General features: G+C 41.1%; 4 protein-coding genes, 4 long non-coding RNA genes and 2 other non-coding genes across 17 annotated transcripts in view; 4 read left to right on the top strand and 6 right to left on the bottom strand.

The window, feature by feature from the left end:
- LOC129151606 (uncharacterized) overlaps nucleotides 1-32,947 on the bottom strand; it is a 183,810-nt gene extending 150,863 nt beyond the window's left edge. For both annotated transcript variants that reach the window (XR_008558246.1, XR_008558247.1), the window contains exons 1-2: nucleotides 32,694-32,947; nucleotides 30,107-30,241 (exon numbers count right to left, since the gene is read on the bottom strand). This is a non-coding gene — a long non-coding RNA (uncharacterized LOC129151606). The remainder of the gene's footprint in view (nucleotides 1-30,106; nucleotides 30,242-32,693) is intronic.
- Nucleotides 21,369-26,189, top strand: LOC129151607 (uncharacterized). The gene is made up of 2 exons (XR_008558248.1): nucleotides 21,369-21,418; nucleotides 25,354-26,189. It is a non-coding gene; the product is annotated as an uncharacterized LOC129151607 (long non-coding RNA).
- Nucleotides 32,948-33,695: 748 nt separating the features above from the next.
- On the top strand, nucleotides 33,696-112,267 carry UHRF2 (ubiquitin like with PHD and ring finger domains 2). Of its 3 annotated transcripts, XM_054727036.1 has the most exons (17): nucleotides 33,696-34,141; nucleotides 40,591-40,824; nucleotides 50,185-50,444; nucleotides 63,212-63,430; nucleotides 74,251-74,360; nucleotides 77,185-77,368; nucleotides 80,486-80,609; nucleotides 81,124-81,231; nucleotides 83,715-83,819; nucleotides 86,151-86,257; nucleotides 89,920-90,082; nucleotides 90,759-90,899; nucleotides 93,253-93,349; nucleotides 93,669-93,823; nucleotides 100,800-100,898; nucleotides 102,427-102,601; nucleotides 112,119-112,267. In XM_054727036.1, exons 1-16 carry the CDS (start codon nucleotides 33,989-33,991, stop codon nucleotides 102,571-102,573), a joined length of 2,406 nt encoding a protein of 801 aa, XP_054583011.1. In that variant the 5' UTR covers nucleotides 33,696-33,988; the 3' UTR covers nucleotides 102,574-102,601; nucleotides 112,119-112,267. The 3 variants fall into 3 exon arrangements, with proteins under 3 accessions (XP_054583011.1, XP_008143226.1, XP_028006420.1); XM_008145004.3 differs by lacking the exon at nucleotides 112,119-112,267 and having other exon boundaries at nucleotides 102,427-103,512; XM_028150619.2 differs by lacking the exons at nucleotides 81,124-81,231; nucleotides 112,119-112,267 and having other exon boundaries at nucleotides 102,427-103,512.
- Nucleotides 112,268-113,043: 776 nt separating this feature from the next.
- Nucleotides 113,044-186,977, bottom strand: GLDC (glycine decarboxylase). Its single transcript, XM_008145005.3, has 25 exons — nucleotides 186,723-186,977; nucleotides 186,100-186,178; nucleotides 171,635-171,770; nucleotides 162,975-163,139; nucleotides 161,722-161,799; nucleotides 160,539-160,686; nucleotides 160,022-160,218; nucleotides 157,256-157,352; nucleotides 154,433-154,538; nucleotides 152,511-152,650; nucleotides 151,509-151,589; nucleotides 149,448-149,545; nucleotides 148,881-148,965; nucleotides 148,671-148,712; nucleotides 147,321-147,463; nucleotides 138,373-138,448; nucleotides 131,864-131,989; nucleotides 130,298-130,447; nucleotides 128,962-129,074; nucleotides 127,698-127,839; nucleotides 125,136-125,247; nucleotides 117,399-117,494; nucleotides 115,858-116,030; nucleotides 114,428-114,508; nucleotides 113,044-113,187 (listed from the first exon to the last, which is right to left on the bottom strand). Exons 1-25 carry the CDS (start codon nucleotides 186,975-186,977, stop codon nucleotides 113,044-113,046), a joined length of 3,063 nt encoding a protein of 1,020 aa, XP_008143227.2.
- Nucleotides 186,978-195,456: 8,479 nt separating this feature from the next.
- On the bottom strand, nucleotides 195,457-195,560 carry LOC114232780 (U6 spliceosomal RNA). The gene has a single exon (XR_003618879.2). It is a non-coding gene; the product is annotated as a U6 spliceosomal RNA (small nuclear RNA).
- A 6,263-nt stretch (nucleotides 195,561-201,823) lies between these two features.
- On the top strand, nucleotides 201,824-209,155 carry LOC129151774 (uncharacterized). Its single transcript, XR_008558412.1, has 3 exons — nucleotides 201,824-202,004; nucleotides 202,734-202,839; nucleotides 209,093-209,155. It is a non-coding gene; the product is annotated as an uncharacterized LOC129151774 (long non-coding RNA).
- Nucleotides 209,156-209,199: 44 nt separating this feature from the next.
- On the bottom strand, nucleotides 209,200-219,527 carry LOC114232755 (uncharacterized). Of its 3 annotated transcripts, XR_008558409.1 has the most exons (5): nucleotides 219,396-219,449; nucleotides 214,367-214,523; nucleotides 213,522-213,588; nucleotides 211,887-211,995; nucleotides 209,200-209,263 (listed from the first exon to the last, which is right to left on the bottom strand). It is a non-coding gene; the product is annotated as an uncharacterized LOC114232755 (long non-coding RNA). The 3 variants fall into 3 exon arrangements; XR_008558411.1 differs by lacking the exon at nucleotides 213,522-213,588; XR_008558410.1 differs by lacking the exons at nucleotides 213,522-213,588; nucleotides 214,367-214,523 and having other exon boundaries at nucleotides 219,396-219,527.
- Nucleotides 219,528-219,653: 126 nt separating this feature from the next.
- On the top strand, nucleotides 219,654-548,318 carry KDM4C (lysine demethylase 4C). Of its 3 annotated transcripts, XM_028150623.2 has the most exons (22): nucleotides 219,654-219,711; nucleotides 229,535-229,695; nucleotides 238,401-238,576; nucleotides 239,656-239,770; nucleotides 284,155-284,348; nucleotides 304,914-304,963; nucleotides 315,247-315,350; nucleotides 322,835-322,972; nucleotides 402,946-403,136; nucleotides 406,294-406,532; nucleotides 409,376-409,617; nucleotides 412,955-413,063; nucleotides 424,004-424,185; nucleotides 425,805-426,018; nucleotides 427,291-427,367; nucleotides 446,023-446,078; nucleotides 448,236-448,344; nucleotides 497,641-497,826; nucleotides 515,281-515,451; nucleotides 539,507-539,626; nucleotides 543,643-543,735; nucleotides 547,259-548,318. In XM_028150623.2, exons 2-22 carry the CDS (start codon nucleotides 229,552-229,554, stop codon nucleotides 547,433-547,435), a joined length of 3,087 nt encoding a protein of 1,028 aa, XP_028006424.2. In that variant the 5' UTR covers nucleotides 219,654-219,711; nucleotides 229,535-229,551; the 3' UTR covers nucleotides 547,436-548,318. The 3 variants fall into 3 exon arrangements, with proteins under 3 accessions (XP_028006424.2, XP_054583690.1, XP_054583689.1); XM_054727715.1 differs by lacking the exons at nucleotides 284,155-284,348; nucleotides 304,914-304,963; nucleotides 315,247-315,350; ... (13 more) ...; nucleotides 543,643-543,735; nucleotides 547,259-548,318 and adding an exon at nucleotides 272,049-272,294; XM_054727714.1 differs by lacking the exons at nucleotides 284,155-284,348; nucleotides 304,914-304,963; nucleotides 315,247-315,350; ... (13 more) ...; nucleotides 543,643-543,735; nucleotides 547,259-548,318 and adding an exon at nucleotides 270,664-270,923.
- LOC129151773 (40S ribosomal protein S29-like) lies at nucleotides 339,740-339,901 on the bottom strand. The gene has a single exon (XM_054727716.1). It carries the CDS (start codon nucleotides 339,899-339,901, stop codon nucleotides 339,740-339,742), a length of 162 nt encoding a protein of 53 aa, XP_054583691.1.
- Nucleotides 548,319-568,734: 20,416 nt separating the features above from the next.
- Nucleotides 568,735-568,841, bottom strand: LOC114232775 (U6 spliceosomal RNA). The gene has a single exon (XR_003618874.2). It is a non-coding gene; the product is annotated as a U6 spliceosomal RNA (small nuclear RNA).
- Nucleotides 568,842-576,716: the final 7,875 nt, after the last annotated feature.

Here is a 576,716-nt window from a genome sequence, read left to right as displayed (position 1 = left end):
ATATGTGTGTTTATTCATGTTATATATATAACATTTTTGTCCTGACTATATGGCTCAGCTGGTTGGAGCATCTTCCCATATACCAAAAAGGTGGTGGGTTTGATTCCTGGTTGGGGCATGTGCAGGAGGTAATGGATTGATGTTCTTCTCTCACATTGATGTGTGTGTATCTCTCCCTTTCTCTCTCTAAAATCAATTATATACATACACACACGCGCGCGTGCGCGCGCGTGCACAGTGAGTGGTGAGATTATTATGATCTCTAAATGCATAATTATCTGGCCACTCAGTGTATATCCTATATAATAAAAGGCTAATATACAAATTGTTCCCTCGACCAGGAGTTTGACCAGCAGGCAGGCCAGCCAACTGCCCATGTCCCCTCCCTTTGGCCAGGCTGGCCGGACCCCACCCATGCACGAATTCATGCACTGGGCCTCTAATATATATATATATATGTATATGTATATATATATATATATATATATATATATATATATATATATGTATGTATATATATATATATATATATATATAAATACACACACACACACACATACACACACACATACACACACACACACACACACACACTGAGTGGCCAGATTATTATGGGTTCAGAGATCATAATAATCTGACCACTCAGTGTGTGTGTGTGTGTGTGTATGTATGTATGTACATATATATGTATATGTGTGTATATATATGTGTGTGTATGCACACACACACACACACACACACACACACACACATACTAGAGGCCCGGTGCATGAAATTCGTGCACTGGGGGGGGCGTGTCCCTCAGCCTAGCCTGAGCCCTCTAGCAGTCTGGGACCCCTCAGAGGATGTCCACCTGCCAGCTTCAGACATCCCTCTCGCAGTCCGGGGCTCTTGCAGTCCGGAACCCCTCAATCATTACTGCCTGCCTACAGCGGAAGAGGGAGAGGCTCCAGCCACCACCACTGTACTCGCCAGCCATAAGCCCAGCTTCTGGCTGAGCATCGCTCCCACTGTGGGAATGCACTGACCACCAGGGAGCAGCTCCTGCATTAAGCATCTGCCCCCTGGTCGTCAGTACACATCATAGCGACCAGTCGTTGCAACTGGTCATTCTGCCATTCGGTCAATTTGCATATTAGGGTTTTATTATAATATATATATAATACTGTATATTATTCCCTCTTTAATCAGCTATTTTGATTAATAAGCTATTTACCAGTTTTTGTCTATTTGGTTAAGAGGGCTCCTATGTGTGAAAATATGCATGTTCATTAAACCAATAATTATACAACCAGAACTTATTCTAAGGAAATAATAATTTATGTGCATAAAGATAGACAGGTACAGATATATAGGTATATAAACATGTAGATATATAGATATAGATGTATGTGTGTGTTCATGTCGGAATTCATTAGAGTAGCAAAACTTGAAGCTTCCCAAATGTCCATCAATGGGAGTTTATTTTTATTTTATTTTTTTAATATATTTTTTATTGATTTTTTACAGAGAGGAAGGGAGACAGAGAGAGAGAGAGAGAGTTAGAAACATCGATGAGAGAGAAACATCGATCAGCTGCCTCCCACACCCCCCCCACTGGGGATGTGCCCGCACTCATGGTACATGCCCTTGACCAGAATCGAACCCGGGACCCCTCAGTCCGCAGGCCGATGCTCCATCCCCTGAGCCAAACCGATCAGGACAATCAATGAGAGTTTATTAATTATGTTATTCATTCAATTAAATATTATGCAGAACCATCAAAACTATGAAAATAGGTCTATATAGTGACAAGGGAACATTGTTCAGGTTATTCTATTGACTGCAAAGTAAAAGTAATAGACATAGAGAAATGTCTAAAGGTTTTGTTTTTGTTTGTTTTCTTGGTTTTCCTCACCCGAGGATATTTTTCCATTGATTTTTAGAAAGAATGGAAGGGAAAGGGGAGAGAGAGAGAGAGAGAGAGAGAAACATCAATGTGAGAGAGACACCAGTGCTGGGGATCGAGCCTGCAACCAAGGTAGATGTCCTTGACCAGAATAGACCTGGGACCCTTCAGTCCACAGGCCAACGCTCTATCCACTGAGCCAAATGGCTAGGGCTCTAAAGGTATTAATATTTTAAAATTCACAGTGGTTTTCTCTTGAATAAGGTAGAAATTCAATTGATTTTTTTCTATTGTGTTTATCTCTATTTTCTAAAACAAATATGTATTTCCTAGGTATTAAAGATAAAAAAAATGAAACAAGTTTTGGGCTCAGAAAGACAGTCATTTTTATTGTTTTAAAATTTATTAATTCTGATTTTTGGACTACTTTAAACCATATTTACCTTTGTGGAACTCAATGTGAATTACCACATTGTTCTCTAAACTTTACCCTATAAAGCAAGGTACTAAAAGCTTTTGAAGGCAACTTCTCATTATAACGGAATTTTTGTGGATATTGTAATAGATTTTTATCATTGCTTTATAGGCTTTCGGAGTGCATTTATTTACCAGTGTTGGGGGGCGGCAGGGAGAAAGGGGTGAGACTTCCTCTTAATGTTCATAAGACATTCTAGAAACTATTAAAGTGAAACATACAGGTATATAAAAATTTCTTTTCTCTCGGAAAATGTCATTGAGCAGCAACAACAAAAGTAAAATTAAGATATTTACAGTGGATGAAATCTGTGGTTATGGTTATTGGAGAAAAAGAACAGATTGCAAACTTTTTCTAACTCAAATATTGAAAACTAAATTTTAAACGTCTTTTATATTTATACTGTGGGGCTGTAATGTCTTATTTTAAGCCCCAATGAAGGTTTGGACTTTCAAAATGGGGATAATTTCTGTGAGAACAAGCACACTGAACCTTGCCAGCACTCAAGAGACACTCCAGACTTGCAGACAAACCAATCAAGCAACCACAGGCTGCTTCTCTTGCATCCATCCCATGATTATTTAAAAAGTAGGCGAGCCAAATCAGAATAATCATCTTTTAAAATTATTTACCTCAGTACACTCTTTCCTCTTTTTCTAAAATGAATAGCTATTATTTTTTATTTTTCAATTATGGTTTACATTGAATATTATTTTATATTAGTTTCAGGTATACAACATAGTGATTAGACAATCATATACTTTACAAAGTGGTCTCCTCCAGAGCCTGGCCGACATGGCTCAGTGGTTGAGTATTGACCTATGAACCAGCAGGTCTTGGTTTGATTCCCGATTTGGGCACATACCTGGGTGGTATGCAGGAGGCAGCCAATCAATGATCCTCTCTCTCTCTCCCTCTTCCTTCCTCTCTGAAATCAATAAAAATATATATATTTTAAAACGTGGTCCCCCCGATATTTTAAGTACCCACCTGGCACTGCCTAAAGTTTGAATAGCTATTAAGATAAAATGTACATAGAGCTTCTATCACTTGGGTTATATATGCAAAGCTCTTTCTTTTCTAACTACATATTTGTAGAACTTACTAATTGGAATTATTGGGTTCTTTGTTTTTTTAAGGAAAACATTTCACTTTAACTATCTAGGTTTAGAAAACAAAATTATTTGCTTTGGCTATTTTAGAACTAATATGATCGTTAAAAGGAAAAAAGGGTTTTGAGATTGTTTTAATTTGCGAAGTAAAAAAGACAGATCACTAGTTCTTAAAAAAAAAGATCAGATCATTTTATTCTTTCTCACAGAGTCATTTTTCTATGCAGTTTTTTTCGTTGTTGTTGTTTACTTGCCAGTGACTAACATTTTATATATATATTTTTATTGATTTCTTACAGAGAAGAAGGGAGAGAGATAGAGAGTTAGAAACATCGAGAGAGAAACATCGATCAGCTGCCTCCTGCACACCCCCTACTGGGGATGTGCCCGCAACCAAGGTACGTGCCCTTGACCAGAATCAAACCTGGGACCTTTCAGTCTGCAGGCTGACGCTCTATCCACTGAGCCAAACCGGTTTCGGCAGTGACAACATTTTAGATAACTGAATTTTTAAGATTAATATTTGATATATAGTAAAGCTGTCCTTATTTGCAGATGACATGATATTGTACATAAAAAACCTGAAAGATTCCATCAAAAAACTAATAGACTTAATAAATGAATTCGGCAATGTAGCAGGATACAAAATTAATGCCAAGAAATCTATGGCATTTCTATATACCAATAGTGAATTTACAGAAAGAGAGACTAAAAAAGCAATCCCATTTACCACCGCACCAAAAAAATTAAGATACCTAGGAATAAACTTAACTAAAGAGGTAAAAGACCTATATGTGGAAAACTACAGGACACTGAAAAAGGAGACAGAGGAAGACGTAAACAGATGGAAGAACATACCATGTTCATGGATTGGTAGAGTCAACATCATTAAAATGTCCATACTACCCAAAGCAATCTATAGATTCAATGCACTCCCCATTAAAATACAAACAGCCTATTTCACAGACCTAGAAAGAACTCTCCAAAAATTCATCTGAAATTAAAAAAAGACCCCGAATAGTCACAGCAATCCTGAGAAAGAAAAACAAAGTAGGTGGGATCTCAATACCAGATTTCAAGCTGTATTACAAAGCCACTGTTCTCAAAACAGCCTGGTACTGGCACAAGAACAGACATATAGACCAATGGAATAGAATAGAGAATCCAGATATCGACCCAAACCACTATGCTCAATTAATATTTGACAAAGGAGGCATGAACATACAATGGAGTCAAGACAGTCTCTTCAACTAGTGGTATTGGGAAAATTGGACAGATACATGCAAAAAAAATGAAACTAGACCACCAACTTACACCATACACAAAAATAAACTCAAAATGGATACAGGACTTAAACATAAGATGGGAAACCATAAAAATACTAGAGGAATCCACAGGCAGCAAAATCTCAAACATATGCCGAAAGAACTTCTTCACCGATACTGCTCCTAGGGCAATGGAAGCTAAAGAGAAAATAAACAAATGGGACTACATCAAAATACAAAGCTTTTTCACAGCAAAAGAAACCATCAACAAAACAACAAGAAATCCCACTGTATGGGAAAACATATTTACAAATGTTATCACTGATAAAGGTTTAATCTCCAACATCTACAGGCAACTTATACAACTTAATAAAAGGAAGATAAATGATTCAATAAAAAAATGGGCAACGGACCTAAATAGAATCTTTTCGAAAGAAGACAGAAGGAAGGCCAAGAGACACATGAAAACATGCTCAAGTCACTAATTATCCAAGAGATGCAAATCAAAACGACAATCTGGTACCATCTCACACCTGTCAAAATGGCAATCATCAACAAATCAACAAATGATAAGTGCTGGCGAGGATGTGGAGAAAAAGGAACCCTCATGCACTGCTGGTGGGAATGCAGACTGGTGCAGCCACTGTGGAAAACAGTATGGAGTTTCCTCAAAAAACTAAAAATGGGGCTCCCATTTGCCCCAGTAATCCCACTTCTAGGACTATATCCCAAGAAACTAGAAACACCAATCAGAAAGGATATATACACCCCTATGTTCATAGCAGCACAATTCACCATAGCTAAGATTTGGAAACAGCCTAAATGCCCATCAGCAGATGAGTGGATTAAAAAACTGTGGTACATCTACACAATGGAATACTATGCTGCTATAAAAAAGAAGGAATTCTTACCATTTGCAGCAGCATGGATGGACCTGGAGAGCATTATGTTAAGTGAAATAAGCCAGGCAATGAAAGAAAAATACCACATGATCTCACTCATTGATGGAGAATAAAGAACATTATAACCTGATGAATAAAAAGATAGATACAGAGGCAGTAAAGCACTTAACAGACTGTCAAATTACAGCGGGAAGGCTGTGGAGTGTTGGGGAGGGAGGGAAATAGATCAACCAAAGGACTTGTATGCATGCATATAAGCACACCAATGGACACAAGACACTGGGGGGGTGGGATGAGGTCATGCGACAGGGGGGAGGGGAAGATGGGGGAAGATCAATGTGGGGGGGGAAAAAGGAGATATATGTACTACTATATGTAATACTTTAAACAATAAAAAAAGATATGTAATACACTTAAATAAAAATAAAGTAATAAAATTATTGATAAATACTATAACCATTTTCATTGTTAACACAAAAGTCACAAAATTATTTTTGCATAATTAAGTGAATTAAAAAGAAAAAAAATTTGATATGTAGTTATAATTTATTCAGCTCCTAGCAATCTGAGTTTATACGTGGCTGAAGTAAATTTTAAATTTCTAAATTATTTCCAAGAGATTTTCTAATAGTAATTTATCTGTTACCTAAGGTATTTTGCTGTTTATAATTAGTAATAAGTTGTCATCTTGAAAGAAAAAGGGGTAAAGAGAGAATTTCAAGCTCATGAGTGCATCAATATCCCATGGACTGAATTGTGTCTCCCTCTCCCCTAAATTTGTATGTTGAAGTCTGGGAAAATTAATAAAAGAGAACTCAACCAATTTTGGAGTTGTGATAGCCAGAAGGGGAAGGTCCCATGCCCTACCACTCTTTGTGGGCTGACCCAAACATAAAGAGAAGTTCCTTGCATTTCCAACAGGAAGATTGTTTTCTACTCTGCTACCCCAGCAGTAGGAAGATTATTTTCCTCCCCTGCAACCATGGCCCAGCCAGTGAAAAGCCACTACACTTCAAACTCCCAGTTTTATCTAATGAACTCTTTGTTTATAACAGCTCCTCCCTTTCCTCTATAAAAGAATGTACCTCTCTTTGCCATAGCTTACATGTCCCAAATTGCAGTTCTCTGCCATTCCTGAATAAAGTGTTTAGTTTTTCAGATCAACAAGTCCTAACCTGCAATGGGACTGTATTAGGGACTTTTAAACAGGTAATTAAGGTTAAAAAAGGGCATATGGTTGAGACCCTAATCCAATATGACTAATAGCCTTATAAGAAGAGAGAGAGAGACACCAGAGATGCACACATATAGACAGAAAAAAAATCATGTGAGGGCAGAGCGAGAAGGTAGACATCTGCAAGTCAAGGAGACAGGCATCAGGAGGAACCAAACTTGCCAACACATTTTTTTAATCCTCACCCACTGATTTTTGAAGACAGTGAAAGGGAGAGAGAAAGAGAAAGTAACATCCATGTGAGAGAGACACATCAACTCATTGCTTCCCATACACACTCCGATTAGGCTGGAGATCAAACCTACAACCCAGGTACATGCTTTTGACCAGGAATTGAATCTGAGACCCTTTGGTGCAAGGGCCAGTGCTCTAACCACTGATCCATGCCATCCAGGACTAATACCTTAATCTTAGATTTCCAGCCTCCAAACAATGAGAAAATAAATTTCTCTTGTTTAAGCCACCCAGTTTGTGGTATATTTTTAAAAAATATATTTTATTGATTTTTTACAGAGAGGAAGGGAGAGGGATAGAGAGAAACATTGATGAGAGAGAAACATTGATCAGCTGCCTCCTGCACACACCCCCACTGGGAATGTGCCCACAACCAAGGTACGTGCCCTTGACCGGAATCGAACCTGGGACCCTTCAGTCTGTAGGCCGACACTCTTATCCACTGAGCCAAACCGGTTTCGGCCCAGTTTGTGGTATTTTTTTAATTTAATAAATCTTTATTATTCAGAGGCCGGTTTGGCTCAGTGGATAGAGTGTCGGTCTGCGGACTGGGGGGTCCCGGGTTCAATTCCGGTCAGGGGCATGTGCATTGGTTGCGGGCACATCCCCGGTGGGGGATGTGCAGGAGGCAGCTGGTCGATGTTTCTCTCTCATCGACGTTTCTGGCTCTCTGTCCCTCTCCCTTCCTCTCTGTAAAAAATCAATAAAATATATTTAAAAAAAAAAAAAAAAAAGAAAATTCAATTTAAAAAAAAAATCTTTATTATTCAGATTATTACAATTGTTTCTCCTTTTTTCCCCCCATATCTCCCCTCCACCCGGTTCCCACCCCCTCTTCTGCCCTTACCTCGCCCCCCCCCCCCGTCCTTATCCATAGGTGTATGATTTTTGTCCAGTCTCTTCTCGTACCCCCCACACAGACACCCCTTTCCCCCTGAGAATTATCAATCCACTCTGATTCTATGCCCCTGATTCTATTATGTTCACCAGTTTATTCTGTTCCTCAGATTTTTAATTCACTTGACTTTTAGATTCACTTGTTGATAAATATGTATTTGTTGTTCATAATTTTTATCTTTACTTTTTTCTTCTTTTTCCTCTTTTTAAAGAATACCTTTCAGCATTTCATATAATACTGGTTTGGCAGTTATGAACTCCTTTAGCTTTTTCTTATCTGTGCAGCTTTTTATCTGACCTTCAATTCTGAATGATAGCTTTGCTGGGTAGAGTGATCTTGGTTGTAGGTTCTGGCTATTCATCACTTTGAATATTTCTTGCCACTCCCATCTGGCCTGCATAGTTTCTGTTGAGAAATCAGCTGACAATCGTATGGGTGCTCCCTTGTAGGTAACGAACTGTTTTTCTCTTGCTGCTTGTAAGATTCTCTCTTTGTCTTTTGCTCTTGGCATTTTAATTATGATGTGTCTTGGTGTGGTCCTCTTTGGATTCCTTTTGTTTGGGGTTGTGTGTGCTTCTTGGACTTGTAAGTCTATTTCTTTCACCAGGTGGGGGAAGTTTTCGGTCATTATTTCTTCAAATAGGTTTTCAGCGTCTTGCTCTCTCTCTTCTTCTGGCACCCCCATAATTCTTATGTTGGTACGATTGAAGTTGTCCCAGAGGCTTCTTACACTATCTTCAACTTTCTGAATTCTCTTCTCTTCTTGCTTCTCTGGAGGAATGTCCTTTGCCTCTTTGTATTTCAAATCTTTGACTTGATTCTTGTGATCCTCTAGTCTGCTGTTGGGTCTCTGTATAATATTTTTTATTTCAGTCAGTGTATGTTTAATTTCTAGTTGGTCCTTTTTCATATCCTCGATGGTCTCATTAAATTTATCGGACTTTTCTATGAAATTCTTGAAAAACCTTATAACCGTGGTTTTGAACTCTATGTCCATTTGTTTGTTCTCCTCCATTTCTTTCATTTGTGATCTGTTTTCTTGCCTCCTCATTTTCGCTGCTTCCCTGAGTTGGTAGGGTAGCTTTGTGTACTAGGTGTCCTATTGGTTCAATGGGTCAGCCTCCCAGTTACCTGAGGTGGACACTCTTGGTGCACCCCTTTGTAGACTGTGTGTACAGCCTTGTTGTAGTTAAGCCTTGATTATTGGTGTCACTGGCAGGAATTGACCTCCAGGCCAATTGGCTGTGAGGACCCGCTATGTCTATAATGGAAGAATTGCAGTGCTGGAGACACGTTTATGGGACAGGACTTGTTCCAGTAGGGCTTTGGTGCTCACTGAGTCTGCCTCTTGAATGTGTCCCTTATGAGAGTGGTTGAAATCTGGTGTCATCTCACACCGACCACTAGATACACTAGTTACTGGATCTCCAATGGGGTGCAGGTCAGCTACTGTCTGAGGCCACCCAGCAGGAGCTACAGCAAGAACTACAGTTTTCTCCTCTTTGCTTGGGGTTTGGCGATTTTGGAGCAGTCTGACTGGAGCTGCAGTTTATTTGGTTAAGCTTCCACAGAGCAGGCCATTTATATGCAAAAGCCGCTGTGTGGAGCCTGGGTGGGTTTGTAGAATGTGTGGGGCGGGGCCTCAGGGTGGGGCGGGGTCTCAGGGCGTCACTAGGCTGGGGTGTGGCAAACGGCGATGGCTGCCATCAGCAGTCTCTGCCTTTCCATGTTTCCAAGTCCCTGCGTCCCACGCTCCAGCGCAGTAAACAATGATTGCTGGGCGCACCTCTGCAAAAAAGTCACTCTCACTTTCCGACTCGATGCCCAAGAGCCCAGCTTCTCCCCGTAGGCATCTGGGTCCCCCGCGTGTCCCCAGAAACTGGATTTCAGAGTGATCAGGAGCTTGTCTCCCTTCAGGTTGAAAAAAAGCCGCGCGCCCAGTCGCCCACCACCAGCCCGATTCGCACGCTTCCGTACCTCAGCTTTTCAGCGTTTGTGCTCCTTTCTCTTTCCTTCTTAGTTGTAAATCATTCACTCAGCCAGCTTTCCCGTGGTTCTGGGTGGTAGACGTTTTGTCTTTTATTTTTATATTTATTTATTTTAAATATATTTTATTGATTTTTCTACAGAGAGGAAGAGAGAGGGATAGAGAGCCAGAAACATCGATGAGAGAGAAACATCGATCAGCTGCCTCCTGCACACCCCGCACGGGGGCTGTGCCCGCAACCAAGGTACATGCCCTTGACCGGAATCGAACCTGGGACCCTTCAGTCCGCAGGCCGACACTCTATCCACTGAGCCAAACCGGTTTTGGCACGTTTTGTCTTTTAGTTGCAGTTTTGAAATTGTTGTGCGAGGCGGCAGTTTAGTTGTTTACCTTTGCCACCATCTTGGTTCCTCCCAGTTTGTGGTATTTTTAATGGCAACCCTAGCACACTAATAATACATCATCGAGTATTTAAATGACTAAGTATTTTTAACCCACAGATAAATGCCTACCAACAAGAATAGAAAATAATCACTTTAGGAATCTTGAAAATAATTTACCAGAAAATGATAAACTGATTCTATACATAGTAGCAAATAGAATGACCATGTAGGTCTAGATACTTTAATGACTACGCCATGGTTGAATTGACTGCTCCCAAACTGGGCCACATTCAAAGTTATAATGCTAGTTACTATATATGGATTGGGATTAAGCCCAGAAGAGATACAGGGAAATCATACTTCCTCTGTATACCATACTACCTCTACTATTGGCCCGATTGGGCTTTCTGCTTCAAAAGAGACATTCAGGGGCATCTATTCTATTTCTACTTAAACTCAAAGACTATCTATAATAATAAAAGCATAATATGCTAATTAGACTGGACATCCTTCCAGATGACCTTTCAGACGAAGCTGGGGCTGCCAGGGAATCCCAGGTCCCAGATGCCAGAGGGAAGCTGGTGCCGGCAGCCGGGGAAAGGAAGGCCTACTCTTGCATGAATTTTGTGCATCAGGCCTCTAGTGGGACATATAAAAATCTTCTAGCAATATTGTGAGAGTTGCTTTACTGAAGTTACTGAATACAAAATCTGACAAGTGCATGCCCCTGACTCAATTACATTTACTCTCCTTGAGTTCCTTTTGACCTTTTGACAATTAAAATTCATTGAGCATATTTGCTGACTTTGGATAAAGTAGCTGAAGATATGCACCAATTCTAATCACATTCATTTCTAATCCATGATCCCCCCCCCACACACACACACACACACTGATCTATGAATAATTCAAAATAGCTGAAATCCTCAAGGAATATCTTTTTTTCCTCTATGTCATCATTTCATTCATATATATATATATTATTGTTAAAAGTATTACATAGGTCCTCCTTTCCCCCCATTAACCTCTTCTAGCCTGCTCCCATCCTCCCCCCCACCCCAGGCCCTCACCACCCCATGTGTCCATGGGTAATATCTTTTGAGTATAACCTCACTTTTAAAATTTGTATCTTGCTTCAATTTGTCCCCATAATTTCATTATATCAGGAAGCTAAATGCAAATGCATTTTAGCTCTTTATTTTGACTGTTTAAAATATACACAAGGTATATTTCAACAAATGAAAAAAAAAATCCAATAGGTCTCATTCTTTCCTATCATCTCATTCACATGTCATTCCAGTCTTTTTATCAAAGATATTAAAATACTGTGAGCCAATTGTGGGCTCACTCCTCCCTCCCCCCACCTTTCCAATCCCTGCCTCACCTCAGGGATTGGTATCCCATCCCCTCCTGCATTTGTCCATGCTACGGCAGCTTCTCTGTTGTCACATAACTCCACAACCACCCCTACAATAGTGGGGTTTGGTTCACTTCACTCTTGATGGCCTTGAGGATTCTAGGATCACCATCCTCCCCCTCACTAAAACCCTGTGGTTCTAGTTACATTGGCCTCAGGAAGAAGCGAGGTGATAAAGCTGCTCTTCCATTTACTGCCTTTTCTCTTAATTCCCTGCCCACGGATCCCACAACACCACTAATATAAGGCTACAGAATGGCTACTAGGCTTTTGTGGAGAATTGTGAGAGACATAAAGTGAATTACAATGTAGAAAAAGACATAGAAATGGATGTTAAAGGTCCAAAGGAACAGAAATAAGTGCTCCCTTGGGTGAGCACCACAGTTCCTAGACTTGTTTCTACCACCCTCCTTCAAAGTTTACTTTGCCCCAGAGAGCCCTTCCTTTTTTATTCACAGTGAGATGCTAATCCTACTTTAGAAATATCTTACTCCCTAACATAGGAGTAATATACTAGTCCTAGGCTCTGTGCTCCACCCAGAGCAATTAATCTGAAACTGAACATTTCCCCATATCTGCATTTATATCTACAATAATAGCACTCAGGATCTTCAGCAAAATTTTGAGACTCAAAGCAATACATCCTTTCATGAAACCTTTGCAATTTTAGAGGAAAGCTATGCCTCCTCACTCCTCCTATGGAAATCTAGCAGAAAATGCACATGTACATACATACACATTCACCACATGCACTCACAGAGCATATGTACACACATGGTCACACATATACATACATATTCACACACATGCATACACACACTACCATACCTTTCCACAAAAACAAAACAACCAACCTCTCATCAATATCTTTAATGACAGAACCTGCAGCAGCTTTTAAATTTAGCTTTTCCTTACTTTTGACCAGATCAAATTGTTATTGGGCTTTATCCTAATTAATCTCTGAAAGAGGAGGAGGAAGAACAAAAAGCTTTTTATTTCTCTATACAGATCAACCCTGAGGCCAGGGGTAGGATTTATATTTTCATTAATATAATTAATAGATAGATATTAAAAATTACTTTTTCTAAGAAGGGCATCTATATAATTATGTGAGTATAGACATATACTAGTACACACATTTATTATACACACATTTATTATATCTACGTAAGTGTATAGTTTACTATTTTTACATATATAAACTCTCCTGTGGCCACTATCCAGATCATAATATAGAACATTAGAGTCCCAGTGCACGAAATTCGTGCACTGGGGGAGGGGGAGAGGTAGTCCCTCAGCCCAGCCTACGCCCTCTCACAGTCCGGGACCCCTCGCTCCTTACCTCCCGCCTGCAGCAGAGTTGGGAGAGGCTCCCGCCACTGCCACTGCACTCACCAGCCGTGAGCTCAGCTTCTGGATGAGCAGTGCTCCCCCTGTGAGAGCGCACTGACCACCAGGGAGCAGCTCCTGTGTTGAGCATCTGCCCCCTGGTGGTCAGTGCACATCATAGAAACTGGTCATTCTGCCGTTAGGTTGATTTGCATATTAGGGTTTTATTATATACGATCACTATCACCCAAAAGTTTCTTTTTTGCTTTCCCTAGTCAGCACCACCAATTTCCCCAAAGTTTTGACTTCTAACACTAAATTTGCATCTTCTTGAACTTTACATAAAGGGAATCATACTGAATGCAGTTTTTGTGCCTGGTTTCATTTACTCAGCATAATTTTTTGAGATTCACTCATATTGTGGCATATATTAGTAATTCATTCTTTTTTTATCACAGTCTAGTATTCCATTGTATGAATATACTGCAAACTGTTCATCCATTTTCCTATTTATAGACATCTTGGTGATTTCCAATTTAGAGCTATTATAACTAAAGCCAATATGAACATTCTTGTACATACTTTGTTGGATATATGCACTAATTTATATTGCATATACACTGAGTGGCCAGATTATTATGACCACCCCATCAGTACTTTGCTGGGCCACCTTTTGCCTTCAATACTGCAGCGATTCTTCTTGGCATTGACTCCACAAGATGTTGAAAGGTGATGCGAGGAATCTGACACCATGCCTGATGAAGAGCACTGTCCAGTTCTGTGAGATTTGATGGTTGTGGAACCAGCTGCCTGATGGCTCTTTTAACTTCGTCCCACAAATGCTCAATTGGATTGAGATCTGGTGATTGTGGGGGCCACCTAAGCAAGGTAAAGTCTCCCTCATGTTCTTGAAACCACTCCTGCACAATATGAGCACTGTGGCATGGAGCATTGTCTTGTTGGAAGAAGCCATCTCCATTGGGATACGCCATCAACATGATAGGATGAACTTGATCAGCAACAATCAAGGTATGTTGTGCTATTCAGATGTTGTTCCACATGAATTAAAAGGCCCAAATCATGCCAGAAAAACATGCCCCAAACCATAACACTGCCCCCACCAGCTTGAAGGGTTGTACTCATGCATGTGGGGTGCATGCTTTCATGCTATTTCCGCGAAATTCTCACTCTGCCATCTGCATGATGCAACTGGAAACGTGATTCATCGGACCACATGACTTTTTTCCAATGCTCCACTGTCCAATCCTTGTGTTCCTGTGCGAATTGGAGACGTTTTATCTTGGTAACTGCATACAGCAAAGGTGTTCGAACAGCACTTCAGCTTCTATATCCCATACGATTCAGTGTACGGCTAATTTGCCTACAAACGTCAGGTGGTCATAATAATCTGGCCACTCAGTGTATATAAGTGGAATTGCTCCTAGGGTAGTAGGTATGTAAAAACTGCCCAGGTTTCCAATTTGATTGAATCAATTTGCACTCCCACCAGCGATATATGAAAGTCCAACTTGCTCTATATTCTTGCTAACAGGATATTGTCAGTCTTTTTATCTTTATTAATTCTACTGTAACTTGTGATAAGTTTTAAGAAACTAAATATTTATTCCTAAAAGTAATTTTTATTGCTATGGATTTAAAACAAACAAAACAATAATTCCTACTGTCTTTCAGATAGTACCATGATATATATTCTGAGGGGGTCACTCAAGAAAGTATCTAGTTTTGACTTAGCTTGGATTAGATAAAATGATTCTGGGTCACAAATTTTAGGTAAATCAAAGTTTACTAGCATCAACTGGTCATGTGACAAACAAATCCAGCCTGAACCAGCAAATATATGAAGCACACTTACAGAAGTAACATGTGATAGGACCAAAGATTAGAAGATCAAGATAAATACAATAACAAGATTACTAATGCCTTAAAAATTTGCCATTGGGCAACCTATTACAACTAGGGATAGTAGGAGATTGTGTTTTAATTACAAAAATGGCCATAATTATTTCCCTGCCTACCTCTTTGCAATGAGTCTTTGCAGCTCCTCCTGTTAAGAAGGGGAGCTGATTTTCTCTCCTTAAATTTGGGCTAGCCTTGAAACTTCCTTTGGTCAATAAAATCTGGTGCCAATTCCGAGCCTAGGCCACTGGCTCTCTTAGAACCCTGCTCATCCACCATGTGAACAAGTCCAGGCTAGAACCATATGAAACAGAGACAAATCATCTAAGGTGAGACTATTCTAGACCATCCAGTCATCACTTGAGACCTGCAGAACTGCTCAGTGGAGCCCAGCCCAAATTGTTGATATCCTATCTAATAAAGAGGGAATATGCTAATTAACTGCCCTGCCCTCAAAGATGGCGGCACCCACAGCCAATAAGGAGGGAATATGCTAATTATCTGCCATGCCCTCAAAGATGGTGGTGCCCAGAGCCACAAGATGGCAGCGCCCAGTCCCCTCAGTCCCACCAGAGTGGCAGGTGCATGGCAAGGCCGGGCCCCCAGGCGGACCCACGCACCTGCCTCTGGAGTCCCCCAGTCCTCTCAGCCCCCCAGCCGCCCAGAGCCAGCCTGAGGTGCAGGCAAGCCTCAGATGGCGGCTGCCCAGCCGCCCAGGGCTGCCCAAGGCTCAGGTAACCAGGGCCAGCCAAGGCTTACACTGCTGGCAGTGGTAGCAGCAGAGGTGTGATGGGTGTCACCTTTCCCTGATTGCCAGGTCGCCTCCCACCCCTGAAGACTCCCAGACTGTGAGAGGGGGCAGGCTGGGCTGAGGGACCCCCCCTCCAGTGCATGAATTTTCATGCACCGGGCCTCTAGTATAAAATAATGAGTTAAATAAATGGTTGTTATTTTAACCCTCCAAGTTTTGAGGTGGCTTATTATGCAGCAAAAACTAACAAATGCAAGAAGTATAACACAAGTACTTGATGGAGAAGGAATTCTTAATTATCATTATGAAAAGCATATATCAATTGCTTCTGAGTCCTGCCAACAGCTGCTGCTGATAATGGCAGTCAACATTCACTAAATGATATAAGTAATTACATATGATATCTCATTAATTATTACAACAAAGCTATTAGGTATCTAATAGATTACAATTGGGGAAACTGAGGTTTGCTTCACACAGTTGTCTTCAAAGCTAACTCCAAAGCTTAAGCTCTGAACCATTGCATCACTAGCTAATGATTTACTCTAATCCAATACAGGCCTTCCTCGTTTAATTGCACCTTGCTTTATTATGCTTTGCTGTATTATGCTTCACAGATGTTGCATTTATTTATTTATTTATTAAAAATTGAAGGCAAGACCTTCCACCAGCAAAAAGATTACAACTCCTTTAATAAATGGTGTTGGGAAAATTGGACAGATACATGCAAAAAAAAAAAAAAAAAAAAAAAAAAAAAAGAAAGAAAGAAAGAAAGGAAGGAAGGAAGAAAGAAAAAGAAACCAGACCACCAACTTACACTATACACAAGAATAAACTCAAAATGGATAAAAGACTTAGATGTAAGTCAGGAAAGCATAACAATCCTGGGAAAAAATCATAGGCAGCAAAATCTCAGACATCTCTCATAGCAGTATGTTTACGGATACATCTCCTAGGGCAAAGGAAACTAAGGAGAAAATAAACAAATGGGACTACATCAAAATAAGAAGCTTCTGCACAACAAAAGAAACCATCAACAAAATGAAAAGGGATTCCACTATATGGGAGAACATATTTGGCAATGATACATCTAAAAAAGGGTTAATATCCAAAATATATAAGGAACTCATACAATTTAACAAAAGGAAGACAAACAATCCCAATTACAAAATGGGCAAAGGACCTAAATAGACACTTCTCCAAAGTGGACATATAGATGGCTCAGAGACATATGAAAAAATGCTCTAAGTCACTAATCATCAGAGAGATGCAATTTAAAATGACAATGAGATATCACCTCACACCTGTCAGAATGGCCATCATCAACAAATTACAAGTGCTGGGGAGGATGTGGAGAAAAGGGAACCCTTGTATACTGCTGGTGGGAATGCAGACTGGTGCAGCCATTATGAAAAACAGTGTGGAGTTTCCTAAAAAAATTAAATATGGAACTGCCATTTGACCCAGTGATCCCACTTCCAGGAATATATTCTAAGAAACCAGAAACACCAATCAGAAAGAATGTATGCATCCCTATGTTCATAGCAGCACAATTTACAATAGCTAAGATCTGGAAACAGCCCAAGTGCCCATCACTAGATGAGTGGATAAAAAAGCTGTGGTACATTTATACCATGGAATACTATGCAGCAGTAAAAAAGAAGAATCTCTTACCCTTTGAGACAGCATGGAGGGACCTGGAGAGTATCATGCTAAGTGAAATAAGTCAGTCAGAGAAAGACAAGAACCACATGCTCTCACTCATATGTGGAATCTAAGTAACAAAATAAACTGATGAATGGAGTGGCTCCAGAGCCATGGAAGCATAGATCAGAGTGCAGAATCTCAGAGAGAAGGCAGGGAAGGGTGGGTGGGTGGGAGTTAATGAATCAAAGAACTTGTATTTGCCAAAACCGGTTTGGCTCAGTGGATAGAGCGTCGGTCTGTGGACTGAAAGGTCCCAGGTTCGATTCCGGTCAAGGGCATGTACATTGGTTGCGGGCACATCCCCAGTAGGGGGTGTGCAGGAGGCAGCTGGTCGATGTTTCTCTCTCATCGATGTTTCTAGCTCTCTATCCCTCCCCCTTCCTCTCTGTAAAAAATCAATAAAATATATTAAAAAAAAAAAAAAAAAGAACTTGTATTGTATGCATAATCCATGGACAAAGACAATAGGGTGGTGAAGGCCTGAGGCAGAGCCAGGGGTGGGCTGGAGGGGGTCAATGGGGCAAAAAAGAGGGCATATGTAATACTTTCAACAATAAAGAATTATTAAAATAAAAAAAATTTTAAATATATTACAACTCACTTTATTGCAGTAATCTAGAATTGAACTAGTAATATCTCTGAGGTATACCTATCCTACCTTTCCTGTTCATCTCAATTTACAGATAGACAGTTGATAACCAAGAAAAGCTATAATTTTGCCCAGAGCAGTCCCTTGTAATTCCCAGCGCAACATAGTCTTTTGCTAAAATTCTTTATAATACATAAATCATATTAATGCTCATCATAAAAATCTCCATGGCATTTTGTAAAAGAAAATATCTAGGCTAGATATCCTATAAAATTATCTTTCAACAACCTAGAAAATATAATAAAATTTCCTCACTGTATGGAAACCTTACAAAACGCAATTTTAACGTATAGTTGGAAGGAATGCATTAGATGTATTTGGTTTACTTGCACAGGTACCAGGGAGAAAATGAGACTGTTATGCTGTTATATTTTTTGCACTGTATTGTGATTTTGGGGACCTTACAAAGTTGTTTTAGGTCTTAAATCTGGGGTCTGGGAGTGGGCAGAGAGAAGACAATGGATCTTTTTGAGTTTTGGAAATCCTCTGAGATTTCTAAGAGAATAGAAAGCTGCTTCAAGTACCTTAAAAACATTATGATTTCCCTGTTGAATTAACAAAACACTAAAATAATTTAGATATGTAAATTTGCACTCATCAGTTTGGCTCAGTGGATAAAGCTTTGGCCTGTGGACCGAAGGGTCCCGGGTTTTATTCTGTTCAAGGGCACATACCTCGGTTGCAGGCTCCTCCTGGCCTAGGCCCTGGTCAGGGCCTTGCAGGAGGCAACCAATTGATATATTTCTCTCACATTGATGTTTCTCTCTTGTCTTTCCCTCTCTCTTCTACTCTCTTTAAAAATCAATGGGAAAATATCCTTTAGTGAGGATTAAAAATAATGATAATAAGATATGTAAATTTGCTAAGCAAAAGTTAGCACTTTATAATTTATGTCCATCTTGAGCTGACTGGACACTATAGGAAAGAGTTTTCTCAAACTAATAAACCCAAAGCTCTAATATGCTTATAAAAAATTTTTAATATGTTTTTATTGGTTTCAGAGAGAGAAGGGAGAGGAAGATAGAAACATCAATGATGAGAGAGAATCATCGATCGGCTGCTTCCTGCATACACCCTACTGGGGATCAAGCCCAAAACCCAGGCATGTGCCCTAACAGGAAATCACCAACAGAAAATCAAAATAAATTCTATTGATTGAATGCACTAAGATATTGTAACAAAAATGGAGGAAATTACGTATTATTAAGTGCCTATACAATTAGACTTTGTCTCATGAGATGTGCTATACCCATTTCAGATACATTAATCAAGGCTCAGAGAAATTAAATACATTGCTCAATTTCATAATGCTGGTAATGAGCAGATCCAACTTAAATTCAGGCCTATCACGCTACACATCTTCATTAAATTTTCATTAAACAAATGAATTACTAAATGGATATAGATTAAGTTATATAGGATTCTTGCTCATGCAAGTCAACAAAATAATGTCAACATGTGTTTTCAACTGGAAAACCAGAGGAAAATACCTTCCTATAGAAAGCATTTTAATATCAATAACCTTTCCTCTTCACAGGCAATAATCTTAATAGCAAACTAAGTATTGTATTAGTGAGACCAGAAGATTAATAAACAGAAACCTCACTTTAATTGGAGTTGGGAGTGAAAGGGCAGAGCAGGACAGCACAAAATGTACTGTACCCTCCACCCTGTGTAACTATGTATATAACTCCTTTTTCTTAGAAAACCGCGAGAATGTAACAATTGCATGAACCTGCCAATAGGAATGTAGAGAGATGGACTCAGTCCACCTTAAGCAAGCTACCCAGTGTGCCTTTGTGTAACTGGACCCCTCACCCTACCCCTGACCAATCATAAACACTCTCCCTGCCCACTGCTTGAGACCCCCTTAAAGCCTTTGTGTTGGCGAGAGAATTTCTCTTGGTCCCCGGTGAGCGCTGGAGATGAGAGCTCGTGCTAGCACGAATAAAGGTTCTCTTGCAGTTACAGCGGGTCTTGGCTCCTTCCTGGGGGGTTTTTGGGGATTCTGAACACTGGGCATTACATTTGGGGGCGCGTCCGGGATCCCCAAGCCCTCCGAGGGACCCCCAAACCCGGAGAACCTGACTGGCCACGGTAGGTGTCTGTTTGTCCTTTGTCTCTTGTGTGAGCTCAAATCTGAATTTCTGGCAGTGCCCGAAGCGGTCTAGGCAGACGTGCTGGAGGACCACGGGCTAGAGGCATCGGGAGACGTCTCGATCCTCTTTCAGGAGGGATGTGTATGCCCCTCGGTTTCTGGGACGAGGTGGGTCGCTCCCGCCGGTCGGCGTGAGGCCGTCGTCCATGCTTCTGGTTCTGCTCCAACGGACTCGCGTTGGAAGGATTTTCTTAAGGATCCTCTGTTTGTGTGTGTTGATTTGTTTTTGTTTTGTTTTGTGGACTCTCTTGACGGACATTATGGGACAGACTCAGTCCACTCCAAGTGAGTGGAAAGGGGAGCTTAATCTCCCCCCCCCCCCCCCAAGGCCATAGAGCTTCCTCAGGCAAATTAATCAGGTGTCTGTTTAAACTCTGGTAAATATCTAGTAGGAGTCAAAAACTCGGACTGTTTGGTATATAAATATAAATGTGAAAATATTTGTTATCTCTTTCTGCTGTTTAATTTATTTAAAGATAGGGCGGACCTGCAGCTGCTGAGACACCTTTTTCTCAGTCCTTTGTTCTCCGTCAGAGAGGGAATAAGCCCACTTAGATGATAAAAATTCCTCTGTTTGTATAAATGAAGGTTTCAGTTTGCTCTGATTTGTGAATTTACTGTATTAAATTGAATTTTAAAGTTCTAAGGTTGATTTAAAAGAATCCATTTATAACATTTCAAAGAACAAAGGAACTTTTATTTACAGCTTCCTTATCTCTTTTGGTGCTCGGAGACTCCCAGCTAACAACTTCACAGGGCGGAAAGATTTACAGGCCTGTGACATCATAGTCCAACGTGGAACTAAGGCTGAAGTTACTATTAACTCTTTATAGACCCCGTTAACCGTTTGTTTAACTTACTGTTCTCAGTTATTAGGATCCTCAGAGAGGACATAACCTGGACTTTCCCTTCCTCTCTCATCCTGATTCTAATAGCATCTGTAACTGGATTAAAAATCTTTTCTTTCAGGAGGCCATCCAGGCTTTAAGCTCACAAGAAATCTTCTCCTGCGAGAGGAGAGAGGGACCCCCCGGAAGGGGCTGGAGGCTCTCCCTCCTGCGGGAGGAGAGAGGGACCCCCCGGAAGGGGCTGGAGGCTCTCCCTCTCAACAGGTGTTTGTTTTGTGTTTTGTCATGTTGGTATCAAGACTGTTTGTTTTGTCTTTTTGTCTTGGGCCCTATATGTATATATTATTTATTGAATTTTGATTTGTCAAGGTTTTGTCAGTTTGTTATCAGTTTGTTAAAATCCTCTTAGAGGACATTGAGTGGTTCTTCCCTTCCAGTTTAACCTTTGACTGTGTGATTGAATTACGGAACTTTTATCAAGGTTTTGCCTCTCCTGAAACAACGCTCCATGTGTAACCTGTCCCTCCCTGAGCCGGACTGCAGGATGATTTTTCCTTCAACACACTGGTCCCGCCCACTGGCCTATGGCAGAAGCCAGAAAAAGCGACGATAAGAAAGGGAGGCCCCCATCAGGGGACTTAGAAGCAGTGTTCCTGTTATCTGCTTAGATCCCGAGAATATAAGAATACTTATTTACTGAAATGATATAAGGACAGATGTTTGTTTGATATTTTGTTGTCTGCCTGGTTATAATTATTTGTTCATATATAGAAGAAAAAACAACAACACATTTAATTTGTTTAAGGCTGAGTGCTCTGACAGGTAGCAATCCCCCCGAGTGGCCACTGGGATCCTTTTTTTCCCAGGGGTGTTTTCTCTCTGTCAGAGGGGGAATCGGCCTGCCTAACAACATTTCTGTCTATATTTATTAATTTGAAGATATAAAGTTATAACAATTGTAATCCAAAGAGATTTAAAGCAGGGACCACATTCTAAAATTAACTATAAGAAGGAAGCTGGAGCTGGCAAAGTCACCAAGTCTGCCCATCAAGCTCAAAACCTAAGTGAATCTTATTTCTGACACCCGCCACCACCCAGTCTTAATCAGTGGTGGAGGAACGGTCTCAGAAGTGTTTGTCTCAATTGGCCATTAAGTTTGATATGATTATTGTACATTGTAAAACCTTTAAAAGAAAAGGAAAATATTGTATAGGCCACTTGGTCCTTGTGTGTGTGTGGCAACTCTTAAGTTATAATTTTGAAATCAGTAATTTTTAATAGAAACACACTCAAGCAGAGTGGCTTTTCAGAAAGGTCAGGGAGTCTGATTACAGTGTAGGGGTCACCGGTTCCCCCACACCACCTTCGTTAGCAGGAGGCAAGCACTTTTCCCAGTGGGAACAGAGAGTGGGCTGCCAGATGAAAACGCCTCGGTGGGACCCGCGCCGCGCTCCCTGCCTCTGCCCACCCGGTGTCCCTCCCCTCCAGGGATTGTTTTAAGTGGCTAGAGGCAGCAACAAGGAGGGAAATTCCCTTGTGACCCCCTCCGCCCCAATGAGACCCAAGAACCCTCGGCAACTCCTTGGACACTTTTCACCGTGTTCTGTTAGGGGGCTTAAAGGCGGCAGCTAGAAATTCCCCATTCCAGGCTTATCAGAATCTGAGATGCTTATCTATAGGAAAAATATAACAGTTTGAAATTCAAGCGGCTGAGCCTGCTCCCTTCTCCCTCTGCCTTTTCTAAATATTTTAAAGTAATAAAAGATTTGAGGCATAGTTATGCATTTTTTTAAGACATAGAAGAAAGTTTAAAGACCAATTTAAAATTATAAAATTTATAAAAGTTTATAATTAGTAAGAAGAAGAACAGAGAAATATTAGAAAGAAGAAAAAGCCAGCAGCAAATAGGAAGGAATTAGTATGCCTATTGTAAGAAGCAGAGGCACAGGAAGAGAAAATGTCCTGGCAGGTTAGCTAGAGAAGCAGAAAGGGGAGACTCAGACTCCAAGGGTCTTTAACTTAGAAGAAAAGGACTGACAGGACCGGGGTTCCTTTCTATTAAGCCTCCAGGGTAACCTTACAAGTGGGGGGCAAACCTGTTAGTTTCCTGGTGGACACTGAAACAGCCTATTCAGTCTTGACAGGGCCTATGGGACCTGTAACCTCTAAGAAGACAGCAGTCCAGGAAGCCACCGGACAAATTGCCTGTTTTCCTTAGACATCAAAAAGGACTATGGACCTCGGAAAGAACACGGTAACTCATTCATTTCTGGTCATGCCAGAATGCCCGTACCCCCTATGTAGATGTGACCTCCTACAGAAACTATTTGGACTGCCATCATATCCATTGCGGGGGATGAAGCGGGAATTATTAGGGGCAGTTGGATACTACAACCTATGGATACCGGGGCTCATAGGGATTGCTAAACCTCTAGACTCAAGTACTGGGGGAACACAGCCACTGAACTAGACCGAAGTAGAACAATGGGCCTTTGAGGAGCTAAAGAAAGCTCTCATCTCAGCACCTGCCCTAGCCTTGCCAGACCTCACGAAGCCCTTCCACCTCCACGTGAGTGAGGTAAGAGGCATTGCCAAAGGGTTCTCACTCAGACTCTAGGTCCCTGGAAGAGACCTGTAGCCTGTCTGTCTAAGAGACTAGACCCCGTGGAAGCAGGGTGGCCAGCGTGCCTCTGGGCAGTAGCCACCACAGCATTGCTGGTAAAGAAGGCAGATAAGCAAACTCTGGGCCAGGAACTAGCCCTAATAATACCCCATGGTGTGGAGGCCCTCCTTCGAGGTACCCTGGAGAGATAGATGTCAAACACCAGGATCACCCAGTGCCAAGCTCTTCTCCTGGACCAGCCCTGCATCCGGTTCCATAAGACACTGGCCATCAACCCTGCCAGCCTGCTTCCAGAGCTTCCAGATGATGAGCCAGAGGAACCCATTCATGACGGCACAGAGGTAACAGACGCAGTACAAACGGCTCGTCCAGACCTGAAAGATGCCCCACTATCATCACCAGACAAGGTACTGTTCACGGTTGGGAGCAGTTATGTTCAGGATGGCATCCAATGTGCAGGGGCAGCAGTAGTCACCCTGAACCACACCATTTGGGCGCAGTCCCTAAATAGGGGAACCATAGCACAAAAGGTCGAGCTTTTGGCCTTAATCCAGGCCCTCCAATAGGAACACAGTGCCATCCACCAGGAAAGAGGGTTACCAACTGCAGTAAAAAAGGAAATTAAAAATAAGGAAAACATTTTAGCCACATTAAAGGTCATCTGGCTCTCAAGGGCAGTTGCAATAGTGCACTGCAAAGGACATCAGAAAGGGAAGACAATTGAAGCCAGAGGAAATAGAGCCGCAGACCAAACTGCCAAGGAAGCCGCCCAAAAACCAGTGGGGCCTTTACAAGTTTTAGTAACCCTGCCGTACCTGGACCTATGCAGACCCCCTCCTACACCAAACAAGAGGAGGAATTGGCAGAACAGAAGCAAGCCATTAAAGAACCGGATGGTTGGTGTACCCTACCAGATGACAGACTGTTGGTCCCAGAGGCTATAGGTTGGACGTTAGTTACCCAATTATACCAGGCTACCCACTTGGCGTCACCAAGACTTCTGAAGTTCTACAAGGCAGGTACTCTTAGATAAAATAATTAAAAGCATAGTCACTAGAAGTAATGTCTGTGCACAGGTAAATGCTAAGCAAGGTAAGAGGGTCCTCCTGAGAATTCGGGCCCCACGGAAATTCCCCAGGAGAGCATGGGAGGTGGATTTCACAGAGATTAAGCCACTAGCGTCAGGGTATAAGTATCTGCTAGCTCTCATAGACACCTTCTCGGGTTGGGTTGAAGCATACCCCACTAGGACAGAAACTGCCTCTATAATTGTCAAGAGATTACTCCAGGAGATTATACCTAGATTCAGGCTGCCAGTAGTCATAGGATCAGATAACAGCCCCGCCTTTTGTAGCCAAGATATCTCAAAATATAGCTCAAGCCTTAGGACAACCATGCGCGAGACTCAAAAAAAAAAAAAAAAGAATTTAACTGAATTTACCCTAGAAACTGGTGAAAACTGGACCAACCTCCTACCCTTCACCCTCTTATGGGCCAGGTGTACCCCCTACCAGTAGGGGTTTCCCCCTTTTAGAGATCATATATGATAGACCTCCCCCTGCCGCTTCCTTTCCAGGGACAGGAAGAAACTGAAAGCTGGAATTCATAACCATTCCCTTACTCAAGTCCTTACAGGCTGTGCAGTATACCCAGAAAGCCACCCATAAGCTTGTTCCTGTACAACCCTTCCAGCCCAAGGACTCGGTATAGGTAAAGAAGTTCACTGCCCAAGGACTCACCCCAACCTGGAAGGGATGCTACACTGTTATCCTGAGCACGCCCACGGCTGTTGAAGTAGACGGCGTCCAGACCTGGCTACACCACTCCCAGCTCCTGCACCAGGAAACGGCCTAGATCCTGGCAACCAGCGGCCTCACCCGTGAGATCCCTAGCCTGGGCTCCACGCAGGCCAGGAGGAAACTCGACACCTGCAGGAGAAGAACTGGAATTCACTGTGGACAGTACTGTTGGGGACTGTAGTACTAAAGGCCTTAACCAGAAGTAAAAGACAAAGTAAAAATGCAAACCGTCTCATGATTGAGCCGGGTGTCCCAAGACAAGGGGGGAATGAAAGGGCAGAGCAGGACAGCACAAAATGTACTGTACCCTCCACCCTGTGTAACTATGTATATAACTCCTTTTTCTTAGAAAACCGCGAGAATGTAACAATTGCATGAACCTGCCAATAGGAATGTAGAGAGATGGACTCAGTCCACCTTAAGCAAGCTACCCAGTGTGCCTTTGTGTAACTGGACCCCTCACCCTACCCCTGACCAATCATAAACACTCTCCCTGCCCACTGCTTGAGACCCCCTTAAAGCCTTTGTGTTGGCGAGAGAATTTCTCTTGGTCCCCGGTGAGCGCTGGAGATGAGAGCTCGTGCTAGCACGAATAAAGGTTCTCTTGCAGTTACAGCGGGTCTTGGCTCCTTCCTGGGGGGTTTTTGGGGATTCTGAACACTGGGCATTACAGGGAGGGCCTGTCACTCATTGTCAATCACTCTAAAGAGGAAGAGAGACGTTTCCAACTTCAATAGGAAGATGTTTTTCTACTCTACTACTCCAACAGGCAGAATGAGTATCTTCTCTTTGCCTGCATCAACTTTCAACCAATAAAGACTGTTATAACTCAGCCAATGAAAAGCCACTACACTTCGAACTCTGTTTCCTCCAATGGACTCTGTTTACAACAGCGTCTGAACTTTCCCTTTCCTCTATAAAAGAATGCTCCTCTCCTTTGTTCTTTGGATGTGTGTATGGTTCCCCATTAGACTACATGGCCTGATTGCGATTCTTTATTGTTCCCAAATAAACCCATTTTGTTGGAGAACTATCTGGCTATTTGTTTAAAGAAAACAGATTGAAACATTGCATTTTTCCCTCTAAACAAGTCTAGAAAAATATCTATTTTTTAAAATATATTTTATTGATTTTTTAAAGAGAGGAAGGGAGAGGGATAGAGAGACATCGATGAGAGAGAAACATAGATCAGCTGCCTCCTGCACACCCCCCACTGGGGATGTGCCTGCAACCAAGGTACATGCCCTTGATCGGAATCGAACCTGGGACCTTTCAGTCCACAGGCCGACGCTCTATCCACTGAGTCAAACCAGTTTCGGCAAAAATATCTATTTTTAATTATCTCAGTTTTCTTATCTTCTTCATAAATAGGATAGCTTTGAATGTGTTCAACCTTTTAGAACCTAGAGATTCTGATTATAAGAAAATGTATAGTAAAGTGTTTACTATGCAAAAATTATGGTTATCTGTATAAAGGAAGATATGATTTATCTGCCTCCCTGAAAAGAGGAAGTGGGAGGGCATGAAGAAATGCTCTAAGGTAAGAATGACGAACAGAGTCATCTCTGCCTTTAGAGGCCTGCAGATTATGCACATTTATGGAACTGTGACCTCCCTCCCTTTTTTCCATCCTTCAACAACCCCTTACTAAATATATCTAGGTACCAAGCTCTAAGTTTTGTGTTGGAAACAAAGATAAATAGAATATGTCCCTGTCCTCTAGAGAATAGAAAATGTAATGGGAGGTGAACACACAATACAGTGAACAGATTGTGTTCACTGAATTGTACACCTGAAATCTGTATAATTTTGTTAACCAGTGCCATCCCAATAAATTCAATAAAAAGGCAGGGGGGAATGTAATGGGGAAGGCAGTCATGCAAACAAATAATTACAGCTCTAAATTAAGTGTTTGAGTAGAGATATGGATTAAGTAGGGAAATAAGAAGGAAGCATTTCCTTCACCTGGGAGGTATCAGAAAAAACATCCTGCAGGAAGTGGCATTTAAGGGAAATCTTGACATTTGAGTTTTAAGTTTTCTAGGCTGAGAAGGCATGGTAAGAAAGAGACAGGCCAAGTTCAAAAGATGATGGCTAGAGGGGTCTAAAGGCAGGAGTTTACTGATAACTTACTCTCAAGATAAAAACTGGAATGCATTGAAGTGTTCCACAAATCAAAATCCAGCAAATCTGTCAATTTTACTCCTAGACCAGTGTTTCTCAAGATTTCTTCTTAAGGCAGAGGATCATGATAAGGATCAGGTTAAGGATGGATTATAACCTAAAGTAACTTTCAGAGAACACAATATATCTGAAGTGTCATAAATTTTACTAGAGGCCCAGTGCACAATTTTTGTGCACATGTAAGGTCCCCTAGGCCAAGCCTGCCATCAGGGCCATGTCCGCACGCTGCCGGTGCCCTGGGGGAATAGGAGGTGGGGGTGGGGAGAGGGCAGAACCCCAGACCCCGCCACCACCTAGCAGGCCTCGTGAGCTCATTTGTGCCTGGCTGGTCCTCATTCCTCTCTCCCCAGTGTTGAGTGTCTGAGCTGTTGGCTGCTCCGAACCTTATGGCTCGTTCCCTTAGTAACACGATCTGAGCCTGTGGGCCACAGGACCACAAGGTGCTCCATGCACCTCCTGGTAATAGTTCTTTGGTCATTATGGCATCACGGCGTTACAGCCACAGGCCTTTTATTATATACTTAAGCTGGGCTCAGTAAACTATGTCCACAGGCCAAATTCTGTACTCTGACACCTACATTTGTGAATAAAGTTTTATCAGAACACAGGCACATTCATTCATTTGCATATTGAATACAGCTACTTTTGTACTTCAATTGCAGAATGAGTAGTTGTAACAGAGATTGTCTGCCCATAAAACTTAACATATTTACCATTTGAGCCTTAAGTAAGTTTAGAGCTATATATCAATATGAATAAATCTCAGAAACATAGTATTGAGTTCAAAAAATGTTTCAATATTATAAAGAACCATGTTAAATAACGCTTTAAAAGACCCCAATTTACTATTGTTTAGAGATACATGTACAGTATTAAAAGTAAAAAGACAGATATACCAATAATAAATACCCAACTAAGGACAATATTTATCTCTTTGGAAAAAGGAGGAAAAGAGGAATGTACACAAAGTGGGGTTTTAACTATTTGAAATGTTTTGTTTCTAAAGCAAGGTGGTAAATAAAAAAAGTACTCATTATATTTTTTGTATGACTGATATATTTCCTAATTTAAAAACCTTTTGGTCATACAAAAAATTACACAGAAAAAATTAGATGGAGTTGTTATGGGGCAGATTCTTTTTCCCAGAAATGGTTACAATATCTTCCATCCCACATGTTCTTCTTACAATCTGGCTGACACCCCTCCCATCGAGAGGTAGGGGTTTGTGTTCCTCTCCCTGAAACTGAGTGTGTTTTGGTCAAAAGAATATGGTACAAGTGACACTAGGTGACTTTCAAACTGGGCCATAGTGATACAGCTTATGCTTTGTTCACTCGAAGTCTCATTTTTGAAGTCTTCAACCACTGTATAAACAGCCTTACTGCTCTGAGGCAGGCATGCTGTGAGGAAGCCCAAAGTAGCCCACAGAGAGAGACCATGTAAAGAATCTAGCCCTGAGACTTTCAGGGAAGAGATGCCTAGCTAGTTCTCAACTGCCCTGGTCCTGATTCTTCCCGTTTTAGTTGTATATATGACTGCAATGGATTGACAGAGTCTGAGCTAAATCCAGGCTTTCCAATTGAATTATTTCAGAATTCCTGTCCCACTGTGAGTGATAGGAAAGTGATAGTTGTTACTTTAAACCTCTGAAATTTGTTTTACAGAGCAAATTGTAACTGGAAGTTGAACCCTAAATTGACCCCATCATCAGAAGTTGAATCCTAACTGCCTTCCGGGAAATATGAACTGAATTGATCCAAAGACCCTCAGAAAGGTTCAGCAATAGGAAGGACCAATCTCAGAAGGCAGAAGAAGGCATGTGATTAAAAACAGGTTTAAATTGTAAGTCTTTAATGAGAATCCCAAATTCCCAATCCTATCTGAGCCACAGTAAAAATCAGTGATTCTATTAAAAAGAAAGGGGACACACTTTAAAATATGACTAGTTTAAGTAATGAGCCACAATATGAAGTGCTTTTTAATCTATGGAAATTCCAATTTCCTTCTTGTAACATGTAGTTCTTTTAAAAATAGCATTAGAGATTATAACAGAAAACTTCCAGTTAAGGTACTTTAATGTTTCTCCTTCCCTCTCCCAGGGATCAGTTAAAAGGGTGTGGGCTAAAAAGTTACAGAAAACTAATGGAATATGCATGAACCTAAGACTATAAAGCTGTTACACCTAGAACCAAAGCAACAAGAGGAGGGAGAGGTTTCCAGAACATGAAAGAGTGAGTCATGTAGAGCAGGCCACTTTAAGCGGAGTGAGTAGTGCTTTCCCAAAAAGGCAACAGACAACTGGAGGTAACCTTTCAGGGAGAAAGCCAGGGAAATAAATATACTGACCTCATTCGCTTCTCATCCTGCATTTCCTGTCTGTGCTTCCTCCCCCTAGCCAAACTCAGAAGCCTGAAAGCACTGACCCCATTGATGTACTTCTTGCCCTGGGACCCCAGGACAGCGAGCAGGTTGAGGTTGGCCCTGGAGGAGCAAAAAGAAGACAATCAGCATAGAGGTGCCATTGAAAAGGTAGTAATCATACCTTCAGAGAATATATTAAAATTCACTATTTCGATATATATATATATATATATATATATATATTTGTAAAAGTTCTTGACTTTGGGACATGAGCTAAGAAAATGAGATATTCTGAGGTGTGATAAGATTCTAGAATAATTAGTTCTACAGTCAATCTTTTACTTTTATGTTTTGCCTATTTTGACTTGAACATACACTGGATCATAACTGGTGTCATAAACTTTAGTATTTGCTCTGCATCCATATAAATAATTTATTTTTTATTTTACTGTTCACATCTAAGTTGTTTCAGCTATACATCTAGTAAGAAGTCATGGTATGTTTAAACTGTCTGCTACTATGGTTTTTGACAGAGAACTTCTATCTTGTTTTTACAACTGGGAAGCTTTGAACTAAGCAGACACAACACTATCATAGGGAAGGAGAGAAAGCCTTCGTTATAATATGTACTGTGTGGAGAAACAGAAAGCTGTATTTTGTTACATACAGAATCACTATTTGCAATTATTTATTTATATCTTTTTTTTTTTCTTTAGTTTTTCTTCTTTTTTTTCCTCAAATTTTTTTTCTTTTAAAATTTCTTTATTGATTAAGGTGTCACATATTTGTCCTCATACCCCCATTCCCATCCCCCCCCCTATTTATTTATATCTTAAGTAACTTACTATACATACGAGCTTGGTTCCACAGATGTAATTAATTTGGTCTGCACATGACAAATAATGTCTTTTCCGAGTCTCATACCTCTAAGCTCTGGCCTGCCAATCCTTTGAGATCTTGATTAGAATAACAGAGATTCCTAATTTTGACAGTAGTCCCCCCTCCCCCCAAAGGCTTCCTCGTGAATAAGTCCCACCACGTAGGGAAGGAGAAATCACCACATGGAAGTGAGTACAGGAGATCTTGAGCAGTTCTTCTTTCAGAACTTTTCTACTTCCTTTCAAAACTTTGGATTTATATTTCCACCTGCAAGATATCTCCATTTCAAATGCAACACAGCTCAAATAGAAATCACTGCATTTTCCCAACTTGCTTCTTCTTCTAGTTCAGTTAAGAGTATCACCATTTACCCAAGCCATTAAGTCTCCCAAATTAGAAACTTGGGGAATTATTCTCAGCATTCTGTTTTCCTCATCCCTCATATCCACACTTGCTACAAATATGATAGGCTTGATTTTCTAGAATTCTCTGAAATCTATCCTTTCTTTAACCCACTGCCACATATTTCACCAAAACTGACACAATTGCTTCTTCTCTAAGCTTTCTGACAACAATCCCCCTGCTTTCATCCCTTAGTTTTTCCCTAAGGCATCCTTCCACATTCCTCTGCTGTCTTTCCAAATGCAAATTTAATCACATCAGTGGACTCCTTAAAAACCTTAGTTTCTCCCTGGGGCTCACAAAATATACTGCTTTGAATGCTAATTTTCACACTCTGCCCTTTTCTATTTAGTCAACCTTTCTTGGATATGAAACCTCTTCCAACCTGTAAAAATGCATACCTTCTGTCGTTGCTGAAGCACTCTTCCCTTTTTGAGTATGCTTTAGATTCTAAATACTTTCCATAATAACAGCATGAAAATGATTTGTGTACTACCAAGGGACAGGCACTATGCTGCAGACTTGACATGCATTGTATGTTATAAGCACCATTTTACATTGAGAACATTGAAGCAAATAATTTGTCCAAGATCATACTTTTAAACAGCAAAACTGGAACTACAATTCAGGTCCATCTCAATCCAGGAACTGAACATGTAAATGCTTCCCTTCTCAGTTCCAGTTGTACCCTTATTCTTAAAGCTCCCAGATCATTCTCGTCTCCTTTCTCTCACTTCTAATTGCTGTTTTAACCTGAACAAATATTGGATCATAACTGGTGGCATACACTTGAGTATATGCTCTGCATCCATATAAATAATTTTTTATTTTACTGTTCACATCCACGTTCACACCAAAGCATACTGTTTGGTACTAAATTATTCTTTAATATCTTCATTATTGTAAATCTTAGAATTGTAAATTCATTGTGAACAGGGAATTAAATTTTTAATATGCCTCCACAAGGGGATAGCATATCTTTTAATAGCAAATAACTATCTCCTATTGGGGCAGGAGATAAGTGTGCTTTAGATATGTCCATCATCGTATTTACACAGGTAATGAATACTCAATATTTACTTTAATCAGGAGGAGACAAGATGAATTATATTTAGAGGATATAGATGAAGGTAAACTTTTCGGCAAGGACAGAGGCTATATATACTATTAAAAGGAATATTCTTTTTCCTGCCCCTCCTGTGTCGGGCTTTTTTTTTTTTTTTTTTTTTTTAACACTACTGGTCTTCTCTGTATTTGTAGTTATTAGATTATTAGAAAAATGTTGCTCTACCTTATGGTAATAATTAGCACCGGTCTCAACAAAGTCCCAGTTATAAATATATTTTTTTCTCCTTTCATATGCTCTCTTCCTTCTGAAGATTATTATTTTCACTTTTAAAAAAAAGCCCACTGGTTAGGTAACGCGGCGATGGGCCTATTTCTGAGGAGAATTTATTCCTAGGAAGATCTTAGGAGTTCTTTCTTCCGAGGTGTGTAGTTTCGCAGCCTTTGTTTTCCACGCCACCCGTAGGCCAAAAGCGCACCAAACGGAGGGTGCACAAGCAGAAACGCCCGTTTCTGAGGAGTGGCCCTCCGGGGGGCGACAGCCGCACTCCCGCGGCCAGAGGTCCGGGGGGAGGCCCGCGGGCCAGGCAGGGCGACCCCAGCAGGGCCGAGGCCTGTGGGCCTGTGGGCCTGGGGCCGCCGCCGCCTCGGCTCAGCGGCGGGAAACCGCCGGAAGTGGTTTCCGGGCTGAGGTAGCTCTCGGGCCTGGCGGCAAACGAGTTGGCGAAGCAGAAGGGTCCCCAGAGCAGCCAACCCCGCCAGGCCGCGTGGCGGGCGGCGCCCCAGTGAGCGCAATGGAACGGGCTCATTTCCTTATGTGCTTCCTCAGAAACGTAGGCCGCGGCCGCCCGCTGATGATACAAGTGCACGCCAGTTTCTTGTTTTGGGTGTGTTTTTTAAACCACAGGACCGTACCCGCTACAACTGAGGAGTCGCTCGCCCCCAGTGCCCCGAAACAAGGACCTAAACTGCAACCATCGTGGAGGAGGCCCTCGTAACCGCTCAAAATCCGAAGACTAGAGGGCGTGCCCAGAACCTAGGTGCAAGCCAAGGAGCAAGTAACGGCTCTGGGCAACCCCGCCCCTCCGCCCCGCCGCCCCGCCCCCCCGCCCAAGTAGTTCCCTCGCCACTTCCCCGGGCGCTTCCTCTTTAAGGCGGAGCCCGCTGTGGATCTCGCGAGATCCGGGTTGGCGCCGTGACCTCCATGTGGGAGCTAAAGCTCTATAAGTAAACACTCCGCGCGGCGCAGACGAGGTTTCTTCCTATTTGTGCGGCGCGGCTCTAGCAGCGGCGCCTCAGTCTAGTTCCGGTTTCCTTTCGCTCTCAGCTCCGCTCGGTGGGTGCGCGATCTAGGATCGCGGCCGCCTATCGGGCCCGGCGTCTGGTCGGTGTTCCTCGCTCGTGCGCGCGCTCGCCCGCGGAGAGCCGGAGCCACCGGGAAGCGGCGCAAGCAAGGCGGGGCGCGGCGCCCTAAGCGCAGGGGGAGACAAAGCGGAGCCAGTCCCCTTTTCCGGCGCCAAGATGTGGATCCAGGTCCGCACCATCGACGGCTCCCAGACGCGCACCATCGAGGACGTGTCTCGCAAAGCCACAATTGAGGAGCTGCGCGAGCGGGTTTGGGCACTGTTCGACGTGCGGCCCGAATGCCAGCGCCTCTTTTTCCGGGGCAAGCAGGTGAGGCGCGCCCACCGCAGCCCTCGAGAAGCCCGAGGCGAGGGCAGCGGGGCGCCTCCAGGATGCGTGGACTGGGCGGGTCGAAGGGCTTGGTGCGCCACGCGCGCAGAGCACACCTGGCTCCACTTGGAGTGGGCACCCCGAGAGCCTCAAAGTGCGGGCTTGGGCCCGCTGAGGGTGCGCAGCCGGGTCCCCGCCAGCCCCGAGTGCAGGTGCGCCCGGCGGGGTCGGAAGCGAGGGCGCCTAGAGCTCTGAGACCTCGCTGCCCTTTCCAGTGGGGCAGCGGCCGCAGGCACAGCCGCCCAGAGCGCGTGGGTTCCTGCGCTTCCCGCGCTCAACGAGGTCAGGGGCCCCTGGAGGGCGGGGAGAGCAGCGGGCCGTGGCGGCCATGCCACAGTGCAGGTGGGGAGGGCCGGCGGCTCGGGCTCCCGGTGGCGCTGAGCCGGCTAACGGCTTTTCCGCGCTCCGGTTCCCAAATAAGAGGGGGGGGAAACTTACATACTGGGCACAAGAACCCCTAGCTCTGCCTCCTCGGTGTGGAAGGGATTTGTAAACACTGAAGATCTGCAAGGTTTACAGAACTTTGGATCCCCGTCCCTCACCTCCTTCTATCTCTCTTGGGGGAAGATTAGAGACCTGGGCTGAAGGAGCTATTGATGGAACCCAGGACCGGGATTCCACTGCCCAGTATAGGCCCAAAAGGTTATTCCCAGAAAGGAAGGGAATATGAGAGACTGTTTTGCTCTTCTTGTCACCTTCTAAATAGTCTCCTCACCTGTTTTTAACAGGGCAGCTGGAGCACAGCCAGCGGTACATATTTAAAGGCTGAAAGTGTTCTTGGCGGTGAATGTATCTATGGTCTTCTCTGGTAGTTTGTACGGTATGGCCATGCACTGGCCCATTGAAGACTTTTCCTATTCCACAAGTCTCTCTTGGTCTATACCAGAGACCCAGACACATCCTATTTTTCTTGTCTTTTTATTTTTTATGTTAACCCACTGAAAAAGTTGGCATTCACCCGTTGATAGACCACAGTTTGGCTCTGATCCTGTGGTTTGAAATAAATGTAGCTCTCTTGGATTTGGTGGTAGCCGTTTTCCTACAACCACAAAGGATTTGAAAGGAATCTTTTTCTACCCTTGATATGCTTACCCTTCTAAATCTGCCCAGAAATTTCAGAGTAACAAGATTACACTCTGAGAGAAGAGTGAGCCATGAGATTATTTTGTTTTTAAATAAATGTTATAGCTTCTTTGCTCTGTTTATTTTAATTTGTTTTTAAATAAATGTTATAGCTTCTTTGCTCTGCAGCCAGTTTATATTGATCCTTTAGTGTTTGACTTGTAATAAAAACGGGTGTTCAATTTAGTTCTAAACTTCGCTTTTGAAATAACTGTATAAAACACTATGTAGATTTATATTGCTGTGCTGCCAGTGGCTGGTACCTTTTAATATTTTGGTCAAAGGTGAAAAGCATGTAAACAAGTCTTGTGAATTGTACGAGGGACAATAGCACATGAATGCCTGGGATGCTTTGGTGACTTCAGCACCAGTGATGGAAATGAAGCATGAGAATGTACTCCTGGGCAAAACCCCCTTGTCAAACATGCTAAAAGAAAGTATGTACCTGGTTGCCTTGAGGAAAAGGTAGGGGTTGGGTTAAATTCAGTTTAACACAATAGATTTCCAGTACACCAGGAAGCTGGTTCCAGGTTCAGGGAAGTGTTTGGGATAATAACTTTTTGTGCTTCTTTCCCCAGGATAATTGATAAAGTAATTTTGATTTTTTTTTTTCCAGCTCATTGATAAACCAATAGGGATAAGGAATGGACCTTTGATGCTCACTGAGTAGGAGACAGGGAAGGAAGACACTGCTCCAGCTGTGTTTGCTTCCTTATGAGCTTAAAAGTTGTCATGGCAGTGATTATTATCTCCATCTTCCGTCTTTGGAGTTCACAGTGCATAGATAGGGTAGTATGTCTGCAGCGGGCAACTACTGGATTGGTGTCACAGGACTGCCCTTATCTTGTAAAATGCCTTCATACTTACTAGAAAGAGGCACTCCTTTTTCAAGAGGCTTTACTGCCACAGTGAAAAACGTTAAAAACAAATTTACACTGTCTGTGATGTAAATGGTACCCTTTTCCCTTTGTCTGTTATACCTGCTGCTTTTACTCTTCGGTGTGTATCAGAATCAATTGTGGATATTTTATTACAGATGTTCAGCTCACACCAGAATTGCAAGTAGTTGAATTTAACAAGATCCCACAGGGGAGTCTGATGAACACCAGACCTATTAGTTTCTTACTATTCAAAGTGTGGTCCCTGGGTCAGCAGGGCCAGCAGCATTAACTTCACCCTGGGAGCCTCACACCAGACCTACCTACTGAAGTCCAATCTGTCTTAACAAGGACCGTAGGTCCGTGGTCGGCAAACTGCGGCTCACGAGCCACATGCGGCTCTTTGGCCCCTTGAGTGTGGCTCTACCACAAAATACCACCGCCTGGGCGAGTCTGTTTTGAAGAAGTGGCGTTAGAAGAAGTTTAAGTTTAAAAAATTTGGCTCTCAAAAGAAATTTCAATCCTTGTACTGTTGATATTTGGCTCTGTTGACTAATGAGTTTGCCCACCACTGCCCTAGGTGATCTGTATGCAAATTAAAATTGAGAAGTTAGGTAATTGACTCCACTTTTGAGGGTCAAAATGGAGAATTAGCAATTCAGGGTTAAGTTCTGGTTAAAGTAGGGTAAACTCATTTGGGTATTCTCTTAGGAGGGGTGGGGGTTGAGTGTGAAGCACCCTGGGGATTGGTGGGGTTTTGTTGTTGCTGTTGTTGTTTTAAAGAAGTTGTGCCCTAGCCAGTTTGGCTCAGTGGATAGAGTGTTGCACTGTGGACTGCAAGGTCCCAGGTCCAATTCCAGTCAAGGGCACATGCTTGAGTTGCAGGCTTGATCCCCAGTAGGGAGCGTGTAGGAGGCAGCTGATCAATGATACTCTCCTCGTTGATGTTTCTATCTCTCCCTCTCTGAAATCAATAAAAATATATTTAAAAAAAAAACAAGTTGCATTGGTGCATCTCTAAATCTTGTAAGAATCCAGAGCTTTTCCTACTTTGAAAAAATCCTCTCTCCTTTCATTCTTTCCCCTGTACCACTTAGAGATAACCTTAGAGTAGATGGTAGATATGAGGTATGAACCAAAACTGAAGAAAAACTGAGTAGTAGTTGCCTTTTGCCTGTGGACTCTTCCTTTTTACACAGACTACAAAGTAAAAATGTTTGCCTATTTAAAGGTTGTGTTTGTGTGTTGTCTATTGTATATATTACTAGAGGCCTGATGCACGAAATTTGTGTGAGGGGCTTGGCCCTCGTGGCCCCAGCTGCCTCAGCCAGCCCTTGCAGCCCTGGCTAGTCCTCGCATCCTCAACCGGCCCTTGCAGCCCCAGCTTCGTCTGGAAGGTCATCCGGAAGGACATCCAGTAGGCCGTTCGGCAGTTCACTCTAATTAACATATTAGCTCTTTATTATGTACGATAAGTGAAAGGTACATGAAAGTTGTAATTAATGCCCTCCTGCCTGCTTATCATTAGCTTCTTGGGAATGACTTCCCCACTGCCTTCTCAGTCACTGCCACTTGGTGTTTGCTTCCTAGTTTTCCCTTGGATCATTGTTAACAATCCTTTGTTAATCCAGTAAAAATTCAAGAGTGCAGTCTGGCAAAACAAAATTCTAGAGCCATTCCTGCCTCTCTAGCATTATAAATGGTGGGCCTCCATCTTCTAGGAAGGCAGTTCTCAAACATTTTCTGCTATGAGACATTGATGGACTTACAGTTACATGCCTGAAATTCATAGGTGTTTGTAATTTCTAAGTGACCCAACCCCCTTCCCACTCAGAGTATAGTTTAAGTGACAGGTAACTATTAAATTTAGGAGAACTTAAGTACTTTTCCAGTAACAAATCATTCCAACATTCTTTACAACTCTTCACAGTGGCTTAGCTATGTGGAACTTGTTGTGAAATAGATAACTGTTTTAGGAAAACTAGAAAGATAGCCATGAATTAGGGGAGGGAGTGGATAATATGGGTCAAAGTGTCTCTTATAGTAAGCATGAATACTAATTGGAAAGATGGTTACTTACATGTTAATGTGAGCTTAACTTCTGTTATAGGACCTCATACCTTGAATATGCTTAGTGCTTCACTCTGACATTCACTCAGGCATTGCTTTTCCTTTCAAACCAAGTATCCTTTGAAGCAGCTTGTATTTACTGACTTGGTAGAAACTAGTGAAAGGGGTTGAGTATATAAGAATACTCTCACCCTAACCAGTTTGGCTCAGTGAATAGAGCGTTGGCCTGTGGACTGAAGGGTCCCAGGTTCGATTCTGGTCAAGGGCATGTACCTTGGTTGCAGGCCCATTCCCAGTAGGGGGTGTGCAGGAGGCAGCTGATCGATGTTTCTCTCTCATCGAGATGTTTCTAACTCTGTCTCTCTCCCTTTCTCTCTGTAAAAAAATCAATAAAATAATAATAAAAAACCAATACCCTCAAGGTCCCTCTGACTCTTGTGCCTCAAATTTCAGTGGAAAAATGTTTATGGAAACACGTTGGATTTCCAATTATATCACCTTAACAGCTCATCATTTTAGGGAATGCCCTACCAGTTAACTTGCACATTCTGTGCTATTGGAGAGGTGTTTTTGTTTTCTATTTTAAACACTTCCATTTTTTTTTATAATTGCCATAATATGCAACAGTTGTATATTCAATCAAATTGTGTGTTTTTTTCAGCTGTTCCAGAATTATTTCGTTCTATTTTCTTTGGGGGGAGGGAGGATCTTGGAGATAAAAGAGGGGGAAATGAACAGCAATTAAATTGTTGATGTGCCTAGGGAAATGATAGTTCTTAGCTTGAAGGAGTTTAGTTTTATTGTATCATAGTGAAATGACCTGCGAATTTTACAAAGAAACAAATGGAGACTTAGTTTCCTAGGGTTCTGTAACAAAGTACCAAAACCTAGGTCTAAAACCACAGAAATGTTTGTGTCAGCGTTCTGGAGACTATCCCTTTGAAATCAAGGTGTCCTATCAGTAGGACCCCTTCACTCTCGGAGAGCTCTAGGGAAGAATCTTCCTTGCTTCCTTTAGCTATTAGTGTTTGCTAGCAATCTTTGATGTAATGCATCACTCCAGTCACATGGTTGTTTCCTCCCGGTGTGCCTTTGCACTTTCCTCTGTGTGTCTTTCTATCCCAAGTTTCAACTTTGTGTTTACTTTTTTAAATCCTCACCAAGAGGATATGTTTTTATTGATTTGAGAGAGGAAGACGGACACACATCAATGTGAGAGTGAAACATCGATCGGTTGCCTCCTGAACATGCCCTGAGCAGAGATCAAATTAAAACAAGGGTATACGTCCTTACCTAGGAATGGAACCCACCACCTTTTGATGTATGGGACGACGCTCCAACCAACCGAGCCACACCAGCCAGGGCCAAATTTCAACTTTTTATAAGAATACCAATCACAATGGATTAGGACCCACCTATATGACCTAGTTTTTTTAACTTGATTACTTCTGTAAAGACCATGTTGCCAAGTGTCACATTCTGAGATAGATGGTATTAGGATGTCAAATATTTGGATTGACACAATTCAGTGTATTATAGAGACCTTGCCAAAATATGGGTAAGTTGCAGGATAATTTATTCAACCTGGAAGACTTTTCATGATGTAACTTACAAGCTTGAGGAATGGATGGGCCCTGGCCAGTGTGACTTAGTTGGTTGGAGTGTCATCCCCTATGCTAAAAGTTCCCATTCCCTGTCATGGTACACACCCAAGTGGTGGTGATCCATTCGTGTGCATGTGGGACATAACCAATCAGTTTTTCTCTCTCAAAGAAAGAAAGAAATGGATGGAATTAGAGAACTTTAGGCAAGTGGAATAGCATGAGCATGTAATTATTCCTGCTTGAATTGTTTTTTTCTGCTTGATTTAAAAAAAAATTTAATGACAATCTTCGGAAAGATGAAATGGTTACTTTAATGTCTTTATGAACACAAGATCATAAAAAAAGTCACTTTCATAAAACCTTTCTCTTGCAGTGCATTCAGGCACTGTTCATTGAAATAAAATTTGGTGAGAAATCTAGATTTTTTTCTTCTTCTTAGGTGATGGGGTCATAATAGCAATGATGTGTTGTTTTTTATTTCAGTGGCTATCAGTGTACCCTATAGCTAATATGGAATGGTTCTTATTTTATTGAAGTCCTGAGAAGGTACTGACATCAGAGGCCATAAAGTAATAGGAATAGTTTCAGGATCTCGAAATTGCAATGCTATGTATTTTATTTTAATAATTTGACTAGGACCTTTGGGTACCTAAAGATATAGAAAAATCAAGTTTTGAGAGAAGCATTTTAATCTTTTTCTATCTTTTGTTTCTAGTTGGAAGATGGATATACTTTATTTGACTATGATGTTGGACTGAATGATATAATTCAGCTACTAGCTCGCCCAGACTCTGATCTTCCTAGCACATCTAAACAGAGTGATATGCATGCCAAACCCTGTTCTGATAATCCACCTAAAGTGAAGAAAGCACCAAGGGTGAGATCTTCCAGTCAGCCACCTACATCAGCTCGTGATTTGCTTATTGATCCTGACATTGGACTGTATAAGGTATGTTGTATTCAGAATTCTTGTTAGTTGTGCCCTGGCCAGTGTGACTTAGAGGTTGCCCGTTTGCCTGACCTGGGTCAGGGCACATGCCTAGATTCCAGGCTCAATTCCCGTGCGGGGGGTGCTGGAGGCAGCAGATTGAAGTTTTACTCTCACATTGATGTTTCTCTATAAGTTAATTTTAAAAACTTTTTAGCCTGACCAGCATGGCTCAGTGGTTGTGTGTTGACCTATGAATCAGGAGGTCATGGTTCGATTCCCGGTCAAGGCACATGCCCAGGTTGCTGGCTCGATCTCTCCACTGTGGGGCATGCAGGAGGCAGCCGATCAGTGATTCTCTCTCATCATTGATGTTTCTATCTCTTTCTCCCTCTCTCTTCCTCTCTGAAATCAATTAAAAGTGTTGGGTTTAAAAAAAATTTTTTTAGTAAAATTTAAATAAATGTTTTAAAAATTCTTGTTAGTCTGTTCTCTTCAGGATGTTGTGAATAAGTACATTGATTGCCATTTGAAAGTAAAGCTTGGGCTGTTAATACTTTTTAAAGTCTTTTAAAAATGTAAAATATATAGATAGAATTTAAAGCATAATAAAGCAAATACCTGTGTAATTCCACCAAATTTAAGAAGTAAAATGATGCCAGTTCCTTTTTAAAGCCTCTTATATGCCCCTACCAATAACAGATTTCCCTCTCAAAACAAGATAAACTACTTATTCTGACTTTTATGATCATTTTCTTGTTTTTCTATAGTGCTGTTAATGTATATATCTCTAAACAAAATGTTTTCTTTTGCCTGTATTTGGATTTTATATAATGGAATTCTACTTTTTCTCAACTTTGAGAGATTCTGTATAAAGCTTTATTGACTTAAATATTTTTATTGATTTCAGAGAGGAAGAGAGAGAGATAGAAATATCAATGATGAAAGAGAGAGAGAATCATTGATCCAGTGCCTCCTGCACGCCCCCCACACTGGGGATCGAACCCACAACCCAGGCATGTGCCCTTGACCAAAAATGAAACTGGGACCCTTCAGTCTGCATGCTGACCCTCTATCCACTGAGCCAGATCAGCTAGGGCTAAAGCTTTATTTTTCACTTTTATATTATTTCATTTTATTAATTTATCACAATATATGTATCTATCTATGCTTATTAGCTATTTGAATTGTTTCCACTTTCAGTTGTTTTAAACAGTTCTGCTGTGAACCTTCTATTTGTATCTTGGTGTGAGTGCTCAAGAATTTCTCTAGGAATTTTTATCTAGAAATAGAAGTGCTGGTTGTTCACTCACAGGATATTGCCAAATTGCTCTCTACTGTATTCCATTGGTCTGTTTGCCTATCCCTGGGCCCACGCTGTTCTAAGTACCATAATGCTGTTTTGATATCTCCAAATTTAATTTCTTTTCAAAGATGTCTTGGTTTTTGGCTTTTAACACTTGCATGTAAAAATTTTAGAATTAGCTTGTCAAAACTACAGAAAAATCTGGAGGGATTTTGATGGGGATTATATATAGATCAGCTTGGAATTGACATCTTTTCAATATTTATTCCTTCTTCCGTGAACATGAACCGGTTTGGCTCAGTGGATAGAGCATCAGCCTGAGGACTGAAAGGTCCCAAGTTCTATTCCAGTCAAGGGCATGTACCTTGGTTGTGGACACATCCCCAGTAGGAGGTGTGCAGGAGGCAGCTGATTGATGTTTCTCTCCCATCGATGTTTCTAACTTTCTATCCCTCTCCCTTCCTCTCTGTAAAAAATCAATAAAACATATATATAAATAAAAAACTGGACAAGAAATTCTTTAAAAAAAATAGAAATGGGAGGCTTTTGCTTATATAAATAGTAATAATAACTTCCTTTTTTAAAATCCTCACCTGAGGATATTTTTTCCATTGTTTTTTTGTTTTTGTTTTTAAGAGAGAGTGAAGGGTAAGGAAGAGGAGGAAGGCAGAGAGAGAAAGAGAAACATGAACGTGAGAGAGTCACATCGATGGATTGCCTCACACAGGAGCCCTGATCAGGGCCTCGGGTTCAAACCTGCAACCCTACAACTGAGATATCGAACCAATGACCCTTTGGTCCTAGGGCTGAAGCTCTAACCACAGAACCATACCAGCCAGGGCAAAACATGACAAAAAAACATACCAATATTACTAACATATTCATATAAAGCCTAAGTTATATTTAGCAAATAAAACTGTGACTATATATTAAAAGAACATAGTACCTTGATCATGTATACTTCGTCATGAAACGGAATAGTTTATTATTAGAAAGTGTTTGGGTTTTTTAAAAATATTTTTTTATTGATTTCTGAGAGGAAGGGCGAGGGGGAGAGAGAAAGTCCATCAGTACACTTAAGACACTATTCCCAACCTCCACATATTTCTCTTTTTCATCTTGTCTGCTTTTTCATTGCTCTCTTCTGGCTATAATTACTTTTTAGTTTTTAGTTTTTTTTATAGACTTTACATTTTATTTTTAAATTTTTATTTATTTTAGAGATAGAAAGGAAAGGGAAGAGAAACATCAATTTGTTGTTTCACTTATTTAGTTTTTATGGATTGATTCTTGTATGTGCCCTGACCATTTATCAAACCCACAAGCTTGGCGCATAGGGACAACGTTCTAACCAACACAGCTATCTGGCCAGGGCAATAGACTTAACATTTTAGAACGATTCTGGGTTCACAGCAAAATTTAGTGGGAAATACAGAGATTTCTCATATACCCCTGCCAAAACACATGCATAGCCTTCCTCATTACCAACATCCCCTACCTGAGTGGTACATTTGCCAGAATTGATGTACCTACGTTGACACACCATCACCCACAGTCCATAGTTTGCATTAATATTGACTTCTTGGTGGTGTACATTCGGTGGCTTTGGACTTCTTCAGTTCTTAATTTCAAATGGATTACTAAGCAAGTTATGATTAACATGAAAACAGAGGATACTGCCAAGAAAACTTAAATATTCTCTTCTCAACTGTCTTCAAAACACAGGTTTTACAAAAGAGTTTTAACCTTTTTCTTATAGGCATTTTGACCCATTCAAATGTAATGTTCAGAAACTTCACTTCTGAATTTAAAAGCATTTTTTCCATACAGTTTATATGCATATCATGAGTGGGTAATTATACTTAACTAGTGGTCCGGTGCACGAAATCATGCACATTAAGAGGGAATTAATTAGAGGAAATATTTTAATACTAGAGGCTCGATGCACAAAATTGGCGATCAGGGCCGATCTGTGGGGCGACCAGTGGGGCAATTGGGGGGCCCTCCACTGGCACCTACCTTGGCCAGCCTGACGCCACCCACTTGCTGGCCCTGTCCCCCACCACTGTGGCTGGTCGCCTCTCTCTGTGGGGCGACTGGCGGGGCGATTGGGGGACCCCACTGGCACCCACCTTGGCTGGCCTGGGGCCTGCAGGCTGGGGGCAGCTCCTTCGTTAAGCATCTGCTCCCTGGTGGTCAATGTGCGTCATAGTGACCAGTCGTTGCACCAGTCATTCTGCCTTTCAGTTGATTTGCATATTAGGCTTTTATTGTACAGGATTAGAAGCCTGATGCACAAAGATTCGTGCTAGAATGGGCTTTTCATATGCAAATTAAGTATTTCATTTGTACCTCATACTTTCCCCTCCAGCCCAGCCCCTTTCCGCTCAGACCCTGGAGCCGCCTCTTTCCACTCTGGCCCCACCTTCCCACGCTGCCCAGAGGCCCTGAGAGACTGGGGGTGGGGCAGAATGCATCCCACCCCCATCACTTGGTGCCTGTGTATGCAAATTAGCTGCCATCTTTGTTGAGGTAATTTGCATATCACTCCTGATTGGCTGGTGGCTTAGCAGAGGTATGGTCAATTTGCATGTTTGTCTATTATTAGGTAAGATTGCTATTTGCCCTTTCTCTGTAATAGAAGTGTCAGAGACAAAAGTAAATTAATAAAATATATATGAAAATCTTCCTCCTGTCAAAGTCTGGGGCACGCCGCAGGACCCAGAGTTACGTCCTCGCCCTTCCACGTGCCTTGAAATCGCGTGAAACCCAAAACTGGCCGTCCCTACCCCCATTGGGCAAGATCCAGAACTGGCCGGCCCCACCCCTGTCAAGCCCCGCCGGGTGGGGGGCACAGCCTCAGGGTCCCTGTCAAGCTCCAACAGGGCGGGGTGCATGGCCTGAGGTCCCCGGCCTGGTCCCAGGGCAGGGGGCGCAGCCTAAGGTCCACCTTCGAGCCCCACCAGACAGGGGGGGGGGGGGTGCACCTTGAGGTCCCCGTCAAGCCCTGCTGGGCAGCGGGGCAGCACACCTTGAGGTCCCCTGCCCTGGCACCATGCAGCCTCGGGGCCCTACTGATCACTCGTTTCAGCTCATTATGGAAACCCAGCTTCTGCTGTGCATGCCACCATCTTGTGATGGTGTGAGGGTCAATTGCATATTACCTCTTTATTATATAGGATAGGAGAATTTGTAGTTCTTGTTTCTAGTTATAAATCTAGGGTTACTCAAGAATGCCTTACCTTTATGAGCTATTAAGTTCTCTCTTAATGTGTGATGTTTAAGCAATGACAGTATTTTTAGGTTGAAAAATAGGTTCATTAGGTTTCTGTTAACTCTAATTGTATTTCCAAATACTAAGTTATCCAGACACTAGATCTGCATGCTAGTTTCTTATTTTTCATATGCAAATTAAGTATTTCATTTGTACCTCATACTGTTCCATAGTAAGGTTTATATTGCTAAGGGTATTTTTGTTGTGACTGTTTTTAGCATATCCACTATATGCTCCATTCTCTTCTAGAATAATAATTGTGTAGTGTGATATGAAACTTCTTACATTTTGATTTGCTCTGAAAGAGTTATAGCTTCAGTTTATTCTCTCAAGTATTATAGACCTTAACATTGATTATTTTTTGTTTCATCTATTTTTTGTTTTGTCTGTAAGAAATGAAATTCTCCCTAGCCAATTTGGCTCAGTGGATAGAGCCTCGGCCCTTGGACTGAAGGATCTCGGTTTTGATTCCCGTTAAGGGCACGTACCTTGAGATCCCCTGCGCACAGGAGGCAACCAATTGATGTGTGTTTCTCCCCCTCCCTTCCATTTTCTCTAACAAATCAATGAAAAAATATCCTCAGGTAAAGATTAACCCTACCAGACCTGAGGCCCTGAACCTAACTGTCCCCTATACCTGGGCTCCTGAGCATTAAAGAGAAAAAATCAACATGATATAGAAAAATGTTACTTAACATGCAAACAAGTGGTTAGAATAAGATGGAACTTGGAGACATTGTAGAAAATAGGTCTACCTTTCATCTAGCGCCAATACTCCACCTCAGAGTCTGAATCAACCAAAGTATCTATCACCTGTTGGACTGTGATAAGCCTAGACCTACTTCGTTTTCCTGTTGAAGTGCTTGGTTCATCAGCCGCTCGTTTCATTGTGAATTTTCAGAATTTTTTCACGTCAAACCACACAAAGTCAATTCAAACACATGGGGGCAGACATTTACAATGGCTAACCATGAGGTTTGACCATGATTGGTTGGTTATTTTTAGTTTGTGATGCATTTTTTTCACGTACTAGGCAAAGTACCGAAAATTAGGTACAGCAGTATAGCGGCAGATTCAGAAATTACTGAAAAATTGGTACAGCAGTCTGGTAGGGTTAATAAAAAAGGAAGAGAGAGAGAGAGAGAAAGAAAGAAAGGAAGGAAGAAATTAAATTCTTTACACTTGTCAGTGGCTATTATGGAAGAAAAAGACCTTGTGTCCATTTAACGAGTGAGTTAATTTATGCAGTGTATATATACCATCTCTGATCTTTGTTATATCTAGCCTGGTTGGCCCTTAGGTCTTTTCCTTTTCTCCTAAACTCTTCATTCTTATGATACATTGAACCTTATGTTTTTCAAGATGTTTCATTGCTGCCATGTTACTACATACAGTGTCTTTGGTCAAATGTGGTACTTCTGATAGTGATAGTTAATTTTTTGTTTTGTCTGTATTCTCTCTACCTTCTATATTAGCTGGGTGGTTTGAAACCTTTTTATATTTTTAGTATCTTATTTCTTATTTCATCAGTTAACCTTTGAAGTTCTTGTTTACCTATCTTATCATCTCATGGCAAAAACATAAGCTTCAAGGTGAAGATGTCTTCAAATCCTAGCTTTACATTTCATTAGCTTTCAGTCGAGCAAGTTAACTGTTTCCTTATCTTGTAAAATAGGAAGTCTTAATTATTAAGGTTGTTAGAATTAGACAAGCCTAAATAAAGGAGCCTTGCATAATATCTGGCATATAGGTATTTAACTTTTAGTATATACTGCCCCTTACTCCTTCCCCAACTATCAGAATTCTTTTGGATACTTTTGGATACAAGTTAAAGGGATGTCTTTTGGTTTTTTGCTCCTGAAAGGGCCTTGACCTTTAGACAAATTTCCTCAGAATTTTTAGGAGAGTTTTTTTATTTGTTTGTTTTTAATAACCAGCTTTCATATTGTAACTCTTAATTTCTGGTATACTGTTTTTCCTTTTATCACACTGCACAGTTTAATTCTGGATCATCCACTAGACTTGACTATATCTGTCTTGCATCATATAGCTCTGTTAATTTTATCTCTAGTTTTTGAGGTAATAATGCATTTTCTAGTGAGTTACTAACTGGTAGAACTTACCTATTTTGTATAGATGGGTTCACTAGATTCTTCCCTTTGTACTTGTGCACAATTCATTTTTGAGTTTTACTTTCAGTTTAGTACTTTACTGTTTTCTGGTTGGACTGACTGTGTAAGCTATCTTTAGGATTCTGAAGAAATTAATGGAGCAAATTAATAACACAATCATAACACTTTAAATTCTTGGCTTTTTGTTAGTAACATTCTTTCATTAAAAAAATTTTTTTAATCCTCACCCGAGGATATGCTTATTGATTTAGAGAGAGAAGGGAAGGGAAGGGGAGAGGGAGAGAGCGAAAAGGGGAGGAGAAACATCAATAGGTTGCATCCCAGCTGGGGATTGAATCCGCAACCATTTTGGTGTACAGGTTGCTCCAACTAACTGAGCCACCCAGCTGGGGCTCATTAGTGACTTTTTTTTAAATATATTTTTATTGATTTTTTACAGAGAGGAAGGGAGAGAGATAGAGAGCTAGAAACATCGATGAGAGAGAAACATCAAGCAGCTGCCTCCTGCACGCCCCCCACTGGGGATGTGCCCACAACCAAGGTACATGCCCTTGACCGGAATCGAACCTGGGACCCTTGAGTCCGCAGGCCGACGCTCTATCCACTGAGCCAAACCGGTTTTGGCGACTTTTTTTTTAATTTAATAAATCTTTATTCAGATTATTACAAATTGTTCCTCTTTTTCCCTCCCATAGCTCCCCTCCACCAGGTTCCTACCCTACCCTCTGCCCTTACCACCCCCCCTCCCCCGTCCTCCTTTATAGGTGTACGATTTTTGTTCAGTCTCTTCCCGCACCCCCCATTCCCCTTTTCCCCGAGAATTGTCAGTCCGCTCCCTTTCTATGCCCCTGATTCTATTATATTCACCAGTTAATACTATTAATCCGATTTTTTATTCCCTTGGTTTTTAGATTCACTTGTTGATAGTTACGTATTTGTTGTTCATAATTTTTATCTTTTTCTTTTTCCTCCTCTTAAAGAATACCTTTCAGCATTTCATATAATTCTGGTTTGGCAGTGATGAACTCTTTTAGCTTTTTCTTATCTGTGAAGCTTTTTATCTGGCCTTCAATTCTGAATGATAGCTTTGCTGGGTAGAGTAATCTTGGTTGTAGGTTCTGGCTATTCATCACTTCGAATATTTCTTGCCATTCCCGTCTGGCCTGCATAGTTTCTGTTGAGAAATAAGCTGACAATTGTATGGGTGCTCCCTTATAGGTAACTAACTGTTTTTCTCTTGCTGCTTGTAATATTCTCTCTTTGTCTTTTGCTCTTGGCATTTTAATTATGATGTGTCTTGGTGTGGTCCTCTTTGGATTCCTTTTGTTTGGGGTTGTGTGTGCTTCTTGGACTTGTAAGTCTATTTCTTTCACCAGGTGGGGGAAGTTTTCTGTCACTATTTCTTCAAATAGGTTTTCAGTATCTTGCTCTCTCTCTTCTTCTGGGACTCCCATAATTCTTATGTTGGTATGCTTGAAGTTGTCCCAGAGGCTTCTTTACACTATCTTCAACTTTTTGGATTCTTTTTGCTTTTTGCTTTTCCAGAGGAGTGTTTTTTGCTTCTTGGTATTCCAAATCTTTGACTTCATTCTTGCGATCCTCTAGTCTGCTTTTAGGTCTCTGAATAATATTTTTTATTTCAGTCAGTGTATGCTTAATTTCTAGTTGATCCCTTTTCATATCCTCGAAGGTCTTGTTTAATTTATCGGCCTTTTCTAGGAAACCCTTGAAAAACCTTATAACTGTGGTTTTGAACTCTATATCCAGTCTTTTATTTTCCTCCATTTCTTTCAGTTGTGGCCTGCCTCTTTGTCTCTGCATTTTAGCTGCTTCCCTGAGTTGATGGAGTTGCTTTGTGTGTTAGGTGTCCTAGCAGGGCCCAGTAGCTCAGCCTCCCCAGTTACCTGTGGTGGGCCCTCTTGGTGTACCCCTTTGTGGTCTGTATGTGCAGTCTTGTTGTAGTTAAGCCTTGCTTGTTGTTGGTATCACTGGGGGGAGTTGGTCTCCAAGCCACTTGGCTGTGAGGATCAGCAGCCAGTGACATTCTTATTGAATGACTTTCCAGAACACCCTTGAGTACTTTCATATTTTTAAAAGTCAAATGTAGACATCAGAGTAGTCAAAGAAAACACCCATTTCATCACGCATTTCATTGAAGGAAATTTGGAGGAAAGTTAATTTTTATACTGGTAAATAACGGATTTGAACAAAATAAACTGTTGAACAAAATAGATCCAGAGACATAGAAGTATGGAACAGACTAAAATCTCAGAGGGAAGTCAGGGGTGAGTGGGTAGGTGGGAAGAGATCAACCAAAGAACTTGTATGCATATAAGCATAACCCATAGACATAGATAATAGGGGAGTGAAGGCCTGTGGCAGGGGTGTGGGCAGGCAATAAGGGGTCAATGGGAGGAAAAAGGGGACATATGTAATACTTTCAATCAACAATAAAAATTTTTTAGAAGTTAATTTTTATACTAGTAAATAATGGATTTTTACAGTATAATACAAAAAGAATAGTTTTGATCTAATCTTTGAAATTAAGCATGAAGTAGCTACAAATATTCTTAACCATTGTAACTATAAAAATAACCTGAGTTATATTAAGGTTTTTAAAGCAGTAGATGAAATTACACTTCATTAATTAACTTTAAACTTTTTTTTAGGTAAATGAATTGGTGGATGTCAGAGATGTCACCTTTGGTTCCTGGTTTGAAGCACGTATACATAGTGTAACTAGAGCTTCTGATGAACATTCACGTGGCAAAACTCCCCTGAAGAATGGCAGTTCTTGTAAAAGGACTAATGGAAATGTAAATCATAATTCCAAAGAGAGCACAAATAAATTGGACAATGTACCCTCTACGTCTAATTCAGACTCTGTTGCTGCTGATGAAGATGTTATTTATCATATCGAGTATGATGAGTAAGTGCTCATGCTATTGAGGACTTCATTAATGTTTTGTTTATAGAAGCAAAGCCTTCCATTTTAAGATTGTTTTCAAATAATAGTCTTTTTGAAGAAGTCATTTAGGGGTCTGTTAGTCTATTACTGTTTGTTTGTTTGTTTGTTTGTTTAATGTTTATAATAAGGGCTCCTTAACGCTCAGTGATCTCTGGCTCCCAAGCGGTTTATTGTTTTTGGTAGCCTAATACCTGGCTTAATTTAGTATGTTTCTTCCTCTATAAGGTTTTTTTGATAAATATTTTAATAATATTTTAGATAGTATATAATAACTATGTAATAGCTGTTAGAATGAGGTTGAAATAATATATTTTTATTGATTTCAGAGAGGAAAGGAGAGGGGGAGAGAGATAGAAACATCAACGATGAGAGAGAATCATTGATCGGCTGTCTCCTGCATGCCCCACTGGGGATCGAACCTGCAACCCGGACATATGCCCTTGACTGGAATTGAACCCAGGACCCTTCAATCCACAGGCCAACTCTCTATCCACTGAGCCAAACCAGCTAGGGCTTAGATTTTTTTTTTTTTAAATGCCTTACTATTGAGATAATTCACATACAATTTATCCATTTAAAGAATGCAATTTGTTGGTTTTAAGTGTACAGGATTGTGCATTGCCACAAACTAATTTTGGAACGTATTTACCGTTTCCACCTCCCCAAACCCCATACCCAGCAGTAACTCCCCAACAAAATGTTTTTAAATGTTTATATGAAGACAGTATTAAGAACTTAACTTTTCTAACACTGAATTATTTTTGTTACTTATTTTCAAAATCCTATAAAAATTAGTGTTGTGAAGGATTTAATATTTATTCAACACACTAAATGAACTTACATTCTCATTCAAGTGATCCTTAACATGTATGCCTAATATTTTGCTACCAAATCCTTATCAAGTGTAAGTGTTCAAGATCCTAAAGTGGTTGTGATTTTTCCTACCACAAAATGTTTTAAAAGACTTAGGTGTTAACACAGATTTTCAGTATGGGTGAGAAGGGGTTAAAACGGATACCTTTAATCTTTACTTTTCTAATACTTCTGACATGGTTGTGGCTAACTTGAAAACATAGCTTATTTCAAATGAGCTATCATCCTGCTTTATATCATAGTAGGTGGTAATAGAACCAACAACCAGAATAATATTAAGATCTGAGATTGGCCAAGACTGACAATATTGGTAAATCGAGGCTGGAATAATTTGTGTTCTTAGTACTCAGTCCCTGGGTTCCTGAATGCCATAGCAAAGAGGCAAGAATATAGTGGTGGGGCCTTTAGCTATCTGTATATCTGCTGTCAACAGAGTTTTTGATTTGCTTTGAGTTTTAGTTCTTGAAGCATAGAAGACATAACTAGGAAAACAACTATCTGGGACCTGATTCTGGTCAATAAATTATTGTTTGGCTAAAAGTATTGTACAGAATGGCACAACATACAAATAGAGTAAGAAGCTTTAAACGTTACATGAACCAAGGGTTATCAAATTTTTACAGTTTCAGGGGCTCTTAACTATGGAGTAAGACATTCCAAGGTGTAGGCCTGAGTTTGGTATAATACTAGCTCAAATCACAGTACCTTAGTGTTTATTTGGCTTTTTTTTTTAATGAAAGAAATTTGTCTTGGAATGAATGTTCAGCCCAGTTTTATCAAGCATTTGCTACTAAAGAGCAATATGGGGGAAAGGGATTGATAGTGACAGTTTAAATATAGTAAATATGTTTTATTAAAGGCTGAAGATAATATGTAACACCTGACAAATATGAGTGTTCATACTTATTTTAGTACATGTCTAGTTGTCTTGTTGATTTTTCCATTTAGACAAAAATATTAGAATTAAGTCTATTTCTAAAGGAAATTATATTTCATTCAAGCTAAATGATGTGTATATAACTTTAAATGAGGGACCATTTCTCAATGTCTTTATCTGTACTAACTTTGCATAGAAAGCAATGTCCATAATATGTTTATGAGGGATTTATCTATTATGGTGTGTTGGTCTATTCTCCATTGGGGGAAAATACTCCATAATAGATGCATATTTGTTCTGAGCTTAGTCCTGGTTTTCCTGTTAAATTAGGCTCTTAAATATAGTAGTCATTCTAGGATAAGCTTTCTGAATTTGACATATTGTTGAACAAGATCTCAAAATCTTCTCTGATACTTTCTTGCTTTTAAGGTTTCAGCATGTACCTTTATTTGGTCTTACAGTACAGTTAAAAAAGGCGAATTTGAGAATACTATTCTTGTTAATGATTTGCTTTCTTTAATTGCTTTATTGAATTTAGAGATCTTTATGTATAAATTTTAGCTCATTTCTGTAAAGAGAAGTAAACTAGAAAACATCTAATAGCCTGACAAGGAAGTATATATTTAAAGAAGAAAAATGCTTGTAAAAGTTTTTATTTATCATATCTTCACTATGAATAATTATTGTCTGTAGCTAAGCAGAGCTGACATCTTTAAACATCAGAACAAGAGTCCCAAAAAAATGTGAGCAATGTCAAAATGATTTCTAGGTTTTGGTGGGGGGGAAATTAAGACCAAGCCAAAGTGTCCTGTTGATCTTCAGTATGAGGACCTAGAAGGAGAGGTTTAGTTGCAGAACCCTGGTGCAGTGACCAGTCTGCCCCATTGCTTCTTGGTTGCTACTAACATAATTTACCCAAAACTGAGAATATTCCTCTAACTTTCTATGACTTGCAGAATTCTGAAAGGATGATAATCAAAAGGAGGACGGAAGAAGTTAGACAGGTCTGTGACCTTACCCATTGCTCTTCTGTTGTGTTATAATCACATAGTGCTTAGAAAAATGACTTTACAGATACAAGTTGATTTTTACCTTTTCAAATATATACATTATCCCTTTACATTGGTCTTTCTCAAAAAGATGGTCATCAACACTGCAAATTCACCCAGGTAAGTTATTTAAAATGCAGATTGCTGAGGGACACCAAACATCCCCACTCCCTGCATTGGGGTGGGTCTGAGGTAGGTTCCTGGAACCTGCTTTTCAAACAGGTACCTTAGGGGCCTGTTAAATACACAGAGCAGTGGTGCTCTTATAGGCTCTATATAGTTCAGGAATTTGAATTTGGTTTGAATTCTAGGTCTTTGGTTTATTTGGTAATTTTTTTGTTTAGGTTGAACTCTTTCAGCTTTAATTTTCTCATCTGTAAATATGTGACTTAGGTTCATTATTTCCCAATAACCTTGAAAAGTACCCAGTAATAATAGTTTTCGTTTATTTCTTTCTTTGATTTTCATTTATTTATTAATAAAGCCAGGATATTTTGGTAAGTATTTTTAAATAATAAGGATTTATCTTTGGCATGGGTATCTTTTAACCTAATTATGTTTTTTCCATTATTATTAATATAATTATCCAACATTGTTAGTGTTCTACAAATGAGATTTATTTTTATGTAATATATAAAGTGCTACTCTAAGCAGTTTTAAGTAAGTTACTCTTAATTGTCTCTAAGTTTTACATTTAAGGCATGAAACTTAGTAATGTTATCTATTAGAATAAGAAATGCTTTCTTTTGCATGTGGTATGACATTAAAGATTTGCTGAACTAGAACATGCCTCCAGATGAATGGTGTCCTTATTATAGCACATTAACATCAGGAAACCATGTTTTAAGAGGAAATTTCAGTTATACTACTTTGCTTAGTACAGTTTGAGTTTTCTAAAATTATTTGTTGCCTTAAAGTCACCTACGGAAATTTAGTTTTAACCATTTTATAATAAACCTATTTTTTAAATAGTGTGTAATCAGTTGCCCTAAAACATAATTCCCCAGACTTCACTTAATGATTATTTTATCAATTTATTTTATACCTATATTAGAACAATGCCTTGACTTCAGATTCTGAGAACAAGAGGTCATGTAGTACAAGAGAATGAAGAACCCTATTTTCATTCTTATAGGTATAGGGTTGGCCCTCAGCTCAGTGTAGGTAAAGTTGGCCTTGATACATTCCTACCTCTCTGTGTTTCAGGCCTTTGGGATATCTTGAGCACTGTTTTAGAAGTTGTTCAAGCTTTCAACACTTCCCAAAATGTTTCATACAGTCTCTTGTACAGTTATTCTCAGTGCAAATGCTGGAAGAAATCAGCTGCATGAACTAGTTTGTACTGGTTATCTTCAACCATATGTTAGAACTCATGGGGGTGATGGCAATGCTGTGTTGGGAACTGCCTATACTACTTAAAATGGAAAAAAGACTTGATTACTACTGTAAGAAGCAGTTGAGCTAATTACAGGTTTTTCATTTTTAAGAATACCAAAACAAAATATTTAAAAAGTCTTTTTGTTACTAGCTCTGCATAGAATTCTGTGTTCCCATAGATGTGGAACTCTCTAGGTCAAGGCTTCTCAAGGATGAATAGGAGACACAGCATAATCAAGGAGATCTTTTTGAAATACGGTAGTCATAGTTTATTATATTCCATTAAGAGCTTTAGTTATATAAAAGAAGACTTTTCTGTTTAAGAATTGTGTGTTTCCAAATATTTGTAGGCCTTGGTATCCTGCAAGTGCTAAAGTTTGAGCACACCTGCTCCTTAATGAAAACTTGCTGTTTTACAGTGTAAATACTGTGATAGAAATATGCACACCCAGCATTTAGAGTACCCAGAGCTCAGAATACCGGTAGAAGAGATACTTCTGTATTCCTGAAGAATATGATACCAAAGATAGAGAAGTAGGAAATAATGGGGTTACCTAAGGGTGATTAGTATGACTGGAGTGTAGGAGATACACGGTGAGTAGTAAATGAAACTCAAGATGAATAAAAACTTCCAGTTACTAATAAACAGTAAACTTGACAGATTAAGATGCGTGTTTGTCTCCACTCCTTAAACCGTCCTAGAAGATAATAAAATAAATGAGTAAATCCCCAAGGACAACAAATAGGATAGAAATAAAAGACAGAAAATAGCAACATTTGGAAGGTAAGCTAATGGATAAATGATACCTAACTTAGCAGGTCAAGAGAAAGCTGAAAACTAAGGATGTGAAGCCAACAACAAGCAAGTAAATTGGCATTGAAGAATCTGTGGGAGGCTCAGGCCTTGGATTCAACAGGTACCTTGGAGGTAGGCATACAAAATAAAGCTGAGAACAAGAGGACTGGTTAATTTATATGAAAGAGCATTTTAACCACTCTTCACCCCATTCAAGTTGAGGAGGAAAAACAAAAGGAAGATGTACTCAGGAAGTAGGATTCAATACAGGAAATGTTGAAAGGAGGTCCTACTATCTAGTCCTACAGCAAGCTTCCAAAGTTGATAGGACAGAGGTCTTTAAAATATTTTGAAGCCCAAAAGATTAGTATAGTATCAGAAATATCTGAATGTGTAGGAGTTTTACAACTGGCAGAATGAAAAAAAATTAACGATTGGTACACAGAAAACTAAGCAAGTTGGAACTAAAAAGAACAGTTAAGCATCAACAGAAAACAAAGCTGTGGAAGAAAGGACATGTAAAGCACATTTCATTATTTAGTTGTGAGTAACATTTAGTCTGCATGTAAAAACTTTTATTAAAAATATTGATTTTTATAACCAACTTAGTTTTTGTCAATGTAGGAGCATGTGTCTAGAGCCAAATGGTCAGAATTTTGAATCATGTCTCTTCTGCCTAAACAACTTATTTCACTTCTGTGCCTCTTGTGTAAAATAGGGATAGAATAGCACCTACCTCTATCCTAAGAATTGTTAGCATATGTGAACACTTAGAGCAGGTTCTTGTGTTAGTAACTATGAGAAAGAGGAAGATGGAGGCAAATGAACTGTACATGAGGGATGGGTAGAATAACAGTTGAAAGTCAAAAACAAAGTACAAGTGTGTTACTTAAAAATATAGAGGTAACATAAAAGAAATAGCTTAAGAATTGAAAATGGTTGCATCTGGAGAACAGGAATCGAGTGTATGGGCTTATTCTAAGCTTTGAATATTAACTCTTGGAATGTTATATACGTATAGGGGGAAACTGCAAAAAGTAGAAAGTGTCTTTTGTTTGGATTTTACCTTGAGCCCCAAAGCATTTTGTTTTTATTGTAGAATTCTTTAAACTTATGTAGAGGTTGAGAGAACAGTGTAATGAACCCATCACTCAGTTTCAACCATTGTGAACTCCTGGCCATCTATATCCTAGTATTTCCAAGCACCACTGGATTATTTTTAAGCAAGTCCTAAACCTTACATCATTTCAACCAGACATGGCCTTATGTATGGCTTTAGTATCTATGGTGGGTGCACTGCTCAAAACTCCCTTGTAGAAACAACTTGCTGACCAGCTGCAAGAAATAAATGCAGTCAGCTCACAACTTTTAGCCACAGTGTTTGATCAAGGCCACACTCTTCCGACATCCTCCAGCCAGTAACTAAACATGGCAGCAGTTCTAGGGCATGGCAGTTTCTACCCAGTGTGGAACTGCTTGGTCAGTCTCTGGACCAAAGTTCACTATTTCCCCAGCCAAGAGTTTGTCAGGTATTCATGCTTTTCAAAGCCCAACCTCTTTCTTTCCTTTCAAAGTGACCATCATGATAAGGGCTTTTGCTACCGAGTCCTGTTCTTGCTAATTTTCATAGGTTCATCTTTATTTTGACATCTTAGAGCATTCAACTGACAAATAGCTAAAAGCATTCTTTTTAAAGTGTGTAGAAAAGAGCTAACATATTAGACCTGAGACTGCTATTTTTTTTAAAAGGCCTGTGTGAGGTTGACCTTTGGCTGGTGTCTGGGAACTTGACTTTTAGGAGGATTTTCTGAAAAATCCCTGATAAAAATGGTTCACCGTGCTTAAACTGTGTGAACAATATGGTTTATGCCGAACATCTGCTTCTGGGAGTCTGGAATTTTGGTATGTGCTGGGCCTACATGACTAGCCCCTTAAAAATACTGGAAATTCTTCTTTTTTAAAAAACATTTAAAAACTGAATTCAGAGAGGAAGAGAGAGAGAGAGAGAAGGAGAAACATCAATGATGAGAGAGAATCACTGATCGGCTGCCTCCTGTACCCCCCTACTAGGGACCGAGCCCGCAACCCGAGCATGTGCCCTTGACCAGAATCGAACCTGGGACCCTTCAATCCACAGGCCGATGCTCTGTCCGCTGAGCCAAACCAGCTAGGGTGGGAAATCTTTACTGCACATCCCTGGTAGAGCATATTTCGCATGGGTTGTTATAACTTGTTGCTGGACACATTAAGCATGTTAGTGTGACTCCACTGGGAGAGAAGTCTTTGAGTTTGTGCCTGGTTTCCTCTGGACAACACCCCATATGCCTTTTTTCTTTGCTGATTTTGCTTTTTATCCTATCTCTGTAGTAAATCATAGACCTGAGAACAGACTATATGCTATCTTGTGATAATGAGTCCTGTGAATTCCCCCAGCAAATCACTGGGCCTGATGACAGACTTGGGGACCCTAACACATTAAAAACAAATCTTACAAGAAATTTATGAATCCTTAATATAAAATAACCAGTCAATGTTCAGACTTCCTTAATTGTATTTTTAAAAAATATACTTACATTGTTAAAATAAAGATCAAAACAAGATCTGCCCATTTCATTTAGTTGAGTGGTTAAGTCTCATCCTATATATTACCCCCCTTTTATTCAGTTTTCCCATTGCCTGGACTTTGCTGATTATATTTTTGTAATGGTGTTTAACATTTTTCTCTATTAATGTTAATAGAGAAAGCTAATACTTAATTCTAGAGGTTTGTTTGGGTTTAAATTACATTATTTGATAAGGTTAGTTGAGAGATGGTGTTTACTTATTGTATGTCATTGGGAGGCACATAATACCTGCGTTTCTTCTCTTTTGTGGTAAAATTTTAGGTGGTGTCAGCCTGATTGATCCATCATCCATTGTGAAATTTGCTACCAACTTTTAATGGTTTTAGCAGTCATAAATCTTTACCTAGATCCATTGTTTCCATAAGTGTTGCAGAAATGGTGATACCTCCTATCTTTCCTTCATTTATTAGCTGTTATTTTTTCATAAAGAACTTACCTCAACCAGTTGGTTCATACAGGAAAAGTAGGATAAATGAATGATTCTTGAACTTTTTCAGTGTTCAGAATGAGTAAGTTTCCTAGCACTTCCCAGAGGTTGGCCCGTGAGATTTTTACTTCTTAGTATCATGAACTAATAGATTTTAACATTTGTATTAATCTAACTCAGTTGTGTGTGTGTGTGCCCAAATTGTCCCATCTCTAGGTTATGAGAGCTCCTTCATGTTGAACCTGACATAATAGTTTATTTAGAAAATGTTTTTATTGACTTGAGGGGGGGTGGGGAAGAAGGGGAGAGAAAGATCATTTCCAGAGAGAAACATCTTAATCCCTTCACCATTTTCACCCCATCCCACAACCTACCTCCCCTAGTACAGTTGTCAGTCTGTTCTCTATCTACAAGTCTATTTCCATTTTGTTAGTTTATTTGTTCATTAGATTCCACATGAATGAAGTGGTATGGTACTTGTCTTTCTCTGTCTGGCTTATTTCATTTAGCATAATGTGCTCCAGGCCCATCCATGCTGTCACAATGGGTAAGATTTTCTTCTCTTTTATGTCTAAGTAGTATTCCATTGTGTAAATGTACCACAGCTTTTTTTATCCACTCATGTACTATTGATGGACACTGGGCTTGTTTGATTTTGCTTTTGATTTTTAGGGATTTCTCACATTTTGTTGATTGTTTTATAATTATGTGAAACATTACATGGTTCTATAAGTAAATCTGTAAAACAAAATAAATACATTAGGAGAAACTGTGTCCCTCCTGGTTCCTCCTATAATTATTTATATATATATTCACATTTATTTGTATTTCCCCTCACATTCATTAGGGAGAAAGTAGCACACTATAAACACTGTTTGCATCTTGCTTTTTTTGAGTTAATATAGCTCTCCATATATATCATTCCATAGCAGATATTACATTCTTTTTTTATAAGAGCATAATACTCCATTATATAATTGTGTCTGTTATTTTAAATGGTTTTTCTATTATGGACACTAGAGTGTTTCTAGTTCCATTATAGACAGTGCAGCTATAAATAGCCTTGTATATGTTTCTTCTCATAAGGATTTCTGTTTATATTTGGGATGGATTTCTAGAAGTGGAATTCCTGGGTTAAGAGGTAAATATATAGACAGTTTTTCTGGCTTTGCCCAAATTCCCCTCTACAGTGGGACAGTACCACTTTGTATTCCCATCCATCAGTAATGTATGAGAATACCTGTTTTCCCATAGCCTATGAACATACTGTTATCAAACTTCACAAAATATTTTAAGTGGATCTGTGTTTTAGAATCTTGGGCAAAAGTGTGATATGGACTATAAAGTGTGATCCTAATAATGGAGCTATGTTGGGCCTTAAGAGATTTAGAGAAATGCACGTCTTCACTAAGTGGGTATAGTTTCATTAAAAAAAGTGTTGAAGGTATAGCATAAGAAGGACCTAGTAACTAAATGGAAACATTAGGGGAAATTGGGGATAACTCCTAAGTTTCTGGGAGTATGAAAGATTTCCTCTAGAGAAGACTGAGCATTGGCAAATTATGGGATATGGGAATTCTATCTTGGATAACTTGGATTTCAGGTGCTTCTGAGACGTGTTAGAAGTGTAGTTGGATATATGAATCTGAAGAGGAAATTTTGGGATAGACTAGAGCTTTTGAGTCATCACTTTATATAGTAAGATATGTGTAGATAAAGATACCCAGGAAAAGGATAATAGTAATATTTGAGCACTTGCATGTTGATTTAAGAGTAGTTTATATTCCCCTTCCATGTTTATTTTTTACATAGCAATTGACATAACATCTCTTTTACTAGAATTAGAAAAATACACTTCATTTTTATGACATTATTTACAGGCTTACTATATACATACTAGAGGCCCGGTGCACGAAATTCGTGCACGGGGGGGAGGGTGTCCCTCAGCCCAGCCTGCACCCTCTCCAATCTGGGATCCCTCTCACAATCCAGGACTGCTGGCTCCCAACTGCTCGCCTGCCTGCCTTCCTGATTGCCCCTAACCGCTTCTGCCTGCCAGCCTGATTGATGTCTAACTGCTCCCCTGCCAACCTGTTTGCCCCCAACTTCCCTCCTTTGCTGGTCTGGTCACCCCTAACTGCCCTCCCCTGCAGGGCTGATATCCTCCAACTGCCCTCCCTTGCAGGCCTGGTGCCTCCCAACTTCCCTCCCCTGCTGGCCATCTTGTGGTGGCCATCTTCTGTCCACATGGGGGCAGGATCTTTGACCACATGGGGGCATCCATATTGTGTGTTGGAGTGATGGCCAATCTGCATATTACTCTTTTATTAGATAGGATAGAGGCCTGGTGCACGGGTGAGGGCCAGCTGGTTTGCCCTGAAGGGTGTCCCGGATCAGGGTGGGGGTTTCCCTTGGGGCATGGGGCGGCCTGAGCGAGGGGCCTGTGGTGGTTTGCAGGCCAGCCACACCCCCTAGTGACCCAAGCGGAGGCCCTGGTATCTGGGATTTATTTACCTTCTACAATTGAAACTTTGTAGCTTGGAACGGAGCCAAGCCTCGTGCTCGCTCCATGGCCGGCAGCCATTTCTGTTGGGTATATCTTCTATAATTGAAACTTTGTAGCCTTAAGTGGAGGTCTGGGCCGGCCAGGGTGTGCGGAAAGCTTTGCTTCTTCCATTTCCAGGGGGCAACCCTAGCCTCCTGCTCTTTCCAGCTCTGTGGCTGCCACCATTTCTGTTTGGATTTGTTTACCTTCTATAATTGAAACTTTGTAGCCTTGAGTGGAGGCTTAGGCCAGCAAGGGAAGGCGGAAAGCTTGGCTTCATCCGTTGCCTGGAAAACCCAAGCCTCCCTCCTGCTCTCTGTGGCTGTAGCCATCTTGGTTGGGTTTATTTGCATACTCGCTCTGATTGTCTGGTGGGCATGGCTTGTGGGTGTAGCGGAGTGATGGTTAATTTGCATATTACTATTTTATTAGGTAGGATAGAGTATATATACATATACTGTATAATATAATTCTGTTCTGAAATAGTAATTTATTCCCAGGGCAAATGTAGCTTAAATTCTTTAAAATATGGAACGATTTACCTTATCTTCTATAAATATTTTGTATACAATTTTAAAACTTTGTTCAAGTTTTCTACTTTGTTCAAAATATTTCCATTCTTGGTGTCTAATTTTGGCAAACTTAGACAAATGGAGGGGGGGTGCCATTAAAGTATGCTTTTTTACTGTATTAAACATCAGCAATACATGATAATATGTCAATATAATTTTCATGTTACAGCTGAGAAAAGAATCCAATCTAAAAAGAGTTTTCTACCTTATATGGCAGGCGTCCTCAAACTACAGCCCGTGGGCCACATGTGGGTGTTTTTGCCGTTTTGGTTTTTTACTTCAAAATAAGATATGTGCAGTATGCATAGGAATTTGTTCATAGTTTTTTTAAATTATAGTCCGGCCCTCCAATGGTCTGAGGGACAGTGAACTGGCCCCCTGTTTAAAAAGTTTGTGGACCCCTGTTATATGGCCTTAAAAATATTAAGGCAGGAACCAAATTCACAGCCATATGAGTACAGTTATTACCATTAGGTACATTTTACATATGAGATTTAGCTGCAGAGGTGTTTTAGTAACTGGCCCAAGGATATAGAGCAGCAGGAAGCTAAAGTTGGAATTTAAACACAGACAGGCTGAAAGTAAAACATTTTGAGTGATAACGGTTTCAAAACCTTGCCATATAAATTGAAGTGAATTCATTTAAAATATTTTTATTTAAGAGAGAAGATTGAGGGCAGCAGGGACTTTTTGACAAGTATTAGGTCTGTCATGGAGTGTAGATTTCTTCATGGAACTTAGACATACAATGAATGTGTTCCGAAGCTTATCTTTGGTTCAGTATCAAGCATCTTCTCTTTTTAGGGTTAAAACTGACACCTTATCACTTACTGTCTGAGCATAGGTTGCATGGTTATTTGGAAGGCTTGTGGTGGAGGCAGTTAAGACACTGAGAGGGTAAAATGGGCCCTTGCAAACCCTGAGATTTTTTCCCCCCAATTAACTGAAATGTGAAGAGACTGGGTAAATTGCCCAGGCTTAGTATTAATTTATTCTAAATGAATTAGATATAGTGTGAGAGTCCTAGGCCTGCATAGTACTTGTTGATTCAGAGCAACCAAGCCTAGCTGCTAGATCTGCTTCCAAATTCAAACCCACTTATATTTTGAACTAGAGGCCCAGTGCACAAAATTCATGCACTTGAGGGGGGATCCCTCAGCCAGGCCTGCGCCTTCTCGCAGTCCAGGAGCCCTTGGGGGGATGTCCGACTGCCACAGAAATTAACTGGGTTCATGTTCTTATTATATCTAAAACAAATGGCAGAACTGGAACTGGTTCTAAATTCAGGAAGAGGTCAGCATCTACTCCTTTTAAAGTAATTCTTAAACTTGGGTTAAGAAAAGGTGGAGAAAGAAAAACTTGTGTTATTGTTGTTGTTTTACCACCCCCAAGTTAGCAAAGAATGTCTCACTAAGATTTTAGCAAGAATTATTTATTCTGGCAGTTAATATCATGAATAAATATCATTTACGTTAAGTACCATTAGAATAATATGTTTAGGTTTTTCTATAGGTTGCATATAATTTTAGTCTTCTTTGGCAGTTATCATAAGCAATGCTCTGTGATTCTTCTCTTCCTCTCTTCTCAGATATCCAGAAAGTGGTATTGTAAAAGTAAATCTGAAGGATCTTCGACCACGCGCTAGAACCATTTTGAAATGGAACGAACTGAATATCGGTGATGTGGTAATGGTTAATTACAATGCAGAAATTCCTAGTAATAGAGGACATTGGTTTGATGCAGAAATTACTGAATTGAAGACCATTTCAAGGACCAAAAAAGAACTTCATGCAACTGTTTTCTTGGGGTAAGACTCTTCACTGTTCTAACATTGCTGCCGTTGGTTCCACAATGGTTTCTGTAAAATTAAGACCTGCCTCCTTTATGTATTGCTTATGCTTAAAACCTAAAAATTAGAAATGTAATTTTTAGATATTAATCACAAGTTCTTTTTTTTTTTAAATGGGGGGGGCATCTATGAAAGATGGGAATTTACTTATGAAAGGATACTTTTAAAAATAAATTCTTGAGAATTTTTTATTAAGAATGACCCTTAAATCTTTATAGCTACTTTATGGTTGGAGATATTATTTTAAAGCATCGTAGAAATAACTGAGTGTTTTATTAGAGAAATCTTTGCACATCTCACAGATTTTTTTTTTTTAGAGTAAATCAAATAATATACAAGAGCATTTCAGTAGCCCTGGTCGCTATGAGGATCTATGTTGATATAATAGCTGTGACTGTCTACCTAATCAGCTGTCTGCTGGACTTGTAAAACTATCTGAAATTTTTCTTTATGTAGTAATTTCTTCAACTTACAGAATCTGACAAGCTTAACAAAGATAATTCAAAAGGTAAAATATCAAAATACCAAATCACTCTCAGGTATTTTCATCATAAATTCTTGAAGAAATACTTTTAGATGTTCCCCTCAAGTGATACAGTACCGTGCATTGTTTCACAGCTACCTTTTTACACTTCAGGAAAAAATATTGTCACCATCTTTCTTTCTTTCTTTTTTTTTTTTTTTAATATATTTTATTTATTTTTTTACAGAGAGGAAGGGAGAGGGATAGAGAGTTAGAAACATCGATGAGAGAGAAACATCGATCAGCTGCCTCCTGCACATGCTCCACTGGGGATGTGCCCGCAACCAAGGTACATGCCCTTGACCGGAATCGAACCTGGGACCCCTTATTGCGGGCACATCCCCAATAGGGGGTGTGCAGGAGGCAGCTGATCAATTATATCCCTCTCCCTTCTTCTCTGTAAAAAATAAATAAAATATATTTTTAAAAATGTTTCAAGAAAGTCAATTTTATAAAAAAGAAGAGAAAGAAAACAAAAACCACAACAACAGAAAACATGTCCTATGGATCAGCAGTTGCCAACTGGTGGTCCGTGAGGTCCGAAAGGTTGGTGACCGCAGCTACAGATAAGAAGGAAGCCCACAAAGTTCTTGTCAGAAAAATTTGGGGTTAACTGGAAGATCCCATTGAACAAAGATGAGACAATAAGGAAAATAGCTATACTGTATTGAAGCACTTTAAATATGTAAAATCTTGGTAATATAGAAACTCGTCACTTATATAGGATGTTAGAGGAACTATCCTATATAATAAAAGGCTAATATGCAAATAGACTGAACGGCAGAACAACCGGTCACTATGATGTGCACTGACCACCAAGGAGCGTGCACAGAACATGGTGAGCATCAGCGGCAGAGCGTGGAACATGGCAGGCGTCGGCCATGGCAGGATGGTGGAGCAGATGAGCAGGGGCACCAAATCAAGGCAGGGTGCCGGTCATTGTCATCGGGGCGAGGCTCTGGTGGTTACTGAAAATTCTTTGTTCCCGCACGTCAAGGTCCTGCCCGCTGCTTACACCTGCTGCCAGCGCTGGAGCTGCGGCTTGCACCCGTTGCCGGCCCCGATCGCCCCTCAGGGGTAGGGGGAAGTAGAGAAGCCTTCAGGGGCAATCGGGGCTAGCAGCTGCTGCTTGCACCCACTGACAGTGTGGAACAATTGGGGCTGGCGCCATCAGCGGGTGCGAGCAGAGCCTGAGCGGTCAGTGCATGGGAGTGTTGGTAGCGGGAACAGGGCTGCCGGCAGACAGGACCAGGGCCGTAGCAGGAGGTGCCGGGCGGGGGCACAGATGATGGGCTGAGACCCGTCCCTGTGCCCACCACAGCCTCGCGGCCCACAGTTCCTTTTAAGGTTCATGAATTCATGCGCTGGGCCCCTAGTTTCTTTTAAAAACTGCTAAAGAAAGCACTTAATCTACATTTGTTGTATGAACTATATCACAGTCAACAGATAGTTCATGAGGTCAAGCTTCTCTTTTTTCCATTTATTTTAAACTTTATTGATGAAAGTATTACACATGTCGCCTTTTATCTCCCATTAACCACTTATGGCCTGCCCCACCCCAGGCCTTCACAACCCTGTTGTCTGTGTCCATGGATTATGCATATATGTTCTTTGGTTAATCTCTTCCTACCCATCCATCTACCTCCGCCTTCCCTCTGAGATTCTACAAGACTTCATTGTCTTCCATACTTCTATGTATCTGGACCTATTTTGTTCATTAGATTCCACATATGAGTGAGATCATGTGGTACGTGTCTTTCTCTGACTGGCTTATTTCACTTAGTATAATACTCTCCATGTTCCTCCATGCTGTCTCAAAGGGTAAGATATCCTTCTTTTTTACTGCTGCATAGTATTCCATGGTGTAAATGTACCACAGCTTTTTTATCCACTTGTTTACTGATGAGCATTTGGGCTGTTTCCAGATCTTAGCTATTGTAAATGGTGCTGCTATGAACATAGGGGTGTTGTATATATTCTTTCTGATTATTTTGTGTTTCTTAGGACATACATTCTTAGAATTGGGATCACTGGGTCAAATGCAGTTCCATATTTAAATTTTTTCAGGAAACTCCATACTGTTTTTCATAATGGCTGCACCAGTTTGCATTCCCACCAGCAATGTACTAGGATTCTCTTTTCTCCACTTCCTTGCCAGCACTTGTCATTTGTTGATTTGTTGATGGTAGCCATTCTGATATCTCATTTTCATATTAATTTGCATCTCTCTGATGATCAGTGACTTTGAGCATTTTTTCATATCTCTTAGCCATCTGTGTGTCCACTTTAGACAAGTGTCTATTTAGGTCATTTACCAATTTTTTAATTGGGATTGTTTGTCTTCCTTTTGTTAAGTTCTATGAGTTCCTTATATATTTTGGATATTAACCCTTTATCAGATGTATCATTGCCAAATACGTTCTCCCATAAAGTGGGCTCCCTTTTCATTTTGTTGATGGTTTCTTTTGCTGTGCAGAAGCTTTTTATTTTGATGTAGTCCCATTTGTTTATTTTCTCCTTAGTTTCCTTTGCCTTAGGAGATGTATCAGTATACATACTGTTGCGTGAGATGTCTGAGATTTTGCTACCTATGGTTTCTTCTAGGGTTTTTATGGTTTCCTGACAAATTTAAGTCTTTTATCATTTTGAGCTTATTCTTGTGTATGGTGTAAGTTGGTGGTCTAGTTTCTTTTCTTTTCTTTTTTTTTTTTTTTTGCATGTATCTGTCCAATATTCCCAACGCCATTTATTGAAGAGACTCTCTTGACACCATTGTATGAGCTTGCCTTCTTTGTCAAATGTTAATTGAGCATAATGTCTTGGTTCAATTTCTGGAGTCTGTTCTGTTTCATTGATCTGAATGTCTGTTCTTGTGCCAGTACCAGGCTGTTTTGAGTACAGGGGCTTTGTAGTATAACTTGATATCTGGTATTGTGATCCCTTCAAATTTGTTATTCTTTCTCAAGATTGCTGTGGCTATTCAGGTCTTTTTTGGTTCCATATAAGTTTTTGGAGTATTTATTCTAGATCTGTGAAATATGCCATTAGTAATTTACTGGGGATTGTATTGAATCTATAGATTGCTTTGGGTAGTAGGAACATTTTAATGATGTTGAGTCTACCAATCCATGAACACAGTATATTCTCCCACTTGTTTATATCTTCCTCTATCTCTTTTTTCAATGTCATGTAGTTTTCCGAGTACAAGTCTTTTACCCCCTTGGTTAAGTTTATTCCTAGATATCTTAATTTTTTTGTTGCAATGGTAAATGGGATTGTTTGTTCAGTTTCTCTTTCTGAGAATTCATTATTGGTGTATATAAATGCCATCGATTTCTGAGTGTTGATTTTATATCCTGCTACATTGCTGAATTCATTCACTAAATCTAGTAGTATTTTGGTGACGTCTTTAGGGTTTTCTATATACAATATCATGTAATCTGCAGATAATGACAGTTTTATTTCTTCCTTTCCAATTTGGATGCCTTTTATGTTTTCTTCTTGTCTGATTGCTATGGCTAGCACTTATAGTACTATGTTGAATAAGAGTGATGAAAGTGGGCATCCCTGTCTTCTTCCTGTTCTTAGGGAAAATGATTTTAGTTTTTGCCCATTGAGTATGATGTTCAATGTAGGTTTGTCATATGTGGCCTTTATTATGTTGAGATATGATCCCTCTATTGCCACTTTGCTAGGAGTTTTTATCAAAACTGGGTGTTGGATTTTGTCTAATGCTTTTTCTGTATCTGTTGATCTGCTCATTTGATTTTTGTCTTTCAGTTTGTTTATGTGATGCATCAAGTTTATTGATTTGCAAATATTGTACCAAACTTGCATCCCTGGAATAAATCCCACTGGGTCATGGTGTATGATCTTTTAAATATATTGCTGGATTTGATTTGCTAATGTTTTGTTGAGGGTTTTAGCATCTATGTTCATTGGGGATGTAGGCCTGTAATTCTATTTCTTTGTAGAATCTTTATCTGGTTTTGGAATTAGGATAATGCCGGCCTCATAAGAAGAAGGGGTTGGAATTATTCCTTTCCTTTGGGTATTTTGGAGTATTTTGAGTATAGGTGTTAGTTCATATTTGAATGTTTGGTGAAGCTCCTCTGTGCAACCATCTGGACTGGGACTTTTGATTGCTGAGAATTTTGGTGGTTTTTTTAATTACTGTTTCTATTTCATCAGTTAATATTTGCCTATTCAGGTTTTCTCAGGTTTGGAAGATTGTATTTTTCTAGGAATTTGTCCATTTCATCCACATTTTCTAGCTTGTTTGCATATATTTGCTCATAGTATTTTCTTACAATTCTTTGTATTTCTGTGATGTCAGTTGTTATTTCACTGATTTTTGTTTCTGATTTTAATTATTTGGGTCCTCTTTGTTTTTGTTTTGTTTTTAATATATTTTAATTGATTTCAGAGAGGAAGAGAGGGAAAGAGAGATAGAAACATCAATGATAAGAGAGAATCATTGATCGGCTGCCTCCTGCATGCTCCCAACTGGGGATCGAGCCCACAATCCAGGCATGTGCCCTGACTGGAATCAAACCTGCGACCCTTCAGTCCACAGGCCCACGCTCTATCCACTGAGCCAAACTGGCTAGGCTCTCTTTTGTTTTTCAATGAGTCTGGCTAAAGGATCATCAATCATGTTTATCTTTTCAAAGAACCAACTCTTGGTTTCATTTATCTTTTGTATGTTGTTGTTTTTTTTGTTTTTTTTTTAGTGTCCATGTCATTTATTTCTGCTTCTACTTACTCTGGGCTTTTCTTGTTCTCTTTCTAATTCTTTAAGTTGTAGGTTTAACTAGTTTATGATTAATTTATCTTGTTTTTTGAGATAGTCCTGTAGTGCTCTGAACTTCCCTTTCAGGACTACTTTTGCTGTGTCCCAGAGATTTGTGGTTGTTATGTGTTCATTTTTATTTGTTTCTGGGAAGTTTTTTATTTCTTTCTTGATCTCATTGTTAACCCATTCATTATTTAATAACATGCTATTTAGCTTATCCTCCATGTGTTTGAATGTTTTTGAGTGCTTTTACTGTAGTTGATTTCTAATTCCATTCCATTGTGATCTGAGAAAATGCTTGATAAGATTTTAATCTTTTTGGATTTGTAGAGACTTGTTTTGTGTTCTAACATGTGGTCTCTCTTTGAGAATGACCCATGTGCACTTGAGAAAATGTATATTCTGCAGCTTTGGGGTGAAATGTTCTATAAATGTCAGTTAATCCATCTGATCCAGTGTGTTTTTTAGAGTCACTGTTTCCTTGTTAAATTTTGTTTGGAAGATTTATCAAGTCAGGTGGTTGTAAAAGTCACCTACTATGACTGTATTGCTGTCAGTCTCTCAAAGTCCTCCAGTAGTTTTTTTATATATTTAGGTGCTCCTATATTGGGTGCATATATATTTACCATGGTTAAATCCTCTTGTTGGATTAATCCCTTAATGGCCTTCATTTTGAAGTCTATTTTGTCAGATATTATGAGTATTGCTACCCCATACTTTTTCATTTCCATTTGCATGGAAATTTTTTCCATTCCTTCACTCTCATCTTGTGTGTCTTTTGTTCTTAGGTGGGTGTCTTGTAGACAGCATATATTTGGGTCATGTTTTCATATCCTTTCAGCTACCCTATGTCTTTTTTTTTTTATATATTTTATTGATTTTTTTTTTTTTTTTAACAGAGAGGGAGAGGGATAGAGAGTTAGAAACATCGATGAGAGAGAAACATCGATCAGCTGCCTCCTATACACCCCCTACTGGGGACGTGCCTGCAACCAAGGTACATGCCCTTGACCAGAATCAAACCTGGGGCCCTTCAGTCCGCAGGCCAATGCTCTATCCACTGAGCCAAACTGGTTAGGGCTACCCTATGTCTTTTGATTATAGAGCATTTAATTAATTTACATTTAAGGTTATTATTATTGATAGGTACTTATTTATGGCCAATTTAATTCTTTAAGCCTATGTTTCTCTCAATTTCTTATTATAGCTATTCCTTTAGCATTTCTTGCAGTGCTGGTTTGGTGGTGATAAACTTTTTTTGGGGGGGGGGGGTCTGGTAAGCTCTTTACTTCACTATCTATTTTGAATGATAGCCTTGCTGGATATAATAGCCTTGCTTTCCATTACCTTAAATACTTCATGCCATTCCCTTCTGGCCTATAGAATTTCTGATGAGAAGTCAGCTGACACCCTTATGGAAGTTTCTTTGTAGGCAACAAATTGCTTTTCTCTTGCTGTCTTTAAGATTCTCTCTTTGTCTTTAATTTTTGGTATTTTAATTATGATGTGCCTGGGCATGGGCCTGTTTGGGATCTTCTTGCTTGGGACTCTCTGTGCTTCCTTAACTTGAGTGACTTTAACTTCACCAGGTTAGGGAAGTTTTCTCCATTATTTCTTCAAATACGTTCTCTTATCACTTCCTCCCTTTCTGCCTCTTCTGGCACACCTGTATTCGAATATTGTTACTTTTCATGTTATCACACAGCTCCCTTAAGCTGTCCTCCTATTTTTTATTTACTTATTTATTTTTAATTTCTTTATTGATTATTGTATCACATAATTGTCCTCATCCCCCCCATTTCCATCCCAAACCCCTCCCTACGTATGTCCCTACCCCCCTGGTATCTGTGACCACTGGTTAAGCTTATATGCATGCATACAAGTCCTTTGATTGATGTCCTCCTATTTTTTAATTGATTTTTTCTTTTTGGTTCTCTGATTGAGTGGGGTGTTTTTTTTCCTACCCTGTCTTCCAATTCACTGATCTGATCCTCAGCTTCTCCTGATCTGCTGTGTATTCCTTCCACTGTGGGGTTTTTTGTTTTTTTATTAGTGCTATGACATTTTCATAGTTTTTATATCTTTTCTCATGCTGTTGAGCGTCCTTTACATTATTACTCTGAACTCTATGTCTGATAAATTTCTTATCTCCATTTCATTGAGTTCTTCTTCTGGAGTATTCTTTTGTTGTTTCGTTTGGAGCTTGTTTTTTTGTCTCCCCATTTTGGCTGCCCGTTTGGGTTTGTGTTTATTAGGTAGATTTGCTATGACTCCCAATCTCTGGTGCAGGACAATGTCAGATACTGTGTCTGACTGGCCCTGAGTACCTTATTTGGAGCTATCAGCAATCCACAGCTTGTGTCTCTTTCTGCTGGGGCTGGATGCCTTTGGAAGGACCTAGTTGTGCACCAAGGTCTGCTTTTTCTAGCCAGAGCCCCTGACTTAGATCAGGCAAAGATTTAAAGTCTCCAGAGACCCACCTCTGCCTGCAGTCTGATTTTATTCAGTCTTGATTAGCCTCGGGCTATCAACCCCATGGTAAAGTGAGAGGTTTTCTAATAGGGAAGGGTAGTTGCTTCTGCTTGCAGGCTGATTGTTATTTTCACTCTCTTAATGGTTCTCAGAAACTCCACAGGGTGGGGTGAGAGGTTTTTCAGTAGGGTAGGGCAATTGCTCCACCCCACAGGCAAAACCTACCTGGATGGTCTACAGGAGAAAAGATGTCATTCCACAGTACAAGGGAATATTCAGCACAGGAAACGGGTGTTTGCCTTCCAAGGTCTAATCCCAGAGCCCCAACCCTGGCCTCTGCCCACACAGTCCAGTCTACTCTGCCCTTCCTCTACCAGAGCCCCAGGTGAATGCCTGCATACAAAATTTAAGAGGGTGTCTGCATTGCCAGCCATTTCTCCCTGGCAGCCAGCAACCCCGCTGCTTTTCATAGCCAGATATTCTGGGGGCAGCTCTCTCAGTTTTGGGCTAGGGAACACAGCTTGATATTTAGACCTCAGAGTTCTCAGTGGGAACTTCCCTCAGCTGAAATATCCCTCATGAACTCAAGCTGCTGTACGTGGGAGCCCAGCCAGCCCTCTTGTGCCTCCTCACTTCCTACAAGTCTCTATGTGGTCTCTATTTTCCATGCTTGGTTATCAGGGTTCTCTCCAGCTAGTCTTCAGTTGATTATTCAGGGTGGTTTTTCTGTATTTTAGTTGTAATTCCAGTTTGGTCCTGGGAGTGTGTCTGTGTAGCTTCCACTTCCTCCACCACCATTTTGAATTCTCTTGAAGTTTCTCTTTATGGAATTACTAGAGAACTGGTGCACAAAATTTGTGCATGGGTGCAGTCCCTGGGCCTGGCCGGCGATTGAAGTGAGAGCCTCTAGCATGGTAGGGCAGATCCCAGCTGACCTCTGGACCCCTGACCCCTGGGCCCCTGCGCCTTCATCTGTCTGAGTCACAGCACCCAAGTCTCCACGCGGAGATGCGGTGAGCGGGGCCAGACGTTGCCAGCTGTGGCACAGTGTGGGCCTCTGGGCCACCCAGCAGCACTGCATAGAAGCCGGGCGGACAGCACACTCTCTCCCTGCCAGCCTCGCAGACCGGCTCCTGTGAACCCACGGGGAACCCAACTAGCCCCTGGGGTCCTGGCGGCTGCGGGGCAGGTTCCTCGTGGGCACTTGGCACCTAAGCACAGTGGCTGCCCTGGCATCCCTGAGAGGATAGCAGGGGGAATGAGAGCAAGCTCGGCGGACACTCCACCACATTCTCACCACACCTCCATCTCCATCACCCCCACTCCCAGGTAGCTGGTGAGAGGTTGCAATGCGGCACAAGCGCCCGCCATGTTCCACACTGCCCCCTGGTGGTCAGTGCACACATCATAGCTAGCAGTCAGTCTCCTTGTCGAAACCGCCCAAAGGGACAATTTGCATTTTAGGCTTTTATTATATAGGATTCCAACAAAAATGAGCAGGGAACGCTAGAACTGGAATATTAACATTTTCTAACCCCCAGTGAATTAATCTAGGCATTGAGCATCTGTCACTGCTGTCATAGGAAAAGACAACTAAATAATTGGGTGCTTTCTGGTGGAAATAGATCTAATAAATAGTTTTACCAAAAAAATGAATGTGGATTTGATTAAATATTTTTAAAGGTCCAGATAGTAAATAGTTTAACCTTTGGTGGCCAGATGGTCTCTGTCAAAACTACTCAACTCTGCCATTGTATCAGGAAACCACCCATTGGGAATACCTAAATGAGTAGGCGTAGCTCTGTTTCAGTAAAACTTGACTTACAAAAACAGGCAATGGACCAAATTTTTTGTCCACTGCTCTGGATCTAACTACCAATTTACTGGAAATATAAACAACAGGAAAAACTAAACTACACTCTAGGAATGCAAATATCAAAATCAAGACTGTGGGAAACTATAGGACAAATGATGGGAGTTCTTCAACAGATTGCAAGGAAGAAAGAGATGGTGTGGGAATTTATAGTCTTTAAAACTCTAGCAAAAACTACATTTGTCTATGCAGTTTTCCTGCATTTGTGTATATTTGACATTAACAGTTTTAAAACGGTGAAAGGATGGAAAATATCATTTAGCAAATGCTAACCAAACACACACACGTACACACGTACACTTTTGGTACCAAAGTGTTTGTAGAGACACGACATTTCATAAGAAGCTTTAAGAATTCTAAATCTATATATACCCATTAACATAGCTTCAAAAATATAAAGCAAAACTTGACAGATTAAAAGGAGAAATATATCCACAGTCATAGCAGGAAACTTGGAAGAAGTATATGCAAACAGGCATAGACTGTTTCTATGAAAAATATGTCTTAGTATTTGAAAGACTTTTTAAAATCTTCACCTGATATGCATACACATGATTGATTTTTAGAGGGTAAGGGAGAGAGAGAGAAAGAGAAACAACAATTGGTTGTCTTCTGTATGTTTCCCTACCGGGATCAAACCCACAACCTAGGTATGTACCCTGACCGGGAATGAAAGCCACAACCTTATGGTGTACAGGACGATGTTCCAACCAAGTGAGCCACACTGGCAAGGGCTGAAAGACTTCTTTTTAATTATGTCATCTTTTTACCTAGAAACTCACTGTATTTATTGGAAATATGTTTCAATCTTTTATTTTAATTGAGAGTATCATTTATCTAGTCTTTAAATTAAATTTGTGAGATAGCTATTTTCTTACCAGATAATCTAAGGGAAGTCTGTTAAGTTTTTTCCTAATATTACATTAAAGTTACACTTAACTTTGAATATTAACTGATTACTATTGGAAACAATAACTCAAAGTAATTGCAATAACTATAATCCCAATTAGTAAATAGACAAAGTTCAATGAATTTTCACACCTGACTTTTAATTATCATTTGCATATGAGTAGATTTTGCTGGCAGAAGTTAACCTTTCTTCCTTTTTCAAACAGGGGTTCTGAAGGAAAATTAAATGACTGCCAGATAAAATTTGTAAATGAAATCTACAAGATCGAGAAACCTGGAGCCCATCCTCTATCATTGGCAGATGGAAAGTTTTTAAGTATGAATTTTTTTCTGGGCTTAGACTACATGTATTGTACGTGATTGGCATTTTAATTGGCCAGGGAATATCTTTTAAGGAAATATAAAACTTAGCCCATACAATTTTATTTTCAAGACTAGAGGCCCGATGCACGAAGATTCGTGCAAGAATGGGCCTTCTTTCCCCTGGCTGCTGGCACTGCTTTCGCTCCACCCTGAGTCGCCTTTCCACCTTCCCACGGCCCCATGCGGCTGGGGCTGTGCAGAACTCTTGCGTTGGATGCAAGTGTCCCGCCCCTGGCTGCTTGGCGTCTGTGTATGCAAATTAACCCACCATCTTTGTTGGGTTAATTTGCATACTCCTGATTGGCTGGTGGGTGTCTCGAAGGTACAGTCCATTTGCATCTTTTTCTTTTATTAGTGTAGATAGCAGTTTTAAGATCCATTTTGGTCTAATGGATTTCTCACATGATAAATATGTTTTCAGAGAAATATTTTCTCTTCTTGGCATTTTATTGCCATTTTCTCTACTATAGGTTCTGTTAAAAAAAAATTCTATTTCAGTAATTTTATGGCCATCCAAGATTAATTTTTACTAATGAGACCTATTTTTAAAATATACATAGGTACACCCAAAAAGTCTTACAGTAATGGTCTAATACCAAAAGTTAATATTAAATGTCAATATTAGACCAGTAGAGCCTAAGAATAATAGTGCTGACTGATCCTTGAATTTCTGGGAGGTAATAAATGAGATTTATATAATCATTAAAATGTATCCCTACCTCTTCATTGTACATATTTTACTTGCTTAATATCATGCATCTAGTTGGTAACAGGTATGACTAGATTCTAAGTCTTTTCATTTATAATTCAATTGCTATCTTTCCAAATAGATTACAGTGTCTCAGACTCTAATTCTGGATTTTTTGTGGAGAGCAATCCATTGATTTTATGCCACTTGTCAGTGTCTAATATATTCTGGAAAAGAATTGCTCAAGACGAAAGAGGTCCTGTCTAACCTCTTCTTACCCCAATTGTGCAAGATTATAAGACAAGAACTTTAACAGATCAATAAACAGACTTTCATGTTACCTATCTAGACCCTTCTAATTTTTGTTGTTGTTATTCTTCACCCAAGGATTTTTTTTCCCCATTGATTTTTAGAGAGAGTGGAAAGGAGGGGGAGAGACAGGGAGAGAGAAACATCGATGTGAAAGAGACACATCAATTGATTGCCTCCTGCACGTGTCCCGACCGGGGCCGGGGATTGAGCTTGCAACCAATGTACGTCCCCTTGACTGGAATCAAACCCGGGACCTTTCTCAGTCTGTGGGTCAGTGCTCTATCCATTGAGCAAAACCGGCTAGGGCGGCCCTTCTAATTTTTTAATGCTGCAATGCTAATAATATGTCTAGATCTTAATTAAGAACATTAAAGCAGCGATCACCAACCTTTCGGACCTCACGGACCACCAGTGGTCCCAGACCACCGTTGGTGACCACTGTGTTAAAGCATACTCTGTATGACTATTTGTATGGTTATATCTTAAGAAAAAAGGTAACTTGATGAGTAAACCTACTTAATGTGACTTAGTCTTTCTCATTAAAACACAATGGAAAACCAAGATTGTCTAGGTTTTTCTCATGTCTTTCTGTTTTCTCCCACTCAGTATGTCTGTATGTATATATGTTTTTTTGTTCTCTAATACTAATCACTTTATAGCTACAATTTTGCAGTTGTGTGTAAAGAAACCATATCAGAGCCACATCCAGACTTCCATTGACCAGATCACTCACTCCCCAACCAAAAATCTAAACATTCTACGTTTATTGTATTCCATTACTTATATGTTAAGCTACCTTAGTGGAAGTGAAACAAAAGTATCTTTATTGACAAGAACAGGCAGCTGTCAGTCAAAAAGTTAGCACTAAAATCAGTAGCCTTTTCTCTTTTCCTTCTTCCATCCCCTTTGTCAGGTACTTTTCCCCATTTCCCTTATATTGCTAGATTAGTTCTGATATGGTAAATTTCCTTAAAAATGTACATACTATATAAATTCAAGTAATATAGAACTCCCAGGAGGTACACGCTAACAGCGTATGTCATTTTAGACATCTTCCTCTATATAACTTAACTTTGTATATTTAAATAATCTTGTAGGTTTTTTTAATTATTTCCTTTTTGAAATGTGGCTTCCTCTATATTAATAGTTCTTGTAAATTAACATAAAATCTAGCCAACTGTTCTTCTTTTAATTGACATTTAATATTAACTTTTGGCATTATGACCATTAATGTAAGACTTTTTGGGTGTACCTATGTATATTTTAAAATTCTAAGGGAACACTTTGTCAAAAGGTGTTTGGATTTAGATAGGGAGGGGGCAATAAATGGTACTTCTTAACTTGCCAGAATTTTGAACCAATTGATAAGTTGGATAAAAAATCAACTGAGTTAGAAATGCCACTTATTCAACAAAGTATTGTATTTCCCTTGAAATTGTAAGATACCTATGGTGCCCTAATGAGTTCATTGGATTGGTGCACATTTGGGAAACCATGAGTCTAGTCAATATAAATTTTTAAGACAAAAATGCATTATCCTCATGATTGAGTGTAGTTAGATTTATTACTGACACATGCCTGGGCCCCGTCCCTGAAAATTTGATTCATAAATCTAAAATAAGACTCAGGCACTTAAGTTCCATACTCTGGTTATTCCTTATGGTTCCTTTCTCGTCATTAAAAAAGCTGTGTGGTATTTTTATGGGGTTTTCTTTAGAAGATTCGTGGATATAAAAATGATTTTAAGACTAGGCTTGCTGTATTGTGTTCTTATTAGGGAGAAATGAACCTGAATGTAACTTTTGTCGCGGAGACCCAGATAAAAACTGCCGTGATTGCTCCTGTCGTGAATGTGGTGAAAAACGGGACCCAAGCATGCAGCTTCTTTGTGATGAATGTAACCTGGCCTATCATATTTACTGCCTGAACCCACCTTTGGATAAGGTCCCTGAAGAGGAATGGTATGATTATCAGGGGGTTTTTGTTGTTACTATGTTAAAATTGAATGTGAAATAGGTATTTGAACTGCCAAACATAGATTTCCAAAGATACATAATGTATATTAAAGTACTTAATGTATTAGGGTCTTAATACTTTTATTCAGTTATTACAACAGCTTCTGAACTGGTCTCTAGCTCCATATTTAATCCCTCCAGTCTCTGCTTCAATACAAAGTCTATGTTCTAAAGACACATGGCATTTCTAATCACTCTTAGCATACATACAACACTGATGTATTTTCTTTACAGCACTTAGCACTTTTCTGAAATTGATTCATTGTATGGATTAGTTTTCCTTAACTACTATGTATAGACACTTTGATCACAAACATTGATCCTTAAGCATCAAAATAGTGCCAATGGCATTAGGTTCTGAACAAACCTGATGAAGGAATGGATTCCAGGGGTGACTTTAGGATCATATAATTAGAAAATTGTCTTAGATTACACTATGGAATATGTCCACATTTATATTGAGATCCTTCACTTCACCTGGACCTCATTAACCTTACATCTTTTCTACTTCTCTAAATCATGTTTGGATATTTAATCTCTGAACTTACTTTCTCATCAGACAGATAATACCTGTTTTAACCATAAGATCTTTGATAAAATTATCATTATAAAGGTTAGCACAACAGGTATTATACATTCTTAACAAATTGATTTTTGGAAGCTTTCTTGATTTCCTAATTAGGAGAGATTTCACTTGATAGTATTTATTGCCTTCTTATAAATAATTTTGCCTTGAATTTGTGTCTGTATCTCACAACCTAACTTTGCTCTATAGATAATTATGAAATGGAAAGTATAGACAAAGAAATTAAAATTAATGTGAGTGGCCAGATGATCTTTATTAAGATATTAGAGACGCAACGCATGACATTTGTGCACTGAGGAGGGAGGTGGGGGATCCCCTCAGCCCGGCCTGGGCCCTCTCACAGTCCAGGACCCCTTGCTCCTTAGAGGTGGGAGAGGCTCCCGCCACCGCCGTTGCACTTGCCAGCCATGAGCCAGCTGAGTGTCGCTCCCCCTGTGGGAGTGCACTGACCACCAGGGGCAGCTCCTGCATTGAGCATCTGCCCCCTGGTGGTCAGTGCGCATCATAGTGACCAGTCATTCCATCGTTCAGTTGATTTGCATATTAGCCTTTTATTATATAGGATTCCATTCCTTGGTGACACAGAATAGCCCATTTCATGCTATAGACATACTTTGCTTTTTAGAAATGATTTAAGACGGCTTATAATGATATATAGGCATACAGTAGGTCCTTGGGTTACATTGGAGATCGGTTCCTACGGCATGACGTAACGCGATTTTCACCATAAGTCGGAACCCACCTACATTAGCACCTACATCACTCACATGGAGCACATACACAGCAGTAATGAAATGAAACGTAGTAAAAAAAATTTTAAAGAAAGAACAATTCCTGACGGTTTACTTGTGGTAAATAAATAATAAAAAACATAAAGCACATATGTATATACATTGAAATGACTGAACTATTTTTTTTATAAATAAATGGGAGATGGCTACTTAACCAAAAAACAACGTATGTCGAGTCTGACGTAATCCAAGAACTGCCTGTACTTTATTTTGTTGTGCTTCACCAATGTCTTTTACACATCGAAGGCAAGACACTGCCAGAAAACAGATTATAACTTGATTTATTGCAATACTCACTTTATTGCAGTGGTCTGGAACCAGACCCACAATATCTCTGAGATATGCCTATACAGGTTACAGCAGTGTGACCAACTACAAATAAGCTAAAGGACAAACAAGCACAAAGAATTAAAATTGAACTAGGGATAAGGCTAATATAAACATCTTTAAATACTTGTTATAATAGACTATACATTTTTCGCTTGAGAATTCTAATAACCAATTTAGATGGGAGATGTATGAGTTGCATACATAGTTCAATGTTCAGTCTAGAATCATCTATTATGTGAATAATTTCCATTCTCAGGGTTAGTGATAAAATGATTCCATTTGAATTGGACAGCTGTGTCTGGCTTTTGAACTAAATTTGAGAATGTATGATATTAAAATATTTTATGTTCTCTAAGACAGTGACAACTTTTTTGTTTTGTTGTTTTGACCAGCCTAAACCATGTAAATATTTTGAAAACTTTAATACTTAAGTGCCAGCTAAAGCTCTATAGTATACACTGATTATAACATCTTAAAATTCATTCTACCCTTACAAAGGCCATTATTTTGTTACTAGAGGCCTGGTACATGGATTCGTGCACAGGTGGGGTCTCTCAACCTGGCCTGTGCCCTCTCGCAATCTGGGGATTGGGCTGAAACACAGCAATCTGACATCCCCCCGAGGGATGTAACAGTGCTGAAGCGGCAGGTGGTCAGGGAGGACCCCCAGCCAGGGCCAGGCGCAACTCCACTGACACATCCTGGCCTCACTGCGCCTGCTGCCGCTTCCACCGCCACCCTGTAGCGCTGCCACGGAGACGGGAGAGGCTCCCGCCCCCACAGTTGCGCTCACCAGCCATGAGCCCACTTCTGGCTGAGCGGCGCTCCAACTGTGGGAGCACACTGACCACCAAGGGGCAGCTCCTGCATTGAGCGTTTACCCCCTGGTGGTCAGTGTGCATCATAGTGACCAGTCATTCAGTAGTAACAGTCGCTTAGGCTTTTATCCTACCTAATAATAGACAAATATGCAAATTGGCCGCACATTTGCCACGCCCAAGCCACACCCACCAACCAATCAGAACGAATATGCAAATTACCCCAACAAAGATGGCGGCTAATTTGCATATTAAGACAGCTTAGAAAGAAGCCAAGAGATGCTGAAGGGAGCAAAGCTGCGGAGAAGCAAGCAAGCCAGGGGGAGGAGAAGGGAGGAGCAGAGGCGGGGCCGGGGGAGAAGGAAGGAGAGCTGGGCAGGCTGGCGGAGAAGGTGGGCCGGGGGACAAAGGAGGAGAGCAGGCGGGGCGGGGTAGAGTGCAGCAGGAAACCCTATTGCAGGATTTTTCCTGCAACAGGAATGCTAGTATATATAGATTGGCTTTAATACAGTATTATCATAATTTTTTTTTTTTTAAGGTATTGTCCTTCCTGTAAAACTGATTCCAGTGAAGTTGTAAAGGCTGGTGAAAAACTTAAGATGAGTAAAAAGAAAGCAAAGATGCCATCAGCTAGTACCGAAAGCCGGAGAGACTGGGGCAGGGTAAAGAAAAAAGTCTCCCTTTTTTCCTCTAGTCATAGTATTTATAATAACCATAATGTAAGTTATAATGTTTCAATAATAATAGCAGTAATGGTATTAATAGTACTCTTAAGTATCAGAAATATTAACAAATAATTATGTTGTTTAATGATATTAATTGTTAATTTGTAATTATTACTAGAGGCCCCGTGCACAATCGGGGCCGGGGAGGGACCGCAGGAAGGCTCCAGGGCTGTTCTGGCCTGTCTCGCCCAGATCCCAGCAGCAAGCTAACCTACCGGTTAGAGTGTCTGCCCCCTGGTGGTCAGTGTATGTCATAGCAACTGGTTGAACGAACAGTCAAGACACTTAGCATATTAGGCTTTTATTATATAGGATAATTGTTCATTGAACTTAATATGAGTTGTTTTATATTGTTAATCATATAGTTGGGTTTATATTCACAAGTATGGGATTTAAGGACTTTAAGATTTAACATAACTGATTTCTCAAATGGCTGTTCTGTGACTTGTAGGGAATGGCCTGTGTTGGTCGCACTAAAGAATGTACCATTGTTCCTTCTAATCATTATGGACCTATTCCTGGGGTTCCAGTTGGATCGACTTGGAGATTTAGAGTTCAGGTATTTTTAAAATTGGCTTAGTGGAAAGGGTAAAATTGGGTACAGTTCAAATTGTAAAAAATGATCATTGCCTGTTGATTATAAATAGACTAACCTACATAGTTACACATGGCATTCAGTTGTTACAATGCAAGATTTTCTGTTATAATGGGTAGGCTCTTCCCCTAAGTTTGACAGAGAAACATGCATCATGAAATTAGCCTAATTTCATCATTTTAGCCTAATTTCAGCCTTTTCATCATTTAATTTTACTCTCTGTTATGTGATGTAGGTTAGCATTATTGGTAAGCTTTCTAAAGAAATTTTCTTTAAGTCATGTATGTGGTAAGTTCTCATCTAATGTCATTGAACTTCAAGAAGGCTCACTTTAGGTGTTTTCTTTGGGGCTTATCCTCCTGAATGATTGTTAAGGTATTGGTCAGAGGAACTGTCAGATAATTTCAGGATAAGATTACTTACCTTTTCCCCTTGAAGAAGGCTCTGTTGTATTTATTCCTGATTTATTGTTTAGAAAGGTAATTTTATCATTATGGAAAACTTAAGTTTCCAATTAGAGGATTTTTAACTTTAAGAGTAGAGTGGCAATATATATATATTGATTTGAGAGAGAGATTGATTTGAGAGAGAGATTTGAGATTTGTTGTTATACATTCATTTGTTGATTTTTGTTTATACCCTGACCGGGGATTGAACCCACAACTTTGGCATATCGAGAAGATGCTCTAGCCAACTGGAGCTACCCGGCCAGGGTCTACAGTGGTAACATTTTAAAATTAAAATAGTGTAATAGGTATACATAGCTTGAAAAGTTAAATACTAGTACATGGCATATTTTAAAAACCCACCCTTTGTTTGTCCTCATTTTCTATTCGTCAGAGGCAACCACTTTAACATTTTAGTTGTTTTCTTCTGGATTTACCACCTTATTTCCTAATAATGTGTTTAAACTGCTTTTGTCTTCATATATTACTAGTTTTATTAACTTCTATAGAAAACGAATAGTTAAACACACTTTATCCTCCCATCCTTGCAATGGTTAAAATAATTTTGGCTAAATCAGTATTCAAGGTTTATATTATTATGACTTTGGATATGCAGATACAGTAAAAATATTATAAATAAATACAATATCATAAAATATAAATACAATAAAACACTCTGTATTTTTAATTGTCTTTTATTTTGTTTTGATTTGTGTGTGCGTGCGTGTGTGTGTGTGTGTGTGTGTGTGTGTGTGTGTACCTGTCACTAATTCATTTCCGAATTCTAAAAGCCCCATTAATAAGGTCTAAGATGATTTTGAGGTTGTTGGTCTGAGCAACTAGAAGGGTGAATTTTCATTTAGGAAATTGGGAAAGACTCAGAACAGATGTATTTTCTTCAGGGTTGGTGAGGTTGGGAATCAAGTGGTCCTATCTTCTGAAGTACCTGGTGTTTCCAAGAACTAAATCCAGGTTCTGTTGCCCATACCAGCTTCTCATGGCTGGTATGTGCCGCTTTCCCTAGCCCACTATTCAGGCATGGATTTTAGCTCCTTTTCCTCTGCTAAGAACAATTGTATGTTAAGCAGGTGAATTACAGTGCTTCTCTGAGGGAGTTGAAGTACACAAAGATGTGACACTCGGTTTAGTGAGACAGTTTTGAATGTAAATGGAAAAAATAGGGCATTGAAGAAGTAGAATAGCATGAGTAAACTTAAGAAAACGGGGAGCATGTTTGAGTAACATTGAGTAGTTTTGGTTCAAACATAGAGGCTCCATGAAGGAAAAGCTGGAGATAAGGAGATAGGAGTCAGATTGAGAGGATAATGTGTAATACTTAACTTGGGCTCCATAGACTATCATACCATTTAATATATGTTAAGCAGTTGAAAATTAAAAGCAGGTTGTTTCTTAAAAGGATCATCTGTTTCTGGTGGGTAGATTGAGTTTGAAGGAACAAAACTGGAAGCCATGAAACAGGGTCTAGTTTAAGTATTAATGACTCAAACTAATATTATAACTATGAAAGGAGAAAAAGATAGATTTGGGAGATCGAATCAGCAGTATTTGTGACCAAATAAATGGTTTTGAACAATAAAGGAGAAGATTGAGGCTAAAATGACCTTGGCCTTTCTGACATGGCTAGGGAACAGTGGCATAATCAAAAACGAAAAATAAGAAGGGAAGAGATCTGTAGCACTGATAGAAAGTTATTGTTCACCTGAATTGAGCTATTATTAGCAATAGACAAAAAATGATTACTTAATGATTATTTTGAAACTCAGAATTCTAAGCTAGAGCCCTTTTAGGAATCATCAGTTTAGTACCTAAGGGATATATATTTGGGAGATGTAAAGTTATTGAGCAAAAAGTAGAACTCTGGGTGACAATGCAGTCTTAATTGGAGGCTTTTAGGGTTAAAGGGTATATGTGAAAGCATTTTGTAAATGTAACAGTTAACTAAATGTTCAAAGGTATTTTGAGACTTTGTTTATTTTATAGGTGAGTGAAGCAGGTGTACATAGGCCCCATGTTGGTGGAATTCATGGTCGAAGTAATGATGGAGCTTATTCTCTTGTCCTGGCTGGTGGATTTGCAGATGAAGTAGTAAGTCATGATTCAACCTTGTACTTTATTTAGAATATGTTTTGATCATTCAGTAAAATGCAGAAGTTGTTTCTAGAGTATATCAAATACTACCTCTTTTTAGTGCAATATTTATGTTGAAGTGGTTCTCTACAGGTTACAGGGTAATCATTTGACAGTATTTGATCTTTGTATTGTTTTGATATATATATGTAATCAGTTACCATATATAATTAACTGGTTATTGCAGTGAAAATACATTCCCTGTAGATCTCATTTTTTAAATTAAACTTGTAATTTTGGGATAACTGTAAATTGACATGTAGCATTAGAAATAGTATAAATATATTTGTGCTCTTTACCCATTTTCCCTCAATGGCACGTTTTACAAAATTATAGAACAATATCACAGCCAGGATATTGGCATGATATATTCAGAATTCAACATTATTTTTCTTACCACAAGTATCCCTCTTGTTGCCATTTTATAGCCACACATACTATATCTGCTCCCCCAACCCCTCTATAACCCCTGATATCCACTAATCTGTTCTTCATTTCTAAAATTTTTTCTCTTCAAAAATCTTTATAAGTGGAATCATATAGTATGTAACCTTTGGAAATGCCTTTTTTTTTTTTTTTTTTTGCTCAGCATAATTCTCAAACTATGGCATGTATCAATAGTTCATTCCTTTTTATTGCTGAGTAGTAGTCCATGATGATGTAGGTGTACCACAGTTTGTTTAACCATTCACCTCTAGAAGAACATCTGGGTTATTTATTATGAATAAAACTCTAACATTTGTGTACAGGTTTTTGTTGTTGTTTTGCTGATAAAAGTCTCCAATTCTCTGGGATAAATGTTCAGAAGTACAGTTGCTGGGTTGTATGGTAGTTGACATGCATATTTTGAAGTTATATCTTTAAGTATTTTTTAGAAATATAAAGAATGTTATATAGCTCATTAAAGTCAGCACTTAGATTTTTATTTTTAAGACTCTGTAAGAAAACAAACCAACTAAAGTGGAATCTCTTCAACATATGTTTTTAGCAATTAGTAAGTTGTTTTGATCTGGGCTCTGACCTTTGTGTGTGAGACCTTGGCGAAATTATTTAACTCCACTAAACTTCAGTTTCCCTAGGTGTAAAATAGAAAAAATAATGTAATTTTATGTCAGAAACTTATTGATTTTTTTCCCTCCCTCCCCCCCAAGTTATTGATTTTTAAATGAAGTAATTTATGTAGTCCTGGGCATATAATAAGGATGCATACAGTTCTGTGGTCTGGATCAGAAGCTTATCTTAAATGTATGAAACATATAAACCTGTAATTATAAAACTAAAAATGAGTACCAAGTTAAAGTTAGATGGGTATTATCACTTCCTTTTTTCCCATCTTTTGAATCTATTTACTAGTTAAACAAACATTTGTGGAGAAAAAGTGCTAATGAAGTGTCTTATGCCATTGATTCTAAGTTTATTGAATAATGCAAAGAATATTTAGGCTTAGAAATTGCCAACTAAGATATATCTGGAGATGTTATATTTTGTAAGCATTTTCAATCTTTTGATCTTTTATTGTAGGCAAATCATATCTACAGAAATAATAAATACATAAATATCCTATATAATAAAAGGCTCATATGCAAATTGACCGACTGGCCCGTCACAATGACCTGCACTGACCACCAGGGGGTAGACACTCAATGCAGGAGCTGCCCCCTGGTGGTCAGTGTGTTCCCACAGGGGAAGCACCGCTCAGCTAGAAGCCTGGCTCACCGCTGGTGGGAGCCTCTCCCACCTCCGTGGCAGCGCTGAGGATATCTGACTGATGCCTTAGGCCCATAGGGCTCCTGGACTGTGAGGGGGCACAGGCCAGGCTGAGGGACACACACACACACACATCCAGTGCACAAGTATCATACACTGGGCCTCTGGTATAATAAATACATACATACATAATAAATGTGTTATGGAGAATTTTTTGAATGGTACTCCAAGCTAATATTGATAAGTTTTTTTTAACAACACTAAGTTAAATGAAATAATATTCCCAACCCATAAGAACTAATTTTGTAATATTCTTCTATAGATTATTTGATTATATGTATATTATGAGAATCGCCCTGTTTGGAGGTGTGTAACTTTAAAAAGAGATTTTTAGATTAAGTATATACTTAAAAAGTATACTATACATAAGATTGCATTTGAATTGGGCCTTACTTTGGTAGATACCTTGGGAGACCATGTCAATTTACAACATCCCAACCAGTGTTCTGACTTAGAAACAAGAATTGATGAAATTATACTTGGGTTTAGGTGTCTTAATGATGAAGAAATCTTCTCCTACAGGACCGAGGTGATGAATTCACATACACTGGGAGTGGTGGTAAAAACCTGGCTGGTAATAAAAGAATTGGTTCACCATCAGCTGATCAGACATTAACAAACATGAACAGGTACTCTTTATTGTTAAAGTTTGTAAAAACTATTTAGAATATGGGCTTTGTATAAATGTTTGATTATAGGACTATAATTTATAACTTAGACTGTAGAGGAGAATCTTACATTGAAAGTTAAAGATTTAAAATCCCATTACCTGATTATATAATTGTTCTCAAATCCTAACTTATTTCTTCAAATTATTATTTTTAAAATGACATATTTCCCAATCATAATAACTGTACTTTGCATTTGAAAACATGTTGAATCCTTTGAAAGAAAGAAGCCTGTATAACTTAAGTAAAATCAAGGACAAGGTGGCTTACCTACTACCCCACAGGTCAGAGTTATGTTCTACTAAACACAGACTTATCTTTTTTTTTTTTTAGCTTTTTAAGTTGATTTTTAGAGAGGAGGGGAGAGGGAGAGACAGAAACATCGATGCTTTCTGCATGCCTCCTACCTGGGATCGAGCCCGCAACCCTTTGGTGCATGAGACAACACCCAATCAACTGAGCCACACTGGCCAGGGCCACAGATTTATCTTGCGCTTTTTTCCCCACACACACACTTTTTTTAAAGTGACAAAGTTCTTTTTAGAAGAGACACTAATGTGGGACAGGGAGCCACACTTATGCACTTAAGTAACACATCATTTAGCTTAATCAGAATTACACTCAGGGTGTTTTTAGGATTTATAATAAGATTCTTTAAATGTTAGAAGAATGTTTATTTAGTGACAAAAGTGATCTTTTTAAACTAAATGCTTGTAAGGCATTACAAAAAAGCCACCTGTGTTGTCCTTGATTTTATAGAAATATTAATGACATTCTAGCTTCCATAGTAACTTCAAAATGTTTTCTTTCATAAATGCATGCTAATATCAGTAATAATAAATTCAGTCACCCAAACCATGATACAGCAACAGCTACATTATAACTTGTCATGTTGATAATTTGTCATCATTTCATAAAGTTTAAATTTTTTATATTATATTAATAAGAGTATTTTGTGGGTTGTTGAGTAACAGTGAGTATTTTTCGCTTTCTTGAGTCTAAATCACTCGGTTTTATATAGTGTACCCATAATTTCTGATTACTGTGTGAAGTAAAGAATATACCAGTATGATTTCAAGACTTTGTTGCATACCAAGTTATATAGATTCTGTTTTTATGTCTTCCTTCTATATTATTTCTGGCAGTAGGATTATTTTACTGAACCAGCAGAGGAGACAGACCAGATTTGCTGGTGAAACATTCCTAAGGCAGGAGTCCAGTCCCTAGCTAGTCTTCTTATAGCAATACAGCAGCTCTTTAGAGGGAGTGGTCTTACAAGTAGTTAGATTTGATGTGTTTTTGTCAATTAAAATGTATCTCAAATTTGAAAAAGGCTATTTCAGGTTGTCAGATCTGAAAATTATATTTTCCCCTGTAATAATAGATTATTTTGTTTGAATGAGACTTCTTTCATAACTAGCTGCACTTGAAATATACACAGTAGATTCTTTTAAACTTTTGAAGAATCTAATAAGTATACCGTTTACCATGTTTATAATCTTGTTACAAAATTATTGACAAGTAGTAAAAATGTTTTAAAAGGAAGGTAGTGAAAATTATTAACTCAAAACACTTTAGGATTGATATGTCATAGAGACTCAAATATCCATTCAGTTAATTTATACATTAAGCTCTGAGTTCGCCTTGTGATTCATTGTAAAGACCTCTTAGGCAAAGGTACCTGTATGATTTGTGAGCGTGAAAACTAGGTGAAAGGCCCTTAGCTCTGACCTACAGTATACTCTTTTCTGACTAGTATCCAGTTTGATACCTGTTTTTTGCTTTTCAGAAGTTTGTTCCTATTTCTTCTAAACTCTTGCTCTTTGTGAAACTGAAAGGATAGGGATAGCAAGGTAACCAGGCCATCCTTTGTCAGGTCAGTTAGAGACAACCAATTGAGCTGTGGATAGAGTAGTGGAAGAGCCTTGTTTTAGCTAGTTTCATCGTCTTGGACTCTTCTCACATACTTGTACAGCCTGGTACTTATGTGAAGCTAGAAGTGAGTTAATGCCAGCTAGTGGTGGCAGTCATTATGACTGAAGGAACCTGTGAGCACCAAAGCATTGCACTCATTAACATGAAGATAGTAGTTATCTTTATGTTAGCTCTTTAAGAAGATGAAGTATGTATTGAGATAGATAGCCCATAAAGATGTAATACTAGTCATTGGCTGTGTTTTCCTCTACCTCCCAGAGGAAATGTATCTCCCTTTGAGATAAAAATGATAATAAGCTTTAACTCTTTGGCCATATCTATAAAAGTGGTTTTTGTTTGTTTAAGAAACACTTTCTTAAGGTCATTTACTTTAACAATATAACTATGATCAAAATATTGTTTTAGTTTGGTTTTTTTTAATCAAGATATATTTTAGTAGAAAAAAAACAAAGGGGACATCTGTAATACTTTCAACAATAAAGATACATTTTTTAAAAAGGTATTTTAGTTAGATTGTCTACTAATTTTTGAGCCTGAATAAAAAGAACTATACCCTGAACAAGTATTTTGTATCACCAAATTGTATGTGTATTTTTTTATATTTATTTATTTATTATTTAATATATTGATTTCAGAGAGGAAAGGGGAAGGAGAGAGATATAGAGACATTAATAATGAGAGAGAACCCACAGCCTGGGCGTGTGCCTCGCCTGGGAATTGAACCATGCGTGACTTCCTAGTTTATAGGTTGATGCTCAACCACTGAGCCACATCAGTCAGGCTATGTGAATGTATTTTTGACCTGATGTCTTCTCAGTGGTTTCTTTTCACCTAAGTTAGGAAGTAGGTGTCCTAGAGAAAAAAATAATAATTTTACATAGATTCTAGTTTGGTCTTTTTTTGGCAGGATTAAGTTCTCCCAAGAAAGCTCTAACATCTAGTAACCTTACTGATTAATTATTACTGAGTACACACACTTCGGAAGCTTAAGCTAAATCAGGTGCTGCTTCCAGCTTAGTGTTCCTGCTTGTTCATTTGTCATCAGTAAAATGCACTGATCTTGAGCCGCCAGAAGTCTTTATTATCATGACTTACCACAGACATTTGAATGCTTCAGTTTTATTTAAACTTATCTTTTTACTGGAGGTTTTTAAAGGATATTCTCGTATTGAACTCGTTCTTAATATTTTCTAAACTTTAAGGAATCTTTGTTATCTGGAAAGTGGACCTAGAGAGGTCATTTGTACATTGCTGACAAATGTATTTTTCTGGGTTTCTTTCTACATTATTCCAGCGATTTACTTCACTCCCATATCAAAAATAACTATTACAACAATCACTTGCTTTAGTTTTCCAACTTTTCCCTTCCCTCAACAAACGTTATTTAAAGAAAATTCCATGTATTTCTAGTTGTTTTCTATTATACGTGGCACAGATGTTATTACTTTCAGAAGAACCCTACAGGCTATCTGAGAACCAATCCCCTGGCTTGGGGATGACATCAGAAAACTGATTTGTCTTCTCTGCTGGTGGGGGAAAGCATAATCCTATTATCTGGAATAATATGGAAAGAATCATAGAATCTTAACCATCAGGTAAGGCATAATTCACCTTTTAATTGAGCTACTGATGTGATTATATACTTGGAGAAAGATTACTTGGTATAAAGACTTTGCTTTATTTTTTAGGGCATTGGCCCTAAACTGTGATGCTCCATTGGATGATAAAGTTGGAGCAGAATCTCGGAATTGGAGAGCTGGTAAGCCAGTCAGAGTGATACGCAGTTTTAAAGGGAGGAAGATCAGCAAATATGCTCCTGAAGAAGGCAACAGATATGATGGCATTTATAAGGTGCTCTATCTGGCATGACCTCTTGTTAGTCATTCTTCCTGGGCTTTTAGGACAGGGTTACCACAGGGAACTACTCTACTGTGGGTGGGCTGGAGGAAACAGTAGACTATCTTAGTTGATATTTCTACTTTTTCTGGATATATAGCAGATACACAAAGTGACCTTCATTTTGATACTTTTAAGACTAATTTCAAGATCATAAGGGCAAAGCTATATTTGGGGTTAAGCTTTTTATAAGTATATTCTCTATATGATAAAACCATTTAAATAACTTGGCCATTGTAGATCTTGATTCTTATGTTGCTTTTGGAATGAGTTTAATTGTAATTGATTTTCAAGCAGCACATTAAAATTTCTAAATAGGTTGTATTCTTTGTTTAAAAAATAGAGGCATTTACTGTCACCATTTCTATTTACTGTTGTGCAAAACTCTATTAATGAGCATAATCTTGTTAGTATTTCAAATTTATAGCAATCTATACTTATAGGAACTATCTTAATAAGAAATAAGGTCAAAATAATAATTTTAATATTCTTAATTTATTTGCTACTACAGCAAAAGAAGTACCTTTTGAAGTTGCATTTAGTTTTGGCTAGTTTAAACCACTAATAGGATGACATTATGAATAAGTTTACACTTTAAATCTCAAACTAGTACTGAAATATTATGATTTAGGTGGTGAAATACTGGCCAGAGAAATCAACAAGCCATGGATTCTTGGTTTGGCGTTATCTTTTAAGAAGAGATGATGATGAACCTGCTCCTTGGACCTCAGAAGGAATAGAACGGTCAAGGAGATTATGCCTACGTTTACAGGTTAGGTTACATTTGTCTAGGCTACTTGTATAGTCATAAAAATGTAACCCTACTATCGACATACCTTAACACTGGATATAACCCACAGCAGTTGACCAGTGGATGGTAAGGTGTAAGAATGAGATCATGCAAGTATACAGAAGGAAAAGCAATAAAAGGTAGCATCCTAGATTCAAACTGCCCTCAGACCAAGAACTGTGCTTGGGAAAAGTTGGGCTGGTCAATGAAAAGTAAAGTATTTCCAATTCAATATGGAATTGACTTGAAGTATGAGGGAAAGGGATACATAAACTTTAGGTATAGGAAGCCTTGAGAAGGGATGTGTATCCTAGATGGCATAAGGGGGTGTGTCTGGTAAGGGAAGGGGGGAGGTGGCTTGTTAGAGTGGTCTGCTTCCTACCCTTCTCACTTTTCCTCACCCCTTTTCTCTCTTCCCCTTCAAAGCTGCTTCCCTGCCCTGTCACCACCTTTAGTGTTATGCCTTTTTTTCCCCTTTGCCCATGTCAGCTGTTAACTCATATAAGACTTGGTTGGTTTTGTGTGCATAGTGAATAATATGGCTACATTCCCCCTGCACTGCCTAGACTTTGTCCCTGACACTGACTTCAGAGCATGGTTTGAGTTCATCCGCCATCATTCCCCATTGTTGTGCTTTCTGTAAAGACTACCAGCTTTATCATTTTCCCTGGCTCTGCCCACACTGCATGTGTAGGGGCTGAACTATGGGGCAAGTGTCTGACCACCCAGGCAGGTGAGTGTGTGTCTTTTAGTGCAAGTCTGTATCTGTTTTTGTTTTCTTTTTAAAATCATAGAATTGATTGTTTAAATGAGACTCATCAGCTGCTAAAATACAGTTGACCCTTGAACAACATAAGGGTTAGGGGCATCGAACACTGCGCAGTCAAAAAGCCAGTAACATTTGATTCCACAAAATCTTAGTACTAATAACCTACTGCTGTCCGGAAGCCTTGCTGATAACATAGACTATTAGCACATTTTTTGTTTGTTATATGTATTATCTATAATAATAAAAGCATAATATGCTAATTAGACCAGACGGCCAAACAGCCGAATGACTGTCTGGATGAAGCCAGGGCTGCGAGGGCCGAGCCCCTAGCATGACTTTCATGCATCGGGCCTCTAGTATACTGTATTCATACAATAGAGTAAACTAGAAAAAAGAAAATGTTATTAAGAAAAATCTAAGAAGGGAAAATACATTTACAATACTATATTGAATGATACTATGAGTTTACATCATCTGTTTATAAGATGAATTATCTGTCAGTACCTACATCAGTATTGTCTTACATGATACAAGACAATATGTGTTACTAACAGTAGAGATGAAACATAAAAAGATAATGTGAAAAAGAAATTTATATCTATTTAGAGATATAACAATTTGTGTAATAAAATCTCCAAAAAATTTTCCAATATATTTATTGAAAAGAATTTACATATAAGTGGGCCCCCACACAAACTAAACCTGGGCTGTTCAAGGGACAACTCTAATTCTTTTTGTAACTGCTATTTTAAAAAATCTTTTGTATTTTTAAAAGACTTTCTCAGATCCATTGTTCATCAAAGAATGTTCTAAATAGTTTAGACATGAAACTGTGAGTGGAAGCATATAAGCCTGTCTACTGTGATGAGTTAATGTATCATTGATGAGGCTTGAAACATATTGAGCTTTAAAAATGAGTGTTATCACAAAGCGTGTCACAAACAAACAAAAAACATAGCCAGTAAAATACAAGCATAATAGGTAGAATTTATTTCTTAAAGTTTGATCTTTGGCTGATAAAGAATTCAATGATTTAGTGGTATGAAGTCTTCTAAAAGCTTTTATTCCCCCTTCCCCTAATTTTGAGAGAGAAGAATTTTGGCCCTTAATGTGTTGGTGGGTTTTTGTTTTGTTTTGTTTTTTAGATTGGCCCCACAATTTAGTGTAATCCCATCTATGTGAGTACCATCTATTGTGCTCTGCGGTTGATCTTCACATATCTTCATATCAAGATTCCACTTTCCTTTCTTCTTCAAAATTTTCAAGCCACCTAGTCACACCTCCTGTAAACTTCTCTCTCCTGTTTCGGATCTGAAAATAAGACCACTGTATTATCAAATGGAACTTCTTAACAATCAAAACTACATGGTTTTACACTGAATTTGGGATTTTAATATTCTTTTGTTCTTTAATTTTGTTTCTTTTAAATGTCTATTTCCTTTATATAAAGTTGTTCAGTTAGGGAAAGTACAGATTCCTCTCTCCCTTTTTAAATTTCTCACCAGGACCTAGAATTCCCCTTCTCTGTGAAGCTTAAATCTACATTGTACTTTTTCTCCCCATCAGTATCCAGTAGGTTACCCTTCGGATAAGGAAGGGAAGAAGACTAAAGGACAGTCAAAGAAGGCAGGGGAAACCTCAAAAAGGCCAGTTCCAGATGATGGTAGGTAATGATTACAGAAAATAGATCCTAATAATATAATTTCTAATAAAGAGAAACATTAAGAGACTAAATTGAGAAACTTGTAAGAAATTAAGAGCAAAGTGAAGAGGGGTGGTGCAGGGCAGTGGAGGAGGGGGTACTTTCATTGTATTTTGGTAGTGTCACAACCAAAACAGCAGCAAATATAGTAGAGGAAGTTAGATGCTGGTTTATGCAGGTTATCTTCGTGCTAAACTTTACTGGTGCCAGTTCACTAATGTTTCATAGTTCTGCTTAGAACCACTTATAAATCTACTGATATATTTTTAAATTAATCTAGATGCTTGTGAAAGTGCCTCCAAGGTGTACAAAGCAGATTCAGCAGAAGCAGTTGAGGCTTTCCAACTAACCCCTGAACAACAGCATCTAATCAGAGAAGATCATCAAAACCAGAAGCTATGGGATGAAGTGCTTGCACATCTTGTGGAAGGACCAGTATGTAAAGATTCTTTAAAAATTATAATTACATGCCTTTAATTTATTTTTCAACTTTATTTTTAAGTATAGTTGACATACAATATTATATTAGTGTCAGGTGTACAACATAGTGATTAGACATTTATATACTTTACTAGAGGCCTGGTGCACAAAATTCGTGCACGGTTATCCTCAGCCCAGCCTGCACCCTCTCCAATCTGGGACCCCTGTGGGATCGGGCCTAAACCGGCAGTTGTACATCCCTCTTGCAATCCAGGACCACTGGCTCCTAACTATTCACCTGCCTGCCTGCCTAATGCCCCCAACTGCCCTCCCCTGCTGGCCTGATCTCGCCCCCAACTGCCCTCCCCTGCCAGCATGATCTCGCCCCTAACTGCCCTCCCCTGCCCCTAACTGCCTCTGCCCCCACCACCATGGCTTTATCCAGAAGGAAGTCGGATGTCTGGAAGATGGCCATTCGACCCGGTCTAATTAGCATATTACCCTTTTATTAGTATAGATAGATTATATAGGATAGGATTGCTTAAATGGGGGAGCGGGGAGCCTTTTTCAGCAGGAGGAGATGCTCTTGGCGGACAAAAATACATAACCCCCTATATCTGGGCTGATAGCCATATGCACTGTACTGCCAAACCAGTTATTAAAAAATTGAACTGCTTTCTTACACCTTATACCAAATAGCTGTTGCCTTTAAAACCCTTCCTCAGCCCCCACCTTAGGTTCTGCCTTCGCTGTTCACCCAGATTAGGTTCTGATTGGTCAGTTTCTATGCCAGTCAGCATCAAAAGCTCCACCTCTTAGGCAGCCATTGGCTCCTCGCAGTTCACACAGATTTGGTTCTGATTGGTCAGTTTCTGTGCCAGTCAGCGTCAAAAGCTCCGCCTCCTAGGCAGCCATTGGCTCCTCTTGGAAATCCAGAATGGCCTGCCTTCATGTCAGTGCCAGCCCTTCAGTCATGACCCCAGTCTGCTACCGGGTGTGTCTCTGGCCGATCTGAGAAGCGGCACCTGAGGTCTGTGCTGGTGGCAATTTTGAATTCTCATCCCTGACCTAACCTTACAGTGCAAGCTCCGTGAAGGCAAGCATTTATCTTGTTCATTCTTAGTTCACTCATAGACTTTACCTGTGTCTATGCATTTATGCTAGCACTGCATGGTGACCGGTCAAATGGTCGTTTCTGTCATCACGGTCACTGCCTTTTTATATATATGGATGGAAATGGTCACCACGTTAAGTCTAGTAATCATCTGTCACCATACATAGTCATTATAAGATTTTTAAAATAATGTCCTAACATTAACAAATGATGGAAAATTTCCCTATGAAGTATCATTTTTAGTATATATATATATGTATATACACACACACACACACACACACATATATATAGTGATCTCAGAGAGGAAGGGAGAGGGAGAGAGAGATAGAAACATCAGTGATGAGTAAGACTCGTGGATCGGCTGCCTCCTGCACGCCCCCTATTGGGGATTGAGCCCGCAACGCCTGGCATGTGCCCTTGACTGGAATCGAACCCAGGACCCTTCAGTCCTCAAGCCAATGCTCTATCCACTGAGCCAAACCAGCTAAGGCTAAAGTATCATTTTTAGAAGTCAGTCAAAACTTGATCCTTTAATCTTTTCATCCAGTACCTCCAGCTTTCAGAAACAATCTGAGGCAGTACTTACATGCTTTTAAATTTATTTTAGATATCTTTGATACTGAATTTTTACTTCTCTGTGCCTGAACTTAATAATTTATGTTGAGGTTCATGGGAAGAATTTTCGATTTTGGAACATACTCAACTTAATCTAAAATTCATCAGGAAAGTTTTTGTTATATAGTTCAAAGTTACCAAATAGCATAAGTCTTAAGCAATTCAGCACAATTTTTTAATGCCTACGTGTTCAACCTAAGGGTAAATAAATACTTCATGTTTTAGATTTTTTTGGGGTGGGTAATCATAAAATTTTAAAGTTAAAAAAGGAATGACAAAGTTAACTGATGTGTAGATTTTTTGTATTAAGCTGTGTTTTGCAAACAAAGCTTTCTTACCAGATCCTCAAAGATTTCAAATATGAATTGTCTATTCATTTCTTGCTTGCTCACTTGTTTTTATTGTCTTAAATTTTACTTATAAATTCAAATGTTTTATTTTATTAAACATTAACCCCTTGTTATGTGTAATATAGTTACTTTTCTTTTTGTTTCCCCTCCCCTCCACAAGTATTGTGATCTGAAGCTATTGTTGACCTCTAGTATCCTCTCATGAAATTCCATCTTACAATCTTTTAGTAATTTCTTTCCAATATTTATTTTATTTCTCTCTGCATTAGCCAGATTTTCTCATGTGTCTAAAATGGGATTAATGAATATATGTGCTTTCTTATTTTTTTATTGATTTTAGAGAGAAATGGGAGAGGGAGAGAGAGATAGCAACATCAGTGATGAGAGAGAATCATTTATCAGCTGCCTCCTGCATGATTGGGGATTGAGCCCCAATCCGTGCATGTGCCCTGACCAAGAATTTCCTGGTTCATAAGTTGACACTCAACCACTGAACCACCACAGCCAAACTGTATGTGCTTTCTACCTATATTTAAAGGGAACTCTCATAAGAGTTTTTATGTTGCTTTTGTTTCAGAGATAGTCATCATTATTATACTAAGGAAGAATATTCCCAATATAATTTTTAAACTTTTAGAAATGGGAAAGGTTTGATAAATATCCTTTGGAGTCATCATTTCCTTTGCCCTAAAAATGCAGTATGTTGGGTTATCCTTGGTAGAATGCAGCTTACGTATTTGGAAAACAGAAGTAAAGTGATTGAGCTCTGTGTATATCCTGTTACCAACAACAGTTAACAAAGTGGTTGAATCCTATGAGACTTGGCAAGGATGCACAAATCAAATATACTTTTCATCCTCTTTTTTATTTTTTTCTCTTTTGCAAATTGAGTCTCTTATTTTATTGGATATCTTTACCCAAAGAACACTTTCTTGCATTTAGGAGACATGTCTCAAATATATGCTTAGAAAGCCTGAGACAGGATTAGCTACAAATTCAAACTTTAGTCAACATCTTCCTCACCAATAGCTAAGTAAAACTGAGAAAGCATAGGATGGACAGGACTGCCCATCCTGACTAGCAAAGTCAAGGCCATGGGATGCAGCTGAATGATGGGGGCCGCTGCCAGGTCATCCTCCGTCAGCAGTTGTCTTTGGACGCCCCGCAGCATCTCATTTTGGTCAGGGTCCCCAGTCTCCATGCTCCAGATCATGAGGAACAGCCACTGCCTGGCCTGGGGTGGTCTGACTATAGTGACATGTGTATGGCCTGTGGTTGTGCATCTCAAGGGCAGCCAAAGATGCGGTCCTCCTGCTCCTCTCCCATGTAAAATACCAATGAAAGGTAAAAATTTTTAGGCATAGTCCACCATGGCTCCTTGCTGCAAGCCCTTGTTTCCATGTTCTGAATTGCTCCATCCTGATTCAAAATAGGGGCAAGCTCAAGAAACCTGTCAAAAAGGACTTGGAAGAAGTCAGAAAAGGCCCTGTATATTTAATTAACCCTACCTCTTGGACCATCTTTCAATGTAGCTTTCATATGAAATCAAGTCATCAATCGATAGTTCTTAAACAAGATTCTCTCCCCTCCCCCCCCCAAAAAAAATATAATTCTGCCTTCTTGTGGTAAGATCTTACTTGCATGGGTCAGATGATTGCAATATAGCTTCTAGTGATTACTTTGGACATTTATGTACTGTTATAGATTGCCCTGGGCAGGTTGCATGCCCATTTTCTTCTGATAATCCAGAAACACATTTATTAAGCTGGAAAAATCAGGTATTGGCCGTGGTGACTTTTAAATAAATGTACATACATATAATATATACATTTATATCCAAACACCTTCCCGAAGCCCTACATGATCTTTCATCCCTACCTACCTCTGCAGTCTCCTCTTGCTGCTCTCTCAGGCCCAACTTGCTTTGGCTACACTGATGTCTGTTATTTAACACACTCAGCCCATTCTAGCTACAAGACCTTTACACACTGAAATTCTCCTCTACATCTTCCTGTGGCTCACTCCTTCATATCCTGTAATAATAGTATTACACTCCTCAGAGAGGCCTTCGCTGACTACCCTTTCTAAAGTAGCCACCCTTTACTCTGTTGCTTTATTTCCTCAGTTATTACTATCAGAAATTTCATTTATTTATTTATTTTGCTCTCCTAAAAGAATATAAAGTTTTGTGAGCATAGAGAATTGACCTTTTTATCACTGCTATGTAAATGAGTGCCTAGCACATTGTGTAAATTCAAAATACCTCTAGTACATATTATAGGCACTCTGGAGGTACCAGGGAAATATCAGTGTTTTAAAAAAGGCATTTGTCAGGGAGAGAGAGGGTACCTGGTACTAAATTTATAGCCGGGAGCCTGCAAGTCCTCGCTCCCGGAGCGCCGCTCCTGTAGCTCCCTCCCCCCCCTCATAGCAGGCGTCCCACCCCACCTGGCCGCTCCATGCCTACGTATGCAAATTAACCTGCCATCTTTGTTGGGTTCATTTGCATGCTCACTCCTGATTGGCTGATGGGTGTCGCAGAAGTATAGTCAATTTGCATATTTCTTTTATTGGTGTAGATAGTCACTATCACCAGGAGTTAGCCTATCTAATAAAAGAGTGCTATGCAAATTGACCATACCTCCCCTACACCCATAAGCTACGCCCACAAGCCAGTCAGGAGCAGGAGGGAGGCTTGGTTTTCCCCGGCAATGGAGGAAGCCAAGCTTTCTGCCTGCCCTTGCCGGCCTAGGCCTCCACTCAGTACTACAAAGTTTCAATTATAGAAGGTAAACAAATCCCAACAGAAATGGCGGCAGCCACAGAGCTGGAAGAGCAGGAGGCTAGGGTTGCCCCTGGCCATGGAGGAAGCCAAGCTTTCCTCACACCCTGGCCGGCCTAGGCCTCCACTCCAGGCTACAAAGTTTCAATTATGGAAAATAAATAAATCCCAACATAAATGGCTGCTGCCATGAAGCGAGCAGAAGGCTTGGCTCCACTCCAGGCTACAAAGTTTCAATTGTAGAAGATAAATCCAGATACCAGGGTCTCCGCTTGGGTTGCCAGGGGGCATGGCCAGCTTGCAAACCACCACAGGCCCCTCGCCCAGGCCGCCCCACGCCCCAAGGGAACCCCCACCCTGATCCAGGCCACCCTTCAGGGCAAACCAGCTGGCCCCCACCTATGCACGAGGCCTCTATCCTACCTAATAAGAGTAATATGCAGATTGATCATCACTCCAACACACAAGATGGCTGCCCCCATGGGGTCAAAGATCCTGCTCCCATGTGGACACAAGATGGCCACCAGGGAAGGGCAGTTGGGAGGGACCAGGCTGGCAGAGGAGGGCAGTTGTGGGGGACCCAGGCCTGGCAGAGGAGGGAAGTTGTGGGGGACCAGGCCTGCAGGGGAGAGCAGTTAGGGGCAACCAGGTTGGCAGGGGAGGGCAGTTAGCGGCAAACAGGCTGGCAGGGGAGCAGTTAGGCATCAATCAGGCTGGTAGGGGAGTGGTTAAGGGGTGATCAGGCTGGCAGGCAGAAGCGGTTAGGGGCAATCAGGAAGGCAGGCAGGCGAGCAGTTGGGAGCCAGCAGTGTCCTGGATTGTGAGAGGGATGTCCGACTGCCCGTTTAGGTGGAATCGGGCCTAAACGGGCAGTCGGACATCCCTCAAGGGGTCCCAGATTGGAGAGGGTACAGGCTGGGTTAAGGGACACCCTCACACCCCGTGCACGAATTTCGTGCAGCGGGCCTCTAGTTTATTTTATAACTAGAAGTTTTTACCTTTTGACTCTCTTCACCCATTTAACTTAACCCCCAACCTCACCCCTGGCAGCCACTAATTTGTCCTCTACATTTATGAAGTTAGGTTTGTTTGTTTGTTTGTTTGTTTTTTTAGATTCTACATATAAGTGAGATCATATGGTATTTGTCTTATACTTTGGGATCTTTGATTTTTTATTTTTACTTGAAATTCTTGTAAATATTACTTTTCTATTACAAGAACGTAAAATATTCTGCTAAAAATAACTGAATGGAGAATTATCCTTGTTGACTATTCAAAAAACTGCTTATCCTAGTTTAAAAGAAACAAAAAGTTTGGGCAGAATGGAACAGGTAATGGTTTGAAAAGTATAGAACACCCATTGGATTGCATTTGCTTTCTCTTGCTCTTTTATTAATTTAGTCCCAATTTGAGTAAACATTAGCGTGAGGGAAATATGGGACTTTGGGGTTGAGACAAAGTATTACAGAAAATAGTCCTAGGAAAATATGTTGATTCTTTGGGGTCTTAGATATTATAGAGTATTATTACTCACTGCTCTTTTTTTTTTTAAGCTTAAATAAATATTCAAGTTTTATAGCAAAAGAGTGAATAAATAATGCATTTTTACATACTGAAATACCATATAGCTTTTTGGAAAATGTATATAATGAACTTGAGACAAGCTGTTCGTGATTTTTCTTTTCTTTATTTCATTTTGTTGTGTTGTTTTTTTACATTGCCATTTATCCCCCATACACCCTCTTCTACCTCCACCACCCCCAGCTTCCCATCCACGCAATCACCACACTGTTGTCTGTGTCCATGAGCCATAATATTTTTTAACAGTGAAAAATAATCTCTGAAACGTGAGGTTTGGGTGGGCGGCATTTATATTTTAATGTTACATGTTTGACTTTGCAATTTTCCAACCCAGTCCTGAGATTGTTAAAACTAATGTGTATATCTTAGGAAGTGGGTTTTTTCCCGTTTCTATGACATGTTTGCTAATCATTGCAATCACTACTTGATTTTTTTCTTAATTAAAACCAGTCAATGTAACCAAGACACTTTAAAAAATCATTTCGAATTTTATTAATATGTTATGAAATGCTAACCTATTTGTTCTTCCTTTTGGATACCATCTAGAATTTTCTGAAAAAATTGGAACAATCCTTTATGTGTGTCTGCTGCCAGGAGCTAGTTTACCAGCCTGTAACAACAGATTGCCTCCACAATGTCTGTAAAGTAAGTAGAATTTCTTTCCCATTTTCCCTTATTAGGCCAGAAGGCACACTAACCTCCAAAACTGTTTTTACCATGTGAAGAAGCATTTTTCCATAAAACAAAATAGTCATAGAACCTTGCCAATTCAGAAGCACTTAATTATATCTTAGTGGTAAGTGCGCGTTTTAATTAGATAGTAATAGTAAATCAAATATATGTAGTTGAGGTATTCTATCATGTTTGGCATTGTTAGGAAGGGGTTGAAATGGATAAGAGAAATAGGTGTCATTGCGTTTTTTTCTTACACCTTTTATATGTTTCGTATAGTTTAGTGCAAACTTAAATAGTTGCAAGTATGTAAGGAGATCTAAAACAGAGTCTATCTGGCAGCATGCCCAGAGGAGTTGAATATTGTGTTGTGAAAGGAAAATTTGAGCTATAGTAAAAACAAGGTTGGAATCGTGCTCTACTGCTTGGTGGTTGTGTGCCCTGACCTAAGTTCCAAACTTGAATTTCTTTTGTAAAATGGAAATAACCTTCCACATATAAGTTTGTCCTTGACCTTGAGCTGGTTTACTCTGTAATAGATTTAGTTCTTTTAAAAATCTTTTTGGAAGACACATTACATTATAAGTTAAGTGATTAGTTCTAAGCAGGGGAATCTTGAGGGTTTTTTTTCTTTAGTGCTCTATCAGAAAAGAACAGGGTTAAAATCCAACCTAGAAGATGAGGCTAGTGAGAACCATAATCTTTAACACCCTCATTTTACTGGATGAGGAAATTAAAGCATACAAAAGTTGAATCATTTACCTGAACTCTCACAGTGATTTCAATTGGTGTGCTGCAAGAATTTTTAAAACGTGCAAATACCTATTTGGTCAGGGGCAGTGACCTCTTTTTTTCTTAGATTGTCAAAAAAAATGACAACAGCTAAAATAAATTAAAAAAAAAAAACAGCCAATACAACAATAGCCATCCAGTGTGAATGCCCTGTCTCAAACCATAAATAATATATAGGTCATATAATAGAGTTTGCATCTTATTGGTCACGTGCATAATAAGGTTGTGTCTGGTTGGTTAATTCTTGGTACCAGAATTCCTTATAGACAAGTATAGGTACCTGATTTTTTAAAAAGTCTCTTTGGAGCAATAAGGGTAGGTACTTAACTCTTACCTCCCCACCCCCACAAATCAATAAAAAATAAGCCCTTTTTTTTTTTCTCTTTTTTTTTTTGTCATATCGGCAAAAAGTAGATTTTTTGGTATGCTGCAGAATTTTAGCAATTATTTTATGTGTGCCATGAGATAAAAAAAGGAAGTTGAAAATTGCTGTGCTAGAGGTAGAGCCAAAGCCATGTCTATAGACTAGTGTTCATAGGATAGATTCAGGCCTTTAATCATTTTTCATCTTTTATGTTTTTCTTGTTGTTAAACAGTAAGTTTCTAGTTCTTATTTAAAAGCATAAATTGTTGAGTCCTTTTCTACATGCTTTACCAGATGAAACTGGATGTATTTTTTGGGTTTTTGTTTTGTTGTGTTTTACCTTAGGATTGTTTACAGCGTTCCTTTAAGGCTCAAGTTTTCTCCTGCCCTGCTTGCCGGCATGATCTTGGCCAGAATTACATCATGATTCCCAATGAGATTCTGCAGACTCTACTTGACCTTTTCTTCCCTGGCTATAGCAAAGGACGATGATCTGTCTACTTCCACTGTGTTGCTCCTGGTGATTTTTTTGGACAATAAAGAATCTAAAGTGGTTGGGGTGGGTAGGGGTGGAAGCAATGTTGGACCATATCTCTCATGTTCTGAAGCAGCTGATCCTCTTTTCCTACATAGCCATCATCTTGTGTGTGTAGTAAGAGGCCCATTTCTCAACTGTCTTTTAAATATCAAAAGGTAGTTCCTGTCAGTAACAACTAGTTGTAATGAGTAGAAGTTGAAGCCTCAGCTCTAGTTGATATCCAAGTTATGATTTATTTTGCAACTACCTCAGGACAGAAAAGATTTATGGGGATTTTTAAATCATTGAATAATTAGTTAAATGAAATTTTAGCTACACACTGCCTCCCAGATATTAGTTGTGCCTGGTTCATGTAATTTGATTTTACAGAAAAGGAAATGACACTTGAGATCGTTGAAATGAACGCAGCTTCTGTAGTGTGCAAAATACATTTTTAATATCTTCCATTACAATGTGTGTTTTACAAGAACAGGTTCATTTTTTAGCCCATTTTGTGAGCTCCATTGTGCTTTTTTCTGGTGTTTTATGCAAGTTGACTACTAATGACTAATGAGAACAATATGAATGCATTGTTGCTGCATTGTAATGTGTGGTTTTGCACTTAAAAGAAGTATTTGGATGCTCTGATTATAACTGTTTATGAAAAGCGTCTTCTGTACTAGTCAAACTGCTTTTATTGAGTCTCACCAGTGGTTTTACATCTGCAGAGCATTGAGGACTGGGCTGACTTTTGAGAGGGCTGAAATTGCTTCATATTGTGATCCTAAATTTTATATTCACTGCTCCCTAAAGTATACCTTAATAAATATTTTATGACCAGCAAAATAGCTCATCTTGCTTCACTGTTTTACATTTGTCTGGCTTGTAGTACATGCGTTTAAGAATCAGTCATTTCCAGAGTATTTCATTGTACATTTTTATTGATACAGGTATTTTTTTAAAGAGATTTTATTTTTTGTAGTAGTTTTAGGTTCACAGTAAAATTGAGAGGAAGGTACAGAAGTTTTTCATATGTCCCTTGCTCCCTCCCTAACCTCCCCCATTATCTATATCCTCCGCCAGAGCAGTCATTTGTTACAATTGATGAACCTAATTTGTTACAATTGATGAACCTACCCAAAGTCCGCAGTTTACATTAGGGTTCACTCTTGGTATTATACATTCTATGGATTTGGACAAATGTATAATGAACATACAATATTATATTACTTTTTAGGTGTACACCCAGTGATTAGACATTACACTGGTATAACTTACTAAGTGATCACGCTGATAAATCTACTACCGATCTGATACTATACATAGTTATTAGAGTGTTATTGACTATATTCCCTACGCTGTACTTGACATGCATATGACCATTCAGACAGATTTCAGATGGTTCTCAGTGATTTTTGTCCTTTTTTAGTTGTATTGATACAGATATTCTTGCACAATTTTTCACTCTTGATTTTCAGTAACAAGAACTAATACTGATGGGGAAAATGAGACATTTGGGGGGGCTAGCAATCTGAATCTGTGCCAGTAACCTAATGCACATTCTTGTTAGCCTATAGTCTAGTCACTGCTCCTTCTTTAATTATCTGGTCCTTCAAGATGTTTACCTAAGTACTACCCCCATTTTAGAGAGGCCATAAACCATGAACAATACACAACCCCCAGACGGAGTTATCAGCACTGGCGCCAGGCCAGGCCTTTAGATGTGGTCTCATGGCCCTCACCCCAACACACAGGGCTTTTTGCAAAGCCTGAGAAAGGTCCGGAAGTCCCATCCCATATTTGGGGGACAAAGAAACCAAAGGGTATAAAGGGAAAGCTTCCTCCATATTGGCTTGCTCAGGATTTGGAGAGAAACTGTCTCCCCTGAGTCCTGTACTAGCACATGTGAAACATCTGAAAATAAATGGGTTTTTCCTGTGTTTCCGGTACTCCTGTGTGTTCTTCAGTTGCCTGGTAAATTCTGTAACAATACGAAATCTTAAGCACTGCCCAGCCTGTGTGGCACAGTGGTTGAGCATTGGCCTATGAACTAGGAGGTCACGGTTCGATTCCCGGTCAGGGCACATGCCCGGGTTGCTGGTTCGATCCCCACAGGGCAGGTAGAAGGCAGCCGATCAATGATTCTCATCATTGATACTTCTCTCCCTTCCTCTCTGAAATCAATAAAGATATATTTTTTAAAAATATTTTTTAAAAATCAATGGAAAAATATCCTCAGATAAGGATTAACAAAAACATTTTTTAAAAAACAGACATCAATGATGAGAGAGAATCATTGATCAGCTGCCTCCTGCGCACCCCCCACTGGGGATTGAGCCCACAAACCAGGCATGTGCCCTGATTAGGAATCGAACCGTGACTTCCTGGTTCATAGGTCGATGCCCCCCCAGCTGGATTTAGTTGCTATTTTTTAATGGGGGAAAGAGGAATGTTTCACCATCATATTCATGTCTTTGAACCAGAGATGGCAATATTTCACACACTTGCTCAGTTTCTCAAAAAAGAAATGCTACCAGTATCTTCTCATACATTATTTCACTTACTACTCACAACCTGTGAAGTAAATAGTTTTATCTCCATTTTACAGGCAAGGTAGTGGTTTCAGAGTTAGTTACTCACCCGAAGTCACAGGCAGTCAGCAGCAGACTTAGAATTTAAATTCAGTACGTCTCTGTCTCACTGTGTTGTTTATTTTTAAGTTCTGTTACATCCTTTTGCCCTTTGAAAACCAGGTTTGGGCACTTTGAAAGAGAACTAATGTGCAATGTGACTGAGTTTCATCTAAAAATACCTGTATGGTTGTTATATGGCACGTTATTTCTTTCAGAGACTCTTTTCTCATTTTCGTAATTATAACAACCAGGGCTGCATTCTTAAATGAAACTGGTTTCTGGGAAATAATGAAATTGTTTCAGGACTGTGTTGAGCCTGCTTAACTGTGCCATTCCTCCAGAACTGCCGCATGCTCCCTGGCATTAGGCTTCAGATTAACAGCATTTCTCAGAGTGGCAGACTCGGTGAGAGTCCCAGGTGAAAGGCTCTCTTTTTGACAAAACACAGAAGTAGCGCTAACTCGCCACACTCCTCCCCTACACCTCCCGACGTGGCTGGCATCACATCCGACACTCACTCCTTCGCTATTTGCAAGTTTATACCTGACTGTCTCCTTCCATGAAAAGTATTTTCCTCATTGTCTTTTGGAATGCATTTGAAGCAGCTTCTTTTAACCAATAAAAGCATTTAGTTCTTCTATTTTGAGAAACTCATATTCCTGTGTAGTTCACGTTGGATAAAAGGTATTAAATGGGAGTGAGTTATTTTTTTTTCCGTTTTTTTATGCCAGTCTTTTAAAAAGGATCAGGTTCCTAGTGGCAGCATCATTGGGGCGGGAAATTGCATTTTTTTAGGATGCCTGAGATCACTCCTCGTGCCCGGGATTCCACCCTGTTTGGGAGGAGTTTGGCTGTTACTTAAAGCACTTAAATCTCACCAAGTCTTTTTCTAATGATCTTCAGAAGTGCTTTTGTAGAAAATTTAAAATGTCACACTCGAACCATACAAACATATTTACTAATAATGTTAAAATGCACAATCATATCAAAAGCACACTAAAATTTCTCTTTCTCTTGCATCAGTTTTGAAAACCCTAACCTCTTAAAAAGAGGTCTAAACACCCAAAAAGTCCTAATGGCCCATTAAAAAAAATAGCTTAGAGTTGATTTCTTCTACTCTCCCATCAATTCTTTTGAATTCAGAAGAATTGCAGGCCATCTCCAACCTGCATCATAGAAGTTAATTTGTAAAATGACAGCCATGACCTGTGACTTGATGTAGGTTAAAAATGAAATGATCTGGTTTGTATAAATATTTCCTATAGGAAATGATGTAGAGGGAATGGCTAGATTCCCAGGTTAGCCTATAAAACCAATTAAGCCATAATCTATAAATCAGCACTCTTGTATGGAAAAGACACCCAATAACCCTGCTACTTGCATGCACCAGAGACCTCCTTCTCCAAATTAACTGCATTTCCAAACAAACTTTGGGGTAGATGATCTGACGGCCAGAATTGTAACTTTCATATCGGGGACTTATGGCCATCCCCAGGGAGTTGTATGTATGAAAGGTGTGGAGGAGACTGGGGAAAAGCTCCAGGTGGAACATGGGGACAGGTATGAAGGCTGGGAGGACTAGAGGAGGGGTGGGTGTGGGAGGTGAAAACAAGTGCTCAGTGAAGCCACCACTGGAATTACATATGAACAGAAGGAAGGAAAAGCACATCATACACAGGCACAAACACTCCACATTAATCACATGTCAGGACACCTGCCTACATACATCACAGTAATGCACAGTGGGTCCTCCAGCCCCTCAGCTCAGCCTCTGTGGTCTTGGGAAGTGTCCACCAGCCCTGTCCTCGGCCTGCTGCTGTGCGGACTCGCATTTCACCTTCAAAGACATTCTAGCCTCTGGCATGGGCATGCCCTCCCACTTGGTCCCCTCCGTTCAATCATTCTGCCTCGTTGGTTTCCAAAAAAAAGACTTCTGGCTCTTTTTCTCTCAGGACCCTCCCCTCCCACACATCTTTCCCTCCTGTGCATGGGGTCCTCCCTCGGCCCCTTTACTGACAGGCCGGCCCCCTCCCTGGCCTTTGCTCTATGGTCTGGTGCTCGCTGTGCTCTTTCTCACCCAGGGACTTGGACCCCAGATCTGTTTCTCCCTTGCCTGCCCCCCTCTCAAACTTGGGACCTCCTCCCCCTCCTCCCCTTCCCTTTGCCATCTTAAGCTGACTTTTCAATCCTCTCCCTTCCCCATTCTCGTGATCTCTCTCTTCCCGATTCCAGGGAGACCTCTCCTGGGCTTGTTGCTCATGCTCTTGACCTCCTTCTCCCACCATCTCTGGCTTTGTCCCCTCCCCCTTCCTGACTTCTTTCATTTGCCATCATTTTTCTTCCACTTTCACACCTTAATTCTTTCTCATTCTCTTATCTACCTCCTCCCATTTTTTCCTGTTCATAACCTGCATCTTCTCCCACTTACATTCCTACTCCCTCCTTCCAAATGCTTCCTCCCTTCCTGACACAAGGACCGCCCCCCGCCCCCCCCCCCCCACACACACACACATCTTTTCCCTCTTTTCCTCAAAGCCTTCCACCTTAGTCAGGGGCCCCTTCTTCTCTGGACCCTAATTTTATTCTCGATGATCTTGACTCTAGGCTCAAACACCTCCTCCCCGTTTTGACTTCCAGCAAGATTTGCACACCTTGCCTCAAACCCAGCTTTTATTCCTCATCTTCCTCCCCTCCCTATTTCCCAGGGATTAAAACCCTTTACATATGAGATTGAAAACAAATGTTAAAATGCAGATATTAAAATTTTCAAACATGCTTCTCTTTCTAAATAACTACCCTCCCCTCCCCTACACCTAGTCATGGCTGGCTTCTTTTTGTTCAGATTTTCTCCTAAAAGGCAGCTTTCCAAGAATCCTTCCCTGCCCACCCAATATAAAGGGGTCCCAGCCCTGACCCAGGTAACACAGTAGGTTCTGTGTTACAAAGAGCATTTCACATTGTGAAATCTTACTTTATGTGTTGTCTGTTTATCCATCTGGAATTGATGCTCCATGAAAGGCCTTATCTTTCTTGTTTACCTGGTGCCTGGTAGGTACATAGTGGCTCAGTCAGTTTTTGCTGAATAAGGTCGTGATTTCTGGTGCCAGACACTATGCTAAGTACTCTGTGTTACCATGTCATTTAATCCTTATAACAAGCCTGATTGAGGTAAGTCCTTTTACTATTGCTATTTTATACCTTAAGAAACTTAAGTGCAGAAAGGATAAGAATTTTGTCTATTGTCTCAGAACAATGGGCCTACCTGAGAATCTCATCCATATCTGTGTGAAGTCACAGCCCATGTTCCTTTCACTTCCTCTGGCAATGCCAAGGAAAAGGACCGATAGGAATGGAAAACAAAGGAAGAAGATGGTCTGAATGCGAGGTACATCAGATCTGGTCGTACATCAGATCTGGTCGGGCTCCTGCCCTGGGGCAAGGAGTGCAGGGAGGTGCAGTATAGGACACAAGGACCTAAGTGAGGGTGAGAATAGTAAGAGCTAACATTTACTCATTTTGTGCCAGGCACTGCTCAGAACAATATATTGAATACTCACCCGGGAGTTGTAGGTGGTATCATTTCACAGATAAGGAGTCTTGGCTCAGAGATGTTAATTATCTTCTCCGAGATAAGACAGTTAGGATATAGGAGAGCTGGGATATGACCAAAGCAGTCTGAGCGAATATTCTCATTGCTACCCTGCACTCCCCCCAGCAAGAAAATAACCAGATTTACAAGACTAGTGTGCTCCGTACTGGGCACCAATTCCTGCTTCCTGGATTCCTATTTTCTTTGTGGAAGGGCCTCAGCTAATGTCACAGGCCTGCCTTTTACTGCTCTCCATAGAGAAGGTGGCTGATGGCTTCCATTCACCCATGTTACTGCACCAGCACCCAGGAAACCTGGGGTCGACAGGGCAGCAATCCTGGGTCAGTGTATCCGTCACAGACTCAGACTCCCTGGGGTGGGAGTCCCAGACTTAGACTGAAGCATCAAGGGCAAAATGGAGAGCAAGCCCTCTGGCTAGAGATCTTAAAAAAAACAGTCTCCAATCAGCTTTATTCCCCAAAACTGACATTTTGATCTATAAATAAATAAATAAATAAAAGGCTTCCTTGATTCAGTGCTGGCAGGAGTGAGGGTAGCAGATCAGAGAGCGAGGCTGAAGCGCAGTGGCACCGGCTCGCACAGTCTCCTCCAGCCCTAGGAGCCTTGGCCAAAGCCAGCAAAGAGGGATTTCCTCTCAAAATAGTAAGATTTGCATAAAAAAAATACAAGGGTGGCCCTGTCTGGTTTGGCTCAGTGGATAGAGCATCAGCCTGCGGACTGAAAGGTCCCGGGTTTGATTCTGGTCAAGGGCACATGCCTGGGTTGGGGGCTCAGTCCCCACTGTGGGGTGTGCAGGAGGCAGCCAATCAATGATTCTCATCATTGATCTCTCTCTCTCTCTCTCTCTGTCTCTCTCTCTCTCTCTCTCTCTCTTCCTCTCTGAAATCAATAAAAAATATATTTAAAAAAAATACAAGGGTGACTAAGTTCAGCATCTTTCCCGCCCTCATCGTCCTTTAAAGGCTTAGCGTTCTGGAAATTTTCTTGAAATGTGAACAAAGGAAGCTGAGAGGCAATACCTGGAACTTGTTAGAAATGGAAACTGGCCCTGCCCCAGACCTACTGAATCAGACTTGGTGCCTGGGCCCAGCCCAGCGTTCTGCATCAACAGGCCCCCCCCCCCGGTGATCTAGACACACGAAGGTTTGAAAAATCACTGCCCTGGGAAACATCTCTGAGCCTGTCCGTCTGAGCCAACACGTCTGTCCGGGAGCCCTGGGAACCGCTAAAAGCACTGGTATCTCAGCTTCAGCTTCTAAACTATGTGTCCCAGAGGCCTTCCTGCACCCCACAGTGGCACTCACATCTTTTATTTGGATGAAAGGCACCAGTGTCATTGGAAAACACGGCCCCTATAAGTATCTAGAGCTTTCACGGGGTTTTGGACGGAACCCGTGCCTCTGCCAAGGATTATTCTGAGAGTGCCCTGTGGCCTCTCCCAGGGTGTGAAGAGACGGGGTGACCGAGGCAGAAGAGGAGTGTGTGTGTCTACCTCAAACCCCTCCTCTTCCAAACTGCTCAAAACGCACATCCTGCATATTGTTAAGGTCCTAGATGCCACTAAGCTGCAGAAAAAAAGGGTAATACAATGGCAAATGTTATGTATATTTTACCACAATTTAAAAAAAGGGGGGGGGGGGGGGAGCATCCTACACTGTCCAGAGACACTGTTTGAGGGCCCAGCATTTTGTACTTGGCTTGAACAGGATTCACAGAAGGCACTGGGAATACTGGTCTTGGTGACTGCGTCCCTGTATTCATTCAAGTCATATTTCTTTGTGTTTGTTGAACACACACTGCAGGTAGCACCGGGGATCCACTGATGTATGAGATATGGTCCCTTGAGCCCTAGCCGGTTTGGCTCAGTGGATAGAGCGTCGGCCTGTGAACCAAAGGGTCCCGGGTTCAATTCCGGTCAAGGACACATACCTTGGTTGCAGGCTCCTACTCAGCCTGGGCCCTGGCTGGGGCTCATGCAAGAGGCAACCAATTGATGTGTTTCTCTCACAGCAATGTTTCTCTTTCCCTCTCCCACTTTCTCTCAAAATCAATGGAAAAATATCCTCAGGTGAGGATTAACAACAAAAAAATAGTTCACCTCGACTCTTAGCCACCTGCGTTTGCCTCTGATATATTTGGGGGCAAGCAATGTCTGAGCTGTTGGGGAAGCAACTTTTTCATTCAACCTAGCACTTTGCAGCCTGGCGAAGAAATTAGAAAACTGCTGTTCACCTCCACAATCTGTTTTGCTTGTCCTTCCTCGGTGGGGCCACCCAGCCCTGGACAGCCTGGGTGGAGAGCCTGGTTTTCAGTACAGGAAGGGCAGTCTCAGGTTGGCAGTGGGGTAGCCTGCTTTCCTCGGTGGGCACTGGAGCTGTTCAGCCGGGGTTCAAGTTCTGGCTCTCCCTCTCCCCAGCTGTGTGACCTTACGCATCTCTCCATACCACTCAGCTCATGTGTAAAAGTGTAATGTTTGAGGTTCCAATGAGATAATATGTTTTAAACACTTAGAATAGTACCTGACTCCTAGAAGTACTCCATAGACAGTAATCATTTAATTATTTTGTTAGCCCTGGCCAGGTAGCTCGGTTGGTTTGAGTGCTGTCCTAATACACCAAGGTTGTGGGTTCAATCCAAGGTCAGGGCGCATACAAGAATAAACCAATGAATGCATAAATAAGTGGAACAGCAAGTCCATGTTTCTCTCTCTCCCTTCTCTCTAAAAGCAACCAACAAATAAAAACGTATGCTAAAAAGGAGCCATGGATCCCATCACTTCTCTACTGCTTAGTTAGGCTGAAATAAATTGTTTTACAAACTTTGTTTTAAAGTGTGAGAGTAAGTGGACCACTTGTAGAGCATTCAATAGAGCACTCAGACCTTTGTCTAGATCATTATTCATAACAACTGCCACACGAGGAACCAAGTAGCCGGGGCTAGCGTACGTGCTTAATAACTATCAGGGAAGACCATCTGCAGTGTCTGCTATTTCTAGGAGAAACATGTGTGGCAGGCATGCTACTTGCCTACCTGAAACCCATTCTTCCCCTTTTCTTCAATTAAGAAACTCCTGATTTTCTTTGGGGCAGTAACATGCCCAGCTAAAAGTCCTCCCCATACCCCTTGCAGCTAGGAGTGGCAATTTGAACCAGTTCTGGCCAGTTAAAGGTTAAGCATAAGTTACTGGGTGAAGCCTCTTGGAAAGCATTTCAGAAGAAGCCAACTTGGATGGCATCTGCCTTTTGTCTCTCGTTTTCTCCCCCTTTTTCCTATCTAGAATGGCATGTGATGCCTGGATATGCAGCAGCCATCCAGGACTATGAGGATGAAGACTGTACACAAAGCAAGGCAGAACAGAAAGACTGAAGGAGCACTAGCCCTTGGCTTATTACCTCTGGACTTGCTGTTAAACAAGAAAAAATAAACTATCTGATTAAACTTCTGTAGTTGGGTTTCAGTTACCCGCAACCTAACACGATTCTACCAAAAAGAGCCAAAGTGCGAACCAAGGCATACACACTGTTTCTTTAGCCAAAGACAAAGCTGGTAATGGAACAGTGGCTAGTGGGTTAGGTATTCTTACCCTTCAAATCCCTCTGATCTTGGACATGGACAGAAGAATGAAAACTGGATCAAGAAGGCATTCTTCAAATTGAAATGCTTTTATTAGAACACTAATAATTGCAGATAAAAAAAAAACACGTGAAAAAAGAGAAAACGCTCAAATGCTATTATTGATTAGGCAAATTAGTTGGAAGGAAGATTTCCGCAGTGTATACAAAATGTAAACATTTGCCCTGGGATTTTCCACAGTTGGCACAGTCCCTAAGGACTTATTTGGAACAAAAAAATGTCTATCAATATAGCCTCTACAATGTCTGTGAACTTGCTACACTGAAAGTTAAAGTTCCTAGCACACCCCAAATTTTCTATGCAAAAACACTAAAAATGGCCACCAATCAAGGCAATTTGAACATCAACTGCTACATGTGGAGGCAGAGGCATGGAAGCAAATCAGTCTTCCAACAGTGAGCTCCCACTCACTACCCTAGTTGTATTTACATTTACCTTGACAGAGATTACAAAAATATACACAGTATATAAAACCCCTGCTTGAGTCTGGGGTAGTTGATGAAATATTTCCTGCTTATCAAATGCTCCAGAGAGAGGCATCAAGTCAGTCACTTGGACTCAGGGAGAGACTACGAAGAGGCCCTCTTCTGTTCAGAAAATGGAGACTCATAAACTTCCATGGGCGGGCAGGTACAGACCAGGTGCTGATCTCCATAGATGTCATCAATCCGGGCAATGGTTGGCCAGAATTTGTTCTCTGGTTTCACAAAGGGCTGTAAGAACAAAGGACGAAGATATTCTGCCATATTCCCATATTCTGAGAGGTTTATCTTGTGAGAGGATATTACAATGATACTCCCACAGCCTAGTATACCACTAGCCCAACAAGTACAAGAAGCTAGCTCTAGCTGGTTTGGCTCAGTGGATAGAGTGTCGGCCCACAGACTGAAGGGTCCCATGTTCGATTCCAGTCAAGGGCATGTACTTGGTTGCAGGTTCAATCCCTGACCCTGGTCGAGGCACATACAGGAGGCAACCAATCGATGTGTCTCTCTACATAGATCTCTCTCTGTCTCTCTCTCTCCCTTCCACTCTCCCTAAAAATCAATAGAAAAATATCCTTGGGTGGGGATTAACAAAACAAAACAAAAAGTATAAGAAGCTAAAATGTTCTCATCCCATCAAACATACTACGCAGCATCTTCTCCTTCATATAAGAACCATAAAAGAAAAAGAAATAGCCCTAACTGGTTCGGCTCAGTGGATAGAGTGTCAGCCTGTGGACTGAAGGGACCCAGGTTCGATTCCGGTCAAGGGCATGTACCTTGGTTGCAGGCACATCCCCAGGAGGGAGTGTGCAGGAGGCAGCTGATTAATGTTTTTCTCTCTCTTCGATGTTTCTAACTCTCTATCCCTTTCCCTTCCTCTCTGTAAAAAATCAATAAAATATATTTAAAAAAGAAAAAGAAATAGCCCTAGCCGCTTTGGCTCAGTAGATAGAGCGTCCCGCCTGCGAACTGAAAGGTCCCAGGTTCGATTCCAGTCAAGGCACGTGCCCAGGTTGTGGGCTCGATCCCCAATGGGGGGCTTGCAGGAGGCAGCTGATCAATGATTCTCTCTCATCATTGATGTTTCTATCTCTGCCTCTTCCTTCCTCTCTGAAATCAATAAAAAAATATATATTTTTAAAAATGTGACATAATACATTAAAAAGAAAAAGAAATAATTACATTTGGGGCCATCTCACTGTTGGATGGTGGGAGAAAACATCTACTTGACAAGGTCTCCTATTGGGACTTCCTCCACTGTGTGCCCTGCAGATTCTCAGACTCTGACTTCAGAGACGTCTACGCTCTGTGGACTTCCCTTGTCAGGGCCCACATTTCACAATGTGTCCCATAGATAGTTACTATGAGACTGTAAGAGTGGGAGCCCCTCAGAGTAGGCGATGGCCCCTCGCAGGCCCGTGGACACTCTCACAGCTAGCACAGTCAGCTTCCGAGGAGAACTTACGAGTGGGAAGGCTGCCACCTCTCTGGAATACGGCCGATCCCAGTGCGAGGACGTGACGCAGGTCAGGGAGTGTGGAGACATCTGGGACAGACATGGATGGGAGAGGGATCAGAGCAGAACACTGCCTTCTCCCCCGTCACGGAGCTTCTAACGGGACCCCGTTGACAGAGGAGGCTGTTGTTTTGTTTCAATTTGGGGGGGAAGGAAATCTTGGTAGGAAATTTTTTATTGGGAAATATTTCAAATATCAGAAAGCTTTGGTAATATAATGAGCACATCTACTAACCAACATCAATCCACATTTTGTCATATTTGCTTAACCTTTTAAAATAAAAACCACTGGAGGCAGTTGAAGCTGCCTGGATTTCCCCGCTCCGCCTCATTGTTTGCCCTCCTCCCCAGGGATGACCACTACCTTGAATTTGGTGTTCACCAATCCTATCATGTTTTTATACTATTATTGCGCATATTAATAAAGAGCATATAGCATAGTTCTTAAACCGTGTATCATCCTATGAGTATTATTCTCCACTTGCTTTTGTAACTCAGTATTATGTCCTTTAGACATCTATTGCCATTTTAAAAACAGCCTAAATCCCGAAAGAATCAGCAGTATGGGGGCTAGGGGGCGGGGGGGAAATAGTACAAATGATCATATTGTCTTCCTTCGTTACCCTGTCACACTCACACTGAGTAAGGGACCTGCCTTCTCCTGCCACCCATTGGCCCCTGCACTCCACCTTCTGCTGGGCAGTTTTGAAACTTGCTCAGCATCTCAGACGTGTTGTCCGGCTTGGAGCCACCACAACACAACCACAGCCTTCATGGTGTTCTCAATTCATGCTACCCCGGCTTAATAATATCTGGACCTAATGAGAAACTTAGGGCTCTCACGAGATATGAAATGAACATGTTTTGGAAGAGGCAGGATAATGCCTAACAAATTGTTCTCCAACATAAGCCACAAACATTATAAAACATTCAGGCCAAGGAACAACCCAGGTGTTCTAAGAGGTAACTGCTTGTCTTTAATGTAAGAACTTACCTGTACCCTGAGTTTATGAGGTAAATAACCTCACTGGAGTGCACCAAACAGAGACACAGAATAAGACTTCCTCAACTAACTGGAGCCCTTAGGCCTCTGCTCCCTCTTTGGCAACCGGTTGGGAGCATGTGGTGTGAAGCTGCCACAACCCCCAAAACAAGGACATAAACAACGTTAAGACATAGAAAATACCTACATTACACCTGAGTAACTGCCATGTTCAAGACTTAAACTTCCAAGTAATGAATGCATCACCTCAGAAGAATGGCCTTGATTCTAGGCAAGAATATCATCTTCTGATGAGGGAGTTCAGGGCTTGCTGACACACTGGCCCAACCATTTCATCCTCTATGGGACATTTTGAATAAAGTCAGTGACTACAGACCTTCAGTGGATTGACCTGAGGGTCGATGCGGCCCTCCTCAATGTCGGCGATTTCCTGCCGAATGTTTATCATGGCATCACAGAACCTATCCAGCTCAGCCTTGTCTTCCGATTCAGTGGGCTCAATCATGAGAGTCCCTGCCACTGGCCAGGACATGGTAGGGGCATGAAATCCTGCAAGGGAACAGGCGAACATGTGACATTAATTTTGACCTTCCCTATTTGGAAGAGACACTCTCACATTGATGTTTTCTCTCTCTCTCTGTCTCTCCCCTTCCCTTCTACTCTCTCTAAAAATCAATGAAAAAATATCCTTGGGAGAGGATTAACAAAAAAAGAAAGAAAGGAAGGAAGGAAGAAAGGGAGGGAAGGAGAGAGGGTTGGAGGGTGGGTAATATCAAGGCTGGAGATAGTACTAGGGACTTGAAAGTTTGGAAGTACTAGATGGTAACTTCAATTACCACCTCCCTCCTGGCCCCTTCTCTCTCTCCCTCCAAATGCTGCTGCAGTCAGACGTGAGATGCCAGGAGTCTGAGTCAGGTTATTGGAAGAGTCAAGAGGAGATTTTGATGAGGCAGTTGCTAATTTCATTAATGAAACCACTCTCCGGCTTGTATAACTTTGCATAATAAGATCATTCATTTGCGAGAGAATGAGTCTCACACACACACACACACACACACCCTCAAACATACACACGGGACTCCCATTAAGATGCAGTAGTAAACCTACTAAATTATTAAAGTTTTCATTTTACTTATTAAAAGAAGTCATTCAAAAATCATCATTAAAATTCAGATGGGACTCCACATCCATTGAAAGGCAAAGTTCTCTCCAACTTAGCCTTTCTGAGGACTGAAGGGTCTTTGATATGATTAATAATGTCACTAAGAAAATGTATTTCAATAAGGGCTGTGCTGAGCAAGCATCCACTAATATACAAAGGGCCTGCGTCTCTTAAAATCCTTCAAAGGAAACTGTGTCACCGCTGTGAAAACATATGCCTATTCCTCATCTCTAGAAGCAGCGGAAACAGCTGTGTCACGCCTGAAATGGTTGTAAATAGGAATATAAAACGCCACTCATCTCTCACACTTCTACAGGCAACTTGCTCCGCTTCTTCCCCCATTATACCACCTTGCCTCTTCAAGGACCTCTCTGTTCACCAGGAATGGGAAAGAAATAAGAATTTGCCAGAAACATGGGTAGAGAACAACCATCATTTTCTTTGGGATTTTTAATTTTGTTAACTATACAGACTTCTTGGCTGCGTGGAGTCAAGATGCATGACTTATCTTTCCAAGGGCAGTACAAATGCAGTCGTAAGGGAGAGTTTTTTCTCTATCACTTTAAAGGTTGCCTAGAACCCTGGGCTCCCCACTTCGCCTATGGATCAGTTTCCTGTGGTGACTGCACATTCGTTTGTGCCTCCAGGAAGTGGTCCAAGCCAGCTCCAGCAGCTGCGTGAATGACAAAAGCCCCAGTTCCCCCCTCCCCCCCTCCCCCACCCCCTACTAGGGTCGCTCCCAGGAGGCCACTCACCATAATCCTGAAGCCTCTTGGCCACATCCACAGCCTCAATATTTGCAGACTTTTTGAAGGGTCTTGTATCCAAAATAAATTCATGAGCCACATAACCTGTTAGGGAAAATTGTTTCATCTTGAGATTAGCATCAGTTTGTTGTTTTACACAAGAAAATGGGCAAATAGATCATCCTTTTAATGCATATTGAAATGCATGGGCACTTGGTAAGTTTATAGGTGGAAACAAAGACTTCCTCTGTTCTTACTGCAAATAAAAATGGTTAACATGCCAGGCCAATGTATCCGATCCTAGTGCATAACACACCCTTGAGCCAAGAAGCTAATGGGAGGTGGGACTTTGGTGCTAAGGCTCCGATGAAACATTCAGCAGAGATTTCTGGGGATGAGATTACTTCTAACCTAAAATCTAATTGCAACAGTCATCACAGACCTGATCCTATATACAAAATATTTCTAAAGCTAAAGATCCATTGACACCCTTTTCAGCAACTTTCCCCCAAACCTCCAATAACTGTTTCTTCTGTCTGTGTGCAAATATACTATAAATATATATATATATATATATATATATATATATATATATATATCCATAAGACACAGAATTTTATGTGGTTCTTCAAAGGGGCTTTTGAAGTTTCAGTTTCAGACTGAGAATCAGAAATAAGAGTTGTCAAAGAACACACTGCAAGTGGCAAGGAGTTGATAAGGCCAAAATCTCTGAGGGGTCTGCTCACTCTGTTCTAGCGGTGTAGACGGATTGCCTCTCTATGCCCAGGCTGCCGTCTCCCCAGCATGAGCTGCTGACCACCCATCCATCATCAAAAACCACCAAAGTCAAGTCAGCATTTTCATATATAGAACAACATTCCTGGGAGCTCCCCAAATTCCATGCCCACACAAACTGATGAATTTCTTTCGAGGAAAGCATCTGTACATGAAATAATAATGTTCTCTTTCTTAACCTGCTTTGCTGATTTTCAGCAAACAATGAATTACTTACAGGTCCTTGGAGCAGACAAGTCCTCAGCCTAGAGAATAGCTCCAGGCATTAGCAGCCCCTGAATAGAGTCTGTGAACGGCTCTGCTTTTTATGTAGTGAACACATATGAATAAATTGGTTTTGTTTGAAATAAAAGTATGAGATCCTGAGGCTTTGAATACACTGTTACTGCATACTTACTTACTTTTTTTTTTTTAATTTCTTTATTGATTAAGGTGTCACATATTTGTCCTCATCCCCCCATTCCCTTCCCACACCCCTCCCCACGGATGCCCCAACCCCCTGTTGAACTTAACCATTGGATAGGCTCATATGCATGCACACAAGTCCTTTGGTTGATCTCTCCCCCCTCTCCCCACCCTCCCTTATCCTCCCTCTGAGGCCCGATAGTCCGATCGATGCCTCCTTGTTTCTGGTTCTGTTCTTGTTCATCAGTCTATGTTGTTCATCATTTCCCCTAGATGAGCGAGATCATGTGTCACTAGATATATACTTATAAGAACTGAATGTGAGACGAGCAATAATAGTTATGCTGACAGGCAAATGAATCAGTCTGTAGTGAGTTTCTTTCTGGACCAACAGTTCTTTTGAGACCCAGTTTCAATGTCCACCAGTTCCTTATGTGTACATGTCGGCACTGACCCCTCAGCTCTGGATGGTGGACAAATGGTGGTAACGCAGGTCCGACTCCCTCTGGTTTGGTCTCGGCCGGACCCAGGGGCACGGCTTCACCTGGACCCAGGGGCGCGCGGCCTTGCCCGGGGCCCGGGACCCAGCCTCACCCGGATTCAGGGGCACACGGCCTCACCTGGACCCGGGATCCGGCTTCACCCGGACCCAGAGGCGCGTGGCCTCACCCGGACCCAGGTGCATATTACTTTTAACACATGCTTTCTAACAACGATGGCAATTACATTTGTGAGGAGTGTGAGTCCAGCGTAGGAAGTTGTATTCACAGGTGTGGGGGGCGGAAAGTGCCAGTTGAAATGATCAGGGGGAAGATCATGAGGTGAAAGTCCTCATCAACTGTTAATTCCCAGAATCCTGAATGCCCTATTACGCTACTCCATTTGGGGAGCCCAACCCTTGACCTTTCTTCTCTGAGCCTCTGGCAGCCAAGCCAGCCTTGTGACAATGACTTAAGGAAGGAGGCTAATGCTCTGAAGCAGCGGTCGCCAACCTTTCGGACCTCACGGACCACCGTGAACCACCAGTTGGCGACCGCTGCGCTGAAGGACACTCAGAGGCCGTGGAGGAGGAGGAGAGGGACACATGAGGGTGGAGAGGAGTTGCTCTTGCTGCTGGGCAGGGAGCAGACTCTTCCAGAGGTTCAGTAATAGCTGAAAGGCCCCATCGAGCCCAGCCCAGCCCAGCCCAGCGCTGCTAACACTGAGGCTTCATCTGCAGGGGCCCCCACCACAGCCTAGTGGTTTGGGAAGAGCTCCATTTTCAAAATGAGGTTCAGATGTTATGCATTCGGATGGGAACTGTAGTGGAATGTCAGCATCTTTCTCTCGCTCTCCCTCTACTGAGCCCCGCAAAGGGTGAAATTTAAACTTGGTGGCTTTTGGAGGCCAGATCCCAAGATGTTCATCTTTGTTTGCAGTTTTTTAAGAAGGAAAGATATACAAACCTTCTATGGTATAGGGTGAGTCAGGGCAATCTGAAGTAGAAATTATATAAACTGATCAGCACAAGTTTTCATTTTCACTGAGGAGGTGTTTCCGCTGGGCCTGACCGTGACTATAACAGAGAGTCTGACTAGACAGCAAGTCAAAGGAGCAAAGGAAAGGAGGGGGTGGGATGATGGAAAAGCAAAATAAAAATGGTTTGGCTCCAGGCTTGGAACACGGCCCTTCCCAACCCCTGGGTGTTAATGATCTTCCAAGGCTATAGAACGTGCTGCAGAAAAAAAGGACTTTTCAAAACCCCTCTTGAGCTTGGCCAGTGTTGCTCAGTGGTCGATCTATGAACCAGGAGGCCACGGTTTGATTCTCGGTCAGAGCACATGCCTGGGTTGCGGGCTTTGATCCCCAGTGGGGGCTGTGCAGGAGGCAGCCGATCCATGATTCTCTCTCATCACTGGGCCTCAGGGGGTGTTACTCTCCAGCCAGGGATAAGGGGGCCCAGCTCCTGAGGCCCATGCCCGCCCATAAAGGCCACAGGGAAACCTATTCAGGGACAAGAATTTCCGAGCAGCGTTAGGTTTGTCCAAGGACAAAACAGGACAGGCATTTAAGATTTTAAAACATAGTTAAAACAATGGGATATGAACAGAGTTGTCTACTCCACTGACAGGAACACCATTTAGATTAAAAAGTGAACTTAGCCCCCCACAAGAGTAGACACGTGTGAATTTTTTAAATTTCTCCGTTAACAAGGTATACTACTGCTGCTCTCCATCCCAGTTCTTGCCTGCCACTTCTTTGCTTCGCAAAACTATAACCCTCAACCGTTTAGCTGGTATTTTCAAATCTCTCAAAGAAATGGTTCATAAAGGGAAGCCTGGAGTTCATTAAAATTGTTGCCTCATAGTCAGGGGTAATTCTGAAGTTTTTTTAGAGCTAGTAAATAGGAATAAAATGAATAATGGTCTTCGAATATTGCCATTAGACATTTTGGAATACAATATGTTTAAAAACATTTCTATTTTGGGCCCTTGGGAGGTAAACTGATAATTCTTTTCTAGGCCTTAAAATACAAAGGCTCAAATTGTGTAATGAGTGTGTTTACCAGACCAAACATGAGACAATTTTTGGTTTCATGAACTTTGGGATTGGGTAATAAAGTCTGTATTCACCAGCCCTTTTCTGTTTGGGATGATAAATAGGATTCATCATTTAATTCTGGGGTAAAATGTCAAAACAAACGGAAAATGTATCTGTCTTTTTTATGCTGCAAATCCCCGAGGGCTGGGACCCAAGAAGTCACTGAACTGCTGAGCACGTGGTGGGCACCTGGGAAATGCTTGCTCGCTCTCCTCTCTCCTGGAGAGCCACCCATCCCCCACAGTCCAGGCAACAAGCATTCCTGCTTTAAGCAACTAAACCGGGCGTCACAGTACTCTGCGCACTTACTAACCATCACCAAGTTGTACATTTAAGTGGGCGAGTTGTGTGGTACGTGAATTCTATCCCAATGAAGTTGTCAAATAAAGTTAATCATAAGGGAAAATGTCAATATAAAAAAATGTGAAAATAGAAAACAAATATTGATAAATTATAGCAAACATATGGCGTTTTACTCATCAAGTTGGCAGAGATATTTTGGTTTAGGTTTGCATTGCTTTTTCGTGCTCACTAGGCCCTGGTGCCATGGTCATTCTCATCTGCTAACGGTGAAAAAATTCAGTACAAAGTCTCTGGGAGGACAACCAGGCCTATATATCAAGAGCTTCAGTGAATTCATAGCCTCTGAGATAATAATTTCTCTTCTGCGACTCTAACCTAAGGAAATAATCAGAGATTTTTTTTTTTTTAATCTAAGAAATGCAAACAACTCAGGGAAAAACCTATAGAATTGCTGAAATTGTGGTATACCCATACAATAGAATTGATGCAGTCACTTTCAAAGAACATGTAATGGCATGGGGAAATAATCCTAAAAGGCTAATATGCAAATTGACTGAAAGGCAGAACGACCGGTTGCTATATGACACACACAGTTGCTCAACAGGAGCTGTCCCCTAGTGGTCAGTGCGCTCCCACAGGGGTAGCGTTGCTCTGCCAGAAGCCAGGCTCACAGCTGGCAAGAGCAGCAGTGGTAAGAATGTCTGACTGCCGGCTTAGGGCCTAAGCCATCAGTTGGACATCCCCCGAGGGCTTCCCGACTCTGAGAGGGCGCAGGCCAGGCTGAGGGACTCTGAGTGCACAAATTTTGTGCACTGGGCCTCTAGTCACAATATAAAATAAGTTAAAAAAAATAGGACACAAGCCCTAGCTGGTTTGGCTCAGTGGGTAGAATGTCAGGCTGCAGACCAAAAGGTCTTGGGTTCGATTCCGGTCAAAGGCACGTAACTTGGTTGCAGGCTCCTCCCCAGTCCAAGCCCTAGTTGGGGCTCATGCAGGAGGCAACCAATCGATGTGTTTCTCTCACATTGATATTTCTCTCTGTCTTTCCCTCTCTCTTCCACTCTCTAAAAATCAATGGAAAAATATCCTCGATGAGGATTAAAAAAAACACCAAGAAACAAACAAAAACTGGACACAAACTGTACTTACAATATGATCTCAACTGTCTAAAACTAAGATGAGAAGGAATACAGCAACATATTAATCGCAGTTGTGACTGCTAGATTGAACCATGGATCACTTATATTTTCTTCCTTGTACTTTTTTATTTTCCAAATTTTTCATGTTGAGCACCTATATATTATTACATAACCAGACAAAACAAATACTAAAGCTATTCCTGAAGGCCAATATATAAGCAGGATGCATTCCAACACAAGAACTGTATCTGAATTAACTGGTAGCTTTGGTAGCTTCTTTAATATCCACTTCAGAAGCCTTTCATTGTGTTGCTTAGAGACCCACAACTTTCTTTCCTACTCTCTGGGGAGCATTTCTACCCTAGCTTCTGGTTATTTAGTTCTTTTCTGTTTCCAAACTCTAGAACCACCCCTTGGGTACATATTTAAAGGCAAGACCAGCCTTTAAGTGAAAAATCACAGATGTAGACGTACGCTCTCCTGCACAGAGAAACCCAAAGCCAAAGAGTGGCCCCCATCCTGTGGCCCGAAGTCTGGGCTGCTGCTTACTGACTGGTCTCTGCTCCAAGTCCCCTCTGCTCCTTCGCCGATTCCGAGCCCACGCACTGTGTGTCTACCTGGCACCATCCCCTCCCATCACCTCCAGGGTGACTTTGTTTCCCCGTCTATTATCCTCTCTATTGAAGCTTCATTCTCCCCTCTTCCCTGCTTTTTCCATGGAAACAAAACAAAACTACATCCTAAGCAGCAGCTCCTACCGCCCCTTCACCTCCAAACTCCCCCAAACCATGAGAGCTTCCCACATCTCCTCCCCAACCTCAGCCCGCTTCTCAGCCCATTCCCACCCAGCATCTGCCTCACCATCTTGCTCTACTTTCTAAGGTGACTGAAGGCTTCCTAACTGTTAAAGGCAAAGGTGCCTTTGAGGACACCTATCAGATACAACCAGCACTCTGCGCGCTGCACTCTGCATTTGTTTGTTGATGGCGTGTGCTGTGCCAGGCATGACACCAGGTATGAGAGCTCCAGAACTGCAGCACGCAGGCCCCACCCTGCAGGAGTTTGGGGTCGGTGGCAGAGCCAGAGGATAAACTAAGTGGGAGAAATCCTCAGTGCTGAGGGAGCCAAGAGGAGGACGTAGTTCTCTTCATCCAGAAAGGGAGGCTCCAGGGAGGAGTTGAAGCCAGAATAGCAGCAGGAAGGACAAGCAGAGGGTTTCTGGGGGGAGGGGCTGTGAAGAATGGGGGTAGGGGGTGCTCAAAGCCACCTCAGGAATGGAGCCCCTGCTCACAGTAAGGGGGCTTCTGCACTCTTTTTTTTTTTTTTCCAATGAATATTTACTTGTTTCTGTTACTTTAATAAATATAGGTATTTTTTTAATCCTCACCTGAGGATATTTTCCCATTGATATTCAGAGAGAGTGGAAGACAGAGGGAAAGACAGAGAGAAATATCAATGTGAGAGAAACACATCAATTGGTTGCCTCCTGCATGGGCCCTGACCAGAGCCCGGGCCAGGGAGGATTCTGCAACCTAGGTACGTGCCCTTGACTGGACTCGAACCCAGGACGCTTTGGTCCACAGGCTGACGTTCTATCTACTGAGCAACACTGGCTAGGGCCCCTCTTAATGTAGCCATCTGCTTGAGGGGTTTTGTTCTGTTTTTTTTGAAACTCTTTCTTGGGTCTCCCCACTTCCAAGAGTCTGCTCTCAGAGGTTGTGTCCTCTGCATGTCTACCTGACTCCATCCCCTCCCATCACTTCCGAGGTGACTTTGTTCCTACGTATATTATTGCCTCTATTACAACCCTAAGAGGCGTACCTAAAATTTATCTTCACACTCAACTTATCAGTAACTAAGACCCACTGATTCTACTTTTAATAGCATGTTCATCCCACGCCACCGTCTTAATGATTTCAACATTCTCTTAATCTTGTCATTCCTCTCCTCAAAAACCTTTCTGGCTCAGAGGTCAAGACCAGGGCCTTCCAAGACTTTCAAGGCCCCATACTACCTCTCCAGCTTCATCCTCATTGGATCCTTCTCCTCCTACTCGTCCTTCAACCCACCCAACACTCCCGCCACCCGGACCACTCCTTTGTCCCTGGCTTCTCCTGGATCTCTGTTTACCTGGACTCTGTAGACTTCCTTCCAGGCTCATCTCATCGGGCTCCTCCCAGAGGCTGTCCCAAAAATTCCATCCTGCCTCTGTCCAATCCGAATTTCTCCCCTCTTGGGGGGCATTCCCATATCGCTTTGTAAGGTAAGGAGCTCGTGGAATTGACGTATATCTCTCTCAGTGGTGTGGGCTTCCTGTTGGCCTGAACTAACTTCATTGCAGAGCCTTGCAAATGCTGATACCCCTGATCTGTTAGCTAAATTAAAAGCATTTCCAATAACTGTACACTTTTCTCTGGTATACACTCAGAAACACAAGTTTTCCAGCAACTGCAGAAAACCAGATCTACTAGGACAAACTTGGTTTGACCAAGAAAAACCCAAAGTGACTAAAGTTAATACTTGCCTCTTGCACCCCGGAAAAGGACTCTGTAGTGTTTTTCTAATCTCTTGGCCATGTAGTTGGCATTCAAGATAGCAACTTCTGTGGCTTGTTTAAGGCCCTTTCCTCCCATCATCTGTAACAGAGGGAAAAAGAGCCATCAACTATGGAACAGGTAAACCCAACGGGCACAAACCAAAGACACCTCTGGAGAAATCCCCCAACAAAGCAAGTCAGCCCACCATCACTGTAAATTGCACACGAGTGGAAAACCCTAACAAGGACATCTGTCAGTCCTCTCTAATTCTGAAACAATTTTTGGTTTTCTCCTTTGAATGGTAATTTTACATTGCTTATTATAGTAACAAAGCCTACAGCAGGGTAAAATTGATGCTGACTACTGTGTTATCTAAAAAGGGAAAAGAATTATTTTAGGTTATACTCATTTAGGGGAGTTTTTGTTTATTTACTGTGAATTTGAGATGTCTTGATGATTGCCAAGAATCCCATGGGATCTTGGCCAAAATCCCCACTGAATCAATTTTGTGTGGTTTATCTTCCAACTATCCACAGTCAAGGCCATTTATGTTTAACAACTGCTGGGTTCAATTATACCTTTTTCTGGTGGTTCGTAAGTCTCTGTGATTATATGGGGTGAAGGTCATCACCAGAAAAGAGCGTAAAGTCAAGACTGCACAATTTTTATTGCGTACCTTCTTCCCAGAATACATCACATATGATGGAGGCTTGGTAGGTATTAAATACATAACTAATGTAAAGCACAAGAGAAAGCATCAAATAAAACAACAGAGGCACCAAAGTCCAAAGTCAGGAGAAGACACATTTTGCCGGGCTGGTCACAGAAAGGTTCCTGGGAAGAGTTAGAATGTGAGTGGAAATTTAAAACTGGGTAGAATTTGGATAGACCAGAAAGGGGAAGACACTCCAGGTGAGAAGAATGGCAAAAAGGAAGGTGTAGAAGGGAAAGCACACGGCTGCAGGCTGGGAGTTACTGTCGAGCCTGGTGCATTGTGACTGCCTCTGGCAAGCCTCAAACTTGTGCTAGGGAGGACTTGGACTTGGTTCAGCGACTAGCTTTTTGACTTGTATTTCAGAGTTACTGAGCAGCTCGATGGCCCAAGGCCTCCCCTACATACGCTGCATTTGATTCTCTCCGGGACCTAGGCATGTGCATTTTTGGAGAATCCCCTAAGAATTCTATGTAGGCTAATGAGACCCAGTGGTGATTGCAAAGGGAAGCAAGGAGTGAACTTGGGGCCTTTAGGGAGAATGTCCAAGATGGACTGAAACAGGGAGAGAAAAGGTAGTTCTAGAGTCCAGGTGAAATAAAGACAAGGCCCCAAGCCAAGGGGCCGCTTAAACCCTATTTTATTTTTCACTCTTACACTGAGGCTCTGACTGGGGTTCCTGGCACATGGCCAAACCAGCCTGGGGCGTTTATTTTCTATCTGTGGGAAATCATCTCCAACCCAAACAGGTCCATAGCCAATAACCGAGGTTTACAGGACCTTGGGACCAAAAGGAAGCTGGGAATTATTAGATTCCGTTTGCAAAGAAGCAGGCCTTTATTATGATGGTTTTTGTTGTCTCCCCGTTGCAAAGTAACTCGAGGGTCATTTTAAAAAGAAGGTTTTTGCCTCTGAGGTACAGAATTGTTGTTCCAGCTTCCCAGAGAGTTTTCCTTAAGAATCATAAACGCCACACTGCTCAAGAAGAACAGCCAGCCCCAGCGAGCCACCCGGCATGATTTGCATAGCTGAGTTTGAGGTTTTGTTTCACCAGAAGCCACCCTTCCTTTAAAGAGGGGAGCCAATGCGGGAAGGCTGCTCTAATTAGCAGCTGAAGGAATGCTCCTATCCAATACCCAGTCTCGTCAGCCTAGGAGGCGGGCAGGCCAGTTTGAACAAGAGCTGCATAAACTCTGGTGCTAGTGGGTGTTTTTTTGTGGGGTTTTTTTGAGGAACACAAAGGAAGGAAGCCTGTTTTCTGACAAAGTCTAATTACCCCCGAGAGGGCAGTTCCACAGGCCGTAAAGGGCAAAGAGCTTCGGGAAACCACCACATCAGCAAATGTCTGCTACTTTTCAACTGATCCTCCAGGCTTCCGAGAAATATAAAGTGAAGTAAGATGTATTCCTAGAATTTATCCCAGGACCTCAACCAAGTGTAAGACTTAGTATGCACACTGTTTTTCACTCGCAAGAGGTCATACAAATCCTCCAGGAAACCAGATGACGTGGCCAGAATATCCACATGACTCATAGAACTTAAACTCTGTCTGGAAAAATAGATCTGGTGTGTTCATTTCTCTGACGTTAAACCCGCTGTGAGAACCCAAAGGAAATAGCATAATGAAGACGAGATGAAATGCATTTTAGCTGATCTCTGTAGGATGGTTTCTTCCACCCAAAACACTGGCAGTCTTCACTAATCACGTCTCAGATTGTGGGGTTTTTTGTGTTTGTTTTTTTTTTCATTTTCAAGCGAAGAAGGAAGTCTGCGATTTTAGTTCCCCACTCACACATCACACACCCCCGCCCACCTAACACACATTCACAGGCCTCACCTTAATGTAAGCCCATGAAATGGGCAAGATGGAACTGGAGCCCCACGGGGCTGCGCTGACGGTACCCACGGGCCGGGCATCCTCATCAGACGTTAACGAAATGACAGGATGACTGGGTAGGAAAGGGGCAAGATGCTTCTTCCTGTAGATTTTAAGTACAAATTCAGAAGATGTAAAAAGATCCACTACAACCAGCCAGGTACGCGCCGGGCCCTCTCAGGAAGCTCTGTTCCCGAGAGAGGAACTCCGGGTGCGGAGGGGACCTGGCAGCGCGAAGGCAGATGTTCGGGAAGTGTCCCGGCCTTCCTCCTCCACTGGAAGCACGGCTCACCAGCCACGGGTGTCCCAGGACTCACCCGGGAACCGGGGTGGAGGATTTGTCTGAGGCAGGCTCACCCGGATGTGCGGACATCCCAGCCCCATTCCCTCTCCCTCCCAGCCCCACACTCTGTCCTGAGGCACCTAAGGGACATAGAAGGATGCTGCTCGGAAGAAGCCCATGGGGCTACACCTCAGAGGCCGGCATGTGAACCATTCACCCCACCTTCCACGTACAATAAGTAATGACCATCTAAAAGGAAAGCAGAGAGCAGGGGGCAGACTCCGAGCAACCCCGAAGACTGGCCCCTTTGCACATCTGTGGAAGACTGAAGCTCAGGACATGGCTGCTTAGCCTCATTTTCATAAGATGACTTGATTTCACAGTGTAAAACGATACATAACATCGACAAGACACTCCTTTGGTCTTATTTTGACTTCATCCAATTATTTCTAACAATAAGGCTTATTTTTTTCCTTACATATCTCAGATGTAATAAGAATTCAAAGCCACTTTCTGCTAGGAATTCTTTTGCAGTTGTTGTCGTTCGGTAAGTCACTTTCAATGTAACCGTCCGCCGATTTTAAAGAGAAAGAAGTCTAAGTCTGAAAAAGCACTTCCAGGTGCTACTATTCCAGTTCTGATCCACAATACTCCAGCAAAGCTCCCTCTTCACTACTCTTCGTAAACGTGCCCTGCCTGTGCATGAATGGGAGCTCAGTGTGGCCGATCCAACGTTATGGTTAATAAAATCTAATTATGGTCTTCTTTGGACATACCCTAAAAGCATCTATTTCACTGCTCCTGTCCCAGCCCCTGTAGGCACATTACATAGGCAGGTAACCTCGCCACCTGGAGACCTCAATGGGAATAATAGCAGGTGTGGGGCTGTGCTTTCATTCCCAGCGTCCAAAGCCATGCTGAACCCCGCAGCCCAGAACTCACACTCCGATGGGCCCCATGCCAGGGCCGCCTCCTCCATGGGGAATGCAGAAGGTCTTGTGAAGGTTCAGGTGCGAGACATCAGACCCAAAGTCTCCAGGACGACAGATTCCCACCTACCACAACGGGAAAGGGCCAAAAGTCAAAGCCACCAACTGGAAAGGGTGCCCTGGAGAGGCGGCCATGGTGTGCTGCGGGCCCTCCCCGCGGAGGAAAAGCAGGCGGAGCTGCTCACAGGCACACCCGCCGTCCTGGCTGAGGCCTGCAGGGGAGCCTGGCATTCCATAGGCGGCATGCCTTGTGGTTTCTGTGGAAACGGCAGCTGACCATTTAGCCTAGTTTAGATTCTAAAATACAGAGTTGAATATATAGTCAATTCCTAATTATCCACCCGCTGAGCGGAGAAAGAAAATGCCCCCGCACAAGAGCGGCTGTACTCCTCCCAACGGACACAGGCACCTCTCACCCCAGCAGTTTACTCCCCCCCTCCACCTCCCGCACTTTCCCGAAGGGCTCCTTTGGGCACCCTGATGGGAGGAGCTGGAGGGCTGCCCAAGAGGATGCTGAGCCCAGGGAGAGGAAGGGAGGCGGACAGTTTTCCTGAGACCATCCCGATGCCAATGACAACATTCAACGAGCGTCCCTGCCACTTTGGCTGGTTTTGAATGTGGGCAGAGATAAAGAATGCGTTTCTGCTAGTGAAGCAACAGACAATCTCTGGACGACACTTACAAAGGGAATCAGGCAGAAGCAAAGGAAAGCAGAAAGAGTCTGAAATAGTAAAACAAATAAGCCACGAGAAATACGTTAGGAAGTCTCTGAGAGAGATGATGACACTCCTTGCACACCACACAAGCCTTCTCCTTTTCTCCCTCCCCCCACTCTGGTCAGGATCTGCCCTCAGGGAAAGAACTATTCAGCTGTTTCACACTAACGAAGCTGGAAGCTGAAGCCAGTTTAATGGCTTGTCCAAGGTCATGGCAGATCAACATTCACGGGTGGCCAGAACGTGGGTCTGAATTCCCTCAGGAAGGCAGTCAGGTGAGCTTGTCTCTCGCACCCCCCCCACCCCCCACCCCCGCAGTGGGATCACACCTGTGACAAGCTAAAGGCTTTCAACTCATTCCCTTCTTCCTTTCAACCATGTTGCCTCCTCCCCAGCGTCCCCCATCACCTATTTAGGATCTGTAATCTCAGTGAAACTCGGGGGGCTTTGTTTGAAACTGTCATCCTCAGTTCTGAATACAGTGTCATGTTTAAGACAACCCTCAAAAGGTCAGAGAAAAAAATTTTTTTTCACTTAACAGTTTTCTCAGGGATCCCATCTCGTGTTGCCCACCTGAGCGTTCATATTTGCCCCGTCTAGGTAGACCTGGCCTCCGTGTTGGTGAATCAGGTCACACACATCGCTGATGTTCTCTTCAAACACTCCATTGGTGGATGGGTACGTGATCATGATTGCTGCCAGGTTCTCCTTGTGTTTATCCACCTGTGGGATAAAAAATGGCAGAAGGAGACAAAGGAGGAAACCTTTCTTTCTTGGGCAAACAAACCCTTGCTTTTTATTTTAAAGGATTAAGAAAGATGAATTCTTGGTCTTTTCATTTCTGAAATTTTCTTAAAGTATGATGCCAACAATAAAAGATCCACAGCCATGTTTCCCTTCATTAGTCATTCCAAAGAAATAACAAGATCCCTTCAGGCTAGGTCTCCATGGTCAAGACCAAAAACACTGCTCAGAAGATTTTTGGACAGATTGGGCTCAAGTCTCTTAAGTGGTTTTTCTTTGGTTGAAGTCATCTCCGTAATGATTTCAGATCTTTTTAGTTCCAAACATGTATATTTTCACAGTTAATCTCTCTCTGCTCATCTTGCCATTATTCCCTTTCCCTCCCGTTCTATGGAAATTAGAATTCCCACAAGGAGTGCTCCTGCTCTGATGAAAGAAATCTCCCTCAGTTTTCCTCCTGACAGAAGGCAAGCATATATAAAAGGAAAGCATGTGAAAAAGTTCCCATTTTCCTGGCCAGCAAGTCAGTGCAGGCTTGTATGAAAATGAAAACAAAATTTTAATGTCAATAACCTATATTGGCCCAAGATAAGTTGTTGGTAAAAACTTTGTGGACTGCTGGAAGAGGGGAGGTGAATGAGCATTGTTGTGTATTTTCAGCTTCCCTTTTGAAATCAGTTACTTGAAGTTCCCAGACTCCATGCCTAATAACCCTGACAAAATCACATTGCTATTCAACTGATTTCCTTCCCTCTTAAGATGCAGCCTCCAGTCCACCAGTGGAAAGCAGATACGGTTGCTAGGCAACCTCTTCCTGGAGGTTGGAAGGTTGGGAGTGGGGGATGGTGTTTTAGAAAGGAGGGTGGAAAGCTGCCCGATATTCAGCAGGTAATGGCTGGGATGGCCACAAGCATTTGCAAAATCTACATTTATGTTTTAATTCCCAACACAAAGATTGAGAAACACTGTGGCTACCAGTTTGATTATTAATGGAGGAAAGAGTACGGGTAGGTTGGGCAGGAGTAGGCAGGTCCTGCAAGGAGTACCCTTACTACCACCATGAATAATTCATTCAGTTTCTTACTCATGCATAAATTAGAGAATAGGATTTCAATTTAAAGAACCTGCTCCCTGTTGGTGAAACAAGTGGAAGGCCAGACTGTGGTCAGCTTAATTCTGGAGCAAAACTGTGACTGTTGCCTTTTATTGTTCTTACAGAAACGGTTAGGTTTTCTGACTTTACGCCATTTTCCCCAGACCCATTCAGGGGAGGAATTGCAGTCTTTTAATTAGGATGCAGAAGAAGCTAACGCTGATATAAACCATCCAGCCTCTGACCCCCACCACCTCTTCCCAACCCAAACCGCTCCCATCTGTTAAGTGGAAGATGGGTACCATGGCCTTGAGGTGAGCTGTGTCGATATTTCCATATTTATCCACCTCCACAGGCTGAATCTTCATGCCTGCCATGTGGGCACTTGCGGGATTGGTCCCATGAGCTGATTTCGGAATGAGGCAAACCTTAGGAATGAAATGAAAGGAAGGAAGGAGGATAAATAATCACCCGGCTATTCATAATGACAGAAAAGCCCTACAACAAGCATATCAAACTCAAAGGCTAACACGGGCCAAATAAACAAGGTTTAAGTTCATGTGGGCCGCAATAAACAAAAGCTTCAATTTTCATAGAAACGTAGGTTTATTTCGATAGAGACATGCTGAGTACAAAGGGCTGGAATAAATGAGTAATCATAACATAAAATAATAGAACATTTTATTTTATTTTTTTTAACATATTTTATTGATTTTTTACAGAGAGAAAGGGAGAGGGACAGAGAGCCAGAAACATCGATGAGAGAGAAACATCGATCAGCCGCCTCCTGCACACCCCCCACTGGGGATGTGCCCGCAACCAAGGTACAAGCCCCTGACCAGAATCGAACCCGGGACCCTTGAGTCCACAGGCCGACGCTCTATCCACTGAGCCAAACTGGCCAGGGCTAATAGAACATTTTAATAAAAATTAATATTTTTTTCTTGAACATTAACTTACCAGACACTAAATAACTGCACAAATTAATAAGTGTAATGCAAATAAACCTATTTTTCTTGTCCTCCGAAAGCAAAATATTTCCTGGTGCACACACTAAACAAGTCAGTACAAGACTAATGACTTGGCAATCAGCTGCTAAAATATTCGCTGCTAGTTTAAGTGGAGAGAAATGGTGCGCCTGCACATAAGGCGCGTAAGGGAAATGAATGCAACACGATTATAGTAATCAGTCATTAGTGAACATTGTAGTTCGTTATTAATAATTATGTATAACAGGATATTATAAAAATTAAGTTATGAAATTTTTATTAAAACGTTTCTTATATATCATTATATTGGCTGGGCCACAAAAATATTCGTTGTGGGCCTCATGCGGCCCACGGGCCACAAGTTTGACCTGCTTGCCCTACAACATGCTTGGAGCACAAATTAAATGGGCGCCACTTCCTTTATTTAAACTGACCACTAGCGCCTTAAAATCTGCTGCAATTTCATTGTTACCGTATTGCAAAACATTGTCCAAAAGAGAAGTTTCTGTTTGGATGCCCAAATAATGTTCCCTGAGTACTTTGCTCCTTTATCCCAGCACACCAAAAACACACCTGGGCTCATTCTAACCTGGTCTCGGTTAGAATACGCACTCACCACCTGACAAAGACAAAACATCAGAAGCTCAACTCCAGGACTCAAAGCCCACATCACAGTGCCTGTGCCCTGCTTGGCTCTGCTGCGATCCGAGAGACGTGACAAGGGCAGACAGAATTCCAAAGCCTCCCAGTCTCACCCTTTATGGGTTGTTTATTCTGTGCAATGAATTGTCAGTTCCCATGAGAATCATAAACTAAGCACTAAATGTGGTCAATGTCTGCCCTGTGCTCACTGACAACGCTGCCACGTGTATAAATAAATGTCTACAGCCAACAAGTGCGAGGGGGGTGGCCGAGGGAGGGGGGACTTGGAATAAGGGAAGTGGGGGCCACTTCAGGTTGAAGAGATCAAGAGAAAGTGTGTCAAGACCTACAACTTAAAGATCTATCAAATTCTTATGGAAAGTGGATGGTGGGTGCAATGCTAGAATTCCCAGATTTAAATCACTTTCATTTCCTCCCCCAAAATCACATGAACACAGGCAAAAACACATGCTCAAATAGATCGGACGATGCCCCAGTACAGGAAAATGCATTACAGACTTTTCCTAAAAGAAAACAACAAAAAAAAAGCAACAAGCACCCTGAAAATAATTATTTTAAAAAAAGAATTATTTGTATTGATTTCAGAGAGGAAGGGGGAGGGAGAGATAGGAACATCAATGATGAGAGAGAATCATTGACCAGCTGCCTTCTGCATGCCCTCATTGGGGACCCAGCCCAAGACTCAGGCATGTGCCCTGACCAGGCATGAACCGTGACCTCCTGGTTCATAGGTTGATGCTCAACCACTGAGTCATGCCAGCCAGGCTCCTTTTTTTTTTTTTTTTTTTTTTTAAATATCAGAACCAATATTGCAACCCCTTGAAGAGAAATGGATGCACATTATAAAACGGGCTTACAAAAGGAAAACTTAGCTTACAGCTGTTTCCTCAAAAACGGCAAAGTCGTCTACTTAGTAAAAACACGAGTGCACAAAAAGAGAACTGTAACCGGAGCCACACATGGAAGTACTCTGTCACTCTTCTGCTGACAGCGAGTTTGTGCCTCTTTTGAATGGCTCCTCATCTCATGCTGGTTATGCGGTGGTATCCTCAAATCCGTTTTCTTGTTTAAATGCCTCCCATTTGTATTGAATTTTCTTTAATTTCTCAGGACCAAAGCTAGAGTCACTTGTACTTTCTCACAAGGTATTTTTATTCCACCAAAGGATCTTGGTATAAAAGGATCCCTAGGGGCCGAACATTGATCAAGGAAGGGAAAGGCGAATGTTTTAAAAATGAATATAAAATATTTGTTAAAAGCCTAAGTGGAGAATTCATATCAGGGAAGTTCTGCTGAAACAAAAACGTTCAAGCTAAGCCCCAGCCAGTGTGGCTCGGTGGATAGGATGCCGGCCTGTGGACTGAAGGGTCACGGCTTTGATTCCCGTCAAAGGCACGTACCTTGGTTGCAGGCTTGATCCCAGGCCCAGGTTGGGGTGCGTGTGAGAGGAAACCAATCGATGTGTCTCTATCACATACAGGTTTCTCTCTCTCTGTGTCTCTCCCCCTCCCTTCCACTCTCTCTAAAAATCAATGGAAAAATATTCTCGGGTGAGGATTAACAAAAAGAAAACATTCAAGCTAAAAATGTCAACCACCCCATGGTACACTAAATAATGGGCCTCCTAAGATGCCCACGTCCTATCCCCAAAATCTATGGCAAAGGGACTTTGCTGATGTGATTAAGTTAAGGGTCTTGAGATGAGAGATTAAGGATCTTAAGACAGGATGAAGCAACATGGAGAGGGTGAAAGAGCGTAATGATGAGGAGCTCTAGAGGCTACTTCAGTGCAAGAAGGAAAAAACAGAAGAGGGAACGCTTAATGTCAGTCATCTGTTAGTCACTGGACAACTGGAACCTTAACATTCCTCTTGAAATCTGAATTATAGGCTGGGCTCCAAATGTATTTACAAATGTTCTCATAAGAGGGAGGAAGAGGAAGATCTGATTACAAAGGAAGTAGGAGATGTGATGACTGAACAGAGGCTGGCGTGCTGGTAGGAAGGGGCCATGAGCCAAGGAATGAAGGAGGCCTCCAGAAACGGGGAAAGAAACATTCTCTTCTGAATTCTTCAGAAGGAACCCGCCCCGCCAAAACCTTGACTTTAGCCAAGTGAAACCAATTTCAGACTCTTGGCCTCCACGTACTGTAAGAAAATAAATGTGTATTATTTTAACCCACTAATTTTGTAGTAATTTGTTACAGCAGCCACTGAAAATTAATACACATTCTGATATAAAGAGTAGTAGGGGGGAAAAAGCCTCAGTGGTTTTGTCAATGATTCTTTTATAAGTTGCTGTTAGACATTTCTGGTTTTCTATATGGATCTAGGAAACTTTATTTTTTAATGTTAAATTTTCCACCCTCTATTTATTTATATATTTGCTTTTTAGATAAATTTTTTCATGCTTTAGAATTGTGGTGTTACCAGGGACATAGAAACAACAGGATCCAGATTTGATGTTTTAGTTTATCCAAAACTAACCCATTAGTATCCATTTAGAGATGCTGTGTTTTCCTAAGTCCCCAATATGTCTGTTGTAGAACCAATATAGCTGATCCTTGAAGGATTCAGGGTAACGCTCCTTTGCAAGAGAAGTCAATTTCTCACTCATGGTAAAAACTGAACAACCGAAGGCCATTACTTTGCCTCAGGAAATTGGGAAGAGAACAATACATGTAAATTTTTAGAAGGTGTTTCTTTGTTGTTGTTTTTGTTCAATGTTTTCCCTTTGTATAGGAAACACAGTCTTTGACTAGCAAAACCTGACTAGCAAATTGAGTTATTACAAAGTGTTTAGGACAGTGCCTGGCACATGGTGATTGCGATATAAGAATCTGATAGATAAATATGCATTCTCCCAAATTAAACTGGTAAATCAAGAACTTGGCTGTTGCATTTTAAGAACAGCCAAGAGCAACCTAAGAGCAATGTGAAACTAACTTCCAAAACCAGCTTGACACAAGAGAGCCATCAGGACCCTGGGTGGTTCCGTAGCACATGACTTCCCCACACTTCATATCTGAATGGATTCCATCAGAGTCTATTGTGCAGGAGCAGCTGTCTCAGACTCCTCTGATGTAAACAAGCCATGTTCTTCTTCTCTAACTAAAAAAGTCAGCCTTCGTTAAAATCTTTCATTTAAAAGGATGCCAGCATTTCCAAACTTATGAGTTCTGTATTTCTACAAACTCAGTGACTGGGTGGCCTCCCCTGCCTCTTCCTCCCCTTCCTACAATGCGGCGCCAGCTCCTCTCCACCCTGCAGGGTGGAAGAGCCCCTCATGACATCTCAGTGATAGCAATGTGGACCATGGCACCAGAAGAAACATCACACACGAGGGGGCGGAGGGAGAAGGGAGGACTAGAAAACACAAGGTGGGGATGGGAGGAGCCGAAAAGAATCTGTGAGTAAAGGACTCCGCTCAGGCCCAATCCAAAGGTCTCTCATCCTTTCTCTTGGACCTTTCCAGGTGGGTCCCCAACTCCTGAACATTCACATATACGTCTGGGTGTCAAACTGGAGGGCTGGGAAACAAGGAGGGGGGGAAGCATCACAGAGGATGGAACCTGCATTTTAGCTGGTCCTTTGTCATGAGCTCTTCGCTAGCCTTCCGTGAGCGAGAGTGGGATCAGGGAGGGGACAACATGGAGATGGCCACACAGATCCCTTCCCAAGATCCCCAGACACCTCCTGATTAAAGAGCATAATGATGAGGCGCTCCAGGGGCTACCTCAGTGCAGAGAGGCCAAGGAGAAAAAAATAGAAGAGGGAACTCTTCATATCAGTCATCTGTTATCCTTTCACTGGACAACTGGAGCCTCAACATTCCTTTCTGAATTGATGACAGTGCTGAGGCTCTGCGGTCCAAAAACAATGCTGTAGCTCTACACTAACCCTTCCTTAGAAAGCTAAAGAATTCAAAACCACGAGAAAACTCAAGTGAAAAAAAAAAAAAAAAACAAGTTGGAATGCCAGGGGCTGTGTCTCTGGACTGGCACACACAGTGCCTTGCATGTAGCCAGTGGTCAATAATTTATTCAATTAGTGAATGTCCTGGTTTTCAAAGGTCTTTGAAAATCAATTCTATTCCCCCAGCCAGGTCAAAGGCCTGGGAAAACACACATGGAATCAGAATGAATTAGCAAGGGAATGAGAGAGAAAATGTTCTCTCCCCTCTCCCCTTTTTTTGAAGGGGAAGCGAAACAATTTTTAGATTCCCTCATTGCAAAATCCAGGCAACTAGCCATAAGCAATCCCAGTTTTAATAAAACCAGAAATGGACTAAGATCGGGCCACCACCTATCATATCCCACTTACGTAGGCAGCCAGTAGCACCCGAGCACCCTTTCCTCTAACTCTCCTAGCTGGGCAGACACTTTTATCCTGCTCTTGACTCCTATCCACTGCTCCGTCTAAGAACTCCATCTATGAACTTTGTGGAGGTTCTAGCTAAGCCGTGGTCATCACCAACATGAAGGCCACTCCTTCAGCCACAATTTGAAGCCTGTGTCAGATCAACTGCTACAGGCACTGCCTCAGGAGATGAGGGTGGGTCCTGTCGAGCCCATTTGTACCTGCTGGTCCCCACAAGAACAGCTTGGACCCTGGAGACTAGACTCTCATACCCAGAGCTAACGATAAAGCAGAACCATGAACTCTGTTCCACATCTTCCTTCATTGCTTAGAGCTGACATCATTTAATTGAGCATTTCTTGACTCCATATTTTTTGAGCCACACATACAACTAGAACTGTGCTTGGGCACGGTAGGAGTTACAGAAGAATTACAGCTCAGCCTCTGTCCTTTTCCAGGCCTGGGGCCAGGGCTGCGCCAAGGACAGGAGGCTTGGAATGGCAACATTCCTGCCCCTTACTCCCTCAGGAAATCAGTTTCACAGACAACTGGCAGACTTTTACAGACAGGGTTTGAGCAAAAGCCTTTTATCTCTGAATGTTTTCCCTCAGAATTGTCCAGTGAAGTGTCTTGGAGGCAAGAATCGTAATGGCCAGTCCACAGAAATTTGTTTCTTGATTATATGTTCTCGCAGCTACTTCCAAGAAAGCTTGGAGGGAGTGTCCCACAGAGTGAAAGGGATCCTGGGAACTAGACCCGATGCCACCCGGTGGTGGGCAAGCACCACCTGCCCATACTCACCGTTCTGTGTCTCTCTCCTTTCCCTTCTAAGTAAGCTCGGATAGTGGCCAGCCCGGCATATTCCCCCTGGGCTCCACTGCAAAGGCAAGAAGAGAAGGATTAGGATTTGGGCCTTTTTGCTTTCATTTATCCATTCAATATTCATTGGGGCTGGGCCGTGTGCTTGTCAACAAGTGACACAAAGTCACTCCCGGACACCATGGAAAGCTCACGGTAGATCTCTGCATGAGCCCACAGGACTTGAACAGCACCCAGTCTGTACCCCAAAGCTCACCCACTCCCACTCAGAGATGGGCCTTTCCATCCTCCCTCAGAACCATGAACCTAAAAAACCCTTTTTATTATGGAAAATTTCAAAATTATACAAAAATAAAGAAAAGAATATAAGGAACCACCATGTGCCTATCATCCTGCTTTAACAGTTATTGGATTACTAGAGGCCCGGAGCATGAAATTTATGCACTCCGGGTGGGGGGGGTCCCCATCAGTCAGACATCCTTAGCACTGCCGTGGAGGCAGGAGAGGCTCCAGCCACCGCCGCTGTGCTCATCAGCCGTGAGCCCGGCTTCTGGCTGAGCGGCACTCCCCCTGTGGGAGCGCACTGACCACCAGGGGTCAGCTCCTGAGTTGAGTGGCTGCCCCCTGGGGGTCAGTACGTGTCATAGCTACCGGTTGTTCTGCCATTTGGTCGATTTGCATATTAGCCTTTTATAATATAGGACTAGAGGCCCGATGCACAAAATTCGTGCAAGAGTAGGCCTTTGCAGCCGCGGTGGCTGCCTTGATCCCGCAGCTGCAGCCCAGGCTTCATCCGGAAGGTTGTTCCACTGTTTGGCCATTCGGTCAATTTGCATATTATGCTTTTATTATTATAGATGGCCAATCTTATTTCCAACTATATCCCTCACTGACCCTCCTCACTCTAGAAAGTATTACTAGATTATTTTGAAACAAAACTCAATCATGTCATTCATCAATTCAAACTTCAATATGTATCTTTCAAAGATAAGAATTATTATTTTTTTAAATGTAACTACAACGATCACACCTAAAACTATAATGATTTCTTATATCACCAAATACTTAGTCAATGACCAAATTGCCCCAAGGAACTATGCACTTTGAAAGTGGCACCATTTCTGTCTGTCTCAGGGTCGGCTTTCCCAGGCCCCACAGGCACACAGCTGCTAGCGGCCGGCCATCCCCAACAAAACAGTCCTGAAAGGCACCACTTTGAGAGCTCACTTAATGACTGACACCCCAGCGAGCGATGCTGAGTCAATCTTAAACAGTTACTTAATGTTCTCAGTACACTCTGCAGGAAGGAAAGGGAAGTGACTAATAGGTCTTTTTAATCCCATTCAAAATACATATTTCCTTCATTTTGCAAAATTACACCATCCTTTGACTCGGTGGAAGACCCAGTGGTTTGTTATTCATCCCTCTAGTCACCCAGTAATTTTGAGATCATACTCTAAAAGCACAAGGCTTAAGAATAAATAAGATTTCTTTTATTCCTTAGCTAAAAGCTAAAACGTTGAGCACTGGAATATTTTTGTTTATTTTTCAATTACAGTTTACATTCAGTATTATTCTGAATTAGTTTCAGGTGTACAGCATAGTGGTTAAACAAGAAAAAATTATATATTTTTAAAAATATATTTTTATTAATTTCAGAGAGGAAGGGAGAAGGAGAGAGAGAGATAGAAACATCAATGATGAGAGAGAATCATTGACCAGCTGCCTCCTGCACGCCCCGCACTGGGGATTGAGCCTGCAACCTGGGCATGTGCCCTGACCCGGAACTGAACTGTGAACTCCTGGTTCATAGGTCAAAGCTCAACCACTGAGCTAGGCTGGCCAGGCAAAAATTGTATATATATATTTTAAAAACTCTGGCAGCCAGCGTGACTCAGTAAAAACATATTTATATAAAAAAAGAGAAAGTCAACATGCTAAAGGTTTGATCAGAAATGCTGTTTTGATATTTGCAAGTTTTTGCCTGAGACACTCTTAAAAACAGCTATGTTTCTACTCAAAAGTGTGGAAGATAAGTTCTAATGCCACACATGGCTTACTACTGGTCTACTCTTAAAGAAAGGGAAGTTATTAGTGCCACCTGTTGGTGAGAAAGTATTATGAAAAGTAAGTGCTTATTTTCATAACCCAGATTAAGAGATCATCAGTACACATATAATTCCTTAATAAAAAAATGAAGAAAAAAAAACAGAGATCATCAGAAAACCACTTGGTGTGGATGGGGCAGCTAGAATAGTGAATTTCTTTTCTTTCATATACATATATACACACACACACACACACACACACACACACATATATATATATATATATATATTTTTTTTTTCAGAGAGAAAGGGAGAGGGAGAGAGAGAGATAGAAACATCAATGAGGAGAGAGAATCATTGATCGGCTGCCTCCTGCATGCCCTCTACCGGGATCGAGCTGGCAACCTGGGCATGTGCCCTGACTGGGAATTGAACCCTGACTCCTAGTTCAGAGGTAGATGCCCAACCACTGAGCCACGCCAGCCGGGCAGGATAGTGAGTTTCTGACTTCTCTTTAAAATGAAGCATTAGTGGCCTGGACCTGCAGAGCAAGCCACAGAGAGGAGGACTCTCGTGGACGGGGAGCCTCAGGCCCACAGAAGTGCCGAGTAACACAAGATTAAACTGTTTTAGAAAAACCAGTCCTGCCAGTCCTGGCATTTACTCAGGCTGCCGAAGGAACGGCTACATGCGATACTGATTAACATAGAATGAGTAAAAACTGACAACTTCTTCCAAAACCCAGACTCATTCTGCAAAGAATCCAGAGAAATCCAGTAGACTAGAAGAAGCTAGAACACATATAAAAAGCACAATGACTCCCAAGGTGATAATAAACTGGAGTTGATAGGATTCAACAGTTTTGTGATTATGTAAACCTAGACCCTATTAGTAACAGTGTATCATCATAAGTGTGGAAATTCGGGGCAGCTACTCAATGTAAATTTAGAAAGAGAGAGGGAAAAAAAAAAGAGGGTGAGGGTAGTGGTGGAATTTGAAGATCCCATGATAGGGCTAGGGTCATAGTTCAGCTCTTTTGCCAAAATTAAAACAAGAGTTTAAGGACACAGTAAATTTCAAAGATATTTATCATTTGAACCTGGGCAAAAAGGTTGAGATTTAGAAATACTGCAATTTAGTTCCAAGGATTAAATGTTTAGATGTTTGGAAAAAATGTTTATTGGACCATCACACAAGCTCAACCCCAAGGGACACTTGTAACCTCCTGCTAGATTTTAGAAATAAGATTGCAGATGATATGTCTATCTGAGATGAAGAGGGAACGTGGCCTGCTCTTCTAGATGATTTTGCAGAATATGCATGGCCATGAGTCACAGGAGGAAAGCATAGCACTTCTTAGGGATACAACTTCAGATGGATTAAGATGATAAATGAATTGGAGCCTGGCCGGTGTGGCTTAGAGGTTGAGCATCGACCTATGAAGCAGGAGGTCACGGTTCAATTCTCAGTCGGGGCACATGCCCAGGTTGTGGGCTCAATCCCCAGTAGGGGTTGTGCAGGAGGCAGCCGATAGAGGATTCTCTCTCATCATTGATGTTTCTATCTCTCTCTCCCTCCCCTTTCCTCTCTCTGAAATCAATAAAAACATATTTTTTAAAAAATTAATTGCAGCCTATAAAGAAGGCATTTTGGTCAGTAACTGTGTACATTTGTCACTGATGTACACACAGCAGAAGACATCCTTGGCCAGCCATGAAGTAATCTCTTTATTCCGTTTAAGGAATATGGTGGCTGAGTTTATAGACACCATAAGAAATTTCTCAGAAGTTAGCTACATTGGAATATTTGGAGATAGATTATTATAGCTGCTTGTTATTAATGAAAAAGTAACAGGAGCCATTTTGCCAGACTGCAAAATTTGCTATAATTCATGATTTAGGGTGAGTCCCAGCAGTCACCAAAACAACTGCTGAATTTCATTTTAACTGTGCTGAGAAAACAACATCTGTGGTCTCAGATAGGATGTTGTATTCACACACGTCAGAGAGTGTTAAAGATGTGTCCTACAGAAGATGATCGTGTTATGGATCCTAACGTTTTTAAATTTCGGTGCCAGTAATTTAAAATTTATACATTTAAAAAAATTATCAACTATCTAGATTTGCCAGATCTATTCTTGTTTTACTTTTCCCTGGTAGTCTACTGAAAATCATCTTATAGTTTTTAACACACCATTATAGTGTGCGCACTGATGGCCACAGTTAGTATGCGATTTCAGAGAAGTGTATATGGTTTTTTTTTCAGCTGTTTACAGATCAGGGTGACTGACAATTTACCAGTACAGATATCTTGGAAGCAACAGGATTTTAACCAAACTGTTGCATACCTTAAGAACCCCAAATGCTACCTGGGTCTCTACTTCTATAAGCTTAAAATAAAACCCTCTCAACGTGTCATTCTGGAATGTGTTTACCTATCTGTATCTAACTTGATAGAAGCTAAGCTCTACATTTAACCTTTGAATTCTGGTCAAGAAACATCTGGATAATTCCAGCAGCTCTAACCTTTCGGATACCTGGATACTACCTTAAAGCGGTGGTTCTCAAACTGGAGATTCCCAAACAATAGCATCAGCATCACCTGGAAACTTGTTAGAAATGCAAATTCCTGGCTCCCGCCCAGCCCAGTCACACTAAATCAGAAATTCTGGGGATGCAGACAAGTGTGAGAACCACTGCTTTAGAGCCTTACCAACATCAAAATTATACTTCTGAGAGTTAAGGAAATCGGGGGAGGCCAGACCCTTCTGCCCATTGCTTTATATTTCCCCCAAAATGGCTCTTCATCCTGGTATTCTGAGCGTGCTATTTTTTGTGTGTTTTTGGGAAAATCAGTCCCTACTCAGAGGTCCCCCATATCCGTTCTCCCGGAGCTCTGTAGGGGAGGATTCTGAAGCTGCACTAGACTCAGTAGGAAAGCATATCAGAGATGATCAATGATAACCGTGAGCCCAGGAAAGGAGGCGGAGATGGCCATTACCAGGTGTCTGACTCTCTGCTATAAACTATGCACAGGACTGGAGCTGCTCTCAAAGCCCAGTGTCAAATTTCACTCCTCTTTGGTGTTCCTCCAGGCCCATACAATCTCCGACCCACCGGTGCAGGAGGATCACCTGGGGAGCTGTGGCTCCTGGGCTCCACCACTAGAGGAGATTCTGTGCGGTCGGGAGGGCATCAGTATTCTTCAACGCTCCCCAAGTAGTTCGAATATGCAGCCTGGGCTGGGAACCCCTGCAACACCGGTGGTTTTCACAGCATGGTGGTCAGACCAGCACATCAGCATTACCTGGGAATGTGTTAGAAATGCAAAGTCCCAGGCCCCACCCCAGACTGAATCAGAAACTCTGGAGGAGGGGCTTAGTAATATAACAAGCCCCCAGGGGACTCTCATGCACAGACAAGTTTGACAGCCGTTGATTATGCCTGTTCCCACCTTCCCTTAAGATCCTTCCTTGGGAGGAGATTCTGGAGAAGCCACTGCCAGTCTATCTACAATCAAAATTAACCTTGCAATTTTTAAAGATAAAAACAACTTCCTCACTCTTATAAGCCAAGTGAGCGAATAATAATTTTAGCCGAAACTGGTTTGGCTCAGTGGATAGAGCGTCGGCCTGCGGGCTCAAGGGTCCCAGGTTTGATTCCGGTCAAGGGCATGTACCTTGGTTGCGGGCACATCCCCAGTGGGGGGTGTGCAGGAGGCAGCTGATCGATGTTTCTCTCTCATCGATGTTCCTAACTCTCTCTTCCTCTCTGTAAAAAATCAATAAAATATATTTTAAAAAAATAATAATAATTTAGATTGTCTTCCCTTTTAGAGTCACATCTTTAAACAGTGTTAATTACTGTTTCTGTCTGCCTTAAACATTGCATTATATATCATTCTAGCCCAGCAATTCCTGGAGTGTGTCTGTGAGCTGCTGAATGAATTTAAAAGTGTCGCCGTGTCTTGAGAAACAAGCCAAAGCAGCCATGCTGGGCGCAATAGGAAATGGAAAGGTAATTAAATATTGTTTGGCTATGTTCTCCACCGAGCTGGAAAAGCTCTCCGGGTTTGTAGATTAAACAAATAAACTGGAAAAATAGGGTCAAGCTTCCTGACATTTTTGTTTCAAGTTCTTTAAAAACCTTTGGGATCGTCCTGGCTGGTTTGGCTCAGTGGATAGAGCATCAGCCTGCAGGTTCGATTTCAGTCAAGGGCACATGCCTGGGTTTCGGGCTTGATCCCAGGTAGGAGGGCATGCAAAATCAATAATTCTCTCTCATCATTGATGTTTCTATCTCTCTCTCCCTCTCCCTTCCTCTCTGAAAACAATAAAAATATACTTAAAAACAAACAAACAAAAAAACCTTTGAGATCTAACTATCCCAGAAATAGAAAGACCAAATGAAGACTTGGCTACGTGAACCAAGGTTTTCATGTCACAATATGTCCCCTCCCTCACTCCTGTCTTTCCCCATTGAGATTGTGATTGGATCCGGGATTGTGATCTGGACATCAGAATTTGTATAAACTCACCCTATGAATCTAATTTCCAGACAGGGTTGGGAACCATTGCTTTAAGGGAAGGCCAGCTTCCTCATCCTTAGGTCAGCCTCTGGGGACTCTGGCTGGGACCTTAATTTACTGCAAGAGCTAATGACTTACTAGTAAGAATCAGTCTTGAAACACTGCTCTCCAGTATGACACTGAAGATACGATCCTATTCCATCACTAGAGGGCAAAATTTCTTCATTTTCAACATTTAATGAAGTATTATTGCAGGCGTCCTCAAACTACGTCCCGCGGGCCACATGCGGGTGTTTTTGCCGTTTTGTTTTTTTACTTCAAAATAAGATATGTGCAGTGTGCATAGGAATTTGTTCATAGTTTTTTTTTAAACTATAGTCCGGCCCTCCAACGGTCTGAGGGACAGTTTAAAAAGTTTGAGGACCCCTGTATTATTGCCTAAGGTTAAGAATTCAATCAGGTTCCTCTCATACTTTAAAAAAAAAAAAAAAAAGCTGAATGATAACATTTTAATGAGAGTATACCGAAGCCTGACTTTCATGAATGTCAGTTCCTTCCTATTTATGTAATGAGGGTTTGAAAGGCTATTGTTAAAAGAGCTCCATGTCCTTTCATGTGCCATACGCCCTCTTCCTAAAGGATTCGTGCTTGATAGGGTATATTGTTTTTCAAAGTGCATGGCTTTGCCCGGCCGGTGTGGCTCAGTGGTTGAGCATCAACCTATGAACCAGGAGGTCATGGTTTGATTCCTGGTCAGGGCACATGCCAGGGTTGTGGGCTTGATCCCCAGTGGGAGGCATGCAGGAGGCAGACAATCAATGATGTTTCTATCTCTCATCATTGATGTTTCTATCGCTCTTTCCCTTCCTCTCTGAAATCAATAAAAATATGTTAAAAAGAAGAAAAAAAAAAGTGCATGGCTTTGCTATGTAGCCTATGTTACCAAACAGGAGGTTAAGCTTGATTATATCTGATTAAAACTTGATTACTTTCTCTTTCAAATAGTGAGACAATAATTGTCTCGGTTTTTAAATCATTTGATTTTTGTATTTTAAAATCGAAATTCTATATTTCTAACAAAGTCCTAGGTGATGCCAATGCTGAGGCTGCTGGTGAAGAATTACATCTTGGGTAGTGAGAGGTAGGGAACCTAGGAGCAGAGACCCACTCCTCTTCTGAAGCTATCCTAAGACGTTAACTTCACACCGATAACGGGTCTGTCTGCATTCCCAGGAAGACAGAGAGATCACAAATGCAATGGATTCCAAATTGGCTGTATATCAGAATCATTTTCTTGCTTCTTAAAAATAAAGATTTTTAGTCTCAACTCCTGAAGATTATGATCAGTAGGTCTGGAGTGGTGCCCAGGAATTTATATTTTTTTTAATGTTTTTATTGATTTCAGAGAGAGGGAGAGAGAGATAGCAACATCAATGATGAGAGAGAATCATCTATCAGCTGCCTCCTGCATGCCCCCAACTGGGAATCGAGCCCCCAACCGGGGCATATACCCTGACCGGGAATCGAACCCCCACCTCCTGGATCCTAGGTCGATGCTCAAACACTGAGCGACTACTGGCGGGGCTGGAATTTGTATTTTTTAAAGGTACCCAGGAGATGTTGCCAAAACCCTCTGTTTTTACAAATCACTATTCTTCAAAGTTTTTTACTTTGCAGATAAAAAGACCAAGGCCAGAAGAGGGGAAGGGAACTTTCAACGTTAGTGACAGAAGAAACCAGGATCCAGGTTCTTCTGGTCCTGTTAGATTGAGACATTGCTGCTTCGTAGGCGTTAAAACGTGTGCTTGACTTTACTTCTTTTACTATGTTATTGATAGGTATAGTAACTAGTTTCCAAAGATGGCCCACAATGAACCATGACTCTCAACATTCACACCCCTGTTTTGTCCCTTCCCACATGAAATCTGGGGCTGGCCCTGTAACCTGCGGTAGCAGACAGAATGCTCTGGAGGTGAGGCTGAGTGACTTCAGAGGCTGAGCCTTAAGAAGTTTGCAGCTTCCACATCCTTCCACCTTGGAGCCCTGTACTGTGAACCCTGGTATCATTCCGTGAGGAAGTTCAAGCAATCACATGGAGAGGTCCACATAGAGAAGAACCAAGATCTATTTCAATGGCCTGAACTAACTTCTCCCAGCCAACAGCCCACCACTAACTTCTCAGCAATGAATGAGGCCACTTTGGACCTTCTAGTCATCCACCCCAGTAGAGGGGAACTGTCCACTCAGCTCAGAATGATACAAAATATTTGTTGCTTCAAACCTCTAAGTTTTAAGATGAGTGTTGTGTTATACCCCAAGCAATAACTAAAATGACAGGAGATGAAATCCCCTTACCTGTTAGGCTGTAAACAGATTCGGTCGTAGCCTGTGATCTCACACAAATCCTTCTCAAGCTCTCGGAAAAGCTGCTGGTACCCTTGAGCTTGGTCCAAAGGCACAAAGGGGTGGATGTTTGCAAATTCACTCCATGTGATTGGCTGAAGAGCAAGAAAGGAGAAAATGTATGCATATATACATATTGTAACAGCAGTGATGATGATGATGTGATGATGATGATGATGAAAGCATGATCTGACATGCAGTGCTTACTATGTGCCAGGCACTGCTTTCAGCACTTTAACATACTCCTTCATTTAACTCTCACCACAATCTTACAAGGTAAGTTCTACTACTGTCTTCATTTTAGAAGTGAGTCCCAGCCCTAACTGGTTTGGCTCAGTGGATAGAGCGTCGGCCTGTGGACTCAAGGGTCCCAGGTTCGATTCCAGTCAAGGGCATGTACCTTGGTTGCGGGCACATCCCCAGTAGGAGGGTGTGCAGGAGGCAGCTGATCGATGTTTCTCTCTCATTGATGTTTCTAGCTCGCTATTCCTCTCCCTTCCCCTCTGTAAAAAATCAATAAAATATATTAAAAAATAATAATTGAAAAAAAAAAAAAAAAAGAAGTGAGTCCCAGAGTCCCAGAAAGCAAACTTGTGCAAAAATATAACCTCTTTCTATCTTTTTTAGGGACAAAAAGGCCCGAAAATAGATTTATATCCATGACACCCAATGAGTTGTTTCAAGTACAATTTATTCAAACTCTTACATAGCATGTACATTATTGTCTCTTCATTAAGCAGAACAAAGCAACAGAAAAGCAAATGGGGGAAATCTTCCTGACACAATATAAAATGATTTCCTTTGCCTGATGTGATTTGTCACATCCGAATAACTCCAGTGGAAAAAAAGGAACAAGCTAACTTTGCTGAAATGGATCCTAGCCTAGGAGACATGCTTACCAACACAACAGCAGGTTACACAAATCTTCTGTTGACACAAGAAAGAAATTAAGACCTCAAATCTCTACCCTCTGGCACTATGAATGGATTTCTAGAAAGAAGGCTTAACAACCACAAATTGATAAAAATGAAAGCTTGTCATGTGGCAGGTTTAACAAAAGAGGGTGGGAGGGTAGGAAGGTATAAATATTATATATTTAATTATTTTAATATTTCAAAATAATCTAACTCATAAATTTAAATGATCAGGTTGTGGTAAAATTAGGGTTTCTGCCAAGATTGCTGAATAACAAGGAAAAGGATTATTAAAGTACTTATTAAGTCCCAGTCCCAGTAGCAGTTTTCTCTAGTTATGAAAGAACAAGTTCCAGAACAAGTTCCTTCTTAGAAGCGACCTACTTACTGCAAGTTCAGATGAACTGTTGAGCTTCATGGTACAGGATCCCTTTAAGAAGCATAACCAAAATAAATTAGTGATTTCCTGTGGTCTGTATGATCAGCCCTTCGATCTCCCCACATGGCCACCCATTCATCCCTCCTGCAGCATATTCCATGTGACCCAAAGAGGTGGGATCAGGGTGGGGTTATAAGGGGGGATAAAAGTAATAATTACCAGTGGAATCATGCTGTGAACAAGGGAAATGTCTTTGTTTTCTAATTTCTTCATATATCGAACAATATTTGTTTCTGAGTGATAGCTGTGAACACAAAACGCATGATTGGGGCCAATCTAGTTAGATAAGAGTCCATACATATCCGCCTGAAAGATCAGACACACTGAGATCTACCTTCAAGATACAGATCACATTGGGCCATGCCAACAGAGCATCAGAGGGAAGGGCATGGAACACCACAAACCTCAGTGGATGGCCCAGGACAAGAAGCATCCTGTGGGCATAAGAGGAAGGTTGGGAAGAAGAGGAGGTTGACTTCCTGGGTATGGTCTTCAGCCTGGCAACTAGGCATCTAAACTCCCCTCCTTCTGATGAGTAGAATTAGGGGTTACAGTGCCAAGGGATCAGGGCCAACAGGAAATAATGTGTGATTTGCCCAAATCAGCAAGGGGATCCTTATGGCGATGATTTATTATTAAGGAAATATCACATCGAAGTCAGAAGCCACTCTCCACCGTGCTCCCAGCCACGGCACACAATGCAGAAGTCACACTGGCCACACAAACCTGTTGAACACTTGATTTGTAAGGAACGGGCTGGTTCTCTTGAAGGCAGTGGCTAGAATACCTCTCCGTTCCTCGCCCATGCTTTCAGCAACCAGCTCCTGCATGGAGAGACCACAGAAACTAAAGGGCAGGAATTGTGCCTAGACCCACGTGTGGACACCCAGGCCTCAGGTCAGCAAGTATTCTCACAGAGCATCAGAAATCCCCTAGCAGCCCCCCCCCCCCCCCCACCACGCCCACCCACTCACCACCTCCCCAGGCCTCTGGCATGGTGTCAGGAGTTATGAATTGTGAAAATCTCCAGAGCACTGTTTTTAAGTTCTATTGACCTCAGCCACAGAAAATAAGGAAAACTGTACAATTTTTACGGCAAAAAAAGTTGACACCTCCTGTACGTTCCTTGAATAATAAGTGAGTTCTAGTAAGTTATTTTAAAAGGCTATCAAAAAAGTTACCATGATAACACTCAGGTAGTATTCTCACTTGACACTGATCTTTTATCTTTGAGAACAACTCTAATGAAATTCAAATGCCAAGATCATGTAATGGGGAAAAGGACAATCTCTTCAACAGACAGTGCTGAGAAAACTGGATTTACACATGCAAAAGAATGAAGTTGGATCCAGATCTTACATAATATGTAAAAAAAGCAACTTGAAATGGATGAAGGACCTAACTTTAAATGCTAAAACTATAAAACTCTTAGAAGAAAACCTAGGGGGACATCTGCATGACCTTGGATTTGGCAATGGTTTCTTAAGCATGAGCAACAGAAAAAAGACTCATTAAAATTAAAAATCTTTGCACATCAAAGGACACTGTCAAGAGAGTTACGAGATAACCCACAGGAGGGGAAACTATTTGCAAATCATATATCTATTAAGAGTTTAATATATAGAATATATATAATTAAACAGATCGCTTGCTCCTCATTCTGCCCCAGGCTTCAGTGACTGTTCATTCCATAAATATGCCTCAAACACATGGAATAATTGTGATTAAATGTAGTGCAAAGTTCTAGAGGGACTTATTCAGTCCTGTTTATTAATTAAAGTTTAATATGATACTTCTTTGATGATTTCCATTTGCTATGATACTGAAGTCCTCTCTCAAAGAGGACACAGACAACCAGGACAGCAACAATCAACACTCCAAAACCTGTTTCAACTTCTTTAGTAAATGTTTTCTTTCATTGATTTATTCATCAAATATTTATTGAGGGCTTCCTATGCATCAAGCCGTGTAGAGTTGTGATTACCACCTGGCCACAGGTCTAGGTAGTCACTGACACCTCTCTCTTTCATTCTCATTCCATGGAATCATAACCTTTATCCTCACATGTCCCTGCTATTTCAATGTTTTAGAAACCAACTCAGTCGCACTGAACTGCTTCTAGTTCTCAGGAATCTCTCTGCTCTAGCCTTTGTGGCTGTTTTTCCCAGTGTTTGGAACACTTCTGGCCTCATCCTCCTCTTCAATAGTGCCATCTTAGACTATATAACTCCTACTCATCTTTCAGATCTCAGCTTAGGACAATTTCTTCCAAATCCTGGTGAGAAGACTCTTCTCTGTGCTCAAAGAGCATCTTCAGACATCACCCATCATAACACATCACTGGGATTGCAATCCTGTGCTTGTCTGACTCCCCATTAGACTATAAGCTCCGTGAGTGCAGGAATCATGTCTAATTCACCATGATCCTCAGGGCCTAGCATGTTACCTGGCACATATTAGGTCTTGAATAAATATTTTTTGCGTGAGTGGGTATCATAATTTTCTCAGAATCGACATAACCAAGATGCCAATGTCATGAATCTCTATATTAGGGACAATCCTTCCAAATAGCCTGGGTGCATGGTCCTGGGTAGGGCACACAGCAGTGACCCCTATCAGCAGTCACGGTAGCCACGGACAGTCAGTGCCATAATTTTAACAGCAAGCCACCAATGTCACACCTGCCCTACCCCACTTCATTCATACTCAGGCCCACAAGAAGCAAACCCATCCTTGACATCACCTCAAATAGTCATTATAAGAAATGCAGGCTTTTATTTCACTTACTGCAGATGATTCACAGCCAAAGATCCACAACAAGTCATCCAGATCTTTTTCACTGACTGTTTCATCAAGAGAAATACCAAGCTACAGAAATAAAAACAAAAGAGAAAAAAACATCAGCCAGAGAGATCAAAGGTGAGAAGGTGCTGAACAAAACTCCCAGTCCTTTTAAAATATCAGGGTGCCAGTTGGTTACCAAATTGGCCCTTAGGCGAAAGGGACTAAGACCAGCCCCAGACTTTACAGGATTTAGTTTTACAAGCCACTTCTGGACACTAAGACCGTGATGGTGGCAGGGTACTCCTATTGGTACTGGATATCCTCACCTTTTTCTTCCCTTAACTTGCTTTATTATATCATTTATCAGGGCCTTTACCGTGAAAAGTCGTATTGTGAAGAGAGAAGAAAATATGTGCCTAACAGTCTCCTTTATGAAAACACAGTCTTAAGGAAAGAGAAGAATGAAATATCCTTTGAAGGATTACAATGTTCCAAACTAGAAATGAAAATGGTTTATTAAAAAAAAAAAATAGATTGGGGGGTGGGGTGGGCTAGAAGGGGTCATTGTGAGAAAAAAGGGGACATATGAATATTTTCAACAATAAAGAATACTTTTAAAAAAATAGATTGTGCCCAAAGTTCCAATATTGATTTTTTTTAAATAAAGAGGAAAACTTTTAATGACAAAAGTCATGAAAATTTATGCAATTAAAAAAAGTCATGAAAACCTAGAGACTTGTTAAAAAGAAAACAACAGCCCTAGCTGGTTTGGCTCAGTGGATAGAGCGTTGGCCTGCGGTCCCAGGTTCGATTCCGGTCAAGGGCATGTACCTTGGTTGCGGGCACATACCCAGTAGGGAGTGTGCAGGGGGCAGCTGATCTATGTTTCTCTCTCATTGATGTTTATAACTCTCTATCCCTCTCCCTTCCTCTCTGTAAAAAATCAATGAAATATATTTAAAAAAAAAAGAAAGAAAGAAAACAACACCTGAAAGTTTGACTTACTGTGCCATCTTCAAAAAGCCGAAAATTGATTTGCCTCTGAGCAGCCCTGCTCAAAACCTCCTTCACTGAGCAGCCACACTGAATCTTCAAAGTGTCAAAGAACAGGTCATGCTGGAGTTGATGCCCCGCTCGCTTGAGACCTAAACAAGAGAGAAGGATCAACCAGTTTCCCCCAAGGAAACCTGCTCCTCCACCACTGACATTTTCCAGAGAAATAAAGATTAAAATCCTACTAGAACAGTCTGTTCCTGCCCTACCCAGTGTTTTGTGGCTGCTTAAAAAATTAAATGTTTATTACTATACTACAGAAAATTGTACAATCTATATATATAAAAGCCTAATACGCAAATTGTCCCCTTGGGAGTTTAATCAGGAGACCAGAAGTTCGATTGCTCGCTATGATGTGCACTGACCATCAGGGGGCGGCGCAGAACAAAGGAAGGCCCTGGTCGGCAGCCGGACAGCCCCGATCGGCCCTGATTGCCGGTCAGACCTAGGGACCTGAGCCATGCATGAATTTCCCCAGTCCTATACAATAAAAGCCCAATATGCTAAGTGTCCGGTCAATGCTAAGTGTCTGGTCGTCTAATTGGCCATTCAACCAATCAAAGTGTAATATGCTAATGATATGCTAAGGCTGCTCAACCACTGCTATGACATGCACTGACCACCAGGAGGCAGACAGTCGACCAGTCGCTATGACATGCACTGACCACAGGGGTCAGATGCTCTGGCCAGTAGATTAGCTTGCTGCTGGGGTCCAGCCAATCGGGACTGAGCGAGATGGGCCAGACACGCCCTGGAGTCTTCCCGTGGTCCCTCCCCAGCTGGCCAAACTCCCATGTCCCTCCCCGGCCCCGATCGTGCACCGGTGGGGTCCCTTGGCTTGGCCTGCGCCTTCTCGCAATCCGGGACCCCTCAGTGGATATCGGAGAGCCAGTTTCAGCCCAACGGCAGAACGACCAGTCGCTATGATGCGCACTGACCACCAGGGGGCAGACGCTCAATGCAGGAGCTGCCCCCTGGTGGTCAGTGCACTCCCACAGGGGGAGCAGCGCTCAGCCAGAAGCTAGGCTCATGGCTGGCAAGCGCAGTGGTGGTGGCGGGAGCCTCTCCCGCCTCCGCGGCAGCACTAAGGATGTCCCAGGGCTCCTGGACTGTGAGAGGGTGCAGGCCGGGCTGAGGGAATCCTTCCAAGTGCATGAATTTCGTGCACCGGGCCTCTCGTATATATATAAAAAAGGAAGAAAAGTCACCATAATCACCATCTAGAAATAACTAGTAATTACGTTCTGGTATATATTCCTCTAAAAGTTGTGTGTGCGTGTGTGTGTGCGTGTGTGTGTGTGTGTGATAGATCACATACATATATTTCTTTAATTTTTTTAAAAAAATTAATGTATCATCAACATTTTGCTTTTCTCAAAAATCAAAACCCATATCATTGTTTTTAATGGCTGTGTATGGTCAAACTTACAGATGTACTATAATGTAACTACTTTTTATTGGACATTTAGGCTATTTCCAAGATTGTGCTATTGTCCACGTGTTTCAATGGACACCCTTTACTTTTCTATTTTATTATGTCCTTTGGATTTATACTTAGAAGTAGAATTTCTGCATCAAATCATAGACATATTTTAAAGCTTTTGGCACATATTGTTTAAGTGTCCTTAAAAACAGAAGTCATATCAATATCAGCATTCTTTTTCATCTTTGCCAGTGTGATGGGAGAAAAACTATTTTGTTGTTTCAATTTACATTTCTTTGAGTAATAGTGAGGTTGAAATTATATATGTTCATTGACTATGTGACTTTTAATTCTGTATAACAAATTGAACATACAGTGAGTTCTCAACTTCACTTACTCATGTTTATCAGTTTTGTTATGCCCAGAAGTTTTTAAAAAAGATGTGACTCACCTTCAGACAAAATCAAAGTGGCATTGTGTACCCTCCTAGCAATATGCTCCAGCCCTCGGGAACCATGGTAGATCGCAAACATGGCAGCCATATTCGCCAAGAGGGCCTAAAATGACAAAAAAACATTTAAGAAATTATGTTCAACCATGTGATGAGAGACAATTAATAGAAGGGACTATTCTTTTGACTTGAGATGCCAAATTGAAAAGAGACAAAACAAAATGATCAGATTTCCTGCATTCTCTATGATACTTGGGGACCATTTATAACATAGCTGAACACCTGAGGGAAAGACACAGCATCCAAGATAATGTGGACTAACTATGTTAAACCTTCAAATATGACCATTATAAAGGGGTTCCATACATGCAATATAATCATGTCATCCATAAAGAGAAAGATCAGGCTGTCACAGACATCGAGATACAAAATTTCATGTTGGAATACAGAGGAGCCATAAAGACCTCGGTGGGGAAAAATGACAACTAAATATTTTATACTCAAACAGTTCTTCAAGGATAAAAATAACAGAAGTTTTCAAAAACAGAGGAACTCAGGGAATAAAATTCTCCTGAGGCCTTCAATAAATCAGTAGAAGATGAATTTCAATAACCAAGAGATAAACGGAGAATCTGTGGCAAAGATGACAGTGCAGTTGTTACAGGTAGAAATCTGGAGTCAAAGACACAGAGTGTTCAAGGAACAGCTCAAAATATATCGATCATCTTTTAACATAAGAGAATAATTTCACGCTTACAAAGAGAATGACACTGGAATTGTCACTTGTTTAATGAAATCAATTTTGAAAAGGAAACAGACAACAGAGAGTTAAAAGATCTCCAGAATGAGAAGATGAAACTCAGAGAAGACAGAGTATAGCTATCTCCACTTTAATAATTGCAGAAAAGATAGAGATCTTTCATAATCCAGTTAAATAATGAAATATCAGCTATACATAAACTGGAAGAAATAAAAAAGAATTAACAGCTCTGGCCAGCATGTCTCAGTGGTTGAGCATTGACCTATGAACTAGGAGGTCACAGTTTGATTCCTGGTCAGGGCACATGCCAGGGTTGTGGGCTCAATCCTCAGTGGGGGGATGTGCAGGAGGCAGCCAATTAATTATTATGTCTCACCACTGATGTTTCAATCTGAAGGGAAAATATGTAAGCAGAGAATTCAACAAATGGAGTGTAAACTATAGAAAGTAAAGGCATCATGTAAAGATACATTAGATGTCAACAGAGGAAAAGCCTGTGACAACTGACTCCTTCCTGTGACACTAGAAGAGCTCTTACCTTCCTGAGGCCAAAAATCTTACCTCATAATAGACAAACATGTAAATTGACCATACCTCCGCTATGCCCACAGCCAATCAGGAGTGAGTATGCAAATTAACCCAACAAAGATGGTGGGTTAATTTGCATATGCAGGCGAGGAGCGGCCAGGAGGGGTGGGACACCTGCTATGATGGGGGGGCACAGAGGGAGCTACAGGAGCGGTGCTCCAACGGGAGCGAGAACTTGCAGGCTCCCAGGTGACCGGGAGCGAAGCCAGGGGAAGGAAGGCCTATTCTATTTTATTTTTTTTAAAATTTCTTTATTGATTAAGGTGTCACATATTTGTCCTCATCCCCCCATTCCCATCCCAAACCCCTCCCCATGCATGCCCCCACCCCCCTGTTGTCCTTGACCACTAGTTAGGCTCATATGTATGCACACAAGTCCTTTGGTTGATCTCTCCCCTTTATCCCCACCCTCCTCTGCCCTCCCTCTGAGGTTTGACAGTCCGATCGATGCCTCCTTGTCTCTGGGTCTGTTCTTGTTCATCAGTCTATGTTGTTCATCATTTCCCCTAGATGAGTGAGATCATGTGCTACTAGAAATACACTTATAAGAACCGAAATGAGACAAGCAATAATGGTTATGCTGACAAGCAAATGAATCAGTCTGTAGTGAGTTTCTTTCTGGGCCAACAGTTCTTTTGAGACCCAATTTCAAAGTCAACCAGTTAGGAAGGCCTATTCTTACACGAATATCGTGCAACAGGCCTCTAGTAATATAATAAAACCAACTGAAGAAACGTCTCCAAAGACCAAACTGACTATCAGAACTAACTATTAGAAGACCTTATCATCTGCTGCCTCCCTGAAGAGGCTTTCTAAACCCCGGTGGTGCTTTGAGCCGATGCCCTGAGTGGGAAGAGCACTGGACTGCCCATTGAGGTATCTGTGAGATCTCTCCTTCTCTGACCCTGACTGAAAGAGGCAGACTCAGAATAGACCACGTGCTCGGAGTGGCCTTCCACCTGACCCTAGGAGTTGGCTGGATATCAGAAAATACTGCTCCTCCGGGCCTGAGCCCTTGGGCAACTTCCTGGAAACTCCTCGTCTTTTATCCCACCCACTTGAGGAATGCCTCATGAGCTCCCGGTGAGAGTACCCTATGCCCACCACCAGCTCGCCAGTGGGACCATCCCCTCAAGTATAGTCACCTAAACCACACTCACTTTGCCCTCCTCACCCCATCCTGGAGGGCCTCCATCTGAGCCTGAAGAGAAGGTGCCCAGTCACCACCCATAATAAACCTGCCCCATGGACAAGAATCCTAGAGACCCTAAGGTGTGAAGTGTGTGCATACACAGAGCACCAGGAAAATACATTGTATTTTGTTTCTGACAAGACCACAAGGCTTCTCTACCAATAAGATCTTAACATTCCTGGCGGAGCATAAATTAATGAACAATTAAGTGAATGAATGAGTAGCTCATGTCTGTAAAATAGACTATAAGGCATTCAGGGGACAGGCCGGGTATGTGACCTACCTGAGCAGTACAGATGTTGCTGGTAGCCTTGTCTCTCCGGATGTGTTGCTCCCTGGTTTGAAGAGCAAGGCGGTACACTTCTTTCCCAGTGGCATCTCTGGGCCAAGAATAAAACATCCAATTAGCACAGGTAATCACAGTACCAAGAATTGTCATAAATGGACCTGCTTTTTTCCTTCCCAGCTTGAAGTGAATTTAGCAAATTTACTTGGGTACAAGGCCATAAAGAAACAACTTCCAAATCATCCCCTTCTAACTAGAACTATTAATTTTTAGGTTGTACTGTGGGGATTTGAGGAACCCAGATAGAGGCATTAAGGCTGGGAAACTTGAAAGGAAAATTTCCAGGAATTACCCAGCCAAATATAATGATGGTGATTGATGATTAATTATCACTCTGAGTTTCTTGGCAGACTCAGGAAAAAGAGAAATATCTGACAAAGAAAACAGCTTCTCTGTACTAGAAATCTGAAGCGACTATATAGCTATAAATTAAAATTATGTTAATCAGCTTACCACTTGTCTCTAATCAACATTTCCCCCTCCTAATACAATTAAAAATTTGGATAAGCACAAATATTTAGCAGTCTCATCCTTTCTTTCATCAAACTTTGGGGTCTATTTTTCAGAAAGGTAAGAAGTTCAATATAGCCCTAACCGGTTTGGCTCAGTGGATAGAGCGTCGGTCTGCGGACTGAAGGGTCCCAGGTTCGATTCCGGTCAAGGGCATGTACGTTGGTTGTGGGCACATCCCCAGTGGGGGGTGTGCAGGAGGCAGCTGATTGATGTTTCTCTCTCATCAATGTTTCTAACTTTCTATCCCTCTCCCTTCCTCTCTGTAAAAAATCAATAAAATATATTTTAAAAAAAAAAAAAAGAAGTTCAATATAAAAACCAGCAGATAGCCTTGGCTGAATAGCTCAGTTGGTTAAAGCTTCATCCTAATATGCCAAGGTTGCAGGTTCAATTCCTGGCCAGGGCACTTACAGGAATCAACCAATGAGTGCATAAGTAAGTAGAAAAATAAAAATCAGCAAACATTAATTAACACATTATATTTTTTAAATTGGAAAGCCCTGTGCCTCATCTTGTCTGGTGAAGACATCACTGGGGAAAAAAGCTAATGTAAGAATACTTGAAGAAACTTATTTTTTCACTAAAAAACAAGGTGCCTTTTGCTAGCGTGTGGCAAACTGAGAGTACTTTTAAACTTCACATCGCCATCACATCATTCACTACTCCAGACTATTCATTTACGTCAATATGTCAGCTTTTATGAAGGGTCAAAAAGATCATGCTAAATTTCCCAATAATGATCATGGCATTCGCCCTGGCCGGTGTGGCTCAGTTGGTTGGAGCATTGTCTCATGCACTGAAGGGTCTCAGGTTTGATTCCCAGTCAGGGCACATACCCAGGTTTCAGGTTCATCCCCCCGGGGTGACTATGGGAGGCATAGTCACCACGATCAATGTTTTCCTCTCAGATTGATGTTTCTCTCTCTCCCTTTATCTCTAAAATCGATAGAAAACATGTCTTTAGGTGAGGATAAAAAAATAATAAAGAATAATCATGGCATTCATCTAAAATCTTTTTTAAAAAATATCTTTATGGCCCTAACTGGTTTGGCTCAGTGGATAGAGCGTTGGCCTGCGGACTGAAGGGTCCCAGGTTCAATTCTGGTCAAGGGCATGTACCTTGGTTGCGGGCACATCCCCAGGAGGAGGTGTGCAGGAGGCAGCTGATCGGTGTTTCTCTCTCATCGATGTTTCTAACTCTCTATCCCTCTCCCTTCCTCTCTGTAAAAAAAAATCAATAAAATATAAATAAATATATATATATTTATGGATTTAAGAGAGGAAGGGAGAGGGAGAGAGAAAAAGAAGCATCAATGATGAGAATCATTAATTGGCTGCCTCCTGCACATCCCCTACTGGGGATCGAGCCTGCAACCAGGGCCAGGAATCAAACCGTGACCTACTGGTTCATAGGTCAACGCTCAACCACTGACCCATACCAGCCGGGCTAAATTCTTAATCTGAGGAGCTTCTTCAATAAGAAGCACTCAAGAAAGTACATGTGGAAATTAGTCCCATGGCCAGGTGGCGGGCCTCTAGGAAATAATGGATGTCACTCAATCTGTGCACGATAATCTCTCATTGCACTTATCTTTACATAACTGTGTAGCATAATACTTTTGAGATAGAAAATAGATATAAAACACATCTAAAATATTCATTCTTCAACTTAAGTAAATTTATATGTGTAACCTCAGAACAATTATGGTATGGATTACACACATACTTTTTCAAATATGTACAAACTCATGGCATTTGAGAAGAGATACTGACTAGTTCACACTCCAAATAGATTCTCCCTTCTGATGCTATGTTGTACACTTCTTTAATCAATCCCAAGTGACCCGGTTAGGTTTAAAGAGCAATCAACAACTTTTGTGATCAAGAGAAGGAATAGAGGCCCGGCCAGTATGGCTCAGTAGTTGAGCATCGACCTATGAACCAGGATGTCACGGTTCGATTCCCAGTCAGGGCACATGCCCAGGTTTCGGGCTAGATCCCCAGAGTGGGGACTGCAGGAGGCAGCCAATCAATGATTCTCTCTCATCATTGATGTTTCTATCTATCTCTCCCTTTCCCTTCCTCTCTCTCTGAAATCAATAAAAAATTGTATTATTTTTAAAAAGAGAGAGAAGGAGCAGGGAAAATCATGGCCATGATTAAAAAAAGGAGAAACATGAGTTGCTTTACCTTGTAACTCCCACCATTCTTCCAGGCATCATCCTCACCAAGCTTTCTCTGACGGCAAAAAAGGCTGCATGTGGTCCACCATAGCCCAGTGGCACCCCAAATCTCTGCGAGCTGCCAAGGGCGATGTCTACCCCAAATTCTCCAGGAGGCCTCAAGATACACAGAGCTAAAAGGTCAGTAGCACAGCAAGCCAAGCTCTAGAAAGGAAACGAGAAAGTGGACAAGGTTGTTACCTTCCCTGAGAGTAGTGACAGAGCAGCCAATTCCCTCCATTATAAGCAGACTGGCAGTTGGTTCCTATTACGTGAACTTCACTTATTCATCCACTTAAAATATTTACCGAGTGCCTTTTATGTGCCAGGGATCAATAAACAAAACAAACTTGAAGAAAGAAGGAAGGAAAAAGACAGCTTTACCATTCCAAGTGATAAAGGTATGTAAATTAAGAGACACCAGAACTAATAATTCGAAGTTGAGACACACCTCCGTGGACCCCCACAAGGAGAGCTTTGCTTACCCCAGTCTGATGGGCTCTCTCCACGAGTTCAGTGAAGTCTTCCACCTTCCCCTCCGTGTCTGGGTACTGGAACAGCACTCCACTGACATCTTTCCCACTGAAGTCCATTTCATGGAATAACTTCAACTCAATGAGGACTCCAGCATATCTGGAAAGAGAGAAGACAAAGAGCATCATGTTTTTGGTTTGTAAGGAAAAATCAAAAAGCCTACAGTTTCTTTTAGCATTTATAATCTGTGTCTTTTCTCAATGCCCATCCACCACCACATCCCAACACACACACACACACACACACACACACACTCTCTCTCTCTCTCTCTCTCTCTCTCTCTCTCTCTCTCTCTCTCTCTCTCTCCTACCCAGACCTTCAGTGGTAACAGTGTTTCAAACCAACTCAATTGCATCCAACAGCTCAGCTTCTGTTTTTCTCATCCACAGGGACTACTCCCCTTTCCTGCCAGAACCAGCTCCTGAGATAAGACCAGAAACACTGCCTCCCAGGGCTAAAGAACCAATATCTGTAACAGCAGCGCCATTGCCACTTTCGCTTTGGATAAGTCTTTAGGTGAATAGAAAACCATCAGTAAGACAAGGAGGAGACAGACCTTCCTTAGGTTCCTAAAACCATCTAATTCCAACATCTGTGAGAAACCCCTTCTGAAGGGATGGTGGCATGGGTAGGAGGAAGATTACAGCTTTTACAAGGAGAAAGCAAATAAAATACACCCACAAGTGATAGCTGTGCTATGTTTGTGTGATCTCATTGCAACACCTAAATAATATGCTTCCTTCTACATCATTCTACACTTACAACAGACTACAACTATGAACACACACAAAATCTTAACAGTTGTGTGAGAATTCCATTTCCCCCGTTTTTCAAAGTTTCCACAACATTGTTGAAATTATTTAAATATTTAAAATTTTCTTTTTACAAAAACAAAAAACACACACACATGATAATAGAAAGCAAAGGCAATGAAAAGCATTGTGTATTTTCTTCTCAATTCTGACACCGTTTACTTACCAGCAAGATCCTGGGAAGCAAGTGGGAGGGAAAGTAAAACTCAACAACCCCAATTTAAACCAGGTTCACCTCCAACCAGTTTGGAAGTAAGGAAGAAAACCAGTCTAGATGAGCATGATGTTGTCCCTAGTTCAAAATGTGAATAAAAGTAATTACTTGGCTCGCGTCTGGATGACAGCTATTGTCTGTGGGTGGCAACGAGGGTCAACAAAAAATTTCCTCCTCTTGGTGTGTCTGTTGAAAAGGAAAGTCACATTCAAGCATGAACATTAAAGAAATCAGAGTATCTTCTAAGAATGCAAAGCAAAGATGGTACTTAGGAAAATTCTGAACATAGCATTGTGGACCAAAATAAAAAAAGGACTGCTATGGAAACTAACCTCACAGGGTGATCTGATCATAAATTCCCAACTGGGAAGGCCATGGTGGGTAGTCATGCTCCAGGCATATAATTTCTTTAGTAAAAGGTTTATCTTTGCCTTAGGAAAGCCCTGTCCACTGTTTCTGTGCATCTAGATTAAAACACCTTTGAAATAAGCCCTAATGTCAAGAAAGCACATAATCTTAACTATCCTGTAATCCCATCCCCATCTCGCTCTCTCCCTTCTCCATGTAATCTTCCTTACATTCCCTCCTTAATTTCAAATGCATAAAAGAAGCTGCAAACCTGTTATTCTCCTGAGCATTTGAGATCTTGCTCCCTGGCATCATTTGGACTGAAATAAACTCTTGTGAAAATTCTTTACAGGTTTGGACGTTTCTTATGTTGACAGTATCAAAAACACTGGGGCATTAATGATCAATGAGCTTTACTGAATAGATTTCCACTGAAATCCAATTCCAATCCTATTTAGCAGAATCGGTGGTGGTAGATGGGAGAACAGATGGATGAGGAAGAGAAATGATGACCATAAATGAAAAACGAGGAAGAATAACCAGAGGGGTGAGTGGGCAGCATTCCTTTGTAGCTGTTGATCCATCACAGGAGGAAGAGCCCCCAGGCTACCTGGAAAGCAGAAGTTGACCTCTAGCTGCAACTTGGAGGTTTCTATACTTGTTGAGCGAGTTTGGGGCTCACCACCTCTCCAATTTGCAGAAGCCAAGGGACTTACACAGGCATTCAAGACCAGAAGCACAAAACCTCAGACAGGTACACCATGAATGTGGGCAGATTTCCCAACCAGATGACCATCTACATGAGAATTGTCCAGGTAGATAGCACAAATGTGCTCACAAGGCAAAGAAAGAAAAAAGGTGAGGAACTAGAGAGCAATAAATTAACTATACACCATGACCCAGCCATTCTACCTCTAGACACACATCCTCAGGAAATAATCAGAGCTTCTGACAAAGAGGAGAGAGTCTGGGAGATGCCCCTTACCCTGACAGTCTCACACTGGGCCTCTCACCTGTGGCACAGCTGCATGGCCTCTGCAGCCGCGGTCGCCTCATCCAGCAGGGATGCGTTGGCCATGTCCATGCCTGTGATGTCACACACCATGGTCTGGTAATTCAGCAAACTCTCCAGTCTCCCCTGAGACACCTCTGGCTGGTACGGAGTATACTGGGTGATCCTATGAGGGAAATAAAGGACATGTCCATACTGTGACGCCCCTATTCAGAAAAGGTCACCAAATGTCTTCATTTTAGAAATCACTATCTAAAAATTAAGTTTACCACTCTTGAGAATTATACTGTATATAATGGATCAGTAAGCTTCCCTTTTCGCCTAAGGAAGCTCAGAATTAAATAATAATAATATTATTCTTTGTTTGGAGATAATCAGTACTTACTTTTCTATTCCTCCAAGTGATTTTTAAAATTTTACATTTCTATTTTATTATTTTTTATATAAATTTTATTTATTGATTTTAGGGGGGGGGGGAGAAAGATCAAGTTGTTGTTCCACTTGTTTATGCATTCATTGGTTATTTCTTGTATGTTCCCTGACCAGGGATCAACCCCACAACCTTGGCACAGCAGATGATGCCCTAAGCAAGTGATTTACCCAGCCAGGGCTACAGTTCTATTTTAATGATCTTTTGTATGTGTTTTATTGTAAGCTGCCTCTTACAATCCATTTGAGCTTACCTATGACATTATAAACAGAAGTTTCACTTCCTATTATCTTTCTTCTATTTAAAAAGCTCACCCCATTCACAGTTCACAATAGGAGCATATTCAAGAATCTTATATCTAACACTCAAACTTGTTTACTGGGGGGAGAATATTTGTTTTACACTATCCAGAAGTTCTATATGCTCCTAAGAAATTAATAGAGGTTCATTTAAAAATTTTCACTATCCAATTATTAAGAGTCTATGGATGTTAACTCCATAGCTATCAATATCAAGGATAAAAATGGTTAGAAGGCAGCATAAATATGATTTCTAATCTTACCTCCTCCAGTTATTAACCAAATATGTATCTTTAAGTATGTAAAGGTAACCCATTCAGTACCTTCATCCTTTTTTTTTTTTCATTCATTCACTCACCCTACAAATATTTACCTCATGCTTATAAAGAGAAATATGATAGCTTCTGGTGACACCTAATAAGCACAATGGGTAACAGTAATGGGGAAAAGGAGACAATAAATGAAAGAAATTTCAGAGTGATGAATATTTTAAAGAAAATGAAATAATGCCCAGCTGTGGTGGCTCAGTGGATTGAACAACGTCCCATGGACCAAGAGGTCTCAGGTTCAATTTCCAGTCATGGCAAATGCCCAGGTTGTGGGCTTGATCCCCAGTAGGGGGCGTGCAGGAGGCAGCCAATCAGTGATTCTCATCCTTGATGTTTCTCTCTCTCTCCCTCTCCCTTCCTCTCTGAAATCAATAAAATATATTATTTTTTAAAAAAGAAAGAAAAGAAGGTGACAGAATAGAGGGTGGCTGAAGACTTAGGACAGAGCTGCTATTTCTTCACCAAGAATCTGTTCCACCAAAGTGGGTCAGACTGGGGCCCTGGCTCTTGCACGTGACTGACACTGCTTCATATCTATATTGTTTTGTCTTTCCAAGCCAGAAGAGTATAAGGAAAAAATGTTACATGTTTTGTTTTGGTTTGGTTTGATTTTTTCAAGCCCTTCTCCTTTCTCTCCTGTTCTGGTCATCATCTTCAGGATATTTCCACCCATCTTTTAGTTCTCTTTTTTGAAAGCTTTGGAATCAATGTCTTCTTACCTTTGATGGGGAATGGGATAGGGAAGCTTGCCATACCAAGCAGTACAATGTCAAGACTGAAATTATTTTCCTGCAACTTTTACTGGTGTGTGTGTGTGTGCGTGTGTGTGTGTGTGTGTGTGCACAACAGAGTAAATTTTTGCTTCAGTTAACTCCTTGAACAGCCTGGCTTAGGAAGTATAAGTGCAATTGCCAAATTCTAAGCGGGTGGTGAACTGGAATGAATAAGGCACGCAATACATGATGCAGACAAAGTAGAAAGAGAATCTGAGCAGAAATGGAGTCACACAAAAGGCATAGACAAGGGGCAATTGTGACCTCAGATCAGATAAGACTTTCACACACAGCAGGGCTGGCCACCATGAAGACATATGTTTAGATTGTCTGGCTAGCATTAAACTTTCATTTTACTCAGGATCACTGATTGACAAATAGATGCCCAAACTTGCACACATGTGCACACACATACACACATGTGCATGTACCAGCTAGTCCATCTAATAAATGGGAAAGATTCATTATATCCATAAAGATAGATATAGACCATACAAGAGGGAGAGGGAGAGAGGGAGGGGGGGAGGAAAGGGGGAGAGGGAGAGAGAGAGAGAGAGAGAGAGAGAGAGAGAGAGATGCTCCAAAGAATTCATCACAGCACTGAATATAATATTGAAAAATAAGCAGCCCTTGCTGGTGTGACTCAGTTGGTTGGAGGGTTCAGTTCCCAGTCAGGGTACATACATAGGTTGTGAGTTCGATGCCTGGGTGGGGTGCATGCAGGAGGCAACCAACCAATGTTTCTCTCTCTTTCTCCCTCTACCTTCCTCCTGGTTCATGGGTCGGTGCTCAATCACTGAGCCACACTGGACAGGTGGTCTCTTTTCTTCTTGATCTGTGACTTTTCTTTATATAGTTTTCCTTCAGCTTTATTGAGGAATAATTAACAAATAAAATTATATATATGTAAAGTGTGATGATTTGATATATGCATATTCTGTGAAGTGATTACCACAATCAGATTGATTTCAGTGTCTTTTCCACATCATAGTCACATTTATATATAAAGTAAGATTACACTCTATGAAAAGTTTAGTATCCTGATCCCCCCACCACCACCATTAATGTTATTCCATGGGCAGTTTCTGATAAGTTTAAATATTGTTCAACAACATAATTTTCATTATGTGGAATTAAATCATTTTTATCATAATTTATTTAACAAGGTCCCTAAAAGTTGAATACTACTTTTTGAAAAATATTTATTCATTAAATTAATTGGGGTGATTACTTTTGATTTAAATATTAGAAGTAGCATAACAATAAACCACCTCATCTTTGTCTTATTTTCTTAGGATAAATTTTTAGAAGTGGAATTTTGAATTATGAGATCATTAATCTTAAGGCTTTCAGTACATATTGCCATGTTCTCTCTAGAAAGATCATACCAAATTGTACTGCCTTAACTAGTAGAACGCTTCACAGGTTTCCCTGCATGTTCACAACCCTAGGAAGCCCTAGGTTTCAACTTTAATTCTTTAACTTGCTACTTATGAACTGGGACAAGTAACTAAAACACTCTCTACCAATTTCTCTTGGTGATCAATAGAGTTAACATCACCAATATTGTATTTTCTTAGTACTCAAATAAGATCAATGTACTCTATGGTGCATCTGAAAATGGTAAAATTCTGCCCAAATGTTGGTTGTTTTAAAAAGTTGTTCTTGGCCTGGCCGGCGTGGCTCAGTGGCTGAGTGTTGACCTATGAACGAGGAGGTCACAGTTCAATTCCTGGCTCCATCCCCAGTGTGGGGCGTGGAGGAGGCAGCCGATCAATGATTCTCTCTCATCACTGAGGTTTATATCTCTCTCTCCCTCTCCCTTCCTCTCTGAAATCCACAAAAAATGTATTTTTTTTTGTTTTTTTTTAGTTTTTTAGGGTTTTTTTGGCCCTGGCTGGGTAGCTCAGTTGGTGAGAGGGTCATCCCAAAGCATCAAGACTGTGGGTTAGATTCCCCGTCAGGGCACATACAAGAATCAACCCATGAATGTATACATAAGTGGAACAACAAAACAATGTTTCTCTCTCTCCCCATCTCTATCTCAAATAAAAAAATAAATTTTAAAGAGTTATTTTCCCCCTCTATTTTGGCCCTTAAATAAATTTAAAAAGTCAACATAGAATTTTCCCAAAAAAAATCACTCATAGTTCTATTCAAATACTATTATTAGATATTTCTACTTGGGATCTATTTTTTCCTGAACATTCATTATATCCCATGTCAACTTTACATTCCCTGTTCTTCATCCAACTAGATCCCCAAATAAATGAGTTTCTCTTCTTGGATATTCTATTCCTTGAAAGGTAGCACTCTCCTGCCAATTCTCAAGGAAGAAACTCTAGATCTTTTTTAGTCCCAAATAATGACCAATTACCATTAGTCTTCCTTCTGAAATTTTATATCCACCCCTTTCTTCTTTGTTGCCATACAGCCAGCACAGTACTTAAAACAGGAAATGATTGAAGATTTGTGGTGCAAGTGTGTGTATTTGACTCTCCTGCCCAAATGGGACAGCTCCCCATTACCTGCAGGTGGAAACCCCAGACCTTTCAAGCATAGTCCTTCATACCTGAGACTGTTATTCCTTCCATCACAGCCTTTGGGGTTTACTATTCTGGCCCCCCTCCTCTGCTCAGCCTTTCTCTTTTTTTTTTTTTATATATATATTTTATTGATTTTTTACAGAGAGGAAGAGAGAGGGATAGAGTTAGAAACATCGATCAGCTGCCTCTTGCACACCCCCTACTGGGGATGTGCCCGCAACCAAGGTACATGCCCTTGACCGGAATCAAACCTGGGACCCTTGAGTCTGCAGGCCGACGCTCTATCCACTGAGCCAAACCGGTTTCGGCCAGCCTTTCTCTTCTTGCTCAACTTTTATATAAGTCCAAGCCTAGGCTGATGCTCATGAGAGAGCTTTAAATTGTTTTCTTGCAAAGAGGAAAAATACATGGACTCCCTTCTATATTTGTAAACTTCTTCTACAATCTACAGGTCTTTATACTACTAAAATAAAACAGGCATGAAAGCCTTTCACAATCATCTCTTAAAGCACTCTTACATCAAGCTGGGTGATAACAAATAAACCCTCATGTAAGGATAAAAACACTAGCACGGGGCCTGCCATCTTGCATACACGGGTTTTGCCTCAACCGTTAGGCAAAACATGGTGATTAAGAAAATGTGTCTGTGATCCACAATGCCTATGTTCCAACTGACGGTTTAACTCAATTGGTTTGTGTTTTCAGATGTATTTTAATGTAAAAAAAAAAAAAAGTACCTACATATCCAAGAAGGAATTTTTTTCCTATTTAAATAGGATGCTTGATGTATTCAACATGCATTAATACTATTCCAAAATAACCAGTATTCTCTATGATTCTGGCTGTGGCTTTCTTTTGGAATTGAGAAAGAGGGAGATAGATGGTGGGGGGTTCTGCAGTAGAATAAACATTCATGAGATTCTCTCATTTTAATCCTGGTGCCAAAGTTACACAACACAGAAATGACCACAAAGACATTATGTAGATTTGTTCTTCTATTAGCTACTGATATCATCGGCAGTCAACAATTTGGAATAGTGGGCCCCATAAAGCAAATTCTAGACCTGACGTAAATTTTCTTGCAAGAGCCCAAATGTTTGTGTTCTTTCAAGGCTATGCTCTCCATTTGTTTTCACCTCACGTCCCCGGAATTTGTTGGTTCCGTCTCTATGGAAACCATTCAGAGGGATGGCGAAGCGCACCACCCGCATGTGCACAGCTCTCCCTATCAGTGCTGGCGAGGTGAGCAGCACCCTCTGGCTCAGATCTGCTTTCAGGGAACAGAAAGGAACCCTATTTAAAATGCACCCACAAAACAGGACTGAAAGGCAAAGAACACTGCCTCCCTCTCACACTGCTGGCGGCTCCTAAAGTAAATTAACACATCCGCTCACAGCCAGGAAGCAATATGGCCACCAATGCTCTGTATGGCCACCAAGAGCGAAGGCCGCTGGCCCGCGTTCAGACAACCGAATGCTACAGCCCATTTGTGTACTTACTTGTGATGGGGAAGAAAGACAGGCCACTTGCTTTTGAAATCAAACTTGGGAGTTTTCCAAACTTTTACCAGTAGCACAGTGGAAAGATGCCCTCAGCAATGCAAATACTTTCACACACACACCAAACGCTGAAAGACTAGTTTTTTTGACATTTCTTTCCTGTCTTGTTATTAATAAAGAAATGGAGTGTATTGTAACTAAGAGCTCTGGATGGGGATGGCAAGGCAGGAGTGATTACGCCAACAGATCTGGCTCCTTTAATGATGGGACACAAGTAACTGCACCTAGGACAAAGCACTCTCACCAACCAGGACCACCTGTGCATTTTTGCAAAAGCAGACAAAAGATGCCAGGTGCTATGCTAACCTATGCCACGAGCTAAATAAATGGCTTGGTCTTCAAAACTACAAGTCTGGATTTGAGGCAGCAGGTGAGGGCCGGCTGTACTGATGGCCAAACACTCTCTCATTACACAGAAATGAGAATACTGCTCACTCAGAATTCAATTTAATTCTGACAGAACTTTATTAACTAATATATTTTTAAAAGTTGCAAAGTGTTTGGCAAACATTTAAGGTTTATTCCTGGGGAGTGTGCACTTGATATTTCAAAAACTCATATGGAGATAAATTTTTTGATTTCCCATAGGGAAGCCTACCTTCCCTTTACTAAAGTTGATTTGTCTTTAATATAAGCTAATCTAAAAGACAATCTCTGGGCCCTGGCCAGGTAGCTCAGTTGATGAGAGCATCATCTCAATACACCAAGGTTGTGGGTTTGATCCCCAGTCAGGGCACATACAATAATCAACCAATGAATGTATAAATAAGTGGAACAACAAATCAATGCCTCTCTCTCTCTCTCACCCCCACTCTATATCAAAAATCAATCAATAATTAAAAAAAAAACAATCCCTGCATCTTACTATAAATGCCTTTCAATTGTAGAGGCCATCACTTACTCTATCCTCACATAATAATGGTCCTACTGGGTATTAAAATTACCTCCTATACTAACTAACTAAAAAATAAAATCACAAATTATTATTACCTCCCCACACTTTGTTTCTTAAAAAACACACACAAAAAACACAAACTTTGTTTAGCCTGGCCAGTGTTGCTCAATGGTTAAAAGTCAACCCATGCACCAAGAGGTTGCCGGTTCAATTCCCAGTCAGGGCACATGCCTAGGTTGCAGGCTTGATCCCCAGTGGGGGCTGTGCAGGAGGCAGCCGATTGATGTTTCTCTCTCATCGATGTTTCTATCTCTCTTTCTTTTCCTCTCTCTCTAAAATCAATAAAAACGTATTTTTTAAAAAAATAAATAAAATAAACTTTGTTTATTGAATGGAGAGAGAGAGAAAGAGAGAGAAATGTTGATTTGTCGTTCCACTTATTTTTGCATTCATTGGTTGATTCTTGCATGTGCCCTGACCAGGGATTGAACCCCCAACTTGGCATATCAGGACAACGCTCTAACCAACTGAATACCCGGCCAGGGCTCGGTTTGTTTCTATGCTAGGAATAAGTGCACCCAGGCCTTTGGAGACTAAGTCATCAGTGGAAATAAAGTTTCAATTCAAAGATACTGGTATATGCGGTGACATTGATTCAAAAACAAGGGGAAGGAAGGCCGGGGAGTCCCCATCTTTCCTCCTCCACCGTCTGGCAGTATTTCCCAATGGGCAGAGGAAGCAGAGGCCCAAATCTGCTCCCAGGCACTTCTGGAGCCATGGCCCTGCCTGTCAGGAATATCCAAGGTGTTTCTTACTTAGTATTGGAAAGGGAACCTCTCTTTCATTCTTTACATCATATAACAAGCGACAATGGAAAATAACAAAATACTATGGAAGTGGACATGGGAAGTTTTCCTCAGGTGTGGAGGAGACACTTTTAGTATTGTGCAAGCAGTAGCAGCGAGAAAAGGCAAGGACAAAGACAGACAGACATCACACACACACACACACACACACACACACACGCACACGCACGCACACACACCTTAAAACCTTTTGCACTCGGATGTCGAGTGTGACTCGACACGGTTAGCATTAGAATAAAGGAATCGAGAAAAAAGCAAGTGAGTGCAAAGGGTTAAGGACTAGGAATGAGTGAAGGGAGAACAGAACGAGCAGCTGAGCATGCACAGCTGAGCCCCTTCTTTTATGGTTTCCATTGGAGCCTGTTCACAGGATTCACATGTTCTCTTTCTCTACAGAGTACTAAGTAATAAAGCTAATATTTTGATCTCCATTTACCTGACATTGTCTTTTTTTTTTTTCTTTTTCCGTTGGTTGTGAATCTAGAATAGGAGTCAGGGAGAGACAATGGACCCTCCTAAAATCCTGACGAAAGACAATGGACCAAGATTCTGACTCACTGGGTAACCTCTAAGACAGCTATAACCTAAAACCCCAGTGTTTCCAAAGAGTAAAGCCCTGAATCTGCTCTCCTGCAGGTTTGCCATCTTGCTCAGATGTCCTTACAAAGACAGAATAGACGTTAGGTCAGAGAGAGAAAGAGATTACTAGCATCCACAATTTAGAGCTCCAGAATGTTTTATGGGAATAAAAGCAGGAAGAGGCTTCTAGTTCCTCCACCAATTTGAGTAAGGAAATTTCCCAAGCCAGAGAAAGCCAGGTAAGGTCCTGGAGGTGAGAGACAGCAGGAGTGCAGGGGTCAGTGGACAAGTTCTGAGGGTCCCAGGGGTAGGGGGTATGGGAAAGTGGGTAGAATCATGCAAATAGAATCACAATACTTCTGTTTTTAATCAAGTAATACATTACCATCCTGAGTTCTCCAGTAAGTTCCGCAAAACAGTCTGTGGCACTGAGCAGTTATAGTAGCCCATGCCAATATACGACCTCCAGACCTGGTTTTTGCTGGAAATGGCACGCAGAGTTGCAAGGATTTCATTTTCGCCTGATTGTAAGAAAGAGAGAAATGTTACAGAGAGAAAGTGTCTCAAAAGAGAGCTCTTGTTATAGTTTTAAACCGTCTTTTTGTTTGGATATTTATGTAAGGAGAACAGCTATATGGAAAATATAAGAACTGTCTCTCCCACCCCAAACATTAAGCACTACATGTAGAAATCTGAAAAAACCCCAAACAGCACTCAATTACTCCTCAAGGTTCCTCAGAATTTGCGGGCAGGGAGCTTTTGGCTTTGTCAGAATTGCCCAGTTTTAACACTTGTCTCATTCTAGGTTTCTTCTGCCCCCTTTAAATAAAAATTCTACTTTCTCTTAGTAAAATATTGTTTTCCCTTTTAAATCGACTTATAACAATAGTTGATATAAGTCTTAAATAACACGTGGCCTACATTTTTCTCTAAAATTGCTCTACCTCGAACACTTTTACCTTTGTGTCACTGAAATAGTTACTTATAAAAAGCCCTTCACCCCACAATGTAAAATATTAGTTGCAATAAAAGACCCATGTGTAGTTTTAACCAGCATTCCCACTAGGATGCTTGGGTAATTAGGTAGAATTTAATAAAGTTATTGGATGCAGGTGAAACCCTGTTTGGGGTCATTTGTATAATTACAACAAAATAATAGTAGCATCTGACATTTTTAGTACTTTTACCAGGTATTGTACCAAATGTTTTTCATGCAGCTTAGGAAACTAAGGCTGGAAGAGGATCACTCCCTTATGGCTAAACTACTTTTGTTGTTGTTAATCCTCATCCAGGGATGTTTTTCCCTTGATTTTTAGAGACAGTGGAAGGGAGGGGGAGAAACAAGAGAGAGAGAGAGAACCATTGATGTGCCGGGAATTGAGATACATGCCCTTGACCGCAATCGAACCTGGAACCCTTCAGTCTGAAGGCTGGTGCTCTATCCACTGAGACAAACCAGCTAGGTCTACGCTGCTTTAAATGAAAGGATAACAACCCAATCAGTCTAATTCCAGCTTCCACTCTTTCCCCACTGGGCCAGGCCAGACTGATAAAGGTATAGCACTTATAGTGAAAGATACTCTTTCTCTGCCCCTCTGCACCTAGGGAGATCACACTACTGCAATTTAACTACTTAGGCAAATGTCTGGCTCCTTTAAGATCTTCTTAGGAACTCAGTCACTTAAATGGTGGAATTGATTGATTTTATTGCTACAGTATCAGAAAAAAAGTCTAGGTACAGTAATCTCTAAGATGGCAAACTGGCTAAGAAGATGCTTCACATTGATTCTATCCTGCTGAACTCTATATGAATATTATTCTCATTATTCCTTCTTTATCCTCCATGAAAACACTTTCACCCTCCACCCTACCCCTCCCACTCCACATGCTTTCACAGGAAATAAGTTCATAAGACATGTGCCATTTTGCCAGACTGGGTTACGGAAAGAGAGGACAGTTTTGTAAGCATCAGTTTCATGAGTAAATATAACCCAACTACCTTATGATGGGCAATCTTGCCTTCTTCCACTGAAAGTTTAGGAAATAAAAGTGAAAGCATAAACAAAACAAAACAAAACAAAAAAAACACACACCAGGATCTGATGAGATATGCAAGTACAGCATCCTTAGGAACAATCCTGCAAGAAATCCAACCACTTCCCAAAGACTTCTACGGGCTGAGTGAGTGAGAAGCCCAGTAGGAGGGGAGATTAATTAGCAATTCCTGGCAGGCACATGATTCAGCAAGGCCAGCTTCAATTAAGATCCTGTGCAAGAGGGACAGGTCCCTGTTTCATATTATGCCATGAAGACAAAAGGTCCAGCTCTCAAATGAGAACAGTCTGTAAAGGGCTTGTCAAATCACAAGTTTAACCTTTGGGAGTCACCGAGTACAGAATAATATGATTTCCCCCTACATTACAGAAAGATAATTCTATTGGTAGTATAGATAGGTCAGAGGGGAGGCCCTGGAAACAGGGAGAAACAGTAAGATACCAGCACAATAGTCCAGGAGGGAGATGGGCAAGGGAGAGTTGTGGTTGAACTGTGTCCTCTAAAATGATATGTCGAAGCCCTAACCCCAGGTACCTGTGAATGTGACTTCATTTGGAAATAGGGTTTCTCTGATATAACCAAGTTGAGATGAAATTGTGCTGCGTTAGAGTCAGTCCTAACTCCATGACCAGTGTCCTTACAAGAAATGGGGAGTTTGGACACCGAGCACACATGCAAGGAGAGCACCATGTGACGGCAGAACGCTATAGGACCAGCAAGCCTTGCTTCTCAAGCTTGACTTTTCCTGTTATACCTCTTGAGTGATTAAAAGTTGTTTGTTTTTGTTATAAAGTAAACAAGCCATAGGCATGTAATGTACAGCACAGAGAAAATAGTCAACAACATCGTAATAGGCCGGCTGGAGTGGTTCAGTTAGTTGAGGGTTGTTCTGTGCATCCCTGGTCAGGGCACATACCTGGATTGTGGGTTCGATCCCAGTTAGGGAATGTACAGAAGGCAACCAATCAATGTTTCTCTCATACATTGATCTCTCTCTCTCTCTCTCTCTCTCTCCCTCCCGAGCTCTCTCTAAGCATATTCTTGGGTGAGGATTTAAAAAATAATAACATCATAAAAATGTTGTAAGGTAACAGGTAGTTACTAGACTTATTGTGATCACTTTGTAAGGTACATAAATGTTGAATATGTCATACACCTGAAACTCATGTAATATTGTACATCAACTATATTTTAATAAAATTAAAATTTTTTTAAAGTTTTCTTTTTCTTTTTACTCCTTAAAAGGTTGGATTGTAGCAAGTGAGTTAATGGAAACGGAGTAAAATAAATGAATCCCCAGAGGCACAAGGAGATGGCTGCCCTGGACCCAGTACGGCCCCTCTGCTCCTAAGATCTTCCCCCTGGAACTCTCGGCTGGAAACATCTGTGTCTGTATTGATCATTTGTAGGCTTCCGTGTATTAGCTATCATTATTTTGTTCTTCACTTATGCCAATTGGCCTTCTAAAAATTTCAGGTATTTCATTCAAGTGCATAAAACATCAGCGGCTTCTGTAAGGGGAATGCTGATATGTATCTGGACACTCTAAATGCTCAACTAGAATGAAGGAGGGATCTGATTTTTCCTTTTGCAAGAAAACGCATTCTCTCATCTCTCCCAGCGGGGCTGTCCAGGCAGAACCCCATTGAGAGAGCCTCTTTCCTTCAGCAGCCTCATGCCACCCAGGCCCTGGTCCTGTCCTGCCATCTACCTTCAACAGTCAGGAAGAGAAGACCTCCAACCAGACCAGCCAGGAGCCCACTGGCACCTTCCCCATCAGTTCAGATACATACCAGCATCCCTTACAGCTGCCACTAAGCCTTACACAGGAATGAAACACTTGAACAAATTTAAAAGCTAATTAGCCTAGATGAAGAGTAAAATAGTTAATCATAGCTAAGACCCAAAAGCACAAATATGGTCCAACTTGAAACACAAAAGTCCCTAATCCTGTAACACATAAACTCTAGTTCCTACAGGACCAAACTTCCCAAGTACCATAGAGCTCTGCCTTTACCTAGCTTGGGGCTATTATGAATATTCCCTGACTGGCCCCATCTTAGCCTGGTCTTTTTTTTTTTTCCCCACATGCTGATAATATGGCTCTTTTTGGCTTAGCTTGGTCTTTACAGCCCATTTTATCTTCTACTGGGAACAAAGTGAGTTAATGGAATGAGCAGTCCTCTGTACACTGAGCTAATGGACACTCCCGAGCCATGAAGAGTAGGGTAGGTACTTGGTCATGCTTCTTAAAGTGAGAATGGTGTGAGAAGCCCTTCCCATCCATTCAGCCATTGCTCATGAAACTTTCTAGCAGAGAGTAGAGCTGCTTCTTACTGTGATAAAATCAAGACCTCAGGCTTTACCTATCACATATCATAAAAACATTTCCCAAACACACAGCTTAGTGAGTATCTGAATTGTTTGTTCACTGGATGCCGTTTCTCATATCCCCTAATGAAATCTCACTTTTGGCTCATTGGCCAATGTATTTAGGAGTCCAGAGTTTGAATTAATATGTTAAATGATGCCAACAGTCATGGAGAAAATGAAAGAAGAGGGAAAAGTCCACATCAGACACCTACCTGCTGAACCTATCTGAAATGGAACACAGCAGGACCAGTCTCTAAGAGCAGGTTTGGGGGTATAATTCATCTAAATAGAAGCCCCAGTCTTAGCCAGGCAATATCCACCACTGCACTTCACAGTACATACAGATTCCTTTCTCCCTTGGAGAACAATTCTTTTCTAGAGGAAATAGTGTGGGATCTGGATCCAAAGTGGTAACCTTTTTCCCAGCCTCGTAAGAGAAGCATTATAAAAAGGCAATTGTGTCATCTCAAGCCCAGGCAGCCCAAGGAAATTTGTGTGGACAAAGAGAAAGGAAAGACTTCATATTTCCCCCGGAGCAAACCCCGTAGCACATTCCTCACACTTTTCCTTCCCACTGAACAGCTTCCTCCTGTAAACAGGCCCAGTTCCAGTAACTCTCTTCCTTGTGAATGTCAATGAAACTAAGGTGGAGGAGAGGGTGAAACAGAATGAGAAAGGGAGTATCCTTTAAAAAAAAATCATAAATACAGCTGGGCTGGTGTGGCTCAGTGGTTGAGCATGGACCTCCACCTATGAACCAGGAGGTCACAGTTCAATTCCCAGTCAGGGCATATGCCTGGGTTGTGGGCTCAATCCCCAGTGTGGGGCATGCAGGAGGGTCTCTCTCATCATTGATGTTTCTTTTTCTCTCCCTCTCCTTTCCTCTCTGAAATAAGTACAAACATTTTTTAAAAAATATAAACTCAAATACAGAGATAAAATTGATGGCTCCCAGAGGGGAGGGAGGTTGAGGGACTGGGTGAAAAAGGTGAGGGATTAAGAAGTCTATCGGTAGTTACAAAATAATCAGGGGAATGTAATGTACAGCACAGGGAATATAGTAAATAATATTGTTATAACTATGTATGGTGCCAGGTGGGTACTGGAAATATGGGCGGCTGGAAGGGGAGGGGGCACTATGTAAAGTGTATGATTGCATAACCACTATGTTGTACATCTGAAACAAAAGCAAAATAAAACTGAATGTACACTGCAATTTAAAAATAAAAATTTTTAAATATATAAAGACACTGTCATTCCCCAGATGCCTGCCTGGCAAGCCTGGCAGGGCAGCCAGACCAGATGCTGTATATTATCGTGCACTCCACGCCATGAAAACCCTCAAGCTACACGTCAGGAATCTCAGCAGTAAGTGCTTTTCTGGTGGAAAAATAAAACGCCTGCTTCTGATCCCTTGGAGCATTGCATAATGTCATCCTAATGTACCAAGAACAGAGTTCATTGCCCTCGGCACCACTCCAGAAAAATCCGCAGGTGGGTCTCACACTATTCCTGCTTCTTAGAATTCAGAAGAAATGCTTCCTCCTTATATAATTCCACGTAAGAGCCTATTCAATAGTGACTCCCTCATCACTTTCACCTAAAATATCAAGGAGAACTTTGTACCAACTACTCTACCACACGAATACTTCCTAACAGGAATAAGCCGATTTAACTGTTAAACACTCAAGACACCCCTGGGCCTAGGTTCTAATTTCCCATATAAGTGAATTTTGACAAGAACTGAAAAAATATCATCAGAATGGACAGGCAGGCTACATCATGATGCCTGCTATACCTAAACACACATGTGTACACACTGTTCCCCACCCTTAACCCATTACCCTAAACACATTATGATTATTGTTGCCCTAATCCTGTCAGGCTCTTCCCCATCTTCTTGCTCAGCCAATTAATACACCACCTCTCCCAGCCCCAAATGATCCACAGGCGTTAGACTCCTTGGCCAGGCACCTCATGGTAAAAGGAGCTGAAGAACTGCCAAACTGTGTTTCTGATGACTCCTTGGTCCCTCCTCTCCAAAGAAGAGTACAGACCCTGCTGCTATTCCTACTCTCTCAAAAGACACACCGATTCTATATATTTGTACCAGCTGTAGGAACACCAGGACAGCACCCCACAGTGGGGAAGCTGGAATGAGGGGCGCCATGTTGGTTATTGACTCTTTGAACTTGGGTCACACTACTTTCTGTGGGAGGCCTCCTCCATTGCCTCTCTTTATTCAAGCTATGAAAATATTCTCAAGAAACATTACAATTCATAATATTTATCTGGAACACTAGTTGACCTACATAACTGGTCAAAAGATCAGTTTGAAATGAGAATCAGGATGGAAGTCCTGGAGTATTTGTTTTTCTTCTTTGCTGCCCTGCGGGTACATTTTTATGGCCAGCAGAGCAAGAACAAAAAGGGAAGAATATGTTCTAACAGTCCAACTCAAACAATCTAACACACTTGCAGAAAAGAGATATTATTTTATAGATCAAAGAATAAGCCTATGGAGAAATCTGTAGTCCAATCCCAGAATCTCAACAACTAAATTATAATCTCTGTGTGGGCAGGGGCAGAGTGGGTTGCTATGCACATAGTAGATCCTCAGGAAATACACGTGAATCAAGGTGTTGCAATGAAAATGCACTTAAACTCCCACATACAGCTAGCTCAATATTCATAACAACTCACCCATCACAGAATCCATGATGACAAATCAACGCACAAATTGTTCTCATGTCCCTAAAAGCATGAGTGTCAGAGAAATATTTATAAATGGAAACTTGCAGCTAATAAGCAAGTTCTGTGAAATAATGCAGTGCCTACAATAATTTCGGATTTTCCAAAATTGTTTCCTCATTATCAATTAGTATGTTGATAATATAGACATTTAGAATCCTTATTAAAATTCCCAGTTTGCATTTTTATAGAAATACTTTGGGTTTCATAAGTGAAACAAACCTAAGAAGTCAAAATGAGATGAGCTATTCACACATCACACGATGGAGAATTATTAAATAAAGGTCCAATGCCATTTGGTGGGGTAGAAAGAGTACACAAAAATAGAAGTCAAAACACTGACCTGCCTGCAAGCAGCTCACAACCTTTGTAGTCTAGCACCTGCCCCAAAGCTCCTAAATTCACTCAAAGGTAAGAAGCTCAGAAAAGGGGGTCACTGAGCTTCCATCTTGGTGGACTGTCCTTATGTCTTCAAAACCCTAAGAAATGTCCAGAATATGGCACTGGGACCCACAACCCCCTGCCTGAACATTTATCATCCAGCCTCTTGGATTACTCCATCTCAGACGGCTCTGTCTCCCTCCTTTTATATGCTTCATTCCCCAACATCCTGGCTTCCACTTTCTTCGCCATACTCCATCCCTAGGAAATCTCACCCATGCCCATTAATTCATTCAGAAGACTCACTGCCCCTGCAACTCCACCTCTCATCTCTCTCTTGAGCTCTAGACTCATATTTCCAACTATTGCTTCAACTTTTCCAAATCATGTTCCATGAGCACCTCCAACTCAATTCTGCTCAAATTCTTGATCTTGCCTTCCTCCAGAACCCACTTCTCCCTATTCCTTCTCCGTTAATGACATCACCATCACCCCAAGACACTCAGCCTAGAGAGTGACTGACAGCCCCACCTGCTGCCTCTCTGGATCAAACACCGTATTTGTACAGAAACCATACTTCCCACGGGCTGCTACCAGCCAATTACTAAGCCCAGCAGGAGAACTAATGCTGATCCATTCCTGCAAGCCATGGGCTACTTTAGCTTCAGGACTCCCATTCCGGCTCACCAAACTTTCTTATATCTGTGCTGCTGTCTAAAATTTTTCCTACCTAATCCTCCTTCCATCTGTCTCCCCTCCTTCCACCAGGGTCAGAACTATATCACAATCTAAAGGCTCCCCTACCTTCTCCTGCTCCCATCCCCCAATAAATTTCTTATATATCTAATGCTGTCTTGATGACTGCTTCATGGTAGACCTGAACTAATGAGCATTTAACATCTCACCTGTAAATTCTCCAGCAATCTCTCAGTTTGCCTCCCTGCCTCCGACCTCAGAGGCACTCTGCAAAACACAGAACTATTGTGTTGAATTGTGTCATTTCTCTCGGTAATAATTGTTAATGTTTCCCCATTATGTAGAAGACAAATCTCTTATCAGGTTCTGAGCCCTCCATACCTTACTTTCCATGCCTCTCTGCAACCTACTGTTCTATACACCATCTGTCAAATAACCATATATGTCCACTCCCATGCCTCTGCTCATGTCATACCCTCAGCCAAACCATTCATCTTATTTGCAGACCTATCTATCTCCCTATCACTTGTAACCTACACTTACTCAGGGATCATATTTTTACCATCCTTTACCTCTCATTAAATGAGGAATAAAAGCAGATAGAGGAAGCTGTGAAAATAGATTTGGTAATAGCTTGTAACTCAATGGTGATGAAGGTGAGTAGGCTAGAGCATTTAGTATATAGGTAAATGCTCCTATGCACCTTAATAGTCCTCAAGAGTAACACTGTATTTACGATACAGTATAATTGACTTCATTTTGAGAGCAAACATATTTTTTAAAGTTAGATAAAACATTGTAATTTAACATAGGAAGTGTGCTAATTTAGATGAATGTGATAGTTTTTTTTAAATGTCTTCTAAGAATTTTTAGGGCAGTGAAACTATTCTGGATAATACTATACTGGTAATACATGTCATTATACATTTGTCCAAACCCATAGATTGTACAATACCAAGAGTGAACCCTAACGTAAACTATGGACTTTAGGTGATAATGTGTCAATGTAGGCCCATCAGTTGTAATAAATGTACAACGTGATTAGAGGGTTGGAACTTTCAGCCCCTCCCACAGACCTCTGGGAAAAGGAAGAAGGGAAAGGTTCAGTTTAAGCTCTATAAAAACTCTAGAACAACAGATTTGATGAGTTTCTGGGATGGTTGCTGGGAGGGTGGCCCACCTCAGTTCCAGAGGGACAGAAGCTCCTGTGCTCGGGATCCTTCTGGATCTCACCCTATGTGCTTCACTATTTGGTTGTCCACCAGTATCCTGTATAATATAATCTATAATAAATTGGTAAACTTCAGATGTTTATCTGAGTTCTGTGAGCCACTTCTGCAAATTAATCAAACCCAAGGAGTGGGTCATGAAAACCTTCAATTTATAGCTTGTTGGTCAGAAGCATGGGTGACAACCTGGACTTGCTATTGACATCTGAAGTAGTGGCAGTCTTGGGGACTGAGTCTTTAATCTATGAGATCTGATGCTATCTCCAGGTAGATAATGTCAGAATTGAGTTCAATTGTAGGACAACAGTCAGTGTCCATAAGAATTGATTGGTGGTACTGGAAAACACTCCAGAATCCCCAAATGATTATAACATAATTACTCTGGTAAGATTCAATCAAAGATGGGACTACAACAATACTCATGCTCCCATAATTATGCTTTTTGCACATTGCATTTTGCCATTTTCTTTATTTCTTTGAGTCTTTTTCTTCTTATAACACATGCACACACAAAATCATCAATGTAAAGATATTATCCTTGCTTCTTAAGGAAAGAAGATATATTTCAACTCTTTACATTGTTTCAGAAATCCCAGTTTTTTCTATTCAATTTCACATCATTTCTGAACACTCACAGCATTTTATCCATAGTTCTCATGGACTTGAGACTTTTTAACTTTCTGACTTAATTTATTACAAAGGTAAGATATAAGCTCCTTGAGGATAGTGAATATGTTTATTCATATATCTATCTCACAGTGCCTTGCACAGAGCAAATGGCCAATAAACATTTAACAACTAGGCAACAGATTGACTAAGTTATCAGTCAGATCTTCAGGCGCCTGCCTACCAGGAATTAACGACAAAAATATAAGGGCTCTATTGTGAGAGAATGAATTAAACAGACGGTGGCCAGACCATATATAACCATAGAACTTATATCCTGCAGCAACCTACCTTACCTACAGTAAAGAAGCCAACCCCCTTACCTACAATAAACCACCCCAGAAGCCAGCCTGCTATCAGTTAGACTTGCAGAATGAAAGAATGCTTTCTCCAGTGACCATCCAGGAAACTGCACAATAACTTCCGTAATAATCGGCCCCAAGTGGCTAGGATTAATAACTGACAGCTTCCGTAACTGTGATCCCTGCTTCCGATTTAGGACCAACCAGACAAAGTGAAATATGCACCCCTAACCAAGCACATAGGAAGCCCTGCTTCTAACGAGCCTGCCTATAGCTTCTCCACGCCAACAGCCTCCAAAGAGGGAACACCTGAAGCCTTTCCTTTACTCCTCAAGGTGGCTCACCCACTCCTCCGCCAAAACAGAAGGCTAACTCCTACGGCAAGTTCAGAAGAAATAATGTTTGCTTTCACCATTTGGTTGATCTTTGCTTATTTCCACAATGGTATTATTTCATCTTCAACTAGGAGCTGGGAACTGAAGGAGCAAGGAATGCCCAAGGGAGAGCTCTGTCACAGACTGAGGAGCCTACGGGCAAGGGCCCGATGACAGATGTCATCCGGTTGGAAGACAACTGGCAGCCTCAGCCTGGGGAATAGCTGCTCCAGCTATCAAGGTGTCCTTCGGGTCAGGTCAGGTGAGTGCCCAACCCCACTGGGGTGACAGAGTAACCACCTCAGCTGCGTTACACAACACCTCCTCTCTCTGCTCACCTCCCTCCATTAAAAATTACTCCAAGTGCCCTGGCTGGGTAGCTCAGTTGGTTAGAGTATCATCCTGACATGCCAAGGTTCAGGCCCCGGTCAGGGCACATACAAGAAGCAACCAATGAGTGCATAAATAAGTGAATCAACAAACCAATGTGTTTCTCTCTCCCTTCCTCTCTCAAATAAATTTTTTTTTAAATCACTCTAAGTGATGTAACGTAGAACATTAAGTTCTCACAAGCCTGTTAAAAGTCTCACTCTGTCAGCTCAGGGGCTCGGTTCCGGTTGACCAACTTGAACCTTAGGCGGTTTAGTTTCTCCTCTCTTCCTAAGCACACGCATGCCCACAATAAGCAAAGTGCAATTTTGTATAAACTTCAAACCCGGCAGCTTCTGTGAAATTACGGACTAGTTCAGTCATTTCAGTTCAGAGATGACCTCCCTGCAAGCACTACACGGGGAGGCATACCATAGCTGAAAGTGACGGGCTTCGTCTTTAATGTACTTCTAAATTTTGTATTAATTACAAAATAAAACATAGTTATTGTAGAAAATCTAGAAAAAGCAGAGTAACAAAAGGAAAGCTAAAATCATCCATAATGACTACCAAGAGAAACAAATGTTCTGTCTTTTTTTTCCTCTCCCCTTATGTATGTATGTGGATGAGGGGAGGGGGATTCGCTTAATAGGATGAAACTATGATAGGGCTTTGAACTGAGTAGCTTTGTGTATTTCTCTAAATATGACTTACTGAGAAGCCAACTGATAAGGTATTCTTTCAAGGCACTTCCTGAAGTGCCCAAGGGTAGGGGGAAGATCCTACATGACAGGTGAACCATCTGTACTTCCCTGATTCTGTCAGGACACGCTGTCCTGTACATGCTGGTCCCTCTGCCTGCAGCAGCCTCCCCCTGCCTTGTCCAGCAGAGCATCACTACTCATCCTTCAAGACCTAGCCCTAGTCCTGCACCCTGGCAGCAGGAGGTGTCCCCTACCTGTGCTCTCAGCACGCCACTGCATTTCCATAGGGCAGTTGGCAAATGGCAGTGATTCCAGTGTGACTGGATTTGTGCACATCCATAAACTGGATACTTCAGAGATCCAGGGCAGGAATTTTCTAGTTTGTACACCCACCCCCCGGCAGAGGACACAATGAAGACAGTGTAGACTGGTGGTTGGAGAGTGGATAGTGGAGCTAGACTGCCTGGGTTAGGTTGCATTTTGTCTTCACCGCTTACCAGCTGTGACCTTGGGCAAGTTATGTGTCCTTTGTATTCCATGGTTTCTTCTTCTTTAAAACAGAGGTGAAAATGGTATTTGCCTCACAGGACTATAAGGATTAAATTAACACATGGAAGTACTTTACAAGGTACCCAGTACAGGGTAAGCACTACATAAACTCTTGAGATTATTAAGTTAGTCATAAGAGCTAACCCACATTATCTCCATGCTGCTTATAGTTCTCACAATCGTTTTACTCGGCTATGAGGGCACTGAGGACTCATGACTAGCTCTTACTAGTTTTCTCTGTACATGGCGAACAAATATGTGGTCCAGATTCCTCTCTGACTACAATTGAACACAAACATTCATTTGGATAATGCTGCCTCACTATTAAATGGAAACACTACTAGTGGAGGTTACCCAGACCAATTTGCTCACCCTATGTGGAGAATATTCATTACCCAAGAAGCAAGTTCTGCTGCAGAGCTAGTCTGCTTCAGGGCAAGGGAAGACTCCGGACCATGCAATATTTTCTGAGTCAGCTCAGACCAACCAGATGGAACCAGGCTCAAATCTCACAGAAGCTGCTGGGTTTAAAGTTTACACATAAGCCTCTAATTACTTATCAAAAGTGTACTTCTGCCTAGCTGGTTTGGCTCAGTGGATAGAGTGTTGGCCTGCGGACTGAAGGGTCCCAGGTTCAATTCTGGTCAAGGGCACATGCCCGGGTTGTGGGCTCCATCCCCAGTAGGGGGGCATTCAGGAGGCAGCCAATCAACGATTCTTTCTCATCACTGATGTTTCTATCTCTCTTTCCCTCTCCCTTTCTCTCTGAAATCAATAAAAACATATTTTAAAAAAGTGTGCTTCCAATCCTGGCCAGTGTGACTTAGTTGGTTGGAGTATCGTCCCTTACACCAAAAGGTGGCAGGTTCAATTCCAGTTCAGGGCACATACCCAGCTTGCATGTTTGATCCCCGGCCAGGAGGAGTACCAATCAATGTTTCTCTCTCTCTCTCTCTCACTCTCAAATCAATAAAAACATTTTTTTTAAAAAAAATTCATTTCCAAGGGAGAGAGAGACACAGAGAGATAGGGAGAGGGAGAGGGACAGGGACAGGGACAGGGTGAAGAAATGGAAGCCCCTGATGTTCAAATTATTCTGCTAGAAACAAGTAGCTGAACTAAAAAAAGGATAGACAACTCTGACACATTTCCTAGGCTCTTAAAGAACATCTTATTTTCAATTATGTTTTAAGAAGTGCTGACCCAAATATTCTGACTTTGAAAGTCCTAGAAAGGCATTTACTTGTCCATATATTTACCTAAAGCTTGCTTTAAAAGTATGCAACTCTTCATTCTTTAAACATCCACTGAGTCAGGATTAAGATTTCCTCAAACTGAAATAGATAAGGCTTCCAGCTACCCCTAGGTCTGAATCCCTTCAACAGAACAAAACGCGCAGATTTTCTTCTATGAGCAAGGTACATCCATCTGTCCCGCCCGTCATCCTCTGTTCAGGGAAACTGGGTCAGATTTGAAACCAGCCAGGGGAGCAGTCCTCAGCATAGCCTGACTTACATTAGCCAGCCGCAGACGGACTGGCTTCATACTTCAACTTATCTACCTTGGACACAAACCAAAGCTCGCCTTCCATATATCCTCTCTGTCCTAAAACCTAAAACAAAACAAACCAATTGACAAGAGCGCTTCAGTTCTGCCTGTCCCTTCGACTGGTGGACTCTTGCCTAAGTCCTGGGAGACCTCTGAAAGGCATTCTTCAGACTATGAAAAACATTTAAATAGAAAATGAAATTCTAAGAAAGTCTGTGAGTAAATTAAGCTCTCTGAACAAAACATTAATCTTATTTGTGTGCTTCTCTATAAACATCATTCAGATTTTTAAAAAGTACTGCTGCCTTTCAGTAGGTACAAATAATAAGATGTAGGTGTGAGATAAGAGAAGAATTAAAAGCTTTTATGATATAAAGAATCTTGGGCTTGCAGGCCAGATGTCTGGGTCTCCCATCTGTGTGTGACTCGCCTGGTTGCATGACTACAGGCAATTCCTTTGTCCCTTCTGAGTCTCTATCCTGATCTGCAGACGTGATGAAACCTCTCAACCCGAAGGATGAGAGAACTGTCCCAGTCTGTGCCTGAGAAGTGAGACGTCCTCCCACTTGGTGCACTGCCCTCCCTGGGAAGTTTGCAGGGACCTCGAGACCCCTGAGATGAAGACCTAGAAAGGTGCTGCATCAACTCCATCCGAGGGTACAAAACTGACTGTTTATGGGACTAAATGTTCCACTCTCTCCCTCACCGTGGAGCATCCGCCGCTGTTCTGTTTAAAATAAACATATTCATTCCCGGTCTTGAGCAATCCTAACCTAGAGCTGGACTTTCAGAGACCAATAGAAGACAACCGGCCAGAGCCAGCGGCGGCTAAGGAGCCCTCCCGGCCACTTACAAACAGGGTCTTCCATTTTCAAGGGCCTTTTCAAGCGGATGCTCGCGGGGACCGTCTTCTCCATCAATTCATCGATGCTCTGGAACCAAAACGCGAGACGGTGAGCACGAACGCGGGAGGGAAATGCTTCTGAATTAAAAGCGTCACCTCTGTGTGTTGCATCTGCAAAGGCTTGTGGGAACCTCATTTAAGTCGCCTAATTATGGTTTATTTTTAAGAAGGAAAGAACAACTTTGCAAACTAGAAATCGCTCGGAGCAAAGAAAAGGATGCAGTGGGGCAGCGATTCGGCCACTCCGGGTTGGATTTCAGTCGGCAACGGGAGGTAACTCCATAAACTAGAGAGTTCCTCCTCTCCCAAAGTTAGGGCTCATCAGCGGGGCGACTTGGGTTGAAAAAAAAACAAACGGTTTTGAAGCGCGAAGAGAAAAGACGCGGGCGGGAGAAGGCTGGGGTACGGAGGACCGAGCGCGCGGACTCGCTGCCACTCCAGGGCCCGGGACCGGGACGCGGGTCCCACGCGGAGCAAGGCAGAGCTCGGGCGGGGGGTCGGGAGGCCGAGCCGGCAGGACCCGGGCGGGGCGGGGCGGGGTGAGGTCCCGAGGGCCGGATGGGGGTCCTTACCGCCAGCCCCAGGGCCTGTAGCATCTCCCTCTGGTCTTTGTCCCCAGGTCCGATGTGCCTCCGGGCGAAGTCGTCGTGTCTGGGGAGGAGGCGCTCGAGGAGGCGCGAGGCCCCAGCCCCGCCGCCGTCCCCACCGCCGCTCCTGTTGTCACGGCTCTGCTGCACGCAACGCCGCCCCGCGCCTCCCGCCAGGCGGCCGCCGCCGGGGACCCCGCAGCCCAGACGCAGCCCCCAGGCCCTGGCGCACGTCTGCATGGTCGCAGGCGCAGTCTCCAGCCCCGGACCGCAAGAGCCGGTGGCGCTCTCGGCCCGTCTTCTGGTGGCGGTCCCTCTGGTGGCGGCTGCCTCCGGCCTGGAGTCCCTTCCCAGAGGGTGACCGGCGCGACAGAGGGATGTGCGTCCGCTCCCGGGCGATGAATGGGCGGCGCGCACAGCCCGGACACGCGCGCAAAGTTGTTGCTCCACTCCAGGCACCTGCTCCGCACACTTTAAGCGTCGCCCTGGGGGCGGGCGGTGGGGATGGGGCCAGCAAACGCTCGGCCAATGGGAGTGAACGGAGGGGAGGGGGCGGAGGCGGACCCCACCCCGCCCCTTCTCCCTACCCCCTTTTCGGGCGCCTGCTCCCGGCATCCTCAGTTATTCCTACTCCATCTCTGGCTGAGGGCAGAGGCTGAGGCTCTCCAAAGGGGATGCCAGTCTGGGATCTCGCTCATGCGGGATCCGGGGGGACGGCCGCGGGCGAAGTGCCTAATGGGACTCAGCGGAGATGGAAGGCGATTCTGACCCGGAGGCCAAACACTTTTGAGTTGGTTAGTTTTCATGCCTTCATGTTGGAGTACCTTTCCCTCTGTATCTCAGGGAAACCAATGTGGGCAGATGAGAGTTCTTTTATAGTGTAGGATAGTGGGCAAGTTACTCAACCTCAACCTCTGAGCTTCAGTTTTGTCATCTCACAGAGTTTAATGGAATTTTAAAATAGATTATACATATATATGTATATTCTGTGTATATATGTATTGTGCATGGGAAAATGCAAAATCTATGAAGGTGTACATTTTGCACTATCATCTTAGTTGGAAAATTATTTATACCTAGGTATTTTGTAAATCTAAGCTCTCTAGCTATCTCTTGAGATTTTTATTAAAACGCTGAACTTTCAAAATTCCCATTGTCCTTCTAATATGAGGAAGAGAGTGGGACCAAAAATCATCAGAATATTACTCGTACTTAGACTAGGGCAAAAGAGAACCTGACCTCTTGCTCTTCCTCTTCCTCTTTGCTTCCTCCTTTAATCATGCTCTGCATACTCTTGGTTCTGGAGCTGACAGCACAGAGACTAAGGGAGAGGCAGAAAAGCATAAAACCTAGAACACTAGGCAAAATGTGTGTGTGTGGCAGGCAGGGTAGATGTTAGTCTTCTGATAAAAAGATACACTTGTGTGAGTACTGGGAAATGGGATAGAAGCAGAAACCATTTTTGTTGTTGTTTCTCTGGCAACAGCTGACAGATGCATGGGTGGTAGCAGACAAGAAGTACTTCCTTACCAATCACTCACAATGGAAGAGCAGGGCAGCTGTTCTCACAATGGAAAGGTGCTGTGGTTTTCCAGCCTAGGAGGCAGCAAGAATATTTTGCTGTCCTGGACCACAGACAGCTTCCGTGATTGACCTGAAAATAGGTCTGTCTACCCTGTCTTGCTCTTCCAATTCTTCCAATATATGCACCTATTACTGGCATTTTTATCCTCCTGTGCTTGAAACACTTATGAGTGTTTTTATTTGTTTGTTTCCTAAATAATTTTTAACAGAGACTGTAACTAAGGCCAAAGGTGGCTTTAGAAAACTGACCCCCAAAGATAGGAATCTAGGACTGGCTATCTGACTTGGTTCTGTTTTAAGTCAATGATAACATTATCACTAGTCGAAAATGAGATCATGATAGTCTTGGGCTTGAAATGGAAGCAATCACTTAAATTATCAGTGGAGAATAAAGTGCCTATTGAAGACATGTCTCTGCTAGCTTAGACTCTCTGGTAGGAATGGTACCTAGAAGGACCACTGAGAGAGCTAGTAGCTTCTGCATGCCCTGGAGAGTTTACAGAATAAAATGGCAGAGAGCTAGAGAGCTTCAATGCTCTAAAAGAATTTCTTAACTTCTGTAGCTGCAGAAAATATTTACATATTTACATGTTTGATCCTGCAGATTGCCAAATTATCACAGGAGCTGAATTCACAGTCTTCTTAGGTCATACATGTGAAAGTTTGGGATTAATTTAAAACCCAAAGACTTGGGATAGGGACATTTTGGTAGTTTGCGTTGAATTTGATTATCTGAACCCCCAAATCCCACTGAGTCCCCCTTGCTTGCTGAAGCAGTCTCTCTGCCCCTCTCTGAGATACTGGCCATCCCTTGCTTGACGATCCTATAATGGCTTCACTAAAGCATCAGTCTTGCAAAGGTGTGCTAATGATTCTTTACCTCTATGTCCACAACCAGAATCAGATCTCCCTGTACCCCAGGAAGTTGGGTACGACATCTGACACCAGAGGAGAAGTCTATATATGGAAAGAATTGCAAGATACTGCTCATGTATATTGGCACCATGGGTTTCTGGGTAGGGATGGGTTCTAGAACAAGGAAGAAGGAATATAATATTGAAATTATTGATATATTATAGCACCAGAGATTCTAAATTCAGTGTATTAGCTCAATCAACCAGGAGTGGCTCTAAGGATTTTCTCAGTTGATTGACTGAAACCAGACTCAACAATGGCCTTCATTAAGTTATATACTAGGTTAAGATACTAGAAATTTCTTGATATAATAGAGAAGAAAGGATCCAAAGGTTTTGTGAGATAGAAATGTTGGAATGGATTGATCACGTGCAACATACACTTCAACCCTCTCAGTGTATCTCTCAGATGGGCAGAGAGGACAGTCACTTCACCTAAACATCGAGAAATCTATTGGTAAGAGGAACAGCAGCAATTCCTGTACTTTCTATGCTGGTACCTGTGAGATGATGGTGGAAGATGCCACTTGTTGAAACGGGAAGATCCAGATGGGGCAGGCCTCTTAAGCCATGGCCTGAGCACCAATCCTAGGGGACTGAACCACCAGGAATGAGCCAGCACCAGTGCACCCTTTCACAAAGGTTTCCATAAGGAGAACCCACTGGTTTCACCCCCGAATGGAAAATTAAAAGAACTCCGGCCCTAGCCAGTTTGGCTCAGTGGGTAGAGCGTCAGTCCTCCGACTGAAGGGTCTCAGGTTTGATTCTGGTCAAGGGCACATACTTCAGTTGCACGCTTGATCCCGGGCCCGTTGGGGTGCATGGGGGAGGCAACCAATCCGTGTGTCTCTCTCACATCAGTGTTTCTCTGTCCCTCTCCCTTCCACTCTCTGAAAATCAATGGAGAAAATATCCTCCGGTGAGGATTAACAAACAAACAAACAAAAAACTCCAACAACAAACATTGCCTAAAAGTACCCATGCAGCTCCCATTAAATAAATGTTGAAAAAAATATTAACAGGAACTCCAAATTATTAGCTTGCATGAGGTGCCCTGCCCAACGTTTGGAATTGTCCCAGGCCTGAGAACCTGGGCTGAGCTTGCAGGTACAGGGCAACTGGTCCTAGCTGTAGCAAGAAGAGATCCAGAAGTTCTGTCAGGACCTTCCTTTCAGCAAGGAGGGACATTTGCAAAGTCTCTTGGTAAAAGGATATGATCTGGGAGGCTGGGCAACAGTTGAGTCTTTACAGTGATTCAAATAGGGGCTTCAGAGAGTGGTCTCTTTTTTAAATATATTTTTATTGATTTCAGAGAGGAAGGAAGAGGGAGAGAGAGAGATAGAAACATCCACGATGATAGAGAATCATGGATCGGCTGCCTCCTGCAAGTCCCCCACTGGGGATCGAGCCCACAACCCGGGCTTGTGCCCTTGACAGGAATCAAACCTGGGACCTTTCGGTTTGCAGGCCGACGACGCTCTGTCCACTGAGCCAAACCGGCTAGGGCCAGAAAGTGGTCTTAATGGTGTGAATAAAAAGAAAGCAATAAGGCAGTGATTTTTTTGGATAAATTGTGAAATTCTTTCTTAGAATTACACAAGCCAGAACATTATTTGGGAACATGATCTTTAAGAATAAGATTGCAGACAATAGTGTGGTGACGTCCTGGGGCAGGGGGAAGATGCAGGCTAGAAGGGGCCTATGGGGGAAAAAGGGAGACATCTGTAATACTTTCAGGTGATCTTAGAGGATCTTTCCCCATTCATGTGGGTCACCTCTTCTGAGGTCCTGCCATGTGGTGTCCTGGACGGTGCTGGCCACGGTGGTGTAATCCAGCACTCCCTGGTCAGAGTTTTACACCAGCAGGTATCAGAGTCAATTCCAAAGTGCACTTGGTGGCTAGCTTGTGCAAAGAGCAAACAGACCATGGGTGTTTGTTTCCCACCCCCACCCCGCCCCCCCAAATCCAATTATCTCTAAAAAAAAAAAATGACCTCTGGAATAACACATAGAACCTCCTCTACCCATTTTGGAAAAGAAGTGTATTAGAGACACTGCATCAGAGAATGCACAGCTCTTCCTTATGTCTGGGGAAGCTGGAGTCCAGACAAATACAGTCCTTGCAAAAAAGAAAACAACAACAAGAAAACAAAGAGGAAAAAGACTGAGTAGAGTGGAGATGAAAGCACACACAAGATGAAAACCCCCAACTTTGTCAGACTGGCACTGACTGGTGGTGGTGGTGCCTCTGAGGAGGGGCTCGCAGAGCCTGCGAGAGGGGAAGGATCATGGGGCTAGTTCACGGTTCAGGGGGTGGCATTAAGGGTGGGATCTGGGGGGGTTCAGCTGTTAGCAACAGCCACTGTGGGGTGGGTAGAGGATCTTTCCCCATCAGAAGCCAGAGCTTGGCTTCAGGCAGTTTTTTTTTTTTTTTTTAAGTTGTAGTAGGCAGAGGTTCCAGCAAGCAATAACTCCAAAGAAAGGTCCAGTCACTTGAATTTGAGGATAAATTCCAAAACTATAAGGACCTCGAGACACTCAGGTAAGAGAACATCCACTTAGAACTTAAAATAACTTGGTGGCAGAGTCAATAAATGATACAGGATGCCCATTACTAAAAATCCAGGCAAAATCCCAGTTATTGGAACCAGGAATAGGGTCCAAGTGGTCACCACCCGTACCTACCCCAGGCTAAGCAGGAAAACTAAGCGCCTAAATATTTACCCTGCTTAAAGACCAGATTAGTGGATTACTCTTAGAGTCTGAAATAAATTAAGGTCTGCAGCAAGGGAGGAAGTGAGAGGGATTTGGGGCCAGAACCAGGTCAGTTATTGCCAAAACTGTGTGTACAGCTCAGCCTTGGGCACTGACTGCTGAAGTGTTTTCCAACACCACCAAGTGATTGCAGGAGTTCAGAACGAGTCACCCCTAAGATGTGCCTGTGTGGTTGTGGATTATTTTGAGCTCAAGGCAACCAACAACCTATGGTTTCAAGAGAAACTTCTGCCCGCCCCCCCTCCTTTAACTACCTAGATATATAGTAGTATATGAGAACATTTATGTAGAACATTACAGAGGTAGTAGAAATGAGCCAGCTGGGCTGTGTAAGCTCAGGAAACAAGTTACAGAGGCAGAAGAAGGTCCCTTGGAACTTAGGAGACAGAAAGGCAAAGGTAATACACCTGGAGGGAAATGAAAGGTGCAGGCAAGCTCAGGAGAGCATGCCTAGATAACCTTCTTTGCCCTATCTTTTTTTTATCATCCTGCAATGAGCCTTTGAAGCCCCAAGGTACCTTACCTCAGAACACCATGTATACCGCATTTTAACTTTCTGTCCCTGAATCTCTTATGTGTGCGGCGTCTCAGTCTCTCGTGTATGTGGGGCTCCCATGCATCCATATGTAATTAAATTTGGATATTTCTTTCTTCTTAATCTCTGCCCTTTATCCCAGGCAGATTTATTAATTAGACTAGCCTGATAAAAAACTTGAGGATAGAGGAAAGTTTCTTTCTCCCACACACAATTTTCAGGGGACACCAACTAAGTGTCTTATAATTTAACTGAATTCTGATACTATCTACCTGGAGATAGCTTCCCATCCTGTAACCGGTAGAATAAAATGTTTCCCAAAATTGTTCCATCCAGTCAAGCCCTGCCAAAACAAATGCTCCATTGTGTTAAGCCCTGCCAGAACTATGGCAGTTATCAATAGGTAACTATAAAACAATGGTCTAGGAGCTAACCCGACTTCTTTTTTAAAAATAAAATTTTAATTAATTGATTGATTTTAGAGAGAGAGGAAGGGAGAGACAGAGAAAAAACAACAACATTGATTTATTTAACTTATTTATGCATTCATTGGTTGATTCTTGTATGTCCCCTGAGTGGGGATCGAACCCAAAAACTTGGCATATCCAACCAACTGAGCTACCAACCCTCTAATCTCTAGGTCTTTCTGGTGACATCCTAGGGCTATCCAGGGGCTTCACCCTAAGTCACTTCATCAGTGTAAACTCAAGTGTGCTCAAAAGAGGCTTCTCACAAACAAAAAAAGACGCTCCTATCACTCAGGAACTTACCAGAGTTTTAGGAGCTTTGTGTCAGGAGCTGGAGACAAAGATGACATATATTTCTTATTATACCACAACTCTCCAAGTGGAATAAGAATGCCACAGTCATTCCACTGTAGCATTCTGGCTTCCCACATCCAGTTGGGAATCCTTGGAGCTCCTGGTCTCTCTGACTCTGTCTTCATCCCGGGGTAAGAATTTTCCTCCAGTTCTAGGCCAGGGGTCCCAAGTGCAAACGCAGGATTGGAGAACTGGGCCCTGGGTTCTCTACCTCTCAGCTCTGAGGAGCAATAAGTAGGCCGTAGGAAGAACTGACTTGATCTCCAAATGTAGCTCCCCGCCTCTCCTCTCCCCTCCTCCCCTCCTGCCCCCTCAGTCTCCTTTCAAAGAAGCACCGTGAGTCTTAGCCTCTGACCTGAGGACAAGGATGACCAGGAGCCAGCACACTGCCGATCTTATCTTCCCTTTTTAATTACAAATTCCACTTCAGTGCAGCCTGGTTTCATTTACTCCCCTGTGGGGTCCTTTGTAACATTTTCCTGGCCAATTACTCTGTGACTCCCTTACTCAGGGTGTGCAGTCTTCCTTTTAACCATCAATTCTCCTCTGTCTCATCTGTGTTAATTAGCCCAGCATGAAAGCAGAGTGTTTAAGGGTCAGAGAAGCTCAAGGTTGGGAGGGTTAGGAATCAGTCAGAAGCATCCTAAGGAACCTGAGCCGTATCTTTAGGGGCAGCACCCGCCTGAGGCTGGACCCACGTATTTATTGAAACATGTAGAGACAGAAAGTGTCAGCACAGAGTTGCTGTCAACTTGAGTGCCTGCTTCTTCAGAATCTGGGCTCCACTGGCAGGATTTTCATTTTTCTCTTACCCTGTTTCATCAAATGTGAGTTTCTCTGACTCTGAAGTCCATGTTTTACTAGTAACTACTCTGTATGTGTAAACATTATAAAGGGAGTGGCCCTCATACCCGCTACTATCCTCTAGAACCACCCATTTAACGGGGATTTGGAAGGAAAAGACCTAAGGCAGGGACCTGATATCATTGGCACCTGCACACCGACCTTGCAGCCCAGTGTTTGGCATATAATTGGTTTTAGAGTTGAATAGTGTGTGTTGAAGGGAAAAAGTCAAAACTATTCATGTGTGGGGGACCAGAACCCTCCCCTCTCTGAGTTCTGTAGATAAGATCAGAATTTGAAAGGCAACAAGGAAAACACAAACAGCCTGAACTGGAGGGGGCTGCTGGGGAAGATGTAGGATGCTCTTCAATGATCTGCTTCACTAATGTCTTCCACTCTGGGTAGATTTTTTAAACTCTCACCTGGCCGGCATGACTCAGTGGTTGAGCATTGACCTATGAACCAGGAGGTTATGGTTCGATCCCCGGTCAGGGCCCATGCCCAGGTTGCGGGCTTGATCCTCTGTGGGGGGCATTCAATGATTCTCTCTCCTCATTGATGATTCTATCTCTGAAATCAATAAACAATATACGTAAAACTCTCTCTTCTCTTCCCCTTTTTTTTAAAAAGGAACTGTTTACACACATTCCCGTCAGACTTATAAATACATTCCTTTGGCCTGTGTGTCTTCATGTTGTGCCTAGATACCTCTATTTGACCTATCAAAACTCTACCATCCTGTAATGTACATATATTACTTGATATTCTGAAAATACATCTGTATTCTCTTTTTTAAGTTGAAACAAAGAGCAGCAATTGTTATCCATCCGCAGTGCCCTATTCTACCCCTTCCTATCTGTGTACCTGTGGGCAGATTACTTACTCTCTTTAAGACTGAATATCTTCCCCTGAAAATGGGAATATTAATAACCACTTAACATAAATAAAAAATAAATAAAATATATTTTAATAAATGACATACTGTATGTAAAATGCCTTGCAGGGTCCTAGCATATAGTAAGCTTTATTTTTTTATTTTTTTAAAATATGGAATGCTTGCCCTGGCTGGTGTGCTCAGTGGTTAGACTGTTGCAGGGTCAATCCCCAGCCCCAGTCAGGCACAACCAATCGATGTGTCTCTCTCACATCAATGTTTCTCTTTCTCTTCCTCTATCCCTTCTACCCTCTCTAAAAATCCTCGGGTGAGGATTAACAATACATAAACACATACATACATACATATATACATACATACAGAATGCTTCACAAATTTGTGTGCCATCTTTGCACAGGGATCATGCTAATCTCTGTATCAGTCCAGTTTTAGTGTATGTGCTGCCAAAGTGAGCACTAGTAAGCTTTCAATAAATGTTAATCTCTCTTCTCTCTCTGTGTGTGTTCATCCCAATATAAAATAATTCATACCTCCTTTGCCGTCCAGTAAAACTTAATTTGTGAGAACAAAATGTGAACATCATACATCCCACTTTGTCCTATAGTATTTTTGTTGTTGTTATTGTTAATCCTCACCCGAGGATACTTTTTCCATTGATTTTTAGAGAGAGTGGAAGGGACGGGGAGGAGAGAGAGAGAGAGAGAGAGAGAGAGAATCATTGATGTGGGAAAGACATATCAATTGGTTGCCTTCTCAGAACTCAGGAATGAACCTGCCACCCAGATACCTGCCCTTGATCAGTAATCAAACCCACAACCTTTCGGTGCTTGGGCCAACACTCTACCAGGGCAATGTCCTATAGTATTAACATGTGAGTCCTCTTTGCTCTTCAGTTTATAGTGCCCTTAGGGATTTGAGGCATAACTTTATGTGAATTATTTCATCTTCCTCTTGGTCCCAAACTGAGACTCTTAGTATCTTGAACATAGCATATACTTAAGAAATACTTGTTTTGCCCTAACTGGTTTGGCTCAGTGGATAGAGCGTTGGCCTGTGGACTGAAGGGTCCCAGGTTCGATTCCAGTCAAGGGCATGTACCTTGGTTGCGGGCACATCCCTAGTGGGAGGTGTGCAGGAGGCAGCTGATCGATGTTTCTCTCTCATCGATGTTTCTGACTCCCTATCCCTCTCCCTTCCTCTCTGTAAAAAAAAAAAAAAAAGAAAGAAAAGAAAAAGAAAGAAATACTTGTTTTGTTGAAAGCATGAATGAGAATAGCCCTAGCCGGTTTGGTTGAGTAGATACAGCATAGGCCTACGGACTGAAGAGTCCCGGGTTCGATTCCAGTCAAGGGCACATGCCCGGGTTGTAGGCTCGATTCCCAGTAGAGGGCATGCAGGAGACAGCCAATCAATAATTCCCTCTTCATCATTGATGTTTCTATCTCTTTCACCCTCTCCCTTCCTCTCTGAAATTAATAAAAAATATATTTAAAAAAATAATAAAAGAGGAAAGTGTTAGGACTATAGGGCAATATGATCCTTAACAGCCATTTGTAAGCTTCCCGCCATAGGAGAAAAAAGGCCAAGAAGACTTGCTAGACATCAGGAATCAGACCATATAAGGAATTGAAACTGTTCTAAAAGACACCTGATCTCACACCTGCATTCCATCCACACTCCAAGCCCACCTCCTCAGCCCCCAAACCCACTGATAACAATAGTTTCCCGCCAGTGACTGCATATGAGGATGAAATTCCAGCCCCTGGGTGCTGCCATCATCAACCCAATGTCCCCTTGGCTCGGTGCTGTGCAGCCCTTCCCTTTGGCTATCCCATCCCCTAGCCCCTTTTCTTAAATAAATTCAATTTTCTTTAATCACCATCTTGAGATGGCTATTTAGCCTGCTTGTGTGCACCAACCACGTTAACCTTTCAGAAAGGAAGGGAAAAAAGGAACACATTGAAAAATAATCTACCTGCCCATTCACTGCAATAAATATGAAATCATTTCTTGTTCATTTTTTCTAATGTTTTATATATAGCTTGTGGGCTAAGATTTTGCTTGTTAATTTATTTACTCTTTGTTTTACCATATGTAAAATTATTAGAACAGGGCCTGCCAAATGTAAATATTATATAAATTTTTACCGTTATTCCCCTCCTCTATCAATTATACTTTTAGTTTATACCCTAGCAAATACTGTCAAATATTGTCCCTCACTTGCTGTTCCAATTGAGACAAGCAGGAAGATCTCTGGACTTCTGTTCTATTTTGGGGAAGAAGGGTTTTGGGTGAAGGGAGAAACCCAGTTGGTTTGATAACAGAAAATCCCACCTGAATGCTGCCATCTAGTGTTTACTTCATAAAAGTAGAAGCACCCATTCTTCCTCTCAGCAAGGACCATTTTAAAACTGTTTTGTTATTGGATCCCAGGTTTTGGGAAATTTTGATAACCAAAAGTACAACAACTTTTGGCAGTATTGAGGTGTAAATGAGGAACTACAGCGTTAATATTGCTATCCCCATTTTAAAGATAAGAAAATAGAGGCTTAGACAGTTTAATTTGCTTTCTTTTTTTGAAGCTAGTTGAGAAAAGAATCAGAATATATACGGCGTGGCTCAGTGGTTGAACGTCGACCTATGAATTAGGAGATCATGGTTCGATTCCCGGTTGGGACACATGCCCGGGTTGAGGGCTCAATCCCCAGTGTGGGGCATGTAGGAGGCAGCCAATCAATGATTCTCTCTCATCATTGATGTTTCTCTCTCTCTCCCTTCCTTCCTTGCTGAAATCAATAAATATACATATATTTAAAAAGAATATACCTGTCAAACTATACATTTTCATCCCTACTCCAGATACAGCCCACAAATCCTGGTTAATATCCTCATAGATTTCCACGGTATCCTTGCTTGAGAACCACAAAACCCTCTGCATATTAATGTTCTTGAAATAAAGTGTACCATTGAGACATAAACCAAGACTTTCAAATATCTAAGTTAGAAATAATAGGTGCTAACTACAAATCAACTTGAGTCAACTTTGTAAGAACTGAACTATGTGATAGTGATTTAAAGGGAAAATGAGCAATAAATAATAAAATACTAAGCTTCTCAAAAGTACCCTACATCCTTATCTTTATGAGCATTAAAACCAAATGATAGGCTGCATTGTTGTAAAAATCATGGAGATGTTATTTTTAGTGACTTCTAAATTAAAAAATAAGCTGTGATCAATGTTTAAAATTTATTTCATTTTTGTAGTGGTGAGATTAAAATTATTTTATTTTTTAAAATTTATCTTGCCCTAGCTGGTTTGGCTCAGTGAATAGAGCGCTGGCCTGAGGGCTGAAGGGTCCTGAGTTCAATTCCGGTCAAGGGCACATGCCTGGGTTGTGGGCTCAATCCCCAGTGGGGGATGTGCAGGAGGCAGCCAACCAATGATCCTCTCTCATCATTGATGTTTCTATCTCTCCCTCTCCCTTCCTCTCTGAAATTAATAAAAATATATTTGTTAAAATATTATCTTTATTGTTGAAAGTTTTAGAGATGTCCTCTTTGTTGTTTTTTTCCCATTGACCCCCCTCCACCCCACTGAAAATTATTTTAAAGGAGGAAACAAAAAGTAACAATAATCTCTAAAATCCAGTCACTTAATCTTTTTTAATATTTTGATGTATATCTGAAGTTTTAAATGTACATTTGAATGTGTGTGTAATTTTTAAAGTAGCAACATGCTAAATGTGCAGTTTGCCTTTTTTTTTTAAACAGATATATTGGTGCCATGGCTGGGTAGCTCAGTTGGTCAGAGCATCATGCAGATACACCCATGTTGCAGGTTCGAACCCTGGTCAGGGTACATACAGAATCAAACAATGAGCCTTAGCTGGTGTGGCTCAGTTGGTTGAGCGTAGTCCCATGCACCAGAAGGTTGCCAGTTCAATTGCCAGTCAGGACACATACCCAGGTTACAAGTTAGATTCCCAGTTGGGGTGCTTAGGGAGGCAACTGATCAATGTTTCTCTCTCATATGGACTTTTTTTCGCTCTCACTTCCTCTCTCAAAACAATATTTTTTTAAAAAGGACATTGTAAAGAAAAAGCTTTCAAAGTTTTACCATTAAGTAGGGTGCTATGGGATTTTTTAAAAATTTTTTTGCAGATACCCTTTATTAGATTAATTTTCCTTCTACTCCTGTTATTGAAAAACTCAAGTTGGGCTGCTCGCTGCTCTAAAGCCAATATTCCAGAGACAAGTGTTGGGTGAAAATGGAAAGTTTGCTTTATTCAGGAAGATGGCAGGCTAATGTCCAAGACCATCTCCAAAGTTCCATACCAAGCAGAAGAGTGTTAAAGAGGAGAAAGAAGCAGGGAGAGTTCCAGGGAACTGAGAAAGAAGTCTGTGTTTCTTCAGCCACAAATAACACTTTCTCACATCAGATTTCTGGGTATCAGAAGCTGGTCTCAGCCACCTTGAAGACATTCTTTCCTTCTGCAGCAAAGCTCATAAATACTCCTGGCCACCCTGAAATTATCTCCTGTTTGACAAAGAGACAGTACATCAGCAATTTATAACTACATTCCTGAGAACAAAAGGAGTTGAGCAGAAAAAGCTGTTAACATGTGAACAAAGGCCTGATTAAGAATTAAATTACTTAATTCTAGCTGCCAAAAATACTAGGGGCATTAAAATCACAAGGGGCTTGCCTGGCCAGCATGGCTCAATGGTTGAGTGTGGACCTATGAACCAGAAGGTCACGGTTCAATTGCCCGTAAGGGCACATGCCCAAGTTGCGGGCTCAATTCCCAGTGTGGGGCATGCAGGAGGCAGCCGATCAATGATTCTCTCTCATCATTAATGTTTCTATCTCTCTCTTCCCACTCGCTGAAATCAATTTGTAAAAAAAATTCACAAGGGGCTTGGTTACACTCCTGGTTTTCCATGAGCACCTACGGTGTATATGTTTTTAATTTAACAATTTCTTGACATTTGAGGTGATCATAGTTTCTCCATTAATCAATAACCTTTTTTGTTGTTGTTAATCCTCACCTGAGAAAACTTTTCCATTGAATTTTAGAGAGTGGAAAGGAGGGGAAGAGACAGAGAGAAAAGCATCTTTTTGAGACACATCGATTGGTTGCCTCCCACATGCAGCTGGACCAGGACTGGGGCAGGCCAACACTCTATCCACTGAGCCAAACGGGTTAGGCTGGCAATCAGTTACCTTTAATTCTTATGCTAAAACAACCTAACTGACTCATATTGTATTATTCTTTTTATTTATTTTTTAAAATATATCTTATTGATTTTTTACAGAGAGGAAGGGAGGAGAGAGTTAGAAACATCAATCAGCTGCCTCCTGCACGCCCCCTACTGGGGATGTGCCCTTGACTGGAATCAAACCTGGGACCTTTTAGTCCACAGGCTGACGCACTATCCACTGAGCCAAACCGGTTTCAGCTGTATTATTCTTTTTAAATAATACTAGATTTGGTTAACTTTTTGCTTATGAGTTTCTATATCTACATTTATGAGCAAAAACTGGCATATGATTTTCCTTTCATTTGCTGTTCCTGTCAGGTTTTCCTATCAGGGTTATACGAGGCTTCATAAAAAGTTGAAGTGTTCACTGTTTTGTGTGTGCATCCGTGCGTGTGTGTGTGTGTGTGTGTGTGTGTGTTTAAAGATATTTTTATTGATTTCAGAGAGGGAGGAAGAGGGAGAGATAGAAACATCCATGATGAGAGAATCATTGATTGGCTGCCTCCTGCACGCCCCCACTGGGGATCCAGCCCACAACCCCAGCATGTGCCTTTAACGGGAATAGAACCTGGGACCCTTCAGTCCGCAGGCGGCCGCTCTACCCACTGAGCCAAACCGGCTAGGGCTGGTCACTGTTTTTGTCGCCCGTTCCCCATATATCTGGAAGTATTTGGTTAAGATGGAAATTTTGTTTTCCTTGTGTTTGGTTGGACTTGCCAAAGAGCCAGGGCTGCCTGGAGTCTGCTTTGTGGGAAGATTTTGGACTACTCTTTTTTTTTTTTAAGCGTTTTGCACATGGACAAAGTACCTCCCTGGACCTCTCCATTCCCCACAGCTCCGCAGGGACCTCGACCACAGAACTGGGGAAACGCGGCCAAGAGGCGGCCACAGCCCACCTGGGAGGAAACCGCAAGCTCCCTCGGGATGCAGCCGGCCCGCAACGCCCGTTTCCGCGGAAACCGTGTTCTGACGTCACCACGCGGCAGCGTCCCCCTCCTAGACTCTTTCGATTCCAATAATTACAGGCCGTTGTTCCTTGTGATTAAGCCCCTATCCCAGTGGTCGGCAAACTCCTTAGACAACCGAGCGGCAGAGCCGCAGTTTGCCGACCACTGCCCTAGAACCGCAACGGGGCCTACTGCATCGGGGACACGCGTGGATACCCGCAGGTCCTACGTCCGCATCGGGGCGTGCTTCCGCGCGGTGCCCGGACATCTGCTTCTCCTTGGGCCCAACTTTCCCTTCTAGGAAGAAGGGGCGCCCCCATTGCCGGAGAGCAAGCAGAGCCAAGGAAAGGGCGCCAGTCTAGGTGCCGCGGAAGATACCGAAGCCTTCCCTGGGGCGCCGGGGACTCGCTAACTGATCGGAACCGCCTACAGGCCCCGCCCCAAGGGCCACGTGACGGCTCTGCGATCACGTGACTTTCCGCCGCTCCGGACTGCTCTTTGTGGTGTTTTCGGGCGCGAGTGCCTTTCCCGCCGCTCTGCTTCCCCAGCCGCCTTGGTCCCCGTCCCTAGGCGCGTGCACAGCACAGGGCTTTCTCCTGCCTCGTCGCCCAGGCCCCACTTCCCTTGCTGCCTCCGGGGTGCAGGGACGCGCGCCCAAGCCGTCCGCCCCTCTTGGGCTCCGGAGGAGAAGGTAATCTCGGAACTGGCGGCCGGGGGCGTCGGGAACGGGAAGTTTCCGCTGGCGTCTGCTGAGACTATCGCGGTCGCCACCCGGAGGGTGGGAGGAAGGGTGGGAGGAAGGGTGGGAGGAAGGGTGGGTACCACAGGCCAGGTGGCGCTCCTCTGCTGGGTGTGTCCGGTGCTCGGTAGTGAGCGGAGGTGGAGCAGGGACTCGCTTGTGGCATGGATGCAGTCACCTCTCTCTCCCCCTTGGGCTCTTTTGGGAGTGAGCGTGCGTCCCGGACGCCCCAGGCGTCCCACTGAGTATATTCCCACCCTTAGGCAAAGCACAGCCGCTTCCTCCGCTAATGCTAAGGCATTTCAGGGCTTTACACCACTTTCTGGATTCCTGTCCGGTAGCCTCGACATTTCAACCCCCCGCCCCCGGCTTAACTGAAACCTGCCCCTTGATCCATATGGGCACATCAAATATAAATTGCCCCGGTTTTTTTTTTTAGGATTTCAGCTATCCAGTTCAAGAAATACCTTCCTCCTTGTCCTCGATTTCCTTCCCCACTGATCCACCGCTCCTAGAGGCTTATTACTGTATCTGGTATTCCCCGTCCGCTCCTCTCATGTATTTGGCACAATTTTCCCTGGCTACTCTTGTTGAAATACATTCTTCAAAAATATTTTCCTCCATTTATTAGGTTTACTTGGGTTTTTTGTTTGTTTCTTGTTTTTGTTTGTTTTTTCTTAGAGAAATATCCATGTGAGATGGAAACAGCCATTGGCTGCCTCTTGCACGCCCCCTCACGGGGATCCAGCCCACAATCCTGACAGAAATCCAACCAGCAACCTTTCAGGTAGGTGCATGGGACAACACCCAACCAACTGAGCCACACCAGCCAGGACTATAGTATTTTATACATTAGGAAATCCCCCTTTAAAAAGTCGATGTTCATAATAACTCAGGGAGGTCAACAGGACTGGCATAGCACCCTCATTTTTCAGGTGAAGAAACTGATACTCAACTATACTTTGTTGAGCAATTGTAACAAAAAATCACACACCTGGTAAATAGAAGAGATAGGTGTCCAGACTTCCAGTCTAGTCTCCCATTACATCAAGAGTAAATATTAGTTAACGTAGACCCTGGCTCTTTGCAACTTTGAGCAAATTAACTTCACCATATGATAATTTATCTGTAAAATGGGAATAATAAATAGCACCTACTTCACTGGGTAATGCTTCATTGAGGATAAAGGATGATAATACCTGCAGAACACTTAGGACAATGCTTGGGAAATAATAAGCCTTAATAAGTGTTAGCAATTTTACCATATCAATCCCTAATGAGATGGAAGTCTCATACACCTTATTAATAAAGCGCCCAATTAATCACACAAGTAGGGCTCATCTCAGAAGTATCATGGGTGTGGAAAGAGTAGAGAGCAAATCTTTTTTTACTCCCGACATTCCAACTATCTTTGGCTTAATTTTTATTTCACTGGCCTTCCAACCAAGTAAACATGTAAAAACTGTGTTAAGAACACTTGCCTGGGACTGGAGATCACCAAGTCCTTCAGTTACTAAAGAAGCTGAAATCAAGGGTATTGAATCACTGAAAAAAAGGACATGCAATCAATACGTAACAGTCCTATATAATAAAAGGCTAATATGCAAATTGTCCCCTCCATGGGGCCTTCAACCAGGGTGCGGAGCCAGCCGGAAAACCACCTGCAGCCAGTAGGCCCTACCTGTGCACGAATTCATGCGCCGGACCTCTAGTTTTAAATGAAAAAACGAAGTAATCAGTCTTGGCCCCAATTCACTGATTAATACATGGAGTCACGTAATATTCTTAGCACCAGTGATGTTAGGTTCAAGTCCCAGGGAAACCCAGCTGCAACACTGCAAGTTGTTTCAAGTGTTTCAGTCCTGCTGCACTCATCCACCCGCCTGTCAGCATCAGTTTGTGTGGATCTGTTGGACACCTTGGATGGCCAGAGCTTAATGCTCAGCTCCAACAGGTTGCTGCAGGCTGGCTTTGGTAAATCATCTGGAAGCAGGAAGCTCCCACAGTTCTAGTTATGCCAATTTAGGCCCACCTGCCTCCAGTCTCCTGTTCTGATAAACTTACAGCCCCCGGTTCTTTTGGGGGCTCCACTTGAGCCCAGGGGGACGCTCTTCTCACCGCCGCGTAGGTGCCACAAAATCAGGGCAATTTCCCAAAGTGGTGCCGTGGATGCTACAAAGTCCCTGGTAAGGAGTTGGCAAAACCTAGGTCTTCCCATTTGGGTCAAGAGACTAAGACAACCGACCACAGGCTGCAGTAGGACAGCTCAGATTCGAACCGCTGGACGCCGAGGCTCCGCCCATCGCGCGCGTTCTGGGGCGCCGCCCCTGACGTCACCACGCTGACGTACTCCCATAGGTCCGGGTCGTGGACTCGTTCACCAGCCCAATGGTAGGCGCGCCCCACACCCCCTTTAGGTCGGTCCCTCCCTTCCCCTCCGGAGTCTTTGCGCCTGGCCACAGCCTGGACTTCCCAGACCTGGGCGGGGGCGGAGCGGGGGAGGAATGGAGGGGCCAGAGGTGAGGGGAAGGAGGGTGCTTAGGTGAAATGCAGAGGATGGAGTTAGAGGGAGGGACGTTCCTGGAACCCTCTGGACCACGCTGTTCACGTAGCTCCAGGTGTCCAGGCTCCGTGCTCACCGCGGCGTAGAGGGCCAGGTAATAGCCCTTAGGTACCTTCCTGGCACCCTGGCAAGCCACGCTACGCGCGGAGCCTGCCGGCCCCCGGGGGCCTGTGTCTAACTGATAGCCGTCTGGCCCTTGGCACCTCCGTTGGTGGGTGGGTGGGGGCGTAGGGAAGAACCTCCGGACAGTCTCTGGGCGCTGCTGTTTGCACAGCGGATTCTGAAAGCACAGCTGCTAGGGAAGGCAGGCCCTTTAGGGCAGTTTCTGCCGGTGTCCATTCCCGTTGCAGCTGTCAGTCTGGTGGAGTGAGCTGCCCGCTGACCTTTCCCCCTCCCGCTACCGGAGACTTTGCTTGCAGTGCTTCTTGGCCCGTGCCACCCACCACCAGCATCTGGTCAGTTTTGGCCCGCCTCAGCTCTGGGAGTGTCTATGTAAGAAACTTTCAAACGGGCAGAGAATTGTGAGTGTATTTGAGCCAAACTGATGACAATTGCAGGGAAGCAAAACCTCAATGAATTGAGAAAATGCTCCAGAAAATGGTAGTTCTGCCTCTGCTTTATACATTACAATCAAAAGAGAGGATGAAATCATTGGTGATCGATTAGGGAGGCAGGAGAAAGCAAATTTGGAGGGGGTGGGCAATGGGATTGGATAAAAAGTAAAATTATAGGCAATACTTCTTTTACATAGGTGGGAACAGGTTAGTTAACAGCCAACAAATTAACATGATAAAAATGATAATGAGGGGATCTGAGGTCTCAGCTCTGATGCAGTACCTGTATTTTGGGTGGGGAAATTACTTTGTTTTTGCAAAGGCATTATCCTAAATGCAAGAAAACAACAGATAGGCTTTGTTAAGGTGGAGATTGACCTTCCTTAGGGATAAATGCTACTTTAGGACATGACTAACTCCTCCCCCCCCCACCCCCCATGAACCCCTTTTAGTTAAGAAGTTTTAATTTCAGACCATCCTACTGAGACAGGCTAGTAAGCAAGGACAAGCAGAATAGGAAAAACTGAGATAGGTAAACAGCAGTTTGCAGCCATCTAATAAATCCTGTCTTCCCTAAACCAGGGACACTAAAGAGTAAATGGTTTGCATGTCTCCCCAACCAGAGGGTAGATAGCTTAAATCACCCTACTCAGGCAGAGGGATAGCAGAAATCCAATTAGAGCCATTTGCCAACCACACTCAAGGATAGATGAAGCTAAGAGAATACATATTATTTTGGTACATCAGCATACAATTGATGAATATTCTTTTGAGATCCTCCCCTAACAAATCCTCTAAACGCCCAGCCTTTAAAACCCCTCAAAAGGAAGTTCCAGGGCTCTCTCTCTCTCTCTCTCTCTCTCTCTCTCTCTCTCTCTCTCTCTCTCTTTCTTTCTCTCTCTCTCTCTCCTAGGAGCATGCCCATGTTTCCTCCTCCTCTTCCCCCACAGGCATGCATCTCCTAAACTCTAAGGGACCCCATGAGGCTTGCAACCTGGGCAGCAATGGGCAGCAGCAGTTTGTCCCAGGCAAACCCCTTGAAACTGTCCCCAAGACCCCCTTTTCTCTGACTTCTTAGTGAACCAAAACAGACCAGCCTAGCCTCATTTCCCCAACCCTTTCTTGTTTCGCTGTCCCCAGCTTTAATAAACGTCCTCTAAAATTCACCGGGACTCGTGTTGTGAAATTTTCCTGCACAAAGTCAAGAACCCACACGCTACCGGCTGGCCCGAGGTAGACTCATTCAGGCCCAGGTACCCGTTCTGGTAACACTATGTGGTTATTTTAGGTCTCTGAGTTTGTAAGACTGCCATGCAGGTCTCCCCTGAGCTTGTCAGGTTTAGTGTGTGCCCCTTTTTGTCCACATAAACTTCCTGAGCCTAAACACCGTGCACCAACCAGGGATAGAACCCCCAACCTAGGTATGTGCCCTTAGCAGGAATTGAACCAGCAAGCTTTTGATGTATGGGACAACACTCCAGCCAACTGAGCCACCTGGCCAGGGTTGTACACAATTTAAATAAAGGTAGAAACATATTATGGATATTGTTTTGAGACTTTTTCATCAACATAGTAATATATCGGCCATTGTTTTCTATGACAATAAATATTATATACTACAGTGAGCTTTTTAAAAAAAATATATTTTATTGATTTTTTACAGAGAGGAAGGGAGAGAGAGAGTTAGAAACATCGATGAGAGAGAAACATCCATCAGCTGCCTCCTGCACACCCCCCACTGGGGACGTGCCCGCAACCAAGGCACGTGCCTTGACCGGAATTGAACCTGGGACCTTTCAGTCCGCAGGCCGACGCTCTATCCACTGAGCCAAACCAGTTTCGGCTACAGTGAGCTTTTTTTAAAAAAAATATGTTTTTATTGATTTCAGAGAGAGGAAGGGAGAGGGAGAGATAGAAACATCAATGATGACAGAGAATCATTGATCTTCTGCCCCCTGCACAACCCACACTGGGGATCGAGCCCGAAACCTGGGCATGTGCCATGACCGGGAATCGAACTGTGACCTCCTGGTTCATAGGTCAATGCTCAACCACTGAGCCATGCCCGGTCTGGCTACAGTGAGCTTTTTAATGGAAGTATTAAATCCTGTAATTTATTTTGTCAGAACAACACCATGAACATTTACCAGTAATGTTTCAATTTTTATCAAAATAACAGTAGGATAAGGTCTCATACACATAACTGACTCTCACCAACTGAATCCTTGCAAAAAAATGTCTCAAGTAGAATTACTGGCTTAAAGACAATGCCCATTTTTAAGGATTTTGATACATATATCCAAATTGCGTTCTAGAAAAGATGTTTGGAATGGGAATTGATACAGATCATTTGGTAGTTTTTCCTGTTTTTAATGAATTTATTTCTAATTAATAACATACAAAAAAGTTGCAAGACTAGAACCAAGAACTCCCATATATATATATCCTTTTCTTAGATATATAATTTTTGACATTTTGTTGCATTTACCTTTTCTTTCCTCCTCCCTCCCATATAGTACACACACACACACACATTTATTGTTTATACTTTTTGAACCATTTGAGCCTGGGTTGCACACATCATGTTTCCTTTCCCCTGAAAGGAAACATGATGTGTATTTTTTAAATTCTTTATTGTTTAAAGTGTGTTAAACAATAGAAGGTGAAGGAGGGCCAGCTCTGGGATAGAAACAGAGTTTTTAAAATTCTTTATTGTTTAAAGTATTACATAAGTCTCCTTTTTCCCCCATTGACCTCTCCCTGGCAGCCCCTTCCCCCCAGCACATGCCCTCACCCCGCTACTGTTTGTGTCCATTGGTTATGCTCAGTGCTCATATGCATACATACAAGTCCTTTGGTTGATCTTTTAGTGTGTATTTTTAAAGAAAAAGAATATTGTCTCATATAACTATAGTACATTAGTCAAATTTAGAAAATTTAACATTGATAAAATACTTTAATCTATAGTCCATACTCCAATTTTATCTACTCTGCAGTCTATATTTCAATTTCTTTAATTGTCCTAATAATTTCCCTAATAATTGTCCTAATTATTTTTTCCATCACCATTTATTACCCCTATACCCTCTTCCAATGATCATATCTGTTAGTGTTCCTTTAATTTGGAACACTTCTCCAGTCTTCTTTAGTCTTTCATGAATTAGCACTTTTGCAGAAGACAAGCCAGTGATTTCATAGAATGTTCCTCAGTTTGAGCTTGTATGATATCCTTCAATAGTTTGAATGCTAAGTCTAGGTCTAAAACAGAAGAATGAAGCTGAAGTAGCATCAAACATAGATATAGCTTTCATTAAGACACAGTTTTGCAGAAAAAAATACGGTGCTGATAAAGGATTACTCAATATGAAAATAACGAGATCAAAAGGAATAAACAATACAGCTTCTAGACAATTAATCCTCTTATCACAAGTATAGCTCATGAAATTAGGTCAACAGAATGGTTTTGTCAGCAGTGGGGGTCTTGCTTTTTCAGTGGCATCACCGAGGCACTTCATGCTGGCAAAGCCATGTCTACCTTGCATACAACTATCACCAGCATCTGGACAATTCAGGGCACAGGCAGACACTCAATGAATACCCATCTTCTGAGTTAATAGGCAACAAGGACTACCCAGAGTTTGCATCTTTAGGTTCATGGTTATTTTATTTTGTTATCTGTTGCTGTAAAATGACAGGAATCTTGAGCAAGGAGAACACAAGATTTTCTGCCTTCTATATAGAAACTGCAGCTAATCTTTGTTCACTTGGCTTGTTGGGGTAGATCTGGTAGCTAAGAGACCCTGTGAAAAGTGGCTTCACCAGACAACATTATGCCACCTGTAGGAGGTGGGGAGGGGTGGGAAGCAGGCTGTCTTCTGTAGTCTCCATAGGGACAGTCTTTGGAAAAATTTATTTCCAAACAGGTGGATTTCGGATCTAGAACTCAGGTCACCTCCTTGGAAAATCAGCAAGCAGCAGCTGAACTTCAGCCAAGCGAGAGATGAATGGAGAATATTTGGCAAAAGATCTGGCAAACATGAAGAGGGCCACAAGAAAATGCAAGTAAAGCGAGATGTCAGCCTCTTCTGCTATACCTGTTGACAAGGAGAAAATTCTGACATGTTGTAAATTAAATTACAGTGGCTGGAGAGTGAGAGAAAGAGACACAGTTGCTAGTCTGCTCATGGTTGCTGATCAGTTAACAAGACTGCTTACATCCCTGTTTTGCCTGTTGTAACTTTAGATTAATTTCCAGGTGGCTTTTTCCACAAATTATTTTAGCCAGGCACCATCTATCTCCAGGAGCACCCCACACCCTCATCTCTTGTCTACACAAGGACTTTCCTGTCTGCTGTTTTCAGCCAGTCTATAGGAGTGGACATTTGTTTACTGGGACTCTGTTTCTTTTTTTTTTTTTTTTAATTTTATTTTATTGATTTTTTACAGAGAGGAAGAGAGAGGGATAGAGAGTTAGAAACATCGATGAGAGAGAAACATCGATCAGCTGCCTCTTGCACACCCCCTACTGGGGATGTGCCCGCAACCAAGGTACATGGCCTTGACCGGAATCGAACCTGGGACCCTTGAGTCCGCAGGCCGACGCTCTATCCACTGAGCCAAACCGGTTTCGGCAGGACTCTGTTTCTATCCCAGAGCTGGCCCCCCTTCACCTTCTACCACCCCTTTGCCTATAGCTTATGTAAATTCTTTCCAACTACCTTTTTCTTCTTCCTTTCCCCTATTTGATTTATTACAAAAAAACACACAACACCTTGTAAAACTCTGGGATGGGCCCAGCTGTTGTTGCTCAGTGGTTGCGCATTGACCTATGAACCAGGAGGTCATGGTTCTATTCCCAGTTGGAGCACATGCCCCAGGTGTGGGTTTGACCCCTAGTAGGGGGCGTGCAGGAGGCAGCTGATCAATGATTCTCTCTCATCATTGATGTTTCTATCTCCCTCTTTCTTCCTCTCTGAAATCTATCTGTCTGTCTGTCTGTCTGTCTGTCTATCTATCTATCTATCTATCTATCTGGAAAATTCTGGGATGGACATGCTGTCTTTTCTACCTATTCTACCTGGCCATGGTGCTGGTAGACCAGTCTTCTTTTTGACTAGCATTTTTGGCTCAATAACACCTTATTTTAAAAAAATACCTCAGCCCTAGCAGGATAGCTTAATTCATTAGAGTGCCAACTTGGTATATCAAGATTTCCGGTTTGATTCCTGATCAGGGCACACAGAAGCAACCAATGAATGCATAAGTAAGTGGAACAGCAAGAAGATGTCTCTCTCTCTCTCCGTTCCTCTCTCTAAAATCAATAAAATCGCCCTGACCAGTTTGGCTCAGTGGATAGAGCCTCGGCCTGTGGACTGAATGGTCCTGGGTTTGATTCTGGTCAAGGGCATGTACCTTGGTTGCAGGCACATCCCCAGTGGAGGGTGTGCGGGGGGGGCGGGCAGCTGATCCATGTTTCTAGCTCTCTGTCCCTCTCTTCCTCTCTGTAAAAAATTAATAAAATATATATAAAAAAATAAAAAATAAATCAATAAAATCTATACATAAAAATTAAAAATCAATCAACCAATCAATAAAAATACTTCAGTCATGGAAGCTAAAGATTTTTAGTTTAATACTGAAGAAAATTATAATAGTGGAAATATTATGGGTTCAAGCAGAATTTTTCTCTGCACATGAATGTTTGGGTTCAATTAAAGAAAAAAAAACACCTTATAATGTAGGAAAACTTTAAGAAAAAGCTACAAATCCTACAGAAGTCCCCTTTTTGGTAAAAAAAAAAAAAAAGTGGTTGGGTTAGGAGCTACTAAAACCTACTACACTTTCCCATAATGTTAAATTATTTTAGAAAGCTGTGTGCAGATGAAAAATTGTAAAGACATTTCTCTAGGTGTTAATAAAATTTGATGAAGATTGCTATCCCCCAGATAACATTTTGATTTTTGATGAAATTTGTCTCTAATGCCCTCAATTGCCTACCTTGTCTAAGGAGGAAGCTGGTCTCTAAGGGTCTAAGGTTGCCAGAGACTCACTAAGGCTGCCAGCCATGCACTCCCCAGGCATTTTAACTGCAAGCAGTAGAACTGTTAATGCTCTGGATGCACAGTAATGGAATGGATAGTTCTCAGCATAGGTTTAAATGGTCTACTCTAATCCTATTACTCCAAAAGCCTGAAATTGTGCCGAACTTGAGGGGTTTTTTTAGGACCATATCTTTGGAATTATTGCAGAAACACCTGCAGTAGAAAGGCAATCTTCCCTTTCCTTTTTTACTAAAATTAAGCCCCTTCCCCCAGTCCTGGGTAAGGCTATATCTATTGTCTTTTAGGTAGGGTTAGGCACCCAGACCCCAGAAGCCTGTTTGCTCCAGGGAAGGGATGGAGGGACCCACAAGACTCATTAGGACCCTGGGAGGAGATTATAGACATCCGCAGGGTTTAAGAGGTGCAGGGTGGGGCCTGGGAGGCACCTCCTCCTCCTGCTCCTGGGTCATCTCCTTGCTGCCCCTTCCCTTTTGATCCTGTGCACCTCCCCCCACCCCCACACCGACCCTGGCAACACGGCGGTGGCTTTGGCCAGCAGCCCATGCCAGCAGCTCCGGACCTCTCTTCTGAGTTAAATGTCTCAAGGAAGGAAAGGGCGCCTCAAGGAGGAGACTTCCTGTCAGAGAAGAACTAAGGAAAATTTAGTCTTTCTTACCGTTTCTTCTCTCATCCAGTTCTTGAACATTTTGGTTACAGGACCTCAACACTCTTGAAAATTGTCTTTGTGGGGCTTCCTTTACAACCTGCGCCCAGCAGAATGGCTCCTGTGAAGAAGGGTGGCAAAAAGAGGGCCATTCTGCAATCAAGAGGTAATAAATACACCATCAGCATACACAAGCCCATCCACAGAGTGGGTTTCAAGAAGTATGCCCCCTGGGCACTCAAAGAGATCACAGAAATTTTCCGTGAAGGAGATGGGAACTCCAGATGTGTGCATTGACACCTGGAGTGTCTGAGCCAAAGTACTAAGGAATGTTCCAGACCGTATCTGGGTACTGTTGTCCAGAAACATAAGAAGGATAAAGATTCACCAAACAAGCTTTATACGTTGGTTACCTAGGTACCCGTCACCAATTTAAAATATCTATAAACAGCCCTAGCTGGTTTGGCTCAGTGCATAGAGCATTGGACTGTGGACTGAAGGGTCCCAGGTTCGATTCAGGTCAGGGGCACATGCCCAGGTTGTGCACGCAATCCCCAGTTGGGGGCGTGCAGGAGGCAGCCAGTCAATGATTCTTTCTCATCATTGATGTTTCTATCTCTTTCTCTCCCTCTCCCTTCCTCTCTGAAATCAATCTATACTAATAAAAGGGTAATATGCTAATTAGACCGGGTCGACCGGACATCTTCCGGACGTCCAACTTCCTTCTGGACAAAGCCATGGTGGCGGGGGCTGAGGCAGAGACAGGGGTAATCAGGTTGTCAGGGGAGCAAGCAGTTAGGGGTGCGATCAGGCCGGTGTGGTGGTGCAAGCAGTTAGGGGTGAGATCAGGCCGGCGAGGGGGAGCAAGCAGTTAGGGGTGAGATCAGGCTGGCAGGGGAGGGGAGTTGAGGGCGATCAGGCTGGCAGGGGAGCAGTTAGGGGGATCAGGCAGGCAGGTGAGCAGTTAGGAGCCAGCGGTCCCGGATTGGGGAGGGTGCAGGCTGGGCTGAGGGACACCCCCCCATGCACGAATTTCGTGCACCAGGCCTCTAATAAAAATATAAAAAGAAAAAAAAAGTGTGTTGTTAATATTGGAAAAAAATCTATAAACTGTGTGGTGCTGGGGGGTGGGAACGGCTTGGGAGAGGTCAATGGGGGAAAAAGGAAATATATAATACTTAATGTGGATGAGAACTAACTGCTGATCATCGAATAAAGTTATAAAACTACAAACCAATAAAAAATAAAAAAGAAAGTTGTTTTTATGGATATATATCATCAATATTTATCATATTAGATTTTAAAACAAAAAATTTTAGCCCACTAATACAGAAGAACACATTCCATTAGCTTTCAGAGTAGTGGTAAAATCAACCCTGTTTCCTTAGAAAACTCCACTGTGAATGAGAATGAATAAGAGAGAAATGGGCAAATAAAGTCTTAGTGTTATTATGGAGATAGTTTTAACCTTGCCAATTTTTGTAAAAAGCTTTGAGAACCACTGCTCAAAAAAAAATTAAAAAAAAAAAATCACAGTTTAGAAACAGGGCCTTTCACTTCCTTGAACAATTTAGAAAGGAGCCCCATGGAATCTCCATCGGGATCTAGGCTGCTGGTGCAATGAAGACAGTAACCCGTGGAATTTACAAGGTGTGCTCTGGAATGTTGTCCTAAACTCCTCGCTGGTATTTGTCCTTTAGTCTGGAGAAGATTCCTGTGTAAAAAATAACAGATCATACCAAAGTAATTAAATATCAATTGCTGAGAAGGATAAACTTCAATTTAAAGGAAAAAAACCTCAGTTCCTGAAAAGGTATCAGAATTCAACAGAACTTTCACAAGCTAAGAACTTGCTTGAAGAGAGCACCATTAAAATAGGAAGGCACCACTTTGATGAAGTGGAAAAAATTACTTGTTTTGCTATAAACTAAGAAGAAAATGTAAAGAACTCTATAGAAATGTTTTAAGTTCATATGAAAAAATGCATAAGAATTCCATGAACCTTTTAGAGAAAAGATAGCTCTTAATGAAACAAAGCTGCTTGAGAAAGTTAAGTGTGGGCTTCCTATCAGCGACAGAAGAGAAAAACAAAGTTCAGGAAAGTCTGACAGTACATCAGAGGTCTTCAAAAGAGAGGCAATAATCTGATAGTAAAAGTGATGATGCTAAAGTTTTGAATAATTGTCTTGTGCAGATCATTTCTGAAACTAAGGGGAAAAGTAATAGGAAAGTAACTGTATTTTCTGAATTAGACAAGAGAGAGCCAGGACTTGCCAAGTTGAGAAAGTGAGAGAAGACAGTTTTATCAGTTATCTATTGCTGTGTAATAAACAACCACAAAACTTGGTGACTTGCAGCAGTAGTGATTTCTATCTCTCACGATTATCTGGGTTGGGTAACAGTTTATCTGCTGGTTTTGCCTTAGGCTCACTCTTGCAGCTGCATTCAGCTGTGAGGTGGTTGGGCGGGAGTGTCAAGGCGGCCTCACTCACACGTCTGGCAGTTGGTGCTGGCTGTCCTTTGGGAGCCTTGGTTCTTGTACCTGTGACCTCCTGTTCTCAGGGCAGCATCGTAAGATAAGAGAGTGAAAGCAGAAGCTGCAGTGTCTCTGGCTTTGGAATCGCGTAACATCTCTTCTGCCACATTCCACTGATAAAAGCAAGTCACAAGGTCAGCCTAGATTCACAAGGTGGGGAAACAGACAACCTCTTGACGGGAGGAAGTGCAAAGTCATATTGCATAGGATCCTGGGAGGAATTTATGGCCATATTTTTCAATTTATCACAGCAGGAAATGACATGGATGTGACAAAGATCTGAGCTATATTAACATTGGCTCAAGAAGAGAAAGCTGCCCTAGCTGGTTTGGCTCAGTGGGTAGAGTGTTGGCCTGCGGACTGAAGGGTCCCAGGTTCGATTCCAGTCAGGGGTACATGCCCGGGTTTTGGTCTCGAGGGGGGCATGCAAGAGGCAGTCAATCAATGATTCTCTCTCATCATTGATGTTTCTATCTCTCTCTCCCTCTCCCTTCCTGTCTGAAATTAATAAAAGTATTAAAAAAGAAAGAAAAAGCAGCCTGGCTGGAGTGGCTTAGTTGGTTGAGCCTCATCTGATTGCTAGTTTGATTCCTGGTCAGGACACGTAACTGGGTTGCACATTTGATCCCTGGTTGTGGCACATACAGAATGCAACTGATCAGTGTTTCTCTCTCTTTCCTTCCCTCTCACTGTCTCTGAAAATAAATGGAAAAAATATCCTAGGGTGAGGATTAACAAACAAACAAACAAACAAACAAAACAACAAACAAAAAAAAGGAAGAAAAGAAAGCATTTACAACTTTTTGCTGAGTGCTAAAATGTCAATTATACATGATGAAGAGAACCCAAAGTACTTGTTCACCGTAGTCACTGCAAGGCCTCTAGAAAATGTATTATAAAGTTTCAAGCCAAAAATTGAACTAATTGATCAGACAGAATAACATACTGGAAGAATTTCAGCAGAAAAGAAACATTAGAAGCAGTCAGCAAAGGAAGGGGAATATTAAAATCAGTGAACTCAATAAAACAGAGATAAACTATAGAATATGAAAATATAAGGCAACATTTTCTCCTGCACAAGAATGCCCATGACAATTGGATCCTTCCTCATGAAATAAAAGAGCAGTTGCTGGAGAGATGAACCAAGCCAACTTTCTGAGACAGAAATTAATAGAAGAACAAATAAAAAAAGTTGCTAGTACTCTGAAAACCAAGAATTGTTAAAGCAACTCTAACAAGATATTTTGTAGTCTCTTTCCAAATAATACATCAATTTCATTTCTAAGATACCAAATGCCTTGTTTCCTATTGTAATCAGAGTTTTTATAAAATTAGTAATACAATATCTAATGGCTCCCTCAATGAAGGATCTTTTAAATTCATGCCTGAGGGTGGATAAGTACAGTACTCCTCGGTAATGAAGAATGGTCTGTAAAATTACAGATACTTGGACCATTAATGGAAGAGATGTGCTTAGACCGGAACCCTGATGCTAGTACTAATCAGTATCCCCTCAAATTCCCCCTTTACCACCGTGGATGGCTTGGTTCACTCTGGTACAAATCCCAACCCTCCTTCGCACTGTCTATCACAAGCTCACCACCAGCAGGACTTCTACCTCCTTCTGGTCAGTTTGGACCACCTTGCTCTCCACTTCACGGGCATAAAACTTTTCTTCCATACCGTGTTCATGGAAGGACTCCACCTTAGGCCTAAGAGAAAGCACACCTGGCCTCTACCTGAAATAATGGCCTTGTTCCATGATAGTTAAATCTGTAAATATAGACCTCCACCTTTTATCTTTAGTAATATGATTTTGATAATTATAAGTAATGATGCTCTTAATATGTATTTTGATGCACATATACATGCACTTCTGTTGGGTAAATACCTACGAGAGAAATTGCTGGGTCACAGGGTATGCATATATTCAACTTTAGCAGATAATATCAGTTTTCCATAGAGGTAGTAAATACCTAAAAGATTATATATATACATACACACATATATATATATATACATATATATACACATAAGGTTTAATCTCGACCGGCCGGTGTTGCTCAATGGTTTAATCTCCACCTATGTACCAGGAGGTCATGATTTGATTCATGGTCAGGGCACATGCCTGGGTTGTGGGCTCAGTCTCCAGTGTGGGGTGTACAGAAGGCAGCCAATCATTGATGTTTCTCTCTCTCCCTCTCCCTTCCTATTAAAAAAATAAAATAAACCAAAGGAGCCTATTTGTCTTTCATTTAAGATGAACTTATTGAAGACCCCAAAGCAATTTTGTATGGCAAATAAGAGTTAACCTATGATGGAATGAAACACAGATATAGTGTGTGTGTGCATCAAAACACCAGTAGAATTTGTTTTGCTTCTGATTGGGACAAGGGTCACAATAATTTCTCCACCAAATAGAACATTTCTTTTCTACAGGGTGGGGCAAAAGTAGGTTTACAGTTGTGAATACTCAAAACAGAGTTTATTCGTGTACTGTTATTACTTATTGTATTATTTTCCATATGGACAACTGTAAACCTACTTTTGTAATTCACTCCCTGTGTAATTCAGAACCCTATTTTCTAGCATATTTCAATGAAAGTTGAATGAGTGAATTAATAGGTCTTCTCTATAGATTGGCTAACCACACACACTTCAATCAAGAGGCAGCCGATCAATGATTCTCTCTCATCATTGATGTTTCTATTTCTCTCTCCCTCTCCCTTCCTCTCTCTGAAATCAATTAAAACATATTAAAAAATACATTTCATTTTAAAAATTGAGCTATCAGCTGGTAAAGCGTGTATACATGTTTTGGGGACACCCTGTGTATTAAAAAATTTACAATTATTGTCTCTGAGGTGATCTAAACAACAGTTCACATAACATAAGCTTTAGGGGGATTCTATGTATCCATTATACAGCCTTCACCTTATTGAAGTTGGAGCTTTTAATTGGGACTAAATAAGTTAATAAACTATATGGCTAATTTTTAATTTTCATTGTAATTGATAATAGAGGTATTTTGATATATTAGGCACACTACCCTGTTCTCTGTGCCATGAATCCAGTTGATTTTTCTAGTGGGCTCACTTCAGTTTCCAAAACTATGAAGTGCTTCATAGATTCACACAGGGCTTTACAGCATTTGAAGTGTTTGACATTTTACATTATCTTCTCTGATGCTCAAAAGTGCTTGGAGAAGTCAGCAAGGCTGGTATGTCTGTGTCATTTTTTTTGTTAAAAAAAAAGAAAGACTTGCCTAGCTGGTTTGGCTCAGTGGATAGAGCTTTGGCCTGTGGACTGAAAGGTCTCGGATTTGATTCCAGTCAAGGGCACATGCCTGAGTTGTGGGCTCAATCTCAAGTAGGGAGCGGGCAGGAGGCAGCCAATCAATGATTCTCTCTCATCATTGATGTTTCTATCTCTCCCTCTCCCTCTCTGAAATCAATAAAACTTATTTTTTTTAAAAAAAGAGAGACTTTATCTACTGTGTTCAACAAATGTTGTTTGTGCAACATCATGCATCTACAAATGGACTGGAATTCAGGTTTCCAGACTTTTTACTCTGATGTACCCTGGTATTCAGTAGGTGTTTGACATATTTCTTAATCTCTATACTTCAGTTTTCATGTCTGTAACAAGGAGATAATACCTATTCATTGAATGAGCACAATTATTAATTTAATTAACATATGTGAAGCTCTTTAAACAGTGTCAAGCTCACAGTGTTAAATAAAAGTTAAAAGTTAAATTATATGTTTATTGTTTTAGCATATCCAATTTACTTGTAAGGAGGGTTGGGATCATCATAGTATACCCATTTGGGAAATTCCCAGGTGAGTGTACATGTTAGGCAAGTTTCAGACGTGTACAGTTTAAGTCTTGTTTATAATTTAATAACTAAAGAAATGTAGTGGTCCAATAATCCCACTAGTCTTACTTAACCACATTTAATTTGTCCTTGAAATGCTCCTCCCAGCGAGAAAAGACTTCAAGGGCGAGGTAAGTGGATTTGAGGTATTTAAAAAAGCAGAAACCAATGAATTGTAATAGGAAAATCCAGCATATTCGATAGCCCAAGTGTGTGTTCAGTAGTGTAACGATCTACTCAACCTTCCTTAGCAGAGAAGATGTTACGGGAAACTCCACATCAGACACAGCTGGGAACTCTTGTCGAAGATAAAAAAAAAAAAAAAATAGTTTCAGTTTTGTGAAACATCTGGTGCTCAGCCATCTGTTCTTGCCAGTACAAACAAATGCTTAAGGTCTGTGTGGTTTCCTTAGGACACCTTGCAAGGCGGAGTTACAGCGCTGAAGCAACAAGTTGTGGCAAAGCTAATTTAAGTACGTTCTCGGGGTCGGAGGCACCTGCACTTCCTGTTACTACAATTCAGGCCAAACTGCTGTCATCCCTAGCTTTTTGGAGACCCCCCGCTCCCCCCAGCCCATATTCCTACTGGGACCACCCTCTGGTGTCTCCAGCTCAAGTGCACACCTACGCAGGGCTTGACCTACTCCCGTAGTTGCCTAAAATCCAGGAGTTTTCGCTCCCTTAGGCCAATAACGCGGCCTCTAGCTTGAATTATTTGTGAAAAAGTTAGCAGGTGGACACCCTTCAAGCACTCGGGATCTCCCATGGTGGTTGAGAATTAGATGCCCTGGGCACACGACGCAGGCTAAAATCCCCTGGGCATTGAGGCCCCACCCATGGCAACGCCGCTCTGACGTCCGCGCGGCGGGGGCCGCCATAGGCCCGCGTCGGAGCCCAGGACGACGTGCGGCGCGTGGGCCCCCAGGTGCACCCCTGCGGGAACACCGCCCGCGCTTCCGGGCAAGGTTCTGTGCACCTGTTCCTTCCTCCTGCTCAAGGGTCTCTCCCTCTGGGAAAAAAAGTGCACATGAGGACAAGAGAGGTTACAGCGAACACAGACTAAGAACAGCGAGGAAGATTAATCCCAAAGTAAGAAGAAGCTGGGCACCTTTAAGCTTTCTGGAAGTTCACGTGACGAAGGGCCCCGGCGGTCACGTGACGCACGCGCGCGCGCGCGCCCTCGCGCAGGAGCAGCGGGCTAGCGCCGTGCGCGCGCCTTCCCCGCGGCCTCCGTCTCCTCCTCGGGAGGGTGCGGAGCGGCGGAGGGATCGGCGTCTGAGTCGGGTGCGCGTGCGCAGCGAGCAGCTGTCACCCAGTGCGGAACAAGTCTCCCAAAATTTCCCAAATCTCTCTGGGCCGGAGGCCACCGTCTTCCTTCTCCTATTCCTCCTCCGGGCCGTGTCCTCACCCCACCCGCGCGCCAGGTAACCGCTTTTCCGGAGTCCCGGGGATGGGGGTGGCAGGGGAGGGCCCGGGCCACCTTCCCGGCACTGCCCCCCTCCGCGCGGGGCAGCAGGGGTTGCCGGCGTCCGGGCGAGTGGAGACGCCGGATCTTGGACGCTCGGTCCGCGGCCGCCGGGACTGTCAAGCTGGGGAGAGAGTGTCCGGCCGTGGTCGCTGGGGAGGGAGGCGGGAGCCAGTGACAGCCCGCTCCGGCCCTCTCGGGGGTTCGGTGCGGCGCTGGGTGTTCTGCCGGGGGCCGGAGTCGGGGGTCGCGCTCCTTGGGGCAGAGGAGCGCGCGGGTGGTCCAGAGATGCCAACTCCTTTCGGTTCCCCTTTCAGCTGGGTCCGCGGCGGACTCGGGGAAGCAGGGCCTGCTGCGCCTCCCGGGGCCACCTCTTCCTTGGGACTGTCACCGCCGCGGGGTGAGGATGGGGCTCCTCCCCGGAGCACCCCGTCGCAGGCAGCTAGCCTGGCTCTGGGGTACCCCCTCAGCCCCCGCGGTTGTCCTTTTGGTTTTCCCGGCATGGGGCCATTTCTGCAGTGCCCGAGACCAGGATGCGGTGTAGACAGTGGGCGCTTACTAAATAGGAGTTGTATCGGGTCGCGTGGAATGCCCGGCGCGGGACGTGGCTTGGGGTGGAGGAGGGAGCCAGGCCAGGCAGGCTGGGGCTCTGAGCTCGAGTCTGGGTTTTTATTCGGGGCTCCGCCAATGAAACCCGCAGGGCTCGATGCGGATGCTTTCCGGGTGAACTCGGAGGCCGTCTGCTCCTGAGTTGCACCGCGCACGTCTGCACGGGTCGGCGTTCCCTGTGTGCGATAGCTGGGAGGGGTTTTGTCTGGTTCCTCCTCCGGAAGAAGGGAGGGCAAACTTTTTTTTAGCACTTGGTAAATCTGCACGCGAGGTGGTATTTGAAGCACTGCTTGGGGAATGTAGGTTGGAAGTTGCGGGTGGCCCACCCTTATCTCGGCGAAAGTTTCTGGTTGGCTCTGTTCACCTAGAATCGGACCAAACTTTGCCCTATTTCACCCACTTGAATTTGCAGTATTTTTTTTTATTTTATTTTTAATCTCGGGAAACTCTGCTTCACTGTTTCTATGGCAACGGTTAAATTTCTAATTTAATTTGGAAGTGTAGTGCTTGAAAAGTAGTGGCTTTAATTCTTAAAGGTTCATTTTTACTTTGTAGCACTCGGTTCTCTCTTTTTTAAAAAATATATCTTTGTTGATTTCAGAGAGGAAGGGAGAAAGAGATAGAAACATCAATGATGAGAGAGAATCATTGATTAGCTGCCTCCTGCATGTCCCCTACTGGGGATCAAGTCCACAACCTGGGCATGTGCCCTTGACGGGAATTGAACTTGAGACCCTTCAGTCCGCAGGTTGACGCTCTACCCACTGACCCAAACCAGCTAGGGCTCTGTTATCTTTTAAGATCATTACTCTAGTTCTCCCTCCTTGCCAGCTCCCTTCCACCCTCACCTCCCACTTTGTTTAGGAATGTATTACGTGGGGGTTCAGAGTTTTTAGGCCCTCTTTTTCCCAATTTAGGGTGTTATGTAAAGTTTGCACATAATCTTTACAGGACCCCACGAACTTGGTAATTGAATGCAATTTACTTTTTAATTTTTCTCCCTTTTTATTGAATTTATTGGGGTGACACTGATAAACAAAATAAAATTATACAGGTTTCTGGTGCACAATTCCACAACACATCTGTACACTGTATTGTGTGTTCACCACCCCAAGTCAAGTCTATGTCCATCGCCATCTATCCCCCCTATGAATGCAATTTAAATTGGAGGTTTGTTTCACATTAACAGGCTTTAATCCGTGGCTTTTCTAAAGTTAAAATATATGTATTTTAGTCTAGTTGTAGTGGTTCAGTGGTTGAGCATCAACCCATGAACCAGAAGGTAACTGGTTCAATTTCCGGTCAGGGCACATGCCCACATGTCCAGGTTGCAGGCTCAGTCCCTGGTAGGAGTTGTGCAGGAGGCAGCTGATAGATATTTCTCATTGATGTTTCTCTCTCTCTATCTCTCTCCTTTCTTCTCTCTGAAATCAACAAAAACATATTTAAAAAAAAACCAAATTAAAAATAACTAGTAATTTAAAAACAAAAGAGCCCTAACTGGTTTGGCTCAGTGGATAGAGCGTCGGCCTGCGGACTGAAAGGTCCCAGGTTCGATTCTGGTCAAGGGCATGTACCTGGGTTGTGGGCACATCCTCAGTAGGAGGTGTGCAGGAGGCAGCTGATCGATGATTCTCTCTCATCGATGTTTCTAACTCTCTATCCCTCTCCCTTACTCTGTGTAAAAAATCAATAAAATATATATTAAAAACAAAACAAAAGAAAATCTGGAAACAGGAGAATATTTAGAGGAAAAAGAAAAATCAGCAGTAATTGACATTTTCATTTTTGTAAATTTCTTTCTAACCTGTTTTGTTTTAATAAACTAGATAAGATTTGACTATAGCTTTAATGTAAAGCTTTTATTAAATTTTGACTCTGTCATATGTAGGGACTTCTAGGGAACGGTGAGGATACTTACCCATTGGTTACCTAGGGATGGGATTTCTGGTATTGAAATTGAGCTGATTCTTAAGGAACAGAATCTTTCATCTGATACTATTAAGGTTTGAGAACTAAGCATGTGCTAAATAATTCATTTCCCTTCCCCCCCCTGAGAAACATCCTTACTAGTATATTTGTATGTTTTATGGTACTACTGAGTTTTTCCTTGCACAATTGTTTGCTATATTTGCTTTTTGTCTTACTTTTGCTGGGTGGTTTATTCTGCCTAGTATTGGGTACATTTCCTCAAATTTTAAATGTAGAACATATAGCAGTGAACATAGTAGACAAGTGATTCCCTATCATTTCATGAAAGAGGAGTATAGTGAATGTGAATGTTTAGTTACACTGTAGCTCTATATTTTCAGATACTCAGTGGTTTTAGCTACTATGATATTTATGAACTGCTGCTCCATAGAATCTTTAAAATTTATTCTAGATTCTGATAGGTTTGTATGATACTTTACTGTGGCAAATATTTATGGAGCAGAATAATGTGCCATCAAACCATTTTGGTGTTGACTTCCTTTTTTTTTTTTTAATATCTCCATTCAGTTCCAGTTACTAATTTGGCATCTCTACATGTTAACTCTTAACAAGTTGAACCCCAGCCCAGCCTGAGTGGCTCAGTGGTTAAGCGTCGACCTATGAACCAGGAGGTCAAGGCACATGCCTGGGTTGTGGGCTGGATCCCCAGTGTGAGGCATGCAGGAGGCAGCCGATCAACGATTCTCTCTCTTTTTAAAAAAAAATAAATTATTGATTTTTTTACAGAGAGGAAGGGAGAGGGATAGAGAGTTAGAAACATCGATGAGAGAGAAACATCGATCAGCTGCCTCCTGCATATTCCCTACTGGGGGTGTGCCCCCAACCAAGGTACATGCCCTTGACTGGAATCGAACCTGGGACTCTTCAGTCTGCAGGCTGATGCTCTATCCACTGAGCCAAACTGGTTAGGCCAATGATTCTCTCTTATCATTGGTGTTTCCATCTCTCTCTCCCTTTTCCTTCCTCTCTGAAATCAATAAAATATATTTATTAAAAAAAACCCCACAAATAAAACAAGTTGAACATCTTTCATCTCAGCTCTGCTTCTCTGGGGTTTCTCATGCATCTCATCCCATTTCATTGCCCACTAGAGTAACCAGGAGTTATCACAGACACCTCATGGTTCCTCAGCCTTCACAGCCAAACTATCACCAAATTTTGTCATGCCTGCTTCCTAAATATATATCAGATCAGTCCGCTAGTCTCCACCTGCCAACATCTCAGTACCTTCTGCAGTATCTTCCTTTCTCTGTTCTATTCAGTGAGCTTTTAGAATGTAAATCAGATCTTTCTCATTGTCCTGAGGACATTTGAAATTCCCGTGTTATTGCCTCCTATCCCATGCTCCCCGAAAGCCTTTTCTTTTTTTTAAATATATTTTTTTATTGATTTTTTTACAGAGAGGAAGAGAGAGGGATAGTTAGAAACATCGATCAGCTGCCTCTTGCACACCCCCTACTGGGGATGTGCCCGCAACCAAGGTACATGCCCTTGACCGGAATCGAACCTGGGACCCTTGAGTCCGCAGGCCGACGCTCTATCCACTGAGCCAAACCGGTTTCGTCCCGAAAGCCTTTTCTAGGTGGTCTACTTTTCCTCTCTGCCCACTGGCTTTTCTTTTCCTCATACTGTACAGGCCTTTGCTATTTGCTGCCAGGCAGACTTTCCTTCCCACTTAATTCCTTTTCTTACATCATTCTGGTCTCTGCTTAATGTACTTCCTCAGAGAATCCTGACCTGTCACTCCATCTCTTCCCTGATCTAAGTCAGTTTCCCTAGTGAATATCTTAATTTCCTAAGCTTTTCCTTCCATAACACTTAGCAGTATTTATGTGATTATTGTATTGTTTGCTCCTAAGTGTAAGAATTCTATCAAGTACTTTTATTTACTTACTAGTGGCCTGGTGCACGAAATTCATGCACATTAAGAGCGGGACCCATAGTCAAGTCCCCAACCACCCACATGTGCCTCAAAATCACATGAGACCCAGACCCGGCCGCCCCCCCGCCCCCATTGGGCTAGATCCAGACCTGCCCAGTCCCACCCTTGTCAAGCCCTGCTGGACAGGGGGCATAGCCTCAGGTCCCCTGGCCTGCGCCAGGATGAGGGGCGTGGCCTGAGATCCCCCAGATGGGGTGGGGGATGTGCCTTGAGGTCCCCCGTCAAGCCCCACCAGGTGGGGGGCATGGCCTGAGGTCCCCCATAAGGCCCGCCAGGCGGGGCGGGGGGGGGCACAGCCTCAGGTCCCCCGGCCCAGTACTGAGAGGAGGGCACAGCCTCAGGTCCCCCGTCAAGCCCCACTGGCAGGGGGGCGTAGACTCAGGTCCCCCGTCAAGCTCCTCTGGGCGGGAGGTGTGGCCTGAGTTCCCCCAACACAGCACTGGGGGTGCACCTTGAGGTCCCCCGTCAAGCCCCGCTGGGTGGGGGTGTGTGGCCTGAGGTCCCCCGGCCTGGCACTGGGGTGGGGGGAGCAGCCTGAGGTCCCCTAGCCCAGCACCAGGACGGGAAGCGCACCTTGAGGTCCCCCGTCAAGCCCCGCGGGGCGGGGGCGTGGCCTCAGGTCCCCTGGCCTGGTACCAAGGCAGGAGGCATGGCCTGAGGTCCCCCAGCCTGAGGTCCCCTGTCAAGCCCCATGGGGGTGGAGGAGGGCATAGCCTCAGGTCCCTGCTGATTGCTCATTAAGGCTCCTTAAGGGAACTTGGCCTCAGCTGTGGGTGCAACCATCTTTGTGATGGAGTGATGGTCAATTAGCATATTCCCTCTTTATTAGATAGGATATCACACCAACACACCATTGTCTCACCAGCACTACACTGTAGTTACTCAAAAAGCACTTGTTGTACAAATTAATGATTTTACATATATGAAAAAAATTAAGGAAATTAACATCAGAGCATACTGTAGAAAATACATTTTACCCATTCTGACCCAACACACATATACACATATAAAATTGAAGCAAAGATTTCATAAAACAATACTTTGCCAGCTGCTTTGTACTCTTATATTTTCTATTTTGTTCTGTATTACATATAAAAATGTAGATATAATCCACTAAATTGGGTAGGACTGCAGACTGAGTTTGCACAGCATAGCTCTAAGACAATATAAGGACAGTGCCTCATTTCTACTAGCCCCTCCTCCTTCTTTGAAACACAATGGCTATATCTCAGTCTTTTCTGATGGGAAGTATGAGGATAATACCACTTCCTTCCCCATTAAAAGAAAGTTCCTTCTGCTGATAAGTTCCAGCCTGTTCTCAAAGGAGGGTTAGAAAAATCTAAACCTGGCTCTCCCTTAGGTCTTCTAGGCTTCTTTGGGCCACTAATAGCTAGTACTCACTCTTTCAGCCTGCTTGGCTGAGCTCATTACAGGTGTGTGGTCAGTCACTGAGTTTTAAGGCTGGCCACTCATTAGTTTTGTTTTCTCAATTTGTTACAAACAAAAGGACATTCCTAAAATGAAAACAAGAGGATCAAGGCAAACCAGTAAGTATTTGCGAATGTGTGAATTAAGGAGCCTGGCTGGGTAAGGGTGTCACAGTTCAATGGATCACTGGAGCTGAGCCCTAGAGCTGTGGTTTTCATTTGTTCACTTAGCAGAAGGTGTGGTGCTGTTTGGTCCCACCTTGAAATATTGATCTTTTATCATCTATTTTGGTAGCTAAATATTAGAAAGAACTCAAGTATGTTTTTAACTGAACACTGCGCTGTGATATTCATAACTTACAAAAATATTTAAAAACATTAGATAAGCCCAAACCTTCTATGTTTAATGAAAATAAAGCAATATCCAAAATTGTATACAATGTATGCTCCCAATTGTGTTTAAACGTGTTTATAAATGTGCATGTTTAGAAAATATACACTGGAATCTTAACTTGGTGGTGGGATTAATAGTAATTTGAAATTTTCCTTTATTAAATTTTTTTGAGAATAAACATTGCATTATAATAGGAAAGGCTCAGTTGAAAATACAAATTTCCTATACATTGATATGTATTTGCAAATAGGTAAAATAACACCTTTATTAAAATGTTGGCTAAAGCCCAGGTTTCTATTGCCTGTGTTTTGGAGACTCCTGTCCAGGTGGGATGTACATTTCACATTATGATTCATCTTTTTGCTCCTAACCTGATTTTTTTCTCTTTCCTGTCTAAGTTATAAAAGCTTACCAAGCCTTGTTTCTCATCTTTTTTGCTGAGGATTTCCTTTCTCTCTGCCCTGCTCAAGATTGTTGATAATGAATGTTCACTTATGGTTGCCCATTACTTGATAATTTGGAAAGTTTTAATATTCATTATTAAGGTCATCCATATGGCATGAGTTTAAGGGATGGAGAGGGTTTTGGATGAATTAGGCGATATCTTTCTGTTAAGTTTGGAAAATATATAGTTTTAGTGTGATTCAGAAACAAAATTGAAAGAAACGTACAGTGAAAGATGAGGAAAATAGAAGCATTATGAACCAAACAAACAAAACATGGCCTAAATAGTTTGTTTTTGTGGACATTGGTGAGGGTTTGGTCTTGCATTTATTAAAACCATATTTTATGGTCATTGAGAAGCATTAGGTAACAGATTATGATTTTTCTTTGTGTTTGTATAATGATTGTATTTATTATAATTTGCTTAAATACCTGAGATTTTGAGGAAAATTAAAGTCATCTAGTAGACATTGAAAATACTTGTGGATTTGTTTGCATGTCAAGGAAGCCCTGTATTGGTATCAAGGTTAAAGAGAATAAATTATCAGCAAATACCTGTGCAAGGTACTGTGCCAAATATTGCATATAGGGTAAAAATATAGCAAACCCCTCTCCCTCAAGCTGGTCTTTTGGACAGGTAGTTGTCAAAGTTGTGCAAATTATCATAATTCTTTAAAGTAATATTCTTTGCATTCGTTAATAATGAAACAAACAAGGACCAGCAGATTGTTGTGGCTACTGTTTTCCAACTTTTTTTTTTTTTTTAAGTATAGCTGATACCTCATATGTGATTGTGAATCTTTAGGAATAATTTCAAAAAGTTTGCATACTAAATTGCCAAATATTTCAAATTTTGGGCCTCGTTTTTTATTTACTTATTTAATTAAAAAAATTTTTTTGTTAATCCTCATCTGAGGATATTTTCCCATTGATTTTTAGGGAGAGTGGAAGAGAGAGGGAAAGACGGAGAGAAATATGGATGTGAGAGAAACACATCGATTGGTTGCCTCCTGCACGAGCCCTGACCAGGGCCCAGGCTAGGAAGAAGCCTGCAACCAAGGTACATGCCCTTGACCGGAATTGAACCTGAGACCCTCTATCCACTGAACCAAACTGGCTAGGGCTGGGCCTTGTTTTTTATACTTGAAAGTAAGAATGGGTAATTTCCTGATAGCCCTAAATGGTTTAGTTAAGCTTACATGTTACCTCTCTGGAGATCTGATGGTGATGTGGTTCCACCCCTGGTGCCAGAGAATCCCTGGGTACATGGGTGGTTCAGTGTGGCTGGCCAGGCAGCCTGCCTGGGGTGGATGCCCATGGGTTGCAAGGGTATGTGGTGGGCAATGTGGCAGGTGAGGTGGGCCAGAGCATGAGGACCTGGGAGACTCAGGTAGCTCTTTCAGGTACCGGAAAGTGTTTCTTCCTTCCCAGGCCTCTGGAGAGAGACAGTCCAAGTCCAGCAAGCTTTTAGGGGCAACTCACAATCATGTGAAATGCAAGTTTTTGAAACTATTGAAATGGCTTTCTTGCGTTGTTTTGTGTGGGTGTCCTTACCAATTATATTGCATACTAATAGGAATTTAGGAACCAAATTAGGTTTATGCATTATTCAGAGTAATAGGAGAACAATCCTTTTTTCTATTCATTTAGAATTATTAGTTAGCATTGATTACATTTTTTTTTCCGGTCCTCTCTGGACCCAAATTTTTGTGTAATTTTCCTAAAAATTGGAATTAATGAAGAATTAAGTTTTTTTAAAGAAAGTTTTTATTGAAAACTGTTCAGAATTTATTTTTGTAGCCGTTTCGTAAGAGTCTTTCCTAATTAGATACGTCAAGTTTGTATGTTTTAAAAATGATTTTTACGCCCTGCCAAGGTATCGCTCTGTTGGTTAGAATGTTGTCTTGATACACCAAGGTTGCAGGTGTAATCCCTGGTCTGGATTTGCATTGCCTTCTTCAGTGGCTCCTTCTTCTGCCTAGAGAAATGTGCAGGCCACTCCTATTCTTGGGCCACGGGAAAAGCAGGGCTGCTTTCCCTGTAACAAATGTTTCTACAAAGGTAATCTGGGGGCTGTTTCCCCTTTCTCACTGCTCAGATATTTATATTTTTATTCTTTACCAGTCAAATGAACCTGTTTCCTAAGTGACTTTCCTGTGTTTGGGACCAATGCTTTCTTTTTTCCTGCATTTGGTATCGTTTTATATAAGTAATAACATTTTGGCATTTATTCCTTCATTCAGTTAGCAAGTAGTATTGTAGCAGATATTATGGGCCAGGCTGGATCCCAGACTGGATATCAGGGTTTAAAGAGATGGAGAGCCTGCCTTTTCCTTAAGGAGCTTAGCGTTTATTGTGTGGTTGGAAGTGACAGACATTGGGACAGGTAACTGCTGTAAGAGGAATGCAGAGGGGGAGGTTGAAATACACAGATGGTTTGCTTAGGCCTGCTCCAGAGCATTGGGAATCTTGACAGTGGGCAGGAGTTTGCCAGGTAAGGAAACAGGTAAAGGATGCTTCAATGGGAGGAAATAATTTGGGCAAAGGCAGAGAAAGCCATACTTGTTTAGAGAAGCACAAATCCATGAGTTCTGTTGGAGCCTAAAGTATAATGCAGGCTGTGGTGGTGGACAAGGCCATGATAGTTATGCAAGAGACTGATCTAAATGATTCTGTGTATCCTGTACAGGGGTGAGACTTGCATCCTGCAGCTCATGGATTTGGGCATGTGTACCTGTATAAGTGTGAAGGGAGGTGGGTAGGAAAAGTAAGGGAAGGAGGAGAGGCATTTTTTTGTTTCTCCCCCGCCACAGCAGGTCTAGAGAGAGATGAGGGAACAATAGGGTGGTAGAAGGAATTGGTAAGTAACTAAAAGACATGCTGCTGGAAGCTTACATGCCATTTGGGAGAAATGGTCACCAACCTTAACCTTATCAATAATTCATTGCTGATGACTGTGTCCTCTTCTCTGCAGAGGCCATCCCAGCCATCATGGAGGTGGCTGAGTCGGAGAGTCGGCTGAATCCCAGCTGTAAGATCATGACCTTCAGACCTTCCATGGAGGAGTTCAGGGAGTTCAACAAATACCTCGCATACATGGAGTCTAAGGGAGCCCACCGAGCGGGTCTTGCAAAGGTGATTCTCCTCAGATCTTTTAAACCAGAATGATCGCTTGGCCTTTCTGTTATGCTCTTAGTCTTCATGATGTGGAAAATGGTTTCTTCCAAAGGAAGATATTTGTAAAATCTTTGTTCTTGTTAATCCATATGGAGCATTTTTCCCCCCAAAGAATATATATATTTTAACTCTTTATACTATGTTGTGTTCTAGGGTTTTTGTTTGTTTGTTTTAAACCAAAAGCAGTTCATAGAAACCACAGAGATTGATATATGAGTTTTAGAGGTGTTATTCATGGCTTTCATCAGTTTCCCATAGAGGACAGTTATTAACTCCCCTCCCTCCCTCCTCCTATTCTTCCCTCTGTCCCTTCTCTTTTTTCATTCTATATTTTTCTTTCTGTCTTTCTTTTATAAAAAAAAAAATTTAACATGCCCTAGCCAGCTTGGCTCAGTGGATAGAGCGTCAACCGACCTACAGACTGAAGGGCCGCGGGTTCGATTCCAGTCAAGGGCATATGCCTGGGTTGTGGGTTCGATCCCCAGTAGGGGGCGTGCAGGAGACAGCCGATCAATGATTCCCTCTCATCATTGATGTTTCTATCTCTCCCTTTCTTTACTCTCTGAAATCAATAAAAACATACTAAAAAAATATCCTACTCCTAAAATTTTTTAAACAGATTTATTGAGTTATAATTGATACACTATACAATTCACTCATTTAAAGTATGTAATTCAGTGGTATTTTGTATATTCACAGAACATCATTAGTCATACCCATAATATAATTCCAAAGCTTTTCTTCACCCCAAAAAGAAACTGTACCAATCAGCAGTCACTCTCTATTCTCTGCTATGTACCCAGCCCTAGGCACTAATCTACTTTATTTCTCTTATGGATTTGCCTATTTTACTTTGTTTTCAGTTATTTGTTCACAAAGGATAGAGATTGCATACTAGATACCAGGCACTATACCATATGTGGGAGGAGGTGGGGGACAGAGCAGATTAAGTTACTGCCTTCATGGAGCTTATATTCTGGTGGTAGCATCTCAAGGTGGTGAGATAAAGACATTCAAGCAGAGACCTAAAGGCTGTAAAGAAACCAACCTTTCATGATGTGGGTCAGAAGAAATAGAAGTCCAGAGGCCTGGAGGTTGACTTGAGCTTCATGTATAGAATGAATAGGAAGGGGGTGTGTGGAGTTGGGGCTCAGTGAGGAAAGGAAGAGAATGGTAAAAGGTGAGAGCCCTGGAAGGGGTCAAATGGTTTTGGGCTTGTCTGGCCATAGTAAGTGCAGCGGGAAGCATTGACAACTTAAAGCAGAGGAGAGGAGGACATGATGACTATTTATTTGATGATTTGTTATTTTGTGATATTATCTTGAAAAGATCCCAGTGGCTCTTATGGGAAGAATGACTTTGTTGGGGGAGTCGGAGCCGCAGCAGGGAGTACTCTCAGGGGTAATTGTGATTTGCTCAGAGTCAAAGAAGTGGTCATGAAGGCTCTTTGAACCTATAGACCCAAAGTTAGAGCTTTGAAAGAGAGACTGCTCTTGGATTTCAACTTGAGATAGACTGTGTGTCCCTTCCCTACCGGAAATCTATTTCAATTTAAACATTCCTCTCAGAAGAATATATTTTATTGCAACTATTTCATTTCATTATTTTTCTAAAGGTTAAGTTCATAATCTGGGTTTTTGTGGACTTGTCCTGTAAATTCCTGAGCTCTGGCAGAGCCCTCTCGACGGTGAATGGGTTTCGGGTTCTCCTTGGAATCCCCATCTCTTCAGGAAGGTCCAGGAGCATCGAGAGCAGACAGTAGCTGAAGAGACAACTTTAGAACTGCAGGGGTCAGTGTTCTAGTCCTACTGTGCGTGGCTGCTGCTGCTTATAACCCAGTTCATGGGCTGTTCAAGCATCCATCCCCTGAAGTCTCTCATTCTGTTTTGTATGGTTCAGGGCCCTCCTAGGACAGATTTAAAATTTGTGGAAATTGAGTGAAAATTTATTAGGGGTGGGTGAGAGAGAAAAAAGGGAAGATAAGCCCTGACCAGTTTGGCTCAGTGGATAGAGAGTCGGCCTGTGGACTAAAGGGTACCAGGTTTGATTCTGGCCAAGGGCACATGCTGGGGTTGCGGGCTCGATCCCCCCAATAGGGGGCATGCAGGAGGCAGCCGATCAATGATTCTCTCTCATCATTGATGTTTCTATTTCCCTATCCCTCTCCCTTCCTGTCTGAAATCAATAAAAATATATTTTAAAAAATGTTAAAAAAAGGAAGATAAAACAAAGAGAAAGTAAAGGTTTATGATGAATTTCTCAGATGAGTGATCTTTAGTTTAACCACTTTATTGGGTCAGCTCTTTTAAAGATCCCATTTTTAGAACCTCAATACTTCCAGATTATTTTGTGGGAGAATAGTCATTCTCAGTTTAAGAGAGTGTTATCGTTTCAGAATCATTTGACAAACACAATTTACCATAAACTCGCAGTGAGTTGTCAAGAACTTGGGCTTTGTTGCGGTAGAGGGGAGTTGAGGGTGACTGTCCTGTTCTCTGGGCTCTGAGTGCAGCCCTTTGTCCTGTTCTCCCCCTTTTGTTTCTTGAAAACATACATAGTCTTGTGTTCCATAGAGATTAGTGATTGTCCTGTGGTAGGGTGGCAGGCATGTTTAGTAACATGAGAAGAGGAAGCAGCAACTGCCCTCACAAGGGACTGTCAGGCACGGAGTGCACCTGTGCCACCTTTGGCATTATGGATCAGAATGAAGTTAATGAGAACTACAATTAACTTTCTGAATGTTGAACAAAACACACCTGGGTCCAGACTTTTTTGAAAAGTGAGACTCATTGAGCAAGTTGGAGATATTCATTTATTCAGCTTGTGATTTCCTTTTACTTAATTAGGAATACAGTGAACTGTTTGTTTTTAGTCATCTTTGCCATCTCTATCAAGTCACATAAATTCAGTTTTACCTAGTTTCCCTCTTTTTTTCTGGAACTTGCAGCAAATAAATGTATAAAACTGCATCAAATCAAATCAGATTGCAAAAATCAAAGCTATTAATGTTGGTAGTTTTCTTTGAGGGCTAGCCCTGGGGAACAGAGCCACCCGTGAGAGTCTTCATTAATGCACCGTTAATGAATTGGTCTTGATTTATGATTTGAGGACGATGATTGAGTAGTTCCTCAGTTTCTCAAGAAATGACTTTGGTCTCAGGTTACAGTCTGTCTTAGTTTTTATTTTAGCAACATCTTTTATATTTGTACTAGAAGCCCGGTACATGAAGTTTGTGCACGGGTAGGGTCCCTAGGCCTGGCCAGCAATCAGGGCCGATCTGTGGGGTGATGACCTGGGCGATTAGGGTCGGGGGGAGGGGGCCGTTGGCACCCGCCTTGGCTGGCCTAGGGCCTGCAACCTGGGGGCAACTCCTGTGTTGAGCATCTGCCCCCTGGTGGTCAGTGCACATCATAGAGACTGGTTGTTCTACCGTTTGGTCGATTTGCATATTAGGCTTTTATTATATAGGATTTTATTTTTTAATTTATCTTTATTGTTGAAAGTATTACAGATGTCCCCTTTTCCTCTCATTGACACCCCCTCGCTTCCTTCCTCTAGGCCAGTGATGGCGAACCTATGACACGTGTGTCAGCACTGACACGTGTAGCCATTTCTGATGACACGTGGCCGCTAAGGCGGCCGCATGCCGAGGATGAAACATTTGCTGCTCCTGAGGATGAAACATTTGCGAAATAATGTTTTTTCCTCAAAGTGACACACTACCCGAGTTATGCTCAGTTTTTTGGCGAAGTTTGACACGCCAAGCTCAAAAGGTTGCCCATCACTGGGCCTTCACCACACTATTGACTGTGTCCATGGATTATGCATATGTGCATATAACTTCTTTGGTTAATCTCTTCCCATCCCCCTCCTTCCCTCTGGGTTCCAGTTGCTTTGATGCACACTGACCACCGGGGGCAGACGCTCAACGCAGGAGCTGCCCCCTGGTGGTCATTGTGCTCCCACAGCGGGTGCGCTGCTCAACCAGAAGCCTGGCTCACAGCTGGCGAGTGTAGCGGCGGTGACAGGAGCCTCAGTGAGCTGAGCAGTAAGGAGTGAGGGGTTCCAGACTGCAAGAGGGATGTCTGACTGCTGGCTTAGGCCTGATCCCTGTGGGGAGCAGGCCTAAGCCAGCAGGTGGACATCCCCTAAGGGCTCCCATATTGCAAGAGGGCACAGGCCGGGCTGAAGGACTCCCTCCAGTGTATAAATTTCATGCACCGCCTCTAGTATTAAAAGATAAGTAGTGCAGCCGAAACCGGTTTGGCTCAGTGGATAGAGCATTGGCCTGTGGACTGAAAGGTCCCAGGTTCGATTCCGGTCAAGGGCATGTACCTTGGTTGTGGGCACATCCCCAGTGGGGGGTGTACAGGAGGCAGCTGATTGATGTCTCTCTCTCATTGATGTTTCTAACTCTCTATCCCTCTCCCTTCCTCTCTGTAAAAAATCAATAAAATATATAATTTTTAAAAAAAGATAAGTAGTGCAAATATAGATTTTGGTTGAAAAATTTCAAATGGGACCCTCGCTGGTTTGGGTCAGTGGATAGAGCGTCAGCCAGGTTCAATTCCAGTCAAGGGCACATGCCTGGGTTGTGGGCTCAATCCCTGGTGAGGGGCATGCAGGAGGCAGCCAATCAATGATTCTCTCTTATCATTGATGTTTCTATCTCTCTCTTTCCCTCTCAGAAATCAATAAAAATATATTTAAAAAAATTTTAAATGGGGTGTTGGGCATAGGCTGGGGTTGGGAAAATGGTGATATAAAATATATTTTTTAAATTTGATATAATCAGGAAGGTAAACTTTAGGAGGAATGGATTTCCTTCATTTAGATTAATTAAATGTAAAGGTTTAACATTGCAATCTTTTATAATCCTCAGTGTATTGTGCTTCCATTTCCTGTATAAGAACATATGATGTGTTAAAGTTTTAAATTACATCCCATAGAAGCACAAATTGGTAGTTACAAAATAGTCATGGGTAAGTTAGTAAGGCATAGGATATATAGTCAATAATATTGTGATAACTATGGTGCCAGTTGGGGTGCTGGAAATACTCAGGGGACCATGATGTAAAGTATATGATTGTCTAACCACTAAGGTCTTCACCTGAAACCAATACAAAATAAAATTGAAAGAAAAGAAATAAAATAAAATTACAGTCCCAAAATAAGATTTTTGCTATAGGCCTGAATTTATGAATTTTTAAAGTTCTGTCTGAACACTTAGTCAAAAGTAAATTAATGCATGCACTTAATATTTACAATAGCTAGATTTTGGTAAATTTATTGTATTTCTTGCTCCTCTAACTTTTGAAAAGAAAAATTGATATAATTTAAAAAAATACTCACTTGAGGTTATGTTTTTTAATTGATTTGAGAGAGAGAGAGAGAGAGAGAGAGAGAAAGAGAGAGAGACAGTGATCAGTTGCCTCCTGTATGCAGCCCAACCGGAGATCAAACCCACAATCTTTTTGGTACATGGATGACAGTCCAACCAACTGAGCCACCTGGTGTAGGCTATAACAATAATTTTGTTTGTAGATATATTTATTTTCAAACAGGAGCCTGAATAAATCTATGTTTTTTTAATTTGTTTTTTCTTTAAACCTAACCCTAACCCTAACACTAATCATAAACCTAACCTTAGCTTTCAAACCTTAACCTTAACCCTAGCACTAACACTAACTGAATCTGTGCCTATCTATAACCCAAACCCTAACCTAACCTATCACTCTATATCTAATTCTAACCCTAACTCTTTCCCTATCCCAAACTCTAACCTAACTTCTAACAGTAACCCCAATCTTAACCGATTGTAGCTTTTAACTTAACTCTAATCCTAACCCTAACACTAACTTTCTAACCTTAGTCCTAACTTTATCCTTAAGCCTAATGGTAACAACCTAACACAAACCCTAAACCTAAACCTACCCCTAACCTTAATCCTAATTCTAAACCTAAACCTAACTTTAAAAGTAACCCTAATCCCCCCTAAATAAACAAAATAAACTTTAAATCAAACAAGGTATTTAGAGGGTATAGAGTTGCTGTTTTGTAAGATAGAGTTCTGGATATGGATGATGGTGATAGTTGCACACAATATGAAGTACTTAATATCACTGAATGGTACATTTAAAAACAGATAAGATGGTAATTTTTATGTAACATGTATTTACCATAATAAAAAGGTTTTAAGAAAAAAACAACAGCAACCCTAATCTAACACTAAACTTAATCTTAAACATAGCCCTAACATTTAAATTCTAAATTTAACCCTAAACCTAAGCATAACCATAACCCTAGCACTAACCATAAACCTATCCCTAATCCTAACCCAATCCCTAGTCTCACCTCTAAACTCAACTCTATACCTACTAGTAAACCTAACTGTATTAGTCCTAATCCTAACCCAAAACCTACCCTAACCTCTAACACTAACCCTAAACATAAACCTATACCTAACCTGAATTCTAACTTTGATACTAACCGTATACTAACCTTAACTCTAACTTTCATCCTAGTCCTAATTTGTAATTGTAGTATTAATTCTGATGTTTGCTTTATAATAATTTACAGAACTACATATTTGGAATGATAGATTTTCTGTATGTGTACTGTTTCATAATTAATTTTTTAAAATGTTTGTCTTAAAAAATTAAAACAACTTCTAAAGGTAGATAAATTTGCCCTAACTGGTTTGTCTCAGTGGATAGAGCATCAGCCTGCATACTGAAGGGTCCCAGATTCGATTCCGGTCAAGGGCATTTACCTTGGTTGCAGGCACATCCCCAGTAGGGGTGTGCAGGAGGCAGCTGATCTATGTTTCTCTATCATTGATGTTTCTAACTCCCTATCCCTCTCCCTTCCTCTCTGTAAAAAAATCAGTAAAATATATTTTAAAAAGGTAGATAAATTCTAGCTATAAATAATGACTTCATAATTTTGTCCCTTCTAATTTTTAATCATATGAATATGTATTTGTGGTCTTAGTGCTTACTCATCATTCCATTATTTGTAATGAAGTGTTTGAATACTATGGGAAAACAGTGGTGAGCTGAGCTACCTCCTACAGGTACATAGGAATCATAGTTCACATCTTTTTCCTACTCCAGTGAGTCATGTTGGTAATCTCAAAGTGGCCATGGTTGGAGTGGTTACCATGGAAATAGGCAAAAGCTACAAGTCAAGGTTTCCCGCACTTTTCCAGTAAGCTGGTTGTTAAATATTTACTAGTATACTACTCTGCTTTTTGTCATATTGCATAAGAGGTATTTAAAATATACTATTGATGAGTGCACATTTCATTGTTGTTGTTGTTTTTTTTTTTTAAAGATTTTAAAATTGATTTTTAGAGAGAGAGGAAAGGAGAGGGAGAAAGAGAGAGACATCTATGTGAGAAAGAAGCATGGATTGCCTGCCTCCTGCATGCCCCCTACTGAGGATGGAACTGTAACCTGGGTATGTACCCTGACCGGGAATTGAACTGTGCATGGGATGATGCTCAAGCAACTGAGCCACACTGGCCAAGGCTAACTGTCTTTTTTTCCCCTTTAATTTTTTAACAAAAATTAATTTTAGAGAAGAGGGGGGAGGGATAGATGAGAGAGAAACATCGATTGGCTGCCTCCTGCACACCCCCTACTGGGGATTGGGATTAAGCCAGAAAACCTAGCATGTGCTCTGACCAGGAATCAACTGGGGACATCCTGGTTCATGGGTCGATGCTCAACCACTGAGCCTTACTGACTCGGCTCATTGTCTTTTTTCTTTATGTCAAGAGAAAAGATATTTCTGGTGTGGTAAACAAAGTTTTGGAGGTAAATTGGCAGCATGACTGACTTAGCCATTGTAGTCAGTCATTTTCAGACAAGTAAAAAATCAACATATATTGACTGAATAAATATTTACTTATTTTTCTCATTAGTTCCTAAATAGTACCTAAACTTTAGAAGTTATTTTAGTTCTGTCTCTCTTTTTTTAAAATTTCTTTATTGATTACGGTATTACATATGTGTCCTTATTCCCCCATTACCCCTCCTATCCCTCCCTCATGCCCTCACTTCCCCCTGTTGTCTGTGTCCATTGGTTAGGCTTATATGCATGCATACAAGTCCTTTGGTTGATCTAGTTCTGTCTCTTAATTTTAAAGTTTAAAATTGAGCCCAGCCGGCATGTCTCAGTGGTTGAGCTTCAACCATGAACCAAGAGGTCAGGTTTCGATTCCAGGTCAGGGCACATGTCTGGGTTGTGGGCTCAATCCCCAGTAGGGGGTGTGCAAGAGGCAGCTGATCAGTGATTCTCTCATGTCATTAATGCTTCTCTCTCTTACTCTCCCTTCCTCTCTGAAATAAATAAAAATATATTTAAAAAATAAAATAAAATTGAGAGGTTAATAGTATCAACTAAGAAATGAAGTTAATATAAGTACAGTATTTGGTATAGTGAGTACTCAATAAATTTTACTGTGTAAAAGAATCATTGTCAGTAAGGCGAATACTTGGGAGAATGTGAGCATTTCCCTTAATATAAATCTTCACGATTCCTTTACACATTTGTCAGAAATGCTGACAAACTCTTCGCTTGTATTCTGTTGAAATATGCGAGCTAAATAGCTACTTGGGATATTTTCAAGATAATATTTTATTTCATTTTATTTTTAGGTGATTCCTCCTAAGGAGTGGAAGCCACGGCAGTGCTATGATGACATTGATAATTTGCTCATCCCAGCACCAATTCAGCAGATGGTCACAGGGCAGTCAGGACTGTTCACTCAATATAATATCCAGAAAAAAGCCATGACAGTGAAGGAGTTCAGGCAGCTGGCCAACAGTGGCAAGTGAGTGGGTTCAATTTGCTGCTTTTATTTCTTTCAAAGACATACTTGGACATGGTCAGAAACCAGTAGATGGAGCTTGTAATGAAAACGAATTTCCTGCATAATCTCTTTCAGTCCTAATTTACCTATTTCTGTTGTTCATGTGATTGCCTACTTGCATTTAGTTTGTTGCTAAGAAAATTGTTTCTCATTTTACCATCTCATTCATAATATCTGTAAATGGGTTTTTCTTTTAGTTGTCATGAGTTTTTGATTGTACTCATGATTCATCTTTGTAAGGCAAATTTTCTTCTTTGTGTGACAATGTTTAAGTCTTAAATGATAAATTATACATATTAGAAGATGTAATTATAAATATTATACATAAAAGAAAATCCTTGAATGACTTCAATGGCCACCATTATTGTGTTAGTTGCCAACTGCAGATTGATTAAAAAACAAGTTACGTTGTTGCTGACATGTATTTTGTAGTTAGGCACCAGATGGTTGTGGCTGTACTAAATATGTACAGATATTTTTTCTTGTCATTATTCCCTAAACAATGCAGTATAACAACTATTTACATAGCATTTTCATTGTATTAGGTATTATAAGTAATCTAGAGATTAAAGTATTTGGGAGGATGTGGGTAGCTTTTATACAAATACAATGCCATTTTATATGAGGGACTTGAGCATTCACAGATTTTGGTATCCATGGGGAGATTCTGGAACCAATCCCTCATGAATACTGAGGGATGACTATAAAGTATAATTGGTTCAAGATTTAAGGAAATATTTCAAAAGCTAAAATAATGAATTTTTGACTAATTATCTGCTTCTATTGTTGATACTGTCAGGAAAATATTTTCCTTACTCGTAAAAAATGCAAACTTTTCATAGTGTTATTTAGAAATTTTAAGAGTATTCAGATATCTATGATAAATGATATGCATATTTACTTCTTAGATTTGACATCATAAGTAGCTAAGTATTTTCATTTTGATAGAATTTTATTTAGAAAGTGATATAAAGCAAATGGGTGGGGAAAATCTTAAAATTGCCTTACTAATTTGTACTCTTTTCATGGACTTTTTCCAGATATTGTACTCCAAGATACTTGGATTATGAAGATTTGGAGCGCAAGTACTGGAAGAACTTAACTTTTGTGGCACCTATCTATGGTGCAGACATTAATGGGAGCATATATGATGAGGTATATTTATATTATAATGGGCTTTGTAAAGGGTCATGTCACGTTGCTACTCATGTGACCACTTTAGGTGGTTGAGTGGTCATTTGTTGTGCTTTGTGTGATTCATAATTCCTAATAGGTCAAGAGTAAGTAGACATATCAACAGGATTTCTGCAGCTGGTATTTTCAAATAGAAGCCAGCTAATTGAACAAATACCTGGTTATTCAACAGTAATATAGTATGTGGCTATCTGGCTAATTTTTAAATTGTGTCAAATTTTTAAAAAATAACACTCATGAAAATATTTGGAAAACAGGAAATAGTCATAATACCACATTAAGGCAAAAAGCAGTATTTTAATATGTGTTCATTTTTCCAGAAGTTTTTCCTCAAATTGTAAGAATTTTTATTTTTTTAAAAATATATATTTTATTGATTTTTTACAGAGAAGAAGAGAGAGGGATAGAGAGAAACATCGATGAGAGAGAGACATCGATCAGCTGCCTCCTGCACACCCCCTACTGGGATGTGCCCTCAACCAAGGTACATGCCCTTGACCGGAATCGAACCCGGGACCTTCCAGTCCGCAGGCTGACGTTCTATCCACTGAGCCAAACTGGTTTCGGCAGAATTTTTAAGAAAGTGCCTATTATTACAGTCTTTCTAGTTATTTTACAGGAGCATGTAATCCACTACAATAATCCAATCCTTTTTGCCTCTGAATGGAGTTTGTAACTTCTGTTTTTAAGAATTTTTTTTTTTTTAAAGAATTCTTTCCTTTTTTGTAACCTTTTGTCTTTTTTCCATTGGTCTATTTTGAAAAACTTCTCGCCTAGCAAAAAGTTGAGGTAATCCAATGAACACCTGAATACCCTTTACCTAGATTCACCAGTTTGTAGTATTTGGCCAATTTGCTTTATGTATCTGTCCCTTTGTCCTTGTCTCTGTCTGTTTCTCTGCTGTAACATCTATACTAATAAAAGGGTAATATGCTAATTAGACTGGGAAACCTTCCAGGAGACCTTCCAGACGTTCTTCTGGACAAAGCCATGGTGACGGGACCAAGGTATAGGCGGTTAGAGGCCAAGAGGGGAGGGCAGTTGTGGGTGATCAGGCCAGGATGGGACAGCAGTTGTGGGTGATCAGGCTGGTGCGGGGCAGGGCAGTTGGGGTAAGCAGACCAGCAGGAGGGCCAGTGGGGGCAAGCAGGCCATCAGTGGGGGTCAGTTGGAGGTGATCAGGACAGCAGAGGGGGGGAGAGTTTGCAGTGAGCAGGCCAGCAGAGGGGTAGTTGGGGGTAAGCAGGCCAGTGGGGAGGGGAAGTGAGGGTGAGCAGGCCAGCAGGGGGCGCAGTTGGGGGTGAGCAGGCCAGCAGGCAGAGTGGTTAGGGGCAATCAGGCAGGCAGGTGAGCGGTTAGGAGCCAGCAGTCCCGGATTTCGAGAGAGATGTCCAACTGCTGGTTTAGGCCCGATCCCTGTAAATTGGCAGTAGGACATTCTTCGAGGGGTCCCAGATTAGAGAGGGTGCAGGCCAGGCTGAGGAACACCCTCTCCCCCCGTGCACGAATTTCATGTACCGGGCCACTAGTTTGAAAGTAAGTTGCAGACATCATGACAGTTAACTCTTTATTATTTCACATGTGTCTATTAGTTATTAGCAATTGAACCTTTATATAATATCTATTATACAGACTATATTCATAGATCCTTAATCATCCCAGTATTGTTGTTTATAAACATTTTTTCCCCATTTTAAGGACCTAGTCAAGCATATTCCCTTAAATCAGTAAGTGATCAAGTGTTACTTAGAGAATAGATCAATATCCCCCCCACACACAGCCTTTCACCTGATGAATTTGCATTTGTTGGTGATCCTTGCTTGAGTCAATTATTATGTATTGTTAAGCCATTTACATTTTGAAATATAAAACAAGCTGGAAAGTGCATAAAACATAAACTTAGAGCCCAGCCAGTGTAGTTCAGTGGTTGAGCATCCACCTATGAACCAGGAAGTCACGGTTTGATTCCTGTTCAGGTTGTAGGCTTGGTCCCCAGTTGGGGGTGTGTAGGAGGCAGATGATCAGTGATTCTCACTCATCATTGATGTTTCTATCTCTCCCTCTCCCTCCCTTCCTCTCTGAAAGCAATAAACATAAAAGACAAAACAAAACATAAACTTAGAGCTTCATGAGTTATTGTAAGGTGAATGCCATGTGTCATCACTGACATCAAGGAAAACATTAACCAACATCCTAGAGTGCACCTATACACCCTCTTTACTTATTCTACTCTCCCCCTTTTTCTCCAAGAATAATTGCTATTCAGACTTTCTGGTAATCACTTCCTTTTCTTTAAAAATGCAGCTAATTATATCTTTTATTTTTTTATTTTATTTATTTAAAAACAATCTTTATTACAGTTGTTCCTCTTTTTATTACAGAGGATTATTACAGTTGTTCCTCTTTTTCCTCCCATAGCTCCCCTCAATGCGTTACCACCCCACCCCATGCTCTTACCCCTCCCACTGTCCTCATTCATAGGTGTATGATTTTTGTCCAGTCTCTTCCTGCACCCCCACACCCTTTACCCCGAGGATTGTCAGTCCACTCCCTTTCTATGCCCCTGATTCTATTATATTCACCAGATTATTCTGTTCATCAGATTTTTTATTCACTTGATTTTTAGATTCACTTGTTGATAGACATGTATTTGTTGTTCATAATTTTTATCTTTACCTTTTTCTTCTTCTTCCTCTTCTTAAAGAATACCTTTAAGCATTTCATATAATACTGGTTTGGTGGTGATGAACTCCTTTAGCTTTTTCTTATCTGTGAAGCTCTTTATCTGCCCTTCAATTCTGAATGATAGCTTTGCTGGGTAGAGTAATCTTGGTTGTATGTTCTTGCTATTCATCATTTTTAATATTTCTTGCCACTCCCGTCTGGCCTGCATAGTTTCTGTTGAGAAGTCAGCTGACAATCATATGGGTGCTCCCTTGTAGGTTAACTGTTTTTCTCTTGCTGCTTGTAAGATTCTCTCTTTGACTTTTGCTCTTGGCATTTTAATTATGATGTGTCTTGGTGTGGTCCTCTTTGGATTCCTCTTGTTTGGGGTTCTCTGAGCTTCCTGGATTTGTAAGCCTATTTCTTTCACCAGGTGGGGGAAGTTTTCGATCATTATTTCTTCAAATAGGTTTTCAGTATCTTGCTCTCTCTCTTCTTTTGGCACCCCCATAATTCGGATGTTGGTACGCTTGAAGTTGTCCCAGAGGCTCCTTACACTTGATTTTTGGATTCTTTTTTCTTCATATTTTTGGATTCTTTTTTCCTTTTGCTTTTCCGGTTGGGTGTTTTTTGCCTCTTTGTATTTCATATCTTTGACTTGATTCTTGCGATCCTCTAGTCTGCTGTTGGATCTTTGTGTATTATTTTTTATTTCAGTCTGTGTATGCTTAATTTCTATTTGGTCCTTTTTCATATCCTCAAGGGTCTCACTAAATTTATTTGCCTTTTCTAGAAAATTCTTGAAAAACTTTATAACTGTGGTTTTGAACTCTATATCCAGTAGTTTGCTTTCCTCCATTTCTTTCATTTGTGACCTTTTTTGTTGTCTCTGCATTTTGGCTGCTTCCCTGAGTTGACAGAGTGACTTTGTGTGCTAGGTGTCCTATAGGGCCCAGTGGCTCAGCCTCACCAGTTACCTGAGGTGGACACTCTTGGTGTACTCCTTTGTGGTCTCTGTGTACAGTCTTGTTGTAGTTAAGCCTTGATTGTTGTTGGTATCACTGGGAGGAATTGACCTCCAGGCCAATTGGCTGTGAGGATCAGCTGTGTCTACGCTGGAAGAACTTCTGTGCTGGAGACACCCTTATGAGACAAGACTTGCTTCAATGGGGCTTTGGTGCTCACTGAGTCTGCCCCCTGAGTGTGTCCCTTATGGATATGAGGAGTTGTAATCTGGATGGTCCCACTCTGACCACTGGGTAGGTACACTGGCTCTTGGATCTCCAAGGAGGTGCTAATTTAGCCTCTGCCTGAGGCCACCCAGCAGGAGCTACGGAGAGATCTGCAGATTCCTCTTCTTTGTTTGGGTTTTGGAGGTGCCCAAATGAGGCCCAGCTGTGAAGCAATGCAAGCTGCTATGGGGCCTTGGGCCTTCTTTTGGATGTTCTGGGTCTCTCTGACTCAGCTGCAGTTTGTTAGGTAAGTTTAGACTTCAAAGGACCAGGCCATTCATATGCAAAAGCCTCTGCACACAGCTTGGATGGGGCGGAGTCTCAGGGTGGAGCAAACAGCAATGGCTTCCCATCAGCCCTGTCCTAAGAGGCCCCCGGGTCTCAGTGTCCCTTGGTAATCCCTGCAAGCAACTCTGCGAGAAAGCCTCCCTCAAGTTCCGCCCACTGCCAGACAGTCCAGTTTCTCCCCATATGAGTCTGGGTCCCCAGAGTCTCACCTGGAACTGGAGTTCAGAGCAGTTGGGACTTGTGTCTCCCTCTGGATTGAAAAAGCCAGCAGTGTACTCAGTTGCCAGCCCTCTCTGCGTGCGCGCATGTCTCCGTACCTCTGCACTTTACTTCTGCAGCTCCTCTGAGTCTCAGCGTGCTTTTCTCTTCCCTTCTAGTTGTAGAATTTCCACTCAGCCAGCCTTCCTGTGGTTCTGGATGATGTCCATTTTGTCTTTTAGTTGTAGTTTTGAAGTGTTTGTGCGAGGCAGCAAGTTCAGGTATTTACCTATGCCGCCATCTTGGTTTCTCCTAATTATATCTTATTTCCACATTTTATATAACTAGAATAATCATTCATTATACTTTTCTATCTGCCTTCTGTCATATCTTATTTTAAACTTTTTTTATATCATATGTACCTGTAGTTCATTTATTTTCATTGCTGCATATTATTCTATTATATGGATGCATCACAGTTTATTTTTTTCTGCTACTAATGATCATTTTGGTGTCTCTAGTTTTGGTTTTATGCTCAAAACTTTTGTGAATGTTTTGCACATGTTCCCCAGGGTATAGAAGTGTTTCTGTAGTGCGCATGCCTAGGAGTGCTTAACTGTAGAATAAACTTATTTTCCATTCCACACCTTTCTATGGCAGTGTTTGTGAGTTCCCACTGCTGCACATTCTCCGGCATGCCATTATCATCAGTCTTTTAATTTTAACTACTCAGTTGGGTGTATGTAGTAGTATCTTTTTGTGGAGAGAGAGAGCGAAACATCAATGATGAGAGAGAATCATTGAGTGGCTGCCTCCTGCATGCCCCCTATTGGGGACTTAGCTCACAACTGGGGCATGTGCCCCTGACTGGAATCGAACCTAGAACCCTTTAGTCCAAAGGCCGATGCTCTATCTACTGAGCAAAACCAGCTAAGGCTCCCCTTATTTTTAATGGCTCTTTAGATTTCACCTTTAACGTAGTACCTGTTTAAGCCTCTTGTACATTTTTCTTCTGTGTCATGCATTTCTTATTGATTTATAGTTTTTTAGACAATCTGGATATGAAGTAGTTCACAATTTCAAATTTTCCATATGGATTTCCAGTTGTTGAACACTGTTACTTTTTAAAAGTTTTATTTATTGATTTTAGAGAGAGAGGAAGGAAGAGAAAGGGGGAGGGGGAGGGAGGGAGAGAAAGGAGAGAGAGAGAGAGAGAGAGAGAGAGAGAGAGAGAGAGAGAGACAGACAGACATTGATTTTGTTCCACTACTTATGCATTTATTGGTTGCTCGTTGTACTAGTTTGTGTCCTGACCGGAGATTGAACCCAGAAACTTGGCCTATCAGAATAATCATCTAACCAACTGAGCAACCTGGCTAGGGCCTGAACACTTATTGAAAGCCCATTCTTATTTTTTAGTATGAATTGGGTATTAGATGATACTGTGGAATTATTGTTGTCACTATTAGATGTAATGATAGCTATATAAATATTTTTTTGTTATCAACTGAAAATGCATACCTAAAAAATATATAGGTGAAGTAACATAGAGTCTGGGATTTGTTTTTAAGAAATTTCAGAAAACAAAGTGGAATGAGTATAGTTGAATGAAATTGGAAAACTATTGGTAATTGGAGCTCAATGATGGATTATGTGATATCTTAAATATGTATATGTTTGAAATATTAAGAATAAAAGTAAAAAAAGAGAGAAAACATCCTTCATTCTCATTCTGGTTTTTCACTAGAATAAGTAACTTCTGTATGGAGACCTTTTTTCTTTCTTAGTAAGGTAGTACACACTCAGGTAGAAAAATGGCAAAATAGGAAAAAATATGAAGAAAAAAATTACTCATAAGCTTACCAAATAGAAATCACTATTTTATGACTTCCCTTTGGCCTTTTATTTTATGTGAGTACGTGTGTATTTTTCATGCGTGTGTTTGCATATATGTGTGTTTCTCCACCAAAGATCTGAGGAGGTTTTAATAGTATTTTTAGAAGCATTTTCAGTGTTGCTCTCCAGAGGGTCATTTCAGTGCGTTCTACCTCCAGGCAGTTCTGTACTGCCATTTTCAAATTGTACCTTTATTAAATTGCTGCTATTTTTTTAATATTTCAATTCCAAGTGTGTTATTATTGATTTATTCTTTAGTGTTAACAAATATCTTTTAAGTTTAACACCTTAAGATTACTTTTTTTGGGAAAATGAGTGCCATTACCACTAAGGCTTTCTTACAGAACGTGGCCCTTTGTCTTATTAAACCAGGTTCTGTGGGGTTTTCATTGGAGTGGGTGAGGGCACATAAATACCGTCGATAGTTTACAATTGCAGCCCAGCGAGGTTAAATTGCTTTTCCAAAATTTCGGGGCCAGGAGAAGGGGGTGCCAGGTGCTCTTATCCCCACATCACTTTTAAGGAAGCAATTTCGTACAGTCAGTGTCATAGTGGTGGAGATGTGGAAAACCAGGTTGATGTCAACTACAAATTTCTCCTGAGCTGATGGTTTATTTTGGGCTTTCTCTATGGTTTCTTCGCTATGGTATCCTGGCACGTTTTCAGGCTTCTGAACAGAAAACTTATTTGAATCATCCTGATCCTGGGCTGAGAAGTTGTGTGTCTTAGTGCTCTAAATAAAATGAAACTCAGTCTGAGTTATTATTTCTAACTAGCCCTTCGGATCATTGAGTTCTTTTTAGCTCTTGCATATATAATTAGAGTTAGAAGCCCTATATTTGGGACCTTTTTAAGAATCCTATATATTAAAAGGCTAATATGCAAATTGTCCCCTCAACCGGGAGTTCGACCTGGGAATTCAACTGGGAGTTCTGGGGCAGGGACAGCCAACTACCCATGGCCTCTCCCACCCCTTGCCCCCTCCTCCCGATCGGGGGCGGGGCCGGCTGGCCAACCACTCTCTGCCCCTCACCTCGGCCAGCCCAGCCCTATTGGCCCTCATCAGGGCAGGCTGGCTGGACCCCACCCATGCACGAATTTGTGTACCGGGCCTCTAGTAATTGACATAAAAAGCCCCAAACTAGGTTTCCATGTTTGATAGTGAAGTAACAGTTGTTTCCTGCACCAATGAGGCTGCTGGACTTTGGTTTACTATGCTTATGAATTTACTGCTTGTGTTAAAAAACCAGTTATACATTGGCATTGCTTCAAGAGAACATTGACTTTAAACTAAGATTTGAATAACTTGTTATTAAAAGCCAATGAAAAAAAATCCATTGTTTTGTAAAAATGCAGTTTTAAAACTTCCTCATCATTTACAGGTTTGGGGGCCAGGAATCTGTCATTTTTATAGGATTTGCAAGTCATAGTATGTTATAGATTTCCTCTAGGCTCTGCGGGAGCATTTAGTAGCTCCCAAGCTAAGCTGACATTTTCAGTGCTTTTGTGACATAAAGAAAGAGTGTCTGTTTCTCTGCCAATACCATGCTGTTTTGATTATTATAGCTCTGTAGTATATTTTGAAGTCAGGTAGCATGATACCTCCAGCCTTGTTCTTTTGTTTCAGGATTGCTTTGGCTACTCTGGGTCTTCTATGGTTCCATACAAATCTGATGATTTCTTGTTCTATTTCTTTAAAAAAATGACATTGGGATTTTGATGGAGATTGCATTAAATCTGTATATTGCTTTGGGTAAAATCGCCATTTTAACTATGTTGATTCTTCCAATCCATGAACACGGGAAATTTTTCCATTTCATTGTGTCTTTTTCAATCTCTTTTAATAATGTTTTGTAATTTTCAGTATATAGGTCTTTCACATTCTTTGTTAAGTTTATTCCTAGGTATTTTATTATTTTGGTTGTGATTGCAAAAGGAATTGTTTTCTCCATTTCTTTTTCTGAAGTTTTGCTGTTGGTATACAGGAAGGCAATGGATTTTTGTACATTTATTTTGTATCCTGCAACTTGACTGTATTTATTGTTTCCAGTAGTTTTTTGGTAGAGTCTTTAGGGTTTTCTACATACAGCATCATGTCATCCACAAAAAGTGACAGTGACTTCTTCCTTCCCTATTTGGATGCCTTTTATTTCTTTCTCTTGCCTTATTGCTCTGGCTCGTACTTCCAGTACTATGTTGAATAAGAGTGGTTAGAGAGCACATCCTTGTCTTGTTCCTGATCTTAGGGGAAAAGCTTTCAGTTTTTTACCATTGAGTATGATATTGGCTGAGGTTTTATCATATTCTAGAAGCCTGGTGCACAAAATTCGTGTACGGAGGGGGGCGGTGTCCCTCAGCCCAGCCTGCACCCTCTCCAATCTGGGACCCCTTGAGGGATGTCCGACTGCCGGTTTAGGCACAGTCCCACCGGGATTGGGCCTAAACGGGCAGCCGGACATCCCTCTCACAATCCAGGACTGCTGGCTCCCAACTGCTCGCCTGCCTGCCTTCCTGATTGTCCCTAACCGCTTCTGCCTGCCAGCCTGATCACCCTCTAACCACTCCCCTGCCAGCCTGATTGATGCCTAACACACCCCTGCCAGCCTGTTTGCCAGGCCTGGTCACCCCTAACTGCCCTCCCCTGCAGGCCTGGTCACCCCAAACTGCTCTCCCCTGCAGGCCTGGGTCCCCCCCAACTGCCCTTCCCTGCAGGCCCGGTCACCCCCAACTTCCTTTCTTTGCCGGCCTGGTCACCCCTAACTGCCCTCCCCTGCAGGCCATCTTGTGTCCACATGGGGGCAGGATCTTTGACCACATAAGGGCAGCCATCTTGTGTGTTGGAGTGATGGTCAATCTGCATATTACTCTTTTATTAGATAGGATAGAGGCCTGGTGCATGGGTGGGGGCCAGCTGGTTTGCCCTGAAGGGTGTCCCGGATCAGGGTGGGGGTTCCCTTGGAGTGTGGGGTGGCCTGGGCGAGGGTCCTGTGGTGGTTTGCAGGCCGGCCATGCTCCCCGGCGACCCAAGTGGAGGCCCTGGTATCTGGGATTTATTTATCTTCTACAATTGAAACTTTGTAGCCTGGAGCGGAGCCAAGCCTCCTGCTCGCTCAGTAGCTACAGCCATTTCTGTTGGAATTTACTTATCTTCTATAATTGAAACTTTGTAGCCTTGAGTGGAGGCTTGGGCCCGCCAGGGTGTGTGGAAAGCTTGGCTTCCTCCATCACCAGGGAAACCCAAGCCTCCCTCCTGCTCACTCCATGGCCGCAGCCATCTTGGTTGGGGTTAATTTGCATACTTGCTCCTGATTGGCTGATGGGTGTGGCTGGTGGGCATGGCTTGTGGGTGTAGTGGATTGATGGTTAATTTGCATATTACTCTTTTATTAGATAGGATAGCCTTTATTAAGTTGAGGTACTTTCCTTCTATTCCTATTTTATTGAGCGTTTTAATCATAAATGGATGTTGTATCTTATCAAATGCTTTTTCTGCATCTATTGACAAGATCAAATGATTTTTATCCTTTCTTTTGTTAATGTGGTATATTACATTGATTGATTTGTGAATGTTGAACCATCCTTGTGCCCCTGGAATGAATCCCACTTGATTGTGATGTATTATTTTTTGGATATACTGTTGTATTCGATTAGCTAGTATTTTGGTTAGGATTTTTGCATCTGTATTCATCAAGGATATTGGTCTGTAGTTTTCTTTTTTTGTGTTATCTTTGCCAGGTATTTGGTATTGGCCTCGTAGAATGTGTTAGGAAGTATTGCCTCTTCAATTTTTTGGAAGAGTTTGCAAAGAATAGGCTTAAATTCTTCCTTGAACATTTGGTAGAATTCACTGGTGAAATCATCTGGTCCTGGACTTTTGTTTTTTAGGAGGTTTTTGATGGTTGTTTCAATTTCCTCACTGCTGATCAGTCTATTTAGATTTTCCAGTTCTTCATGATTTAGTCTAGGAAGGTTATGTGTTTCTAGGAACTTATCCATTTCTTCTAGATTAGTGGTCGGCAAACTCATTAGTCAACAGAGCCAAATATCAACATTACAATGATTGAAATTTCATTTGAGAGCCAAATTTTTAAAACTTAAACTATATAAGTAGGTACATTGTTATTAATTTAATTAGGGTACATGGTATTTTGTGGAAGAGCCACACTCAAAGGGCAAAAGAGCTGCATGTGGCTCGCGACCACTGTTCTAGATTATTGAATTTGGTGGCGTAATAGAGAGCACAGCTATAAAATCACACATACATGGACAGATAATATTCGACAAAGGAGCCAGAAATGCACATTGGAGTAAAGATAGTCTCTTCAATAAATGGTGCTGGGAAAACTGGAAAGCCACATGCAAACGAATGAGACTGGATTGCAGTTTGTCCCCATGTACAAAAATTAATTCAAAGTGGATCAAAGAGTTAGACATAAGACCTGAAACTATAGGTCACATAGAAAAAAATATAGGTACCAAACTTATGGACCTGGGAAGTAGAGAACATTTTATGGACTTGACCTCAAAGGCAAGGGAGGTAAAGGCAAAAATAAATGAATGGGACTGTATCAAACTGAAGAGCTTCTGCACAGCAAAAGAAATGGACAACAAAACAAACAGGCAGCCAACCAGATGGGAGATGATATTTGCAAACAGTAGCTCTGACAAAGGCTTAATTTCCAAAATATATAAAGAACTCATAAAACTCAACATCAAACAAATAAACAATCCAATTAAAAAGTGAGCAGAGGACCTGAAAATACACCTCTCCCAAGAAGGCATACAAACAGCCAATAGATATATGAAAAGATGTTCAACCTCACTGGCAATCTGGGAAATGCAAATTAAAACTACAATGAGATACCACCTTACACCAGTTAGAGTGGCCATTATCAACAAGACAAGCAACAACAAGTGTTGGAGAGGTTGTAGAAAAAAGGGAACACTCATTCACTGCTGGTGGGAATGTAGACTAGTACAACCACTATGGAAAGCAGTCTGGCAATTCCTCAAAAAATTAAAAATAGAGCTGCCATATGACCCAACAATCCCACTCCTGGGTATATACCGGGAAAACTCAAAATCATTTATATGCAAAGATATATGCACCCCTATGTTCATTGCATCGTTATTCACGGTGGCCAAGAGCTGGAAACAGCCAAAGTGCCCTGTGATAGAGGACTGGATAAAGAAGATGTGGTATATATTCACAACGGAGTACTACACGGCCATAAGAAACGATGAAATAGCGTCATTTACAACAACATGGATGTACCTTGAGAACATTATGCGAGGTGAAATAAGTCAAACTGAGAAAGCTAAGAACTATATGATTTAACTCATATGTGGAATATAAAACTGAAACTTAAGTACACAAACAGCAATGTGGTGGTTGCCAGAGGGAGGGCGGTGGGGGAAGAAAGGGATCCTAATAGGTGACAGGAGAAGATTTGACTTTGGGTGGTGGGCACATGGTCCTATATATAGATTTTGTAACTTAGTAATCCACACATGTAACCTATATGTTCATGTAGACTAATGTCAACTCAATAAAATTTAAAATAATGGAAAAAAAAGACATGAGAGAGATGTTGTAAACTGCTACTGGTAAACAAAACTAATCACGCTCAAGACACCTAAATTCAAACAAATGAAACATACGTTTGTATTTGCTCCCTTGAGGTGGATGGAGAGTAACAAGAAAAAGAGTGCATTAAAGAGAGTGATGAAACGTGAGTGTAAGAAACACCTGTAACTGTCTGGAAAATATGAAGTCATTGCAATGAATGCACATTAGAAAAGCCCATGTACTGTTTTGCTCTCTACTATTGTAACTGGATTGTTGAACTGTTCAGCTCAGTATTTAAATTGTTTTGGTTTATGGCATTATTTTGAAAGGGATTATAGTCATCAATTTGCATTTCACTTTTCCTCTTAATTTCTAATCATGACTATTTTCTTGTTTTTTTTTTTTTTAATATTTTTTACTGATTTCAGAGAGGCGGGGAGAGGAAGAGAGAGAGAGATAGAAAAGAGAATCACTGATGGGCTGCCTCTCCTGTACGCTCCCCACTTGAGATGGAGCCAGCAACCTGGGCATGTGCCCCTACTGGGAATCGAACCGTGACCTGCTGGTTCATAGGTTGATGCTCCACCATTGAGTCACACCAGCTGGGTGTGACTATTTTCTTTAATCTTAAAAGAATGATTGAAAATAAATCATAGCTTTTTTTGGGGGTAGAGGAGTAGGTGAGAATTCTTGGAGAGGATGTGGGAAGGTAAGAGAAGTAGTTTTTGCTGGGTACAAAGATGAATGAGAGTCCTTGTTCTCAAATAATTCCCAGAGGGGCAATAAGGTGTAATGAACTTGGCTATAAAGGCAGATGTGGGTTCCATGGAGCCTGGAGGGAGGCACTTAGAGGAAACTTGGCATTGAAGGAAGACCTTTTTTCCCTCTCTTTTTTTCCCTATTGGCCCCCTCCAGCCTGACCTCACCACTCGGTTGTCTGTGGGCCATGCGTATGTGCATACAGCGTTCTTGGTTGATTGCCTCCCACCTACCCACCATCCCCCGCCTTCCCTCAAAGGAAAACTTTCTTGAGGAGAGGGGACATCTGAGTTGGGCCTAGATGAGTAAGTTCAAGTCAGGTAAAGGAGGGAGAGGAGAGTATTGGGCAGGAATTAGGTACATTTGAGGGAAAGACTAATTTCAGTATTTTTACTGAATTTGGAGGCTTTTTTCTGCACATGGGCGTGAGGGGCAGACCTGGAATAGTGGCTGTGGGATCTGAAGGCCAGGGATCAGTCCAAGGCTGGAGATAGGGCTGTGGGCCTGAGCTCCCCGGACCCATGGTGCTGTAGCAGCCCCTCCTTTGTCTTGCAGCTTTGGGCAAGGAGAGGTCATTGTAGTGTTGATCAGCACAGAAATTTGGGTAAGGGTGCTCATAAAGAACAGTCAACCTTAATAGTATAGGAAGAAGGGCCTGGAGATCCCAGGGCATAAGTCTTGGTCCCTTGTTCATTCTGTTGCTTTTTTCAGAGCTTAGTTTCCTTAGGATATACTGCAAAGATTGTCAACACCATGAGCAGTAGCCTATGGCAGCAGTAACACTCCCACGATTTAACTAAATTATTTTTTTGTTAAACATTTAAAAATCGATTTTAGAGGTCGAAGAAAGGAGAGAGAGAGAGAGAGAGAGAGAGAGAGAGAGAGAGAGAGAGAGAGAGAAGAGAGAGAGAGAGAAACTTCATTGTGCAAGAGAAACATTGATCAAATGCCTCTCACATGTGCCCCAGCTAGGGATCGAACCTGCAACTTGGGTATGTGCCCTGACATGGGAATTGAACCAATGATGTATGGGATGATGCTCCAACCGAGTCACACTTGGCAGGGTGCAAATTACTGTTTTTTAAACCGTAATACCAAGACTATCATAGACATGCAGTGACAAAGCCCAACCTTTGTGCGTATGATGGAGAGCAGGGCGTGGCAGGCAGATTCTGTCTGTTGCTTTTTTTTTTTTGTAAGTAAAGTTTTATTTGAGCAGAGCCTTATTCATTTACATATTACATATGGCTTTTTCTGCACTACAGTGGCAGAGTTGAGTAGTTGTGACAGAAATTGTATGGCTCATGCCTGGCCAGTGTAGCTCAGTGGTTGAGTGTCGACCTATGAACCAAGAGGTCACGGTTTGATTTCTAGGTCAAACCCTGCCTGAGTTGTGGGCTCGATCCCCAGTGTGGGGCATGCAGGAGGCAACCAGTCAATGATTCTCTCTCATCATTGATGTTTCTATTTCCCCCTCTCCCTTCCTCTCTCAAATCAATAAAAATATATTAAAAAAAGAAATTATATAGCTGACAAAAGCTATGATATTTACAGTCTGACCATTTGCAGAAAGGATTGCCAGCCCCTAATATGGAGGCATAATTATTTGTTCTTGGGGAAGGAAGCTGAAAACCTTTTTGAGATAGATGGGATAATATTCTAAATTAGGAGATAGGGATGCATTTTTTTGTTACGTTTCACTAAGGACTGGCCCACTAATAAATTTCTGAATTAGGCTGGTTTTAGGAGAATAAGATTCGATTCATATACATTGACTACATTGATACCTCGGGAAAATGAAGTTGAAGTGTGTCTTTTATTAAAGAACATCCTGAACTTAGAAAACGAGCCACTTGTGCTCTTACGTAGCCCTACACAATTCTTTGGTAACAGTAACATTAGCATAAGAGTTCTAAGATCTAAACTTAAAAAAAAACATATATATATATATATATATATATATATATATATATATATTTAAATTTCTTTATTGATTAAGGTGTCACATATTTGTCCTCATCCCCCCATTCCCATCCCCACCCCTCCCCACGGATGCCCCCACCCCCCTGTTGTCCTCAACCATCGGTTAGGCTCTTATGCTTGCACACAAGTCCTTTGGTTGATCTCTCCCCCCCACCCCCACCCTCCCCCACCCTCCCTCTGAGGCCCGACAGTCCGATCTATGCCTCCTTGTCTCTGGGTCTGTTCTTGTTCATCAGTCTATGTTGTTCATCATTCCCCCAGATGAGTGAGATCATGTGTTACTAGAAATATAAGAACCGAATGTGAGACGAGCAATAATAGTTATGCTGACAGGCAAATGAATCAGTCTGTAGTAAGTTTCTTTCTGGACCAACAGTTCTTTTGAGACCCAATTTCAACGTCCACCAGTTCCTTATGTGTACATGTCGGCACTGACTTTTCAGTTCTGGATGGTGGACAAATGGTGGTAGTGCAGGTCCTACTCCCTCTGGTTTGGTCTCGCCCGGACGCAGGGGCGCGCGGCCTCACCCGGACTCAGGGGCACGCGGCCTCACCCGGACCTGGGACCCAGCATCACCCAGGCCCCGGGGCGCATGGCCTCACCCGGACCCAGGTGTGTGCGGCCTCACCTGGTCCTGGGATCCAGCCTCACCCGGACCCAGGGGCGCGTGGCCTCACCCGGAACCAGGGTAAAAAATATATTTTTATTGATTTTAGAAAGAAAGGGAGAGGGAGAGAGAAAGAAACATCAATGATGAGAGAGAAACATTGGTCGGCTGCCCCCTGCTCGTCCCCTACTGGGGATGGAACCCACAACCAGGGCATGTGCCCCTGACTGGAATCGAACCTGGGACCCTTCAGTCCGCAGGCTGACACTCTATCCACTGAACTCAGCCGGCCAGGGCTAAGATCTAAACTTTTAAAATGTTTTTCTTTAACATTTTTATTGAATTTATTGGGGTGACATTGGTTAATACAATTATATAAGTTTCAGGCGTACAATTCTATAATACATCATCTGTATATTGTATTGTGTTCACTACCCAAAGTCAAGTCTCCTTCCCTCATCATTTATACCTCCTTTATTTTTACCTTCCTTTCCCCACTCCCTGTTCTCTCTGGTAATCACCATACTGTTGTCTGTTTATGAGTTTTGTTTTTATTTTCTCTAATCTCTTCACTCTTTTCACCCAGCCCTCCAACCCTCCTCTTCTCTAACAATTGTCAGTCTGTTTTCTGTATTTATGATTCTGTTTATATATTTTTTCATGAATCCACATACAAGTGAAATCATATGGTATTTGTCTTTCTCTGACTAGCTTATTTCTGACTTAGCATAATTCTCTCCAGGTCCATCCATGCTGTCACAAAAGTTAATATTTCCTTTTTTCTTTTTTTTATGGCTGCATAAAATTCCATTGTGTGAATGTATCACAGCTTTTACAAAATATGTTTATATTGATTTTAGAGATAGAAGAAAGGAGAGAGAGTGGGAAACATAGATGTGAAAAAGAAACATTGATCAGTTGCTTCCTGTATGTACCCCAACCAGGGATTAACCTTTTGGTGCTCAACCAACTGAGAGCCACACTGGCCAGGGCAACCACAGCTTATTTATCCACTCATCTGCTGATGGGCATTTGAGATGCTTACAGATCTTGGCTATTGTAAATAATGCTGCAGTGAACATGGGGGTGCATTTTTTGTTATGTTTCATGAAGGGCTTGTCCACTGATAAAGCAAGTTTTAATAGTCTTTGCTAACTGTACATTTATAAAATTAGCCCTATGTTGCCCTGGCCTGTGTGTCTCAGAGGTTAGAGCGTCGGCCTTCGGACTGAATGGTCTGGGCTTGATTCTGGTCAAAGGCAAGTACCTTGTTTACAGGTTTGTTGGGGAATGTGTGGGAGGCAACTAATCGATGTGTCTCTCTCACATCGATGTTTCTCTCTCTCTCTCTCTCTCTCTCTCTCTCTCTCTCTCTCTCTCTCTCTCTCTCCCTCCCTTCTACTCTCAAAAAAAAAAAAAATCAATGGGAAAAATACCAGGTGAGGATTAACAGCAAAAAATTAGCCCTCTGTTAAAAGAGGCATGGAAGTTTTTCAGGATACAAACACACACAAAAAGAAGACAAATGAAAAAGAGGAATAGCAAGAAAAAAGTCCTGTGTTGGATAATTTGGCTTGGCTAAGGGGCATGAAAGTCAACAGGTCTCTATAGGAAAGAGAAGGTAGAACATTTCTGGGATACCCAGTAGCCTTGTGTACCTCCACAGGTCTTTGAAGACAGAATGCATCTCCTTGTTCTGGTGTGAAAACTAAGAAGAGGCATCAAGATTATTTACTTACACTAGTACAGTACTGAGTGAGTCATTTAGGCGTGTGTTTGATGCTCCTTCGGGTTGCATTTCTAGGAATACCTGTCATGTAGTATTAAGGTAATCCTCTTAATGATGATAGTAGTTCATTGAATCGAGGTTTAAAATGAAAATCCATGTGCTTTGCTTAAACTGGCTATTATCTCCCTAACCCCTAACACTGGAATTGTCTCCAAAAGTATTATGGGATTCCAGAAGAGTCTTCTTTGCAAGATTTTCCCTTAGTTGAGTGGGGACAGATAGCTCCTCCTGTAATCCTCACTCACCTCCTCTATCACCAGGCTTCCGGTTTGATTGCCTCATTTCATCACAGGCAGTTCGAGCTGAGGTTTTCAGAGCAGAGCACCAGCCAGGAGGAGTCTACCTTATCCTCATTATTACAGTTACTACTTAAGAGCACTTTATCCTTCTTAGGATGTTTTATGCCCAGGTACTTCTTTCTTCTGAAATAGCCAATGAGGTGGCATTACATTAAGATTGAAAATTTCCTTTGTACGTAGCCATCTTTGCTACGTACAGTTTCCGCATCATTGGAGAAAGACCTGCTTCTGCAGTGAGGAAGCTGTTTCACCTGTGCTCTTCAGCTTGTGCCATTCCCTGTTCTTAAATGTCCCAGACTTGTTTTGAAACCTAGCTCCTTCACTGAGTCATGTTTTCCCCCACTGCAGCCACCTCCACATGTCTGAAGGTAACCACACCTTCTCCTGTACCAGCCTGGCACTCAGTGGTCTCCTACCCTGAGAGTGGCTACCAGTCCATTGTACAGGAATATCTCTAGTTTTTCAAATATTGAGTTGGCTCAAGTAACGAGGCTAAGCTTCCAGGAACAACGTTGCTCTGTTTAGTAGATGGGGATGTGTTGAGATCATGCCTAATGTGCTTCCCTTCCTCCATATGTGTAGTAACCTCCAACTCTTTCTAGTGGGTGGCCTTGTCTAGGCTTCTTATGCTCACTTACCTTCTTCTTGGGCTTTTCCACAATCTCAGAAAGCATTGTTACTACTCATAATGGCAAGATAATAGTAGTGATGCCTAATACATTTAATATGGGCAAAAGAAATAAAATCCTTTGGTGAGAACAGCTGAGATACAAGTGGACTACCTGGAATTGTGTATAATTGAAATGATTCTGTGGGTGGATGTTCACAGAGTCATTACAGAGTTTGTTTGTTTTTTAATTGATTTTTACAGAGAGGAAGAAAGAGGGATAGAGAGTTAGAAACATCGATGAGAGAGAATCATCGATCAGCTGCCTTCTGCACACGCCCTACTGGGGATGTGCCCGCAACCAAGGTACATGCCCTTGACCGGAATCGAACCTGGGACCTTTCAGTCCGCAGGCCGACGCTCCATCCACTGAGCCAAACCGGTTTTGGCTCATTACAGAGTTTTTGGTTCAGACAGTGAATTTTGGGTAAGGAGATATATGTTATTACAGCCAATATTTGGAAACTGAATACAGAAAATGAAGGATATGTATTTATATGACTATTTCTTCTGCAGTAGACTCTGAGTCCAGTAATGGCAGGTATCATTTCTCATAGATTCTCCAGCCCCAGCCCCTATCATAGTGTCTGCTGTAAAGGTTGCACCTACATAATTGTACAGTTGATTAGTGGAAAAATAGTCTAAGGCCAGATCGTGGAGTTTCCTGGATGTTTTTGGTTATTATTCTGTACTCCTGAAGGACTCTTTGAAATTATTTAGTAGGGAAATATGATAGGATCAGAATCATTCTTTAAAAAGTGTGATCAGCCCTGGCTGGTGTGGCTCAGTTGTTTGAGTGTCATTCTGTGCATTGAGAAGTTGCTGGTCAGGGTGCATGTGGGAAGCAGCTGATTGATGTTTCACTTTCTCCCCCCCTTCTCTTTTCCTCTCTATCTAAAAATCAATAAAAACATTAAAAAAAATGTGTTCAGATAATGGTCTGCAAGATGTCCTGGTCATAGCAAGAGGCTAGGAAAGTGCTTTGAAGAGGAGAAAGAGGGAGAAGTTAGAGTGATTTTTTTGGTTTGTGTGTTTTTCTCAATGCCAGTACTCTGAGACAGTGGCTCTCAAACTTTCTTTTTTTAATTTAAATTTTTTATTGTTTAATGTATTACATAGATCTCCTTCTTCCCCTTATTGACCTCTCCCTGGCCACCCCCAACCGCCAGCACATGCCCCCCTCCCCCCGTCTGTGTCCATTGGTTATGTTCATATGCATACAAGTCCTTTGGTTGATCTCTTACATCCTCCCAGCCCCCCGCCTTCCCTCATAGGTTGGACAGTCTGTTCCATGCTTCTGTGTTTCTGGTTCTATTTTTGTTCACCAGTTTATGTTGTTCATTATATTCTACAAATGAGTGAGATCATGTGATATTTATCTTTCTCTGACTGGTTTATTTCGCTTAGCATAATGCTCTCCAGTTCCATTCCTGTTGTTGCAAATGATAAGAATTCCTTCTTTTTTACCGCAGCATAGTATTCCATTGTGTAGATGTACCACAGTTTTTTAATCCACTCATCTGCTGATGGGCACTTAAGCTGTTTACAAATTTTAGCTATTGTAAATTGTGCTGCTATGAACATAGGGATGCGTATATCCTTTCTGATTGGTTTTTGTGTTTTCTTGGGATATATTCCTAGAAGTGGGATTACTGGGTCAAATGGGAGTTCCATTTTCAATTTTTTGAGGAAACTCCATACTGTTTTCCACAGTGTCTGCACCAGTCTGCATTCCTACCAGCAGTGCAAGAGGGTTCCTTTTTCTCCACATCCTTGCCAGCACTTGTCGTGTGTTGATTTGTGGCTCTCAAACTTTTTGGTCTCAGGACCTCTTTATACTCTTTTTTTTTTTTTTTTTACAGCAGACCCTTTAGCATTTCTTTCATTGCTGGTTTGGTGGTGATAAACTCCCTTAGTCCTTTTTTGTCTGTGAAGCTCCTGATTTCACCTTCAATTTTGATTGATAGCCTTGCTGGGTACAGTATTCTTGGATTTAGACCCTTCCTTTGCATGACTTGGTATATTTCATTCCATTCCCTTCTAGCCTGATGAGTTTCTGTTGAGAAATCAGTTGCTAGTCTGATGGGGGTTCCTTTGTATGTAACTGTCTGTCTCTCTCTGGCCGCTTGTAAGATTCTTACTTTGTCGTTGGTGTTTGCCAACTTAACTATAATGTGCCTTGGCGTCGGTCTTTTGGGGTTCATTTTGCTTGGAACTCTGTGAGCTTCTTGGATTTGTGTGGGTTTTTTCTTCCCTATATCAGGGAAGTTTTCTGTTATTATTTCTTCAAACAGGTTTTCTATTCCTTGCTCAGTTTCCTTTCCTTCTGGCACCCCTATTATCCTGATGTTGTTTTGTTTTGTATTGTCCCGAAGTTCCCTTACGCTCTCCTCAATCTTTCTAATTTTTGTTTCTAGAAGCTGTTGTAATTGGGTATTTTTTTCCATCTTGTCTTCTAGCTCACTTATGCGGTCCTCTGCTTCATCTAGTCTACTCTTGATGCTTTCTATTGAGTTCTTTACAGCAGCGATGTCATTTTTCATTTCCTCTTGGTTCTTCTTCATTTCTTCTTGGTTCTTACTCATATTGTCGAATTTGTCTTCCATCCTTTTCAGCCACTTTATGACCATTTCTCTGAATTCTTTCTCTGATAGGTTGTTTGCCTCTAAATCGTTTACTTCCTTTTCTGGTGATGCCTGCTTCTCTTTCCTGTGGGGGCTGTTTCTTTGTCTCCCCATGGTCTCTCTTCTCCGGATGTCTGGTTATATAGATTTCTCTCTCTGGCGTTGATTTAAAGGTATAAAATACAACACAACCAGGCACAACAGACAAGGCACTGAACAGAATTGTATTCACGATATTAATAACCTCCAATAAAGGTAACCACCAGAGAAAGACAAATTAGGGAATAGGAGTGGAATAGGGAGAGTAAAAAGAAAGAACAACAACGAAAAAAGAAAAAAAAAAAAAACAAAGAGTGTGAATCTGAACTTGGGAAAAGAGCAGAAAGAAAGAAAAGAAAAAGAAATAACAGAAAAGAAAAAAAAAAAAGTAAGAGAGACAAGAACGATACTAAGAGAGAAAAGGGGAACAAGCTATATATATGGGGAGTAAACTCCACTAGAACAACCACTATTCCCAGCAAATTCCAGCAACACGAGCCTGGAGATTAATACAAACTGCAACAGCAGCTAATATCAAGTGAGGCAAGGGAAAACAAAAGTAAAAAACAAACAAAAACAAAGCAAACAAAAGAACCAACCAAACCAACAAAAAGAATAATCAAAACAATCTCATAAAAAAGCATAAAAATTCAATCTAATCAACATTCAAGCAAACAACAACAAAAGGCCCGAGAGAAAAATAATTTTTTTAAGGTAGCGTAGAGAGAGGTTTGTATGGATTTGGAGCAGGGGGTTGGGAATTAGATATATAAGTAGGGTGAAGTTTTAGCAGGGAGTAAACTGAAAAAGTAGGGAATATCTAAAGCCAGAAAGGGTTAAGATAAACTGGGGACCAAAAGGGGAAAGGTTAGGAGGAGAGTGATGGCATAATGTTAGCTTTGAGATAGGGTAAAGCGATTGTAAGGGAAAGATGCAAATCGAATGTAGGACACTAATCCAAAAATAAAAGAAAGAGAAAATCAAATGACATTAAAAAAAAAAAAAGTAAAATAATAGTAATAATAGTGCTGATTGAAAATAAAAATGTAATAATTAAAAAGGTGAAAATCGAGTGAGGAAAAAGAAAAAAAAATTAGTTTCTTAAGTAAAAGATGCAAAAAATGAAAATAAAAAAAATATGAGAATAAAAAATTTAAAAAATTTAAAAAAGAATTGAAAATTAAAAAATAGGAAGACTGAAATGTGCAGTAGCGGCTGTCATTCACTTCCTCTATTATTCTGTTTGGTACGCCTTTTTCCCAGTCTGGGCGGTATTTCAGTTCAGCTTCATTCCAGGGCTCCTCAGTGTTGGAAGCCAGTCCTGCTTTTTAAGCCAGCCGTGTCTTAATTTCTCCTATTTATTTTTTATTACACCAGAGACAATTAGCGTTTCAGCCCCTGGGTGGCAGTGGTTCTGAATTGACTTCCGGGCCTCTCTAGCTCTTTTTTTTTTTTTTTTTTTTTATTTCCCCTCTATGGCACTCACTACCGGTTTGTGGAGGTGTGCGCCTCAGAGCTGCCTCTCTGATGGTCACACGCAGCTCTGGTCCCCAGGTTCCGAAAAAACAACTTCCCCCTGCAGTCTTTCAGGGTTTCCACCTGGGTTTACCTCTGTATTGGGCTTAGCAATCAGAGTCGGAAAGAGCCCAGGTGTGCGGACCGTGGGTCTGTGCGCCAGACCAAGGAGCCTGCACTCCTTTGAAAATTCTTAGTCTGACCCTCCTCGTCAGATTAAAATGAGTTGCTTTCAAGAGGTCACTTCTGTTAGCAGCTCAGAAGACCCCCCTCCTCATTCACGGATCACGGCAGTTCCAACTGCCACCGATTTTTCTAGGCACAGACCTCCCGGCTCCTGCCGGTCCTGCGGCTGCCGCGCTTCCCTCACCCAGCGCCTCCCTCACCCACCGCGGGGATCAGAAACCGCAGCTTATTTCAGACGAAATCTGACCTTTCCGTGGTGCAGTGAAGAGTTTCTTTGAATCCGAATGTTTGCGCTGATACGGGACCGGTGGTCTGGTCCTCCCAGCAGCTCAGTGTTTGCAGTTGTCGCGGAAAGTCAGGTTTCCAATAAAATCCTCCTTTCCTTGCAAGATGGCGAGGCGCCCAGCGAGCCCGCAGCTCCAGGAGGGGACCCAGCCCCTGTGGGTGCTGCGCGGTCAGAGGAACACTGCCCAGCACTCCCCCGCCTTCTCCTGGAGTCCAGCTGTCCCTTGGCTTGCCCACATACACTCCCTCTGCGAGCCTCTGCTGCTCTGACTCTCCGCCCCAGGAACAGACTCCAAACCCGACTCTATTCCGTCGCCATTTTTTCCTCAGTACCTCTTTATACTCTTAATAATTTATTGTGGACCTCCAATAGCTTTTGTTTATGTAAGTTATATTCATCCTTTTTTTATTGTTTTAGAAATTAAAACTGAGAATGTTTAAAAAAGTATTCATATTCATTAAAAGTATCCATTATATAAAACATATACATTTTTTATACAAAATGACTATATTTTCCTAAAGAAAAAAAATTTAGTGAGAGAGGAGTGGCATTATTTTACATTAAAAAAATCTCTATGGTATAGTTGAATAGAAGACCTCTGGATTCTTTTATCTACTTCTGGATTTGCTCTGTTGTGATGTCATGTAGCCTCTGGAAAACTCCACCTCACACTCCTGTAAGATTGAGAGTGAAAAAGGCAAATACTGTTTTGGTATAATTATGAAAACAGTTTTGATGCCACAGACCCTTTGATGGAATCTGGGTGTCTCCCAGTGGTCCCCAGACAACACTTTGAAAAATGCTACCTTAAGATATTCAGCAAAAGATTGATTCTCTTGAGCTCAGTCTGCATAGATGATGGAAGGATCTTGAGGCAAGGCAATAGTGTTTCATTCTTGTTTACTGACCTTCAGGTAACTGCATCTTTGATATGTACCTCAAAGACCTAATCCATTAGGAGATAGGGTTCTTATACTGTCAGCCGGGTAATTCTTTGGGGAGCATCATGCCATATATTCTGATATATAACTCAGGCAAAATTTTATAAGCAGAAAATGGACTTAGGATATGAAGTCCCTGTCTCTGAAAATATACAAAATATTTTACATTGTATTTCCAAGATTTCCCTTTAATATTAGTTTGCTAGTCTATTGCTTTAGTCATCCAGGTATTTATTAATAGATAATTGATAGAAAGTTCAAAACAATTTGAAAAATACTCTGGCAAACCTTAAGACAAAAGTATAATATACTGTGAAAAAATTTTTTTTGTTTGCATGTATTGCGTGGTTGGTTGGGTCCTATACCCAATTTCCATTTGTAGTCTGTGATTATAAATTTTTAAAGTAAAATATTTTTGTTAATTTAAATGTTAAATATTAAAATATTGGTATTATATAAGAGAAAACTTAAATCACTCATAATCCTGGCATTCAGAGACAACAGCTGTCAAAAAAATTTAGTGTATTTTTCCCCAATATTTTTTCTCGATTTAATGCTTGATAATTTAATTTAATTTAATTTTTTAAAACAGATGTGGTATCATAGTGAACATAGTTTGGTCTTGTCTTTTTCCTCTCCATTTTAACATATCGTGAATGCTTTCCCAGAATGATAGATGTTCTTCAATGGGTGATTTAACATTTATTTTATCTGTCTTTTATTGGTAGGATGGTTTTCTTGGGCAGGAGACAGCAGATAAATCTAATGTGAAGAGGGATGTAGGCGGGTTGGGGAGGCAGGGACAGTGTGACCGTTCCTCCTCTTGCATGGGTCAGCGTGGGAGTGGTTCACACAATGGGGTGGTTAGGTCATTGCTACCCCAAGAATGGCGCAGTGCTTTATTTCCTGCCTTTTCTCCACAGCGTCTTGAAATAGAAGTCTATAGTAAACAGCACAGAATATTTGACCCATTTACTTATATAATCAATGCCCGTCATCCCTAGCTGTGACTTTTGGGGGAGCTCTGTCTTTGCTTTGAGTCTTTATCTTTAAAGAGAAAGGATTGAATTAATAGCTGCCTGAGGTTCCTCTCAGTTTAAAAATATTTATTTTACGATTAAGCAACATTTCTTCAAGAAGGTGAACTGAATTCTTTGATAACGAGTTTTTATGAGTCATAGATTTCTTTTGTATTAGAATTTTGTCAAGATACCATTCATAAGAAATCTGTTGGCTGAAGGATGGGAATCTTCATACTAAGATTTTAGCCTTAATTAGCATTTAGTCTTATAGATGACATTTTTTTCCTCTTTTCCCAATGGGGTAGCTTAAATACTTTCATCCACCAGATGGTGCTGTTGGACAACAAATTTATCTGAGGCTGTGGGTTTCCAACGGAGGTAAAAACAGTTGAGTTTCTTTCCATTTTGTATTTTTTATCATGTCAGGATAATCACTTATCCTGAAATAAATAATTTGAAGCCAGGACAGTAACTCTATGTGTAATTTTCACATCCAAGGTAAAATGTCATTATTCTACACATGTTTTGGTGCAAAGAGAGGGTTATGGGCCTGTAAGAATGTGGCTTTCAGATTTTAGTTCTGTGAAATAAAGCTTCCAGTTAATCAAAACACATTATCTGCCAGCATGTTATGGCTGGTCTTTAATGAATGAAGTTTTAGCCTGTCTGATCCCAAATTATGCCCTCCAGGCAGGGGAGGTGATGGCAGTTCTCTTCACATTGCATCAAGAATGTCCCATTAGCCCTAACTGGTTTGGCTCAGTGGATAGAGCTTCAGCCTGCGGACTCAAGGGTCCCAGGTTCGATTCCGGTCAAGGGCATGTACCTTCGTTGTGGGCACATCCCCAGTAGGGAGTGTGCAAGAGGCAGCTGATCGATGTTTCTAACTCTCTATTCCTCTCCCTTCCTCTCTGTAAAAAAATCAATAAAATATATTTAAAAAAAAATAAAAAAGAATGTCCCATTAGTCTGGAAGCTGTGCTTTCTGAGCGGGTATTGTCCAGGAATTGTTGATGGGAGAGACGTAAAGTTCAGCCTCAGGTTGACCTCAGAGTACATGGCTACTGCCCTCAAGTGTCTTGCCTGTGAGAGGGTTAGTTGTATAGAATCAATATTGTCTCTGGAAAACTTTCCAAAGAATAACAGCTGCCCCAGAACAGATTGGGCTGCTCTCAGCGAAAGGAGCTACTGACATTGGAATGTTCACGGGGAAATCATTCTGTGAGAAATGATTTCAAAGAAATTAGGTTGGGTAGATTTAAAAAAAAATATTTTATTGTTTTTTTACAGAGAGAAAGGGAGAGGGATAGAGAGTTAGAAACATCGATGAGAGAGAAACATCGATCAGCTGCCTCCTGCACACTCCACACTGGGTATGTGCCTGCAACCAAGGTACATGCCCTTGACCGGAATCGAACCTGGGACCCTTGAGTCCGCAGGCCGACGCTTTATCCACTGAGCCAAACCGGCTAGGGCAGGTTGGGTAGATTTTGATAGAATTGATAATTTTTATGTTAACTCTTCTCTTTACCACTCAACTGTTAAAGCTCACCAAAGTATACGTAGATGTTCAATTAAGTGCTAAACTGGTAAACTGACAAATAAATGTGGAGTCCCATGCTGAGTGGCTTATGGGGGTGTGAGAAGAGTTAGGGATATCAGGTGTTTGCCAGTGCAGGGTGCTTACTAGGTAGCTGGAGAGTCATGAATGGTTTTCCTAAAGGAGAAATAACACTTACAAGGTAGATTAGGTACCCCATGGGTGGTAGGCATACTATGCACCATAGGAGTGTAAAGAGGTTAAGCTTCTGGGGACTGGCAGAATCCCTGAGAATCCAGGACCTCAGACATGTGAACCACAGTGAAGAATGAGGATGCTCAAGTGTTCTAGGGTATTGGATGGTCAGTATGCTTGGAAGGTCAGGGATCTGTGGAAACTGTTAGGGAAACAGCAGTGGGATTTTTTTTCTCCTTTTTAAATCTTCACTGTTGAAAGTATTACAGATGTTCCCCTTTTCTCCCCTGTTGACTCCCTCCACCTCACTCCCCCCCTCCCCAGGCCTTCCCTGCACTATTGTTTGTCCATGGGTTATGCATATATGCATATAAGTTCTTTGGTTAATCTCTTACCATCCCTCCCAACCCCTACCCCCTCACCCTCCAGGCAGTGGGAATTATTGAAGGGGAAAGAATATGAAACCCAGAGGTGAAAAAAAACAGTTTTAGTGCTGAATTTTTTGGTGATCATAAAATCTTCGATGATTTGGAAGGAGTCTTGGAGATCACCTGAGGTAGTCACCATATTTATAGATGAGGAACCTCAGACTGAAATATGAGGATCTGTCAAAGATGACAACCTTCTTAGTGGCAGAGATGGGCGACCCCACTTCCCCTTCTCTTTCTACAATTTCAGACTGTCTCCAGGAAGGATTATGGAAATTTTGAACCATATCATATATACCAGACCTCTTCTTCTCCTGCATTATTATCTGCCAAGGTCTTTACTGGGTGCTCAGTGTCTTAGTTCCCATTGCAGCTTTGGACTTGCCTGCAAGTTATAAAAGGCCTTTGATAAGGAATGAATATTTGAAGCCCAGTTCCTACTTTGGCCCCATCCTTCCCCATTTAAAAAAAAAAAAAGGAAGATGAAGATAATTTAGATTTCATCTTTATTATGATTTTTTTTTTAAACATGGACGCTGGTGTTTTTTTAAAGAGGGAATTTATAAACAGAGTAGGGAGATTCATATAACTATTATAAAAAAGGAACTATTGATCCACACTTTCTGCTTCTAGAATCTGTTTTAGAAATGATCAAATATATGGATCAATGTTTTCACACCAAGATTATTTTCCGTTTGTTTTAATTACAGCAAAGAATGTAAAACAGCATATGTATATCACAAAGGAAAATAGTGATGCAAATTGTTAGAGACATGAAGTGATATATACAATAAAGTAAATGTTAGAAAAATGTTCACAGTTCAATGGTGAGTGAATGCACCAAGGCAACTGTGTATAGATATACTGCCAAGTCCTTGACATGCCCATGTTGCATTGTATAGAGGTGTTGTATTATATTATGTAGATGTATTATATACAAGTATTGTACACAGTTTCCCTCATAAATCCTCCCACTTGGCCGTGGGAAGAGAGCAGTAGGTCTGGCTGAGATGGAGAGGTTGGGGACTTGCTTCCACACACAGCTTCTTAGCCTGGGTTCCTCACAATAAGTCCCCACTTGTCAGTGGGCTTTTGGGGTCATTAGAACAGAGAGTCATGAATCCAAGAAGTCTGATTCTAATTAGGTTCTAATTTAAAAAATGGTTTCAGAGAAAGATACCACTAAAATGATAAAATGACTTTCTTTTATTTGCAGGTTTATAAGGAAGCTTGATTATTAAAAAAAAAGAAAAAAAAAAGAACTTATGTTCCAGATGTTCTACAATGAGAAAATCTAGTTTAATGTTTAGGAAAATTATTGTTTTCTCTTTTTCACTGAAGGAATAATGTTGAGTCTATGTATATGATCCAAAATTTTACACTGTGAAGAATGAAAACAAAACCATTAGAAATTCCTTAGTTCATTCATTCATTCATTCATTCATTCATTTATTTAAAGAAGAATGAAAGAAAAACTTAACACTACCAGGCCTCTGCCAAGTGTTATGAGTATGTCAAATCTAAAAGTGCCTTAAGTGAGAAATAGAAGTGAGAGAGAAAGGAAGCAAGGTGGAAAAAACAAACTGGGAGAAACAAAACAAAAAAAAAAAAACGTATATAGAATTCTGTAGAGGAATTGGGAGAAACAGGTATATTCTTTTATCTAAATTGGGATTTTCCTGAATTCATTGTTATAAAAAGGCTCAAGTCTAGTCCATACTTTGGTGTCATTCAAAGTTGAAGTGGTTTCCACTTTTCCTCTAGTAGGATCACAGTGGTGTCACAGATACTGATACATTACTCTGTTACTATAATCCACTAGAGAATGGGGGAGGGGCAGACCTATGGATTTGGTTACTAAGGAAGAAATGTATCAGTCAGGCATTATTTTGCAGTCAGTAATAGGGACCTCAGAATCAACGGTTGAAACAAATTAGCTCTTTACTTTTCATGTAAAAATTTGAGGCGGGCGGTTCAGGGCCGGTTTGTTGGTTCCATGATGTCATTATAGACTCACAGTCCTAGCAATTTCTTCTGCCATTTTCATGAGGAGATCCTTACCCTTGTGCTCTGGTGGCTGCTCGAGCTCTACTAATCACATGTGATATCTGGTGGAGGGAAGCAGAGGGAAGGGCAAAGGGCACCAAGACCTGTGCCTGCTGAGGCAGCCCTTTCAAAGTGTTGTCCTGGAAGCCCTGCCCAGTGACCAGTTACATTTTATTGGCTAGAACCATGTACCATGACTAGCTTTAGCTGCAGGGGAAGTGGAAATGCAGGTTTTACCCAGCTTCATTGTTCTTTCAATTAAATGGGGTTCTCTTAATAAAGAAGGTGAAAATAGGTACTAAGTACTTAGGCAGTCTGTCATAAAAGGTTATTATAAGAGAGATTTTGATGATGATTTTCAACTTTATTGATTTGAGGGAGAGAGAAAGAGAGAAACATCAATTTATTATTCCACTTAATTATGCACTTATTGGTTGTTTCTTGTATGTGCCCTGACCAGGGATTGAACCCACAAGCTTGGTGTATGGGGATGAAGCTCTAACCAACTGAGCTACCCAGACAGGGCTAAGACAGTGATTTTTGAAATATTATGGTATGCTGTAGTATATATAATTCAGTGTAAGGAGTTGAATGAGACAAGGGACTTATTAGTCTAGAAAATATGAATACACTAGTAGAGATCATTGTGATTTTAATTTTCTATATGTAAAAATAACTTGTCAGGGTCTGAGTATGGGATTTTACTGTTTTATTGAATGTTGAGATAATTGATCCTCTTTAAAGGAGAACAGGGCTTCCCCTGGTTCAGGTTTCCTTTAGGATAATCTCCAAGGGCTACATGTTGGTAGATTTGTAAAAGTTAACAATTGTTTTTATTATTTCTGTGAAAAATTTTTAATAGAATGCATGTCAGTGAGAGGATCCACAATTCTGCTATTGGCCTCAGCCAGTATTTCCAAATTATCTTCTTGGCCGGTGAAAAGCAAAATCACTAAATTAGAGATGGTCCCTGACTTAAAATGTTTCGACTGATGAATTTTTGACTTTATGATGGTGTAAAAGTGTTACGCATTCAGTAGAAATAGTACTTCAGATTTTGAGTTTTGATCTTTTCCTGGGCTAGCGATGTGTGCATGATGTCCTGTTGTGATTCTGGGCAGTGGCAGCGAGCCGCAGCTCCCAGTCAGCCAGGCAATCATGAGGTGAAACAACTGATACTCTACAGTGTATACAGTGTGTTAGAAGACTGCACAACTGCAGGCTAATGTAAGTGTTCAGAGCACATCGAAGATAGGTTAGGATAAGCTGTGATGTTTGGTAGGTCAGGTGCATTAAATGCATTTTCGACAACAATATTTTCAGTTTATGATATTTTCAACTGATGATGGGGTTATCTGGACATAACCCCATTATAAATGGAGGAGCGTATACTAACTTTCCATTCCAGTTATTAGTGGTTGGGAGGAAGTTGTCCCTCCATGATTATGTAAAAAGCATGTAGTGTAGAGTTGACTTTTTGGCTCATTGTTTGGCCATGTGGCTCCAGGCACAGTAGAGCCAGTTTGAGTCAGGAGCTTTCCATTCTTGCCCTTGAATCCAGCTCCACAATTATGAGCTGTGAGATATGGAGCAACTTACCTGATTTCTCTTTGCTGCAGTTTTCCAATCTTTAAAATGGCACGGATAATAAATGATAACAGTGTCAACCTCATAGACTAAAATGAGAGGACATAAAACCCTTAGTTCAGGGTCTGTTCCATAGTATGAACTGAATAAATGTTGTTACTGCTGATGGCAATATTAAAGCAAAATGACAAAAATCCGGAGGCTGCAATGTTGATTCTGACTCAAAATTGTGAAGAATTCTGTTCTGCAGTTGTCATTTATCTATAAGTTCAACCTGCAGCCCAGCAATTTATATTTTGTACAATTTGTCAAATCCATGAAGATGTTTGTTTAGGGGTTACTGCTTAAGAAATGCCTCTGCTGTTTTCAAGAAATATACCACCATCTTCTTGACAGTAAGATAAGGTGCCAGGACAGGAGTGGTACCATGGGGTGTGACACAGGAGATAATCTCTTTTTAATGATTTTTTCTTTATCATTTTTCGGAATGCAGTATCTGATTATCTACATGCAACATATTTAAGTCTTAAAGCACAATGATTCACTGAATACCTCAAATCCTCAATGAAGTCCAACAGCAAGAACGTTAACAGTGCTTCCCATGGGTCCCTTTTTCTATAGTCCTTCCCTGCTCTCCACCCCATCACCCTGGGGTGGCCTGAATGCAGGTATACCCCAGGGGTATTGTGAGTTTTGTTCCTGACCACTGCAATTAAATGAATATTACAATAAAGTGAGTCACATTAAATTTTTGGTTTTTCAGTGCATATAATAGGTATGTGTACTCTATACTGTAGTCTGTATTAAGTGTGAATATCATGTCTAAAAAACAATGTACATACCTTAATTACATAATACTTTATTGCTAGAAATTTCTAATGATCATCTGATCCTACTTGTAATCTTGTTGTAATCTTTTTTTTTGGTGGAGAGTCTTGCTTCGACATTGATGGCTGTTGACTGATCATGGTCGTGGTTGCTGAAGATTGGGGGTGACTGGCACTTTCTTAAAATAAGACAACAATGAAGTTTGCTGCATTGATTGACTCATGATTTCTCTATAGCATGTGATGCTGTTTGTTAGCATTTACTCAGAACTTCTTTCAAAATTTGAGTCAGTTCTCTTAAACTCTGCTTTATTAACTAAGGTTATGTAATATGCTACATCATTTGTTGTCATTTCAATAATCGTCACCAAGAGTAGACTCCATCTTAAGAAATCACTTTCTTTGCTAATTCACAAGAAGCAACTCCTCATTCATTAAAGTTTTATCATGAGGCTAGAGGCCCGGTGCACGAAATTCTTGCACAGGGTGTGTGTGTGTGTGTGTGTGTGTGTGTGTGTGTGTGTGTGTCCCTTAGCCTGACCTGCACCCTCTCCAATCCGGGAGCCCTCAGGGGATGTCCTACTGACTGCTTAGGCCTGCTCCTTGTGGTTCTCTGCTCTCTGCGGGGCCTGCCTGCTCCACACCGAGGCAACTGCCAAGCAGGCCGTGCTGGGTGCTGCCTGCGGGCTGCACTTCACTGCTCCCGGGTCGCTGAGGCCATGCTGGGTGTTGCCTGCGGCTGTGCTTACCTGCTCCCTGGTTGCCGTGGTGAAGGCCAAGCAGGCCATGCTGGGAGCTGCCTGTGGGCCGCGCTTCCCTGCCCCCGGGTTTCCACTTCGATGACCAAGCAGGCCATACCGGGAGCTGCCTTCTCCCTGCTGTCTCCACCGAGGCGATGAGGTTAATTTGCATACTCACTCCTGATTGGTTGGTGGGTGTCGTGAAGTGATGGTCAATTTGCATATTTCTATTTTATTAGTGTAGATTGCAGCAATTCAGTCAGGCTCTAGTTCTAATTCTAGTTCTTTTGCTATTTCTGTCACACCTGCAGTACTTCCTCCACTGAAGTCTTGAAACTCCCCCCACCCCTGAGTCATCCATAAGAGTTGGAATCAACTTCTTCTAAACTCTTGCTAATATTGTTTGTTTTGACCTCTTCCCATGAATTACAAAATGTTCTGGATGGCATATATACTGGTGAATGCTTTCCAGAAGGATTTTAATTTGCTCTACACAGGGTTTCCAGGAATCTTTTCTTTGTAAACAAATCATTCTCTGTGAAGTGCAATAAAGCAAAGCACACTAAAATGAGGTATGTCTCTATTGTGTTTGATTTCTTGCCGTTTGAAAATAGTTTTTTCACATACGCGTATTTTTAAACTATATATTTGGTTTGGCTTATTTTTAACCTTATTAAAAATAGTATCCCTTTATGTAGTCTTCTGGGACTTTGATTTTTTTCTTTTTTAAAAAATTTTTTTATTGAATTTATCTGGGTGACATTGGTTAATGAAATTATATAGGTTTTAGATGTACAGTTCTATAATATCATCTGTATCTTGTATTGTGTGTTCACCACCCCAAGGAAAGTCTTCTTCCATCACCATTTATCTACCCTATAGACTTTGATTTTTTTCTCGGAACAATAGGTTTCTTGTGTTTATCCATATTATTTTGTGAGCTATTGTGCAATGATTTTAATTGCTGTATAATATTTCATTTTGTGACGTTACATTTTATTTCATATTTTCCTGCCAGGAGATATTTTTTATCTTTAAAAGAAATTCTTTGTTGATTGATTTTAGAGAGAGAGGAAGGAAGAGAGAGAATAGAGAGGAAGTAGAAAGAGAGAGAAAGAAACATTGATTTGTTGTTCTAATTATTTTTGCTTTCATTGGTGGGTTGTTGTATGTGCCCTGACTAGAGATAGAACCAACAACCGTGGCAAATCAGGATGACATAAAAAAGGAAATATTGCTACTATGAACATACTCCTGTACATGGTTCCTGCACATGTATAAAAGTTTCTCCAAAGCATTTACTGGGAATGGAAATGCTGCCTTATAGGGTGATTTTTACCCCAGATACTGAATTATTTTCCAAAGCGTTTGTACCAGGTTTATTCCTCCAGCAGTGTGTAAGTATTTTTAAGACAGTCTTACATACCACAAGTGATTTTTTTGCAACCATCACCACCAGTCCAGTTGTAGAGCATTTCAGTACCTCCAAAAACTTCCTCTTGCTTACACATATATTCTCTTTGGCACTTAATATTGTTTACCTTTTTACTTATTGTGAGTCTTCTGACTGTAAAATGTCTTGGGTGTGAATTTGCATTTTTCTGATTATAAATGATATGAGAATATATTTTCATGTCTTTATTAGCCATTCTGTTTCTTTCCTCTTTTGCGAAATGTCCTTTGCCTATTTTTTTTTTACATTTTTAAAAATGTTTTCTTATTATTTGGAATTTTTAATGTATTCTGGATACCAAAAGTATGCAATTTAAATTTGTTGAGTTATTTCCTTCAGTTGTGTCTTATTCTTTACATTTTTGGTTTTTTTATTTTCAATATTGTCCTCTTTTGTGATAACTAAATAATTTTAATTCTAGCTCCTGAAGCTATATAGAGGGTATACTTTATAAACTTCATTGGACTGTTGTACACATTCAATAAAGTGATAATTGAGAAATACCACTTTGTATCTCAAAATCAGGAACATACTTTTGAATTGCTTAAATACAATCTAGAAAATTAAAAGCAAAATCAGAAGCCATACTGATTGTCAATTAAGTGTTTTGCACTTAATACATGATATAATAGCCAATATCTAGTAAGAGATATTGAAAATCATTTCAGATTCTCATCCTGTTATACTTTGTTGGGAAGGTTTCTTGATTAAGTATGTGACTGATCATAGGTAAGTACCACCAGGACCAGAACAGCAAGTAAAAGTTTTACCACAACTTTTGTAGTTTTATTTTATTCATCAGTTAGAAATGAACATTGAGAATTAAATACTTATATTTACATGTATACAAGTTATACTGTGAAAGCATGTTTACAAACAAGTGTTTGGTAACTAGTTGGATAAGAAAATAATGTATAAAGATATATAGCAAAAATATTATTGAATCATGTCTTATTCTGGAAATATCAATTCTATATTTCATATTATATTAAACAAAGCAGTGTTATTTTTTTGAATTTCCTATCCAGAAATACTTGTAAAGTAAGACAGATAGAAATTAATAATTTTTATTCTCATTTTAACTATGAAAAAGTTAAATTAGAAAAGCAAGAATGATTGAAATGCCTAAATCCAGAATGAGCCCAAATATTTGGCCACACAGAGTACTATCATCTTCAAGAATAGAAGTAATAATGAAGCCTTTATAAGCAGTTTTTATTCTACAAATACAATAGGCATTTTGGTATTTTGGTCACTAGCAAACAAGTTCAGTAAAGGTTTGAGATGCCTCAGTTTTATAAATTCAATATAGTATATTTAAGGTTAAGTAAAGTTGACATGAACATTTTTAGAGATAGGCTTATTTATAACTACAGGCCCTGTGCACGAAATTTGTGCATGGGGGTGTGTGTCCCTCAGCCCAGCCTGCACCCTCTCCAATCTGGGACCCCTCGAGGGATGTCCGGCTGCCCGTTTAGGCCCGATCCCGGTAGGATCGGGCCTAAACGGGCAGTCGGACCTCCCTCTCACAATCCAGGACTGCTGGCTCCCAACTGCTCGCCTGCCTGCCTTCCTTATTGCCCCTAACCGCTTCTGCCTGCCAGCCTGATCACCCCCTTACCACTCCCCTGCCAGCCTGATTGATGCCTATCTGCTCCCATGCCAGCCTCATTGCCCCTAACTGCCCTCCCCTTGCTGGCCTGGTCCCTCCCAACTACCCTCCCCTGCTGGCCTGATCTCCACAACTGCCCTCCCCTGCAGGCCTGGTCCTTCCCCCAACTGCTCTCCCCTGCAGGCCTGGGTCCCCCCAACTGCCCTCCCCTACAGACCTGGTCCCCCCAAACTGCCCTCCCCTGCAGGCCTGGTCACCCCTAACTGCCCTCCCTTGCAGGCCTGGTCCCCCCCAACTTCCCTCCCCTGCAGGCCTGGTCACCCCTAACTGCCCTCCCCTGCAGGCCTGGTCCCTCCAAACTGCTCTCCCCTGCAGACCTAGGTCCACCCCAACTGCCCTTCCCTTCAGGTCTGGTCGCCCCCAACTTCCCTCTGCCAGCCTGGTCACCCCTAACTGCCTTCCCCTGCAGGCTTGATCGCCCCCAACTGCCCTCCCTTGCAGGCCTGGTCCCTCCCAACTGCCCTTCCCTGCTGGCCTGATTGCCTACAACTGCCCTCCCCTGTAGTCCTGGTCTCCCCCAACTGCCCTCCCCTGCAGATCTGGTCTCCCCCAACTGCCCTCCTCTGCTGGCCTGGTCACCCTTAACTGCCCTCCTTGCTGGCCTGGTCACCCATAGCTGCCCTCCCCTGCAGGCCTGGATCCTCCTCAACTGCCCTTCCCTGCAGGCCCAGTTGCCCCCAACTTCCCTCCTCTGCTGGCCTGGTCACTGCTAACTGCCCTCCCCTGCTGGCCTGATCGCCCACAACTACCCTCCCCTGCAGGCCTGGTCCTTCCCCCAACTGCTCTCCCCTGCAGGCCTGGGTCCCCCCAACTGCTCTCCCCTACAGGCCTGGTCCCTCCCAACTGCCCTCCCCTGCTGGCCTGATCGCCCACAACTGCCCTCCCCTGCAGGCCTGGTCCTTCCCCCAACTGCTCTCCCCTGCAGGCCTGGTCACCCCTAACTGCCCTCCCCTACAGACCTGGTCCCCCCAAACTGCCCTACCCTGCAGACCTGGTCACCCCTAACTGCCCTCCCTTGCAGGCCTGGTCCCCCCCAACTGCTCTCCCCTGCAGGCCTGGGTCCCCCCACCTGCTCTCCCCTACAGGCCTAGTCCCCTCCCAACTGCCCTCCCCTGCTGGCCTGATCGCCCACAACTGCCCGCCCCTGCAGGCCTGATCCATCCCAACTGCCCTCCCCTGCTGGCCATCTTGTGTCCACATAGGGGCAGCCATCTTTGACCACATGGGGGCAGCCATCTTGTGTGTTGGAGTGATGGTCAATTTGCATATTGCTCTTTTATTAGATAGGATGTCTTTTAATGAACAAAGACTGATTTTCATGTAGTTGATTTTTATCAATCTTCTCATTAATTTTATCTACTTGTATTTTTATCTCTCCTGGAACTCTGATCCCTTGAATTTAGCCATACTTACTCTAGGTTAGCTTTCAGATTTTCCTTCTCATATTTCTGAACTGCACTGTGTGTTACTGTCTTAAATTTTATCTTCTGGTTAACTATTTCTCTTGTTTAACCCTTTCATTGAGTATTTTAGTTTAGTAATGATATATTTTACTTCTACTAATAGAAGTCTCCCACCTCCTTGATCTGACTGGTCTTCCAAATAGTTTATTTTACTTGCTTGTTTTTGTGATTCCAGTTTTTATTTTTTAAAACATTTTATATTCTTTAATGTCTCTCTGTTAATTCTGATATCAGCAGTCCTTAATATCAGGTGGGGGAGTGTTCTACATGCTTCTTCAGCTGTTTTTGTTTTGTTGTGCTGGCTTGCCTCCCTGGGTGCATGGTGATTTTGGGTTGTATGCTTTGGCTTGATCTTAATTTATGGAAAACTTAAAGGTTTCAATGGAGGATGCTTTTCTTCCAAAAGGATTGGGTTTGTTTCTGCCTAGAACCAGGGATACCGTTAAACTCAAAACCTCAGTGGTCCAGACTTGGCACGAGTCCCAAACTCTCTGCAATCTATTATTTGACTGGGTATTCCCCCTTTTTCTTCTCTGCTCTCCTTTACATATTCATATTTACCTTTTAAAGATGACTAGTCTTTTTATAGGGCCCTTTTGTTGCAGTTCTCCCCCCGCCCCAAACTTGCTCTACATTGGGTATTGTTTAGACCTTTAGAAAGAGAAGAAAGCACTACTGTAAAATTGTAGATATTTTGATGTGTGAAAATGCAAAAAGAAAAGTGATCTGTTTTAAAAGTAAGAAGCTTAAATGATCTATATTATAAAAAGCCAGTGACTGTAACACCATAAAGCTGTAACGACCAAACGACTGGTCACCAGGAGGTGCATGATGGGCCTTGCGGCACGGCCGGTCTCCGGGTCTCCAGCGCGGCGGGGGTCTGGGTCTTGAGCAATTTCGCACGTTGAGCCTCTAGTATGAGATGTTTTTGTGGATAGGAAGAAGCAAAAAGAGCTATCATGTCACACATTGTAATTCACTTTAAAGCAAAATGAATTTCACAGGGGTCTAATTTTATTTTTATTGTGTAAAGATCCTAAGGAAATCATCAGTCTAGTTTAAAATGTCAACCAGAGCTTTCATTTTAGTTAGTGAAAGGTACAATTTTCACATATTACTATCTGAAATGGATTGAATTTTGAAGTCTTGAAAGAACCAATCAAGTTTTATTTTTTCTTTCTCCATGTGCATTATCTTTGAAACTTTGAGGGCTTGTTATGGCCACATGAATTAGGGGCAGTCATGTACTGTAGCCTAATCTTAACTTACCATCAAATTAGTGGTGATTAGGTGGATGGTCTTTTGTTTGAATCACAGCACTCTAGGTGTTGAGTGGGCTGTGATAAGTGTTTTAGAAAGAGATGGTAAGAGCCAAATAAGGAAAAGCAGAATCTTAAAAAAACCCCACCAGAACTTAAAAATTAGTATTTTTATTTAATTAGTTTAAGCAAAAAAAAATACCTACAAAATACTGCACAGTAATGTGCTAATGAGAAACATCATATCATATGCTCTGTTATAAAAATGGGACCCATGTCAGTATTTATGAAGGGATTGATTACAAAAAATTGTGGTTTGCTAGATTGACAACACATTTACTATCCAGGAGACTGGTTGCTCTGTTCTCAGTTTCAAACAAGGAGGGCTGGTAAGTTACTAAGCATCTTACTTTCATCTGTAAAATGAGAGTGTTTTGTTCTTGTTTTCCCAGCTTGGGGATTATCCCTGTGCTTTTGAGATCCCTGTGCTAATGAAATAATTACTGAGTACCTACAGAGTTTTAAGATTTAGTTCTAGTTTTCTGGATGGATGACAGATACAAAGAAAATGTTACTTTACTTTTTAAAAAATTAAAAAAATATATTTTTTCATGCATTGCCTTGTTCCTTCCTCCTTCATCCCTTTAAAATTATTGCAATAAGTGTGAACTTCTTAATACCTGCTACCTTTCTGCAAATGTGGCCACAGATGTATTTTGTTTGATCCACAGTTTTAAAAGTTTGTTAATTTGGATTTTGAGCTTCACTTAAAAGTTCAGAACATCTAGCAGCATTCCCAGTGACAGCAATAGACAGGAGCTAAGTAAGGGCCCTTCTAGACAGGACAGTAGATGGTCTCCAAATGGTCTTCCCTACACTCCTTTTGATTTGCACCGGGCTGTGTCACTCACGTTGTTACTTGCTGGCTCTTTGGGCACCTCAGTGTAGCTTCTGCATTATCACTCAGCTCTTCACTTCCCGATGTGCCTTTGGAACATGCTCCTGACAACCCTCTTTGAGGTAGGGTAGGCCCTGAGCCCCAAGGAATACAACTCAAATAAGCTCTGGTCCTCCCACCTTTGAAAAAGAAAAATTTAGTTAGAAATAAATTTTTTCAAAATATTTTCATATGTATTTTGCAGTCTTGTCTTTACAACTGTCCCTTGAGGTAGGCAAGTCTGGAATTATGTGCTGTTAGGAAGCCTTGGTCTCCACTTGTGCTGCCAAGGCCATATTTATTTTAAAGTGGTTCCACTGAGGGGATAGACCTTTTCTGTGGACATCTCAAGGTGGCCACAATTCTTGTCATGTCCTCATTGGCAGACTTGAACTCTGTGCTCTGCCATGAACGTTCATTGAGAAACCGTCAGCTCCTATATAACTGGTGAGTGGCAGAGCCAGTATTTGGTCAGAGAGCTTTCAACTCCTGTACAGCATGCTACTTTTCTGGTATTGTGTCATTCTTGGAGAAAAAATATCATTTCATTTTGCTCTTTGCTGGGTGAGGACAGAAGAGAGTGTGTGTTAACCATGATTTTTATGAGTTTATTCATTTGTCTTTTATCTCAGAAGAACCTTTTTGTAGTCTTTGATGGGTGTGCCCTCATTTTTATGCCCTTAAAAAAAAAAAGCAAGCTCATTCTCTGCTTGCTAGCACATTTGGTAGGGTTAAAAGTTTAAGTCTTCCCTCTTTTCTTCCTACTTTAAATCTTTTAGTCCATCTTCATTTATAAATAACTTTTGGGATGTTTTAAATTTATACCATCTCTGTGTATTTGTAGGTGACACAATCAAATTATATATGTGTATCATAACAACAACAGATGTGACCATATTCCAGCTGGAATATGGGTTCTTTTTCTTTTTCTTTTAAAAAAAAATATATTTTTATTGATTTTTTTACAGAGAAGGAAGGGAGAGGGAGAGGGATAGAGAGTTAGAAACATCGATCAGCTGCCTCCTGCACACTCCCCACTGGGGATGTGCCCGCAACCAAGGTACATGCCCTTGACCGGAATCGAACCTGGGACCTTTCAGTCCGCAGGTCGATGCTCTATCCACTGGGCCAAACTGGTTAGGGCTGGAATATGGGTTCTTAAATGCCCTCTCCGCTGTGGTTGGAGTGATTTTCTGTTTACCAAGATACGTTTCGGCGGAGGCACAGAGGGAACGGTGTAGGACTAGAATGCCTCTCCTGGGGTGTTGTCCCACATGGTACTATTTTACAGATCGTAATGGAGCACATAAGTGAGGTTTTTTGGTCAAATAATATTTGGGAAGCACGGAGTTAAGCAAAATTAAATAGGTTTCTGTAGTAGGGCCTCTCAGAGCCTTGGAATACTTGTCAGCACCGTGACTAAGAGGAGGAGAAAAGGAAGCCCAGGGTTTCTGACCACAGCCTCTGGTAGGGCTAATGTTGCATTAGGAATAGTTTGGGGAAAATTGGTTTACAGTGATATTGCATCAATTCTCTGTAGAGGTGGGAATGATGCATTATTAGTGAGGTTTCTAATGTGTCTTATTGCTGCCGTGTCATCCTTCAGTTTTCCAGTGACTGAACGCAGTCTCATAGAGTGGGTGCTGGATGCTCACAGTGCTGAGAAGAGGGTGCTCATTGGCATGGAAGTGGCCCAGAGAGTAAGGGCTGTGGCCTCAATTTCGGTATAGTCTCTGTGGATGGTTATGGGTGCATCGTTCATGCTCTGATGTCAGTGACTCCCTTAAATAGCTCCTGATTGCAGTTATGCTATTGAAGACTGAAGAGTTCTTGTAAAATGCCATCTAATTCCCGATAGGTGGAAGGTAAAGGAAAGATCCTTGATAAAATTCTCAGTTACACATATGTGCCCAGATCATGATCCAATGATGAATTATTTCAGAAAACGAGACAAACACTGGGTAAATAGACAAACAGAGCAGGACAGGCATAGAATGTTGACTGGGTAATTGGGGTGAAGGGAGAGGAGAATCAGGAGGAAATATTGGCCCAGTGGAGGTCAGGTGAGTGACAAATACCCCCGAGCACCTGCTGAACATGTAGAAGAACTAATTTGACGGAATCTGGAAGAGGCATTTGTCTATGAACTTGGGCCGCTGTGCAGACTTTCTGCTGAGATTCTATGGCTTTAAGCGTTGAATAGTTCGCAAATTTCGACTTGTCATTGTGGGGCTTGTTTGTAGCTGAGGTCTTTCTGGAGACCTTTACATTACACCAGTTCTATCACCAACGCCCAAGTGAAGCAGCTTCTATTACAAGCTTTGCCAGTGTTTGTGTAGAACAGTTGTACCCCTGGGTGGGGAGAACGTGGCAGCTTTATGTGTTTGCCTGCCCTAAATTTTAGCTCTTTGGATCTTTGTTGACAATTGTTGCTGAGAGAGGAGGATGATATGTTGTATTTTAAAATGATCAGAACTGGAAGCATAGTGTTTACAAGTGAAGGCCCAGGAGTCAGGTAGATTTAGGTTTATCTTTGCCACCTACTACTGGCGAGGAGTATTAGGTTTCCCCATTTGTTCATTTAGGTTTAACATTACCTATGTTACCAGATTGTTTTGAATAGGTGTGATGTATAGGTATGTGTAGTGTAATGAGGTACAGTGTGGTTAACACTTCACCTAAATGACAGACTAGGCATACTCTGTCTGAGTTTGTTTAGGACACTGATGCTTGTTGGTGTTTGCGTAGAGCCTGTCCTTGGAGTCAGTTAGCCAGTTCAGTCCATAGTAGAGAATGGAAACTGGAGAAGAAATTTTGAAGTGGTAAAATTTGTCTATGGTCTCTTTACACCTGTTATTCTTAGCATTTTAACCACTTTTTAAATTGAAATTATATGAAACTCTAACAATTTCATATAATTTCTTGAAAAGAAGTTAAAGTTTCAGCCTCATGCCAACCTTGGTCTTGCCCATCACTTGGCCTTGAAAAAAATAGGTTATTTGCCTATTAATGAGGATAACATCAGTAATAAATTTCATAGGACTTTATTATCTCTTAACACATATTCGACTGTGATTTTGGGGGAGGCTTTCCAGTAAGATTTACTAGAGAATAGTGGAGATATTTATTCTATCTGTTCTAAGAAATTTTCTAAACATTTTGTGAACTTTAGCATGTTCAGTATTCCATGAATCTCTGGGAAGGTGCTAGTCCTCATGTTTTCATGAAGAAAGACTTGCAGCTCAGAAAATCTCAGTGTTCTTTGCCCTGGCCAGTGGCAGAGCTGGGGTTATAATCTGGGTCTTCTGCCAGCATTCTTACTTCTCTACCCTTATCCCCTTAGACCCGCAGGTTTGAGGATGTCAAACGAGTCAGCCTTAGTTATTAAAAAAAAATAAAAATCAGTCAGTAATAAAGTTAAGATCTCTCTCTCTAAATGAAGGAGTTTCAGAGGAATGCTTTGTTCCTAAATTTGCAAGTTCATTCAGTTTAAAAATGATTCCTATAATATAGCGCTCATATTCATTATTCATATTCATATTCATTGCCTCAGTAATGACTTTTAAATAGGACTTTATTATTAGAATGACTGGACTGAAGTCTGATTGGACTAGGGTTAAGAGATTGCATCACTATAAATAGAGATAGAATATTTTACATAAGTTGATCTACTTTTTATGAAGTTTCATAAGTTGGAACTTAGGATCTTCTCTAAAACACTTTGACCAATTTCCAAATAGCAAACTTCCCACTGTGGGGTTAAAGATAGAATGACCACTTAGGAGAATTTGGGAATTAAATTATTTCTGTTGGCACTTTCAATTATGTTAAGTGAGGCAGAGCTTCATTAACTGCTCCATCAACAATTTTTCTAACCCAAAAGCTTGAGGAGGTAAGATTACTACACTGATTAGAGAATCATCTATAGACCAAAATGAAAACAGAAAACCCTGTACATTTTCAGTGTGTAAGAGAAATATTAGATGTGATTGTCTGTGAGGCCATTGGCATAGTTATTGGAGAGGGCCTTATGGGTATATATAAATTAATTTAATGTCCCTCTTTTAAAAAAATGTTTTTATTGACTTTTAAAAATATATATTTTTATTTATTTAAAATATATTTTTATTGATTTCAGAGAGGAAGGGAGAGGGAGAGATAGAAACGTCAATGATGAGAAAGAATCACTGATTGGCTGCCTCCTGCACAACCCCTACTGGGGATTGAGCCCACAACCCAGGCATGTGCCTTTGACTGGAATCAAACCCGGGACCCTTCAGTCTGCAGGCTGACACTCTATCCACTGAGTCAAACCGGCTAGGGCAAAATAATATTTTTATTGATTTCAGAGAGGAAGGGAGAGTAAGAGAGATACAGAAACATCAGTGATAAGAGAGAATCATTGATCAGCTGCCTCCTGCACTCCCCCTACTGGGGATTGAGCCCACAACCCGGGCATGTGCCCTTGACTGGGAATTGAACCCAGGATCCTGCAGTCTGCAGGCTGATGCTCTACCCACTGAGCCAAACCAGCTAGGGCAAATTTTTTTTTTTTTTTTTAGAGAAAGAGACAGGGAGGAAGGGTGATGGAGAGGAATATCAATGTGAAAGAGAAACAGTGATTGGTTGCCTCCCATATGCACCCTGTCCAGGAATCAAACCCACAACCTGGGAATGTGCCTTGACCGGGAATCAAGCCAGTGAAGTTTTGGTGCAGGGGATGATGCTCAACCAACTGCACCACACCAGCTAGGGCAAAGCCAGTCTTTAACAGCACCTTGAATAGGTTGAGATCGGTTTAAAAGCATTGCAGTTCCTTCATGATTGCATTGGAATGTCACATTCTCTGGCCAGGCATAACCTTAACTCTTATATACCAGCAATTATAACCTTTTCTCTCTATTATCACCCGCCATGTTGGGTTATTGTTAGAAAACTGTATTCTTCCAGCGATTCTACCAAAGTTTGGAGAAGAATTTTTTTAACAGCTATTCTGTGTTTAAAATTCATAATCAACATGGAGTTTAATATTTACTAGAAGAAGCAATAAAAACACAATGTACTGTGGCTTAGGGTAGTGCTAAGAGTTTTTCCAGTAGAGGTCAATTTTTAGGAAATGATGTATCATGCTAAAATTGAATTGGATGGGAATGACAGAAGTATGAAAGAACATGTATTTTGCTAGTGGTATCTTGAAATATTACCTGATGCTGAATATGACTTCTAAACTAATATACAAATAAACAAAGTGAAAATAAAAACAAAATAACTCAAAACTAAAAGGTGTACCAAAAATAGAAAACACACTCCAGATCATATGTTTTGGAGAAATGATTGTTTTGCTAATAGCAAGTGGGGACTTACCTTACATTTATGTTGGGAATCAGGGAGTCATTTGGTATAGTTTTATACTAATATTTATATAGAACCACATTATACTTACAATAACCTTGCAGAATTAATAATGGATATATATTTATGTGCTTCTTGAATAATAATTGCTTTATTTTTCATTTCTAAGTGAATTAAAATATACAGTGTAATAATTATGGCAGATGATGGTTTGATTAGTAAATGTTGTCTTTACTAGTGTAATAATGTTTGATTTTTTTCTCTCTCTCTCCTGGTTCCAGGGTGTGGATGAATGGAACATAGCTCGCCTAAATACTATCTTGGATGTGGTTGAGGAAGAGTGCGGTATTTCTATTGAGGGTGTAAATACCCCGTACCTCTATTTTGGCATGTGGAAAACCACATTCGCGTGGCACACCGAGGATATGGACCTCTACAGCATTAATTATCTCCACTTTGGAGAGCCCAAGTCTTGGCAAGTTACATGTTTAATACTCATTTGCTTTGGAATTTTGAGGTTTGGGCAAGGCACTATAACCTATTGAAGAGGATGTTTTTCCCTTGGTGGAATCAGATTTAATATGAGCTTTAAGAAAGTTTTTGACTATAATAATGAATTGTCTTCCACTTTCCCCAGGTTTTTGCTCAAAGTCATGAAGCTAGTGGTGACTTGTCTATCTAAAGTTGCCTACAGACCATTATGTGTATATGTGTGTGATGCGTTTATAGATATTTTAGTCTTGAAGAATTTGTTAGGCATCTTTACTTGTCTGTCCATTTGTTGGAAGGTGTATGGGAAAGTTGACTTCCTGGATGTAAAGTATCAAATAATCTTAATAACCTTCCAGTCCAGCCTCCTCTAAATAAATGACCATTTCTATATAGTATGTGGTGGCTGGAGGGAGAGGAGAGATGAATCAGGAGATCTGTTACCGCTCTTTGAGTAATAGGCCTGGGTCAGAGAGCAATTGAATGTTGATATGTGTCTTAACTTGCAGTTTCCTCTGTTTCTGAACTTCTTTCCTCATTTTTCTTAAAGAGTTACTGCTCTGTAAAATGCATTATATAGTACATTCATTGCACATTTGTAATTATTAGCCTGCTAACCCTGGTATCCTCTGTGGTCAGGCATTTTCATGTTTTAAAGAGTTAAGTCTATTTTCTATAATATCAGCCTACTTTCTTTAATACATTTACATCAGGGTAACACACAGGCAGAAGCATATGAAGCATAACCTGGACAACAGGAAACAGGATGTCCTGATGAACGTTTAGGGCGCGCTTCACGTATTGTGCCAGCCCAGCAGCTTTCTTGGTTCCAATTCAAAGAGAATGGTTTCTTTCAAGTTCTGCTGATCACGAGTTGAAGTACAGTGTATAAGTTCTAGTCCAATCTTGCCATTGAGGTTTTATCATTCGGTGAAATGAGAAATGGTAAGCTTTCTCCAAAAAAATTCAAATATAGGAAAACTTCCTAATGATTGAAAATGACATCTACTTGGAAGGAAAGTATTAGGTGGAAGGGCAAAGTTCTTAGGATATACAAGAGAAATCCAGGCAGTTCTTAGTTTGCTGTCGAGTTTTTTTCACCTAAAAAAACCTAGTGGGAAGCTCTTTCCACTGAGCCAAACTGACCAGGGCTGTTTAACTTATTTTAAGTAAGCACATTTAATCTGGTTAATGCTTAGCATTCTTCTCTTTTAATGGAATAAATCAAACTTAAACATTTTGAATACATGGTCTAGGATGTTGAGAGGTTTTATGACAGTGTGATGGGATTATTCATTTCACAGTTGTTTACAGGAGGCTCAGTTGTGAGCACACACTCGAGGCCCTTTGGGTCTGTATTTGTCATCTTTCTTCAACAACTTTCTAAACATCTGTCATCCTTTAGTACTTTTGGGACTTAGCTCTTGGAGACTTTGAGAAATATTACGAAGTAGTGCATAGGCTTCTGGACAGTGATCTCCATGCTTTCTGACACCCCCTTTCAGAGTGGATAAAATTAAATGAAGTGGATAAATCAACATGTTGGTGAAATCTAGTAGTATTTAGGTAACTACTAGTATATACTATATTTCCCTTAAGAAAAATGAAACGTTAGTAGCAAAACTTTTCTGGAGGTTTGTTAGATATTAATTAATGAGAATGCTTGGGACATTAATTTGAGTTTTTAGTATTAGAGGAGTTAGAGATGTGGTTCCTGCTTTCTTACGGAGGAAGATTATTCTTTCCTCTTGTCTTGAGAACAGTATTATGTTGTCTCCTAAAAATCACTTAGGGGAGAATATTCTGGTCAGGAAACGGACTGATTCTAGAATCTTGTGTCTTTGGGAAGGAGCACTGCAGTTTGTGAGAATCATTATGCTAGTACCCAAGGTATTTCTTTCTTCCAGCATGTATATTTTCAGTATTTAATTACTCTATTAGTTATTAAGCATAGAGACTCCATTCTATGCATTAAGGGTAGATTTATAATAACACTATTATCTTTAACCTTGGCCATTATTTATAATGATAAAGTAATAAAACACAGCAGTGAGTATGACAGCTAATCTACATTCCATTTTCTAAGATAACTGCTGTAGGAAAAGAGTGATATAAATGACTGTAAGTATATTTCCCAGTAGATTTATGAAAGATTATATTAGCTCAGAGTTAAATACTTTGAGGTAAACTCAATCATCATTAAAATTCATTTTAGTAATCATCATAATATATTTAAAGTGAGCTTTGAAAGTTGGTAGAAGCAATACAAATTCATATATATATTGGGAGGCAGGGAGTGTGTGTGGCAGAGCTAAGACACAAGGGACCAGCAATCAAGGCTCTAGTCCTTATTCTACTAACATTTGGCTTTGGACAGATAACTGTACTTGTAATTTCCTCACCCACAAAATGACCAGGTTAACCAGTATGATCTCCAACCATAGGAATATTTTCACTTACTCTACAAAGTGATAGGATGACACATGAGCACACACTGGTCTCCTTTCCTGCTGGCCTCTGCTTGTTGAGTTGAATCTGAAACAGTTGCCTTTACTCTTCTCCAGGGATGACCTCTCCTGACCTTGACATCTCTTTCCTGGCTGTGTCTTCCTCCTTCTCTCTGGCCTTACAGGCTGGCGATGAACTTCTGCTTCTTCATCTTCAGTTCTTCATACCATGTTTTTGGTATGATTATTGCAAAGACTGCTGCCTAGAATCCCCTCCCTATTCCATGTCTATACTGCTCTCCTCTGCCCCTGTATCCCTTAGATTTTTGCCTGAAGTCTTTTTAGATCAATCTGTTTAAGGGCAGAGAAGGGAATACACACACACACACACACACACACACACACACACACACACACACACGTTATAAAGATTCTTGTCTAAAATGTAATGATTAAGAACACCAAGTTTCCTGAGATTTCTGAGTAGCTACAGAATATGCACAGCCCCAGGTGGGAGCCCTGAGACATACTTTTATGGGCACTATATATGGCAGATTTTGCTTAGTAAGTTTTCATGAATACAGGGATGTACTGAAGAGACTTTCAGAGGGGCTGATGATTTATTTAAACATTTATGGCATAAAGGTTTAAGGGGAAAAGAATGCTTAAAGTAAGCAGATAGAAAATTGCTCTGGTAGTCAGTGGTATTTATTATTTTTTGAATTAATATTGACTTGGGAGCAAGAAGACCTGTTTTAAAATCCCAATCTGTCACTTACCAGCTGAATGACTTAGGGCAAAACACTGTATGACTTTAATCATAAATTTCTTTAACTGACAAATGGAGGCATGATTTATTCACTGTCTACTTATAGGATTGCTAGAAGGGTCCAGGGATATACTCTGTGTGAAAGTGCTTTGTAATCTGTAAAGTACTATCCAAATATTTATAATTACCATTATTTTAATAACCGTATAAAAATGAATCCCCCTTGTTTTTTTGGTCATAGTAATTACTTTAAGTCTAAATTTGGCATATAATAGATTGGAAGTTTCAAGGATACAATATAATTCTCCCAAGCATCCTGTGCTTATGGTAGTGGTTAACTGCTGGGGATATAGAATTAGATGATGTCTTAAATCCTGCTTTCCAAGTCCATGTCCAAACACAATGAATAAGAGAATTGCAGATTTACTCTGTAGAGAATGAGAGAAGTGAGGTTTAAGAAGACATGTCTTAAGCTGTGGAAAGGTCTAAAATCAAGAGAGAAGGTTTTTCTGAATGTTATGGATTTGGTTAAATTTTATTCAACAAACTGAGATTTTGTTAAAATGCCATGCAGGAATAAGTGATGTCAGATGATTCAGAATAAATATAAACTTAGTTTGATGCTTTTTTTTATTGAATCATTTTTTAGTGTTTTTTAAATTGATTTCAGAGAGAGGAAGGGAGAGGGGGAGAGAGAGAGAGCGAGCATAGATGAGAGGGAAACATTGATCGGCTGCCTCTGCATGCCCCCTTTTGGGGATTGAGCCCACAGCTCAGGCATATGTTCTGATTGGAATCAAACAGTAATCTCCAGGTTCATGGGTCTATGCTCAACTGAGCCATGCTGGCTGGGTTTTTTAATGTTTTGTAATATTTGAGAGTACCAGCTGTTTGTTTGTTTTTAATTTATCTTTTATTTTTGAAAGTATTACGGATATCACTCTTACCCGCCCCCTAGCAACCTCCCCTGCCTTCACTGCACTATTATCTGTGTCCATGGGTTATGCATATCTATCTATCTATCTATCTATCTATCTATCTATCTATCTATCTATCTATCTATCTATCTATCTAATAAAAGCCTAAGTGACCTTCATGGTGAAACCACTAGAATGACTGGTCGTTATGATGCGCACTGACCACCAGGGGGCAGACGCTCAATGCTGGAGCTGCACCCTGGTGGTCTGCGTGCTCCCACAGGGGAAGTACCGCTTAGCAAGAAACCAGGCTCTGCAGCCATGGTGGCTGGAGCCTCTCCCGTGGACACTCCCTCTGCGTGCCCCTCCCCCATTGCGACCGGATCGGGATGGGGACTGGCATAGAGACTGAGCGCTAGCCCACGGCCGCTTCTAAGCGGGTATCGCCTCGCCGCCGCCGGGAGACCGCAGCGGAGCAGCAGCGAGCCTGGAGCTGCGGTGGCAGGTGCAGTGGGGCCAGGATGAGCAGAGTGGCGCCAGGGCTCAGGCTCCTCCCCATCCGCCTGGGGCTTCGCGCACTACCACATCCCTTGGGGGATGTTGGACTGCCCGTTTAGGCCCGATCCCTGCAGGCCACACCAAGGGACCCCACAGGTGCATGAATCTGTACACTGGGCCTCTAGTGTGCATCTAAGTTCTTTTCTTTTCTTTCTTTCTTTTTTGCATATAAGTTCTTTGGTTAATCTCCTCTCCCCCACCCCCCTTCCCCTCTGGGATACCTCAGTCTGTTCCATGCTTCCATGTGTTTGGAACAAAATAGACCAGAGGGGGGAAAAAAAGAGCACCAGCTTTTTAAAAAAATAATTCTTTATTGTTGCAAGTATTACATATGTCTCTTCCCCACCCCCCACCCCCCATTGACCCCCTCCAGCTGGCCCGCCTCCCACTCCAGGCCTTTAGCAGCCTCTTGTCTGTGTCCATGGGTTATGCATATATGCATACAAGGTCTTTGATTGATTACCCCCCGCCCCCTTCCCTCTGAGATTCCGCACTCTGTTCCTTCTTCCATATCTTTGGATTCACTCCGTTCATGTTACTTAGATTCCACATAGGAGGAGCGTACCAGCTTTTGTACCAGCATGTTGTGTTTTGAGTTCTGGTATTACTTTTTAGTGAGATGTGACCTTGAGCAATTGTTAGATAACCTCAATTTCCTCTTGTTAGACACTCATATGGTTCTGATGCCCACTTTGTAAGGTGGTTGTGTGGATGAAATAAAATAACTGTACATAGCATATACCACAGCTCCTAATATACCGTAAGTGTTCAATAGATGTTAACATATTTCATACAGTTACCAGATACATAGTGCATGTCACATAGAAGTTCATGTATGAGGTTATATATAAGACCTTATTGATTTTATATTAATAAGAATTCTTGGTTCTAAGAGGCAGAACCCCACCTTAAGCAAAAAGGCTGTTTTCCATTGTAAGTAGTTGGGATAAGCTAGAAGCATGGCTCAATCCAGGAGATCAGTTGCTCCTACTGGGTGTCTGTCTCATCTTCTCTCTTCATCTTTCCTGACCTCCATTCACTCCCTCTCATCTCACCACTACCCCTTCTTTTTTTTAAAATCCTCAACTGAGGATATTTTTCCATTGATTTTTAGAGAGAGTGGAAGGGAGAAGGAAAGACAGAGAAATATTGATATGAGAGAAACACATCGATTGGTTGCCTCCTGCACAAGCCCCGACCAGGCCCGGGCTGGGCCTGCAACCAAGGTACATGCTCTTGACCGAATCGAATCTGGGATCCTTTGGTCCAGAGGGTGACACTCTATCCACTGAGCCAAACCCGCTAGGACCCCCTACCCCTTCTTTCTTCCTGGGATAGAGGAGAAGCTGTTTACAAATAACTATATATTTGATTATTGTTGCATTTTAAAATTCAAGTCTTACTTTAACAAACAAACAAACAAACCAACAAGTAAGTTATATGGTGTCATATTGACCTAAGCATCTTTTCCATCAAAATGTGAGCTCTTGCCCTAGCTGGTTTGGCTCAGTGGATAGAACATTGGCCTGCGAACCAAAGGGTCCCAGGTTCGATTCTGGTCAAGGGCATGTACCTTGGTTGCAGGCTCCTCCCTGGTCCGGGCCTTGGTCAGGGCTCATGCAGGAGGCAACCAATCGATGTGTTTCTCTCACAGTGATGTTTCTCTCTGTCTTTTCCTCTGTCTCTTCCACTCTCCCTAAAAATCAACAGAAAAAATATCCTTGGGTGAGGATTAACAGAACAAAAACCAAAAATAAAAAACCAAAAAAAATAAAAAAAAATGTGAGATCCTGGGTGGGGGAGAACCTAATTGTCTTGTTCACTGGCACGAGGTCTCCTGTGTCTGACACATAGAAGATACTCAATAAATTTTTCTTTTTTTCTTTTTTTATTGATTTCAGAGAGGAAGGGAGAGAGAGATAGAAACATCCATGATGAGAGAGAATCATGGATCAGCTGCCTCCAGCAAGTCCCTCACTGGGGATTGAGCCCACAACCTGGGCATGTGCCCGTGACCGGAATCGAACCTGGGACCTTTCAGTTTGCAGGCCACTGCTCTATCCACTGAGCCAAACTGGCTAGGGCCATTAAATTTTTCTTAAATGAACAGTTTCCTTCTTGAGTTTCTTTTTTTCTTTAAACACCTACAGTAGAACATTACTTTAGGGATTGGACAGCTTAGTAATATTTAACGATACATTGAATTAGTAACCCCTGCTACTAACCCCTACTTTTAACTTACATATTTGATAAATTTAGCCTCATTAATATGTTCTCATTGAAAATGTTAGACTAATTGGGTAATGGTAAAAGCTGTATCCTTTTGATGGTTTGTATAGAAAAAATACTCTTCAAAGTAATAGTGACTTGTTTCTGGTTTTATTTACTCTACTTAGAGAAAATTGCTTTATAAATAAAAACAAGACTTTATTTTTAAATTTTTTATTTATCAATTTTAGGGAGAGAGAGAGGGAGATAGAGTGCAAGAGAAACATTGACTTGTTGTTCCACTTATTTATGTGTTCATTGATTGATTCTTGTATGTACCCTGACCAGGGATTGAAACCACAACCTTGGGTATGAGGATGATGCTGTAACCAATTGAAATACCTGGTCAGGGCCCTCCAAAATATTTAATTAATACTTTAAAAATTGATTTTAGAGAGAGAAGGAGAGGGAAAGGGAAAGGAAGATATAGGGAGGAAGGGGGAGAGAGAGTGAGAGAGAGAGAAACATTGATTTGTTCTTCTACTTATTTATGCACTCAGTGGTTGTATATTTATGTGCCCTGCCAGGGGATAGAACCTGCAACCTTGGCGTATCGGAACGAAGCTTTAACCTACTGAGCTACCTGGCCAAGGCCTTTAATTAATACTTTTAAATTAAAGTATTACATAACATTAACTGGGTAAGTTATCTCATTATTTGTAGGCATACTCTGTATATATTGTTAGAAATATTTTTTAAAAATATTTAAAAAATTGGAAATAATCCCAAAAAAGTATGGTATTAATTTTGTGCTCATGCACTAGCTATTTTTATAGAAAGAAGAGAGTACAATGATAAATGATAGGAATAATTTTTATTGATCAAATTTTACTTAGAGCAGAGCCTGACTTGGAGATAAACACAACCACATTCACATGCCTGTAGTCCAGACCCTTGCTCAGCACAGAGTTGCCTAAAGCAGTGGTCGTCCGAACCACTGGTGGTCCGTGAGGTCCGAAAGTTTGGCGACTGCTGCCCTAAAGGAAGCTCATGAGGTCTAGTGTTCGTGATTTTGAAAGTAAATCTCATTCTTTTCCCTGAAATGCTGAGATGTAACGCCTTTACACTAACTGATGGGTAATTATGGGTAATTAATGTAAACTTACATTAACTAAATACTTTTGATGCCTCTGATAAGCATATTAGGGCTTTGTAAATTTCTTCAGGATGCCTCATATTGCCTTGTTATTGCTCTTTCACTTAAAGCAAACACTACCACCTACATGAACCAGGAGAAACCTCTTCTAATCAAATCCATAACTTTTAGGGAAAAATCAGGTTAATGTAATGCCATGTAGTTAATGGAAAACAAGCATTAGTGCTATTAGCTTTGCACATTACTGTGACAGAGGTAGGAGTTCACAATTTTTTTGGCCTAGCTTATCCCCCCCGCCCCCATATTTCCCATCTTCCTTTTCAGACTGTTTAATCTTCCTCTTTAGGTAGTGTAGTACTTTGTAGAAGATACATATTATATGATATTTATTTTGCAAAAATACTGTTTTGACTTGAGGATATAGGAAAGTAGCCTTGTGTGTGTGTGTGTGTGTGTGTGTGTCTGTGTGTGTGTGTGATTTCACTTCCACAGGGAGACTTGCAAATAGATTTGTTACTTCTTTGGGTCCACATATGTTCATTTTTGTAGGCTTACATTTCAAGGAGTAGGGCTTGACTAGGGTGATGAAGTATGTTGTCTGTCTTTGGTAACTCCATTTAATTTAGTGATGTTGTTCTTTGTGTGCCAGGAATTATGCTAATGACTTTAAGAAATCATCTCAGGTAATCCAGACAACAGATATTTCAGGGAGGTGTTTTTCTGTTCCACTTAAAAAATGGAGGACTCTGAGGGATCTCAGAGGGAAGACTCTCTCCCGCTCCACCCCCACCTCTCTCAAGTCTGTGTTTATATTGGCTGCTTGAGAGGGATGGAGTGGGAGGAGTGGGTGGCTCCAGTGCCAGGCCGGTGGTGCTTCACCGGCCTGTAGGTGATGGAGATCTCACCCAGGTAGTGGCCATCATCTCAGGCCTGACTTCCACCTGGGTGAAGGTCTTGCCATTGTACCCACCCACCTTGGTGCCCACCATCTCCAGCTGGATGATGCGCAGGTGCGTCCTCACCACCTGGGGTTTCTCCATAGGCAGCGCCTCTTCCGTGGCTTGCTCAGGCGCTTCAGCAGCGATGCTGGCTCAGCCGCCGCCGCTGCGGGGCGCTGTTCTGCTGCCTCCGTTCCCACACGGGGCCCAGTGGCGGTGGAGGTCCAGCATCTGGACTTGAGCGAGGTCCCTGCCACTGAACTTGAGCGAGGTCCCTGCTTCTGCTCCACTCCCGCCATCTTGTCGGTTCTGCGAAAGGACCACCCACCTCCACGCCTCTCAGGGTGTTGCCTTTATTTTTCTTCCTGGCCCGGCTCTCCCTGGCTGTATCGCCAGAGGAAAGGTGCACTGTCTGGGGAGGACCCCGGCTTTTCCCTGCTTGGACCCTGCGCCCGTCTCTTGTGTGAGTCACTGAGACCCAGGGTTGGAGGCGTCATTGTTGCTCGGGCCTGGGTCACAGGCTGCCCCGGGGTGGCGCCTCCTTCCTTGTTAATATTACAAAATTAACCTGTAAAATAATAGTCATGACTCTTGTCTGTTGCCATGAATAGGATTAAGCCTAATGCATAGGACATTTTAAGAAGTTATAAAAACTATTCGTCAGAAAGTTTTAGTCACTCCACTGTATTTTGGGACTGTCAGTGATAACAGATTTGATTGCTTGCCTGAGAGAAGTCCACAGACAATATACTTCAAATCTAATATAGCCAATTGTTGTGAGTCCATCCCTTCTCCTTTCCTCCAAATGACTGCTTATTTGTGGGGGCTCCATAAACGGTTTATTCATTTGAGGACTAATGCATAAAGCTGCTGGAATTTTCTTTTGCAACATAAAAGAGGACATAGCATCCAGTTGCATGATCTCAGAAATGATTTTCTGATCAGAGACAAAACCCATTTAACAATCATTGAAGTGTAAAAAAAGAAAAAAGTGAATATTTTTTTGGAAGACATGAATCAAAAAGGATTTAAATTAGATGGGTTGTGTTCCTTGTCTTCAGCTTCTATAAGTTATTTCTCTGTCTACCTACTGAAGAAAATTAACTCTACTAAGGAATGTCAAGTGTTGGCACAAACAGGTGACCATTGACTATTTTTTTTTTTTTTAAGGCTTTGTAACTTGTTTTGCTGGCTGCTTGAGTTATCTTTGGGTGGCTTGGTTGCTTTGTGTAATGCACACTTCTGAAAGCTTCTCAATTCTCAGAGGTTTCTGACTGTAAGGAAGCTGAGTAGAGCCCTGGCTGGTGTGGTTCAGTGGTTGGAGCATCAGCCTGTGGACCAAAGGGTTGAGGATTTGATTCCTGGTCAAGGGCACATACCTGGGTTGCAGGTTCAATTCCTCACCTAGTTGGGCAGGTTCGGGAGGCAACCAATCAATGTGTCTTTCTCACATCAATGTTTTTTTATATTTCTCCTTCCCTTCTCTCTGAAAAATCAATGGAAAAATCCTCTAGTGAGGATTACCCAGAAAAAACACCCCACAAAAAGCTGAGTAGATAGTTTTCCCTTGAAAATTAAACTTTAATCACTGGAAATCTTTCAAAATGCTTCAATAATTTGTTGGAGTTAATTGTGGTAAAACTCTGTAAGCCAATTGTAGTGGAACCCTTTAAGTCACTTTATCTTATTCATGGATGGTATAATTATCATATCAATAAATGATCATTTGGAAATAATACTATTTTTGAAGATTGCCATATAAGATAAGATTGCTTTTTGTGGGCAAAATATTGGTTTTGGAAAATTTTTGTTATAGGCATATAGCTCCTATGAGCATTTATTTTATCACCAATTTTTTGAAGTTGTTATATCTTAGTTTCTTCCTGAAATGGCATTTTTTATGTTTGATTTATTTATTTAATTTTTTTTAAAAAAATATATTTTTTATTTTAATTTTTTAAAATATATTTTATTGATTTTTTACAGAGAGGAAGAGAGAGGGATAGAGAGTTAGAAATATCGATGAGAGAGAAACATTGATCAGCTGCCTCTTGCACACCCCCTACTGGGGATGTGCCCGCAACCAAGGTACATGCCCTTGACCGGAATCAAACCTGGGACCCTTGAGTCCGAAGGCCGACGCTCTATCCACTGAGCCAAACCGGTTTCGGCTTAAAATATATTTTTATTGATTTCAGAGAGGAAGGGAGAGGGAGAGAGAGAGAAACTTCAACGATGAGAGAGAATCATTGATCTGCTGCCTCCTGCACACCCCACACTGGAATCAAAATCTGACCATCTGGTTCATAGTCAACACTCAATCACTGAGCCACACTGGTTGGGCTTTTTCTGTTTTATTAATGTTTGATTTTGTTATAAAACATTGCATCTTTGTTCAGTGATTTTTGGTTTTATTTGTTTGTTTCTTTTCTTTTAACCCTTACCAAGGATATTTTTTCTATTGATTTTTAGAGAGAGTAGAGGAATGGGGAGAGACAGAGAGAGAGAGAAACATCCATGTGAAAGAGACACATCGATTGGTTGCCTCCTGCATGCCCCATTCGGGGCTGGGGATCGAGCCTGCAACTGACCAGAATCGAACCTGAGACCCTTAATTTTTAAATTGTGTTTTAAAGGTGAGTAAAGGTAAGGATAGCTGGGAGAAGTGTTGTTCTGTATGGATATTGGAAGTTCTGTCTGCTATCAGGCATAGAACATTTTATTCCAAAAGTTGGATCACCATCCAGCAATTATTGTAAAGGGTAAGACTCCTGTTACTTCTTTTCTGTTGGCATCTTCGTGGTGATTGATGAGGGAACATGAATGAAATATGGGGCTGGAGAGCACAACTTGGACTTTGGTGTGAGATAGGTCTGGGATTGGGTGTCACTCTGTTACCACTTTGTGTTAGTAAATTAATTTCTCTAAGCCTTATTTTCCCTATCGATAAAACAGAAGTGTTAGTACCGGATCTTAGCACAAGGTCTGACATATTATAAAGGCTCAATAAATGGTAGCCGTGATGAGCTCTAATCATGTTGATTATAATTGTGGTAGCTTTCAACCCTTTAGTAAATGAACTTTCAACCTTTTAGTGACTATAGAAAGCAAAGTCAGAAGCATAAGCTTATGCCAGTAAAAAAGGTGAAGGGTTAGTTTAGAATTGTCACCTATCAGAAAACTGTCCCTGGATATTTGAGTCCCATTATTCAGGGGAGGTGACTGTGAGCAAAACAGCAAGAGGAAGAGGAAATAAACTAAGGAGGAAAGGGCTACTTCATACTCAGCCTCAGTCAGGGGGAGGGAGTAGAGGACAACACTGTTTTAGGACTGAACTGCCTGAGCATGGCATGGACCTGGGACCTGGAAGGGTTATCCCCTCTGTGCCCTGGGCTTGATAAGACTGCCCTGGATGTCAGACAGCACAGTGACAAAGGTATAGATAGGGGATGGGGTTGAGAACATTGGTTTCTGAATATATTAGTGATGGCTCCAGGGGTTCCAAATGAAATTAGGGAGACTGAGGAAGTGATCTGAGAAATAGTAGTTACCCTTTGAGAAGTGCTGGTAATCACTTCTAGTGGACTGATGGACTGAGCATATTTTGGAAAGAAAAATACAGAGACCAGTTCATAGAGAAAACCTAAATCATAGAAATGGATCTAATACAGTTTTACCTACTGACAGTTTGAAATGTTAGTCTTATCATTCTTTAGTCCAAGATAGTGTTTATATTACAACCACCAGGATAACATCATTTCAGGTCTATTTTTTGAGCAGACCACCACCCGAAAATATGCTTAGCGGGATTATCCTGTTTTCTTTGGCCTTCAAATTAAATCTTTTTTTTTTTAATTCTTAAAAGACTGGTTTTAAATAAAATATTACCTTGTAAATAATTAGTGGTAGATCTTTAGTGATCCATAGTTTCTTAATGTTATAGCATAACTGTTTGCAATATCATTTTATATGAAAGAAGAACACTCCTAAAGTTTAAATTAACAATTAATATTTTCAACAAACTGATATGTACTTGAGGGTACACAATGGTGGGCATCTTATTTGGTGGTTTTCAAAGTACACAAAAAAGTACGAGACATCTATATCTTCAAACAATAAAGTTAGCTCCATAACTGAGCAATGGTGGCACTTAACAGAGTGCATGGCTGAGAACTAGGCAGTCATGTACCAGGTGGGTTAGAAAGGACAATTCATGCGAACATTTCTGGGTTGCAGTAGGTATTCTCTCCTTCGCAGAACTCAGTGCTTATCAGACAAAAGTGATTTATGCACACGAAACAGCAGCTAGTTATGGAAAGTAGTAGATGATAAATGCTACATGAAAAATGTAACAGAAGGGTCTGGTAGAAAGAAGAGGAGTGAGATTGCTGAGGTTTATGATGGTTAAAGAAAGCTTCAGGAGGAGGGGAATCGGCACAGGACTTGGGAGGTTGGGATTTGAAGCAGAATGGAAGGGGATGGTTGAGGTGAGGAATGAGGTCAAAGCCTGAGTGATTGATAGAATAAGTCATAGTCTAGCCTATTGAGAATGGACTGTTGATATTTAAGGCTATGGCTAAATTGGAGAGGGGTAGGGTCTTGAAAGCCAGGCAGTAAGGAATAAAGGTTTTTATGCTCCGATAGTAACATGAGGCTATAGCTGCTCAGGAGAGACAGGCAGGGAGTTCAGTTATGATTGTAATCTAGCTGTGGGCAGATCAAGGTTGAAATTGAGGTGATGCTGCCAGGAAATGAATGCGAGGTTTTGAGGCTATAGAGTGGATAAGACTTGTGATGAGAAATCAAGAAGAGGTGACTCAGATAGTTCTAGTTTGGAAGGCTAGGGGAAGATGTGAACGGAAATGAGAATGCTAGGAGAGATACCAGCTTAAAGGAGGAAATATGAATTCATCTTGTGTACATTGAGACTTTTGAAGTGATGGGATACTTACATAGAAACATCTAGGAGGTGGTCAGGGCCATAGAAGTAGGACTCCTCTGACTGAAGTCACTAATGTCTGTAGTGAACACCTCTGCTTACAGGCTGGATAGATTTTAAATAGGGAAGCAAATTGACAGGATCTGATTGGGCTCCATGGGCTAGTAAGGGCAAAGCTTGAGGCAGGATTGGTTAGCTAACAGGTTGCAATTGTAATGTGTGTGACAGAGAATGGTGACCTGACTAAGATGGTCTCAGTGGGTTTAGAGAAATGTAGGCACTTTCACAAAACCGCTCTTGAACAAGTGAAAGGTAGAACATGTAAACTTGGGAATGGGTTAAATAAGGGGAATGCAACCACAGCTCCCACATTTCTGGGCAGTTGATTGGATGGGGAACTCTGGAGGAGAAGCAGGAAGATGATGGAAGACAAATTGTTTGAGGGCTACCAAATGGAATTGTTCAATTGCTGGTCATTTTAGAGGTTCAGAGCTCAGGAGACATGTGTGGAATGGACCATATGGGTTTTGAAGCCTTAAGTGAAGGTGATTCCCTTGGAACAATGTGGAAGCACTGAAACATGGAGCTCCAGGGAGCATCAGTGTTAGGTGTGGCACAAGCAGAAGGTAGAAAACCACTGGAAATGAGTGGGGTCATGAAACGGAAGGGAAATGAGTATTAGATAAAGACTGCCCTAGCTGGTTTGGCTCAGTGGATAGAGCATTGGCCTGCGGACTGAAGGGTCCCGGGCTCGATTCCCTCCCTCCTCCCTCCCTCCCTCCCTCCCTCCCTCCCTCCCTCCCTCCCTTCCTCCCTTCCTCCCTCCCTCTCCCCCTCTCCTTTCCTCTCTGAAATCAATAAAAACATATATTTTTTAAAAAAGACTAAAAAACATGGCAACCTTTGTCTAGGCAGCTATATTGAGAGATGAAAGTAAGATCCAGATTACACTGAACTCCAGTGTGAATGGGAGGAAAAAATGTGGCAGCCATTGGAAGTAGTGTGTGTAAAGTGAAGAAAAGAAAGCAGATGGATGGTAGCAGGAGGAAAGACTCAGAAAAGTTATTTATTTGTTTGTTATTATATTTACAGGGTGGGGCAAAAGCAGGTTTATAGTTCTTTGTATGGGAACCGATACAGTAATCTATACATATAAAAGGCTAAGTGTCCGTCCAACCAGTAGCTATGATGTGCACTGACCACCAGGGGGCAGAGGCTCAATGCAGGAGCTGCCATGACGCACACTGGCCATTTAAAAATAAACCACAGACCTGGTGCCAACAAACTAACACTCGGCTTCCCCCAAGTGGGACATAGGCCCCGCCACCACCCCAGAGTGACACCCTACCAAATTGTAGCCAATGCTGTCAAGACCCCATGGCACAAAATGCGGCCCACAGCCCAGCCCAGCCCAGCCCAACCCAGCAGCAGTCACTGTGGGTGCTGGGTAGTGACATCACATAGCAATGCCTGGCTTCTCTCCTTAGTGACTAGCCTCCTTGCAGTTTCTTCAGCCCAGGAACATGACTTGCTTTATAGCCAGTTGCAAACATTTTATCATTTAACCAAATGTCTGTGAAGTGTTTTCCCATGTCTTTTGATCCTCACAGAAATCCTGGAGTAGGTAGGTAGGAGACTCAGTGGAATCCTGTTTTCTTTTCATTAGCTAGAAAATGGAGATTTAGAAAGTTTAGAATCTTGACACAACTGAAAAGTAGTAAGTAATGGTGGAACTTTAAAATGACTATAGGTTTTCTCACTGTTCAGAATATAGTCAAACACTGCTGCATTTAAATATTTACTCTTTATTCTCCCTGCATGATCTCTAATAATAGTCTGCTTCGTTTTGATATTTACTGCTGTGTTGCTGACAATTACCTGAAAGAGAAGTTGGGGTGCTTCACTGGGCTGGAAAAAGTTTAGCTAAATCAGAAAGCAGGTCTAATTAAGCAAGCTTATCTATACTAATAAAAGGGTAATAATGCTAATTAGAACGGGAGACCTTCCCGACATCCTTCCGCACAAAGCCATGGTGATGGGGTTGAGGCAGAGGCAGTTAGGGGCGATCAGGCCGGCAGTGGGGGCAGTTGGGGGCGAGCAGGTTGGCGGTGGGGGGGGGGGGCAGGCAAGAAGGCTGGCGAGCAGAGTGGTTAGGGGCGATCAGGCAAGCAGGCAGGTAAGCGGTTAGGAGCCACCAGTCCGCAGTCAGACATCTCCCTAGGGGTCCCAGATTGGAGAGGGTGCAGGCCGGACTGAGGGACAACCCCCCCCCCCCACGAATTTTGTGCACCGGGCCACTAGTCTATCCTATCTAATAAAAGAGTAATATGCAAATTAACCATCACTCTGCTACACCCACCAGCCACGCCCACCAGCCAATCAGGAGCAAGTATGGAAATTTACCCAACCAAAATGGCTGTGGCCACGGAGAGAGCAGGAGGGAGGCTTGGGTTTCCCCGGAGATGGAGGAAGCCAAGCTTTCTGCACACCTTGGCCAGCCCAGGCCTCCGCTTAAGGCTACAAAGTTTCAATTATAGAAGATAAGTAAATCCCAACAAAAATGGCAGCAGCCACGGATCTGGAGAGAGCAGGAGGCTAGGGTTGCCCCTGGTGATGGAGGAAGCCAAGCTTTTGCAGTCGTGGCCTGCTTTGGCCTCCGCTTAAGGCTACAAAGTTTCAACTATACAAGATAAATAAATCCCAACAAAAATGGCTGCTGCCACGGAGCGAGCAGAAGGCTTGGCTCTGCTCCAGGCTACAAAGTTTCAATTGTAGAAGATAAATAAATCCCAGATACCAGGGCCTCCACTTGGGTCGCTGGGGGGCGTGGCCGGCCTGCAAACCACTACAGGCCCCTTGCCCAGGCCACCCCACGCCCCAAGGGAACCCCCACCCTGATCTGGGACACCCTGCAGGGCAAACCAGCCAGCCCCCCCACCCATGCACCAGGCCTCTATCCTATATAATAAAAGAGTAATATGCAAATTGACCATCACTCCAACACACAAGATGGCTGCCCCCAGGTGGTCAAAGATCCTGCCCCCATGTGGGCACAAGATGGTCACCACAAGATGGCCAGCAAGGGAAGGCAGTTGGGAGGGACCAGGCCGGCAAGGGAGGGCAGTTGTGGGCGATCAAGCCAGCAGGGGAGGGCAGTTGGGAGGGACCAGGCCTGCAAGGGAGGGCAGTTGGGGCCCATCAAGCCTGCAGGGGAGGGCCGTTAGGGGTGACTAGGCTGGCAGAGGAGGGAAGTTGGGGGCAAACAGGCTGGCAGGGCAGCAGTTAGACATCAATCAGGCTGGCAGGGGAGTGGTTAGGGACAATCAGGAAGGCAGGCAGGCGAGCTGTTGGGAGCCAGCAGTCCTGGATTGTGAGAGGGCAGTCGGACATCCCTCGAGGGGTCCCAGATTGGAGAGGGTGCAGGCTGAGCTGAGGGACACCCCCCTCCGTGCACGAATTTCGTGCACTGGGCCTCTAGTATATATATAAAAGGCTAAGTTGGCTCGCACACGCACGATATATATAAAGTTCTTGCTAATCGCACACGTGTGTTTCGATCTGTCATTGTTGGTTGTGAATTTGGTTGATACTTCTATTATAGAGAAAGGGCAAATAGTGATATTAAAATATTTCTTCTAACTCTAACCAGTTTGGCTCAGTGTATAGAGCGTCAGCCTTTGGACTGAAAGATGCCCAGGTCAAGGGCATGTACTTTGGTTGTGGGCACATCCCCAGTAGGAGGTGTGCAGGAGGCAGCTGATAGATGTTTCTCTCTCATCGATGCTTCTAACTCTCTATCCCTCTTCCTTCCTCTATGTAAAAAATCAATAAAATATATTTAAAAATTCTTCTAATTAATTTCCTTTCAATGTGCATGAATCCGTGCACCGGGACACTAGTTAATAAATAATAGTACAAGAGTAAATTCTGTTTTGCATACTCACAATTATAAACCCACTTTTGCCCCACCCTGTATTTAGGCAGAAGAGCTAATCATGTCCAAATGCTGGTGGCAAAGTGTCACAGGGGTGGGCAGGCAGTCAGTATTTTTATGCTATAATTTAAAAAAATATATTGAGAATTGCTTAATGTTTCCATGAAGAAATGAACAGCTGCATGCACCTGGGTCCGGGTGAGGCCACGCGCCCCTGGGTCTGGGAGAGGCCACGCGCCCCTGGGTCCGGGTGAGGCCACACGCCCCTGGGTCCGGGTGAAGCTGGATCCCTGGTCCGGGTGAGGCCGTGTGCCCCTGGATCCGGGTGAGGCTGGGTCCCGGGTCCAGATGAGGCTGCGCGCACCTGGGTCCGGGTGAGGCCACGAGCCCCTGGGTCCGGGTGAGGCCACGCGCCCCTGAGTCTGGGTGAAGCCGTGCCCCTGGGTCCGGCCGAGACCAAACCAGAGGGAGTCGGACTTGTATTACCACCATTTGTCCACCATCCAGAGCTGAAAAGTCAGTGCCAACATGTACACATAAGGAACTGGTGGACATTGATATTGGGTCTCAAAAGAACTGTTGGTCCAGAAAGAAACTTACTACAGACTGATTCATTTGCCTGTCAGCATAACTATTATTGCTCGTCTCACATTCAGTTCTTATAAGTATATTTCTAGTGACACATGACCTCGCTCATCTAGGGGAAATGATGAACAACATAGACGGATGAACAAGAACAGAACCAGAAACAAGGAGGCATCGATCGGACTATCGGGCCTCAGAGGGAGGGGGGAGGGAGGAGAGATCAACCAAAGGACTTGTGTGCATGCATGCGAGCCTAACCAATGGTTAAGGTCAACAGGGGGTTGGGGCATCTGTGGGGAGGGGTGTGGGATGGGAGTGGGGGGATGACAAATATGTGACACCTTAATCAATAAAGAAATTAAAAAAAAAAAAAAAAAGAATGAACCAAACTTTGGATGTCATTACAGAAGCAAGATTTCAAACTTTTTGAAAGCATACTAGTAATTTAGGTTTTTTAAAGGGCTTTTCTGCCCTTAATTCAGAGCAACCTTTTTCTGGTTGACTTTTATTTATTACTCATTTTTTCTTTTTATTAAATAATTAGATTATAATTTCCAGTGCTGGCTGCAACAATCATAGGAATTAAATTTTTAGGGCAGTTATATTAGAATATTGGATCCCCCCACCCCATGCCATTTAATTGGAAATTAAGCATCCCAAGTCTGTGGATTGTATGCATTACAGCCCTGGGTACTATCCAGGAGGAATGAAGAGAAGGCAGGGCAAAATGGGGAGACCATGCTAAAAAAATGTGGAGTCCTGTGAGATGCTTAAATCTTGGGAGAGAGAAAGTTTTGATTGAAATAGACATTTGAACTGATCAGGAAGTTGAGGCAGTGTATGAGTGTGTGTATGTATGTTATGAGGGAGGTGACCCCCCTGTCTGGGGCACATATATGTTTTTTCTTTTCTGGGTATATATGGTGATATAAGCCAAGGATTAAAAAGTAGTAAGAAGTGACTGTAAATATACACTGAGTGATTGTCATTTATTTATGCTGAAATTTTATCTTCCTAATTCAGTTGGAATAATTTCATTAGCAGTGCCTTTAGGAAACAGGATATATGCTTGAATTTTCTTTCAGAGAATTGCCTAGTTACATCGGATCCAATTAAGGTTTGCATATGTTATCAGTGGCTTTAAATGCAACCAAGTGTGGTGTTCAGTAAAATTAGAAAAGTTATTTTAGTAAAAAGTAACTTGAACTTAAAAGTAACTTGGACTAGTAAACAGCAAATGTAGGTTTTGGGAATAACATATTTTTACTTAATACATGAAATGATCATTTAACTTTATTTTTAATATCCTTAATTTTCCTCATTAGACTGCCTATAAAATTTAGTATTTGTGTAATATATTGTGAGATCATTGTTTTAGAATTTGTTATTAAGTTTACAGAAAATAAATTCAGGTATTTCACTTTTGAAAACACCAGAAGATAGAAATGAATATTTCTGTTCTTCAAGGGTGAAAATTATTTGTCTGTAATCAAGATTTTAAAAGTCACATAATCCTGAAATGAATAATAGCTGCCTTTTTATGGCTGATGATTTTTAAAAAATTTAAAGTCTATTCAAAAGTACAATAGAAAGGTTTGGTAAAAATCTAAATGTTGCTGTAGTAATTTTGTGTTCTATCCTGCTTGTCAATAAGAACATTTTAAAAGGTTAGAAAACATCTAGCAAATCTAGGTTTTCTTAAAAAATAAAGGCCAGCTAACCAACCACAAAACTAAAACATACAACCCAAAATAGCCCTGGATTTTTGGGGTGCTATGAGTGTTTGGAGAGAGGTCTAGTCTCCGTGCTGTGGCTAATTGCCTCCTGACTAAGCAGTTTCCTGCTCTTTGTTCCCTAATCTTTAAAATGAGGTTGGGATGGTGAGCCTGGCATTGAAATAAGTGACCTAAGGGTTTATTTTTCTTCTATCCTTTGTCCAAGGGATATGACTCTGTGATTGTTTTTCTGATCTCTACTCAGTTCATCTAAGTATATTTTGTTATTGAATTTTTTTTACATGACATTATTTAGGAGTAGATATGTTTAGGAAGTAGCTAACAGTTATAAACCTAAAATCTTCATTTATGTTTACAATTTTAGGTATGCAATACCCCCGGAGCATGGGAAACGACTTGAACGACTAGCTCAAGGTAAACTTGCTTTCTGTGCTTCTCATCCAGATAGGTTCATATTTTTTGAGGGTTTTTTACAGTATAGAATCTCAATGAGTTAATTTTATTCTTTTTATGTTATTGGCTTTTAAATGCTTCTCTAATTGGATAATTTTAACTTTTTTCACATTAATGTATGCATAGTTTTCCTGGTTGCATAATATTCATGGTTATTTTAGTTGGCTGCTTAGTATTTCATCAAGTGACTGCATGTAACTATCTTGGTTATTTCCAATATTTTTCTCTTTTATATAATGTATTAACTTCATTGTGTCGATAATATTTTCCTTCTTTTAAGTTGCCACATCTAAGGGTGCAGGTGTGTTATGAATACTTTTTATGTTGCTGGATCATTTCACCAACAGAGACTTCTGACTCCCAGTTCTCACTTGGCACTGTTGGCCTGGGACTGCCCTTATGGAAACACTAGAGGCCCGGTGCATGAAATTCGTGCACTCGGAGGGGGGGGGTCCCCCAACCTGGCCTGTGTCCTGTCACAGTGCAGGAGCCCCACGATTGATCGCCCCAAAGAGGTAGGCCCCACCCACCGATCTGGGGCTCCTCGATGGATTGCCCCAAAGAGGTAGGCCGGAGCTGGGGGTCCTGCCTCCCCCCTGCATGGAGCTTGGAGGTGGGACCCCCAGGATCCCCAGGCAGGCCTCACCATGCGGAGCTGGGGGACACCCAGGCAGGCCTCACTGGACCCCCAGGCAGGCCTCGCCTCATTGAGCCAGGGGACCCACCTCCTCCCGGCTCTGCCTGGACTCCCAGGCAGGCTCTGTGCCGCGCACGCAGTGTCAAGCCCAGCCCCACCCACCCCCGCATGCGCCCGCTGTGCGCGCAGTTATCTTGATGACCACTTAGGCTTTTATTAGTAAGTAGGATGAAGATGAATGGTCCCAGGTTACTGGATGAGTGTGAGAATGTATGTCTTCTTAGACTGGCAAATTTAAACATTCTTTACTTGAACTTGAATTATCATTATCTTATCATTATCTTTTGGCTTTATCCATAGTTATTTCTGGGAAGCCGATTGATGATTTTACTTTGTGTTCACTTGTGTTTGCAGATAGTACCTTCCCTTTTTTCTTCTCTGTCTGAAAGATATACCAGGCAACCTTGCCCTCATCTGCTTATACAAGGGAGAATAATCAGATTCACCTCCTGCCAGCCACATTTTCTGTTTTGCTAGTCACCCTTACCAAGGCTGAGAGTGACTTATTTCCAGGGGAAAGTAAAATTTACTGAGCAACAACTAAACAGAAGATGTTCGGTCTTTATTCAGGATTAAATCCTCAGCAAATATTGCCCCTTTAGTCAGGTACTAATCTAAGTTTCATTGGAATGTTAGGTTTGCCTTCTAGTATGAAAGGAATTTCGTCCCTGCTGTATGTAGCCTTCTTTTAATAACAAAATGTGCATACTGAGAAACTCCATTCTTTGACTTGACAGTTCTGAAGAGAAATTGTTAATAACATCTGAAAATTACTTTCCTCCAAATTATAAGAGCATTAGAAAGAACAGTAACGTCACATTTGTAAGAAACATTATTATAATTTTGGCAAGTAACAAGTATAAAGCCTTAGTGTTTTCATAATGTAATACATTATAGTAATAATAGCAACGTAGTTGTAACCTTGAACTTTGTTGAGGACTATTTTCATGAATGCTAAGGTAGATGGATTCTGGATAACAGGTTATGTAGAGCACAGCTTAGAAAATGATTCCTGTAATCCTTAAATACATAGGGAGTGAACTTTTTGCTAAATCTGCATGCAGAACTATCCTCTTCTCTGTAGTAATTACCCCACTATTTTCTATTTGCACCCTGAGAATTTTAAAGTGGAGCCAGTGTAAACTTTTCAGTATAGAGTCATACTGAAATTTTGGCTAGAATCTGTCTGTCACCACTTTGACATGTTCTATCTGAAAATGACATTCCAGGAAAATAGGTGCCATTTCTTTAATCAGTAAGAGGTTAATAAACTTGAAGGATGAACAAGAATTTTAAACTCAGCTGCATGTTTATTCAAACCTGTTTTGCAGCATGATTTTTAGAAATGACACAGGGAAAAGACCCTGTAAGATAGTGAAGGATTCCCATCCGCTGACTACATGCCAGCCAAATTAATTGAATTCTGCTAAGTAATTAAAATGATAAAGTAACAGTAAATGTGATGGCGCATTGCAGGATGGCTAGGTCAAGGCAGCACTTGATACACAAAGTGAAAAGTGGCCTCGGATGTTTTCCATTATCTTGTCTCCATATCATAATTATCACACTTGCCTTTTATGCATGAATGCTTTCATCTTCGGTTCCTGTTGAAATCTTGATTGACTGTGGCACCTACAAATATTTTATCTGAAAGACATTAGGCCTGCACCTAATAAAGCCAGGAGTTTGATTTTGCTCTTTAGCCGCTTTCTCATTTATACAGGTGTTTTTTTTTTTTCAATATTATGTAGACATAAATGTAATAAAAAATCTCCAGTGAATTGTTGCAATTTCTATACTTGCTATGTTCGCCTGTAATGCTATTGCATTCTTTCTAATTTTTGGTTTGATACAATTGAATGGAAAGTATAAAGTAGAATAGAGGTATAATGTTAAATCATAAATGACAGTTCTGAAGACTTCAGTTTTTTAGAATGTCTAAATCTCATCCCTTTTAGAAAGGAGAGAATATCTGTGCTCTTCTATTAAGTTAAGCAAAGTATGGATTAAAGACAATTGGGAATGGCTAAAATCTTTTGTGCAGGACTGAATTCCATTGATTTTTTTATTGTGAATAACATGCCTATATTAAAGAAAAATTAAAGATGACTTACTTTGGTCAAAATTTTGGTTACTGGGGAAAGAATAAGTGAGTTAGGACTTTGTACAGCTGATTTTAGAAGTGTGAATGATCAGCAGGAATCATGTTTTAAATTACAGGATGTTAGAAATGAATAAATTATTTTAGGTCCTTATTAGAGGCCCGGTACACGAAATTCGTGCATGGGGGTGTGTCCCTCAGCCCAGCCTGCACCCTCTCCAATCTGGGACCCCTCAAGGGATGTCTGACTGCCCGTTTGTTTAGGCCCGATCCCAGAATGCTGGGATCGGGCCTAAACGGGCAGTCGGACATCCCTCTCACAATCTAGGACTGCTGGCTCCCAACTGCTTGCCTGCCTGCTTTCCTGATTGCCCCTAACCGCTTCTGCATGCCAGCCTGATCACCCCTAACCACTCCCCTGCCAGCCTTATTGATGCCTAACTGCTCCCCTGCCAGTCTGATTGCCCCTAACTGCCCTCTTCTGTCGGCCTGGTCACCCCTATCTGCCCTTCCCTACAGGCTTGATTGCCCCCAGCTGCCCTCCCTTGCAGGCCTGGTCCCTACCAACTGCTCTCCCCTGCTGGCCATCTTGTGGTGGCCATCTTGTGTCCAATGGGGGCAGCCATCTTTGACCACATGGGGACAGCCATCTTATGTGTTGGAGTGACGGTCAATTTGCATATTACTCTTTTATTAGATAGGAGGTTTACTTGCAACAAGTGTTTTAGTTTTGACTTTATTAAAAGAACAAATTTCAGCAAAATAGAACAAAAGAATCATTATTAGGAAGGATTAATTTAGTTCATGGTTTTTTTAAATAGTTACCTTTGGGGTGTGTATGTTTATGTGTTTAAATGACTAGGAATCTTGACTGTAGGCCTGTGGAGCAGATTCTTAGTCTAATGTGCAGGGATCCTTATCCCAGGAGGTGGACCAGCATCTGTGGTGGGATGTAGGTGGATTCTCTGAAATTATATTCAAAATTGGGCATATCTGTGCATTTCTGGGATGCAGTCGTCAAATCCCTTAAAAAAGGGTTTGTTCCAAAAGAGATGCTATCAAGAGATTAGAAGAGCAGCAATAATGAAGTCATTTTTAATTCTATGAACATATTTGAAATTTACCTGTTCTCATACCTCTGTGTTGGAATTAGGAAAATGTACTTTTGCAAGTTCTCAAATTGGTGAATACATTATTTTCTAAGCTTGATTTAGATGATAGTCTGAAAATATTATATTAAAATTTGTGGTTTTGAAAGGTGAATAAATAAAATACCTGATTATAAACAATCAATTTTAAGGGTCCCCTTAAGCCATAAATAATGAAGAAGTCCAGTGATATATCATCTGCCCTCGTGCCTATTTCATGGCTCAACAATGTGTGGTGTGTCATGGTGTTTTTGTTTTTTTTTCATCTTGCTGTCAGTTGAGTTGCATTAAGAATGGTGAGACAATCCCTAAACTTAATTTCCTCATCGTTTGATTTTAGAGACTTTCTTTTACAACTTTTTTCTTTCTTTTAAACCAAGCAACAAGCTTGGTTGCTTTTCCTCATCATTTGATCTTAGATGTCATTGTCTGTGTTTAGATTTCTAAATATTTTTAGTCAGCCATGTTTCTTTCTCTGTAGGATTTTAGACGTTGGATGGTAATATATAACATACATACTCCAAGCTAGTAGAATTTGAATGTGGGATGAAATACAGTTCTGAGAAGTGACAATAGGGAGTGGGGAGGAAGAACTCTGGAAGGGAATGCCAGCTAGCAGGGAGGAGTTACCTTGGGAGGAAATGGAGAATTCTTTGATTCTGCAGGGTGAAGCTGGCCTAGGGAAATCCTGCTTAGTTTGACTGTGACCTGTTTGAGCCCCAAGTGAATAGCCTGTAGAGTCCTGGTGACCTGTGTATGTGTGGTTCATCTGTCCATTCAAGTGGGGGGAAAGCAGGAACTGAAGCAAAGTGACCTCAGGATGCAGTAAAAACCATATATAATGGCCCACATACCTGTTACATTGGGTGGAACCACCATCCTTCTCGATACCAAGATCAGTATGGACTCCTCCTGGCCGTCCTCCTACAGAGTAGAGATGTCGATGGATTATGGACACTTGGAGCTGAGTGAAGCCTGCAGTATGGTAATTTTCTACCAGGCCTGAGTGATTAGTTGTTCCATGAATGGGAGGAAGCACGGAGAGGCCAACTATAGTTTCAACACTTAATGTTGACCTCTTATGTAGGAATGTGGGTAAAAATGACCAGGCTTCTTCCCACATAATGTAGCTCATTGGTTTATTCCATTAATAAGCTTTCATGTGTAGATGCTATCTAAAAAGCATTCCTCACAGAAGCAATACTTCTGTATCCTTTTTCTGTGTCCCCCCCCCCTTATTATTTGTTTCTCCATATTCCTTCCCTCCTGTTTACCTTCTCTTCTTCCTTTCTTTCCTAAGTGATTAATAGCTAAATTCAGCTTCTCCAAACTATCTATACTAATAAAAGGGTAATATGCTAATTAGATCGGGTCGACCGGCCATCTTCCGGACGTCTAACCTCCTTCCAGACAAAGCCATGGTGGTGGGGGCCAAGGCAGAGGCAGAGGCAGAGGCAGTTAGGGGCGATCAGGCCGGCAGGGGAGGGCAGTTAGGCGCGATCAGGCAGGCAGGCACAGAGGGGTTAGGGGCAATCAGGCAGGCAGGCAGGCAGGCAGGCAGGCAGAGGCAGTTAGGGGCAATCAGGCAGGCAGGCAGGTAAGTGGTTAGGAGCCAGCGGTCCCAGATTGCGAGAGGGATGTCCGATTGGAAAGGGTGCAGGCTGGGCTGAGGGAACCCCCTGACCCCCCCTAATTGTTAATATACCCATAGAAACTGTTACTAAACTTTAATTTTTGAATCTTTTTAACTTTTGAAACTTTGGTGATTTTAATAGCCTCAGCATGTGTTTATGTTTGTCATATGGGATTGGAATTTAAAAAGAAATTTTTTTTAGTAATAGCTAACATATTAGAAAGTGTAAACCAGTTGACAATTTGGAAAAATTTTTCTCTGTTAGAAAGAGCACACTATTTTTAGAACAAATCTGTTCTATTTCTAAAATGCACTAACAGTAAAAGCCACCCCCTTTGAATATACTATTTATTGAGTTTTGACAATATGTGCAGTAGTGTAACTACCATCATTACTGAGATATATAATAGTATTCTCATAAAATTATCTTGTGCCCCTTTGCACAAATCCCTCCTTCAAGCCACTGGCAGCCACTAATCTGATATCTGTCCCTAAAATGTCATAAAAGTGAGTTATACAATATGTAGACTTTTGTATCTCATTTCTGTCATTTAGAATAATGCTTCTTACATATGGGCAGTTTTACACTGAATACAGGGCAATCTTGGATATGTCCTGGTCCTTGGGAGGGCTTACGTGATTATACAGTTACCCGTGCTGCACAACTCCCAGCAGTACCATGGCAGTCTCACCAGAGGTGGTTGTGGGATGCTTTTAGGGCAGTGATGGCGAACCTATGACACGCGTGTCAGCACTGACACACGTAGCCATTTCTGATGACACGCGGCCGCATGCCGAGGATGAAACATTTGCTGCTCCTGAGGATGAAACATTTGTGACTAGAGTCTTGGAGTTAGTTTTTTCCTCAAAGTGACACACTACCCGAGTTATGCTCAGTTTTCTGGCGAAGTTTGACACACCAAGCTCGAAAGGTTGCCCATCACTGTTTTAGGGTTTCAGGGCTCTGTTGGGATCTCTGGAGTATACTTTAGTATGCTAGCCTTCATATCTCTAACATGTTGTTTAGATTGAAAGAGTGGTCCAAAGACCAACTTTGCTTGTTTACCACTGTAGAATATCTTAAAAAAAGCAAAAAAGCACATACTGACTTTATTTTGTTAGGGAATTGACAGATAGTGTCTTATCTTTGACGATGACATAAACAAGCTATAGACCCCAAAAAGCGACTTCCTGAGTAGTCTATTGTAACTTGATATTATTGCTCTTCCCCTTCTCTTGGATGCTCTACTCCCAAGAGTTGATTCTTCTTGGAATAAATGTTAAAACTATTTTGTTCCATGAATTCTATGCAATATTTCAGTTGTTCTAATTTTTGAATGTTTATTTAAAATGGAAAGTATGTGTTCTTTCTATTTAATAGTTTAGTAGAAATGCAGTTTTATTTCCAAACAGTTCTTTCAGTTTTTTCACCCTCAAATTAGATATCATTTTATTGAGAACTCATTGGTCTACTGTCATAGAAACCAATGTGTTACTTGTAGAGAGGAGTTGGTATGGGGGGGCGGTGGGGGGAGAGAAGACTAGTCTCCATAGCTTGGAATGTGAAATAACTGATTAGATTCTCAGTTTGGTCTTTTTAGGATTTTTACATTGAAACCCATTTGTGAGTAATCCAGAATTCAGACTAAAATTTCATATTTAATTTTAAAACAGCAGAGAAAAGATGGAAGAACCTATAGGTGAATTCCAAGTAAAACATGAATCAACATAGTTTAACCCTAGCTGTACTTGATTTTTAGAACTCTTTTATGGAGGAGAAGTTTGTTACTTGTGACCAGCACTGCTTGATTTGGGTTACAAGGCCTAAGGGAATGAGATGATTTTTAAGGTGTAGTAACCATTGACTTATTCTCCTTCTTCTTCTTCTTCTTTTTTTTAATCCTCACCCGAGGATGTTTTTCCATTGATTTTTAGAGAAGGAAAGAGAAATATTGATGTGAGAGAAACACATTGATTGGTTGTCTCCTGCATGTGCCCTGACCAGGGCCCGGGCTGGGGAGGTACATGCAATTGAGGTACGTGCCCTTGACTGGAATCGAACCCAGGACCCTTCAATCCATAGGCTGATGCTTTATCCACTGGGCTAAACCTGCCAGGGCTCGTTGACTTCTTTTTAAAAAATCCCCACCTGAGGATATGTTTTTATTGATGAGAGGGATAGAAGAGAGAGAAAGAGAGAGATAGAGACATTGATGTGAGAGAGAAACATTGATCAGTTTGCTTACCATACACACCACCCTGATTGAGGATCGAACCCACAACCTACCTGTGTCAACTGAGCCACTTGGCCAGGGCAGTAACCATTGATTTTTTTTTTTTTTAATAATCCTCACCCGAGGACATGTTTAGAGAGAGGGAGAGGCAGAGGTGGAGGTGGTGAGGGAGAAGGAGCGGGAGAACGGAGGATGAGAGAGAGAGGAGAGAGGAGAGGGGAGAGGGGAGAGAGGAGAGGGGAGAGAGTAGAGGGGAGAGGGGTGAGGGGAGAGAGGAGAGAGGGCCACACCAGCTGGGCTATTTTGGAATTTTAAAATATATTATCACATTATGTTTAATAATATTCTGGTTATATTGGCTTGTGTATATGTTGAATAAAATAATTTTTATGGACTGTGGAGTGAGGGTGGGTATGATCCATGTACTCCTGCAGGTGTTTTGAGGTAAAACTCATTTTGACATACATGCTTTGTATATAATTTGTGCTGTTCATGAGTCTTTTTCCAGGGTGATATAAAATATAATTCTGATAGCCTGTTGTAAATATAAATTCTGAAACAATGTGAAGTTCTTAATATACTGCAAATTACCTTCCTTCAGTGGTTTTTCAATTTAAATTCACTTATGACCAGCCACCACATTGTTCAGGTCCTGATTACAAATCCATAGCAAAGGAAAATTAAATAGACTCCCCTTTCTGCATTGATTTTAATTTAAAATGTAATTCATTTAGAGCTGCACAAAGTTACAGATTTGAAAAGTTTGATAGATCCATTTAAATCATATTATTAAAGCGTTTCCATGGGTTTTGTGTGTGGGGAGCTCCCTGCTGTTCTTTACGCTGTGATGTAGGCCTCAGGACATTGTATTGTGTACATGTGACCATTACATCCATGTGGTTCTTTCTCTCCATTCACTGAGGTTTGCATTCTTTCAAAGGGATGCTTATTTGTCATATGCTTTATTTTTCGTTTATGTATTATGAATGTTAAGCATAAATAGAGGACTGCATCAAGTGACCATATGAAACAAAATCATTCCTTTTATTCCCGTTGGTATTGTAGAAAATGACAGTATTTCTGATGTTTTTGTTGGCATGTATTTTTTTTTTTTTTATATTTCTGTCCATTTTTCTTTTTAAAAATCCAGGTGCAGATGCTTAAGCAAATTGTACTGCTTTTTGCAGGTGGTTCCTTATACCCAAATGGCTCTTTCCTGGCTGTTTGTTTTGTTTCCTTCTGATGATCTGTGGCCTCACTTGATGGTGGCATCAATTAAGGCTTATTTACTTTAAAAATATTCCTGTAGAACCCCACTATTCTAAGAGATTAAAATGGTACATGATTAGTTAATGAGTTCTGATCATTCTTTTGTCAAAGTGGTCACATTTTTTACCTGTTTGCACATAGCAAGCCACAGGGTTAGATAAGTAACATTTTCAGTGGTTTTATCTTCATTTTGGCGGTAAAGGAGTTAAAATCTGTGCTTCGTAAACCACTTTACTTATAAACATTGCACATGTTTTCCTGATGAGTTCTGTTTTCCTCTGGGTTCTTTCTCTGTGATTCTCCTGTCTTTTCCATGTTTCTCTTTGCTTTCCCCTCTTGCTTGCCCCCTCTCCTCAGAATGGCAGTTTTCCCTCTGAGTGAGGAAGGAAAGAGCAGGGCATCAAGCATATTCATTTTCTCCTAGCTGCCTCACGGAGTTAATGAGAGTCTGCCTCAGACAGAACTGCACGGTTGAAGTCAGCAATGGAGAAAAACAACTGTGATTTGATTTGTAACATACTGTAGGAAAAAGGGTTGCTGCCTGTCTAGCTTTCTCAGGTAAAGGCCTCCTCAAAGCTCTACTCCCATACTGGTTGGTGAGGCGGGTTTCCAAGTATTTGACTGAGGCTGGACAGTAAGTTGTTCAGGAAATTAGTAGCAGTTAAACTGTTTAAAATTGATCAGAAAGAAACAAAGAAAGGTGGGAAATTTCTCTGTGTTTACTGTATGCCGTGCATTGGGACAAGGGCTTCTTGAATGACCAACTTGTAAGAGTCTAAAATGAGAGATTCCACTATTAAAACACATTGACCTCTGCTAACCTCCCTTAATATTTTGTTCATTAATCAGATATTAGGCAGGTTGAATTCAAATATGTTAGAAATTGCACAGTTTTCAGGTTTAGTAATTTTATATGTTATGAAAACACCTCTTGGTAGATCTTTTTGTAAGGTCAACCTTGGTGATACAAGTATGTATGTGTTAATTTTTAAGAATTCTGACTCTAATTTTTAGTATGAGCTGTTGTTTTTTTTTTTGTAGAGTTGGCCTATATTTGCATAAAGCTGTCATTTTGTAAGAAGTACAAAGCTTAAAAAAATACCATCTGAAATTTTATCTTAATTGATACATTGCTGAATGCTTATATTTTATTTCCATTTAGGTTTTTTCCCAAGCAGTTTTCAAGGGTGTGATGCATTTCTTCGCCACAAGATGACGCTGATATCTCCCTCAGTGTTGAAGAAGTATGGTATTCCCTTTGATAAGGTATATTAATATTATTGTTTAACAAATTTAATTTTTGTGTGTAGTATTTGTATTTAAGGCAAACTTAACATAAATAATATAGCTTTGACTTCAGGTAGGATTTTTAGGATGTGGGGAGAAAAATTCAGATTCATGTTTTTTAACATGATTATTTATCTAAATAGTAATTTAAAGTTACTTTTATTTCAGGATACATTTACTAGAGACTTCATGCTATTATAGTTTACTTATAACTACTGATAATAAGATGTAGCATATTTGACAAAATAAGATGTGGCACTTTTACATTGAAGTCTTTTATATGAGCAATATAATTTGTGTCTTTAAAAAAAAGTAAAAAAGAATTCAGAGCAGTTATTATTAGCAGTTTGGTTGGTTAGAATCAATGATTATGGTACCAGTATGTTGCTTCTAGACACATTTGGAAATAGTACAATTGAGATTTCATTAAGGATAAAATTGCCTGATGATTTAATAATCAGATATTGCTTCTTGGAAGTATTTCTAAAGATTAAGTTCTGTAAGTCCCTGTGCATGCTAGAGCTCTCTTTCTTTGTGTCCATGGGTAGTTATTGGGTCAGAATTATTACAGAACATGAGCATTTTTATGTGAAGAAGCTGGCATGAAAATAGCTTTTGACCAGATAAATAAAAGCTCTCTCTTAGTTGGAGGAGGATTAAGTCCTTAGCTACTTGCAGAAACATTAAAAAATAGTTCCACTCTCGTCTTCATTTTCTGTTTGAATTTCTTCCCATAATCCTTGCTATTTTCTACCTTAGAAGCTTTTCACTTGTGACTAAATCTTTACTTCTCCTTAATCTCAGGCCCTTAAAATCCCCCCGCTCCCCCTGCTCTGCTTTGGCTTTGTTTGAAGTATAATTTTTGCAAGTACAAGAATCTTTCTGTGATTTGAGGTGTCCCCACTTTCCCACAGACTGTCTCTGTGGCAGTCATCATTGACGCATACTTGTCTGTGAAGAGGATGCTCTCACCTCTGGTTTATTGACATACTTGTATCCATGACAGAAAGCAGGGCTCCGAGATGTGCACTGCGGGGACGCCCATGGTGTGGAGAGGTCTGGTGATGGGGTGCAGCACTGTTGGCAGCCATAGAGGTCAGAGGCTGTGTCCCCGACGGCCCATTGTTACTTTGGGCCTTTGCAGACACCTCTGGGCCTGGGTTTTTCAGTCTCAGACACATTCATCAGTGTTTCTTTTAGGTGGTTGGAATAAGCTTGATTGGGTACTTTTATTTATGTTGGAATATTAGAAGATTGAGCAGGAGTGGACTAGAGTCTCCCAAGACAGAAAAACCTCTGTTGGGTTTAGGGCTGATGATAGGAATTGATGGACCTGTTCTTTGGAGAGGGGTTATGTGAAGTAGCAGGACTGAGGGATTGGCTGGGTCCTTTCCAATCTTTGGGGTAGGTAGGCAACGTGCACCCCTTTCTAGGCTCTGGCTCGCTAAATACTACTTGGTACAATACTAGTGTGTCAGGCTCTTATCTGGTCTTTTGAGGATGGGGCATTTTCTCACTTCTGCGGGATGTGACAGGATGATTGTCCTCAGATGGTGAGACACCCATGGCAGGAGGGCTGATTGACAATTGTTTTCCCTATGAAATACTGCCACTTTCCCTTTCACCTTGATGAATGGTATGATGTTTGACTCTGTGCTCCTCAAGGAACTTATTCTCTGATGATGATAATGTAACATGGAACAGAGTTTCCAAGTTCATTCCTGATTCTGTCACTTGGGTAAATTATATAATTTTTCTGAGCCTCATTTTCTTCATTGAGAAAATGGGATAATAATAGTACCTACTTAATAGGACCATTACTGTCATAGGACACATAGGATGAAAAAAGATCATCTATATCAGCATTTTTCAAACTTTTTTATCTCATGGCACAAACTAATTATTAAAATTCTGTGGCACACCAAAAAATGTTACATTTTTTGCCACTCTGACAAAAAAAGCTAAAATTTTGATTAATTCACACTGGATGGCTATTGTTGTATTGGCTCTTGTCAGTTTTTCATGTGATAGTCTAAGGGAAGAGAGGTCAGTGCCCCTGACTAAATAGTCAGGTGTTGCATGCTTTAAAAATTCTTGTGGCACACTGGTTGAAGATGGCTGATCTACATATGAAGGACTTTGCATAGTTTTTGTTACATAGTAAGGCATTCTTCCTCCTCAATTCAGCCCTCTTTCTTAGACCATCATTTCACAGTTGGAGTAACATTTTTTCCCTTCTTTCAGTGTATTTGTACATATTTATACATATATATGAAAAAGCATATTGAAGAAATAGCTAATGTCTACTTTTAGATTATGTGTATTACCCCTATTGAACTTTTTTCATGATATGGAATTACAATGGTTGTTTAATCTTATAATAAAAGGGTCTCATTCTTTTTTCCCCCTGTATGTTTAAAAGATCATTATCAGTTTATTACATAGAGGCAGAAATTGGCCTTATATGTTGGCTGTCACTGAAATTTTTCTAGAAATTTTTACAGAGGCATCTTTATAGCGTTAGAAACAGTTGGGCAGGGTGAATTTTCTTTTATCACATGGTTACAAGGATGTGCCTAGTTTCCAAGCACAATTATAATTAATGAAATTCAGTGAGATCAGGAAAGGAGAGAATCAGGCTTTGTTCTTATGTGGCTCAGAATGATGAGACTGGAGCCATGCTGAACACTGATAAGCCATTCTCTCTCTCTCTGCCAGGTGCCAGCTGAGTTGCTGCTCATTGTAATAGGACACCTGCTGGGTATCATGGGGGTAGGGGATGATGAACTACATTTCAGAATTGTTGGGAAAGAGAAATCTCCCCGACACAACAATTTAGCATTCCTAAACTGGCAAGTAAATTGTAGTGTGAACACCTTTATTTATACAATGTGTCTCTTGTATATTTACACACATATACATACCCATATATTCATTTCTCAACATTAAGGACTGAAATGAACCATGGTGACTGAATGAACTAGAGAGCAATAAACTTGATAATATATTATAGAGTAGTCTAATTAAAAAAATAAAAACAAAGAACTCTGACCCTGGCCAACTTGGCTCAAAGAATAGAGCTTCGGCCCATGGACTGAAGATAGTGCGGGTTTGATTCTGATCAAGGGCACGTGCCTTGGTTACAGGCTTGATTCCTGGCCCTGGGGTGCTTGCAGGAGGCAACCAGTCGATGTGTCTCTCTCGCATCAATGTTTCTCTCTCTCCCTCCCTCCCTTCCACTCTCTCTAAAAATTAATTGAAAAATATCCTTGGGTGAGGATTATCAAAACACACACACACACACACACACACACACAGAAAACCCCCGCAAAACTCTGAAAAATTTATCTTTAATATTTTTCTGTAGGTCATGGTGTATTTTGTGTGCTTTGGTGATTATGAAAATAAGATTTAAAAAAATTTTTCAAAATGAAAATAAATACATTTTTCATCTTTGCTTTTTAGCTCCTGATTGATTTATGTAATTTTAATTATATTTATTTATTTATTTATTTTTTTTATTTTTTAAAATTTAATAAATCTTTATTGTTCAGATTATTACAATTGTTCCTCTTTTTTCCCCCCATAGCTCCCCTCCACCCGGTTCCTACCCCACCCTCTGCCCTTACTCCCCCCCCGCCACTGTCCTCATCCATAGGTGTACGATTTTTGTCCAGTCTTCCCGCAGCCCCCACATCCCTTTCCCCCTGAGAATTATCAGTCCACTCCCTTTCTATGCCCCTGATTCTATTATATTCACCAGTTTATTCTGTTTCTCAGATTTTTTTATTCACTTGATTTTTAGATTCACTTGTTGCTATGTATTTGTTGTTCAAAATTTTTATCTTTACCTTTTTCTTCTTCTTCCTCTTATTAAAGAATACCTTTCAGCATTTCATATAATACTGGTTTGGTGGTGATGAACTCCTCTAGCTTTTTCTTATCTGTGAAGCTCTTTATCTGCCCTTCAATTCTGAATGATAGTTTTGCTGGGTAGAGTAATCTTGGTTATAGGTTCTTGCTATTCATCACTTTGAATATTTCTTGCCACTCCCGTCTGGCCTGCATAGTTTCTGTTGAGAAATCAGCTGACAGTCATATGGGTGCTCCCTTGTAGGTAACTAACTGTTTTTCTCTTGCTGCTTGTAAGATTCTCTCTTTGTCTTTTGCTCTTGGCATTTTAATTATGATGTGTCTTGGTGTGGTCCTCTTTGGATTCCTTTTGTTTGGGGTTCTGTGTGCTTCCTGGACTTGTAAGTCTATTTCTTTCACCAGGTGGGGGAAGTTTTTAGTCATTATTTCTTCAAATAGGTTTTCAGTATCTTGCTCGCTCTCTTCTTCTGGTACCCACATAATTCTGATGTTGGTATGCTTGAAGTTGTCCCAGAGGCTCCTTATACTATCTTCATTTTTTTGGATTCTTTTTTCTTTTTTCTTTTCCGGTTGAGTGTTTTTTGCTTCTTTGTATTTCAAATCTTTGACTTGATTCTTGCGTTCCTCTAGTCTGCTGTTGGGTCTCCGTATAATATTTTTTATTTCAGTCAGTGTATGCTTAATTTCTAGTTGGTCCTTTTTCATATCCTCAAGGGTCTCGCTAAATTTATTGGCCTTTTCTAGAAAATTCTTGAAAAACCTTATAACCGTGGTTTTGAACTCTATCTCCAGTCATTTGCTTTCCTCCATTTCTTTCATTTGTGACCTGTTTCTTTGTCTCCGCATTTTGGCTGCTTCCCTGAGTTGATAGAGTGGCTTTGTGTGCTAGGTGTCCTATAGGGCCCAGTGGCTCAGCCTCCCCAGTTACCTGAGGTGGACACTCTTGGTGCACCCCTTTGTGGGCTGTGTGCACAGTCTTGTTGTAGTTAAGCCTTGATTGTTGTTGGTATCACTGGGAGAAATTGACCTCCAGGCCAATTGGCTGTGAGGATCAGCTGCGTCTATGATGGGAGAACTTCTGTGCTGGAGACACCCCTATGAGACAAGACTTGCAAAAGCTTCTGTGGTTAGCTTGGCTGGGGCGGAGTCTCAGGGCGGAGCAGACAGCAATGGCTTCCCGTCAGCTCGACCCTAAGAGGCCGCCAGGTCTCAGTGTCCCACGGTAATCGCTGCAAGCACCTCTGAGAGAAAGCTGCCCTCGAGTTCCGCCTGCTGCCAGACAGTCCAGTTTCTCCCCGAATGAGTCTGGGTCCCCAGAGTCTTGCCCAGAACTGGAGTTCAGAGCAGTCGGGAGCTTTTGTCTCCCTCCCGCTTGAGAAAGCCAGCCGCGCACTCAGTTGCCAGTCCTCTCCGTGCGTGCGCGTCTGCGTTCCTCTGCCTCCTGCAGCTCTTCTGAGTCTCAGTGTGCTTTTCTCTTTCCTTCTAGTTGTAGAATTTCCACTCAGCCAACCTTCCTGTGGTTCTGGATGATGTCTGTTTTGTCTTTTAGTTGTAGTTTTGAAATTGTTGTGCGAGGAAGCAGTTTAGGTGTTTACCTATGCCGCCATCTTGGTTTCTCTCTTAATTACATTTAAAAATGCATTTTTCATGCATGCCTACATATATACATTTATTTGAATAATTATTTGATAGAAATTATACTATTAAGTGAAATATGGTTAATTGAATGTTTTCTAAGTATTATAAAAGAATACTAGTAATTTGGTGAATACCACCAACTCTTTAGCAATAGGAATTCATAATGACACCTGTTCAACTCCCACTATCAAAGTTTTTGCAGCTCTAACTTGAAAAATGTCAGTTATGATATGTCCTAATATAACTCCAACAATGCAAAATTAAAAAAATAATAAAATACACCCTAGCTGGTTTGGCTCAGTGGATAGAGTGTTGGCCTGTGGACTGAAGGGTCCCGGGTTTAATTCTGGTCAAGCGCACATCCCCAGGTGGTGGGCTCAATCCCCAGTGGGGGGTGTGCATGAGGCAGCTGATCAATGATTTTCATCATTGATATTTCTATCTCTCTCTCTCCCTCTCCCTCTTCCTTCCTCTCTGAAATAAAAAAAATTATCCTATATAATAAAAGGGTAATATGCAAATTGACCCTAACAGTGGAATGACCAGAACAACCGCTCCGACCAGCACTATGAGGTGCACTGACTACCTCTTGGTTTTTTTCCCGGCCGGCAGGCTCCGAACGGGGAACTGGGGGTGAGTGGTGGGGGACGCAGGTGGTGCCAAGCCAAGGCCCCTGCCCCAGCAGTCACCCTACACATAGAGGGCAACCAGCAGTGGGGGCAGGGCCAGCAAGAGGGGAGAATGGCCGACCTCTTGGTTCCTCCCCCCGGCTGGCAGGCTCTGATCACCCGATGGCGAATGGGGAATGGGGTGGGTGGCAGTGGGTGTTAGGGCTGGCTGCGGGCAGCTGGGGAAGATGGCCCCGATCGCAGGCCAGGCCTAGGGACCATACCCATGCACGAATTTCGTGCCCCGTGCCTCTAATATAGACATATCTATACCAATAAAAGGGTAATATGCAAATTGGTCAGGACGCCCTCACAGTAACGACCGAACAGCAGGCTGCGTGGGGCGACAAGGCCGGCAGGGGTGTTAGTGAGGGATGACCAAACGACTGAATAGCAGGCTGTGTGGGGCGACCAGGCTGGCAGGGGGTCGCAGTGAGGAACGACCAAATGACTGAGCAGCAGGCTGTGTGGGGTAACCAGGCTGGCAGGAGGGGCAGTGAGGGGTGACCAGGCCAGCAGGGGGGGCCATGAGGGGTGACCAGGCCAGCAGGGGGGGCATTTGGGGGTGACCAGGCTGGCAGGGGGGCAGTTGGGGGTGACCAGGCCGGCAGGAGGGGCAGTGAGGGGCTACCTGGCCGGCAGAGGGGGGCAGTGAGGGGCGACCTGGTCGGCAGGTGGGGCAGTTAGGGGTGATCAGGCCAGCAGGCAGAGGTGGTTAGGGGTGATCAGGCTGGCAGGGGGGGCAGTTAGCAATGATCAGGCATGAAGGCAGGTGAGCAGTTAGGAGCCAGCAGTCCTGGATTGTGAGAGGGATGTCTGACTGCTGGTTTAGGCATGATCCCTGGGGGTCCCCGGGATTGGGCCTAAACTGGCAGTTGGACATTTCCCGAGGGGTCCCGGATTGGAGAGGGTGCAGGCTGGTCTGAGGGGGACCCGAATTTCGTGCACTGGGCCTCTAGTGTATAAATAATGAAATATACACGTTGCTTGATTATGTGAACAAATTTATTAGGATAACAGAGATGTTTTAATATAAAATATGATATCTTTGATTATGGATTGAATGATTGAACTAAACCCTGCATAGAAAAGTCTTTGAAAAGTTTTCCAAAGAACTATTAAAGAATTAAGTAAAGGGTTTTGGGGTACTTCTTTTTTACTGGTACAGCTCTGATGTCATGGCATTTTTTTTTTCTGTATTTTTTCTAGGAAATATATTTTACTTGTGTTCACAATTTGGGAAGTCTTACAATTGGAAAATATTATATGTTTTCTACCCTGCAGATCACCCAGGAGGCTGGAGAATTTATGATCACGTTCCCATATGGCTACCATGCTGGTTTTAATCATGGTTTCAACTGTGCAGAATCTACAAATTTTGCTACTGTCAGATGGATTGACTATGGGAAAGTTGCTAAATTGGTAAGTTATGCCTCAGAAATAAAGCATAAATTAAATGTGTATTCTGGTTAGTGTAGTGAGAAAGCTAAGATCACTTGTAGCATTTGTGTTTGACCTCTTACCATGGTAATTTATTTCAGACTAAATATATTTATTTAAAACAGGCTGTATTACCATTTGTAGCTATATTTATATGTTTTGAAATTAATATGAAATAATTTACCTTGAGAGGTAATTGTATGCAACTGATATTTGCTTCTCTCTTAAGGCCTCCAATTGTTTTTTGTGTGAGATTTTCCAGTGGCTCCCTGTGTGGCTCTGTGACTGAACTCCATGCTAGAATTCAGTCCATGGCTTAAAAAACAACTATTTGCAGAAGAAAAGTGTCTGGTAAAATTGTAGTAAGTTGAGGAAGAATGATAAGAAGGAATGATTAAAACTTACCTTAGTGCAGAAATAAATTCTTTTTTTTTATTTTTTATTTTATTATTATTATTTTTAATATATATTTTATTGATTTTTTACAGAGAGGAAGGGAGAGGGATAGAGAGTTAGAAACATCGATGAGAGAGAAACATCGATCAGCTGCCTCCTGCACACCCCCCACCGGGGATGTGCCCGCAACCAAGGTACACGCCCTTGACCGGAATCGAACCTGGGACCCTTCAGTCTGCAGGCCGCCGCTCTATCCACTGAGCCAAACCGGTTTCGGCCAGAAATAAATTCTTAAAAGTAATAATGTAGAATAAGAAATATATCTTCATGTTAAATTTGGGATAAAATTTTGCATCTTCCACCCAGCATATTTAATTTAGTTTTACATACTGTGTATTTTCATTCATAAGCAACAACTTCTATAAATTTAATTAATTTCCTTCAGTGGCATTAAATAGAGGACAGCTTCAAAGTGATGGTGCCTTCTATTACGTTGCTGTCTTTCCTGTGGCTTTTAAAGCAAAAATGCAGGCTGGCAGAGGGCAGCTTGTTAATGAAACTATGTGTTTTATAGAGTATGCAAAATTGACATAGATTTAGTGGAAAATGGTACACACAGCTTACATGTCCTTACCTTGGCCACTGCATGGCACAAGTGAGTATTATTCATTCTACACTGATAAAACTTGGATGCAAATATACTAGTATGCAGGACAGATAACTCCAAGTTTAATTTATATGTGTATTTAGAAAATTGCATAATATATTTAAATAAAAGTATAGCCCTTTGGCAGCTCAGGAAGCATTCGAATGAATTCATGACATAAAAGGAAGCTCCTGCTATTAGAAGACTTTTTCTCTTCAGAGTAATTTCTATTTATGAGGGGTAATTTAGAAAGGAACAGAACTGAACTATTTCTTCCCATTACCCATCCTGCCTATTACAATAAACCTAATAAAAAAAATAGAAAACTCAGTGTGTATGTACCTTGGCTAGCTACTGCAGTGTTATTTTGCATAAATGTAATGCTGGTATCTGCATTGAAACAAGTGTCATAGCCTCGAGGTTAGAACAAGGTTTGCTATTTTATAGTTTGCATCTTTAATCATTGCGGTAGTAACTCAGCTATCACAGCTGTTCAGAGTCTCCAGAAAAAATTAGTTGGTGTTTGTTTACTATGTTTCAGATCTAGTTTAAAGTATTGACCAAAATAGCTTCTCCCTAAGCCTGAAATGTGTCCACATTTACGTGTGGATGTGGAGTGGAGTGTGACCAAGTCAGAGAGGTCAATAGTGATCCTTTCTGAAATCTCAGTTTTTGGAACCTAGAATTGTGGGGTTGTTAAGAAGCAGTGGACTGTGGTGGAGGAGGCAGGGATCTGAGGCCCAACTTTTCTTCTTCTACCTAGCCATGTAACATCAGGAAAGGTATTCTTTTTGTTTCTTCCTCTGTAAAGTAGAAATACCTCTCTACCCCATAGATTTGTTGTGAGGAGAAAAAAACTCAGGTATGTTCATATGCACTCATGCTGTGTTGATTTATAGATTTCAGTTTAGTCAAAGATATGACTGTCTTGGTTCTGGGTATTTTACTAGGTATGCAGTATTCAATGGTTATAATGCAGTTTGGGCAGTCAATTTAAATTTGTTGTAATTTTATATGTTTTTAGGTGTTGTCTCAACTTGTCCCTTATTTTTGGCGAGGTGGTGCTACTTGGAGAATGTAGTCTTTTTCTATTGCTGCTGTAGCAAATTACCATAAAATTAGTGATTTAAAACAATGCCCATGTGCTTCTCAGAGTTCGGTAGGTTATAGGTCACCAAGTGAAAAGTCTGGGCTCCTTACTGGAGGCTGGTGAAGAACCCACTTCCTTGCTGTCAGGTTGTTGGCGGAATTCAGCTCCTTGCAGTTGTGGGACTGAGTTCCCCTTTCCTTCTTGTCTGTCAGCAGGGCCTTTGCTGCTAGAGGCCTCTCTCAGCTTCTTGCCTGGGGTTCTCTACATTTCAGAGCAAGCAATCTACAAAGTTCTTTTTGTCATGTAAAATGATAGTTACAGATTTCAGGGTTTCGGACATGGGTATCTAGGCATTCTGCCTACCACAAAGAGTTCCAATGAATAACTGATACGGTGATATACTAAGAACCTACTTTGAATCATGTAAATAATTTTAGTTATTTTGATTAAAACCAGAAACTAAACTTGTAATGGATACAATTTAAAAATTTTCACTGAAACATTGTTATACTTTCTTAAATTATATTCCCCAATGTTAATATTTTCTTGACTAGCCTCAGTTAATGAGTTCTCTTCCATTATAGTTTGCTGTGATGGAGTGTTTTGTGCAAATTATGGTGTCTTTTATAATTTATTTGGTATATATTTTTATTTATTTCCAGGTCTGTTTCTTTAGGCAGCCTTATGAAATTACTGTGTGTGTGTGTGTGTGTGTGTGTATATGCGTAGACACACGTAGTTTTTAATCTTTGAAAATGAGTGACGTGGTATTAGTTTTTGTGTTTGCTGGGGACAAATGTAATGTATGGTAGATTAATTATGGGTTGCACTTAAAGGACATTTAGCTTTGAAGATGACCAAATTTGTTACTTTTTCTTAATTCTTTGCCTTCTTCACTTTATCCTAAATGAACTACTTAAAAAACAAACAGTTATTTGTCATAAGTGATGGTGAGTTGTGCATTTGGGAGGGATAATTTGAAAAGCAATGACATACCTTTTCATGGTTTAAGCACTGGGGGATGACATCTGCTTCACCTGCCACGTATTTGATTTGAGTATGTAAAAGCATCTCATATAGTATCTGTTTGTGGTGCAGCAAAAATTAATTAATGTGGGGTCTCCACTGATTATATTTCATATATTACAAACCAGCATCTCTGATTTCATGACTTGGAAAAGAACTGTTACAGAAGACTAATTTTTATTTAAAAAAACCTCTAGGTTTTGAAAAGATAATCCCCAGGTTCACTGATATATTGATGGTCTCTGTTCAAGGGTCTGCAGACTTGGTTAACAGGACCTTTTCAGCCCATGCAGGTGGCTGCTATTGAATGAAGCTCTATTTATTCTGAGAGTGCTTGTCTGCTGTGTGTGGGCACCATGCTTGTTTCTGTGAATTCGTCCCTTGGAAGATAACCCATTTGATGAGAGCAAAGTGAGAGTAGAGGTGGCGCTGGCAAGGGATCAAGGACCGCTTCCTTTGTCGTTGGCTGCTTGCCATCTGGTGGCTTCTCTGGAGTAGGATGGGAGAGCGGATTTCTGTGGGTTTCTTTTGACTCTATTACTGACCTATTGGTATGTGGTATTTGTTCAAGAAATGGCTAACATTGACTGGAACTCCCATTCCGTTATTTGTGCTAAGCCCAAATAGCTGTTTTCCAAATTTTAGCAAATTCCTGGATGTTTTATATTTTCAACTAAATAACAACAACAACAAAAACAATAATTATGTGACTCTTTCACTGCCTTTTGGTGTGTTCATATCTACCCAAACTGCCTTGTCTCACAGAAGGCTGTTTTATGCCGTGGTTGTGGAGAAGACTCTCAGAAAATGGGCAGAGATGGGCATGAGGAGACATTGACCTCATAGCCTTAAAACCAACTTAATTTGACTATCCCTGTTTCTAAAAATTTCTGCTAATGCCCCAGGCCCTTACTGTTCCTCTTTCTTTCTCTCCTCACTGAGGATCATTCAGCTCTCTTTTCTTGACCTGCAAAATATAGCATAGCAAATTCTGCATGATATTACAGAACATAGCAAATCCTGCATGATACTGCAGATCAGAAGTTCTGTCTCAAGGGGACATACTTACTTAACAAGGCCACTATGTAATTTTCCCCATTTCATTAATCAGGGGTAAGATTTTCACTGAAAACTTTGAGGGGGATGTTCAGGATAGCCACATGCCCATTTGCCTACTGGCTCAGGCAGAGCTGGGCTTGGAGAGTGCTCAGCGAGTTCCTCCTCTGCCCAGGAACTGTGCTGCATGCATGTGTATGAAGGAGAAAGATGTGTAGTCTTTCTCTTCAAGGAGACTTCATAAGGAGCAGAGGGCTTTTACAAACCTCCATTTGTAAAGTTGTGTTATGAGTGGAACATGCTATCCTGTTACTTATTTTAGGCATTTTAATAGTAATCTAGAGTGAAATGCTATATATATTTTTTCTAGTAGAGATTTAAAAATATGTAACATAGCTTAACAATTGAAATGAGGTATCGGTGCATAGTCGAGGTGAATGTTTTCCGTTTGTGGAGTATTCTTTTCTTCTGTGCTGAGATGGAGTCCATGATTACGTGGTGGCACATAGGGCTGCTTCCTGCCTGGGTTGGATCAAAGAGCTGGCCTGCAGGTTGTATTTCATTTTTCCGTTTGGTGGGATGAAGTGCAGTTGTTTTGATGTTAGGTTTGATGGATTTGTTTGCCACTGCATTCATTAGCTTCACATCAAAAAACTGACAGGCTGTTAAATGAAACTTTGGCTTAGATTTTCAGCTTGACTGTTTGGAGACATTTGTGAAGATATTTTGTTGTTGTGTTGCAGCAGCCTCAAGCACTGTGCTTGTCTCAAAGGGAAGAAAAGTTATTTACTGTACGGATTTTCTTGAGTAAAAAAGAACCATTGTCTTGGGGACAGTCATGTCTAGCCTACACTATCAGAAGTGTGTGCAGTGTGAGAGACATATCTACAGCACGACAAGTAATGCTATCTTCTTGGAAGGAGAGCTAATAGTTGGTGACTCCAACATGCTATCTCTTATTTTGCATTAATTTTACTTTAAGTGATACTCTATTAATATTATATGCCAAAAAGTTGAAAAATTACACTCCAGGAGCGTTACCTCACAATCTAATTTTAAAGCATTCTGATATTTGAGTCCTCAAACGTTTCAACAAGTTTAAAAAGAGATGATAGAATTTTGAAATTGATTTCCCTTTCATCTGGAAGGATTTCAATTATGAGATTGTCTCACATACAAAAACCACGATATGGGCTCATTCTATTTTGTATTTCAATCCTTCTGTAAAATTAAATTTGTTTCTTTTTTTTAAAATCAGGTAGCATCCTTCCCAAAAAACCTTTTATCTTGGGCAGTATTTATTAAAACCATCAGGAATCATTTTAATGGTGAGTCACTAGGTTATACTTTAATATTCTTTAGATCACAAAATACTAGTCGAGTGATATTTCTTTATTCTTGTGGCTTATGAAGGAAAGAAAATATAGATTATTTTGCACATTGCTCATTTACCAGTTCTTGGCATTCTAATTTTAAGTGTCTGATAATGCATATAACATAAACTTTGTGAGCCATGGATATTTTATATTCTTCATTTTGTCTTTTTACCTCTACTTTGCTTCTGTTTCCTGGGCCCTGGTGGTACTGTACAACAGTGCTGACGAGTGCTCTGTGGTGTCCTTTTTACAGAGCTTCGAAGGAAGAATAGACGATATTATGTAGAAAAAAGGAAGCATAAGAACTCATGTTCTTAGGAGCTGTACTCCAGCTAGGGAGTATTTATATACTTCAAAGGGGTATTTAGAGAGAACATATTCACATTTGTCCCTATTTTGCTCCGATTATGTGTTGAGTTGTGGTATTCAGAAAATCAGAGACTTCCAGTAGTAGACTAGAAAGCTCATTGATTGGCATATGTTGTGTCTGCAGGAGAGATATCGGGGGCTCAGAGCAAGGAAGCCGGATTTCATTTATTGCTAACTTAAATTTGGCTGGATTACAGGATTTAAATATAAGTGGGTATATGGTTCGTGCCATTGACATTTAGTTGCTAATCTGAAATCACGGTAATATGTTTTTTGAGGCTTTAATTTATGTTATTACCTTAAGAAAGTAAATTGGCTTTTTAAATAACTTACATACCCTTGAAAAAAATTAATTTGTCTTTAAACCATTTTACATTCATATAGTTTGAGAGTAATAGTACTTGCCATTGATTGTTCACAACATGCCAGGCCTTGTCCAGGGCACTTCATACATGTAACTGATGGTGCCGATTCAGAGTCAATTGGATGGATGCCTTCTTTCCTCTACTAGCCCCATTCTGGAACTGGGAGAGTTGGGGAAATGCACAAAATGAGGATGGTGAGGCTGGGTTTGGAGGCAGATGGTTGGCTCCCAGTGCCCTGTATTTCCTGAACTCATTTCCTGGATGGGGTGGATTAAATAGTATGTAATTTGTGGGATCACTTTCAAGATTCCTGAAGATTCAAAATTATCCTGTCCCAAGTAAGTTGAAGTTGACACCAGGTGGCCCCACATTCTTTCTGGCATCTGTTTCCATTTGGTTTGTTAAAGTCAATGGACACTTATTTTGTCGTCTTTTGCCCTGTCGAGAAACCTACATATGAATTCCTTTTCAACCCATAAAGCAACCATCATTACCTCTTACCTTGCTCTTTAAGTGGGAAACCGCCCCCCCTACGGAGGTTCTCTACTGCATCCGTCATTTTGAGGAATGAGGGTGATTCTGAAGCTTCAGCCTGGACAAAAAGATATGTGTGTGTGTGTGTGTGTGTGTGTGTGTGTGTGTGTGTGTAGAATCAAAACAAAGTTGAGGATGCACCTACCTTGGCATACAGGATGGGGCAAAAGTAGGGTTACAGTTTTTCATATGGAAAATAATACAGTAAATAACACATAATAATACAAGAATAAACTCAATAAATAATCTAAGAATAAACTCTGTGCTTTGCGTACTCAGAAGCATAAACCTACTTTTGCCCCACCCTCTATGTTTTTATGATTACCAGGGACCAAATTTAAAAAAAAATTTTTTTTTTTTTATTGTTTGAAGTATTACAAATAGTAGTACATATCCAGGGACCAAATTTTACTGCAGTAGTTTTGAAGCTTTAGGGTGTGTTTTTTTTTTTTACTATTTTTTCTGCCTTTTCTAGTGTTTATAATAGTAAACTCATAGTAAAAATTTACATGAAAGGCTCTTCCTAGATTTGGAGAGGAGGGGAGAAGTTGGGAGAGTGTGTTCTGGTCAGTGGTGATCCAGAATTCTGTGGGGTAGTGGAAAGAACACTTGGAGATGTTTGAGGGAAGCAGGTTGGCCAGCCCTGGCTCCTTGCTGATGCTATAATGTTTAAATAGTGGTCCTGGCCCGGCTGGTGTGGGTCGGTGGTCGACCTACGAATCAGGAGGTCATGGTTTGATTCCTAGTCAGGGCACATGCCTAAGTGACAGGCTATATTCCCAGAAAGGGGTGTGCAGCCAATCAATGGTTATCTCTCATCATTGATGTTTCTATCTCTCTCTCCCTCTCTGAAATTAATAAAAATATATTTGAAAAAAATAGGGGTCCTGTTCGTAATTTGATTCAAAGCCGTAGTTGAAAATGTACAGATGTGCTTAGGAGGCAGCATGGCAGTGGTAAAGATCAGTTTGTGGCCACTGGGGCTGCATTCGAATGAAGGCACTCCTGTTGCTGGCCATGGTTCCTTTGGTTAGCAGTTTAATTCACTTGAAAACTTTATGATCTAATTTCTAATTGTTTGTTCTTAACCATTATCTCTCTCAAAAGACATACACACACACACATACACACACACACACACACACACACACACACCCATAATTTAAAGAAAAAGCTAGTTTCCGGAGGACTTGGGGAAAATCCCTTAAGTGGGCTCTGAACTCCTGGCCCAGCCACACAGTGGTTTTTCATTCTCCGTGGAAGAGCTAAGAGTAAAAGAGTACTTCTTAAGTAAGGCATGCCGGCCACGGCCACTGGTTCCCTTTTGGTTCTCTGCGGATGGAACAGTAGCAACACGTGCACACGCCCAATTTGAAGCCTCAGTGCAGAAGTTTTTGCTTGCTTAATTATTTGATATAACCTCTTTGAATGAAAATAAAGTTTTAATGGGATTTCACTGAGGTCAGTGGCTACAATTAGATTTTAATCTGTGGATCCACAATCTATCCTCCCTCTGCTCTGAGTAAGGTGACAGAAAGGATGGGTACTCTTCCTTCAGAAACTGCTGACTAAAACTGTAGTCTGGCAGTTTCCGCAGAGGGGCTGTGGCCACAGAGCACTCTCTGTGCCAATGCCAGGGCCCCTTCTCAGGACGAAGACTGAAAGTGATGGAGGTAATAGTGGAATAGGTTTTGATATTTAAATATCAGAGGGAATAAAGAATGGGTGAAGAAACCCATGATTAATCTCCCTTATTGTTTTAACAGTCTACACCTTTGCAATGAGAAGAATCAGTGTTAGTCAATTCAAAGAAAAAAAGGTGTCCCCAGTTAGGGAGACCCTAAATAAATCTGATGTAATATAGAAGCCCAATGCTTAGTTCTCTTCCTCCTTTAGCATGCCTATTATTTTTATTTATTTTTTGTTTCTCACCTGTGGATATTTTTCCATTGATTTTTAGAGAGAGTGGAAGGGAGGGGGAGAGATAGAGAAACATCCATGTGAGAGAGATTCATCGATTGGTTTTCTCCCACAACTACGTGCCCTTGACTGGAGACTGGAATCAAACTCGGGATCCTTCAGTCTGAGAGTCAATGCTCTATCCACTGAGCCAAAACGCCTAGAGCGCCTATTATTTTTAATTTACTAGACTTTTATCCCCTGAAAACCGTGGCCAGTAATATATTTTGCCTTTTTGTAAAACAAGGGAGGCAAAACAAGAGTGTCTTCTGGACACTTGGACACTCCGAAGGGATGATTTCCAACACAATAGCTTAGAGCACTGATTAATTCTTTGCGACACTATTTACAAAATTTAATGCTTACAGCTAATTCTGCCAGGCATTGTTTTTGTCTTTCATTTGTATTGATGAGACACTTTTATGCCTTGTTGCTTATAGTGCTGAGTGTAATTTTTATGATTTTACATCTCTTACTGTTATTGTTTGATATTTAGATTTTTATGCTTAAGTATGACTAATGAATAAATAAGTAATGGAATTTTCAACCTAGAGTTATAATGTTATTAAAAATGTGAAAAAAAGAAATCTTAATATTGGGAAATAATCTATTTTATAGTTAGATATATCAGTATTTTGGGGGCAGGGGATGAGGATTATACACATATATACATATAGTTCACTGTTATTGCTGTTACTTTATAATCTTTTAGGAAAGGCTAGAAACCATTATGGAAGAAAAATTTTAGCATGCCTATGTTCCATATGTAATCTCAAAGTTTTATAAAATTAATTATATTTTGCCTCTCCCTTCAAAATGCTTAATTAGAAATATAGTCAGGTAGTTCAGGTTCCATGATCTCCGTAAGATTGCTGTCAGAGCACTCAAGGGAGACAACGCAGGGTGGTGGAGGCGGCAGGCGCTTGGAGAGCAATATTCTTTGTCTTGAATTTCTCTCAGGCTGCATGTAATTCTGATGGGTATCATTTCCTCATGTGTAAGGGAAACATTATTTTGTAGTGTTGAAAGGGGTACAAGTTTAAGGGTTAGCCAGACTCTGATTCATTGGAGCAATTACTTAACTAACCTGTCTAAATTGCTCTTTCCCCATGTGTAAAATGGACATTATAGCTTCTTTATAGTTGTTATGAAAAATAAATAAAATTAAGTATGTAAGGAGCCTTGAAGAGTTGTGGTGGAGACTGGGGAGATAGGTGGTGGGTTAGGATTGTGTTTTCCCTGCATTTTTCTTCCAGAATTCCAGTTTGGGGAATTGACCTTGGCTCAGTGATTGGCCTGTCTGGCATGAGGGAAATCCTGTTTCCTGTTCCAGTGATGATGCATCAGTTCAGTGGGTCAATCCTAGTGAAATAGAAAGAGGAGTAGGATTGGTGGAGAAATAGAGGAAAATGCCAGCTTGCCCTAGGAGAGTAGTGGGATGGGCATCTCTCTTTCTAGATGAGGGCAAGGAAGCACTGAAATCTGCAGCCTACAATCATAAGGGGATCAGACGTAACAAAGTCCATGCTTTGGACACCAGACCAGAGACATGAAAAGGTCTGTTTAAAAATCAAAGCCTGGAGAAAGCATGCCAAGGTTTTATTTTCCAAAACTCTGTCAGAAATACAAATGGTCATTGCTGTAAGTCCAGAGTTCTTCCTTCCTAAATAAAAGTGTTATTTGTTATTTTATGCCCATGTTTTTGTACCCCAAAGTTAATAAAACAAAAACAAAACAAACAAAAAAACCCCCCAAAACAACCCAATCACATCCCATGTTAGAATTCTGGTTCTGTGTGGGGTACTTGTGTCACCTGCCTCTGTGAGCTGCAGTTTCCATACCTGCGGAGAGAGCTTTAACTGGTGCCCCACCAGCTGTAGTGAGGGTGGGGGCGGTAGCTGGGGCAGTCACCTTAGCACCATCCTCTAGCATTGAATGCATTTAAAAAAGTGATTCATCGTGGGTCATTTCTAAGCCTAGGAACTCCCTGATACTAACTTGGGGAAGCCAGTAGAGTTCAGGCTTGAGGTGCTGAGAAGCAGTGGCCGTGGGGACAGTATTTGCAGGATACGTGCTAACAGCAGGCTGGACAGATGGATTGCTTTATATATTTCTACTGATTTCTCACATCCATTCACTTTTACTTTCCACCATAATGAGGGCAGCATGGAAAGAAATGACATCAACTAACAGTGTCTGGGGTTCTGTGGGCCAGATTGCTGAGGGGAGGAATTTGAAGGAGCTGTTCTTTTGTCTCCAAAAAACATATTCTAGCTCCTGGGCCTCATACTGAATTTGAAAGACCATGTGTTGTAAATTCTTGGAAAGAAAATCATCATGGGTGTTAGAGATTGCTGCTAAGTTTGACTCTAGTCCACACATGGCTTTTACATGCTCCAGGTTTTTATTTGAAAAAAGTAGGTAGTTTCCAACAACTTCTTAATTTTCATAAAGGACATTTTAAAAGATCTACTGATAATTTTCACCGATTCTTGGTAGAGTATTCCCAGTTCTCAGGAATGTATATTTTGGATTGTTCTTTAATTTTAAGTATTAAATTTTTTAAAAAATTAGATTGTTCTGATGATTATTGACGTGCATGAAAACCTTTTTCTTTGCTGGTAAATACAATTGAAAAATTGTTTGAACTTCAGTGTTATTAAAAGTAATAGTGAAGGATTTCTTTTTGTATTGTATTAGTAAATATAAAAGGGAAGTCTATTTAACATAAGAATGTAATTGGTAGACCGGGCACTCTGCCCTTCTGTTAGTTTTAGGATGTCAACATAAGCATCCACAAAAGCAGGTAGGTAGTATGTATTAATACTCCTCAACATCTCCGTGCTCTTTAACCCATTTCTTAACACTCCTAGGAGGTACTAGTAATCAGAAATACAGACAAAAGTTCATTTACAGAGGTGATTGTTGTAGTGCTGGTTTTATCAGCAAAAATTGAATTATAACTAAAATGCCAAATGATACGGGAATCATTGAGTATAGTTCTAGAATACTTTTAATTTTACAGAAAATTATTTGAAAGGAAATCACTATGTTTTTTATATTACCCAAATACCAGTTGTTCAAATGTATAAAAATAAAATAATTTATATATGCCCATGATTAAAAAAATTAAGAGTACAGAAAAATATTTAATGACACCTCTTCCAATTCCTTCCTCAAAGGTAAAACCTGTTGACAACTCCTTGTATATCCCTTCAAAAATATCCACATGTTTATATCTCTTTTAAAAATCAACACAAAGATGATCAGTATTGAATACATTGTTTTTCTTTTCTTTTTTTATATTTTATTGATTTTTACAGAGAGGAAGGGAGAAGGATAGAGAGTTAGAAACATCGATGAGAGAGAAACATCGATCAGCTGCCTCCCGCACCCCCCCCACTGGGGATGTACCCGCAACCGAGGTACATGCCCTTGACCGGAATCGAACCTGGGACCCTTCAGTCCGAAGGCCAAAGCTCTATCCACTGAGCCAAACCTGTCAGGGCTACATTGTTTTTCAATGTCTTTCCTTTAACCTCATTTCTTTGAATATATCTTGTATTTATGGCAAGTAAAACATTTTTAGAGTATAGATGTTTATTAGAAAAATCTCACTTATCCCAATAGAGTATGACAGATGTTTTGCAGTGGATTTTTTTTTCTGAGGGGCATCATAGAATCACAGTAGTGCATAAGAGTTCATTGCACAGATCTTGTTAACAAATCAGGACTTTGAAAATGAACGCCTTAGTTCATTGCTCTCTTTTCATTCCCTTCATGCAAAGCAGATGGCTTCGTAGACCTGGTGCACTTGCACGTTTCCAGTTCTGTCTTTATTGACGAGCCCTGCCTGCACCTGCCATCTCAGCTTATTCTCCCACAGTTAATACTGGAAAATAGTTAATGCCATCATAGTTCTGTTTTACTGAATGACAGCATTTGGAGCTCTGTCCTCATATTTGAAGAATTGGATTGGTCAAATACATTTTAATAAGTTCGTTCTAATTTCATTTCTCTGGCCTCATAAAGGATTATCCCAGTGAATTTGGAAGACATGACAGGAAAAAGTAACGAAATGACTTTCTCAACAGTTCTGTGATAATGGGAAATTGAAATAGGAATGGCACCAAGGGGAGATAAAACCCAGCCTGGTTTCTAAATATACACATAGACAAGGAGGGCTACATAAAATAATAAAATACGAACTGCAATAATCATAAAGGGTACTCTAGATTTAAAACACGTACATGAAGTAAAACAATCAGGAAATTATTGCCCATTGTTGCAAGAGAACAGATGGTGCTTAAAATACCTTTTAATTTTATGTCATTCTTAAAATCAAACAACCAAAGAACATATACCATCTATATTTAAAAAGTTAAATGCATACTTTTCTATTTTGGGGAGAATGCTAGAGTAGAGTTGAAGAACAAATGCAGCATGAATCTGCCAGTAAAGACACATGTTGGAGGCTGTTTTGCAGGGGATGAAGGGCAAATGAAGGAAAAGATTTCTGAGAAAGTGTTCCAAACCTGCTTAGCTCCTATGTGAGACTTCTCTATTACATATTTTCCCCCTAAGTGGTCTAGTGAGTGACTTGATATTGAACGTTTAAATTCTGAAATGTCTGGGTTATGTCTCTAAAACTGCATCCATTTCAGTACATGGCCGTAATTTTTAGAAAGTGTGATTTAATGCTTTAGTATTTCACATTTGATTAGAGAGAATGTTAGGTTTTTCTGAATTTTGGTGCTGTGTTAACTGGCCTTCAGAATTAATGCTGAATCCTAAGCCCTAAAACGTTTAGTTTGAGTAAGCCTGACCAAGACTTCTTAATAGATAAACTTTTGTTCTCAGATTTGTACATAGGTTTATGCTACAGCAGTGGATCTTAAAAGGCGTTTCTGTTGTGTAGTCTCCTTATCATGAATTCCTGGTGCTTCCCCCCCGCATTCCCCAATCAGTATATACATGTGCGCTGGTGTTACTGAGATGGAAGGAAACTGTGGCAGAGCTTAAGCAGTCTGATTGATTCAGCCATTCAGTGCTGGGTTGAAAATGTTGGTGCTGAGCACAGATTCTTGTTCAGTTCCTGTTGCCACGTTACTTTTTGTTCACATTGGTGATCCTGCCAGTCATAGCAGCCTATGTGACAATGAAGAGAAAGAATTGGAGGTTCAGATCCATATTTCAGAGTATCCACTCTTTGAGTTGTGCAATGGAGATCTAAAGACCATATTTAATTACCATGTAACTGATGGAATTATCAAGAAAATTGGGATGATGTAATTCACTGTGTTTTCAAAGAAACACTTTCAGGTGGGGAAATTTACAGGCCTAGAATTTCAATGGTTGTATGTAGAGTTTAGCTTTATTAGAGTGGCATAATGATATAATTAGTTTGTGTTGATTTCATTCTAAGAGAGCAACCCCCCCCCCCCTCGCCCCATTTATCTTCCTCATTTACTATCTGGAACCAATTGACACAATAGTAGATTGAATCACATGTATTTTCTTGGTCTTTTTTTTTTTTTTTAATCAGTCTGTAGTGAGTTTCTTTCTGGGTCAACAGTTCTTTTGAGACCCAATTTCAATGTCAAACAGTTCCTTATGTGTACATGTCAGCAATGACATTTCAGTTCTGGATGGTGGACAAATGGTGGTAATGCAGGTCTGACTCTCTCTGGTTTGGTCCTGGGCAACCTGCAGTGACGCACAGCTGCTAACTGCTAGTATGGCAAGGCGACGTCAGCGTCTTCCATCTCTGGACTGCTTCTCTTCTGTCTTCCTGGCTGGAGTAGTCCTGTCGATTCTCTCTGTTGCTGGAATCCACATGGTCTCGGAGTTGTTTTCTGTTTCTTGGTCTTTATAATTATTACACTTTGAAGGAAATGTATGGAAAACTCTATAGGATAAAGGCAAACAGACACCACTATGGAAGGAATTGTCTTCAGTGGATGTCATGTGTCCTGCTCCCACCTTCCTGTTTCCTCAGTCACTCAGTAGGGTCTGCCCCTCAGTGGGTAGATTAGTGGTTCTGGACCTTTGTCTTCAGTGGGTTCATCTCTGAAGCAGGAGGCCAGGATCCACTAATCAGTGCTTACCAAATTTCTCCAACTGTCTTTTAGTTTAATTCAACTTCTATTAATTGCCCGCTGTCCAGTGGCCTGTGATTAGGCTCTTGGGTGCAGGCCCTTGTCTTGTGTTCTAGTTATTCCAAATACTGTGGGACCATAGAGAGTCTATTTGATGAGATCTTAGACCCACTTTCCTAAGTCAGGCTTTCTGTCATACTTATTTTTTAAAAATTGGAATATTATCAAACATATAGTTAGGCTTATTCAAACTAAACATTTTAGGGCTTAGGATTCAGCATTAATTCTTGTTATATGCTATTGTTTTTGAATATTTTCTTATGCCACTTCAAAGCCCTCTAAAACACTATTTGAAATTGCTGAATATTTCATCCTAAGAATGAATCCCAATTTAACTATTGTTATGAAGTTTGTTTACAGATTTCAGTATTATCAATTATACTTATCAAGTAAAAAGCTTTATGCATAAATTACTGTCCAACTTTCATTTTCTTAAGGGATCATATGTTAGAAGGCTAATTATTGAGTCAAATAGTATTTGGAGACAAGTCAGATTGTTTCCAGTATTTGTACTCACATAAGTAACATGAAAATGATGTTTGGTAATACTGAGATTGTTATGAAAAAAATTATTCTTTTTTTAAATAAAAAGGTTTAATCCTACTTTTAAATCACTAAGATATTTGAACAATTATAGTAGCCTATATTTTAGTATTTTAAAATATTTTATTATGAATTAAGGATATGGACTTTGTCTCTATTTTCCACAAATATCATTCTCAGTTTGTTTGCTTTTCAATTGTATTGAGTGTGTGTGTGTTTTGTTTGTTTTGTTTTTTGTTTTGTTTTGTCTTTTTACAGAAACCAGTGTTTGCTTATGGCCCTAGGATTGAGCCTCTCTTTCTCTTTCTTCTTAGCTGCCACTGTTTACCCACCCGGGCTTCCTTTCCTCTGTGCATGACTGTGGAACATGCATAGCCTTCCCAGTTCCCACTCTGTTCCTGCAGCAAGTTACAGATGTCCTGTTTGTCTTAAGATTTATACTGCTAGAAGCTGCAGGGAAGCGAGATTGAGAGTCATCTTTTGTGGGAGTTGCAGAGGTTCAGGTGGGAGTATGTCCTGTCTGCTTCATAATGTCACAGATTATCTTTTTCCTGTTCCTTTGTTCATGCAGTTGGATAAGGAGGTCTTTGCTATTTCCAGGCTCTCAACCTACATTTTCAGACCACTTCTTATCTTTTTATGCTTCAGCTTGACTGGACTGCTCTCTGTTCCCTGACCAGTGTTACTCAGTGGTTAGAGCATTGGTCTTGGGTTCGATTCCTGGTCAAGAGCATGTACCTGGGTTGCAAGTTCGATCCCTTGACTCGATTGGGGCACATGTGGGAGATAACCAATCGATGTGTTTCTCTCACATCAATGTTTCTCTCTCTCTCGCTCCCCCAACTCCCTTCCTCCCTTTCACTCTCTCTAAAAAATCAATGGAAAAATATCCTTTGTTGAGGATTAACAAAAAAACGTCTTTGATAAAGTTTGTAGAAAATCTCTCTACTAGTATGTATTCCATGAAACGTTTCTTGGAGTTGTGTATCTTTCTTGGGAAGCTATAGTCTATTAATTTGTCTGCCATCTCTGTCCCCTAGACCTGCCTCTTTTTTTGTTTGTTTTGTTAATCCTCACCCAAGAATATTTTTCTATTGATTTTTTTCTATTTAAAAATATATTTTATATATGAAGGTTTTTTTATTTCATTATTTTATGTACAAAGAGATAGCATTCTGTCATAAGGTAGATGTCTTAAACGACCCACTCATGGAAGTTCACTTAGTCCAACTTAATGAAACCTTATGTCCCTCGTGTACTGACAGAAACACTGGCAGCACATGTTGAGGCTGTACTCCCAGATCAGACTGTGGCGGTTTGAGCAGACGTGGCAAGAATGAGAACCCTGGCCGAATTTCCTTGGACGGCTCCAGTAGAGTTGCTGGTGACCCATCTTGCTCACTCTGTAGCAACGAGGCAAAAAAAAAAAAAAAAGGCTAAAAATATATTTTTTATTAATGTCAGAGAGAGAGAGAGAGAGAGAGAGAGAGAGAGAGAGAGAGAGAGAGAGAAAGAGAAACAAACATTAATGATGAGAGAGAATCATTCATTGGCTACCTCCTGCCCCGACCGGGAATCAAACCACAAACTCCTGGTTCATAGGTCGATACTCAACCATTGAGCCACACCTGGCTGGGCTTTCCATTTTTTTTAGAGAGAGTGGAAGGGAGAGGGAGAGACAGAGACACCGAGAGAGACATTGATGTGAAAGAGACACATTGATTTCCCATAGGAGCCTGTGAGCCTGCAACTGATGTATGTGCCCTTGACCAGAATTGAACCTGGGACTCTTTAGTCCATGGGCTGATGCTCTATCCACTGAGCCAAACCAGCTAGAGCTGGACTTGCCTCTTTTGAAAGGATGCTTTCTTTGTACTCATTTTCACAGAGCAAGACAAGCCATCATAATAACCCAAGGGATCAAGAGAAAGTGTTTCTTTCCTGCCATTCTTGGAGGCTGTGACTGTGAAACCAAGTGTCTTGACTTGAACTGAACTGGGAAGGCAAAGAATGAGGCAACTACAGTCTTGGGAAAATAGAAAGGCGCAGAGGGAAATAGGTATTTAACAGAATGTCAAGGCACAACTATAGGCTAAATATTCATTCACTCATAAGCTATACATTTAACAGAGGATGATGGATTCTTTGGGACGGGCAGTTTGCAGGGGGGCAGGGGGAACTTATTAAAGATCACTTCCAATCTGTGGATCTGTGGCTTTACAAATCATGTGTGTGGAGATGTGCAGACAGTAGAGTGCATGCTTCAGTAAATTTAGCAGCAAGGAGCCTGATGACAGCTTGAGTGTTTGTGACTGTGCTGTTCATTAATAAACCTTTGAGGAAATTTATAACTCAGTGAGAGGAGGACAAAGCCAGCCCATTTTATGACTTTTTGTATGTTATGGTTTAAGCCTACAGCAGAACTAATCACTGGAGTTGTATGGATTACTGAACAAAGATGAGTAAGGTTGAACTTCAAGGAAATGTGCTATTTATAGAGTTACTTGTATTTTCAGTTGGGGATTTTAACTGTGGTATAAAATAAAAGAGTCATATAATGAGGAAAGATCAATGGGATGCTAAGTGGTGAGAGTGTCATTCTGAGGGTTACTAGCTATTTTTATGACATTTGATAGTTCTTTAATGTAAGGTAAATTTTTTAAAATAGTAAAAAGCATATGAATACTCAGATAATGTTTTTCATGAATATATGATGTGCATCTTCCCTCTGTATAGGTCCAGCTTTTGGTTTTTAAAGATTGCTCTTTGAGTCACTAAAAAGAATTGAGTCCACAACTGGAGATTTAAGTTTTAAAATCATGTTGCTCCTAAATGTTAGACAAAAATAAAACTGTACTGCACAGCATATGTTTATTTACACTTATATATTTATTTTATAGAAACCTGTCAATTTATGATATAGATCAATAACTCTAGAAATTATTCTTGTGGACAATTTTAAGCAAGGATATTTATAACATCCCTTCCCCCACTTCAGGTGAAAATATGCTTATCAGCAGTAGAGGATTGATGGGATAAAATTGTAGAACATCTCTACTGTATAGCTATTAAAAACAATGGAGTCAATCTATATGAACTGATGTGACAACATCTCTAAAATATATGAAGTAACAATAAAAAAAGCTAATTAAGGAATACCATGTATAGTGTGAAGCTGTGATTTAAAAAAAACTGTTTAAAAACATGTAAACAGATAGAAAAAGAAATGAAAGGATACCTACTTAATTATGGTGGCCTGTGATCAGTGGCATGAATTTGAGCCATATAAAGCTGGGACCCTCATCTTGTATATATTTTACTTCTGTGTTGTTGGAATTCTTTTTTACAAGATTGTTTTCTTGTATTATTTTGTGCTATTTGAAAAATATCCAATAAAATTATTTTTATAGTTCTTAAAAGTATATTTATATAGAGAGCTCTAAACTCTTGTTTAAGTGTGTCTTATAAGCACATGGTAGAGATGTTCTATAATCTATGTACTTCTAGATATTTAGCCTTATAACCAGAATTTCACTGTGGGTGAGGAAGATAGTTAATGTGTCTATACATGCTCATAGTACTTTTAAAGCATTTAAAACTGTATTCTAGACTTACTAATTGACCTCTAAGTAAGGTGACATTTCTCATGAATTCTAAAATGGCAAAAATCATCATTGACACATATTAGTTAAATAATTGTTGGAAGAATTAAAATGGAAATTTGCTTAGAAACCATTTTCAGGTAGAATATAATGTTCTGTATGTATTGTAGTAAAAAAAAAGTCTGAAATTGCATATTAGCTTTTGATAAAACATGTAATATGTTTGTGTATCATTCCCACATAATCAAAAGTCACTAAATTGTATTGCAGACTTTGGTGCTTAAATATTAATGTATTTCATTACTTTTGTTCTCAAATTAAATATTTATGGACAATGTGTATTTTTCACCAGCAGAGGGCGGTGGCTCATTACATTTTTTTTCTTCAAAATCCTTTAGGAGTGGGTTTTCCTTATAGCATTTGACCTAATTTGACATTTGAGTCAGAGATATTTGCTGACTATAAATTTGTGATTGATATTTTTATATAGAAGAAAATATGATAAAACGAATGTAACTGAATTCAATAAGAAATATTTATACTATTGTTTATATTCCTTCTAGATTGATTAAAACAAGTGCTCATTTTATGTATAGGAAGTATGGGCATTTAGCTTAAAATGTAATCAAATTCAAGTGTTTTTTTTCTTTTGTGAAATGAAGTTATAATTTGCCCAAACCTATTGCCAACTGCGTGTGGTCTCTGCCTGTTGTATAGTGTAGCTGCTGTGCAAAGGGGAAGCATTTACGCACACACAGACACACAGCACAAATATAAAATAAAAATTTTGGGGAAAAATTATAAGCTGACAAGTAGCAATATCTTAGGTAATTAATGTAGATTAGTTGAATGGCATGCAATAAATTTGTCTCTTCTTTCTCTCATGAGGTGTTGACATTTATTAAACTTTGAAAAGCAATTTGGGATCCACATTTTCTCAAATTGTGCCATGGCAGTGACCTACAGTGCAGTGCATCCCCGCATTTATCTTGCTTCCCAGATCTGTCCCAGGAACTAGTTAGAAACCAACTTAATTATGTTCCTTGTTCTGCGATTACGCCTTTGGCAGGTGCAGATCCAGTACCCTGTCAATGGGCAGCTATCACTTAAACACATGCAGCCATGCCATGTTACCTGTCCTTCAGAATAAACTGTGGAGGTACCCACTGTGGGGATGCATTCTTATCATCTGGGTTCTGAGGAATTTCAAATAAGTGAAAATATTTATCCTTTGGTTTTCACTGGAGCTGTGTCCAGAAGATCCTAAAGGACTGTAATTCTGGGATAAGATGTTTTTCAAGTCAGTCACTCATTAGAGACAGAAACTGTACTTCTGAGAGAAAGGTTCAAGTCCTGAGAACCCTGTTCTAAAGTATCCCTTGGTTTTTGTGTAATGAGCCCCCCTTTTTAAAAAAAATATATTTTATTGATTTTTCACAGAGAGGAAGGGAGAGGGATAGAGAGCCAGAAACATCGATGAGAGAGAAACATTGACCAGCTGCCTCCTGCACAGCCCCTACTGGGGATGTGCCCGCAACCAAGGTACATGCCCTTGACCGGAATCGAACCCGGGACCCTCCAGTCCGCAGGCCGACGCTCTATCCACTGAGCCAAACCGGTTTCGGCATAATGAGCCCTTTTTAATGAAAAAAAAATTTTTTTATTGATTTCAGAGAGGAAGGGAGAGAGAGGTAGAAACTTCAATGATGAGAGAGAATCACTGATCAACTGCCTCCTGCACACCCCACACTGGGGACCAAGCCCGCAACCTGGGCATGTGCCCTTAACCGGAATTGAACCTGGGACCCTTCAGTCCACAGGCCGAAGCTTTATCCACTGAGCCAAACTGGCTAGGGCTGAGCCCTTTCTTTTTAAAATAAAGCAAGAACATGAAACATTTTGAAAATGCAAAATTCTACTTGAGAGTATTTCTAAGTAAAAGATTGTACTTCTTTAATTTGCTGGATATGTACATGCACAGTAGAAGTGTTTGATCTTAGTCCAGTTCTAACTCTGTGGTTGTGGAAGGATGTTCTTGATTTTGTGGCTGTGACTCAGAGAGCTGTACAGGTGCATATATATGCAGGTGAGATTGGGGACAGAGAGCTGCAAAGATCAGCATTTGCCCTCTCTAACATGGGCCAAAGAGGCTGGAGAATGCAACATGTTCCTTTACTCCTACAGATCATTAATCAGGATATGTTATGACTGTCTGATTTAGCACTTCAGTGATGTTGGTGTGTATTGGGGTTAGAAATTTAATTTTATAACTCAACCTATTTAGAAATGGCTGTGAAAATTAACCAGAGATGTAGATAGATCTTTGCTATTGTCCGATGTTTCAAAGATATCTTCTATTTTTTAAAAAAATATTTATTTATATCTTATATATTGATTTTTGAGAGAGAGAGAGAGAGAGAGAGAGTTTTGTTGTTTCCCTTATTTATTCATTTATTGGTTGATTCTTGTATGTACGCTGACCAGGGATTGAACCCAACAATCTTGGCATATTGGGATGATGTGCTAACCAACTGGCCTACCAGGCCAGGCAAAGATTTCTTCTATTGCTGTTTCTAAAGTGATAGAGTACTACTTATTAAAAAACAACAACAGCAACAACAAAAACATCCTAGCTGGGTAGCTCAGTTGGTTAGAGCATTGATCAGTGTTGCTAATTCCATGCGAACCTAGAGGATGTTTAGACCACCAGCCTTAGAAATAAGAGTGCCCTGTGACACTGCATTCTGTAACTGGGAGTTTATTCTGTGGAAATAAATGAGAAAGTCACACCAGATGTGTTTATTTGGATAATCTACAGAGTTCATTATGAAACTGAAAAACTGGTAGCAAGTAAATATCCAACATTGAGGGAATGTTGAATAAATTATGGTATATATACTCATCCATGATATGCTAATGAGCATGATAAATGAATGGATGTGTATTTATTGATACAAACAGACATTTATAATACACTGTCAAGGATTAAAAGCAGATTACAGAAACAGGATATTTTCCTTTTTATGTTTGAACATAAACATGTTTATGTTTCCTTTTTATGTTTTGTGTATTGTAAATTATAGAATGGTATTCATTAATTTGTAACATTGTCATGGTCAGGGCTGTAATTTTCATTATTATATTTCTACAGCAACCAATTATTACATATGCAATTAAAAATATTGAAAGCTTGTTTTTATAAAGAATGGTCTCTGTGTTTTCCAGGTAAATATAAATTTCAAAGTATTGAATTTACTTAAAATTAAATATATGTCTGTTGGTGAATGCATTTTAAATGGAGGTAAAAAGACAGGAACAGTAGCTTAGGAAAATATCCAAGATGAGAAAACTGATAGATCAGGGTTTACTAGTACATACTTTGCTAGATTTGAGGCTTTGAATAAGTTACTTGTCTTTAGCTTCAAACAGGAGTGTAAATACCAATAATCCCTGAGTGTGTATACCTATATCTAATATTTATAGTGATGACTGTGAGCTATTAAGCTAGTTAACGATTTTGATGAATTGCATAACATGATTAAAAAAGAAAGCAAGTATATTAGGGAATGTTAGAATTAACAGCATCAAATAGCTACAATTCATGCCCACCCTTCTTATGGTACATTGCATTTCTTACATTAGATAAATCATGCCTGTTTAATAGTGTTAGAAATTGTATAAAGATATTCTTACTTCAAACAAAAGGGGGCATTTGACTAATCTCCTGGATCACTGAAATAATTTATTTTATCTGGAATCTTAATTAAAATGTTTTGGTTGTGGAGACTTCTTTGAGGTATTTGAAAGGTGTATTTATGAATCTGTGTGATATAGCTGGCTGCCTCAGGTGCTGTGTAGGATCATAGGGACTGAGGGAGGAATGTGGGAGGGGCTGGACACTACCTCCTGAGAAGGGGGACCCTCTGTGACATGAATAAGGTAGGAATCTGGTCCTGAAATTCCTTGCTCGCCAACTCCTGTCTCAATGTTTCTCTCAGGTGGTTGGGACAGAATGGGCAGGTGGAAGGTGACCTCTGGGAATAGGTTTCCCAAGGTGCAGGCAGAGCCAGGGAGGGGCCACACAGTGTTCTCCTCTGACCTCTCAGCCTCATTCCTTCTCCCACCCTCTCTACCCCAACTCTTCCCTCCCTGCTCTCCTGCACTTCCTTACAGCCCTCTTTTGGGAACTGTGCTGCTCCTTCCCAGTCTGTTGAACCCTGTGTGCTTTGTGTCTCACCTGTGCTATTGCTTCTTGCTGGCAGCATTCCTGACCCCAGGTTAGTAGACCATATCTGCCTTCCCGGGTTAGTCTGCAGATTCCATGTACAGGAAGTGCTTGCCTTCCTCACAGTGCCCCTGCGAACTGCTGTTCTCTGAGGCAGAGTCATAGGCACCTACACAGTCCTGGAATTCACTGTAGAAGGAACACAAGTACTTTGGCCAAACACAGTGGATCAAAACAGAAATATACTTTAATGTATGTGCATGGAGTAGTTGAAGGTACTGAAAACCCACAGACACAGCTGGTTACTTTTCTGTCTGAAGGGTAACCTTTTCCATAGTGTGTGGTGAGAGACAGAATGTGTATATTCACAGCTTTGTGTGTTAACTAATTTTTGTTTTGCTGTGGTCCATAGGAATTGCTGCTTAGACAAGGAGGACTGGATTCTAAGCAGATGGCATGTGTCAGAGTCCTCTGATCCGCAGGTTGCTCTCAGAGATAGGTGTGTGTATTCACTTATGAGTTATGATGGGATCCATCCCCCCTTTCTTTTTGTACTAACTTTGATGTAGAAATAAGAATGAAAGGATACATTTTCTCATTATCAGCATTTCTACTATTGATGTTTTAATAATTGTGGTATTCTATTTTTGGAGGTTTTTTTTTTTTTTTCCAATTCGGTAACTTTTCTATATTGTTGCAAATCAGCGGATATTTTCAGCATGTTGAGAAATTTAACAAAACAAAAATAAAAAGCAAACAAAATACTGGCTGTTTCAGTCCTGAAAAGAAATGAGGTATAACCTTATTTCAGTAATGACAGTTCACTTCTATAGTTTCAAATAAACAAGTAAACAAAATACCAACATGTATACTAGGAAAAGTAAATGATCAGATTTCTTTCTGGGTAATATAACTCTTTTAAAATTAGTCACCCAGGGATATTAGTTGAAAAATAAAAATTCTTGCACAAAAATGTTTCCCTAGTATTAAAATTTAAATTGATTTAAAACTTAAATATTTAGGTATTGTGAAGCATGTGGTAAAACAAACGTATTTCTTATGTTTGAAACTACATGTGTATTGTAAAGTATTGAAACTACATAAAGTATTGCAGTGCAACACTTGTGGAATCTATTGCACCGTCTTAGGCTTAAAGTTTGCAAAATGGATTTTTACTAGTATGAAGTATATCCTTCTTTACTCCAAGCCAGTGCCAGCTGGGGAAGAGTACATGTTACATACAGAGTGCTTCTTCAGTGGGATTGGTGAGAGGCAGGTACAGGAATGTTACTTGGCCCCTCTTGGAGGTGTGGGTGGGTAGACTCACTTTCCCTACATGCCCCGTGGGTGGGTTTGTGCAGAGGCCCCTTCTTAGGGGGTGCTATCTTAGTTCCACAGGATGCCTTGACAGCCTGCCTGCTTGCCTGTCTGCCTGTCTTCCTTCTCTTACTGTATTCTCTTCCTTTTTTTTTTTGTTGTTGTTAATACTCATCTGAGGATATTTTCCCATCATTGATTTTTAGAGAGAGTAGAAGGGCAGGGGAGAGACACAGAGAGAGAAACATCGATGTGAGAGACACATTGATTGGTTTCCTCTCGCACGCAACCTGACTGGGGCCGGGGATCAACCTGCAACCGAGGTACATGCCTTTGACCAAAATCAGGCAGGCCCATTCCCTTCCTTTTTATCAGTGAAATTAGCACTTGGGAAAAATAGGTCAGCTTTAACTTAATTCTGATAATACATATAAGCAGAATTGAAAATTCTCAGGTGAAAATTCATGTAGTTACTATTAAAATCAAATAGCTGTATTTGACATCACCTGAGGCCAGCTGATATCAGAGTTTCTGATATTTTATGCAATTTTAATTGAAACATAGTGCTGTCAATGTTGAAGAAAAAGATAGCATGATAGATGTATACAGGTAATAAATTGAGGGTCAGGATGCTAAGAATTCTTTTAGGAGCAGCCACACTTTCTGCTTTTCCATTTGAATTTTGTTCCATTGTCCTTGTTTGCAGTTTGGATTCCAGTTCTGATCTTTGTCTACAATTATTTTTCCATTCTAAATGGGATTTTCAAAGACAGTGACTAAAGAGTACATAACTCCCTGGTCAGTTGTAGACATTCTGAATGCACCTAGAATGATAGAATTTTTTTATGAGATGCTTTTTCATTTAGGAAATTCATCAACTTTCTTTACTGCTTTTAAGATACGTCATCGTATTAAGTTGCTAGGATGCAGTATACCTTATTTTTCTCCTAGTAGAAACATGCAAGAAGTACATTATCTGTTCCTGCTATTTAGATTATGCAAAATGGGTGTTCTCTCCTCTGCCTAGGAGCCTTTGTCTTAGGGTCACATTTCCCTGAGTGGGTTAAGCTGTTGTATGGGAAAAGGGATAGGAAACAAGAGAAATTGACCTTCCCCTGAAGCAATCATGTTCCAAATATTCTCTTCTAACTACCACCTTGATGAAGAATTGGAACTGCCACTTTGAGGTTAAATTCCCTTTCAATTTCAGAAGACAGAAAATGATTGTTACACCTAGTCATTAAGAGAACATTGTCCTCATTGTGCTTAACACTTTTTAGGCTATTCCATTGTTAAGATTTGATTGTTTTTAACCCTTTAGAAAGAGAACAACAGTATGGGAAAAAATTCCCTCTGTCTCAGGAATAAGGAGATTTCTTGGTTTTGTTTTTCTTCCTGGAACCTTACTGTAGCTTGTATCTTGATAGGTATTACACTGTGTCGAAGGTATAGCTCTTGAAGAACAAGGAAAGGGCCAGTTACACATGTTCAGATTCAGGCTATCTGTTAACAGAGTTAACATTAACAGCTTGTGGTAAAGGAAGGACCTCTTCTGGGTGTGAGAAGTTCACAAAGATAATTTGGTAGCACTTGAACGTAAACAGCCTGGACTTTTATCACCGATTAATGCTGGGATTAATGTACAAGGTAATATGGGAATACAGGATGGGGTGAGTTTAATTCCAACATGCAGGGATGTGAAACATATTTTGAGAGAGCTGATATTTGGGCTAAGATTGGATGGGATTTTGCAAGTCTTGGTGATTAGGAAGTGTGTATCTGAAAGGGAATCAGCAGCTTGAGTAAAGTAATGTCGGCAGGAGATGGTAGGATGTTTTTGACAATTGACTGTGTAGTTTGAAATACGGTACAGTTAGAATGGTGGGTAGAGCCAGGCTATGAAATACCTTGAGTGCTGATTCTCTTTCAGATACATACTTCCTAATCACCAAGACTTGCAAAATCCCATCCAATTTTAATCAGCCCAAATATCAGCTCTCTCAAAATATGTTTCACATCCCTGCATTAATCGGTGATAAAAGTCCAGGCTATTTATGTTCAAGTGCTACCAAATTATCTTTGTGAATTTGGACCATTTTATTTTGTGTGATGGGGAGTTATTGAACATTTTTAAAGAAGAGGTCCAATATAAACTCTTTATAAAACATAGTGGTGAAAATATATAATAGATAAGTTTATAATTTAATAGCATATTTCATTCATGTTTAATTACTACTATAAATAATTTCCCCCAGTTTCAACCTGAACTTCTAATTTGTAGTAACAAGATACCTTTACTAAATATTGTATGGCCATAGATGCGCCATTTTATTTATTTATTTCTTAAAATTTTTTTATAGCATTTATTGGGGTGACATTAGTTATTTAAATTATAGATTTAAAGTGTACAATTCTATAATATAGCACCTGTATATTGTAATGTGTGTTCACATCCAAAGTTAAGTCTCTTTCCATCACCATTTATCCCTCCTTTATCCTCTTTTACTTCCACCCTATCCCCCTTTTCCCTCTTGTAATCACCATACTGTTGTCTGTGACTATGAGGTTTTTTCTTTCTTTCTTTTTTTTTTGCTTAACCCCTTCACCTTCACTCCCCACCCCTATCCCCTCTGACAGCTGTCAGTCTGTTTTATGTATCTGTGAGTATATTTCTTTTTTTTTAAATTTTGTTCATTACATCCCAAATATAAGCATTGAATGTTACATGTCTATTAAGAGGATCATATCTTCTAAAATAAGCCTCACTTTAAATATTCTTACCCAGGTGCACAAGTGCTACATGATCACTGTTCAGCCAGTGCCCACCATCTCCAGATGCAGATACTTCTCCTCTCTCTGACTTCTTCTACCACCTCTCTCTGCTGCTTGCCCACTGAGCTCCAAAACTCAGCCCCTGGCTTCAGCCCCAAGGCCCCTGGACTCCCCTGTCACTTTGCTGGAAATGGTCCCTTCTCCCCATCTGTGTGCCTTCTTCTTCCCTGAAGTATTTGCTTAGATATCATCTTTTCACCTTTTATTAATTTCAATTGGAGCCTTCTCCATAATTCCTATTCTTCCTTCCGGTGTTTCTTTCTTCATAACACCTATTATTTGACATGCTCTTTTGCTTATTTATTTATTTTTATCTCTTTTCCCCAACTTGAACATAAGCTCTATGAAAATAGAAATTTTTGTCTAATTCTCACCTGTATCCCCAGTATCTCACACTGTAACTTGTAAATAGTATGTACTTAATAGTTACCGAATGACTACATTTAGTCATTTTAGTGCCAAAATGAAGGATGTACATTTTAGTGCCAAAATGAAGGATGTACATTTTAATCTGCCACAGTTTAGCCCAGTTTTAGCTGATGCTGGTAAATTTGGGGAAGTTTCTATCCAGTCCCCACTTTCACTTTTTGTTTTATAACCAACACTCAACATTTCTAGTTTCTGTTGCCTTCAAAGAGTGCTGTTTGTCAGTGTCCAGGGCATGTGGTTACAATGGTAAGTAAAATGACTCCTATACTATTTTCTACAAAATTGTTATCAAAGGCCAGCTCTCAATTTTCATAATAAAAAGAAGTAGAATTCTTGGAATAGTCAGCTAACATCTTCAACATAAAAGCTTCAAACATTTCCAGAAGTGAAATTAAAAATGTTGATCAGCCCTAACTGGTTTGGCTCAGTAAATAGAGCGTTGGCCTGAGGACTGAAGGGTCCCAGGTTCGATTCCGGTCAAGGGCGTGTACCTTGGTTGTGGGCACATACCCAGTAGGGGGTGTGCAGGAGGCAGCTGATCAATGTTTCTCTCTCATCGATGTTTCTAACTCTCTATCCCTCTCCCTTCCTCTCTGTAATAAATTAATAAAATATATATTTAAAAAAATGTTGATCAGACCCTTTCACTGACAGTAGTCATTGAACTCCAGCCTCAAAGCAGAGATAGGATGCTTGGCACTCTTTTCCGGTTCTAGCCACTTGAACTGTGCATTAGCTACAGAAATGGATAGCATATTAGATTTATTTCCAAAATGATATTTCCCTACTAACTTAAAAGCCAATTTTGTAGGGAGATTTCTCAGGAAATCTCCTCACTTCTTATTTTGAAATATGCTTTAGGTTTTCAGGTGTGAAAGTTCTCTCTGTAAATCATTCTATTTTGTTTGGTAAAGCCTGTGTTTCTTGAAGTTTAGAGGCAGTAGTTCTGTAATCATCTGAATACTATTTCAGTATCCTGGAACATGGTTGGTTGCCTCACTCACCTGTGTCCTCTTTTTTTAATAATTGTACTACCTCTCTGTGGCAGATAACACCTGGGGTCTTCTGCTATGTGCTGCTGTCTCCTCCATTATTTATCTCCTGCCATCAGTTCCTTTGTAGACTTTACCGTTACCGGCTGTTTCTTTTCAAACCTTCACTGTTTAACCACTTTGGAGGTTGATGGTTAACCCTTGGCTCTAACCCCATCTCTTTAAAAAAATATATTTTTTTATTGATTTCAGAGAGGAAGAGAGACGAAGGGAGAGATAGAAACATCAGTGATGAAAGAGAATCATTGATCCGCTGCCTCCTATATACCCCCCACTGGGGATCGAGCCTGCAACCTGGGCATATGCTCTTGACCAGAATCGAACCTGGGACCCTTCAGGTCGACGCTCTATCCACTGAGCCAAACCAGCTAGGGCTAACTCCACCAACTACAATCTGTCAGATTACTCTGAGAATGTAAAACTCTGAAATTTCTTCATGAAAGGATTTTGAGCAAGGAATCCCAGCTGCCAGCATTCTCCATCCCTGCTTCCTTGGACACATGCTCAGGGAGGGTCCTCTGCAGTTTGTCTGTAGGTTGTGTTCCAGTCTGTTGGCCCCGTACTACCTGCACTCTGATTTGGAAAAACTGAGTTACCTTATACCCCGCACCTGTGCCTCTTCATCTCCCGGCTTTGCCACCTGTGTACAGTTTGGATTAGGCTCGTTATCCAAACTGTACACATACTTCAAGGCCATTTCAACTGCTTCCTCTTTTGTGAAGATTTATCTGCTCACCCTAAGCTTGTAGTAATCTCTCTCTACGGCGAAGTCCCTAGTTATTTTTACCTTAATTATAGACTTTTCTCTCTTGTGTTTGCTTATGTCTAATATCTCTTGTAGGTCAGGGAAAACAAATGCTTAGCCCTTGCCTTTTGTTCAATAAATATTGAAGGAATAAAAGAGACTTGAACTCACTTAAAGAAACGAAGTGCCCTTTAACTATTTACTTACCTATTCTGCGTGTCAGTTCTCTTTTAATTGTGTTTATTCTTCCATTTCCAAGTTAATAACAGCTAACATTTGAGTGTAATGCTTCACTTTTCACACAGCAGTGTACATTTATCCTATTTGATGCTCCCCAATAGTTCAGGAAGGAGACTGTGTGTAAATTATGAAATAAGACAGACATTGAGGTACAGAGGCTGTTTCTTCTGTTAACTGCTGCTCTGCCCCTGTCACTGGTCCAAGAGCTTTATCCATCCTGGTAAGTTGACTCTTCTTAGCAGCCCTGTTTTATAGAGGAAGAAATTGAAGTCCACGAGTTACCCACTTGAGGTCACACAGTGGGTACCTCAGTCAGGTTTGCAACCCAGATATATTCTTTTTGGATGTGTCTGAAGGAGGGATATTTTATGGGTCCCCAAAAAGAATATTTGAGAAAAGTTTGTCTTTCCTATTTTGAAGGAATTGTAGAGATTCTTTCAAACGTTTTCCTTAGTTTTTTAAGGATTAAAATAGACTTGATTTCTGCAACCCTCTGCCACTTCTTTTATGGCTCATGAGAGTCTCATTTCTGAAATGTCATTAATTTTATTGGCCCCTACAGGAGTTCCTCACTCTTGGTGAGTCCTGAAGCTCTTGGGGATATTACTCGTATTTTAACTCTTCCTGGTGCAATTGGATCCATTAATTATCCAAAGGATGCTTTTGACTTAATTGGCTTCAGTTTGTCAGAGGAGAAAGGCATTCTCCTTGGTGCTGGGGCGGCTAAAGTGTCTCTATCTCCCAAGACTTCCTACAGAAATCATGTTATTCAGGCAGCAGTTCTTGGGATCTCCTAGAGGTGAAATTCTCCAGGACAGTCCCAGGTAGTTTTTTGGGGGTTTGTGTGAATTTTCACATCCTTGAAATAACTGCTGCCCCATTCTGTCAATATTTACAGAATTGGCAACATCAGTTGTTTCTATAAATTCCTCTCTAGTCTTTTTATGTAAATTTATTCATTTTTAATTGAACACCTAATACAGAGAATGCCTAGAAAATAAAGCAGCTGTTGAATTTAGTGGCATTTACTTAAAATATATTTTGAGAGGATATGCAGAGATAATTCCTTCCTACTTCTCAAACAGTCAGCATTCCACTGTTAGAAGAGGATTATTCTCTTTAATCCAGTAGTTCTTTTAAATTAATTAATGGGCATAAGAAACCTGGTCAGGTGGCTCCTTTGGAGCATTGTCCCATACACCAAGGGGTCACTGGGTCAATTGCCAGTCAGGGCACATTCCTAGTTTGCGGGCTCAATCCCACTCGGGACATGTACTAGAAGCAACCGATCAATGTTTCTCTCTCACATAGATGTTTTCTCTCTCTCTCTCTTGATTCCCCTCTCTCTAAAATCAATAAACATATTTTGGGTGAGGATCAAAAGAAAAGTAGAAGCTGGGTTCTGCTCCCCTACACCTGTGTTTTGATTCAAACAGCACAGAGTTTTCTGAGGCCCGAGATCCTCTGAGTACATGTTGTGGTATATTGTTGCAGTCTTCTTCGCCTGTCACTACTGCCTTTTTGTGCCAGGATCCTTCAGGACAACACTGGCATTTACACAGAATTGCTTAACTCCTTGACTTGTGGGTGTTTGGAGTACTCTGCCTCCCCCAACCACACATACCATGGGCCTTAATCCCCTGTAACGAGTACAGCAGGCATTGCTGGGTACTCCATTTGTTCATCCTCCTCTCCTCCCCCCATGAAAATGCCATCACCTCACTACAGTAGGTTTAGAGTTGCTCAAAGGGTTGTATGTAGTAAAAATGTTTACTATGGAGCTGTATAATCAAACTTTAAGAAAATTACAATTAATTATCCAAAGGTGGCTGCCCAATTAAAAAATAAATCTTAAGTAATAATGTGGCTGGGCCCTGCAGGCTGGATGGAGATGAGGATAGAAAAGGTGCTGAGCTTTACAGGGAAATGCATTCTATGGGCTCTTGCCTTCACTGAATCACTTGTGCCCTGAAGAGCACAGGTACTATGAGAGAGGTTCCACCATAGTGTTTGGGGGGCAGTAAGAGAGGAGAGTTAGATGCCATCAGGAAAATACCTCATGGAAGATGCTGGATTCTAATAGGTGTGTAGGAATACGTGCGGTGGGGTTTGCTACCTATTAGACAATAGCCACAGCCAGAATGCAGGGGGGAAAGCATGTGATGTGTTCAGTGTCCAAGTAGACAATCCCGGTTCTCTCGTGTTTAGACTATGAGTAGGAAACAGGAGTTGGGATCATATCCTTATGATCCACAATACTGGACTTATAGGAGGAATCTCTAAATAAGCCATAAGTCTAGTGATGCCCTCTTCCCAACTTCTTAAATCCTCGAGTTTTGGGCCTTCAGTGATTTTTTGTTGTTGAAAAGCGTACACATTTGTGGGTATAGGGAGTCTGAAGTAGAGAAAGATGTTACAAAGTATATAATTAAAATAATCGTAGCAGTAGCACTAAGCCACCATTCAATTCTTTTCATATTTAATCCTTACAAGTAACTTGAGGTAGGAGAAACTGAGACAGGGGGGTGAAATTCTCGCCCTGGTGCACACCCACAGGAGCAGAGCTAAATAAACTCCAGCCCCTGTGGCCATTCCCACTAACTCATTAGTTCTGAACCCTGACACGATGTTGTCCCTAGAGGACATTTGACAATGTCTAGGGACGATTTTGATTGTCATGAAGGAGCATGGGTGCTGTTAGACATGCCATGCACAGGACAGCTCCCTGCATCAAAGAATGGTCCCAGAACGTCAGTGGTACTAGTGTACTACCTGTACCACCACTACTGCTCTTTGTAACCACCTTCGTGCAGACCTATTAAGGTTTTCTCTTAGCTGTAGAGCTAATTTAAGAAAACACAGTTTTATCTTTTTCTTAGTGCCTTGATTGTACAGGAGGTCTAGTGAATTGACTTATGTATCTGAAGTAGTAAAATCTTAAAGTATTTTAATTTGATAAGAAGTGTGTATCTCATGTACTAAGTAATACTATATTTAAATGACATAAAAGAGGCTATCAGCATAAATTGAATTAACTTCTCTAAAGCACATTATAGAATTTTCCTGTGGGAACAGTAGGTATCAGGATATTAACTTCAGAAAGGCTGCAGTAGATTCTGACAGGTAATTATGCCTACAGGTTCCAAATCCATCGGTTTCTTTAATTCTGCAGGTGGTGCCATTCGCTAAGGGAACGATAAATACCAGTATCACCTGCCTATCTGAAGCAGATTCTAGTTATCTGCGGCGTGCACCATTGCATGAGGGGCTGAAATGGAACGGATTCAGGAAAGGAATGGTTTGTTCCACATTCAGGGGCCACTTTCCTTATGGAAAAAAGTCATCCTAATGAATAACGTTCTTCCCTTGGGAACCTGGCTCTTCAAATAGTGTTAGGCTAAAATTTTATGTACAGTTTTAAAAAGAATCTTATGTTAATAGTAAACTTTTTGTTTGTTAATCCTCACCCAAGGATATTTTTTTCCCCATTGATTTTTAGAGAGAGTGGAAGGGAAGAGAGAGACACACAGAGAGAAACTGATGTGGGAGAGACACATCAATTGGTTGCCTCCTGCACAAGTCCTGACCTCGGCTAGGATAGAGCCTGCAACCAAGGTGTGTGCCCAAACCAGCAACCCTTCAGTCCAAGGGCCGATGCTCTAACCACTGAGCAAAACTGGCTAGGGCGATAGTAAACTTTGAAGGGGCAATTATAAAAGCCTTCTCAGTACAATTGAACTTGGCATAATTTTAATGTACACATAAGACAGTGTATAAATCTCAAAAAGAATAAACATTTCAGTCAAGAAAATAGGCTTGGCAGTGATAAACATAATGTGATGGCAAGGATTTTGGCATGTTTATTTCTGGAGTGAATGGTTCTTTGATTTGCCATTTTCCAGTCTTATGTATTATAAAAATCAGAGTTGGATAATGGTTTCTAAAATTAAAATTTAAAACCAGTCTATTTCCTCCTCTAATTTTTATTGGGAACTTTAATTGTATATGAGCTGATCCTTTTTAAAAACTTTAGCTTTTATAACCAAGACGAGGATAAATTGTTAATATTCAGGATTTTAAAAAAATAATGTTTCTAATGTTTAAAGTGTGCCTGTATTCCCACTTTCCTAATTTTTAATAATCCGTGCTTTTTATTATGAAAATCATTCAGGACTTCATTTTTATTAGAAACAATGGGTATAAAATGAGATTATAAAGAGGCCATTAGATGTATTTCTGTACTATATCTGTTTGTAGCTTGTGTTGTTTGTATTTCTGTTGTCACTAAATAGCATTAAGTTCCTGCAGGGAATTACTTGCTGGATAGAAAAGTCCCCACAAGGAACATATATTCCAGATTTAAGGCTTGAATTTTTTAAAGACGTCGTGAAAAGTAGATGAACAAGTAGTAAACAGTAATAATTTTAAAATGTCAGCTTCTTGTTAATTTTAAAATGTCAGCTTCTTGTTTAATGAAACCTATTAAGCTACATTGGCAGACAAGTATACTTATGTTTAAGATTTAACATATTTTGTTTGGATTTAAAAAATAATTTATTTTGGCTTTCAAACGAAACCTAGAATTACTTAGAGCCAGAAGGTAGCTCCAACACATGGAGTTTATTCAAATGTTAGTGAGAAGGGAAACAAACCCTTAAACTAACAGCATAAAAAAAATACCTTGTGATTTCTAGATATCCAGATGTTTGTGTTTTCTTTTTAAACCCCATTACTTGCTAAATTGGTGTTTTTACTTAAGTGGGAAAGAATTCCTCCCACATAATTATGTAACTTCATATCTATTTTTAAAACGACATGTGCTATAAAAATTGGAGATTGGTGGGTATGTGTATACATCTTCTATATATATAAAAAGCCAGTGACCGGAATGCTGTAATGACCAGAACGACCGGTTGCTATGATGTCTCCTGTGGCCAGCGAACTGGCCTGATGGTGGATGAGGCCAGTGGCCAAATTCCTGCGGCCCCTCTCCCCGGTCGGACCCGCCATCTATTGCACCCCCTACCCCAATAAGGGGCGGGGCCGGCCAGCCAACCTCCTGCAGCCCCTCCTCCCACCCGGCCCCACCCAGATCAGCCCCACCCAGATCGGCCCCCCCACCCCAATTAGGGATGAGGCTGGTGGCCAACTGTGGCCCTTCCCCCTAACAGGCCCCACCCTGATCAGCCTGCAGCCCCTCCCCCCAGCCAGCTCCATCCCTGATCAGCACCCCCACTCCTATCAGGGGCAGGGCTGGCTGGCCAACCATCCACAGCCCTTCCCCCTGGCTGGCCGCACCCCAGATCAGGCCCCCCCCCCCCCCCCCGCCAATAGGGCCTGGGGCCAGCCAGCTAACTACCCACGCCCCCCCCCCCCCAGGCCACTGGCTCCTGATCAGCCCCCCCACCCCATTCGAGGGCAGGGCTGACCAGCCCACTGTCCATAGACTCTCCCCACGGCTGGCCCCACCCCCGATCAGCCCCCACTACCTCGATTGGCCCGTGGCCCCTCCCCCCAGCCAGCTCCGCCCCTGATTGCCACCCCCCACTTTAATCAGAGGCAAGGCCGGTGGTTACTGCCCGCGGCCCCTCCCCCTGGCTGGCCCTGCCCCTGATACCCCCCAATTGGGGATGGGGTCAGCTGGCCCACCACCCATAGCCCCTCCCCATAGCTTGGCCTGGGGCCCAATTGCCCGCAGCCCCTTCCCACCAGCTGGCCCGGCCCTGATTGTGTCCCGATCAGGGCGGGCCGGCCGGACCCCACCCATGCACGAATTCATGTACTGGACCTCTAGTATGTATATAAGCAGTATTACTTTACTGGACTTGCTTTGCTAAGCAAACCAGTGCATACATTTATCCATAGATGACAGGGTGTGAGAAAAAGACATTGCCATTGGCTTTTCAACATTTTCACTTTTCATTTCAATGAAGTCATCATCTCCTTATATAGTCCACAATTAGAGAGTACCCTCTTAAGATAAATTGAAGGTTTTTCAACTTAACTCATTTAGCTGATTCTCTAAATTGAGCTCTTTAAATTAATTTTTAAAATATATTTTTATTGATTTTAGGGAGGAAGAGAGAGGGAGAAACATCAATGATAAGAGGATTATTGACCGGCTGCCTCCTGCACACCCCCTAGTGGGGTTCAAGCCTGTAACCTGGGCATGTGTCCCAACTGGAAATCAAACCATGACCTCCTGGTTCATAAGTCGACACTCAACCACTGAGCCACACTGGTGGGCTCTCATGAGTTTTTGGTTGCTCCTGGTGCTTTAGTTAACTAGTTTAGGTTGACCACTCACTGTAGCATTCTGGTGAATGAGAAAGGACCTTACCTTAATTATTTAGACAATGGCAGTGTCCATTCTCTGGGATCCAGTCTGTAGAAAGGCTACATGGGGGAACAATATTTCGGGAGGTAGAGTGTAGTGGTTACCAGCAAAGGCTTTGAAGTAACAGAGATCAGCATTTAACTCCCATTTCTGCCACGTAATAATTGTGTTCCCTTTTTCAAAGTACTTATCTTATCTGTGCTTGACTTTTCTTATCTGAGATAATTCCTACTTCAGTTGTTGTGAGAGGCACCTTATATAAGAACTTCAGCACAGTGCCCAGCACTTAGCACTGAGGACATGACTAAATGTCGGTGATTATTGATCTGGTTTCAGGAACAGGATCAGACCTGGATTCCCATAGATAAAATCTTTTGGCCATTTTATGATGTAGACTGTGTGATCATAGCCACTTTTATCAGAGAAATAGAAACAGCAAAAAACTACAATTAACTTAATGTTGTTGTCAAGAAGAAATACTAGAATTAAAAGTTTGTTGATAGTTTCCTTGTTTATTATATTTCAAGACTTGATGGTCTTTTAACTATAGAGTGCTCTAAGTTTTAAAAAAGAAACTATATAGCTCTCAGGCTTTAAAAAAATACATTTCAGGTTTTGAAAAAAAAATTCATTATCATTATCATCATCATAAAAAATTAAAGTTATTCCTGCAAAAGCAGTAGCATCTGTAAGGAAGGATCTTGTAAGCCTAACAGTTCAAATTATCTTTAGGGAGACAATCTTTGTAGCTGACACTGTAAACTCCTTGTCTTTTTAAGGTTTAAACATTAATCAGAAAAAATAGATTTTAAGTGGAAGACTGTAACCCTGATTTTATGTTTCTAGTGTTAAAATGTATTTATTTGGCTTAGAAATCTACATTGTCAATTAGATATTAGGTTGTGTGTATATGTGTGTGTGTGTGTGTGTGTGTGTTTATGCATTTTGTTTTTGTTTTGGATCTCAAAATTGGAGTTCAAATTTACACTGCTGTCATGGAGGAGGAGTAGAAGACCCTGAGATTTTTATGGGAGGTGAGGATGAAAGACTCCCTTAAACAGCAAAAAGAATGATATTAGGATGCATAGTTTTGTAACGAGTTAGAATTGGCAATCTATACATAGCCTTTCTTATTTCCTCTCATTGTTTTTCTTGCAAAATTGAGCTTCAGAGTTAAAGTTTGATACTCTGAAAATGCACATCAGATTTAAAAAATAGATGGCCAGTTGGTGAGTGGAAAGGCAGATAGTTTTAGGTGCATCAGATTCTCTTGTGCATATTACATAGCCGTGTATCCCTGAAGGAGGGCATTTTTGACCTTGCAGTGTGGCTGTGCACTTAGGTTTTGTTTGGGCATAATGGTAAGGATTTAATCTTAGTTGTAACATAGTAGGGTTATTCTTGTGACTAAAAGTGATCTTTCTGTAATTCTACATATGATTGGATTTTGACGGCTCTTATAGCAGAGCAAGCAGTTCTACCTGTTGTGCCCAGGTTGAGAGTGATCTCAAACTAGATACGGAACAGTAGTGTCTCCTGATTCCTCCCCCTTCCTGTCTCTGCTGCAGAGTAAATTTTTAAATTTATCATATTAGTCAATTGCTTTCAACATTTACAAATTGATGGACATATCTAAACAGGACAGAACAGAGTAATTTATTCTAATTATATACACAAGGTGTTCTCCTCTATCTCCTTCCTCAGCCAAAGGCTTTCCTGTTTGCATGAATGATATGTATACATGTGTGTATGCATATGCAATTATATACATATCAATGTATATGTATATATATAATTTAACCTTTTGCACTCGGATGTCGAGTGTGACGGTTATTGAGTGTATCAATAATTTGAAATATAAAAAAATCCAAATAAATAAGTTTGTATGAAAAGAAACTCCAGTTTTTTATTCTGCTGCCGCGCTTTGTAAAATCTGGGGTATTTAAAAAATTAAATCCCGAGTAGAATAAAGGAATCGAGAAAAAAAGGAAATGAGTGCAAAGGGTTAATAGATCAATAGAATATATACTGATAATTTACATCCTGAAGATATATCATATTTATATATTTGACATATAATATGTATTTAAGAAATACATTTGTTTTGTTTCCTCACTCCCATGACTTAACACCTGTTTTCATGAGAGTTGCTTGTGTTCCTTTAGAGAATACAACAGCTGGATGGTGTTGATTTTACTAAATGAGTAAAACTCAGGTCTAAAACTTTTTCATGAGGACAAAAAGAAACAGTAAGTCTTTTGTTCCCTTTTAAAGGAAATTAATGTTTTCTGTGCTCCGCCTGTCTAAAGGCTGAAAAGGTAGCTTAACAGTGTCAAAGACAGGGAAAATTGAAACCAACCACATAAAGCTGTTTTTGGAAGATACTTTAAATGAGAACAATCTTCCAAAACTCAGCTGGCTTTTAGTCGGCTAAGCCATCTGTGTGGTTTTTCAGCTGGCACTGTCTTCAGTCTCCCTGATTTTTATAGCTTTCCCTTGGGAGACCACAAGATTCTAAATCATCACAGCATGGCAGAGCCTTTTGAAGATCTGTGTGTGGCTTTGAGGTTCATTTGTCAGTCTTCTCTTGTATAATTCCTAATTGTTTTTTACTTCTATGGAATTTCTGGTTTTATAAATTCTGGAAGAGGGAGAATCAGAGAAAAGAAGAAAGATGGTCAAAATTCTTTTTCTTACCTAAGCATGTATTTTCTAGATATGCCAGTAATAAAATGGTAGCTCTGTCATTGAGGTGAACTTACTCATGTTTCATTTACTGGAAATGCGCAAACACATTACTCAAAGCATATGGCATTATATTTTTCAGTTCTACCATTAGCTTATTTTATTTTTATCTCAGATTTGGTGATGTTACAGTTTTATTGCAAACACTCCTTAGAGGATATTGATGTTAGACTTATTTAAAGCTTATTACACTGATTATAGTTTTTTAGAACTATAGAATGGATATTTTAAAATTGATGTATAGACATCAGCATGTTTCTAATAAGTGAGTGTTCCTTGATGTTTTAAAAGTTAATCATATCTGTAACAATACACTTGAATATTATCATATGACAGTCAACAAGTGACTCGCACCATCTCCTGGCATCATGTAAAATTCTTGGCAGGGAAAATAATTGACGAAAAGATTTAGGCTTTATCCTGTGGGTAGGAACAACATTTCTTGTTCCAATCACATGTGCTATAAACCTAGAGAATAACAATTCTCAACCTGAGTCTCATTTGAGCTTCAAAATGAGAACAATTGTTACCTATTATTGTCACTACTCTGGAGACCAAGGTGTGTACAACAACCCTTAAAAGCCTTTTTCAGCCCTGGCCAGTGTGGCTCAGTTTTTTGAGCGTCATCTTGCACACCAAAGGGTCACGGTTCAAATCCCTGTCCGGGAGCATATGGCAGGAACTTGATTGATGTTTCTCCCTCTCTCCCCATTCCTCTGGGAAAAAAAAAAAAGGCTTTGTGAGAATTGTGACCATTTCAATTTCACCCCCACAAAAATAGGACCTATACCTCATCATAATAAAGGCCATATATGACAAACCTCCGGCCAGCATATACTCAAAGGGCAAATTTCCTTCCCCAGAAATTGATTACTTCGTTGTCATTTTACTTTCTCTTTGGCTGTCTTCATTGAGTGACCTTTATATAATACTAGTAGCCCATTTGCAGGAAGAATCCTGCAAGCTGCTGCTGCTGCAGTTGCGTTGCGGCTGCTGTGCCGTGCCTGCACCCGCGGGCCACTGGCGCCGGCCCTGCTCCGCCCCGCCCAGGCTTTCCCTCTGGCAGCCACCTTGCTTTCCACTTTTCCTTCCTCTTCCTTCTAAGTGGTCTTCAGTCTTCACTTCTCCCTCCCTCCACGTATGCAAATTAACCGCCATCTTGGTTGGGTAATTTGCATACTCGCCCTGATTGCCCAGTGGGCGTGGCTTTGGCTGGTGGGCGTGGCTTGGGCATAGCAAAGGTGCGGTCAATTTGCATATTGCTATTTTATTAGGTAGGATTTATTCTTTTAGTTAATTTTGAAACATTAAAATATCCTATTCAAAGTGATTCCTCATCAACCTTCTCCTCATTGGAGAGGAGAAGGTACCTCTCTTCCTTTCCAACTGAGTCACGTGTCCTCATTGTCTTTCCCTACGCAGCTTCCTGGGATTTCACCTCTCCGGCTTCTTACTGTCTGGCCCTGCCTCAGCATGGTCTTCAGCTCCAGAACTGTCCCCGTGCGCTCTCATTAGCACTGGGTTCCCAGGTTTCTCTCCTCATAGAAACTAGATTGCTGCCTTGTATATATTTGCTGCTCAGTACGTGACTTAAAAATTTAATCTCATATTAAAACTTTTTTCCACATTGAGTTAGTTTAATTATAAACTCTCTTGATGTAGCGAGGATGAAAGTGCTTTTCCATTCTCTGTTGAGGAACAGTGCTCAGTAACTCATAAGAGTTGATAAAAAGAATAAATCTAGTGAAGATATAAATATTGATTTTATTATTTTTTCTCTGATGAATGGTGTCTCAGTTAAGAGAATGCCTTCATTTCTATTATAGACTAGGGGCCTGGTGCACGAAATTCGTGCACTGGGGAGGGGTCCCTCAACCCAGCCTGCCCCCTCTCACATACTGGGAGCCCTCAGGGGATGTCCTACTGATGGCTTAGGTCCGCTCCCCGTTGGGATTGGACCTAAGCCGCAGTCTGGCCTCCCTTTGCGGGAGGTGACCGGGCTGATCAGGGGAAGGCACCAGCCCCATCACCCCGCTGCTGCAGCCACTGCCAGTCACCACAGCCGCCAAGGTATTTTCATCAACATGGACTCTAGTCCCTTCACCATGAAAAAATGACAACTTTCTTTAGGGATTTTCAAGATGTGTCTTTCATACGATATGACATTTCTTTCTTTATTTTTCTTTTTATTCTCACCTGAGGATATGTTTCCATTGATTTTTCCCCCTTCCCTCCGATCCTAGGCTCGGCCCCTGCCCAAGCCTAAAGCCTCCGCCTGAGGCTTTAGGCTTGGGCAGGGCCCTCCCCCCCCACCCTTCTGATCTCGGGCTCGGGCTGCCCAGGCTTTAGGCTTGGGCAGGGGGCCCCTCTGATCATAGGCTCAGCCCCTTCCCAAGCCTAAAGCCTCCGCCTGAGGCTTTAGGCTTGGGAAGGGGGCTCCCCCGCCCCTCCAATGGCTGGCTGGGAGTGACCTGGGTGCCGAGGAGGTTCCCGGGACCCAGGTATGTATGCAGATTAACTGCCATCTTTGTTGGGTTAATTTGCATACTCACTCTTGATTGGCTGTGTGTGTAGAGGAGGTACGGTCAATTTACATGTTTCTCTATTATTAGGTAAGATGAGGCTAGTTACTCTATTTCTGTGAATTTATCCTAAAATACATAGAGGTTCAATATAATTTCCTCTTCTGTGGACAGATTCCTAAAAAAGGATCTTTATTTTTTTGTTGTTTTAAATCAAGATGTGTAAAATTTTACTGCTTTGGTTCAGCCTGGGATACTGGATGCATTTTAGTTATTCCATGTACAATTTTGCTATTTGAAATAGATTTTTGTTGTGTTTTGTGGTAGTTGATTTTGCCTTGGCTTCTGTTTATAAGAATATCTTTGCTGCTGTTTTCCAGAATAGTTTTTCTCTGCTTCTTATAACTTAAAATTATATTTAAAGATTTATTATATTCCTAAAGTATTTATTTTTTAGTAGCAAATGTACAATAGCTCAAATTATACAAAACAAATTAATTATGAGATTATTAATGGGACATACTCATGTAGCAATGAAACATAAAAACTCAAAAAACCTATTAAATGTTTCATGGGCCAATAATTTCATTTTATTTTCCTTTGGGTTTTATCAGGAGAGCAGAGTGTGCTTGTAGCCAAGAGAAGGAAGAGAGAGAAATGGAGTTGGCTTGCTTTTTATCAGTTGTGTCATTAATACCCAGGGCAAAAGAGCTAGAAACGGCTGTCCACTTCTTGCCATGGACATTCTCAACCTGTAAGCACAGTAGTTTCACCTGGAATCCCAGGAGTCTAGTGGTCTGCAGGCCACCACCAGCCTACAAGTTCAGCCTAGTGAGCACACAGTGGTGGCTCAGTGTTCCAGAAATGGTTGAATTACATTCATTGGCAATGTTCAAATATCAGGAGATTTTACACAAAACTCTGGAGTTACAGGTTATTTTGAAAACTGGGATGATTTGAAAACTCTGCCTGACATTTTCTCCTGGCATCATTGAGCTGGATCCTGGCAGAGGCTGTCTGGCTGCTTCAGACCATGCACCTCTCTCCACTCCCTTAGTTCTCAGCTTGCCCGTCACCTGGCCCGCTGCATTCATATCATCTGCCTGGGTCTGGGGCTTTTTGAGTTTGCTCCTCACTCCCTTCCAATTTTAGTGCTCCTTCAATCAACTAGACTGTTAAATAGATTATTTTGACTGTGTTATTTTAATCTAATTCCTTGAAATTATATTGAAAATTGTCTATGTTTCGGGTATGTGATAGTAGTCAATTAGGATTAAACTAAAAAAGCCTCTACTATCACCGTGTGCATAAGATATCTGATTAATAAAGCTGCTCTTTCCACATTCTAAGGAAATGACATAGTGATGAAAATTCTAAAAATACTAATTATTTTTCATTAGAATTTCTGGAAGGAGAGCTCATTATGAAAGAATCTCCCACATCACAGGCTGTAAAGTTGAACGTTTGTGTATATACACAAGAGCTTGTTCTCTTTGACTCACTGCTGGGGGTGGATTTGCCTTCCCGATTCCCCCACTGAATTCTTCCTTAGCTCTCTTTCTTGGCATGAGCTTGGCAATGCAGCACAATGCAGCTCTAAATATGCACGACACCTGCTCCTTTACAGCCCAGAGTCCAGGTGACAAGGAGCCCCCACCACCCTTTTTATATTTAGAGTTAGAGGAAGGAAGAGGGAGAGAGAAAGAAACATCATGCCCCCCACTCGGAATCTAGCCCACAGCATTGGTATGTGCCCTGACCTAGAACCTAAACAGTAACCTTTTGGTGCATTGGACAATGCCCAACCGAGTCACACTGGTCAGGGCAGACAAGGAGCCCATTTTAAAGGGATGGTGGGTATTAATTGGCAGAGTAGTTATTTTGAATATATATGCTTTTATCTTCTTTAGGATAGGTTTGACCATATTATGTTTGGAGGAAAATGTATCACATGAGTTTCAGAAAATAGTAGAGTAATTCTTAAACTAAGATGAAATTGGTTTATCTTCATCTATCAGAATTATTTGGTTTCCTTTCCTATATTTAGTTTCCCTTTTTAAATTAGGTCTGTTTAGCCGTATCTATTTTTTATTTCTAGTTTTCAGTTTTATTTTCTGTCTATATATAATTACCCACAAATCTAGTAGCTACTAAAACTTTTGTAAGCTAGGTGGTTCGGTGCTGAATCTCATGGCTACTTCTCTTACATAGACAGCACCTACTTATATTTTACTAGTATGTGTCCTCAACTTCATAGTGTGTCACTCCTGCTGTTACTGTTCTGGTACCAAGAAGACATGAGCTTAGCATAAACGGTGTCACGTGTACTTTCCCTCAGTTATGATAATTCTTTTGTGAACTGATTGCTAATTTTTATGTTGTTTTAAGCCTGTGGGTTTTATTATTAGTATCATTGTGTACTTTTGTAAATTAAGGTAATCATCTAGTGGCCATCTAACTTTCTTTTGACAATTTTACCTTCATGTTTTATATAATGAAGCAAAGCTCAAGGTGGGAACATAGAAGCATAGAAAACAAAAAATATTTTACAGTGCTAAGCAGTGGTTACCTCTGTGATGGGATTTCAGGATGTATTTAATTTTGTGCTTATCTCTATTGTCTAAATTGGAAACAATTGAACATCATATCCCTTAACCAGAATAATATTATAGACATTTTTAGAGCATCAATATTAAGAGAAGTAAATTAGTTTTCTTTAGAAAGTTATAAACATTTTATAGTCATCATCATTATTCAAAAATATTATTTAAAAAAATTTTGTGTTCCTTCCTTGACAAAGCAGAGGACACCATTAAAAAATTGCACAAATAGTGGTCAGCCCCAGTGGGAACACTTTGGTCTGCCTTTAAAGGCTATTTTCAGCACACTGTGCACAAGTATGGCCTTCTGTGTCAGAACTAGCTGAAATATTTGTTAAAAAGACAGATTTCAGGGCCTAATTTCAGGGCTCACTGAACCAGAATCTTGAGAATATTTGAGAAAAATCTGTGCTTTCTATAAACTCCCCAGGTGTTTCTCATGCTTGCCAAAGTTTGAGATCCATTCCCCTGTGTTTGGCTGCCAGAAGAGCAGTGCCAAAGTTCAGACTTGATTTTTACTTGGATTCTTGTTAAATTTCAATCATTGTTGGCTTTAGTGTAAAATGTTACGATGTATTCTTTATAGTTAGCTTAAATTTATATATCAGCTAAGACTGCACAGTTTTAAAGATTGCTTTTGTGGAATTATGATATTTTAAGAAATATTTAAATGAAATTAAATTATCTACAAGTAGAGGGTGCTGTTGAATTGGCCCTATATTCTGAATTTATTATTGATTGAATGAACATCCTTACATGTGAATTTATGCCAGATTCTGGAGGCCCAGGCGGTGCCAGGACGTAGTTAATATTGCAGTGATAGTTAAGCCTGTAAGTGCCTGGAAGCTAGGGTGTTAAACTCCCATCTGCAAATTGATTTTCATTTGCAGGATTTCATGCACATCGCTGATGGAACAGCAGTGTCTTTTAATAGTTTGAAATCATGGTTCAATAGATATGCAGTGTGTCTTTTGGTTACTCTAGAGTTTGGCTCACACCATTTTTGCTTTTTTTAAAAAACCTAAATTGGGTATAATGAAATATCTGAAAGCTATCACAGGATTTTGGCACTCAATTTCATTGTGAAAATTCTGTTCATTTTTTCCCCTACTCTAAAACATATGGGTTACTTTGGGGTAAAAAATTAACTTGAATATGCTTTCTGTAGATGCCCTCTAACTAAACCACCAGAAACACACTTTTCAAATACTGTAAAGTAGAATCTTTTGCCTCTTTTTTTGAACAAAGGAAACAGCACAGCATAGGAAATGGTGTACGTGAGAGGGGTTTGTTGTTGGATTTGGGCTTGGTTAATGGATTTGGGGGGAGATTTAAGGGAAGAATGTTTTGGTTTGGATTGGATGCTGGCAGAAAGTAGGAACAATTGTATGTTCTGTTACCTTAATTTTATCTGTAGGGCAGCAGGATACAATAGGCTAAAGTTGTAGGTGGTGAAGACGTAGCAGTTACTCATATTAGCAGGAACTGGGGATGTTAGATTATTGTTGTGGTTTTATGGTGTTCTTATTTTTTCTGTGCTTCAACACGACTGTGTAGTGATCTTGTTTTTTGCTCTATCCTGATCAGAATGGCCTTTTCTGATCACTCTCATTCTTGCTTTGTACATACACACACACACAGACACACACGCACACGCGCGCGCGCACACAGGGAAGCATTCTCTTTTGTTTTAGTCAGTTCCTTTAAGTGAGCAATAAAAAAAATGAATATAATTTGTCTTTTATTGTTAGAATCAGTCCAACCTTCCTTTTGAAAATAGACTGTTTTTGCTTAAGTCTGGTTGTAAACATTATTTTGGGCAACAAAACTTCAAAGTGTTTTCTTATATTTTAAAAGTAGCATTCTTATATTTTATTCTGATATTCATTTGCCCAAGTGTTTGTTTCATGAACTTATGATTAAGGAGAAAATGATATAAGGTTAAATTAATTAACTTGATTTTAATAAAACCATCACCTTCCAAGTAGGATTTACTTGGTAATATTAATGATGTGTCTATTAAATTTTTTCTGAGGATTAATCTCAAGTTAAATGGATTTTAATACTTCTTGGAAATAATAATACATGTAAGTTTAATTACCCTTTCAGATCTTAAAGATGGCTTAAACTAAATATTGTTTTATTAAATATAGTTTGACTTTTAATCTAAGGTACATGCTAATATCTCTTGAAGATAGTGGAAATAATTTTTGAGATGTTAAGGTCGAGAATCCCAGGCAAAGCATATTCTTATACCTGCTCTCAGATGTTTAAGGAAAAGGAGCTCTTCTGGTCATGTAAGGGACTACATAAATGTGCTTAATTTCATATAAGTCAGAAGCAGCACAACTGGAGCCCACAGATTTTAAGATATTTTGTTTGATACAGATGTCTTTTCTGTAGTTATTTATTTATTTTTTATTTTTTATTTTTAAAAATATATTTTATTGATTTTTCACAGAGAGGAAGGGAGAGGGATAGAGAGCTAGAAACATCGATGAGAGAGAAACATCGACCAGCTGCCTCCTGCACACTTCCCACCGGGGATGTGCCCGCAACCAATGTACATGCCCTTGACCGGAATCGAACCTGGGACCCTTCAGTCCGCAGACCGACGCTCCATCCACTGAGCCAAACCGGTTTCGGCTCTGTAGTTATTTATGGAAAAATTTATACCATGCAAATGAAAATTCAGTTGTGATAAATCATAATTTAAAAATAATTTTTTGCCATAAACAAATTATGTCCACTTATTTGTAATTGGATGATCATCATCTAGTGGTGTTGCTCATATGACCAGAGTTGCTAGTGATTCCTACTTATTGGAGAATGTGAGGTGGTTTAATTGATACTATAGATGAAGGAATTCTAACAATTTATATTTAAGAAAACTTTATTTCCTGTATTTTTAAAATTAAAAAAATAGAACAATAGGTTATGCAAAGTGGAGTTCTGGTAATGGTATGTGAATACTACATTTAATTTTATATTTTAATTTTATTTCTTATGAAATATTTAGAGGTGTACATAATACCCCTGCTTAACATTTTTTCTTACTCTTTTTGGCTGCCTATAATTAATTTCCACTTCACATCCTGGCAAATTTAGAATATGTTCTAAAGAGTATAGAAAGGTGATTCATTTTTTACTTTAGCATTGTTAAAAAATTTTTGTTATTGCTAATTTTTTATTACTATTTAGTTTTTAAAAATTTATTTCATTGTCACAACTCGTTATTTGTAATGCCATGCACATTTTTAGGATTGATATCCAGATTTGGGATAAACTTCTGTCAAGTTTCTTCATATGTAGCTGTAACATTTTCAGGCTTTTAAAGGGGCTTGTTTATGTGAGTGTGTATTTGCATATGTACATAGAGAATAAGTAAATATTGAATATATTCTTTGATTTGAAGGTACTTATTAACTAGTATGTTAGTGATGTTCTTTTGTAGTAGCTTATGAATTTTACATTATTTTTGTTGTCACTATTTAATGCCCCATAGCAGAAAACTTGTCTTTTTCGCTCTTCCTCATTAACTTCATTAGCAAGTTATCCTAAAGTTTAAAAAAAATTATTTATACTTAAAATGTTACCTTTAATCTTAAATTAAATGCATCCCAATCTAGCTGCTTCTTGCCCAGATCCCAAATATTCCAGCAGCACTCTAATGCCACGTGACATAAGGTGAAGTAGGGGGAAGGAAAATTAAATGGAAGAGGTCAGTGCTTTTAACAGAATCAAATGCAAATCTTATACTTTTGTAAATTAACAAACAAACAAACACATGAATGCATTCCTAGGTCCTTTCAAAGACAGTCTCTGGATGGTATTTATACTTACTAATTTGTGCCAGGTTTCCTTCAGGAATTTCAATTTATAATTTCAGGAATTTCAATTTATAATTTCTCCAACTATAGTTCTCTGTACCCTTACTAGTTCTGGATATGAACACTTTTTCTCATTTTATTGGAAAAACTCCACAATGAACCCTGTCTTTTGGATTCAGAACCCAATATCAGTTTCTTTAAGCCATGATCTGATAATATTCAGTTGGTCATAGGGAGATTGATACATCCCATGAAATATGGGTACCATTGGTTGCATCTTATTTGTTATTAGGAGTTGGCTTTCTGTGAAATTGAGGAATGTCTTGGAAACTGGATCAAGAATAAATATTTATGGTGGTGGCTGTTAAATATTTCTTATAACCTGAATTGACCACGTTAGCTGAGTGGTAAGCTCTGTGCAACCCACAAATTATTATAATAGGTCAGTGGTACCAACATATAAAATTTAGAAATAATGTTGAAAAGCATTTGTTACATTGAGAATTTGACTATCATTCACATATTTTTTAAATTTGAGTATAAAATAAGCACGCAGCATAGACATTCATTTACAAATAAAACTCATGTGATTTCTTCAGTTTAGTACTTTGTATGTAAATTGGGAACAGAATTGTAAAAGCAATATTATTTAAATGACTTGTATTATTTTTTATCATTATTTTTTATTTTTTTCAATTATAGTTGGCATACAATATTATATTAGTTTCAGGTGTACTCCCCAGTAATTAGACATTATAAAACTTAAGTGATCATCCCAAAAAATCTCATTTCCACCTGACACCATACATAGTTATTAGAATATTGTTGACTATATTCCCTGTGCTATACTTCACACTTCCATGACTGTAACTATTGACTTGTACTTCTAAATCTCATCCCTTTTTTCACCCATCCCCACATCCCCCCTCCCATCTGGCAAAATATTCTCTATATCTGTTCTGCTTGTTCGTTTATTTTTATTTTTAGATTCAATTGTTGATCGATTTTTATTATTCATATTTTTGATCTCTTCTTTTTCTCCTTTTTCTTAAAGAAGACCCTTTAATATTTCATGTAGTATTGGTTTGGTGGTGATCAACTCCTTTAGCTTTTCCTTGTCTGGGAAGCTCTTTATTTGACCTTCAATTCTAAATGATAGCTTTGCTGGGTAGAGTAATCTTGGTGTGTAGGTCCTTGGTTTTTATAATTTTGAATATTTCTTGCCACTCCCTTCTGGCCTGCAAAGTTCCTGTTGAAAATTCCCTAGTTGTAGGACTTCTATTCAGCTAGATTTCAGATGGTTCTGAATAATGGTTGTTCTGTATTTTAGTTATAAATTTTGATGTGGTTATGGGAGGCGGTGAGTACCACGTTTACCTATTCCACCATCTTGACTGGACACTTCTTTATTACTTTTTTAATCGTCACCTGAGGATATGTTTGTTTGTTTTCTTCTTAGAAGTGAAAATTTATTTTTTTCAAGAAAAACCATTTTAAATATAAAAATGTTACATGCAATAAACATTAACATTTCAAGCAAAACAATCTTAAGTATACTAATGTTGCATGCAGTAAACATTAATATCTCAAGAAAAATGATTTTAAATATAATGTTACATGCAATAAACACCAATTATTCAAGAAAAAATGTTCTTAAATATAATATTACATGCAATAAACATTAATATTTCAAGAAAAGGATTTTAAGTATAATATTATCAAAACTGTACTAACATAGTATGATATCACAAAAGTTGTAGGAAATGTTAAAAATCTGCAAATAACAGGGTTACTTCTATTATATTCCAAATTATCCCCCCTTCTTCCTACCCCCCACCGCTCTGTTTTTGTTCACCATTTTATGTTGTTCATTATATTCCACAAATGAGTGAGATCATGTGATACTTATCTTTCTCCAACTTGCTTATTCGCTTAGCATGATACTCTTCAGGTCCATCCATGCTGTTGCAAATGTAAGAGTTCCTTCTTTTTTTACAGCAGCGTAGTATTCCATTGTGTAGATGTACCATAGCTTTCTAATCCACTTATCTGCTGATGGGCACTTAGATTGTTTCCAAATCTTAGCTATTGTAAATTGTGCTGCTATGAACATAGGGGTGCATATATCCTTTCTGATTAGTGTTTCTGTTTTCTTGGGATATATTTCTAAAAGTAGGATTACTTTTTTAATTTTTTGAGGGAAACTCCATACTGTTTTTCCACAGTGGCTCTACCAGTCTGCATTCGCACTGCATCCTTACCAGCACTTGTCGTTCGTTGATTTATTGATGACAGGTGTGAGGTGGTACCTCATTGTCGTTTTTAGTTGCATCTCTTGGATGATTAGTGACTTTGAGCATGTTTTCATATGTGTCTTGACCTTCTATATGTCCTCTTCTGAAAAGTGTCTATTTAGGTCCTTTGCCCATATTTTGATTGGATTGTTTATCTTCCTTTTGTTAAGTTGTATGAGTTGAGGATATGTTTTTTATTTTAAATTTATTTTTAGACAGAGTGGGAAGTAGGGTGAGAAACAGGGAGGGAGGGATGGAGATAGAGATAGAGATAGAGATAGAGATAGAGATAGAGATAGAGATAGAGATAGAGATAGAAAAATGGATGTGGGATGGGAACATTGATTGGTTGCCTCCCATATGCACCCTGACCAGGGATAGAACCCTCAGCCTTTTGGTGTACAGGATGACCCTCCAACCAATGGAGCCACCCAGCCAGGGCATGACTTGTGTTATTAATATACAATTTATGGAAATGGACATGTTTTGTCATTTTAAGTATATTTAGATGTTTCCTCCTCTTTATTCTTTTAATATCATGAGTAGGGTAATGATGATTTTTAAAAATTGTTTTTTTCTATTATTTGGTTCATAATTTAAGAAATATGATAACTAGAGTTTATAAGGATGAACTTAAATTTGCTTAAAACATATTGTTGGTGACATTGTAAATTGGTTTAATCTTTTTAAAAAAATATTTTATTGATTTTTACAGAGAGGAAGGGAGAGGGATAGAGAGCTAGAAACATCGATGAGAGAGAAACATCCATCAGCTGCCTCTGGCACACCCCCTACTGGGGATGTTCCCGCAACCAAGGTACATGCCCTTGATTGGAATCGAACCCAGAACCCTTGAGTCCGCAGGCCAACCCTCTATCCACTGTGCCAAACCCGTTAGAGCAATTGGTTTAATCTTTAAGAAAGGAAATGAGAGCCCTAGTCGGTTTGGCTCAGTCGATAGAGCCTCGACCTGCGGACTGAACGGTCCCGGGTTCGATTCTGGTCAAAGGCACACGCCCGAGTTATGGGCTTGATCCCCAGTAGGGGGCATTCAGGAGGCAGTCAATCAATGATTCTCTCTCATCATTGATGTTTCTATCTCTCTCTCCCTTCCTTTATGAAATCAATAAAAATATATTAATAAAAAAGAAAGAAAATTAGGGAAAATGTGCATATCTTATCACCTGGAATTTTTTTTCTAAGAATTTGATCTAAAGTGATAGATGTGGAGAAATAGTTACAGGTACATGCAATATTTTATTTGTAAAGATGCTCAACATAACATTATTTTAAAGAGTAGAACAAAACACCCTCCTGGCAGCACCACTGTGTGTGACAGTAGAGGGTTAGTGACATTACTCAGGGTGCAGGTACACAGGAGAATACTGTGCAACCGTTCTACAGTGTTGTTAGGCAACTGCTTAGTCCATGGGACAGTGTTCACAGTGTGTGTTAAGAGAAACATCACATGTAATATTGTTCCAGTGACATAAGTGCACCTAGAAAGGTGAGTTCAAGAAACCTACATTTAATGCTGTTTCTCCCTAGCTACGTAGTTATTATTTATCAACATTACTCCAATGAGCAGGTTTAACTATGCAGTGGGGAAGTGGTGGGGGGTGGCACCTACACATATTTTTAAAAGATTTTGAGTCCTGAGATGACTAGTATTTGGATTTCTATGTGTTGAATTTGGATTTCTGTGTGATGAATTTTTATAAATGGTTTCAGACATCAGGATGAATATGATAATATATAACAAAATGTAACACATTATCTAAGCCATTTTCATGATTAATTGATACTTTTTATTTTAGGTGTTACAAAATTCCTTGCCAAATTTTTCTGTGAAATGGCTGGAATTGGCAATAGATCTTTTTTTTCATTTCAGCACATTTTATGAATGAATATTTATTATGAAAAGCATCAAGCATCTTCCTTTCAAGAGTGTTCTCGATTGAGCTGATGGCATGTAATAGTCTATTTATTTAATCACTTTTGCTTCCTCAGCAATTTTGATCTACGATGAAGTAAAGGCTCTCCTTGCCTTCAGTTTTTAAAGATAAAATTGAGAGATTTAAACATGATTTATTCTGCTTAGATCTTGGTTTGAATTAACTTTGCATTCATTTTCAAGAGAAGCATTTATTTAATCCTTACAAAGTAATAATATAATCAATCCCTTTGTTTTTCCAATTGCTCTAGAGACTGTGCTAAGCTGACTATAGAGCTTTCTTTATTATTAGAGTATGATATACAAAATTGCTTTTGATAGCTCATTTTAAAACAATATGCATTTAAGAGTAACATTTTGTTATAAAAGTCTCAGTGTATGATGTTATACAAACATTTCCCCAATTCATGCTGACCTTTTCATATCCTTCAGATATGATTAGTGAGCTTTGAGAGATCCAAGATTTTTTTAAAGTGCCATTATCAAATTAATTCTGGGTAATAGTAAATACAGTGATTTTCCTAGGACACCACCACCTCTTTTCTTCTACCAAATTTCTGGAATGAGTACCATATACTTTCAGGGGTAGCTGTTGGGGAGCCAGCATAGTGCTTCTCTCAGAGGTCATCCATGCTCTTTTCCTTTCACTCTGTTCTTGGATACTACACCTCATTCTATGTTCACAGTGAACTGACCAGGCAGCACCCTTCTACCTGAACTGTTCTCCCCCTGTCTTCTATTCCTTCATTTTCTGTTGGTTATGATCCTGTGTATTTTTCAACGTCTACTTCAAATAGCATGAGCTCTCTTCCCCGGGCAGTACGACTTTCTCCTGGGACTCCATCTGAATCTCTGTTTAGTACTTGATCATGTAGATAGATGCCTTCATGGTACATTTGTTTTTATGTTCCTAGGACAGTGGTCAGCAAACTCATTAGTCAACAGAGTGGCAAACTGCGTCTCGCGAGCTGCATGTGGCTCGCGAGCCGCAGTTTGCCGACCACTGTCCTAGGAGAATGTGGCTGTGCTTTTATCTCTGTGCTTTCTTAGAACCCTGCAGAATTCCTGCACATTTGTTACATTGAATAAAATTAAAGATTTTGGTAGCCACACTTGTCAAGTAAGATTGAGAAATCTTATTTGGAGACGATATTTTATTATTCCTTGCAGGAGTACTTATCCTGGGGTCCAAGGAGAGGCCTTAGTGAGCCCAATGAAATTGCATGAAAAATTCTTCTGTATGTTCATATGTGTATTTTTCTGGAGTTTAGGTCCACTGCTTTTTATCAGATTGTAAAAGCAACTTTTACATGGTTAAGAACTTCTACTTAAAATGATTTAGCATTCTAAGAAATTTCTTAAAAGTACATAAGCCCAACAAAGGAGAATGAAAGCCAGTAACTATTGTAAGGTAGTTTGTTCAGAATCTGAGTGGTCAGAATTCATGCACCCTCTCCCTATTTCATGGGTTTTAGATCTTGAAGAAATTGGAAAATTCTTGTTTAGCTCAATTTTTGGTTAAGTAAATTGACCAGGGGCAGAGGATGGCAACTTGAGAACTGAAGGCTGGATTCTGGCCCTAATTACTTTGCATCCTTCTCCAGCATCAGGGAAGTTTGGTTTGAAGAGGGGGAACTCTTAGTTTGCTAGGGTGAACGGTCATAGACTCATGAACGTTCAGTGCTAGATCACAGGGCCTCCCCTTTAGAAACAGGTGAGTGCACTGGGGGTTTAAAGAGCCCAGTGCTGGCCACTGGATAGTGGAAGCCTCTGAACTTGCAGCGTGGAGCTTATGTCTGGATGCCTCCCTGTGTGTTAGCAGAAATTCTGCTTCTCTGGGATGGGAGGAGTGGACACAGAGTTTTAAGAGGATAATTTTTGGTCAGTGATATGAGAGAAAAATAATCAGTTATTTAGGTGTGAGAAAGCCCAGAAGATGAAAGGGTCCACGCACAGCTCCATATGGCAGTGGGTTTTAGTTTTCACATCTGAGCAGAGACAGAGCTGCCTGCCATGTTGTTCCTTGCCCTTGGTTCACCCTTTCTTTTTCATGGAGGACAGTGGACCATGACCCAGGCTCTGAAGAACTGAGGGTAGAGGATCTGTCTCCAAGAGAGGAGTAGGGGTGTCTTTGATCTGGACTCACCTAATTATTCAGCCCTCCCATTGTGTTGCTGGCAGGTTTGCAGGGAATTTGTGCTATACCCTTATTAAGCATGTCTCCCGGAAAGGGAAGCGTGACCGACTTCTAATTAATGGCATGATGGCTTTTGAAATTTGGCACTTGAAAATTTTTTAGCTTCCTCTTTCTTGTTTCGTTAAATAGTTACAATCTTTCGGCTTCTTTCCACATTTGCCTTAGCAGCAGTACCAAATCAGTTAACTCACTTTGTGGAAAAATGCTCTCTTTGTATCACAGTATCTCATAATTTGATGTATTAACTTTAATTTTCATGGAAAATCATTAACCTCTCATGGAATACAGTGTCATTTTTGTCTAATACAATATTATTCTCAATCGTTGTAATGTGAATAAAAGAGCACCTTACAGCCAGCTGTCTTTCACTTGGGATGGAACTATATCAGAGCTGTGCTTCCTCTGAACAGGCCTCATTTCCAGAGCCTCCTCAAATCCTTTCAGAAATGGTGATGTGGGTGCTGGTAGCTCCTGGTTTTTAAATACTGTGTTTGACTTCTATTCAAAGAGTCAAATACCGCCTCACCTCCGTTCATTCTAAGTCAGGGGTTGGCAATTATGACCCCCTCCATTTTCGTGATTAAAGTTGTATTGGAACACAGCCATGCTCACTTGTGTATTACCAGTGGCTGCCCTTGTACCACAATGGCAGATCCGAGTAGTTGTGGCAGAGAGCAAAATCTTTACTCTCTGGATTTTTTCAGTAAAAGGCTGCTGACCCCCTTCTCTGTGCCATCTGCCTGGGCCCAGGGGCTTGGCATATTCAGGTGTGTTTGCACAGCTGAGGTGAAGAACCTGCTGGCTGCTTTATGCTTATTGGTAGCAGAGAGATGTTTCTTCCCTTTCCCAAAGCATGGGTAGTGGTAGCTCTTTCTTTGGCCTAAGAACGCATCCGGAGCTCTCTAATGCGAGGTGGCCTTGTGTGTCATTATTCCTGGTTCCTAGTGCTCCAGCCTTTCCCAGCATCCCCAGGCTGGGCTGGGCTTTGGGGTGGTGTCTTAGGGTCAGCCTGGTTGAGCTGCGTTCCTCCCGATGCGAGCTCGTGCTGCACTCTCACAGTGCGTTCAGGCGGACCAGGGGCTCGCTGGCTTTGCTGACTTGTTTTGTAGTGGGACTGATTAGCATAAAGCATAACTTCCTGCTTGTGATATTTTTCAGGCAGCAGCATCTAGAGGTAATGACTTTGGCATAAGCTCTTTTTTTTTGTAATACCCTTCAAATACATGTGCAAATTCTCCCTGGCACACAGCTGCTTAGGAAGATTATGCTCTATAAAATTCTACCTGTTACCACTTTTGATATTTATTTCTATTAAAAAACCCTTACTATGTTTTATTATAAATATTACAAACTAAATCTACCATTTATTTTCTTTACGAAATGAGGAATGCAAGACTGAAATCTATGTCCTAGCTTTCATGGAAGTTTGTGGCCTTTGCCATGCCATTCTTTATCACAACCTTTCTGATGGGACCCTTTACCTTCCAGGCAAAAGAAGGCTGCATTTTGGCTTGTCAGAACCATAGGAGAATTAGAGAATTTTTTTTTATCTGCGGTAACAGCTGCAGCAGCAGTGGTGGCAGCTGTGTCATCAAAGAATGTTTGTTGATCATGATCCCGCCACCATAGTAAGGTCTGAAACCTGGAGACTACTGTTTCTCAGAAGGCCAGGCCATTTCATTCTTCTTTGCACAGACCATGGTGCTTTCCCAGAAGTGCCTCATGCTGCTGCTGATGTCTGCCGTGCATGCCTCTGTGAACAAGGTTTCTTGTCACAAACTTGGTGCCGAGGTGTGATGGATCTTCTCTAACAGAGACATAACTTCATGGTCTGTCAGAGGGACCCAGGAATGGGTCTGGGTATCCATGCTACAGTGGAGTCGTGTACAGGGAGTTGGGGTAATGACAGGGTGGTATGTGTTCAGGTTTGGAGTCAAAGAGCTGGACCTCCATGGCAGCTCTGCTTGCGCAAACTGCCTGGCCCTCTGACCCTCACATCCCTCTATAGTAAGATGCACACAGGTAGAGTACATATGTTTATGGTGGTCATAATAAAAGTGTTATCACTAGAAACCTACAGAATTCATGTTTATGGCCAGAGAGATGTTGGGTGTTGCGATAAGATGACCTGCAAGTACATAACTCATTTAAGGGAAAGAGAACAGATGTAGACATGAAAGCATTAGTCGCATTCAGCTAATCCTGATTTTTAAGGCAACATTTGGGGCTTTGCTATAGCAAAATTGTCTTAAAAATTGATCATAGATTCTTTTCATTGTAGGGCAATGAAAATTTTTATCCCACCAGGTATTTTTAAAACTGATTCATAATGCTGTCTTTCCTTGTCAGCTTCACAATCTTGCTCAAGAATAAATAGTACCACAGTTACAAAAAACAACTAAAGTGTTTTTCAGTAGAAATCACTTAATAATTGAGACCCAGGAACCCTAAAACCAAACAAATTAGTTTGATATAACTCTATCCTAAATATTTCTCTAAAAGAAAGAGGCAAGAAGAAGACAACCGGGGAGCCCCAAGCTTTCTTCCTGGTTTACAGCCCTTTAAAAACCTGTGGATGATCCTGCCCTGAAGTCTTAGATGGTTGCTCCCCATGTGGCCACAGACGGAGGAGAGGGTGTCAATTGCCTCTTCTCTCTTTAAAGTGTTGGTCTGTTTTGTTACATCATTGTCCTTTTCTTTTGAATTTTAGATGTCATCAGGGGCTCTTGGAGAATATACGTGGTATTATTATTATTATTATTATTATTATTATTATTGCTGAAGCTTTATCTGCCTAGTACAGTCTAAGAATCCTGGTTATATCTTGCTTGTGGTTTTCATGCGCAGTGCCACCCAATGCACAGTCGTCACACGTTTACTGGGTAAAACCATTGATTGGGCTTTTACACTGGTCAGATTTACTGAGGCAGTGCACAGCTACTGTCATTCTCTAGATTCATTTCAATTTATGAGTTCCTATTATAGTTCATAAGATGACTTCAAGAAGTGCAAGTAATTTGTAGCCATGGTATGTTAATTCTGTGAAATTGTAGTCTAGTTAGGCTGTACGAATTATGACTGCAGTTATGAGTTGTTTACACCAAACAGCATGATAGATACATATGTCTTCTATTGAATCATTATAAAAGGAAATGCCTGTCAATTTAATTTATCACCAGACATATTCATATTTAAAGCCCTTTATAGTGAAATGAAAACTTGACCTAAAGATTATGGTTCATGCAGACTTGGCAGCAGCTGTGACCAAGGTAAAATACTGGAGGGTGCTTGACTGCTGTAGTAAAAACTGGGGAGCACATAGGAAAAACTTTTACATGAGTGAATGTTCTTAAACATAAAAATAATTAAAGTAATCCTTCCAATCAGAGATCTGAGAGGTCAGCTGCTTAGAGTCCCAGAGAGGTCCCTGTGAAGTTAAGGACTTTCCCCTGTCACGTGGTGGAACTGAAACATTGGCCAGTGTGCCTTTCCTGTTACCTCTCTGTGCCAGGGCAGAGTGGCACCCCTAACCTTTATCAAAGATTTGTACAGTGTCTGTGAGGCAGCAGAATGAAGAAAAAAGGAAGCTCTTTATGGAGAAAATGGAGAATGATGAGTTAAAAATTCACACTGACCAAAATTTTCGTGTGCACATGCATCCATTTGTCCTGAGTGTCTGAGTGCCCACAGTGCCCCTCGCTGTAGAGTGAGCAGAGTGCTGTAGGCAGTGGATACACCGTGTCCTCCCGTAGCTTACACTCGTGCAGTATTTCTTAACCTCAGCATTATTTTCATTTTTAGCAGCTTCTTGGCCCCTACCCACTGGAGTTGTATAAGCTGCCAGTTGAAACAACCAGAAATGTCCCCAGGCATTCTCAGGTATACCCTGGAGTGACAGGGGCTGGGAGCAAAGGGCCTACAGCTGAGAACTACTGAACGTGTGCACACTACTGCTAGCTTTGAGAAACAGGCAAGCACACAGGAAAATAAGTAGTAAGTACACACGGTGGATGGACTACATATGAGCCATATGGAGAGCTGTGAGAGACAGCAGGGAGAGGTGGTTTCCAGAATGCTTTCCAATTCATTGTCTTCCTCCCAGGGTGACACTTACCTGCATGGTAACTAAACAAGTTTCCATTATATCAAAATTATTGTTTTTCAAACATTTAAAGCATTTTGTTTACTAAAGGAAGTATCTACATTTTTTCTTTTATTAAAATTAAATATTACTAGTGCCAAATAACCATGAAATATGAAAGGATGGTTTTATAATTATGTAGTGGCAATTACTTAATACAGTCCTGCCATCATGCTGCTGGATATGAGCAACACCAAATGGGCACTGATGAATTAATTCTGTACAATCATAGAATAATCAGGTGGTTTGCGTACAAGTTTAGCACATTGTATTTATTGTTACTGACTGACTATAGCTCTGAAAGTTATCCATCTACTTTCCATCTGAGATAGAAGTGATTGTACAAACTGTCAAAAGAAGTTTTTGTTTGTATAGAGTCACATTTTAATTATTTCTCAGTGGAAAATTATAGCACAAATAGATAGCATCATTGGTAATTCATAAACTGTCTTTCCCTATCTATCTATCTATCTATATAAAAGCCTAAGCGACTGTTTGACCGGTAGCTATGACATGCACTGACCACCAGGGGGCAGACACTCCGACCGGTAGGTTACCTTGCTGCTGGGGTCTGGCCAATTGGGCCTGGGCGAGATGGGCTGGACACGCCCTGGAGCCCCCCCTCCCCCCCCCCCCCGTCCCTCCCTGGCCCCAATCGTGCACTGGTGGGGTCCTTCAGCCTGGCCTGCACCTTCTCGCAAGCCGGGACCCCTCGGGGGATGTCGGAGAGCTGCAGGCCAGGCCGAGGGACCCCACTGGTGCATGAATCCAGGCCTCTAGTTATATCTTAAAGTGTGACTTAAGTTCAAAATCATTTATCAAAAGAATGTAACCTGCAAAAGTAAAGGAATGTACCCCCTCTCAAACAAAACCAAAAATAAAAACCTTCTAACCTCTTTGATAATATTTAATGCTGTTACTTTTCTGATGTCTGTTCACTGCAATCGTTATTTTGGACCATTACTTTTCCTTGCCATTGCTTCTGCTACAAAAAAATTGCCATCATTTTAGGCCCCTTTGCTTACTGGTCCATGGTGTTTGAAGGGTGTTGTAGATGCAGTTTCTGTGCACGAACAAGTGTATGCATTAATCAAATATTGTGAGATGCTGTGGCACTCTCAAGTTCATTTATAAGTGAGCTGTTAGCTGGGTTATGTTTGTCAATATTCACTCTATTACATTTCACGTCAGAGTGGAGGGGAACCATGGAGTCCTGGCAGGATACATGATGAGCACAGGTGACTTCCTGGGTATGATTTTGAGGAAAATGAAATAAATGGATTGACAAAAGCAAGAATAGGACTGAAGGTGATTAGGCGTATGTTTTAATGTCCTTTACTCAGGAAATACTCAATGAATCTGCATTAACACCCTGAAGTAGAGTCCTTACATCATAGCACATGCTTTCTTCCGACAGCCGTGTTTTATCGGTTTAGAAGTAATGTGAGAAAAAATTCTGTTCAGTGCATTTGAAGACCAGATGTACACAACCCTTCCAGTTGTCTAGTGTTTAGAAATGTAAACTTTGACCTTTGGACTCTGAATCCCTTAATTTTCAGATGAGTTAAGATAATTGAGATTTTCGACTTCTGGTAATCACACAATTAGGACATATGAAGGCAATACTTTGTGGTTTCTTTTTTTTTTTAAACTTTATTTTTATTGTTGACACTATTACAGATGCTTCCATTTCCCCTACCTTTGCCTACCTCCACCCAGCCCCATCCCCCCAACCCCTTCTCTCTGGCCATCACCTCACTGCCTTCTCTATCTATGGGTTATACATGTATGTTCTTTGGCTAATCCCTTCACCTTCTTTTATCTAGTCTTCTCCCTCCCTCCCCTCTGGTTGGGTTGTCCTTCAGGCTGGCTGGCTGTGAAGACTGGCCACAACCATAGTGTACAAGTTGCTGTGTAGGTGCTGGCTAACCTCACGAAATGGAATATAACCCAGCAGGGTCTGGCGCCTGCCAAGACCTTTTTTGTGCGCCACTTGTGGATCTAATTAGGTGGCGCTCAGTTGTGGTCTGAAGCCAGCCACCGGATGTGTTGGTTCAGGAGCCTCTTGGGAGGGACTACAGTGCAGGTCAATGTCAGAGCCTCCTGTGACTGGCTTGGGGCTTCCTGTTAGGAGTTACAAAGTGATCTACAGTTGGTAACTGCCTGTGCTGGGCCTGGGTGTGCATGGAAGGGGCCAAGGTAAGAAATGAGGCCAGCTGCCACCAGTAATGGGGCTGGGTAGGTCTGCAAAAGGCCCAAGGTACCCTGAGACTCTCTGTTGCCTGCCCATTAGGCTCAGCTGCTGAAAGAGCCTTGGGTGGTCATGGGCTGTGTGAGGCAGATCCTTAAGGAGTCACTGGGTGCAGGAGAGTTGTGTTCAACATGTTAATACAGATTCAAACTTGGCACCAGTGCTGGGTCTGAGGCCACTCAGCAAATGTCTTGGGATACTGCTGCCCACCTGGGACCTGCAGACCTTTGTGGTGGGACTGGGTCTTAGGGAGGGTCAGGGCGGAGCTAGTAGAGTTTATCAGGCTAAAGCAGATTAGGATTTGATCTAGTGGGGGGATTTCACCACAGAGGAATGGTGGTGCCTGTTGGTTGGGTGGGAAGTTAGCCCTTGCCCTAAAGGCATAAAACTCAGTTTCTCCCTACATGCCTTGGGCAATATTGAGCTTGACTGGAATTGCTTGAGAGTTTTTTAAAAATATATTTTTATTATTTCAGAGAGGAAGGGAGATGGGGAGAAAGAGAGATAGAAACATCAATGATGAGAGAGAATCATTGATTAGCTGCTTCCTGCATGCCCCCTACTGGGGTTCGAGCCTGCAACCCGGGCATGTGCCCTGATGGGGAATCGAATCATGACCTCCTGGTTCATAGATTGATGTCCAACCACTTAGCCACACCAGCTGGGAAGAAAATTATTATTAATCAATGTACTAGCTTATGTTTAAGAATGTTCATCTCAATAGTGTTTATCAAAGACCTAAAAAATGAAAAAAACATTTTCTAGAAATAATAGGGTATTAAAAATGGTATAACTTATGGGAGGACACTTAATGATAGAAAAAGCATTGCCATTAGTTAGAAACAGTGAAAAGGAAAATGGGGGGGCTTGCAACCTAGTTCAGTATCTGGTTAGAACTGTAGTCTTACTTCCCCACTCTGACTGACTTGGGCGGAGCTACGGGAACCCTCAGGGGCCCACCATAGGAGGAGATATATAGGTTAGAGCCTCCTCACTAGTTCAGTTCAGGCTTTGGATCCGGAATTCCCTTGGTCTAGCAGATCTGCGAAATAAAGGTTAAACTTTCCTCCCTCAGAGTCTGGCTGATCTTTCTCCCGTGCATTCTGCCACAATATTAGCATGTTATATAATGATCATATATGTAATATATATGTGTGTCTACCTATGATAAGCATACATATGTGAGAGACTGATCCACTTTCCTTACACCTGATTTGGGGGAAGCAGTGAAGGAACAGAGGTGGTGGGTATAACTAGAATGGGCATGGCAAGAGGAGGCTGCTTAGACTAAAGCCCCACACCTGGAGTGGAAATACCTGTAAATTGATGGATCCCTTCCTGAAGTGCTTCACTCTTAATCTTCCTATTTTTTTCTCAAATGAAAAGTATTTAATTTCCTAGTACCTTATGCTCACTAAAAGCAATTTGCAATCACATGTTTCTGTGTTTATTTAGTTAATCTCTGTTTCCCACTCTAGAAACTATGCTCTGTAAGGAGAGGGTTCAGGTCTGTTTTATCACTGTATACCCATCACCAACACATTACATGCCTCATAAATATTAGTTGAATGGTAGCCAAAACACTATAGTATTGCCAGTAACATAACAAGCAAGACAAAAATGAAAATTAAACTCTAATGTTGATCTCATTATATTTGTATTATTTAATGGTTTGGCTCATTTCTATGTACATACCTGATTATTATGTAGAACCTTTGATTAGAACACCTCAAGATTATTTCATTAGTAAATATGGCAACCCTACCTTAATTAATAGAAAACATCGTATAAATGTTAAGGAGTACCTTTTTTGTCCAGCAGATGACATGCAGCTACAAACCACAACTCAGATTTCTCACTCTAGGTCTATTCTCTAAGAAATTGGTTAATGCAAATAAAATGTAGAACTGTCACTATTCCAATGAATCATTAACACACTCTGGACAAAAGCAGCCCTTCACTACCCCAGGGACAATGGGTCTACTAATAAAATCTAGAAAGTGGTTTGGCGGTATGTGCTCTATTTTTACTCTACAGAAACTCATTAATCAGCCCAAATATAAAAATGGCTATATAATAAATGAATTTTTAATGATATATATTTCCTCATATTCACATGTACTTTTAATATCTTGAAATCCAAGCTGGACTGAGTCCATAAAGTCATCATGAATACAGATGATTTCAGCCTCATGATTTGCCAAGCAGTAAAGTCTCCTTTAAACAATTCCAGAGAGACTCTCCAAGGTGGCAGAGTAGGTGAAAATGGCACTCACCTCCTTCCAAGACCACATTGAGTGGGAAATGGAAAATCCCAGAGAGGTTAGCAGATAGGAAACTGAATCTTGCATCTCTTGAACCTTTTATTCCCTCTCAATTCACTATCCTATGACATTCAACAAGTCACTGAGCATTTTTGTGCCTCAGTTTCTCATCTGTGAACATAAAGAAAGATTAAAGTGGGTGAAGTATTAACTTCTTATTGTGTCCACTTAGTCATTTAAAAAGTATTATCTGAATGTCTCTCAAAAGTCAATATATCTGTATTGGCCAGTGGTGCTCAGTGGTTGGCAACACATTGACCCATGAACCAAGAGTTCCCTGGGAATGGGCTCAATCCCCGGTAGGGGGCGTGCAGGAGGCAGCAAATTCATGATGTCTCTCTCATCGATGCTTCTATCTCTTTATCCTTCTCACTTCGCCTCTCTCTCTCTAAAAAAAGAAAATAAATAAAAACATTTTTTTAAAAAGTCAATATAACTGAGCATCATAGAAGGATTATATGTTGTATGCTTCCATGCTATTTCTGACGGCTCTCATACATGATCTTATACTAGTATACTCTTATGAGCTAATATTTATATTCATAAACCACTTAGATTCCTCAGAATATGCAGAACCTTGTTTTATCTGACCTTGTCAAATATATTGTCCATATAACATGTGACATGCAAGCATGAATTCAGAAAAAATAACTTTATCTGTCTCTCAATACTAGAAAGTTCAATTTCATGCTGTGTTTTGCATGGCACAGCAGGAGTGGATTGTTTAATATCTGTAACTCTGAACTTCCACCACCTCTCTATCAGATATGCCGGTAAGTGTTGAGAAGCAGGCATTCTAAAAATAATTTCTACAGAATGTTTTGGAGACCCTTGGAGCAAGCTATTTGAATCTATTTCCCTTCTTTTGCATGGTTTTTCTTTGTCTGTTTGAGCTATGTCCCCATGGGTCAGAAAGATAGAGTTTTTAGTCCCATACCTTAAATTGCTTTATAATTGCCTTACTTTATAAGGGAGCCATATCCTGGCATGGTGAAGCCTGAAAATATTCAGAAGAAATTAATCTGAACCTGTTCAAAGTAGGGGGAGTGGAGGAAACACATTTTGGAAAATTGTTAGCTAGACTGGATAAACTCTATCAACACGGCATGATATCATGCATAAAAAAATAATGAGACCCAGACATTTGTTCTCAACAACATTTCAGTTTGGTTATGGGTCATAGAAAAAGAAGTTTGAGATGGAAAAATATGGCCTACACTTAAATGTAAAACCATTTAAAATGTATTGAATATGGTTTGTTTTGGGAATTTCCTCAGTGGACTACATAAGAGTATGGGAGTTGTTCTAGATTTGAATGTGAGCTGTGTTACCCTGGGCAAATTGACCCAGAATCTTTGTGTGTCTGTTTCCTAATATACTTTAAAAAAGGCTTTGCAGAAAATATTTTGAAGGGCCTCTTAATCCTCTAGATACTGTCTAGAATTCACTTCTCAGTAAGACAGACACTATTTTCATGGTTTAAAATAGAATGGAAAGGGAAGATCAGATAGGGCAAAAGTAGCTGAAACAACACACAACAGTGATTGACTTATTAAAATTAGAATAAGATATTTGGTTCTGGTGTCATACTTTTTGCTATGACTGTGATATACCTTTTGCTTTTAGGGAACTTTAAAAGCTATTCTCGATGAAAACAAAACATTCTGAATTTTTTTTATGAGTGTGTATTTTGGGTCCCCTGGAACCTTCAAATGCATTGTGCACCTTGACAAATCAGGGTTCTGTGAGCTCTGCAGGCCATTCTGGGGGAAAACAAGGGATCTTCAGGCCTCCTGCAGACCTTGCCTTCTTAACCTTTTGTACGCCATAAGCGTCTATAGACGCAAGTGAGATAAAAGTGTCTTTGGATGTGTGGCAGTGAACTGGTTAATGGACATAAGGACAAAGGAAATGGCCTTGGCACTTCTTATATGCCAGTTTTGTTGATTAATATTGATCGTAGAATTGTATTTCTATTTTCCCCCTGCTCAGTCAGTGTAAATATAGTCACATAATTTACTTTTCGTGTACTCTGCTGAAACAGCCTATCATTTGTTTTTGACTAGTACTATATGAATTGTAACCCAGAAAATCAAAGTGCTGTTTAAATATTATTATTCAACTTAATTAGATCTAAATATTTTAAAACTCAATTTCCTGTATTAAAATTATTCTTATACATTGTCAAAGTAATTATAATTTTCTCCCAAAATTATTTGTGTAAGAGGGCACATGTACACATGAGCAATGATTGAATAAGTACGTAGATGAAATAAATCAGTGTTATAGTTGACAATCCTACCTAATAAAAGAGTAATATGCAAATTAACCATCACTCCGCTACACCCACCAGCCACGCCCCCAGCCACGCCCACCAGGAAACCATCCACCGGAGGCTTTTCCTGCCTTGGGCACCAGCGGGGAGCCTGCGATGGGTCGCAGGCAACTGGGGGTCCTCTCCTGCGATCCGTCGCAGGGAGGCTGGGGTCTGGCCGAGCCCAAGGCTGGGAAAGCCTCTGGCAGGGCTTTTCCGCCTTTGGGCACCAGCGGGGAGCCTGCGATGGGTTGCAAGCAACTGGGGGTCGGCTCCTGCGAGGGGGTCTGCTCCTATGGTGGATTGCAGGGAGCTGGGGTCCCCTGCCCAATGGGCGGTGTCTGCGATCACAGGGAGCTGGAGGTCCCCTGCCCAGGCCTAAAGCTTTGGCCAGAGGCTTTAGGCCTGGGCAGGGCACAGCCCTTGATTGGTGTGAATTATAGAGGAAACACCTTTTCTGACTGCACATTGGCTAAGCTTCCTATATGCCACTGGTAATATTCTTAGTAACTTGGGTAATAAGAATCCAAAAAGGTGACCTAGGGTTTTTCCACCACACTTCTGGAGAAAAAAAACGAAGGTCTGCTGCTGGAGGGCTAAGAAATGTCATATCCTGCCCTAGCCGGTTTGACTCAGTGGATAGAGCCTCGGCCTGCCCACAGCAGGGTCTAGGTTGATTCTGATCAAGGGCATGTACCTAGGTTGCAGGCTCCTCCATGGCCAGGGCCCAGATCAGGGCTCATGCAGGAGGCAACCAATCAAAGTGTTCCTCTCACTTTGATGTTTCTCTCTGTCTTTCCCTTTCTCTTCCACATTCTCTAAAAGTCAATGGAAACATATCCTCAGGTGAGGATAAAAAAAAAAAAAAAGAAAGAAATGCATATCCTATGAAAGATACATCTTGAAAATGCCTAAAGAAAATTGTCATTTTTTCTTGGTGAAGGGATTGGAGTCGTGTTGATGAAAACATCTTGGTGGCTGTGGTGACTGGCAGTGGCTGCAGCAGCAGGGTGATGGGGCTGGTGCCTTCCCCTGACCAGCCCGGTTGCCTCCCTCAAAGGGAGGCCAGACTGTGGCTTAGGCCCGCTTCCCGTGGGGATTGGGCCTAAGCCATCAGTAGGACATCCTCTGAGGGCTCCCAGTATGTGAGAGGGGGCAGGTTGGGCTGAGGGACCCCCTACCCCCAGTGCACGAATTTTGTGCACCGGGCCCCTAGTCCTATATAATAAAGAGGTAATATGCAAATTGACCCTCACACCCTTGCACAAGATGGCCGCCCCATGTGGTCAAAGATGGCCACCATAAGATGGCCAGCAGGGGAGGGTCATTGTGGGCGACCAGGCCAGCAGGGGAGGGCAGTTGTGGGCGACCAGGCCAGCAGGGGAGGGCAGTTGGGGGTGACTAGGCCTGCAGGGGAGGGAAGTTGGGGGCAACCAGACCAGCAGGGGAGGGCAGTTGAGGGGGCCAGACCTGCAGGGGAGGGCAATTGGGGGCAACCTGGGCTGCAGGGGAGGGCAGTTGGGGGTGACCGGGCTGGCAGGGGAGGGCAATTGGGGGTGATCAGGCCAGCAGGGGAGCAGTTAGGTGTCGATCAGGCTGGCAGGGGAGTGGTTAGGGGGTGATCAGGCAGGCAGGCAGGCGAGCGGTTGGGAGCCAGCAGTCCTGGATTGTGAGAGGGATGTCTGACTGCCGGTTTAGGCCTGATCTAAACCGGCAGTCAGACATACCCAAGGGGGTCCCAGATTGGAGAGGGTGCGGGTTGGGCTGAGGGACAACCCCCACCCCCAACCCCCAGTGCACAAATTTCGTGCATCGGGCCTCTAGTTACATAATAAGGTGGGTAAACAGTGGTGGGTGCCCAGTATGTTCCATAGATAGAAATTGGCAGGAAACAGCATTTTCTGTTCTATTATTACATTAGTTTCTTGTAAAATTTTTAAGCTTTGATTTGCTATCAGAAGGATCACACATCTTTACCATCTCTGAAAAACCATACTGTAATATATAAGTATTTGAGTAAAAACTGAAAATATGAAAAATTTCTTTGGTTTACAACAGCATTTTGAGTTTACTTCAGTTTTTGTGGAGTCCAGTATGTTTACACACTTTGATTTTGAGCCCCTGTGACAGAGCTAGGAAAGCATTTTTTATATGAAGAAAATGACTCAGAGCTCATTGTGTCTCCAATTTTAAGTAGTTAATAACGAGAAGAGCTAAAGGAGCTAAACTCAGACCACGATTCATCAAGCAGAAAGAGAAATATGGCTACTGCTTATTAATCATATTAAACATAGTCATATTCATTAATTTGTTGGAATAACCACCATTGTGGACTTTAAAAAAATCTGACTTTTTTTTTAGCTCAGCATAATGTATGTTAGATTCATCTACATTTATTACACTGATTCTGAATTCCCCTTTTTGAATGTAATTTTTTAGAATGAAATTTCTAATTTCTTAAGCCAGCTAAGAAATACTAGTCCGTTGGGAGTACTCCAAAGAGGGTGAAATTCAGTTCCAATTTGTAACTGGTAATGAAAATTTTATGATAAAAGAATGAATGGGCTACAGAAGTATTTTACTCACCTTTTGGTATTTATTTAGAGGAATTCCAATATAAATTGATCCCTTTGTATTTTTTGTAGTTAATTCACATATTAAATACTTTTTATTGTTGTCTGGTGAACATGCAAAGAAAAAAATTCATCAATTTTTGTAATATCTCATTAGGTTAGGTATTTCTATAAATAGATTAATATCAATAGATGCTGGATTTACTAACTTATAATTATCTATTTTCTAAATTTGTTTTTTTTTTATTGAGGTATTATATGTGTACATATCTTACTATTACCCCCCCACCCCACACCCACACATGCCCTCCCCCCCCAGAGTTTTACGTCCATTGTTTATGCTTATATGCATGCATACAAGTCCTTCGTTTGATTTCATAACTCCCCCACCTTTCCCAAACTTTCCCCCTGTAATTTGAAAGTCTGTTTGATGCTTTACTGTCTCTGTATCTATCTTTTTGTTCACCACTTTATAATGTTCTTTACTATCCCTAAATGAGTGAGATCATGTGGTATTGTTCCTTCATTGACTGGCTTATTTCACTTAGCATAATGTTCTCCAATTCCATCCAGGTTGCTGCAAATGATGAGAATTCCTTCTTTTTTATGGCAGCATAGTATTCCATTGTGTAGATGTACCACAGTTTTCCGATCCAGTCATCTGCTGATGGGCACCTAGGCTGTTTCCAAATCTTAGCTATTGTAAATTGTGCTGCTATGAACATAGTGGTGCATATATCCTTTCTGATTGGTGTTTCTAGTTTCTTCGGATATATTCCCAGGAGTGGGATTACTGGGTCAAATGGGAGTTCCATTTTCAGTTTTTTGAGGAAACTCCATACTGTTCTCCACAGTGGCTGCACCAGTCTGCATTCCCACCAGCAGTGCACGAGGGTTCCTTTTTCTCCGCATCCTCGCCAACACTTGTTGTTTGTTGATTTGTTGATGATAGCCATTCTGACAGGTGTGAGATGGTACCTCATTGTTGTTTTGATTTGCATCTCTCGGATAATAAGTGACTTTGAACATGTTTTCATGTGTCTCTTGGCCTTTCTTCTGTCTTCTTTTGAAAATATTCTGTTTAGGTCTGTTGCCCATTTTTTTATTGGATCATTTATCTTCCTCTTATTAAGTTGCATAAGCTGCCTGTAGATGTTGGAGATTAAACCTTTATCAGTGATAGCATTTGCAAATATGTTTTCCCATGCAGTGGGCTTTCTTGTTGTTTTGTTGATGGTTTCTTTTGCTGTAAAAAAGCTTTTTATTTTGATGTAGTCCCATTTGTTCATTTTCTCTTTAGCTTCCATTGCCCTAGGGGCAGTGTCAGTGAAGAAGTTCTTGTGGCATATGTCTGATATTTTGTTGCCTGTGGATTCCTCTAGTATTTTTATGGTTTCCCGTCTTATGTTTAAGTCCTGTATCCATTTTGAGTTTATTTTTGTGTATGGTGTAAGTTGGTGATCTAGTTTCATTTTTTTGCATGTATCTGTCCAGTTTTCCCAACACCATTTATTGAAGAGACTGTCTTGACTCCATTGTATGTTCTTGCCTCCTTTGTCAAATATTAATTGAGCATAGTGGTTTGGGTCGATATCTGGGTTCTCTATTCTGTTCCATTGATCAATATGTCTGTTCTTGTGCCAGTACCAGGCTGTTTTGAGAACAGTGGCTTTGTAATACAGCTTGAAATCTGGTATTGAGATCCCACCTACTTTATTCTTCTTTCTGAGGATTGCTGAGGCTAGTCGGGGTCTTTTTTTATTCCAGATGAATTTTTGGAGAGTTCTTTCTAGGTCTGTGAAATATGCTGTTGGTATTTTGATGGGGAGTGCATTGAATCTGTAGATTGCTTTGGGTAGTATGGACATTTTAATGATGTTGATTCTACCAATCCAGGAACATGGTATGTTCTTCCATCTGTTTACGTCTTCCTCTATCTCTTTTTTCAGTGTCCTGTAGTTTTCTGCGTATAGGTCTTTTACCTCCTTAGTTAAGTTTATTCCTAGGTATCTTAATTTTTTTGGTGCGATGGTAAATGGGATTGCTTTTTTAGTCTCTCTTTCTGTAAGTTCATTATTGGTGTATAGAAAAGCCATAGATTTCTTGGGGTTAATTTTGTATCCCGCTACATTGCCGAATTCATTTATTAAGTCTATTAGTTTTTTGATGGAATCTTTTGGGTTTTTTATGTACAATATCATGTCATCTGCAAATAAGGACAGCTTCACTTCTTCTTTTCCAATTTGGATGCCTCTTATTTCTTCTTCTTGCCTAATTGCGATAGCTAATACTTCCAGTACTATGTCAAACAGGAGTGGTGAGAGTGGGCATCCCTGTCTTGTTCCTGTTCTTAGGGGAAATGGTTTTAGTTTTTGCCCATTGAGTATGATGTTTGCTGTGGGTTTATCATAAATAGCTTTTATTATGTTGAGGTATGAGCCTTCTATTCCCACCTTGTTGAGAGTTTTTATCAAGAAAGGGTGTTGGATTTTGTCAAATGCTTTTTCTGCATCTATTGATATGACTATGTGATTTTTATCTCTCAATTTGTTTATGTGATGTATCACGTTTATTGATTTGCAGATATTGTACCATCCTTGCATTCCTGGGATAAATCCTACGTGGTCATGGTGTATGATCTTTCTGATGTACTGCTGGAGCCGATTTGCTAGAATTTTGTTGAGGATTTTGGCATCAATGTTCATGAGGGATATTGGCCTGTAATTCTCTTTCATTGAGTTGTCTTTATCTGGTTTTGGTATTAGGGTGATGCTGGCTTCATAGAAGGAGCCTGGAAGTGTTCCTTCCTCTTGAATTTTTTGGAATAGTCTGAGGAGGATAGGTTTTAGTTCTTCCTTGAAAGTTTGATAAAACTCTCCTGTGAAGCCATCTGGCCCCGGGCTTTTGTTTGCCGGAAGCTTTTTGATGACTGCTTCAATTTCTTCCATAGTTACTGGCATGTTGAGCTGTTTAGAATCTTCCTGATTGAGTTTTGGAAGGTTGTATTTTTCTAGGAATATGTCGATTTCCTCTAGGTTGTCCAGTTTGTTGGAATAGAGTTGTTCGTAGTATTTTGTAACAATCCTTTGTATTTCGTCGGGATCTGTTGTTATTTCACCTCTTTCATTCCTGATTTTGTTTATTTGGGTCCTCTCTCTTTGCTTCTTGGTGAGCCTGGCTAGAGGTCCATCAATCTTGTTTATCCTTTCAAAGAACCAGCTCTTGGTTTTGTTGATCTTTTGTATTGTTTCTTTGGTCTCTATGTCGTTTATCTCCGCTCTGATCTTTATTATTTCTTTCCTTCTGCTTACACTGGGTTTATCTTGTTGCTCTCTCTCTAACTCTTTGAGTTGTTGGGTTAGGTAATTTATTACCATTGTTTCTTGTTTTTTGCAGTAGGCTTGTAGAGCTATGAACTTCCCTCTCAGGACTGCTTTCGCTGTGTCCCATAGATTTTGGATTGTTGTGTTTTCATTGTCGTTTGTTGCCATGATGTTTTTTATTTCTTCCTTGATGTCTTTGGTAACTCAGTCATGGTTTAATAGCATGCTGTTTAGTCTCCAAGTGTTTGATTTCTTTGGGTTGTTTTTATTGTAGTTGATTTCCAGTTTTATGCCACTGTGATCTGAGAAGATACTTAATATGATTTCTATCTTCTTTAATTTGGAGAGACTTTGCCTATGTCCTAACATATGGTCTATCTTTGAAAATGACCCATGTGCACTTGAGAAGAATGTATATTCTGTGGCTTTGGGGTGAAATGTTCTGAAGATGTTGATTAATTCCATCTGTTCTAGTGAGTCATTTAGGATTGATGTTTCTTTGCTGATTTTTTGTTTAGAGGATTTGTCCAATGGTGATAGTGGGGTATTGAAGTCTCCTACTATGATTGTATTACTGTCAATCTCTCCTTTGATATCTTCCAGGAGTTTTTTAATGTATCTTGGTGCTCCTGTATTGGGTGCATATATGTTTACCAGAGTTATTTCTTCTTGTTGGATTTCTCCCTTTAGTATTATGAAGTGGCCTTCATTATCTCTTGTTATGTCCTTCACTTTGAGATCTAATTTGTCAGATATAAGTATTGCAACCCCAGCTTTTTTTTCATTTCCATTTGCCTGGAAAACCTTTTTCCATCCCTTTACTCTCAGTCTGTATGCATCCTTTTTTTTGAGGTGGGTTTCCTGTAGACAGCAGATATCTGGGTTTTGTTTTCTTATCCAGTCTGTTACCCTGTGTCTTTTGATTGGGGCATTCAATCCATTTACATTTAAAGTTATTATTGATAGGTACTTATTTGACGCCATTTTTATTCTATACCCCTGTGTACCTTCTTTGCTTCCTATTTCTTTCTTTTTTTTTTTTTTTTACACCAGACCCTTTAGCATTTCTTTCATTGCTGGTTTGGTGGTGATAAACTCCCTTAGTCCTTTTTTGTCTGTGAAGCTCCTGATTTCACCTTCAATTTTGATTGATAGCCTTGCTGGGTACAGTATTCTTGGATTTAGACCCTTCCTTTGCATGACTTGGTATATTTCATTCCATTCCCTTCTGGCCTGATGAGTTTCTGTTGAGAAATCTGTTGCTAGTCTGATGGGGGTTCCTTTGTATGTAACTGTCTGTCTCTCTCTGGCCGCTTGTAAGATTCTTACTTTGTCGTTGGTGTTTGCCAACTTAACTATAATGTGCCTTGGCGTCGGTCTTTTGGGGTTCATTTTGCTTGGAACTCTGTGAGCTTCTTGGATTTGTGTGGGTTTTTTCTTCCCTATATCAGGGAAGTTTTCTGTTATTATTTCTTCAAACAGGTTTTCTATTCCTTGCTCAGTTTCCTTTCCTTCTGGCACCCCTATTATCCTGATGTTGTTTTGTTTTGTATTGTCCCGAAGTTCCCTTACGCTCTCCTCAATCTTTCTAATTTTTGTTTCTAGAAGCTGTTGTAATTGGGTATTTTTTTCCATCTTGTCTTCTAGCTCACTTATGCGGTCCTCTGCTTCATCTAGTCTACTCTTGATGCTTTCTATTGAGTTCTTTACAGCAGCGATGTCATTTTTCATTTCTTCTTGGTTCTTCTTCATTTCTTCTTGGTTCTTACTCATATTGTCGAATTTGTCTTCCATCCTTTTCAGCCACTTTATGACCATTTCTCTGAATTCTTTCTCTGATAGGTTGTTTGCCTCTAAATCGTTTACTTCCTTTTCTGGTGATGCCTGCTTCTCTTTCCTGTGGGGGCTGTTTCTTTGTCTCCTCATGGTCTCTCTTCTCTGGATGTCTGGTTATATAGATTTCTCTCTCTGGCGTTGATTTAAAGGTATAAAATACAACACAACCAGGCACAACAGACAAAGCACTGAACAGAATTGTATTCACGATATTAATAACCTCCAATAAAGGTAACCACCAGAGAAAGACAAATTAGGGAATAGGAGTGGAAGAGGGAGAGTAAAAAGAAAGAACAACAACGAAAAAAAACAACAACAAAGAGTGTGAATCTGAACTTGGGAAAAGAGCAGAAAGAAAGAAAAGAAAAAGAAATAACAGAAAAGAAAAAGAAAAGAAAAAAAAAGTAAGAGAGACAAGAATGATACTAAGAGAGAAAAGGGGAACAAACTATATATATGGGGAGTAAACTCCACTAGAACAACCACTATTCCCAGCAAATTCCAGCAACACGAGCCTGGAGATTAATACAAACTGTAACAGCAGCTAATATCAAGTGAGGCAAGGGAAAACAAAAGTAAAAAACAAACAAAAACAAAGCAAACAAAAGAACCAACCAAACCAACAAAAAGAATAATCAAAACAATCTCATAAAAAAGCATAAAAATTCAATCTAATCAACATTCAAGCAAACAACAACAAAAGGCCCGAGAGAAAAATAATTTTTTTAAGGTAGCGTAGAGAGAGGTTTGTATGGATTTGGAGCAGGGGGTTGGGAATTAGATATATAAGTAGGGTGAAGTTTTAGCAGGGAGTAAACTGAAAAAGTAGGGAAAATCTAAAGCCAGAAAGGGTTAAGATAAACTGGGGACCAAAAGGGGAAAGGTTAGGAGGAGAGTGATGGCATAATGTTAGCTTTGAGATAGGGTAAAGCGATTGTAAGGGAAAGATGCAAATCGAATGTAGGACACTAATCCAAAAATAAAAGAAAGAGAAAATCAAATGACATTAAAAAAAAAAAAAGTAAAATAATAGTAATAATAGTGCTGATTGAAAATAAAAATGTAATAATTAAAAAGGTGAAAGTCGAGTGAGGAAAAAGAAAAAAAAATTAGTTTCTTAAGTAAAAGATGCAAAAAATGAAAATAAAAAATATGAGAATAAAAAATTTAAAAAATTGAAAAAAGAATTGAAAATTAAAAAATAGGAAGACTAAAATGTGCAGTAGCGGCTGTCATTCACTTCCTCTATTATTCTGTTTGGTACGCCTTTTTCCCAGTCTGGGCGGTATTTCAGTTCAGCTTCATTCCAGGGCTCCTCAGTGTTGGAAGCCAGTCCTGCTTTTTAAGCCAGCCGTGTCTTAATTTCTCGTATTTATTTTTTATTACACCAGAGACAATTAGCGTTTCAGCCCCTGGGTGGCAGTGTTTCTGAATTGACTTCTGGGCCTCTCTAGCTCTTTTTTTTTTTTTTTTTTCCCCTCTATGGCACTCACTACCGGTTTGTGGAGGTGTGCGCCTCAGAGCTTGTGGAGGTGTGCGCCTCAGAGCTGCCTCTCTGATGGTCACACGCAGCTCTGGTCCCCAGGTTCCGAAAAAACACCTTCCCCCTGCAGTCTTTCAGGGTTTCCACCTGGGTTTTTCTATGTGTTGGGCTTAGCAATCAGAGTCGGAAAGAGCCCAGTTGTGCGGACCGTGGGTCTGTGCGCCAGACTAAGGAGCCTGCACTCCTTTGAAAATTCTTAGTCTGACCCTCCTCGTCAGATTAAAATGAGTTGCTTTCAAGAGGTCACTTCTGTTAGCAGCTCAGAAGACCCCCCTCCTCATTCACGGATCACGGCAGTTCCAACTGCCGCTGATTTTTCTAGGCACAGACCTCCCGGCTCCTGCCGGTCCTGCGGCTGCCGCGCTTCCCTCACCCAGCGCTTCCCTCACCCACCGCGGGGATTAGAAACCGCAGCTTATTTCAGACGAAATCTGACCTTTCCGTGGTGCAGTGAAGAGTTTCTTTGAATCCGAATGTTTGCGCTGATAGGGGACCGGTGGTCTGGTGCTCCCAGCAGTTCAGTGTTTGCAGTTGTCGCAGAAAGTCAGGTTTCCACTAAAATCCTCCTTTCCTTGCAAGATGGCGAGGCGCCCGGTGAGCCCGCAGCTCCGGGAGGGGACCCAGCCCCTGTGGGTGCTGCGCGGTCAGAGGAACACTGCCCAGCACTCCCCTGCCTTCTCCTGGAGTTTAGCTGTCCCTTGGCTTGCCCACATACACTCCCTCTGCGAGCCTCTGCTGCTCCGACTCTCCGCCCCAGGAACAGACTCCAAACCCGACTCTATTCCGTCGCCATTTTCTCCTTCCTCTCCTAAATTTGTTTTATGTAACAACTCTATATTAGACCATGTTTCTCATAAAATAATTGATTAAATTCCTTAAAAGTTGAGTGGCTTCTTCATTGGAACAAAATGCTAGAAAATACTGATCAGAAATACTAGTTTATAGAGTGCATATTGCAAAATTTTGTCCCTCAATTATATTTGGAACCAGAAATAACTATGCTTAGTATAGCAGAGTAAGTTTTCAGATTTCTGGACATCTATAAATTTAGTGTGAGTTAACAGTATGGAAGTTTCCCAAAGAGCTGGGCCTTTCTCTTCTATACGTTTGGTATGATGTAGTATAAACCTACTCCATCTTCATATCGCATCTTCTTTATTCATTTACCTATCAGTGTACAGCTAGGTTGCTTCCATATTTTGGCTATTGAAAATAATGTTGCATTGAACATAGGTATGCACATATCTTTTCAAAGTAATATATATATTAACTTATATATATAAACAAAGTAATATATATATATATATAACTTCCATACTGTTAACTCACACTAAATTTATTTATTACTTCATTTATTATATATATATATATATATATATATATATATATATATATATATATATGTTAAATGAAGTAATAAATAAATATCCAGAAGTTGAATTGCTGGGTCATATGAAAGCTCTATTTTTAATTATTTGAGTAATCTCTATACTGTTTTCCATAGTGGCTGCATCAGTTGTCAATCTCACCAGCAGTACACAAGGATTCCCTTTTCCCCACATCCTCACCAACACTTGTTTGTTGGATTTATTGATGATGGCCATTCTGATCAGTGTGGCTATTCCCCTTTGTGGTTTTAATTTGCATTTCCTTGATGACTAGTGATGTTGAGCAGTTCCTCATATGTCTGTTGGCTATCTCTATGTGCTCTGTAATAGCCTGATGAGAGCCCGAGGCTCAGTCCTCTTAATTGTGGCTTTGCCATTAGGGACATTTGCCTTCATTTCATGCTTCCTCTGTCCCTTTGAGTCCAGGCTGGCAGCATTTCTTAAAAATTTTTAAAAACTGTTTTGGTCTTCTGTATAACTCATGGATGCCCAAGCCATCAGATAAGAGGGTCCTCCACACATCTTTCCTGGGTAACTGCATCTTCATACACCAATATGACCATAAGTAATTACTTCTGTCATACCCTATTTCCAAATAAGGTCACATTCTGATAGACTGGAGGGTTCACATTTTAACATACCTTTGCAGGGGGACACAATTCAACTCATAATACCCATTTAACAACCATATAACAACCTTAACAGGTACATCAAGAGGCTTACTTTGTTGTATTTTAAGATATTTTTTCCTTTGTTCTTTCCTAATTATCATTTTAATTGTTGTAAATATACTGAAAAGCAGAGTAATTTCACACATTTTTGCATACCTTCAAAGCCTTCCTTACCAGAAATTTGCACATAAACGCAATTAAAAAATTAGTCATGCTGTGTGTCACAAAAACATATAGTAAAGTAATACTTTAGTTTAGGTATTTGTTAAGTATTACCTTCTTATTTTTTAATCTTATATTTTGGTTATATGAACTTTCTAATTCTATAATTCAAATTCTAACTTACTATTTTCTGTCTTAGAAAGTTGCTTATTTTAAAAAATATTTTTATATTTAAATTAGATGATTGGTTTTCAGTATAAATAATGGAGAGCATGTATTTGACTTCCTGGAGACAGGAACAACATAATCATGATTCTGTATAATAAATCTTAGGGTAGTGAAGATAGAAGAATTCAATGTACATAGACTCCTGATAATTCTCTTTAAATTTGAACTTAACACTTAAAATTAATATGTATGTTCTTAAAAGGAAAAGCCACAAAATCCATTCATATTGGTATTTTGACTTCATTTAAAAAATAGTTTGCTTGAAAAGTTTTACCTGTTTTACCTGGTTATTGCTCTTTGTACCATTATGTAGTCACTAAGTTTATTTCTAAATGAGGCTGTTAATATCTTCATTTCCTACTATGCATTCTCTTAGATAATCTCATTTAATCTTCACAAGGGTTTAGATGAATGTTATTTTCTAGTATTAACAAGAGTAGATTTTCACTGTGCTGCTGAAGCTTGTTGTTTTTGACTCTGACATTGTTTCTTTCATTATTTTGAGTATTTTTTACTTCATTTCTGAATTTTTAAAATTAAAGATAATATTTATCTATTGTAATTACAGTGAGTCAAGCAGTCAGCGGAGTGGTAGATCTTGTTGCATATTTACAAAATTCAAGACTTCTGGGAGAGGGTCATAGGAAATTGAAATGTGTGAGACAGAATTCTCCCTGACAAAGAAACTTATAGTACCTATATTGTCCACTCAATTTTATTTTTCATGAAGCAAATATTAGTAACACTATAAGAATATAAGAAAGTTTCTGCTGATGAGTCTAAGCTTCTATTTTTTTCTTTAGTGGAAATATTACATCTTAAACCAAATATATTAAAATTTCTCAGGATCTTCATTTTCCATATTTCTAAGCCAAAATGAGTACAATAAGAACTCTCTCTGTACGTAACAATAGAAAGCAGTGATGTAGATTAATAGTCCCACAAGCAGACATTTGGTACAATTTGCTTCCAGTGTTTATTATGAATTTTCTTTGGATAGCAGAATGGTGAGCAGAAGGGCTTTGTGGTAGAAGCAGTAGTGTTGAGGTGAGGAAGCATAAGGGGGCACTTGGGCTCCTGTGACTATACTTCTTGGGTTGAAGAGGAATATTCATGTTTACTGGCAATGGGAGAGAAACCTGGAAATTTTACCGGTGGAGTTAAATCTTGGAGCCCTTGAATGCCCAGCTCAGGAATTGAGACTTAATTCTAAAGGGTGATTACACTCTATTGAACTCAGATACAAAAGATTACAAGACATTTGGGGGAGATTAAAGTGACAGCTGTAAAGATGAATTGGTGCTAGGAGAGACTGGTATAAGGAATTTGTACAGGAGACATTTCAGAAGAAGAATTAATGGTAGTTGATGACAGACTGGATTTCTAAGGGAAGAGGGGAAAGATGGATTAGGAAATGTTGAGTATGTATGTAGGAGATTGGAAGAATTGTCATATCATTGATAACAGCATATTTGTTTGCAGTAGAAGTTGTTTTAAGGCATGTTGTTCTCTGAACTTTTAAATCATAATGCCTGTCAACATTTGAATTCTATGGAGGGAAGTTTTGTACTGGACATTATTAAAACAGTAATTAATTTGCATGGAGATGATAATTGTATCAACAAAATATTGAGAGACTTACAGTTTCAAAGCTGCTGTTGAGTCAACCAGTCTGTTGCCCGGTGTGTTGGGTTTTCCAAGGTATATTAGTTACACCTTTTTAAAAAAATATATTTTATTGATTTTTTACAGAGAGGAAGAGAGAGGGAGAGAGAGTTAGAAACATTGATGTGAGAGAAACATCAATCAGCTGCCTCCTGCACATCCCCCACTGGGGATGTGCCCACAACCAAGGTACATGCCCTTGACCAGAACCAAACCTGGGATCCTTGAGTCCGCAGGCCGACGTTCTATCCACTGACCCAAACTCGTTAGGGCTATTAGTTACACCTTTGAGACAATTCTCTACCACTATTTGATTAATGTCTGTCCTGTTGGATGAAGTTTGGGCTGGATGCAATTGAACCTGTGTGAAGTCTTTATAGGAAACTTGCTTTATAAGATAGGTCTCCTAGGTGCTAGGTAAGTATATATTCATGAAAATCGAAGTCTTAGTGGATTCAAAATAATCTTTTCTTTGAACTCACTTTAATACTATTCCTTTTTCCTGGTGGATATGTTTGTAGTAGTGTTTTGTAGTGGGTGTGTTTTATGTGATATGATGTAGAAGAGAATCTTCTTTTGCTCCTAATTGTTGGCCACTTTTTGAGAGTATGTTTGTTAATAAACATAATGTGATTAAAATGTATCTTGAAGAAAATTTATCTCTTCCCATTGGTTTAATTATTCTAATCACATTCATTGGCTACGTTTGTTTGTGAACCCAGGTTTTTAGCTTCACAGACCTTTCAGCATTCAGCTCACTGATACAGCCTTTTTGATGGGAGAGAGGTTAATCCTTCTGTTGCAGGCCTGCTTTTGAATGAGTGCACTTTCCTTTTAGTTGTTCCTGGTACACAGTTCCCTATCAACTCTACCATGCCTTTGAACATATTATTTTACCATTTATAAGTGTGAATATGCAGGTTCTCGCCTCCCTTTAGAAGAAATTGAATTTACCCCTCACTGAATGTTTGAAAATGTAAAACATCCTCATATATGTGGCGACTAAATATTCTTGTGAGTCACATTTAAAGTAGGAGTCAAGTAGCTACATGTAGCTAGTGAAATGTTTAAAGCACAACATCCCCTTTGTGTTTCAGTGCACCTGCAGGAATGACATGGTGAAAATTTCAATGGATATTTTTGTGAAGAAATTTCAGCCAGACAGATACCAGCTTTGGAAACAAGGAAAGGATATATACACCATTGATCACACAAAGCCTACTCCGGAAACCACCCCTGAAGTAAAAGCATGGCTGCAAAGGAGGAGGAAAATAAGAGCATCCAGGAGGTAACGATCCCACCATCCCCCATCCCACTTGTACTTATGCAGTTAAAATGGGTTATGATGTGATATTCTCAAAGACTTTTTGCCTTGCTGAAAATTTATTCCTCATAAGTTTACATCATATCTTACTGAAAATCTGAGGAAAAATATTTTAATTCTTGAGAAATGTAATAAATAAATAGAAGTAGGAAGAGTTGTATTTTGTGTTTGAAAATATTCCTGAAGTTGTTACACATGGCAAGTAAAACAATACTAGAACCTCTTGGATCTCTTATACTAATGTTTTTTAAAGTTGTATTGGTGGTGCTCCTTATTCATCTCCATACTTTTATTAACTTCAGTAACTTGATTTCCAACCTTTTCATTTTGCTATTGATTTTCTCTCTGACTTCAGTAGTTTTCTTCTTCATTTGATATTAATTTTCTCATCGGGATGCCTATTTTTTGCCCCATTTTATACACTTGGTTTTATTCTTTTATGAGATAGAAAGCCAAGCATGTGGTGTTTCTGTAATATGGTTGTCCCCGTGAACTTCATTCTACATTCCATTTTCGTGGCCAGGGCCATTTCAGAAGCTTTTACACCTGTCATGGGTATCTAGCTAGTTTAAAACCCATTGAATAGGGTATGTGTTATGTTGCTCAGGTCCTCAGGCAACATTTTTAGGCTCTTGATGTTTTCCAGGGTTATATTACATTTTTACTCTCCAATATTACTCATTGTTTTTCTTTCAGATTGTAAAGGTAATATTTGTGCATTGGAGAAAATTTGTAAAATAAGGAAAAGAATAATGAAGGAATCCCAAATCACTCATAACCTCACAATCCAGAGATAACCAGTGTTAACATTTTGTATATATCCTTTACATATATATTGATTCTATATCATATAGTATTATATGCCTTTCTAAAATTGGGGCGACGCTCTATTAGCAATTTGATGACCAGTTTTGTGAGTGTTTTAATGTAATCAAATGATTGCTACAACGTGATTTTTAATGACTGCATGTATTTAACTAATCCCCTGTGTTTGGACCTGTAGCTTGTTTCCAGTTTTTTTGCTATTAACTAAAATAACACTGTAATTTTAAATCTTTGCCCACACTTTTGATGCTTATTTTCTGATTCTCTTTTATTTTTCCTGACATTTATTTTCTGCTATTTTAGAATGATAGTGAGCGGAGGAACCTTAAGAACATGGAGTCAAACTTCCGCATTTTATGAGAGAAATCCCTGAGGCACAGATTTAGTAGCAGGACTCAAACTGAGGTGTTCTATTTCACCTTATAGTTTATAGCAGTGATTTTCAAACTGTTAGTTTTCAGAGCAATTTAGTAGGTTAGGAACAACATTTTTAAATTAGGAAGTAAAGTAGAATAAAAAGTATCATAGTCCTTCCTGTGTGGGAAGGGTAAGTATTAACTCATGACATGTATGAGTATGTGTGCATGTGTGTGTTGTGTCACCATCTAGAATGTATAACTTATTATGGGTTGCATTAAAAACAGTTTGGGAAACACAAGATTTAGAGAGTCAATGCCTTTGATAAACATGTTCATCCACATTACGAAAGACACTAGCTGTGGAAGGGGGCAGTAGTTAATCTTGAGTTCAGAAGAAACACCAGTAGATCTTGTTGAGAATTTCTCTTTAATGGTCAGAAAAAATACAATACTTTAATTAAATGTATGACCTGGTCTCCTAGTTACTAACCACAGTGGCCCTTTTGGGTTGACAGAGAAGATAGATTCATGACATGGAACAGATTTGAAATGCCTTCAGCAGGTTAAAATAATCAGTGGACTTTGCTCATGCTCACTTAGTTTGAAAAGCTAATGTTTAGGGGCTTGTTGATTATGCTCAGCTTTGCAGCTTGATCATAGTTCTCTAACTCCCTTAAGTAAAGCCCTATCTAGGGAAATCTGATGTAGGGAATGATTCATTGAAATCTCAAAGAGATGTCAGTTATCTAACTTTACGTGTACTATGCTATTAGTAATGTGAAGATTTTCTACATAGGCCCGTGCATGGGTTCTCAGTACACGTGATAATGGTGATCTGGTACTAGTACTGTCACTACCAGCAACAGCCAGAGCCAATTTACATAGGTTATCCAAAGCTACCCCTTTATCTCAGATCTCTGCTCTTCCTGTCTTCCTTTGTGCTGTTTGTGTGTCTATGTGTATGTATTTGGGGGCACTGAAATACATATTGCTTTGATTTGAATTGCACTTTTTTCTAAATGAGTGTTAGAAATGTTGTGTCATATACAAAAGGCATCTATGACAAAGCTATCAAGTGACTTGCTGGAAAATACTGAAAGAGGAAAAAATTAAAAAATGGTGTCCACTCTGAAAATAATAAGTTGATATAAATGTCAAATACATACAGTTGACCGTCCTTCTTCTTATTTCCTTTAGCTAATGATGATTTGGCATTTATTTTTAATGATTTTAATGAAAACTTAAGACTTACACAAAAATCAGGGAAATGTGGTCACCTGTTCACATTGGAATGCAAATCTACACAGATTTTAACAGTGGCTTTATGGGCTCTCCTCATTTTCGTCTTTATTTCTCATTAACTAAATAATACTTGATTCATTGATTAGATTTCCCCCACGTCATCATTTTTCACTTTCTTTTTATTTTTAGATTTCTTTCAATATTGTTATAAACTTTTAGCAAAGACTTTCCCCCAACAGTATATAATAATCAATTATTTACAATTGTTTTAATTTTAAATTTAAAAAATATTTTTATTGATTTCAGAGAGGAAGAGAGAGGGAGAGAGAGTTAGAAACTTGCATGATGAGAGAGAATTTGCTGCTTTCTGCATGCCCCCTACTGGGGATCCAGCCCACAACCCAGGCATGTGCTGTTGACTGGAATGGAACCAAGGACCCTTCAGTCTGCAGGCTGATGCTCTAGCCACTGAGCAAACTGGCTAGGGCTTAATTTTAATTTTTAGTGAATTGTTAAAACTTAAGATTTCAAAGTCAAAATTAATCTTTTAATTGTGAAGATAATTTCTGCACAATAATTTAAAAAACTATCAATTTGTTTTCTTCTTTCAGTAAGTGAAAATAACATTTGCATTGGTATGTTTTATCCCTGTTCTTTGCAAACATTGCTCTGACCACAGCTTCTCTTGTTAATAGCTTCCAGTGCACTAGTTCTCACTCTAAGCGGCCTAAGAATGAGGAGGATGAGGAACTGTCAGCTGCAGTCGATGGGGCACAGGGCCCTACCCCTGACCCAGACCCAGACGACCTCAAGGTCAGTGAACAGCCAGAAGCAGCAGTGAAGCTGGAGAACATAGAAGTACCTTCAGAGGGAGTGGCCTCTGCTAGCAGGATGCAGCTGGACCAGAATCTATCAGATAATATCGGGCTCTCAGGTGAGAAGCTGGCTGATTGTTTCACATATAACTAGTAGGTGGTTGATGATCTCATGCCTTTGGTCTATGTTCACTGGGACAGATATCTCACTTTCCACATAGCTTACCCAAGAAGCCTTCTAGAGTTACGGGGTAATTCAGTCGGGAAGCCAAGGGAGTGCTGTACAGGTCAGGAGCACCCCTGCTGCATGGAGTGGAATTGGGAGGCATACAGCCTGCAGGTCCTGTGTGGTTAAATAAAAAAGATTCTAAAATGCCCTAGCTGGTTTGGCTCAGTGGACAGAGCCTTGGCCTGTTGACTGAGGGGTCCTGGGTTCCATTCCAGTCAAAAGCACATGCCTGGGTTGTGGGTATGATCACCAGTAGGGGGTGTGCAGGAGGCAGCCGATCAATGATTCTCTCTTATGGATGTTTAATTCTCTCCCCCTCCCCCTTTCTCTCTGAAATCAATAAAAATATATTTTAAAAAAAGATTCTAAAATGGAAAAAAATATTTTTGTGCAACTCAATTACACTACATTTTTAGAAAGCTTCTCTTGAGCTCATATGGAACAGAGAAAACCAAATATAGGTAATTCTTTGCCAATTCTTAGTTTTTTACTTAATTTTAAGACAAAAAAAAAAGGTTTAAAAAAAACAACAACATGTTGTTCATTATATTCCACAAATGAGTGAGATCATGTGATACTTACCTTTCTTGGACTGGCTTATTTCACTCATAAACAGATGAACAAAAATAGATTCAGAGACATAGAAGCATCGGACAGACAGTCAAACCTCAGAGGGAAGGCAGGGGTGGGTAGAGGGGTGGCGGGTAAGAGATCAACCAAAGGGCTTATATGCATGCATATAAGCATAACCAATGGACACAGACAGTGGGGGGTGAGGGCCTGTGCTGGGGGTGGGAGCAGGCGGGGAGAGGTCAATGGGGGAAAGAGGAGACATATATAATACTTTCAACAACAAAAAAATTTAAAAAATGAGAATAAAAAAGAACAACAAATATTACTTAGTCTTGGGAAATGGTATGTATAGTCCCTTGGCTGTTCCTCTATACTAAAGCCATCATCTGCAAGTCTCAACTACTTTGCTTTCCCCCCTGAAACTGCATATATCTCTGAAACTGCTTTAACACTTTGCCGCTTTAATAGATGTTGGGGCATTTGTCCTTTTACTAATCGAGCTTATTGGTAATTCCTGTCTTTTTCTTGTGCTCCTCCACCAGTCTGTCTTTCAATCATAGACTCTTCCAATCCAGCCATTGCCTCCCCCGGAGCCCGCCCTGCTTTCTCCTCCTTCAGGACACCATTATCTCTTGCCTGGGTTATTGCAGGAATTGCTTCCTTCCTGTTTTGCCAGTGTTCACTTTAGAAACCTCTGCTAGTCAGTTCTCTATATGGCAGTGATCTTTGAAAACTACTAGCTTATTTTTTTATTTTTTTTTACTATGAGGGAACATTCATTAAAGCCGGGGACAGTAGAACGAGAAAGGGCTTAGCATAGAAGAAGCAGTGGAGAGTCTAGGCTGGGCTGCCCTAGTTCTCTGGGCACTTGGGATCAGGTTCAGGGGTTAGTGTGGGACAAGGGGCCGGTGCCCATTGCTCCCCTGTTTGCAAGCCTCATGGGGTCCTTTAGGGTTTAGGAGGTGCATGCCTGTGGGGAAGGAGAGGGGAAAGGAAATGGTGGGGCTACTCCCCAGAGGGTGAGCATGCGCTGGCTCCTTTGTCTTGTGTAGCTTAGGTCTTATCCCCACTTCTTTCTTTTTTATTCATATTCTACTTCTAGTGTAAAAAATGTCCTTATCATAGTCCTGATTCATCTGACCTTCAGCTGCTTCTCCATGCTCATTACCTTTTGCTCTTGAAATATCTTTATTAATAGAGTTTAAATCATAGACTTTTCTTCAGTGAGTTTATACTTTAGTGGAGAGCCAGTGTGGTGAGTGCCATGTTAGAGATTGCATAGAATGTTGCTGGTATGCCAGAGAAAGACCCGAAAGGGACAGGAGGCTGGACTGGCAATGTTTCTTGGAGTAGGTGGTATTGAATTGACTTGAGATAAATGGATAGGAGGTAGGAAAGTGGAGAAGGCAGAGAAGGGATCAGCAGCAGGCAGTGCCGAGAAGACGGTTATGCAATACATATGGCTATTTCTTTATAGAGTCCGTTACCATAGTTTAATTACTGGGTCATTTAGGCCAAGGGCACACAGTCTTATTACACATTTCCTTGCATTTTAACCTCCAGGTGTAGAGACCTGCAGAACACTTAAGTAGAAGATGTGGCTAGGTTCAGCACCACAGCTAGTATGTGACAGGTGAAATAATGCGTGCGTGTGTGTAAGGGCGGAAGAAGGGTGAATAGAGAAGGCAGAGGAGAAGTGCTTATGATCACTGTTTGATATAGCATTAAGTGTAGGAAATAACTTCTACTGTATCTGCTCAGCCTTACATGTGCTCTTTACATACATCCTCTGAACTGGAATGTTTCCTCAGTAGCATCTCTTGGCATCATATATTAGAATATAATTCTTATTTTTAGAAATATTTCAAATTGCTATTGCTTTAGATAATTATTGTTGTTGTCCTGGCTTTTGTCTGTAGTAAAACCTCTTTTTAATTCCTTATTTTGTCAGTAAGTATATTCTTTTGCCAAACTCCAAGGTCTCACCTTAACAACTATGAAGGCTGCATGATGCTACCGTGACCTTTTCTACCCTTGTCTGTGGAAGTTTACTAGTACAGGGGAAGTTGGAAGATAGAAAGTTAGCTGAGAATAGTTTAACAGTTGTACTCACTAATAACACAATGCAAGATTTATTAAGTCTTTTGTTTTACTCCTCAGGAAACAGCTGCTTAAGTACACCTGTGAAGGAGGAAATAAAAACTAAGGATGACCAAGCCTATGCCATAATTCCATCTTCGAACACCAGAGAAACCGCTGATTCTATATCTATTGGCCATTTGACCTCTGAGGAATCAGATCCACCCAAACATCCATGGCCAAAGTTACCAGAGTCGTGCTCCTCAGTGCCTGCAAGTAACAGATTGTTGACAGAAGGAGAGGGCAGTGATATGGAAAGCCGTGTGAGTGGCCTTGAACCTGGGGAAGTCCCAGCGGTCCCCAGTGGAGAGAGGAATGGTTTCAAAGTCCCCAGTGTATGTGGCAATGTCTGTTTTTACTGTATTTATTGTGTGATGAGAGGACTTTCTGAAAGCTGTGCTGTGCATCTGAATCTTGCTGTAGGCCAGAAATAACATTTCACAGTGTATGGGTCTTCATCATATTTTCTTCCATGATTGGGAGGTAAGCCTTCTGTGAGCTTTGGCTCACACGGTGATAATTCAGAAAGCATAGAAATTTTTACCACATGTTGAACCTTAATTTTATTTTTAAATTATTATAAAATTAAACTCTTTATTTTGAGATAATTATACATTCATATGTAGTTATAAGAAATAGTACAGAAAGCTCCTGTGTAGCCAGTTTCCCCCAGTAGTGACTTCTTGGAAAGCTATACTAAGATATCACAGTATATTGACATTCACACAGTCAAGATACAGAGTGGTTCTATTACCTGCAATGTTTACCAGACTGGAGATGAGTTACCTTCAGGGCTTTGATCTCCTCCTGCCAACAGTTAATTCCTGTAAGTCCCATAGCCTCTATTTTAACAGTAGACTCCCCTGGTCACACCTCCCCCTGATACGTTCCTCATGGACTCTGATTCCAGGGCCAGGCTGACCTTTCTGGCCCTGCCCACTACCAGAAACAGGCCATTTACCTCTTGGAAAACTCATACCCCTCTTGATTACCAAGCTCTCCATTCTATCGGTTTGCATAGGACCGCCCTGTTTCTCATATGTTCTCATATAATGTTAATGTCATATGGTTTCAGCATAAACTGTTACTGTGATCATAAGGTTGTGAGTGGATCAGATAATCACACACTCTGATTGTGTATAGTGATCATCAGAATTCATTAACCTCTTTGACCTGTATAACTTGAAGGAATTCAAGTGGATGAGTAAGGAGAGCCTCAATTGTGGGAGCTGATAGAGTGAATCCCTGAACAGACCCACCTCTTCATTCCTCCTTTTCATTTCAATCACCACAGTCCTTTTTATATCTTTGAGTAGCGAGGGAGATTAGATAAGGAAATCCCCTTGAAATATTTTACTTATAAGTAGTTTAAAAATGTTAAATAATATATAAATAAATTTTCTAATTTGACCTAATAACCTTTATCATTTTATTTGTGATTATATATTCCTTTTAAAAAATGTTTTTATTTGAGAGAGAGAGAGAGAGAGAGAGAGAGAGAGAGAGAAACATTTATTTGAGAGACAAACAAGGATAGGTTGCTTCCTGTACACATCCCAACCAGGGATTGGACCTGCAAACCGGGTATGTGCCTTGACTGGGAATCGAACTGGCAACCCCTCCGTAGGTGACACTCAACCAGCTGAGCCACACCAGCCAGGGCAGGATCAGTACTCTTTTCTCACACCATAGTGTCAGACAGCCCCTCTCAGTAATACAGATCTATCTCATGTTTATATAGTTTTGAGCAGTGTTTCTTCCTATCAATGTAATACTATGTGTATTCTGGTAGCAATCAGCTTTAGTAAATCTTCTCAAGAAATACTAGGTTAATTTTTGAACATTATGTCTCTGTCTATAATTGGGCTCCATGGAATATACCAAATATGTTACCACTTTACCTGTTATTCCTGCTGACCAACGTACTCCTTCCTCAGAGACCTGAGTGCACGGCTCCTTCACTGCACTCAAGGGTTCACTCCATTGCCTCCTCATCTGAAAGGCCTTCTCCGTTGACCTGTAGGAAATAGCCCCGCCCTAGCTCTTTCCATTTCTTTGTTCTACTTTATTTTTTCTTTACTGCGTATTTGCTTAGTAGTACCTGATAGAGATTTACTTTTTACTTATGGTCTGTGCTCTTCCCCTTCTATAGAGCACACTCCTTGAAAGCAGGGGCTGGTGTACTTTTTCTTGTTGTAACCCAGTTTTTACAACAGTGTGGCCTATAGTAAGGGCTTAATAAATTTTTGTTGTTGACTAAGTTATAATTTCCCAAACCACAGATAAAACTCATCCTGTTTCACTTTTCCTTCTCATAGCTTAATTAGAACATGCTCACACGTTTTTTCAGCAAATCCTGTTTTGCTGTCAGATGCCAGGGTAGTTTCTCCACTTTTGGCCATTGCTGTTTTAGCTAACAGGAAAATTTCTGAGAGTCCTTTTTCCCCCAGTGAACTGTTAATATAAACCTAGTAATTTCAAACTCTCTCTGGGAGTCTCCCTACCTTTTTCTTCTTTTGGATTGAAAAATCTTTCGATTCCCAGTCAAGGCACATACCCGGTTTGCAGGTTCAATCCCTGGTTGGGATGTGTACAGGAAGCAACCTATCCTTGTTTGTCTCTCAAATACATGTTTCTCTTTCTCTCTCTCTCTCTCTCTCTCTCTCTCTCTCTCTCTCTCTCTCTCTCTTTCTTGTTCTGGGTTCTGTCTGAAAGATGTTAGGGTGCACATAGCCTTTTTTCTCTACCCTTGAAAAGAAAATGTAGTTTACAGAACCCAGATTTTCTAGAAAATTTAAGTGATTTCAGCCCTGGCCTGTGTTGCTCAGTAGTTAGAGCATCAGCCCAAGCCAAAAAGGGTAGAGGGTTCGATTCCTGGTCAAGAACATGTACTGGGTTACAGGTTCGTTCCCTGGCCCCGGTCGGAGTGCTCGAAAGGCGACCAATCGATGTGTCTCTCTCACATCGATGTTTTTCTCCTCCCTATCCCCCTCCCTTTTATTCTCTCTAAAAACCACAAACAAAAAAAAGGTAAGTGATTTCAGGATGACAGTAATTTATCATATTGGCAAAAAAACACTTTTGATTTCGTGTTTAATCCTCAGAGAAGTGATGATTCATGTCTGAATGAAAGGAAGTGTATGGGCTCAATTTGGCAGTGTGGTTTTGTGTGTGGATAGAAAGCAAAATAATATGCTATATATTCTCATTTGACCATCATGGATGTGACCAAGTGCCACAGTCCTATATTGTTATGAAAATATAACCCTAAATTTAAGTTAGTTTTAAAGAACGTTGGAAAACTTGCTAACTGCTAAATTTATTGCTGGCTGAATAAGCCTACCCTGAACTACATACAGATAGTATTTTAATATGAAGCAGAAGGATAGTTAATGGATATTTTGGTAAAATAACTAATAGAATAGATTCCTATTTCTTTACTTAAAGGTTTCCTTTTTTTTTTAAATAAAAGGGCTAACTTTCTAGGAGGTAAAAAAAGTACAAGAGTTCTTCATAATTAAATTGTTATAAATCATTGTTTTGTTTAAAACAAGTTTTTAACTGCTTGTGTTTCTCCCCCATTTTTTGTTTTGTAATCAGAGAATAGAGGGAGAAACCAAAACAGCTAAAAGTTGGCGCCATCCACTGAGCAAGCCTCCAGCAAGATCCCCCATGACTCTGGTGAAGCAGCAGGCAACTAGTGACGAAGGTAGGCTTGTGACGTTTTCAGGATTTTTAACTAGAATCTTTTAAATTCACGAACACCATCTTGAGTAAGAAACTACATGCAGTACTTCCATATCCTTTTATACCTGGTATGTGGCAAAGCACAGGAGGAGGGTGATAGCTGAGCTCTCAAGCAATGAGGGAACTCCAGAGGAGATTCTGAGAGAAATGACATCCAGATTGGAAGGAAGAGCTAATGCTGTGGCTCTTTGGGGGAAATACGCCAGGACTGGAGTGGACGTAGGGAAATTAGAGCCGAGACCTCATAGGTCCCTCAGACACACAAAGCTGGACTCTTACAAGCCTGTATCCTTAGTTAAGGATGTACTAGAGAAAAAGCAAACCACAGCTGACCTAGGCTCAGGCAGAGGACAATTGGACTTGATGCCTGGGTTTGGGCTTGTGTGTGGACAGGTGATAGGATAAGACGAGAAAGTTACCCTAATAGTTCTAAATCATAGGACTGGTATCACATTTATACTTTCTTATTCCAAGTCAGAAATTTAAAGTAAAAGTGGGTACTGCCTGTTAAAGCCTCCAGGGCATCTAGCAGAAGCAGTTGACAAATCTTTTTGAATCACTTTGAAGAGGAGTCTGGTTGACTCATGGACAGTAAACTCTCTGACTGGAGTCCTGGCTTTGTCCCGTATAAGTTTTTTGCCTTTGGACAAGTCCTCTCTCTGGCTTCAGTTTCCTTTTGTGTAAAATATGAGGACTTGTCGTTAATTATCAGGGTTCCTAACGTACAGGTTCATGAGTGGATTTTTGGCACTTCAGCTATCCTGATATAACTTGTGGTAATATGCTGAGCTCATCACCATTAGACTAAATTTTTATTTGTTACTCTTCAACTATAATTTTATGATTTCTAGAATAATTATACAGAAAGGTTGAAAGATACAGGTACCCATCCATACTGCATTCACCCAAGTGCAGAGGTGACCCACCTACAAGTTTGAAAATTGACAAGATTCAGATTAAAACCTTGGTTATGGTTCTTATTTTCTGTAATCTGAGCGCCGTCTGGATAACTTTTTATAACTCATCAATTCAGCAAGTGCAACACTGTAATGAGCTGTTAAGCATCTCTTTGAAATTAAAGACAGCTTGGACCCTGATCCCTATCTCTGTAATGTTTGCATGCCTTGAGAGTTTGATTAGGAGAATATTTCAGGCTATGTAACAGCAATTTAGTTTTTGGACAGTCTGTCTTTATTAATATTATAATTCATTTAGTAATGGATTAAATATTTAAATACAAAGATGGAAGAGATGGAAATTGCTGCTTTAATTAGAGATTATATTGGTGTTTGACCATTATTTAACCCATTTAATCTAGGTTTCCAGTTATTTTAAAGAATAAAATGTATACATTTAAGTGCAATTAAGTAAGGAAAATCTCAGGAAATCAAGTCTGACACAGTTTGATTACTTTCCCAGTGGTTTTCTGTTTCACACTCCTTTTATTAAAGCTCTCATGTTTATGATGCAGTTGAATACTAAACCAGCCCTGAGTGTATATTCGAAAAACTAGAACTACCCACTGATTTCACTTTGTTAGAGATTTTTGTTTTCTTCTGGGATTGTGTGATATTTCCTGTGGTATTTTATGAAATTTACCCTGTGTCAGTAGTCACTATAAGTGCTATTTCTGGTGCACAAGATGACTCTTGGGAACTTTCCACTTACTCCTCACACAAGGGACATTATTTAGAATTGGCTCTTTCACTTTACCTTTGGTAGATAGATATTTTGGGGAGAATTATGCCCTCCTGCCCCTGGCATGCTATAGCTCCTTCCTTTCTAAGAGTATTGGTATAGATTTGTTGGTCTTCATTTTATTTCTTTTACTTCAAGGTTTTATTAAGGATATATTGACCAAATGTAATAATAGTGTCGTTTATTGATTCAAACTTTACAAATGTTATTTTAAGTATTAAATGAAATTAAATTTTCATTTTAAATACTAAAAGCACCCATTTATTTGTTTTGCTGGATGGTAATGGGTACTTGACTCTGTTTATGGTAGGAAACCTGAGACCTGCCTGCCTTCTGGTCTCTCCTTGGCTGTTAATGGCTGCTCCTTGGAGAGCTAAATCATGGAATCTCTCAGCCTCATCAGATGTTTACTCCTCTGTATGGTGAAATGGTTGGATTATTACTGATCCCAAAGTTTCCTTCAAACTCTAAAGGTCTTTGATTCTTTGAAATTATAATAGGAGAGGATATTATATAGTCCCCATGCCCCATACTAGCCTTCATTGAAAAGCAAAATAGTGAAGTATAGGAACATCCCTAATCAACAGTGTTTCCCTTCCGTAAAACTTCCGTTCTCTGCCAGTTTTGAAAACAAATGCTGTTTTATGACTGTTGCATGTCATGCTCCAACTGTTATTAATTTTTATAAAATGATCTCTTTTTGTTTCAATTCTTATTAACTTGAGGTAATATCATAATTTCAGAATGAGCACAGTTACATTTTCTGTTTGTTTAAGCACAGTTATATTTTCTGTTTGTTTAAAACAGCAACTTCAGCAGATTACTAAGTAGATTGGCTTGGAATGTTTGTTGATAGATCACAGCAAATGTTTTCCTGCATTATGTGGACAATAAAACATTAGATGTTTTTGGCATTCAGATGTTATGGCTATTTTATCTAGCACTCAGCTGAGTAGTAATTGGCATTCTCAGTTTAGCTTATTTCTTTGCCCATAAATTATATTGGGAGCCCCAGTAGCATTGACTTTTACTGTAACATAGGGGATAAAAATTAAAAACACCTTTCTTTTATTATGCTGGTGGCTTCATAAGGGTTTGATTGAATTAGAGGGAAAATGTTAGGTTTTAAACTTACATGGTTGCTTTCTATACTTTTCAGATTCATTCTTGAAACTTTTCTAAATGTGGTTGGCATAAAGTGTTAGGTCTGAATGTGCTGAGAGCGTTGGGATTGTAAAATGATAGCTAAGACTCAGACTCTTAAATTCACGTATGCATTGTTGCTCTTAAAGTCTTGAAGGAAACAACTGAGGAACAGGAACAGCTTTTGATACTGTAAGTGTGTGGTTCATTGTAGTCTTGAGATCTTGAGAAAAATAAATTACTGCATTGGTTAAAACGGATGAAATTGGTAATGTTTGATTTTTTTTCCCTACAAAACTGTAATTTTGTACAACTTAACTCAAATGTATTGCTTTACATTTCCTCAAACTTGTACACAACTCCCTTTCCTAGGAGACAAAGATGTCTTAACCCTGCAGGGCATTGAATTATCCTTTGTTTTGTACCAAATTTTCTCCATTTCTATTTCCACCTTTTGTTTGTTCATGGAACTAACAGTGAAGATCAAAAATAAGCATGCAAAGTTTGCTAAATTTTCATAGGTTTTAAAATTTACTTTATGATCTTCATTTTCCATATTTTGCCTCTGACTATTGAAAACTTAGTCCCGGGCTGGCCATGTTCTGTAGGTTGACATTTGGGGACCATTGTCATGGATTTTAGAAAAGGACTTTTCACTTTGTGGGAGGTAGGTGTGTGGGTTAAGTGCCATTTATAGGCTCCCAGATAGTGAGTGGCTCACTTTATCATCATTTTAATTGTATAAAGTGTTGTTTTATTCCTTTTCTCTCTTTTGGGTCTTAGGTTCCCAGTTTTTGGGAAATGATGACATGACTTCATTTTATATATGTCAAATGGACTTCTAAATTCTACACTGATGTCTATTGTTTTACTGCTAATGTTCTGTTTTGGGGAACCATTTTCAAGAAAGTGTAGGAATTTTTGTTGTGCTAATCAAAAAGAGTAGAAACTTAAGGAGAAAAGGTTTGCAGTAGTACTAGTATGGGAACATTTTTGAATATTATTAAAATATTTTCATAGTTGCCAAGGTCTTTTCTTGAGGAAATATATTTTATTAGAGGCCCAGTGCACGAAAAAATGTGCACTTGTGGGTGGGAGGGCTCAGCCCAGCCTGCGCCCTCTCGCCGTCTGGGATTCCTCGGGGGATGTCCACCTGCCGGCTTAGGCCTGCTGCCGCCACCGCTGCTGCACTTGCAGCCATCAGCCCGGCTTGTGGATGAGCAGAGCTCCCCCTGTGGGAGCGCACTGACCACCCGGTGGCAGCTCCTGCGTTGAGCATCTGCCCCCTGGTGGTCAGTGCGTGTCATAGTGACTGGTTGTTCCGCCATTAGGATCAATTTGCATATTACCCTTTTATTATATAGGATAATGTCTTTAAGTGAGTTATCATGAATATGGGGGTAAGAATCTCTGTGGGAGAGGACAGTGAGTACAGAAGCCTCAGAGAGCTAGTAAGTGTGGCATGTTTGAAGAACAGCAAGAGGTATAGCTGACGGGACCACCAGATGGTTTTGGATGTGGAATGACAAAATGGACATTTGCTGCCTTTCCTTTCTTCTTTCTGTACGTTCTCTCTATGGGCTAGTCCATACCCTTGTTTCTCCAGTAGTTGGCATCATGGCTGCCCTGTATGGGTTTTTTTCCTTCTCCTTAGCAGCTGTTTTGTGTGATCTACCTGATGATACTTCTTTTAATTTTGGGGCCAATATGTCTAAGGGTCCTGCTGTCCTTTACGTAGATGACACGAACTGACTTTTAGGTAAGGGGACCTTTTTTTTTTTTTTTCAGGTAAATTGCAACATGCTTGTAGATCTTATTCTGCCATTTTTTTTTTTTTTTACTTTGTATTATAGATGCTATTAATGAAATAGTTTAAGAAACTGGAGGTTTCTCCCATGGGAAATTTTGAACTCATTGAAGGCAGGAGACTATTTCCAGGATCTGTCATATTGCCTAACACCATGGTCGGCAAACTGTGGGTCGCGAGCCACATGCGGCTCTTTGGCCCCTTGAGTGTGGCTCTTCCACAGAATACCACGGCCTGGGCGAGTCGTATTTTGAAGAAGTAGCATTAGAAGAAGTTTAAGTTTAAAAAATTTGGCTCTCAAAAGAAATTTCAATCGTTGTACTGTTGATATTTGGCTCTGTTGACTAATGAGTTTGCCAACCACTGGCCTAACATAACGTGAGTTGTATATGCTCACTGTTTCTTCACTTACCTTTGATTTGATGATTAGAATAAGTTCCTTTTGATGCCATGTTGTCATCAAGTTTTCTAAAGATATGCCAACTTTCTGTTAGAAGTTTTCTTTTCCCCATCCCCACTGAGATATGGAAATTTACCATGCTGCTTTCTTCCTACTGTACATATTATTAGCAATTGCTATTTACAGTTTCTAAAGATAGATGGTGTTATCATTTTTACTGCTGAGGAAACTGAAGCTCAGAGACATTAATTCACTTGTTCAAGGTCACAAGGCTGGCAATTGGTAGATAACAGGCTTTAAATTATGTCTCATTCCTAGGTTTGCACTCCTTCTACTTTATCACACTAGCAACCCCAATAATGGCTCAGTACTGATAAAAGAAGCTGAAGTGAGCACGTATAAATGTCTGATAAGAACCAGCCATCTCTGTTGCGATAGTAGATCATCTGCAGTATTCCTTGTTGTTGTCCGTGTGTATTGTAAGAAAACACACATTGGTGAAATATGGGTGAACATTCTTTAAGAAATTTAAGCAACATTGATAATGCCAAAGTTCTCAGTGAAAACCCCCCAACCCTCAGAGGTACAAGTATCAGGGCATTGTTTTGTAATAGGAAATTAGAAGGGGTGTGCTGTAATGTCACCACTTCCCCTAATGTCACCACTTCTTAGTAAAATCATATGTAAAAAGCCCTGTGATTTTTTTTCTTTTGTACTTGATATGTTTTTTCCCTTTTGTACTTTGAACATACCTTTACAAACCTTTGAAATTCAGAGTTTTAAAAAATCATTGAAATACAGCTTGACAACAGATTGTGCAATAGTTTGTATGGGAACAATAACGTTCCCAAATTTGAATTTCTTGGCTTTTTTTGAGTAACTCATTCTTGCCCTCTTCCCCCCACCCCCAATTTCCTCTAGGACATTTGAAATCATATATATAATGCTTCCCAGGGCTGAGATTTTGTTCAAGTACCTGAAAGATAACAGATGCTGCTGTGTTCTTCATAGCAGAGAATAGTGCTATACCAGCCAAAACACATCACTGGAACCTAACCTCAGCAGCAAAATCATTGTGGTGACTGGTAAAGGGAAATTGTACTGTAGCAGAGTTGATGGCTTTCCCCATCTGCCAGGCTCCACCAGCAAGTCCTGGCAGCAGCCCTTCCACAATCGCCCAAATGTTTTTCTATTGAGAAATCCACTTACATTGAGTAAGTAAAATTTGTTCAAAAATCTTGTACTGAGAAGTGAATAAATCTGAATAGGACCTACCTCATATTATTCTGAACACATTTTTTCAAACTTTAAAGATTATATCCTATATAATAAAACCCTAGAACGCAAATAGACCGAAGGGCGGAACGACTGGTCGCTATAATGCGCACGGACTACCAGGGGGCAGATGCTCAATGCAGGACCTGTCCCCTGGTGGTCAGGGCACTCCCACAGGGGGAGTGCTGCTCAGCCCGAAGCCGGGCTTGTGGCTGGTGGGCTTGTGGTGGTGACCGGAGCCTCTCCCGCCTCCATGGCAGCGCTGGAGAGCACCGAGCCCGGCTTCTGCTCACGGCTGGCAAGTGCAGCGGCGCTGCAGGCAGGCAGTAAGGAGCGAGGGGTCCCGGACTGTAAGAGGGTGTCTATCTGCCGGCTTAGGCCCCATCTCCCCGGAGGGGATCGGATGGGGCCTGGGCCAGCAAGTGGACATCCCCCAAGGGGTCCCGGACTGCGAGAGGGTGTAGGCCAAGCTGAGGGGATACCCCCACCCCACCCCCACAGTGCATGCACCGGGCCTCTAGTATTTTCATAATTATGGAAACTTACAACACCCCTGTCCTTTATTCCAGACTTTTAAATATATTTTTTATAGAATTGACATCATTCTCTATATACAGTCTTATGTTCTGATTTTTCTCTAAGTTAATATTTATTTTTACTTAATATTATATGTTACATAAAACATGTATTTATGTTATACTTCATTAATATTCTTCAAAAGCGCCCTTTCTAATGCTGGTATAATGTGGCCATGCCATAATTATATATTTTTAAGTGGGTACTTTTTGGGAGGATACTTTTACAGAGGACATTAATCAAATTAACATGTATATTTACAGAAAAATAAGCAAAGTTGATATGTATGTACACATGGGGGATCCATTAGAATATGAGACCCAAGGACAAATGGGGCAGTTGAGGGATTTATATGCCATTTTGAGCTCAGGAGAAAGGATTGTGGTTTGGACTTCAGAGAGCAGGAAGGTAATTCACATGGAGATGGAAAAACAAAACTGTCCTCCCTCCCTCCGTCCCTCCCTCCCTCCCTCCCTCCCTCCCAGACACACACACACTACAAGGTAGTCGAATATAATGACTGCATTGGTGCCACTGCCTTAATTCAAGTGAAGGCATAGTTTTACCCTCCATTGCTTTGTATCACACATAACAAATGTTGACAGGGTGACAGACAAATAGCAGGTTTGTATTATCATAAAAGTATTTTTGACCATACAGACCCTGTGAAATTATGTGTGTTTGTCTCTTACAGCCCATAAACTCCTTATCTTGAGAACTGCTGTTATACTATTAATTCTTCTTTTGTTTTTGTTGAGAATACAGTTGGGAAAGAAGGGAATTTTATGCTGGTAATGTTTTCACGGATCTCTTGGACTTTCATCACTTGTTGTTTGTTGATTTACTGATGATAGCCATTCTGATACGTGAGGTGCTAGCTCATTGTGGTTTTAATTTGCATTTTTCTAATGATTAGTGATTGAGCATAGTTTTATATGTCTACTAGAGGCCCGGTGCATGAAATTCATGCAAGGTAGGGTTCTAGGCCTGGCCAGTGATCAGGGCTGATCTGTGGGGCAACCGGCAGGGTGATTGGGAGGCCTTCTGCCTTGGCCAGCCTGGCACCACCCGCTTGCTGGCCCTGCCCCCCACCGCCACCGGCAGTCACCTCCCTCTGTGGGGCGACCAGAGAGGTGATTGGGGGGCCCCCTGGCACCCACCTTGGCTGGCCTGGGGCCTGCAGGCTGGGGGCAGCTCCTGCTTTGAGCGTCTGCTCCCTGGTGGTCAGTGTGTGTCATAGCGACCGGTCGTTCCGCCGGTGGTTCCACCCTTCTGTCGATTTGCATATTAGGCTTTTATTATATAGGATTTGCCATTTGTATGTCCTCTTTGGAGAAGTGTCTGTTCAGGTCCTCTGCCTGTTTCTTAATTGCATTTTTTTTTTTTTTTCTTGAGTTGTCTGAGTTCTTTATAAATTTTGGAACCTCTTATTAGATCTATCATTGGAAAATATCTTTTTCCATTCAGTAGGTTTTCTTTTAGTTTTGATGCAAAAGCTTTTTAGTTTGTTGTAGTCCCATTTGTTTATATTTTCATTCCCCTTGCCTGATGATATATATCAGAAAAATATTACTAAGAAAAATGTTTTCTTCTAGGAGTTTTATGGTTTTAGGTATAATGTTTAAGTCTTTAATCCATTTTAAGTTTAGTCTCTTTTTAGAAAATGTGTTTTTATTGATTTCTAGAGAGAGAGAAGGAGGAGGAGGAATAGAGAGTTAGAAATATCAATTAGAGAGAAACATCATCAACTGGCTGCCTCCTGCATTCCCCCTATTGGAGATTGAGCCTGCAATCCAGGCACATGCCCTGACCAGGAATTGAACCAATGACCTTTTGATTGCTGGTTTGACACTCAACCACTGAGCCACACTGGCTGGACTATTTTGAGTTTATTCTAGTATTTGGCATAAGAAGGTGGTCTAGTTTCTTTTCCATTCTTTTTTTGGGGGGGCATTTATCTGTCCAGTTTTCTCAAAGGGTTTAAAATTTAAATTCAGGTCTCTGGACTGACAGGTCCCTGTACTTGGTGCTGCACAGTGTTGCTGCTGTGCTTTTTTTAATGTATGGTATTACACACTTATTGTGTTCAGTGCATACTCCAGCTTGGGGAGCATCCAAACAGAAGACAGATGGTCTTGGGCCAGAGTACAGCGTCATCTTTGGTGGACAGCTGTAGACCTGGGTCCTCTACTAGGTCAGTTTTGAGAGGGTTTGAGGACAAGCTCAATTTACATAGGCTATCATAGGTCATGTCTTGCTGTAGCCCTTGCTCTCTGTCCATTGTCAGGAATTGTCCTTTTTCACTACTTCTTTTTCATTATTGCTAGGCTTTTAGGAATTAAATACTATTTCTTCCATTCCTAAAAATATTTTGACAACTCTTCACATTAACTTATGACCAACTAAAGGGATAAGGGCATCATCTGTAGCGTGTGTTTTAATCTTTTATAATAAAGTAAGTGATATGATGAATTTATTGTATGTCAGTGGTAGCAACAGCTACTCAAATTTGGATTTTTTTTTTGTTAGATCCATTTTTAGTACATATGTGGGAGATATTGGCCTATAGGTTAAAGGTTTAACCCTTTGCACTCGCTTGCTTTTTTCTTGATTCCTTTATTCTAATGCTAACCGTGTCGAGTCATACTCGACATCTGAGTTCAAAAGGTTAATATTATTTCAAATTCCTGGTTAACTTTTCACTCCCATCTTTCATTTTTCAAATATTAGTCTTTGTAGTAAGTATTCTAATATTATTGTAGGGAAACTGAGGTGGAAGCAGTTTATGTTTAGAGTAAGATTACTGCATTGCAAATCCAGATAGGCAAAGGTTGTTACCTTTTGTTGTGTTTTCAAACCACTGCCCCTGCCTGATTACTAAGCATTTTCTATTGTAAGCAATTAGCAATAATAAATACCACCAACATGGAAGCAGGTATTATTTTTTTGCTTTAGTTAGCTTCTTTAGAGTTATTTTCAGCCTCATGAGCCCTTCTTATTTTTCACCTGAGCAAATCTCTTTTGACTTTTTCTAAAATAGGTAAGTCAACAATTCCAGGGCTGGTGCACATTAGTTCATAGGAACACCCATGCTTGGGAATTGACGACATTGTCCACAATATTTATTCTTAAGCCTGTGTAAGCTACTGGTGAGGAATTTTAGAGTGTGCCACAGCTCGAGACACTAAATACTGCGCAGAGCTATGGCTGCTCCCACCTGCTCTGATACTGTCCTCTGCTATTGAAGTGAAGAATATTTTTCTCTTAACCTGTTAGGTCTTTCTGTATTTTTCTCCCTTGTATAAAATTTTTCTAAAATGGTATTCTCATGGAGTGTATTTCTGTCCCTTTTATGTTAACAGATGCACATACTTAAGAAATTTGACCCTCTGGGGACATCATACTGAACAAATAAGAAGTTTTGACATAGCGATTGTCTTTCATATCCATGTAATGGCAGTATATTGCTTGGAACATGATAGATGCTCTGCAGATGTTATTTGTCATGAATTCTTGAGCCCCAAAGTTAATTAAATGAAGTCCTCTAATTAATAAATTTATATAGAACCATGCACTATGTTAGGTGAGGAAACTAAAAATATTGGTAAGCCAGCTGTTGGGTTAGCAGATGCCTGTGCTGCCTGGAGATTAACTCACACATATAAACTCTTACCGTGGGAGGTGTTCTGGTAGCAGTAGAATTACGGAAGTAGTGTAGTCGAAAGGAGGGAACTGAACAGGTTAGTTATTCCTGGCAGGGAAGGAGATATTGTCAAAAGGAGGGTGGTTGTCTGGCCATCATATCTGATCTAGTCCTTGAAGATGAAGAAGATGAAAAGGAAACTTTTGTTCCTCTTCTCTCCGAATCTATTTGAAAGATAAAATAGGTTTCCTGTCTGACATGAATATCACAGACACTTTGGAATGTTTGCTTCTTTTATAACCAGGGATGTTTTACCCTGGGTCTCATACTTACTGTGTTTTCAATGCCCTGTCTCTTAAGAATTACCTGAGGTTCCATTAATTGAGGAGGAAGTGGAAGAAACGGAGTCTTGGGCAAAGCCTCTGGTCCACCTTTGGCAGACAAAGGCTCCAAACTTTGTGGCTGAGCAGGAGTATAATGCAGCCATGGGCAGAATGGAGCCACACTGTGCCATCTGTGCTCTCCTCATGCCCTACTACAAGGTAATGAGGCTGGTGGGGTCATTGTCAAGGTTCCTATCACTGATGCACTCTTTCTGTGACTGTGAAAGCACAGTGAATCATTGTAAGGTAAGTGTGCACATGAAAAGGAAGACATTCATATTTATGTAGCTAATGGCCATCATAGAGCCCCAACCAGAATTTCTAAGTGCTGCTTGAGAGACATTTCCCTGACAGTGAGTTACCACTTTTGAATAAATGATTGGTTTACTTGCTGGTCTTAGTTTATTTCATTCAGGGGACAATTCCAACCTTTCTTTCCACCCCTTTTACCAAGAAACACAGACCTTAAAGGTTAACAAGAGAGATCTTAGACCTAGTCTCTGTTTTATGCTTGAAAATATCACTCTCAATAATATAAATGTTAGCTCTGGGACCACATTTAAGTGTCTCTTTATCTTCCCATGCAAAAGACACCACAGGATTAAATTCAAACTGAATTGTCCAGCGTACACTCATCAGCCAGCTGTGCATGATGCCAGCTATGCATGATGTTTTCAATATCATTCCATATCTGTTATACTGATGGCATTTAGCTCCCTGAGGACCACATTCTCCAGCTCTAACAGCGACAAAATGATCTCTAGGAATCTAGTAAGGGTGATGGAACTACATGATCTATTTTAAGGTGCAATAAAGTGTATTGATGTGAACATTGTATTCCGGGTTATATTTTCACTAATTGAATCAGAAATATTCTCCTCAAGATCCATGTAAAGTAAATGCTTTTCTGTTCAGATGTTTCAGAGCATGAAAATGTGTGAAATTCACATTTTCAGACCTTTGTGAATAGGAAGTAGGTACTTGCTCATCTTTGAATGTGGCCCTGGTGAGTGACAAACACTTTTGTTTTCCTTTTAAGTCACTAAATTTCTGTTTTCTTGGGGAAAGCAACCTTTTATTGATTCTTATTTATATATCATAATATGCCTGTATATTTCCCCATTAATTAAAACATTCCCACAGAAATGATAAGATTTAGGGAAATTAATATATCTCTGTAGATAATACGATAGTTATTAGAGTTTCAAATACACAGTAAACATTTTCCATATATTTTGATAAGAGGTGACAATTTTGTTTTGCACATTGTATTTTTTATTTAATGACAGTTGCCAGATCTTTCTGTCTTGATGTTTTCAAACTTTGTGGAAAGGCAGAAGCCTTCAAAAACTCTCTCAATACTTTTACACAGACTTAAGCTTAGGTCTTTATAACACTCCTGTTAGGTGTAACTGGGTAAGATTCTTCAGTAAATGAAACCAGTTCTGTTAACCAAATGCAAATAAAGAAATGAAAAAAAAATCATTAGAAAAACTGATGCTTTACATGAACTATTTATATAAGAACATAGTTTTAATAGCTCAGTACTTTCTTGTATAAGCAGATACACAGGGTATCTTCTTGTTCCTATAGCTTAGCACCTGAAGGGAGCCTGAGACAGAGCATTAGGAAAGAGCTAGTAGTTGGGTCAAGGAGAACAAGAGGAAGAACAGGAGCTGAAAGTTAGTGGATGGAACAGCTGTTAGTAGATATGAGTAGCAGAACTAAAGAGTTCATTTCCATGTTTTTCACTCATGTGGAAATATTGTGTTTTTCAGCCAGATAGCAGCAATGAAGAAAATGATTCTAGATGGGAGACAAAATTAGATGACGTGGTTGCTTCGGGAGGAAAGACTAAGCCCCTCATTCCAGAGATGTGTTTTATTTATAGCGAAGAAAATATAGAATATTCGCCACCCAATGCCTTCCTGGAAGAGGATGGAACAAGCCTTCTAATTTCCTGTGCAAAGTGCTGCGTACGGGTTCATGCAAGTAAATGAATCTCTCATTCATCCATCATTGGCTTTTTAGTGCTTCACAGTCTTTATTTCTTACCCCTATGTAACCTGCCAGATCTTTGGCATTGAACTATTGGTATATTAGATCATTTTTTTCTCACATTGTAAAAAATGAAAGTATGGTATAATCATTCTTTTTTCTCCAGTTTTATACAATGCCGAATTACAGGGTTTCTCTTTGTCAGTGTAGTATGAATGGTTTATAATATAATATACACTGTATTTACCCCAGTGTAATACCAATCTTACATTAGCTTTGAGTTAGTCTTACTGTCTGTCATGTATTTATTAATCAGATACTATTAGCTTCCCCAAAGTATTTGAACATAATCTGCTTGAAATATAATTATAGCAACCTTATTATTGTATTTATATCAATTCATAACACATATCCACACACATACCCTATATTATTATATGTATATCAGAGGCAAAGCATCATTTCACAAAAAAGCTAGGATTTTAATCTTGGTTTCTGAATATACTAGCTATGCAGTTTAACCATAATATTTTATGTGCTTGAACTAAACATTTTATGGTTTTGCTTAACTATGATAGGTTTTTCTTTGGGTAATTACACTTGTTATTTTCTCTTCGTATCTCAAATGTTATAGAAATGTGATATTAAAAATTACTCATTTAAATCTTTGAAAACCTTATTTCAAGAAGTCATATTAACATATTTGTTGGTTCTGCATAATTGCTATTTGTATTGGCATCATCAGCTATCTTCTTACATAGTTCTTTTGAGTCAGGCATGTACAGAATAGACAAGTGGAATTAAACACATCCCTTTATCACTAAACACGAATTGTCCCTATCAGTGAAATTAAAGCTAGTTAAACATAATATTTGAAATGTAATTTTAAATTACATTAATTTCAAATATTGTCAAAGTTTGTTTTATTTTAAAACTTCTCCAAGCTTTGTTTCCTGAATTGCAACTTATTTTGAAATATGTTTTTCATGAGTAAAGGAATAGACAAGAAAGTTTGAAGTTTTATTATTGCCCATTCAGGAATTATCAGTATTCTCTACAATAACTATTGTGAGCATTAGTTACTATTAATGCCCACACTCATATTTCCTGGAACTGATATCCATGAGAACCCAAAGTATCTTTGTTTTGTTCTAAGAATCAAAAACTGTAGGGTAGGAAGTGTCTTTTATTTAATCAGTGCTAACATGTGGAATATTGTCACAATGCAAAATACCTAATTCTTTAATCCATATTAATATTTTATAGGTTGTTATGGTATCCCTTCTCATGAAATCTCTGATGGATGGTTATGTGCCCGGTGCAAAAGAAATGCATGGACAGCAGTAAGTAGCTTATGTTAATATCTCACTTCCTCCACCGTGGACACATTTACATCTAGTGGTAAGGTAAGATTGTACACATGCTTTTGTGTACAATTCTACACTTACTGTATTTCTAGTCTTCTCTTTCTATGTCATCCTACGTGTTGTTTATAGTCATTGTAGAAATATTAAATAAAGTTTTAGGTGTCACTTCTTATCTCTGGAACCTACAGAGATTGCCAGTTTATCAGAGCAGGTCCAAAATATTGTCCTATTTTGCAATTCTTGAAAATAATTATTCAAGGTGGGGATCTTCTCTGAGGAAATCACACTCATACATAACTCTTCAACTAGCCTGAGGAATTCCCCACTTATTTATTCTTATATTCATATAAGAGTTCTCCTTTTAGAGTTCTCCTCTCTTTGAGTTCTACTCTTGACCCAGGCATTTGCTGTGAACTTGAGATATAATCTTCAGCAACAAATGATCCCCTACGTGGGGGACACAGATCCCTCTTCATTGAAATTGTTTTCCTGGAAGCCCTGTTGAAACTTTAGCTTATATCCTAGCATTGAGTCCTGTTTCATTAATCTAGTATGTCACTCATTTTGCCATTTAATTATGTGCTATCCGAATTTTTCATAAAATCGTTTCTTTCAAGAGGTACAAGAACATTTTTGAAAGGGAGAATCTGTCAGGTTTTAATACCATAACCCTCACTCTCGATCTTAGAGTATATGCTCAGCTTGATGGTGTTGATGGTAATAGTAGCAATTGCTCTCTTCCTCAGTGAATAATGATAATGAATTAAATATCCTTGTAACCAGAGTTAAAAACCTGAAGGACAATATAAGGAAAATGCCTTGCATGATGCAAATTTATGTCATGATTATGTATGTTTACCTCTCGTTGAAATAGACATATGGTAACTATAAATTAAAGGTGTCTGTGGGGATGTTGTTTGAATACTTTTTTTGCTGGCATTCACCTTGGCTAGTGAGGGGGAAATGGATGAAAATGTAGGCACTCTTTCTAGTTTGAGTAATCTGATACATTTGATGTTGGAAGTTATATCTTCAACTTGAGAGTCTTTTCATTAGTGGGTTCAGAAAACATGTTGGTATTTTCTTTAGTGTGATATTATGTTAACAAAAACTATGTAGCCCTGGATGGTTTGTCTCAGTGGTTAGAGTACCAGCCCTTGGACCAAAGGGTTGTAGGTTCGATTCCTGGTCAAGGGCATGTACCTCAGTTGCAGGCTTGATCCCTGGATTGGTTGCATGTGGGAGGCAACCAATCATTATGTCTCTCTCACATAGATGTTTCTCTCTCTCTGTCTCCTCTCTCCTCCCTCCCCTCTACTCTCTTTTAAAAAATAAATCAATGGAAAAACTATCCTCAGGTTAAGGATTCAAACAAACAAACAAATAAACAAACAAAAAATATGTAAATGCAGAGCATCTATAAACCAGCCAGGAAGTCCTATAATAAATACATTCGACTCTTATTTACTATGCAGTTCCTATTCCCATTGTAGGCACTGAAGCAAAGCCTTGTAAAATCAGTTTGACCAGGGATATCTTCTCCTTTTCCCTCAGGTGTAGGTTTAGAGATATGCTAATCCAGGTCACCAGGTCGAGAAGAGTTCTCTGTTGGATCCTTGGTTATTGCTTGGCACCTGTGCTCTCACATGGAGCAATCCTATATTTATTCAAGGTACCACTGTTCTTTGCATGCCAGAACAGGGCTAGAGCTAGGCCACTCACCCTGATTCCAAGGCTGCGTCTGATTAATTGTGTTGTTTTCCTTAAGCATGTCTTAAGAAGGAAATTGATTTAAAACATCTTTCTATTAATGTTCACCCCTCAACACCCTCAGAATATACAGTAAGCCTTTTGTAATTTAATATTGATATCATGTAAGTATTTCAATTTGCAATAGAAATGGAACTCTTGAATAGAACTTTACAATGATCATCTAGACCAGTGGTTCTCAACCTTTCTAATGCTGCGACCCTTTAATACAGTTCCTCATGTTGTGGTGACCCCCAACCATAAAATTATTTTTGTTGCTACTTCATAACTGTAATTTTGCTACTGTTATCAATTGTAATGTAAATATCTGTGTTTTCCGATGGTCTTAGGTGCTACAGCAGCGGTTCTCAACCTGTGGGTCGCGAAATTCATGCGGGGGCGGAGGGTCCCCAGCCTGGCCTGCACCCTCTCCAATCTGGGACCCCTCGAGGGATGTCCAACTGCCAGTTTAGGCCCGATACCGCAGGGCAGTCGGGCATTCCTCTTGCAATCCGGGACCACTGGCTCCTAACCACTCACCTACCTGCCTGCCTGATCTCCCCAGTCACTCTGCCTGCCTGCCTGATCGCCCCTAACCACCTCTGTCTGCCTGCTTGATCACCCCTAACCACCTCTGCCTGCCTGCCTGACCACCCCTAACTGCCTCTGTCTGCCTGCTTGATCACCCCTAACCACCTCTGCCTGCCTGCCTGACCACCCCTAACTGCCTCTGCCTGCCTGATGCCCCTAACTGCTTTCTCTTGCTGGCCTGATCTCCCTAACCGCTCTCCCCTGCCGGCCTGATCACCCCTAACCGCCTCTGCTTTCGCCCCCGCCACTGTGGCTTTGTCTGGAAGGATGTCAGGTCTATCTAGTCTAATTAGCATATTACCCTTTTATTAGTATAGATTCTAAAGAGTGGGCATCACTCTGGACCCTGGAGCCCTGCTTGGAGGCAAGAACTTAGTCTCATTTCTGAACTGGTAGAGCATAAACTAGGAAGGTTGTGATCATGATGATATGGGCCAGGCCTTTATCTGTGACCTTCATTGCTTTCACCATTTCCAAAGTTTTGGTTTGTGCTCACTGTTTCACTTTGCTACCATTTTTTTACTTTATCCATTCATGTCAATTAAGATAATAAAGGAGAAGCTTTATTGCAACTTCATGTGTTGGAGAGAGAATAGGTACAAATTTTGGGTTATATCCTAACTTGGATTCTAGGACCCTGCCTTTATGCCCCAGTTCAAGTGAAATGAAATGAAACAGTCCAAGACATCCCTGTTCCCCTCACCAATACCTTTCTGTCCTGAGATTCAGGTTGTATATTCATCATCCTAACTAAAATCATTTCTTTGGGCCTATTTGTCCTATTTCAGTACTGCTCAGATAAATAGACACAACTATGTGAATGCTATGCTTGCATTTATGGTTTATTAAAACCCAGCTTTAGTAGATTATTTTATTTTCAGCTATTTGTTTTCTTCCCTTTTGTGGCTATATAATTCATAGTGGAACAGTTTTTACTCCTTCATTATAGTACAACTTCTGAGCACATTCCAAACATTACCTAGTTCTGTTTTTAGGTGTTGAATGTCAGTATTCTGCTTCTAGTTGTGTTTCTTGTTGATACTTAATGTGGAACAAATCATTTTTGACCTAAATTACTCTAGTGTATGTCTAATCTGTTAATTGAATTCCATGGTGTAATGACTATAAGTTACTACTGATTAAAAACATAGTGCTAACATTTTCACTGTAAAAATGCAGAATTTATATTATTTTCTTTGAGGTTTGTCTCCACTATTTTCTTTTATATCCCTACATTAAAAATGTTTGTTTAAGTCTGGGTATTTCTGTAAAATACAGAATACTATTTTAGGGCTATACTTCTAATTATGAAGGAAAATGTTAGTTAAATGTCTAAATACTTCTAAAAATTAATAACCCATATGCTTAATACTATGTAGAGTATTTAAAAATAAGAGGATTTTCTATAATATCTTCTGAAGAATTTATAGTATAAAATTCTAAAGAGTAAATAAATATAAACAGATTTAAGAGGGTAAGAAGGAATATTGATAAGGTGTTTTTTTTTTTTAAATTTAGGGATAATGTAGCCCATTAGGGATAATGTAGTTTCTTTCCAGATATGTAGTTCTTTCTTTAGGGATCTTTGGGGTGGGGGTCTGTGAGGTTTTGTGTTATTGCCATAGATGGGAGAGAAAACTGGATGTACAGATCGGATACGTATCATGGAAAGTCACATCATACACAGATTTATGACTGTGACAAATCATGAGTTGCCAGTTTTCTGTACATGGCAGCATTAAGCCTGTGCTATAGTTTTTCATTGTCAGTGTGAAGAATTCCAAATAAAGTTACCATTTGTTCTGTGTCTTACTAGGGAGCTCTTTTATTACCTTAAATAATTCTTTGGGGGTGGGCAAGGCAGATGCAGTAGCTCACATACCTATTATCTAAACAGAATCTAAATTAAAGGGAGTTTTAAAAGTAATTTAATGTGAAGGTTTGACTAGAAATGTATATTTAAGGCCTGTTGTGGTCCTAAAATGCTTTGATTATGTGTTGCTTTGTATTTCCATTTTTCTTTAGTTTTCCTTAAGAATTGGGGACCTTCAAGGAAACTAAACTTATTTCTGTGCTTCTTAACCTAGAGATGATGAATAACAGAAACATATATGAATAGAAGTGATGCTGGCAATTATTGGTAAAATTAATGTAGTTTTTATGAGCTAAAGGAAACTTTCATTGGTTTTTAAAAAAACAATGATCTCAGAGCCTTACTATAATTTTATCTACCTGCTGTTTGGGAATGCAGAGCAATAGGCACTATCCTTGAAATTCCTTTTTATTTCAATACTAGTGGCCTGGTGCACGAAATTTGTGCACATTAAAAGGGAATTAATTAGAGGAAATATTGTAATATGGCTATTTGCCCTTTCTCTATAATAGAAGTGTCAGAGATGAAAGAAAATTAGTAAAATGTTTATGAAAATCTCCCTCCTGTCAGAGTCTGAGGCATGCTGCAGGACCGAGAGTCAAGTCCCTGCCCACCACCTGCACTTGGAAAACGCAGGAGACCCAGACCCGGCCGGCCCCACCCCCATTGGGTGAGACCCAAACCTGGCCGGCCCCACCCCTGTTAAGCCCCTCTGAGTGGGGGCCACAGCCTCAGGTCTCCCAGCCCAGCATTGGGGCAGGGGGCACGGCCTGAGGTCCCCGGCCTGGCACTGGGGCAGGAGGGGCATGGCCTATGGTTCCCCGTCAAGCCCCGCCAGGCGAGGGGCACGGCCTATGGTCCCCCATCAAGCCCTGCGGGGTGGGGACATGGCCTGAGGTCCCTCGCCCCGGCCAGGCACCATGCAGCCTCAGGTTTCTGCTGTTTGGTCGTGAAGTTATGGCGTCCCAGCTAATTTGCATATTCCTCTATTATATAGCTAGATATCCTATTTCACTTGCTTCAGGGGAATTTGTTTGAATATTTTCATTTGAAAGTAATACAATATTAAAAAACATGGAACTATATATTATATTCTTGGATGAATATTGCCATGCTATGAGAAAGTAAATTTTGTAATGAAAAACTTAAGAAAACACTTTATAGACTAGAATTTTTATTCTGTATAATGAAATGCATAAACTAGATAACTGCACACATATCTATTGAAGAATATCTATTGTACTTTGTAGAACAATATTGTACTAGTATATGTACGACAAACATAACATTCTAGTTTTTCCCCCCAAAATGGTTTTAAGAAAGCAAAGCCCAGGCATGAAATTGTTTTTCACCTTGGCTATATATACATTTATTCACTGTGCTCTTTATTTTGCTTATTTATTTTTTAAAATAGAGTAACAATTAGATATAAGCAAACTGTAATTTGATGGTCATTTGGAATTAGCATTTTCTTTTCTCTTAGAGTGGAATATGTAATTGTGATGATTAAAAACAAACATTTTGGTTTCTATTTTTTTTTGTATTGCTTCATTGTAAATCAGTGGCTTCTATAGATTGGATAATGGTTGCCATTCATGCCCTCCAAGGCTGTACATAGCTATTTTATTTGGCTTTGGAAAGAAAGTGAAGTATTTTCTTTGCATAAATCATAGTTGCAAAATTACAAGGTACCTGAGGTATAGTGGTCTTTATAAAATCCACTCCCAAGTGCTGCTCAAGCTTGTGGGCTAAGTCATTTGTTAGAACATATTTATCTGAACTTCTGATATTTGGAGTGTATCTTAGTTTTAACACTCAATTTTTTCTTTTTTTTAATTACAGTTTACATTCAGTGTTATTTTGTATTAGTTTCAGTTGTGGAGCACAGTGGTCAAACAATCACATACTTCATTAACACTCGATTCTTAAGTCTCAGGTAAATGTACTCAACTTCTTGGAAAACTGATAAACTCTTGACATCTTCGGAAAGTAGGAAGCCCTAACAACCCCTGGTGTTAGGTAGAGTCTTTGACTCCCACATTACATTGAGGCTAGGTTTTATGGATGTGGAGCAACCCTAACACACTGTTGAATCTGAAGATACTGCTTTCTCTCCTCTCTCTCCAAAGTAGGAGTTCTCTTAGGGTGTAAATTACTAAAGAAAATTTGTGTGGTTGAGGATTATGTTACCTTTACTCTACAATAATACAACATTTGTAGCTCCTCTCCAACTTAAATAAAAATAGTGGTAATGATAATAGATGTTAAAAATAGCCAATCATTTGGCCCTTGGAAGTCTTATTTTAAAAAAAGTAAAGTTTCACTTGTTAACTTTTGACCTACAAATCCAGAATAATTGTTGATTTAAATGTAAACTAATATATGTGGCAGGGTTAGAATTTTTCTAGTTTCCATAAAATTTAATACTGACAAAGACTAAAGAATTCTTTGTCTCAGAAATCTCATTTTGCAGATAATGAACCAGGGGTTTGAAAGAGTAAGTCTTGCTCAGGATCACCCCACTTATGGTGAGGGAGCCCCATTCAGGGCAGTACCCAGCCTCCAGATCCCTAGGCCCTGGCTCTTTTCCCCTCTCCAGTTATTTATGTTTAGAGTGAGAAGAAGGCTGAACAGATGGCCTAATTCTGACCCTCATTTTTGAATGATTTTGGTTAGTTTACATTGAAAATAAAGTCACTACTAATTTCTGGTGTAATTGGTTATCTACTTAATATGGAATAATTAGTGTTATTGGGTAGTTGTGGAGATCAGTTTCTGTACCCTTTCACGTTTTCACTAGTTTCTGTCTGGAGAACCTGTCCCAGAACTGGGTAATCTCCTGAATTCAATTTCCCAGCTGACAACAGTGCTGACATTTTTCTTTTGCAAAGAGCTCTGAAGTGGCTTTGTAGATTAGAGCTATTGATTTTCAGATCAGGTTGGCTTGTGGCCTTGAGAGGTCACTGTGACATTGCGCTCTTTGTGATGCGTTTTATGCTATATGTTTTTTATTCCATGGGATACTGTCCAGACCTGGTGATGAGAGGCTGTCAGCCCGAAAGGCTGACTTTGATCCTCAAATGCAGTAAAACTAGTAGAAAAAAAGAAATGCTCTCTTCTGTTTTTTTAAAACTTTATTGTTAAAAGTATTACAAATATCCCCCCGCCCCGCCTTCTTTCCCTCATTGACCCTCTGAAAGGCTCTGTTCTTTAAAAAAAAAAAAAAGAAAACATATATATATATATATATATATATATATATTTCTTTTTTTTAATAAATATATATATATATATATTTATTGATTTCAGAGAGGAAAGGAGAGGGAGAGAGAAATAGAAACATCAATGATGAGAGAATCATTGATCAGCTGCCTCCTACATGCCCTACACTGGGAATCGAGCCTGCAACCTGGGTATGTGCCCTGACCAGGAATCGAACTGTGACCTCCTGGTTCATAGGCCGATGCTCAACCACTGAACCATGCTCGCCCGGGCTGAAAGGCTCTATTCTTGATAAGGTTGGGCAGTCACAGGTGGGCAGTGGCCATTTGTAGCCATGTGACACCATTGAGGTATCCTGTAAGCCTGTAGCCAGGACCGCATGCTCCCATTTGAGGTGTAAAGCATTTGGGTTCAAAATTACCTCTTGCCTCCTAAGGAGGCACATAATTTTGATTAGCTGCACCCTGGCTCATAAAGGCCAGGGCATCAATAATTATTTGACTTTAACCAAACAGAACAGCACATTTGCGTATATCAATTATCCTGAGAGCATAGCTGTGATGTGGAGGCCTTTGCATTAGGAAACTGCTCACAGACTATAAAGTCACAAATCATTTTTTTCTATTCTCCCTTTTGCTCAAGAAAAATCATTCCTCCCCCGCCCCCACCCCCTTTTGGTAATGGTTAGAAAGAAAGAAAAGTCTACAAAGCTTATTGTAAGTGGAACTATATTCATAAATAGCTTCTTGATTGAGAACAAATGCCTCATTAATCTTAAGTGCTTCAACCAGAGAGCACAAGTAAAGTCAGGAAGAATAATGACTGACATTATGGGGAGCATAACATACTGTACTCTACACCAGGATGTGCATGCCCGGAGGTCACTGGGATGCAAGGTACAGCTCCTTAGAAACGCAGTGCAGGCGTTTCTCATGAATGGCAAAAGTTAATCCAGTGGCAGGGTGAAGAAATCATGTACTTTGCTATTTATTATCGAAGGTCATGCTGGGAAGAAAGAATAAACCAGCTGAGCTTTTATTTGAAAGCCAAATGTTGTACATTTTTAAAAAAGTAAGATGTTCAACTTGAAGTACTTTGCTCAGGATCCTGGAAATACCATTATGTAAATGCAGTAAGTCCCATGTACATTACTTCTGACCGTGCTTCAATTATAGAGGTGCTTCTCCTTGCCACTAAGCGTGTGTCTGGCTTGCTACCAAACAGGTGCTCTGCAAACCTCAAATTAATTTTTATATTGGTATAAGCAATGGCATTAGAAAGACAGATCTAAGAAAAAAAATTGAAACCAACACAAAGTGTAGCTTTCTATTCTTCGGTTATCTTCTTTTCATACAAATGGTTAATGATATTTAAGTAGTTAAAATGGAGCAAGCACACCCACCCTCCTCAAGATGTTTACATTCTAATCCCTGGAACCTGAGGGTCTGTTCTGTTGCATGAAAAGGGGAATTATGGTAGCAGATAGTATTCCGATTGCTAATCAGCTGACTCTATGAGAGGAAGATTATTTTGGTTACTTGGGTGCAGTCACAAGCGTTCACTCCCCAGAGTTCAAAATGTGGGCCTCTTCTCTATACTAACAGCATCTAGTCATTGGTACCTTTCTCTGTCCAGCTCAGCCTCTCCATTGAGCTGCAGATCCATATGGCCAACTTCCTGAGCAGCATGTCCAGTGAGTAGCTCAAATTCATCCTGTCTCAAACTGAATTCCAGATCTTCTTCTTCTGCGGGCTTCCTAATTCCAGACCTTCCAGCTGCTGAGGCCTAAAACTTTAGAGTCAGATATACTTTTTTTTTTTCTCATACCCCATATCTGTCTGACCTGTCTTGTCTGCTTTTAAATAATCTAGAATCCTGGATACTTTTTCGTTTTAATTTATCTTTATTGTTGAAAGTGTTACAGATGTCCTCCCCTCTCCCATGACCTCATTCAACCCATTCCTGCCCCCTCCCCAGGCCTTCACTGCACTTTGCTGTGAACATAAGGTTGCATATACTCTGTCTGATTGGTGTTTCTGGTTTCTTAGAATATATTCCTAGAAGTGGGATCACTGGGTCAAATGGGAGTTCCATTTTTTTTTTTTAATTTTTTTTTGAGGAAACTCCATACTGTTTTCCACAGTGGCTGCACCAGTCTGCATTCCCACCAGCAGTATACTAGGGTTCCCTTTTCTCCACATTTTCACCAACACTTGTCTTTTGTGTACCAAAGCTTTTTTATCCACTCATCTACTGCTAGCCACTTCTTAATTACCTCTGCTTATATTACCCAGACCAATCTACTCATTACCTCTTTCCTGGGTTAACACAGTAACCTGCTAACTTCTCTTCTCACTTCTACCCTTGAACCTCTATCCTCTGCTATCAACATAGCAGTTGGCATGATCTAATCTATCATATCTAATAAAAGAGTAATATGTAAATTGACCTACCTCTGCTACACCCACAAGCCATGCCCACTAGCCAATCAGGAGCGAATATGCAAATAAACCCAACCAAGATGGCTGCGGTCACGGAGAGCAGGAGGGAGGCTTGGGTTTCCCCGGCAATGGAGGAAGCCAAGCTTTCCGCCTGCTCTTGCTGGCCCAGGCCTCCATTCAATGCTACAAAGTTTCAATGATAGAAGATAAATAAATCCCAACAAAAATGGCAGCAGCCACAGAGCTGGAGAGAGCAGGAGGCTTGAGTTGCCCCCCAGAGATGGAGGAAGCCAAGCTTTCTGCCTGCCCTGGTCGGCCCAGGCCTCCACTCAAGGCTACAAAGTTTCAATTATAGAAGATAAATAAATCCCAACAAAATGGCTGCGGCCATGGAGCGAGCAGGAGGCTTGGCTCCACTCAAGGCTACAAAGTTTCAATTATAGAAGATAAATAAATCCCAGATACCAGGACCTCCGCTTGGGTTGCCTTGATCCGTGGCCAGCCTGCAAACCACCACAGGCTCCTCGCCCAGGCCAGGGACAGGGGGTGTCCCTCAGGTTGGCCAGCTGCGGGGAGGGACCAGAGGAGGTTGGCCAGTTGCGGGAGGTTGCTTGTGGGAGCGCACTGACCACCAGGGGGCAGCTCCTGATGCACGGGTGGGGGCCGGCAATCCCCCACCCTGATCCAGGACACTCTTCAGGGAAAACCAGCCGGCCCCCACCCATGCATCAGGCCTCTATCCTATCTAATAAAAGAGTAATATGCAAATTGACCATCGCCCCAACACACAAGATGGCTGCCCCCATGTGGTCAAAGATCCTGCCGCCATGTGGACACAAGATGGCCAGCAGGGGAGGGCAGTTGGGAGGAACCAGGCCTGCAAGGGAGGGCAGTTGTGGGCGATCAGGCCAGCAAGGGAGGGCAGTTGGGAGGGACCAGGCCTGCAAGGGAAGGCAGTTGGGGGCAATCAAGCCTGCAGGGGAGGGCAGTTAGGGGTGACCAGGCCAGCAGAGGAGGGAAGTTGGGGGTGACCAGGCCTGCAGGGGAGGGCAGTTAGGGGAGACCAGGCCTGCAGGGGAGGGCAGTTAGGGGCAAACAGGCTGGCAGGGGAGTAGTTAGGCATCAATCAGGCTGGCAGGGGAGTGGTTAGGGGGTGATCAGGCTGGTAGGCAGAAGCGGTTAGGGGCAATCAGGAAGGCAGGCAGGTGAGCAGTTGGGAGCCAGCAGTCCTGGATTGTGATAGGGATGTCGCCCCTTTAGGCCCGATCCTACTATAGGATCAGGCCTAAATGGGCAGCCGGACATCCCTCGAGGGGTCTCCGATTAGAGAGGGTGCAGGCTGGGCTGAGGGACACCCCCCGCCCCTGTGCACGAATTTCGTGCACCGGGCCTCTAGTATATATATAAAAGCCTAAGTGACCAGAAGGCCGGAAGGAATGGAGCGACCAGATTGACCGGTCACTATGAAGCACATTGACCACCAGGGGCAGATGCTTAATCCAGGAGCTGCCCCCTGGTGGTCAGTGCGCTCCCACAGGCAACCTCCCGCAGCTGGCCAACCTCCTATGGTCCCTCCCCGCCTCGCCCCCTCCTCCCTCCGAGGAAGGCCCTGGCTGGCAGCCAGCAGGAAGTGGCAGCCGGCAGGAAGGCCCTGGCTGGTAGCCGGCAGGAAGTGACAGCCGGCAGGAAGGCCCTGGCTGGCAGCCAGAAGGCCCTGATCATCCCTGATCACTGGCCAGGCCTAAGGACCCCATCCGTGCAGAATTTCGTGCACCGGGCCTCTAGTTAACATATAAGTCAGATCATCTTCTTGCTGTGCTAAAGCTTTACTGTGGCTTTCCATCTCTCTCATGGTAAAGTCATCACCTTTTTTTCATGACCTATGAAGCCTTATCAGATATTCTCCCACTTTCTTTTTCTTTTTGTTTTGTTAATCCTCACCTGAGGATATTTTTCCTTTGATCTTTTAGAGAGAGGGAAAGACTGAGAGAAACATTGATGAGAGAGAAACACATTGATTGGTTGCCTCTTGCACTTGCCCTGACCAGGGCCTGGGCCAGGGAGGAGCCTGCAACCAAGGTATGTGCCCTTTGACTGGAATTGAACCCGGGACCCTTTGGTCTCCACTGCTCTATCCACTGAGCCAAACCAGCTAGGGCTCCCACTTACTTTCTGACTAGCAGGATCTGCTGGGATCATCTTTCTCTAGGTAATTCCATGGCCCATTCCCGTAGTACTTAACATCCTCTATCATCTAAATAATCTCCTGATTTATTTACTGCTGTCCCAATCAGAACGTAAGTTCACTGAGGACGGGGTCTTTGTCATTCACTGCTGTTGCGCAGTGTATAGAACATGGTGATTAATCAATATTTGTTGAAGGTATGTTTTCATTAAAAAAATACGTTTTTATTGATTTTAGAGAGAGAGCAAGGGAGGGGGATAAAGAGATAGAAACATCAATGAGAGATAAACATCAATCAGCTGTCTCCTGCATGCTCCCCTCTGGGGATGTGCCCTGATGGGTTATTGAACTGGTGACCTCTTGGTTTATGGGTCAATGCTTAACCACTGCACCACACAAGCTGGGTGGTTTTAATTTTTAATACAAATTAGATGTGGGTTCTAAATGGCAGAACTCACTTGCTAGTATAAAATTCATTAGAGCCTGTCGAATTTCCATTCAGAAGATAGCTGCAGGAAACCCGTCGTTCACTTTCCCAATCACTCAGAATTCATGCCAGCCCTGTCCAAATGTGAGATCCTGCCCTCTCGCCAACCCTGATAAATGAGCCACATCTTCAGAAATGGTTCTTCCATGTTTTGTTGATCAGCACTCTGTAAGCTAGCTTTCCGTTAATTTGATTAATTACTTTTTGTTTTCCCAGCTCAGACAGCCTTATTTTACGGTTTTGCATTTCTGTTATGAACGTGTCAGATAAATAAGGGTGTGGGGAGGTACTTCAGTCTCATAATTTTTCTATAGCTCTGAAAATTGGCTTTAGTGGCACTTACGGATATGTCAGCTAAAATGAGAGCCTCTTACGAGGCAGCTTGAGAATGTTGGTATTGGCATTTCTTTAACTGATGTTTTATAGAAGAGGCATTGGAACATGAATTCCCTCTACTACAAATAATGAACAACTGTGATAGCTGCATCATAACAATGTCCTTCTCACCATTGTTAATGTTGTGTCAGCACTTTGATTATAAACACTCTTTTTCATGGTTTAATAACTGAGCCATAACAAAATCATTCCATGTTGTAAATTGGTGTACTAGCTGTTCATCTCAGGGGTGATTTTTTATGGAACCAAAGTTTTTAAAGTACTTGATATTGCTAAAAGGTGATTTTTGTGCATGGTATTAGGTGAGGGAAAGCTACAATGTTCAGAATATATAATCCGAATTTATATTTTTTCATTCAGCTTTCAGCTGCCCGGGGGTGGTGGTTGGGGGACCCAATAGAATGAATCTTTTAATGCTGCACTTGGAAGTCAGGATTAGCAGCAGCCTTATAGAGTAATCATGTCATAAATGGCATTTCAATATTTTGTCTTCTTTTGTTAGAGGAAACATTGGTTGACTAGCAGTATATTTAAATTTTTATAATAGTCATTTTATATTGGGTGTTATTGTTCCTGGAAAAGCATGCTCATTACACATAAGATAAAACAAGATGGCAATGAACTCTGGCTGTTTAATTTTACTTATTTTGTTCTGTAAGGCTGCACAATTTTGGTATTTCCATAGGTTAGGTTAGAGAGAAGTTTTAGTACACTGAAAAACTCTGGAAGAAATTATAGGTGTCCTATTTAAAATTTAAATTTAAGTGCAAAAAGGAAAAATAGGATAAACCTCCACAGTTATATTAAATTAAATTATTTAATAGAGAAAAGGTTTAATTTCTTCATATGTCTATATTGTTAGAGGAGTCTCCTATATCCAACACTCTCAGATTCTCAAATCTCATTTTCTTTTTATTATTATTATTTTTATTATTGTTTAAAGTATTACAAATAGTAGTACATATGTCTCCTTTCCCCCCCATTGACCTCCTCCTGGCCACCCCACCCCCTGGCACATGCCCTAACCGCCCCCCCCCCCCCCACCCCAGTGTCTATGTCCATTGGTTATGCTTATATGCATGCATACAAGTCCTTTGGTTGATCTCTTACCCGCCCCCCCGCAAAAACAAAACAAAACAAAACAAAACCCTTCCCTGCCTTTCTGCTGAAGTTTGACAGTCTGTTTGATGCTTCTTTGTCTCTATTTTTGTTAATCAGTTTATGATGTTCTTTATAGTCCACAAATTAGTGAGATCATGCGATATTTATCTTTCTCTGACTGGTTTATTTCGCTTAGCATAATGCTCTTCAGTTCCATCCATGCTGTTGCAAATGGTAAGAATTCCTTCTTTTTTACAGCAGTGTAGTATTTCATTGTGTAGATGTACCACCGTTTTTTAATCCATTCATCTGCTGATGGGCACTTAGGCTGTTTCCATATCTTAGCTATTGTAAATTGTGCTGCTATGAACATAGGGGTGCATATATCCTTTCTGATTGGTGTTTCTGCTTTTTTGGGATATATTCCTAGAAGTGGTATTACTGGGTCAAATGGCAGTTCCATTTTTAATTTCTTGAGGAAACGCCATACTGTTATTCTACAGTGGTTGCACCAGTCTGCATTCCCACCAGCAGTGCAAGAGGGTTCCTTTTTTTCCGCATCCTTTCTAGCACTTGTCGTTTGTTGATTTGTTGATGATAGCCATCCTGACAAGTGTGAGGTGGTACCTCATTATTGTTTTGATTTGCATCTCTTGGATGATTAGTGACTTTGAGCATGTTTTCATGTGTCTTTTGGCCTTCTGTATGTCCTCTTTCGAAAAGTGTCTATTTAGATCCTTTGCCCATTTTTTGATTGAATTGTTATCTACCTTTTGTTACATTGTATGAGTTCCCTGTAAATTTTGGAGATTAAACCCTTACCAGAGATAACATTGGCAAATATGTTTTCCCATGCAGTGGGCTTTCTTGTTGTTTTGTTGATGGTTTCTTTTGCTGTGCAGAAGCTTTTTATTTTGATGTAGTCCCATTTGTTTATTTTCTCCTTAGTTTCTATTGCCCTAGGAGATGTATGGGTAAAGATATTGCTATGACAAATGTCTGCTGTTTCACTGCCTATGGATTCTTCTAAGCTTTTTATGGCTTCCCGTCTTACATTTAAGTCCTGTATCCATTTTGAGTTTATTTTTGTGAATGGTATAAGTTGGTGGTCTAGTTTCATTTTTTTGCATGTATCTGTCCAATTTTCCCAACACCATTTATTGAAGAGACTGTCTTGACTCCATTGTATACTCTTGCTTCCTTTGTCAAATCTCAAATCTCATTTTCTATAGAAAACTACTGCTACTATTTTGTCAATTGACTTTTCAGGGCATGTGAGTGAGGCAACCAATTGATGTGTCTCTCTCACATTGATGTCTCTCTTCTCCTTTCTCACTCTCTCTCTCTCTTCCCCGCCCCCTCCTTCACCTTAGAGCCACAAAACTCAGTCTCTTTCTGTCTTTCTCTGCCACCCCTGAGTCTGGGTGTGCTGGGTATGTGGACTGGGGGCTGGCACAGGACTGGGGCTGGCAGAGAGGTCACTGCTGGAGGACCTCTGTGGCTTAGGTGCTGTAGCCTCTTGCGAAGCCTTGAGCATGATGCTCTGACCTTCTGGCACCTTCTGGGTGGCCCCTTTATTGTGTGCTGGACGTTTTGTCTATAGCAAATGAAATTAATATTACTATTTCTAGTAAAGGCCTGCTTCTTCATCTGTCAGATATCTAGAGTGGGAGTGAAGTCATTCTGATTTGTATTTGATCGGTGTCTGTGCTTTGTTGCAGCTTTAGTTTGATTTTGTCTACTCTGGTTTCAGATGTTTCGAGGGTGGGAGCAGGGCTTTGCCTTTGGCCGTGTCTGTTCTCTGAGCACGGTGAGATTCCAGCGCTCTCTGCTTTTTACAGCTGAGTTGGCAGCTTTTCGAGCCGTGGAAGACCTCTCCTTGCTTTAGAGACGAGCTGCCGGATTCGGGGTTCCTGGGGAGTTTTCTTTTCTCCCCAATTCTGCATCTTATTTTTTGCACCTCAAGAGAATTATTAGTGACAGATCCATATTTTGTTCCTTGTGTTAACCAAAGAAGAGGTTCTGGCTGTAATAAAGAACATAAAGCATTTATTTGGCCAAAAAGGTTGCAACCTGGGAGGGACAGGTTCAAGTAGCAACCTATGCTCCAAAGAGAACAAAGGAAAGCATAATTTTATAGAAGTGAAATTTACAAGTGTGGTTCCTATTTTGGTCCTTCATGCAAATGAAAGATTCTGGCAAAGTTAGCAGGTTCTGGTTAGTTTCCAGTATGGTTAAGTACCCACAGGTCTTCTCCCTTTCTCAATTGTGAGCTTCCTAGGGCAGGCACAGTCTCTCGTTGATTTTGGCACTCTACTTTGATATCCCGTGTCTTGCCTTGTACCTGGAGGCAAAGGATGGTGAAGACAAAGAGCTTGGACATGTGGTCAAGCAGACCTGAGCTTGAATCCCAGTTGTTACCTTTGCTGGTTGGTTAGGGGTTGGAAAACTATGGGTCATAGAAACCACAGGGGAAAACTGTTTCAGACATGATCAACAATGTTGAATGCTGTTAAGATGTCAGGCAAACCAAGGACTTGGAATGATCTGTGAGATTCTGTGACATGGGGGTTACTGGTGATCCTAGAAAGAGCAAGTTTCACAGTGTGGTAGGTGGGAGTCTCCTCAACTCCATTGAAAATCTTAAGTCTACATATTCTACTTTAGGGGACTTTTCCTCCTGTTATAGTAGCGCTCTGCAACATGTGTACCTGCTAATGATCCTAATCAGGTGCTTAAAGCAGCATCCATGCTGCTTTGCTGTATTTAACTCTGCTAACTTGTCCCTTTAGGCGTCTTCTCACTACTAGTTTCATTAATCAGACATCTAATTCTCTGAGTGTCTGAGCTTCTCGCAGTCCACAGCTCTCCTTTGCTGCATTCCCACTTTGAGACTATCTTTTTATATATTATTTTGACCTCGTGTTTTGTTTTCATTTTCATTCTTCCCCCCACACCTGTGGAAAGTGTCTTAAATTAATGGCAAAAAAAAAATAAAGTTAGTAATGGTATATGAAATTATTATGGAATAATTTATATATTTTAAGTAATTTGAATTATTGCAATTCTCATTTTTAATACTTGGATTTTAAAATATTTCTTTCATTGTGTGCTGCATCAAAACAAGTTCTTTCAAAGGCTTTGTGATGTGGATAGAGAAATTCTCCATTGAGCTATCTCCTTGAGCGGAGTTTATTATGGATTCAGATGTATGTACACAGAGCAGTTTTTGCTACTCAGAACCATTGATAATCACCTAGGAAATTTCAAATGGATGTGCAGAGATGTTCCAGACACATAAAACCACTGAATGTCTCCGGTTGTTTGCCTTTTTTTGCTGCCTATTAAGGGTTATACAGATACGTTATTCTCCTCAGTTGTTTGTTATTGTTCTCCTCAGAAAAATAAAAGCTATGGAGTCTGACACTCCATTATTAATAGTTGATACGTTAGAGTCCTTTTAAAGCTAGGCAGATCTGTTAAAATTACATACAGGTCACCTTGGAGAACAGATAAAGAAATTTTATGCATACCACTTAAGAGAAAAAAGAACAAAATAGCCTGAAACTATTTTTAATTGAATAGAAATATAACCATACAGGTTTCAAGTTGTACACCTCAATAAAACATCTGCATACTGCATCGCTTGCTCATCTCCCAAAGCCTATAACTATTTTTAAAACTCTATTAATGCAGTAAATTGGGAGGACAAGCTTGAAGTTGAAAATAAAAAGAGTTACTTAAGTATTTAATAACAAGTTCTAGGTCAACAAAAGGCATTGCATTGCTTTCTGGCCCTACTTACACATAGATTTTTCCCTAAGATTATAATGAGAAATGATGACTGTAGTCTGTATTTATAGTAAAGGGAGTCATCTTGGAGTGAAAACGTCCATGTCAATCTTAGACACATAAAAGTGCCAAAAATATAAAACTTATGTGGGCAAAGGAAAATATTTTTATGGCCCTATCTTCAGGGGCGGGATAGCCTGGGTTTATCAGAACAATCTTTTCAATACCATTTGCTCACAGAAAGACCAAAATGATAATTTTATGATCTCTAGTTGATTCTCAGCGTCCTTTAACAGGCCTCTCTTTCATGCTTCTTAAACACTGCAATTTCTGTAATAGGCCCTTTTCACTACTCTAGCCACATCTTTTACAAAGTGCTCCCTGCTTCTCCTGACATTGGAATGAAGTGTGCCAGTTCTGGTTTTTAGCCATCTGGTTCCCAGATCACGAGAACCCAGTCATGGTCTCTTCTAGAATTGTAGTTCGTACCTCTCCAGGTACAGGTACCAAGTTCTCTGAGCCACTGCTTTCCTCCACAGGTGGCAGCTGAACATGGTACCAACACAATGATGGTTTTCTTCTAGATATGTATATGAGGACATTTTGGGTTACAGCCTCAGCTTCCCACCTCTCTTTTGCTTTTCCCTTTCAAACTGCTCAGAGATAGGCCTTAATAAAATTCCTAATGGTTTTAATTTTAAAATAAAACAATGAGAATTTATGGGAACATTTAGTTAACTAGTATTTTATTATATAGGTCTGGTAATGGTGTGGCTTTTTTTTTCCTCCTCCAGGAGTGCTGTCTCTGCAATTTGAGAGGGGGTGCTCTTAAGGAAACTAAGGACAATAAGTAAGTAATACATTCATGTGTTGAGTTTCATTGTTTTCTTCTCCTCTCTGGAATGGTTGAGCCTCTGGGTGGCAGTTTGCTTTACCTGTCATTATTGGACACACTGTCCCAAGGCTTGTGCTGTCCAGATCTGAGGTTGGGACTCTGTGCAGAGACCTTTACTGACACCACATTCACCTCTGCTGACAGAGGTGTTCCACCTCTTGTTTTTGTTCTGTCTTTGACCCCATGAAGAATAACCCCTTTGTACTAACAGAGTCTTTTAAATAAAGGCAGCCCATATCATTCTGGGTGCCATTGGAATTGTAGCATTTAATATGATGAATCCTATTTGTTCAATAAAAACAGTATGCCAGAAAACAGTGAAATTGTTATCTTCACATAAATAAAATCAATCATGGTCATAACATTAAAGCAAAATCATTTCTTTTTAACACCAATAAACTAACAAGAAAGTATATATTCTACAATAGAAATACAGAGAGAAACATTGATTTTAAGATTTAGAGGGGACAGTTGGAGAATATGAAGGAGTCTTATGTGAACATAAACGAAAGGTAATCTGGATTTTATGGCAATTATTGAAATTATTTTTGTGTGAATTTTATTTTCATGACCCGAATTTACTATTTAAAACGGGGCAAAGTATTTATAGAATCCTTTAGAAATAGAAACATGTAGACATGGTTTAGGCAGAGGTTTTAAGCTGGCACTTGAGGGCCAGATTCAGCCCCAAGGTATGTTTTAGTTGACTGATACACATTTTATACATTTGATCCAAAATTTAAAAGTTGAGAGTTTTTATAATAAAATACAAGTTTTCATCTTTCCTTAAAAAAATGATTGTGCCTCTCTATATGGCCATAACAAGTTGGGATGAGAACCTGGTCTAAATGGGCATGCGTTCCCCAAGTTCCCATGATTTAAACTGTACTCTATTTGTTTATGTCCTGCGAGGTCCCACCGGCACTGGATTTGGGACCCTGGGTGTAATGTAATGATGGAGTTTGCATAATTGTGTACATGTGCACGTGTTTCTGATTGCTTATATGGAAGAATAAAGTTTAGTCTATGAAACTGTATTTTCGCTTAATTTGGGATCTTCATCTTTCACAGTTAATGTGATTGGCACTTTGCTAAAAAGTAATGACTAGTTCTAGGATGTTGTACAAGTCATGCAGACTGTGAGATTACTTAGGTGGCTCCTGTAAAGACAGAGATGATAAGAGCTTCTTTTCCTACTCTTGGGCTAGGACAAAAAGTGTTTGCCATGGAACTATAGTATTTATCTAGCCATGGAAGAGTGTGCCCTGATGGGGTTGACACTTGTCTTCTCCTCCTGTGGTTTTAAAAGGCAGCACGGAATCTTGTGTTGTTTGAGTGAAATGCATATTGTTTGATTTAAAAATAGGTTGATGAATTGATAATTCTTTCAAGATCTTTTTAAACCTCAAGAGTCTTTTTTTGTGTGGGGCATAATATTGATGAAAAACTTAATGGTGTTAGTGGGGATGTTATCATTTTCTGGAGCAATTCAGAATTTGAAAGGAGATGCTAGATTTTAAGTAGGAAACAAGGGAGCAAGCTAATTTCATTTCTTCTTGTCTCTAATAAGTTCCTTTGATTATAGTGGGGTTGCAATGAGAGACAATTTAATTAAAGACTTAATCAGTATTAGTTCTTTTAGAAAACTTGTGGTTTGTTCTGGTTTGCTTTATGGCTTTTGTATTATGTAAAAAGATTATGTGCTATACCCAGTTCTTAACTTTTATTATTTGAATTAATCTTTTGCCACATGTTAATTAGCTAAAGTATATTAAACATCTGTATTGCAATGTCAAATGAAACAGCAAACCTGCATTTCAATATTTTGCAGGTCAAGCATAGAAAACCATACATATATTGATAGGATTGAGTCTTTGATCTTTACCTAGTTTTTCATGTCACAGTGTTGGGCAGGTGTGCTACTGAATCCATCCAGGTATTGTCTAATAGATTTAAAATTCAAAGAGTAGTCTGTTTGTGATGGATTCAGGCTCTTGGCTTTCTTTCTTATCTGTGTGTTTCCCCTCTGTGAGAATTGCATTGCCTGGTTGAAGTACGAGGTATATAAGCTTAGGGAACTTGTGTTTATGTTTAATGTCTCCTTTTCTGTAGGTGGGCCCATGTCATGTGTGCCGTCGCAGTCCCAGAAGTTCGATTCACTAATGTCCCAGAAAGGACACAGATAGATGTAGGCAGAATACCTTTACAGAGGTTAAAATTGGTGAGTGGCAAAGCTTTTTTACCTCATAAATTAGTATTAATTTCAAGTTCTGAATATTTTTATTAATACACACATTTCCAAGGTGATTTTTCTCTTAGCTTCATTTTATTGTTCTACCCTTTCTTTCCTTTAGGCTAAATTTACTTATCTGTACATACACTTTCCTGTTATATTGTAAGTATGCTTATAACCTTCCTCAAATTCTGTTTGAAATAAGGCAAAGGAATACATTTCCTGGGTTAATGTGAATTTTAGACTATAGACGATCTGGTGAGGTTTGTTTGTAACCGACCTGAACTATCTATTTCTGTTTAAGTTGTTCAGAGTTTCTGTTTCTCTCTCTTGCCTCTCTTTGGTTGGTCTTGACTTAGCAAAATGCATCTAACCTGGTTTCATCATCTCTTCACCAAAAGACTGGTAGAGAAATACAAATTATTACTATTACCCAGGGATTTCCTCACTTATTAATAAGATACAACTCATTTAATGTGCCAAACTCTCAGGCTGATTTTCTTCTGACCTGTTTATAAACTTTCATAAAAATCTTTCCAGTGGTTCTCTTTGTTCAGAGTATGTTTTATTGAAAAGATAGGCCTTTAATGTCCTTAACATTGAAGTAACCTTGGAGTTCTATTCAATTGGTAGCCAAAAGGTCATTAGGTTAGGCCCTTAAAATTCATATTTAATGAGAATTTTCCCTAAAGTTAAATTGCATGACCTTAAAATACAGGAGCGTATCTTACACATGGACTTAATTCCCTAGATAGAATGTCTTCAGTTCTTGTTTTTTTCACTTGAGGTACCTCCACTTGAGAATGTCTCAGGCACTGTAGCTGTAGCACTCGTTTTGTTCGTTACCATTCTTTTTCCCAACAGGGAACGGGGTGTACTGTCTCTATCTTAGGTACTTGGAATCTAATCTGTTGTCCCCTCTCCCCCAGAAGGAAAAGTGAACAATTACTTTTCATTATAACTCTTTCTAGGATTTCACATTGCTAGAAAACAGAGACCCTTTGTAGAACTGATGACTGCTGGGCAGATGTAAGCGTGGGACTAGGATGCTCAGGGTTGTAAATGAGATGGAAATGAATGGATCATTTAAAAGGCCCTTTAAAATTCAATTCTTTGGCTCCTGGACTTGCATAGGAAAGCTTGAAATCATATTTTGGTTAAAAAAATCACCAATAAGAAAGAAAAAGATCTGCTTTCAGGCAGGTTATTAAAAAAATGTTGAATTCATATGTCAAAGAATTTTTAATATTTAATGTGACAAATACTAACAAATATCTTACTTTTTTATGATTTACAAGTAATATGTATTTTCAAAAATTTGAACACTTCATTGAAAGTGACTTCTGTTCCCTAGGTTAATGCCCCTCAGAATGAGTGGTCACGGCTCCTGAAGCTGGACCTTCATTTTGCTGCCGTTGTCCATGAGTGTTTTCTTAATGGTGTATTGTTATCCATACCAGTCCCACATGGGTTGTCAGGAAGCAGCAGGAGGGACAGCACGACCATTTCAGTGCTGTTCGGGAAGCTGTGTGTAGAAGGCTGGAATCGGATGATTGCACGGGAAGGTGCACAATGCCGTGCCTAACTTTGATTGTGTGTATCACATACTCCTTATGTTTTCCATCCTTAAACAATTGGTACCTTTACAACAATATGTCTTGAGTGAATTTAAGATTTAAGATCACCTAGTGTCTGTTATTGAGCTGATTATTGACATACAGATATCCATGAAATAATGTGGGTGAAAATAGCAGGCGATATATCAGATTTCCCCCAATTTTTAAATATAATTTTATATCCATAGAGAATGTCTTAATATATTTATCGATATGCTCACAGTGGTTACCTTAAATGGAAAATTTCAAGGAGAAACTTCATTTTGTGTGTGTGTGGGTGGGGGGAGGGGGATGGGGAATCACTCAAAAGTGCTGTAATGGTTTGCAAGCGGGCAATGGTCAGAAGTCTGGCTAATTTTTTTACCAAGAAACCTCATCATAGCACCATCACCTGCGACCCTCCTTAGTGCCTGGTATTATCCAGTGTCCCGTGGTGATTGGACTCTGACAGGCTGGCCTTGAATAACAAAATTTACAAATGATCATGTGTGTGGGTGGAGTGCACCTTCCCAGAGAATAGGATGCTCTGCCCTGTTACAGTCAAGGATGTGCTTTCCGACATTAGCATTCTTTTGAACATTCATTTAGTGAGTGCATCACCAATCCGAAGTCAGAGCAGTAGTTTTGTGTGGTATTTCACACAGGCCACTGTCCGTACAGGCAAATTATTTCACTATGTCTATCTAGTGAACGCGTGTGTGTCTGCTGGTGTCAGTTTCAGTCTTTTTCTGGGGCTGCAGCCAACCCTTTTCTGGATGCTAGACTGCCCACCCACCTTCCTATTCACATGGACGGGGATATTAAGAATGAGTTAGATGTCAGTGCCAACTTATTTCACCAGTTACCTTACCTTACCAAATACTTAGTGTATATTTTTAAATAAGACATTGCTCTTGTCTAGTATCTTATAGTCTAGATTGGGCTTTCTCAGCGTTGGCTCTGTTGACCTTTTAGAAAAGATACCTCTTTGCTGTGGGTGACTGTCATGTGCGTGGCAGACGGCAGCATCCTTGAACAGACAGTGCCACATATCCCCTGGGAGGCACGTATCCCCATCTGAGAGTCCACTGGTCTACAGAGAAGACATAGATATACAGAGAAAATTTTCGTTTTCAGACAGAGACTACTTGATTGAAAGAAGTAAGTTGGAGACTGAGAGAACAGAAATTCTTAATTGCTTTTAAAAACATCTTAGAGATCTTTTTCCCCCCAATTATTCAAATTTCTTGTCAATAAATTAATAGAATTTGACAACATATGTGTATATTTACTACTGTATTAGTTATATAATCTGATTTAGTATTTTAACACCTGTTTTTATAGAAATTGAACAACCTTAAAAAATAATCAGGTTTCATAAATATTAAAATTGTGAGGTTTGTGTGCACACACTTATGCACATGGTAGTTACTAAGTGAATATTTATGGAATAAATAAAAGGCAGAAAATGGTTGTTTATTATTTGTACTTCTGGCTTAACATATTATACCTGGACGCTTTGATCAGACAATGCCACATGGTTTGTGCCTTTTTATGGTTTCCACTGAGAAAGCTGTGGTGGTAAATTCATGCACAGTTCTGTGCTCAAGCCAAGGTATTGATTTCCATGCTGGCATCACAGGGTACATGTGATTAGGTTATAGAGCCTCACAGAATTTCAGAGAGCCTGTGGAGCATCCGTGCAGCACTTGCCCTATTGTCTGTGAGTCCTGATCTTGGAACCTCTCTGGTTAGCTGGGGATTGAAAACGAGTGACCTGATGGAGGTAGAACAAATTGCTCATCCATGAGCAATTGAAGCAGCAGCAAGGGGGCTCTGAGCCTCTCTCCACTGCCCACTAGGTGGTGCTGGTGTACCATTCCATCCCCTTGCCCTTAAATCACCTCTCCTAGCAAGTTGCCTGCACCTGCAGAGGTAGAGGTGTGTGTGTGTGTGTGTGTGTGTGTGTCTGTGTGTGTGTGTGTGTGTGTATGTCACGGATACATGCCACGCTTTGCGGATGCATGCCAGGGTGCTCTAACCCAAGGGATAGCAGCAGGGTAGGGAAGGTGCAGCTTGCTGTGCATTCAAAGTGATGAATTCCAGAGGGCAAATTTTTAGTTCAGTTTTTCATTTAGTCATCTGAAAAGAGCTGCTTTCCCTTGGGGTAAGCTAGTGTTTTCTATATAAATACTAAGCAACACTAGTAAAAGCCAGTAACTGCAAGAGGCCAACATGAGTTTAAAATGTCTTTCTGATATATGAAAGCTACATATTTAAAAGAAATGCTCATTATTATTAGCAATCTTTCTAGATTGTGGAATACTGGTATTTACACAGAAGTATTTGAATATTTTAGTAATACTGTTGTTAGCCTTTTATTTATTCATAAGGTCAACATGTAGCTTTTGAAATACCCCTCTGTACAATTATTTGTGTAGGAAGATTTTTGTTGAGGGTGTAAGAAAGGATTTGTTGGCTTTAGCAGGTTTTTGCTCTTGCTTAATAAAGACCATTAGGAAAGAAGAGACAGGAAATGGAAAACAAGCGTTCCAGTGCTCTTCAGTGGATTATATTGATCCTAAAATGGTGTGTGCTTTAAGAAGAACCTTTATCTCATCTGGCCACCTGGTTTGGTAATATCATAGCTGTTGCCTCTACTCATCAGGTAATGAAATGGACAGCAATGATGAGACTAGACTTATATTCAAGTAACTGTATTGTATTTTATTTACATTGCTGATAATTTGAAATACTTCAATAAAATTTATTATTTTTAAAAAACAACAAACTTTTAGTGCAAAAATATATTTGGCTGTAATGGTCTTTATCTAATTAGTTGTTCTTTTCTTTTTATCTTTAAAAATATTTAGCTTTTATGAAGAATAATTATCTCAGGGATTAAAGTAATTGCTGTCTCATCTGAAAAATGCTACAGGTTGCTATCCAAAAGCATTAGGTTATTAATCAGAGCCTTCCTTTTATAGGAAAGAAATGGCTAAAAGTTATCTGAATAGGCTATGTGCAAAGTCATATTTGAGAGGGAAAACCATTTTCTCTGTCAGCTTAATTAATGCAGATTCTAGATTACTTAGCATTTTTTTTTTACTTACTTAGCATGAATTACTTTGCTTCTAACTGACTTTTTAACATAGGAAAAGTTATCCATGTGACAAGTCTTGTCTTTCCCCACCACTTGCCATGTGCGTTAGTACCTTCTCCGCATGTCCAGAGAGCATCAGAGCCTGGGCCCCTGGCAGGATGCTGAGGACACCTCCCGCTCTGCATTTGATGGTGTGCTCAGGGATCGCCAGGGAGGGGTTTGTGAGGAGTCACAGAAGCTTGGTGTGCCTGAGGACAAAAAGAAAGCAATTACCCCCATCTGATGTAGATTTAGAATTTATGCAATCATTTTCTTTTCTTATTTCCTTCTGTCTTGGTTGCCCATGGTCATAACTGAGTCTCTGGAATAGGAACACAATTGTGCAAAGATGAGAACACACACACACAAAAGTAGAGATATAAAACACACAGGAAGTTAGAATGTATCTTTTTGGTTTTCTCAGAAGACAGTAGTATCATCTGCTGAAACAGTCTCGAGTATCATATGGTCTTTTAGAAGCAGGTCACCAAAAATCATTAGATTTGATTATAAAATTTAAGGGAAGAACATTAAAAAGGTGTAAAACAGCATAAAGTTTTGGTATTTGTTACATACTGTATCTATTACATACATTGATTGTTTTATGAAGATTAAATTAATCAAATTAAATTAATCAGTAGAACAGTAAGACAAGTTTGTAGATTCTAAGAAATCTTAGAAAATTACAGCAGACCCTAAATGCAACCATTAGTTTTAAACATTCTTCCTGTTTGGAGGGAAAATTCTCAAATAGAAGTGTTGTAAGAACATTTAAATATTATATTGCATGTATCAAAGCAAATGATGTCTATCTCTATTGTTGACATTGCATACAAAACTTGGTGGTGTTCATGGACCACACATCCCCTCAGTGGCATGGCATCGTGCCTTTGGTTTCTACATCTGTAGACATTCCTAGGATTTTTACATTTGAAATCCTATTTCTGTAACCAAATAGAGGGAGAAATGAATTTTGGAGTAGCTGAAGTTGCCCCCAGGCATTCGATGACCTCCATCCGATTTGTATTTGACAAGTGAACCAGGCACAAGTGTTCTCTGAGTGAAGAACATTATTTTGAAAAGGAATTTACACTGCAATGATGGCAGAGCTACAAGCCTTTTAGTATCTGGCTGAGACCAACTATTCTGCTTAGAAGCCTCTATACACTTTAAAATTTGTACCTGAAGGCAAATAATAGTGAACTTGAAAGCCAAAGATTATAGTTTTGAAAGGTACATCAATTCTGAAAATAGAGTGGTTTCACTGTGGTATTCCATCCGAAGAGTTGAATTGAGGTGGGGAATGCATTCAGGCTTCCCATTTCTTAGAAGAAGGAAGGCACTTGTTCTCTTGCTAACTGGCTTATGTTATCAGATGTATTGAATACTAAAAGCGGAATTACTGAGAGAGAGATGGGGTCTGCCTCTCGTGCTGTAAGATCACTCCTATCTAGTTAATGTTACCACAGTGTTAGAGAGCAGCTTTGTTCTCTTTGTAGAGGAATCACAGTTGTATTTGACAGAGCCTCTGTTAATGCATTTCGGGAAACGTAAAGACATATTGATGATCTTTCATCACTTTAAGAGAAAAAAAAGTAGCATTGTAAAGGCAATAAAAAAAGTCATTATGTTCTGCATTAACTCATGTACTGATTTATTCACGTCTTCAGTGATTTTTCAAGAAAAAGAGGAATTCTAAGAGAATAATAAACATTGACAATGATGAGCAAGTTTATTGTTTAAATGAGGTTGAGGAAAAATGTGCTTTTAATAGTGAATTACTGAAGGAGGAGTAATACTAGAAGTGGCATAATTGTGGGGTGGTGTGTAGGGTGCTATTATTTAACAAGTCCAGCATAAAATTTACAATGTCATTAGGAACATTCTTCAGGACTTAAACATACACATGTCTCTAACTTTGTAAGATTTTTAAATAAGTGTAGTGTAAAAAAAAAAAGGTACATTAGTAGCTGTATAGTTCTTAACTGTCAGAATGATTTGCTGCAGGGAGTAGATCCTATTGCAAGCTGTCAAATTTGTATATTGCTGTAATACCAAACCATAAAATCTTTTGAGTAAAATGGAAAATGTCAGATGGGCATGACTACAAATAATATACTTTCTGAATGCTGTAGATATCTATAGGAGAAAATGTGTAAGTGCATGAAATGTTATCTTGTTACTATGGATTTTTCTTTTATCTGTTGAAAGAAGACTGGGAGGCAAAAGGAAATTGATTGGAACCTTTACATTTTTAGTTTTGAACTCATTTTTCCCCCCTGAGGACTAATTTTAAAAACATTATTAGACAGATAAGTAGAACTTCAGATAATTTATTATTAGAGTATTGTGAGGGAGTAATCTTATTTTTAGCTTGTACTGCTGAATGGTCCATTTTTTTCTGATCTTGTCTGTGTGAGGAGTGATTACTGATGGATTTTTTAATTGAGTGAGTGAGTTGGGGTCAGGGTTTCAGAGATGGGGTCACCCCTTTCACTCCAGCATTGACTGGGTCAATACCAACAAGCATATGCCAAACTGAGGCAGCTGCCAGACAGCTCTAAACAGGCACCAGGGTTTTGCTTGATCAACAGTGATTGACAGCAGAGAGGTTATAGTTTTCCAAAGGAACAGTCATTATTGTAAAACAGTAGATTCATTATTATTTTTATAATATTTTTAGATAAGTTAGACTGTATTCCCTCAGAAGGTTGTTTTAAAAATCAACAAAAAGTTATAAAATGCTTTTTGTATAAAGTGAGAATCTTTCCATACTTTAATTAATTTAATATGTCATTGTGGTATATTTTAGGCATAGTCCCACAAAGGAGTGATGTCGTTTTCTCACATGAGCTCATATATGCAGGTACCAGCACTGCTCTAGGCAGCCACGGCTGGGATTCATTGATTTAAAATCAAAGGCTCTCTGCATTCACCCCGATTACCCTTTGGATCTTGCAGTTCTAAGCCACTGAGGTTGAGTGTGCAGGCTCTGAATGGAGTCCTGCATCTTCCACTTAGGCAAACCTGGCCTTGCAGATTAACCTCTCTGTGCCTCATCTGTAAAGTGGGTGGTGTGAGGATGAATGAACAAGTGAAGGGCCTGGCATGTAGTTTCATTCAAGGTTCCTCATTGCTTTCTGCTAATGATGCAACCCCTGCTGCATAAATCTCTGTAAGCTGCCTTCCAGCCAGAAGGACCAGTGCAGATAAATATTTCTAAGGGGAGAGTAGGCTCTGGTTTCTCCCATGTGTTCATTCATTCATTTGTCCAACAGATATTTACTTAGGCATTGCTTTGTGGTTAGGTGATAGATGTACTGTATTTTCACTTTGATAGATACTGTAGAATAATGGAAGCTATTGAAAATGAGACACACAATTGCAAAGCACTATGAAAACATCTATTACAATAAAAAGTCCAGAACACCCTAGCCAGTTTGGCTCAGAGCATCAGCCTGCAGACTGAAGGGTCCCAGGTTCAATTCCTGTCAAGGGCACATGCCTGGGATGCAGGCTCAATCTCCAGTAGGGGGCATGCAGGCAGCAGCCAATCAATGATTCTCTCTCATCATTGATGTTCCTCTCTCTCTCTTCTTCTCTGAAATCAATAATAAATATATATATAAAAATCCAGAACGTATTGAAGGACCTAAGTAGATCTGGGATACAAGGCTGGCGGTGTAGGGGTGTGGAAAACTTTTTGGAAGAAGCAGTGGCTAATCATGCCCAAGCTGAGACCTGAAGGATGAGAAGAACTCGCAGAGGGGCCAGGAAAGGAGCTGTATGCTCAGTAGCCTGGAGGTGGGAGAGAAATGGACGGTCTGGGAAATGGAATTCCAGTGGAGCTAGAACAGGAAGGGAAGAGGGAGAGGTAAGTGTGGAGAAGAGGAAGCCTCCGATCTGGGGCTGATGCGTCCAATACGGTAACCACTGGCCGCTTGGGGCTGTGGAGCCCTTGTTAGTATTACTCAAGAATTGAACATTAAGTTTTATTTAATTTAAAATAAGCTAAAATTTAAAACTGCAGCAGCATAAACACATGAAACACAGCTATAGTTTTAGTAGTCTACATTTCACATTTCTAACACCCTTGAAAATTGAAATGTACTGTTAGTGTAAATATACTACACATTTTAGAGGCTTAGAATGAAAAAGAATGTAAACAGCTCAATAATAATTTTTTTATGTTGGTTATATGTCAAAATGATAATAGTTTGGATTTGTCGAGTTAAATAGGACATATTTTTAAAATTAATTTTACCCTTTTTTATTGTGGTAAAATATTCTTTCAACATTTTTATTCTGTTCATTTTTAGGTGTATAGTTCAGTGGCACTAAGTACATTCACAGCTTCCTCCAGGCTCGTCTGAGCCACCTGCCTCTGATCAGTTCACTTCTGTCTATCCCCGGGTTCACACACAAATCACTTCCACATGATTATTGAAACTGCCCTTTCTTCCTCCAGTCCTGCTCTCTTGAATCTCCAGAAAATCTGTCTCCAGAACCTTCTCATGTTTCTAAACTGTAAGTCTGTATCTCCCCTTTCACTCCTCTCTCACCTGTTTTTAATGTGACACCTAAAAAATTAAAAATTGTACATGTGGCTCGCATTGTATTTCTTCTGTAGAGTGCTGGTTTACAGGATTTGTACTTACCTCAAACACACCGGAGAACCTTTAATGCCTGTGAGGAAGTGGACTAGGACAATGAGAGGGTGGCTCAGACTAGAGGTGTGGAAGAAGCCCAGGCTGGCACAGGCGGCTGGGGGCGTGGTCATGCTGTGCACAGGGAAGCACATTTTGGACACACTTAACTTGAGGTCTTTGTAGTTCATCTGGGTGGCTCAGGAGAGAGATGTGCCAGAACATTACTCTCATGGGTGTGCAGCAATTTCACAGCTTGATCCTAGGGTGTTAGGTCTGGAGGCCTGTGATGGTCAGTAATTCAGGGCAGAGAACAATCGTGCTTTGCCTGGATGTGAATTTGGTTCGTGAAAATACTATATCTGCTGCTCCGTGCTCTTTTTTAAGTGTAATAATCAGGTAGAACAGTGTAAGCTCTGTAAGTTTCCTTTATGCTTTCTCTTAGAGCCAAGAAATGAAATACATTGATAATGCAAACAAAACCTATAGAAATGAAATAGATTAATTTGCAAAAAGTTGAGCAAGAAGGTAAAGTTCAGTGTTCTCACGAAAGATAAATGTGTCCTGGAAACCAATAAAAACATAGCCTATAGCGGGATAACATTGCCAAGGTGTGTGACCACATAGGAAAGGGGATTTGCAGTAAGAATCACACAGGATTGTACAAACCTATGAAAAAGTATTCACTTCAGAATTGCTTTTAAATTTCACTTTTAAAAAATTAGCTTTTCACTAATAGTTTTGGAACTCAAACTGCCTTTAGGATAACATTTTAAGTTGCGGATTCTTCTTCTGTTTGGAATATAAAATTCCATCTTTCTTTAGAAACCAAATATTTTAATTTAAATAAGTAGAAAAAGTAGTCAAATAAATTGGCCACTTTTTATTACAGGAATAGTGTATAAGGTTAATTAAAACTTCAAAAAAATTTTCCTAGCACCATCTGTTACTCTTTATTGATTTAAAAATCCATCAATTTTAAACACTTATTTTCTCTGTACAAAGCAAAAAATAGTATGAAATATTTTCAGTAAATAGCAGATATTTTTCAGTAAAAAGAATCATGATATCCTGGCAAAAGGTATAATTTTAATAGACTAATGAGCTCTCTGACCAGAGTTGACTGAGCCTCATCTGCTTTTTACAATGATAAATTGACTGTGTCAAAATTTGCAATCTAGTCTGGTGAAATATTTTACTATCAAAGTTTAATTCTCATTTTTTATTTATGAAAGCAGTGGTAGCGTCACAGCAGCTTATAATGTGCTGGCCATTTGGTATGATTTATTTCAATGAATGTCACTTGTTGATGTGTTTAGTCATTGTTGACCCACATTTAATCCTAAAAACTCTAAGTGGTGTGAAACGTAATAAGTCAATCACCCACTATAGTTAAACAAACAAATAAAAAACCAAATCATGATCTACAGATCCATTCAGTTCTTTTCCCAGCTTTAATGATGTCACGGGTGTAGATTTGACAGCTGGTTTTGGAGCAATGGAAGAATGACAGCTTTCTTTAGTATTGTAGGGATCTCCTCAGAATAACTTATACCACAAAGCCTGTATTTGAAATGTAATATAGTCATCTTTCATGGCATAATTTGAGGATTCCAGCTTGTCATTTTAAAGGTTTAGAGGAAAATTGTGGAATAAAAGCATTTCTCTCATGCATTTATTAATTTTTTATTCAGCAAATGTTTATGGAACTGATCTAATTGTTTGGTGCTTGGTGACAAGGGTCATTCCTCTCATGGAGTTTAGATGCTGGAAGGATTTAGATGTAGAACTTCTAAGGGTGCCATTTGTTCTTTTGGTAGTTTTGGAAGGCAGAAGGGAAGGCCTAGATTAAAGCATTCTAAGGCATTTCTTTCTTTAAAAAAATGTTTTTATTGATTTCAGAGAGAGGAAGGGAGATGGGGAGAGAGATAGAAACATCAATGATGAGAGAGAATCATTGATTGGCTGCCTCCTGCAAGCCCCCTATGTGGATGGAGCCCTCAACTCAGGCATGTGCCCTGATGGGGAAACAAAGCGTGACTTCCTGGTTCATAGGTCAATGCTCAACCACTGAGCCACACTGGCCAGGCCTAAGGCATTTCTTTACAGAGATATGCAATAAGCATTTCTGTTTCCTGATGTCAGGATATTTATCTAGTGTAGATAATTTCGAACAAGTATATAAAAATATTAGAAGTGTATTTTTTCAGATATGATGAAATTGGTTTGAGATCATTTTAGAAATAATAATGAACATCTTTAAAAAAAAACAAAAGTTTTCAAATGGTCTTATATTGTTAACATAAAGTTTCAAATTATTCATGGCTCACAACAAAAAGAAATATCTTATAAATAATTAAACACTTCAAGTAATGAAATATTATTCATAATATGTAGTTTTCAAGTATCACAGTATCTTGAAGTTTTTTATCATAAAGAATTGCGGGGTTGTGTTGTCACTTCTTTTATAATATACAATAAAAGGCAGAAACTCACTACTGCTGCAGAAATATGCTTTGAAAAGTCTCTAGGAAGAAGCCATCTAGAGGTAATTATCCTTTGGTATCAGCCCTTTCTTAGGTTTCTCAAAGCTATTTAAAAATATAGGGCGGGGCAAAAATAGGTTTACAGTTGTTTGTGTGGAAAGGAATACAATAATTAATAAATTATAATACAAGAATAAACTCTGTGTTTCACACACTTACAACAGTAAGCCTAATTTACCCAGCCCTGTGGTTTTCAAATAAGGTGACCATTACAGAACATTTCAGTTGGCAGGTTGACTTAGAACGTAGAGGGAGATCAGTGGCCCAAATGTTTTTAGAAACAACAAAAAAATTAAAAAACTACTCTTAGGTACCATTTCTTTAACAATCCTTTTTTTATAATTAGAAAATGAAGAAGCCAGCAAATGAAAATCACTCCTTTTCCTGGTAGGCCCAGGAGTTAATGTATGTGCATTTTTAGGCTTCTCAATTTGACAGGGGGCAATCACCATTTAATTTCCAAATTCTATTTATCTTAGTGATGGCTTAGAACTAGTGAGTCTCCTTTTCCTGCCCATGACAGCCTTACTGTGTCTGTGTTCTTTGCCACGTTTTGGTTTGGGGAGCTGACCCCACAGCTATGACACATAACACCACCTCAGTGTACATTCTGCGTAGATAAGGCACGACAGCCTTTTAACCTCCATTTGCACGCAGGGGATGACAGCCCACCTGTCCCGGGGAAGGCAAACAAGCTAGGGTGACATGTTCATTCTTAATCGCATTCTCTCTCTCCCAGAGATGTTCCAGGAATATGACAGGCCAGGCTCAGTGCAGGTTATCAGCCTCTGACATGCGGGGCCCAGGGCATCTCCACCACTGATAAGGCTAAATCGTACTTTCGAACTTTGACTTGTTTATTTATTGTTAGAATTTTAACATATAGATCATATAAGACTCTTGGTTCTTATTTTTAAATTATTTTTTTAAAAAAATATTTTATTGATTTTTTTTACAGAGAGGAAGAGAGAGGGATAGAGAGTTAGAAACATCGATGAGAGAGAAACATCGATCAGCTGCCTCTTGCACACCCCCTACTGGGGATGTGCCCGCAACCAAGGTACATGCCCTTGACCGGAATCGAACCTGGGACCCTTGAGTCCGCAGGCCGACGCTCTATCCACTGAGCCAAACCGGTTTCGGCAATGGTTCTTATTTTTAAATTATATTTTAAAGATTTATTTACTTACTGTTTTAAAAATTATTTTTTTAAAACCAAAGTGTTTAAAATACAAAATGAGAGTCATCTCTACCTCTGTGCCACTCCATCCAGGTGATCATGTTTAACATATGGGAGTAATAGTTTTGACTTTTCTGTGGAGAAAACAGCTTGGAAGGATACAGCATTGTACCATACAGTGTTATAATTAAGTGTGTTTCAATAGCATACTATATATATGTGATACTCAGACACATATGTGAATCTGTTTTATAAAAATACTAGAGGCCCGGTGCATGAAATTTGTGCATGGGGCGGGGTGTCCCTCAGCCCAGCCTGCACCCTCTCCAATCTGGGATCCCTCTTGCAATCCAGGACTGCTGGCTCCCAACCTCTTGCCTGCCTGCCTACCTGCCTGCCTTCCTGATTGTCCCTAACCGCTTCTGCCTGCTAGCCTGATCACCCCCTAGCCACTCTCCTGCCAGCCTGATCACCCTCTTCTCTCCCATTGGCCACTTGATTTTCAGGTTTCTCCCTATCTTCCTCTGGAATGTTTATGTTCTCCCAGTTTCTGTCTGAAGCTCTTTTCTTTTCTTTCCACTCTTTACATACTCAGGAAGGATTTTGTAAAATTGTAATCACAATAATAGTACCTTCTAACATTGTTGTGAGTATCAAGTAAGGTAAGGCATGTGGAGTATTTCACCCAGACCTGGCTATAGTAAGTTCTCAAAAAATGTTTCTTCTTATTGTTGTTAATATGATTATATTATGATAGTAATTTTGTTATAATAACAAAATGATATTAAAATAACTATAGATAATCTTCAATTTATAAATAAATGATATTAGGTTTGTTTTAAAGTTTACTTTTATCACTTGTAATACATTTTCTCATATATAAAATATTAAAAATAATTAAGTACCAATAAATTCACAAATGTTTATTTAACTTAAAAAACCTGTTGTATTTTAAATAATTACATATTCACAGGAAGTTGTGAAGGTGGTATAGAGATTCTTGTGTGCCCCTTTGATTATACCTTATATAAATATAGTCTAATATCAAAACCAGGAAATCGACATTGGTACACTGTGTGTGCTAGCTCTGTGTAATTTTATTGCAAGGAAATTTAGTTCTACAGAAATGATTAAAAGGAAGGTAAAGCAAAAATAGTACTAATGTATATGGTTTATAGCATTGAACTCTTGGCACACGAAATAAAACAATCCTATAAAAATTGTGCAAAAATTTGATCTTATATTTCACCAGAAATTAAATATAGATAGCCTGTATGCACATGATAAGATGCTTAATGTCATTATCCATTAAGTAAAAGCAAGTAAAAACCACAATGTGAAGCTGCTACGTAACTATGGAATAGTTGAAATCAGTCTGACTGACAGTACTAAGGGGTGGTGCCACCGTGTAGCAATAGGAGCTCTCCTGCATTGCTGGTGGGAATGCACAATGCCACGGCCACGTTGGAAGCACTGGCAGTTTCTCATTAAGTTAAACATACATTTTACCGTGCCTTCCAGCACCCCCGCTCTTAGGAATTTACCTAAGAACAACCATAGTTTTGTTCACACAAAAACCTACAAGTGATTTTTATGGTAGCTTCATTTATAATGACTAAGATCTGGAAATAGGCCATTGTCAACTGGTGAATTAACCAACCATGGTGCATCCACACAATGTAATACTACTACTTACTGTAGCACTAAGAAGGAACAAACCACTGATACTACCAGTGTGGGTGAATCTTAAATGGGTCATGCTAAGTGATGGCCCATATTATCTAATTCCATGCATATTACAATCTGGAAAAAACACAAAAAAACCTGTGAGGACAGAAACCAGATTAGTGCCGGGACTGTGTCTGGGTGGAGCGGTTGACTACAGAGGAACACGGGGAATTTTCTGTGCTAGTGAACTGTTGTATATCTTGATTGAGGTGAAGGTTGCATGACTGCAAAATTTATAAAAGTATTAACATTAAAGGATGAATTTTACTACATGTCAGTTACATTATCTGTTAAAAATTAAATGTAAAACAAGATTGTTAATGCCGCTAGACCTACTGTGGATTTTGCTAATGAAACTAATGATAACTCTGTGGCATAGGAAGAAGGAAACGTGAGAGAAGTAGAAGAAGGAATGAAAGGAGAGAATGTAGATGGCAGTACAAAGGGAAATGTTTCGGAAAGTAGAGTCCTTGACCACCCACATCCCACCTTACACTCACTGTGTACACTCCTTCTAGACAACACTGGACTTGCAGATGGAATCATCCCCTCAGAAGGCTTTTCACGGATCTCCCTCCATTCCGAAAGTTCTGATCTGAGGTAGCTATTTCCATAGCTAAAATCCTACTGCCAAAATCATTCCTAAGAAAGGGATTCATTTTAGTTTCTACTGCTGCATCATCATAATTATTATCTCATTGAGGATTAAATGAGATATTTGTTACATTAGCACAATGGTGGCACCGAATAATGAAGTGATGATGTCAACTCTTATTTAACAGATGAGAAATCAGAGGCTTAAAGTGGTTATGTTATATAGATAATAACTGAACAGCTGTGTCAAATCTGGCATCCTGACCCCCAATCCCATGCTCTTTGCTAGTAGGCTACATTCACTGTTGACTTAGGTAGCTTCCTGATCTCAAAGGCTGATAACAAACACAAATGTACAGAAGTTAATTGTTTCCAGTATTTGCCATGAAAACAATTACTTCATTTCAGATATGCTACCTGTTTTTTGTTTTGTTTTTCATTTTGGAGGACTTTAAACGAATGCAGTACTTAAAATGATGTCTGCGCTATGTCCTTGGGAGAAGTAGTTTGCAAGAGAATGGGGGAAGTGTTCTTAAATTAAGTTTTAAAATATTCTCACACAGCATCATTAGCCTTGCAGGGCCCGTCAAACTCTAGTTCACTCTTGCTTGGTGTCGGATCTGTTGGAAAGCTTTGACAAAGAGTTGGTATGTCAGAGACAGCTAAAGCCTCAGAGAGGTGTATTGAGACACATAAATCTATCACCTAAATAAACTCCGCCAGTGGCAGGTGTCTGAGAACTCTAACTCACGGTGATGTGGGCACAGGGGTTTTGTTAACCAGAAACAGCATTTTACCACTGACAGCTTTTAAAAAGACAGTTCTAGACAGGAACTTGCTGTCGGAAGCACTGCAAATCCAACCTTGCCTTCAGATGAAAAGACTGTAGTGCCGCTCACCTTACAGAGGAGACAAAGTTGTCATTATCAGATTTGTTTCTTAACGTCTGAATCTTTACGTATATAAGCACCTGTTTAGTCGGGTTGGCCTTACTTATCAGAAAGGATAAGCTAACTGGTAGAGAAGAGAGAGGGAGACCTCTTCTCGTGGACATTTTTTGTAGTCATTTTGAAAGATTTTGATTTGGGAGAGAGTTGAAATCTTGGTTCAATGATTTGTCTTGTTGTTATTCTTGAAACAAATCAACCCTCACTTGCCCCAGTCATGGAGCTAACATGTATCGTGTGCGCCCTGCACTGGGTGCTGTCCACAGTGCCGTCACGTTTGTCACCCATGTGGTCCCCAGCAGTTCTCGAGGTGCTGCAATTTCAGGTCCCTCCTTGCCAGGCCCCTTTGTAAGCACCCTCCTGTAAAGAAACAGCAGTAAAAACACCAGTATCCCCCTCCCCATGTTCTTGCTCTCATGAGGTTTTATGCTGGGCATTATTTCAACCCATTTTTACTGGAAACTCGGATGATTTTAAGTCAATTAAGATAAATGAAATTCATTTAAGGTATACATATGGGAAGTGGCTGGCCTGGGATTAAATTGACCTGTATCACAGCTAAAACAATTGCTATTTGCACAAAAACTCATTAATGTCTGGCATTTGGACTGTTGTAACTTTCCCTACATTGTGCATTTCAGACTTGGAATTCAGACACAGAACAACAACAATAATGAACTGTGAAAACCGCAGTTCAGTAAGAATTGGAAAATTGCATTGGCGCTTCCTCTCCTGACACCCTCTTCCCTCCCGCCCCCCACCCTCCACCCTGATCTTGTTTCTCATCCTAGATGGGAATAGTCAGCAGCATCTCTAGGATGGGGCACAATAGCCTGAGCTCCTGCTGAGTCAGTCCATGGGTTTTTCCTAAGATATGTCACCTGTGCTTTCCCCTGGAACCTTAGGACATTGTGCTCAGATAGTTTAAGTGTTGTTTGTTGACCTAATGTGTGGATAAAGCTACTTCTTTTGACTGGTGTACTCTCCCTCTCCTGGAACCTCTTCCCTTTTGTAATTGAGTCTAACATATATCCTACTATAGCCTCCAAAATAGTGCCTGAAATCAAATTCTTTCCATCGAGTTAATGATTTTGGTACATCCTGGGGTCACCTCTGTAACATGGAGGCATTTAAGGAGGAGCCTTAGAAGTAGAGCTGGTAATCCTGCAGCACATCACAGGCCCCGAGGCTTGTTTAGTGGGGAATCCACTTTGCATCTCAGTCTGAATCCTGCCTTCCTGCAGCATGTCAAAGCAACCCGACGTATTTTGAGTTTTGGAGAAACTATCACTCATTCATCAAAATTCTGTCTGGGTGATAATTTTTGCTTTTGAAAACAGAGTGGAAACAGAGCTGACAGATGTTAGAATGGACCTGTTGGTGAAGCTCCTGTTGTCACGCATGCTGTAGGAAGACAGGTCGTTAGCATTCAGAATGGAGCACCTACAGTCTGGTGAATTAAAGATGCTGTTTGCATGTCTCTTGGATGAGTCTTTGTAGTTTGATTGCATTGCTCTGGAGGTAATTAAAAGTTGTCCCCACCTCCACCCGACCTGTGCTAAAAAAGCAAATATGAAGTAGGGTAGCTTATTCTATTTTAGTGGTTAGTAAGGTGTACTAATGTTTTTGTGTTGAATATTCTTTTTCATTTTGGCTGCTCTTTACCAGGCATTGTCTAGGTAATCTTACAACAACTCTTTGAGGTTGATATCATTATTCCCATTTTATATTTGATAAAACTGACACTAAGAAGATTTCAGTAATTTTTGCTCATACAGCCTGTAAGAGGAACCTCCTCCCTCTAGCTCAGTTTTCACCTCTGTAAAATGCACCTTATTCTCACCCACTGTGCTGCCTGTACTGTTAGTATTTTTTTAAATTATTTTTAATTTTTCAATTATAATTGACATACAATATTATATTAGTTTTAAGTGTACACCCTGGTGATTAGACATTCTATAACTTTGTAGTGATTATCCCAATAAGTCTTGTACAAATCTGACCCCATACATAGTTATTAGAATACTAGAGACCCGATGCATGAAATTCATGCAAGAGTAGGCCTTCCTTCCTCCAGCCGCCAGCAGGCACCCGGGACCCAGGCTGCTTCCCTCCTCCAGCCATCGGCAGGCACCCGGGACCCGGGCTGGCTTCCCTTCGGCCCCAGCTTCCTCAGGAAGGACGTCAAGAATGACATCTGGAAGACGTCTGGTCTAATTAGCATATTACCCTTTTATTATTATAGATTATTGACTATATTCCCTGTGCTGTACTTTACACCCCCATGACTATTCTGTGACAACCAACTTGTACTTCTTAATGCCTTCACCCTTTTCACTCCTCTTCCCAACCCTCCTCCTGTCTGGCAACTGTCAAAATGTTCCCTGTATTTATGAGTCTGTTTCTGTTCTGTTTGTTTGTTTATTTTGATATTTAGATTCAATTGTTGATAGATATATATTTCTTGCCATTTTATTGTTCATATTTTTTATATTTCTTGTTCTTCTTAAAGAAGACCCTTTCACATTTCATGTAATACTGGTTTGGTGATGATGAACTCCTTTAGCTTTTTCTTGTCTGACCTTCAATTTTAAATGATAGCTTTGCTGAGTAGAGTAATATTGGTTTAGGTTCTTACTTTTCATCACTTTGAATATTTCTTGCCACTATCTCCTGGCTTACAAAGTTTCTGTTGAGAAATCAGCTGACAGTTGTATGAGTGCTCCCTTGTAGGAGTGTCAGAGTGTGTCTCTGGGTTTTCTCCCTTTGTTTTCAGCACAAACACCCTGAGTCATTTTTTTGTTTTCTTTTGTTATTTCTTTCAATTATAGACACATTTTTTCTTGTAATGTTCACAATTCCATATTTATTTTCTCTTTAATGGTTCCTTTCAGTATGGAAGTTTCCCTTTTGATGTCTTGGTAGTCATATTAAGTTTTGCTTGCTAGCTATAACCAAGCTCTGTATTTTTAAAGTGATTTTCATTATCTGTCATTTTAAAAGTGTGTAGATTATTTAAATTGAATATAAATTGCCTTTACCCTTTTCTAGAGGTTCCATATTAAAAAAAAAAACTTTAAATCAAAATGTACTGAAATTTCAATCTTTACGATGTTCTTGATATCCTACATTTAATCTATTCTTGTCTGTCAAACATAGTTTTTATGTGTGTTGGGGCCTCTAGACCACCCCAGATTTGAGGCTTGTCTAGGAGGACACACAGGACTCAACATATAGTTGTACTCACAGCCATGATTTCAGTGAAAGAATACAAAGCAAAATCAGTGAAGGAAAAAAGCCCCTGGGGATGAAGTCTGAGGAAGCCAGGTGCAAGCTTCCAGACCCGCTCCCAGTGGCGTCACACAGGACTCCTTAATCCCCCGGAACAGGTTGTGACAACACAGTGAGGATGTTGCCAACCAGAGAAGCCTGTTAGAGAACGAGTGTGCAGAGCTTCCATTCAGGACTGATCACATAGGCAGCCTCTACCTGGCATGTACCAAAATTCTAGATTCATAATGTAGGTTCCCCCACACCTGCCAAGACAATCTTGTAAGCAGGACTTTCGAAGGATAGCAGTGTCCGGCCTTTCTAGACACTGTGCCATAAAAACTAGAAATAGCCATTTTCACCAAAGGCAAAAATGAGTTTGCTAGAGTAAAGAATGGCCCCACTATGTTCATTAACTTTGGACCTCTTTCCTCTAGCTCACTTTTCACCTCTGTAAAATGCACTACTACTTTGCACTTTATTTTAAAAACAATTTTAATTTATTTTTTCTGAGAGAGACGTTGATTTGTTGTTTCACCTATTTGTATATTCATTGGTTGATTCCTGTATGTGCCCTAATCCAGGATCAAACCTACATCCTTGGCATACTGGGACAACACTCTAACCAACTGAGCTACCTGGCCAGGGTATACTTTGCATTTTGTTATTTATTATTACTTTAAAAGAATATTTTATTGATTTTTTAGAGAGAGGAAGGGAAAGGCAGAGAGAGAGAGAGAGAGAGAGAGAGAGAGACATCAATGTGACAGTGTAACATCGATCGACTGCCTCCTGCACACCCCCGTATCGGGGATTGAGCCTACAACCCATAATTGAGAATCAAACCATTGACCTTCTGGTGCACAGGACAAGGCCCAACCAACTGGGCCACATGGGCCAGGGCTACACTTTAGAATTCTATGATTCTGTATGTTCTCTAATACTTTATGTCAGTGATTCTCAAACTGGGGTCCAAGTACCCAAGGTTTATGGGAAGACTGTCTTAGAGGACAGAACCTCAACTTTCATACATACTCTCCTTATAATTGATCTGGATGAGAATGAACCTGGAAGGGGCTGCTGGTTTTCCTTTCTCTTTACAGAAAAAGTACATTACTCTCAGGTAGAGAAACAAAGGGAAAGATTCTGAGGGCATGTTTGGAGAGAACAAAGCAAAGATAGATTAGGTAATAAATACTGGAAAACAGCATGTTATTTTACCTAGGCCATACATTTACTGCAAAAGTGGTGACCTTACCTACCAGCTGCTCACCAAAAGCAATGGTCCTCTTTTCCCTGGTCCACAGCTAGTCCACATCATCCAGCCTCCCTTGCGGATTGGAAGGAGCTCCACCAGAGGTGTCAGAGCAAAAGGTGACAGATAGCACTCCCAGCTTGGCTCCTAAATACCCTCATGTGCCCTCCTCCTTGCTGTTTTCAGGAATGGAGTTGACCTAGAGAGTGACCTCAGTACCCAAACTTTTGTCCCTGAACGATTGGAGCAGTGCTAACCCACTGAACTGTTTGCCAGCCCAATGCTGTTATGTAAGGCAGGAGTGAATTTCTATTGTGTTTAAGCCATTACATAGCTGGGGGCTTATATTTTATCCTAAATACTAGTGGCCTGGTACACGAAATTCATGCACGGTGTGTGTGTGTGTGTGTGTGTGTGTGTGTGTGTGTGTGTGTGTGTGTTTGTGTGTGTGTCCCTCAGCTCGGCCTGCACCCTCTCACAATCCAGGACTGCTGGCTCCTAACTGCTCACCTGCCTGCCCCTAACCACTCTGCCTGCTGGCCTGCTCGCTTGCCCTGCTCCCCCCCCCCCCCCCCACCAGCCTTCTAGCTCCCAACTGCCCCCGCCCCCTTACTGGCCTGCTTGTCCTCAACTGCTCCCCTTTGCCAGCTTGATTGCCCCCAACTTCCCCCCCCCCGCCAGCCTGCTCGCCCCAACTCTCCACCCCCCCGCCACTGGCCTGATCACCCCCAACTGCCCTCCCCTCCTGGCCTTATCGCCCCTAACAGCCCTGCCACCATGGTGTTGTCCAGAAGGATGTCCGGAAGGTCTCCCGGTCTAATTAGCATATTACCCCTTTATTAGTATAGATAGATACCCTTGATTATCTCTTAGAATTAACATTCAGAAATGAGATGCTTTTCATATTAATATTTATTTTATTCATGTTAATATGTTTAAAAAATAATTTAGACTTTTTTTGGAAAAATAAATCTGTTTTGGCAGATTTGTTCGGTAATGAGGACTGCCTTTGTCTATTAGGTTGTCTATATGGCAGACATTTGACATAAATTTGGCTTAATTTGCAGTCTCAAAGTTTGACCACAAAATATATAAAGCACACCTATAATTATATCCTGGAATTCTATGCTGGAAAATAATATTGTTTACTTTTTTTACTCCTAAAATTGAAAAATTTATAAGGGCCAACTTTAACATATTTAAAGAGAGATGTCATTTTGCAAAACTCTTTTGGGAACTATTAAACAAGAATATTTGGCCGAAACCGGTTTGGCTCAGTGGATAGAGCGTTGGCCTGCGGACTCAAGGGTCCCAGGTTCGATTCCGGTCAAGGGCATGTACCTTGGTTGCGGGCACATCCCCAGTAGGGGGTGTGCAAGAGGCAGCTGATTGATGTTTCTAACTCTCTATCCCTCTCTCTTCCTCTCTGTAAAAAGTCAATAAAATATATTTAAAAAAAAAAGAATATTTGAAGAACACTATTATATAAAAGAGGGCTGTTAGTAAGTAGTTTGAATGAGTCTTGGTTGACCTGATTAATAACCAGGCAGTTAGCTACTCACTTGTGTAAATGAGCTAAATGTTTGGGGCAAACCTAAAACAAACGAAACAGACTAATGCTACAGAACAACTTCTGCTGTTGTAAGTCTTCCAAATTACCCTCTTAAAATATATGTAGATCTCATCTGGCAGGTGAATAGAAAGGTTGAATAAGTGATCTTCCTGTAAGAAAAGTGTATGCATAGGGGGATTACTTCACTTAGTGCTGCCAGTAACCTGAAATTTTATTGTTCATTCTCCTTTCCTGAATCTCTTTTATGTGCCGAGGAGACACAGATATGGGATGGACCTCAGGATCTGGGCCAAGTGCTTGTGGGAAAGATATTGAAGAATAACTAGGTGACTAAAGTGCTCAAAGAAAGACTTAGTTTAACAGAATGCAATTTCCTAAATTTATGATTTGGCAAGCCTGGTGCCCATAGGGTTTTAAATAACTTAAGGGAACATTCCTACCTGTGCCCCATACGCATAGCAAACTCACTGCAGCAAGGAACGGTGGGAAACCTGAGCATCTGTCCTCCGTGTGGCTGTGTGAGAGATTGGAGGACACCAGCAGAGCTCACAGTTGGTGCCCCCTCTCCCCCCATAGACTAAGTGTCTCCAGGAGTGTGTCCCTGGCACTCATCCACTTTGACGATGCTGGCAATCATAAATGCCAGAATCACACCTGGCATTTCTATTGAAAAACTTTGAACTCCTAAAGGCCCAGAGCCTGTAGGGGTAATGGGGAAATCTGGGAAGTAGAACAACTTCCTTGCATGAATAAGTAGGAAGACAGACCTCTTTAGGTTTCCAGAGTCTACAAAACAAGTTGTCTGAAGCCCTGAAGATGAGTTGAGAGGGGCAATAGTAGAAGACAGGTGAGGTGCAGTAAGGAACAGCAAATGTTACTGCAGGAACTCAAGGGCAGGATGCACTTCCTGACTCTCTTGCACTGCTATAGAAATTGCATGACAGCAGGATCCTAGAGAGCTAATTGCTGGCTACAGGGACTTTTCAGGAAGAAATTTGGATGGGTGTTTTTGGACATCAGGTGCCATCCACTCTGTTCTGTGTCCTTTGAATGGCATGGTAGTGACTCTGAGAATGGAGTCATCAAAGAAATACTCCCGAGGACTCCTTCCCTGGAGATTCTGTCATTTCTCCAGGGCTGAGACTGACCTGTTCATCTCTGCATCACTAGAGCCTCATGTGGAGCCCCAGTCCTTACTCAGGAAAGGTTTAAATGATGAATGCATGGACCAGTTACAGGTTTCCCTCCAACCTCACCCACTGGGAGGCACAGAGGAACTCAGACTAACGTTCCATTAGGAATACTATGTGCTCATCCAAGTTTCATTTCAGAATCCTTAGCAGATGAGATTCAGGACAAGTTGGAAGGAGAACCAAGTCAGGTGTTGTCACTGAGACTGTGATCAGGATAAGACACTAAGGGCAAAGGTATCCCATTTAGAGTGCTCCACAAACCCTCACTGGATCTTCCAGTGCCTTGCAATTCCGTCCTCTCTGAGGGTGATGATGGGAGGGATAGTGCTTCTCCTGTAGCCATGTGCAGAAGCCGAGCTCTGAGGCTTCCTGCCTGTGAGTCTCTGGGTGCCTCCGAGGGCTGCAGGCAGTCCTTTTCCTGCGAGCCTGCTTTGCCCCTGCAGCCAGCATTGTCTGCTGACTTGACACTTCATCTGGATCTCATGCTGCTTTAGAATTGCTTCCTTGAGGGCAGGAAGATCTACAGGGAATAAAAAATGAAACGAGCAATTTTGTCAAGCATTTGCAGTAGCACAACAGAGAGCTGACAATAGGAACTTATGTGTATTGTTCAACAGAATGAATGATCAAGTTGTATGCAATCAAAGGAGATAGTCAGATTTAGCAGAAATGATACTATATAGCACCAAACATTGAAGACTTGTTCGGATTCAGTCCCAAGCAAAGATGAGACCTGCAGTTCTCTATTGTCTATTCACAGTATTTAATTATTTACCAATAAGTAGAGTTCACCAACTTGCACGCATTCAATATTTCAGGAACATTTCCTCCCATTCTGAGTCAGGGTTTTGTGCATGTGTTTGTGTGTGTGCATTTATGTAAAACACACATATGAAATATGTGTTAGTGTGTTTGGATGTATGCATTGGTGTATGTCAGGGGAGAGGGTTGATGATACTGACTTTGGCCATGTCCTAACTTTAGCTCAAGATCATCAAAAAGTCTAGGTTAGCATTTCTATGCAAAGGGCAGACCACTAAAAAGGGATCTTGTCCCCGTTTTGCTGCTGGGTATGAAACTTTAGGCAAGGAATTTAGTCTCTAGTTATCTAAATTATTGCTACCTGTAAAATGAGACACAGGAATCATGAATTATTATGGGTAAAGTGCCTGAGGCAAGTGGAAGTTACGTTCTTTATGAGACAAGGTGGTATAATTTAAACAGTAAAGTTGTTGGACAGATTATGTTCCTTCCACATCATCCCATCTCTCAAAGAAAAAATTGGAGAGGCCTTTTCACTGGACCTCTTTGAGAATGTGGGTCCAAGTCCTCAATGGTGTTTTTGGTTGGAAGAAGATGGAATGAGTAAAAGCATTATGTAAAGACAGGACTAAAAGCCATGGAGAATTATAGGAAAGATTCAACTGATAGTTGATGGTATACAGGGCAAGGAATTACTCAAATGATCACCTTTACATCGCTGTCATCAAGTGCTTAGAGAAGATAAGGCTCTGTGTGACCAAGTATTTGCTGCCATAGAGAACATTTTAGTGAAAATAAGGCATTTAATGGAGTCAGTTGGTTGCTTCTAAAGCACTGGGGAACTTCGGGAAAGAAAATAATGAGCCGGGGCTTTTAATTTAACGCGAACGGTAATGGCCTGTGCTGCTACTAAAAGAAAGCTTTAGGAGCCACTGCGTGGTGCCGCCACCTCTGTTTCCCATCTGTGAGAATGGCCTGGTTCAGATAGGGCTACTCCCTCAGCCTGGGCCAGGCCAAAGAACACCTAGGACAAAGTCACAGCCAACATTCAAAACGAGCAAGAAACAAACATTTTTAAAAATATATATATTTTATTAATTTTTACAGAGAGGAAGGGAGAAGGATAGAGAGTTCGAAACATCGATGAGAGAGAAACATCGATCAGCTGCCTCCTGCTCACCCCCCACTGGGGATCTGCCAGCAACCAAGGCACATGCCCCCGACCAGAATCGAACCCTGGACCCCCCAGTCTGCAGGCCGACGCTCTATCCACTGAGCCAAACCTGCCAGGGCAAGAAACAAACATTTTATGGTGTTAGCCATTGAAGGTATGAAGATTGTTAGAACTGAAGCATGAAAGATGATTAACATACATCTGCTATCATATGCTTTGGAAAATGTCATATAGTGTCCTGTAATAGGGCCCACTCTGTTCACGGACATACTCTTTAGTAATGGTTCCACGCATTGTGTCCTCTTGCAGGCCTCCATGGCCACTCATAAACCACTGCCATAAATGATGCCTAGTGCCACTTTATGTGTATTTTAAACATTTTCATTTATTAGCTGTGTGATCTTGGTGAAGTTTCTGAACTGCTCTGTGCCTCAGTTTCTTCATCTGAAAAATGGGAATATTACTATTGCCTTGTCTCAGGGAGTTTAGAGGACTAAATGTACAGTATGTGAAATACCCTCAAAGCAGTATCTGACATGTAAATATTATTAAATTTATCAGTAAATGTTTAATGAGTATACATCATGTTTCAGGTCTTGAGCAGTTACTTATAAGGGCTTATCAGGATGAACTTTTAAGAACATACTGGTTCCAGTGCTCTTGGAGTTTTAGATCAAGGGAGAGATGTTAGAAAATGATTAATTATGAAGAGGTGTAGTGCCCCGAGAATGGCCAGCAGGCAGACTAACCTAATTTGGACAACCACGAATGGATGGCCTTGAAGGCATGGCATTTAAGAACTGAAAGGTGAGTAGGTGTAGCCAAGATAAAAGTAGAGTTTGGAGGGGTGACGGGGGATAAGTGATCCAGGTAGAGGGAGTGGTGTATTCAAGGACCCTGAGGCAGGAAGAAGCTAGGCACATCAGAGAACTGGAAGGAGCCAGTGGGGGCAGGAGTAGCAGAGGGGCCAGGGCCCAACAGAGGAGGAAGAAGCCGGAGTAGTGTGGCTTCTGGGGGGCGTCTCGGCCATGGTTGTGTGACCGTGGGCAGACACCTTCAGGCCTCAGTTTCTCATTTCTAACATGAATGATCCTTTCCATTCCAAATTTCCTGTTCTAGGATTTTTCTTGCCCTTTCTGTCCCTTGTTTCAGAGCCAGTGAGATTGTGCTGAAAGTGATTTCTTATAAACTCCAACTTGTTTAGAGAGAACTAAGAGGAACAGCCGAAAGGAGGGTAAAAATGGGCTCTTTCTGGTCTGGTGCTTAACCCGACTTTTGCACTGTGAAATAGGGGTCATGATGGCTGACCCTTGGCATCTCTAGGTCCTCAGATGGCATTTAGTTTTGCTTGAGGATGGCACCCTGGTGGTAGCTCCGAAAGATGCAGAAAGGCAGGAGTTAGGGTTGTGGTCCTGCACCCCTTCTCTGCTCACAGGAGTGTGGGTTTTTAAAGCTTTTTCTGTTGTGGTGTTTTCATCTCAGACTGCATGGTGAGATAATTTCAGCATTTATGGAAAGCGGTGCTCCCCACCGGGTTTAGACGTTAACCCCTCCTGAAGTGAATGGAGCATGCAGAAGAAGAGCTGAGGGTTTTTCCTCTCTCTTTTATTATTTTTCATTTAAAAAAGCTATTCATCTCCAGCACATTTGAATCCCAGAGAAAGCAGGAAAGTTTACAAAATTGGTAGATAGTTCTGTAGTTTAAAACTCCACTGGCCTTACTTTGTGAATTTTGAGTTGGGCCACACAGGATTCCAGTTGTGTGTCCTCTTAGGCACTTTGATTGCTGAAACACGGTGTCAGAATAATCATTACTCTGTTGAGTAAATATGCCTTCTGTTACGTGGGGGAATAATTTTCCACATTTTGTGCTGTGTTTCTCAATGGGATCTTTATAGGAAAGTGAGGCTGCTGGGTGGGGGATACTTGGGAGAGTCCACTTTGGAGCTGATCTAAGAGATGCCCACCCACCTTCTCAGTTCCATTCCTTCCCCGCCTTCCCCGCTACACTGCCCCGGGGAAGAAGTTTCTGCACTGGGCACTGTCCTGGTCAGCCCTCTCTCCTGTCTGAGCTGCTGTCAGGCAGAGTGCTCTTCCCCTCGGACCTGTAGTCCCCAAGGGTTCTTGTCCTCCACCCGCTCACAGTCCCATTCGACTCTCGTTCATCTCTGCCTTCACAGCGGCACCTGCTCTGTGTTGGAGGACCTCTGGCACACTGAACCGGAATGATGCAAAATGTTGGTCTTAGTAAAGTTGAAAACAGGAATGAATGTAATGAACCAGTAACAGGTGTTTATTTGCAACACAGGTGGCTCCTTTACTTTTGACAAAATTAAAGGAGTCTCCAAAAGAGGTAAGCTGATTGTGATGGATGGTGGTTGCTGTGTGTTTTAGGCATATAACTTGGGAAGAGTTAGAAAATGAGAGACATTGCTGCAACAAAACTCCAATCCTACCCACTTATTAATGTGAATGCTTTACATATATATAATTAAAATGACACTGAAACCTGTCTATTCTAGCAGCGTGATGTATACCCATATTTGCATAAATAATTTAAAAATTCTTTATCTGGTTGACGAATACATTTCCAAAGAAAATTACCCTTTTACTTTAATATTTACAAGTTACAAACTGAAGATAAGTGTAATTATTATTAAAATGAGTTTTTTAAACATAGAGTTATGTTACAGAAAATTTAAAAAAACAAAACTTGAATCTAATATGCATGTTTTTGTTATACAGAGGACTATCTTAGAGTAGTCAAGAAAAGAGTTTTAAGCATAAAAATACCTTATCTTCAGATAAAATTTTGTGAGGAAATGTACTAGAGGTAGTATAAGTTTAAGAGAATAAGGAATGCTATAAAAACTGTTAAAGAAGAGCTTATTCTTTTATTTTTTTTAAAGTGGATAATGGAGGTATCAAATCACCATGGTACTTAGAGACTCATGTCTTATTTCTAAATGCCAATATTTAATACATAAGAATTATAACTTTCACAATTATTTAAAATTAAGATGTGGAATTTATGTGTTTCCATAAAATTATGCAAGGGAGTACATAGATTTTAAAAATTCTCTCTGCTTTTCGCTCTTGAAGGGGACTGATTTGGGATGCCACAGTGATTTCCAAGTCTGGCTTGGGAGTGCCTTTTAAAAATGCAGGTTTCTAGCTTCCATTCAGACCTCTGAATCAGAAATCATACTTGGAGGGAATGGGACCTTATTTTTTTAAATTTATTTTTATTTTTTACTGATTTCAGAGAGGAAGGGAGAGGGAGGGAGAGATAGAAACATCAGTGATGAGAGAGAATGATTGATTGACTGCCCCCTGCACATCCCCTTGAGCCCACAACCCAGGCATGTGCCCTTGACCAGAATCGAACCTGGGAACCTTCAGTCCGCAGGCCGACGCTCTATCCACTGAGCCAAACCAGCCAGGGTGGGACCTTGTTTTTAACAAGATTCCCTGATTCCCAGTGACACTGGTGCAGCCAATCCCAGTGTGTCTGCTTGCTTCTCCTCCCAGGCCTGAAGCCCTGCTTTGTCCTCTTGGGAAGGGCTCAGAAGGTGGGAGGTGACAGATGCTGAGGAAGTGGTGCAGTGGCAGACACTCAGGTGGGAAGGAACCACGAAGCAAAAAATGCCTGGCCATCGTGGGATGGTGACCTAGGACAGACTGTTTTGTCCATTCACTTTTAAGGGAGGTTCACATCCTCTCCTTAAGTGATCTTTGCCCAGCTCATCCTAAAAGGTGGCACTTTTGAGCTCTCCTTTAAGAACTTTCAATTCTTCACTGCAATTTTCTAGATTGAGTAATCAGGATTAATATTGGCCTAAGATGTACCTGGGATCAGTCAAAAACCATGCATTTGAAAACAAATTGGGCCAAAACCGGTTTGGCTCAGTGGATAGAGCGTCAGCCTGCGGACTGAAAGGTCCCAGGTTCGATTCCGGTCAAGGGCATATACCTTGGTTGCGGGCACATCCCCAGTAGGGGGTGTGCAAGAGGCAGCTGATCGATGTTTCTTTTTCATCGATGTTTCTAACTCTCTATCCCTCTCTCTTCCTCTCTGTAAAAAAATCAATAATAATAAAAAAAAAAAGAAAACAAATTGGCTTCCAAAACTCAAGTCCATCAGAAAATCAGGAGCAGTCAGTGATTTCTGGCCATGCTTCCGGATCTTTGGGTTATGCAACATCCCCTCAGGATATGACATGGGGCTTTCATTAAGCAGTTATGAAACAGTCTGAGGGTTTGACTTAATGGACTAAATTTTCTACACATTGCTAGGGGTGTGTTGTCTTCCTCTTTCTCTTCTTTCTTTCATGTGAGACATTTGTTGCTGTTTCCTGTGTCTCAACAAGATAAATGAACTAATTTAAAATATTTTCCATGCCTCATCTGTCCACTCCACAGCTGTCAGTGGGCTTGTGTTGGGAGCTTGCATGCCAGCCGCCCTCAGCCTGTACTGTTATTGTGAAAAAAGAATGTCGTTTCCATAGCAGCTTGGAACGCCTTTGCAAATGTGCTTTACATTCTTGCAGGATTGTGTAAGAAAGTCGATATTTGGTCGAGCTTTCTAAAGCACACTTGGCTGATTTAACTGAAGTCATTAATTTTTCTTTTTAATTGAAGAGGTGGGAGAACATTTCCAAGAATCGATGAAGGGAAAAATATTTGACATAAGTTAAAAACCAACATAGAAAGAAAGAAGAAAAATATTAGAGTTATTAAAATTTAGAATTATAAACATTAAAATTGGAAAAAAATAATTTTTTTCTTTAAAGTAATGGGTCTACTTTTACTGTGTTTTGTGAGATGAGTAATTTTTTTAAAAAATCATGGAGTCTTCGCAGGTTTATTTATTTTTTTTACAGTCACTTAAATTTGTTATATAGCCCTCCATGGTATGTTTAAAGGAAAAATTATATACAGCGCATCATAGTGGCATACAACTTTAAGGCATTTCATCCTTCTTTGTATCAGGATTGAGTTCCTCACAGCATTTACTTGCTGTATTTGTAGCGAAGGCAGAGCAAAAGAAGTGATAAGTTGGAAAGAATTTTTACTGTGTCTGAGATAGTACAGACGGTTTCTTTTTGGAATTTCTGAACTTTTTTCTACTTAATAATACATTTTAATGAGTCTTTGGGGGAAGTCATAACTTTACTACACTGCTTATCGCTGCCGCCTGCTCACATGACACAATACTCTTGTGAGGTATAATATTAAAATCATTTCTGGCTAAAAGTGGATTTTGGCTTTTAGCCCAACATTGAGCAAATAACCTTTCCAGGTCAAGTTAAATGTTCCCATAAGCTCCTTAAAACCAAATTTTCCTAGTTAAAAAAAGTTACTGAATATAATTCCCAAAGTGTAAGGTATGGAAGCTATTTAAATTAGACTTAAAAAAAAATCATTCCCATGATTTGCTGGCCTGGCCTTCCTTTTGCTATTGGATGGAGAGCACTTTTCGAGGCTTGGAGTGAGAGGTCAGAATTCTCTCTAGGAGTTTGATGGTCCATCAGATGGGTTCAGGTCCTTAGCTTGAACCGGGGCTTAAGGCAGAACTCCGCTGCCTGCTGCCCCCTGCCAGCGTGGCTTCCCTAGGGAATCCTCCCAGGATTTCTCTCAAGCCCCGGCGTCTTTGTTCTTGATAGTGACCCGGTTATTGTCTAGAACTTTACCACCCCCACCCCCTTACACAGGCCAGGCTTTCTATGGTTCCCCCCATAGATCAGCCCCAAGGCAGATGAAAATTTGATAAATGCACTTATGACTTCTTCAGAGCTTTCTGTAGGAACTTGGCAAGTAGATTCTTCCTCCTAAATATTTTAACACAGACTTTAAAATGACATTTATTTCTTCTAGGACCATGTGCTTGAAAGTGGCATATAGTATTTTATTTTATTTGAAAACATCATTTTGGGTTTTATAGAGAAAAATAAAATATTTATCTCCAGAGCTTGTTATCAGCAGGGAAGATAGGCATTCTTGGGTGGATGGAAAGTTTATTGGTGGAAAGATTTGGGAAACTATTTTGTGATAAAGGATTTCTTTGCATTTTTGCCTCTAGTCAAGTAGATTGCTTGTGGGTTCTTGCTAAGAAAAATAATCCCTCCAGTGCTGCTTTTAATTCGACCAGGTTTAAAATGTTTTCAGGAGAGTTAAGCTTCCTTTAGCATTAGTGTCTGGTGTGGTCAAATAAAGGAATGGCTTTGGAATGGGCTAGATTTTTTTTTTTCTTCATGATGCGCCATTTGACCTTCCCACAGAAGGTTCAGTACCATTTTCACTTGACTTTGTGACATGTTGTATCCCCTTACCCACGACAGATACAACCTCCTAAGCATATTTTTCTTGGATGTTGTAAGAGTTTATGTTTCCTATGATACATATCCTATGTGCCCAACTGTTTCTTTCAAAAAATAGGCACATACCACAATATCAACCCATTGTCACACTTTTTCCTATGGCTACTGATAACTACACTACTTGCAAAGGGAAGATTTCATTTACATCTTGTTCTTGTTCATTAGGTGAAAGTTTGTCAGATAAAGTATAATCCTGGTGGGACATGGGCCTTTTATGAGCAGGTGGGTCAACCTGTGAAAAGACCACCATAAAGCCTTCTTTCTGTTTCCTCATTTTGCATTAAACCTGGGCAGAATCCTCTGCTGCTGGGGCTGTGTTTCAGTCGGCTCCTCTGCCGAGTGCAGGAATATGCCAAGTGAACCAGGCAGGGGACTCTCCTCCCTGGGGCTCCCACAGTTTTCAGTGGAAACTTTGGGTGTCACTTTCACAGGAACAGCTTTAACCAACGCAAGTCCAAAACAAGGTCTGAATTTACTTTCGAGAAACAGGAAAATCCTGAACAACATTTTGTCCAGCTTCACACAAGTCTAGTAACAGAGCAGAATATAATCCCACTATATAGATGTTGTTCTTTTAAAAACTAAAAATCTTTACTGAAAATCATTTAAAGAAAGAGTTTTTCCCTCTAGAAGAAAGCAGAAATAGATGCTCCCTATATTTCAAGAAGGGTCTGTGAGCCCAGGTATCTTAGTGTCTTGTATTTTGACGAGTGCTCGGTAGGTACATGATTTTGGTATCTGATTTTAAAAATAGTTTACTAAACATGGTTAGTGTAGAAAAAATGACGACACTACTTCAAAATCCTGGATGGAAACCCCGAATATGGTTAAGATATCCCCCCTCCCATTATAAAATACCTGAAAAACATACACGGGTGATAAAGAGTTCAGCTGCGGCCCACGCACTTGCCATGGAAGTGAGGAGCGGGGATTGAAGGATGCGCATACAGGCTAGCTATCAGGAAAACACCACATGGCACTGAGCAAGGCAGAACGAGGGGGCTTGTCGTGACGCAGGGCTCCAGCCACAGGCTCCTCCGTGCTGCCACTGCTTTGTGGAGACTTAACAGTCACATTCTTGTCCCGTGGTGGTGCACTCCCGACAGCCAGTGTGATCCGTGTTCCTGCCCCACTTGATTGTATGCCCAAGCTCTTGTGCCTTTTGCTTTGGCAACCTGAAAGGAACTGATGTATTATCACATTCTGCCGTTTTTTTCTTTTTTCCTTCTTTTAAAGAACATAGTAACAATGGCCATGTTTGTAAAGCCTTTTTTTGTTTAGAGAGCACTTCTGCATCCATTAGCCCATTAATTTCCATGGTGATCTTGCCAAGTACAGCTGTGGAAACTGAGGTTCAGAGAGGCACATGGGAACTCACCCAGGCACCCTGCTCCCTGCTCTTCAGTGGGAGAGCTGGCACTCACACCACAGCCTCCATCAGTGCTTCTACCCTGGCGGGTGGGGGACAGGGGTTAGCGTTATAAGGTTATAATTTTACCCGTATAACAAAAACACTAGAGGACTTGAATTCTTCTTTCTGTTTCCTTATTTTGCATTAATCTGACCAAGGCCATTTGAAGAAGATTCCAAAGAATCATGTTTTTTTCTTGATAATTTACCATTGAAAAGTACCACTTTGAACTCAGTATTTTAGCACTAAAGTATATGTACTGGTGTATATACATACACTTAGACAAAAGCAGTGTGTAGTTCACTCCCCTAAAGCTTGCCGGGCTCTTCTTGCATGGAGCAGCAAAGGGGCTCTCTTTGTACCTAAGCACACACACGAGAGAAATGGAAGTGTGTGATTTCAGGGTGAACCGGAGTATCTTCATCTTTTAAAATCATATGTGGATGATAGAAGACCACACTTTAGTTTTATGATTGCCAGTGAGCCATAATATAAGCAGTAAATGTCTCTCAGAGTATGAACACGTTCTTTCACACATCTGCTTGGGTAATTCACTGTTCAGTTTGAAAGGATCTCACAGAAATGGAATTTTTAAATATTGAGAAAATTCCATTAAGAAATAGAGGGAGAATGAAAGGCTCATTATAAAAGCCACGCCAAGAATAAATCAGATTTGGCCTACCCTGTGAAAAATACTTAACTTGTAATAGAAAGGAGCTTTTAAAAGAAGGTAATGTTCTTACCATTGAAGGTGGTCAGCCAGTTTTTCATGGCATTGTAGATAATGTAGACAGAGTATTATTTCCATGACGAAAATCTGCATGTTAGGAATTACCTGTTGCAGCTACACTTTTTCATGACCTGTTCATGGCTAGTTCCAAGGACAGGAAGCTGAGGGTGGTACATTGTGTCTTTGATTCATTGTGGGAGCAAATCTGTGATAGGAGAGGAAAATAAATGGCTCTAATTGTGTCATTAGCTCTAGTCTCTTATTATTGTAAAAACAATACAACAACTTTAAGAAAAAGAAAAACCTAGGATTCCACTAATCTGAACATGATATTTTTAATTTTTTCTTGAAATCTCTGTTTATATGTGTACCTGGTTGTAATCCCTCTGTTTATAGTGATTGTAGGCATTTTAATCTGTGTCCAGGTCCTCAACTCTTTTTAAAAAAAATATATATATTTTATTGTTTTTTTTACAGGGAGGAAGGGAGAGAGAGTTAGAAACATTGATGAGAGAGAAACATCCATCAGCTGCCTCCTGCACACCCCCTCCTGGGGATGTGCCCGCAACCAAGGTACATGCCCTTGACCGGAATCAAACCTGGGACCCTTGAGTCCGCAGGCCGACACTCTATCCACTCAGCCAAACTGGTTAGGACAGTCCTCAACTCTTTTGTTTCATGGACTCCTTTGGCAGTTTTTGGTAAAGACTATGGGTCTCTTTTCAGAAAAATGTTTTTAAATATTTAAAATAAAATACATAGGATTACAAAGGAAACAATAATATTGAAAGGCACTGATTAAAATATTTTTAAAAATTGTGTTATGATAACATGTGCTTTTCTATCAGTACATTAAATAACAACATTGGCAAATTCATAGTTACATAATTTTGAGTAATTATGAGCATAGATATTTAGAAACCATCTGTGGATCTGAGTGTGGAATGGAGAAGGGCCAGGGTGGTTGATGAATTTCATTCCTGAGGGTCCCTATTATCTGGGTGAAGGAAGAGGTTCAGTTGTCTTAGGGTGTGAGGAGTTGGGCTGGGGTTGGAGAGTGATAAGATTTTGGGACATAGGAGGCGTCATTGCTTAGCTTTTGCTATGTCTCAGTTACTGTGCAAAGCCTCTTGTACATGTTATTTCTTTTAACCCTGAGAACAGCTTCATGAAGTGGAGTTGATGTTGTCATCTTTACCTGACCAGTGAGGCGACTAATCTTGGAGAAATTACCCACAAATAGTTCATTGAAAAAATATTGTCTATGTACTAGCCCTCAAAGGAAGTCTGCCCAACTAATCCAGAACAATGTCCTGATTCGTGATGCAGTGTGAGGCCACAGTGGGGACAGCGTTTGGATTCAGTCCCAAACCTTTGACCAGAGCCTGTTTTACCATCTTCGTCCACTCCCTAAATTGGGGAAGATAAAAAGAATTTCTAACTGACCCTAAGGGCCACTGGAGATTAGCAACCCCAAATTTGTCTTATCTAGAAGACAAATTTCCAGACTCAGTGCGGGGTGATTTTTCTCCTGAAACAACCATCGTAGCATCTGAACCAAGCAAGGCGATGGTTAGGGGCTGCCGGAGAAGGGATGGGCTCTGGTGGACAGTCTGTGTGTGCATAGGGGAGCTACCCTGAACCAGTCTTTCTCAGGGCCACAGTTACTCTGCCAGAGAGGTCCTTCCTCTGAAAGGTCACCCCTCCGAAAGGTCACCCGGACACGCCCGCTCTGCATTGATTTCATAGTGTTTCATCACTGCTTCCTCAGTCTTATATGGGGACCTGATGCCAGAGACTTTTAATTTAAGCATTAGCCTTTTCAATGTGGTCTGCTGCTGGCATAATTGAAAGACAAGAGGCAAAGAGGTTGGGGCAGGCCACAGACAGAAGGATCCATGGGTGACAGTTTCTGATAAGGGTCAGGAGTATGCAGAGGCCTGGGAATAGCGTCTGGTGTTCAGGCAGAAAGCACACCCCAGAGTAGCATCTTGTGTCATCATCAAAGAAAAGTGACAAGATCTCTTTATTTTTCCTCTTATCAATGGTTTAAGTCAGTACCATGCACAAAGATAAGCATACGCAGCAGGAATGTGTATAAATGTTCATTTAAATGGTTCAGAAATGCCTGTGGGAAGTTGGATAAGAGAGAGCTGCTTAGAGCCTGACTTGTGGGATCCAATTCCTTCCTTGAAGACTAGCAAATAGGAGGCACATTTACTATTTAGTCCCCGACCTCACCAGTGCATGCAGTTTCAGTAAATGTACTGAAAACGGGGATTTGGGAAACATATACACCTTTCTAAAAATACACATTGAACAAAACAGCACCTTTCATGGGGTTGGATGTTTGCACTGTCTCAAAACAAATACTGCGAAGGAAAATTAGTCTTTGTCTTTGATTTATTCTGTGCTTTTGGTCAGATATCTTTAGGCCTTCAGGCTCGAGGCCAGAAATAAATAGAAATGTGTCCTAATCCATGATTTGATAATGCTAATAACAAATCATATTCGATATTTATAATAAAGATTTTCTTTTTTCGCCTGTCCTTGGAACAGCAGAAAGCTTGTTAACCAGCCTTCCTACATTGTGTCAAACAGGAAAATTGTGTTTCTTCTTAAATTTAAAACTGAGAATTAAATGATCGAAATATTATTTCCAACATTAATTCAGGGAGATCTAAAAAAAAATACAATAGAGTTAAGAAATCCTCCTAAGTTATAAGTAACTTCACAAAGCTGAGTATGTTTTTATAGGGTGAAGAGCACACACAGTTACTTTAACAGGGCCTAGTTATACCAAAAAGTAAAGAGTGCCAATAATTCAGTAATTCTGACTTCTATTAAATGCCTTATTCAGGGAGAGTAAGAATTTCTGTTTGATCTCTTATAAACAATTATTTCAAAGAATGAAATTTCCTCAAGGAAATAGGTGCTTTTTAATATCTATAATAATAAAAGCACAATATGCTAATTAGATCAGGTGCCCTTCAGGACAAAGCCGGTGGCCGGAGGAGGGAAGCCTGGGTCCTGGGTGCCAGAGGGAAGTTGGTGCTGGCAGCCAGGGGAAGGAAGGCCTACTCTTGCACGAATTTCGTGCATCGGGCCTCTAGTTAAGAAATAAAAGTGCAGAAGTACTTAGAGATGTTTATGTTGTGGTTTAGAAGACTTGCTTTCCCTGCCCGTCAGCTGAAAGATGGTTAGTGACCATAAGTACCCAAGAGGATTTGTTCTAGTGCTCTTTATATGCTGTAATTGTATATCCCTGTTGCCCTTTATATTGGAAAGAAACTTGAAATAAAGGATGGAACCCAAATAGGTGGTTAGAGAAGTAGAAACGATAAGTGATTGATTTTTCTCAGCATAGATAACATTACCTATTTTGTGATTCAGCAAATGCTGCTCTATACTATTAGAGAAATGACCCTTTCGACATGAGATTGTGATGTTGCCTTTAGTAGTTAATTTATTTACAATGCTGCTTATATGTCTGACAGCCCAGGTCATAAGTGCAGAGGGAAAGCTGAGGGGGCGTGTAGGAAGGAAAGGCAGGAAGCATTCGGAGGCTAGCCTGTTTCCCCACAACCTCATTTCTCCTTCACTTCTGTTTGCTCCTGCCAGGTTATTTTTGCTATTCATATGACTTGCCCAGGTACCTGTGCTGAGCTGGAATTCAGACTCGGGTGTGACTTCCCAGTTCATGCTTCTGAAACGATGAAATACTGTTCACATAGGGAAGACAGGAATACTGTGGTTATTTGGTCAAGGTACTCCCCAGATACTTAGTTTGTACACTGCACCAGGTGCCTTTGATAACAAGATGAGTAGAATTTGTCCAGCCCAAAGGAGCAAAAGGTGGTCAAGCAAAGAGACATGCCTGACCAAAAGGCATTCTTAGCCAAAGGTCATTCTGATTTTCTGTGTGGGCTGCTCTAGAGAGTTGCTTGGTTGCCTGAAGTTTAAAACTAAGCCGCTCAGAAAATTGTAATAAAATAATAGTCCTATTTTTTCATCTAAAAATTAGCTGCCACTACTAAGCCACCATCTTTCTTCCCCTTGGCACATGAAAGTGAGATCTGTGTCAGGGTGCTACTGCCCATGATCTGCTGAGCTCTTGCCTTTCCAGCCTGCCATCCCTTAGCTGTGCTCACACTTCTTAGCACAATTCAGCCTCATGGTTTCCACCTCTGAGCTTTGTTGCATCCATCTAGAATGTCCTTCCTCTGTCCTTGTTCCACCGCATGCTCATTGTCTGAAACCTGCTAGCTCTTTAAGAGGAGCTCACAGTCCACCTGCTCTTGCTGACTTCCCCAGTTCTCCACAGCCTGCTGGGTGGCTTCTCCAAGGCACATGGCAGACCCTGTGCCAGTGTGCAGCATGCCCCCAAGGCTCTCCAAGGCAGTGCCTGGCCTGGGGCAGAAGCACTACACGTGGCCTCTGAACTCCAAGAAGTTCATTACAGGACCCTTCTGACTTTGGAGAAACCCCATTATACTTTATTCCGAGTTCTCAGGAGCCAGACAGATGGATCTCACCCAGCAGTGCCGAGACTTGGTGACTCATGGCCCTCCGTTCTGAGTGGCTCACAGGTTGCCTGCCTGAGCTCTCTTGCCACATGACCTGAGATGTTCAGGCAGAATCACATCCTTGTCCTGTACCTTAAGTGGCTGCCATGAAGTTCATCCTCCTCTAAATTTCAGTAGAGAAGTGCTGGGGTGGAGGCAGGTAACTAGCCAAGACACACATGCTGGCCTCACCTTTGCTCAGCTAGTCCAACCCTCTCTCCTTACAAGTCCAGTAGCACTTTAACTTGTTTATGTAATTACCCCTGCGAAGCTTTTGGTTACCGCTATTTTTGTATGCCACATAAAGCTCCTTGAATACACAGATTGTTTTTTAGTATTTTTGCATCTTCTTTCACATTTTGTATAATGCCTTTTATATAGAAGCTACTTAATAAGTATTAAAAAATGGCTGCAAGAATGAACTAATATACTATATAAGGAAACAATCATTCATTTAGTCAGTGGGTATTTCTTGAGCACTGACTGTGTGCAGTAATGTTCTGGTGCTGGGATTAAAATATTCCTCTTTGGTGATCTTCTCTGTGGAGTATCTGCTGATCCAAAGTGAAAGGAAGTGTCGGCGTTGGTGGTATAGTGGTGAGCATAGCTGCCTTCCAAAGTGAAAGGAAGTGTGATTGGGCTGTTCATATAGTGCATTTCAAGAGTCATTTGTTAATTTGTCAGTTTGTGTCTGAACTGCGAAGGCCTTTCCAGTGCTGGCCATCTTTTGTGTTTTTTTGCAGTTCTCGGGGCTGATAATGACGCTCTAGCCTTGTTTGGAGTAAGTGCAGCCTTCTCTCTGACCCCTGCCACCTCTGCCTGTTCCTCTAGCTCTGCCCATGGCCTGGCTGAGCTCATTCCACTGCCCTTTCCTCTTCAGCCTGCTACTTGACTTCTTAGCTTCTCACCTTTTGCAGGGTGAATCTCACCAAACAAAAAGCAATGAGATAAATGGCTTCTGACACATCTCATAAATAAGGATTTAATTCAACACACTTGACATCATGAGCCATTTATTTTAATGCTTTGAACTTGAAGTGTACAAGTAACTTTTCTCAGGGAGTGGCTGTGTGGAGAGACAGAGGACTCAACGTGTTATGAGCTGATGCATGCATGGTCAGAATTGAGTTTTACTGTAGCATTCCATGGTGTCTGCTGTTAGATGGCTGAGATAGGAACAATTCCATGCGACTAAAGTGACATGAGACTACATATCAATTGCTGCCTCTCACAAAAGCAGCCCAAACCCTGCAGGTTCCATCCACCTGGGACATGGGGTTTCAATATTCCCCTTTCTGTCCCTCCCCAACTGCTCCTTACCTCCGTGGATAAGCTGATTGGTGTCAGTCTTCTCCTCTCTCTGCTCCTTCTGAACCTGCTCTCTTAACAGCTGTTGCATCCTGCTTGCCTTCAGCTAAGTTGTCAGTTTCCTCCCCTAGACTGTGAGCTCTTGCTGTAGAACTCAGTGTCCTCCCAGTGCTGGCCAGTATTGGCACAGGAGTGATTCACTTAATGATACTGAGGAGCAGAACGTAAATTTTGTGAGTTAAAAAATAAATAAATTCTGCTTTAAAACCAGTATTAAAAACCTGGAGCAGAATTAAACTTTTGACCCCAATCCTCTGACTTGTCTACAACAATAGTGGCAGTCATTGAGTCCAGCATTATTCCCTGTTTTGAGTTGGGAACGTTAGCTTGCTGTGTAGTCCTTGGGGTAGGGGGTGGGGGAGAATGACTTTGGAGAGCTAAGGGAAAAAGGAATTCGCTAATATATCATTATCATTAGCTTGCTATTTGTCTGAGAGGGAAGCACTAATTAAAATAAAAAGCATTTGTGCCTGATTTGGAATTACCTGCCCATTTATGGAAGAAAAAAGAATCATAAAACTGGTGAAACAACAATAAAATTATACTACAAATAATATAATAAAAAAATAAAAAAAGGGAAGGGGATGTGCTTTGAACCTCCAACTCCTTCACAGCTCATCATTTCTTTATACCCTTTGTCAGGCTGTATGTTCAAGGAATCTAATGATACACAAAGTCTCATTGCCAGATACTTCATTAATTCCTCAATCCATTAGGAGCCTTAATGGCCTATGCCATTGGAATGAGTATGGAAATCCTGTCCTCCAAGAAAGTACAGTGCTCTATAAATCATACTCGCCTGAGGATTCTCTCAGCCCTTGACACAGAGAATAGATGAAAAACATTGTGCTTCCTGAATTCCCTTATTCTGTGTTATAGAGGCTCTTAGTAATTGACACTCTTTAACCCTTTCATCCTCCAACCCAGTAGTTCTTAAAGTGTGATCCCTGGATCAATATGGTCAGCATCCCTGGGAACTTGTTAAAAATACAAATTAAATGTCCCCCCGTCCCCCACAACTCTGGGGGTGGGGCCAGCAAGCTGTGCTTTAAGAAGGCCTCCCAGTCATTCCAAAGTGCTCTAAAGCCACTGTGGCATCCTATATAATAAAAGGCTAATATGCAAATAGACCAAATGGTGGAACAACTGGAAAAACCAAACAACTGGTCGCTATGATGTGCGCTGACCACCAGGGGGCATGTGCAGAACATGGCGGGTGTTGGCCGTGGCGGGATGGTGGGGCAGGTGAGTGGGTGCACCATAACAAGGCGGGGCGCTGGTCGCTGTCATCTGGGCAAGCCTCTGGTGGTTACTGAAATTCTTTGCTCCCGCCCTGCCCTCACACCTGCTGCCGTAGCCGCCACTCACACCTGCAGCCCGCGCCAGAGCCGCCGCTTGTACCTGCTGCCGGTTGATCATTCGGCGTGGCGGCTGTCAGCCCTGATCGCCCTGAGAGCTTCTCCACCTCCCCCTGCTCCTGAGGAGCGATTGGGGCAGCAGCTGCCACTCGCACCCACTGACTGTGCAGCTGTTGCTGGCCCCAATCGCTCTGTGCCGTCAGTGGGTGTGAGCGAGGCCAGTGCCGTCGGCGTGTGGGAGCAGCGGCAGGAGCAGGGCTGCCGGCAGACAGGGAACCGGAAGCTGCAGAGGGAGAGGCCGGGTGGGGGCGCTGAGGATGGGCTGGGACCCGCCCCTGTGCCTACCGCAGCCTCGAGGCCCACACTTCCTTTCAAAGTGCACGAATTCGTGCCTTGGGCCCCTAGTAGTTATATAATGAGGCGTCCTTTTTCACTGTTGAGGGCATAGATGAGAGGGCCAGACCTTGACAAAAAGTCTTGCTTGGATTCAGTTTAATTCAGCAAACGTTACTGAGTAGCTGTTATGTCTCAGGCATCCTTACTAGGAAACCATAAAGGTAAAGGACACTTTAAAGTCACTCTGTGTCAGCATTTTCCTGGTATGCCATGTTTGTCGGTCTCCCTGGACATCAGCCCCCCTTGACTTCGTGCTGCAGCACCCAGAATGATGGTTCTCTAGGCTGCCCCATTTGACTTCTCAAACCTCCTTTATTAATTGCCATCCTGAAATGGGCTTCTATTCCCTTTCCCTGGCACCCCCGTGACCTGGAGGAAGAATGGCCCTGTCTTTCTGAACCTTCCCTACTTTTAAACGCCTGATAATCTTACTGTTCACCAGCTCCCCTCCATCCCTATCCCTCTAGAAACTGGCGTCGCCTCCACACTCATCCATTTTTAGACTTAGGCAGCTGCTAGAGAGGTTCTTTCCCACAGAAGACAGACTGTCCAACCCTGACCTTGAGCTAAATAGAGTAGTTCTATTTAGAGGAAGATATAGAGTCTCTGACAACGAGTAACGAGTAAAAAACACTCAAAATTTACCTTCCTCCTAATAGCCACTTCCCTAGCCCGAGTACTCACCATCCTTTGTCTCTGAATTTCCTTGGCTTCTGTCAACATAAGAAACATCCAAACCTATGGAGAGTTTTTAAGTTTATTTGAGCCAAACTGACAGTTGCCAGAAGTAAAATCCCAGTGGATTGAGAAAATGCTCTGGAGAATGGCAGTTTATTTTATATACGTTACAGTCACATGATTAGTTAAATGGTACTTTTACTTTTTCCCAAACAATTCAAGAATGATTGAATATTTAAAACTTCACTTTTACCACTTCCTCCTTTATGCTACTATTGACATTTATTTAAATTCTCTCTATATTTAAAATCCAGAAGATATTACTACTATTGCTTGCAAAGTCAATATTCATTTAGATTTACCTACATGTTTAGAATTTTAGTTGCCTTTTCACTTCTTCATGCATATTTCTGATCCTTGAATGTTCAAAGGAAAAGAAAAAAATTTTTATGTTTGCCCTCACATTTGGATGATAATTAGGCTGGATATAGACCTGATTTAATTATCCTTTAGAAGCTGGAAGACATTGTTTTGTTGTCTTTAAGCATTCACTGTTGCAGATTAGAGATTTTATGGTAATCTGATTTTTCTCTTCTGGAAGATTTTGGGATTTTCTTTTTTATTTGGAGGTCTAGGATGTAGTTAAGAGATTTTTAAAAAAAATCAGTCTTACATATTAGGCCTTTTTCAGGTCTGGGAATTTTCTGTTCTTTTCTCTTTTTCTTTTCATGTGGAATGCCTTTTAAGAGATAGGACATCTGGATTGCTTCTGCATACAGGTTAGCATTTGTGTTCCATTGTTCTTCTTTTTGATATTTTCTTTTGTGTACAATCTCTAGGCTCCATCTCCCAGTTGCTAATTTGCTCTCCAGTGAGATCCATTCCACTATTTAGCACATCTTGAATTTTTTTATAATAATATTTTAAAAATTCTTAGAGGTAGCTGTAGAGTTGTTACTGTTTTTGTTTTTTTTTAAATTGATGGGATATTTTTTTTTAGAATCTCTATCAAAATATGTACCTCTTTTAAACTCTTGTTTCCCTAAACTGGCTCCTGAGGTCAAATCTTCTGCTTATTAATCATGGCACCTCTCTTTTATGACATTGGTTTTCCTCAAAAGTTGGTGAGTATCTCTTGGTATTTTTTAAAGTATCTCTTGGTATTTTTGTTGCACATCTTGGGTGTGCTTGTTCTTTCCACAGCCCAATGAGAGCCCACTTGTCTTGTTGAATGTTGGGTTGGATACAGGACTTGGATTCAGATCAAATCAGGTTATCTCACGTGCTACTGATGATTGGGGGCAGGGTGGGACATGGGGCTGGCCTGACAGGTAGTTTGTTTTTTAGGTATTGGCTCCCACTGTTGGCATTGGTTTTGCGAGAACTGTCCCCTCAGAGATACCTACTAATAGCTTTTTGCCAGGGATCTGCTTCTTGGAGTTAGTTACACCCTTTTTTGTTAGTTCTATTTTCTTTCCTTTTGCTATATCTTTATTTAGGCTTTGGGGCTGGAGGGATGGTAGCAGCAGTTGACTGAACCAGTCAGTCATTGTGTTTCTTTAAAGCTTTCTTTCCAAAGTTGCCCCTAAGCATAACGCATTGCAGCAGCCATTCTCATTCCACAGAGTGTCTTGTCCTTAATTCTTTCACAGTGCTTATTCCACTGTAACCTTCTTAAGAAGTGTCTTATTTGTCTGACTCTTTGCCTTACTGGATTAAACTCTGCAGCCCAGACACATGTAGCTGTCAGATTGCTACAGATGCTTCAGCCAGGGCAGAGAGCTGGTTCAGTAAGTGATCATGGATGGGGCTTGGAATACAGCAAGTCCTCAAATAAGATGTCTTTCCATTCAAAGCTGTTTCTTTGAGAAACAACTGAGATGGCAGCGTCTCACTTTCCTTTGTTATGCTTGGCTCTTCTTGCTCCGGGAATAACTTAACTCTTTTTTAAAAAAAATTCTTTATTGATTAAGTTATTACATATGTGTCCTTATCCCCCATTACCCCCCTCCCCCACACTCATGCCCTCACTCCCCTGTTGTCTGTGTCCATTGGTTAGGCTTATATACATGCATACAAGTCTTTTGGTTGTTCTCTCCCCCCTACCCCCACCTTCCCCTACCTTCCCTCTGAGGTTTGACGGTCTTATCCATGTTTCTCTGTCTCTGGATCTGTTTTTGTTCATCAGTTTATGTTGTTCATTATATTCCATAAATAAGTGAGATCATGTGATATTTATCTTTCTCTGACTGGCTTATTTCACTTAGCATAATGCTCTTCAGTTCCATCCATGCTGTTGCAAATAGTAAGAACTCCTTTTTTACTGCAGCGTAGTATTCCATTGTGTAGATGTACCACAATTTTTTAATCCACTCATCTACTGATGGGCACTTAGGCTGTTTCCAAATCTTAGCTATGGTGAATTGTGCTGCTATGAACATAGGGGTGCATATATCCTTTCTGATTGGTGTTTCTAGTTTCTTGGGATATATTCCTAGGAGTGGGATGACTGGGTCAAATGGGAGTTCCATTTTTAGTTTTTTGAGGAACCTCCATACTGTTCTCCACAATGGCTGCACCAGTCTGTATTCCCACCAGCAGTGCACGAGGGTTCCTTTTTCTCCACATCCTCGCCGGCACTTGTCGTTTGTTGATTTGTTGATGATAGCCATTCTGACAGGTGTCAGATGGTACCGCATTGTCGTTTTGATTTTCATCTCTCGGATGATTAGTGACTTTGAGCATGTCTCTTGGCCTTCCTTCTGTCTTCTTTCGAAAATTATCTATTTAGGTCCATTGCCCATTTTTGATTGGGTTGTTTATCTTCCTTTTGTTAAGTTGTATGAGTTCCCTGTAAATGTTGGAGATTAAACCCTTATCGGTGGTAACATTGGCAAATATGTTCTCCCATGCAGTGGGCTTTCTTGTTTTGTTGATGGTTTCTTTTGCTGTGAAAAAGCTTTTTATTTTGATGTAGTCCCATTTGTTTATTTTCTCTTTAGTTTCCATTGCCCTACGAGCGGTATTGGAAAAGAAATTGCTTTAGCATATGTCTGAGATTTTGCTGCCTGTGGATTCCTCTTGTATTTTTATGGTTTCCTGTCTTATGTTTAAGTCCTTTATCCATTTTGAGTTTATTTTTGTGTATGGTGTAAGTTGGTGGTCTAGTTTCATTTTTTTTGCATGTATCTGTCCAATTTTCCCAACACCATTTATTGAAGAGGCTGTCTTGACTCCATTGTATGTTCATGCCTCCTTTGTCGAATATTAATTGAGCATAGTGGTTTGGGTCGATTTCTGGGTTCTCTATTCTATTCCATTGATTTATGTTTGTTCTTGTGCCAGTACCAGGCTGTTTTGAGAACAGTGGCTTTGTAATAAAGCTTGAGGTCTGGTATTGAGATCCCGACTACTTTGTTTTTCTTTCTCAGGATTGCTGCAGCTATTCGGGGTCTTTTTTTATTCCAGATGAATTTTTGGAGAGTTCTTTCAAGGTCTGTGAAATATGCCGTTGGTATTTTAATGGGGAGTGCATTGAATCTATAGATTGCTTTGGGTAGTATGGACATTTTGATGATGTTGATTCTACCAATCCATGAACAGTGGTATGTTCTTCCATCTGTTTATGTCTTCCTCTATCTCTTTTTTCAGTGTCCTGTAGTTTTCCGCGTATAGGTCTTTTACAGAACTTTACTCTTTCCCAAGAAACCAGAAACACCAATCAGAAAGGATATATGCATCCTTATGTTCATAGCAGCACAATTACAATAGCTAAGATTAGGAAACAGCCTAAGTGCCCATCAGTAGATGAGTGGATTAAAAAACTGTGGTACATCTATACAATGGAATACTATGCCGCTATAAAAAAGAAGGAACTTTTACCATTTGCAACAGCATGGATGGAACTGGAGAGCATTATGTATGCTAAGCGAAATAAGCCAGTCGGAGAAAGATAAATATCACATGATCTCACTCATATGTTGGATATAATAATCAACATAAACTGATGAACAAAAATAGATCCAGAGACAAATGGCAGGGAAGGGGAGGTGGGTTAGAGATCAATCAAAGGACTTGTATGCATGCATATTATCATAACGAATGGACACAGACACTGGGGCGGGGGGGGGGGGGGGCTTGCCCTTGGGGATGGGAGTGGCGGGAGGGCATCAGTGGGCGGGGGGGGGGAGGGAAGGAGACATATCTAATACTTTAAACAATTTTAAAAAAGAATTTAACTCTTGTTTACATCTATTAGCCTATGGTAAAATTGGTTTCATTATACATCCTTTTGCTTAAAGTCCCAGAACCTATCAACAGTATCAACTGGGGACTTACTGTACCACAGAGATTGTCCTGCAGGGCACAGAATGGCTTCCCCTGGATTTTGTGTAGTTCTCTATCTCAGCAGGAACCTATTTGATGTTTAAGTCAAATTTCTCAACCCTCTGAATAAACATCTTCCAAAGTATTGAATTACATAGTTATAGCAGTGATTTCCCACCTTTTTTATCTCATGCACAAATAAACTACTGAAATTCTGCACACCAAAAAAGTATATTTTTTGCCAATCTGATAAAAATATAGTTATATTTTGATTCATTGACACCAGATGGCTTTTGTTGTGTTGGCTATTGTCATTTTTTTAAATTTGACATTCTAAGGAAAAGAGTCAGGTATTTCATGTTTTTAAAATTCATGTGGCACATTGTTTGAAAAATCACTGTTCTATAGTTAGGTCAACTTTCCAAGGATACTGGTTCTATCCTGGGAAAGGAGGCACTTCCCTTACTAGATCCCAAGCATTGGATCCTCCTGGGCTTAAGTGTATTCTTTCTGTCTCCACCCTTTCTATAAGGCCTCTGTTTAATAAGGAGTTGATGGTGGAGGAGGCTGAGAGTTACTAATTCATTAATTAGTGAAGTCATAATACTCTTTCCCACTCCTAAGTCCTGTTTAATTAGGAAAATAGGAAACAAGTTCTCATTTTATACATCTGTTACTATCTGAACTTATCAAATGCTGATCTCTATGATTAGGCTCTTAAAAGATTATCTGATTATGCCTGGGGCTCCTGGTATGAGTTTTGCTATTATATCTGTCATCACATTTCAAATGATTAGAATTGTCAAAAAGATACCAACATACCAAGTATTATGAATAATGTATTGACACTGATATAAAAAAATATATTAAAATAAGATACTAAATAATGCTTTTATTCATATTATAATGGGCCTTGTTTAGTTCTATGGTATGTTCTCTCTTTCTGTAGTTTCTTAATTAGCTAAGCCACATACTTACCCCTCTCCCCACTTAGATTGTTTTAATTGTCCATTAAATCCAGATGTAGAGGAGGATCAGATAAATGCCCGGGATGCAGGACTCTTATGGGGACTATTGAGAGAGAATATGGCTCAGACAGACCGTGAAGGGCCTTTTATAAGCTTTCCTCTTCCATCTCATACTGTTGCTTTTTTTCTAAAATGTCTTGGAGATAAGGAGATGCCATTGAAGAACATTACACAGGGGGTGACATAGGATTTATGTTGTAAAGACATCACTCTGGCAGGCCTGGAGAAGATGAATTGAAATGGAATGAAATAGAAGAGGGAGAGACCAGTTAGAAGGCCATTACTATGCTGGGCAAGACACCATGGGCAGAGGCAGAGGCAGTGGCAGTTGGTATAGATGGGCAGAGAGCGATCAAAGCAAGATTAAGGTACAGAATCTATAAGACTGAAGTGGCTGATTAGATGTGAAGGCAAAGAAGAGTTAGAAGTTAAGTGCACATTGATTCTTGCAGCTCTGTGATAAAATATTACAGCCCCCAAAAGGCATTGAGTTTAAGTACTTTTTTTTTTGTCCGAGAAAGGAAAATGTACCTATAAAAGAAGAACAGTTATTCCAGCATTTGGTCAGATCGTAGGCCTTCTTTATCCTTAGGAATGAAAAGTTGAGCGTTTCGATCATTCTGTTTCCTTTTTCTGTTGTTCTACAATCAATATTTTTCCTAACCCAAGTATTAGTTCACAGATCTTATATTTAGTGAAGCTGTTTTATTTTCCCCATCTCTCATAAGAATTGTACTGATGATGTTTAGTGCTAATTGTATGCAATTTAATTTTCAGATTGTAGTAATCATTATTGCTGTTTTTATTTTCATTCTTTCTTCCCCAGGCTTAGTCAGCTATAGATATTCAACAAAATTATGCCCTTTGGGATGATTTTCAATTTTCTCACTTTGGGAGGCATATTTTTGTCAGTCATGAAGGGTTTGGATTTGGATTATTAAACACTTGAACCCCGAGTTTCCACATTGGACCATTTAACACTCTTATATTTTCTTGCAAATGGAAAACTTAGTCCATCTGTGTGCTATTTGGGTACTTTTGAAGACCTCATCTATTTTAGGCAAGTGTGTGCCTGTCCTCCAAACCTGCATTCTATCTCTTGATGTACAAAAAGGCATGCCATGCAGGAAATAAAGGAGAAGTAGCTTCAGCTTTCATGGGTGCACCCTTGGGCCTTGCCTCAGCTCTGCTCCTGGAGAACCATGTACAGAAGGGCTTGGCTTTTCCTAACCACAAGAAGTATTTCAACATGTCTGGGAGTATGTGACCGTAGCAGTGTGTTTTCTTGAAAGTGTTGCTGTCACTACTTGGGCCCCTGGAGGGTCAGGGCTTGTTGATGTAATGAGTTTTCTTCATCTCTAATAGCTATTATTCTGTGAAGTGTGGAAATTGGCTGTTAACAGAGTGAATTGATGTTCTTCTTTGTTTTAACTCTCCAGAAATGCATCTTCTGCAGACACCGGGTTAAGAAGGTCTCTGGAGCCTGCATCCAGTGTTCCTACGGCCGCTGCCCGGCCTCCTTCCATGTCACATGTGCTCATGCCGCGGGGGTGCTGATGGAGCCTGATGATTGGCCATACGTGGTGAACATCACGTGCTTTCGACATAAGGCCAACCCAAATGTGGTAAGGCCTGCTCTCCCTTCCCAGGTGCCAAGATGTGTATGAATTCTACCCTGTAATGTTATTCATTGTTGACATGTCTAGACTTGAGGTGTGGGTTTCTGGAGGGCAGGGATTGTACAATATTATTTACTCATATTTGCCCAGGACCAGTCAGTGTCTGGTGCATGTTACACACATACATATTTTTCGAGTTGAATGAGTGAGTGAATGAATGAATGAATGAATGAACAGATGAAACTCACTATGCCTGTTCTGGTTTTGGATTTGTGTACAGGGCTTCTAAATGTTATGCAGATTTTGCACTGCAGTATCAGGGTGAGGGTGAGACCATTTCTGGGACGGAGTGATGTGAGAGCTCCACCTTAGATTATGTGGTGCTTAATCTCCACAACTGTACACTCTGGCCTTCGGAATTTATTTCATCTCTTCTAGAAGAAACAAAGAGAGCAACACAGGACAGCGAGAGGGGTGGTCATACACATTGGGGGCCTCGCTGCCTGAGATGGGATAAACTAGGGGAAGCATGAGGCCCTGGGAGGGGTGAGGGCAGTCTCAGAAAAGCGGAAATGTTGAAGAGAAGTTCAGAGATCAATTTCTTCTGCCTTGACCATCTCACTCAGGACTGTACCTATTTCTGGGGAAAGAGTGTTTGCAACAAATAGCATGTGAGTTTAACTATAGTTCAGTTTACCTGTCCTGAGTGAGTGGAGTCTTTCCTCTCTTTTAAATGCTTAGAAATGTTACGACAATGTAGAGATAGTTGCTATGTTCCTAATATCTTTCCAGTTCACCGTAATTGTTTTCGGTTGCCAGTGAGGAGGCTAAAGCATTGTATCAGAGCTCAGCTTCACTACCTTGCTGCCCTTTGTTATTCCTGGGAGGCTTGGCCACAGACTAGTTGCAGCCTAACGTGCTTGTCTATGTCTCTAGTAACCTCCTGTGAGCAGCCTGCCAAGTCATCAGTATGGGCTTGGGGAGCCATGACCCCCACAACAAGTCTCCCAAATTTTTTAACAATTCCAGCAACTTCTATGGGTGTCTTGAGAGATTCTTAATGTCTGTAGGTTGGGACTTACTCTGTGAGGTTGTGTGTGAATGTGCAAATGTACAAAATGACATCACCAATTATGTCATCTAAAAGTTATTTTCCACATTTTTCCATTGTCTTAGGTCTCAAGTAGAATATTTATTTGTGCTTTTTCTTTAGTTCCATGAGTTCATGGACTCTTGCTAAGATTAGTATTATGTATTCAGCAGAAAATACATTTCAGCAACTTAAAAAATGTTCCAGTGTTACCATATTGCATCACGGTGGTGCTTTGCCATTTACAATGTCCAGTTAGTAGCAATACCTCATTAGATGTCATGGGGGGATGCTTCTTGAGATGTAAATGAGGTCATGACCTCTGGAGTCAGAGCACTTGATGTTCACACCTCGATTCTGCCAGTGGTAACACACGTGCACCTTATGCAGGTTTCTGTCTGTGCCTCAGCTTCCTCCCATAGATACAAAATGGCTGCCTACCTCCCCATGTGCTTTTAGACCACAGCACAGAGTAAGCCCTCAGAAGATGGAAGTGGTATCATGGCTTTCTCTTTTTACAATGACCACTACTACTGCTGGCTTCGGCGCTATAATCCTGTGGGAACTGGGATAAGAAACCTAAATTCAGAGATGGCTCAGTTCCTTGCCCAAGTAGATTCAGTTAATGAGTGGCAGGTGCTAGTATGTGAATGCATTCCAAACCTCAAACCTTGAATTGTGGCAGAGGTGTTCATCTGGGCTTGAGATCATACGTTGCCATTTTAATATTCCAGAGTTCTGTGGTTACTGATGATTATATAGCCTTTGCTATTAAAGAGATCCAGGTGTTTAATCAGGACCTCGTTCCTCTGAAGCATGATGTGTGTGGTTCAGTCACGTTTATGTTACTAATGTTCCATAAATGATGATGAAAAAGAAAATATTTGATTTTGAGGTGATTTAGAAACTACTCTCTATTCTTCCCTTTGAGCATGGTATGCTTTGTAAGGGCAGGGAAAACATCACATAATTTATAACATTACATGTGGCAATCTTTTCTTATGAGGGAAGAATTTTAATGTTCCTAAATTGCCTTTGCAATGTTCTCTAGTGGGAAGCACTACGAGCACAGGATTTCTGAAAAAATATTCTCTTTAGCTCTTATCTACCCAGTATTCTTCAGTTAGACTCCAAGTATGGAGTCCTCCCCTAAATGTGTGACAGCAACTCCAGGGAGGAGCATTGTGATTGCCCTGTTGCATTCAACGTTCTTTCCTTTTCAAGCATAAAGAAGTCCAAATTCACTCACGTATTTCTCCTTGTGTAAACTGTGAATGCTAGGGCATGTGCTCCCGAGAGTCAGAACTATGGGTTGTCTACGTTCTCAGCCATGCCTCGGGTATTTGGGAGTAATGAGCAATTGCTGAATCATAGAAGTGAGTACTATTAACATCAAGCTAACCTGGCAGCCTAACCCTGTCTTTTTCCAGAATAGAGAATGCTTGTACAATTTGGGTGAAATGAAGTATACAGCTATAGTTATTTCAATAGGATCTCCATTTTTACCCACTTTGGGGTTTTTGTCCTCCCCCCCCTTTTTTTGTTTCTTCCAATTATTTGCATTTTGCATAAAAAAGACCATCTTAAGGCAAATTCTAGTTTTTCTTTAATACCACAAATTATTTTATTTTTTAATATATATATTTTTTATGGACTTCAGAGAGGAAGGGAGAGGGAGAGAGATAGAAACATCCATGAGAGAAAAATCATTGATTGGCTGCCTCCTGCACTCCCCCTACTGGGGATCGAGCCCACAACCTGGGCATGTGCCCTTGACCAGAATCGAACCCGGTACCCTTCAGTCCGCAGGCCAACACTCTATCCACTAAGCAAAACCAGCTAGGGCACAAATTATTTTAAATATACTGGCTTATTCAATGTTATTGAGCTTTGGGTGTAAAATATAATGTTATAAAAAATTCTTTCATTAAACAGTAAGCACATTCGGTAATTTAAAAAAATACTATTTGAAAAAATAGGTAGTTTTTATATTCTCAAAGGTAGAAAGAAGTATGTACCAGAAAGTTCACAGATAATCCCTTTCATTTTAATCATCACAGGTCCACCATAGGGGTGCGCATGTGCAGGAGAGTGGTAGGTCTCTCTTGACACAGAGCAGAAGAGATGAGAAGAAGCAAGAAAGCTAGTCGGGAGGTGATGTCCTGTTGCAGGTGATAGGAGAAGGGGAACTGGATATCCAAGTGGCCATGTCAGGGGTGAGGAGAAGCCCCTGGGTTCTAGAGACCTGTTGGAGGTAGCCTCACAGGCCCTAGTAACTAATCAGGTGTGGGAGGGGTGGAAGGGAAATCTCAAAGACAACCAGATAATGAGAACTCATCACATGTGAGAGTTGTGTCTGCTTTCAGTGTGGCCTTCTAATGCCAGTGAGCTTGCTGTGGCTTCAAAGGGTTGACCCATCCAGTGCAGTTATGGGGTGATTCCATCCTTTCTTTCCCTTTTTATTTTACCTCCTTTAGTTTGGAGCTCAATCCCATGGCTTGAATATGTCCCCTTTTAGTTTCTCTTCCATACTTTTTAGAAAGGGAACCAGGATTTAGCTCACACTCATCTAACAATGATAAGAATGGTGCCATTTCCACAAACTCTCTTCCTGTCTCCAGATCTCGGCTTCTTTGTGTATAGCTGGCGGTGGAATTGTTTTGGTGGTGGTTACTTTCTTATAATGATTTAGATTTTGCTAACTTCCATTCTGTTTAGTAAAGTTGATTATGACCAACTATTCTCAGATCAGACTTGTGTATATTGATCTGGTATTTGTATATGGGTTGTTTCTTCTACATAAGTTATTTTCCAGATACCCTGCTGAATTTGTACTGATATTGAAAAACAGAGAGAATTCTGATCAAAGCAAAGACTGGGGTAAAAAATTCTTAGCAAGGATTTAAAAAAAATATTATAGTGACTCAGGAGGCCTGAATCTGATCAATCTTCTTAAATTAAACATACATTTTAAAAAGAGAAGAAATCCTTCACCTTGTTATTAATAGAAGTGGTTTGTTGAGATCTCAATCCATTTGTGCCAGATGATAAAAGTTAAGGCCTGGCTTGCCTGGGAGGAAAATTTTTAGCACAGACGTTTTAGAATATTTACATCTGGAACCAGTCTTTTCCTTGCTCACTTTATCAGGTAAAACCAGTGAAGGCAGTGTTTTTCTAAATTTTATTGAGATAATTAAGTGTATCTCATTTTAAACTTCTGCACTCTATTTAATATGCCTTGTTTTCCTTTTTTACTTCTCCTCCTGTATTCGTTTCCACAGGCAGGCTGGGTCAGGGAGCCTAGAGCCTTTCTCCCCATGCTTCCTGTCAGAAGAACAGGCTTGAGTGGATCCGCAGCACATCCCCGTGCCCTGGGCTCAGTTTCCTTTGGGGCCCATTGTTCCTGCCCCTTTAGTCAGTGCAGTGAGAGAGAGCCAGGGAGTCTCACTGCCGGCCATCCTGCCTTCTGTGGGGCCTTGGCTGTTCAGTCACAGGGCCTGGCTGTGGGGCACGCAGGAGAAGATCCTGGACACTGTCCCCAGAAGGTCCCCACAGTAACCTCACAGCCCCGGCCAGAGGCTCTTCAACCTCCTTTGAGGCATCTTCAGCCACGCCTTCCATCCAAAGCCTGGTGTCTTGGTAAGGGTTTTTGTGCCAGTCCCCATCCGGGCACCAGCTGCAGCGGTCCACGCCCATTTCTGATGCTACAGTGTTTCAAGAAGTGTTGAATTTGTGGGAAGAGAAAACAGATGCCTCCATTGCATATTCCAATGTTAATCAGCCAAGGATGCAGAAACTGATCAGAACGTGGAGACCCTGCAGGCAGAGCAGAGGCGGAGTGCCCTGGGTGGCCCAGGGTTGGCTGCTGCGGGATCTGAGTGGAAGCTGTGCTTTGCTACCATACTCTTGCTCTATATTAGGGGTTTACACCTTCATTCTGGAAAAATTTACTCTTAACCATCTGGGCCTTACCATTTAGGAAAAGTTTTGCAAGTAGTTGGCTCTTGCATCAGACACAGGCCAAGGCCATATACCCATTTGGGGGCAGAATGCAGTCAGTTCCCAGGTGGCTCAGAATATTATCTCTGCCTTTAAATATAGCCTTTTATCAGACTCTGATTTCTTATCCTTTAATCTGGTTGGAGAAAAAAGAATGTAATTCAAGTGTATACTGTATTATAGTGTAACTAGAGGCCCGGTGCATGAATTGGTGCATGGGTGGGGTCCCCTGGCATGGCCTGTGGGGATTGGGCCGAAACTGGCAGTCCAATGCTGCCTGCCGCTCCTGCCTGCTGCTCCTGCTCATCCCAGCCCTGCTGCACTTGCCACAGGCTCGCGCCCAGTCAGTCCTGATCAGGAGAGGCTCACACCATTGCAGCTGCACTAACCAGCCGTGAGCCCTGCGTCTGGTGCCTGACCTGAGGGAGGTCGGGGTGGGGGCAGCTGGGATGCGATTGGCCCTCTGGGCGGGTGGTGGGACACCCTTGCCCGCCTGGGATCTGGATCCGGATCCGGATCTGTCCTGCTGATGTTCACGACAGTTGTCGGGAGCCACCTGGCAGCCGCTTTTATATTGTTTCTTTCTTGTGGAGCATCTAGGGAGGGGAAGTGGCCGCAGTGCCCGAGGCCAATTTCCAGGAAGCTGGGGGCGCTGTTGGGATCATGCTGGTGGCGCCAGTCCATCAGTGCCTGACCCGTTCTCTGGAGATTGGACCCGAAGGACTACTGAGGGAGTGAGTGGCGCTGCCGGGATGGTGGCAGCCTGGACAGGTTGTTCAGCTGAGCGGCACTCCCACTGTGGGAGCACACTGACCACCAGGGGACAGCTCCTGCATTGAGTGTCTGCCCCCTGATGGTCAGTGCACTTCATAGTGACTGGTTGACCGGTTGTTTGGTCGCTTAGGCTTTTATATATATAGATATAAATATAATAGACTAGAGGCCCGGTGCACAAAATTGTGCACCAGTGGGGTCCCTCTGTCTGGCCTGCAGGATTGGGCCGAAACCGGCTCTCCAACATCCCCTGAGGGGTCCCGGATTGCGAGAGGGTGCAGGCCAGGCAGAGGGACCACACTGGTGCACAATTGGGGCTGGGGAGGGACATGGGAGGTTGGCCAACCAGGGAGGGACTGCAGGAGGGCTCCAGGGCGTGTCCGGCCCATCTCACTCAGTCCCGATCGGCCGGACCCCAGCATCCAGCTAACCTACCAGTCAGGAGAAGGCAGCATGCGCAGGTAAGGCCCAGAGTTGAGACAGAGACAGAGACAGGGGGGCCTGCCCAAGCCGCCGTGCCGGTTCAGGCGGCTCTGGAGTGGACACTGACGGGTGCCCTCTGGCCACCCCAGAGCAGATACTGACAGGGGGGCCTGGGGTGCCTTCGGGCTGCCCCGGAGCAGACACTGACAGGGGGGCCTGGGGATGCTCCAGCCGCAGCTCACCAGCAGTCCGCCTCTGTGCGGGAGCTGCAGAGGAAACACCTTTTCTGACCGCTCATTGGCTAAGCTCCCTGTACACCACTTGAAGTGTTCTTGGTAACTTGGGTAATAAGAATCCAAGAAGGTGATCTAGGGTTTTCCACCTCACTCCTGGAGGAGAAAATGAAGGTCCACTGCTGGAGGGGCTAAGAAATGTCATATCCTGCCCTAGCGGGTTTGGCTCAGTGGATAGAGCCTCGGCCTGCTGACCGCAGGCTCCGGGTGTGATTCTGATCAAGGGCATGTACCTAGGTTGCAGGCTCCTCCCTGACTGGGGCCCAGGTCAGGGCTCATGCAGGAGGCAACCAATTGAAGTGTCCCTCTCACATTGATGTTTCTCTCTGTCTTTCCCTCTCTCTTCCACACTCTCCAAAAATCAATGGAAAATATCCTCAGGTGAGGATAAAAAAAGAAAGAAAGAAAGAAAGAAAGAAATGTCATATCCTATGCAAGAGACATATTGAAAATGCCTGAAGAAAGTTGTCATTTTTTCACAGTGAAGGGACTGGAGTCCATGTTGATGAAAACACCTTGGTGGCTGCAGCGGCTGGCAGTGGCAGCAGCAGCGGGGTGATGGGGGTGGCGCCTTCCCCTGATCAGCTGGTTGCCTCCCGCAGAAGGAGGCCAGACTGCAGCTTAGGCCCACTCCTCTTGGGGAGCGGGCCTAAGCTGTCAGTAGGACATCCCCTGAGGGCTCCCAGACTGTGAGAGGGGGCAGAATGGGCTGAAGGAGCCCCCCCCCCCAGTGCATAAATTTTGTGCACCAGGCCTCTAGTATAATATGAATGTGTAATATATTGTACAAAATGTAGACTATTTTACTTTAACTTTTTATTCTGGCCTTGTAAAACTACAAATTAATGCTGATTTTTAAACACACATTTCAAGAAAAATCTGCAACTTGAGGCAGGTGTTTGGCTTTATCACAAGAGCATGCTCATCAGAATCAGGAGCCTCGGCAGTGCTGTGCTTCCCACTGGGCTCTGTTATTCCCCCACGAAGTGTGTGTGGAGCCAACAGTCCCCCAGCAGACCCAGGGCTCCACTGTGAGGACCAACTGCCTGAGGAATATTTACAAGGCACACTTGATGCTCAGCAAGTTCAAGGACCACACATACTGAGGGAAATCTAGTCTTCCATTCCAAGGACAACTTATTTGGTTGCTTCTTCCTCTCTCTCTCCCTCTCTCTCTCTCTCTCTCGTAGGCAATGTGTGTTTCCATGTAAAATGCTTGCTCACTTTCTCATAGCATTAATATTTCTCAGTTCCCAGGACATTTTAAGATTTTCAGCAAATTATACTTCTTTTTTAGAAAAATAAGGCATGCATTATTGTCTGATAGCTTGTTAAGAAAATTAAGTGGTGACACTAATTCCATATTTTAACATAGGTGTTAGAGTCAAACACCATGAATACGGGAGAAATATAAATGGAATGTGTCAACAGACATACGACAGCAAAGGATATTTGACATTCCAACATCTTGTAAAGCGTAAGAAACAGGATTTTCAGTTCCTTCAGGTAGAAAACAGTAATTAGATGGTATAGTCATAGTGAAATCCATAGATATTGACAAAATGTAATGAAGGTATAACTTTTTATGATTGTTAACTGCAAGCAATAGAAAAGGCAATTAACTAAGTTCCAACATTTCTATCTGAAAGACGATTCTCTATGTCGACATTATATGCCCATGCTCAACAAGCTGATGTATAAAAGTCTAGATTAACTAGAAAGGCCTCCAGAGGCCTGTTGACAGGCAGCCAGGCAGCCTGGCACACCCTAATTTCTTTGTCCTGCCCTCTCACATTTCTCACATGCAGATCAATCCTTCTTTTCTTTTCTGGTAAAATGGGCAGTTTCTTGATCACTCCTTATCTGAAGTTGGCATCTTTTCATCCTGAGATATTATGCATCCTCTCGTCTTCTTGTCCCACACTGGGCGAAGTGGGACAGTGAATTTATAGAGTGGTATCCAAAGATATTCCTGTTTCTACATTCTTCAATGAAGCATTCTTTTAATTTTTCTTTCAGCCATTTCTGGGTTGACCTAGCACCAGCTTTTGCTTGAGCAGGAGGCAGGGAGAAGTGAAGCCCTCTTTGTGGGCCTCGGATATCCTCCTGGGTTATTTTCCCATTTTGTGTTTCTCTCCTTGAGTACTAGGTAGACCTTCTAGTCAGGTTTGTCTGCCTTTTCCCATTCATCTGAGGAATTAGAAGAAAACACAGAATTTGAAAACTCTTGTATTCAGTAACTTTTAGTTGTACCTTAAAATCTGTTAACATATTCCTTTGTCACATATTTGGAGTAAAAAACAGCATCCTTACTAGAGACTGAGAAGTGGCTTTTGCTGAGGCTGTAGGGACCCAGAGATGACCCTTGGTGAAATGAGAGAACAGGAGGGCTGCAGGCATGAAACCGGGAAAGAGGGGTGACAACTATAGAGTCTCTCAGTTCTTTCCTTTCCTTTCCTGCCTCTACAGGAACCCCACACACTTCTCTCCATCACAGTGCTAGGCCCATACATGCATTTAATTAACACTACATAGACTGAAAGATGGCCATTACCTTCTTGGTCAGTAATGAACTGTAAAGACTATGGTTTTATCCCCTTAGTTAACAAGATGAGCTAGCTGGGCAGAATCTGCCTTCCTGCTGCTACTGTTGTAATGGGCAGGAGAAAGCTTTTGGCTGACTTTTCTTTCACTATTCCTTTGGCTATTTCTCCTAAAATTTTGAAAGAATAAGTAGTGTGTCTTTATTGAACCACTAAAGACCTATTCCACCCTATTTTTCTCTCCTGTTCAAGATGACCATTTCCTTTGTTGGTAGCAGTGTATCAATGTACATAAAGTAAATACAAATAATAACGTGTATAGTGCCTTTATAGTTTCTGTGCATTTTCATACATAGTACATTATCTCATTTGGGCCTCACAGTAAATAATCTTGTGTGGAGGTATTATGATTGTATTTATTTTTTATAGCTGATGAAATGGAACTTCAAAGGGTTAAAAAGCCATTAGAAGTTACAGAACTTCCAGGTCATTAGAGCCAGAGCACATGGCATTTAGACTGTGCTATTTTGGCATTTTTCCAACTTGAGACTATGGCTTGGATTAGTTTACATGGTTTCATTATTTACCTGGGCTTCCTTCTTGGTGACATAGAAAAACTGTTAAACCATTTAATTAGTCTGTTTTGCTTTGGGTTGACTTCCTTACAAAAATTTTGCATCTATTTTAGCTATTTTTATTCCATTCACAAACTTTAATTGAGATTTAAAAATCATTATTGGCAAGAGTACCATATAGTAATACCTTATGCCCCTTGCTTCTCCTAATGAAAATGTCTCATCCAAGATAATGAAACAAAATTGTTGTATTATCTTATAATTGAACAAATGCTTTCCCCCCTCAGTTCCCCCAACTTGTAATTTCTTCAACATTTTTTTCAAGATTGTTTGGAGTATTTTAGATGCTTTGCATTTTCAGATAAATTTTAGAATCAGTTTGTTAATTTCTACACATACACATAGAATTATTTAAATTATTGAGATTTTTTGAAGTTATAGTTCTCCCCCAATTTCACTCTTGCTATACAAGAAGCTCGAGGGCTCCTGAAATATAAATACCAAGGCAGAGCTTCCCGGAGCAGGCATCCAGGGAAGACTCACCTGTTCTCTAGCAACTAATGAGAGTGAACGTGTCTTAGGAACGCACAACAGGTTCCGTCTTAGCAGTGGGATGCCGCCACAGCCCTCCAGCTCCACCAGTCTACCTGCTGTGAGCTTCCTCCCTGCTCTTTATGTAGCAGGTTGCTTACTCTTCAGAGTAGGAAGTAGGAGGTGCTTACCTAGTGAGAGTTTGCTACATTAACACAGGGAAGCACAGTTCTCCCATTCTAGTTCTCTTCACTTACCTCCCAAACAAGACCATGAGGTGAGCTCATGACTCAGATGGAAAAGAATTAGTCCCCCCCACCCCCACTTTCTTCTGCAGTCTATTTGTTATACTTCTATACACGTTAAAGTGAGTAAGACCTAATTCTGCTGGGAAACTGCTTACCACTATTTCCCACTTATTATATGTTTGCACTTAAAAACCCATGAGAAATAAAAGTACATGTGAACAAGCAGACATGTGGAAAATTAAATACTTGTGACATTTTTATGAGTGTGCATGTGCATTTGTCTGTAGGAGCAATTATTTCTTCACGAAGCCCCAGGGCTTTAGGTTTTTCTGGGTAGGAGATTTTTACCAGGCTCTTGTAATTTTATGAAGAAAACTGTCATTATTACAGGGCAGGTTTAGAGGAGTGACTTCTGCTGCATTCGTTTGGTAAAAGAAGGACAGTTTGTATTAATGCATTTACTCAGATCCCTCTAGAAATTTTCATAAGATGGATACTTGAAAAGATACAATAATATCTCAAAGGTTGTTAATTTGTAGAAGTAAGGGAGAAATACGGTAATAAAGTGGAGAAGGTGGAAGGGTCATTGGCTAAACATGGGAATGTGCTTTTTTGTCTGTTCATGGGATAAGTTACTTGGCTTTGTTTCTTCAGCTCCCTTGCCTTGCTGGCTCTGTGAGCCTCTGAGTACGCTGTTTTATTTGGATTTATTTATTTGCCCTTCAGTAACATTATATAGATGGTTAACCCAGTCATGGATTTTCCCAAGATGACATCTCTGCCCATGGCACATCTTGGCAGATATTGGGTGACCCTCATTTACAGCGTAAACACAGATCAGCCTTGCAAAGTCTTGGATAAGACTTTAAGAATCTTGGATAAGAGCATAGGAATCTTCCTTCCCTCTACCACACAGGACTCTTTCCCTCTAAACCCTCTCTGTAGAGGTCATATTGAATTAACTGTTCTCTGCTCTGTCAGAAACTCATTGGGATAAATTATATTTGAGAATATAGTACATATTCCAATCCCAGAACTTGTTAGATTCCTATGTCAGTTACCTATTTTAGCTTCTATAAATTAACCATTTTACCCCAAAATTACCCATTTCAGCTTCTATAAATTAACCTGTCATAGAGGTGTCTTCTTTGAGTTTCATTTCACCACCGTGTCCTTTTATGAACAGTGTGTACAAGCACCATTATCTAGATGACTGCTGTTAAAAGACTGACTGCTGTACATCTAAATATCCCAGAGAATAATATCTTTTTTATAATTTAGTATTAAGAAATATTTGTTAGGGGATGAGAAAAAAATTACAATTTCTTTCACTAAATTTCAGCTAGAATTGGACAATCCTGTCAGTTTTTAGTATAGGCAGCGATGGCATTAGCAGTTTCTGTGACTTGTCCGCAGTAGTAATCATGTCATCATTGTCACTAGACATTAGTATTTAGTACATTATTATAGAAGCATAGGTCTTAAACCACAAATTTGGTTTTTTTTCCCCAGTATAATTTGTTTCTTTTGTAATCTTGTGTGCTTTATTTTATACAGTTACAAACATCAGTCTGAGCCGGGTTCACAGGCTCACAAGGTGACCTCTCTGCTTGCAAATGGCCTTCCCGCCATCTGTGCGTGTGGGCTTCCTGGCTCTTTCGGGCCTGGCTCAGGTGTTCCCAGGGGTAAAGCCTTCTCTGGAAAGCCCCTTCCTGCCCCTACCTGGGTGCTCTTAATGCCTACACTGTGGTCAGCCATGTCTGTCTTCCCTTCTGCCTGTGAGCTTTTGAGAGACTAGACCCTCTCCCTCCTTTATTTTAATCCTTAGCACCTAGCAGAGTGCCTTGCTTGTAGTAAGCACTCAGGAGCTGCCTATTTAAATGCCGTGTTCCCACTCCATGCCCATCCATGCATTGCTTTTCCTCTTTGCATTGTGTGCCTGCCAGTTCTTTCTTGGCTCTGGCTCAGTCAGAGTTTACTGCTGTAAAGTTCTTGTCAGGTAAGGAACGGTGATTTTTCCATCCTGTTTTGCCAGCACTGCTTTAAATGTTCTGGAGTCAGCCTGTTGGATGTTGGCATGCCTTTGATGAGCCAGTATTAGGGACGTATTTTTCTCCCTACTCAGGTTGTAATCATTGATGATTAGCCATCTTTTCTCTAAGTGTGGAAATATATGTCAACATTGGTTAGAATCTTAGGAAAGTAAGAGAGCTTTGTAATAAGGGCCCATTTAATTTTTAAGCCCACCCTGATTGAAGGCAATATGGTATCAGTGGAGAAAAAACTCTTTTACGTCTAAACAATTAGTTTTTATTATTGGTGTTGCCCTGTAGAGGTGGCTTAGTTTGATGGGAAGGACAGGTATAGCAATGAGTTTCAAGACAGTGAGGCTGTGTGTGTGTGTGTGTGTGTGTGTGTGTGTGTGTGTGTGTGTGTGTTATTTTAAATGAGTACAGCCCCAAACCTGAGCATAAAATACCCATATTGTGGGTTCGATCCCCAGCATACAGAAGGCAACTGATTGGTGATTCTCTCTCACAGGGATCTCTCTCTCTCTCTCTCTCTCTCTCTCTCTCTCTCTCTCTCTCTCTTTCTCTCTCTCTCTCTCTCTCTCTCTCTCCCCCCCACCCCCACCCCACCTCTCTCTAAAATCAATAGAAAAATAATCTATTCATTTGACTGAAACAACATTTCTTAGTAATGAGTAATGATTATTAAGAACAAAATAAAAGTGCCTTTTTTGTTACATCACATTTGGCCTCAATATAGGATACAAATCAGATGAAATTTTATAATTAAATTTGTGTATCATTCCACTTTACAAAGTGTTCATTTCCTCAAGTTCTTATATCATATTTACTGAACTGGAAGATAAATATTGAAGATGGTCTTACTAAGTAATTTGGCTTCAGCCTTTTTTTTTTAGCATCTCAGTTAACTAGGTCTAACTGTGGATTGGTTGCTATTTGAAGAATTAGAAACTTGCAAGGACTCTTGTATTTTATTAATTTTAGTGTTTTAAGAATTATTAAAGAAATATATAATGGAAAGTACAGAAAAGTACATAAAGAAACAAATAAGTACAATTCCATTACCTAAAGTTATATACAGTTTAGTATATTTTTTCATAGTATTTATTTTATATATTATCTGTGTGTGTTACAAATCATCACAACACTTAATGGCTTAAAGCAATGATAACTCTTTGGCTGGTGATTCTGTAGGTCATAGTTTAGGCTGGGATCAGCGGGGTGGTTCTTCTGTTCCAGGCTGGTTGCCTCATTCATCTGTGGTCAGCTGCAGAACAGTTCTCCTTCTCTTGGCTGGATTCTCTCACATGTCTAGGGCCCCAGCTCTGGTCAATGTGATCTCTCATATGCCAGCAGAGTAACTTGAGTTTGTTCACGTGACAGAATATAGGGCCCCTGGAGAGACAGCAGAAATGTACAAGGCCTCTTGAGCAAAAGGCTTTGAGTTGGCATACTATTGCTTCTACTGTCTTCTTTTGGCCAAAGCAGGCTAAGCTACAAGGCTACCCCAGATCAAAGGGTGGGGAAATAGACTTCACCTCTTGATAAGAAGGGCTTCAAAGTCACATTGCAAGGATGTGGGAAAAGGGAAGAGTGAAGATTGGTGGGCATTTTTGCAACTTACTGCAGTGTGTGTGCGTACGCATGTCATGTGTATGCATATGTGGAAACCAAGAGCATATGCAATTATTTCTGCATTTTTCATCACCAGATAGGCTTCAAATTCCAGTGGCTATTTCAATGCTGTGAGATACTGGGGAGATGAAATGAATTTTAAAAATCTTTTTAAATCTTTTTATTTATATATTTAATATAAAGGGAGGGAGAGGGAGAGGGAGAGAAACATCAATGATGAGAGAAAGAATCATTGATCAATTGCTCCTGTATGCCCCCTACTGGGTATCCAGCCTGCAACCCAGGCATGTGCCCTCACTGGGAATGGAACCATGACCTCCTGGTTCATAGGTTGACACTCTATCACTGAGCTACATTGGCCGGGCTTAAATGAATTTTTATATGAGAAGTTCCTTAGAAAGTATGTAAAACAGAGGAGGTAGATACTCAATAAATCATAGTTTAAAAAGAAAGAAAAAGAAAATAAAAGTTATTTAAGAAACTGCTTAAATCCCATCAATCTAATTTCTTGGTTGGTTTTTATTTCTCCTCTGATTTCTTTCCACATTTACTCTTCTGGTTGATGATATTGAGGCACTGGTAATGGGAGAGAACTTGTTGCTGGGCCCTAGTTCAGCCTGTCACCAGCTGTGAGACGTTGAAAAATTCACTTGACTTTGTATCTCAGTTACTTCATCTATTCACAGAGTTATTGGGGGAGAGTTTAATTCTCATGTATATCGACATGTGTTGGAAACTCTAGATGTGTTATTATTTCTTAGGAACTCTTCAAACATTTGTTTTGTAGAATTTCTAGAACATTTTTTTACTTAACATTTTTTTCACATCCCCAGCATCTCAAACTGACTGATTTTAGCTTTTCTTTAAAAGAAGTTGTGTTAAAAACAAATAAAAACAACAACAGTTATTTCTGCTTAGTGCATATGAAAGAAAATTGGACTTTCACAGCCTTAGCCTGCATACTGATCTTCAAAATACCGTGGCCATTTCTTTAATCTGATGGAGCCCCCTTGCATAACATCTGTCTTCTCTGATCAGAAATGACATTCTTAACATCAATAGACTCGTGGGCTTTTCTGACAGGAAATACTTGTGAGGATGTATTATCAGTTATGGAGTATGCTTATCAATAAATTTTTCTTACAAAAATAAATCAGAAATCCTATCAAAATAGCACTATGAAAAAAATCTATTTTCCTTAGTACTTCCTATGAAATGGTCATGCTTGAAGCTTATGAATATTTTTATTTAGATGAAGGCTCAATATTTAATCCGTGTGCTGGCCATCTTTCCATCCAGTCAATTTGCATAAATTTCATGTCCTAAGTAGGAAGAAAATGGTTGTGGTCTGGAGTCAACCTTTTTTTCTGTCAAGTCTGTATCACTTTTCTTTCTCTTGACTGGCTGCTTCCACTTACCACACCCTGTGAATTTCACCGCAAACCTCCTTTATTCCCTCCCCCTACCGACACCATCCATCCTTACCTCTGGAAAGAGAACATCTTCCTGAAACTCACTTTTACTTTGCTAGTTTCTAAACAGTGAATGAATCGGATTCTCTCTTATTTTGAAAATGTGTTTGTACCCATCTTCATAGTTTATTCATTCATTTTTGTTCATTGATTGATTGATTGATTCATTCATTCATTATTCAGCAATGGCGTTGTACACACCCTGCTGGATGCCATGGATAAAAAGACAGATAGGTCCTAGTGCTGTCCTGTGGATGTGCCCTGTCGTAGGAGGGACAGTACATGAAAGTGACATTTGTCCAGGGCTTTAAGTGAGATAGAAACAGGGCTCTGGGAGCCTGGGCTGTGTGGGGAGAAGACCACACTACGCCTTCCTTCGTAAGGACCGTAGCTGTGTGCTATAACAAGAGTTAGAGTCAGGAGTGGATGCGGTGAAGAGCAGGACAGCGATGGTTTGGAGCTGGATTAAGCGTTGTCATGTCAAATCAGGGTGCTGCACAGGCATATACACCGATTACTGAGTAAGGAGGGAGAAGTGGTTTACTGACTGGGTCTCTTGTATGTTCTTCATTTCCCAAAATGAAGCCATTTCACATTTGCTGAGGACAAATTGCCTATGAGTCTAGGTATTTTATGTACTTTATCCTATTTCACAGAAGACCTTCCACATAAATATCCCCTTTTTGTAGATAAGCAAACTGAGGCTGAGGAAGGCTAAGTAACACCCCCAAGATCATATAGCTAAAGAAGCAGAGCTTAGAATTCAGATCCAAACCACTGTCTCCGTAAGATGCTAAATCCAGTGTTAAAATAATAGGCACAAAGGAACAAATATCATAGTGAAATGCAGTATTTGGAGTTCTCATCATCCTCATAGTAAAGGCTGGATCGGGCAAGGCTCATCCATGATGTTAAATCCAAGCATAAGTGTGCAGGATATATGTGTGGTGCTAAAGTTCTCCCACAGATTGTTTATTAGTAATAAAAGAAAAGGGTGATTATGAAGTAGAGAAATTGGACCATACTTTTGACCATGATAAAAATTCACATCCCCATGGGGAGGCAGACAAGCAGCATGTGCCCCCAGATGTGATATCCTGAGTGGAACACAGCATCACCTGGGGTTCTGGCCCAGAACGTACAGCCTGGATCTTGTCATGAGGAAACATCAGACAAATGCTCTATTCACAAAGCAGGGGGAGGGAGGAGTGTATCCTTCAAAAGTATCACTATCATAAAGGACAAAGGAAGGCTGGGGAAATGTTCCAGATTAAGGGAGGCTCAGGAGCTGTGGCGACTACATGCAGTGCCTGACCTTTGACTGTATCCTGCACTGGAGTGTGGGGATCAGGGGCTCGGGGGCCCTGAGTCATCATTGGCTCAGTTGACAAAATTGGAATATGCATTGTAGAGAATCGGACATGTCGATGTTAACTTTACTAACGTTAGTAACTGTAACTGTTATATAACTATGGTTATGTAAAGGAGAATACCTCTTCTTAGAAAACACACACTGATGTATTTATGAATAAAAGCCCAGTAAAGCTTAAATGGTTGGTGGTGAGGGGCTCGTGTGTGTATGTGCACGTGCGTGCGCGTGCACACACACACACACACACACACACACATACACACAATTTGTATATGATACTTATATATACATATACCTACATATCCTTGCAACTTTTAAGTCTGAGAGTATTCCCCAATAAAAAGTTAAAAAATAAAAAAATGATATTACTAAGCCAATTACTGGTTGTTGTTTTTTTAAAAAATATTTCTTTTCTTTTCTGTCCTTTTCTCTGTTTCCTCTTTCTTTTCTCTCTTCTGCCTCCACCCCTCATTAGAAGTTGAAGGCTGGCGAGAGGGGCATCTCTGTGGGGCAGACCGTCATCACGAAGCACCGGAACACCCGGTACTACAGCTGCAGAGTGATCGCTGTGACATCGCAGACCTTCTACGAGGTCATGTTTGATGATGGCTCCTTCAGCAGAGACACGTTCCCTGAGGATATCGTGGTAAGTGAGTTCCTGGGTGCATGTCCCCAGTTTACTTTTTGGTCTAACTAAAGCAACCGAACCTTTCAGGCATCTTTCTTCTGCCTTTGGTAGTAACTCCTTCATTTATTATTTCATTCAGGTGTGCTGTTTTCCCACCACAAATAAATATTGTTTTCTAGGAGGTCCCTTAGCCTTCATCATCCTAAATAGTAGCCAAGTAAATGTAGACTCATCTCCTCAAATTCTTTTAATTAAATGAGAAATATATGGGGCCAGGGAACATAAAATGCAAATTTACCTATTCTTTCCTGTTACAATTAGCACATTTGAATACCTTTATTACTTTTTTTTCTTTGTGCTTAACTAAAGAACATGGCATTTACTAATCTGACCTGATAGTGGCATCTGTGATCTGGCAGGTTTCATACAGCAGTACCAAAAGTTACACAGAAAAAGGGCTGTGACTTATACTGAGTTTCTTAACCATGGTCTGGAATGAACATACATGTGTGTGTGTGCGCATGCATGCGCGCCCATCTACCTGTCTGTCTCCTGTTTCCTCGGTCCCCTCAGTGAACCCTTGGGAATTATTCAGAGGACCAGGTGAATGTGTCTCAGGAGGCTGTTTCTAGCAGGAGGTTTCACAAGAAGAACAATTTTCATGGAAGGGTTTTTGAAACGGAGATCAATCAGATAATTGGAGTCAGGGTTAGTCTAGTGGTCATCTTGTTACCCTTATGAGCTTAAGGGAAGTATCGTTTTGGGGAGCCAGGCCTCAATACTGTATTTGTAACTTATGCCTTGTTCTAGGTCTGTTGATGCTTTTCTCTTTGTACTTAGAAGGTCGTTTTTAATGACTTGATAGTAATAATTATGTGTTATGTGCAGTTGATAATTAGATGTGACCATATGAGATTGCTCATAGATATTTCTAGAACTTCAGTCTCTTGGGGCCAAATAAACATTGATTTAGTTACCTTTTTATGCTTACTTCTCTATGCTGTTAAGAGACACACATTTGTAAACACAAGTGACCATATTTGGAAGGTTTTAAAGCAAATGAAGTTAGACAAATTAACAATCCCAGGACTTGATCCTACACCAGAAGGGTGAATTGTGCTTCTTTGCAAAATTCTAACTGGAGCTTCACTTTGCTGCGTTGCCATCGCCAAGTGTAAACTGCAGCCCTTAGGTAATGTGCTTAGCTGGTCAGAGTAGGTTGTCCCTTTGGCCACTCAACGCACAGTCACTGGGTACCTGTGTGCCAAGCATCACACTGGGAGGTGGCAAAGTAACAAGAAAGAAGGTGTGATTCCTGCTCAGTTGCGGGGGAAAGCAGGCTAGTAAATGGGTGCTTTCCGTAAGTGTGATCAATGCCATGAATAAACCAGATGCAATTTATCACCTGTTGGGTCCAGAAGAATGAGTAGGAGACTCCCCAGGGTTAGTCGGGCTGACACTGACTGGCATGTCCAAGGCCAGGACTGCTTCAGGAACCTAATGTGCATGAACTCATTTTCTCCTCACAACCTTACGTGTTCGGCACGACTGTTTTCCAAATGTTGCTTCTGAAGAAACTGAGGCACAAAGAGGTAAATAACTAGCAAGTGTCAGAAAGAGTTTTCAGTCCCAGCGCCTGGCTTTAGAGCATGTGTTTTTAACCCCTGGGAAGAAAGGCCATTTGAAGCAGGAGGAGAGTGGTTTGCAAGGCCACGAAAGGCCTGACCATATACAGGAGACCAAGGCCCATGGCTGTGGCCAGCCTTGCCTAGGCAAAAGAACCAGCCTTCTTTTGTGCAAACTGTGAATCCTGAGCCGGCAAAAGAGAGAAAACTTGGGTGGGGAGGATGGTGGGTGTGATAAAAGACCTCTGAGCACTAATCCCCAAACCTGAGCAAAGAGTTAGGTCTCAGTCCATGTTAGGACATATGAGTCCTAACTTCCCTTTCACTTCATAAGCCTCCATACACCCAGCCAGTTTTGTTTTTTTTCCTTTTTGTTGAATTTATTGGGTGACACTGGTTAACAAAATATACAGGTTTCAGGTGCCCAATCTACAGCATATCATCTGTACACAGACGGCCAGGTGGTAAACTTCCCTGGAACATCTTTATCTTGTACATTGGAAAAGAATGTCTGTGATCCTGGAAGTTTCTGAAATTCCATAAATTTTCCTTTGACACTGTCTACTCCGACTCTCTGTGAACCTTTAAGTTTGGTTCTAAGTACGTGTGGGTGTTGTGAGAACCCTGGCTCTAAAATGTATAAGATTGTTCGGAAGCGCCATGGCATTGAAATCAACAAGAATGGAAAAGCAGAATTCTGTACAGCTTAGTTAGCATTACTCAGCATATTCGGCCAAGGTTTGGGGCCGTTTTGTAGGCACGTGTGTGTGGTCAGAGCCCTACCCTTGAAGGGAGGGACAGCATGTGCAGTGATGAGGGGCATAGATTGGAGGGGGACCTACCTGAGTATGTGTGATTGGTAATTTCTTCAGGAGAAAAATATTATAGTAATCTGCGAGCACGTCTTCTCTCTTTCATCCAATCCTTCCTCCCTGTATATTTCCCCCCACCCCATGCCATGTCTGACATTTTTGGTTACTTGTTTCAGGCCTCTTACACCAAGTAGGAAGGTTTCAATCATGTTGTGTTTTCAAATTTCACCTACTTTCTAGTAACCCCACCCTTTGTTGTCTTCCTGCTCTTTGCTATCTTGGTACTAAGTGAGGCATTCCCAGGACATCTTGGATGGCTCTATAGGGAGAGTTTTTTTCCTTAAAATATTGTATCAAAGTTCTCTAGAGAAACAAACCAATCAGTGTGTTTGTATGTATTTAATATAATAAACATATTAAAAGTGTGTAAGAGTGTGATTTATTGGCTCACGTGGTTATGGAAGCTGAGAAGTCCCAAGGTCTGCTGTTGGCGAGCCAGTGGTGCAGTTCCGTGGGAGTCTGCAGGCTGAGAACGAGGTGTGGTGTGAGGCCGCAGGCTTCAGACCCAGCAAGAGCCCTTTTGATTTAGAGTCAAAGGCAGGAAAAAGCCGAGCCCCAGTTCAAGGCAGGCGACAGGAGGAATTCCCTTTTTGGAGGAGGCAGAGGTCACCCTTTTTGTTTTGTTCAGTTCATTGGCTGAGGCCCACTCACACTTGGATGGCACTCCTTACTCAGTCAGCCAACGCAAATATTGAACTCATCCAAACACCCTCACACACTCACCCCGAGTGATGTTTGACTAAATATCCGGGTGCTCTGCAGCCCAGTCAGGTTGACACATAAATTAATCATCACAAATGTATGATTTAGAAGACTCTTTACCTTGTGGGTCCGGGAGCTCGGACTCTGTGGCAGAGAGTAATTTCCTTTTCGATGAAACAGCGGCCACGTTGTTTTAGCCGGTTTGTAGCACTCTGTCGATCCAGTCCATTAGCCATGCACTTGGTCCTGGTCATTGTCCAGGCTCCACAAGGTGAAGTCATGGGGTTTTAAGGCAAGCTTTTAAAGGATTATCCAAGGTTGGTTGGGGTCTATGCTTCTCACTGAAATTAATGAAAGCTGTACAATTAAATGCCATTATAGTATGTCACCTAGACTTCAGTTTGAGATCAGAGAATTTGGTGTTAAACTTTAAGGCATATTGGATGACTGTAATTAAGTACATAAAAATTATATTGATTCCCCTATATGATATAATGTAAATATGTTTACATCATCATTGTTAGGCCATGTGGTTTAATCGCTGTGATCGTCTGACTTCTACTTTTGATATTCATCTACACTAATTTACACAATGTGCTTACCAGGAAAGGTTCTTTTCTCAAATTCAGTGTGATGTCAGTGTTACTGGCTACTGAAGAATGAGCTTCTCTAAGCTGTGGTGCTCGCTAGCTAGCACTGCTGTGAGGGTATAGCACAATTTCAGTTGTTTAACTATGAAAATCAGATTTAGAATATCAAGTTTAATCATCCCAACTATTTATGCATGTCATGAATATCTTCCCTTTTGAAGCCTGATGCTTTAGTAAGGAAAGTCACATTCCCTATTTATAGAATCACTGATTACAAATCATTTTCTAAACCCAGAGAAGAGAACCTTTCATGCAGGCCAGCCTGTCCGTGTTTTAAAATAAGTTTGCCAGGCATTAAAATGCCCATGTTAGGCTTACGTGACTAGAGAGAGTATTTGAAGCTGTAGAGAGAAACATTCCTTGCACTACCAGGAAATTTATTTCCATACCTTTATTTCTATGATAGCTAGAAAAATGTCCAAAAATTCTTCTCTCCACGGTGCACCTGCAGAATGTGTGTATCAGCCCAGTTACACTCAGCATGCAATCTGTAGCTGTCAGGGGCAGTAATAAAAGATGTATTGCGACATGCCTCCACCTGTCGGTCTATGAAATTGCGACACACTTCCTGATGAATTTTTTGTCTCCTACTATTTTGATGAGAATGAAAGTTGCCCACCCGAGAGAACTCAAGGAACACAGAGATTCCGGGTTCCCTTTTAAGCTCTGGCAGCCCATGCTGACACCAGAGTGACGACAGGTTCCTTTCGTCTGAACTTAGCGCTCATTTCCAGGAAGGAGGCTGCTGCATGGGATCTAGATAGTTCTAGGGCGAGAGCTTGACATTCACCAGTGGGCATACAAAGAGAAACAGGACCATTTAGAGACTCGACAGCAAGAGTCCAACACTGCAATTTCCACAAGGACTCGCTGCATTTTTCAGCCTCGGCTGATGTGTGAAAGAAGCATGAGAACTATATTCTTCAGGGCTGTAGGGGTGTATTGTCAAGGCCTTTAGTGCATGGGCTGTATGGTGCAAACTGCAGTTCTTAGAGCTGATTTCTTTCTCTCTCAGGTGTTTTTAAAACACATTGCTTAAACTTGCCAGCCTCCATTCTTTTCTCCTCATTTTCCTCGCCGTCTAGTTTATGCTGTCTTTTCTGGTCATGATGACATTCGGTTAGAAGATGTGTTCTCAGAACTTGGTTCCTAGTTGTTAGATTAAACGATGCCTATGTGAGATTTCACACAAACAGCTTCCTGTTTCCACTCTGCAAGTAGGGGAAGGAGGCAAAAGAAAACATCTGAGGGGCAGGGTTGAGACACTAAGGAAAGAGTTGTTCCCAGCAGCAGTCTCTACTGTGGGACCCCGGGAAGCACTTTCAGATTCCTCCTGGCTCCTCAGGGTTGAGGTGCCCCGATTTTCAAGCCAGGTGGAAGTTGTACCTCATCCCAGACCATCTGTTCTGTTTCCTCCAGACTGATGCCCCTAACTACCTTCCTTCCCCCCAAGCCCCTACCACGGCCTTTCTAGAATCAATGGAAATTTGCCAGGGAAGGTTCTGGAACTTGGTTGGTTGGGGGTTCTTCAGGAATGGCGCACATGGCATCTGACTGCTCAGGAGCGGTGCCCTTTCCTGACTGAGGACCTGGGAGCCTATGAGGTGAAGGCCTCATCAAATTCCCACTACCTGTTTGCCAGCTCTTCTACCTTATCCTTCACCTCTACCCAACCAGGATATAGCATATATATTGATAACACATCCCTGAAGATATTGGGCTCATAAATTAACAGTGTATGTTCCTATTTGACCATAGGGTTTAAATTATTTTGGTAATAGAGTGATCTTAGGTTATTATTTGGCAAATATATCCAGTAGAAGCCAATACTGTCTGTTTAGTGATGAACTGACACTGCCCTCATTTTATTATTTCCTTTTCACATCTTATTTGAGTTTAGCTGATTTTATCAGGTGAGACAGAACCAGTACTAAATGTGGCCTTTTGTTTTACTAAATAAATTATATTTTGTGATCAGAGTATGTGGGTAAAGGGAGAACAATGATATAAGGAAACGTGGAAAGAGATTGGATCGGGTACATTTTTTTTCTTTCACATTCTAATTTTTCCCACAGTCAGAAAATGCTCTCTGCTAAGAAGTGGGTGAAAACTTGGAAGATATGACCTGCTCTAACCTTTGTTGGCTGTGTGTATTTCTGTAAATCAATCGCTTCACACCATCTGATTTCTTGGCTACTATAAAATGGAGGATATTGATGTTTTTAAGTCTTCTATGATTTAGATATCTTATCCAGGGCCATTAAACATAAAGAATGTTTAACTCCTCTAAATGTTATAATAGTACAATGTGTTGTATAATGATTTATACATGGTTTTTCAGGTCTGAGTAGGATTTTCCACTAATAAATAATGCTGATGTGATCTGTGCTTGAAAAAGATGCATTTTGCAAATTAATGGCTAATACTTTGTCAGAAGGAAAGGGGGTTTTAAATTATGCATATTTCCAGTAGTATAGTTCTCAGGATATATGTATAGGTAACTGTTTTTAAAACATGCTTGATAATTACCATTTTTAGCCGTTAGTTAAGAATAATGTGACCCAGTAACTCCTTTATATATGATATTCTCTTTTGGGGATGGGGGAAATTACAGATAAAATCAAGTCTTCTAAAGCATTTTATCTGATTTATACCATAAAACTAGTGATTAGCACATAACAAATCAGGCTTTAGTGATTTCATGCTAAGTAACCAATATCTGAAGCCCTGTTGAAATAGGAACTTTAAGAGAACTGTGAATGAATGTGAGTGCCATTAACAATAGGTGACATTCTATAATGAGATAAGATATATATGTGTGTGTGTGTGTGTGTGTGTGTGTGTGTGTATTTGCAAGAAGCCTTACAAGACTCTATAACTTTGCTAATTCTTCTTTTTTAAATATATTTTTATTGATTTCAGAGAGGAAGGGAGAGGGAGAGAGAGATAGAAACATCAATGATGAGAGAGAATTAGTGATTGGCTGCCTCCTGCACGTCCCCTACTGGGGATAGAGCCTGCAACCCGGGCATATGCAAACTGATGCTCTATCCCCTGAGCCAAACCAGCTAGATAACTTTGCTTATTAGTAGGTATTTTATTCTCTTCTTGGCAAGGAATTTTTAAATGATTTGCGTATGAAATTTAATATTTTATTTAGAGTTTTAAAATTTATTTCAATAATAGTAAAACCCCTTTCCTGTATTATTTATGCTGAAACGCTACCCCATATCATTAGTTATGTTTTTACAGGGTTTTGTTTGTTTTGTGTTGTGTTTTGCTTTTCTGTTTGTTTGCATGAAGTTGGAAGGGCAAATATCTAACCATTATCTAAGAGTAGGTTTCCTCCAGAAGTGGTATAACGAGGATAGGGAAACAGGGTGTGTGGTGCTCAAGTTCTCTTCTTTCTCCAAGAGTGAGGGGCTTGTATTGATGTGGATGGTTGATGCTCCCCCAGAAGGTGCTTCCTCTTGCAGAGAAGAAACTCCCGCAGGGCAGACCATTGATAAGCCATATCTGGGTACCTACATATGGTGATTTATGGACTCTGTAGTCAAGGGATATTTTACTCTTCCACAAGCAGTAGCCTTATGAAAATTTTTTTGTTTATAGTGAGTACCTATTCTGGAATTATGATGATGAGAAATAAAATGGAAATGGTTTGAGCTCTCATGGAATTTATAACCTACTGGGAAAGAGTAACATATGACAGTCACACTAATAAAAATGTACTCCAAATTGAGATAAATCCTGGGATGATAGGAATATAATCCTGTAAGAACATGTAGTAGAAAACAAACAAACCTTATGTAGATAAGCGATCAGTGTGAGAGCTAAGATCTACTGGATGTGTTAACTAAACAAAAGGCAGAGGGAGAGTATTCCAGGCAAAGCATACACAGGCTGTTGGCAGAAAGGAGTTGCTCAGGTTGCTAAAAGAGGTAAGTGATGAGCCTAGTGGAGGAGAAAAGGGCCAGACTAGGTTAGGCTTTGAAGACCATGTTATAGGATTGGGTCTTTACTCTAAGAGAAGGGGGAAGCCATTGATGGTCTTTAAAAAAATTTTTTTTATTGATTTTTTACAGAGAGGAAGGGAGAAGGATAGAGAGTTAGAAACATCGATGAGAGAGAAACATCGATCAGCTGCCTCCTGCACACCCCCTACTGGGGATGTGCCCACAACCAAGGTACATTCCCTTGACCGGAATTGAACCCGGGACCCTTCAGTCAGCAGGCCGACACTATCCACTGAGCCAAACTGGTTAGGGCCCATTGATGGTCTTTAAGCAGAAATTAACATGAAGACATTTGTATGAAGCATTTCTTTGGCTATAGTGGAGAAGATAAATTGGAGAGTGGGTGGTAGTGGATGCTGGGAGGCTGGTTAGTTGAGCATTGCAGTAGATCAGAGGAAATAATGTAGCTTGGACTAAGTTAGGAGAAGTGGAAGAATCTGAAATATACTTAAGGAGGTAGAATTGTTATTGGTGGGGAGAGGTGCTTGTTCCCATCTGTGGCTTATCAAAGTGGGCTCCTTACAATATCTGGAGAAAATGAATTTTCTGAGACTTGCCTGGGAGAAATGAGGTATTGTAAAAAGCTTTTCTTGTGGAATTACAACCCTGAGTTTCTAAGGTCCCATTTCCCTTTGTCCTGTCAAGGAAGAAGTCCCATTTTGCTTTTAACTGGCTAAAATCAGAGCCAGTGACTAGAGTTTTTGCTCCATTTTGGAAAAGGTGTCCAATCCAGCATCAGGCTAGCTTAGTTGTATTCCCAGCTGCAGTCCATTAGTCCATTGTATGTGGGGTCCTCGTGGCTGTGGGAGAGCCAAGAGCCAAGAGAGTAAGCTCCTTTGTTTAGGGGATTATGTATTCCAAAATATTTCTGGGCTTGCAGTGACCCTGCCCATTCTGGTCAGTGATCTCTGTTCTCAGGTTTGACTGACAGGTAACTTCCCATGTCGCTTAGGCTTGGAGTTTTGTTTTATTTTTTTTTGTCTCAGAGTTGAAAGAGGCTGAGTGGAAAGCCCCATGGCACCATGTGAAAACAGACATCCCATATTTCAAAAATATGGGATAGTATGGCCCTTCATTTTCATCTCTAAATGGATATATTGTAACACACACACACACACACACACACACACACACACACACACACACACAATTACTTCACTCTCACCCATTTGATAAAACAGTGAATATTTGCCCAAGTAATTCTTCAACATGACAATATGGCCACCAAAATTGATGAGTCATATTTAGCCTTTATGGGGCTTTCATCTTGACACATAAACATTTAATTTGAGGTAACCACACATACGTACACTGACCTCACTGTGGAGCTCATCGGAACTCCCTTAGTCCATAGCTCTCTTGAGCACTCATGTGTTGGTATGGCTCCCCAACCCTGTTTTCTGTGCGTGCAGCCTTGGCTCCTACCCTGGGACTTTTACTTCCCCTTCGCCTTCAGTGTCTGTGCCGCCCCCACCCCAGGGCTCCCACATCTTGGACCACGTAAGGGTGATGCATCTGCTGTGGGTCCTGTGAAGAGCTCATTTTCTTTTTTTTCCCTTTCTTTAATCTAAAAAAAAATATATATTTTTATTGATGTCAGAGAGGAAGAGAGAAGGAAAGAAAGATAGAAACATCAGTGATGAGAGAGAATCATTGATCAGCTGCCTCCTGCACATCCCACACTGGGGATTGAGCCTGCAAACTGGGCCTGTGACCTGACTGGGAATCGAACCTTGACTTCCTGGTTCATAGGTTGACACTTGGCTGGGCTAATTTTTTTTAATTGATTTGAGAGAGAGAGAAAAAAAAAAACACCCACATTGGTTTATTTATGCATTTATTGGTTGATTCTTGTATGTGCCCTGACTGGGGATTGAACCTGCAACTTTGGCATATCAGGACGATGCTCTAACCCAGTGGTCGGCAAACTGTGGCTCGTGAGCCACATGTGGCTCTTTGGCCCCTTGAGTGTGGCTCTTCCACAAAATACCACGTGTGGGTGCGCACGTACAGTGCAATTGAAACTTCGTGGTCCATGCGCAGAAGTCGGTTTTCAGCTCTCAAAAGAAATTTCAATTATTGTACTGTTGATATTTGGCTCTGTTGACTAATGAGTTTGCCGACCACTGCTCTAACCAATTGAGCTACCTGGCCAGGGCAGAACTCTCATTTTCTGAAGGAGATGGCATAACCTTCCAGAGTCTTGCACACCCCTTATTTTTTAGATTCATACTAGTATACCTTATTTAAAGGGAGGGATCACTGACATGTTGGTAGACAAAATGTGTGTGATTAGGAGTAATAACAAGAATTAGCAGCTAATATTTAACAACTAAAGGCCCAGTGCACAAATTCATGCATGGGTGGGTTCCAGCCGGCCCAGCCCCAATTGGGGCGGATTGGGGCTGGACCTGTTGAGAGGAGGAGATGGCGGGTGGTTGGCCAGTCTGGGGCCTGATCAGGGCTGGGCTGGCCGGAGGAAGGGGCTGTGGGCGATTGACCGGCAGGCCCCGCCCCCGATTGGGGTTGGAGGGCTGATTGGGGGGGCTGGCCATGGGGAGGGGCTGTGGTCAGTAGGCTGGCTGGCCCCACCCCCAAATTGGGTGGGGGGTGCCGATTGGGGACCAGCAGCCTGGGGAAGGGCCATGGGTGTTTGGCCAGCCGGCCCTGCCCCTAATGGGGTGGGACCAGGAGGGGGAGGGGCTTCAGGAGGTTGGTGGGCCAGCCCCGCCCCCTATTGGTGGGGGGGCTGGCAGAGGGGCGGCTGCGGGCCGATCAGGGTGGTGGGGGCCCATCAGGGGCATGGCCAGCCAGGAGGAGGGGCTGTAGGAGGTTGGCTGGCCAGCCCCGCCCCCTATTGGGATGGGGGGTGCCATCAGGTGTGGGCCGGCCAGGGGGAGGGGCTGCAGGCCTATCATGGTGGGGTGGGCTGATTGGGGGCGGGGCTGTGCAGGGGGAAGGGAGGGGGCGTTCGGACGGCGGCCAGCTCTTGGTGGGGTGGGAGAGTCTGATCAGGGGCAGGCCGGCAGGGTGGAGGGGCCGCGAGGTTGGTCGGCCCCACCCCCTGATCGGCCGGTTCACTAGCTACAGTGGGCATCATAGCGACCAGTTATTAACGGTTGTTATGGTCACCGGCTTTTTATATATATAGAAGATTGCATATGTACAGTGTTGTGCATAACATGCCCATGGCTGGCTAAAGTTCAAGAAATACAGCACTACCCAGTTTGGCTCAGTGGATAAAGCGTTGGCCTGCAGACTGAAGGGTTCCCAGTTCAATTCAGGTCAAGGGTACATGCCTGGGTTACAGGCTCGATCACCAATGGGGGCGTGCAGGAGGTAGCCGATAAATGGTTCTCTCTCATCATTGATGTTTCTATCTGTCCCTCTCCCTTCCTCTCAGAAATCAGTAAAAATATATTTAAAAAAGAAATACTGAAGGGTATGAGATGAAAGTACAAGTAATTCTATAGCACCCCACATCTGGGTGCAGTCCCACCTGCTGCTTGTATATCCCAAGGTGTTTCAAGTGCATAGATAAACTGCGTATGTGTGTGAGTGCACACGCGTGCAGATCTTTGTTTGAATGCACCTGGCATCATGTTGACTTGCTAAAAGCGAAAACGTTAGGAATTACATTCTGGATACTATTAATGTTACTGCTAATTAGTTGTTAGTGATGGATGTTTAAAACCGGTGCTTAAACTGGTAGTTGGCAAAGCTGTCACCTTTTATGTTCCTCTACTTCCATGTTTATTTTTCACAGTATCATCCCTCGGGGCTTGTTCCCCACCTCTTATTTTTACCTATAAAAGCCAGGCTCAGCTGTTCTGGCTCCATCAACACCTCCACTGACCCCCTGTTTCATATGCCCATATATCCTGCCCTCCCTCCCCACATTTGGCATATTTTTGGCTCACAGTTGCCAGTACATGCAAATCTGTATCAATTCAATACTATGGGTGTTTGTTTCAAGGAAAGTAACAGGAAGCTAACAAAACCTCACAGAGTTCTTTTTTGGGGGGCGGGGGGAGGGAGGAGGAGAGGGATATTGGGAAAAAAATCATAATTGAAATATTAATTGACTGACTACTCAGTGATCATTAAGCAAATCAGATTATAGCAAGAATCAGGCTTCAAAGAAAGATTAACATCTGGCATGAAAAAGAACAGAGAAGTCAGTATTTCAAAGGTTCGTTATTTATCAGGAAAAGGGCATAAAATAATCCTCAATGTAATGCTGAAGCAGGCATTCTAAGCTAGAGTGTGATCAGTAAAGCCAAATTCACTGCCTTCCTCTAATGTATTCTTAAGCTTTTGGATTAAAAGCTCATGTTTGGATAAATCTGACAGTGGTGTGTTATCTACATACTATTTTCATTCTTGTCTGGAAACCTACGAACGGCAATGTTCTCCTTAATTTCACATTAAGATTATTTCGATTTGACAGTCTTTTGACAACACAAGAATCATTTGGGGAGTTTCGGAAATTTCTGCTTTCCCTGTAGGGGTAATAATGTTGAGTAAATAGATTGATGCATTATCCTCTCCTCAACCATCTTATTTATCTGTCTCCCATTTAGCCTGTGAGGAAAGAGGCTGGTAGTAATTACATCCTATTCTTCACTAGACAGTCTGTTATGAACATGATTGTTAAAGTTTATGCATTTTCATTAAACCTGAAAGGAAGGACATGTTAAATGAACAGAGATAGAAGCAGTAGCTTACATGGAAAGTGTTGATACAGTAGAACTGCTCCCATTGTATTGCCATGCTCAGGCACATTTGTAACTTGGAGGCCATTCTGGATTACTTCATTTGTACTTATATACTTCTGGATTCTCTGCTTCTGAATTTAACGTAATGTGAGCTGACATTTTTTGACAAATCATGTTTTCCCAAATCCTTTTGTTTTTCTTCACCCCTTTCTGGTTCTCCTTTTTAATCCTCTCATTAAAATCCTCTCCAGATGTTACTCATTTGCTTAAAACCTTGCACTGCTGGCTGTGAAATGCAAAATTAAATTGTAGCCATCTCTTCGAGAGTCGTGACTCTGTGCAAGTCATTTCATTTTTTGGCCCTTCTCTTTAAAATGGGGGCATTTGACCTAGGAGCTCTCATAGGCCTCCTCTGCTTCTGGCGGGGGAGAAATGCAATTGTCCGTAATCAGCTCTGACTGTAAGCATGGGACTGTCCCTGGCCGGCTGTCCACTCTTCTGCACACACACGCTCTCCTTTTACAATTCCAGGCCTTAGAGGCTACCTGTGTGGGCAATGTGAGGCTAGAAGCTAGGAAATAGCTGTTTATATGGGTAATAACTCCACACTACATGGTAGTCTGTCTGTGTACGGCAGTATCATATGGAGACCAAACTATGCTTAGGTTTCAGCCCAGGTGTGATTAATCCTACACTTTTTGCTTCACCCATTTGGGTTAAGTTAAAGCAGACCTTCTGTGTGCCCACCAGAAAGTAAGGTACTGCTGCATGAGTAGGTCTCCTCCTTGGGGTGTTGGTCCAGGAGGATGCTCCCTTTCTTTGACCACAGAAGCTGGTATTAAAAGAGCGAAGAGAGTGACTGAGACTGGATTAAGGAAACAACTGTCATCTGTGTCTGATCTTTCTCCCATTCTTTTCCATACTTCATTCTCAACACTTCAGTGAAAAAGAGAGCACTTAGACAAGGGCTTGGGACATTTCAGAACCGCAATCCTCGTTCTGCCTGTCATTTCCAGTGGGCAGGTCTTTCCATGAGAGAATCTTAGCCAAGAAGTCTCTTGTTTAGAAGTTCTGAGTAGCTATGGCTCAATTCAGGGTTGCTGTATAAATAAGACTGGCTAAGGGGTAAGTGTGCAGTCCCTTCCCACCGAAGCCTTTAATCCACCTCATTCCCTCCCCCTCCTCCTCTGTGACTCCCTCAAACTCCCACCCACTCCAGACAGTTTCCTCTGCTATCCTCTGGTGAGTGGTTCTCAGACCCTTTGTTGAATACTGCAAGCGAAAGGTAGCTCACTACCTATTTATTGCTGTAATTATTAGGAAGCATTGACTTCTTTGTGTGGATTCTAAATACTGCCTCTGAAGCATGGAACAGAGTGTGGAATCTCAGAGGGAAGGTGGAGGTGGGGGCGGTAACCAACCAAAGACTTTGTATGCATATATGCATAACACATGGACACACACAATAGGGTGCTGAAGTACTGGGGCAGGGGGGCAGTGGCGGGGAAAAGGGTACATATGTAATACTTTCAACAATAAAGAATTATTGGGGGGGGGAGAAGACTGTATTTATTTATTTATTAAAGAATTATTGGGGGGGGGAGAAGACTGTATTTATTTATTTATTAAAGAATTATTGTGGGGGGAAGAAAACTGTATTTATTTATTAAAGAATTATTGGGGGGAAAGAATTATTGTGGGGGAATTAAAGAATTATTGGGGGGAGGGGGAAGTATTTATTTATAAAAATAAAAAAATACTGCCTCTGAAATACCCCAAGAGCCATTCTTACTTTGTGACCTCTAGAGCAAAACTGACAAAAACAAACAAAACACACACACACACACACACACACACACACACACACACACAAACAAACAAAAAAAAAAACGCACCAAAAAACATTCTCTCTTCACTCACAGCTCTTTCTGTGCTTGTAGAGAGCTATCAGCTTTCTCCTGAGTCTTCTCAAATCCAAACTAAACCGTCCTCCTGCCTGAATCACTTAGTACATATTTGTTGTGACAAGGAATGAATGATTTAATGAAAAAGTGGTTTTCAGAGTGCTTTTTCTCCGGGAGACTCAGGATGGAACTTTTTGGACAATGTCCCACTCAAAATGTTGCTCTAAGGTGTGAGAACACAGTGCCAAACCCTGACCACGCAGGCGGGCAGCTCTGCTCCTTTGATCTGGCCACCAGACACTCTCCCTGCAGCCAGGAGGAGAGCTCCATGAATATTCACGCAGCTATTAAAAATCATGTTTTCACAGGGTAGTTAATGGCCTCATATAATACATGGGAAAAATCAGGCTCAAAATTGGACATACAGTATGATCTCAATTACATATATAATATAAATATGCAAAGGGAAAAATCCTCAAAGAAAATGCATCAGAATGTTACTGATGATCTCTGGAGAGTGTAATCATAGGTGATTATGATTTTCAACTTTACCACCTTCTTACAGTTTCAAATGAGCATGTTTTATTTTTATAATCAGGAAAAAAAGTTATTTTTTTAAAAGACCCTTCTGAGAATTCTTTAAATTGTGACTCATTTTCCTAATCTGGTTTCTTTCACATTCTTGTGTCAAATTTTCATGTTAGTTCCCCCGTATCTTGAGGTATCTTGAAGCCCTCTGAGACACAGTAACCACATACTATGCTAGTAATCGTTCTGTTAAAAGCTTCTGCTTTACACTGTAGTTCTATACATAGCAGTTCTTACACTTATCTTTCTTTTTTATTTAAATTTTTATTGAACTTGTTGGGGTGACATTGGTTTAAATCATATAGGTTTCAGGTGTACAGTTCTATAATACATCACCTGTATATTGTATTGTGTGTTCACCACATTGAGTTTTGTTATTTATTTTAATGCCTGCATTTTCCACCAGAGTTGCATGAAGTGAAAAACCACATCTGTTTTTCTGACCACTGATTCTAGAGCACAAGAGGTGTTTGAACACGAGGTGTTGGGTGAATGCCTGCCCCGTTGTCCACTTGGTAGCTGTGTAACCCGGGGCACGTCATGCATCTGTACTGTATGGGGGTTGACACCTGCCTACCTACTCGACTGGGTTGTTTTGGGTTTCAACTAGGATAACATTGTCTGATCTTCTCTAGTAGGTTACTGGCTTCTCGCTGCATTCTTTCTTCACAATTTTAAATCCCAAGCGTCACCTTCTACCAAGGTTTTTTGTCCCCTTCCTATCATCCTCTGATGCTCCCTGTTGATATAAATTATATTCAGTCACAATTCACATCAAATTTTCCAGCTGCCAGTCACTGTGCTTTGCTTTTCTATTCTCTTTTAAATTATAGGGTTTCTCAAAAAATGTATACACACTTAATTCCAATGGGTTAAATCCGTAAAGAAAGAAACATCAATGGAGCTATATCAGCTGTTAGGCATGTATACATTTTTTTGGGGACATTCTGTATATTAGCTATAATTCTACCAACAACCTCGTAAGGTTGTATTAGCATCTCCATTTGACTGATGAGGAAGCCAAGACATAGAGCGGTAAAATAGCTTTTAGACCCAGGCAGAGTGACTCGGGACATTGGAAGCATGCATCTATGCTGCTTCAACATGACTGTCGTGTGTGAGTCCCGTGTGTGCTCTTGGAGGTGAAACATACACTGCACAGAAGGGGAACTTGCAGAGGGAGGGCCGGCGCTGGCTGGTGCGGCGCTCTGATCTCAAAGCATTTCTTCTCCCCTCCCTGTCTCCCCCCCCTCCTCTACCCCCCCCCATTCACTGTGTGGCGTGTGAGCACAGGGCAGTCTTCTTTACCCACAAGGCTTATCTTTATCTTTATCCTGTCATCTTTCTTTTTTTCAGATTTTGGAACTGACCTTCATTTTAAGAAACCACTATAGATATTCCCCTCAAGCCTGTCTTTCTCCATTTTGCAACATAAGTTTTTATTGACACAATAAATATTTATATTTCCCTCATGCATTTAGCTTCTTCCAACAGCTATAAATAGGGGAAGGATCTGTCCTCCGCAGATGGAATCCTTTCCCCGTATTTGGGTGTGTGGAGTGTTCATCCTAGGGTCCTTATGCATTAGTGTCTGCAGGAGAAGTGAGAGGAGGATGCAGCCACCGAGGGCAGTCCTTAAATGTGGGCTTCCTGTCTTTCCACGCTGGCGAGAGTTGGATGTGTAGCAGACAACCATACAACCCTGGGCATGGGAGTTGACACCAGTTATCTTATCCATAAATTTGAGGTAAATGCTGGGATTATTATTGGAATTGTTGAAATATAAGGTATACAGCAGTTAGGATAGTGCCCAGCACATAAACACGCTGGTGGTGTTTGTGACTGGTTATTTTTGTTGGTGGTGGTGGCCAGTAACTTGCAGTCAGCACCTTGGTCAGAGGGACCGGTCCCTGAGCACAAGACTCCTTGTAACACTTGGAAATTATACATCTTCTACGCCTTTACCAAAGGAGAGGTTATTAAAAGACCATCTAAAAGAAGTACCAGAAAGCTTTAAACATATAAACCTCCTCTTCAAGTAGTTTGTATATCAAGGGCTTTTAGGAATTGAACTTGAAAGACTGTGTTTTGGCCCCTGGTGTGACGGGCATTGGACCTGGGACCGTTGGTGGATCATCCAGAGCTCTCTTTGAGAGGCTGAGAAAAGGGTTGGGCCACAGCGCTGGCCCCCTGGCTTGGCCACACCACTCAATCTAGTCAGTGCGACAGCCTGACCAATAACATGGAATTGCTGATGCCAGAGGCTCCAACAGTGCTCCTGCAAAACACTGCTGGAGCTGCCAGCTCGCTGCTCCCCGGGCCCTGTCTTTAAGGACTGCCTTCCTGCTCGCACCACAGCTTACCTAGCCAGGTGAGTGCGGGAGAGTTTAAATGGGGACTCTGATTAATTCAGCTTACATGCAGGTGATATAGTGCCTCGTATTGTAGATATTCATGTGTATGTTTGAGTCTCCTGCTGGACTCCAAAGTCCTTGGTAGAAAGGACTTCAAAAGGACCATTTTCGTCTCGGTTTTCCCAATGCTGAGCTCAGTACCAGGCACAGAGGAGGCACTCAACTGAGTGAAGGAGAAAAGAGGGAGAGAGGAAAGGAGGGGCAAGGGCCTCTCTCAAAGGCAGGGAGTTGGTGAATAAATGATGCTTTTAATTCTCTTCATACTCTCCAGTTCCTAGAATGCAGAGAGCCTTTGTTGGCTTTCAGAGCCTCCTGCCTTGTCCTGTGTGCCCACATATGCTCACTGCCGCCCTGCCCTCCCTCACAGGCCCTTTTGTTTAGATCAGCTCCCCAATGTCACCCCTGACTCTGGTTATTGACTTTTCCATGCTTCCTCTCTTCAAAGAACCACAAAGTTAATTTCCAAAGAAACTGCCTAACTTTATGCTTTCTATGCCTTTTGAAGCTTTTGCATGCCAGAATCTCACCTGTTTCTAATAGCATAAGGAGTTAACTTCTATTTTTTTAAATATATTTTATTGAATTTTTACAGAGAGGAAGGGAGAAGGATAGAGAGTTAGAAACATTGATGAGAGAGAAACATCGATCAGCTGCCTCCTGCACACTTCCCACTGGGGATGTGCCTGCAACCCAGGTACATGCCCTTGACCGGAATCGAACCTGGGACCTTTTAGTCTGCAGGCCGACTCTCTATCCACTGAGCCAAACCGGTTTCGGCAAGAAATAAGAAAAATCTCAAATAACCTAAGTTTACACTAAAAGAACTAGGAAAAAGAACAACAAATGCAGTCCAAAGTGAGTAAAAGAATGGAAATAATAAAGATCAGACAGAAATAAATGAAATAGAATCTAAAAAAGCCCAATATAAAAGGTCAATGAAACCAAAAGCTCATTCTTTGAAAAACAACAAGGTTTACAAACTGTTACAAACTCATCAAGAAAAAAAAGAGAGAGAGGATACAAATAAATAAATGAAAGAGGAGAAGTAACAACTGACACCAAAAGGATTGTAAGAAAATATTATGAACAACTACATGTCAATAAATTGGACAAAACGGATCAATTCATAGAAACATACAATCATCTAAAACCAGCCCAGGAGGGACACAGCCACCTGCCCGTGTGGTCAGCCTGAGCCTGGACTCTGCCCTCAGCTGATACTGCTGCCTTCTGAGAGTGTCCTCTCCTCTTCTGTTTCTCTGCATCCCTGGTCAAAGGTTGGACATCCTGGGCAGGGGAGCCAACTGGCCAGGCCCCTGTCAGTGTTTGATGCCAGGGAAGCAGGGCAAAGGAGTATCTGGCATTTTCCAGCATCAGTAATGTCAGGCCAGCTCTGCTCCCACTTAGACTCTGAAGGGGAGAAAGGGATTCAGGTGCTGGGCAGCCAAACAAATGACAGATAGCCAGTCTGATTGGTACCTGGCTGTCAGTCAGTCTTGTTCACCCCTGCCAGAGCCCAGTAATGAGCAGGCGATTATCCCTCAAAATGCCAGCAGCTGCCAGCACCAGTTTGCTCTTGGTCACTTAAGCATTTTTCCTAAGCGGGGGCCGTCACAGGCTCCAAACCAGATGTGGATTAACTGCTGGGAATTCACGCACTGCATCTTCACCTGGTGCAGCTGCATGGATAGGGCTGCCTGCTTTGTGGTTCATACGTGATAGGAGTAGAGGTGGGCGTGGGTGGGGAGGAGGGTGTAAGACAGGTAACCGTCAAGGACAGCAGCTTGTAAAAGTTTGTGCCCAGAATAGTTCCAAGAACACAACTTCAGAATTCAGATAATCAGACTGGCAGTTGGCTTTTCTCTGTAGTAGGTGGAGCAATATAGGAGTTTGGCTTGACATTGGCAGGAATATATGAACAGTCTTGCCTGGATCAGTGACCCATCTCAGCCCTTTAATCATAGTCCTTTAATCAAAGCCGAAAGTCCACCCTTGACTGTGATTATTATTTTCACATCATCTATTTAGTATTCTAGCTACTGGCTTCGTGGCAGCTCCAGACACCTGTGTCCCCGTGGACAGGACTCTGGCAGATTTTTAGGGACGTTTATACATCTCTGGAGGCAACACTGCAAATGGTAAACAGCTATTTTTGTCAGGTGAGGGCAAACTGCTTCTGAGGGTCTAGACAGCAACTGAGAAAAATGCATTAGTCGATGTTTTTAATGCATGTGATTTTCCAGCAGAGGTGTGTACTTGCTCCAGCAGCACTTTACCAGCTGCATTAGGAAAGACCTTGTTAGCATGTACATCCTATAATATAACATCTCAGATTCCAGAGTCCTTTTAAAAACTCGCCCAGGTCACTTAGGACTGTGGGAGAGGGGGCTGGAGTCTCGGTTTTGCCGTGTGTCCCGGAGGTTGGGACCGCGCTTTAAGAAGCTTGTGCTTGCTGATTCCTCGGTCACAGCCCAGGGACATGGGGGCCAGCGGCAGACCTCTAAAACACGGCCAAGCTGTGGTTTTCCACAAACTAAATCCTCTCATGTTTAGACATTTTATTTTTCATACCTTTTATTTATAGCATAAAATTTTTTCCTCACACATGAAAACTTACTCAGAAACTCAATCTGTAAATCAAAAGTTGTGTTCTGATTGAAGTAATCATGGGGACCAAAGGTGACATGCTCCGTGCCTATTTCAGACCCCTGCGGCCCCACCCCTCAGAGCTGTGGCGGTCAGTGTGTCAGGCCTCGGGGTGCAGACAGAATGCCCCCTGTCTGTTTGTCTGGGTTGGGGAGCTGGACACTGTTGATCCCTCTAGTGGCTCACACGGTCAGTGGTCAGGAAATAGATTAGTGATTGTGACAGTAGCTTCGGCTTTGGAGGGATCAGGAAAACCTAAATATCACACCTTTCAACTCCTCCTCATTAGCTCAAATGTTCCTGGTTCCATTTCTGTTTAAATGCTTTATACTCCACATAGACATAGAAAGTCTCTGGTGAACTCAAACTTTGAGACACCTGATGAATTGAAGCCATTTCTCTATGGAGGAAACTAGATGCTACAGAAATAACTCTTTGTGTATTACTATGAGTGCCTTAAATCTATTTGGAAAGTAGCTGGGATTTAAATACTGAATAATACTCACTAAACGAATGCATTTGCAAATCAAATATATCCACTTCCAGCTAAAGTCTTAGGCGACCCTGTAGAGCCTAAGACCATCGGAAAACACAGATATTTACATTAAGATTCATAACAGTAGCAAAATTACAGTTACGAAGTAGCAACGAAAATAATTTTATGGTTGGGGGTCACCACAACATGAGGAACTGTATTAAAGGTTCGTGGCATTAGGAAGGTTGAGAACCACTGAGCTAAGGGTCTGGCCAAGGGTGAGAAGTGGCCCTCATGACATTGAATAGTGCCTCCTGGTGGTGCAGAAAAATTTTATATTATATTGTTGGTTTGTGTTTCTTTTCCTTTATTTTTCTACTAGGGATAAGGAAAAAAAGAGTTCTAAAAGCTAGAAGGTTGAGAAAGCAAGCTGAAGTCTCTTCCCTAGATTTTGACATGGAAGAGTATGAATTGAATTTGATCTTTGTGGCTGATACAGAACAAAGCTAAGCTGTGGCTGAGTAAGAAGGTCTTAGAGGCCAGGCCCTTTCAAGGTCCAAATTAGGGTTTGTTCTGATTAAAGGGTTGATTGACAAATAGTAAGAATGATATCAAGCTGTATCTCCGGCATGTGGTTTTCAAACACCTTTTTTAAAAAAAAACTGTTTCTCACTTGATAATGTTGCATACATTTCGATCATTAATAAAGCTATGGTTTTGTGATAAATACTTGAAGTAAACTTTATACTTTGCTTAGCCCATATTTCTGTGGCCATTGCCACATTATGGTGACATGGTACCTAAAATTGCAGGTCAGGATGTGTTTGGGAGAGTTATTTTAAAGGCTAGAACACTTCTGTTGAAGGTTAAAACTGTAAAACTAAGGTCCTAACTCTCCTGCTTGGTGGTGGTTTTTTGGTGGATGAGTAAACGGGGAGTGCAGCCCCCATAATTCCCTGAGGCCTTGACTTAATCTCTGTTGGGAGTGAAGAAGGCTCCAATGAATAGAACGTATCCTCCTCAAGGAAAAGCCATATACAGAGACAAAGAAGCCAGGATTTGGAGATTTAAAAAATCTTTATTAAAAATAAAGCAGATATTGTAGAGTGTGGCTTAAATCTGTAGGCAAAGAGGTGTCCTAATATTGGACCTGTGATTAGACAGACCTCCTAGGGACACCACCAGCTCCTCTTGGGGGAAGGAGCCGAGCAGAATGAGTTCTCTGCCCACAGGGTGGCTCCAAAGAGAAAGGGAAAGTGAGGGGTTAAGACAGAGTTACCTAAGTGCCCTGGCTCATAGCCCCCCCCCCCCGCCCCCCCCCCGATATCTCAGCACATTGAAAAAAAATGTTTTTATTTGATTTTTTTAGTGAGAGGAAGGGAAAGGGAGAGAGAAATATCAACATCAATAAGCTACCTCCTGCAGACCCCCTACTGGGTATCGAACCCACAACCCAGGTATGTGCTCTGACTAGAAATCGAACCGGTGACCTCTTGGTGCATGGTTCGACACTCAACCATTGAACCACACCGGCCAGGCACTCTCGGCACATTTTTTATAGTACCCCCAGGCCAAAAGAAATACCAAAAGGTTCAACCAATTAAGTTCCATCTCAATAAGTTAACAGTAGCAAGTGTTGCTATGCGAGTTTGCTGTGGCAGCCAAGGCACCATGGAGCATAGTTGGAAAATGCACTCTCCTTCAGAACTCAACAATAAAATTAAGTCACTCTTTATTCTCTTAGAAGAGTGAATGAACGAGGAAGTAGAAAAAAGGCTAGGAGCATTACTCTAATGGATCTTCCTGCACATGGAAGGAAATTTGAGGAAAGGGAAGAAACATACTCTTGTCCCAAAGCATCACCACAGCATCCAGGTTTCAGCTCAGAGTTAGCCCAGAACTGATGTGGCTCCCTAACCCAGGACTAACCCAGGAGACTGGACGGCATGTATTTAGAAGTTACACTTTCTAGTGTTCTTAGTACCACATACATGTTTGGAAGGGAAATGGAAAGCGAGGTGATAAACCCAGGGACATAGATGGAATACATTGCTACAGCCTGCCCTTTCAATTCTGCATGCCTGAAGTCAAATATTATGAAGGCCGAGAATAAACTCATTTTTATTGGCCTAAGTTTGATACAGACAGTCAATTCTGCTGAGCCTCTAAGCAGTCTTTTTCTTTGTCCATAGCTCTAAATGGAAGCATAGCCTATGGAGGGAAAAATGAATAGCTGAGCTTTTCATGTATACTCCGACCCCAACAATAAAATGGCCACTCCATTATAGTGCAGAATTTCTACTAATAATGAAAAGTAACACATGGTGGATTTCTTACCATAAACAACTAAATATTTCCTGTGTGTGCCTCTCATTGTACCACAGAATCATACCCCACCTGCATTTATAGCTTGATTGGTCAAGTGTGCATTTCAATCAGTCGGATTTGCCTCATGAGTGAAACACCAGTATTAGCAAAACATGAATTGCTCAATGTGCAAAAAACTTATCAAAGTAGTCAAGTATTTAATTCCTTTGTATTAAAATTGTATTGTGCCATACTGAACACATAAATTTAAGAGTTTGCAACTATGTCTATGAAAGCATTTTATTGTTTTACCTGTACCCCTCCCCTGCCCCCAAAAGAGGCATTTTCCAGGATGAATTCAGTTTGCTCTGAGGAGGAGGCAGTGTTGAATAGAATACCTGAAGTGAGAAGACGGATATGGCTGTCACCATGATTACCTGTGGAAAGAAGTGGGCTGGTCACTTATTGGGAGATGCCCGTAGAAGAATACCTCTTGGGGGAGGTCCTGGGGTCTTCAGAGGAGGCGTGCCCTGCCCCCAGCCTCACCTGCTGTGTTGCAGTCGCTCCCTGAGTTCCTTTTCCTTCTTCCTCAAGGCCTCCTAGTTGGCATCTCATTCTACTCCTATCTTCCTTACTCCCCCACTCAGCTCTTGTTCTATCAGCTCTACTCCTCCCTAACAGAGCTTCCTCAGAAGCTCAAGTTCCTTGTCACTAAAATGGGGTAATTAATAACCTCTGCCTACTTCATGGAGTAATCATAAGAATGGAATGAGATGTATGTTAAAGCATTTTGTTAACTGCAAAATGCTACATAAATGTCAGGTGTTATAAATCATTAGCTGGTCTTTTCCTCAGCTAAAGCATTTTTATGTATATTTTACTCACCCTCTGAACAATTTTTTGTCAAATAACAAATGTAAATGCTGCTGTTTTTTCCTGCTTGGATTATGGTGGTTCCTTCGTAAGTTTATGATGTAGGCTGAATCTTTACTCCTTTGGCTCATATCTCTTCCCCTGAACACCCATGCAGGATCATAATCCATAAAACACAGAAGCAATAACTCCTTTTAATTGCCAGGAGTTCATCGTTTGCTGAGTTCTAACTGCAGTCACTTAGACACTTGTCTTGAAAAGCCTGTCTCTGTTTATTCCGCAGAGCCGAGACTGTGTGAAGCTGGGCCCTCCTGCGGAGGGAGAAGTCGTTGAAGTCAAGTGGCCCGATGGCAAACTCTATGGAGCGAAATATCTCGGATTGAATGTGGCCCACATGTACCAGGTGAGCACTGAGCAGTGTTTGATGCTTGCTGAGATGGACAGGAGCAGCCAGAGGGCAGCTGGCATATCCATTGTGCTCTTGATCAGTAAACCGTATCAATATGGGGTACCTCTTATTTTGTAAAGGAAGCAAAGACTTGATGTCTGATGACCCAGGTATTAGAGTTTTATTACCATGTTTGCCACTGGGAAACCCTAATAACACTTGGTGAATGGTAGAGAACATTGTTAGGCTGGAAGGGTAGGCAGCTGGATGCTAAGCGGCTTTCCTGTGTTTTCATGATATGGGGAGAGCCTCATTGGCTAGTTTGTCTCTCCAGAGCCAACACAGTGATGGCTGTTGTGGCTTTTGCCTGAGATGCCCAAACCTAAACCAATGGTGCATTGACACAGATGTGGCCAGTTGTACACCCAACCTTAAAGGAGTGCTGTCTAATGCAGCGTACAGCTATCAGTTGGATATTCTGCTCACGAGGGCACGCTACATTGTATTAGAGTATGTATACAATTAGAAAATGAATTTTATCCCTATCAAAAGTGAGAATGAGTTAAGCTCTAACAAGGAAAATAACATGGATAGCACACATGAATTTATATTCCTTCAGAAAGTCTTTAAAAGGGAGTAAATTTATTGAAACCAATACACTGCAGTTCTTTCAGTAACACAGAGGTGGAATCAACATTCACAGGCTAAGCAGTAGAGTGAAAACAGGAAGATTGAAGTAAAGGAAGAAAAAGCAAGAAGGGTCAGGCCTGTTAAGTTGGGTGGAAAGAGATCTAGCAAAGATGCATATATACATAACCCGTGGACACAGACAATAGGGTGGGGCAGGGGTGAGCCAGGAGGGTCAATGAGGAAAAAAGGGGAGCATATGTAATACTTTCAATAATAAAGATTTAATGAAAATAACAGTTTGAGAATGCTCAGATTGCCAGTTTCAGCAGAGAAGTTGTTCAAAGATCAATAAGGGGCTTAAATGGAAGAGTACATGGCAATACAGTGCATCAGGGGCTGGAGCCCAGTGTCATTAAAAGTATTCAGAAAAGTTTGGAAAACTTAGGGAAGAACATTTTTTGAAGTCTAGAAAAGTGCAAGGGGAGTGGGGAGGGGAGGGCATTTACATTGTGTGTGTGTGTGTGTGTGTGTGTGTGTGTGTGTGTGTGTAGGCCATTTTCCCCTTTGCTTCAGTGGCAATGTAAACTTACAGGTTCAGGTCATCTATACTAATAAAAGGGTAATATGCTAATTAGACCAGGAGACCTTCTGGGAGACCTTCTGGACAAAGCCATGGTGGCAGAGCCGAGGCAGAGGCGGTTAGGGGAGATCAGGCCAGTGGGCGGGTGGGGGGGGGCAACGGTGGTGGGCAGTTGGGGGCGATTAAGTATCTGGTCGTCCAGTTGGCTGTTCAGCCAATCAAAGCGTAATATGCTAATGATATGCTAAGGCAGCTCAACCACTCACTATGACCACCAGGGGGCAGACAGTCTACTGGTTGACCAGTCGCTATGATGTGCACTGACCACCAGGGGGCAGACGTTCTGACCAGTAGGTTAGCTTGCTGCTGTGGGGTCTGGCCGATTGGGACTGAGCGAGCCCTCTCTCGGTCCCTCCCCGCCTGGCCAGCCTCCTGCGTCCCTCCCCGGCCCCAATTGTGTACTGGTGGTGCAAGAATTCGGGCCTCTATTTTATAATAGGGTAAGTGCTAGAGCATCTTTGCATCAGGATGTTCAAAATTGGACAAAAATTACAAGATAGGCTGATAATACTGGTGACTCCTAGAAAAGAGGCATCATTGAATATTACATCATTCAAAAGAAAATAATTACATTTAATTAGACAATAAATGCAAAAGCAAAGCATCTCACATGTAGCAAAGCTATTTGCTCCATGAAAAGTATAATGAGGACATGTTGAAATTCAGGCTAATTAGTAATCAGTATGTGTGGACTTCAGGTGAATTTATGATGGCCTATCAACAGAACTGTGGGCACATTCATAGACTTAATGAAAAAGTTAAGACTAATATTAAAATTAGTTCTCAAGTACAAGTAGTTTAAAATTCCTCATTAAACCATGCGGCCTTTTGAGATCATTTTGTGTTTTGTGTCTATTCAACCTCACCATTGAATAAGCGAAGACATTTATAAAAATAGACATAACTAAAATATCTACTGCACAGTGATAAATATCCTTAGTATATGCATTTTTGGACCCTTACAGTAGGGTCCTATAAGGTAGGTGTTTTTGACTCTTATTTTACAAATGAGGCCAAAAGGGATCATTGAATTTAATAATTTGACTAAGAGCACACATCTGGTCAAGGGAAGGGCCAGAATCTGCTCTCAAGCTCTGTCCCAGTCATGGTTCACAACCACCCCAGAGTGCAAGGGCAGCCCCTGATTTTAATCCTGAGAGTCCTGCATCCCGGAGATCCCTCAGTCCCCGGCAGCCAGGATAATCAGTCACCATAGCACACTCCCCTTTCGTTTTATAATTGCCTTTTCCTCTTGTAACAATTTTCAAATTATCTAAAACAGAAGAAAGGTAGGCACAGGTGGTTCTAGCTATGCTATCAAGTTGTGTAAATGAGATGACACCTTGGCCTGATTAATATTAAAGAAACCATTGTGATCAGACAAGGCCAGGAAGAGAAGCCTCCACCTCAGCCTTCCCGAGTAACAGGGAGCTCTCCAGTGAGGGAGGCCTACTTCCACCGCTCAGCTTAGTCAGATGTGAGCAGGACCTGGAAATAGGGTTAGTTGTGTAACTTATTATAATGTTTTCTTAAACTCCAGCATGATTTTTATAAACATAGCTCAGCTCCATGGTTTAACTTACCTTTTAACTGAAAGTGCAAGCATTTTTTATTTCTTAAAAGTAAAACATTCAGACAAACAGACAAGTTAGAGACTTCAAAAATATTCTGAGTGCTTCAGAGTTAGAACACATTAGGTATTCCACCCTGTTTGCATCTCTTTTGTTGTTTTCCCCTAAAAGAGTTAATTTGGGATTAAACGTGAACCAAGAACAATCCCTTCAAATAGGCCACTGGTCAGCAAACTCATTAGTCAACAGAGCCAAATACCAACAGTACAACGATTGAAATTTCTTTTGAGAGCCAAATTTTTTAAACTTAAACTTCTTCTAATGCCACTTCTTCAAAATAGATTGCCCAGGCCGTGGTATTTTGTGGAAGAGCCACACTCAAGGGGCCAAAGAGCCGCATGTGGCTCGCGAGCCGCAGTTTGCCGACCATGGAAATAGGGCATTTGATGAACTTGCCCCAGAAGCTCTAGGTTTCTGTTAACCCGTGTCACTTATGCCCTTTTCTCTAACAAAGTCTGCTGAAATATTGGGGGGTGGGGGGTGGGGGGGGGAAACTGGTTTTGAAATTATTGCTCCCATTTGATTAGCTTAAAAAAAGTTTTCAAACATTTTCATTTTAGGTAATAATATGTTTTTACACATTAGTGTGGTTTAATTGTTATGAGGGTGAGAAGCTGGGGTTTTTCTGGCCATTTGGTTGAATTTGACAAAAGTGAGTTCAGAACATAAAAGCTTTGTAAGAACTTGAGAAATTATTTTATCTGGGAGGATTATTATATCATCATTTCTTTCTCATGGAGAAACAGCCCTCCCTCTTATATTGTCAGAACCTCTTAAAGAATCAAATGGTACTGATAGGCCCAGCCCGTCCTAAATTGGCTAGTCTCAGTTTCTGAGCAATTACTTAAGCAGCAGCTACTGTTCTTTGTTTTTGCTGTGGTGGGTAAAGTTTTTACATCACATATTCCAAGACAGTCATTTTCAAGAATTTTTAGCTTGTTTGAAAACATATTTTGTTCTTTAGTTTGATAAGGGAAACTTATCAGACTTCCTTCCTTGGCTGTTGGCTAGTTCCCTTGATCTGCTTTATCCTTTTTTTTCTGTTTAGCTTGTTCAATGGAACCCTGAAAAAAAGTGGTCAGTGCTCATTTGTTATTTAATATATATCATGATGTCTTACTTTTCATTAGGTTGAATTTGAAGATGGATCCCAGATAGCAATGAAGAGAGAGGACATCTACACTCTAGATGAAGAGTTACCCAAGAGAGTGAAAGCTCGTTTTGTAAGTGCTGGCAAATGCCACTCAGGGATCTGCCCTGTAGTTCCCTTATCCTCTCCAGCGGGAAACATGCTTAGGTCTCACAGAATATCTTCCTTAGCGCCACCCTCCCTTCTCCTCCCCTTTCCTTTGTTTTTAAATTAAACACACACACACACACACAACACACACACACACACACACACACACACACACTTTTTTTTAACTGCCTAGATTTTGAGGATGGGAAATGGAGTGAGTAGCCCTCAGGTCTTTGACTCTCTAATCCATGTATAGTTAAGCATTCTATGCGCCTGGTCTTGCAGATTTCACATACTGTTTCTTATTCGCATTAAAGAAATCGTTCTGCTTTCTTCTCTGACCACAATCTCTTTGTTCCACAGTAGATTTGGCTCTAGTACCAGGATACCCTCTCATGTGGCTTTATTTGAACTCAGCTCCTGAGTTTTCTAAGGTCCACTTCTCTGAACAATTACACCAAATTCAACCTTTTTCTTTTTTAAATTGTCAGAGGAAAAAATGTTAAGAAATGGCAGTGAAAAATATATGTCACATATATAATCTGAATGTAACCTGATATGTCACACAGTTGAGCCTAGTAGAAAATATCTTCAGGAACAAAGGCTCACGGTCCAGCTTGCCGCCAGTGTTTTTATCGAGTCAAGACGTAGGCGCTCCTGTTGTAGGAACGGCTTTTCCCTCAGGCTGATATGCAGCCCTCTGGCCCTCGGGCAGTTGTCTGTGACTGCTATTTTTTTCCCCAGTTGGCGAAACAACTCTAATTGGAAAACTCATTGAAGGGAGATATTTATGACTAGAGAAATCTCTTTTGTGTGTTTTCAGGAGGGGTGGGTTAGCAGCCCTCCCTGGGTGGCCTCCATGTTTTAATGAATTGTGCTCACCCAGACACATGCTGATTTGGAAAGAAATTTTTCAAAAGAGTCAGCAGTCCACCTCGGTGATTGTGCTGGGTTCTTTCCCACTAACTTCAGAAACAGCCCCATTACCTTTTATTGTCTCACAGAATAACCATAGCAACAGTGCATAATTAACTAGAGCTACTGGTAAATCGGTTTTATTATTGTGTTTGAGAGGCTGAGTTTTGCTGTTCTCACACAGTGGCAACACTGTCGATGTTTTATTTTCTCCTTTGATAACTTGAGCATTTATAAAAGGGGAAGATTACTCAGAGGAAGTACTTTCCCCAGAAAGAATGAAGCAAAAATGTTTTCTCCCAATGGCAGAGAGTGCCCAACCAACCACCAGGCTTCCTGGGCGAAACAAGGTAGTGTCTGGGGACCTTGGAAGCAGCCTGTTACCCTGGGTAACCGTCTCATAGCTGGCAGGGAGCATGCCCCGCTGTGCACTTGGGCCATTTTTTAGTTTTCAAGCTTCATTGTAACTATTCCATCGTTTGCCTCTTCTTCACAATTGACTGTGTTTTCAAGCCCTAAAAGCCGGACTGTGCCTCCGTCACCAACCCGGGAAGGAGGCCTCGGTGACATAGTAAGATGCTCTACACGTTGGTTATTCTGTGTGATCCAACTCAATGAAAACCAGTTGGGAATGATTTTAGGAGGCAAAATAGTAGGAAATTAGGAAACAAAAAGAGTGCTTTATAATGTAGAATTTACCCGATCCTAACAGAAAAGCCCACATTCTTTCCCCCAGCTAACACTTAGTGAGCAGTGGACGAGAGCTGGGCATGTTGCTTGGTATTGAGAAAATGTGTAAAATCAATACTCAGTCCCTAATATCCTCACCCTTAAGGGTTTTGAGAAACGCTTGATGGGGAGAAACTCACCTGCCCCTGTCCTGCCACTGCCCTCATTCCACTGCACTGCCATGGAAAGGCTCACAGGGACCCTCAAGGAGGGCTTCCGATGCGCCTGTGGCAGAGGAGATGGAGTCTGTTCCATGCAAAGGAAACAGTGCGTCCAAAGACAGGCTTGCACGAAGAGCCAGTAGTGTGGCCGGGACCTGAAACAAGTCAGTCTGACCGGAGCTTGGGATAGGATTCTGCCAGGTTGTATAGGTACAGCCGAAGGCATTGGGATGTTGTCTTTATTGAAAGATTATAAGCATGAGTGTCACTTAGTCAGAAAGTTTTTAAAGAACTTTCCTCTACTGGTTCTGTAGAAGATAGGCCGAGGGCATCGCATTTGTCTCAATGCTTCAGAAAAGGATGTGTGAGGCCTGCACCATGGGGTCAGTGGTGTTAAAGAATAAAGGATGGAGGGCTTCATGTAGGAGGGGTACTGGACAGGCTGGGGGTGGGGGGAGTTTGCAATGACTTTTAGGTTTCTGATCATTGTAGCTATATGGATGGGGATAGTTGTGCCATTTATGAAATACTGTAGGCCCAGTGCACGGATTCATGCACCAGTGGGGTCCCTCAGCCTGGCCTGTGGGGATCAGGCTGAAACCGGCTCTCCTATATCCTCCAAGGGGTCCCGGATTGCGAGAGTGTGCAGCCAGGCCCAGGGACCCCACTGGTGCACGAATCCGTGCATCGGGCCTCTAGTATGCATATAAGAATCTTTGGTTAATCTCTTCCCGCCCTCCCCCTTACCCCCTTTCCTCTGAGATTCATCAGTCTGTTCCATGTTTCCATGCCTGTGGGTTCCACTCCTGCATTGAGCGTCTGTCCCCTGGTGGCCAGTGCACGGCATAGCTACTGGCTGGCCGGTCGGCCGGTCACTTAGGCTTTTATGTATATAGATAGGCAGGACAGGGATGGAGAAGGAAGAATTTGAGTTTCATTCAGGACAGGTTGATTCGAAGTGCCTGTGGGGTAAACACTCTGAGATGCCCGCTGGGCAGTTGGACATGCAGGCCTGAGCGCAGGAGGAGGTCTGGATGGGTGAGAAATGTCAGCATCATGGGAATAGATGCAGGAATTGAGGCCATGAATGTGGGTGTGAAGACCTGGGGAACATATGGGGAGAGAAGAAGGCCAAATGTAAAATCCCAGGGGCATCAGAGTTGAGCAAATAGTTAAGAAAGGGGAACCCCTGTGCCATCAACAGTGAGTACCCAGAGGAGGAGGGGAGTCAGGAGGAGGGGCTTATATAATGACAGAAAAGAGAGCTTTGAGCAATAAGTGACAGAATAGTTAAATTAATTTAGGATAGAAAAGTGTCATAGGAACTAGGACTTGAGCAAGGATAGTTTCAGGGAGGTTGTGGGGGCAGAGACCTAGAGTAAATAGGACTAGGGGTGAATTAGAGATGCCTATTGACCAATTACTCAGAAATCTGGTTGGGCAGGAACCAGAGGGAAGATGGAGAATGAGGGAGATTTAAATGAGACTTTAATCCTGCTGGTGCTGGGGCAAGTCCCTGGGGTTGGAGACCCTGAAGAAAGAGGGGTGAGGTGGAGGGGAAGGGGAAGGTTCCAGAGCCACCTGTGTGGGCCCTTCACCCTGGGCTGGCGACCTGTCCCTGGCTCCCCTGGATCAGTCTTTGTACAGTCTTGCCATGGTCAAATGCATGCCCTTCTGCAACGTAACGCCGGCTAATTTTAGTCCACAGCCTCTGACATGCGATTTGAAGACACATTTTATGGAGCAGACATAATCCAAGGGGAGAAAAAGAGACAAAGAGTGCTGAGCTCCAGGTTTAAAAACGAATATGTGGACGACCCCGTGTACCGCACGTTTCTGAGGAGCTCTTTCCAGAAGAAGTGCCAGAAGAGACAGTAGTCGCGTGTACTGCTGCAGCGCCAGAGCGGCGTGGGCAGGAAGAGGAAAGGCAGGGGCAGCCATGGGCTGTGCCACCGTTCCACTGCGGTAGGTGGCGGGTGTGTCTGACGGTGGAAAACTAGGCTCCCAGAGCGTGGTAACCCAAACCGCAGAATACACATATTGTTAATTGGATACGACAACCTGGAGCCATCCCCTCGTCTTGCTTTCACATGTGCACAATTGTCTTTTATGATCCCAAAGGATTTTTCTAAGTGAAAGGAAATAATAGTGAGTCACCCACCAAAAAAGCCCCTGCCAGAGGACATGGGTCCCCAGGTGTGGCTTAGGCCCCTAGGCAGGAAACACAGGGAAACTGCCCTCCCCCGCCAGGTGGGAGCCTCCCACTGGGGGACGGGGAGGGTGGGGGTGTCATTTCTATATTCTCCACAGTCAGGGAAGGATTCTCACTTACTTGTTTTAAATGGCAGTTTTTATAAACTATTTTTAAACCACAAATGGCATGGATGGTGATGAGATTTACCCATGTGCTACCTGTATTTCCCTTGTACAGAACTTTTACATTTTTTTATATCCCCATTACTTTTGATTGTGTCTGCTGAGAACTAAGTTGTTGGCATTTGTGAAATTTTTGGCTCTTGAGAAAGAATTTTTATGAATTGTATGGAAATTTTATGAATTGTATGGAAATTTTATATATTTAAAGAGGGAGACCTGGGGCTGTTATTTTTAAACACTTTTTTTCATAATACATATTCTAAGTAGATATTTATAAGAGGTTTCTTTCATTATGTGTTTGTAAAATTAGAGTTTAAATAAATATGCTTTGATGCATAGTTTTGAATTAATATGATTTTCCCTTTTTAAAACAGCCTGAAAATGTACTAGTGTTTAAAAATAAAGATTTCCATCTTCTCCAGTTCTGTCTTCTGACTTGCTTATTCACCTAGGTTTCAACCAATAGGAAATGTGGTTTGTTTGGGAGCCGGCTATCATGGACACGGTGCCGGCATCCAGGACAGTCACTGGGGACAAGGCTTTTCCGCCTGCCCACGGTGCCAGCTGGCGTTTCCTCACTCCTGCCTCCAGGCCTGGAAGAGATCCGAGCACTGGGGTCTCGGCTCTTTTCATCCCGGTTTTCTTGGTCCCCAGTTGCCATTAGAAGAGGCTGTATGGATCCTCTAACCCCTCCCTTGCTTCATATGGGACGAGTCAGGGATAGGCGGGAAAGGGATTGCCCAAGGTCACACTGTCCCCAGTGATGCTCCTGTTGACGGTGGCCGCAGTGATGCCCCCTAACAGCTGCCAGCTCTCAGTGGCCTCTGGGAGAAGCACTTCTTTTGCTTATGTAGGTTGGCTGTGCCAGGCTGGGCTTGGCTGGCAGCTGTGTTGATGTGGGCTTGGGCTGGCTCTCATATCTGCTCCACATGTCTCCTGTCAGCCCACTGGACCTCGTGGGTAACCCAGGTAAGGTCTTCTCAGGTCAGTGGCAGAGGTAGAAAGCAAGCGAGCCCAGCTGAGTAAGTGCATTTCAGCCCTGTCTGGGATGTTGGTTAACATCTGTGGGCCAAATCCCACAGCCAGGGATTGGAGGGCATTTCAGAGTTTCATGGCAAGGAATGTGGATGTATAGGGTTACAGGGTAGAGTAAAGAGCTGAATTTCCAGTGCCTCGTGGCTGAACTCTGAGCTGGGGAAGAGCCCGCCAGCTTTATTTTCACAGACTGAGCACTTTACATTCTCTGCCATTATAGTCAGATATTTTAACCGGTAATCAAGCTTGCATTTTATATTTCTCGGTTTTGAATGACACTGACCTGCTGTGTCTACGATATGCCAGGAAAGTAGGCCTGTGTAAGGCATTAAGAGGAATTAATCTAAACAGGATCATTCGTTTTGTACATGTTTGCCTGTCAGCAAGATTGCTCATTGGCTGCCACAGGGAGAGAATGTACAGAGTCTTATGTGATGTCAAACACAGCTGCTTTTTGTAGTCTCACCTAACTAGTGGCTGTATAACCAAGTACAGCTGTCTACAGCCTTAGCAGAACAGTGCCAAGCGCAGTTGTACGCGGCTCTGGAGAGAGACACTTGGTGTCACTGCATCCGACATAGTCCTTACTAGTTCTATGACCAGAAAGGCTGTTAAAGCTTTTCCACGTACTGCAGGACACCTCAGTTGTAATGTTCACTGCTTTGCGTTACACTAACTGCATTTTTAGTGTGTATGTGCAGCATGAAATCAGTTGAAGTCCTTCTAGTATTTAAACAAAAAAAAAAGGTTGCTAGCTGTGATATTTCTAATGTAATTCTAAATGCACGCCTTTTCTCTGGAGGTTAGAGGATTAGTAACAACTGCTTGACATTTCACAACCTTTTAGTTCTTTTATGTGTGTTTGAAATGAGAACAATGTGATCCTTGTCAGTTTGCTTTTTATTAAGGTACTTTTGTTTAGTTCTTCTAGAGAGAAATTGAGAAGAAGCACCAACACTAAAATATCCCATGGGTTCTCCGAGTACATTATAAATTGCCATTGGGTAATTATATATGAAAACATGAGAGCTCAGAATACAAAAATATGCGGGAGTAAATGGTCCGTCTGCCACTTCTCCCTGCACCCATCCAATGGGAAACAGGCCGAAATGCCTACGTGACCGTGAGTGGCCTGGAGGTCCAGGAGCAATCATGTTGGAGTAGGATATGCTGCAGGATAACACTATGCTTTATTTTTGCCTTTCATTAAAAGGTAGAGGGAATGAAACGATCTTTATTTCACATACTAATCAGCCCCCTAAACTTGAAGCTAACTAGAGATCCCGAGACATTCTCATTACCTGAAGTAATTGGTTGGTTGCACGACTCAGTTGTACTACAGACTCTTTCTGGGAATTCAGATGGCAGTCGTTGGAGGTGTTGCGTCTTCTCTCACCCAGCACAGTGTAGAGACAAACAGCACTGTGGTGGGGAGAATGGTTCCTGGCGTTGAGACCTGAGTTCTGCTTCAGTGGGCTGACAATGTAAAAACCCCATGCTCCATCCTCAGAAGGTGAAGATCTCCGTAGAAATGGAACTTCATCGAGAGAAGCTGACACTAATGATGTATGGAGCATCTGTCGTGTATACCCAGCCTGGTAGGCTCCTTAGTGGCGTTTATCTTACTTAGCCTCCCCGAGAAATTAGCAAAGTAAGTATCATTTCCCTCTTTCATGGATATAAACTAAGTCTCAGAGAGGTTAAGTAAGATTTGAATTACTCAAAGTTCTAAACCTGACCCAAATAAAAGACATTGGATGGATGAGTCTGAAGCTCAAACGACAGGTTAGCACTGGAGTCATAAAGAAGGCATCATCTTTATTAAAAATACATGAGATTTACCTTTTGGCAAAGGCAAAACTATAGGGACAGAAAGGGATCAGTGCTGCCAAGGACTGGAGGTAAGGAGGGATTGAGAACAAAGGGTTTGATGAAACTTCTTTGGAGTAATGGAAAGAGTGACCTTGAGGAAAGCATTTCAAGTGGTTTCAGATGAGAAATCTATTAACATTGAAATTTGTGTTCCTATTGGACATGCACCCTCTCTTCTCTTTTTAAACATTTTCTTCTTTATCTTTAGTTTTCAGAAGTGTGATGATAATGTGTCCTGGCTTTGATTTATTTTGGTTTATTTTGTTTGGAGTTTGTTCAATTTGTTGGCCTTTCACCAAATTTGGGGGAAATTTCAGCCATTATTTCTTGGGATTTTTTTTTAACCTCATACTCTTCTTTCTTTCTGGGACTACAATGACAGAAATGTTGGGTCTTTGGTTATTCAGGTGATCTTTAAAGTCTATTTTCTCTGTTCAGATTGGCTAAATTCCATTGATTTGCCTTCACATCCACTGATTCTATGCTGTGTCATCTCCAAACTATTATTGAGTCCTTGAGTGAGTTTTTTATTTTGGTTATTGTATTTCTAAGTTCTATGATTCCCATTCGGTTCTCTTTTATATCTTCTATTTCTTTGTTGAAATGTTCTGTTGTTTTCATTTGTTTCGAAGGTTTTCATGATTATTCATTGAACTCTTTTTCTGGTGGCTGCTTTAAAATCTTTTTCAGATTATTCCAGTATCTAACTCACTGTGGTATTGGTGTCTATTGATTGTCTTTTCTCATTTAAGTTGTGATTTTCCCGGTTCTGGCCTGACCAGTGATTCAAGTAACCTGGACATTTTGGGTGTTATGTTTAGAAGACTGGCTTCTACTTAAATCTTTCCTTTTAGTGGGAAGTGCCCCTGTTTTGGTTTAGTGCTAGGCCCTAGCCTACTTTTATGGGCTGTGGTTCCAATGACCATGTAATGTTCGGTGGTCTTACGGTTCTCCTCTGCTCTGCTTTGTTTGTGCGTTGCCCAGACGCCACTCTGCAAACCTGGGTGCTATTCCACACTTTGGCTCAGTTCTCAAACTTGCTGGTGAGTGAATGTAGGTCAGTTTCACGTGTGAGCTGCTCAGTGAGTTCCTATGCAGGTTTAAAGAATTCCCATTTTGAGCCCCCTGCTCTCCAAAATCCTCCTTCCATTCTCTACTTAGCAAGGTGGGGATGCTGCCTCCCACTGGAACCCTCACTGAGTCTCCACTGACAGCATGCTGGCAGGGAGAGAAGTGCCCTCCAGGCCCTCCAGCTGATGCCAAGTCAGGGCAGGGGTGGAAGTCCGGACTCCCCACTCAGTCTCCACCTACACAACACTGGGGTGGGAGCAGACTTCCGGACTCCCCGCTTGGTGTCTCCTGAGATTGTACAGGCAGGGGCCATTCATTATGTTTGATTGGTATGGTGCTCCTCTTTCGGTTCTTTGACTAGAGAGAGCAGGCTTTTCTTATAGCTCTAGAATTCTTTTTCTGTGCCTGTAGTTGGGGGTTCCAGTTTGCAGGCTGTTCTAGTTCCAAGTTCAGGGTACATGAGACATAAAAAGCAAACCCAGACTATTCATCCCTGTGTAGTTCCTATATCCTGAAGAGCCTCGTTAATCTGCCTGCCTCTTTCAATATTTCATAGTCCTCCTATGATTGTTTGTTGTATTACATCCATGGTTTTGAGTTATACTTAGCCTGGAGGAGCCCGAAGAACAAAGTCGTCTCCATCTTGTCTAGGACAAGAAGTCCTCACTTTTTATTATAGATGGGAGAAAATAATTTATTGCTAAGAGCATGGAGCAAGAGGTTTGTTTAAAGTCAGATATTGAAGATTTAAAGGGAATAATTGATAGAGGGATTCAGAAGGGAGGAAAGGAGATTGAGAGCAGAGGTAAAATGGTTGGCCTGACACAGGAAGAGGGAGATTTCGTCCATAAAGACTGAACTCCTGATTATAAGAGCAGAGATGGCAGGTTACAGAATTGTTTCAGGAAGGAGCTTTCCCGGTGTTTGGTGTATGGAAAAGGGTGTGAGAGAATTGAAGATGCTAGAGAGTATTTCTGTCCATTAGTCTTGGTTGAATAAGGAAGGTAGCTGTGTCTAGAGGGGATTTCTTGGGAAAATATAGAGGGATCTAGGAAGTGGATGGCTGTAAAAGACCGATTAGGCCTTCCCCTGTCCCCCTAGCCTGAGAGATGCCCATAGCCTAATCACCAGAATCTGTGGCTGTGTCACCTTAAATGACAAAAGGGACTTTGTCATTGCTATTAAACTAAGGATCTTGAGACAGGAAGGTAATCCTGGATGACCAGGAGGGCCCCAACGTAATCACTAGGGCTGTCATAAGAGGGAGGCAGGAGGGTCAGAGACAGAGAGGAGATGTGATGATGGAAGCAGTGGGCGAAGTGATCTGCTTCAAAGACAGAGGCAGTGGCCAGAAGCCAAGGAATGCAGGCGGCTGCTAGAAGATGGAAAAGGCAAGGAAACAGCTTCTCCCCTAAAGCCTCTATGAGGGACCACCCTGCTGACACCTTGACTTGAGCCCTGTGAGACCGGCTTCTGACGTCTGGCCTCCAGAAAGGTAAGAAAATACATTTCTGTCATTTTAAGCCAGTAAACTGGTGGTCATGTGCTATAGTATCCATGGGAACTAAGACAACTGCCAACAGATATAGCAGGAGGAGGGGAGAGAAGGATTTCAAGTCAGAAGCATGTTCAGAAGAGGGGCAGTAGTTAAGGTTTCTGCTGTTGGGTTTCCAGTGATGACAGGGCTTAGGGTATGGTTGTGGGAATGGAGTGGAGCTTCAAGTCATTGCACTGAATTAACTCGTTCCTTTTAACTATTTAGTTTTTTTAAATTGATAACCCATATGGCATAAAATTCACCCTTCTAAAATGTACAATTTGATGGTTTTTAGTGTATTCACAAAGTCGTGCGGCTGTGACCAGTATAGTTAGTTTTGACTGAACAGTGTTCGTTGTCTTCATCCATTACAGCATTTAAAAAACACTCCATTTGTTTTTGCTGCAGCTCCTGGAGGTTGAGACCCAAGGAGAGTATGGTAATGAGAATATATCCTTGAGAATGGAAAATTCTTCTGAGCGTATTTAAAATGCCCATTTGAAAAGACTATACACTGGGCCAAATAGAGACTCGCCTCCTGCTGATCTGGCCAGGTTTGTGACTGTGGTGGTGGCCATGGTGCGTCTTTTCCATGGCAGACAGGTCGCAGGGGGAAGGCACTCCCTGGCCACAGAGCTGCCCTTGAAGGTTGGGTCGGGAGCCTGTGGTGGAGTGTGGCCTCGGCTTCACCGGGAACACTGCAGCTCAGGCCTTTGCAGCCGCTCTTTGGAGAAAGCCGAATTCCTGGCCCACACTCAGTGATGGGCCTCTCACACCCTACCTGCAGGAGTCCCACGGGGTCCCGGAGAGGCCAGTTCCCTCAGGTCACCGCACCGTGGTTTCTTCCGGGAATGTTATAAATGACCCCGTCCTCTTCCCTTTCTCTCTCGGGGGTCCTCTCCTGCGTGGGTGCTCTATTGCTCCCAGAGATTTTTTGTGACTCATGAATCATTGAAAGGCAAATTTGACCTGACCTGAACTGTTTATAGTTTTTATCTCACTTAGTATGAATATTCTAACATGTCACTATAGAATATTCATGCAGGGTGTTAGATAATGTAAATTAGGGATGAAATTACTTCCTAAAATTCTAAAAATTCTGAACTCACACAAAGTACAGCTAGCCGCACAGATTCCAGATAAGAGAATGTGGCCTTTTATTTTATACCCACTTCTCACCCCTGCAACATGGGCCTTACTCATCTCCATAGTCCGTGTGATCATCACAGACTCTCCCTGAGCCTATACTCAGATCTGTTCTCTCCTGGGACAGGGACTGAGGGCATTTGTGTTAGCTCTGGGAACTAAATGAACATCACCAGGCTTAAGCGTTGCTGTACTGCTGACCAGGGGCAGACACTCTGCCAACGGAGGTTAACTGTGAACACAGCAGGGCCCTGAGGCGGGATGTGATGGCACCGGGCCATCCTGGTGGCTGCCCCTGGAAAGAGCCAGGTGTCGCTCAAGGATGGAGGGGTTCATTCACAAGGCAGGCTCCTGCTGCAGGCTGCTGCTTGCTTCCCTGACTCCAGAAAGCAAACAGGTTCTTCTTTGAGGCTATGAAAGGAATAGGGTAGGCCACCTGGATAGGGATAAACGTTTCTTGTTTTGCCCTGAAGCAGAGATTTGGACTCTCGGTGAGGCTTTGTTCGAGGCCTGCAAGGCTGAAAATGGAAATGGCTGCTTAGTCTATAGAATGCCCAGCATCAAGGCTTTGAGGCCATCCCCTGTGGGCTCTCAATGTGTGACTTCGCTGTGATATGATTATGAAGCTACTTGCTTCATTTTCCCCCAAAAATCAAAGCCATAGTGAGAAAAAGGACCCCATAGTCATTTCTGCATATTTTGGTAACAAAGAAAATGGCTGTTGATGATGATAATAAAAACTGCTGTTCACAAATGTGTCCCCTTTGTTGCCATTTATAATAGAGACCTTGTACAGTGAGCTCATTAGTAGCTGAACTTTATTTTGTCAAAGTAAATGGAGTCAAGAGAGATTATGTTTCATCTTTAATATGGCTATTCAACAACAATGCCATTATCCTGAGTTTCAGACTAATTTAATTGAACTTTAATGAACAAAATTAGTTGTTTTGTGCAATTAGAATCCCATTTAAATGGGTTAGAAAATGAATAGAATGGGAAATGTAGTTGACTTTATTTTCCTCAAGACTGGCTCTTTAGGCTACTTTTTGCCCCTACGTTTCCTCCCCCATCTCCCTCCCCCTCCCCCCGCACTGAATAAGAGACTAAGATTTTTAGAATTTAATAAGATTTTTGACTTGCCAAGTTTTTCCCCCCTCAAGCAATAGAAAATTCCTAAAACCTACAAGGAGGTGGGAGGCAAGGGAACCAGTGAATGGGAACCAGTCACAGAGAACCAAGGTAGACACACCCTTCCAGCCCAGCGTGGCCCAGCCTTGCACAGCTGAACTCCCTTCACTTCTGAGGTGCGAACGTGGTATCCAGCAGCATCTAACAGGAGGGATGGTTGGGGAGCAAGGCTTTCCTCTGCCGCTTAGTAACTTGGTGACTTGGCATGTGGCTCTCAGCATTTGAACCTCAGTACAGTAGGAATAATAATACCTACTTCTTAGGAGTGATGGTAAGCATTCAGTGAGAAAATGTATATAAAGTATTTGGCATATTGTCCAGCTTAAAAAGTGGGAGCCACTACTGTTATTAGTATTACTGCTCTTCTTTATCATCTTCATCTTCAATCTTACACCACCGTTCAGCTCAGCTAACTTAGTTTGGTGATTCTGGTCAACAATAAGCTTTCCCAAGTATTTCCCTACTCAACTGGAGGGAAGAGGTGAGATGATAAGGTCAGTGTGCTTAGGGGGCTGGGAGGGTTGGCACTCTTCCAGCTGATAAGGCTTATGATATGGGGAAAGGGCATGGTAACATGAACTTCCTGCAGAGCGCCACAGAAAATCCTCACTTGTTCTCCCATCTGTGATGTGAGGAAATTAGAGAGGCCATCCCTATGGACTTTTCTAGCTTTGAGGCACTTACAATACTGCAGCTACGACCAACTCTTCTGCCTAATGGACCACATTCCAATGAGCCAGACCTCGCCAAGAAATCCTTCCGACTTGCATCAGAATCGCTGAAGCTTCCTGCTGAGTGTTCCCTACCAGCATGTGTGTTGACTCAATGCTAGGATGTGGCTTCCTGAGACTCAGCAGAGGTGAGAATGAGGACCAGTGGGATTTGGCACAGCCTTAGTAAACATAGCCTCCCTATGCAGAAGAGCTCAGACCTGGGTGAGACAAAGGAAAATCAAAGAAAAGACTTATTCATGACCTCCTTGCTTTCATCAGACTGAAGGTTTAAATGGGTTCTTTGTGAGAAATACAAGAAAAAACAGGATTACTTTCATTTTAACTACAAGATGCTATTGCAATATTCCAGTCTTCTATCAAATGCTCCCCAATTATTTCTGACAGTTCCCAAGGGATATCTTAGATGTGCTCATAAATAAAAATAAATCCTCTTGTTTTCCACATGGTGGCTACCATTTCGCTCTGTTCCTTCTCCATGACAACCTTAGGAGGGTCAGCTTCCTCAGGTGTCACTCCCCTCCAGATTGAGGGAGAGAGAGGGCCTCTCCTCTGTATCCTGTTGATAAAATTGAAGCTATCCCACATCATACCCAAAAACCAGTGTGGATGATGCCCTGTTGTAATGCCTAAGGTACAGTGACATTGTCCTGTTGGCCTCACTGCTGCTAAACCTGGGGATTGCAGGGCTAGGCCTGTCACCACATCCTTTTTGTCAAAAAAAATATGTATTTTATTGATTTTTGACAGAGAGAAAGGGAGAGGGATAGAGAGTTAGAAACATCGATGAGAGAGAAACATCGATCAGCTGCCTCCTGCACACCCCCTACTGGGGATGTGCCCGCAACCAAGGTACATGCCCTTGACCGGAATCGAACCCGGGACCCTTCAGTCAGCAGGCTGATGCTCTCTCCACTGAGCCAAACCAGTCAGGGTGCAATATATATATAATTGATTTCAGAGAGGAAGGGAGAGGGAGAGAGAAATAGAAACATCAATGATGAGAGAGAATCATTGATTGGCTGCCTCTTGCAAGACCCCCACTGGGGATTGAGCTGGAAACCTGGGCATGTGCCCTTGACTGGAATCAAACCTGGGACTCTTCAGTCTGCAGGCCGATGCTCTATCCACTGAGCCAAACCAGCTAGGGCATGTCACCACATTCTTAAATGAGGTTGACTCTCATTGACCTTGCCCTGCACCAACCCTACACGTCTCTGAAGCAGAAAGAACTGTCATCCCCTTCTGTGCCTCTTTCTTTGTCTGTGCTTATCCCAAAGTAGTGCAACTTCCTACTCTTAGCCTCTCAAGGAGACTGTATTTTGTGTTTATTTCTTGCAGTCCTTGCTTTCAGGCAGGATTAGGGCTCCATAGGGCTGAATGTTGGGGGCTGTTAAGCATGTGAAGAACAAAATTTCACTCAGATGACTTCAGTACTACTGGACCTACTGTAGGGAAAAGAGGCTGCACACTCAGCCACAAAGCTGAGCCTCATGGAAATGAAAATGACAGGCAACCTGCTCTTGGGATCTGTTAGTCCTGTTGGGCCCTCACCTTCAGGCCACCAGTCTTGAACTTCTTCTATATCTGCAACCATCTCCCTCACACTTCCTTCGAAGGCCTCTGCTGCCAACTTTCACCTTTTGATTTTTTTCAGCTTCTGTGCCAAGTACCACTGACTCCTTCCCCAGACATCCAGACGAAATCATTAGTAGAAAATAAGTTCGCTGAGAACATGGATTTTGCTCTCTTTTGTTTATTAGTATATCCCTAGAACTTAAAAGACTGGTCTTACCACTTAATAAATAGTAGCATTGGGGTAGGTTTCATAGGTGCTCGCTATTTATTTATTTATTTTTTATTTATTTTACCTTCAAAATGGGGATGGTAATAGCTTTAATAGGGTTGCTATGAAAATAAATTATTTGAAAATATTTATATTAGTGTCTGACATAGAGTATGTTCTGTAGAACTATTTGTTAAATAAAATTAAAAGATAAAGTATCTACACATAGTTGGTGCTCAACAAATATTTGTTGAATCCATTAAATACATTTCTTAAAGGATCAGATAGACTTAGTTGCCCTTTTTCTATTGGAGAAATCTTGTCCCCGGCTACCTCGCATTCCCCTTTAGCCTCTACTGACCATCCTTGGGTTGAGTTCTCACTTCAGGCCATTTATTGGGCTGGCAGTTTAGGGTTCTGTGTTACTAGCAAAATGACTTATATAAAAGGAACCCCTTAAAAGAGGGTTCTGGAAGTGATGGGTACTCTGAGGCATGCCTGTCTGGTCTGTGAAGACCTCAAACCATATTCAATGTCATCCCTTTCTTCCAATGGCTGAATTACTGTTGACGAATTTATGCACCAACTCCTTCTTCAGGGCAATTCTTACCCAGATGAATCTCTGTTCTTCCTGAGTGGTCTCTCCCATGAACTCGCCAAATAGGCTCAGTCTTCTTACTCTCAGTGGTAAATAAAATGCCAAGACTCTTATTATATAGCGCCTTTCTCTTTGTCCATGTCATTCTTTGACCTTCTTTAGCTCAGGGACCTTTGGATTCCAGAAAAGAGGCCTCCTCCCCTGAGCACTACTGTGCATTTGTATGCACATAACTGCATTTTGATGCCAAGATGCTCCCTCTTGGACTTAAAGGTATTTGGATTTTATATTTTCCAGCTAAAAGGCCACCTGAGAGCCAGTGATAACATTTCTGGGGCCGCCAATCAGACAACTAGCAGAGCTCTTTATTATTCTTTTCCTCTGGCTCCTATGAGAGCCAAGTTCCACAAGAGATCCTAAGTTATCAGGAAGGAAGTTTTTCAATTTAATTTTTTCAGGAAGTTGAGTCCCTTAAGTTCCACAAGCTGAGATGGAGCAGTGGAGGGAGACGACAAGGGAGTCTCCATTATGTGCGTTGGCAGACCAGGTAATGAGGGCAGAAGTGAGGTCTGCCAAAGGCCAAGAGGAGGAGAGGAAGGGATGAAGCTATTAGCTTAGACTGTGGCAGGCTGGGATGCCTGCTATCTGGATGGCTAAATTATTACACTCTGGGAACTGGCCTTTGATTTTCTTCACCTTGAAGCCTGGGAGACCCCTCCAGATCACTTTCATGCCCTTTAGGGCAGTGGTTGTCAATCACGCTACATGCTAGTATCACCTAGGGAACTATTTAAAAATACAGATTCTTGGGCCACATTCCAGTCCTTATAAATCAGAATCTCTTAGAGTCCAGGAATCTTAGGATCCTTTAATTCTACAAGGATGGTCCTGGTGTGGACCATCATGGGCCAATCTGGACAATATGTTGGAAATGGATGCAATCCCATTGGGTTGAATGCTATCCTGAGTGAGTTACAAAAGCAGAAATATTGTTGCCAGGTGGGTACTAGAATTATCAGAGGGATCATTTTGTAATTTATATGTGTCTAAACACTATGCTGTACACCTGAAATTAATATAAAATAATATTGAATGTCAACTGTAATTGAAAAATAAAATTAAATAAAAAATAAAAATAAATCATAGAAAAAAATAAAGCACAATATTCCAAATTTTTAAAAAAGTAGGAATATTACCACTTGGAGAAAGCATGGACCAAAGGAAAAGCATTAATTTTGGCATTTTAAGACCTGAATTGTAGTCTTGGCTCTGGCACTAAGCTGGACAAGTCATTACAGATAAATCATTTAACCTCTGTGAATTTCAGGTTCCACATTTGTAAAAAGGGGATAGTAGCACTTGTCTGCTTTATAGAGAGGTTTCTCTAGGGACGAAGGGGATAAATACATGGAAGTGCTCTAAGATCTGGAAAACAGCATTCAAATATATGGTATAAAGCTCTATGGAGAGTAATACTATTTGTGTTCTGTTGATGAATTTGTAATGAATCCCATGAAACAAATAAACCTTTGTGATTGCCTCCTCTGATTCTGCTCCCTGTACAAAAGGTATATAAGCACTTCTATGTACTCTGTTACCTGGGTTTCCTTGCTGGGTTTGACCAGTAGAGATGCTGGCACGTGATCAGCAGGAAGGAACTGAGGTGATAATATTTGTTCCCCATCTTTCTCCTTGCTGGGCCTCACTTGGGCAGAGGCTGTATTCTACAGAAGACCATGACTCCCATTGGGTGATCCTTCTGCTCTGGCTACAGCTCTTACCAGTTTCAGATAACAGTTTCTCCCCTTTGCTATTATTGCTTTCTACTGCTGGTCAAAAAGATGAAAACAATAGAATCCTTAATGTGCTTGAAGGTGTATTGAGGGAAGAGATACACAACTGGAGGGTAGATTTGGTTGAATTAGTGTCAAGAACATTAAAAGCAAGCAAACGAAAACAAATAAACAATATAAATATTAAATTCAGGAAAACTAAAAAGTTGTGTTGGAAAGGAAAAGTAATTATAGTGTACTATATAGCTCAGCTCCAGCACTTGCAGAGTCATAATAATAATAACGTAACTGAAACTGACCTAATCAATTACCATATGACTTAGAATAGAGGAATAGAGGAAGACAAACACTGGTGTGTTGGTTGGTTGAGAGTTGGTGATTGTGGTGGTGACAAGTGAGATTTACATCCTCATCTTCCTCAGTGAGAAATTCGTAAGTAAAACCTAAAAATAAAACCCAAAGAAATAGCAGAATATAAGTAGCAGAAATAATCTATAAGGAAATTATTTTTTTTCTAAAATGATTTGAATCTAATCATTTATTAAGCATGAACATTTCTATAGTCAATTATTTTGGAATGGCATTTATCCACTAGTTTTTTTATAGTATTTATTGAGGTGACATTGGTTAATAAAATTATATAGGTTTCAGGTGTACAATTCTATAGTATATCATCTGTATATTGTATTGTGTGTTTGCCACCCCAAGTCAAGTCTCCTTCCATCACCACTTATCTCTCCTTCACGCTTTCCTTCTTATCTCCTCTTACACCCCTCCCCCCCCCGCAATCACCATACTATTGTCTGTGAGTTTTTTTCTTTTTTGCTTAATCCCTTCACCTTTTTCACCCAAACCTCCAACCCTCCCCACTGACAGCTGTCAGTTTGTTCTCTGTATTTGTGAGTCTCTGTTTTGTTAGTTTATTCTGTTCATTAGATTCCACATATAAATAAAGTCATATGGTTTTTGTCTTTTTCCGATTGACCTATTTCACTTAGCATAATACTCTCCAGTCAGTCTATAGACAGATTATTTAGGGTAATAACCAAAAGAATCAACGGAAAGAGGTGAAAAGAATTGCCTTTGGGGAAAGGGGACAGTGAGGTAGAGAACTGCTGGTTTTGTTTTTTAAACAAGACATGTAGAATTACTGTGTCTAAACTATGTACAGGTGTACATTTAATCAAAATAAAACTGATTTTTCTTTAAAAAGGGCAAAGCAACTAACTTCTCAGTTCTCTCTTTTTATTCCCATATCAAATAGTATAACTCCCTAAACTCCCATGCTGCCTTCCAGAAGAGCAGAACTTAAGACAAAAGATCGAGGAGCAAGGAGGCAGAGAGGATGGGAGAGCTTGTGTGGGGTACCATCCTGTTGAGACAGAGACAGAGAGGCAGCTGATGGAACCTGCACCCAAGAAAGCTCCACGTGGAAATAATCAAAGGGCACAAGCAGAACAGGCTGGCTGTTGTAGCCATCAAGGGGCAGCCTTAGAAGGAGGAGCCCTGGAATGGTGCAGAAAGCCAAGTTCCTTTAGCAGGGCCTCAAATCTGCTGCCAAGCTCTTGGCAGTCAAAAACCAAAACTGGGGCATGAACTGTTACATAATCCTGATGATCAGAGTGAATTATGGAAAGTTCCTCAGGGCAGGCGAAAAAACTTTTCTTAGCAGTAAATTCTCAAAGAAGTATCTCCTGTGAGGCTTTTAGAGGAGACATTCAGGGATGTAGGTGACAAGGCCCTCAGTAATGGCGCCACAGGAGGTGTAGGGATGTGTTGCCCATGTTTCCTTTGATTACAGCCCAAGGCAGAGAGCTTTGCAAGGGCTAAGGATGTGGGGCTTAATCAGAGGAGTGCCCAAGGCTGGCTGGCTGTGGAGCTAAGACAGAAGAATATGTTGACAAAATCTGAGAAACAGAGACTGGTGTGACCAGCAGGTGAAACATATTGGGAGCAGTTCCACAGCCAGAAAGGTGCCGCAGGGGAGTGAGAGGAGCATCCTGTGGCTGTGAGCATAGCCAGGGTTCTCGGGCTGCCAGGGAGGAATTGATCTACGCTTAGACAGAACCAGCTCTGCTTCCCCAGGGGCTGGGAAGGGACAAGGAGAGCTAGTACCTTGGCACTAGCTTCTGAAGGCTGAGCCTTCTGCCTTGGGAATGAAGCACGGGGCCCAGGGTGCCCTGGGCCTGATGACTAAGCAGGGTGGCTGAACCATGTGCTGTGTCCCTTCTCAGAGTCTTATACTCAGAGTATCTAAACTCAGCAGAAGAGTTGTCATGCCTGTGAGGTGCTTGCACTTCAAAGGGAGACGTGAGAAAACACAGAGCCTCCTGGATTTACTAACCTTAACAGAGCTGTGGAAACTAAGAGGAGGTTGGAGAGGCTTCCTGGAGGAGGCGGCGTTTGGATTTAAGGCTTGAATGATGCAGGGGATGTTGACACTGGTAACGACATAGATGGCCAGGCCCTCAGGGACAGGAAAGGTAACAGTCAGCTATGGGCAGAGTGTCCGCGGTTTGAAGGAAGTTGAGAGAAATGAAGATTGAAAGCAAGACTAGGATGTGCTTTGGAGGGTCCTGAAGGTCAGGCAGAAGAGCACCAGGCATCCCGTGGCTGGTGCTAGCTCTCATGGACAATGGCAGGACTCTAGATCCAAAAGTGGGGTGGGAGTAGCGGTCTATGCGTGTTAGGTGTTACTTCTCTCCCCTTCTGTCCATTACCTAAATGCCCTGGTATCTGGGATTAATTTATCTTCTACAATTGAAACTTTGTAGTCTGGAGTGGAGCCAAGCCTCCTGCTTGCTCCGTGGTGGCAGCCATTTCTGTTGGAATTTATGTATCTTCTATAATTGAAACTTTGTAGCCTGGAGCAGAGGCCAAGGCAGGCCAGGGCTTCAGAAGCTTGGCTTCCTCCATCGCTGCAGGCAACCCTAGCCTCCTGCTCTTTCCAGCTCCGTGGCTGCTGCCATTCTGTTTGGATTTATTTATCTTCTATCATTGAAACTTTGTAGCCTTGAGTGGAGGCCTAGGCCGGCAAGGGCAGGCGGAAAGCTTGGCTTCCTCCATTGCCGGGGAAACCCAAGCCTCCCTCCTGCTCTCTGTGGCCATAGCCATCTTGGTTGGGTTTATTTGCATATTTGCTCCTGATTGGCTTGTGGGCATGGCTTGTGGGTGTAGCAGAGTTAGGGTCAGTTTGCATATTACTCTTTTATTAGATAGGATTGTAACAAATGAAAGCTGCTGGAAGTTGGGCATTTGCTCAAGGTCACACAGCTGGTAATGATGGAACTGGATCAGAACCCAGCCCTGTGCTTTTTGTTTATTTGCACTTAATTCCCTCCTTCAAGTCAAGACCAGCCCTTCTTTTATAGACTCACTGAACCCAAAGATGAGTGCAGAGCCAGAGTTTGAAAGATTCCTCTGGGGCCCCTGACTCTCAGAGTGGGAAGCTGGGAAGACCAGACTGGGTTGGGCAACAGGGTCAACTTCCCTGGAGTCAGGCTGGGGCTCAGTCCCTTCCCAAGCTCAGGAATCCCTACTAGGACCCTCTGACGTCCTACTTCTGGGGACAGAGCCCAGAAAGGCAGATGGTGGCTGCCTGTCTCCTGCTGGGTTTATGCAGAGGGCCCCTGGCTCTGCTCTTGGCTTTGCGATATCTAGCTAGAGCAGGAACTAGGCATGCTAATGCTTTCTAACTCATAAGGGGACTGCTCTCGGGGGCTGTGGCCTCTGCAGCTCTAAGTGGATACTGGCTGAGGTTTCTGGCATGGCCAAGGGTGCCTTTCAGCAGAGACAGTGGCTCTGAGTTGTTCTCCCCTCAGTTCCTGCGTCAGGGTGTGGGTGGGAGTCAGGGATGCAGACTCCTCATGGTAATTCCTGTTCCCTCACAGGAAACCTGGCCACACAGGCTTACGAGTCAGGGGATAAGTAGGTAATTAGACAGGGTTTCTCCCCACCTCTTATCATCGTGTCTACAATTTCATTACTAGAAACCTATATAATTTCTGCCTTTTGGAAAGTCCTATTAAAATGCATATCCCCCTGGCAAAGACTATATTTTAAGTGCCTATTATCTGACTTCTCAGCTAGGAATATTTGAGTGAGGAAATTATGGAAAACCTACAGTAAGAACTTTAGGGGGATAGGATGGAGGTGGGTTGGAGGAACTGGGTGACTAGTAGCAACAGGAGTGGAAGGGGGACATTGGGGAATTTCAGGGCACTTAGGGACAGCTTGGGACAGGTTCCAGAGTTTAAATAAAATAAAACACAATCCTCAAAAACGTTACCAAGCCAGGGATAGGTAGGGAATTCATTTATCTATTCCTTCATCCATTTATCCATCCATCCTTCAACCCTATGTAATCGGTTGTGCCCAGTACTATCACTTCCCTCTAGAAGTTTCCCATCTGGTGGGAAAAGATATATGTGAAAATGACCTCCAAATAAGGTAGTAAGTATCAATGCTCACAAGACAGGGACAGATAAAGGGCTGTAGGAGTTCTGAGGTGGGCAAGCCCAAGGACACTGGGCAAAGCTTCCTGGAGGAGGTGGCATCTGAGCTGGGCCTTGAAAGAGTGGGTAGGACTCAGCATATGGAGGCAACAAAGGACATCTGGACATAGGAAGGGCATAGGAGAGGGCAGGAGGCAGGAAATCACAGGGTATGTTGGGGAGATAGGAAGTGGCCTGTGTGGCTTCACAGAGCTTGTGAAGAAAAGATTGGAGATAAAGGTGGAAAGGCCCTGGCCTTGACTCCACGGAGCCCTGAGGCTTTGGCTCAGAGTGGACACTGTTCCCAGAAGAGCTGTTGCTTCGCTCTTAGGCCTGAGGAAGCTTGGGAAGGGCTAGTGATGGTGGCAGGGCAGTGTGAGTCAGAGAGTGCAATGGACAGGGCTGAGGCGAGGGCTTAGAGTTAGGTAGACCCAAGCTTGTCTTTTTGCTTTGCTGAGAAATTTAGAGCAAGCTATTTGGCTTCCTGTGCCTTCAATTCTTTTTTTTTTTTTTTTCTCTCTTTTTTTTTTAAGAAAAACATTTAACATAAAACTAGGCCAAAATGTTTTTAAAATTTTCCAGGACTAGAGGCTACACCCATGGCACTCTCCAAATTTTTTAGCGCTTGAGTTCCAGAAATGGCAGATACAGTATCCATAGCTGTAGATGGATGCATGCTGGCCCACATTATAGCATGAATCTATTCACTTATATGTTTATTTTCTGACTAGAGGCCCAATGCATGAAATTCGTGCAAGAGTAGGCCTTCCTTCCCCCGGCTGCTGCCATCAGCTCCCCTCTGGTACCTGGGACCCGGGCTTCCCTCATAGCCCTGGCTTTGTACAGAAGGTCATCCAGAAGGACGTCTGGTCTAATTAGCATATTGTGCTTTTATTATTATAGATTCAGGATGGGGACTTGGAATACTCCAATATGTAGAACAGGACCTACAACATAACAGATGCTAAAAACTTATTTGATATATGAACTAATATGTGCTTGGTGTATGCATGTATCTGTGTGGATGCTTAGGGGGGAAAGGTCTACAAAGAAATGTACCAAATGTTGATAGTGATTATATCCCAGCAATGGAATTACGTGTGGTTTCTCACTGTCTTCTTTATCCTTTCCTCAGGGCATAGATATTTTAATAATATATTATTTTTACAAAAATGAAAGTATTTTGGAGTCAGATAAAGCTTAGACTGAATTTTAGCTCTTCTCTTTACTTGCTTTGTAGCCTTAGGCAAACTTATTAGCCTCTCTGTGTCCCTTTAAAATAGAGATACTATCTATTTCATCGGGCTGTGGTGAGGATTAAATAAAATATGTATGTTGAAGCTTGGTGCAGTACCTGCCTGAGAGTAAGCCTTTAGTACATAGTACTGCCTCTTCATTATTATTGTTTTTCTTATTCCTTTTTGAGGGGAGGGAGATCACCAGGATGTAAATAAAGGCCCCCAAGCCTTAGACCCTATGTTTAATCTCAAGTGTCCTTTCCTGATGGTGGGCAGGAGGGAGTCACTGGGCTCCCAAGACAGTGCAATGTGGTGAGTTTATGAAGGACAAGCCAACCAGTGCCATTCACATCTCAATAAAGACCCATCATTAATATGAAATTAAATCTTTTAAGACTTCTAGACCCTTATCTGTTTTATTATGGATTTTAGCAGTAAGATGGACTGGGTGGGTAGGAAGACGAGGGAGGGAATCCTATTCTCTATACTTCTCTGGCTGGGATTAGTAGAAACCCAGGCGAAAGAATGACTGAAGCCCTGGGAGCCAACAGCGTGAGCTCCAGGGTCTGCTGGAGGGAAGAAGGCTGCAGGGGAGCGGGTCAGAAGCTGTGTGTCCACCCTCGGCCAAGGGCCAGAGCCAGAAGAACTTCTTTACCTTGGCCCAGAGACTTGGGGGCATGAGCTCCAATCTCAGCATGCCATCTTTTAGCTCAAAAGGCAGAGGGCAGATTTTCTAGTCATAGATTTGTGGTATTTATCTTGGTCAAAACTTTCCTTCTTGTCCATCACAGTGATGAACTTCATTGCTCACCTGCTCGCTTTCCAGAAAGCCCACCAGAGAATGTCTCAGGCAATGACTCAGTTGTTAACTATGGTAACTTCTGGCCTGAATCCTGCTACCTCCCACTATGGGAGGTTCGCTTAAATTAACTTAGAGTGAAGCCTGAAGGTCCTGCTTTTTCTCTCTCCTTTAAAACTGAAACAAGCTTTAAGACAGGCAGCTCCCGCCCCCATCCTCTGGCCTATCCTCATTCCTGTAGGATTTTCAGAGCCATTCTAAGCAGAAAATGCCTGAGACCTCAAACATAAGAGTAGCAACAAATTTTGTCATTGACTAAAATTTCTGATTAACCAAGTGTTTTAAGATCCCAAAAGAGATCTCTTCCTGAGCCTTGAACCCCAAATGTTTCTCCTTAGTCCTAATCAAAAGCGGATAAAGCCTTTGTTTCTGGTTCCCTCGAGGCACTCCCAGTGATCTCTCAGCCTTTTGAGTGCTCTTCTTGATGGAAAGGAGAGAAGGCAAGGAAATGAGTTTTTCCTCCTAGGCCTTTAGGCCAGAGGTCCAGGAATATCTCTCATATCCATACCTTAGTACCATGTCTAATGCAGCTACCCCAGCTACACCTGATTGGACCAGAAGTGGGGACCTGACCCAAGAGCAAGTAAACATTTGCTGGCCAGTGGCCTGTGAAGTGCTAGAGACTCTGTCCTAATATAAGGTGACCAGATTCTTTCCAAAAATAGGGACTTTTTTAAAACGCCGTGGGACGCGGGACAAATTGTTAAAAATCGGGACTGTCCCGCCAAAAGCGGGACGATCTGGCCACCTTATTAAGGAAAGAGCAGAGCAGGAGTTGGCAATGAAGACGATCTAAGGCTGCAAGTATGCACCTCACAAGCCAAGACGGGTCATTAATCAGCTGAAGTTGGGATAAGTTAAATTTACGAGAGAGCAAAAAACATAATATACTGAGGCAGTTGCTGGGTCATTAGAAGAGGAGCGGATATAAATGGACATAAACACTGTCACTGGGACTCAGTTGTCCTCAGTGGAACTGATTGTGGGCTTGCGAGTTTCCTAGTCATAACTCTGAGTAACACCATAAATTGACATGTAGTGGAGAGACGGAAGCTAGTTTTGCCAGGTTTTTTCCCAGCAATCCTTAGACCAGGGGGTGCCAGTGTCCCCTGTGGCCTCCGTCTTCCCAGCGAACATCATAGCACATCCTTAGTGTCCGAAACCAGTCTTGGCAGCCTGGCTCTTCCCTGACCTCGGTGGCCATCGGTAAAGCTACTTCCCATGGAGCCTTCCCCCTCACCTGGAGGCTCACATGAAGGTGACATTAGAGGTAGCCTCCTTTTCCCCTGTTTGGCATGCGCACTTCTGGTCTATATTGAGTCACAGCCCCACCATTAGACAAGCACGTTCTCCTCCCTTCATGTGCTCCCACCTTCCTTCGGGGGGAAGCCCCAGTGGATTCACAGCCCAGCCAAGCTCGTTTTATTCATTCATTCATTCATACATTTATTTTTTTAAATATGGAGCGCTTCACAAATTTGTGTGTCATCCTTGCTCAGGGGCGATGCTAATCTTCTCTGTGCCGTTCCAATTTTAGTGTATGTGCTGCCGAAGCGAGCACAGCACGTTTTACATTTGGTAACAGAACCCCCTGAGATTATGTGTGAAAGGAGGCTGCAGAGATCAAATCTCCTCAGACACTTTGCTTTATATTGAACCTTGGTTTTTCCTCTGGCTTCTCTAGTTTTTGTCTTTGATTATGTCCATAGACTAACGCTAGAAGTTGTGGCCAAGAAGGATTTCAAGAGGGTAATTGGAAGTTATTTTATTTCTTAAAAGAAACATTGTCCTAAATGGGAGATGATGAAATGATTATAGGATTTCCTCTGGTTCTAAGATTTTTAGGAGTACACATAAAAACGATCTAAATCTTTTAAAAGCCAAAGAAATGCAAAATTCAATCGGTATAGCAGCGTGGATAGATGTGGCAAATTTGCCTGAAGAGATGAGAGAATTGAGAAATGGTCCCTCTCATGAACACATGGGAATTCAAGTGTCCCATCAGTGCTGTGGCAAAAACTCAGTCATTGTCCCACGAGGAACCTCTTCTGTAGTTAATAAATCACAGCAAGAAAGGACACAGCAACCCCAAAAACATTTGGGGAGACAATCCCAAAATTGTTCGGGATTATATAGTTTGAATCTTTTAACCTCAGATATATAATTCTGAGTAGAATTTTGAAAGAAAACTAAAAACACATTATTAATATTTTTTTGCATTAAGGAATCTGTGAATATTTGATCATTTCCAAAGGTTAAAAATAACAGCCTGTTAGAATAAAGGCATGTCTGGTAATTCCAATTTCATAGGTGTACTTCAGTTTATTTAAATTTGTGATATTAAGTTGAAGTTACTTTATAAATAGTATTGGAACATGTAAAAATTAAGATTCACTGAATTTATAAGTTTAATTGATAGCTTTACAAGGGTTAAGTACTTGGTTTTATAAGCTAAATCAGACAATTGGTATGCTTCAAAAGGCTAAAATATGGTAATGAAGGTAGATTTAACATCCACATCACTTCCCTCTCTCTTGAAACCTCAGAAAAGCTATAGCAAAGGGATTTTTTTTTTTTTATAAGACAGAAGCCCATAAAGATGGAGAGAAAAGGCAAGAAGACAAAGGCAATAAATTCTGGAAGCTGAAAAGCAGATGGATGACTGTTAATTTACTTAGCAGATGCAAGAAAACTTAAGCTGGAAAGTTAAGCCTGAAATGGAGAAAGCCAAGAATATCCTGATCTAAACCATAGCACCCTCAAAAGACTCAGAGCAGAAACTGGGGAAGAAGGTGGAGGTAGTGGTCAAAAAAGGATCATTGGTTAAAAGTAGTTAGAGCCCTAGATCACATCCCCCATTGCAAACCTCCAGCTGAGTGCCTCTCTCCATCCTTGGCAGAATAAACATGGACGTTTCTTCTCTAAGCAGAACCAAACAGAGGGATTCTGGACTGGAGGGTACGAAGGCACAGGTGACAGCGTGAGCACTGTGCCAAAGAAAGTAGAGTAAATAAATGAATGTATGCACATGGCATGCTGAGTGCTGAGACCTCCACAGAACCCCCGCTCCCACCTTCACCAAGTCATTCTTCCCATTCAGTTCCAACAGCCACTGAGAGCTAAGCTTCTGTCTGTCAAACAGGGTTTGCTAGACATCTCTACTATGGATGACAGAGACCAAGACAAACAAACCAGTGAGTGGGAGGAAGCAGAGACCACATAGGGGAAGGAAACATAAATAATGTGATTCTTGCAACAAGCAAAACTAACCACATGTACTACATCCATGAAACAAGAACAAGGCGGGATAAAAGGAAGGTTTAGGAAATAAAAAAAGGTCCTTGGAAATGAAAAACAGGATAGCACAAGTGAAAGAACTAAAATTAAAAAAAAAGAAAGAAAGGTGAGGAATTCCTCCAGATAATCTTCAAAATAATAGAGGTGGGAAAAAAAAAATGAGGATAAAAGAAAAACATTAGATGACCAACTTAGGACAACCAACATCCAAATACCAGAAGTTCTATAAAGAAACAAAAAGAAAAAAATAGCTCAATTAATCATCAAAGAAATGATTAAGAACATTTCCTAGAGTTGTAGGACAGGACTTTTTGGATTTAAAGGGCTCATCACGTTACCAGCATGATGGACGATAAGAGTCCATATCGAGCACAGAATATAGAATATCATCATTGTGGGGTTACATAGCTGCTAACAAGAAATATAAAAAGGCTCAAAAATTAATAGTTGAAACTGGATGAAACTTTGCAACAGCCATAATAGAAACTAGAAGACAACCGAACAATGACTTCAAAATTTGGAGGAAAAACAGTTTTCAATTTAGAATTTTCTACCCAGACAAATGGTAATTAAATGTGAGGGTAGAAAGAAGGTATTTCCAGACAAAGAAATATCAAAATATTTAGCTACCATGCATACATTCTTGGGAAGTAAGTGGGGGATGTACATCACCAAAACAGGAAATTAACAGTTCATCCTATAAGGAAACTCTGAAAATGTTGAGTTTCTATATTCTGATTTTCTTTTAGGGTGAGAAAGTGGGCCACTTGGCTCTGTGTTAGAATGTTGGGCATTTGAGGATGGTTAGGATTTTAAATAGGAGGTAAGTCTGAAGTATTCTATTATATAAATTATACAGGGTTAAGAAAACTGGAGTGTAGCATAAGGCATGGGTGCAAGGAATCTCCAGGACTGTGGAGAAGGGAGGTGTCGGGTGCCCTGCAATGAGACTCAAGAGATGGACCGATTGTCATCACCATTTTGGCCACCATCCCCACCTTCTAAATCAGTTAACCGACTGGAGGATGTGCTCCCACAAAATGGGGGAGTAAACCAAGAAGGAGGGCGACATGAGATCCAGGAAACAGGGATCTTACTCATCAGAAGACACAGGGAATTCTTGGAATGACAGAACAGAGAATCAGGGCAACAGTCTGCAGCAGGCCTGGACCAGCCCGGGAGCCAGAGAATGGGATTCTCCAGGAGGGAGGCCTCCAAGAGGGACAATGCTGTGTTAGATCCTGACATTATAACATTTATGAAATGTTGTACTGAGTTTTGGAAGAAAAAAGCAAAATGTACAAACAAACAAAAACCTCTAAGCAAATTTTTAAAAAGCAAGCAATTGTTAACTTCAGGGAAAACAAAAAATAAGAAACAGAATCATAGTGTCTTACGATGCACAGCTGAGAATAACGTTTACCTCATAGACACATAATGTGACCACTGAGGATTACCTCAACCAAAGACCTTGATATAACTGTAGTGAGACAGTGATCTGAGAAGCAAAGAGGAAGGTGGCATGAGAGCAAAATCCTTTTCTGTTATTATAGGTCAGGAGAAATAACTCAAATTGAGTGACCAAAAGTTAGCAGCATATGCATATTATTTAGAAATATGGAGGAGTGTATATTTCAAAAAATATACACTCTAGAAAAACAGAGAGCAGGTAGTGTGAGCGGTGAGGCAGGGAAATTACATTTTAAAAATTGGTTTTAGAGAAGGAAGAAGGGAGAGGGGAGGAAGAAAGAGAGAGACAGAGCAAGGAGCGGGAGAGAGAAACATCGATGTGAGAAAGATACATCAGACCAGTTGCCTCCCGTACACACCCCTACCAGGAATCGAACCCACAACCTAAGTATGTGCCCTGAGCAGGAATCAAACCCACAGCCTCTGGTGCATGGAAGGATGCTCCAACCAACTGAGCCACCTGGCAAGGGCAGGAAACTACATTTTTTGTTTTGTTTTGTTATAAGGCTTTTGTACTATTTGGCTATGAATTATGTGCATGAGTTACTTTAACAACAAAAAAATAATTTAACAAGATAAACTAGAATATATTAAATTTATAAATACAATTTTAAATGTTTAATGCTTAATTAATTTTGTAAATGGGACCAGTTTTAGCTCAAGGCCCCTAAAAGTGATGGTCAGATTTACTAGAATTATATATAAAATAATAAAAGTTGAATGCAAAAGCTTAAGGAAGAATTAGGTTTAATTTACTTGAATAAATTTAATATTATTCTTAACAAACCAAAGTAACTTCTGAATATCTTTTTCTGTACATAAAAGCCCATTTAGAAAACATGAAATTCCCTCATCTCGTCAGATTTAAAAGCCTGTGGTAAGTGCCGCAGGAGGGGAGACGGCTGGGGGTGCCTGGCTGACTCAGCTTTGGGGGAAAAAGTCCTCCCCTGTGGGTTGCTCATGAGTGCCCACCATCTCTACCCTGGGGAGATGGCCTGCTGGGGGCACCGCTGTCTCACTCACCCAGACGCGGCTTCCTCTGCATCAGGCGATCAGAAAGGGCGATGCGATCTTGGAGCGGGGTCTGGTCCTTCCTCAGTCACATATGGTGCCCAGCAGCCTTCTCCTCAGCTCTGGGCAGCTCCCAGCGGGATAGACAGTAAGGCTGACAAATTGCTTCCTCAGGCCTGTTGGTGACCTTCACCGCCACCCTCGTCAGGCTGCGGGGAAACGGGCAGTGGCGGCTAATTAGGAATAGATTGGGGTGGCGGCGGGCAGGCTGCAGGGGGTGCTGGGGATCCAGGGACACAGGTCAGAGACTTTTGTCTAAACAAGTCCAACCTGAAAGGAAGGACACCTGTTGAATTAGCCCACACGAATGGGCACTCATTTTCTTTTTTTAAATATATTTTAATGATTTCAGAGAGGAAAAGAGAGGGAGGGAGAGAGAAACATCCATGATGAGAATCATTGACCAGCTGCCTCCTGCACGCCCCCTACTGGGGATCAAGCCCACAGCCCGGGCATGTGCCCTTGACTGGAATCGAACACGGACCCTTCAGTCCACAGGTGGATGCTCTATTCTCTGGGCCAGACCAGCCAGGGCTGGGCACGCGTTTTCAAAGATCACAAGAGATGGTTCCATAGTCCCCCTCAGGGACCAATTTTTGTCCGCGTTTTACGGGCCTCCTGCTCTTCAGAACGTGGGGCTGGGGAGGCGACACTTACACAGGCAGGACAATGCCGAGGCCCAGTAGTTCCCCCTTATCTGTATTTTTGCTCCCCATCGTTCCGGTCACCCAGGGCCGACGGTGGCCTGCAAACATGAAATGGAAAATCCCCCAAGTACACAGGAAGTCTGAAATTGCGCTGCTCTGAGCGGCGTGGTGAAATTTCGCGAGACTTCCTGGTTCCCGCTCAGGACGCGAGCCACGCGCTCGTCCAGCGTCTCCACGCTGCGTACGCACCTGTCGGCTGTCGCCCGCGCCGCGGTGCTTGGGTTCGAGTCACCCCCGTTTTCCTAAGGAAGGACCCAAAGCGTGGGAGCAGCGTGGTGTGAATTCCAAAGCCAAAGAGAAGCCACGAAGTGCTTCCTTAACGGGAAGCGGTGCGAGTCCTTGGTTAATAAGGAAGGAAAGGGATCATAGCCTGAGGTCGCCACCATCTACGCTAAGAACGAACCTTCCACCTGTGAAATTGTGGAGACGGAAAAAGAAACTCTAGTTTTGTGGGTGCAAACAGCACAAGTTATGGCCCCAGTGTGTGATAGTGCTTGGTTGAGGTGGAAAGCCGTGGAATTGGTGGGTGGGAGACATGAATGGAAATCACGTTCCAATGGACGCAAATGTGTTGCTCCAGGAAGCACGGGGCCTATAGGAAGACTTCAGAAGGGGTCCCCTGAAACAAGTGAGTACATCCACACAACTTTTATCCCAGTACATTGTTGTAATTGTTCTATTTTATTCGTAGTTACTGCTAATCTCTTATTGTGCATAAATTATAAGCTAAACTTTAGTATAGGTATACAAGTATAGGGAAAAAAGGATATATAGGGTTTGGTAATATCCACAGGCTCAGGCTTCTTCACTGGGGGTTTTGCGTCACATAAAAGGGGGGACTACTGTACTGTATTGAGCAGAACTTCAGAAGGACTTAGACTCGGGCCTGCAAAGTTTTTCTGCAGAGGGCCAGATAATACCTATTTGCATGCCATATGATCTGTGTCACAACTGCTAAACTGCCATTTTAGCAGCCATAGGCAGTGTGTAAATGAATGAGTGTGGCTGTGTTCCAATAAAACCTTATTTGCAAAAGTAGATGGTGGGCCAGATTTGGCCCAGAGAGAGTAGTTTGCTGACCCCTGCCTTAGATGAAAGTGTGAAGAGGTAGAAATGCTAAGAAATGAGTCTCTGATGGTGAAATTTCAGGTCATTTGACAAGGGGGTGGTTGTCAGTCAGAACCGTACCTGTTGCAGCTATTGGGAGACTATCCAAACTTGCTTACCCAAATGGAAGTCCAGTTTGACCAGCATTAAGTTAGTAATCTGGCATAAAGTTACTGCATGGTTAATTTTTATTATTAAATGTCATTATGGAGAATTTATGCCAAGCAAAATAAGTCAGTTAGAAAAAGCTGAGAACCATATGATTTTACTCATATGTGGGATTTAAAACTGAAACTCACAGGCACAGACAACAGTATGGTTGTTACCAGAGGGAAGGGATTCGGGGGCTAGTCAAAGGTAAAGGGGGCCAAATATATAGTGACAGAAGATAATTTGACTTGGGATGGTAGGCACACAATGCAAGTGTACATAGGAATGTACACTTGAAACCTATTAAAACAATGTCACCCAATACATTTAATTAAAAAAATAATATTTACATAATGAAAAGAAGCTTGCTTACTCAAAAGGGATTTTTTTGTTTGTTTATTTAAGTAACTGAAAATCTAGAAGTGGACTGGCTTTAGGAGCAGTTCTAGTTCTAAATGACCCCTCTTCTTTCTCATCTTTCTCCTCTGTTGAGGGCATTCTCAGTCAGCTTCTCTTCTCAGACACAAAATAAATGGCTGCCGCCAGCTACGAAGGCTAGCTCCTTCCAGATTTACATTCTGTAGAAAGAGCGTGGGATTTCTGGTAGATGATTTGAGGTGAACTCAAATTACACTAGCATTAACCCAGCTATCTCTTACTAGGACAAGCTCTCTTTGACTTTTTTTTTTTCCCACAAAGGTTCTGATTACTCTGGGGCTTTATTGTCCCATATAAACATTACAACCAGCTTATCAAGTTCCATGAAAAAAACCTTGCTGGGCTTTTGGCTGGAACTGTATTAAATCTATAGACCACTTTGGGAAGAATCAACATCTTGATGATATTAAGGCTTCATATTCATGAGTGTGGTATAGATCTCTCCATTCATTTAGGTTTTCTTTAGCATCTCTTAAAATTTTCCCTGTATAGTTCTTAGGTAGGTTTTGTTAGATTGATTCCTAGATTCTTGATATTTCTGATGTAACCATAAGTGTTGTCTTTATTAGTTATCTATTGCTTCATGCTTCTCCAAACTGAGTGACTTAAAACAGCCTTAAACATTTGTTATCTGTACATTTGTGTGGGTCAGGAATTTGGGAGTATCTTAGTTCTGACTTGCATCTCTCATGAAGGGCTGCCATCATCAGAAGGTTTGACTGGAGCTAGAGGATCACTTGCAATGTGACCACACACATGGCTAGCAGGTTGGGGCTGGTTATTGGTGGGAGGCCTCAGTTTCCCCAGTGGGGGCCTCTCCATAGGTTATTTGAGTGTCCTCACAATATGGCAGCTGGCTTTCCGCAGGATGAGTGATTCAAGGGAGAGACCCAGGAAGAAGCAATTCTTTCTCTGCTCTAAGCTCAGAAGTCACATGGCATCATTTTGTATTTGTTAGAAGTGAGACTAGCCTGGCTCATTTTCAGAGGGAGGGAAAGGAGGTGCCCCATTTTGAAGCTTAGGAGGAAATAAAAAAGCACACTCCCCCACGTGAGGTGTTTTGTTTTGCAAAGATACCTTTATGCTTATATAGAATGAACGTTTTCTTTTCCTGCTTTTACAATGTGCTTCCACTGGATTCTTGGGTAAATCCCATAGAAGAAGAAGGTATTGTTTTCTCAACACTGTTCTTACCA

The sequence above is a fragment of the Eptesicus fuscus genome, chromosome 15 (genome assembly GCF_027574615.1).
Source record: "Eptesicus fuscus isolate TK198812 chromosome 15, DD_ASM_mEF_20220401, whole genome shotgun sequence".
Lineage (NCBI taxonomy): Eukaryota > Metazoa > Chordata > Mammalia > Chiroptera > Vespertilionidae > Eptesicus > Eptesicus fuscus.
This window is presented reverse-complemented; position numbering and strand designations above follow the sequence as displayed.

Excerpts from the sequence above, each read along its gene's own strand:
- UHRF2 (XM_054727036.1), top strand. The coding sequence starts at position 33,989 with ATGTGGATCCAGGTCCGCACCATCGACGGCTCCCAGACGCGCACCATC. Across the intron at positions 63,431-74,250 it reads CATGCAACTGTTTTCTTGGG|GGGTTCTGAAGGAAAATTAA; the intron begins GTAAGACTCTTC and ends TTTTTCAAACAG. Across the intron at positions 83,820-86,150 it reads GTGGATTTGCAGATGAAGTA|GACCGAGGTGATGAATTCAC; the intron begins GTAAGTCATGAT and ends CTTCTCCTACAG.
- GLDC (XM_008145005.3), bottom strand. The coding sequence starts at position 186,977 with ATGCAGACGTGCGCCAGGGCCTGGGGGCTGCGTCTGGGCTGCGGGGTC. Across the intron at positions 149,546-151,508 it reads TTGGCTGTGAATCATCTGCA|GAGCTGGTTGCTGAAAGCAT; the intron begins GTAAGTGAAATA and ends CTCTCCATGCAG. Across the intron at positions 130,448-131,863 it reads CAGCTCACCTCAAGGCCATG|GTGGATAAACACAAGGAGAA; the intron begins GTACCCATCTTC and ends TTTATCCCACAG.
- KDM4C (XM_028150623.2), top strand. The coding sequence starts at position 229,552 with ATGGAGGTGGCTGAGTCGGAGAGTCGGCTGAATCCCAGCTGTAAGATC. Across the intron at positions 315,351-322,834 it reads ATGGTATTCCCTTTGATAAG|ATCACCCAGGAGGCTGGAGA; the intron begins GTATATTAATAT and ends TCTACCCTGCAG. Across the intron at positions 539,627-543,642 it reads ATGTGGCCCACATGTACCAG|GTTGAATTTGAAGATGGATC; the intron begins GTGAGCACTGAG and ends ACTTTTCATTAG.
- LOC129151773 (XM_054727716.1), bottom strand. The coding sequence starts at position 339,901 with ATGGGTCACCAGCAACTCTACTGGAGCCGTCCAAGGAAATTCGGCCAG.